This window comes from Melopsittacus undulatus, chromosome 1, assembly GCF_012275295.1.
Source record: "Melopsittacus undulatus isolate bMelUnd1 chromosome 1, bMelUnd1.mat.Z, whole genome shotgun sequence".
Taxonomy (NCBI): Eukaryota; Metazoa; Chordata; class Aves; order Psittaciformes; family Psittaculidae; genus Melopsittacus; species Melopsittacus undulatus.
In genome coordinates, this window is record NC_047527.1 from 97,258,079 (window position 1) to 97,724,135 (window position 466,057).

General features: G+C 50.7%; 23 protein-coding genes and 1 pseudogene across 48 annotated transcripts; 15 read left to right on the forward strand and 9 right to left on the reverse strand.

Moving 5' to 3' along the window:
• The first annotated feature begins 5,891 nt into the window (after positions 1-5,891).
• Positions 5,892-15,833, forward strand: LOC115947526 (zinc finger protein 585A-like). The gene is made up of 10 exons (XM_034060382.1): positions 5,892-5,948; positions 6,146-6,272; positions 6,594-6,698; positions 6,958-7,957; positions 10,336-10,409; positions 11,530-11,628; positions 11,943-12,059; positions 12,200-12,304; positions 12,696-12,788; positions 13,903-15,833. The coding sequence occupies exons 1-10, from the start codon at positions 5,940-5,942 to the stop codon at positions 15,291-15,293; spliced, it is 3,120 nt and encodes a 1,039-aa protein (XP_033916273.1). The 5' UTR covers positions 5,892-5,939; the 3' UTR covers positions 15,294-15,833.
• A 1,451-nt stretch (positions 15,834-17,284) lies between these two features.
• REPIN1 (zinc finger protein 324A) lies at positions 17,285-19,402 on the forward strand. Its single transcript, XM_034060391.1, has 4 exons — positions 17,285-17,311; positions 17,609-17,735; positions 18,335-18,442; positions 18,544-19,402. Exons 1-4 carry the CDS (start codon positions 17,285-17,287, stop codon positions 19,140-19,142), a joined length of 861 nt encoding a protein of 286 aa, XP_033916282.1. The 3' UTR covers positions 19,143-19,402.
• A 1,284-nt stretch (positions 19,403-20,686) lies between these two features.
• LOC101872664 (SCO-spondin) lies at positions 20,687-50,309 on the reverse strand. Its single transcript, XM_034060397.1, is given in 79 exon segments — positions 20,687-20,773; positions 20,876-21,026; positions 21,098-21,228; positions 21,325-21,385; positions 21,891-21,986; positions 22,084-22,397; positions 22,400-22,540; positions 23,110-23,156; positions 23,225-23,361; positions 24,027-24,154; positions 24,230-24,403; positions 25,147-25,349; positions 25,438-25,576; positions 26,140-26,256; positions 26,328-26,489; positions 26,573-26,619; positions 26,720-26,872; positions 27,655-27,895; positions 27,972-28,103; positions 28,188-28,355; positions 28,837-29,034; positions 29,413-29,628; positions 30,125-30,348; positions 30,702-30,835; positions 31,322-31,485; positions 32,115-32,261; positions 32,422-32,468; positions 32,536-32,788; positions 33,358-33,701; positions 33,788-33,913; positions 34,010-34,136; positions 34,219-34,341; positions 34,430-34,609; positions 34,988-35,134; positions 35,995-36,052; positions 36,122-36,197; positions 36,278-36,524; positions 36,613-36,754; positions 36,858-36,982; positions 37,055-37,273; positions 37,375-37,488; positions 37,561-37,615; positions 37,693-37,852; positions 37,922-38,072; positions 38,150-38,329; positions 38,436-38,576; positions 38,961-39,113; positions 39,692-39,908; positions 39,991-40,057; positions 40,137-40,293; positions 40,411-40,647; positions 40,771-40,938; positions 41,012-41,242; positions 41,911-42,308; positions 42,393-42,486; positions 43,025-43,174; positions 43,345-43,454; positions 43,540-43,667; positions 43,754-43,956; positions 44,033-44,167; positions 44,248-44,504; positions 44,574-44,668; positions 44,743-44,923; positions 45,569-45,827; positions 46,519-46,684; positions 46,771-46,992; positions 47,083-47,255; positions 47,347-47,473; positions 47,580-47,718; positions 47,882-48,122; positions 48,208-48,370; positions 48,444-48,566; positions 48,666-48,751; positions 48,867-49,025; positions 49,190-49,292; positions 49,360-49,571; positions 49,646-49,822; positions 49,912-49,994; positions 50,086-50,309. Coding segments are annotated over 79 exon segments (12,501 nt in total). The 3' UTR covers positions 20,687-20,750.
• Positions 50,310-51,399: 1,090 nt separating this feature from the next.
• Positions 51,400-54,610, forward strand: ZNF467 (zinc finger protein 467). Its single transcript, XM_034070667.1, has 4 exons — positions 51,400-51,419; positions 52,009-52,088; positions 52,204-52,302; positions 52,458-54,610. The coding sequence occupies exons 2-4, from the start codon at positions 52,016-52,018 to the stop codon at positions 53,951-53,953; spliced, it is 1,668 nt and encodes a 555-aa protein (XP_033926558.1). The 5' UTR covers positions 51,400-51,419; positions 52,009-52,015; the 3' UTR covers positions 53,954-54,610.
• A 146-nt stretch (positions 54,611-54,756) lies between these two features.
• On the forward strand, positions 54,757-56,906 carry LRRC61 (leucine rich repeat containing 61). The gene is made up of 2 exons (XM_034071071.1): positions 54,757-54,780; positions 55,541-56,906. The coding sequence occupies exon 2, from the start codon at positions 55,568-55,570 to the stop codon at positions 56,384-56,386; it is 819 nt and encodes a 272-aa protein (XP_033926962.1). The 5' UTR covers positions 54,757-54,780; positions 55,541-55,567; the 3' UTR covers positions 56,387-56,906.
• Positions 56,907-57,074: 168 nt separating this feature from the next.
• Positions 57,075-59,366, reverse strand: RARRES2 (retinoic acid receptor responder 2). Its single transcript, XM_005143980.3, has 5 exons — positions 59,084-59,366; positions 58,574-58,678; positions 57,599-57,703; positions 57,399-57,528; positions 57,075-57,202 (listed from the first exon to the last, which is right to left on the reverse strand). The coding sequence occupies exons 1-4, from the start codon at positions 59,246-59,248 to the stop codon at positions 57,415-57,417; spliced, it is 489 nt and encodes a 162-aa protein (XP_005144037.1). The 5' UTR covers positions 59,249-59,366; the 3' UTR covers positions 57,075-57,202; positions 57,399-57,414.
• A 525-nt stretch (positions 59,367-59,891) lies between these two features.
• On the reverse strand, positions 59,892-67,146 carry LOC115945639 (uncharacterized). 2 transcript variants are annotated; one of them, XM_031044559.2, is made up of 3 exons: positions 67,033-67,146; positions 66,413-66,620; positions 59,892-61,925 (listed from the first exon to the last, which is right to left on the reverse strand). In XM_031044559.2, exon 3 carries the CDS (start codon positions 61,510-61,512, stop codon positions 60,313-60,315), a length of 1,200 nt encoding a protein of 399 aa, XP_030900419.2. In that variant the 5' UTR covers positions 61,513-61,925; positions 66,413-66,620; positions 67,033-67,146; the 3' UTR covers positions 59,892-60,312. The 2 variants fall into 2 exon arrangements, with proteins under 2 accessions (XP_030900419.2, XP_030900420.2); XM_031044560.2 differs by lacking the exons at positions 66,413-66,620; positions 67,033-67,146 and adding an exon at positions 64,665-64,745.
• A 1,454-nt stretch (positions 67,147-68,600) lies between these two features.
• Positions 68,601-80,275, forward strand: LOC101872337 (zinc finger protein 845-like). The gene is made up of 6 exons (XM_034060404.1): positions 68,601-68,940; positions 70,240-70,348; positions 70,915-71,028; positions 71,849-74,585; positions 78,340-79,464; positions 80,071-80,275. Exons 1-6 carry the CDS (start codon positions 68,917-68,919, stop codon positions 80,075-80,077), a joined length of 4,116 nt encoding a protein of 1,371 aa, XP_033916295.1. The 5' UTR covers positions 68,601-68,916; the 3' UTR covers positions 80,078-80,275.
• Positions 80,276-89,886: 9,611 nt separating this feature from the next.
• Positions 89,887-93,676, forward strand: LOC115945638 (uncharacterized). Of its 4 annotated transcripts, XM_031044554.2 has the most exons (5): positions 89,887-90,153; positions 90,504-90,630; positions 91,617-91,730; positions 91,873-91,968; positions 92,168-93,676. In XM_031044554.2, the coding sequence occupies exons 1-5, from the start codon at positions 90,034-90,036 to the stop codon at positions 93,412-93,414; spliced, it is 1,704 nt and encodes a 567-aa protein (XP_030900414.2). In that variant the 5' UTR covers positions 89,887-90,033; the 3' UTR covers positions 93,415-93,676. The 4 variants fall into 4 exon arrangements, with proteins under 4 accessions (XP_030900414.2, XP_030900415.2, XP_033925861.1 ...); XM_031044555.2 differs by lacking the exon at positions 90,504-90,630; XM_034069970.1 differs by lacking the exon at positions 89,887-90,153 and having other exon boundaries at positions 90,160-90,630.
• Positions 93,677-105,436: 11,760 nt separating this feature from the next.
• Positions 105,437-113,869, forward strand: LOC101872003 (zinc finger protein 777-like). 8 transcript variants are annotated; one of them, XM_034069583.1, is made up of 8 exons: positions 105,437-105,514; positions 105,964-106,242; positions 106,494-106,620; positions 107,495-107,683; positions 108,123-108,209; positions 109,101-109,355; positions 110,083-110,199; positions 111,080-113,869. In XM_034069583.1, exons 1-8 carry the CDS (start codon positions 105,491-105,493, stop codon positions 112,162-112,164), a joined length of 2,163 nt encoding a protein of 720 aa, XP_033925474.1. In that variant the 5' UTR covers positions 105,437-105,490; the 3' UTR covers positions 112,165-113,869. The 8 variants fall into 8 exon arrangements, with proteins under 8 accessions (XP_033925474.1, XP_033925374.1, XP_033925520.1 ...); XM_034069483.1 differs by having other exon boundaries at positions 105,457-105,514; positions 105,961-106,242; XM_034069629.1 differs by having other exon boundaries at positions 105,457-105,514; positions 105,961-106,242; positions 111,092-113,869.
• LOC115945643 (zinc finger protein 777-like) lies at positions 111,081-119,916 on the reverse strand. Its single transcript, XM_034070572.1, has 5 exons — positions 119,875-119,916; positions 119,237-119,605; positions 118,313-118,442; positions 117,486-117,605; positions 111,081-116,522 (listed from the first exon to the last, which is right to left on the reverse strand). Exons 1-5 carry the CDS (start codon positions 119,896-119,898, stop codon positions 115,462-115,464), a joined length of 1,704 nt encoding a protein of 567 aa, XP_033926463.1. The 5' UTR covers positions 119,899-119,916; the 3' UTR covers positions 111,081-115,461.
• A 492-nt stretch (positions 119,917-120,408) lies between these two features.
• LOC101871832 (zinc finger protein 16-like) lies at positions 120,409-124,062 on the reverse strand. Its single transcript, XM_031044558.2, has 5 exons — positions 123,914-124,062; positions 123,131-123,247; positions 122,363-122,473; positions 122,138-122,242; positions 120,409-121,605 (listed from the first exon to the last, which is right to left on the reverse strand). Exons 1-5 carry the CDS (start codon positions 123,945-123,947, stop codon positions 120,743-120,745), a joined length of 1,230 nt encoding a protein of 409 aa, XP_030900418.2. The 5' UTR covers positions 123,948-124,062; the 3' UTR covers positions 120,409-120,742.
• A 1,313-nt stretch (positions 124,063-125,375) lies between these two features.
• LOC115945640 (protein ZNF767-like) lies at positions 125,376-133,958 on the forward strand. 2 transcript variants are annotated; one of them, XM_031044561.2, is made up of 2 exons: positions 125,376-125,815; positions 131,403-133,958. In XM_031044561.2, the coding sequence occupies exons 1-2, from the start codon at positions 125,589-125,591 to the stop codon at positions 131,413-131,415; spliced, it is 240 nt and encodes a 79-aa protein (XP_030900421.2). In that variant the 5' UTR covers positions 125,376-125,588; the 3' UTR covers positions 131,416-133,958. The 2 variants fall into 2 exon arrangements, with proteins under 2 accessions (XP_030900421.2, XP_030900422.2); XM_031044562.2 differs by lacking the exon at positions 131,403-133,958 and adding an exon at positions 126,933-127,365.
• LOC117435852 (zinc finger protein 674-like) lies at positions 131,787-132,293 on the forward strand. Its single transcript, XM_034060413.1, has one exon. The coding sequence runs from the start codon at positions 131,787-131,789 to the stop codon at positions 132,291-132,293; it is 507 nt and encodes a 168-aa protein (XP_033916304.1).
• Positions 133,959-138,678: 4,720 nt separating the features above from the next.
• Positions 138,679-146,230, forward strand: LOC101871665 (zinc finger protein 282-like). Of its 3 annotated transcripts, XM_034070479.1 has the most exons (6): positions 138,679-139,051; positions 139,202-139,309; positions 140,143-140,238; positions 141,158-141,271; positions 141,438-141,548; positions 144,063-146,230. In XM_034070479.1, exons 1-6 carry the CDS (start codon positions 138,862-138,864, stop codon positions 145,106-145,108), a joined length of 1,665 nt encoding a protein of 554 aa, XP_033926370.1. In that variant the 5' UTR covers positions 138,679-138,861; the 3' UTR covers positions 145,109-146,230. The 3 variants fall into 3 exon arrangements, with proteins under 3 accessions (XP_033926370.1, XP_033926256.1, XP_033926318.1); XM_034070365.1 differs by having other exon boundaries at positions 138,679-139,309; XM_034070427.1 differs by having other exon boundaries at positions 138,679-139,309; positions 141,161-141,271.
• Positions 146,231-151,821: 5,591 nt separating this feature from the next.
• On the reverse strand, positions 151,822-153,324 carry LOC101871496 (cell division control protein 45 homolog; annotated as a pseudogene).
• Positions 153,325-164,097: 10,773 nt separating this feature from the next.
• LOC101871326 (zinc finger protein 282) lies at positions 164,098-168,808 on the forward strand. 2 transcript variants are annotated; one of them, XM_034070216.1, is made up of 7 exons: positions 164,098-164,335; positions 165,307-165,708; positions 165,799-165,925; positions 166,219-166,332; positions 166,890-167,000; positions 167,136-167,255; positions 167,353-168,808. In XM_034070216.1, exons 1-7 carry the CDS (start codon positions 164,108-164,110, stop codon positions 168,081-168,083), a joined length of 1,833 nt encoding a protein of 610 aa, XP_033926107.1. In that variant the 5' UTR covers positions 164,098-164,107; the 3' UTR covers positions 168,084-168,808. The 2 variants fall into 2 exon arrangements, with proteins under 2 accessions (XP_033926107.1, XP_033926176.1); XM_034070285.1 differs by having other exon boundaries at positions 164,098-164,221; positions 167,353-168,806.
• A 1,516-nt stretch (positions 168,809-170,324) lies between these two features.
• Positions 170,325-176,130, reverse strand: LOC115945642 (uncharacterized). The gene is made up of 4 exons (XM_034070751.1): positions 176,100-176,130; positions 173,818-174,216; positions 172,385-172,588; positions 170,325-171,841 (listed from the first exon to the last, which is right to left on the reverse strand). The coding sequence occupies exons 2-4, from the start codon at positions 174,203-174,205 to the stop codon at positions 170,814-170,816; spliced, it is 1,620 nt and encodes a 539-aa protein (XP_033926642.1). The 5' UTR covers positions 174,206-174,216; positions 176,100-176,130; the 3' UTR covers positions 170,325-170,813.
• Positions 176,131-177,671: 1,541 nt separating this feature from the next.
• On the reverse strand, positions 177,672-180,735 carry LOC115945637 (tigger transposable element-derived protein 3-like). The gene is made up of 4 exons (XM_034069893.1): positions 180,620-180,735; positions 180,337-180,457; positions 179,933-180,061; positions 177,672-179,818 (listed from the first exon to the last, which is right to left on the reverse strand). The coding sequence occupies exons 2-4, from the start codon at positions 180,368-180,370 to the stop codon at positions 177,981-177,983; spliced, it is 2,001 nt and encodes a 666-aa protein (XP_033925784.1). The 5' UTR covers positions 180,371-180,457; positions 180,620-180,735; the 3' UTR covers positions 177,672-177,980.
• Positions 180,736-180,970: 235 nt separating this feature from the next.
• Positions 180,971-202,069, forward strand: LOC101870816 (uncharacterized). The gene is made up of 13 exons (XM_034060427.1): positions 180,971-181,117; positions 181,313-181,711; positions 182,983-183,109; positions 184,770-184,883; positions 185,132-185,263; positions 187,287-188,187; positions 192,367-192,589; positions 193,470-194,000; positions 194,789-195,181; positions 196,418-196,544; positions 197,337-197,450; positions 198,322-198,576; positions 200,546-202,069. Exons 1-13 carry the CDS (start codon positions 181,094-181,096, stop codon positions 201,640-201,642), a joined length of 4,437 nt encoding a protein of 1,478 aa, XP_033916318.1. The 5' UTR covers positions 180,971-181,093; the 3' UTR covers positions 201,643-202,069.
• A 2,912-nt stretch (positions 202,070-204,981) lies between these two features.
• Positions 204,982-210,135, forward strand: LOC101870645 (E3 ubiquitin-protein ligase TRIM7-like). Of its 2 annotated transcripts, XM_034068284.1 has the most exons (7): positions 205,001-205,405; positions 206,661-206,747; positions 207,097-207,327; positions 207,642-207,664; positions 207,982-208,097; positions 208,390-208,422; positions 209,450-210,135. In XM_034068284.1, the coding sequence occupies exons 1-7, from the start codon at positions 205,001-205,003 to the stop codon at positions 209,959-209,961; spliced, it is 1,407 nt and encodes a 468-aa protein (XP_033924175.1). In that variant the 3' UTR covers positions 209,962-210,135. The 2 variants fall into 2 exon arrangements, with proteins under 2 accessions (XP_033924180.1, XP_033924175.1); XM_034068289.1 differs by lacking the exon at positions 208,390-208,422 and having other exon boundaries at positions 204,982-205,405.
• A 1,712-nt stretch (positions 210,136-211,847) lies between these two features.
• CDC25A (cell division cycle 25A) lies at positions 211,848-227,076 on the forward strand. Its single transcript, XM_005143979.3, has 16 exons — positions 211,848-212,134; positions 214,658-214,743; positions 216,740-216,794; positions 217,513-217,548; positions 217,702-217,738; positions 218,125-218,226; positions 219,040-219,153; positions 220,009-220,143; positions 220,783-220,857; positions 221,516-221,668; positions 221,995-222,087; positions 222,321-222,383; positions 222,510-222,608; positions 222,882-223,012; positions 223,350-223,461; positions 224,781-227,076. Exons 1-16 carry the CDS (start codon positions 211,983-211,985, stop codon positions 224,919-224,921), a joined length of 1,584 nt encoding a protein of 527 aa, XP_005144036.2. The 5' UTR covers positions 211,848-211,982; the 3' UTR covers positions 224,922-227,076.
• A 23,416-nt stretch (positions 227,077-250,492) lies between these two features.
• Positions 250,493-420,737, forward strand: MAP4 (microtubule associated protein 4). 6 transcript variants are annotated; one of them, XM_034062834.1, is made up of 25 exons: positions 250,493-250,641; positions 283,140-283,193; positions 305,757-306,013; positions 314,959-315,021; positions 350,003-350,134; positions 354,511-354,621; positions 355,025-355,153; positions 355,664-355,738; positions 357,282-357,413; positions 358,987-359,595; positions 361,865-362,008; positions 363,150-363,320; positions 364,456-368,691; positions 394,684-394,784; positions 395,694-395,906; positions 397,342-397,519; positions 401,154-401,213; positions 401,373-401,692; positions 403,964-404,092; positions 405,849-405,941; positions 411,202-411,283; positions 412,822-412,934; positions 415,212-415,389; positions 415,580-415,600; positions 415,693-420,737. In XM_034062834.1, exons 3-24 carry the CDS (start codon positions 305,776-305,778, stop codon positions 415,585-415,587), a joined length of 7,515 nt encoding a protein of 2,504 aa, XP_033918725.1. In that variant the 5' UTR covers positions 250,493-250,641; positions 283,140-283,193; positions 305,757-305,775; the 3' UTR covers positions 415,588-415,600; positions 415,693-420,737. The 6 variants fall into 6 exon arrangements, with proteins under 6 accessions (XP_033918725.1, XP_033918734.1, XP_033918730.1 ...); XM_034062843.1 differs by having other exon boundaries at positions 401,376-401,692; XM_034062839.1 differs by lacking the exon at positions 415,580-415,600.
• Positions 420,738-421,419: 682 nt separating this feature from the next.
• Positions 421,420-457,307, reverse strand: DHX30 (DExH-box helicase 30). Of its 5 annotated transcripts, none has more exons than XM_034069261.1 (20): positions 457,263-457,307; positions 452,897-452,947; positions 441,696-441,826; positions 439,280-439,390; positions 436,755-437,110; positions 435,851-435,977; positions 434,989-435,138; positions 434,090-434,242; positions 431,742-432,563; positions 430,490-430,568; positions 428,994-429,098; positions 427,891-428,066; positions 426,764-426,970; positions 426,300-426,381; positions 425,612-425,805; positions 425,370-425,529; positions 424,912-425,069; positions 424,346-424,449; positions 424,090-424,229; positions 423,141-423,376 (listed from the first exon to the last, which is right to left on the reverse strand). In XM_034069261.1, the coding sequence occupies exons 2-20, from the start codon at positions 452,925-452,927 to the stop codon at positions 423,141-423,143; spliced, it is 3,522 nt and encodes a 1,173-aa protein (XP_033925152.1). In that variant the 5' UTR covers positions 452,928-452,947; positions 457,263-457,307. The 5 variants fall into 5 exon arrangements, with proteins under 5 accessions (XP_033924990.1, XP_033925152.1, XP_033925206.1 ...); XM_034069315.1 differs by having other exon boundaries at positions 457,206-457,292; XM_034069099.1 differs by lacking the exons at positions 452,897-452,947; positions 457,263-457,307 and adding an exon at positions 448,840-449,038 and having other exon boundaries at positions 421,420-423,376.
• Between the last annotated feature and the right edge of the window lie 8,750 nt (positions 457,308-466,057).

Sequence of the window (466,057 nt, forward strand, 5' to 3'; positions counted from 1 at the left end):
ACAGCTCTGCAAAAGCTCACAATACTATTGGAGGCACCTGAGTACATCTCTGGGTTCCACAAGGTGAGGATCACCAGCTGGTATTCACTCTGCATTGTCGTGACTCCTGACATCTACTTTGGGTTTTCACAGAATCACCGAATCCCAAGGGTTGTAAGGAACCTCGAAAGATCATCTAGTCCAACCCCCCTGCAGGAGCAGGGAAACCTAGAGTACATCACACAGGAACTTGTCCAGGCAGGTCTTGACCTCCTCTTTGATGCCTGCAGGTTGTCTCCCAGGCACACCCCAGCAACTTCTCACCTATGAGATAGGGCAGGGAGAAGTCATGCATCCCCACAGTGTGAAGTGTGGACATGCTCTGGGGCTCCAGCAATATCAGATTGCCAGAGGAGCAACCTGCTTGCTGTGACTGCACTGCCACCTCTTCTCTGGTGGGATATCTCCCAGCAGAGAGAGCACTCCTGGGTAACCCTGGAGCCCTGCTCTTGTCAACATGAGGCCTCTCACTGCTGAGCCAGAGGTTGGTGCTGGCAGTGTGCGGTGCCTGTGCTTGCAGTGAACAGGTCCCTGTTCCACATTGCACCTCCTGGAGGATGCAGAGGGGATGATTTATCAGACGTGGGATTCCAAAATAAACCCCTGCAAGGCTTCCATGGCCTCGAGCCACCCTCCCATGTTCCCAGACAGCTCCCACCTGGATGGGATGGGGGGAAAACGTGCACTGAAGGTTTCTAGTTGCAGAGGGGCTGCTGGATTGCGAAAAGCAAACACAAGCACTGGAAGTGTCTGTAAAGCTTCAAGCCTGTTTACACAACTCCGCTGTGTTTCTTTCACCACTGTATTTCTTTGCAGAAGACCTGCTTCTTGTTTCTGAGACAAAACAGCTTGTTGTCATCCCCCTCCAAAGCTGAAGCAGCCACCTGGAACCCTGTGCCCCAGAGCAGCAGAAATGTGCCCCACTTGTCCCACCTTCCAAACATCTCTTCTCCCAAACCCCCCATTCAGCCCGAGAGACGCCTGCATGGCATGGAGCAGGGCTGATGGTCCCTCACCGTCATCACCTCACCGTGAACATCAGGTGCTGCTGAAGCACGGAGGCGTGAAGCTGAGCTTTGCAGCCCTCCTTTTGTGCCCATCCCTCCACTCGCGGTGCTGTGGCTGCAGTTCTCAGCTCTCCCCCTCAGGGGAGGGTTTGAATTGCTCCAGCTGGTGCCTTCACACCAGATGCAGGGCTTTTTTTCCGCCTCTTCCCTAACTGCAGACAAAAAACTTGTAATCAAAAGAATAACAAAGCACACAATGGCCCCATCAGCTCCCGCAGCCAGCGCTTCCGCCAGCTGCTCCTTTCTTTTAGGAGAAAATCTTCCATTACTCAACCCTTTCACGAGTTCATGTTTCTTTCTGGGGCCTGGATCCGGTGTTTCACCACGGGAGTGTTTCCTTTAGAGGAGCAGAGGGAAGGGCAGTGGCTAAACCAGAGCCAAGCAGCACCCTTGCTGCTGGGGAAATTGAGATACATGGATTTAAAAAGCCCAGCCTTCTTGTCCCCGTGAACACAGCTTTCTCTGGCCTGGGCATCCACAGCTCTTCCACTTGCATCCACAGCTCCTCTGTTTCACAGCACAGGATCATATCCCCGCTGAAGATCAGTCCTCCTCAAGCCTCGGGCTCACTGCTGCCCCTTCTCTCCCCTTGGGGTGCCAAAGGACTTGCAGAACCTCCTGGTTGCATCTCTGCAGCTTCTGGAAAGAAGCTCCACACTCCAAGCTGCCTCCAGCCCCGCTGTTGGCTTTCCCAGGGTGTTTGCACCTCTGTCTCGCACACTGAATGTATGCTTGCTCTCAGTCCTGTTGTTTGACACTAACGGAGTCCTTTGTGTCAGCTGTGGTGACTGGCTTGCTTCACCAATGGAGTGTAGCTGGTTGACTGAGAGCAGAAGGCACTGTGCTGTTCCCAGGGGACGTGGCCAGGCTTCAGGTTCAACCGAGCCTTCTTTCCCTTGGCTTTGTCCACGCAGTTTTGCTAAAGCAGCGCTTAGAGCTGGAGAAGCTCCATCAAGGATTTCATAGGGAAATTTCTTTGTATGCAAATGAGATGGAGGTTGAACCTTCATCAGCCACTGGCTGCTATGGCACCCTGTGTCACCCAGGGGTTTTCATTGAATCCCAGAATGGTTTGGGTTGGAAGGGACCTTAAAGCTCATCCAGTTCCAAGCCCTGCCACAGGCAGGGACACCTTCCACCAGACCAGGTTGCTCCAAGCCCCATCCAGCCTGGCCTTGAACACTGCCAGGGATGGGGCAGCCACAGCTTCTCTGGGCACCCTGTGCCAGGGCCTCACCACCCTCACAGGGAAGAACTTCTTCCTCAGATCCCATCTCAATCTCCCCTCTGTCAGTTTAAAGCCATTCTCCCTTGTCCTGTCCCTACCTGCCCTTGTCAAAAGCCCCTCTCCAGCTTTCCTGTTGGCCCCTTTAGGCACTGGAAGCTGCTCTAAGGTGTTCCTGGAGCCTTCTCTTCACCAGGCTGAACAAGCTCAGGTCTCTCAGCCTCTCCATAGCAGAGGTGCTCCAGTCCTTGGAGCATCTTCATGGCCAGCCAACACTGCAGCCCCATCACTGTGGCAGGGACAATGCTCAAGGACTGGCTGCAGCAGGAAGATAAATCCTCTGGCTCCCAGTCCCTCCTCTCAAGACAGAGAGAATCACGTCCCTTGAAGGGATGTCGTGAACCTCAGCCTACTTCACGTGGGCACCAGTGAGGGAGAAGAGGAGGAAGTGTCACATCCAGCAACAGAAATAGATCAACTGAATGGAAAATGGCTCAGCTGTTTGAAAATGCTTTGTTGGGTATTTCTGGCCAAGGATCACACTTCCCTGCCTCCCTCTGTGAGATCCCAACTGACCTTTCTGCAATTAGTATTCCCCAGAAGATGAGACTTCATTAGAAGAGTAGTGACAAGGAGATGCAGGGCACATCTTGGTGGGATGCCGCGGAGCATGAAATAGCATGGACACACCACCTCCTCCTGCTTGGGGTCACAGCTCCTCCATCAGGAGAGTTCCCTGCTAGGAAGCCCCAGTGGATATTGTTCCCAGGATGAGCAGTGCTGCACAGAGAAATAGTGCTGGTGCTCCCAGCATGCCTGGACCAGCTGCTTCAGTAATTGGATTTCCTTGGGAAAGCTGGAAGTGGCTGCAGGAAGGCAGCTCCCCCCTGGTTTGGGGCCTGGACACAGGGCTATCCCCCAGAGAATAGGGTGCTGCCAGGGAACACTTATGGAAAAAGCGACGGTGCTACCTACCTCAATGCCACTGTCTGGCTTTGATCCCTCTGGTAACACTGGACCTTTCCTACCCTGTCCCACTGACCTCTCAGAGATGGGGGTCTCCTCCCAGTCAGCACCAGCCCAGTGATGGTCTGATTTTTTGGTGTATGCCCCTTTCCAAACATCACCCCAACCCCTTGAAGAGCCCATGGGTCCTTCTGGGTGACCAGCACAGCTCAGAATGGCTCTGCAGACACTGTGGCTGTACTATGTGGTAGCGGCCTCCAGAAATTCCCTTCAGTGTAGTTGTGATCATCAATTCAAGCACTAAGCCAGTGCAGACCTAGGAATCTGTCTTTAAGGGCATTAGGAAGAGGATGATGAATACTCATCAGTGCCTTAACGTCCCCCCCAACCCTCTCCAGCTCTGGGCTGATGCCAGAAAAATAATTGGTAATCGTCTCCCCGCCTCAGGAATTCATTCTGAAGGCAAAGGAAGAAGAATGCCAGTTCTGGCCTTTTCATGGCATTCAGAGCTGTGAAGCACAAACGAGCGCTGACGTCCTCAAGATCTCCCCTTCACGGCCCCGCTCTCCCTGGCCCTCCAAAACGGGGCCGGCGCTCGGCCTGGATGCCGGCACCGACCCACGTGTGCGCCCGGCACGTTGCGGGACGGCGGCGGCACAACTAGGGCATCCCAAAAAAGCCACCCGGGGCCGCGGCAGCGGGTGTCGCACCCGGAGGCGGCCCAGAAACCGGAGGGAGGGGAAGTGTCTGTGTGTGTGACAACCGGCACAAACCCCCAGCGGCCGCCCCGAGCAATGCCCTGGAAACGTTCCTCCTGTGCTGCGGCAGTGCCGAGCGGTCGGGCGTCCCCGGGAGCGTTCGGGGGTCACCGGCACACCGGCATCGTTAGGGTTGGAAGGGGCCTCTGGAGACCATCCAGTTCAAGGCAGGGCCACCCGGAACAGGTTATACAGGAATGTGTCCAAGCTGGTTTGGAATGTCTCCAAACTTCACAACCCCACTGGGCAGCCTGCTCCAGTGCTCTGCCACCCTCAGCATAAAGAAGTTCTTCCTCATGTTGATGTGAAACTTCTTGTGTTTCAGTTTATGGCCATTGCTCCTCATCCTGCCACTGGGCACCACTGACAAGAGTCTGGCACCATCCTCCTGGCATCCACCTTTGAGATATTTATATGTATTAATAAGATCCCCTCTTAAGACTGCTCTAGACTAAAAAGGCCCAGCTCCTGCAATCTCTCGTCATAAAAGAGATGCTCCAAATGCCCAGTCATCCTTGTGGCCTCCGCTGGACCCTCCCCAGTAGCTCCTTGTCTTTCATGTACTGAGGAGCCCTGGACTGGACACAGTACTCCAGATGTGGCCTCACCAGGGTTGAGAGATGGGGGGGGGGGGGGGGGGGCACCTGCAAAGACTCCTTCTTGCTATCATACACGTGTGAATGTACTCAACATGTCTCTTGGTGCTTCTGGATGCTGGGTCTTGGATTCCTCGTGCCCTGACACATGGAGGCAGCCAGGCTGTGTCCACGCTGCTCTCCCCATGGCACAGCCTGGTATCTGCAGAGCCATTTGCAGAGCACTAGTCACTCAGAAGGACCTGCAGGCTCTTCCAGGGGACACAGTGATGTCCCAAAAGGACTTTTCCTCTGATTCCCTCCTAATACTCTGAAAAATCAGACTGTCACCAGGCTCATGCCAGCTGGGAGAAGTCCATCCCTAGGAGGTCAGTGGGATGGGGTGGGAAAGATCCAATATTGCCCTAGTGAGGCACGGGCAGACACTTCTCCCAGGACACACTGTTGGATGCTAACTCCCTCTCAGAAAGTGCCAGTGGATGCTTATTCCCTTCTGGAACATGTCGGTGGTTGCTCATTCCCAGCACAACCTGCCAGGTGCAGATCCTGGCTGTCATTGCAGCAGCTGAGCTGGAATTTCCCCCAGGAGCACTGGAGGGATGTCCCTCCCCGGGGCTGGCACATTTAGCACGGGGCAGAGGAGCAGAGGCCAAACCTCACTCTGCTCAGGTAAGTTTCCACCTGCAACTCCCCTTGGTTTCGGGGTATGCCCCTCTCAGAGCCCTGGTGCATGAAGCCCCCCAGCACCTCTCTTCAGGGGATCCCTGCACCTGGAGCTACAGCAAAACACCCACAGGGATGGAGCCAGCAGCACAACACCCCATGGGACCCGGTGTGGTTCGGTGGTGGGACCAAAGGGTTGGACCCCTATGGGGGAAGCTTCTCGAGCTCGAGGGCTGTCCCGTGTCCTCAGCCAGAGCTTGGCAGGCTGCGGGCGGCGGGGAGAGCAGAAAATGCATATGAGAGTATAGGGAAGGCAAGGGGAGCTGGTGGCCCCCGCTCCAGGTGGTGGCAAAGGGGGGAGAGAACTGCTGCTGGGAGCCCACGGGCCCTGCTTGGTCCCCACTGTCCCCCCCCCAATGTCACCGACCGCACCCGGGGCCGGGGCTGGTGCTCCCGGGGGCTCCGCATGCCCGGTACCGATGCTCCAGCACAGCCCCCGACCGCTGCCGACGCTCCGCCCCTTCCCTCCGCCCATCACGGTCCCTGTCCCGCCCTCGCCGTCCGTTTCCGGGCCCGCTCCGGCAGCCATCGCGGCGCTGGGGCCGGCCCTCTGCCCCGGGCAGAGATGCAGCGGGTAAGGCCGGGCCGGGTATCCCGGGGCGGGGGAATGCCCCGGCCCCATTCCCGCACCCGTTTGCGGTCCTGGCGGCTGTTCCTGCCCGCGGCTCCCGTTATCCCCGGGGCCGGGAGGGAGGAGCGGGCTGGGGGGGAGGCGGTGTGTGCGCGGGTTCCGGTGCGGCTGCGGGACCCCCGGGGCCGTCTTGTCCTCAGGGTGCGGTGGCCTTCGAGGACGTGGCCGTGCACTTCTCCCCCGAGGAGTGGAGGCTACTGATGCGGTGGCAGCGGCAGCTCTACTGGGAGGTGATGCTGGAGAATCGGGACCTGATTGCCAGCCTGGGTAAGGATGAGCCCTGCACGGACCTCATGGGGCCCCGGGGCTGAGCTGGGGTTCTGGAGGCTTGACTGATGTCCACAGCCAGGTCACAGCCTGACCTGCTGAGCCTGTCCCCAGTGGGTGAGGAATAACGGCTCCAGGTTCCTTGGCACTGCTGTTCCCTATCCGGGTGCATCCCAGTTTGTTGCCACAGCCAGCATTGGCACTGGCAGCCCTCCCTGGACCTGCTGCTTCCGCAGCGGGCAGCCCCTGTGACACAGCCTCTGTGACAGTGACACTACTGGGGTGGCTCAGGGGACACTGAGGGTCCTCTCTTCTGCACAGTCTCCGAGTCCAAGTTTGTCTGCAAAATGGAGGCTGAGGAGAAATCGTATGTGGGGGACCTCTGCGACAGAGGGGACAGGGGAGCTTCTGACACCTCTGGAACCTGTGAGTGAGCACTGGGACACTGGTGTGGCCAGGGGCACTGGGCTGGGAAATGGGTGCTGATGTAGCAAGTTGGGGTGAGGTGGCCACTGAGACCAGCCCCTGCCTGGTGTCCTCCCTGGTCAGGGCATCCCGCCTCGGCCCCCTGGCCCAGTTGCCCCATGGGCATTGCAGGGATGAGGGGAGGCTGTAGCAGGCAGGGGGACAGCACCGTGGGCGCCGTGCTGGGGTGTCCCCTGATGTGACTCCCTGTTCCCAACAGCTGCCTGGGATATGGCTGCTGCTAAGGAACTGTCTGAGGAGGACAACAAGGGATGCTGGGTCCCATTCACGGTGCAAGCCAGCACGGCCAAGGTGTGGTACCCACAGCTCCGCTCCAGCTTGTGTGACACACAGACCTGGGATGGAGCCTCCCCCCAGGGGCTGCCGGGGAGCGAGCAGGTGCCGGTGTCCAGGACGCTTCTCATCTGCGGCATCTGTGGGCAGAGCTTCGAGGATGAGGCCCAGCTGCGAGTACACCAGGGTGAGCACCTGCACCCGGCACCCTCCTACCAGTGCAGGGCCTGCGGCAAAGTGTTCCACCACCACCGCAACCTCCTGACGCACAAGAAGCACCGGGGCCGGCAGCAGCACATCTGCACCGAGTGCGGCAGCACCTTCTGCTTGAAAGGCGACCTGCTGCGGCACCGGGCGAGCCACGGCAGCGAGAGCAGCCACTGCTGCCTGCTGTGCGGGGACAGCTTCCGCCACAAGTGTGAGCTGCAGGCTCACCTCAAGGAGCACGCTGCCGGCAGCGCCTGCCACAAGTGCCCCGACTGCAAGGAGTGCTTTGAGGACGAGGCCAGCCTGAGCCGGCACCGGGTGGCACACGGTGAGGAGCAGCCGTTCTGCTGCCGGCGCTGCGGGCGCAAGTTCAGCTGGCAGGAGAGCCTCATCATCCACCAGCGCAGCCACGCACAGGAGCGCTCCCACAAGTGCCCCGTGTGCGGCCGCTGCTTCAGCCGCAGTGGGTACCTGCTGGCGCACCAGCGCGTGCACACGGGCGAGCAGCCCTTCTCCTGCCCGCAGTGCGACAGGTCCTTCCGCAACAAGGCCAACCTCATCACCCACAAGAGGCTGCACCGCCGCTGCCACACCTTCACCTGCCCCCAGTGCCACCTAAGCTTCAGGTCCAAGAGCGTGCTCCTGCGGCACCAGTGTGAGCATGCGGAGCACAATGCCAGGAGCCTTGGTGCAGGGGGTGAGCAGGCTGGCTGCCAGCAGTAGCTGTGGCTGCTGTGGAGCTCAGGAGGAGTTTTATCCTGATGTGGAGAGGCCAGAGGAGCCCCTTCCTGCCCCCAGGGCCTGACTTCATTGAGACAAAGTGCCTTCCTCCCAGTGCCCATCCAGGATTTGTGATCCCTGTGCTCCACACCCTTTGGACATTGGGAAATCCCTCCAGAACACCTCATTTTCTCTTCAGGCCTTGGAATATCCCTCCAGCGCGCTTCCCAGTTCTCCCGGTCCCACCCGTGCCCTGCCCCTGTGTGTGGGGTTTCTCCTTGTCTATATTTAAAGTAGAAGCGAGCAATGTGAGTGTGGGGTCTGGTCTCTTGTAGCAGCACAAAAGGGCCTCATCCTGCATCGTGGCACCAGCTCATGTCCAGAGCCCTTCACTTTTGCTCTTGGTCTCTACCTTGGGGTGGAGCTGGGGACTTGGAGGGCCAAATAGCACCAGACCCTTTGCCAGAACCTGCCATGCTTCCAAGGCTCTCAAGGGTGAGGATATCTCCTGTGTTCAGAAGGCGGCCGTGATCCAAGTACTGGGATCACCTGCCAGGCAGGGAGGTGGTGAGCACCTAGCATAGGGTGTCATGGGTCCCCTGGTAGCACCCAGCCCCTTTGCTGGTCATGCCCAGGCTTTTGGGGTGCAGACCCAATCTGAGGGAGGAGGGTGATGCCTTGTGCTTTGCCCCTGGGCTGGAAGGAGATTGCAGTGGTTGTCGCTGGAGGCTCTGGCTCTGTGTGCGTCTCACCTCACTCCTCCCCGGCTCAGCTGGTGGCCATCACTGCCTGAAAGATGGCTACCCTGTGCTGCCACTGCTCCGTAGACTCATCACAGAACCATAGAATGGATTGGGTTAGAAGGAACCTTAAAGCTCACCCAGTTCCAACCCCCTGCCACTAGACCAGGTTGCTCCAAGCCCCATCCAACCTGGCCTTGAACACTGCCAGGGATGGGGCAGCCACAGCTTCTCTGGGCAACCTGTGCCAGGGCCTCACCACCCTCACAGGGAAGAACTTCTTCCTCAGATCCCATCTCAGTCTCCCCTCTGTCAGGTTAAAGCCATTGACCCTTGTCCTGTCCCTACCTGCCCTTGGCAAAAGCCCATGTCAAGTCAACAGCGGCAGTGGGCTATCTCTAATGTCCCTGGGTCGATTTACCCCAGCACTGTGGCAATTAAGAGTATCCCTCAAGTAAAAGCTGCCTTTTCAGAAAGCAGGTTTCTCAAACTGACTCATTGTGCTGCACCATCATCCCACTGCTTGTCTGGGTGGGCACCCCAGGGCTTGTGAGCCCCAGTGTGGGGAGCATGGCTGGATCTGTGATACTGGGGTGCCGGTGACATCGGGAACAGGCTGCTGGGCCAGCAGCTCTTCCCTTGGGCACTGCTGCCACTGGCTCCCCAGTCTCAGGCATGCGTAGGTGTGTTTCAAGTCCTGGAGCACCGTGGTGTCCGCAATTCCTCACAGGTTAGTGAATCCCTTTGGCAGGAATGAAAATGGAGGGACAGCTGAGAGGGAACAGCACCTCCTGAGTGGCCACGGGTTGGGGCTGCAGACAGTAGAGGTGCAGGAGTGGGGTTGGTCTCCTTTTCCTCATCTTCCTCCCTTGGTGCCAGGCCTTGCCCAGGGATTGCTCAGGGAACCCAAATGCATTCATTCTCAAGGGCTGATGGATGCACTGAAGTTGGACTGGATGGTCTGTGGACATCCCCTAGGGCTGGAATTTTCCCTTCACTTTCCCTTTCCCCCTTTTCCATTTCACCTTTCCCCTTTTTTCTTTTTCATTTCCCCTTCTTTTTTCTCCTTTATCTTTTCCCTTTCTCCTTTCCCTTTTCCCTTTTCCCCTTTCCCTTCCCTGTCCCACTTGGGATAACATCACCCTGCCTCACTCCCATCCCCTCCCCACTGCTGCACACGTCTGGGGCAGATGGCTGAGGCTGTGCAGGTGGAGCAGGGTGGGGAATAAATATTTCCGTATGGGATTGGTGCTGCCAGTCCTGGTTCCAGCGATGTGTCTCAGTGCCAGGGGCTGGGGTGGCCGAATCAAGCATTGCCATCATGCAGGGAATCTGAATCCACCTGGGGGGTCTGCCCTTCCACTTCCCTATGTTTCCATGTCCCCACATCCCCGTGCTCTCATCCCACTGCAATCCATCCCTGTGCCTCCTCCATGACCCGACCTACTCAACATTCCCGTTCTGTCGCCAAGCCCAGTGCCGCGGTGCCGGTGACAGCTCCGGCGGCACTGAGACCCCTCGTCCGCGACCGGCATCGGTCTCCGCCTCCCGCTTCTGCCCAGACCCCGGAGCACCCTCCCGTGAGACCGGCCGGGGGGGGGGGGCGGGCCCCGGTCCCGGACTACGGCTCCCGGCAGCCCGCGGGGCCGCGGCCCTTTGTCTGCCGCCCCGCGCGCCGCTGCCGCCCCGGTGCGCTCCGCGGCCATCGCCGGTGAGAGCGGGGGGCGGGGACGGGACGGGAGCCGTGGTGCGGGTAGGGGACACCGGGGCAGGAGGGGAGGCACTGTCGGGGTGAGCGGGACCGCGGGGGCATTGGGGAGACACCGGGGAGCTGCACACCGGGACAAGCGGGGCGCGCTCCGGGACAGGCAGGGCGACACCGGGAGTGGGGGCAGTGGGACGGGAGGGTGGCACCGGGAAGGCGGTATGGAGGCAAGCGGCATGGCACCGGCACAGGAGCGAGGTAACGAGGACACGCTGGGTCAAAGATTGTGGACACTGGGACAGGTGGGGGCGCACCGGGACGGAGCGCGCCGTGGGGGGAGCAGAGCAGGAACATCCCGGGAGCGGGGTGGTTCCGTGCCGGGGGGAACATGCCCCAGACCCTGTCCCATTCCCGGTGAGTGCAATGCGGGAGGGCGTGCGAAGGGGGGCACGGAGGCTGCAGGGATGTGGGGGTGCCCCCCAGCTCTGCATCCCATCAGTGGTGTGATGGGTGCAGAGTGACAGATCCATGGTCTCAGGGTGTGGGTAAAGTGCCCTCTCTGTGGCTCCCACTGGTGCCAACCACAGTCACCTGAAATCCCTGCCTGGGGCTGGTCCTGCTCCCAGGTAACCAGAGGTGAGGAACCCAGGAGCAAAGCGCTCCTGTTCGGAAAGGACCAAACCCCATCAACGCCTGAGCACCCTGGTCCTGCTGCCCCAGTGCTTGCAGGGGTCCCTCAGAAGCACCCATTGCCCCGAGCAGGGTCTCGTTAGAGCAGGTAGTCAGGCTGGCAGATGAGGAGGAGAAGGAGCAGGACAGAGCCAGTGGGTTGCTCCGGTGACCCCCAGGCTGGAGAGGGATGGAGTGTAGGGACCCTGTGTACCCAACCCATGCTGGTGCCAAGCCCCACACTGCTGTCAGGGAGTCCCTGTGCTGCAGTTCGCCTGCTCTGATCCTGTACTCTCACCTTCATAGCTGCAGGGCTGTGAGGAGCAGCCAGGGTGGCTGGTCAAGTGATGGTGCCCTGACCTGGCACCCATGTTGGGACAGGGACCCTAGGGTTGGCATCCCTTGCATGCCCAGGGATGAGGGGGCACTGGCAGAGACTCTCCCATCTCTCCAGCAGGTTCTGGTAGGACCCCAGCAATGGAGCAAGAGGAGCAGCTGTTCGGGGGGAACCCACTGGACATGAGGCTTCAGGCAATGCCCAATCCCTGCGGCACAGGTGAGGTGATGTCCTGCAGGTCCTGGCTGCCCCAGCACCCCAGGGACATTGCAGCTTCCCCTGCCATGGCACCCCAAGGGCTGAGGTGCCACTTGCACAGAGCCTAGCACAATGCTGGTGCTGCCATACCCAGTACTGGCTGCTGCTGTAATTATGGTCAGGGGAAGGTCCTTGCAGGGCAGCTGGTGGGGATGGAAGGGGTTCCAGGGCTTGTCCCTCTGCTACCCTCCATAGTCCCTCTGTGCCTGGAGGGAGCATGGAGCCCGTGGTGGCACTCCTCACAGTGCTGGTGTGATGCAGTTTGTCTTCCTCAGGAAAGGGCTGGGACGGTGCAAAGGGTGAGGTCGTGGTGAAAATGGAACCAGAGGATGAATCCTACATCGGGTGTCCCCAGGGCCTGGAGGCCACTGGCCCTGGTGTCTCTGGCACTGGTGAGCAGAGCAGGCAGCTGGGTGAGGGCCAGGAGCTCGGCAGGAGCCATGGCTCCCAGGATTGAGCCCCTGTCCTGGACTGAGGCCCCTGCCCTGTGCCAGCTGCTCTGGGCAGCACCTTCCCTCCCTCCCTTCCACAGGCATCAAGGCTGAAGTAATTGGGAAAAGTGAGGATGAAGATGTGACATATGGAATTTACAGCTCCGGCTCCCCGGGGCAGGATGTGACCCCTCCTGACATGGCCTGTGAGTGGGGTAGGGTATACAGGGGGACACAGCCAGGGGGAATGGGGTGGGTGAGCTGGGCAGTGGGCAGCAGCTGGGCATGTAACAGGGAGAGCCACCCCTCTTGATCCCCTCCAAGAACTACTTAGGACATGGTGACACTGTCCTGTGCCACACTGGGGATGATGGTGACACTGTTCCACACCACCCAGAGGACAGTGATGCTCCGTCCTGTGGCATCCTGGGGCTTGGTGACACTGTCCATGCCACCATGGGGGCATAAGCCTCAGCAGGTCCCATGCAAGCCCGGCCCTGCCATTGCTCCTGGCAGCACTGCTGGCTGGGATGTGAAGCCCATCTGTGTCACCTCTGGCCCTGTTGGCACCCACCCAGCACCGTTCTCTGCTCTCAGGCGATGCCAAGCCCGAGGTCATCATGAAGGTGGAGCTGGAGGAGCTGCACATCGGGTGTCCTGCAGGAGCTCCTGGTCACTGCAGTGGCACAGGTGAGCACTGGGGTAGCTCCATGGGTCTGGCAGGATGGGGGGTGTTGGGGTAAGTGCCTGGCTCGCTGTGCATGGAGCAGGGAAGGGCTCCTCACTGGGGCAGGTCACCCTGATGGAAATAGCCAGGTCCTGCTGATACAGATCTTAAAGCATCATCCGGTGGTGGGTTTGGCTGAAAGGTCCTTGCAGCTCCCGAGGGAGCACCAGAGGCTTCTGAATATGACTAGAGACAGGGATGGTGCCCTTGGCAGCAGTGAGATGCTGCATGGAGACCCCATTCTCATCCCACACTCTGGGTGATGGGAGGAGAAGAAAACACTCTTCTGAGGGGCTGCAGACCCCTACGGGTCCTTTGCATTTGCTACCAAAGGGGCTGAGCAAAGACAAGGGTGGTGGGTGCTGCTGGTGACAGGCACTGGCTGCAGCTGCAGATTGGGTTTCCCCTTTAGGTCTTCAGCTTCATTCGGCACTTTGGCTTTGGTGCCTCCTTGCCACAAACCCAACTTGCACGTGGTTTGTGGTGTCGGGGCTCCCCCTTGCCGTGAGTGGCTGTGGACATGGGGAGGTGATGGCCAGATGGAGGAAGCCCTGTGAGTCCCACCAGCACCTTCTGGGTCCCACTACAGCCTCATGGGCTGCCCAGTGACCTTGGGGCAGTGTTGCCATGGGTTTTCTGTGATCAGGGTCCTGAGGCTGGGGCTGCCTTCACCACAGCTCCCACTACGCCCACAGCCTCCATGTCCCTCTTCCAGCCATGTCCCATACCCAGCAGAAAGCTGCAGGGAGAGCCCCTGGTGCTACCACCAGCCATCCTGCTGAGCTGCTTGGTGTGCGGGCACTGATGGAGCATGGTGCTGCTCTTCCACAGGTCCAGGCAGACAGTGCGTGCATTGCACCAGAGGTGCGAGCACCTCCCTGGGGTCAGCAGCAGTGATGCCACCCCTGCTCACAGTGCCAAGATGGGGACAAGATGCTGGTGCCCTGATGACATGGGCAGAGGATCGGAGGGTCATGGTGGCCCCGGTGCCATGGCTGCATCATGCTCTGGTGGTGTCCAAGAACGTGGGTGTGGGTCCTCACAGGAGGTAACCACATGGTCCCCATCTCTTGGCAGGCACAGGTGGCAAGCAGTGTCCCAAGGAGGAGCTGGAGGAGACGAAACCAGGGTCATCAAAGCTGGAGCAGAGCCTGGGGGCTGCTGGGGATGGTTCCCTGGGGCCACGGCCCCATGTCAGCCAGTGGACGGTGCACCAGAAACAGGGCACCGTGCCCGAGCTCCGGCACAGCCCAGCAGTGCCTGGCGGACCACAGGTTACCCCCAAGCCACGAGGGCTCTGCCTGGTGATGGACGTGGCTCCGATGGTGCCAGTGAGTGCTGCTGGGCAGGTCCCGCCCTCCGCCTGTGGGACAGGCAGCACCACGGCCCCCAGCTCCGAGCCGGCGCGGCAACCCTGCAGCCATGCATCCGAGCGTCCCTTCGCCTGCAGCGAGTGCGGGAAGAGCTTCCAGCACCGGGGGAACCTCGTCACCCACCTGCGAGTGCACACTGGGGAGAAGCCCTTTGCCTGCACTGTCTGTGGCAAGAGCTTCAGCCAGAAGGGTGACCTGATGCGCCACCAACGCATCCACACTGGTGAGAAGCCATTCTCCTGCACCGTTTGCGGCAAGAGCTTCTGCTCCAAGCAGACCTTCATCCTGCACCAGCGCATCCACACGGGTGAGAAGCCCTTCTCCTGCACTGAGTGCGGCAAGAGCTTCAACCGCAAAGCCAACTTCCTCACACACCAGAAGATCCACCGTGGCGAGCGCCCCTTCATCTGTGCCGAGTGCGGCAAGGGCTTCTGTGCCAAGAAGACCTTCATTCTCCACCAGAAGATCCACGTAGGCGACCGGCCCTTTGGCTGCTCCGAGTGTGGGAAGAGCTTCAGCCGCAACGGTGACCTGACACGGCACCAGCGCATCCACACGGGTGAGCGGCCCTTCGCCTGCGCCGACTGCGGCAAGTGCTTCAGCCACAACGGTGAGCTCATCAAGCACCAGCGCATCCACACTGGCGAGAAGCCCTTCACCTGCACTGAGTGCGGCAAGAGCTTCAACCGCAAGGGCACCCTCATCACCCACCAGCGCATCCACACGGGCGAACGCCCCTTTGCCTGTGCCGACTGTGGCAAAACCTTCAACCTGAAGACAACGCTGATGAAGCACAAGCGCATCCACACGGGCGAGCGCCCATTCACCTGCCTCGAGTGTGGGAAGAGCTTCAAGTACAAGGGCAACCTGCGGACGCACCACCTCACCCATGCCGTGGAGCGGGTCTACCCCTGCACCGAGTGCGGCCGCATCTTCGCCCGCAAGAAGGAGCTGACGGTGCATCAGCGTGGGCACACCGAGGAAAGGATCCTCTCCCGGTGCCGCAAGGGAGAGCCCTTCAGCCCCTTCTTCCCTGCGCACCCGCTCCTTGTGCCCTGTGCCCAGCGCCCTGTGCCGCTCTCCAAGTACAAGTAGGGGTTGGTGGCTATAGGGACAGCCCAGCATCCTGCCCAGAGGTTACCACCAATGGAGTGGTGAGAGGAGGAGTGAGACCACCACCAGAGCCTTGGGCCTGCTGTGGGGCCAGGGTGTGGTGGGATCAGTGGTTTTCCCAACTGCCAGATGCCAGGGAGGAGGCGCTGGCTGGGGATGCTGCTGGCTTTTGGTAGTGCCCTGCTCTGGTTGGGAGCTGGTGCTCCAGCCTCACCGGGTCCCCATGTCATGGCACAGTTTGTGTTATGGCACAAACTGGCATCCTCCACACAAAAGCTGCTGCTCAGAAACATTCCAAAAGCAGATTGTGATAGGAAAAGTGAGGCCAGGGGTCCCAGTGCCAGGTTTTCTGTCCCTGACACTGTAAAATGGGGCAGCACCCGCTGCTGTAGCTGCTCACAGGATGGTGAGGGGTTAACCCGTTCCTGGCTGTTTGAGGGCAAGGAAGGGCCCAGGAGGTGGCTGCTGGACACACGTATTTATAGCTCCTTCTTTTTTATTTTCCCCCGACACAGAAACTAATAAAAAGTGCAAACCAACATTTTGCATTATGGGTGACAAGAGGCTCGCCATGACCCACCTGCATGTGCTTGCAGGCCAGAAACCAACTGTGTCCTGGGCTGCATCACCAGTAATGTGACCAGCAGGGCGAGGGAGGGGAATCTTCCCTTCTGTTCTGGTGAGACCTCACCTGCAGTCCTGCATCCAAATCTGCGGCCACAACATAAGAACGTGGAGCTGTTGGAGCAAGTCCAGAGGAGGCCACGGAGATATTCTGAGAGCTGGAGACAGGCTGAGAGAGCTGGGCTTGTTCAGCCTGGAGAAGAGAAGGCTCCAGGGACACCTTAGAGCAGCTCCAGTGCCTAAAGGGGCCAACAAGAAAGCTGGAGAGGGGCTTTTGACAAGGGCAGGTGGGGACAGGACAAGGGGGAATGGCTTTAAACTGACAGAGGGGAGATTGAGATGAGATCTGAGGAAGAAGTTCTTCCCTGTGAGGGTGGTGAGGCCCTGGCACAGGGTGCCCAGAGCTGTGGCTGCCCCATCCCTGGCAGTGTTCAAGGCCAGGTTGGATGGGGCTTGGAGCAACCTGGTCTAGTGGAAGGTGTCCCTGCATCCACGGGGGGGGGGCGGGGGGGAGGGATGGTGAGGGAGGGGACCCACTTATCTGCAGCTGGAGGAGGGGGAGAACCTGCTTCCCTGGGGAAGTGGTCACTGGGGTGGGCACCTGCATCCCTGGCTGCCAACTTGGGAAGGTCACCGCGGATGGTGCCACCCACATCCCATTGGATGGAGGCAGGAAGAGCACTCGTATCCCCCCCGCACCCCCGGACTACACCTCCCGAGCAGCTCTGCCGCAGCTCAGGGCTGACGCACCGGCAGATCCAGGCTCCGCCTTCTGCCCTGCCCACGGCCCCGCCGGTGCAGCCCAGCGGTAGGTACGGGAGGGGCGGGGAGCGGCCTGGCGCCACGGAGATGGGCGCTGACACCCCCCACACACCCCCCGCGGGGCTCCTCCGTGAGGGGATCCCCCTCGCACCTCCCGGGACCCCCTGAACCTCCCGGCCCCACTCGGCACTCCCTGCTCCGAGTCCTACCCGCCCGGATCAGCACCCCCCGGGACCCCCCGTCATCCTCCTGCAGCTCTCCCCGGGCACCGGAGCCTGGTTCGGGTGCTTGGGGATTCCTCCAATCCCATTTCCCTTGTTTCCATTGCCATTTCCCACCCCTACACACCACGGGTGATGCTCACTGGGTTGGTCCCTTTGCTGGTATTCCAGGGCTCCGGTGCAGGGCTCGGTGCTGTCAGCACTAAGTACCCTTTGGCCTCCCTGTTATTCCCTACATCGCTGTGCTTGGCAAGGATCAGCATCTTGGAGCAGCTACACATGGGACTGGCATCACTGGTAGGATCCGGAGCATCCCATCACCGTCTGCCTGGATAAACATCACCCATGAATCCATCTGCTTGTGACATGCCAGGGCCAGGCTGCTCCAGCAAGGTGGGGCTCAGGTGCTGGTGATGAGCCAGCTCCAGGGCTGAGATTCGTATGGTTGGTGCCATTGGTGTGGTTGTCACAAAATGCTGGTGGCGCATGAAGCCATGGCACAGACAAGAGTGTGCCAGCTGCTGGCCTCAAGCCTCATGTTTTAGTGCTGTGCCCTGCCCCTCTCTGGTGTGGGATGCCCTGAGCTCTGCCGGTGCTGCTCAGGATGCAGGAGCCCTCAGTGCTTTCCAGCAGGATCTCGGCAGAGGTGTCTGTCCCAGCCACCTTGACCCAGTGTGGTTCCCGTTGCAGATGCTGGTGACATTCGAGGACGTGACCGTGCACTTCTCCCCTGAGGAATGGGCTGTGCTGGCTGGGTGGCAGCGGCAGCTCTACCGCGAGGTGATGCTGGAGAACTACCAGGCAGTTTCCTCGCTGGGTGAGGAGTCTCCTGGTGCTGCTGGGCCGGGCTGAGCTGGAATTCATCCCATTGGGTGTGCGCCCTTCTGGGTGAAGGAGGCCTTTGGAGGGAAATCCAGCCATGGCTATTGTGGCTTGAGTGATGGCAGAGCTGTCGTGGGCATAGGGAGGGTTTGTCCTGGTGGTGCCTCCTGCAGAGAGTGGTGCTGGTGGGATGAGATAGAGATGGGAATGAAGATGGGATGGGAATCGGATGCAAATGGGGGTGGGATAGGATGGAGATGAAAATGGAACGGAATAGGGATGGAATGGGATGCCATGAAGATGGGGATGGGATGGAATGGGATAGAGATTGGAATGGGATGGAATGGGAGAGATGGAGATAGGACAGAATGGGGTTGGGGGTAGAATGGAATGGGGTTGGAATGGGATGGGGTTAGGGATGGGACAGAATGGGGATGGGATAGGGATAAGGGTGTGATGGGGATGGGACAGGATGGGGATGGAATGGAATGGCTGCAGGAGGGCAGCCACAGCTGCAGCCAGGAGAGGGTGAGGAAACAGAGCCAGGAGGAGCCAGGGGCACCATGGGAGCGTATGCTCTCTCTGCCGGCACAGGCTATCTCACTGTCAAGCCAGAGATCATTGCCAAGCTGGAGCGACAGCTGAAGCCATGTGCAGCATCCCTGTCCCTGCCACGGCACCGGCGCCGAGCTCCTACACCAGGTACCAGGGGCAGCACCCCCTGCCCTCAGACCCAGCAGCTCTGGTCACCAGGATGGGCTGGGATTACCCATCCCAGTGCTGACCCCACGTCTCCTCCCCAGCTGCTGGAGTCACCCACATGCAGCCGGGGGTTCCTGGAGTGCTGCCGGCGCCCAGCACCTGGCTCCCAGCAGTGCCCGAGCACCGCAGGAGGCGTCAGCGGGGTCTGTCCAGGCTGAAGCCGCTCCCCACATGCCCCGAGTGCAGCCAGAGCTTCCGGACCCGGGCGGCGCTGGATGTCCATGTACAGAGCCACTCGGGTGAGTGGCCCTTTGCCTGTACCCAGTGCACCCAGAGCTTCCCCTGTTCCGGCGACCTTGAGCAGCGCCAGAAGAGCCACGTCACCCAGATGGACCCTGGTGCTGGCCCCCAGAGCCCCAGCGCCTGCGCTGAGTGTGGGAAGAGTTTCAGCAAGAGCCGGGATCTCAGGCAGCACCAGCACATGCACCGTGGCCACTGCTTCAGCCAGAAACGCCGCCTGGTCACCCACCAGCGCATCCACAGTGGGAAGTGGCCCTTCTCTGCCGCAAGAGCTTCCACAGCAGGAACACCAGCACCATCCACCACCACGGCCATGCCATCAAGAGGGTCCCACAGCGTGGTGGATGCAGCAAGGACTGCAGCCAGGGGCAGCACCAGTGGGTGCACTGGTGCTGGCTGATGGGACGTGGGGGTCCATCTCTGAAGCCTTCCATGTGGTGGCTGACAGAAGCTATTCTGGGATGTGGGGACCAGATGCTGGATGCTGGCTCACCAGAGCACCCACAGCATCCCTGGCCTGTGATCCTGCACCCCCCAGAACTGCTGCCAAGCAGCCCATGTCAGCTTCACCAGAGCACCATGTGTGAACAGAGAGCAAATGGCAGCTCTTCCATCAGAGACTGCCCTGAAGCATCCACACTGGATCCTCCTGGGAACCCTGGACAGCCACAGTTGGTGGGGGGGGGGGTCATGGGGCCCAACCACCTGCTGTGGTGGGGGGATGCAGTAAGCAGTTGCAATGCAGTTGGAGGGTGTGTGGGGCTGGGGGGAAGCGGCTGCTTTACTTTCCCACCCTGATAGTAAAAAGCTGCTGGGTGGTGACGATGCAGTGAGCACTGCGGCAGCACATACGCCTGGCTCAGGGGGCTGGCATCCCCTCGCTTGTCCCTAGATTCCTGTCTCTGGTGGGGCATGGTGAGAGGTTGGGATCTGCCTGCGGGCTTCTGAGGGATTGTCTTGGCGAGAGGTGCTGCCCATGTTGGGGTGCAGACCTCACCAGAACCAGCTGCATCCAACCCCATCACATCCCACCTCATCCCAATCCCATCCCATCCCCCCCTTCTGGCCCTGCCTGAGGGAGCTCCCCAAGCCCCTCGCTCCTGCTGTGGCAGCACGTGGCTGTGCCATGGTTGGCCAAAGTGATTCTGGTTCCCAGGGTGAGCAGCCCCCGTTTCCCTTCGGGCCCCCCCATCCCGCACTGCTCTAATGAACAGACCACAGTTGAGCGATCGGCGGCTTTAATTGAACCGCAGCCTCGTGCCCTGTTGGTGCTCCTGGAGAGCCCTCAGCCCCATGGGACAGGCCTGCTGAGGCTTTGGCTGGCAGCAGGACAATGGGGAAATGACAGCCCCTGCACACAGGCACTGGGAACAGGCCCCCCCCATCACCCCAAACCTTTACCCCTCCCTCCCAGTTCCCCCCAAGACCCTTCTGTCCCCCCCGGTCCCCTGTAGCCCTTCCTGGCCCCCTCCCTAAGCCTTCCCATGTCCCCACCCAGTCCCTCCTGACCCACCTTGAGCCCTTCATAGTCCTTCCCAGTGTCCCCCTCTGTTCCCCCAACCCCTCCTGGTCTCCCCCTGCTCCCCCCAGTCCCATCCCGGTCCCTTCCCAGCCCCCCCTGGATCCTTATGGTCTCCCTGAACCCTCCCTGGTCCTCCCCAAGCCCTTCCCAGTCACCCCAGTCCCTTGCCGTGCCTCCCTATTACCCCCTGTTACTCCCTATTACCCCCTCCCTATTTCCCTCCCATGTCCCTCTCCATCCCTCTCTACTGCCCCCTGAACCTTTCCCATCCTGCCCTGTTTCTCCGGTCCCTCCCATTCCCACCCCTGATCCTCCCCAATTCCTTCTCCGTCCCCTCAAGCCCCCCACGTCCCCCCAGTGCTCCCACGGACACATCCCAGACCCCTAAAGTACCCTCAGTCCCCTCCCAGTCCCTTCCCAGTCCCTGCTGCTGGGTGTGGGGTTTATTGCAGAGAGGGGCAGGGTCTGGAGCACTCTGGAGGGGTCTCAGCGTCGGGAGAAATCCCCACCTGTGGGAGAGGGGTCGGGGGGCTTTGGGTGCTGCAGCCACAGCCGGGTGGGGGTGCAGGGCGTTGGGTGCTGCCCCGCCCCGGGGGTTCAGGGGTGCTCACCCTGGCAGGGGCTGCACTGGCAGCTGCGGATGACGGGCAGCACCACGGGCTGGCTCTGCCCGCCGGGGCAGGGCAGCCGCAGGACGCGCACGGGGCCGGCGGGGTCCAGGCGGTAGCTGCAGCACTCGCACACGCTCTGCAGGTACGGCTCCTGCCGGGGCGCACTGCGGCTCGCACCGGCTCCAACCGCGGACCCCGACACCCCCCCCCGGCCCCGCTGACCTCGGCGGTGACGGTGGTGCGGGACGGGCAGTGCCCGGCGCAGAAGGAGACCTCGACATCGCGCAGGGTGCAGGGGCCCTTGGAGATGGTGCGCAGCTCCGTGAGGCGCCGGCACGTGGCGGGCGGCTCCTCTGCGGGACATGGCACAGTGTGGGGGACACCGCGATGCGTCGGTGCCATGGGGTGCCGGTGGGTGATGGACCCACCGTAGGATGTGGGGACCTTACCCGGCCACTCCTCCCGGCACACGGGGCAGCAGCCCCCTGGCTCCCGAACCTTCACTGTGCCCTGATGGGATGGCAGGGTCAGATCCCACCATGGGGAACCCCCAAACCATGTGTGACCTGCGCCCATGGGACCTCCTTCCCGTATGGGACCCCCAAGCAAGGGACCCCCTCCCCATGTGTGTCCCCTTCTTGTAAGACTCCCCACCCTTGTCTCCTCCCCACCAGGGTCTTCTCCCCATACATGTCCCCTCCCCAGACTTGCATCCTCCCCATGAATGTTACTGCCCTACAAGTGCCCTTTTCCCTACACACATCCCCTCATCATGTACACCCTATCCCCACGTGCCCCTTCCCTATGTGTGACCCCTGCCAAAGTGTTCTGCTCCAAATGTATCCCCTCCCCACACATGCCTCCTGCCCGTGCATGCCCCTGCACTATTCGTGTCTCCCCCACATGCACCTGCTCCACACATGCTTTTCTCCCCACATGTCCCATCCCAACACATGTCCCCTCTTCTCATGTATCTCCCTCTCAACGTGTCCCTCCCATATCTGACCCCCCACACCTCAGGGCAGGCCAGTGGGGCACAGCCAGCAGCACAGGTCACTCTCCCATCCTGGCAGCTGCACGTCTCACACCCATCCTGCCACAAGCTGCCGGCCTGAGGGGGACAACAGAGGGCTCAGTCTGGCCATGGGGGGTCACAGGGGACACCCAGACATGCAGGACCCCCACCCACAGCCCCCGTCACTGCTGACCTGGTGCAGCTGCCCACGGTGCTGGCACTCACAGAGAGCGGCCAGGACGCAGTGTCCGGTGCTGTTGCGGTAGTGCCCAGGCTGGCAGGCACAGCCGGGGGCCAGGGGGATGCTGCAGTTGTGCTGGGGCTCCGCAATGTCCCTGCAGCTCCGATCACAGCCGTCCAGCACATCAGGGCCCTGCCAGCGCTCACCGGCAGGACAGGCTGCATGTGGCACAGGGACATGGCACTGGTGCCATGTGGTGCAGGATGGTGCCTCAGCGTGCCCAGGGCAGGGAGCAGAGCTGGGGGCACTCATGGCAGGGGGGAGGCTGCAGGGGCTGTGGCACATGGTAGACCCCTGGCACTCTGCTCCTGCATGCTGGCACTGCCAGAGCAGGTGATGCTGGGAATGCTGCTCACCCGTCCCACTGAGCAGGGGGACCAGGGTGACCATGGGGACCACAGGCAGTCCACTGCGAGGAGATGTGGGGCTGTAGGGGGCATGGCACAGGGAATATGGCACAGGGAGTATGGCATGGGCACCACAGTGCAGGGAATATAGTGCAGGGAGCATGGCACAGGGACAATGGCATGGAGAGTGCATCACAGGAATGGGGACCACAGTGTGGAAACCATGGCATGGGCATGGGACCCATGGCACAGGGACCACCACACAGGGATCATGGCATGGTCACCACAGCACAGGGGCCACAGCATGGAGACTATGGCACAGGCATGGGGACCACAGCACAGGGATCATGGTGTGGGGACTGTGGCAAGGTGACATGGCACAGGGACCATGGCATGGGAACCAGAACAAGGAGTGCATTGTGGGGACCATGGCACAGGCATTGGGACCATGGTGCAGGAACTACAACACAAGAACGATAACACAGGAACTACAACACAAGAACCATGGCACAGGCACCATGTTGCAGGAACCATGGTATGAGCACGGAGACCATGGTGCAGGGACCAGACACGAGGACCATGTCATGCGGACCATGGTATGGGCATAGGGCTGGGGTTTCGGGGCTCTCACCATTACATTCCTCCTGGGAGCAGTTGAAGGTGCCGTGGACGCAGACACTGCAGACAGAGGTGATGGGTCAGCACCCACCCGCCAGCCCCCAGTGATGCCTGTCCCCAGCACTCACCATCGGGTGCAGCCGTGCTGCAGGCTGGTGCCCGGAGGCAGCTCCAGTGCCAGGGAGAGGTTGTGCGCTATGGCCAGGGCAGGGGGCAGGTGGCAGCGGCACAGCGCGGGGGGGACACAAGCCCCGTCCTGCAGCACCTAAAAACACCACCAGGGACAGGACGCGGGGACCCCCTTGGCCAGACCCTGAACCCCAGGACCCCCACCTAAGAGGCAGTGGTGGGGAAATGGGGTCCCCACATGATGGGTATTCCCTAGTGTAGGGGTAGTGCCTGGGGTGGAGAAGGTTCCCTGGGGTTAAGTGAGGTCCCTAGGATGGAGATGGGTCCCTAGGGTAGCAGGGCTCCTCAGCATGGTGTGGGGTCCCTATGGTGACAGTGGGCTCCCTGAGGTAACACTGGGGTCCATGGGGTGACATCGGGGTACCCAGGGTTGGGGGGTATCTCTGGGGTGAAACTGGGGTACTTGGGTGGTGGTGGGTTCCTGGGGTGCAATGGGGGCCTCAGGGTGTTGTGGGAACCCTACAGTGACATCCCTGGGGTGACATTGGGGCCCTCAGGGTGGCAGGGTTCCCCAGTGGTGGAGAAGAGTCCCTGGGTGGCAACTGGGTCCCTGGAATGCAGTGGGGTCCTTGGGGTGCAGTGGTGTCCCTAGGGTGATGGGGGTGGGTCCGTGGGCGGTGGGGAGTCCCCATGGTGCAGTGGTGTCCCTAGGGTGGCAGTGCGGTCCCCGGGTGCTGGTGGTTCCCGGGATACTGAGTGGTCCCAGGGTGCAGCAGGGCCCCGGGGTGCCGCTGCCGGTACCTGTCCGTGCGGGCAGGCGCAGCCGCGCTCGCAGCCCTGTGTCAGGCAGCGCGCCCCGGGGCCGAGGTGCGCGCAGTGCCGGGGGCAGGCGTTGGCGCAGGGAGCGAGGCGCTGCCCTTCGGGGCACTCTGCGGGGCGAGCGGCGGCTGCGGCGCAAGGACCAAGGCGCAGGCCCCGCTCCCCCCCCCGGTGCCAGCCCTTACCGGGGGAGCAGTTGTGGGCGCTGCAGACGCGGTGCAGCAGCAGCAGCGGCGGCGGCAGGAGGGGACACGGCTCCCCCGGCCCCGGCAGCAGCTCCCGGCGGCGCTCGGAGGTGCCCCCGCCGCAGGTGGTGCTGCAGCGGCTCCACGGGGACCAGGGGCTCAGCCGGCAGCCGCCTGCGGGAGCGGGGTCAGCGATGGGCCTCGATGGCCACCATCCCACTGGCATCCTTCCATTATCCGTCCATCGTCCCACTGTCCTACCACACCAGCTGTCCCACCATCATCCCTCCATTGTCCCACCAACCTGCTGTCCCGTGGTGTCAATCATCCTGCCATCATCCCACTGTCCCACTACCATTCCACCATCATCCCACCATCCTTTGCAATCCCACTATCTCACGCTTCTCCTGCTGCCCTACTGTCCTGCCATTGACCCGCCATCATCCCATCATCCCACCACTGTCCCACCACCATTGTCTCACCATCCTACCATCATCCCATCATCACCACACCATTGTCCCACAATCCCTGGCTGACCATCCCAACATCATCTCACTGCTCCACCTTTGTTCTGCCACCATCCAACCATTATCCCACCATCATCCTGCCACCATCCCACCTTCCCACCGCCATCTCAACATCCCATCATTGTCCCACCATCATGACTACCCCACCATCATCTTGCCATCATGCTACCATCCCACTGTCCCTTGCCAGCCACCATCCCACTGCCATCCCACCATCAATACATCATCCCTTGCTGTCTCACTGTTCCCCCATCATCCCACCATTGCCCCATCAGCCTGCTGTAATCCTGCTGTTCCAATGTTTTGCCGTTCCACCATCCCACCATTGTCCCATTGTCTCACCATTGCTACAGCATCACCCCACCATTATCCCACCACACTGGCACTCACCAGGGCAGGGCTGTAGGTTGCACACAGCCATCTCCTCAGTGTCAGTGGCACTGCAGGGCTCCCCCCCAGCACTCTCCTGGCACTCACGGTGCCGAGAGGTGTTTCCACCACCGCAGCTGTGGGAGCAGGGGCTCCACGGGGACCAGGGCCCATAGATGGGACACACCAGTGCTGGGCAGGTGAAGGTCCCATTCCTGCAGGTGCTGTGCCAGAAGTGACACCAGCATCAGTCTTGGACCACAGGCTGTGCCACATGGCACAGGGCACCCATCGCACCGCAGTGGCACCCACCAGTTGTGGCAGCCGTGCTCGGCTGCCTGCCCTGGCCACAGCTCCTGGGTGCCATTGGCAGTGGACAGCCCGCAGCGGCACTGGGCCACCGGCACACACAGCCTGTCCTGCAGCAGCTGTCCTGGGGGACACCGGCACCCTAGGGGCACAGAGGGGCAGGGCTGTACCCTTGGATGCTGTGGGTGCTCCCAAGGACCTGGTGGGCCAGAGGAACTTCACCATGGGGACGTACATGGGTGCACTGGGGGGCAGCCAGGGTTGACGTGGGGGAGACTGTGCTAGGGTCAGGGGGGCATGTTACTGGGTGGGGTTTGCTATGGGGCTGGGGCCATGCTATGGGGTGGGAAACATGCTATGGAGCACAGGTGTGTACTATAGGGTAGAGGTTGTGCTATGGGGCAGTGGCTGTGCTGTGAGGCAGGAGGCCATTCTATGAGGAGTGAGGTCTACTATGGGGCAGGGAAGCATGTTATGGAGCAGGGGATGTGCTAGAGGGCTTGGGATGTGTTATTGGTTAGGGGCCATACTATGGAGCAGGATGCTGTGCTATGAGGTGGGGAGCTGTGTTACGGAGCACAGAGGTGTGCTGTGGGGTAGGCGGTGTGCTCTGGTGTAGGAGACCATGCTATAGGGCAGGGGACTGTGCTATGGGATGGGACACCACTCTATGGGTCAGGGTCTGTAGCAGCTCAGTGCACATACCCGGTTCACAGGGTCCCTGCAGACACTCGACGTGGGGCCAGAGGTCAGCGCAGGCACGGGGGCACCGGTTGGCGCAGGATACAGTGAAGACCCGGCCCCGCTCATCACACCCCTCGTCTGGGCACATTGGTGAGTGTTAGGTTGTGGCACTGGCACCGGCACCAGCACCCACCGCATGCAGGCATTACCTGAGCAGGCAGCAGTGTTGCAGCTCTGGGTCTGGGCACGGGCACCGTGGCACTGCTGGTCACCCACCCGGTGCTGGGGCCGGCGCTGGCGCAGGCGGTAGCCACCGCTGCAGGGGTCCTGGCAGGGTCCCCAGGGCCCCCACGACCCCCAGAGGCAGAGGTCTGCACAACACGGAGGTCACTGGCACCTCGGGGACCCTCTGGCCCTCACTGGGTCCAGTGTGCAGGGCAGGGGGGGCACTCACCGTCACAGGGGGTGTCCTGGCACTGAATGCCCTCGGGGGTGCAGGTGCTATGGAGACACGAGTGGGTGGCTGGGTGGGGACCGCGGTGGCCCCCATCCGGGTCCCCATCTCCCTGTCCCCCCCCCCCACCCCTGTCCCTTCACTGACCATTGCCGGCAGGGTCCCTGCATCCAGCTCTCGCCCAGGCTCCCGTTGCCAGCCTCCCGTGGGCACAGGGCCGGACAGGGCCCCTCAGCACAGTCCCGGCTCTGCTCCTGCGGGCCCTCGCATGGCACAGCACCTGCCACTGCGATGGGGGTTCTGGGGAGACACCGGCGTCACCCACTGGATGGAGGGGCACAGCAGCACCTGTCCCGGGTGTCCACTGGGTGCTCTGTGTCCCCCCACAGGTGCCATATGTCCCCTGTGTGCCGTGTCCCTCAGTGCTGTATCTCCTGGGTACACGTGTGCCACATGTCCCACCTGGGTGCAGTGTCCCCCAGGTGCCATTTCCCCCCCTGCAAGTGCCACATGTGCCCTCCAGGTACTGTGTCCCCCTTCAGTACCACGAATGTCCCCCATGTGTCATGTCCCTCTCCCCCAGGTACCATGTGATCCCAAATGTCCCTCCCAGGTGCCATGTCCTCCACCAAGTGTCCTCTGGGTGCCATTGTCCCTCCCAAGTGCTGTGTGTCCCCCCTCAGTACCATATGTGCCCCCCATGTGCCGTGTCCCCCCCGTTGTGCCAAAGTCCCCTAGGTACTGTGTGTATCACTGGGGTGCTGCCATCCCTTTCCCAAGTGCCACATGTTTTCCAGGTGCCATGTGTCCCACCTGGGTGCCATTTCCATATTCCAGGGTGCCATACGTACCTCCCTGATGCTGTGTCCCCCTCCCATACAAAACGTGTCCCCATGCACTGTGTCCCCTCCCAGGTGCCATACCTATGGGTTCTGTATCCCGTGGGAGCCGTATCTCCCGTGTCCCTTCCAGGTGCCATTTCCCCCTGCCACAAGTGCCATGCCGTGTCCCCCCCGGTGCTGTGTGTCCCCCAGAGTACCGTATCCCCCGTGTGTGCCATGTGTCCCCGCGGCCGGTGCCACCTGTGCCTGTGCTGCCGCCCGTGCCCGCAGGTGACGGTGCAGGGCTCCCATCGGCCCCAGGGGTTCCAGCGGCACTGTGGCTGGGGGCACCCATGGCGGGTGCAGCGCAGGCGGCCGCTGTCACACTCGCAGCTCTCGCACCCGTCGCGGTGGCGGCTCCCGGGCTCCCACCCGCGCCCGGCCGCGTCCGTGCACTCGCAGCGGGCGAGGGGCACGCAGCCGCCGTCCTGCTCCAGCCGCCCTGCGGACAGGGGCACGCGTGGGACACGGCACCGGCGCAGGGCTGCGGGCCCCGAGCCGAGCGGGGCCGCACTCACCGTCGGGGCAGCGGCAGCCGGGCAGGCAGCGCTCCTCGGGCCCGCAGGACAGCCCCGCACGCAGGTCCCCGCAGTGCCGCGGGCAGCGGTTGGCGCAGGGCACCAGCACCGTGCCCGGGGGACAGCTCTGCCCTGGGGGCGGCACCGACACGACCGGTGACCGCGGGGATCCCGGGGATCCCGGTGCCTCCCGGTGCGCCGGTGCCGTGTCCCTACCGCAGGGCTGGGGGTTGCAGAGCCGCAGCTGGTGCCGCTCCCCAGGGCAGGGCTCACCCCCGTTCTTGGGAGGGGGACGGGTGCAGGAGCGGCTGCGCAGGGACCGGCCCCCCCCGCACGTCCGGTCACACCGTGACCAGGGGCTCCAGGGGGACCAGGCGCCGTCCACTGCATCATGGGGGGGGGGGGGGGGTCAGGTGGGGGGCGATGATCGCGACCCCCAGATCCCCCCGGGTGTCCCCTCATCAGCCCTCTCTGACCCCCCACAACCTCCCCAAAGACCCAAACAAGCCCCCCAATCCCCTCCAACAACCCTACAGCCACCCAAGCTCACCCCAAGCACCACAACAAACCCTCAAAGACCCCCAAACTCCTCCAAGAAACCCCTCAATTGCCTCCTGAGCTCCCCAAGAGGCCTCCCCCAAACCCACCCTGAGCCCCCAGTCCCACTCCAAACCCTTCAACAAACACCCCAATCCCACTGAGACCTCCCCAACTTCCCACCATCCCCCCCGAGCTCCCCAAGCCCACCCCAAGCACCCCAACAAGCACCCCAAGACCTTACAAGACCCCAAGAAGCCCCCCCCAATTCCCTCCCAGCCCCCTCAAGCCCACTCTGAGCCCCCCAACAGTCCCCCCAGCCCCACACCAGTGCAGGGGCGCAGGCCACAGGCGCGACGCTCGGTGCTGCCGCTGTCGATGTCGGGGCACCATCGCCCCCCCGGCCCGGGGGGGGTGTACGCCCGCAGGCGCAGCTGCAGCCCCCCCCCGCAGCTGCGGGAGCAACCGCCCCACTGGCCCCACGATGTCCACTCGCAGTCACAGGCTCCACCAGGGCAGGGGGGGGCTATGGGACCCCAACACCCATGAGCCGAGGGGTCCCCATATATGGCCCCCCAATGCAGCATGGCAGGATGTCCCCCCCATAACCCACACATTCACTGGGGTAGGGCCCCCCATAGCTCCCCGGTGCAGTGGGGCAGGGAGTGTCTTCCCCTACCATAGCCCACCCATACAGTAGGGCAGGTCCCCTCCCCTTAATGCAGTGGGGCAGGGTGTCCATTCACTCCCATAGCCCACCCTTGTAGACACGGCAGGACACCCCCCGATAGCTTCCCTGTGCAGTGGGGCTGGGTGTCCACCCCTCCTTGCCGTAGCCCACCCACACAATGGAGCAGGTTCCCCCCCGTGACCCCCCATGCAGTGGGGCAGGTTCCCCCCGCACCGTCGCAGTGGGGCAGGTTGCAGGCCTGCTGCTGCTGGCTCTCCCCACCGCAGTCCCCAGGGCCACTGCAGGAGCGGTTGCGGCTCTTGGTGGCCGGGGCCTCGGGGCGGGTGCAGCTCTGGGAGCAGGGGCTCCAGGGAGACCAGGGCCCGAAGCCTCCCCCGGCCTCGGCACCCGGGGATGTGGGGCTGGGCCTCGGCGTGGGGGTGAGCATGGCTGGGGGTAGAGAACATGGTGACACCTCCAAACCCCTGTGGGACCCGCAGAGGGGATGGGGATGGGAATGGGAGCCACGGCAGGGCAGAGGCAATGGGGCTGGGAGTCATGTGGATCATGACATGGGGATGGGGATGGGACTCTGCAAGGCAGAGGGGATGCAGCTGAGACCTATGGTCTGGCATGATGGAGCCAACAGCACAGGGAATGGGGATGTGCTGTGACCCACAGCAGGGGGACAGGATGAGGCTGTGACCCATGGCAGAAGGTCTGGGATGGGCCATGGCCAACAGCAGAGGGGCTGAGGCTGGGTTATGACCCATGGGAGAAGGAATGGAGATGGCCTGTGACCCATGGCAGAGGGGACACAAGGGGCTGTGACCCATGGCAGAGGGGACAGGGATGGGCCATAACACACTGCAGAAAGGCTGTGACCCATAGCAGAGGGGATGGTGCTGTGACCCATCAAGGGGGCTGGAATGGGGCTGTGACGCACCGGGGCAGTCAGGGGTCCGGCAGTACATGGTGTCAGTGTGGGCTCCAGTGCAGTCCCGGCCGCCATGGGCCGGTGTGGGGCTGGTGCAGACCCTTTGGCGGGTGCTGAGCCCCAGCCCCCCACATGTGGGTGCACAGGGGCTCCAGGGGCTCCAGGACCCCCAAGCCCCATCCCGCCAGCAGTCCTCCAGCTCCGTGCAGTTCAGGTGGCCGTGATGGCACGTGCTGGGGGGCAGTGACAGGGTTGCTGTGGGGCTGGGGCAGGGGGGCAGCAGGGTGGTGGGGAGGGCAATGGGGTGATGGGTAAGGGGAGCTGGGGGCTGGGTGTGGGTGGAAAGGGGCTGGGTGATGGGAGGGGAAGGACCATGGGGTCGGTGGTGGTGGGGAAGGGCCAAGGGGCAATGGGGAAGGGATGTGGGGTAGTGGTGGTGTTAGAGAGGGGTGGGAAAGGCCGTGGGGTGACAGGGAAGGGCTGTGGGCTATGCGGTGGTGGGGAAGGAGCACGTGTGCAGGGGCGGTGGGGCGGGTGCTGGCTGTGGGTCACGGTGTGGGTCACGGTGTGGGTCGCGGTCACTCACCAGTTGGCGCAGGCCGTGCGCACGGTGCCCCCCGCGGGCAGCTCCTGCCCGGGCAGCAGCTGGGGCTCAGCGGTGCCGCTGGATCCGTCATGCAGCTGCCGCAGGAGCTGGGCCGGCAGCGCACACGGACACTCCTGCACAGAGGCACCGGAGCGCGGATGGAGCCGGGGGCAGCCAGCGCTCCATGGAGCACCCAGTGTGCACAGCACCCATGGCCTCAGGGAGCAGCCGCCACCCCCAGAAACATCCATGGACCCGAGCATCCCTCAACATCCCATGGATCACCCCGTGTCCTGGGCTCCTCCACAACCCCGGGTATGATCCATCCCACCCCATCCCCATCCCCATCCCCATCCCTATTCATTCCCATCCCCATTCCCACCCCATTCCCATTCCATCCCCATTATCCCCACGTCATTTTCATTCCACCCCATTTCCATCCCCATTATGCCCACCCCATCCCATCCCCATTCCCATCTCCACTCCCATCTCCGTTCCCATCCCCATTCATTCCCATCCCCATTCCCACCCCATCCCCATTCCATCCCTTTCCCATTCCCGTTTATCCCCATTCCCATCCCTATCCCCATCCCCATTCCCGTTCCCGTCCCCGCGCTCACCCCCACGCACTCCCCGCGGTGCAAGAAGGTCCCCACGGGGCAGCCGCAGCCCTGGGCGCAGGCCCCGCCCCCGCAGCCCACGCGCCCGGACACGTGCGCGCAGCTGAAGGGGCAGGCCCCGCCCACGCACTCGCGGAACACCCGCCCCCGCGGGCAGCCCGAGTCTGTGGGGCAGGGAACGGGACTGGGCTGTGGGGCGGGGCTATAGAGCGAGAGTGTGGGGCAGGGCTGTGGGCAGGGCTGTGAGACACGGGTATGAAAAAGGCCTGAGGGACTAGACTATGGGACAGAGCTGTGGGGCACGGGCATGGGCCAAGGGCATAGGGCAGGGCTGGGGGTGGAGGTACGGGTGAGGGCCATGGGGCAATGCTGTGGGTCAGGGCAGTGGGTTAGGGGCATGGAATAGGTCTAAGGGATTGGGAGATGGGGCAGAGCTGCAGGGTGTGGGTATGGGCAGGGGTACATGTGAGGGCAGTAGGGCAGGGCTATGGGGCAGGGCCATGGGACAGGCTTAAGGGATAAGGCTATAGAGCAAGGGTGTGGGGCAGGCCTATGGGGCAGGCCTAAGGGATTGTGCTGTGGGGCACGGGTATGGACAAGCATATGGGGCAGGCCTAAGTGACAGGGTAGTGGATCAGGTCCATGGGGCAGGACTGTGGGTCAGGGCAGTAGGTCAGGGCTATGGAGAAGGGTCATGGGGCAGGTCTAAGGAATAGGACTATGAGGCAGAGCTGCGAGGCACGGGTATGTGTCAGGGCTATAGGTCCGGGCTATGGGTCAGGCCGGCACTCACCGCGGCACACGTGGGTGTTGCACATCTGGCTCTGCAGGCCCAGCCCTGCACACTCGGGCCGGTGGCACTGCCGCCGGCGCAGCCGCTCGCCACCGCCGCAGGAGACGCTGCAGGGGCCCCACGGCGACCACGCGCCCCACGGTGCCTCTGCGGGACACGGGATGGGGCCACTGGCTCGGACGGTGACCCCCCAACACCCACAGCCCTTGGGGGGCTCAGCCCCACGGCCCCCACACAACAGGCAGTAGACGGCACCACGCGGCACACGGTTCACAGGTCCCACCATCACCCCGTGAGCCGGCGGTACCTGTGCATGGCTCCGTGCCGCACACCATGGCCCCGGCCGTGCAGGTGCTGCGGGAGACAGGGGTCAGCGCCGGCGGCATCAGCTCCATGCGGCCCCCCCCGTCCGGCCCCGCACCAGTTGTTGCAGGTGTCCCCGGCCGCAGTGTCCCCCGGCAGGTACAGGCGGCCGCGGTGGTAGCAGGGGCAGCTCGCGGGGCGCACACAGCTCCGGTTGTGCAGCAGGAGCCCCGCGGGGCAGGCGCAGCCGTCTCGGCAGCGCGCGGCGCACTCCACACCCGCCGCCAGGTCCAGGCAGAGGCGCGGGCAGGGCCCCCCCGTGGCGCGGCACTGGGCAGCAGTGCGGTACCGAGCGGGCAGGGGGCACCGCGCTGCGGGCACCGGAGACAGCGTCGGGAGGGGGCCCGACCCCAGGGACCCCACGGCCCTGGAGCTCTCTCCCTGTTCCCCCCATCCCTGGTGCCTCCCAAACCTGGAACCCCATTGCCAGTGCCCCCCGGTCTTAGCACCTCTCATTTCTGGTGCCTCCCAGCTCCCCAGACCAGCGCTGGCAAGTGGGTGGATGCCGCAGGGATGGAGGGCCTGGAGCTGGTGGGACCCCAATCCCGGGGTATACCCCAATCCTGCCGCAGCCAGGCAGCCTCACACACCCAGACCCACAGCGCCCTATCCTTAACACCCCAAAACACACAGCGCCCAGACCACAGCACCCCTGATCCCACAGATCCCCAATGCCAACAGCACCTCAATGCTCAAGCCACCCTGAAACCCATGAGACCTCCAAACCCACAGCACCCCAAAGGCCCCATCACCCAGCCCACGGCACCCCAAACCAAACAGCTCCCCTAATCCCACAGCACCCAGCCCGCATCACCCTCACCCCACAGCACCCCAAGCCCCCCAGCAGCGGGTCAGGTGCGGTCAGGTTGGGGTCACGCACCGTGGCAGGGCTGGGTGTTACAGTCCCGTGTCTGGAGGTGGGGGCCGGTGCAGGGCTCCCCCTGTGCCGGCTCGGGGCAGGTCCGGTGCCGCTTCTGCTCACCGGCGCCGCAGGACACGGAGCACTCGGACCAGGGCGCCCAGGGGCTCCAGGCGCTGCCGAGCTCTGCCGGGACGGACAAACGGACGTGTGGGGTTTGCGGGGTGCCCGCGGCAGGTGGGGGGGGGGGTCAATGTGCTCCGTGTCACCCACCGGTGCCGCAGGGTTCGTGGCACTCGCGCAGCTCCCGCGCCGCCCCGGTGCAGGGCGCTCCTCCGGCAGCCACCGCGGGGTTGGTGGGTGACCTGCGGGAAAGCGCCACGTGGCCGCCCCATCCGTGGGGTGCAGCCGCCCCATGGCCATGGGGCAGAGCCCCAACCCAACCACACACCTGAACCTCTCCTGCGTCCCCGCGCCGCAGCTGCCACTGCAGGGGGTCCACGGTGACCACGTGGACCAGCCACAGTCCACGGGGCAGGACGCGTCCTCGCATGTCACAGTCCCGTTGTGGCACGTGCTGCGGACCGGCACCGGGATGAGCCATGGGGGCAACCCAGGGGCACCCCCAAACCTCCCCAAGCCCCTTGGGGTGCAACACGGGGCCCGCACTCACCACCGCCGGCAGTCCTGCAGGAACACCTCGCCGGGCTGGCGCTGCTCACCGGGCACATGGCACCGGCACTCACCGGCATCGACACAGGCTCCGTCCTGCAGGAACAGCTCCGGCGGGCACCAGCAGCCTGTCCCGTGGCACCCTCAGCACCGGAACTCGGCACCCAGACCCCCCCCCACAAACACCCAGATCCCGCACCCATCACTCACCGGCCTGGCAGCGCCGCTCGCAGGTGCCGTTGGCACCGAGGTCACCGCAGCTCCGGGTGCAGGGGGGGTCCCGTTCCCCCTCGCAGTCCTCGGTCCGCACAAGCACCATGCGGGGGCCGCAGGCTGGGGCCGGGGGCACAGGGGGTGCTCAGGGATGCAAGGGGCACCCGGTGTCCCCCTCCCCTTCCTGTGTCCCCGTCCCTCGCCGTACCTGGGGGGTCTCCGCAGGGCTGGAGGCTGCAGGGCTGGGTCTGAAGGTGCCCCCCCGGGCACGGAGCCCCCCCGTTCTTTGGAGGGGGGTCGCTGCAGCTCCGTTCCCGGCTCCGCACGCCCCCCCCACATGTGGCATCACAGGGGGACCAGGACCCCCAGGCTGCCCACCCGCCAGGCACTGCAGGAGGAGCAGAGTGTGAGGAACGCCGGACATCCCTATAGCCTCCCCCTGTCCCACGCCTCAGCCACTGCTCCCCCCATGCGAGGGTCTGGCCCCCTGAGCCCTGGGACCATCTGGAACAAATGGGGGTGTCAGGGGTCCTTGGGATGCGGGGTGGTACCCAGAGGTCCCTGGGGGATCTCGGGGGCACCCTCGGGGTACCTGGGGTGTCCCAAGGTGGAGGGGGGGTACATGGGGGTCTCTAGAGTGGCAGAGTGTACCCAGGGATGGGGGTACCAGGGAGAACTCTGGGGGTCCTCAGGGTGGGAAAAGGTCCTTGGGGTAACCCTGGGGTTCCCTGTGGGTGATGGGGATCCCTGGAGGTGCCAAGGATACCTGGGCAGGCACGCAGGAAGCAGATGCGGGTGTCGGGGGGGGTCCGTGCACAGCCACCCCCGGGCAGAGCCTGCCGGAGGGCGACCCCCAGCCCACAGGAGCGGCTGCAGGGACCCCAGTTCCCCCAAGGGGCTGGAGCACAGGTGCCTGGGGGGGAGGCAGGGATGGGAGCGGTCCCCAGGCCCCTCAACATTGGATTCCTGCAGATATGGTGCCCCCAGACCTGGACCCTTATCCCAGTGCTCCCCATGCATGGTGTCCCCCAGCACCAGCACACCCAAACCCACAGAAGACTAAAATCCATGGCACCCCAAAAATTGCAGCACCCTTAAATCCACAGCACCCCAAACCCCATGGTAGCTCTGAGCCCACAGCACTCCAAACCCCTTAGTACACAGTCCACCACACCCCAAAACCACAGCACCCTAAATCCCACAGCACCCCTAAACCCTTGGCACCCCAAAACCTAGGGCACCCACTCTACAGCACCCCCAACCCTTTGGCACCCAGCCCCATGGTGTGATCTAGGTGCTGTCTTCCTTGTCCCAGGGACCACCACATCCTATCCTGCTCTGGGGGAGCCCCCCACATCTGGGGGGGCCGTGCCTGACCCTACCCCATGCCCTGGGGTCCCCTAACCTTGGGGGGTCGGGCTGGAGACTCCTGTCTGTGCTGGGGGGGATCCGGTGGAGGGTGGCCCTGTGGAGGGGCTGGTGCCTATCCCCAGGGTGCTGGGGGTTGTTGGGGTGTCAGGGGCCTCCGGTGCTGGCTCCGTGATCCCGGGCTCCATGGGGCTGCTGGCTTTGGTTGTAGGGGGGCCCACGGCCATCATGTGAGGTTGGGGAAGGGGTTCAGCCCCTGGATGCCCTGGGGTATGTAGGACACAGCTCAGGGGTCAGAACTGACCTCGACACCCCAGCTGCATGCAAGGATGAGGGAACCCCAGCCCAGACCCCCCTCAGCCCCACATCTGACTCCCAGGCCCCCCTCTTTCCCACAGGAGGTACCTGGTGGAGTGGGCTCAGCACCTTTGGGTGGCAGCTGGGTTCCCATCCCAGGGGACACCTGCGTGGGGACAGAGGGGTGTCATCTGCTGCCCCCATCCCCTGTGCCCCCCATTCCCCCTGGGCTCACCGTGGCTGGGGGCACTGGCAGTGGCTGCATGGTTGTGCTCAGCACCAGGATGCCGGCTGCCACAGGGGCCACAGGGCTGGGGATGTACAGCCAAGATTAGTGGTCACCCACTGTGACCCCCAGCTTCCATGGGAACCCCCAGTCCTGCTATGGTACCTGGTGGTGCTGGGGGACCCACAGCCAGCCTCATCAGTGCCATCAGGGCAGTCGGTGACACCATCACAGAGGAGATCCCGGGGACCCCCAAGGACACATTCGCCATTCCTACACTGGAACTCTTCCATGGCACAGGGGCGCTGGCTCCGTGTCACTGGCATCGTCAGTGTCACTGGCATCATAGGTATCACTGGCAGCATCACCGGTGTCACTGGCACTGTCACAGCCCCATGCCAGGCTGGGGGCACTTGGGGAGAGGGCAGAGGTGGGCAGTTCAAGGGCACCTACGGGTGGGGTGGGGGGTTCCCACCACTGCCCCCCATTGCCCTCGGTACCTGGGGGGCAGCCCAGTAGCTCAGTGCGCAGCACGATGCGGTTGTGGAAGTCCTGGGGCAGGATGCGGACATGCTGCGCCTGCACCATGCGGCCTAGCAGCCGCGCCACTGGTGTGCTGGCATCCTGGTTGCCCTGGAAGAGCTGGTGGGGGGACACAGACAAACACAGAGGGGTGTACATACATGTACACACACATGTGCACCATCACACATGCACTCATGACTGCATGTGCAACCGGCAGCACCTGGGCATTGGTGGTGCCGTTGGTCAGGTAGCGGTAGAGGTGCCAGCGAGTGCCATCGGCGCTGAACTGCAGCAGGAAGGCAGTGACGAAGGCGTCAGAGGAGCCGGCTCCCTGCACCACCACCCCTGCGGGGACAGCGCAGCACATGGTGGCACCGGTGGCACCATCAGCGCCGCGGCGGGCAGCCCGGCACCCACCGGTGATGTTGGTGGGCTGCAGCAGGTCCAGCTGCAGGAAGGGGGGATCGTCGGGCAGTGCCGTGTAGGCATCATCCGGGGGGGCCCAGCCCTGCAGCGGTTCCCTGGGGTCACCACCGTGCAGCCGGGCAGCGTGTGCCAGGCTCTCCGCCTGCTCCGATGAGGCACTGAAACTGCTGTCCGGCAGAGCCGCGGTGCCCAGCGGGAGGTAACAGGGATCTGGCAGCATGTGGGAGTAGGTCAGGGACTGGGGACACAATCCCTGTCCCGGCTGCCTGTACCCTGCCCGCACTGGCAAGCCTCACGGTGGTGGTGCTCACCGCCAAGGGGAGGCAGCGGGAAGGTGAGCAGGGAGGAGCTGGGGGGCTCTGTCGGCGCGTACGAGGGGGCCTCCGCTGTCGGCAGCACCGGGGGGGTGGTCGTCACGTTGTCACCTGCAGCAGAGACAGTGTCAGGCGGCCCCTCTAGGATGGGACCCCCATCATGCATTCGCTGCCCCAACTCACCCGCAGGGGCACAGTAGCAGCAGGAGTCCCCGTGGCCATCAACCAGCATCCGGCCCTACGGAGGTCACCGTCACCATCAGCGCCAACAGTGCCAGGACCGGCACCGGTGTCGCGGTCCCCCCACGCCCTCACCTGCGGGCAGCCGGCGGCGCGGTGCGGGCAGTAGGGCGAGCACCGCACGGCCAGGCTGGGCAGGCACTGGCACACGTGGCACGGCTCCTCACGCCACCGCTCCCCCGGTGCGCGCCGACGGCCCCGGGACTGGCACTGCCGGCACGGCGCCGTCTGGCACCTGCGGGAGAGGGGAGGTCACCGGGAGCCCGCCGCTCGTCCATCACCACCCGGTGCGCCCCCGCCGCACCTGCGCGCCTTGCGGTAGATGCCGCGGCAGTGCCGGCCGCCGCCGCGCTGGCTGGGGTTGGTGGGGCTGCGGAACGACCACTGCACGCTCTGCGTGCCGCAGGGCCCGGGGCACTCGCCCCACGCCGACCACGCCGACCAGCCGCAGTGCACTGTGGACGGCACCGGCTCAGCGCGGGGCACCGGCACCTCCTCCCCACGCCGCGGTGCCGCCGCTGCCGGGACTCACCGGCGCAGTCGGGGTTCTGCCGGCAGCGCCGCAGCTGCCCGCCCAGGCAGACGCAGAGCCGGCAATCCACCTTCACCGGCTGCCCCGAGCCGTGCCGCAGCCCCGCGGCGTGGCACGGGCACTCCCGCGGCAGCACGCACCGGCCCTCGTCCAGCACCAGCCCCGCCGCGCACCAGCACCCTGCCGTGGGGCGGTGCGCAGTGGGTGCTCCGCGGTCACTGACCCCTGGCCCTCCCCACCGCCGTGTGTGGGCACCCCGGGGCGCCGCGGCCCCCGCGCCCCTCACCTGGGCTGCAGGACCGGTCCTGCCGGCACGCGGCACCGGTGGAGACGTCGGCGCAGGATGCGGGGCAGGGAGCACAGGGCCATGGCCGCAGCCCCTCCGGGCAGGAGGAGGTGTTGGGGCAGCCACCCGGGGTGCAGGGGGCTGGGTGGGGCGGGTTTGGTACTCACCCGTGGGGATCCACCTGCCCCATGGAGCACACAGGGACCCACCAACAGAGCCCAACTATCCATCCCGTGGAACCCACCAACCCACAGCGCTCACTCAATCCATGGAGCCCACCCATCCCACCAAGACCCTCTTACCCCACAGAGCCCACCTACGCCTTGGAGCCCACTAATCCAGGGAGCCGACCTCATGGAGCCCACCCATCCCTTTGGGACCCACCTGCCCCACAGAGCCCACTACCCTGTAGAGCCCACGCACCCACAGAACCCACCCATCCCCTGGAGCCCACTTGCCCCACAGAGCCCACCCACTCCATGAACACCCCCATCCCTATGGACCCCCCACCCCATGGGCACCCACCCGTTTCAAGAGCACCGGGGGTCTCTCCAGGCAGGTCACTGCAGGGGCGGCCGCCGTTCCGGGGGGGTTGGCATTGCCGCTGCCGCTGCCGCAGCCCCCCACAGCCCCCAGGGCACGAGGACCAGGGACCCCACTCGGCCCAGGCACCGTCAACTGTGGTGGGAGGGAGGCAGGAGGGTGGGACGCCCCCATGGGACCCCTCATGGGATCCCCCATGGGGATTCTGCACCCACAGCCAGGACACTGGGGGATTTGGGGGAGTTTTGGAGGGTTCTGAAGAGATACTGGGGTCCTAAGGGTGTAATGTGGTGTACCAAAGGGGATTGGAATCATCTGGGAGGTATTGGGATGCTGCAGGGGAGTATTAGGGGATCCTTGGGGAGTATTGGGAGCCCCCCAAATCCCCCCAGGTAGCATCAGCCATGGGAACTCCCAATTCCCCAGCACCCAGACTATGGGAACTCTGCTGGGAATCCTGAAACCCCCATGGGAACCACCAAATTCCCCAGGAACCCCTAAATCCCCTGGGCAGTTCTGGCCATGATGATCCCCATGGGAACCCCCATACACTGCTGAGCAACCTCAGCCATGAAAACCCCTGAACCCCCCTTGGCATCCCGACCACAAGGACCCCCAAACCCCCCAGGCACCTCAGAGTCCCCTGGACTGCTGCCACCACAGTCCCCCCCCCCCCAGCGCCAGCCCCCCACTGTCGACAGCCGCAGGCTCACCGGGGCAGGCGATGCTGAAGCACTGCCGCTGCTCCACAGCCTGCCCGCGGCACCGGTGCAGCACTCCAGGATGGTGCTGGCGGCAGCCCCGTGTGCGGTGCTGCAGGCCGGGGCCACAGGAATGGGTGCAGGTGCCCCACGGCCCCCATGGCCCCCACTCACCGCAATCCCGCTCGTCCTCCCCACCGGCACCGCAGTCCGGAATGCCATCGCACACCTGTAACACCAGGGCAGCGCTGAGCCAGGGAGGGGGTAATGGTGGCACCAGAGCAGGGTTGGGGGTCTCTGTAGCCAGATACCTGCTGGAAGGCAACACACTCGCCCCCACTGCAGGCGTATTCAGCACAGGGGCCCCCTGTCTTGTTGCTCCCACTGACAAGGCTGCGGCTCCCTGCGGAGGTGACAGTCTGTAGTGGGGTGGTCGTGGTGGGGTGTCCATCCCCACCCTCGACCCACAGCCCACAGCCCCCTGCCCTCACCACAGAGCAGCTCGTCCTCGCCCTGGGGACAGTCGGTGTCCCCATCGCAGACCCTAGACATGTTGAGGCACAGGCCACCATCGCAGGCAAAGTTCCCTGGGCACAGCGGGATGGTGGTGGAGCCTGTGCCGGGGCACCATCAACTGAGACCCCACCATGGACAACACCACCATGGGGTGTCCCCGTACACCGGGTGTCACTGGGGATGGGACACCAGTGGTCCCAGCTGCATTGGCTCACCGCAGCGGTCCTCGCTCTCGTCAGAGCGGTCATGGCACTGTGGGATGCCATCACAGAGGTGTCCATAGGGGACACAGTCGGTGCCATGGGTGCAGGGGAAGTGTCCGGGCTCACAGCCACCAGCACAGCCCAGCTCATCGCTGCCATCGCCGCAGTCGGCCTCGCCATCACAGAGCCAGCCCCGCGGTGCGCACTCTCCACTGCCACACGTGAAGGCCGAGGGGCCGCATGCCGGTGCTGTGGGCAGTGGGTCACCATGGGGTGCCCATCCCTATGGTCCCCACCATGCGCCATCCCGGTGCAGGAGCCATGGGGTGCCATGTGGGGGTTTGGCTGCCCCACAGCACCATTGCCCCTCACCTGCAGAGGTGTTGGTGGTGGGCACTGCAGCGGGCAGTGCCGCTGCACACCCCGCTGGGCTCTCGTCCCAGCCATCGTGACAGTCACTGACACCATCACAAACCGCAGCCTCACTGATGCAGGAGCCATCAGGGCATGGGAGCTCCCCGGCGGCGCAGGTCACCCGGTCTAGGGGGAAAAAAACGCTTCCATGGGGCGATGCCGCCATGGTCGGGGGTCCCGGTGCGGGACTGAGCCTCACCTGGGCAGAACTCCTCATCGGTGCCGTTGGCACAGTCCCAGTGGCCATCACAGACAGTGGTTGGGGGCAGGCACTGTGCATCGGGACACTGGAGGTGCCCAGGGGGGCAGACGCAGCCACGCTCGTCACTGAAGTCGCCGCAGTCGTCGCGGCCATCGCAGCGGTGTGGGTACAGCACACAGCGGCCCAACGCGCAGCGGAACTCACCCACACCGCAGCTCGGGCTGCAGCCTGCGGTGGTGGCAGCTGTCAGGGACCCTGCACCATGGGGCTCAGACCCCCAGGGGCTGCGGGCTCAGGACCCATCACAGTGCAAAATAGTCAGGAGTGAGGGCTCAGGGACCCCTTTGCCATGAGACTCAACTCCCAGGACAAGGTGTTCAGACCCCCTCACTATGGGGCACAGATCCCCAGGCATGGTGAGCCCAGGATGCTTCACTGTGGGGCTCAGACCCTCAGGGTCATGGGGGTCAGGACTCCTCACTATGGCGTTCAGACCCCTTTGCTCATGGGGCACAGACCACCAGGGATGAGAAGCTCAGACTCTCTCCCCATGGGGTCAGAGCCCCAGGGACACACAGTTCAGGACCCCTCACCATGGTGCACAGTCACTCAGGGATGGGGGGCTCATTCCTCCTCACCATGAGGCTCAGATCCCCTGCCCATCGGGCACAGAACCTCAGGGTCAGAGGGCTCAGGACCCCTCACTATGGCATTCAGACCCCTTTGCCACAGGGCAGAGACCCTCAAGGAACTGGGGCTCAGGACACCGTGCTGTGGGGCACAGCCCATTGTCAGCTCATTCCTGCCTGCCACTGCTCTGTTCCCCAGGACCCCCACAACACTGCCCAACCTGGGACCCCCAGGCACAGCCGTGGGGCAGCCATGGGGCCACTCGCCTGCTTCATCTGAGTCATCGGCGAAGCCGCAGTCCAGCTCCCCATCGCAGACACGCTCGGGGGGGATGCAGCGGCCACTGGCGCAGGAGAACTCAGGGGGCACACAGGAGGCTGTGGGGCAGCCGCTCTCGTCGGAGCCGTCGCTGCAGTCACGGACGCCATCGCAGCGGGCACCCCAGGCCAGGCACTGCCCTCCGGCGCAGCGGTGCTGGTGTGGGGCGCAGCGCGGGGCGCACACCTCGTCCGAGCCGTCGCCGCAGTCCTCCTCGTTGTCACACACCCAGGCACCCGGCACGCAGCGCCCGTCGGCGCGGCACGAGAACTCCCACGCGGCGCACGGCACGGGTGGGCACGGCTCCGGTGAGGATGGGCAGTGCCACTCACCTGCCGCGCATGTGCTGCGGGGATGGCGGCGGATCAGCCCCACGGTGCTCCCCCAGGTCCCCATGGCTGTGCCGGGCCAGTGCCAGGCACGGACTCACCAGTTCTTGCAGCCCTGTTGCACTGTGGCACCGGCCGGGAAGGAGAAGCCATCCCAGAAGCACGGGCACTCGTCAGGCTTGATGCAGCCTCCGTCTGCCAGTGGGGAGGGTGAAAGGAGGCATTAGGCTGCCCCAGCCCCGGCACATGGCCCAGCCAGGCTGAGCTGACAGCACCACATCTGGTGCACAAGGCTGGGTTAGACCCTCCAACATGGAACTGAGCCATGGGCCGGGAAGAGGTCAAAGCACCAAGCACCATGGCCAGGAGGAGGGAATTGGGTGCAATGACAGCATGGCTGGCCCCACATCAGCCCCATGCCAACCCCACACCATCCCATACAACCCCATGTTGGTCCAACCTATCTACACACTAGCACCATGCCATACCCATGACCCCCCTACCAGCCCACACCAGATCCACATCAGCCCCACAACACCCCATGCAGCCTCACACCAGCTCCCTGCCACCCTACACTGTCAATGACACCCCATGCCAGCCCCACACCAGCTCATGCTGGCTGCACATCACACCATGCAGCTCCATATCATCCCCACACCAGCTCCATATCACCCCATGTTGCCCAAGACACCCCACACCACCCCACACCAGCCCCACTAGTGCCCAGCCTCACCGTGCAGGACCCTTCCTTGGGGGCAGAAGCACCCCTCCAGGCAGGACAGGTCCCGACAGTGCTCTGGGGGCTCGCGGCCAAGGTTGTGGCAGGTTGGAGGGCAGGGGGGTCCGCAGGGGCTGTACTCCAGCCCCCCATCACACTGCAGGGCTGCAGACAGGGGTCAGGTCTGGACAAGGCCGGGACCCCCTGCCCCACGGCACTCACACACTTTCCTCCCCACAGCCCCATGGGAGCCTCCTGACCCCCTCCCCGTCCCCATCACTTGTCTGGCTCAGTCATGGGACCCCTGCAGCCTTGTCCAGTGGCTGGTGACTCACGGCACAGCTCCTGGCTCCTCCATCGCACGTGGATGCCATGCTGGCCACACTCCTTGGCATATGTGGCAATGGCCGTGCACAGGCACTCACAGTCCCCACCAGAGTCACAGCTGGCATCACAGAGGGTTTGGTGGGATGGGGACAGTGGGACCCTCAATCCCCCTCCCCCAGCACTTACTGGCTTACCCCACCTACCCGCAGGCATCAAAGATGCACCAGTCGTAGAAGCGCTGGCACGGCACTGCATCGTGGCACGGCTCAAAGAGCCGCTGCCGGAGGATGCTGCAGCGCCTGCGGGCCCACACTGCCCGGTGCGGGTTCTCCTGTGGGGAGCCAGTGCCACCATCAGGCTCCATCCCTCACCCAGCCCCCCGCCACCACCCCCCTGGCTGCCCATTCCAATGCGTACGGTGCAGGGGTGCCGTGCACCAGCGCCGTCCACCTCGGGGCAGAGCAGGCTGAGGCGCCAGGAGTTGCCGAAGAGCTCAGCGCTGGGCTCCAGCACCCCTTGCCGGCTGGACAGATCGTTCTCGGCGTCACCGTCGAAGTTGCCGCAGAGCCCGGCCACACGGCTCCGGTGCCGCGGCTCCAGCCGGATGTACACCCGTGTGCCTGGCACGGTACGGCACTCAGCACCGGCAGCCAGCTGCAGCACAGTGCTGAGCACCCCCTCCCCTGCCGGTCTCACCTCCATCCCAGAGCACTGCCAGCCCCATGCGGGTGAGGAGGAGGAGGAAGAGGCCGGCGCGCTCCAGAGTCAGCCCAGTGCCGGTGTAGGCTTTGGGAGGTCGCACCGGGACCCCGTTCACTGTCACATCCCTCCCTGCCGGGGCAGTGCAGGCTGTCAGAGACAGTGACCCCCCCAGCACGTCCCTGTCCCTGCGCCATCATCCTCATCCTCACCCCGCAGCATGTGCACCACGGTGTTGCCCATCACCACCACCACTGATTTGGTGCAGGTGACGCCTCCAGTGCCACAGGGCACGTTCTCGGCGGTGACAGCAAAGAGCCCGTCAACCTCGCGCACCAGCAGGTACTCGCAGTCGCCAGGGAAGGAGAAGGCTCGGCCATCGAAGGTGATGTAGTGGGGGTCTCCCGTGGCCACGCAGGTGCCAGCGCACTCCTCCTGGCCACAGTGCCAGCGCTGCTGCCGGCACACGCTGCAGGGGACAGTGCTCAGCCCTGGCACAGTGTGCCCGGTGTCCCCAATGGGGCTGGGGGGGTCTCACCATGTGTTACAGTCCCAGACGATGGTGTCGTTGGGCCGGTACAACCGCCCACTGTGCTGGCATGGGCACTCTGCCGGAGACACACAGCGTCCGTCCTGCCGGCACACAGCCCCCATGAGCTGGATGTGGATCCTCTCCGGCACATCCCCATGGAGAGAGGGGCACCCACCAGGAAGACAGTGCCAGGGGGGCAGACGCAGCCGTCGGCGATGCCAGCGCAGGTGCCGTTGGGCTCGGCACTGTCACAGTGGCGCAGGCAGGAGCCTGGCACATGGATCAGCCCCCCAGGGCACAGGGTTGCCATGGGGCAGGCAGCTGCGGTGCAGTGCCATGATCCACCAGCACAGACACTGCAGGGACAGGGTACGGTGAGGGCAGCATCCAGCACCCACCAGTCTAGAGAGCCCCCTCCCAGCCAGATCCATACCATGGTCTCCATATTGCCCAGCCCCATTCTATCTCATCCCATTCCATTGCATCTTATCCCATCCTATCCCATCCTGTTTCCTTTAATGCTATTGTGTCCTGATGAGTCTTGCCTTGTGCATCCTGTTCCACTTTATCTATCCCACCACATCCTGTCCCATTCTATCCCACCTGTCTCATCCAGCTCCATCATGTCCTGCTCTGTCCCCACCCCATCCTGTCCTGTCCCTATCCCTTCTCCATCCTGTTCCCATTCCTACCCCATCCCATCATATCCTGATCCCATCCCCATTCCCATCCTCATCCACATCCAATGCCCATCCCATCCCGTCCCCATTCCATCCCCACCAGCCATGCTGGGGGCCAGGGACGGGCTCTTCCTTGGTGTTCCAGTTGTGCTGCAGCAGGGACGGGCGATGAAAGCCGCCTATCCCGCGGTGCCATCCCAAACGGGCCATAGGGGGATTTCATCACACACCTCCTGCCGCTGCCTCATCCCTCAGCACCGGATCAGCATCCCCCATACCACCCACCCCAGCCATGCCCCGGGCTCCAGCTGTGCCACACACCAGGTGCTGCAGCTCCGGCGGATGCGGCTGCCAGACGGGAGGAACGCAGTGCCGTGCTGGCAGGGACAGGCTCCAGGTGGGACACACATCCCGCCCTCAGCCAGCACCAGCCCGGCTGGGCACTGGCAGCTGGGGACACAGAGTCCATCCAGGCCGCGGCAGGAGCTGGTCCCATTGCTGTCACCACGCAGGTCGGCACAGGTCTGGCCACAGGGGTGGCCACAGTCCAGGTACCGCTGCCCTCCGCCGCATGGCACATCTAGGGGAGGGACATGGGGATGTCACTGACAGGGACGTCTCTGCCCTGCCATGCTCCATGCAACCTTGGCACCAGCTCCCACTGTCCTGTGGCATGTGGTGGCTGCATCCACATCCTATTCCCATCCCACTCCATCCCACTGTCATCTTCATCCTGTCCCATCCCATCCCCAACACATCCCTATCACATCCCATCCATACCCTAATCACATACCACCCACATCCCATCCCTTTCTCAGCCCATCCCATCCTATTCCTAACACATCCTTATCACATCCCATCCATAACCTATCCACATACCACCCACATCCCATCCTTTTTGCAGCCCATCCCATCCCTTTCTCATCTCATTCCACCCCATTCTCATCCCATTCCACCCCACCCTCATCCCATAACCATCTTCATTCTCATCCACACCTTTCTCATCCCATTCCATGCCATTCCCAGCCCCATCCCATGCCCACAGTGTCCTACCCCATCCTTACCTTCACCACCCCATCTCCATCCCATCCACATCCCATCCCATTTCCATTCCACCCCGTCACCACCTCCTCCTTATCCCCATCCCCATCCCATTCACATCCCCATCCCCATCCCATTCACATCCCCATCCCCATCCTATTCTCATCCCACCCCACCACTATCCCACCCCCATCTCCCCTCTGTCCTATCCCATTCCCGCCCATCCCCACCACAGAAGCTCTGGTTCCTCCACACCAGCTCCACTCCTTCCCGGCCACACTCCCGGGCATAGGCACCCAGCACCGGGCACAGGCAGCGCTGCCCATCCTGGCAGGTGCAGGCATCCCACAGGCAGAGCTGCAGGAACGGCTCTGGGTCCATGACCTGGTGACACGGCTGCCAGTGGCAGTGCATGGTCAAGCCATGGCGGTGGCACTGGGCACCGGGCACTGGAGCTTGGCTGGGATGGGGATCTGTGGTACCTGGAAGGTCGGGCCCTGCAGGATGGCACAGGCAGCCTCGGCGAGCGCCTGCTGCCCGCTGAAGTCACCGCAGGGCTGCAGTGGGATGGGTCCGAGCGCAGGGCACTCGCTGGACACCCGGTATTTGTTGGCGAAGGCAGCGACACTGATCTCCACATCACCTGCTGGGGTGGTGAACTCGTCCCCCTGGTTCCAGTTGTAGGTGCCGCAGAGACCCCGCACCTACAGCACCAGCACTGGCTCAGGATGGGATCCCACAGCTAGATCCCAGCCCAGCTCTGCCATCAGGCACCACCAGGAGCTGAGGCTGACCTTGTGGGCGAAGGAGGGCTGGAGGGTGATGTAGGCAGCAGGAGCATCCACTCCCCACAGGACATGGGCCCCAAAGGTCTGGAGCAGCAGGAATGCCGAGGACACGCGGCGGATGCTCAGCTCGGCACCGGCAAAGGGCAGCATCACCTCCTGCCCATCCACCATCACCTCGCCTGTGCCGGCGGAGCACAGCCACCTCAGGGCACAGCCATGGGCTGGCAGCCCCCACCCCACCACAGCACCAGGAGGGTCCCCGCAAGTCACCTGTGCCATGGAGACGGGCAGAGATCCGGCGGGCACTGATGGTGAGGGTCCGGCGGCAGCCGAGGGGCTGGCGGCCATCGCAAGCCTCGTGCTCAGCCATGATCAGCAGCTGTGCCTCCACGAAGTCCTGGGGCACAGAGACCCTGCTGAGGAGATCCCTGGGGCAGATCCCACCCCAGGGCAGGTCCCTACAGCCCCAGCACCACTACAGCCCCCGCGGCAGCTGCCCTCACCTGCACCAGGGTGTAGGCACAGGTGCCCAGGAAGGAGAAGTGCCGGCGGTCAAAGGTGATGTAGTGGTGGCTGCCCAGCACCGCGCACTCCCCGGGGCACCGGTCCTGGCTGCAGAGCCAGCGCCCGCCCTCGCATATGCTGGGGGCACAGGAGGGGACACTGGGATCACTGGGAGGGGACAGGACACACCACGACCACACTGGGCATGGGTACTTTCCCCGCCCCCCCAAACCAGAATCGTGCCCATCCACGGGGTTCATTCCAGTCTGGTGATTCTGGAGCCTGCCATGGCATTGCTCACCACCGATTGCAGCGCTGGCGGATGCTCTGTCCCGGGGCATAGCGCTGGCGGTGGTGGTGGCAGGGGCAGAGGCTTGGGGGCACGCACAGCATCCCGTCCCGGTAGAGCCCCGGCATGCACTCGCAGCCACCGGCGCAGTCCTGGTGGCATGGCCCATCCTCGGCACTGCCAACAGCCGCACAGCTGGCAGGGCATGAGGAGACACAGTCCGAGAATCTCTGTCCCTCACCGCAGTGTCGCTCTGCCAGGACATGCACCACACTCAGCACTGGCACCAGGCCTGGGGGATCAGACCTTGGTGCCAGAGCACATTCCCAGGTCCCTACCGCAGAAGCCAGGCCGGCGCCAGTCAATGCTGGTTTGGTGCCGGGCACATTCCCGTGCATAGGCAGCGAAGGTGTCGCAGATGCTGGAGCTCAGCAACTGCCCGGCATCGCCTTCCCGGCACAGCAGCTCCAGGCACGCAGTGTGGAAGCCACCAGGGTCAACCTGGTGTGGGGATAGCAGGTGAGGGTGGCAGGATCAGCACGCTCAGTGCCCCAGCACCAGCGCTGCCCCTCACCTTGTCATGGCATGCATGGAAGGGCTCGGCCAGGAGCTTCTCACACTCGGCCTCGGCTGCCTGCCGTGCTGCATTGCCCGCTGCACAGCTGGGGCTGAGCTCCACTGCATCCCTGCACCGGGGCTGAGCCCGGGGAGACCCTCAGAGCCGGGGTGGGCCCACAGGGACCCCCAGGCAGACACGGGGTCCTGGCACACCCCAGACCTGGCTCTGCCCTGGTACCTCTGGGCTGTTGTCTGGGATCTTCCAGGAATTGCCAAAGCTGGCGGCAAATGTGGCCACATTCCCTCCAGGCTGCTGGAAGTCATCTGGGGACACAGGGAGGCTGCGGTAGGCAGGAGTCACAGCACATGGGCCCAGCACACGGCCCTGGCACTGCCTCTCCTCCTGCATGGGCATTGCCACCCATGAGGTGACACTCACCAGCAGGGTCATCGTTGTAGGGGCCACAGAGCCCCCGTGTGCCGCCCCACAGCTCAGTGTCAACCATCACCGTGACTGCCCGGCTCCTGTCCGAGGTCACCCGCACACCCAGCGCACTCGCCACAGCCACCCAGTCACCCAGCCACGTCACGCTGATCCCTGAGGCACCACAGGGATTTGGGATTAGGGATGGGGACAAGGCAGTGGCTGAATCCCCCGAGCGGCAGCTTTGCCACCACCATCACCTGTGCCATCGGGGGTCTTGGCCCCACCAAGACCCCAGCCCAGTGCCACCAGTGGTTGGCCACCCACCCTCCCCTCACCGTTGTGCAGGTACGGTTGTCCCTCCGGCACCACCACACCATCCACAGAGATGTTCTGTCCCTGGGCCACCACCGTGCCCACCCCGAAGGTCATGTGCAGTGCCTGTGGGGGCATGGTATAAGCCAGGGCCGGGACTGGCAGCCACCACACCCCACCCCACCGCCAGTACCCGGGGATTGCCGGCAGTGATGGTGATGGCCCATGTGCCATCAGCAGCAGCAGCCAGGGCGTAGGTGCACTCGCCAGAGAAGTGGAAGTGTGTCCCGTCAAAGGTGCGGTAGCGGGACCCTGCCCAGGTCATGCAGCCAGCCCAGAGGCCCTGGTGGTGGGCGGCCGCTCCATGCAGAGACACAGCAGGCGATGGCTGTGGGGACACCTCTCCTGGAGCGGGGAGGCGAGGGCACTCTGCAAACACCCCATGGGACCCACCAGCCCCCCGGGACCCCCAGACCCACCAGCAAGGGGCAGGCGGGTGCAGGAGAGGCACGGTGCGCTGGAACCGGAGCCGTTCCTCCAGCTGTGCCCCCAGGGGTGCCGGCAGCACTCGGACAGGCTCATAGCAGAGAGGTTGCGGCTGCCGGCAGTGTCCTGGCACTGCCATGTGCCATAGCAGTGCCCCAGCAAGCCTTCGCCTGCAGCACAGGGAAGCACCTTGTCTCTACAGGTGATCACTGGGGACAATGGTACGGTGGTGCCACTGCACCTCAATACCCATCCCTACCTTCAGTGCAGTGGGGCCCGCTCCAGCCCTGGCAGCAGGCAAGCACCGTGCGGTTCCACACCACTGGCCGCGTCTCTGGGGGCCTGTGGCATCAGGCATGGGATGCACAGCACAGGGATGGGTGCCCTGGTGCCCCCCCTGTGCCACGCACTGCACATCCACACCAGCACTCACCGGTATATGTAGCAGAGGGGGGTGCCAGAGTCAGGCTGGGGCTCACCGTGGTCCCCACCATAGACCCGGCGCATTCGGTCCTGGTCAATCCGCCATCCCGCCAGGCTGTAGTGGTAGAGGCTGGTGCAGGGCACTGCGTCCTCGCGCCGTGGGGTCACCTCCTCCTCTGCTGTATCCTGCACAGTCCGCTTGCACCATTGCCTGTGTGGCACCACGGCACCCATTGTACCCCCAAACCGAGCTGGGCACGGTGTCCCCACACCACACCTCATCCTGGTTGCTGGTATGGGGCTGTGGCACTGAGGACTCACCCAGTGGCTGCTTCCACTGCAGCCATGCACAGCAGCAGGGAGGCCAGGACCTCACCGGACACCCAGGATCGGCGCACCATGGTCATGCCACCACGGCTACCATGGCAGAGGGAGATCTGTGTCACAAGTGGAGGACCCCCATGGGTCTCACCAGCAGCTCCCGAAGATAGGGACTTCCCAAAACGGCTCCTCTTACCTGGGGGCTCCCCGCTCTGTCCTGGCTGGCTCTGGCACTTCCACTCCCCCAGCCGCAGCACTGCTGCCCCCTTTTATGGTGTGGGGCTGCCCAGCTGTGGGGCTGGCGATTGGGCCCAGCTGCCAGGTGGGGTAGGAGGTAAGGTCATGGGAATCCCCATCGCCCCGTCTCCAGGGTGAAGCCCCAGGATTGTGCTGGGACAGTGGACCTGGAGCTCCCCTGTGCAGCTCAGCCCAGTGGGGCCACATCCTGGATCCGGCACATCTGAGATTAAGCATTAGGATCATAGATGTGCTGGGGTACCCATAGTCCCTAGAGGGACTCAGCTCTCGGTTCCTGCTTGCCAATTGGCTGTCCCACAGGGCTTTGATCCCAGCCACTGCCAGCCCCACAACCGGATCTCCATTGTCTTCCCGTGTCCCCACATCACAGCCAGCCCCATGGTTGTGTCCCCCGTGTGACCCCGCTGCCACCAGCCCCATGAGTGAGTCCCCGATGTCTCTCCCCGTGTTCCCACACAACCTCCAGCCCCATGCCAGGGTCCCCTCACATCCCCCCGTGTCCCCCCACCCACACCCCCAACCCCTGCCCCTTCGGTGGCGCGGGGACACGACCCGGTTCTCGGCCCAGGACGGCCCGGCTGGGGGACACTGTGTGGGATAACGGGGGGGTCTGGGGGGGGTACAGGACACGGAGGGTGCAGCGCGGAGGGGGCGGGAGCGGTTCTCCCGGTGCCCGGGATGGGGGGGCGGACCCGGCAGGGGCGGGGGGACCGGCGGCCACCGCGGGCGAGGCGGGGCCCCGCGACGGCGGCGGCGGCGGGGCAGGTAGGAGCGGTGGGGGAAGCGGCCCCCGCCCCGAGGCTGCGGTGACGGGCGCGTTTTGGGAGAGCGAGCACCGGGACCGGGACTGGGGTCGGGACCGGCACCGGGACCGGCGGTGGGGGCACGCGCGACCTCCGGAGCTGGCTTGGGAGAGGGGGACAAGAAGGGAGCAATGGGTGGGGGGCTCAGGAAGGGCGGTGGGAGGAGGGGCGGGGGGCAGGAAGGGAGCGGGGGAACCGGAGGGGGGGCGGGACAGGATGGAGGGGGGGTAAGCGCCGGGCGAGGGGTGTGGTGGGACAGAGGGGGGAAAAGAAGGGTTTGGGGGGGCGTAGGGGGCATAGAGGGGGCTTGGGCACAGGGGGACATAGGGGGAATGGGATGGGGGGGCTGGGGTGGGGACATACCACTGGTGGGTGACACCCTGGGATGTGTCCCTGGCTGCCACCCCTCTGCGGGAGGGTCAGGGCTGGGGGGACCCCTCGCCCCCCCGTCTATCACTGACACCCGCTGAGACCCCGTGGGTGGGAGGGAGGCACCCGCTGCCGTTTGGAGGGAAGCTCGGGGGGAGGCTCAGCCCAAGCCATCCCACAAGGTCTCCCATGGCTAAGCCAGAGCCGGAGCTGGTGCTGGAGCAGGCGGAGGAGATGGAGGTGCCAGCTTGTGCCAGTTCAGGTGGGTCCTGCCTGTTCCCTGCCCGTTGCCTCACCCCAGGGGTCTCCAGGGTCCCCAAGGGGCCATCACAGAGCCAGTGGGGGACCCTGTGGCTTTGCACCCATTGCCTCCACAGCACAGCTGGTGGTCCCCAAGGCCGAGGAGATGGCTGAGGGTGACAGCGCAGAGCTGGGGGCTGCCAGGGAGCTGGGGGGCCTGGAGCTCAGCTGTTCAGGTGAGGGCACAGGCTGGTGGCACCAGCACATGGCAAACCCGCTGGGTGGCCTGGCACAATCCCAGCACTGCTGGGCACACGGTGGCAGAACGGGGATGCTGGAGCCACCCATCCTTAGCACTGTGTCCCACCACATGGCTGTGTGTGCCCTGCAGAGGACTGGCTGGTGAGGAAGGTGAAGGTGAAAGAGGAGGATGAAGAGTGGACGGATGGCCCCAGCACAGAGACCCTGCTGGGGGGGCAGCCCGCAGATGGTGCCTTCCCCCACACCGCGGGCACGCCAGACTGCGCTGGTGGCTGCGCCTGCAAACCAGAGCCGTTGCTCCCGGAGGAGCTGGGCTACGGCACACTGCCCACCTTTACCCTGCCACCATGGCCGCTCCTGGGCCAGAGCCCTGCCAGTGCTGACAGCTGTGAACGCTGCTGCCAGGCACGGCTCTGCCCAGGGCTGCCAGCGGGTGATGGCTATGGCAACGATGGCAAGCCCCAGCCCCACGGGTGCTGCAGGACACCAGCCCCAGAGCGGCCCTTTGCCTGTGCGCAGTGCGGGAAGGGCTTCGGGAAGAAGGCTCACCTGACGCGGCACCTGCGGGTGCACACTGGCGAGCGGCCCTATCCCTGTGGGCAGTGCGGCCGCCGCTTCCGGCAGAAGATCCACCTGCGCTCGCACCAGAAGACGCACACGGGCGAGCGGCCCTTCCCCTGCCCTGAATGCGGCCGCAGCTTCCGCAAGAAGACCCACCTGGTGCGGCACCACCGCACGCACACGGGCGAGCGGCCCTTCCCCTGCGCCCGCTGCGGCCGCCGCTTCGCGCACAAGCAGCACCTCCTGCGGCACCAGCGCCTGCACGACAAGCCGGTGGAGACAGCGGACAGCGAGGGGGTCCCGGCCGAGCAGAAGCCCTTCCCCTGCCCCGAGTGCGGGAAGAGCTTCAGCTGGAAGAAGAACCTGGCATCGCACCGCCGGCTGCACCGCGAGGGACGGCCCTTCTCCTGCGCCGAGTGTGGCCGTGGCTTCGGCGACAAGCGGCACCTGACAGCACACCTGCGGGGGCACATGGGGCTGAAGCCCTTTGCCTGCCCACACTGCGAGAAGACCTTCAGCCACAAGCCCAATCTGGCCACGCACCAGCTGGCACACGCTGGCGAGCGGCCCTTCACCTGCCCACAGTGCGCCCGTGCCTTCGCCCTGCGCCATCACCTCCTGCGGCACCTGCGGGTGCACACGGGCGAGCGGCCCTTTGCCTGCCCTCAGTGCGGCCGCCACTTCGGCTCCCAGACCAACCTCATGGCACACGCCAAGGCACACGCCGGGGCCCGGCCCTTCGCCTGCGAGCTGTGTGGCCGCAGGTTCGGGCGCAAGTCACACTTGTCACGGCACCAGGCGGTGCACACCGGCACCCGGCCCCATGCCTGTGCGCAGTGCAGCAAGCGCTTCAGCTCCAAGACCAACCTGGTGCGGCACCAGGCGGTGCACACCGGGCACCGGCCCTACATCTGTACCCACTGCGGCAAGAGCTTCAGCCGCAAGACGCACCTCCTGCGCCATGAGCGCACGCACGCCACTGCCGGCACCACCGCTGCCAACAGTGTGCCACAGCAGAGCTGGACAGCACCCGCTGTGCCAGCATCCACCACCATCTGTCCATGAGGACTGGGGGACCAGTGCTGAGATGGGGATGGTGGGGTGCGATCAGCAGGATGTGCTGGGGACTATGTGCTGGGACACGGTGAGATGTGCCGGGGTCCCTGGAAGCTGTGCCAGGATGTGCCAGATGGGCAGAAGGCCAAGTGCCAGGACATGCCAGGGACTCTGGGGGCTGAGCACTGGGCATGCTGAGATATGACAGGATGTGCCATGGTTCCCAAAGGCTGAGCACCATGATGTGCCAGGAGCAGAGTATTTGGACATGCTGGGGTCCCTGGGCACCAGGATATGCTGGGACATGCCAGGACATGCGGAGTCCGTGGGGACTGAGCACTGGGGTGTGCAGGGGTCAAGAACTGAGGTGTGTTGGGGAATTCTGAAGGCCAAGCACTGGAATATGCTGGGACATTCCAGGGATCCTGGCGGTTCCCAGCAATGCATCCTCAGTACCGTCCCTAGGCTGGCGACCCCCCCCCCAGCTCCTGCCCGCAGCCCCCAGCCAGGCCCCATCCTCCGGTGCCGGTTGGCTCCGGTGCCGTTCCCTATTGGAACCGGCAGCTCAGCGCATGGCTCCAGGGGCACCGTGGCTCTGAAGCGGCGGGTGGGGGGAACCATCCAGACCCGCAATAAACCGGATCTGCTCCAGCGTCCCACGGTCGGTATCGGGGGGGGCGCTGGGCCCAGCGGGAGCTGCGGGTGGGTCCCGTCCGTGTGCTCGGGGCCCCGGTTCGGGGGGCGGAACGGACACGGTTACGGGGGGAGGCGGTGAAGCCGCTCGTCTCCATGGCAACGGGGGCGGGGCCGCGGGGGCTGCCGGGAGCCGCTGTGCGGTGAGCTGGGGGTGGGGAACTGGAGCACCGGGGGGATGGGGCCGGAGGGGAGCGGGGGACACCCGGGGGGGGGGTTGGGGTCTGGGGGCCCCCACGCGTGTCCTGCATCCCCCGAGGCCCCCCATGGATCTGTCCCACGCGTGTACACGGCCCCCTCGCCCCCCCGGGCTCTGGAGCCCACGAGTGTCCCTGCACCTCCGGAATACCCACCCCACGGTGGGCCCCACACTTGTCCCTGCACCCCCAGGATGCCCCAAGTGTGTCCCAGCACCCCACGGTTTGCCCAGTGCATGCCACCAGGGCACCTTGTGATTTGCCTCATGTCCCAGGGCACCCTGTGGTGCCCCCCAGTACGTGGCCTCATGCGCTAAAGGAACCCCATACATCCCTCTGCCCTTGCACCCCAGTATACTCCATCATGTACTGCACATGTCCCCATGCCCCTCAGGGCATCCCACATGTTCTCATATTCTTGCACCCTTGGGATACTCTATTGTGTGTCCCACACATCCCCATACCCTCCAGGGCGCCACATGGGACTCCTTCTCCCTGCACCCGTGGGATACCCCACAGCATGCCCCACTTGTACCCATGCACCCCACAGGTGCCCCACACGTCTATGCACCCCAGAGCAACCCAATGAGTGCCAGCCCCCAGCCCCATTTCTACCCCCAGGCTCCAGCCCCACAACTGGAGGTCTCGGGGTGTGCAGGGCTGCCTCTGCTATAACCCATCCCCTCCTTTTTCCCCCTCCACCAAGCTGACAGATCCAGGGTCCCCGGCTGGGATGGAGGGTCACAGTGAGGCAGCTGCCAAGGAGGAGGAGGAGGAGGAGGAGGAAGGGGTACGGATCACCCCGCAGCTGCTGAAGGCCACCACTGGTGAGTTTGCCCTGGAGTCCATCCTGCTGCTGCGGCTGCGGGGCCGCGGCATCGCGCACTTGGGCTGCCTGGGCGACTGCACCAACCTGGAGTGGCTGGACCTGTCCGGCAACGCCATCACCCAGCTGGGGCCGCTGGCCGCACTCCGCTCCCTCACCGTCCTCAACCTGTCCCGCAACCGTGTGTCCAGCCTGGAGCCGCTGGCCTCCTGCCGCAGCCTGCAGAGCCTCAACCTGGCCGGCAACCTGGTGAGCAGCCTGCGGGCACTGCGGTGCCTGGCGGGGCTGCGGCGCCTCGAGAGCCTGCGCCTGCGTGACCCCCTTGCCCGCCTCGACAACCCGCTCTGCGCCGGGGCTGCCTACCGCGACGCGCTGGCTGACATGCTGCCCGGCCTCAAGGCCATCGACGGTGAGCGGGTGGCCGGCCGCGGCAGCGAGCTCTACCAGCTCTGCCGGGATCTCGACAGCTCGCTGGGACGCAGTGCCGGTGATGGTGCCGGTGCTGGTGGCGGTGCTGACCCGCCCCGTGCAGCTCAGCCCTGGGTAGAGGCTGGTTTCTGGGAGGCGCAGCCGCCGCGGCGCAGCTCCATCATGGAGGAGGCATACAGGCAGTTCGGGGAGGTGCTGCAGGAGTGCCGGGAGCTGGGCCGCCGCGCCGACGACACCATCGCCCAGGCAGAGCGGGCGCTCAGCACCCGCCATGACCCCAACTCCTTTGTCTTCTGAGCAATGCCAGGCCCGGTACCATCGACAGAGGAGAGGCACGGGATGGGCAGCTGGGGCAGCACCAGAGGCAGCCGTGGGGCTGCTTGGCTTTACTCCATCACTGGGGCTCCGGGCTGGGGGCTGACCAGGGCTCCCTGTGCCTGGTGGAGCAGTGAGGGGAGCAGCGATGTCCTTGGAGACCTGGGGCCAGCCTTGAGCTATCCAGCCTGGAGGAGAGCCTGCGGGGCTGGGAGGTGACACACAGGGACCAGGAGATGGTCTGGGAATGTTATTAGGACATTGTGGGGACCAGGGAATGTCATAGGGACATTGTGGGGCCATCTTGGGGACCAGAGGATGTCACGGGGACATTGTGGGGACTGGGGGATGTTGTGGTGTCCATGGCACATTGTGGGGACGTCATGGGGACCAGAGGATGTGGTGGGACTGGGGGACATCACAGGGCCATGGGGATGTCACATAAACATCACAAGGCCTGAGGGCCATCATGGGGCCATGCAGTAAAGCCGTGCTGTCCTCACGTGTCCTCCCAGGTCCCTCTATGCTGTGTCATCCTGGGCACCGAGCAGGCAGGGGGAGCTTGCTCCTCATCCCTCCTCCCACTGGGGACAGCAGATGGGGGGTGATGCACCTGGAGGCCCCCCAGCTGAGCCCCCCCAGTCCCCTGATGGGAATAACAGCAGCAACACCAGGAGCCAGAGCCGGGTTTACTGCTGAGTTGTGGTGGGCAAAGGGTGTCCTGCGGTCACGCAGTGCTGGGGGGCAGCAAGCAGGGGGACCCCAGGGTGGCGTCCATGTCCTCAGGGTAGCGGCAGCCTGGAGGAGGACATGGAGGGGGGGCTGGTTGTGAGCGGAACCCCTCAGCCCCCGTCACCCACCTAATGTCCCCAGGGCCAGCTCGCCCTGGAGCTGCAGCCCTGGGAGATGCCCCCCTGGTTGGGGGTCCCAGTCTGGCTCCGATCTTGGCAGGGGAGCCCCCTCATCCCATTGGGGTGCTGCAGGTGGCACCTACCGTGAGGGGCCGGGGCCTAGGCCGGCAGCCCCTTGGAGAAGGCGTACATCCCGGGCAGGTAGAGCGCATCCCCACCCCTGCCGGCCTCCTCCACTGCCCGGCACTCAGCCTCGTCCCGGTGCTTGATCTCCTGTGGGGCAGAGAACAGTGCTGGCACCCACCGCGGCACTGCCTGGTGCTGGTGCTGGGGGTCAGCTCACCTTCACTGCCAGGTGATGGCTGGGGCCACAGTTGTGGTACTTGTCCAGCACCTTGGAGACATCGCTGCTGTCAAACTTGTAGCAAGCCAGGCAGGTCGGCTTCCTCTGTGGGGAGAGCATGGCATGTGCATGTCTTAGGAACATAGCATCTTAGAACGGTTTGGGTTGGAAAGGACGTGAAGATCATCCAGTTCCACCAGAGCAGGTTGCTCAATGCTTCGTCCAACCTGGCCTTGAACACTGCCAGGGATGGAGCATTCACAGCTTCCCTGGGCAACCCATTCCAGTACCTCACCACCCTAACAGTAAAAAATTTCATTATATTCAGTCTAAACCTCCCCTGTTTCAGTTTTAACCCATTACCCCTTGTCCTGTCACTACAGTCCCTAATGAATAGTCCCTCCCCAGCATCCCTGTAGGCCCCCTTCAGATACTGGAAGGCTGCTATGAGGTCTCCACGCAGCCTTCTCTTCTCCAGGCTGAACAGCCCCAACTTTCTCAGCCTGTCTTCATATGGGAGGTGCTCCAGTCCCCTGATCATCCTCGTGGCCCTCCTCTGGACTTGTTCCAACAGTTCCATGTCCTTTTTATGTTGAGGGCACCAGAACTGCACACAATACTCCAAGTGAGGTCTCACAAGAGCAGAGTAGAGGGGCAGGATCACCTCCTTTGACCTTCTGGTCACGCTCCTTTTGATGCAGCCCAGGATACAATTGGCTTTCTGGGCTGTGAGTGCACACTGAAGCCGGCTCGTGTTCAGTTTCTCATCAACCAACACCCCCAGCTCCTTCTCCTCAGGGCTGCTCTCAATCCAGTCTCCCCCAGCCTGTAGCTGTGCCTGGGATCCACCCAGCCTGGGTGCCACTCGCCATGCCATGGCTGGAGCCGCTGTCCCCCCCAGCCCTCCCTGGGAGGCAGGGGCAGATGGAGGTACTGTGTCCCCAAGGGATGTGCCCGCTGCCAGCTTCAACTCACCCGGTTCTCCAGGACCCTGCAGTTCTGCCGGCGCGGTGCCCGCTTGCTGCAGGCCGTCTGCACCAGGTTGACTCGCAGCTGGACAAAGGTTCCTGAGGAGTCTTCCTGCAGGGATATGGGACAGCAGGTCAGCCACAGCAGGGGGATGGGGTGGCCGACATAGGGCTGTCAGTGCCATACCCTCAATGCCATGCCAACCCTGTGCCAGGGGCTGCTTCACACGTCCGGGGGACCCCAGCCCCAAGGGGACATCCAGCTTGCTGGGACCCCATGAAGTGGCCCAAACTCAGGGTCTCAGAACCCATAGCCCTTCTTGTTTAACAATCAAGGCTCAATGTCGGTGCTCCTGGTGTTGCCAGGTGCCAATAGTTAATAAATAGCTGAGCTCTGACCCCCACGACCATCCGTGCCCATGGGGCTGCTCCCTGGCCCTGCTCCAGGACACTCTGTCACCCTGACCCCCTCCCCACCACCCCGGTGACACGGGGCCTCTGCAGCCCCAGCGCTCACCCGCTCGACGGCCCCTTCCACCGCCTGCTCCTTGAAGAGGAAATGCACGTTGCTGCGCCCGTGGAAATAGTCCAGCGCCTCCTTCACCACCCGCCGCTGCAGCGGGGACTGGCTGGCGGCAGCCAGAGCCACCAGGCCCAGGCAGAGGGCTAACGGGAGCCTCATCCCTGCGGCAGGGGGCTTCCTGACCCCAGGCACCCGCAGCGACCGACCCACTGCCGGTGTTGGTCTTTCATTAACCGATTTCCTGGGATCTGCCCTCTTTTCCGCCCCAGGGCCGGCCCCGCTTGCGCAGCGTGTGTGCCCCCCCCCCCTCCCCAAACCCACCCTCGGCACGGCCCCTCTGGCACGGCCACGGTAGGAGGGGTTGGCCACGGCTACTGCGGCACACCGGGGGTACACCAGGTCACTTCATGGCCTGTGGGAAGCGCTGCCAAGGAGCCTGAGCAGGGAAACAGATCTCCAGTCCAGGGCAGGAAAGCTGCTCAGATCTGGCAGCCGAGTGTGGCTGTGCCAGGAAGGGACTCCCTAAAGGCTCTCCCCCACCGTGGGACAGGGTGATTGGAGGTGTTGGAATGGAGCCTCAGGGTGCTGACCGTGGGTCACCCCCTTCTCCATGGGGGACCTCCAGGCCCACATAATGGGCTTGGAGGCAGAGGGGGAGCTCAGCACATCAGCCTCAAGGGGTGTGAGGGGGGTCAGGCTGGCTGAGACCAACGCCCTGCTTCCAGCTGGGGCACCCCAGTGGGGATGAGGTCTCCATCCTGGAGTGTCAGAACCTTAAACACTTTCCTTGTGAACACTCAGGTCAGCCACAGCAGTGAAGCAATGATTTATTGAATGTTTTTGAGAAAACGGGTGTCCTAGTGAGTAAACACACCCGATGAATACAAAGTTCTTCCCTTTATTCCCTATCCCCGACCGCAAAGTCCCTCCCTTGTTTCCCACTGGTTGGGTACTCCAAGGTGCACAGCCTACCCAACATCCCATGTGAAGTCCCACCCCTGTCTGTATCTCCCACTCCCCTTATTTGCTAACCCCATTACGTTATGGCTTCTGCACATTGCTGAACTTGTCATGAGCTGTAACCACTAACCCAGATCCTGACAGAGCTTCTTGCCTTGCCATTGTGTTCCAACAGTTACGTTAATAGCCGACTGCAAAACCAGTATCTTCATACTTTTCACAATTCCCCCTTTTTGTTTGAATATTTGCTTTTTGCATAAATTCTAAGATGCTGTTCCCTTTTCAAATGCCAAGGTAAATGGAATGGCCAACTGGACAATCGCACACGTGCCTCTCCAATTTGGAGGAAGCGTAGGTCTCAAGACTCTTCCTCCACAATACCACCACAGGTCTGCTCTGGGGATACTCAGAGCTGAGTAATTACCTGTTTCCTCCTCAGCCACGTTTAGTAATTCCGTGCACATCTCCAGTTGTCCAAGATCTTTGGTAGCACTTGCACCCTTCCGTGAGAGACAAGCTGTATGGTTACCAGCTGCCGAGGAGAAGGTGGGGGGTACCCTGATGTCCTTCTTCCGCAGTGCAGGGAACAGCAGGGAAAGGGACTTACAGGCTTCGTTTCCCCACGCAGTCCTTTCCTGGTACAACGCAATCATACACCTCATTCCTTGTGCATCTTTACTCCATCCTAAAGGAAAAGGGACTACCTGTGCTGTAGGTCGCCCCGAAGCGCATGCATCGCAATTGCTTCTATTTAAACTTTTCACTCTGTATTTGACCAGTTCTACCCTGGTATTTGTATCTCCATATCCTGCTTCTGTTTCAGACGTCCGCTTCAAATCTTTCCCCTTTTCTACCTTAGGATTATTTGGTGGAGACCCTTCTACCAATGGAGGAATGGTAGTGTCTGTAGTTTGGGTACGTTCATTTCTCTTTGGTTCCCAAACTACAATTCGAAGTCTAGCAAGTGGATCTTTTCCTGGCACATCTGCCCCTAGGCCGTAAGTTTGGCTTACCTCCCCATCAGCATTTGTAATGGTAAGTATTATGGGATTGCATTCTAAATCCTTACAGTCAGGGTTTATGTGACCTTTAAACATTGCAATTTTACTTTTCAGAGACTTTCCCCGAGCGTTGGGTGAGACCCAGCCATTAAAGGCAGTGGTAAACCAAACATCACTCCACCCAGGACAAGGCGGCCCCCAGTATGGCTGGAGATAATACTCCGGGCATAAGTATTTATCGTGACTGCTTAACTTCCTTTGCTCTTTTAGATCTCCACACTTGAGCACTTGACAGGCGTCAAATTGGATAGTTTGTGGATTCTGTGCCTTAGTAATATTTATCTGCAATGTGACTGGGTATCCCAGCAATCCTCTCATTTGCTCAACATAGGCTTCCTGTTCCAAACTTTTTCCTTGAACTCCTAATAGATAAAAGTTCATTAGCACTATGATCTTCCACATTTTTTCCTCTTTTGCTAATCAGTCTCCTCCCTTTCACTTTTACCCCCAAAACCTATGTTTTCAGCACAGCAAATACAAGCCAATCTTATAAAGGTTCTTACAAATGTTTGGAAGCAGGAGTATAGGCCTATTGTTTCTTTATCTTAACATAGAGGGGGTTCTCAGTTGATGGCACACACCACTGCCAGTCTTCAGATGGGAGTTCCACTGGTCCTTTTATCCTTGTATAGTGTGTCCAACCTTTTCCGGCAGTCCTCACAGCAGTTTCAGTGGTCAACACTACGGGAAAAGGGCCATCCCATACAGGCTGTAATTTAAAGTCCTTCCATGACTTGATCAGTATCCGGTCCCCTGGTTGAATGGTATGAACTGCGAATTCCAAGGGTGGCGTTTAAGCATGGAGTCCTTTGTTTCTGAGAAAAGACAAGAAGAATACAGCTCTAGTATATAATTCTTTAGGAAGATATCTTTAGTTTCAAACTGCAGGATCTCACCTACTTTACCCACATATGGTAGACCAAATAACATTTTATATGGCTCCAAAGGTGTATTTGGAGTCTGTATAGATAGTTCCTTCGCTTTCTTCTAATATTTGTAAAGCCTGGTTCAGGGCATTTAATTCATGTGTTCATGTTGCCCTGCTTCCCTTACACTGTGATCATTCCCATCAGCAGCTGCATAACCATTGTGCCTTTTCCTCTGTATGACATGGGAGGAGCCACCAATGACTAGGTGGAGGCCAGCATTTAACAGTGTATCTCTTAGATCAGGATGTACCTTTGCTTGGTACTCTACATGTCAAGGCAATTGTGTTCAAGATTCTGACCATCTGCTTCCCCTTTCCACAAAAAGGTGGCTGGATTGAAACACAAACCACCAGTTAAGACCAGATCATCTTTTTCCATTAATACAACTTCGTATTTCAGAATCCTCGAATCAGTAAGCCATCTCCCTGCTTCTCAGTTAAGATTTTTAATTGATGTGGAGTGGTCACCACAAATGTTCCTCCAAAGGTTAGCTTTCTACTTTTCTCTACTAAAAGGGCAATAGATGCAACAGCTTGTACACACTCTGCCATCCTCGGGAGATTGGATCAAATAATTCAGAAAGGTAAGCCACAAGCTGTCATTTGCCTCTCCAGTTCCAAGCCCATGGCTCCCTGTGGCAAATAAACGAAAAGGATTGTCTAGGGACAGTAAAGCTAACACGGGAGCAGTTATCAAACTTTGTTTTAGCTTTTGCACTAGTTCTTCTTCTAACACATCAGGAGGTTCTTCTAATAATTTTAAGTACAACCCCTGTGTCTTTTGTGCATATGACTCAAGCCACAGGTGACAGGAGCCTGTCAGCACTAGGAACTTTCTCAGGTCCTTTTTAGCCCTTGGGAGAGGTAATTCAACTATTTCTTTTATTCTCTCTAGGTTTATATTTCACTTTCCTCCGCTGATCAAGTGCTGCAGGTATTTGTCACAGTTTAAGCCCAGCCAGTAACTCAGAACCACGCAGCCACTCGCTCACTCCTCTCCTTCTTTCACCCCTCCCTGACACCTGGCAGGATGGGGAAGAGAACTGAAAGAATGTGAATCCTATGGGTTGAGATATGAACAATCCAGAAACTAAGGTATAACACAAACCACTACTGTTGCCACCAGTAATAATAATGATAAGGGAAATAACAAGGGGAGAGAATATAAAAGGGGAGAAGGAAAAGAAACCAATAAACAGCAGTGATGCACAATGCAACTGCTCACCTCCCACTGACCAATACCCAGCCTGACCTGAGCAGTGACTGTCCCTTCTGGGTAACTCTCCCCAGTTTATATACTGGGCATGACGTGCTGTGGTATAGAATACCCCTTTGGTCAGTTTGGGTCAGGTGTCCTGTCTCTGCTCCCTCCCGGCTTCTTGTGTCCCTCCTCACTGGCAGAGCGTGAGAGACTGAAAAGTCCTTGACCAGAGTGAGCATTACTCAGCAACAACTAAAACATCAGTGTGTTATCAGCATTGCTCTCAGACTAAAGCTAGAACACAGCACTGCACCAGCTGCTAAGAAGAATAATAACTGTTGCAGCTGAAACCAGGACAGTATTTGATCTCTTTCTACATACTGCAATTTGTTCTTCGATACTCTTAGGTCTTGTTCTCCCAGAAAGTTTAATAATGTGTTTGTTCTGCTACTGCCTCTTTCTTTTTTCCCTGAAATGAACGAATCATCCCCATATTGCAACAGGGTGACGAGTGGGGGTGGTCTGAATTTTTCTAATACTCGTTGTAACACCTGCACAAATAAACTTGGTGACTCTCTAAATCCCCGCGGCAACACCATCCATCTCTACTGCTGTTTATGCCCCATATAGGGGTCCTCCCATTCCAGTGCAAACATGCCTTGGCTTTCTGAATCCAACGGACATGCCAAAAAGGCATCCTTCAGATCCACCACACTGAACCGTTCATGTTCATGTGATATTTTGCTCATTAAGGTATAAGGAGTGGGGACCACTGGATGCCAGACTTGGACTATTTGGTTCAGTTTTCCCAAATCCTGGACCAAACAATGTGACCTGTCGGATTTTCTTACAGGTAAAAAGGGGACACACAGTGTTCCAACAGCCCATCTTTGAAGCCTTTTGCATCCTTCCAGTGGGACAGGATATTACTTTTGGTTTATTATGTCACCTTCGCTTTTCAGCTTGATTTTTAAAGGGGGTATGTCCAGTCTTCCCCTATTTCTTTCTTTCACCCTAACCACTGGATCTATTTCCTTTCCATCTTTTTCTGTTAACAGGACCATAAACTTAGTCTTAATTGTACAATCTAATCTATTCCTAATGCATTCCATGCCTCAGGAACATATAAAAAATCCCTTTAGTTGTTTCATTTCCTAATTTTAACATGGTGTTTTCAAACATGGGGATTGAGAATCCTTCTCCTTTCACTCCTGTGACTATCAGGTTTTGATCAGACAGTTTCAATCCTTGGAGTATAAAATTTAATGAGGTTTGAGCAGCTCCCATATCAACTAAGAAACCCCACTTCCTCATCCCGAGGAAAGTGCCACTTTCAAATTTACCAAGGGTTATTGGTGGGACTTCAAGTTAAGAAACCCCTGACACCCCCACTCAGTTATCTTCAAAGGTCATCGACAGGGTTACCTGCTCCTCCTTCTCCAGACTGGGACATTCACATTTTCCACACAGGAAGCAACATGCTGATGCCTAGACAACCTGTGGTGACTGCCAAGGTCTTCCCTGTCCCCTGCTGAGAGGAGGAAGCATTACAACCCTCATACCTCTTCCCCTTGTCTGTGTTCCTTGACCCCTCTGAACCACTGGTTCTAATTAGTTTTTCCACTATTGGATTCACTGCAGACATCATCATTTTCACTTTTTGCTTTTGTTTCACCTCCTCTCGCTTTACAAAAACTTTTTGGGCTTCCCTTAGTAACCCCTCTAAGGATTTCACTTCACCTATTTTCCTAATGTTTGCCAAGCCTTAATTATGAAATGGACTTTCAGTAGACCCTGGGCTACAGCATCTTCAGGATTCATTCCTGAATACTTCCTCATTTGATCCCTCAATCACTGCAAGAACACTGAGGGGTTTCATCTTTTGCTTGTTCAGTTTCAAAAGCCTTTGCAAAATTCTGAGATTTTGAGGCCAACCCTTTTTATTCTTTTATTCTTTGTATTATTAAGTCTCCTAAGTCTCTCATATTAGCCTGGTGAGCTGGGTTATTATTATCCCAGTTTGGCTGCACATTGGGAAACTTGTGTTCTGCTGGTATAACTCCTTCACCAGGCAGGTGCCTTCTTTCCCACTCTGTGGGCTACCCTTCTAATCATTCCCCTTTCCTCTCCCGTAAATAAGATACTCATTATAGATACCATTTCTTCCCAAGAATAAAAGTTGGGTCCCCAAACCTGATCTAATTGCTCTGCTAACCCTATAGGGTCTTTGATTAAAGGTTTTTTAGCTAACTTGAGGGCTGATGAGTGGGGCACTCACACACCCTACCTGTCCTGCCCTCAGCGGAACCTCCTGCGGGAGACAGAAGCTCCTGGCAATCCCCCCTTTCTTAGGCAGTTCTTTTCCCATGGGCATAGGAAAGTCTATGAGATATTCCTTACATTGGTCCAGTTCTTTACTTAGGTTAGAATATTCAACCTGAGGCAGGGCACTGGCTGTAGCCCCCTGATGAGTTAAGTGATCATCCTCATGGGAGAGAGGCTGGAATAAAGCCAGTTTCATCAGGGTTTTCTGGAGGAGGACTAAGGATAACTGGGGAAAAGAGCAAACATTTAAATGGATCACAGCCTTTGGACTTCCCAGGATCTTCTTCTTGTTTTTCACTGATTCTTTTCAAAGGAAGTAACTGAGTTGCAGGGTTTCCTATTCAGCATGCAGCATAATAATTCCTGCAAAAAGAATTTCTTACTATTTATGTACAGATTTAAAGTTTGACGTACCCAAGCTTCATCCACTCCATATTTTGGCCAGAAAACATGCAGTGGTTCAATACTCTCGTTTGTCCAAAAAAACCCCAGCAATACTGCATCACCTTTTTCTTACCCTTCCCTCTTGCAGAGGACTTATCTTTCCAAGATTTTAACATCCTCCCTAAGGGACTATCTGGAGGAATGTTATTCCCAGGATAATTCTTCTCATCCCCTCTTTTCCTTAGGCCTATTACTCTTATTCTCCATTCTATTTCCCCAAACCTCCTTTCAACAACTCCTTATGCTCTTGTCCTTCTCCGGCTGTATCCCTTGCGGAATAACAGCAACACGGATCCAGACTCCACACGCTCTTCATACTTATTTGTACATCTCAAACACACTCACTCAAGTCTCTCAGAGTGCCCAAACCACCAAGGTAACACTCTAACACCCCATTTTCTTACCTTGGTCTGTGCACGGAGTTGTCTGGTCTCTGATAGAAGGAAAAACTTCTTCCTTCTCCCTTTTTCCCCCTCTAGTTCACTGGGTCCACCTTATACAGACGGTCTCAGGTCAGTGGATGCGGAACCAGCATCGACGCCGCACGAGGCTGCTGACATCAACAGGATGCACCTCCCCGTTCAGTGGCAGCAGAGGTGCCCTCGACGCCGCCTTCACCTCGGACAAACCCCATCTGTTAGAACTCAAACCACTTTTGGAACACTGAGGTCAGACACACTGCTTGCTGCGAAGCAGGGATGTACCAACCCTGTTAGCAAAACCGGGTGTCCTGGTGAGTAAACACACCCAACGGCTACAAACTTCTTCCCTTTATTCCACCAAGTCCCTCCCTTGTTTCCCACTGGTTGGGCACTCTGCGGCTCAAGCCTATCCGGGGCACCTGCACATTGCACGTGAAGTCCCGCCCCTGCCCGCATCCCCCACTGCTGCAGCGGGAGATGCCCGTGCCCGTGTGTGCTACCCCCTTGTGCTGTGGTGTCTGCCGGCTGCTGGGCCTGTTATGGGGTGTAACCGATAACCCAGCTCCTGACAGAGCTTCCCGCCTTAACCGCCATCTTGTTACCGTGCTCCGACAGTTAACGCTAGTTTAATGGCCGACTGCAAAATCAGTATCATGGCACTTTATACAGGAGCAGGGCTGGGTGCTGGCGGTGGCCGGGACCCCGCACCGACCCGGGCCGGGCCTCCCGCTCTGTAAAGCCCCGGGGGTGCAGCCGGTGCCGGTACCGGAGGGGGAGGTGGGGGGGAGAGGGGGGAGCGCTTAGCGGTGGTGCCGGCAGAGGGCGCTGCGGCAGCGCTGGGGAACCGACCCGGAAGTGCTCTCGCGCCGCGGCGGGCCCCGCCCCTTTTCCCCTCTTTTTCCTCCTCCTTTTCCTCCCTCCTTCCCCCCGCTCCGCCGCCAGCGCGGTGACGTCACCGCCGCGACGACGTCATCGTGTCGCGGGACATCGCCCGCCCGTGAGTTTCCCCGGGGAGGCGGCTCCGGGACCTGGCGGGGGGGGGGGGGGGAGGTGTCGCCATGGCAACGCGCGGGCTGGCACGGAGGGGTCCCGGGAGGCGGTGTTGAGTACCGGAGGTGGGGGCGCGGGGCAGCAGGGCCGTTAGATCCCGGTGCACCGCAGAGTGCTGTCCCGGGAAGTGCTGGCACCCCCGGGGAGCCGCCGCCTGTGCCGTGTCCGTACCCGCCTGTGCCACGGAGGAGAGGCGGGAAAGCACCGCTGCTTCCGGGGGTGTGAAAGGCAGCACTGGGATGGGAGCACCGGTGGGGTGGGGGCCGGGGCCGCGGGTGTCGCACTGGGTCTGGCACCGTGGCCAGCTTCTGGCACCGCCGAAGACCTGTCACATCAGGTGTCAGCACCACCCCTTCTCCAGGTGTCATGGGATGGGGCATTGACACCTCTCTGTTTTGAGTCCAAGTCCTCCACCCATGCTCCTGGGAGCCGGTTCTCCCCTCTGGAGCAGTGGCTGCGGCAGTGGGATGGTACCATGGGAAGCATGGGCTCAGGGTCCTTCCTGCCCTGTGAGAGCCTCAGGAATCCCCCACCCCACAGAGCATTCCCAATGCCCCTTGGCTGTGCTGGTGATGGCTGTGGGGAGTGATGCACCTCCATTGCACTCACCATGGCACCATGGTGGCACCTAATGATGGGGCTGACGATGCCTGGAACCATGTCGCCATAACGTATGCCTGCACCAGACAGTCCCGGTGCCACCAGGGAGGGAGGAAGGGTTGGGATCCTGCCAGCTCCCACACGGCCCAGCCCCTCTCACCAGCCAGATTCCAACCCGTGTTCCATGAGCAAGGCGGTTGGCAGTACTGCAGGAGTGATGTGGGATACAGGGGTTCTCCCCGAGCCCCATCCTCGAGGCACCGTGCCAGGGTGCTTGGGTGGGCTGGGCACCTCTAGAGAAGAGGCTGAGGCTTGAAGCCGGGGCTGGAGGCGTTTGTGGGGGCTCTCTGCAGGTGGGTGTTCGGGAGCCGGACCCTGGCTCCCTGTGGCACAGGCTGAGGCCCCACCGGGCACTTCCCGGTCCCCCAGCGCGCGGTGCCGGGGCCTCTTGGCACGGACTACAAATCCCAGTAGCGCCGCGCGTGCAGCGGCGGGGAAGCTTCGCCGTAAACAGAACGAATCCGGGCCAGAGCCGGGGTCGGCGCCTTCCTCTCCCCTAAAATAACTCGGGGGAGGAGGAGGAGGAGAAGGAGGAGGAGGGATACAGACACAGCGGGGCCTCTCCCTGCACGGCCGAGCTTCCCCTCTCGGCGCTTCCCCGCTCACCGGCTCCTCTCTCTCGCTCTGCCAGGGCCCCGGAGCAGCCATTTGGAGGAAGTCGGGGACGAGCGGAGCCCGCGACCGTGGCGGAAGGCGGAGGGGAAGCCCGGCCGCCGCCCGGCGCCCTCCCCGGCGCTCATGTCCTCTCCCCTCGCCGGGCGGCCCCGAGGGGAGCCATGTCTGCAGGGGGAGCGCCCCAGGTACGTGGGGAAGGGGGGTAACGGGATCCTCGCCATCCCGGTGGAACGGCTGCTGCAGCGCGGCCCCTTGGAGCCGTGGCAGAGTCAGGGTGGCCAGAGAGACCCCGGCTTCTCTTCCATTGGGGGGGGGTTGTTGGGGGTTTTCCCGGCGGTGGGAGCTCTCCCGGTGCTTTTCTCCCCGAGTTCCCGAACAAACCCCCCACAAGAGTTTTATTTTCTTCTAAATTGGCGCTTCTGAAAGTCACGGCAGGCGTCAGAGCGCGGCGGGTGCCGCGTCTCCTGCCATCTGCTCCCCTCGCTCCTGCCAAGCTGCGGAGGAGTTCCGAGGGAGAGGGGAGGAATCCTGGGGGGGATATGGTGAAGATGGGTGGATTGGGTTTAGAGCTTCCCAGGAAGAGCCAATCTGGATCTGTGCAGGGATTCCCTCCCCAGGCACAGACCCCGGCTGGGCTGGCTGATCCCATGAAGGGATCCCGTTGGATGGGGTGGGGTGGGGTTTGCGGATCCAGAGTGCCAGGAGAACACTTCAGGGGTGATCCTGCTGAGTCAGGATTCTCCCCCTCCTCCATTAGCTCTCAAGTTCAGGTTCAAGGGGTGCAAGGGCTTTTGTTGAAAGTGGTGTGATGTGCCTGTCACCTCACTGTGGGGCTGGTGGTGGCTTGTGGGCACTGATCAAGAAGCCCAATCTGAAAGGGAATTCTTGAAGTGGGAAAAGACTTTTAAGACTGGGTTCAACCATTAAACCGGCACTGCCAAGGCCATGTCCCCAAGTGCCACATCTACACATCTTAAATCCCTGCAGGGGTGGTGACTCCACCGCTGCCCTGGGCAGCCTGGGCCAGTGCTTGACAACACTTTTGGTGAAGAAATTTTTCCCAATATCCAATCTAAACGTCCCCTGGTGCAGCTTGAGACTGTTTCCTCTTGTCCTAGTGCTTGGGAGAAGAGCCCAACCCCTACCCCACTACAACCTCCTTTCACTCAGTTGTAGAGAGCGATAAGGTCTCCTCTGAGCCTTCTCTTCTAAACAGCCCCAGTGCCCTCAATGCTCCTCACAAGACTTGTGCTCCAGACCCTTCGCCAGCTTTGTTGCCCTTTTCTGGACTGGCTCGAGCACCTCAATGCCTCTCTTGTCCTGAGGGCCCCAGAACTGAATGCAGGATTTGAGTTGTGGCCTGACCAGTGTCGACCACAGGGCGATGGTCCCTGCCCTCATCCCACCAGCCAAAAACCCCAAAGAAGCAGCCCCAAAGCCACAATGGGGACCTGCTGAAACCCTTCTCCTATCTCCATCACCAGCCTCCCCACTCTCTGAACCTGCTGCCATACCCCCGGCTGAGCGAGGTGCCAAGAGCCGGACACGAGCTGGATGCTGTCAGCACTGAGATCCCGTCTGATCCTTGCACAGGTGACACAGGGTTGTGGGTGCCCTTGGGTGTTCTCCAGTCTATCCTATGGGAACCCCACTTCCAACTGACTGCTCCTCTTGACCGGGGGGGGGGGAGGGGGGGGGATTTAGGAGGGATGTATGTAAACGTGCGCAGATGTGGCACCCCTGGGAAGAATCCACACCCTGAGGCAGCTCCTTCACCCGCTCTGCCCCCACCCCGAGCTGTGCTGCTCAAGATGGAGCCTCTTCTTGGGAGGCCCAGCCTGGAATTAAGTGCATTTTTGCGGTAGCCTTTGAAATCCGATCGGAAAAGCGTTACGCCGGATCTGCAGTTACCCGGTGAGTGCTGTCTTCCAAGGAATGGCGCTCCTTCCCGCCTTCTGCCTTGCCAGGAGGAGGGAGCCAGGTGCTGGTATTTCCTTTTATCTTTTAATTACACTCCAGGCAGCAGAAGCTCAAAATAGATGAAAGCGATGCCCCCCGGCCTCGTTAATTTTAGCTTCTTCATGACCATGTCTGTGCCCAGTGCGCACGTTCCGCAGTTGTGCCGGTTCCCGGTGACCGGCTCTTATCCCTCCAAACAGGCTACAGGTTCTTCAAGCCCGGGGGGTTGTTCGGCATCAAGCAGTCGGAGGAGCCGTACGCCGAAGGGCAGCAGATGCAGGAGGACAGCAAGATCCTCGTGAGCCCCTGCGCGAGTGAGTGCACCCTGCGACCCGGTGCTGGCTGTGGCACCACAGGGAAACAGCCCTGGGTGGGTGGGGGAATGTCCTCTTCAGGGCTAGTTTGCAACATCTTTGGGCCATTCTGGCCAGTTTGCAGCCCTTCGGGGCCAGTATGCAGCCATTTTTTACCAATTTGGGGCCATTTTGGCGGCCAGTATCTGGCTCTTTGGGGCTGGTGTGCAGTCATTTTAGGACAGCTTTCAGCCATTTAGGGCAGTTTGCAACCATTTTGGGGCAGTCTCTGGCCATTTGAAGGCAGTTTGTCAGCATCTTGGGGCAGTTTGTGGCCATTTGGGGCCAGTTTGCTGGCATTTTGGGGCAGTTTGCAGCCCTGTGGGGCCAGTATGCAGCCAGTTTGCAGCCATTTTCGGCCAGTTTGCAGCCATTTTGGGCCAGTTTGCAGCCATTTTTTACCAGTTTGTGGCCACTTGGGGCCAGTATGTAGCCATTTTTGACCAGTTTGCAAATAGCTTGGGCCAGGACGTGGCCATTCCAGGCCATTTATGGCCTTTTGAGGCCAGTTTGCAGCTCTCTGAGGCCACTTACCATCAAGTCCTTGCTGTGCTACTGCTGCCAGCACCGCTATAGGCAAGGTAGGGGTGGAGCAGGCTCTGGGAATGGCTGTGATCCTTCAGAGTGGTACAACTCACAGTGGTTCAGGTTGTGCTCAGGTTCAGTGCTGTGAGGAGCCAGGATCCACACTTGATGATCCTTGTGGGTCCCAGCGCGAGATGTTCTGTGATCCCACAAAAGCCTGAAATTAACATCCCAAATCTCTTTGCAACCCATCCAGTTGAGCCTGGCCGAGTGAACAAAGTCGAGCAGCCTGAGGAGAAGCCTGGGGTAGCTGCCGGGGCCCTGGAGCTGTACCCAGCCACCACCAGCAGCTCCAGCCGCTGGTTCCACGCTGGGCAGCGCGCTCCAGAGCGTGCCGGCACAGAGCGAGATGGCACCGCCAGCCTCAGCCCGCTCTCCACCCGGGTGGCCTGCTGGGTGCCGCAGCTCGGTGCCGGCCCCTTCCGCTGTGCCCAGTGCGGGAAAGGGTTCCGCCAGAAGCAAAGCCTCATCACGCACGAGAGGATACACACCGGGGAGAAGCCTTACCGGTGCGGGGACTGCGGGAAGAGCTTCAGCCAGCGCCCCAACCTCCTGACCCACCGCCGTGTGCACACTGGGGAGCGCCCCTTCCCCTGCACGCAGTGCGGCAAGAGCTTCAGCCAGAAGGCCAACCTCCTGGCACACCAGCGCATCCACGCCGCTGGGGACAAGGCACTAGCTGGGGGCGAGCAGGAGGATGGTGGTTCCGGCAAGCCGAAGCTGCGATCCCAAGGGAGGAGTTACCAGGAGGACACCCCCTTCGTCTGCCCCGAGTGTGGGAAGAGCTTTCGACAGAAGCCCAACCTCATCACCCACCGACGCATCCACACTGGCGAGAGGCCCTTCACCTGCTTCCTCTGCGGCAGGAGCTTCAACCAGAAGACCAACCTGGTGACCCACTACCGCGTCCACACCGGAGAGCGCCCCTTTGCCTGCACCCAGTGCGGCAAGCGCTTCACCCAGAAAACCAACCTGGTGACGCACCAGAGCACGCACACGGACCTCCGCCCCTTCCCCTGCGGGCAGTGCCAGAAGTGCTTCAAGGACAAGGTCTCCCTCAAAGCCCACCAGAAGACACACGCCCCACGCCAGCGGCGCTGCCCAGGCCGCAGTCCCGCTGCTGGGCTGCCCTATGGGGCTGCACCCACCCTGCTGCAGCCTGGGGGGCCCGAGCAAGAGCCCCCCTTTAGCTCTGTGCCGCCACTGCCCATTCAGAAAATCCCTGAGGGCCAGGAGCTGTACTCCTGCACAGAGAAGAGCTTTCCCCCAAAGGAGCCGCTCCTGCCACCGCAGCATGCTGCCCTAGGTGAGCAGACCTTCCCCTGTGTCCAGTGCGGGGAGGGCTTCTGCCAGAAGGTGGCTCTCCTCAGGCCACAACACGGTCCCACCACTGAGGCTCCTGGTGCTGGCACAGCAGCCTTCACCCATGGCCCACACCTCCTGGGGCCGCTGGGCGTGCAGCCAGTTCTTGGTGAGGCGAACGCCGCGGCCCCCACGGCCCCTGGGACAGAGAAGCCCTTCATCTGTAACCAGTGTGGCAACAGCTTCGGCCTCTGGCTGTCCCTCGTGGCCCACCAGAAGAGCCACACCGGGCAGAAGTGCTACCCGTGCCCTGAGCATGAGAAGAGCTCTGGCGATGAGCTCTCCCCCAAAGCACTCCAGGACAAGCAGGTAGAGGGGAGGGCCTGGCTGTGCCCTGAGTGCGGCAGAAGCTTCCCCCAGTATGATCGGTTGGTGAAGCACCGGCAGAACCACCGTGGCAGAGGGCCCTACCGCTGCGATGTCTGCGGTAAGAGGTTCAGCCTCAAGACCAACCTGGTGACCCACCAGCGCATCCACACCGGTGAGCGCCCTTTCACCTGCGGCGTCTGCGGCCGCCGCTTCAACCAGAAAGGCAACTTGGTGACCCACTACCGTACCCACACCGGGGAGCGCCCCTTCGCCTGCACCCAGTGCGGCAAGCGCTTCGCCCAGAAGCCCAACCTCATCGCCCACCAGAAGACCCACACGGGCAGGCAGCCCTTCACCTGCCTCGAGTGTCCCAAGCGCTTCAAAAGCAAGCTGTCCCTGCGGGTGCACCAGCGGGTGCACGTGGCCGAGCGGCCCCAGGGCGAGCCAGGTCAGCCCCCTGCACCGCAGAGCCACGCCAGCAGCCCCTACCCCTGCTCACTGTGTGGGGAGAGCTTTGAGGAGCACGGGGAGCTGCAGCTGCACCGGCAGGGCCACGCCGGGGAACGGCCCCACGCTTGTGCTGAGTGCGGGAAGCGCTTCCGCCAGAAGGTGAACTTGGCTGTTCACCAGAGGACCCACACCGGGGAGAGACCGTTCCGCTGCACCGAGTGTGGCAAGGGCTTCAGCCAGAAGGCTCACCTGCTCCGGCACCGCAGGACGCATGCTGGTGCCATCCCACCTTCCTGCTGCGAAGGCACTTGCCCGGCACACCAAGACGAGCCAGATGGCAGTGGCACTCCCCTGGGAAAAGGCTCGGAGACCCCCAGCCTGCTGCTGCCCCCCTGCTCCCGTGGAACCGCTCATGGATCGCTGCCTCGGGATGAGCTCCGGCCGGGAGCGCAGCCCCCCAACAGACCCGAGAGCCCCTCGGGCGCAGCCGACATCCTCCTGCAGCTGATGCAGGAAGAGCAGCAGCACCTCGTGCCTGCCTCCCACCCCTCGCAGGAGGGACCTCCAGGGCCCTGTAAGTGCACCGAGAGCGGGGAAGGCTTGAGCCCAAAGCCGCCGAGCCTGCTGCCTCAGTGCTGCTGCGCCGACTGCCTCAGCCAGCGGCAGCTGCTCCTCAAGCCGCAGCCCGAGTGCCGAGCGGAGCTCTGGTGCAAGTACGGTGGCTGTGCCAGGAGCTTTGAGGAGAAACGAGTCCTGAGAGTGCCTGAGAGAGCGCATGGCGAAGAGAAGCCCTCGCCGTGCCCCAGCTGCTTGTAACACTGGTGCGGGCTGCCTAGACCCGCCTCTGGCGAGAGCCTGCACCACCTTGCTCCTGCACTAAGACACCGAAGCTGAAGAGGCGGCAGCTCGCACTCGCCAAATGAGGACAGTGCCAAGGGAGAGCCCCTGACTGGGACTTGTGGTGTCTGCCAGGACACAGGTGATGGCGGCTCGGGAGGCTCCACAGCCCCAGTGCAGGACTCGGAAGCAGGACTTGGATGTGCCACAGGAGCTTCTGTCTTTTGAACGTACCAAATCTTTAGAGGGGACGGAGCTGAGGAGCAGAGACCGACCCTGGATCTGCGGCACCAGCTCCTGCTGTGGCTGCACAGACCATTCTGAATGGGAGGAGCTCAGGATCTGGGATCCATCGGCTTAAAAATACACTTATGCCAGGCAGTGGCACATCTGCCTGCTTCTGCCTCCAGCTCAGCTGGGTGATGCATGGACCCAGAGACGCTGTGGGGCAGGTAGGGCCCTCCGTGGGTCAAGAGCTTCTCCTAGAACCCCTTGTCCTTCTCTTCTAGAGTGGATGTCACTCCACATGGATGCATTTGGGATGGAGAGCTGCGAGCCACTGGCCTGGCCAGAGCAGGACTAGGACTGAACCGGGACTTCCTGTTGATAGGCAGCACAGTCCAGCCTGGGGTTACCCCAGGGGTGGCAGGAGGAGCCAGGAAAATGGGAAACAGCTGGGAAAATGGCTTGGAAGCATCTCAGCTCACTTCTGCTTCCAAAAGGGACCTGGAGAAGCTTCTCCTCTGAGGTCGGAGGGGCACGGGGGAAGATGGGGGGTGGGAAAGGGAGGGTGGTGGGTGCTTATGCTTCTCTGCTTGCTCTGTGGGTAATCATTCTGCCTCGCGCCTCTTTCTGGTACTCACTTCACTCCTGAACAGGTAACACGGACACGCCAGTGGAGCTGCAGCAGCTGTGGTCTTGCTGGAGCTGTTGTAGTGGCACTGGTGGCAGTGTCTGCCTCTTTCCCTGCTAGCAGCTGGGGGGCTGCAGGAGGTACAGGTTTCCTCACCGGGGCTCATTGGGCATCTCCGCTTCCCCCTCAGTGTGGCAGAGCCATGGAGCTGCATGGCTGGGGCAGAAATAGGAACCGAATGCTCAAAAGGTGTCCTTATCCAAAAGGGGAAAAGAACTTTGCCTGCTGCCGGAGGGAAACTGGTGTCTCCCTGTGCGTGGCTCCAGCTGCTGGGCAAAGACCTTCCTTGGAAACACGGGGGGTGGTGTTACCAGTGCCCAGCTCGGTGCAGCGCCGCGCACGTCTTTGGGGTGCATCCAAAGGGATGCAGCGTGCAGCTTTGCCACCCACCAGGGCCAAGGGAACACCAGACACAGGTCACGACCAGAGCCTCGCCACCCCCTTCCCTCTCGCTCCGCTCCAGCTGTGTTTCAGGTCCTTGCAATTCTATTTTTTTGAGGTTATTTAAAATAAAAGCTTTCTCACAGCAGGCTCCTGCCTCCTCTGTCCTGGGAAGCACTGGGGTTGCTCTGCCCTGAGCTGGAGTGCAGCCTGCACTCCATCATCGGCTGGCCCCAGTTCTTCGACCCCACGGCTGATTGCTCCTCTCATCTTGCAGCAGTTTAGTTTATGGCTGCTGGCTGAGCTACTTGCCAAAGCATTCTGGACATCAGCATCCCGATCCTAACAGCAACCAGATCCTAACAGGGAAAATGTATGGGGCTGCTGGCAAATCGGGTGCTTTGTGGCTTGGTTTGGGGTCTGGGGACCCTTATCAGTAACATCCTGGCTGCTCCAGGGTCCTTCCTTTGCCAGAATCACCTCGTGGCCGAGGCCCAGGAGCAGCACTGGAGCTGGTATTCCCTCCTGCTGCTGTGGGCTCCAGGTGAAGTCCACTGGGGCCACCAGGGCTTTGGGGCTCAGCAGGGGCAGGAGGGCTCTGGTTTAGCATCACTTTGGGCTTCATTAGCGGTAGTGCTCACTGATGACCCGGCCAGGGAGGGAGGTATCCTTTGTTAGAGACTCACCAACCCTGGCATGTGCTCCCCATGCTCTGGGAGGGCCATGGCATGGAGGTGACCTTCCACCATCCCCCTGCCACTGCTCAGGGAACAACATCTCCTCTCCTGTCTCCAGCGACACCACCTCCACTGGATCAGGGATGACACCAGCTCAGTGGCTCCACAGCCACCTCTCAGCTGGCTCCAGTGCTCATGGCCTCAGCCCCCTAGGGAACAGTTCTCGCCTTCTGGGCAGCCCCACTAGCTCCTGGCACTGGCAGGCACAAACAGCTGGTGTTTTGGCACCACCAGGCCCCAGCGCAGCAGGTCCAAACAACAGCGATAACAATCTCTGCCGATGGGTGTCCCGGCTGAGTGCGCTGCTGAGCCCTGGCACGCTGCAGCTTGCAGAGAGCTGCTGCACCAGGCCCAACACCTCCACCGTGCCCCATGGCTGCCAAACCACTGCTTGACAGCCCAGTCTGGAGCTGCCTGTAGTGCCATGAGCTCCACTCTGTGCCATAGCACCCGCTGCTGTCACCACCAGTGACAGTGTGACAGTGGCATGGCTGGCTTTGTGTCACATCTGCTCTGCACCACCAGATCACCCCCAGTGTTCCCAGGGTCACTGGTGCTCTCACTCCATGGTGCTCTCATTCATTGCTGGGGATGTGTTGGGCTCCCTGGTTCCACTGGCACAGCCTGTCCTGGTCTGGGAGAAGCCACTGCTGCCCTGCAGACCGCAGTGCCTCGGCACTGCCAGCACATCCTGGTGCTGAATCCAGCCGCAATGGCCACGCCATGTGCCACATGAAGGTCCCTGCTGGTGGTGGCACCCAGGACCCAGCCAGCACAAGGGGCTTCCCTCAGTGCACACAGCCCCGAAACAGCTCAGAGCCGTGTGCTTGGCACCCCGTGTGCCACCGGCCCGGCTGGAGACACCTGGGTCCCACCCCGGGGTGGGCTGGAGGAGGTGACAGGGGCAGGACCTGGGGGCTTCTTGCCGCTGTCCTGGGGCACAGCCACCCCCATTGCTGATGGCTGCGCTGAGGACCCTCCGGCTCGGGCCCGGCCCTCCCAGTCCCACCAGACTTGCTCGGGCTGCAGGGCTGGTTCCTCTGGTTTTGGGGTGATCTGGGACAATTCCAGGGCTCGGGGGTGTGTGTGGGGGGAAGAACACATACACGTTGCTATGGGGCAGGAGCAATGCGTGGTGTGGGGGTGTCCCCTCGCAGAGTCGGGGTCGTGCCGGTCCCCGCAGGGGGGGTGCGATGCTGCCGGTCCTAGCTCCACCGCTCCCCCGCCGCCCCCGGGCGGAGCCGCCGCAAGGCCGGGGTGACGGGCGCGGGCGGGCGCCGGTGCGTCAGCCGGGCGGGAGGGGCCGGGCGGGGCCGGCGGGACGCGGTACGGCAGCGGCTCCGGCAGGTCAGCGCCAGGGGGACACGCTGCGGGCGGGGGGGGGGCCGGGGGAGACCGGGGAGCCCCGGGGAGGGGAGGGAGGAGCGGGCCCGGGGACAGCCTCTGCGTCTCGGACGGGCCCGGCCCCGCTGCGGCCCCGGTCCGGCCCCACCGGCGCAGGAACCACCGCGGACACACGCGGGACCCGCCAGGTCAGGATGCGCCGGGGGAGACCAGGGCCGGGGCTGGGATCGGGACCGGGACCGACCGCCGGGGCGGGCCCACCGCAGGTAAGGGCAGCTCAGGCGGGTTCGGCTGCGCTCGGCTCTGCTCGGGCGGGTTCGGCTCTGCTCGGCCCGGCTCGCGCGGGTTCGGTTGACTTCGGCCCGGCCCGGCCCGGCCCGGCAGGCGCACTGCGGCGGCTCCTGGTCGGTTCACGGCCCCGGTCTCCCCGCTGCCGGGTTTGAAGCGCCCGCCCCCTCCAGCCGGGCCCGGCCCATCCAGGCAAAGCCCTCCGGCTCCCGGAGAGCTGCCTCAGCCTGCCGCAGGGCCCGGCCCACGCCGCGGTCCCGCTCCAGCCGGGGCCGGGTCCTGTCACCTTCCTCCGTGGGGCTCCTCACACCGGGCTGCCACAGCCCCGCACTGGGGCACCAGGGCCAGCGGCCGGAGCTGCAGCCCTCCCTGTCTGCGCTCCCCAGGGCAGCGGGTGCCCATGACGGATCTGGCGTCGCCGGCGGGTGAGAAGCCCTTCGCCTTCCCGGGGGGCGAGGAGGGCCTGGGCGACGAGAAGGCCCTGGTGATCCACAGCCAGGCGGAGGAGGAGGTGGAGAAGGAGTTCAAGTGCATCCTCTGCGGGGAATGCTTCGGCCAGCAGCCCAGCCTCGCCCGGCACCAGAAGCACCACGCCGGGGAGCGCGCCTTCATCTGCGCCGAGTGCGGCAAAGCCTTCAGCCTCAAGCACAACCTCATCATCCACCAGCGCATCCACACCGGGGAGCGTCCCTACCAGTGCGACGTGTGCCAGAAGAGCTTCAGCCTCAAGCAGAACCTGCTCACCCACCAGCGCATCCACAGCGGCGAGAAGCCCTTCTCCTGCCAGCGCTGCGGGAAGCGCTTCCGCGAGCAGCGCTTCCTCCTCAACCACCAGCGCACCCACGCCGAGGACCAGCCTGGCACCGCTGCCGCCGAGGTCCAGCCTGGCGGCAGCCGCTCACCACAGCTGCATGAAGCAGCCACTGGTGGCCCCTTCGCCTGTGCCCGCTGTGGGAAGGGCTTCAGCTGCAGGAGCAGCCTGGCCACGCACCAGCGCAGCCACGGCACAGAGCGGCCCTTCTCCTGCCCCGACTGCGGCAAGGCCTTCAGCCAAAAGGGCTCCCTGAGGATCCACCGGCGCACCCACACTGCTGGGACACCCTTCTCCTGCACCCAGTGCGGCCAGAGCTTCGCCCAGGAGGTTGACCTCACTGCGCACCAGTGTGCCCATAGGGCTGAGGCTGCCCTCACGTGAGCCCCCTCCCTCCCGGCGTGTCCCCCTGCAGCCAGTTCCCCTCCTGAGGCCTGTGGGAGCACCAGCGCTCCACTCACACTCCCTTCTGCAGCAGGGGATTCTGTCCCAGTGGGAATTGGGGGTCACTGGATGCTCCCTAGGGTTTGGGGGCATGTGATGGTCCTGTCAGCATAGGAGCTGCTGGTATGCCTGCTTGGGGCTGCACATGCAGCCCTGCCTGGTGTGACAGGGTGCCAGCAGCTGCAGGCTGGCCGTGGAACCACCTGGCCATGCTCCTTGCCTGCTTCCCACCCCTTGTCCTTCTGCTGAGGTTCCCCTGCTGACAGGCACAAGGCCGGTGCTATCAGCACCCGGAGCCTCAGCCCTCCTGTCCTTGAGCAGTCCACGTGGTTCACGAGGAGCCCTTCCTCAGTTCCCCATTGCCACAGCTGAACTCCCCCCAGCCATGGAGGAGGAGGAGGAGGGAGGTTTCCATATGGCATCCCCAGCATCCCCCTGCCCTGCCCTGCCTGGTGTGGCTGGTGGTGACCCCGCTCGCCCCCCGCAGCACCGGCGTGCCCAGTGCTGGCGCGGGGTAACCTCTGCTGTGCTTGCTCGCCCAGGGAATGACGGCGGCGAGTGCCAGCGCGGAGCCGGATCTCAGCAGCCGCCGGCCGCATCCCCGTGCCATGCTACGCCAGGAAGGAGCTGCAGCACGGCGCTGCCGTGGGTGTGAGGAGGAGGAGGAAGAGGAGGCTCGTCCCGGCTGCGCCGAGAGCCCCCAGCGTGGCAGAAAGCACGCGAAATAAAAATGAAATCAAACACAAAGCCCGAGGGTGGAGGCTGCTTCCCCACTGGCAGCAGCGCAGCACGGAGGAGGGGCTGCGCCGAGGCAGGGCCCCCGGCCCCAGCAGCGCTGAGGCCCCGGTGTGGTGCTGGTGGTGAGGAGCTGAAGGATGACCTGGAAGCACCCGGGAGCACCAGGTGTGGGGCTGGGCCAGTGGGAGAACCGCGGGCATGTGGATGGTGGGAAGGCTCCGCTCTGGAGATGTGCCGACACCAAACAGCATGGGAGTTTGGTTGGGAGCCTGGCTGGGAGATGGGAAAACTGCACTTTGCTGCTGTGCTGGGCACAGGCGGCTGCAGGTGGGGATTGGTGCATGGCGCAGCTCCAGCTCCCGGTGACAGCAGTGTCCCAGTCCTGCCAGCGATGCCATCCCCAGCGGGATGCTCTGTGTGGGTAACAACCAGCCAGAGCAGAACTGCCTCTTCCAAACCCAAGGATGTTTCCCCCAGATGTGTCACCCTCCACAGGGACATCTCGGCGCCGGCCGGGCTCAGCTGCGGTGGCTGTGGGTTGCCGGCCGGCGCCGCGCTGCCCACGAGCTTCCCCTCATCTGCAGCACCTCCACCACGAAGCGAAGCCCCGTGCAGTGCCTGCACAGCCCCCCCCCCCCCCGCACTGCCCCGTCCCCCTCCTGATCCCTGTGCTGCTCCTGCCAGTACTTTGATGTGTATCATGACATGAATTAAAGCCTGGAACCCCCGTCTCCATCTCACTGGGAGCCCAGTGGGTCCCCATGCCCTGGTCAGTCTGTCCCTGGGGTGGGCATGAGGAGGAAACCCCTTGATGTGGGCACCAGTGTGCCCAGGTCTGCACCACTGTGCATGGCACTGGTTCCATGGAGCTCTGTCCTTTGTGGCACAGCTCTGGGGGAGTTCTCTCTCTTGGGTGAGAGTTTGTGCTGCGTGCGGCTGCAGCGGGGTTTGCTCCCCTGTGTCCCCAATGTCCCAATGTCCCAGGTCATGATGTCTCTGACACCCATGATATCCCAGTGTACTGTGTCCCAGTGGCTTCAGGTTCCTAATGCCCTGATATTCCCAACACACAGTGTCCCCATGTCCCCATTGCCCCAGCGCTGCTGCTCCCTGTGCTGACACTGAGTGTTGTGGCTGTGCTCCGGGAAGTTGGTAGCCAGCACTGGGGCTGTTTGGTACCAGAGTCAAGCAGGGATGGGGCCAGCATGTCTTGGCACCTTGGAGCAGCTGGACACAGCCTCATCCCAGCAACCGGTGGAGGGCGGGGGGACATGGAGAAGTGGTATATGAGCTGTGGATGGGAATGGGGGGACATCCCCAGTGGCAGAACTCAAACACCTGAGACCAGGGGAGGTTTCGGGAAAAACACCAGTGTCACAGGACAAACATCTCCCCTGGCAGCGGGGTGGTGTGGGTAAGGTTTCCTTCCCCCCGCTTCGATTCCAGTAACAGGGCGAAGCTCAGCCTCTTCCCCATTCCGGTGCGGTTCGGTGCTTTTGATGCAGCTGGCTGAGGCAGCCCCATCCTGACAGGCTCCTGCTACTGGCAGTTGGAAGTCCCCGGAGGTAGGGAAAGCCCAGAACATGTCAGAGCCAGCAAATGGAGCTGGGTATCCAGGTGCACCAGTGCTGCTGGAGGGGAAACGGGTCCCCTGGGGAGACATCAGACTGGCAGAGCTGTGCTGAACTAACACAGCCCCAGGGGGCTGCAGGGCTCCCACAGCAGCACCACTCATCCCAGGGGTGTTTCAGACCCCCTTCCCATGGGGAACTTGGGCCCGGCATACCCATGGGAGCACTATCACGGGCTGCTGGTTCCAGCTGTCCTGCTTTGTGCAGGCCAAAATGGCTCCCGAAGTAAAGGTGGGGGCCTGGGAGCAGCACCTCACCCCTGCAGGCTCCAGGGCATGGTGCTGAGCATCCCTCAGGGCAGCATCCCAGAGGAGCCCCTCCACTGGGATAAGGCTCAGAGGACAGTGCAGCTGTGGTGGATTCAGCCCGGGAGCTGATGCAGCTGGAAGGCATGCTAGGGCACATGAAAACCAACAAGGTGCTTGGTAACAGCCAGCATGGCTTCACTAAGGGGAAATCCTGCCTGACCAATCTGGTGGCCTTCTATGATGGGGCTATGGAGCTGATGGACAGGGGTAGAGCAGTTGACGTCATCTACCTGGACTTGTGCAAAGCGTTCGACACTGTCCCACATGACATCCTTGTCTCTAAATTGGAGAGACATCAGTTTGATGGATGGACGACTTGGTGGATAAAGAACTGGCTGGATGGTCGCACTCAAAGAGTTGTGGTCAATGGTTCAATGTCCGGCTGGAGATCAGTAACAAGTGGTGTCCCTCAGGGATCAGTGTTGGGACCGGTCTTGTTTAATGTCTTTGTTGCTGACATGGACAGTGGGATTGAGTGTGCCCTCAGCAAGTTTGCCGATGACACCAAGCTGTGTGGTTCGGTTGATACGCTGGAGGAAAGGAATGCCATCCAGAGGGACCTTGACACACTTGTGAGGTGGGCTGATGCCAGCCTCATGAAGTTTAACCATGACAAGTGCAAGGTCCTACACCTGGGTCAGAGCAATCCCAGGCACAGCTACAGGCTGAGCAGAGAAGAGATTCAGAGCAGCCCTGTGGAGAAGGACTTGGGGGTGTTGGTCGATGAGAAAATGAACATGAGCCGGCTTCAGTGTGCACTCACAGCCCAGAAAGCCAACCGTATTCTGGGCTGCATCAAAAAGAGTGTGACCAGCAGGTCAAAGGAGGTGATCCTGCCCCTCTACTCTGCTCTCAGGAGACCTCACTTGGAGTATTGTGTGCAGTTCTGGTGTCCTCAATATAAAAAGGACATGGAACTGTTGGAACAAGCTCAGAGGAGGCCACGAGGATGATCAGGGGACTGGAGCACCTCCCATATGAAGACAGGCTGAGAAAGTTGGGTCTGTTCATCCTGGAGAAGAGAAGGCTGCGTGGAGACCTCATAGCAGCCTTCCAGTATCTGAAGGGGGCCTGCAGGGATGCTGGGGAGGGACTGTTCATTAGGGACTGTAGTGACAAGCCAAGGGGTAATGGGTTCAAACTTAAACAGGGGAGGTTTAGATTGGATATAAGGAAGAAATTCTTTACTGTTAGGGTGGTGAGGTACTGGAATGGGTTGCCCAGGGAGGTTGTGAATGCTCCATTGGCAGTGTTCAAGACCAGGTTGGATGAATCCTTGGGTGATATGGTTTAGTGTGAGGTGTCCCTGCCCATGGCAAGAGGTGTGGAACTAGATTATCTTAAAGTCCTTTCCAACCCTAACTATTCTATGATTCTATGATTCTATGGTTGTGGCTGTGGCTGCAGCATGGCACATGCACCAACAGCAGCATGCACAGGTAATGGGAGTGATCCAGGGCTCCAGGACATAGAAACATAAAGTGGTTTGGGTTGGAATGGGTCTTAAAGCTCATCTAGTTCCAAACCCCTGCCACAGGCAGGGATACCTTTCACTAGACCAGGTTGCTCCAAGCCCCATCCAACCTGGCCTTGAACACTGCCAGGGATGGGGCAGCCACAGCTTCTCTGGGCAACCTGTGCCAGGGCCTCACCACCCTCACAGGGAAGAACTTCTTCCTCAGATCTCATCTCAGTCTCCCCTCTGTCAGTTTAAAGCCATTCCCCCTTGTCCTGTCCCCACCTGCCCTTGTCAAAAGCCCCTCTCCAGCTTTCTTGTAGTCTCTTTAGACACTGGAAGCTGCTTTAAGGTATCCCTGGAGCCTTCTCTTCTCCAGGCTGAACAAGCCCAGCTCTCTCAGCCTGTCTCCATAGCAGAGGTACTTCAGTCCTCAGAACATCTTTGTGGCCTCCTCTGGACTCGCTCCAACAGCTCCACATCCCTCATGTGTTGGAGCCCCAGAGTTGGATGCAGAGCTGCAGGGGGGAGTCTCAGCAGAGTGGAGCAGAGGTGGAGAATCCCCTCCCTCGCTCTGCTGGTCACGCTGCTGGTGATGCAGCCCAGGCACGGTTGGTTTCTGGGCTGGAAGCGCACACTGCTGGGTCATGGTGAGCTTCTCATGGACCGACAGCCCCAAGTCCTTCTCCTCAGGGCTGCTCTTCTCAGTCCAGTCTCCCCCTTCCTGTGTTTGTGCTCGGGATTGCCCTGACCCACGCACAGGATCTTGCACTTGCCGTGTTGAACTTCATGATGTTGGCACTGTCCCACCTCTGCAGCCTGTCCAGGTCCCTCTGGATCCCATCGCTTCCCTCCAGTTTGTTGGCTGCACCACACAGCTCAGTGTCATCAGCAAACTTGCTGAGGGTGCTCGGTCCCACTGTCCATGTCACTGACAAAGCTGTTGAATGGTGCTGGTCCCATGGCACGTGGTCTGTGGCAACTGCCAGCTCCCTGCCTGCTTGTCCAGGGAGGCACCTGAGCTGGGAAGAGTTTCCTGGGGGACACTCCAGGGACATGGTGCAGGCAGCACTGTGGCACCAACATGAATCATGTATGTCTGCTTGTGTCCATTGCAGCCATGGATGTCTGGCACACCCCTGGGGATGGTGGGGGCTGGGGATGATCCTCCTCCTGGTTGGGAAGAGTGGAGCATAGAATCATAGTATCATAGAATAGTTAGGGTTGGAATGGATAAGCACCACTGAGACCAACCTCATCAGGGAACATGTGTTCAAGTCTAAGCTTGCAGTCAAGCAAGAAGATGGTGGTGAAGATATCACAGTCATTGACATGGGCAGTATTCCTGACCTGCACCTACCCATCCCTGGCAGTGTTCAAGGCCAGGCTGGATGGGGTTTGGAGCAACCTGGTCTAGTGGAAGGTGTCCCTGCCCATGGAGGGGGTTGGAACTGGATGGGCTTTAAGGTCCCTTCCAACCCAACCAGTCTGGGATCCTGTGGGGATTAATTTCACATGTTACTGGTCTGCTGATCCCCTCTTGGCCTGGCACTGGGCACCATTTAGTCTCCATCAGGTGAGGAGAGGATCTCCTGCAGCCTCCTCTTCTCCATCCTGAATAGCCCCAGCTCTCCCAGCCTCCCCCATGTAGGAATGAGGCCCGAGGCCATGAGATATGTGATGAAGAGATTAATGGCAACAACCTGACAGGGGTGACCAGGTGAAGGTTGGATGGCCCTTCATGCTGCCTTAGCAGGGTGGAAGATGCTAAGGATATTTCATGGCTCTATTCCACCCTTGTGCAAGCCCTTGAGCAGCCTTATTTACTCTCTTATCCCTCATCTACAGATAACAAATACACCAAAGGGAGAAAATGGCTGCCCCCCACACCACCTATGAGGGCAGCAAAGGTAAACTGAGTCTTACCTCCATGTCTCTCAAAGTATAAATTGGGCATTTGAGCTCTCCCATGGCAGAGGATGACAATGACCCTGCTCTGCAGGCAGCTCCATGGGTTGCTCCTCTCTCTTCCCCAAAGCACTGATGCCTCTTGGGTAGGATTTGCATGTCCGACTGTGTCAGATGACACCGGGGTGGAGCAGAGCTTCATGGAACACCAGCTGGTTTGTTTTTCCATAGGAGCTCAATTACTCATTGCCCAGCTCTGGATTTTAGTGCTAATGCAGGAAGTGAATTTATCAACTGCCATCCCCAACCCGTGTTTCTGTCCCTTCAATAGATCCCATTCTTCCTGAATCCATAACCATGGAGGTTCCTGTTAAACATGACTGGACGTAGAGTGTTGGACTGGTTAGAACCAAGAACGAAGCTGCGCTGCCCCCAGCCCCTGTCACCTCTGAGGACGGGCTGGAACACAAGGGGGGGTATCTGCTAACAAATTTCTACGCTCTTAAAGCAACACCCCATTTGTCAGACACTTTGATTTCCTGACTGGATTTGCTGGACACACTCCAGTGTGTCCATGTCCACTGGGCACATGGAGCACTCTACTCCAGGGCCACGTGCTGCTCTCCAGCCCAGGGGGTCCTCATGTACTTACCATGTATTTCCAAGAGACACTGTAAATTAAACCACTCCAAACCCACCACACCTGACCTGGTACGATCCCACTGCAGTGCCAAGTGCAGCCCAGGCACCCTGATTTACCACTGCTGCCAGCACTCCTGGAGAAGCCACCCAATGCTTATCCCGTGTGATGAGACAAGAGGGAGGGTTTGGAAGGAAGGGAGATGGCAAAAGCCAGGCCATGGGTGGCTGTGGGAGCTGTGCTCTTCCTTAGGCCAGAGCAGCACCTGCCCTGGGCATGGTGTTGGGATCAGTCAACCCTGCCCTAACCTACCCTAAACTGCCCTACCCTACCCTACTCTACTCTACCATAACCTGCCCTACCCTAACATACCCTGCCCTATCCTTCCCTAACCTACTGTACCCTATGTTACCCTACCCTACCCTGTCCTCCCCTCCCCTTTTATCCTCTACCCTATTGTACCCTACCCTGCCCTATCCTACTATACCCTACCCTACCCTTCTCTACTCTACCCTATCCTGCCCTATCCTAATCTACCCTACTCTACCCTAGCCTACGCTAGCCTACTATACCCTACTCTACCCTGCCCTACACTACTCTACGCTGCCTTATCCTACTCTATCCTAGCTTACTCTATCTTACCTATCATACCCTCCCCTACTCTACCCTACCCTAACCTACTCTACCCTACCCTATCCTACTCTACCATGCCCTACACTACTCTAGATTACCTTATTCTGCCCTATCCTCCTGTGCCCTACCCTACTCTACCCTACCCTACCCTGCCCTGCCTTACCCTACTCTATCCTACAATGCCATACCATACCCTACTCTAGGCTACCCTACCCAACTCTATGCTACCCTACTGTACTCTACCCTACCCTACCCTACCCTGCCCTACCCTACTCTACCCTACCCTACCACACCCTACTCTAAACTACCCTAAGCAACTCTACCCTACCATACTCTACACTACCCTACCCTACCCTCCCTTAACCTACACTACCCTACCCTAACCTGCCCTACTCTACTCTAAACTACCCTCCCCTGACCTACCCTACCCTACTCTACACTACCCTAACCTGCCCCACCCTACCCTACCCTACCCTGCTCTACCATAACCTGCCCTACCCTAACATACCCTGCCCTACCCTACCCTAACCTACTGTACTCTACCTTACCCTACCCTGTCCCCCCATCCCGTTCCCTACCCTACCCTACTCTACCGTACCCTGCCCTACCCTATCCTCCCCTACACTACTGTACCATACCACACCCTGCCCTACCAAATCCTACCCTACTGTGCCCTACCTTACCCTACCCTACCCTATCCTGCTCTATTCTAATCCACCCTACCCTAGCCCACACTAGCCTACTATACCCTCCTCTACCCTGCCCTACCTTACTCTAACCTATGCTGCCTTATTCTACTCTTCCCTACCCTGCCCTACCCTACCCTACTCTATCCTACCCTACTGTACTCTACCCTACCCTGCTGTGCCCTGCCTTACCCTACTCTATCCTACCCTAACCTGCCATACTCTACCCTACTCTAACCTACTGTACTCTACCCTACCCTATCCTACTCTACCCTGCCATACTCTACCCTACCCTACTCTATCCTACCCTACCCTGCCCTAACATACTCTAATCTACCCTATCCTACCATACCCTACTCTACCCTACTGTACTCTACCCTACACTATCCTACCCTACCCTACTCTACCATAACCTACTCTATCCTACTGTACTCTACACTACTCTACCCTACCCTGTCCTATCCTAATCTACCCTACCCTACTCTAACCTAGCCTACTATACCCTACTTTACTCTCCCCTACCATACCCTACCCTACGCTGCCTTATCCTACTCTACCCTACCCTGCCGTGCTGTACCCTATTATATCCTACGCTGCCTTATCCTACTCTACCCTACCCTACCCTAGCCTACACTAGCCTACTATAACCTACTTTACCCTGCCCTACACAACTCTACCCTACCCTGCTGTGCCCTATCCTATTCTACCCTACCCTTCCCTAATCTACCCTACCCTAGCCTACTCTACCCTGCACTATCCTACTCTACACTACACTACGCTACTCTACCCTACCCTGCCCTACCCTACTCTACTCTATCCTACCCTACCATGCCCTACCCTACCCTACCCTGCCCTACCCTACCATGCCGTTCCCTACCCTACTCTACTCTACCCTATCCTAATTGCCCCTACCCTACTCTACCCTGCTGTACTCTCCCATATCCTGCCCTACCCTAACCTGCCGTACCCTAACCTACTCTATCCTACCCTACCCTACTCTACCCTATCCTACCCAACCCTACCCTACTCTACCCTACCCTATCCTACTCTATGCCCTAATCTACTCTATGCTATTCCATTTCATTCTGTTGTATTCTTTTTCTACTTTATTCTACTTCTATTGTTTCTATTCCACTATATTTTTTCTATTTGGTATTTATTCTATTCAATATATATTCTATTCAATATCTGTTCTATTCAATACCTATTCCATCCCAACCTATCCTATCCTATATTCTGTTCCATTCCAGTTCAGTCTAATCTAGCCTAGTCTATGCTACTCTGTTCTATTCCACTCTGTTCCTTTCCATTCTGTTCTACTCCACTCTATTCCCATTGCCATTTCCTCTCTGAAAAATAAGGAAAGAATAAAGAGCAGTTTAAATAATCAAAACATACTTTAAAGACTCAGGTGAAAAGTTTGGAGGAAAATAAATACTTCACTGGAGTTAAAATTAAGCAGGGAACTGCCCTTTCCTTCTTTCAACCGAGATACTCATAGGGCACAGACGAACATGAGAAGACAACATTCTGTAAGGAGCTGGCATGTGATGGCGGTACAAGCAAACATGAAAACAAAGAGCTGTTAAACTGCTGCTATGGAAATGCAGCTGGAATGTCCATCTCTGTTGACTTTCAGTTCTTATTTGGAGAGAAATCTTGTCCAAGATGGTATTCCTGATCCATGAAAATCACAACAAGCCCGTGTAACCATCTTTTCCTTTTTCCTGTGGAATCGCAGAAGCAGGATTTAAAACACCTCACCAAGGAACCTGTGCTCTTTGTTCTGGGGTTTTGGCTCCTTCTGCAGGGTGTGGGTTTCCGTCTCTAGACAGACGGCTGAGGTCAAACCAGCGCGATCGCGTGTTGGAGAGGATGTGTGTGTGGAGGGAGTTCTCTGCCCTGCACATCCCCTGAGCTGAATCCACAGCCATGAACCAGCCCTCAGTTAGGGGCTGGTGCTGCCCCACAACAGCAGAAACTGCCCCATAACCATAGAAACGGTCAGGTGTGGGAAAATCAATCACAGAATGGTTTGGGTCAGAAGGGACCTTAAAGCCCATCCAGTTCCACCCCCTGCCATGGGCAGGGACACCTTCCACCAGACCAGGTTGCTCCAAGCCCCATCCAACCTGGCTTTGAACACTGCCAGGGATGGGGCAGCCACAGCTTCTCTGGGCAGCCTGTGCCAGGGCCTCACCCCCTTCACCACAAAAGCTCCGCCCCATGCCCCAGCACAACCAACCACTGCTGCTGCGCACAGCACACTCAATGGCGGAGGTTTCCCCGCCCCGCCCCACTGCCGGACCAATGGCGACGCCCCTTCCTATCACCTGACCAAGATGGAGGGATGAGCAGTTCTCAAAATGGCGGCGACGGCCCTGACATCCGGTCACGCTCATTCTCCTCCGCACAGCGATGGCGGCGGGTCACGTGCTAGCAGGCTACTTCCGGGTGTAGGCGTGGCCGGAAACACATGGGGCCGTAACTGCGGGAGGAGCTGTCATGCGGCCTACTTCCGGCTCGCAGCGTGCGGGCGTCGGTGACTCTCCCTGTGGGGCCCAGCGGGGAGCGGGGCCCCCCCTGCAGGCTCTTCATACCCCTGCCATGGCGGGGTGGACACAGGTAGGAGCCAGGCCTGGGGCGCGGGGGGAGCCCACACTCCCCTGCCCCTCCTGCCCGCAGCCACTGCAGTGGCGCTTCCCACCATGGGGGTTCTCCATGGGAATGAGCTATGGGGCACCCTGAACACACCCCTGGGGCTCTGGGCAGTGCCTTGTGGTTGGTCCCCAATGACCCATAGCCCTGCATGGCACACAGCACCACTGGGTGTGTGCGCTCTATTGGCATTCCCAACAGTGAGAGGTTTCCTAATAGCACCTGGAAGAGAAAACCCATCCAACCCTCCTCCCCCCACCCTGTGGGAATGGCCCCCAGCATGTGAGGGAGGAGGGTGCCAAGAGTGTGTGTGGCAGGAACCACTGACCTTCGAGGACATCGCTGTCTACATGAGCCGCACGGAGTGGGACGCCATCACCGCAGGGCAGAGGGAGCTCTACTGCAGTGTCATGATGGACAACTACGGGCTCCTGACATCCCTGGGTAACTCCACTTGGAACATCTGGGGCTGGGGGGGTCCTGCATGCTAGACCCCATCAGGACCATGCTGCTTCCAGCAACCTGAAGCACTGATGGACACGTATGGAACTATGTCTGGGATAACTATGATGAGCACTGTAGTGCTGGAGGCGTTAGTGCTGGAAAACGTGGATGTAGACCTATTGGAGTGAGTCCAGAGGAGGCCACAAAGATGCTCTGAGGGCTGAAGTACCTCTGCTATGGAGACAGGCTGAGAGAGCTGGGCTTGTTCAGCCTGGAGAAGGCTCCAGGGACACCTTAGAGCAGCTTCCAGTGCCTAAAGGGGCCAACAAGAAAGCTGGAGAGGGGCTTTTGACAAGGACAGGTAGGGACAGGACAAGGGGGAATGGATTTAAACTGACAGAGGGGAGACTGAGATGAGATCTGAGGAAGGAGCTCTTTCCTGTGAGGGTGGTGAGGCCCTGGCACAGGGTGCCCAGAGAAGCTGTGGCTGCCCCATCCCTGGCAGTGTTCAAGGCCAGGTTGGAAGGGTCTTGGAGCAACCTGGTCTAGTGGAAGGTGTTCCAGGGGCTTGGAACTGGACAAGCTTTAAGGTCCTTTCCACTTGAAACCAACCTGGGAGTCTGTGAAATGTGCCAGGTTTGGGGCCCTTTGAGCTACCAGCCCTGGGGTTGAGTGGTTCTTACCCAGTGACTCTGTACCTGGTGCTCAGGCTGCAGCAGGGCAGGCGTAGCACTCACCAGGCATGGTACAGGGGAGCCAACCCCTCATTGTACAGCAAGGTCCTTTTGGATAACATGCCTGCTGTCACTCACTGGCAGCAGCTCTGACACTTCACTTGATGTTTTTCACCCTTTTTATGGTGTTTCTGCTTGGGCTCTTCCTGTCACAGTGAAGCACAGTGTCATAGGGAATACCTTTATTTTCTCATGGTAACATTTTATTCTGACAGTCTGTGTTACAACAACACACTCTGTTACACCCCCTAGGTTACACAGGCCCCAAACCTGACATTTTATACCGGATGGAGCGTGGGGAAGAGCCATGGGTCTGCTCGCCACAGAGCCCACCGAGGTGGAAGGGCCCTGACTGCCTCTCTCCAGGTGAGCAGGAACAACAGGTCCTGTAGGACCACTCCAGGGTGCCGGCAGTGGACAGGGCTTCCTCCTTTGTCCAACAGCTGCCACCTGGAGGGACACTTTCCCTGCCAGGAAAGTGACATCCATCCGTCTGCATTCCCTGCAGGATGTGCTGAGGCCATGAGGTTGCTGAAGGCGCCTCCATGGGGCTGGTGGCCTGGGGCTGATGCGCCAGAGGAGAGGGCACAGTCCCCCTGCCAAGGTGAGTCCTGGTCCCTCCTCTTCCTTGCCACTGGGCTGTAGAGCAGGGAGCTGTCAGCAGGATCTTGCTGTGCCTAGTCAGTGCCACTGGTGCTTCTCCAGCCCCATGGCCAGACTGGCCATGCAGATTCTGGGGAAGCAGAGCCCTGGTGGCCCTAAACTGGGGAGGATGGGGGTTTCTTACTTTCCCATCCCCTCAGCATGGCCCATTTCTCCAGAGCCCCAGCCAGACAGAAGGCAGACTCCCACCAGCACATGCTCAGATGGAGGACAGAGCCTGCAGTGTAATCTCCAGCCTGGAACACTCCTGAACAAGCTAAGATGTCTCATGGATCACAGCAATGTGGAGGTGGCCAACAGAGAAGTGGCACCAGCGCGAAGTGAAAACTATGCACAGACTGTTGTCTGGCCCAAGCAGGAGGAAACAGCAGAGAATAAACACGGGGTGACAGCAAACCTAGCACAAGGCAGAGAACTCACACTTAATTCCTGGATGGAACAGCAGAACCACGAGTCATATCCTCAGGAACACCTTTACGTTGACCCAAAGGAGGAATATCAGAGGAGCACCTCCGAAAGCTTCTGCCCCTCGGGAGAAGCTCCATTCCTCCTGGGACCCAGGGAACTGTGTGCCAAGGATGTGAAGGAGGCTATTTGGAAGGACCACTGCTACTGTAGGGTGAGCATGATACAGATCTGGCACCGTGGCTCCTGGCCCTGTCCTCCCACAGACCACAGCTACTGCCAGCTGCAGGTGCCAGGCATAACTGTGCTCAAGGACCATGCATACTGCCTCCCGCAGAGGAGTTGTTTCAGGGCCAGGGTTGGTAACATGGCTCGTCTGGGTGGCAAAGCTTGGGTCGTGCTGCGCAGGCTGGCCGCACAGAGAGCCCAGATCAGGCGGATCATCAGAAAAGCCAAGCAGATTATGTGGCGCTGCAATTCCCAAATCAGCAGGAGGCTGCGGGTTCCTCGGCGTGCCTCCAGCACTGGCAGTACTGTGCCTGCTGTTGCTGACGGAAAGGTGGAGTCAGTCCCCCTGGTGGCAAGGTGTGAATCACTTGGTTCTCCTGCAGAGTGTGAGGACATGCTGCCCCTCTCTGAGAGCAGAATCAGCTCCCAAGAAGCTCTTTGCACCCCTGTGGCATCTCCTGCACCCCTGCCTGTGCCCCCACCCTCAGAGGCAGCTGCGGTGGTGAGTAGCGAAGTGCTGCACCCTGAGGTGTCTGCACATAGCACAGAGGAGCCCATCTGCAGCTCTGATGTTAACCAGAGCACCAAAGAACAGGACCCTGCTCACTCAAAGCGGATACTGATCCAAGCTACCTACAAAACATGGACGCTGACGGTGGACAACACACATGGATCCGTGTGCTACAAAATGCAGCTCAACAGCTATAGCTGGCATGTGCCTACCTGGCCTTCAGTTATCCGCATAGACAGCTGACAGCACCTTCTTCCCTGCAGCCAAACTGCTCCACAAGTGGTGTGGGAAAGGAAATACGATGAGACACATGCAGAGGAGGGATCCCTGGGAGAAGAATTGTGCAGTGCTTGTGGCAGAAACGGGTTGTCCAAAGGAAAAGGCCCAGGGAAGGATGAATGGGACAGAGAGAATGGAGACAGCACGGGTGGGCCAGCTGCAGGGGCAGGAGGTCTTCTGACAGCTTCAATCTTCCCTGTCTTCCCATTAAAGTATTTGGAGTTATTGTCCACTGGTCTGTCTGTCTGTGTGCAGGAGGAATTCCCTGTTGTGTTCACGGTGCTGAGCTTGGCTGCTCTGCTCTGCCCAGCTCTCTGAGCTTCCCATGTTTAACTGAAGTGAATGGAGTGCTGGCACTGCCAAGCCACAGCCACTTTCACCTTAACAAGCTCCACTGACTGTGATCCCAAACCTGTCATCACAGAATAGTTCAGACTGGAGAAGATGGGCACTGCAAAGTCCACCACTGACCAGTGTCCCTCAGTGCCACCTCCACCTGTCTTTTCAGTCCCTGCAGGATGGTGCCTCCACCATGTCCCTCGGCAGCCTGTTCCAGCCCCTTTGGTGAAGAAATCTTTCCTAAGCGTCCCCTGGTGCAGCCTGAGGCCATTTCCTCTTGTCCTATCACTTGTTACCTGGGAGAAGAGACCAACCCCCATCTCCCTATAACCTCCGGTCACACAGCTGTAGGGAGCAATAGTGCCCCAAGTCCCCTTTTCATCGGGCCAAAGCACCCATCTCCTGCAGCTGCTCCTCACGTTGCCGGGACGCGGTGGCTCTGCTGCCCTACCCGTCAGGAGCAAGCACCTGCCCGCGGCACCACACGGGAGCGAGTTCCCCCTCACCGTATTGCTGTGCCCCCACCAGCCCGCCCTGCTCACCGGAGCCGGTCCGAGGCAGCCCAATGGCAGCGCGCCGCGTGGGTCACATGCGACGCTGAGCCAATCACAGCGGTCCTCTCGGGTAGGCCCAGGCCTGGGGCCCATGGCCGGGAGCGGCGGACGACAGCCACAAGATGGTGCTGCCTGTGGGAGCAGCCAATGGCGGAGCCGGTGGGTGTCACGTGGGAGGCGGGGCGGCGCCGGGACTTCTGGGACATCGTAAGAACGTCCGGGTCAGGAGGTTGTTACGTAGTGCAAGGAGGCGGAAAGACTAATTTCTTGCCGGAAGTGCGTCAGCGGATGTTTACATGTGCGGGCACGCCCCTGTCCCGCGGTTGCCGTGGTAACGAGGGACGCGGCTGTCGGAAGCCCCGGGCGCCTCTCGGGGCCGGGTTCGAGTCGCCCCGTGCCCCCCCCCCCCCCCCGCAGCACCGGGGCCGAGCAGAGACCGGGCAGTGCGGGCAGCAGTGCCCGCTGGGAGCAGCCAGTGCCCGCCTTACCCGTGCCCCTCCACCGGAGCCCCAGGCGCGGTCAGCCCCACACACGGCTCCGCCACTGCCCCGCCTCCAGCCTGTCCCGGCCCGCTGCGGCTCCCGCACAGCCCCCTTGGGTGCGGGTCAGGCGACATCGGGAGTGCACCGGGGCGCTGCTGGTACAGGGGGAGTGTCGGGCCCCCTGCCCCGGGGGGTTCATGCAGGGACACTGCGGGTTTGGGGTGCGTGGAGCTGCCGCCAGAGCTGAAAACGTGGCTGGGGCTCGATGGGGCCTGGCGGGGGCCCGGCGGCCCCCTCCCCGGCACCCGTGACTCAGGGCTGGGAGGGTCTTCTCCTGCACCCGAGTTAGGAATGTAAGGAGTGAATAGGTTTCTGTACAGGGGAGCCACCCACGGTGAAACAGGAATAAACGGGCAGAAGCACCAGTGTAAATCCTGAGGTTCTCTGCACATGCAACAGACAGGCACGCACTGAGGTATCAACCTGAGCTGTTCACACTTCACCGACCTGGTCTGTGGTCTTCATTCCCTTGTGATTCCCTTTCCTTTCCCATGCTGTTTCCCCTCATGTGCAATGGAACCGCTTTCAGTCAACACCATCACTTGTAACTCAAATTTCCAGCTGCAGCAGCCTTGCAGAGTGCTGAGGCCAACTGAAAACACACTAGGTTAAAAACTAACACTGACCCTTCATTTCTTGTGTACATTGTGTGGTTTCGAGCCCTCATGGCGCCTATTGCTCCTGCTTTTGGACTTTTTAGCATGAAGTCTATGGGGTATCTTATGTTTTTAGCCAGGTGTTGCATGAAGAGCGTAGAAATTTGTTAGCAGATACCCCCCCTTGTGTTCCAGCCAGTCCTTGGACATGAGAGGGGCTGGGGGAAGCTCTGCTTTCTCCCTGGTTATAACCAATCCAACACTCTTATGTCCAGTCACATTCCACTTCCATGGTTATGGATTCAGGAAGAACGGGGTCTATTGAAGGGACAGAAACACGGGTTGGGGATGGCAGTTGATAAATTCACTTCCTGCATTAGCACTAAAATCCAGAGCTGGGCAATGAGTAATTGAGCTCCTATGGAAAAACAAACCAGCTGGTGTTCCATGAAGCTCTGCTCCACCCGGGTGTCATCCGACACAGTCGGACATGCAAATCCTACCCAAGAGGCATCAGTGCTTTGGGGAGGACAGAGGAGCAACCCATGGAGCTGCCTGCAGAGCAGGGTCATGGTCAGAGTGGGGGGAGATGTTTTCTCCATCCTAATTTTCATGGTAGTGGATCTGCCCCACCTTTGCCCTGCAGTGACAGCACTGCCCACGTCTTCTCATCCCCAGCGGGTTCCTTCCCTTCCCCTCCCCTCCTCACTCCCATTGACCGCAGTGGGCAGCCAGGGGCCAGCCCAGGAGCTGCACTGACATCAGGGGCCAAGGTCCAGCCTGGAGACTGCGGCAGCAGCGGGACAGCCAGAGCCAGGCCCCCGCAGCACCATGAGGCTGGGGCTGCTCTGCGGCCTCACTGCCACCGCAGCCCTCATGGCAGTGGTTGGAGCAGACCATGGAGAAACCAAGGTCACACAGCGGAGAGAGGTTGGTTGTGTACGAAGGGGGAGGTTAAAGCCAGGGAATAATGGGACCAGGATGGGGGAGACTGTGGGGAGAGGAACCCTGTGCACAGCACCCCAGAGGACACCAGCTGCTCCAGCAGCAGTGCCCTGTGCCAAAGCCCCATATGGGGCAGCCCAAATTGCAGGCGAGCAGATTTTCCAGACTCCCTGTGGGGCTCCAGGTGCCGGTGAGGCAGAGGGTGGGTTTGGCACGCTGGAGGGTTGACACCACAGGGCTCCTCATGCAGCGCCAGGGCTTGCGCAACCAGCAAACGTTTGGTATGGGGCGGTAGCACTGGGGGAACGGGGCCTTCACTGCACCAAGGGAGAGCAGGGAAAGGGTTTGGGATAGGGCTGGGAGTGGGAGCACATCACCTCCAAACACCCAAAACGTGGTCAGGGGATGGGTGTCTGATGGGAAGGACCAGGAGAAGCTGGGGAGGGCCTGGGCACTGCGGTCCTTCCCCATCCCAGGCCCAGCCACCATTCCTGCTTCTGCTCCCTGCCTGCACCTCCCTGCCTGTGCTCCTACCACCCAGCACAGGCTTAGGGTGTTTATGGAGAGGCCAAAGTGACCCTAAGCAGCATCAGGCTCCAGCACAGCTGGTAACAGCCCTTCCCTCGCAGGGGACGAGCGGCGTTGGCCGGCGCCGGCCCCACAGACCCTGCTCCGGGTGCTTCTCCGTCCTGAGCGAGGTGAGCCGGGCCGTGGTTGTGCCACACCACACCATGGGACCGGGGGACGTGGCTGTGACTTGTTGGTGTCACCCCAATGGTGCCTGTCACTCCCATAGGAGTCGCGGTCGACGTCGTGGCGCGCCAGCGAGGGTGATGAGGGTCAGCCGCGCAGGCGGGTGCGTATGGAGCTGCTGGAGGAGGATGGTGAAAGGTCCAGCAGTGCCACAGGCAGCCCCCAGCCATGTTCCCCCACCCCACGTCAGTCTGTCCCCAGAGCTGGTGTGACACTGTGCTCGCTCCCACAGGAGAGGGACAGGAGGGAGGACAAGGAACTGGCACAGCCTGAGATACCCCAGCACCATCCGGGACAGGTAACATCAGAGCCACATCAGGACCGCCGCCAGGACCCATCTGTGAGCCTGCTGATGGGGACACGGGGGTCACGGGTACCCCTGGCAGCCCCCACTGTGTCTTACAGAAGGTGCTGAGCGCCCAGACGGTCTGGCAAGGAGCAAAGCTGGTGCCTTGGCACAGCCGCATGCCGGGAGAGAACCGGGGGCCTGGCCAACCCCAGGCCATGCCCTGAGGCAGTTGGGGGGCCCACCTCCACCATCCACAGGGTATAAATGAGCCTGTGCCTGGAGAAGCCCAGCCCCACTGACCACCCTGTGCACCCCCAAAGTGCTTCGGGGTCAGCCCCTGGGCCCTGCATTGCCAAGACACTGAATAAAGCCAGCGAGCCAGAGCATGGGGGTGCATCTGTCCGTATGTCCTGTCTGTGTGCGTCTGGGACATGACCTTAGCTTGGCTGAACCCACATGGGCAAGGCAGCAGCCATGTCCTCCAGCTAGGGCAGAGACCCTGGGCAGCAGGCTGGGCTCCAGCAGCCGGGATTGAGGGTCCCAGGCAGGACAACAAAGGATTGCAGCTCCTGACTCCTTCTCTGCTCTGGTGAGATCCCCCTGCAGCCCTGCATCCAGATCTGGGGCAAAAACACATGAAGGATATGGAGCTGTTGGAGCAAGTCCAGAGGAGGCCACAAAGATGCTCTGAGGACTGGAGCACCTCTGCTCTGGAGACAGGCTGAGAGAGCTGGGCTTGTTCAGCCTGGAGAAGGCTCTGGGGAAACCTTAGAGCAGCTCTGGTGCCTAAAGGGGCCAACAAGAAAGCTGGAGAGGGGCTTTTGACAAGGGCAGGTGGGGACAGGACAAGGGGGAATGGCTTTAAACTGACAGAAGGAGATTGAGATGGGATCTGAGGAAGAAGTTCTTCTCTGTGAGGGTGGTGAGGCCCTGGCACAGGTTGCCCAGAGAAGCTGTGTCTGCCCCATCCCTGGCAGTGTTCAAGGCCAGATGGGGCTTGGAGCAACCTGGTCTGGTGGAAGGTGTCCCTGCCTGTGGCAGGGGGTTGGGACTGGATGGGCTTTAAGGTTCCTTCCCACCAAAATGGCTCCATGATTCTGTGATTAATGACAACCACAGGAGTGTTGGCTCTGACCAGTCCATGCCCAGGAGCTCTTGCTGGAGCCATGGGGTGTAGCACAGTGGTGACAGTGACAGGAACACACACACATGCCACCGTCAGCCCCAGGGGACACACACAAAGGTCACCACGTCACTGAGCAGTGAGGGCTCAGCACTGATGTGCCAGGCAGTGATGTGGGCCCCAAGGTGGGCTCAGTGTTGGCACAGGGGCAGCAGCAGCTCTGCAGCTCTTGCAGCCCCTCTCCTGCCTTCACCCCTCGGTGCTGACGGGCACCCAACCAAGAAGCTGCCTGGCACAGGAGGTGGGACATGCTGGGGCCCATCCACTCCAATGAGCGCCATGTGCCTGGGGGAGCACAGCATGGGCAGAGACACTGGAACTGGGGGGGCCGAGCTGCAGGACCCCCATGGTCGCAGGCAGCAGCGTTCCCTGCCTGTCCCCTGCACCCCGGGGGATGAGGCGTGAGGCACTTCCAAGTCCTCCCCGGCACCCTCCGCTGCCGCTGGATGCAGGAGCTGCAGAGGAGACATCGGCTCATTGTGCAATCACTGTTTAATTCAGGGAGCGGGGGGCACCACAGACACCCACGGGGTGGCAGGATGGGGGGGCCAAGCCCCACAGCAGTGAGTACCAGCTGCAGGAGGAGCCTGCCTGGAACCTAAGTGGCCAGGAGTGGGGCTACCCCTGTGGTGTGGCCCAGATAGCCCCTCCTGACTCAGGGCCGGGTCTGCCATGAGCAGCCCTTGGGCTGCAGAACACAGGGGCTCAGCACCGCTGCAGTGGGGGAAGGATCTGGCACTCCCCAGGACTCACTCACAGCCCCAGAGGGTCTTGGCCATGGCCGGCAGGCACCCTCCAGGCAAACCGGGTGGCAGCAGGGCAGGCCCAGCATGGTGCGGACAGGCAATGGGAGCAATGGTGAGGTGGGCACCGGCCCAGCTGCAGGGCTGGGGGCACCCACGGGCTGCCTGCATTAGCACCTTCGTGTCGGTGAAGGGGAGCAGGCCGTGGAGCTGCGGCTGTGCCAGGGCTGGCAGCAGCTCGGTCTGCAGGGAGCTGATGGCGCTGGCGTCCCCCGCACCATGGGGGAGCCGGGAGCGGGTCTCCAGCACCCAGCACCGGCAGAGGTGCAGGTGCTGTGGGTGAGAGCAGGCAGCTCCCACGCCCAGCCCCGCTCCAGCCGCACCGGGCGACTCCGCACACGGCACAGCTCCCGGCACAGCCACTCCAGCTCCTCTGCCGCTATGGGCACATGGACAGGGCCAACCGCAGCCTGGGTGTGCTGAGCCTTGCCGGGGGGCTGCTGTGGGGCAGGGGGGCTCCCTCTGGGGTCACTCCTCTTGGGTGAGCTCACTCTGGTGCAGCTGGGACACGTGCTGGAGCCCACTGGGGACATGGCACCCACTGTGAGCAGGAGGTGGGAGCTCAGCCCGTGCCCCGGTGTCCTCTCCCATGCCACCCCCAGCCCGGCCCCAGCCCCCCGGTACCTTCTGTCGAGGGTCTCTTGGTCACTGTCCCCATGGTGGGGGGACGGGCAGGTGGCCGTGTGCTGCCGGCATGGTGGGGGTTCCTGCACATGGCGGTGCTGCATGCACCCAATGCTTGGGTCTCAGTGGGGCTCTGGGGGGGCACCACCGGTGCTGTCACCCCTGGGAAGTGGCACAGCCAACCTGTCAGCCTCCCAAACCTGCCATCCCATTGGGCTGCCTGTTCCCAGTGCTGGTGCAGGGCCCCACATGTGTCCCAGCCCCAGGGGATAAGGGGCCACCAGTCCAAGGCAATGCTAAGACCTGGCCATTGCCCTGCTCCTCACCATGGGGCATGCAGGAGAGGGGACCTGGAGCCATGGGGTCATCCCGGCACAACACCACAGCCCCGAACCGCCATCACCATGTACCCAGCACGGCCATTCTATCCCCACAGAGGTTCCAGCCCCTTCTCCCACCAGGGGCCCTGGCCCCTCACACCAACAAGTGCCACTGAGACCATGCCACTGCCCCCCTGCCACTGACCTGCTGCAGTGGGGCTGTGCCCCCCGGTGCCTTTCCCCACAGCCCCCCCAGTGCCGCTGGTAGCTGCTGGCCAGGCTTGGATGGGGTCAGGGATGCTGATGCCCCGCAGGCACTCCTGAAGCCATCGCAGGGGGCTCTGTCCCACACTCCCAGCTGGTGAGCCCCCTGCAGGGTCACCCCAAGGTGTGAGGGGTGGAGGGGCCCTCAGCATCCCCCTCCCAGCACAAGGGGATCCCCAGGGAACACACACCAAGGGGTGCTCCTTGGGGACCTGACCTCCTGGGGTGCTCTCCCAAAGCTCAGACCCCCACATGGGTGTCCCCATCCCTGGGGGACCCCCCCAGAGATCGGCCCTCCAGAGCCCAGACTCACAGGGAAGCCCCTGCTCCCCAGGGGCAGCATTCGCCATCCAGGACACTGGGACTCAGCACTCCCCTCCCCATCCTTACATGCCCCACAGGGACTGAATCCTGCCCCAGCGTCCCACTGTGGGACCCCAGCCTGAGCACTGCCTCCTCCAGGGCTGCCCAGCACCCACTGGGACTCCTTGAGACCCTCTAGGACCTACCTGAGACCTCCCAGGACACCCTGAGATACTCCAAGATCCCCTCCAGACCCCTTTGAGGGGATCCCCCCTTGACCCCTAGGGCTCCCCCAAGTCCTCAGCCGCCATCAGCATGGGGCTGCGGCAGAGCCCCCGTTCCAGCCCATGCTGCAGGGCTGATGTGGAGCCGGGTGCCACCACCAGTGGGGACACTGAGCGGATGGGCGTCCGCCCATCAGGATCTGCCTCCCCAGCACTGGTGCTGGTGGAGGAGATGCCGAACACGGTGACGGGGCACCTGGCACCATCCCCAACCTGTGGGCAGCAGTGGGCAGCAACTGCTGGTGCCACGGCTTGCAAGGGGCCTGTGGGACACGCTCAGGGCAAGAGAGGATGGGACCTGGCTCACCATGGCCAAGCCTTCCCTGCAGCCCAAGGCATCCATGACTCCCGGGAACAGAGCACATCCCTGGCACTCACCCATGAGGGACACCCGGTGGTACCCAAGCCCCAAGCATGGTGTCCAGGCAGCTCCATCCCACTGCCACCGCGGATGCTGGAAACCAGCATTGAGCCCTGGCACACCATGCTGTGCCATGCTGTGCCATGCTGTGCCGTGCTGTGCCATGCCAGGCCATGCTGCAAGATGCCGTGCCATGCTATGCCACATCATACCATGCTGTGCACACTGTACCATGCCATGCTGTGCTGTGGCATGCGCTCAGTGCCATGCCATGCCGGATGGTACAACACCATGCCCTGCCAAAGCATGGGCACAATGCCATGCCATGCCACACCTCTGAGTGCGCACCTCCCACACAGAGGCTGGTGACCACTGGGCTCTTCCTGATGCCTCTCAGTGGGGCCATAGAGGCTGTTTGCTGGGGGAACAGAGGGGCCAGACCCCCTCCCTGCCAGCTCCTCCAGGCACCTCTCCAGGCTGCGGAGTGGGCAGCTCTCAGATGGCGTCTCCATTGTAACTGTGAAAGCAAATTCCAGCTCCTGGCATCCCCAGCAGCGGGAGGACACCCCTGGACACACCGCAATGGGGCTTGTGGGATGCCCAGATCCTCAGTACCAGCCGCCTGCAGCCCCTCATCCCTGTGCTGGGGTTCTTGTTTCCACCATAGAGCCCATCTGTGGTGACTGGGTCTGGTGAGGGGCTTCCCCTCGGCAGAACCCTTCTCTGCAGCAATGCCAGTGCCAACGTCAGGAGAAAGCCCTGCTCAGGGCTGGATGCTCCTGAGAATCCATCGCCAGGACCTTCTGCCCAGCGCACAGCACTTGGCTCCCTGGAACCCCAGTGATGAAGCCAGAGCTGGCAGGATCTGTGGGGTGGCTTCATCTCCGGTACCCTCACACCTTCGCCCTCACACCCTGCCAGGCACCAAAGCAGAGCCCCTGTGTCCCCGGTGCCCACTGGAGCAGGACCAGGCTGTCACCCACCTGCAGAGCGCCAGTGCTCACCATTGACGCCTATCCGCTCAGTGTCCCCACTGGTGGTGGCACCCGGCTCCACATCAGCCCTGGGGCCACCGAAGAGAAACTCAGGTATCTCCTTCACCAGCTGCACCAGGGCAGTGAGGGCCGGGCTGCTGGGGGGCCCTGGGGACAGGGCAGGTGGGGGTCAGGCAAGGCAGCCCCCACACCGAGCTCCACTTGGCCAGATGAGTGGGACCCGCATGCTGTCCCTGCTCTGGCTGGGAGCAGCGCTGGGCACGGCCCTACCGAGGGATGCCAGCAGCTGGGATGTCCCCTCCGTCACCTCCCGGTGCAGCTCCCGCTGCCATTCCTCCAGCAGCTCCCACTCCTCTGCTGAGAACCACACTGCCACATCCTCGAATGTCACCGGTGCCTGCAGGGATACGCCTGGGGAGCCCCAGCCCTCTTCCTGCCGAGGGGGCAGAGCAGGGAATAAACCACAGAGACACACCGAGCAGCAGCAGGACCCCAGATGGGCCTGGGTGTGCAGGGATGGTGAGTGCGAGCAGGCACACTGCACTCCAGGGCTGGCACATGGCTGGGAAAGGGCTGGTGCACCCATCCTGCATAGGCACGGAGGTAAGGGCTTCCCAGCATGCTCCCGGCACGCTCCCAGCACACTTCCCAGCATGCTGACTGACAGGTCCCTGCGCACTTCCCGCTCGTCAGGGAGCTCATGGGATAACCTGCCCTGACACCTTGGTATTTGCAGCAGGAATCACTTCGTCCAACCTTTCCCTCCCTGCGCCGGCTGGGCAGGAGCCCAACACATGCGATGGCTGTTGCCAGCTCCTTGTCGCTGTACCTGTCCTGCTGGAACCAGATGTGTGAGGATTTGCCAAGACAAGGATCCCCTGGAGCTCCATGGATGTGGCGGGAGCAGCCCTGGCACCAGCCAGCCCCTGAATCCCACCCGTCACCCCCAAGCCTGCAGATGGGCCCCATTTGCCCACAGTAGCAGCCAGACCAACAACACCCCCTGACTCTTGGCCCCCTTCTGCTGTGCCTGCAACCACCCTGGTGGGACTGTGACCTCCGGGATGGGACAGGACAGGACAGGACAGGCAGCACCCCAGAACCATGCTGCTGGCTGGATCCTTTCCCAAAACTGTTCCAGTGGTGTTCCCACATCCCACTGCTCCCCATCCCAGTGCTCCTCCCCATCCAGCTCCTCCCAATCCTGCTGCTCCCCACTCTGTTGCTCCCTGCATAGTGCTGCTAACCATCCCACTGCTCCCCATTCCTGTGCTCTCCACCATCCTGCTGCTCCTCATCCTGTTACTACCCCAATCCCACTGCTCCCACGTCCTTCTGCTCCCCATCGAGCTCCTCCCCATCCCACTGTTCCTCATCATGTTGCTCCCCTTATCGTGCTGCTCCCCATCCAGCTCCTCCCCATCCCACTGTTCCCCATCCCTCTGCTCTTCACTATCCTGTTGCTCCCCATCCCACTGCTCCCTATCGCACTGCTTCCTATCCTGCTGCTCCCCACTATCCTGTTGCTCTTCATCATCCTGCTGCTCCCCATCCTGCTGCTCCCCACTATCATGCTGCTCCCCATCCTGCTGCTCCCCATCCCACTGCTCCCCATGCTGGAGCTCTCTTCATCCTCTTGCTCCCCATCCTGGTGCTTCCCTTATACCGGTGTTCCCCTTATACCAATGCTCTCTCCATCCCAGTGATCTCCCAATCCTCATCTCCCAATTTCCCAGTTATCTCCCAGTCTCCCAGTGCTCCTCTCCCTAGTGCTCCCTCTGTAGGATCCTCCGCCAATCTCAGTGTTGCCCCATCCTGTTGTTCTCCCCATGTCAGTGCCCTCCCCTTCCCGGTGCTCTCCTCTCCCCGGTGCTCTCCCCATCCCTGTTCTCCCCATCCCGATGCTCCCCTCACGGTGCTCTCCCGGTCCTACCTGCTGAGGCGCGGCCATGGCTCGGGGGACCGCTCCGGTGCCCGCTCCCGGACGGCAACCGGCGGCGGAGCAGCCCCGCTTCCCACTCCCCGCTCCCAGCTCCCGGCTTTCCTCTCCCGGCTCCACCCCCGGCCCGGCTCGGAGCGGGACCGCGGTGCAGCAGCCCCGGGCAGTTGCCCCCGCTCCCTCCCCCGGTGGGGCAGCGCCGGTGCTGGTGCCGGGGCTCACCCCGTCCCCGGAGCGGGGGGTGCGGTGGCACCGAGTGACCGGCGCGGCACGGGGCGTCCGGCGGGAGGTGTGGGGCTGGGCTCGGTGACACTGGGACAGCCAATGGGGTCCGGGGCTCGGTGGCACCGGCGGGTGCGGGGCAGACTGTGGCGTGTGGGATGGGTGGCACCGGGGGACAGGGAGAGTCTATAGCGTCCGGGAGCCGGTGACACCAGGGGTGCCGGGGGAGCCTGTGCAGTGCAGGGTGTCGGCAGGTCCATGTCCGGCAGGACCACCAGGGTGCACCGGCGGTCCATGGCACGGGGACAGTCAATGAGTTGCGGGGTTTGGTGGCACCGAGAGTTTCGGGGTTTAGGAATACCGGGGGATTGGCACAGTCTGTGGGGTCGATGGTGCTGGGGTCCCGGCACATCCTATAGGGTGCGTGAGGTCTGTTGCGACGGGTCCCGGTGGCAGGGGGAGTGCCGGGGAGCCCGTGGAGCGCAGGGGGCCGATGGCACCGGGGCACAGGGACAGTGAGTGGGGTCCGTGCCTCGGTGGCACTGGGGTCAGCCCCCACGTCCCGCCGGGCCCCGGAGTCACAGCCCGCCCCCTCCGTCCAGCAGCCTCCTTATCCTCCCGGCCGCGAGGGGGCGCTCTCACCCCGCGGGGCCCCGCCCCTTCAGGCGGTGCTTCCTGGCTGCCCGCTGCTGCCGCAGGGCGCGCGGGTCCGGTCCGGAGCGCCATGTCCCGCCGGGGCTCGGCTCAGGTGAGGGCCGCGGCGCGCCGGGTGCAGCGGGACGGGTCTGACCGGGCCCAGAGCCAGGCTGGACCCGCGGCCACACAGCCTGGGGTCAGGGGGCCGGTCCCAGGGGAGGTGGGGCTGGAAGGGTGGTCCTCAGGGGTGCTGCTCCTGGGGTGAGGGAGGGGTCCCAGGGGAGGCAGCTCAGGGGCAGGTGGAGCTGAGGAACCCCCAGGGGTGCCAGTAGTGGGGGATTTGGGGCTGGGGGGTCCTGTTGGGGGGTGTCCCTCAGGGGTACTGCCCCTGGGAGTGGGGGCGCAGTCAAGGAATGGCAGGTCCCCCAGGGGATGTGGGGTCTTGGGAGTCCCTTGATGGGGGGCACCACGAGTGGGTCTCCAGGCCCTGGCTGCCTTTTGGCCAGGGCAGGGCCTCCCCCTTCAGTTCCCATTTCTCCCCTGGACTTGGGTGTCCAGCAGCAGAAGGTGGTGCAGGCCATGGGGCCACGGACTGCGGCAGGGCAGGTGGAGGCCCAGCAGCTGCAGGAGCTGTGGAGCCGGACAGAGAGGGCAGAACGGAGGCTGCTGGCCTGTGAGAACCTGGTCGGGGAGCTGCACAGCAACCTGGCAGCCCTGGGCAGCCTCCTGCAGGACTATGGGCAGCTCCAGCAGCGGCTCGACAACGTGGAGAACCTCCTCAAGAACAGGAACTTCTGGATCCTGCGGCTGCCCCCCAGCTCCCGGGGTGAGATCCCCAAGGTAACAGTGTCCAGCCTGGCCCCTGGGAGCACCCACTGAGGTTGTGCAGGGGGTCGGGCAACACTGGAGTGATCGAGGCTGAGCCCCTGCGAGTCCTGAGCTCAGGGTGCAGCAGCCCTGATGTGGCTGGGTACGCTGAGCTCCAGCAGCCAAAGCCAAGCCAACCACACGCAGGCTGTGTGTGTGGTTGTGTGTTTCCAGTTATTTAATGACACTGGAAGTCACCGAGTGTGTGATCCTTGCAATTCCAGGTGCCACTGACGTTCGATGACATTTCGGTGTACTTCAATGAGCAGGAGTGGGAGCAACTGGACTGTTGGCAGAAGGACCTGTACAGGGCTGTGATGAGGGGCAACTACGAGACACTGATCTCCCTGGGTAAGGTACATGGGGTGGGCTGGATGTTGCCTGCCACAGCCTGTAGGCAGCCGAGCTTCTCCTGAGCAGTCAAAACTACCTGTTTCCACTCCCTCCTGCTTGTCAAGAATGGACAGGGTCCAGAGTCTTGAGTGACATGGTCTTGTGTGAGGCATTCCTGCACATGGCAGGGGGTTTGGAACTGGATGATCTTAACATCCTTTCAAACCCAAACCATTCTATCAGGAACCGTCTGTCGGAAATAATAATAGCAATACTAATACAAACAATATCTATTGAAAAAAAAATCTATGTGAGATGATGTTTCCAATGGAAACCCAATGCAAATAGGTTTCCAGGGTCAAGGAAGCATCATGAGCTTCCTGCACAGTGCAGGAATTATTTGGGTGAAATCTGATACTTGCACCTTGAACTAGTTCTTGTGTTCAGTGTGTTCAGCCCCGCTGTGAAGTGGCAGGGAAGTTTCCATCTGCCTTCGTGAAGAACCAACCTGATGGTGCTCAGTCTTTCTAAGCACACTCAGCATGTTAGTGGATGACTTGGGCTGAGAGTTTTCTGTCCTGACACCAGAAGGGTATCTCAAGAGTTGCTCTTGAAGTCACTGTTAGGGTTGGAATGGGAGGAAATGTTCAAGACAAAGCTTTTCCCACTCCTTGAGATTTTAGTTCACGTTCTGTTACTTAAGAGCTTCTCTGTAGCTGAGCCCCAGCTGTGCTCACAGGTGGGTCCTGCCACAGGGCAAGAACACAGTACTTCCTTTCTGCATTATCTGGGGTTAGGGAGAGAAGGATTGCCTGGAAATGGTTGGGAGCTTGATGGAATAGAGGTGCAGGCAATTCCCAACAAAACACACTGTCCTCTGCTCCCTGAGCAGACTATGCTGTGTCCAAGCCTGACATCCTGTGCCGGATTGAGAGGGGTGAAGAGCTCTGTACCAGAGATGGACAGGAGTCCCCACAGACATGTATTAGAGAGGATCAGGAGCCCCCCCAGGCACCAGAGGATGATGACCAGGTGGAAGAGGCTTTGGAAGAAGATGAAGTTCCCATGGAAGCTAACAGAGGTGAGTGAGGTGGTGCCAGGAAGACATGGAGCTTCCTGTCTCAGCTTGATCAGGAATATTTATGCTCAGTTAGATGAATCCCATGAGAAAACCAGACAAAGCCTGTTGGGAGGGGCTGGGATGGAGCTTGGAGCAGAGGGACCTGGGTCTTATGATCCCTTCCAGTCCTGTTTCTATGCAGTTCAGAAATCCTCCTTCACCTGATTGCACAAAGGAACCTTGGGCTTCCAAAAATGCTCTTGCTTGCCTCGGTGAGGGAGGAGATACAGTTGGAAGGGAGGAACTGGGGAACCTGCAGTGTCCTGGGTTCAGCAGTAGCAGTCATTTTTCTCCTTCTTAGTAGCTGGTGCAGTGCTGTGGTTTTGACTTTCGGCCTGGGAACAGTGCTGATAACACCAATGGTTTTAATTGTTGCTCAGTAATGTTTACTCTGACCAAGGACCCTGTGAGTCTCACGCTCTGCCAGAGAGGAGGGGAAGCCGGGAGGAAGCAGAGACAGGACACCTGACCCAAACTGACCAAAGAGGTATTCCATACCACAGCACGGCATGCACAGTATACAAACTGGGGCAGTTACCCATAAGGGCTAGATCACTGCTTGGTCAGGCTGGGTATCAGTCGGCAGGTGGTGAGCGGTTGTATTCTCTTCCCTTGTTATTTCCCTTATTATTATTGGTGGTAGCAGCAGAGGTTTGTGTTATACCTTAGTTACTGCACTGCTCTTATCTCAACCCGTGGGAGTTACATTCTTTCCATTCTCCTCCCCATCCTTTCAGGAATGGGGGGAGGAAGAATGTTGGCAGGGGGACGGGGGAGTGAGCGGGCAGCTGTGTGGTTCTGAATTACAAGCTGAGCTTAAACCACGACAGAGAAGGAGGCTGGAGCAGCCCTGCTAGTGCTGTCGGGGAGCAGAAGTGAGGAGAGCCATGGCATGGGAGAGCCAGAAAATCAATTGTTCACTGTGAAGGCTGGAAAGGGATGGACATACCCTGGCAGAGCCAGGAGAAGAGGAGACATATGGGTAGAGCTGTGATGGAGAGCTTGTTCCTGCAAGACTCATGAGTTGAGGGTGAAATAAGCCCCAGGAGAGGCCAGATGAGTGCTGATGAGGGGCAAAGGGCAGGCTCCATCCTTTGGGGAGCACTACCACAAATGATACGAGCCCCAGGTGTGTCTTTGGGGGTTGGTTTGTCAAGTGCTCCCAGGAAGAGAGAAAAAAGATGTTTCCTAGAGAGAGGCTGCTGCTCTCCTTGGGGATTTTCATGTTCTCTTACTGAAGATCTCAGTAACTCAGTTCAGTCACCTGCACTTCCTGCCAGCTCCAGGGGTAGGGAGAGAAGCATCGCTTCTGGAGTTTGACAGGATAAAAGTGCAGCCAGTTCCTAATAAAACACACTGTCCTCTGCCTTCTGAGCAGAGAATACCATGTCCAAGCCTGACGTCCCCTCCCAGATCGAGAGGAATGAAGAGGTCTGTGCCAAAGATGTCCCAAAGCTCCCACGTAGACGTGCCAAGGTGGGTGATGAGCCCCGACAGACACGCAGTAGAGCCAGGCAGCAGGCTTCTCAGGCAGGCGTTACGGATGGTCAGAAGCCCCAACAGACGCCAGAAGAGATGAACCAGGTGAAAAAGGCTTTGGGAAAAGATAAAGACCCCGTGGAAGGTAACAGAGGTGAGTTTGGTGGGTACCAGTGGGATGTGTTTCCCTAGGCTGTCCTGTCCCAGCTTTCAGGAGGGCTCCCAGCAGCTCTGTTGGAGAGGGCACAGCAGGTCACTGTGCTTAAAAGGAGCATCAGCAGGGAAAACAAGAAGCCTTGGAGTGTGTTGTCAAGGTGCTGCCATGGAAAGCAGAAAGGGTTCAAGGCATTGAACCCAAGGGAATGTGGGAATGTTGCCCGTGGAATTGATGAGGAAGGGTTTAGGAGGGATGAGGCTGCCCTCCAGAGGTGACGGCACATAGCACCTTGGTTTCCCTCTTCCCAGCCCTCTCTCTGCTTCTGGTCCTTGTGTGTGACTTCACTCCTGTTCCTTCTAACACCTCACGTGCTTTCCATAGAATCACAGAATTGTTTGGATTGGAAAAGTCCTTTAAGATCATTGAGTGCAGCCGTTAACCCAGCACTGCCGAGTCTACCGCAAACCCATGTCCCTAAAGCACCATGTTTACAAGTCTTGTAAATACCACCAGGGATGGTGACGCCCCCACATCCCTGGGCAGCCTGTTCCAATGCTTGACAACCCTTTGATGAAGAAAATGTTCCTAATATCCAACCTAAACTTCCCCTGCTAAAACATGTCATGGCTTCTTGAGCTGCAGCATTCTCTGTCTCTTCTCCATGCTCCCACCAAAGCAGAAAGATAGCTTTCCACAGGTCTTTACAATTGCTCTTTTCTGCCAGCAGAACTCCCCATCGTGGTGGTGAATGTCATGTCCCTGAGTGCACAGAAGAAACAGCTGCGGAGGGAGAATCGGCCAGAACCAGAGATGGGAGAGAATGCGGCTGAGCCCAGCACCAGTGAGTAACTCTAGGCTGGGGAGACACAGGGTACTGCGGGAAGGAAGCAGCTCCCAGCTCACTAATGTGCTGGAAATGGGGAGGGAGAAGGAAGCTTCAAGCCTCCCTTTGATCACTGAGCAAGGCAGGGGACTGGTGTTGGCCATTTCAGCCCCATCATCTGTGTGGAAGGAGCTATGGGCCAGTTGCAGTTCCTTCTATCAGAAACTGAGGGAGAGCTGGCAGTGGTAGCACACTTCCTTCCTCCAGCTCTGTTGTGCTGTCATAGAGCTAGCCTTGAGCTTCCTGTGGCATGGCCCAGTTCTCCATGCTGGCAGCCGGGGGTGCAGGAAGCAGGGTGGCCGTGTGCAGACACCCTCTGTTCTGGTGCTGAAGCTTTGCCAAGCTAATACACAGAGCACTTCCCTCGTCAGGGGCTCGGAACCTGTTTCTGCCACTGGTTCTGGGAATGGCTTATGCCAGCTCAATGGCTGGGCTGCAGGGGAGGTGGGTAGTTTGCCACAGCCCTCACAAAGAGGGGCTGGTTTGGCCACAACGTTTGGGTTTGGTGTCAGACTCAAGCTCGACAGAAGTGAAGAGCTCATAGTACTGCAGGCTGTCAGTTCTTCAGTGACCTTTCCTGCTACATCTTGTGGCTGTCACTGGTGTCATGGTTTTGGAGGCAGATGCCTCTGTGCTGGCATGGCAGCAGACCACAGCCTGGTTCTTCCTGGGACCCTGAGACCACACTGAGTGGCTCAGGACATTGTGGTGGCACCACTTCTGTCTTCCCAAACTCTGCTTCCACAGTTGGAGGTAGCTCCTGGATATGTAAAAACCTGCTCAGTGCTTTGGAACTTAACCTGGGTTTGTCTGGGAAGTGTGAGTCACCAATGCACAGGTTCTGTTTCAGAGGAAGGTTTATTAACAGAAAAGCAACCGGCACGTGACAAAGCTCCTAAAAAAGTCAAGGTGAAGGAAGAGGAGCCTGCAGTGTTACAAGGGGTTTCTGCAGCCTCTTCCAGCACAGCTTTCCCCAACGGCCCCAGAAGCGAGCAGGGCAAGGCCAGGAGCAAGAAGAAGCCGAGCCGGTGCGCAAGCAGTAGCCTGCTGATGGGTAACTGCCGGCGCGGCTACGTGCGCGAGTGGTCGCACCCCTGCACCGAGTGTGGGAAGCGCTTCCGCCTGAAGATCAACCTCATCATTCACCAGCGGAGCCATGCCAGAGAGGGGCCCTATGAATGCACCATGTGCGAGATCAGCTTCACGGACAAACGCCACCTCGACCTGCACCAGAGCATCCACATAAAAGACAGGGCCTTTGGTGCCAAAGTCTGGGGTAATGTCCATCCCGAGCTGAGGATCCGGCCCAGAGGGAAGTTCTGCGGGGCTCTCTTCAGAGATGCGCGCAGCCTGGCCAGTGGGACCTATGCAGGGGGAGGGCCCTGGCTGGCCCAGCCCAAGGAGGAGGTGGACAGCCCGAGCCTGTCCAGCACATGTTTGACCCGGCAGCAGAGCCTTAAGTCTCAGAAGAAGCCTATATTGAAATGCAACCTTTGCAAAAGGATCTTCTCTTGCACCTATAACCTCCATCGGCACCTGCAGACCCACACGCAGGACAGGCCGTACTGCTGCTCCATCTGCAAGAAATGCTTCACCCGCAAAACCCACCTCTTGCGCCACGAGAAGATACACGAGCGCCAGAAGGCTACGGTTGCAGTCCAGCAGAGTGTGCCAGTGTCCCAGCAGCCCCAGTCGCAAGAAGCCCCAGAGGTGCCCATGAACAGGAGTGTTCCTTGCTCACCACCTGAGGCATCCGGGTGGAACACGAGCCCTCCAGCCGAAACTGTACCAGCAAATGCGCTCCCACTTGGCCTGGCAGACCTCAGGCTGGATGTGAGCTCCCATAGCTGGGCTGGGCAAGACGTCCAGCCTGTGGTTAGGCTGGGGAACAGGGCAGTGGTTTCGAAGCTGATGGAGAAATGATAATGGGCAGAGCCAAACTGCTCGTGACCTCAGAGGGGAACTGCATGAGCACTGATATTGCACATGGTGAGACACTGGGATTGTGAAACATCTGTCCATTGGATTTTAGGAGCTTTCCTGAATTGTAGAAGGAACAAGCTTGGAGGCACCCTAAGCAGCAAATTACAGAAGCCTCCAGTGATCCAAACCGCTTTGCCATTCCTCAGACTCTTGTGTCTACTGGCTTATTCCCCAAGTTTTCCCAAGCAGACCTTTCTGGGGAATCATCAGTTACATCTACTGCAGCCAGAGAGGAATTGCAAACAGCAGCTGATTACCCATTACTTGATGGCCCCTCGTGTGTGGAAGCACAATGACATGGTGAAGAGGACAGAGGGAAGGGAATCACGCCAGTGAGCCAGGCAAGATTCCCAAAGAATGCGTCACTGATGAAGTTCATTGACCAGGATGCTGGATGAAGAGAGTGTGGCATCTCTGAGACCCCACTGTATACTGGCCATAGTTAGCTGATACCCTACCCTGGTGACAAAATCTGCATTGGAAGATCCATAGAACAAATCAAACCATAACATTTTCCAGCTGTGAGGGTGCTGCAGGTGATTTCAGGGTCCCAGCAATACCTTCTGGCAACAGGGCCAGCCTGCAGGAACCTGTCAGTGTCCTCTCAGGAGCAGCCTGCACAGGTGCACTTCACAGGTAAGGTGACACCTGCAGCACTACAGCACTCCACGCAAGGAACCCCCTCTTCATGACAGCTGCCACACATCAGTACTGGCTGCCACCTGGTCCCACTGCAGAAAGAAGGAAGCCCTTGCTCTCCAAACTGCATATTGTCTCCTTTAGTCACGTGCAAAATCCCACTGTAACTAATCCCATGGAGGACTAGTTCTGCTACCTCAAATGGCTTCTGGAGCGAGGCCTGCCCTGAGGCAGGTGGGTAATAGAAGCCTGGTAAGCGATGGAAGCCAGGCCCAGCAGCCACAGAATCATGGAATCATAGAATGGTTTGGGCTGGAAAGGACCTTAAGATCATCTAGTTCCAATCCCTTGCCATGGGCAGGGACACCTCACACTAGACCATGTACAGAGTAAGGTAGCACCATGCAGCCCAGAGGAGCTGCTGAGACTCATGAGTTTAGTTTTTCTGTTCAGGATTTTCATTCTTCGTTGCTTGATGTAATTATTTGACACCCCCAAGTCTGAGTACTCCTCCATGAAAGTCGCATGGAGAAGCAGTCTGCTTTTATCCTATTTCTCATTCCTGGTGACTCCTGGGGGAGGCGTGGCAGTGTCATTGCTGCTCCTTGGGGACACACAAGACTTCCCACTGCTCCTCTGGGATGGTTTGCAGTGCCTGGATGCAGCGTTTGCCATGAGGGGGTGATGGTGCCACACACATTCCTGCAGCAGAGCACTGCAGGATACCAGGGCCATTGATGCTTCATGGTGATGTGGTAGTGACAGCACTGGTTACCCCTGCCTGGGTAGAGCTCCCATGTAGGTTCCAATGACACGTGTGATGGTTTTGCTGGTGGGTGATGTCTCCGAGGCCAGCACAAGTGGTGTGGAGGGGCCGGCCTCTCCCTCTGGCCAACTGCTCTGGCCAGGGCTTTTCCTTTGAAGCTGTTGTGAATGGGACCAGCATTTCCTATGAAATCCCAGACCCTTTTCTCAGGCTATGGAATCAATAAAATATTTGTCTGTATGTCTGCCTGCTGTGCATGGCAACCCTGTGCCTGTCTGGTGCAGGAGTAACCTGGCTCTGCCTGGGCAGTGAGGTAAAGGGCAGCTCCAGCCTGGGAGTCATCACTATCAGCTCCATCACCTCCTTCTGTGTATGGTGACTGGTCAAGATCCCGGGCAATGTCCCAATGGTGAATGTGTGGGGAAGGCACAGGGCTGTCATCTGCCACTGCAGCTGCACAGTGGGGCTGGGAGATCCCAGAAAGCAGGGCTGTGCCTAGGGCAGCAGGATCATAAAGGGTCACAGCCTCTGCTCCCTTCTTGTACTAAGAAGCCCATGAGCCACTAATGCAGGGGATGCTGGCCCTTTGCCACTGTCCCAGTCCTTGCTGGACACTCCCTAGTTCACCCCAGTCCCTTGTGCTGGACCCAGCACCCTGGTGTGTGCCCCAGGGCCCAGCAGAAGGGTAAGATCCTGCCCCTGGCAGCCTAGGTCCCCCCCAAGCTCCAGGGCTCTGCTTTTAATTGACATGGCCACCAAAGCCATAGGGACACCCTCAAGTGGATGCAGCTGCCATGCTGTGTGAGGGCCAAAGCAAGGGGACATAAGAACTACCTCAGGACTCTGGCCAGGAACGTTGAGCCTTTGGGATGTGGGAAGCTGAGCACCCAAAGGGACTGGGAAAGGACAGGCAATGGTGTGGCCCTGACTGCCACAGGCAGGGCTGCAGGCAGGAGGGTTGGTATCCCTCAGCATTCCCAGGAATTGCCATGGGGCCCATATCCCCAGAATAGGCTGTGATTAGCAACTCCACATTCCCATCAGGCAGCTCTGTATTACCATGGGGCAGCTTCAGATTCCTCCCCTCCTGGCCAAGAAGGAAGCAGCTGCCCAGGGCCTGACATGGAGTCCAGGGCCCGGTTGTACTTGGGCTCCTGGTTTGTATGAAGTGTGAGGAATCATCCTCAGGGTGCCTCACACTAGGGTGACAGCCGGGCTCTTCCCTCCACCAGAGTGAGCGATCGGAAGTTGCAGGGTGGCAGAGCAGGAGCCACACACCTGACTGCAGCTATGGTCAAGGTGTGTGTTGTAACTCATGGGCAATGTACGCACAAGTCCTGTCTCCCTACCCCAGCAGCCCAGAGTGCACCAGGAGACCACCACATCAGCCCAGTCTTTTATCCATGTCTCTTCCCCAGCTGCTGACCAGCCTCTACCCCGCAGCCCTGCCACACTGGTGGTGTTCAATAACCCTGAGTTCAACCACCCTGCAGTGCCCAACATGGCTCCTCCTCAGCCAGATCCCTCATCACGGGGCAGCGGCACAACCCGGCTCAGCTCTGGATCCCAGAACCTCCTCCACTGCTCCAGGCCAGTCTCTTCACCCCCTGCATGTTTTGCTGCCTGCAGAGCACTCCAGCCTTCCTCCTCCTCCTGGAGCCCCATGCAGTGCAGAGCCCCATGGCGGTACCACCAGCCCCACGGTGTCACGGACAGCCCCACAGCGGTGTGACACCAGCCACCTCGTGTGTTCCATTGTCAGAGGCTGCCGCACCTCTGCAGAGCAGCCCAGAGAAACAAAACGCTGCCCCTTCCCTTGTGTACCCCTCACGCTACCGATTGTCCTGGGTCAATGCGGCGCAGGGGTTTGTGTCCAGCTCCCGGTCCTGGCTTGGCAAGCTGACAGCAGGAGAGCTGGCCACAGCATGGATCTTCTGGTGGTGGTTCAGAGACTGCCGGTGCCGGAAACTCTTGGTGCAGCCGCTGCACTGGAAGGGCCGCTGCTGCGTGTGCCGGCGCTGGTGCTCCTCCAGTGAGACTTTCTGGGGGAAGCTCTCGGCACACTCAATGCAGCGGTAGAGCCGCTCCCCGGCAGCGCTGGCCCGTGGGGCCCGGCCTGCCCAGCCACCCCGCAGCTGCACCCCATGGATGCGCTGGTGCTTCTGGAGGTGGTGCTTCTGGATGAAGCCCTTGCCACAGGCAGGGCAGCGGTAAGGGCGCTCCCCGGTGTGGATGCGGTAGTGCTTGTTGAGGTTGGACTTCTCGTTGAAGCTCTTCCCGCAGGCTGGGCACTGGAAGGGGCGTTCGCCCGTGTGCAGGCGCTGGTGCCGCAGCAGCGCAGCGTGATGGGCCAGGCTCTTCCCGCAGGCTGTGCAGATGAAGGAGCCGTTGCTCTTCCTCGCCTTGCTCTGCTGCCGCGCCAGGAGGTTGCGCTTCAGGCGGGTGCTCTTCCAGCCCAGCGGGAGCGCGCAGGGCTCTTCTCCCCCGGCGCAAGGACGATGCTCCTCCGAGCTGAGCTGCGATGAGGCCACCTCCGCGCTAGTTTCTGCTCCCAGTGGCATGCCCTGGGGCAGGGCAAATGGCTGGTCATTCCCCACACCAAGCACATGCTCTGTTGGGAAGGGCAAGCCTGGGGCAGGGTGAGCTTCCACGGGCACAACCACGGGCTTAAATTCAAGCTGGGTGGTGGTTTCATGTGTGCAGAAGTCTCCTAAGCCCGATCCTTCTGTCTTCTGCCCATCTATGGCAGCATGGTGGTCCCAGGGCACAGGCTGCTCCTGGCTCAGGGGAACCTCCCCTTCCAGCCTCAGCGAGGGTGCCTGTGGCAGAGCCAGGACTTGTGGTCCTTCCTCCTGAGGCTGCTGCTCTTCTGTCTTGATCACAATGTTCTCACCTGCCAAGAGACAGCAATTTATTCCTGGCAAGGAAAGCTCTCCCATGCTCACAGTTGCAGGAGCAGGAGCTGCGCCTCCCTGCAAGCACATCACCAAGATGAACCAGCAAGTGTGGCATGAGAAGTGGAATGGGAAGGCTTTACCAAGAGCAAAGTCGGAGAAGGACATATGAGGTGGTGGAGAGGGTGCTGGCACCTCTTAGGGGTTATCAGGGTATCCCATTGAACTTCAGGGAGGTTTCGTGGACTGACAAAGCAATAAATAAACAAACCAAAACACAGGAAATGGGAAGGCAAAGTGGAGGCTGCAGAGTACTCTGTCCTGGAAGTTTTGTTGGGAATGGCAGAGTTTAGGTGGGTGAATCTGGGGAAAAGGAGCAAAGCAAAACCTTCCAGAGCAGTCTACCTGCAAGCAAACAGCCACAGAGACACGCTCGCACCAAGCCTTGCCCAGGCCTCCCTATTTTCATGGAATCATAGCATCATAGAATGGTTTTGTTTGGGAAGGACCTTAAAGCTCACCCAGTTCCAACCCCTGCCATAGGCAGGGACACCTTCCACTAGACCAGGTTGCTCCAAGCCCCATCCAACCTGGACTTGAACACTGCCAGGGATGGGGCATCACTTTCACGGATGCGGCATCATTTTCCATTCGTTTTGGCAAGGGGGCTCTTCTGGCCTTAAACATTTGGTCTTAAAAGTGTTAAGGAAGCCCCACTCGCATAGCTTAAATTCCCGGCACCTTCTGACCCCATGCAAAACTGGAAACACTCCCTGCAGGGACATGCTGGGCTTGGCTGGCCCCATCTCTAGTGGGAGCAGCAGGCAGGCCCCATGCCCCTCACTCTGTGGGCAGGCAGTGGCAGTGTGCGGACAGCACTGGACCAACGCACCCAGTGCCGACCCTGCCTGGCCCCACTGTGTCCCTGGTGCTTTCTCTCAGCCTTCGTGGCTGTGACTCACTGCAGCCAAGGTGCCCCAGCATCGATCCCTCGTCCGGCAGCCCCTGTGTCCTTGCACCCGGATCCTCCCTATCCTCGGCTGGCAGCAGTAGAGTGGGTTTGGAGCTGGCATCCGCAGGCCCTGGAAGAAGGAGTTGGTGGTATGAACAGCTGATGGTGGTGACCAGCACCAGTTCCCCTGACTAAAGGGCTGTTCTCACACAGTGGGAGCTCTGGGGTGCCTGGAGGGGTCCTGGATTCCCAGAGCAGCTGCTCTGACTTCCCAGTGCCACGCAAGCAAGCAGGTTGGTTTCAGCCCAACCAGGCAAGTGATTTCAGTTACCTCAAGAAGAGGTGACTGTCGGGAGCCCAGCCTTTAAAATTTCAGTCAAAAGTAATGAGTGTTAAAATCTAGGACTGGCTGCAGCAAAACCCTACAGGATGGCAGATGTATGGCCCATGTCCTGGCAAAAAAAAACAGTGCATGAATGCAGGCTGCACGACACAGCATGGGTACATCACCCAAAATCCCCACCACACACTACCCTGAGCACATGAGGAGGGCTCTCCTCTACTCCCACAGGTAAGCTGGGGCTGACAGAGGACCATCTCCTGGTGTCTGAACAGCCCCAGACAGCACTGCTGGTGTTCTTTGGATGTGCAGGGTGAGCACGAGGCATGGCTGTCACCCACAACCAAGGGGCACCTGGAAAGTGTAAAGGCGTCACCCCTCACTACCTGTTCTCCTCTGAACACCTGGAGAACACAGCCGCCTACACACAGTCATAAACTGGAGCCAGCCCAGGGGATGAGAACATGTCTGACACATGAGTAGAGACCAATCCTCACCAAGGAAGACTCCAGCCTCATCGTAATTCCCCTTCATCGCCATCCTGGAGATCTCCTTCTGCTGGCTGTCCATGCTCCCCCATTCCTGCTCTGGCAAACCTGCCACCTCATCCTCGCATGCCGCTGGCATCTGAAATCACATATGGCACCACCTTGGTGCTTCCCACCTTGGGCACTCGCCAATCTCCACGACTCCCCCAGGAAAGCGGACTGTGGGTAAAGCAGTGCCAGCCCCACAGCTCGGATGGAAAGGAGCTGGGTGAGCAGCAACCCCCTCACGCAGGCACTGTCCCACCAGCAAGGTGACCAAGGAGGAGCCAACAGGCTGAAAATGTGTGGGGAGGTTGCGTCCTGCTTCCCGTCTTCACTGAGGACAGGGAATAGCAAGAATTCTCTGGCTGCTGCCTTGGTGTGCTGGAGCACCAGTGGGACTGTGAACAAGCTGCTCTGAGCAGGTCCCCACGAGAGCCAGTGTCACATCTCACTGGCCACATGGTCACCTGGGGTACATCTCTATTGCCTTAAGCATGTCCCTGTTACCTGGGTCTCATTCCTGTTTGTCACCTTGGGCACATCCTTGTTATTTGATGCTTAACTCTGTTACCTTGGGCATGTCTCCATTAGCTGGAGCTTGTACCCGTTCGTCACTGTGGGTATGTCCCCATAGGCTGGGCCTTGTCCCTACTACCTTGGGCTCATCCCCAGTATCCTGGGCTCATGGTGGGCTCCTCCCTGTTCCCCAGACTCACTGCCACTGTTACCTTAGGCTCACCCCTGTCACTATGGTCTCGTCCCCATCACTGTGGGCATGTCCCTATCACCTTGGGCTCATCCAGTTGCCTGGGGTTCATCCCCAGTTACCTTGGTCTCATCCCCATCACCTGGAGCCCGTCCTTGTCACCATGGGCTCATCCCTGTCATTACCTTCGGCTCGTCCCCGGCAAGGACCATAGCGGGCCCGGGCCCACCCCGGTGCTGGAGCTGGCGCTCGACGTGGTCGAGGCGGCGGGAGCTCTCCTGCAGCAGGGTGGCCAGGGCGGCCCAGCGGCGCTCCAGCCGGCTGCCGAAGTCCAGCACGGCCTTCTCCAGCCCGGTCACCTTCTGCTCGGCTGTCTCTGCTCTGCCCTCCAGGCTCAGCAGCCTCAGCGCCTGCGACTCCACCTTCCTCTCCACCGCCTGCACCGCCGCCACCACTGTCCACAGCGACACCTCGGGCACCGCCGACGGCTTCGTCCCCTCGGGGCCGGCGCTCGGGAGCTGCTGCCAGGCCTCGGGCCCCCACCCGGGCTCCTGCTGCGGGGCGGGAGGGGCGGTGAGGGGGTGCCCAGGGCTGGGTAGGGACGGGGCGGGCGGCGCCGCGGTACCGGTGGGACCGGCCCCTCCCGCCCCTCACAGCGGCTCCGGGCCCGCTGGGGGCCGCCGGTAGGTACCGCGGGCTGACACCCCGGCGGGCCGGCAGCGGGACATGGCCGGTGCCTTCCGGCCGGTGCCCGCGGTGCCGGGGAGGGAAGGGGGGTGGGGGGAAGGTGTAAGGAGCCGCCGCCGCCATCCCCCCCGCGTACCTGAGCCGGGGCCCAGCGGGACATGGCCGCGCGCTGCAGCCGACGCCGCGCCACAGCGCCCCCTAGCGGCCCGCTCGCAGCACCGCCCCTCGCCCTGCCCACACTGGGACGGGCCCCCCATCCCCATCCCATCCCTATCCCCATCCCCATCCCATCCCTATCCCCATCCCCATCCCCATCCCCATCCCCATCCCCATCCCCATCCCATCCCTATCCCCATCCCCATCCCCATCCCCATCCCCATCCCCAAACCCATCCCCATCCCATCCCTATCCCCATTCCCATTCCCATCCCATCCCCATTCCATCCAGTCCCACACCCATCCCGTCCCATCCCATCTCTATTTCACCTCCTTTCTGTCCCCATCCCATCCCAGTCCGTTCTCCATCTCCATACAGGGGCGGCAGCTCCTGCCCATTAATCCAGGCCACAACCCCTCCTTGCCCCCACTGCCTCACCCCATCACACCCCACCAGCATTCCTAATGCTCCCTCCACCCCACAGCTGAATGAAACCACATTCAGCCAGAGGGAGTATCCTGGTTTCTACAGCATCTATTGGCACTCTCCAGAAAAGGCACATATCCACAGCCATGGCAGCTCCTGCTCCCAGCTGTCCCACCAGGGCTCAGGCAAGAGGCGCAACCCATGTACCACACATGACGACACACGCACTGCAACGCTGGGGGTCCTCAATCCCCATGGAGGAACCAGGTGATGGCACCCATGCTCCACCCTTCACCCAATATGCTTGCATCCACAGTCAGTTAGGGGAAGAGGAGAAAGTCCAACCACATCTTCTTATTCCCAGGAGACCCCCCAGCTTCCCACCCCTTTTTCTACTCCGCTTCCCACTCCCACCTCCACACCTAAATGGGTGCTGCCGGCACAGAGAGCAGCTCCGTGCAGGGGTAGGGCCTGTTCTGCCGCTCGTGCACCCGCTGGTGCATGGCCAGGTGCTGATAGCGCTTGAAAGCCTTCTGGCAGACACCGCACTGGTAGGGTCGCTCACCTATGTGGGGCTGGTGGCAGCGGACAAAGTCTGAAGCCCAGGTGAAGCTCTGGTTGCAGCAGGGGCAGAGGATGAGGTGTTCCTGGCTGTGCTGCCACTGGTGCACCATCAGGAAGCTCTGGCTGGAGAAGTTCTCCATGCACTCCTTGCACGTATACATCATGTTCCCAGGTGGCAGCGGGAATTCGCTGCTTCTTGGCTTCCTCCTGGTAGTGCTGCAGCCCCGGTGCTGGGACACAGAGCATTCCACCTCTGAGGGCTGGCACAGCCCCAGGACCTCCCGGACCCGCATGTGACGCCGGATTTTCCTCTTGGACATGAAGCTGCGGCCGCAGTGGCGGCAGATGTAGGGCACCAAGTTGCTGTGGCTGCACTGGTGGATGATGAGGTTGATCTCAAGCAGGAAATTTTTCCTGCACACGGAGCAGGAGTAGGTCTTCTCCCGCATGGAATTCCGCTGGCCCACACAGGAGCCCTCCGCAGGCTCTCCCACAGTGGTGGCTGTGCAGCTGGGATCTGCCTGGGCCACTACTCCACAGTCATCCAGCATTGCCCCCTTCCCTGGGTCTGCAGGAAGCTCTGCCTCCAAGTTTTGGCCACTGCACTCCACATCCTTCACGTCCTCCTCCTTCAGACCTACCGAGGGTGTTTCAGGAACTGCCAGCTCCTCCACAGCAGCATCCTCCTGTGGTACCTCCGTTGGGATCCCCATCTCAGCATCTGCCAGAAAATATTCAGAGCCCAGACATCACCCTTATGTAGATTTGAGGCCAAAGCATCAAAAGCAAAGGGCTTTCCTGCCACCCCACCCTCCACAGGCAGCACAAATGTCAGCCCTGCTCCCCTCTTCCAGCTCAGTGTCTTCCCACCCAGACTCCATAAAGATCAAGCACAGCTACAGTTCATCCCCCAGACACCCCCGGGACAGTGTGAGATGACACATGTCACCGAGGTAGGATGGGGGGAGTCCAACAAAACCACCAGGCTTGTCCTTTGAGGCAAATCCACTGCGTTGGCTGGTTGACACCAAGCCATGCCTTGGCCCGTTTGATTTCAGGGCTGGCAGCACAAGTGCTGCCTGAGCCCTTTCACAGTCCCTCTGAATCATGTAAAACCCTGCCCCAAAAGCCCCAGGCCAAGAGCGAGCCCTGTGGGAAGCTCCTCCTGCTCTCAGAGTGTGCCAGAGCTCCTCAAGGAAGGATGAAGGACTCTGCCCCCGTACCTGCTGCAGGGGGAGGTGACAGAGACTCACTCGGATTCCCTACTTCCAGGCAGCACATGGTGAGAGGGCAGGAAGGGGATAGCGTCGGCTGGCCGAGGGCTGCTGGGACAGCAGCGGCTTCATGAGGGATGTGCACTGCAAAGGCAAGAGGAGTGGACGTGCACTGTGAAGGCACTGGGAGAGACAGAGCCAGGCAAGGGTGCAGGGCACCTGGTGCCAGCGGGGGTTGCAGCTACTCATGTGCGCTGTACTTGCCTGAGACCACGGGAGTACTGCTTTCTTCTGGGTTCCCATAGGTGCCCTCACAAGACTCTGTTTTTATCTCCAGCACAGCACTGTCACTTGTGCAGCTCAGGCTGTCTGGCTCTGAGGGGGATAAGGGCACTCAACATCAGAAGCAGCCAGCAGGGAGCACAAACAGCGGTCCCCCCTCCGAGTCCCACAAAGCACAAGGTTCTCTGCAGCCCACAGCTGGGTCAGAAGGGATCCAGACCCAAGGTAAAAAGGACATGCAGATGCTGGAGCAAGCCCAAAGGATGGCACAAAGATGCCTGGAGGGCTGGCGCAACTCCCCTATGGAGACAGGCAGAGAGAGCTGGGCTTGTTCAGCCTGGAAGAGAAGGCTCTGGGAAGAGGGAGACCGTAGAGCAGCTTCCAGTGCCTAAAGGGGCCAACAAGAAAGCTGGAGAGGGGCTTTTGTAAGGGCAGGTGGGGACAGGACAAGGGGGAAAGGCTTTAAACTGACAGAGGGGAGACTGAGATGAGATCTGAGGAAGAAGTTCTTCCCTGTGAGGGTGGTGAGGCCCTGGCACAGGTTGCCCAGAGAAGCTGTGGCTGCCTCATCCCTGGCAGTGTTCAAGGCCAGGTTGGATGGGGCTTGAAGCAACCTGGTCTGGTGGAAGGTGTCCCTGGCTGTGGCAGGGGGGTGCAACTTGATGACGTCCCCAGGGCTGAAAGACACAACCACAATCACCCTGGTAAGCAGCCAGGAGCTTGGCATAGAGAAAACCTGGTGTCACACACCTGTGGCTTGCTCCAGGGACATTTCAATTCCCTCCAGGCCTCCCGTTGCTGCCGGCACGTGGAGCTCCTCTTCCCTTTCGATCTGAAGTAAGAACTTTGGCTTGGATATGGTACAGTCTGCTCAAGAGCAAGACAGACATCAGAGCAGCACCCACAGTCAACACAAAGTCACCCCCAGCCCAGAAAAGCTTCATCTCCAACTGGGACAGTATCACTGCCAGCACACAGGGACTTACAGATGCAGAGAGCACTTCTAAGGGAGAATATAAAAAACTAAGTGAGCCAAGCGGGGTGTCACAGAATCATAGTATCAGTTAGGGTGGAAAAGATCCCTAAGATCAAGTCTAACAGGACTTTTTGGAAAGCTCATTTCCAGCTGTGAGGGCCATGCATTGAGAAATCCAACCAGAAGCACCCCAAAGGCTGTCTCAGATTTGCTCCCCTGCCTGGCTCTGCCCCTGCAGCAAAGGAGCCTTACCAGCCCCACTGCCTACTCCAGAATGGACAGACACATCTACCACACTGATGGGAAACCACATGAGGATCTAGACAAGACGTGGAGAGGAAATTTCCATGATGGCAATGGAGGGACATCAATGTACCTGTTCTCCACAAGAAGACACAGAGCACTTACTATCCCCCTGCTGAGGGCTGCCAGAGGGGGCAGGGAACTGAGAGGATCGTTTGAGGGCTGGAGATCCCAGTGAAACACAAAGAATAATCCCAAGAGAGAGCCCTGAAGGCAGTGGCTATGGCTGCCAAGCCAGCACAAATGGAGCCTACACAGGGACACCAGCATCTCGTAGTTGTCCTCCATCACAGTCCTGTACAGCTCCCTCTGCTCTTCATCCAGGCTTGCCCACTCTGCCCCGCTGAAGTGCACCACGATGTCCTCGAACGTCACTGGAACCTGGGAGCACAGGGCTGGGCTGTGGAAGGGAGGAAGGTCCCTCCCTCCCCCCCCCCCCCCGGCCAGCTCCCAACCCCTCAGAACTGACCCCAGCCCTTTAACAGCCCCCAGAGTAGCTCCCCACAAGCCTCCCGGACTCACACAAGGCCCAACCCAAACAGCTGCCAGCCTCCCAGCAGCCCCACTGGATTCACCCAGCTTCCTAAAAGCCACCTCAGCAGCCTCACAACCAGCTCCCAGCCCCACAACGGCCCCATAATCAACCTCCAGGCTCATTCTCAGCCCAGTCATGCTCACAACAGCCCCTAAGAGGCCACACAGGCTCACCCCTGTGACCCCATCACCTCACAACAGCACACCAAGCGACTACACAGGCTCACCCCCAGCTCTCACGAGCTCCCACCAGCCTCTTAAGTGGACAGACTCTCCCCTAGCCCACATCACCCAGTAGCACCCCAAGTGGCCTCACAGCTCATTACCAGCCCCACAAACCCCCGCTCAGCCCCACAATGACCCCATGAGTGACCCCCTACGCCACCTCCAGCCCCCAAGAGTCCCCTGCATGCCTCCATGGCTATGGGGATTGCCAGCCCCCAGACCACCCTTAAGCCCCCACCGGCTCCACAAGCGCTTCCCACCCCCCAGACCGGTTCCCCCCGCGCCCCGGGCCGGTCCGTACGATGGGCAGCAGCAGCGCCCAGGGGGCCTCATCGCGCAGCACCGCCTCGGTCCGCGGCAGCCGCTGCTCCAGCGCCTCGAGCACAGCGCTCACGTCCGCCATGACCCCACCGCGGCGCCGGGGACGATCAGCACGGGGTCTCCAGCGGCGCTGACCCCGACCCCGGCCCGCCCGCCCTCCCACCTCCAGGCAGAGCACCGCCCCGTGCCCGCCGCGCCGCTCCTCCTGCCGACCCGGCGCCACCGCCCGCTGCCTCCCTCAGTGCCCTGCCGGACGGGACGGGACGGGACTGGGCTGGACTACACTGGACTGGACGGGAGGGGGTGCCCCGGTGTCACCTCGTTCCCCGGGGCCGCCGCCGCTGTGTGGGAACGGCGAAGCAGGGTTTCAGCCCAGCTGTGCACCTCCCCGCTTCAAATCAGCCTCCTCTCTGTGACTGACACCTGCCAATCCCCCAGCCGTGAGGCCAGGCTCCGCCCACCGGGGAGGCGCTGTGGCGAGCGGCGGCCGCACGGCGCCCCCTGGCGGTACGGTAGAGCGGCGGCAGGTGGGGCGGCTCAAGGAGGTGGGTCCGGCTGCGGAGCGGTGGCAGTGGCGGCAGCGGCGGGACGGGCTCCAGGCTCCGGGCCCCGGGCTCCAGGCTCCAGGCTCCAGGCTCCGAGCTCCGAGCTCTGTGCGGAGGGTGTGGTGCCGGCGAGCCGCGGCTCCTTGCAGACAGGTGGGACAGTCAGGGGTGGTGCCCGCAGTGCCGCTCCTAGCGCGGCTCCTCCTGCTCCCCCAGCAGCGCGCAGCCCCGCAGGACTCCTGGGAGCCGCGCCGCAGCCCCTGACCTGCTGGTTCCGCCGCTCGTCTGCTGGCGGAGGGCGCGAATGGAGTCGCGGTTCCTGAACTTGGAGAGCCGGGTGGCTGACACCGAGAAGAACCACTTGGAACGCGAGAAAACGGTGGTGGATTTTGGGAACCAGCTGGAGAGCAGGTCTCCAGCGGTAGGCACTCTGCTCCAGGAGTATGGGCAGTTCCAGCAGCGCCTGGAGAGCATGGAGAACCTCCTGAAGAGTGGGAACTTACGGATCTTGCAGCTGCTCCCGGGGTCAAGGTATGAGTGAAGGGTGCATGGGGGAACATGTGGGGCTTCACTGAGTTCCATCGCACTTTAACTCTGCCTGCCACTATCTCCCCCATGGCCTGAAGCATCAAGCAGGCAGTATTTGCTCATAGATTTATGTTTAATTTCTGCAGTATTATATCACCAAAGAGCTTGTTGTCATGTTTTTAACATAAATAGTAGGCTCTTCCTCCTCACTGAGGTCTGTAAAGTGCCTATGGGATGGGCTCGGGCTCTGCAGAGGGGGAGATGTGGATAGTGTGGCATTCGGAGTTTGAATGTTGTGGGATCTGCAGATTTAATCATAAAATCACAGAAAAGTTGGAAAATACCTTCCAACTGTTACCCCAGGACCGCCAGGACCACCACTAAACCATGTCACTAAGGGCCTCATCTAGGTGATTTTGAACACTTCCTGGGACAGTGATTCCACACCTTGGGAAGCCTGCTGTGAAATTTGCAAGTCAAATGCCTTGAAATTAATTCTTAAAGTGATCGTTGTTCTCTGTGAGGTGCCCCAGGGAAGGGATTTTTTTCCCCCTTTCTTGATGCCTGTTGGTGGCATAGGATTCAGGTAGAGAATTCCTCTGGAGGATTTCTGCAGGCCTGGTGGTGAGTGCATTCCCCTTGTGATTGTAAGTCCGTCAGTGGTGTTCCAAAGCAAGACCATGTGCTTTTCTGCTCAAGCGTGGGCAAACCTGCAGGAGCAGCAGAGGGAGCTGTACATAAATGAGCTGAGGGGGAATAATGAGCCTCAGATCTGTCTAGGTAAGTGTCTCTGTTTTGGTCAGTTCCTGGTGATTCCAGTTGGTTCTGTTCTGGGGACTTCTTCCCCACCTGGGAAGTGGACCTGTAGGCACATGGAAAAATCGGTGAGTGCCTGTTGTGGTGGGCAGCATATGTCCAGTCCCACCATCTCTGAGTGTGGGCATTGGCTGTGGTCACCTCAGTGTCCCAGCTCATTCCAGAAGCCTCTGACTCCAGGTGAACAGTGCAGAGGGTTCTCATGCTGCCATGTGGTACGTTGTGGCCAATGGATCCAGTTCTGAGAGCGCAGCTGAGTGTGTCCCTCCCTGAGGACGCTGTTAATCTCTCTGTTCCTCAACAGACTGTGCAATCTCCAACCATGATCTTCTGTCCCAGCTCCAGAGAGGGGAAGCATCCTGCAATGGGGATGAGGTGGCTTCAAAAGAGGTTTCAGCAGAGCCAAATGCAGGCAAGAGATTAATTACAGTTTTTGTCTCAGGTGTAATGTTTCCATGGTGGAATCACTAGAGGATATTGCAAGGTAATAGTCCCAATTTGCTGCAGAGAGAACTTCTTAGATCTCAGGAGGAACAGGTTCAGGGGTAGTAAGAGTGTTAGGAAAACCCAGAATCATAGAATGGTTTGGGTTGGAAGAGACCTCAAAGATCATCTAGTGCCAACCCCCTGCCATGTGCAGAGAGTTTGGGTAGCGGCTTTGATCTTTCTTGTTAGCAGAGGCTCTGTTGTTTAAACTTGATGTAAACAGCCAGGATGTCAGTGCAGGAGCTCAGGAAGGCCTGGAGGGAAGAGCAGTGCTGGCTGAGCCTGGACCTGGTGAATGTTGCTCTGTAAGGGCAAGCTTGGATTCTGGGGTAGGGAGGACACTCCTCTGAAATGGGGAGTGAGGGGGAACCACTTCTCTGCCACATTGCTCTGGGGTAAAAGCTTCCAGAAATAGGGATGGGGGATGCTGGTGCGAGGTTTTACATGAAAGTAGGGTAGCCAGGAGCAAAGCCCTGGAGCACAGCGAGGGAAGAGCCAAGCAGTGCTGCAACAGCCACTGAAGAAGTTTCCTCTTTACTGCGGCAGACTGTGGTATTCCAGAGCTGAGCTCTGCAGCTGTTGTGGAGCAGGAAGAAGAGATGTGTATGGAGGAGCAGGGAACCATGGAGGATGTGGAGTTTACCAAGCTCTGTGGGTGAATTCCAGGCAATCCCACAGTGCGTTATGTAGCTGGAGATGCTGGGAGTCCCTGGCTTTCCTGCTGTGGGACAGCATATGCCAAGACACGGGGACTGAGGAGGGGCTGGTGGAGCAGTGGGGAAAGGAGCAAGAGCCACACTGAGGTTAGGAATTGTCATGGGTTCAGCTGTAGCAGTCATTTTTCTCCTTCTTGTAGCTGGTGCAGTGCTGTGTTTTGACTTCTGGGCTGGGAACAGTTGCTGATAGCGAGCATGTTTTGAGGGTGTTTTTGTTCAAGGCTTTTTCTGAGCACGTGCTCTGCCGGGGAGGAGGGGAGGCCAGAAGGAAGGAGAGACAGGACACCTGACCCAGGCTAACCAATGTGGTATTCCATACCATAGCACGTGATGCCCAGGATGCAACTGGGAGAGAGAGGAGGAGGGATGGAGCTCTGGAGGAAAATGGAGGAGGGAGCAGGCGGTGCTGGGCCGGGCAGGGTGGAGTGAGTTATGGGTCGGTGGCTGGTGGGGTGTTGTATTCTTTTCGCTTGTTATTGGCTTTATCATTATTATTTGTAGTAGTAATGGCAGTGGTGATTTCTGTTGTGCCTTAGCAATTAAACTGTTCTTATCTCAATCCATGGGGGCTACATTCTTTGGATTCTCCTTCCTAACTCTCCAGGAGTTGGGGGACTTGGTTTAAACCACGACAGGAATGTAGGCAGAAATGGTACGGACAGTTTTACTGGCAGGAAGATTAAAGTGCTGGGAGACAAGGTGCTGGATGTGAGGAGATGGGCATCCCTGAAACAAATCATAGAATCAGCTGGGTTGGAAAAGACCTTCAAGATCAAGTCCAACCATTACCTCAGGACTTCCAAGTCCAGCACTAAACCATGTCACTGAGGGCCTCACCTACATGGTTTCTGAACACTTCCAGGGATGATGATTCCACCACTTACCTGGGAAGGCTATTCCAATACCTGATCACCCTTTTGGTGAAGAAATGTTTCCTAATATCCAGTCTAAACCTCCCCTAGGAGTAGCTTGAGGCCATTACCTCTTATGCTATCACTTGTTATTTGGGAGAAGAGATCAGCCACCTCCTCTCTACAACTTCCTCAGTTGTAGAGAGTGACAAGGTCCCCCCTGAGCCTCCTCCAGTCAGAATACAGGGAGACACTAGGAATGAAGCTGAGAACAATTCTCAAGATATTCTCAAAGACAGCATTATGCCAAAGTACGCGGGGAGCTGAGCTAAGTTCTGCTCATTCTCTCTTGAAAGGAATGCAGTAGTCAGGGCTGCTGTCCAGAGCAGAGAAGCTAGGCAGAAAGCTTCCGAATGAGGAGAGATGGAATACAGCGGGATTCCTTAGCCCAGGGAAAGCATGGCAGGGAATGGGATACAATGGGGGTCAGTGCCTGGGTGAGCGGTGCGCTGCATGAGCCAAAGGAACAAACCTGTGTGCTTCCTAACTGTCAGAGATCCAGGGAGCAGGCGCTTGCAGAGCAAACTGCTGTTACCATATGTGTGCAAGCTGTAGGACATGCTGCCACAGGGCACAGCAAAGGCTGGAAGCAAAGCCAGCTTGGAAGGGGCCTGGGCAAATGCCTGGATGGAACATCACCTCCAGCTCCCCTTCGGCTGCAGGAAGGCTGACTTCAGCGTTTGGTAAGGCTGTGACTGGTGCAGAGCTCAGCTCTTCCCTACAGTCCCCCAGCTTCTCAGCACCCTTCTGTCCTGTGGGTCCTGTCTCCTGTCCTCTGGAGCATATCTGTAGCTCTTCTGGAATTTCTTCTGTTTGGTGGCTGTATCCTCAGAGGAGGGAGCTGTGCTCCAGAGTGATGCTTCAATGGCTACACAGAGGGAAATCACTGGCAAGCTGGGATGTCTCCACTATTCCAAATAATAACTTGATATTTACTCGACTAATAGACCAACCCAGCTCACCAGTCATTTCCTCACCCTCAGTCCTGGTCTCTGTTTATTCTCCTTGTGCCGCATTAGAAGTGTCAGTGGGACTTGCTTGGTTTTTGATGGTATTTGCCCTGCTGTGACTAACTCGTAGATGCTTTTTCTCATCACCCATGTGCCATGCTGTCACCCCTCTGCTGTCAGGTGCTGTGCAGCACAAGTGGACTGGAGAGTGATGTTCTCCAGACAGGAGGCTGAGCCCTGCTTAGATTTTAACCTCACATTGTCAACAGCATTTGAAATGGCTGTGTGTTGGCAGTTTCTGTCCCTGCCTTTGACTGGTTTTCCACCAATGGGTTATATTCACATCTAGGTCAACTCAGATGAAATGTTCATGTAAGAATGAGAGTCAGGCGAAAGTCTGAGACATGTTTAGCATGAATAGAAAACCCCAGGCACCTAGTTTGGCGAAGAAAAGCAATGAACTCTTGGAGAAAACGTATTTGTACTGCCTCAGTGAGGTCTGCAGAGGAGGCTTCCTCTCATCCTGAGTAGTAGCAGGCACGTGTCAATTCAAAACTAGTGTTTGTGTGTCCGCTTTCAAGAAGAGGGATGTGCAGGCAAGTCACCATGTTCTGCGTGTGGAGGTGTAATGTGTGGGCTTTGTTCATCAAAAGGTTTAAAGGGAAATATTGCTTGCTACACTCTTAAGACACACTCTGTAACTGTCACTGTATGGAACCATATTTCTTTTTTTTTTTTTGTAATTATTGTACTTTGTGAGTTATAAAGGGGAAGTCAGCTGTATTGTTGCACGGGACTGGGGGGGAGAGGAAGCCCCGAGCCCGGTGCTGAGGTTGGAGCCAGCGAGATCGAGCTGGTGTTCAGAGCGCACCCCTGCTGGTGGAGGGAGGGGGAGTTAGGTAGTTTGGTTACCTGCACCGTATAAAGAATAGAGGTTCCGGTGATGGGGAGGCTGGTAAAGGACACTTCTCGAAGCTTCTGGGAGCTTCTCAAAACTTCTCGACAATGAGACCCCAGCAACAGAGGGAAGCAATGGAAAAGCGCCACGTCAACATCTGGGCAAAAGGAGGCAGCGGGATTGGCTGAAGCCTTGAACCGACAAGGATAAAGGACAGCCCCCCAAAGACCCCGTGTGCGTGTCTTGGGTGGAGCGCAGACTGCCTGGGGCACCCAGCGCTGGTTTTTGTCTGCTATCGCTTGCTCAATTTTAGAAATTTATAAATTCGCGTTCTAGAACGAGATTGGCTCACTCATTGATGACAGAGGGAAGGTGGATCTTGGAAGAGTGGTGCTCTGAAGAGTGAGAGGGAGCAGAGTGAAGAGTGGGGAGGGAGACAGATGGGCTGATGATGGAAGCAAAGGCTGTCCCAGATCCATGAGTTCTTGGCGCGGAGGAGTGGAAGGCATTTGGAGGTGATTTTGGAAGCGGCTGAACTTTGTTGTCCTGGAAGGCAGCACTTTTGCCCCCTTCCTCATGGCTGAGGCTTCTCATGCAGCTCAGCCAGCTGAAAGGGAAGTGTTCCTTGTGCTCTTCACTTGTATTTTCTATCAGTCTTTCAGTTGGCTGCTGTTGTGTGAGCACAGCTGCATTTACGCTTCCTGTGTGAGATGGGCCTGTTTGCTTCCCAGATGGTGGGAGAAGGAGTGTGGGAGATTTTGAAAGCCTCTTGTGTCTCATACCAGTGAATGTCTCTTTTATTGTTCTTGTCAGTTCCAGCAGATGAGGCAATGACGTTCGAAGTAGAGCAGCCGGGCTTGGAAGAATGCTCCCAAAGCTCCAAGCCTCCCATGACTGTAACTGGGGAGGCAGAGGAGCTGCTTTCCCAGAGTCCCAGCAAGGTGCTGCCCTTTGATAGTCAGTACAGCTCTTCTGTAGAGCAGGGAAACCAGAGCATGAGCAGTGTGGTGCCATCCACTGCAGAGGGAGAGGGTCTCAGTGAAATCAATGCTGTCAACTTCCATGGGCAAAACTGTCCCAGAAAGAGACCTCCCTCATGTACAGCCTGTGGAAAGGGCTTCTGTCTGAAGAAGATGCTGACACCTCACCAGGAGAGCCACAGCACAGAGGATAGCAGTGATCACACTGGAGGCGAGGATGGCTTCCTGTCAGCTGTGCCACCAGACCCATGTTGAAGACAGGACCCATGTGGCCACAGAGAGGTTCAAGCAGAACCAGAATGCCAAAGCCCGCGCCAGTGTCCCAGCCATGGACAAGGTGTCCAGCAGTCCCAGGTGCCTGAAAAGCAATGATGCCAATGCTATCTGCAAGCCAAATCTGAGTGCCCACCCAAAAGGAAGGCCCTACAAGTGCAGTCAGTGTGAGGCATGGTTCTCCCAGAAGAAAACCCTCGGCAGCCACAAGCATATGCTCTCACACTGGAGAAGAAAGATCCTTAGGTGCTTGTACTGTGCGAAGAGGTTCACCCGCTCCTCCAGTGTGGTCTGGCGTCAGAGGATCCACATGGGCGAGAATCCATACACATGCAACAAGTGCCCAAAATGCTTCACCCAGAAGGAACACCTCCTCCAGTGTGAGAGGATCCACCTGCACAAGAGGGACTCAGTGCCTGGCATGTGGAAGAAACAGCTACGCTTATTCTAGGCTGTGCAGGCTCACACAGCCTTGCAGCCCTTGGAGGGGAGGAGAGGATCTCTGCTGCTCAGTGTTAAAGGCTGTCTGATAATTTATCCCAAAGATCCAAAGCAAAGTAGAATTAGGATCTGCTGTGGCACCAGTGCCCTGTCCTTCATAGGGGTGGTGGTATGCCACAGTACCTCATAATCTGCCCAAAACTCAAGAATAAAAGTGTTTTGGGCCTCTCTGAGTTTGAATCAGTTGTTTGAGCTCGTTCCAGCAAAGTTGAGTGTTTTGAAGTTCTTCACCTGGACTTGTCCTGGCTGCTCCCCTTGACAAAGTTCTGCTGTTCTCAGTTCTAAGGGTGAGTTTGAGTTCTACATTTGCAAAAGACTCCTGGTGACTGCACACATGCACGGGGTGAGACCTCACCAATGGCTTGTATGGGCACTACCTTTACCAAGGAGGGGCAACCAGTCTGTTCCCAGCTCTACCTGTGCCTTGGCACAGGCTGAATGATATTTTTGCTGCTGCTTCTGCTTAGGAAGCTGGCTGGAAAACACAGGTTCAGCTCTGTCTTTAGAGCTTGAAAACAGTTAGTTTTCCATAAATTATGATAACGAGGCCACTTGTGCTTGGAGTTGTGATGTGCACTAGGGTGCGAGGTGCTGGGTTTGCACTGCAGTAGCTGTGGGGACTTTGCTCCAAGTTAGGAAAAAACTCCCAGTATCTGATGTGTTTAGCAAATTACCCAAATACATAGTGCAGCTTCAGGGGTGGTGTGGCTGCTTGACTTGTTCTAAACCTGCTGTTCATTTTCTTGACATTAATTGGGCTTTAGAAACCTTTCTGTTGCTTCTGGTCCCAAAGTGTCTGCAAAGCGGGAGGGTACTGGTGGCTGGCTCATCGCCTCAGGCAGAGGTGTTCTTCCAGCTCCAATTGGCTGCTGTGGCAGGTGTTCTAGTCTGGAAACTACTTTGGCCAAGAGAAGTGAGGTCTTTTTCCAGATTCATTGCTGCTTGCCCTGCCAGCAGAGTGTGAGACAAGAACTCCTGTGCCCACTTTGGCTCAGCAGCTCAGAGCTCTGGACTGTTCAAGCTGATTTGATTCTTGCCCAGAGCAGATCAGGGTGAGCCTGTGTGAACCTCTCTGAGCTTGTACTGCGGGAGCTGGCACAGAGCTGTGCCTGCCAGGGTGTCTTCAGCCACTGCAGGTGTTTGCCTGGTGACCAGCTGTCTGCACCTTTTCTCATCCCTGGTGCTACTGAGGTCTTTGATTTCTCAGCTCCTGACATGTCTGAGTAGGTCTTTCTGTGGTGAGCCCCTCTCTGTGCACATATCCATATATTTTACTCCAAATGAGAAATCTGTGAGGACAGAGGGGTTTGTATTTGCCACTTCCCAGTGTTTGGGGACTGCTTGCTACCATGAAGCAATGAACATGAACTGTTTTTTCTCTGCCATTTGATGTGCTGAAGGGAGAATTTCTTGGCAGTTGGCAGTACAGGGCATCTGATACCCAGAGAAGCAGTTTGAGTTTTGTCCAATAAGCATGTGAGCTAATAGCTTCTCCAGTGGTTTCCTGCTGTCTCCAGTGAAACTGCTTCTTCATGTTTTACTCTTTTGTTACCTAGAATGTGAGCCATCAAGGCAGGGAACTTGTTTTTATTGGTTTGTAAAATGCCAGTTAAATTTGTAGCCATTGATTTTTAATAACAATAAACTTGAGCAGATTCAATCTGTGAAGTTCAAAATGCTGCTTTTTGATTTGTGGGGTTTGTTTGTTTGTTTGTTTGGGTTCTTCATCATTTTACCTGACCTGGTAAATGGCAGTTATAGTATCATACCTTACTGATGGAGAGACAACAGTCTCCCTCAAACCAGAAAAAAGGAAGGAGGGGGGGTTATTGTGTTTTCTCTTTCTAATATTGCAATTAATAACCTGAGCAGGAGAATTCTTTTCCACATGTATAGGTGAGATCCAGACAGGGCCTGAATAGTAAGGGTAGATAAAAATAGGACTTAAATAAGCTCACTGTACCATTCTCACCCTGCAGGCAGATCACATTGATCCTGCTGCTAGCAAAAGGTTTCCAGCAACTTCAGCGTTGCAGTTTGTTATCAGTTGAAAAGCAAGATGGGTTCTGGGATAAAGACACAAAGATGCTGCCGCATAAAGCAGCAGAGGGGTGCTTGTCACCAATTCCCTCGTGGCCAGAACATCCTGAGTCTTGGTTAGGATCACTTTGGCAGCACACAAACAGCTACAGGTGCCTTTTCTGGGCTGTTTCTGTGGCTTACAAAAGGGCAATAACAAGAAGCATCCAAGTCATGCCATGGTGCTATCTCCCCTATTGCACTATTGCTGTGTATGTTCTAGTGCTGACCCATCACTTCATTATTATTAGATACTTAAGCTTTAAATGTTAGTTAAAGAAAAGGAAAGAGCTGCTGATATCTGATGTTTTCGTGTTCACATGTGAGAGATGTCATAGGTGCAACTATAAGACTATAAACTATGGCTTTTGGATGGCCATGTGAGCTGGAGGGGACCCTGAGCTCCCACAGCTCTGAGAGGATCCCTTGATGACAGTCTCCTAGTTTTGACCGAGACGTTTCACAGATTAGCTACTGCCTGAGCATCAGAAGCACCTCATGTGCATTGTGTTTCATCACCTTCTTGATTTACTTTGGATAATACAGATGAAGCAGCATTTTTCAAGGTGGGTCATAGTTTCCCTGTTCCAGCCCAGCTCCTGTGTATTTCAGAGGCAAATATGTGTATTTATAACAAACTTCAGAGCTATTTTGAAATTCATGCTGCTTAAATTGCAAAAAAAAAATCCAACCGTGAATCCAAGAAGAAATGTCAAGTGCCATAGAGATGTGCTGCTTTTCCAAGAACAAGAGGAAAAGGCTAAATCTTCCCTTGTGTGCAGGTAGAGTAACACTTATGGGAAAGAGCAGAAGCTAGAGGGGAAGGACAGAGATGACATGGTGATGGGGAGGGAGGGAGTTCTTTGGGAGCATGTGGTCTCCTATGCCCACCCCAAGATGCATTGTGGAGTGTCCATGTGTTCCATTAACAAGCGCTGAGCTTTTATCCGCTGCAAAGCCAGATATCTAGGTTGAGACGTTTTTCACAAAAAGAAGGAATACTCACGCAGAGAAAAACAAGAGGGAGGGAAATAAGCTGACCTAGGACAGACACATCTTAGCAGATTCTCAGGTTCTGGCAAATGCAAATTGTTTTGTTTAAGAGAAGTTCAAGCTTTTGTTCATTCATTTTGCAAGTACTTGCTGTTGTTAGAGCAACTCCTAACGGGGCTACGGAACTGATAGACAGGGGTAGAGCAGCTGATGTCATCTACCTGGACTTGTGCAAAGCATTCAACACTGTCCCACATGACATCCTTGTCTCTAAATTGGAGACACATCAGTTTGATGGATGGATGACTTGGTGGATAAAGAACTGGCTGGATGGTCGCACGCAATAAGTTGTGGTCAACAGTTCAATGTCTGGCTGGAGACCAGTAATGAGTGGTGTTCCTCAGGGATCAGTGTTGGGACCGGTCTTGTTCAACATCTTTGTCAGTGACATGGACAGTGGGATTGAGTGCACCCTCAGCAAGTTTGCCCGTGACACCAAGCTGTGTGGTTCGGTTGATCCGCTGGAGGGAAGGAATGCCATCCAGAGGGACCTTGACACGCTTGTGAGGTGGGCTGATGCCAACTTTATGAAGTTTAACCATGACAAGTGCAAGGTCCTACATCTGGGTTGGAGCAATCCCAGGCACAGCTACAGGTTGGGCAAAAAGAAAATTCAGTTCAGCCCTGCAGAGAAAGACTTGGGGGTGTTTGTTGATGAGAAACTGAACATGAGCCGGCTTCAGTGTGCACTCACAGCCCAGAAAGCCAACCGTATCCTGGGCTGCATCAAAAGGCTTGTGACCAGCAGGTACAAGGAGGTGATCCTGCCCCTCTACTCTGCTCTCGTGAGACCTCACCTGGAGTATTGTGTGCAGTTCTGGTGTCCTCAACGTAAAAAGGACATGGAACTGTTAGAACAAGTCCAGAGAAGGGCCACGAGGATGATCAGGGGACTGGAGCACCTCCCATATGAAGACAGGCTGAGAAAGTTGGGGCTGTTCATCCTGGAGAAGAGAAGGCTGCGTGGAGACCTCATAGCAGCCTTCCAGTATCTGAAGGGGGCCTATACGGATGCTGGGGAGGGATTCTTCATTAGAGACAGCAGTGACAGGACAAGGGGTAATGGGTTAAAAGTTGAACAGGGGAGATTTAGATTTTATATGAAGAAGTTCTTTACTGTTAGGGTGCTGAGGCACTGGAATGAGTTCCCCAGGGAAGCTGTGAATGCTCCATCCCTGGCAGTGTTCAAGGCCAGGTTGGATGAAGCCTTGGGTGATACAGTTTAGTGTGAGGTGTCCCTGCCCATGGCAGGGGGGTTGGACCTAGATGATCTTAAGGTCCTTTCCAACCCTAACTATTCTGTGATTCTAACTCTGGGGGGTTTTATTTATAACTTCAGATTTTTGATTATAAAAGCCTCTCTGTGCTTTTTTGCCATGTACAAGTAGAAAATCTGTGTGTCCCGTGGAACACAGATGTATTTTGGAGAGGTACATGGCGTCTCATGCATCCAGCTCCTTACAGATGATTAAGCACAAGGCAACATGAATACACCAAAGTACCAAGAGGTACAGCCACCCTCAGGCAGCTGGGCCTTCACCGCAGGTCTGTCCCTCACCAAAGGCAGCAGAACCATTCCACCATCCATATTACCAGCCCTGTTCCCCGGTTTCCCTTTGTGAGATGGGCCTGGAACTGATCCCTCACAGCTATGAGAGAACACGGCACCATCCACAGCTCTGAGGGCACACCAGTTCTTCATGGCTCTGAGGGGAGCCTGAACCCCCATGACTCTGAGGGATCCCCTAGGATGCAGGGCTCTGAGGGGATCCTGTACCCTCATGACTCTGAATGGGACTCTGAGCCCTCACAGCTCTGAGGGAACCCTGCACATTCATGGCTCTTAGAGGATCTTGAATCATTACAGCTCTGACCCCTTGTCGTGATTTAAACCCAAATCCACACAGCTCATTCACTCACTCCCCCCCTTGCTCCCCCAACTCCTGGAGAGCTGAGGAGGAGAATCCAAAGAATGTAGCCCCCACGGATGGAGATAAGAACGGTTTAATAACTAAGGCATAACATAAATCACTACTGCCACTACTACTACAAATAATAATGATAAAGGAAATAACAAGTGAAGGGAATACAACACCTCACCAGCCACCAATCCATAACTCACCCCACCCTGCCCAACCGAGCACCGACCGTTACCTCCTCCATCCCCGAGAGCTCCAGCCCTTCCGGGTTTCCCCCAGTTACCTCCTGGGTATGACGTGCTATGGTATGTAATACCTCTTTGGCTAGCCTGGGTCAGGTGTCCTGTCTCTCCTTCCTCCCGGCCTCCCCTCCTTCCCTGGCAGAGCATGAGCTCAGCAAAGGCCTTGGACAAACCAAACATTTGAGCAGTAACTCAAAACATACTTGCTATCAGCAACCGTTCTCAGCCCGAAAGTCAGAACACAGCACTGCACCAGCTACCAAGAAGGAGAAAAATGACTGCTAGTGCTCAAACCAGGACACCCCTCTGGTCCTTCATGGCTCTGAGGGGACCCTGTTCCCTCATGACTCGGAGGGGAGCCTCAAGCTGCCACAGCTCTGAGGGGAGCCTGCGTGCTCATGGCTCTGACCTCTCATGGCTTTGAGGGGACCCTGAGCACCCCTGCTCTGAGGGCATGCTGCACTGAGAGGATGCTGCTCCCTCATGGCTCCAAAGGGGCTCTTCCATCGCAGCTCTGAGGGGACCCTGATCCCTCATGGCCCTGAGGATCCTGCGCTCTCATGGTCCTGACAGAAACTTATCCCTCATAGCTCTGAGAAGATCCTGAACCCTCATGTCTCTGAGAGGACTCTGATCCCCCACAGTTCTGAGGGGATCCTCAATCCTTCATGGCTCACAGAGGATCCCTGATCCCTCTTGGCTCTGAAGGGATCCCAATCCCTTTCAGCTCATTGAGGATCCCTGATCCCTCACAGGTCATGGAGAAACCTGGGTCCATCTCCGTTCTGTCGGGATCCCTATCCCTCCTGAGTCATGGAGAATCCCGGATCCCTCTCGGCTCCGAAGTGATCCCCGATCCCCCCCGGCTCCCGGAGGATCCCGGATCCCTCCCGCCTCGGCGGTGCCCCGCGCAGCACCGAGACCTCCCGCCGGGGGGCGCCGCAGTGCTCGTGGCGGGTCGGCGGCAGGGGGCGCTGCTGTGCCGCTCGCGGGAGCTGCAACGGCCGGTGTCGGCTGTGCCGGCGGGGCGGCCATGGCCGGTCCGGAGACTGAGCGAGCGGAGGCGCAGGCGGTGGCGGCCCGGCTGCTCCGCCTGGAGGCCCGCCTGGCGCGGGCGGAACGGCAGCTGAGGGCCGCGCTGGCTCTGCGCGGCCGCCTCCAGGCGCTGGAGCGGCGGCTGGAGACCGGCGGTGGTTGTAGCGGTAGCTGCGGCGGGGCCCCTCGGATGTCAGCGAGGCGCGGGGCGGCCGGCGGCGGCCGGCGGGCAGCCCGGCCCCGGGCAGGGCAGGGCCCGGTGAGCCTGGAGGACGTGTGGCTGCAGTTCAGCGAGCGGGAGTGGCGGGCGCTGCGTGGCTGGCAGCAGGCCCTGCACCGGGCCGTTATGCGGAGCAACTACCACATGCTGCTCTCCCTCGGTAAGGGCCTGACCTCGACCTCCACCTCGAGCCGGGTGTGTGTGGTGAGGGTCGGAGAGGGAGGTGGGCAGGAAGAGGGTCGCTGCCCTGTCCCCGCTGGCCCTGTGCAAGCGGAACCTGTGGCTGCTCGTCAGTTCACCCCTCCTGCAGAGCCGGATGCTCCCAGACGTGATACCCAGGCCCGGTCAGAAGATGGGATCCAGCCGTGTGTTCAGAGCTGCGTGGGTGGGAATGGGAGAGATGATCCTGTGGAGACTGGTAAGTGGCTTTGGGGTGAGTGGGCTGTTGGGACATGGGGTGCCAAAACCCCCCCAGATGGGCCGGTTCTGGGACATCAGCCTCTCCAAGGCACTCGCTGTGTTGAGTGTCCTGTTACAAACATAGCTGTTGGGCACCTCATCCCTACCAGCCTTACCAGGAGGCTACATTAAAACACTTATTTCCCCTCTCCTGGTTGCTGCACTCCTATGTCTGCATTGCCAGAGCAGGGTGAAGGTCAGTTCTTGACCACTGGATGTCAAGAGCCCTTTCCATTCTGTGTGCACAGACGTGCCAGATGTGACTGCTTTTACACATGCATGAAGTGTTCTTCCAGTTCATTGTATTATGGAGGTGACATGTAGAGCAGCAGCCCATCTGCTTTTCCTGATTTCATAGCATTTTTTGGGTACATGACATTTGTAATTCTCACTAGAGCTTTTTTGATGGGCTGGAAGCAGTGCGTGTTTTACTGAGAGTGACTGCAAAGGGATTGACGCGACTAGCAGAGCCGAAAGAGAAGTAAACCTCAAAAACAAGAATTCAGGTGGCACTGCCCTTTCCCAGGATGGCATAGGATGGGTTTTCAGCTGCTGATGGGCAACACCACAAAATAGACATTTCACCTGTGTGAAGTTTCTGTGGGTTTCTGAAGCTCAGAATGTCTGCTGAGGGTTTTGTGGCAAATACTTGAGGTCTGTTTGAGAGACCCTTGTCAGCAAGAACTGATGTGAGGGTTTTGTCTAGATTGTGAGCTAGGACAGAGCTGCTGGGGTGAGAATTGGAATTAATTTTGTGTATGGAATTAAAATAACATTGTTTCCCATTAACAGAAGACACCATAATCCATATTAAGAAAGAGGAAGAGTTGGCCTCTGCAGATCAGCAGGAAAGGGAGGCTGGAAAGGCTCCTGAAGAGCCCTCCCCGGGTGAGTAACTGCATACCTCAGAGGGAAAATGAAATACAAGGATTAAATTCCAAGGTTGGGTTTTTTTTCCACCTCTTCTCATGTATTCTGGATGTTTTATGGAAGGCTCATAGGTTTTGAACAGACTTGCCACCGGTCCTGACAGGTAAGGGCTGGTATTCTGTCTTGCCCTTCTCACAGCCACTTTGGAGTTTGCAAAGCACATGTCTGGTTCCCATCCAAGCAGTGCAGTGAGGAATAGGAAATGTTTTGTTCTCCCTTAATTTCTTCACTTTTATTACCTCACATTGACAGCTCTGTTTAAATATATCATCACATTTGGTTACTTTTGAGGGTCGATAGGTTAACTTGGAAGAGACAAACCTCAGTGCCAGGATGAGGTGTGGGGTTGGTGCCATCCATTGCACGGGTGTCTGCGGGGGGTCAGAGCAGCTGTGGCAGCTCTGCAGCTCCCTAGCCCCTGCAGCTTTCTCTCGCAGGGCTATGGTGCCTCTCCTCCTGCACATCCAGAGGCCTCAGGTTGCCTTTTCCCTCCTCTCCTGTGCTTTTCCTGCGTACAGGAGTGAGTGAATGGGCTCCTGGGGGTGCTGGTGCAGTACAGGGAGCCTGAACAGCCCAGGGACCTGTTTCTTGCCTTCTCACTTGGTGGTACCTCTTTGTATTACACATAAACTATTCTGCTTTGGAGCTTGGCTGTCCTTACTCTTTACAAAGGGCAGCAGCTCTACCTGCTGGCTCCATCATCATTGTACATGGCATCCAGTATGTGACAAGCTGGGATTTTTAGACCTTTAAGAAATGGGGATTCTGGGAGCTTGGCTTGTGGGAAAATGAAAATCAAGAGCAGAGCAGGTTCCACCCTTGTGAGATCCTGACCTTACGCAGGTACTATGTCCTTGTCTTCAATTTTCTCCTTTAGCAGAGCAAGCGTTTTACGAGCCTGAGTCTTCAAATCAGCCCAAGAAAGGCAAAGAGGTGCATGCCAGGGAGCTGCCAGGTGTGGAGGGTGAGGACCTCGCAGGAAATCCTGATGGTGAGGATTCCCTGGCAAAAACTCCCACTGAGGGAATTGCCCCTCCTGCCAAGTCTTCCCTGAGGCTTTGTCAGAACTTTCCTTGTCTTTGTGCGTTCCCAAATACTTTCTGCTTTGCATCTTTGTGCTGTGATTCTCAACTGTGTACATTCTCCCCCATGAGCAGGATTTCAGACTTATGCAACTGATATTTTATCATGGATTAAGCAAGAAGAGGAGCCACGCTGCCCTGAACAACAAGACTTGGAGAAAGAGGTCTCTGCAGATTCAAGCACAGGTTAGTAGTGGATTTCAGCTGAGATTTCTGGGACAGTAAATCTAATTTAGATTATTTTTTATACACTATTTGATGTCATGAACTAGTAATTTAAGATATGAAAGAACTAGAGCAAACCTCAGTCTGCTAGTTAGTATTTGTTCTCAAAAACTGGAGATTCAGTCAGCTGAAGAGGCTCTGGTGAGACCCCTCCCTGCAGTCCTGCATGCAGCTCTGGGATCCCCAGCATGCAAAGGAGCTGTTGGTGAGAGTCCAGGGGAGGACACAAAGATGATTCCAAGGGCTGGAACACGTCCCCTGTGGAGACAGGCAGAGAATTGGGCTTGTTCAGTGAGGAGAAGGCTCCGAGAGACCTTACAGCAGCTTCCAGTGCCTAAAGGGGCCAACAAGAAAGCTGGAGAGGGGCTTTCGACAAGGGCAGGTAGGGACAGGACAAGGGGGAATGGATTTAACCTGACAGAGGGGAGATTTAGATGAGATCTGAGGAAGAAGTTCTTCCCTGTGAGGGTGGTGAGGCCCTGGCACAGGTTGCCCAGAGAAGCTGTGTCTGCCCCATCCCTGGCAGTGTTCAAGGCCAGTTTGGATGGGGCTTGGAGCAACCTGGTCTGGTGGAAGGTGTCCCTGCCTGTGGCCACGGGTTGGGACTGGATGATCCTTAAGGTCCTTTCCAACCCAAACTATTCAAGGGTTCCCTCTGGCTTAGAAGCTTCTAAAGGTAGTACCAATGAACAAGGAGCCCTGAGTTTGCATTCCCAAGCAGGAGAGCTGGCCTGCAGCTAAAGATAAGGTGACTTTAATGCAAAAGAATTTTGGGATGTGCTGTTTGGCTATGTGCATGCTGACATTCGTTCATTTGGAGTTGCTGTGCAGAGCACACTTGGCGTATGGATTATGCCTGCTTCCTTCACCTAAGTTAGTTAAACATTCATAGCATGTGGTGAAGTCACTATAGAGTAAATCAAGGGATAAACTCTTGGTATGCTGGTAACTGCTTTGAAACTGACAGTGTGCATGATTTTGCCCCACCAGAAAAGGTCATGCAGGATATCACCCTGGTGTAAGGCTGGATCTGCTCCAGCTCACCCCTTCCCACTGGATGCCTGTTACAACTGCTTCAAGAGCTCACAGGGTGGGCTTCCCAGCCCACTCTGCTTGTGCCAGACCTTCCAGCCTGTGCGTACACATGACCTGGAGTTACTGGGGTGGGAGGACGTGCTTAGGCAACTGCCATAGAGCAACCAGTACCTTCTGCATTCATGCTTTAGCTCAGCCTGTGGTAACATGTTTGTGTGCTGCTGTTCCCATACACCACTGGAGAAATAAGGGCTGGAGATGTTTTTGCAGTGCAGGTAACTTTGGATTCAACTGAGTGATGCTGCTGAGAGGCTCATGGTCCTTCATGATACCCAGTGGAGTCTTTCTGTAGTAACTGGCAGATGTTGGAAGAGTCACAGGTCTTAGGGGACAGGAAAATTATGGAGCATTAGAAAGCTGGACTGAAGAGTGTTGTTGGAAATAAGCTGGAAAATGAAACATTGGACACAATCACGGACAGGGGAAATTTGTAGGTCAGCAGGACAGTTTTGTCCAGTGGCAGAGGGAGAGCTGTGCCAGGTGCCTCTTTGGATTGGATTGTCAGGAGTCATAAATGTTTTCTGAGAAAAGCAGGAGAGACATCTAGGTGAGAGGCAGCTCTCTGTCAGGGTATGCCTCTGCACCAGTCCAGAGCTGTGTGCCTGTCTGGGGATCACTTGTAATGTGCAAGACCTTCCTCCACTCAGCCACTCGAGCTTTCTCCAAGGAGAAAGACCCAGCCAGAGAACATCTCCTTGTAGAAGCCCAGCCGGGGATCCCAGAAAGGGATCCAGCCCCAGGGACATGCCAAGCTGGCAGTGGTGCCTTGGCTGGGGCCCTTCCTGCTCTAGATGCTTGCTGGAGTGCCTGGAGAGCAGCAGAGAGCACCAGCGGGTGGCCATGTCCACTCTGTCAAGGAACTTAGGCCTCACATTTCAGGTATCTCTGTGAGAGGGGGAAGATAAGATATTGCATTAGTGATTTGTTGTGTAGATTTAAAAGCAAAAAATAATTGGAAAAAAAAATCTTCTGTTTTCCTGAAGATTTTCTCTCAGTGGAGCACTGGTACTTGCTCCCCCATCGGTACTGAAACCTCCCACGTAATTTACTTTGTCCCTTAGTGTGGCTGTAGGCTTGGATGGACTCTGAAGAGGCTTACTTAATTAAAATGATAGAATCCTAGAATGGTTTGGGTTGGAAAGGACCTTATGATCATCCAATTCCAACCCCCTGCCATGGGCAAGGATGCCTTTCACTAGACGAGGTTGCTCAAGGCTCTGTCCAATCTGGCATTAAACACTGTCAGGGATGGAGCATTTACCACTTCTCTGGGCAACCTGTTCCCATGCCTCACCACCCTCACAGTAAAGAGCTTCTTCCTTATATCTAACCTGAACTTCTCCTGTTTTAGCTAAACACTCTGAAATGTATCTGTTTCAGTGCATGATGAAAACACGAAGAGGGACCCTCCAGCAGACTGCTTTGAAAGCACAGCACGTGACTCAGAGGTGCCAGGAAGACCTGGAGAGCAGTTTTCCAAGGATCCTAGCCCTGGAGTGACATGGAACAGTCAGTGGAATTCAGAAATGATGGAAACAAACGCTGCTGGGAGCAGTCTTGGGGATGACACTCAGCACACCCGAGGATTTGGTGAACACTTGGATTTCTTCAGCACTCAGGAAAACAGCGTCGGAAAGAGACCGTGCACGTACAACAAACGGGAGAGAAATTCCACCCAGCAGGAACATCTCCAGGCTCCCCAGGGAGCACAAGAAGGGAATGTGTCTCCACACCTCATGTGTGAGAGGACTGTCAATGAAAGGGCATTCTGTGTGCTGCACTCACAGCCATGTGCTGCAGCTGAAAAAAGAGCCGGGCAGGGGCCTCCTTCTGCCTCGTATGAGGGGCTACCCATGGGGCCACAGCTTGCTGCCCATCCCGACTGTGGACAGAACCCTGCAGGTGAACCTGGGCTTCATGAGCACCATGGCCTGGGTGGAGAGGAGCAGCCACCAGCAGAAAGCGAGGAGAACTTCCCTGCTGAAAACCCTTTGGCCAGCCCCTGCTGGGATCACCCCCAGGACAAGGCGGAGGCCTGCAGCAGGTGCCAGCAGCACTTGGCACCACGGGGCAGCCCCGCAGGACAGCAGCAGAGCCAAGGCAGGGGCAAGTCCTACATTTGCAGTGACTGTGGGAAAGGCTTCGTGTGCCATTCATGGCTTGTTAGGCACCAGATGACTCACACGGGAGAGAGGCCATACAAGTGCTCCGAGTGTGACAAAAGCTACCGACGAAAGGATTACCTTCTAAACCACCTGCGCCGGCACTCAGGAGAGGGGCTCTTCCAGTGCTCCCTCTGCAGGAAGAGATTTGTGCTCAGGAGGAGTTTCATGAAGCATCAGGAAACTCACTTGCAAGAAACACACCTGGCCTTGGCCAGTTGGCCCTGCACAGAGATCAGGGGGGCTGTAATGCACTCCATATAGAAAATCCTACCCAGCTGGGGGGTTTGCATCACCCTCAGCTGTCACCTTTGCTGGGCAGGGCCATAGCAAGATCCCCATGCTCTGTGCTGGGCCATGGCAGGAGGAGGCAGCTGTGGAACAGCCATCTTGAGCCTGCTTCCAGGCAAAGCAAGAAGGCTGGGGAGTTATTTTCCACAGATGGTGTTGAAATGGTGTGTGGAGCCAGTTCACTGCCCTTCATCAGTGCCTGTTGCTGCTGGACACATGATGGAGCTGTCCTGGAATTCTGCAGTGCTTAGAGTTACTGTTAGCTGTGAGTCCACACTGGAGAGAAAGCTCATTGACACAGGGAACATTCTGTAACACTTTGGGCTGGAGAAAGTCTACAGTGTTACCCCTAGGCTGCAGAGAGTCTGAAGAGTCTGGGGACTGGGCTGGAAATGAAGTTGCTAACACTAATTTTCCAGGTGGAGCAGTGTCAGGAAAGACCTACTTTTCTGACACATGAGAAAGGAAGCGCTGGCCCTATGGGTCTTTGGAAGAAGCCTCTTCAAGAGTGGCGACTGGGATAGAGGGATGCAGAGCACAAAAAGTAGCTTGTTCCCACAGTTAAATCATGGGGCTCATGGGGCTCTGTGCTGCTGAACCCAGACTGTGAATTCCTGAAGGCTGAGATCCTCGCCTGGAATAGGGGTTTGATTTTGCATAGCCTTAAAGATGTGCAGCAGTTACTTTCCCTCCTTGTTGCAGGTCTTGTGTGTGTTCAGTTTGCCAAATCCTGTGAAAGCAGACCCTTAGATGCTTGTTAAACATTCTCCTACAGAAAAATGTATTTTTGCTTGTCTTTGGTTCCTCTTATCAGGCCTGTGAGGTTCTGAAGTGCCATGGCACTGCAAGGACATGATTTATTCTTTTCCATGATCCAAGCCTGGATGTACCCAATGTCACCATGTTGATGGTGTCACAAGCAAAATGCAGAAGCAGCAGCACTGGCTGGATTGGGAAGAGCCTGTTTTGGTTCAGGGCTCCATCGTCACCAGACACACTTTGTTAAAGTCTTTTTTACGTGCATGTTTCTGTTTCAGTTCTGTGAGGATGGGTTTACGTCTGCTGAAATGTCACGGTTTTTTAAATTAAAGTTGTTAGGAGAAATTTCGCTGTTTGTTCCACAAGGGAAGGAGGGAGGATGGGCAAGCTTGAAGCCAGAGGAGCAGCTCCGGGGCTGCCGTCTCACGTCGCAGCTTTGCTGTAGTGACCGACCCGGGACGAGGGGGAGCAGTCTGTCCCCCCTTCCATTGCTGAGTGAGGCCTCCCGCGCCGGGCCGGGAACAGGCAGAGCTAGGCCCGTTCACCGGGACACCGCATCCCCCTCTGGCTCTGAGCGCCGCAGGTCCGCGTCGCTATGACAACAAGTAAAAGCGGGCTCGCCATCCCCGCCCTGTGAGGGTGCGCTTGCCATCCTCCAATCGGCGTCCGGTTTCTTCGTTCGCTGGCCAATGGGAATGAACGTGTCTGCCCGACCTTCCTCGTGGAGGCCGCGCCGCACGTGCGCGCTGTGATTGGTTGTCGTGACGCCTGTTCGCCAATGGGAGGGCGGAGGCGAGGAGTGACAGGCCAATGGCGAGGAAATGTGGGCTGCGTCGGCCCAGCCCAGGGCTGGCTGCGCGTGGAGGCAGGCGCCGCGCCCGATTGGCTGCGGCTCGGGCGAGGGGCGTGGCGTGGTGCCGCGGAGCGGACTGCGGCGGTGCCGCGGGAAGTGCTGCGAGCAGGGGGGGACAGGGCTGTGAGGGAGCTCCCGTCGGCACCAGTGCAGTGTGGCAGCCAGGCGGGAATGGCCGCCTGGGGGTCGCGAGCCCCTGCGAGGCCTGTGCCTGCTGCGGGGGCCGGGTGGCCTGCACGGCCCGGGGCTTGCAGCTTGTGGGAAGGCACCGACACTGCCGGGCACACAGGGGATGGCACGGACACTGCCGGGCACACAGAGGATGGCAGACACTGCCAGGCACACAGGGGATGGCACAGACACTGCCGGGCACACAGCGGAAGGCACAGACACTGCCGGGCACACAGGGGAAGGCACATACACTGCCGGGCACACAGGGGATGGCACGGACACTGCCGGGCACACAGGGGATGGCAGACACTGCCGGGCACACAGGGGATGGCACGGACACTGCCGGGCACACAGGGGATGGCACGGACACTGCCGGGCACACAGCGGAAGGCACAGACACTGCCGGGCACACAGGGGAAGGCACATACACTGCCGGGCACACAGGGGATGGCACGGACACTGCCGGGCACACAGGGGATGGCACGGACACTGCCGGGCACACAGGGGATGGCAGACACTGCCGGGCACACAGGGGGTGGCACGGACACTGCCGGGCACACAGCGGAAGGCAGCAGCGGCTGCTAGAGAAGCGAGGGTGCCGTGTTTTCCTCTAGGGTCAGTTTAACAGAGCTCAGATGTCGGCCCTGTGGGAGTAATGATCTCCTCCTGACCCGCTGGGCACTGCCGCACAGGAATGGGTGGTGAGTGGGTTCCACAGCAGGGCTTCAATTTGGCCCAATGCCCTGGCACAGGGGTGCATGATTTCCTTCTGCATCTGATAGCAGAATGTGTTGTGGAGCATCCCATCCGTGTTCCCAGAAACACTCCCCCATGTGCTCTGCCAGAGCCCTGTTGTCTCCCTGGTTCTTTTTGCAGGTACATGCTCTGATGGTTTCTATTCTCTCCCTTTTCTACCAGTGCCCCTGTGCAGTTTTCTCTTCTTTTCAATGTGCCTCTCCAAGGATCTCCTCTGCGACTGACATCCTCAAGATTGACTCCTGCAGCCCATGCAATGGGAAAATCCTCTTTCAGACCCCACCTAAAATCCAAGCCTTAATTTTTTTTTTATGTTACTGGGCTATTGCCCTTTTGTTGTTGTATTCTAAATAACCACAACGAGCTTTGTTGTGGCACATGGGAGTATTCCTCATGGATATGCAGATTAAGGAAGCATATCCATATGTGTCTTCATAGCAGAAGTTGCTTTAAATGTAAATCTGCACCATAATAGTCTGTTAAGCTGATTTTGAAGAATTTTGCCTTTCAGATTCTACATGTGGCTTTGAAGGAGGGAAGCAGCGTGTGAAAGGAGACCTGGCTCCTGCTCTCCATGTGCCACAGGCTCCACGTCTCTGGCAATGAAGTTCAGAGCCGTGTTTCACATCTCAATGACCTCAACTCTTTGTGTCTTTTAAACCCACATGGTTTTTTTTGAGAAGTTTTATCCTGTTTAATACCGAAGTTCATTAGAAACTCTTTAAACTCTCTTCCTGGCTTGTTATTTAGGGATTTGTTCCTGTTTTCCATTTTACGATGGTTTATTGCTAGGTGCTGAGCTGTCAGAATGCCACCACGTACAAGAACAGCATCGTTAACTGCCTATGGTTTTCCTCTACAAAATAAGCCTCTCCTGAAGCAATGGATTCACAACATGGGCTGGGACATGGAAATGCCACCCAAGCACCAGCGGTTATGTCTGAAGCACTTTGAGGACAGTTCTTTTGAAACTGAGCCCTTAAAAATGAGAAAAAACTGATGGCTGCTGAAAGAAGCCATTCCCAAAAAAATTCCTTTTGGGGAAGATGGGAACTGGCTCATCAGCGTGCTGTGGAGTTTCCGTGCTGGGATAAGTAATCAATCTCAGAAGCAAATCCAGAATCCCAAGCCTTTACAGGTAATTAAGATGTTTGCTGTTGTCTTTATTTCCCTTAAATTAAAAGAAGATTCTTATGTGGAACCCTTTAGGGGAGCAGCAGTATGGGATATGGGTTGGGGTTAGGGTTAGGGTTAGAATGCAGAATGCAGAGGTGGCACTGGGAATTAAAAGGCATCTTGGTGCTCTTTGCACTCAAATTCCAATGCTATGCCTAAATCATAGAACCACAGAATGGCTTGGGTTGGAAAGGACCTTAAGATCATCAAGTTCCAACCCCCCTGCCATGGGCTGCGACGAATCTAACAAAAACATGCCACACAAGGCTCTGTCCAACCTGGCCTTGAATTCTGCCAGGGATGGGGCATTTACCACTTCTTTGGGCAACCCATTCCAGTGCCTCACCACCCTCACAGTAAAGAACTTCCTGCTTATATCTAACCTGAACTTCCCCTGTTTCAGTTTTAACCCATTACCCCTTGTACCGTCACTACAGTCCCTGATGAAGAGCCCCTCCCCAGCATCCTGGGGAGCAAATCTGCTGTTGGCTGGAAATGCGGTCCCGCTTCACACTGTGGAACGAACTCACTCCCCACAGACCTGTATTTGTACATGACACTCCTCATGCTTGGGAAAGCTTCCCCTGGAGTCACTGAGGTGACCTGTCGGTGCCCACAGTGTGGGTGTCTGGGGCTGAGCCGAGGGCTGAACTTCTGCTCAGCCTTCTCCCCTATGTATTTAACTGGGGCTGTGATCCCATCTAGCGACAAATTGCTGGAACTTAATTATTTCCCTTGGCAGCAGATGTGTACAACTGAGTTTATACATGATGTGAGCTGCAAAATGTCTCAGCCGGCGAGATGGGCGTTAGATTGGAAGGCAAATTAAAACGGACTCAAAGGCAAGCACGCACAAACACAGTACTTGGATATAAAGTGCAGCTTCAACATATGTATACCCCATGTAAAACCCCACAGAAAGTCCCACAGTATTAATCTCTTGGTATTCATAGAGCTTAATTTGTCACTTGTGTTAACATTTATTATTAGGGAAGAACCCTGACAGCCTGTGGCACTGCCTTAGGGCTTGTTTAAAATACCCCCTGGAGTGTTTTCTGGTTTTCAGTGAAAGGAAGAGCTACATTCCCTGATGGCACTGAGTGTCAGTGGCAACCACAGGTATTTATTGGTTTAAGACTAATTTTTGACCCAGTCATTACAGAAAGCCATTGCTTCACTTGAGTCACATTATTCTAATGTCATTTTACTCATTCTAAGCCATGTGCAGAAGTAACAATAGGAGATTCGTATATGAAAGCCTTAATTATATAAAGCCCTTAATTAGTCTGCTGGTAGTACGCAGTGTGGTACATAACAGTACAACAGAAACAGTTGGCTGGGGACTGCTTCCTTACTGCTGTTTGAAGAAAAGGGCTTTTGAGGATGGTGGCCGTAGCTACTGATTGCTTTGGTTTGGGTCCCTGGGACGTTTGATGGTGCTGCAGCACATGAGGGGAAGATTGGCAGAAAGAGCTTTACCAGAAAGTGATAAAGGAGAATTACAAGTCTTTAACCGCACGGAGTTAAACAACAAAGGTTAGCTTTCCATTTCTTGCTGAAGGCCAACAGCTCCATGCTGTTCCTGACTTGGCTCTTGTCTAACAGTCACTCCTCAAATCCCTTGATTTCTTGTGAATTAAACTTTAGATACTTCTGAACCTTTGTTGGAGATTATAAGCTCCACAGTCTTTAAAGACTGAAGGACAGTCACTTTCCTGACTGCTCCAAGGTCACCGCCTCACTGCATCCTGTGGGTGTATCATAGAATCCCAGACTGGTTTGAGTTGGAAGGGACCTCAAAGCCCATCCAGTTCCAACCCCCTGCCACAGACAGGGACACCTTTCACTAGACCAGGTTGCTCCAAGCCCCGTCCAACCTGGCCTTGAACACTGCCAGGGATGGGGCAGCCACAGCTTCTCTGGGCAACCTGTGCCAGGGCCTCACCACCCTCACAGGGAAGAACTTCTTCCTCAGATCCCATCTCAATCTCTCCTCTGTCAGTTTAAATCCATTCCCCCTTGTTCTGTCCCTACCTGCCCTTGTCAAAAGCCCCTCTCCAGCTTTCTTGTTGGCCCTTTCAGGCACTGAAAGCAAAGCTGCTCTAAGGTCTCCCTGGAGCCTTCTCCTCTCTAGGCTGAACAAGCCCAGCTCTCTCAGCCTGTCTCCATAGCAGAGGTGCTCCAGTCCTCAGAGCATCTTTGTGGCCTCCTCTGGACTCGCTCCAACAGCTCCACATCCTTCTTATGTTGGGGTCCCCAGAGCTGGATGCAGGGCTGCAAATGAGTTTATGTTTCTATTAAGATGAAAATGAAAATGAAGAAGTCTTACCAGTCAGTTTTAAGTGCCCAGCTATACATTTGTTTGAAGTGATAATTTTTTCTTTAAATTTGAAGGTGTGAGCCCCCACTGGGGCCTCAACATTCAGATAATTCCTTGGATAAATAGAAGAACCTGCTGTAATTAAGGGCTAAAAGTGCTTTTACGTGTCTTCTGGACCAGAGGAACAGAAGTGCTGTGAACCCCAGGAGCCTGTGTTATCACATACTCCAGTTTGTGCTTTGTGATGCTCTTCAGTAGGGTTTAAGAATTGCTGATAGAGCTATCCCTATTCTTTTGCCATATCTGCACTTCCAAATTTAAAATTACATGGAATAAAGAGACAATTTATCCCCTTTTTTCCCAATTCTTTACATACCTTCTGGGTTTTTTACAGTAGAAATGCTAGAGGCTGCAGACAGCTGCCTCTGTTTTTTCTACAGCTCTGCTCTGCTGAAAGAATATGTGCTGTGCATTGCAGGAGGAGGAATTAGCTGGCGGAAAGTAAGTTCACATATCAGAAAGGCAGCTAGAATGAATCAGAACACAGAGCACCAGCTGAATTAGGTTTTGAGGCTGGAATCAATCTGAGTCCTTCCACCTTTGAACTTCCACCTTCCAACCTGTTGGATTTCTGGACTATCTAAAGAAAATCTAAAGAAAACCATTCACAAGAGGAGTTAGAGATGTGGGCACATCTATGGGGGTATGATGTTTTGTAGAGCAAACAAAAGATTTGAGTAAGTATTTACTAAGCAGGGATAGAGACACTGGTTTGGAAAAAAGTTTCACATCTGGTGTGTCCTCCATGAGAGAACAATAGAGAAAAGCCCCTGAGAAATGACAAGGTTGGTGCAAATACAGCTGGCTACGATCTGCTGAATGGCACGTGACTGCTTTTTGGCTAAGTCCAGTCCTTGGTGCAGTTTGTCCAGGTTACCCCTGGAGAGACTGTCCAAAGCTTTAATTACATTAGTTGTTTCAGGCCCTTCTTTTTCTGCATTCTCCATAAGAGAAACTGTTGCATAAACTATGTCACTTGCTGAAAACTTGTTCTTAAAGACAAAGTGAATGCTAAAAGTCTGAACTCTTAAATCTTTTATTCCAAATTTGTTTGCAGATTCTTCAATCATTTCCCAAAGACTTTCTTTCAAAGACATGTCCATGGAATTAAATTTCTGTTTCACTTGCTTCAAAGGCAAACCCATGTCAGCCAAAAACTCTTGGAGCCTCTTCTGCCCTTGTATGGATCAGACCTTAAGGCTAGCAGAAGTGTATGAAGTGTTGCAGAGACTTTCATATAGAGACCAGTGCTGGTATAATGCCAGGCACAAATCATACTCAAATGCTATTCGCATGCAGTCAATTGACAGACAATATTCCTCATCTTCCTTGCGGTGGTTATGGCGAGACACATGACGCTGCAGGATCCCAATATCAGCCACATACTTCATTTGAGTGATTTTATCTTGGACCCATTGATCTGTTAGCCCAACAATAGCCCACCACAACATGTCATTCAAGTCTTTAGACATCCATGCCAGGTCAAACATCATCATTGCAGATGAGATCCCACGGTATTCATATTGCTCATAGTAAAAAAGAATTTCTCGCCTGCGTGCCTCCCATTCCCACCTCTTCCTCCTCTTCATTGTTCTCTCTATTACATCCTCTTCAAAGGTCTATGTTTCTCTGGAGGATCTGACCCATCACCTTCATTCTCAGAGTCCTCTTCTTCATCCTCTTCATCTCTGAAGATGTCATCATAAGCAGGAACATCAAGATCATTGTCTTATTTAACTAACAACTTAATCTGTGTGTCATGATAAACATTCACTACATTGATAGGTCTGTGGCTGTCACATACAAAAAAGACAATGTCTTCTTCAGGCTGCAAGATCTCCAGAAGGTCAACATTGGCACCACAATTAATAAAAACAAAATATTTGAACTGATCTTTATGTTTGAGAAAGGCAGTTTCAAGTTCTTGCCATCCAGATGCTGGGATGAGTGTATATATGGCACATGATCGCACTGAAACAAAGCTTGGAGTATTTTACAAGCACATAATGCATCAACATCTGAAGCAACAAGAAGGAGGACATGCTGGTTGATGATCACATCGTAGAACTCCCGGTGGCAGTCAGAGACGAACATGGCAGCAGCACAAGAGTGGCGGGGAGACAGCGGAGGAACGGCGGCAGCCGCGGACCGCCCCGACTCCATTCTATGGTATAATAGGCATCACAGAAACATGGTGGGATGGCTCCTACAGCTGGAGTGTTGGAATGGAAGAAAAGACAGGCCCGGTAGGAGGGGAGGGGGAGTTGCCCTATATGTCAGTGATAGGCTGGAGAGTATGGAGCTCTGTCTGGGGACAGGTGATCAGTTAACAGAAAGTTTATGGGTCAGGGTTAAGGGGAAATCAGTGATGGGACACATTACTGTGGGGATATGTTACAGACCGCCTGATCAAGAGGAACCTGTGGATGAAGAACTCTACAGACAAATAGGAAAAGCGTCACACTCGCAGGCCCTTGTTCTCATGGGGGACTTCAACCACCCTGATACCTGTTGGGAAGATGGTACGGCCCGGCACAAGCAATCCAGGAGGTTTCTCTATTGTGTGGAAGACAACTTCCTTCTGCAAGCAATAAAGGAGCCGACGAGGAGAGGTGCCCTGCTTGACCTCGTGCTCACCAACAGGGTGAGCTCGTTGGAAATGTGACTCTCCAGAGAAGTCTTGGATGCAGTGATCATGAGATGGTTGAATTCGAGGTCCTCAAGACAGTGAGAAGAGTATGCAGTAAGCTCACTGCCCTGGACTTCAAGAGAGCAGACTTTGGACTCTTCAGGAACCTGCTTAGCAAGGTTCCATGGGATATAGCCCTAGAGGGCAAGGGGGCCCAAGACTCTTGGTTAACATTCAAGGATCACCTGCTACAAGCTCAGGAGTGTTGCATCCCGACTAGAAGGAAGTGCAGCAGGAGGGCCAGGAGACCTTCTTGGATGGATAAGGAGCTGCTAAGGAAACTTAGAGGGGGAAAAAGAGGCTTATAAAAAGTGGAAGCAAGGACAGGTGGCCTGGGAAGAATACAGGGATGTTGTCCAAGAGGGTAGGAACTAGGTGAGGAAAGTTAAGGCCCAGTTAGAATTAAACTTGGCTAGGGATGTGAAAGATAACAGGAAGGGATTCTATAGGTACGTAGTGAACAAAAGACAGACTAGGGACAGAGAACTGGCTGTGTGATGTACTCTAGGTTACCCTGCTCTTGCAGGGGGGTTGGACTAGATGATATTTCAAGATCCCTTCCAACCCTTGGGATTCTGGATTCTGTGATTCTGTGGCTGCCCTGGATTTGCAGAAGGCTGAGGTTCTGAATGACTTCTTTGTCTCGGTCTTCACTGGCAAAGGCTCTGACCACACCACCCAAGTCTTGGAAGGCAGACACAGGGAGTGTGAGAATGAAGACCTTGGGCCCACTGTAGGAGGGGATCTGGTTCAAGACCATCTTAAGAACCTGAATGTGCACAAGTCCATGGGACCTGATGAAATCCATCTGCGGGTCCTGAAGGAGCTGGCGAATGAAGTTGCAAAGCCACTGGCCATCATATTTGAAAAATCATGGCAGACAGGTGAAGTTCCTGATGAATGGAAAAAGGGAAATATAACCCCTATTTTCAAGAAGGGGAAAATGGATGACCCAGGGAATTACGGACCAGTCAGTCTCACCTCTGTGCCTGGCAAAATCTGGGAGCAGATTCTCCTAGAAGGCATGCTAGGGCACATGAAAAACAACAAGGTGCTTGTTGACAGCCAGCATGGCTTTACTAGGGGGAAATCCTGCCTGACCAATTTGGTGGCCTTCTATGATGGGGCTATGGAGCTGATGGACAGGTGTAGAGAAGGTAACATCATCTACCTGGATTCGTGCAAAGCGTTCGACACTGTCCCACATGACATCCTTGTCTCTAAATTGGAGAGACATCAGTTTGATAGGTGGAACACTCGGTGGATAAAGAACTGTCTGGATGGTCGCACTCAAAGAGTTGTGGTCAACGGTTCAATGTCCGGCTGGAGACCAGTAACCAGTGGTGTCCCTCAGGGATCGGTGTTGGGACCGGTCTTGTTTAATGTCTTTGTCAGTGACATGGACAGTTGGATTGAGTGCACCCTCAGCAAGTTTGCTGACGACACCAAGCTGTGTGGTTCGGTTGATACACTGGTAAGGAATGCCATCCAGAGGGACCTTGACACACTTGTGAGGTGGGCTGATGCCAACCTCATGAAGTTTAACCATGCCATGTACAAGGTTCTATACCTGGTTTGGAGCAATCCTAGGCACAGCTACAGGCTGTGCAAAAAGGAAATTCAGAGCAGCCCTGCGGAGAAGGACCTGGGGGTGTTAGTCAATGAGAAAATGAACATGAGCCAGCTTCAGTGTACGCTCGCAGCCCAGAAAGCCAACCATATCCTGGGCTGCATCAAAAGGAGCGTGACCAGCAGGTCGAAGGAGGTGATCCTGCCCCTCTACTCTGCTCTCATGAGACCTCACTTGGAGTATTGTGTGCAGTTCTGGTGTCCTCAACATAAAAAGGACATGGAACTGTTGGAACAAGTCCAGAGGAGGCCACGAGGATGATCAGGGGACTGGAGCACCTCCCATATGAAGACAGGCTGAGAAAGTTGGGTCTGTTCAGCCTGGAGAAGAGAAGGATGCATGGAGACCTCATAGCAGCCTTCCAGTATCTGAAGGGGGCCTACAGGGATGCTGAGGAGGGACTATTCATTAGGGACTGTAGTGACAGGACAAGGGGTAATGGCTTGAAACTTAAACAGACAAAGATCAGGTTAGATATAAATAAGAAGTTCTTTACTGTGAGGGTGGTGAGGCACTGGAATGGGTTGCCCAGGGAGGTAGTGAATGCTCCATCCCTGGCAGTGTTCAAGGCCAGGTTGGATGAAGCCTTGGGTGATATGGTTTAGTGTGAAGTGTCCCTGCCCATGGCAGGGGGGTTGGAACTGGATGATCTTAAGGTCCTTTCCAACCATAACTATTCTATGATTCTGTATTTCTAAAATGAAAGACAAATGCTTCTCACTTGCTTCCCAGCCACCCTCTTAGATGCCAGAGCAGCTGCACATGCCCTTTTGTTGGACCTTTCCCCAGTGTAAGAGATGTGCTGTTAGACAGTGGGATATGCAGGTGTGTGCTGGAAAACAGCATCATGGAGTCTTTTGGTACAGTTCTAGGAACAACCAGGAAAATGTTATACTTCAAGAAAGGAAAAGGTGGTATTTTTGATGTAAATGAATAAAAAAGGCTCATGTTACAAAGCAAGGGCAAAAGTACAGGGCACAGAGACTTGAAGGGAACAGGCTGACAACAAGCTGTCTTTAGGGCTGCTTGTTGCACAATGTACCCTTTGACTACATCTATACAATGAAGTAGGTTAGGAAATATCTTCCTAATGATAGGGGAAAAAAAACAGAGGAGAATAATCACCATTATATGGGATTTGGAACTGGATGAGCTTTAAGGTCCCTTCCAACCCAAACCATTCTACGATTCTATGATTCTAGTCATGGAGTCTATTCTATGTTTTCCATGTTCTATTCCTTGTACAGACTGTCCTCCTTCCAAAAGCAGCATCCAGGCACACAAGGTGCTGCACATCAAGGATCAATGAGATCTGGAGAAAAGGGACATTCCTACAAGTTTTAGTGCAGGTGTGGGTGAGAGCCATTAGAAATTAAACAGAAAGCACATTGAGATTGTACAGGCTGGTAGGATTAGAGGAAGGGGGATCGTGGCTCATGCCTGCTTTTTTATCCCAAACTTGTTTTCTTTGTAGGGACATAGCCATGGTGAAACAGGAATTGTTCTTTGGAGATTAATGTTATTTCACATCTGGTAAAGGGAACATTTGGAATCTTGTTCCAGGCTTTGCTGTGATCAGATCCAAGTTGCAGAGTCATGCAGAGTGTGTGAAGTACAGAACTGTGTGTGTCATTCCCAGGAGGATCCCAAGACCTGAGCTGCCCAATTTCATTCAAGGGGGTAACATCTGAATGTCATCAGAATTCAGCACCAGTCAGGCAAACCCAACAGGAAACTGAAGAGGTGACACCTCTCTTGAGGAAGGAGATCCCAGTGAATTCAAGTAGATCCTTCGTTTTGGCAAACCCATGCAGAAGAACGCCTGTATCTGTGCATGGAATGTCATAGGACTTGTAAATTGAAAATTGGGCTTCAAAGACATAAGCAAATTCACACCAAAAGGGCTCAAGAGTCCTTGTACATGTGCACAAACTGCAGAAAAAGCTTTGGTTGCCACATAGGCCTGATGAGACACCAGAGAACTCACACAGCACAGAGGACATAAAAGTGTATGGAATGTGAAAAAAGTTTTGTGGGAAAACCCAGACTCATTAACACTTGCAAACTCATCACTTACACATGTACTCAGTGTGCCAAATCTTGCTGGGATTGGTTATTCCATCCAGTTATAAAAAAAACCTCCTTCCGTTCCAAGATTATAGAATCACAGAATGGTTTGGGTTGGAAGGGACCTTAAAGCTCATCCAGTTCCAACCCCCTGCCACAGGCAGGGACACCTTCCACTAGACCAGGTTGCTCCAAGCCCCATCCAACCTGGCCTTGAACACTGCCAGGGATGGGGCAGCCACAGCTTCTCTGGGCAACCTGTGCCAGGACCTCACCACCCTCAAAGGAAAGAACTTCTTCCTCAGATTCCATCTCAATCTCCCCTCTGTCAGTTTAAAGCCATTCCCCCTTGTCCTGTCCTTCTTGCCAAAAACCCTTCCCCAGCTTTCTTGTTGACCCCTTTAGGCACTGGAAACTGCTCTAAGTTGTTCCCAGATCAATCTCTTTTCCCCATCATAATAAGCCCAGCTTTCTCAGCCTGTTGAGATGGTGTTTTATAGTTGTCTAGTGATTATAGGGGAAGCTTTAGGATAAAACAGTTTTACTAAACTGCATCAGGTTCAAGCATGAAAGGTGTCAGGTTGGTGCCAGCCTGGCATTCATTGATTAGGAGCTGCTTTTAAATAGCAGCTAGATGATTCATATCTGAAAGGAGGATGTAGAGCAGTCTGGACTGTACCAAAAGCATTACTAAATATATCTGGTGCACCAAAGAGCACATGCTAGAGAATGCCCATATTAATGCAAAGAAACACTGGAAGTACTTCAGGTACGAGAAGACAGAGGAAAATGTCATGGTCAGAATGGGATTGCAGAGCTGTGAGCAGGAAGTGGAGCCTCTGAGAACTGAGGTTAAGATGAGTGGTCATGGTTGATGTAAAAATAGCAACCAAAGGAAAAAAGCTCGGCAGTTGGAGTTGCAGGAGAGGAGAAGTTAAGTGCTGTCACATGGAAATAGTGACCAGAATCAATTGCTTCAAACATCTATTTACTAGGGGGAGAGGTGCCAGTTTAATTACTGAGGCTCTGGAACAGACCATGGGTGTATTCTTAACATGTGTGCAAAGTGTAGGCAATGTTATGTTGTAAACCAAAGAAAGTGGTGGCTTCAGCTCCAGGGGGAAGATTGGCAGATGGCATTTGTTTCAAGACTATGTGTTGTCTGCCTCCATGCTGCTGATATCCCACATTTTCACTTATTCCAGTTGAGGCCAAAGAGTGAAAAAGTGGCTTAGCAGCCGCTTTGAGTCCAGGAGCAAAGTCAATGTCATCAGCTTCCCTTGAGGAGCAGTAGAGCAAAAACCAGCTGGTTCTGTGATGGGGTTCAATACGTTCTGAAGGGGATTGAGGGAATACACTTGGCCCCAAGGGATCCCAGACTACTCAATTGCAGGAGAAATGTTCAGAAAACTCTTTATTGTTGGCCTCTCAATTATTTCTTTCTCTTAACTGCCCTTTGGACAGTTTTTTCTTTTATTCTTCATAGAATCACAGAATGGTTTAGGTTGGAAGGAACCTAAAAGATCATGCTGTTCTAACACCTTGCCATGGGCAGGGACACCTTCCACTTACAGCCCTGTCCAACCTGGCCTTGAGCACTGCCAGGGATGGGGCAGCCACAGCTTCTCTGGGCACCCTGTGCCAGGGCCTCACCACCCTCACAGGGAAGAACTTCCTAAGACCTCACTGAAAAGAAATTATCACCTTGCTTAGAGGTTTAAGTGGAAACTGAGATTCAATGGAGGTGGAAAGCCACAAAGGCAGTGTGCTAGCCAATGTGATGGCAGAGTGTAAAGTTTTACTTGCACAAAATACTGAGCAAATATTAAACCACAAAATGAAGCAAAAAATGTCAAAAAAGATTCAGTGGTAAAGTGAGGTGTCTCCCCTGTGGGAAGCATTGAGACGTTGGCCCCTTGTGTTAGCCATGGACATGGCAACGGGTAACAGCTACAGGAGTTGTGCTTGTGTAAAGCATGTTTAATGCTCATTTAACTGGTAAATATTCAGTTGTGCTGGGGAAACCTGGAGTCGACCATCCTAACATGACTTGGGTACTAAGAAAGGAGCAGCAGAAGAACTAGGAAGAGAGGCATTGTCTATGATTTGGAAACAGGAGTGCCAGTTTTCTCTCACCTTAAGCAGAAGGGCTCTGGTGTGACGGCCAGGGATGGTGATTCCACCACTTCCCTGAGAAGCCTGTTCCATACAGATACCCAGGTTAAAAAATTATAAGTCCTTTTGGGTTTGTTTCTCATATAGAGCCCTCCTTCCCACTCCACTGCTGCCAGTGGGAATTTTGGCCTTCATGAGCCTTTGTATAGCTCAGAATGATTAGTCAAATAGTTTACGTGCAAGAGTAATTGTTCGCTTCACAAGATGCTGCTATGAACTTCAAAACTCATTCTTTCTGAAGCTGTATTTAAACACTGTGTTTTCCAGTCCTCATGGAAAAATAGCACTAAAGCAAAGCAGAATGTTTTGAAGAAGACCCCAGTAGCAAGTGGGTAGTCCTTCAGTGCGGTGCCTGCTGAGGTCCTTGGGAAGTTGAGGTTGGAAGGGCTGCAGAAACTTGCCCTTCCTTACCCGAGTCTTTTCCCAGGAGCACTTCTGGAAATCATGAGATTCTCTGAATTCCTCATTGGGAAACTATCTGAATTCTCTTATAGCAGGAAGAGTTTTTCGTAGTCTTTGTTATTTAGTAAGATGCCTAAGGTGAGGCTCAGTGCCTGCCTTGAGAAATAGCATTCATGCATAGGGAAGTACAAGAAACTGTGTAGAATCTTCCATTTGTGCAGAGGGGAAAAAATGCCAGATCTTTGGCAAGAGAGGATTTCTTTAAAGAGAGTTTCCAACACCATTTGTTTTTATAAAGCTTTAGGTGGTGTTTAATGTGTAAATTAACAATACAATACACAGTAACAATGTGTAAAGCTCACCCTGTTGTGTAGCACCTCACCAGGAGTAGCAGTGACAGGAACACACCTGAGAATAGAAGACACAAACAAGGTCAGGAAGTCACACGTGAGGCTTTTCTGCCCTTCCTGGTTTAACTAGGATGGATTGCTGTCTGAAGCATCCTCTCCCGTTCCCTTCTCCAGTTTGCAGACTGAGAGGTCTGGCATTTTGTGATTAATGCTGATAAAAGTTTCTCTGAGCTTCTCCCTCTCTCCACCGGATGCAGAGGAAGGGTCTCATCCTCTGTGTTCACTTGGTGCCACCTGGGCTGTGGGTCCTGCCCTCATGCAAATAAACACAAAACTACAGAAACAGAGGCCTGGTACGAGCACTTTTTGGGAAGGGATCATCTTCCCTTCTTTGTGTGGATTTTTAGTCAAAGCAACCAAAACAAGAGCCCTTTCCCAGAAAGTTCCATCTGCTGTTGGGGAAGTTTGGCTTCATCATGTTTATTGTGCGTAATTTCCACTCTACCCCATTACATCCCATCCTGAGCAGATCCAAGCCCTGCCCACATATTCCATACCCCAGGCGCTTCCCATTGCCTAGTTTGGAGCAGAACTGGAACCTGGTGTGTAGCAGGTGCCTGGGAGACACCGAGCAAATCTAGTGAGCAGTGGGTTCCAAGTGAAGGGAGGGCAGGGATTCCTAATGTGGCGGTTCCTTATGCTGGAGCCACCCATGCAGAAAGATGCTGCAGGTGCAGGGACTTTACACTGGTTCAGAATTGACTGGATAAATTCCCAGAAGGAAAAAAGAAAAAATGATAGGAAATATTCATTAGGGAAAAAATCATTCCTGTGAGGGTGGTGAGGCCCTGGCACAGGGTGCCCAGAGAAGCTGTGGCTGCCCCATCCCTGGCAGTGTTCAAGGCCAGGTTGGATGGGGCTTGAACCAACCTGGTCTAATGGAAGGAAAATTGGAATGAGATGAGTTTTAAGGTCCCTTCCAACCCAAACCATTCTAGGATTCCCTCTGGCTTGATGGCATCTAAAGCTGGTACTAATGAACATGGAGCCCTGACTTTACATTCCCAAGCAGGAGAGCTGTCCCTGGGATGCACCTGCTCCCCACAAGCAAGAATCTCATACCCAGAGCCAGAGGGAACGTGGGAGAGCAGCTGGTCACCATCCCTCCACAGTAGGCACAGCCATGACTGCTGTCAGGAGCTGGCTCCTTCCCATCCAGATCTATTGGTTGCCAGGTGTGGTGTGAAACAAGAAGGCACAAAATGTAATCAGTTCTAAAGTAATGATAAGTTTGGCTTTGTAATGAAAAGTAACCGTTTTGTCTGAAGGCAGTTGCAGGTCCTCAGAACCTCAGTACAAAAGGTGTGCCAAAAACAGAATGGAAAACGACCAGGGGGTGGGTAGCACCTGGGACTAGCTGATGGCCAGGATGGGAGCAGTTAAAAGTATTGATAAGTAAAAGAACAGGATTATTGCTATGTCTGTAATGTTAATTAAGCTGGGAATGACCATCATATTTTTGTATGAATGCGGGAAACTTTCTGGAAATGATGTCATATTCCCAGTGACTATATAAGGATGGCCTCTAGAGCAATACGGGGACACACGTTAGGAGGAGCTATCCGCCGTGTCTCCCGGCGCCGTAATAAAGAATACCTGCTTGTCAACTTGAAACTCTGTTGGCGAGTTTGTTCATGGAGCTTTCTCCGAATCAGGTGTGAAAAAAACCAGTAAACTGCCTTTATTTGCTGGTTTCCCAAAGAACAAGGCTTCCATGACTGTGCTGTGCCTGTCTGCTGGTCCCGTCACCAAACACTGTCCCCTGCAGCCCTGCTGGGCCACGGGTGCTGTGTGCCGAAGTCCCAGCAAGATGGTGCAGCCAAATCCTGGCACCTCTGAGACAAGGGTGGAGAGGGCAGTGCAGGACAGCAGCACCTCCATGTCCTCTTTGGTGTTCTGTTTTACCAAAGACCATCGTTTCCCACTCCCTACCTTTAATTGCACCAAGAGACTGAGCTCCCTGAACGCTGCTTTTAGCCATTCCCTTTGGGGTCCCCATCCCACCTCTCCCAGTGCTGGGAGGTCCCCAGGCCCTGTGGGGCACCATCAGCTTGTACCCTCGGGCCCAGGAGACACACTTGCCACCCCCAGTGCTTCTCCTGCTCCAGGCTCTGGTGGGTGCCAGCAGCTGTGCTGGGCCATGGGAAAGAGGGACCGGGGTTTGAGGGGCCTTCAGGTGCCCGAGCTGGGGGATGCAGCACTGGAAGAGATGCAGGAGCCCTGCCGTCTTCAAGTGAAATGGCTGCTCTGGCTCCCGTGATGCCTGCTCAGCCCATTAACCCTTCTCAGCCCACCACCCTCTCTGCTCAGAGGCTGGGACAAGCCTCTCTGTGTCCTGTGGAGGGGAGCCCCCTCTGTGCCAACCCCTATGCCCCTGAAGCATGAACTTTCCCCAGGAGGTTTCCATGAAGGCAGGACTTCAACGTTTTTCCCTGATCTGACACCGACACCAGCCCCTGGAACTTAGACTGAAATGTCCCAAGGTTGGGCCGAGCTGGGGTGGGGGGGGGGGGCAAAACCAGAACATCCCCGCACGTGGGTCTCACATTGATCTCTGGCTGGGGCAGGGGTCCTGCTGGCGGTGGCTCTGTGTTCCTCTGCCCACACCAGGCCCTCACCCTGCAGCCCTCCGTGTGTCACCAGGTGTTTGCTGGAGGGAGAAGGGGGGTCCCAGCAGCAGAGTGTCCCCGGGGGTTGGAGGGACACCCCCTTGCCCAATTTGCCACCTGTGGGCTGTCACCCTGGGGTGCTGGCAGGGATGCAGTGCCCAGCTGCAACCAGAGCATGGTAACCTGGGGACTTTGGGCTCAGGGCACCCATCAGGCCACCACGATGGTGCTGATACCAGAGCTGCAACTGGTGCTGGTGTCAGGGCAGAGGTTTGGTGATAATACCTGGGCTTGGTGCTGATGTTGGTGCCAGCAGCAGCACCAACATTCAGCACCAATGCCAGTACCAGGGCTTGGTGCCAATGCTGATAACAGCACTGACACTGGTGATGATGCTGATACTGGTGCTGGGGCTTGGTATCAGTGGTGGTTCTCATGCCGACGCTGTTGCCAACACCGATGCCTGTGCCAACACTGGTGCCAATGGCTTCCCCATGCTATTGCTGGTACTGATGCTAGTGGTAGTGCCAGTGGTGGGGCGGTGACTGTGGTGGTGCCAATGCGGTGCCCGTGCTAATGCCAATACTGATGCCCATGCTACTGCTGATACCAACGCTGATGCTGCCACAGGTGCCAATGCTGAATCCGTGCTAGGGTCAATACTGATGCTGGTGCTGGCGGCAGTGACGGCGCCGATGCGTGCCCGTGCTAGGGCCAGTGCTGCTGCCGGTGCCAGCGCTGACTTCGGTGCCTGCGGCAGTGCCGGTGCCGGGGTGCCGGTAGTGCCGCTGGCAGTAGCGGTGTCGGGGCGGCCGGGTGTCTGTGCCGGTAGGCGGCAGTGCTTCGCGCTCGGCGCCGCTCCCCCGCCCGCTGCCGCGAAGCCCGGCGGAGGCGGATGCAATTCCCCGGCTGCCCCTGGCTCCTCGGCGGGGCGGCGGGGCCCGGCCCGCAGCGCGCAGGCACCGACAGCGGCTCCAGTCCCGGCCCCGCTACCGGCCCCGGCGCGGAGGTGGGCGGCAGCGCGGCCCCGCTCCGCTCCGCGCTCTCCCCGCCGCGGCCCGGGCCCAGCTGCCGGGGCCCGGCCCAGCACCGCGGGGCCATGGCCGAGTGGGCGCCCGCCCAGGTAAGCGCGGCCCGGACAGGACCGAGGAATCGGCACCGGTACCGGAGGCGGAGCCGCTCCACCCGCGCCGATCCCCGCCACCGCCACGGGCCTGACCGGCCGGGACCTCCCCGCACTCCCGGCCCGCAGAGCCCCGACCACCCCGTGCGCCCTCCAGCCCCGGGCCGCTGGCGGAGACCTGTCCCGGCATGCTCCGGTGCTCCCGTGATGTCCCCGGGACCGGCCCCACGGTGTGGCTGGGCGCCTCCGACCTGGGATGTCCCCTTGCCCGTGGGATGCCCCGGTGACCCCGGGATGCTTCGCGCAGGCTCCAGTCCCAGGGTGCCCTCAGCACCCCTGACCCGGGATGCCTCCGTGTGCTCCCGGGATGTCCCCGGGCATCCGCGTCAGGCTGCCCAGTGCCCCTGGCCCCATCCCGAGGGGATCCCGCCTGATGGGGATCAGCAACGGGTGGGGGGGTGGGGGTTGCTGGGGTGGGGGCCTCTGCCCTCATAGCATAGTGATGGTGCTGGCCAGTGCCCCACGGGGACAGTGACTGGTGCTAACCCCGTGGTCACTTTGCAATCCCTCCCTCACCTACCGGTCGAGCAGAGCCCAGCCTTGTCTGCCTCTCACCATCCCCTCAGCACTGCTCTATCTGTCCTGACGCTTTCTGGTGCGTAGATTGGATCCCAGCAGCTCCTTCCTTGCCTGGGCAGCACCAACCAACCGCGCCAGGGGTCACATCCTGCTCAGCCAAATCGCTGGTTGGGCATACACAGAGGTGCCTGCAGGACAGGTCCCTAGGGTGCCCAGGGCTGGGGGAACTAGGTGGGACCCCTACTGCAGCCAAGGAGGTCAAGGTGGGGTTAGTGCTGCCGGCTTTGGGCAGTGGGTGGCCCAGATCAGCCCAAAATCAGGCACAACCCGCTGGGGGGTGACCGTGTGCCCCCTCCCACCTGCCCACCATGGGCTCCCTCCCCACATCCCAGGTGCAGGAATGGAATGTGGAGGGCTCCCACCTGATGCCACTGCAGCCGCCGCTGCTGCCGGAGCGGGCGCACGTGCGAGAGGCACAGCTCCACTCTGCCGAGGCCTCCCTCTGGACCGTGGTGGCCACGGTGCAGGCCATGGAGAGGAAGATCGACCTCCTCGCCACCCGCCTGCTCAGCCTGGAGGGTCGGTCCGGCACGGCCGAGAAGAAGCTCCTGGACTGTGAGAAGACAGCCATGGAGTTCGGGAACCAGCTGGAGAGCAAGTGGGCTGTGCTGGGCACCCTCATCCAGGAGTACGGGCTGCTCCAGCGGCGCCTGGAGAACGTGGAGAACCTCCTCAAGAACAGGAACTTCTGGGTGCTGCGGCTGCCCCCTGGCCCACAGGGTGAAGTCCCCAAGGTAATGGCTCTTGGGGGGGCTGTGGGACGGGTACCCTCAGAGCCCCTGGGAAGTGGATGCTGCTGAGCTGCCGGGGGCTTATCCCTGCAGGTGCCGGTGACGTTTGTTGACATTGCTGTCTACTTCTCCGCGGAGGAGTGGAAGAATTTGGAGGAGTGGCAGAAAGAGCTGTACAATAACCTGGTGAAGGAGAACTATGAGTCTTTGATCTCCCTGGGTAAACATCCCTTCTCACCCCTTTCCCAGCTGCATCAACACAAAGGGTCCTAGATGCGGGTGCATAGGGATGGGATGATGTGCTGTGCTATGCCGGGGCCGCCACGTGGGGCAGCCTGTGCTGCCAGTCCCGAGGGTGCTGCAGTGGGTTCTCTTCCCCCAAAATCAATGCTACCCAGGTCTCTGGCATGGAGGTCCTGCTGAATTTAGGCAGGTTCTCTGCCCGTTGGCATGGGGAGGGTGGGTTGGGTGCAGCCCCTCAGCTGGTGTCATCTGTGCTCTCTCCCTGTGCAGATGGTGCCCTCTCCAGAAACGAGGCACAGCCCCGCAGCGAGCGCCCAGAGGGACCTTGCGTCCCTGAGCAGAGGGATCTGGAGCAGAGGGAGCTGCCAACGGATGCCTGTGCGGGTGAGACAATGGTCCCTGGCCTTGCTGCCTCCCAGCTTGTTTTCCTCTTCCCACTGCTTGCATCCTTCCCCTTTTCCTGGTGGTCCCAGCCCTCCAGGTCCAGTTTCCAAGCTGTGGCCAGACTCTGTTCCCTGCTGTGTTACCAGGGGCCACCATGACTTACTCTGGAAAATCCCCTGTGACTGATGTGCCAAGGACCTTGGGCATCCATCACTGGGAGATCCATGTGTTCCCCACCACTACCACATCACATCAGAGCCCATGGGCTGCATCACAGACACATGTCCCTGTTGGCTGTGTTGTAGTCACCCATCCCCAAGGGCTGTCCCATAGTCACCTATCCCCATTTGCTGTGCCACTGTCACCCATCCCTATGGGCTGTCCTGAGGTCACCCATCCCCACAGATCCCCCAGGGGTACTTGGTGCCAAAGAACTGCTGTGGGATAGGGATATCCGATGTGGCCACAGCCCAAGGTCCCACATCCATGGTGTATTGGCCATGGGTCACACTGGGTGGCTGCATCTTGGCACTGGCCAAGTTTCTCCTTGTGAACAGAGTCACTGATCTCCACCTCCGACGTCCTGTCCCGGATCAAACAGGAGGTGTCCTTCGTTGGGGAGCAGCATTTCACGGAGGAGCGGGCGATGCCGGCAGACCCCTGTGCAGGTGAGGCCAGGGCTGTGTTGCACACCCACTGGCTGCCCAGTGCCAGCAGCAACCACTGCTTTTTAGAGCTGCTGCCTCTCCCAGCCTGCCCTGTGCAGGATGTGTCTGAGTCCCTGTCCCTGTACTTCCATGCAGGTGCAGACGCCCTGATCACTGCCCACGACTTCTTGTCATGGATCAAGCAGGAGGAAGAGCCCTGCGTCCGTGAGCCCTGGGAGCTGCCTGAGAGGGAGATGCTGACAGGCCCTGGTCCTGGTGAGTGATGCTGAGTCCAGCCCTGTGGGGCTGGGATAGGGCTAGGAACTTCCCTGGTGTCTCCAGCATCCGCTGACTAAGGTCTTCCCCCCTGCAGCTGGCGATGGGCTGCTGGTGAAGATGGAGGAGCGGTGCCCTCATGCCGAGCCCCCCGATGAGGTGGGTTTGCCGGGCAGCTCTGGGGAGCTGCTCTTCCCCAGCACAGGCTTTGGGAACCCTGAGGGACAGGCAGCGGTGACACCAGCTCCAGCGGTGGCCCTGCCAGCACAGCACAGACTGGGCAAAGCTCCGGGCTCAGAGCCGGGACCGGGAGCCGAGGCAGCGGGTCCCACTGCGACACCGGGACCGGCCGAGGAGCGGCCACACGGCTGCACTGAGTGCGGGAAGAGCTTCAGCGGGAAGAAGAGCCTGCGGATCCACCAGCGGACCCATGCGCCCGAGCCCCCCTTCCCCTGCGCCGAGTGCGGCAAGACCTTCAACTGCCACTCGGGGCTGGTGCGGCACCAGATGATCCACCGCGGCGAGCGGCCCTACAAGTGCACCGAGTGCGGCAAGTGCTACAGCCGCAAGGAGCACCTGCAGAACCACCAGCGCCTGCACACGGGCGAGCGGCCCTTTGCCTGCGCCGCCTGCGGCAAAACCTTCATCCGCAAGCAGAACCTGCTCAAGCACCACCGCATCCACACCGGAGAACGGCCCTACCAGTGCCCGTCCTGCGGACGCAGCTTCCGCTACAAGGAATCCCTCAAGGATCACCAGCGGGTCCATGGGGCCGAGGGGGGGGCCCCCCCGCTGCCGCCCTCTGGCATCATGCCCCCTGGGGACTAGGGGCTGCTCTGCCACAGACTGATACCCCCCGGGATGGGGGCAGGCACCGGCCACGCAGCTTCCTACCAAATAGAGGTGCCCAGCCGGAGCGGGGGCACATGGGGATCCCCGGGGCCAGCCCCTGCTATGGACGGACGCTCTTTGGCCCCCACTGCTCCCCGCACCGGACAATCCTGCTGCACAGGATGGGGAGCAGCTCCCCCGCCTTGCCCCCTCGCTGCCAGCCCCCGCCTGCTGCTCTGCTCCCCTGGCCCCCGCTGCTTATTTTTACTGCCCCCCGCCCCGTGCCATCCTGCTCTGTACAGTGCTTGGGGTGTAGTTTTGTATGGACAATGTGCTACAGAATAAAGTCATGCTGGGCTGCAGCGCCTTGGCCCCTGGCCCCTCAGGGTTCCCCATGGCCCTCAGGCCTTGCAGCCATGCTCCTGCCACATCCCCGTGGTCCGGCATCCTGGGGAGGCAGTGGCAGTGCCTGCAAGCTTGGTGATGGGGAATAGGGGGAAATCACGGCTCAGCATGGGGCATAGGGCAGTGGGAATGGCAGCACCACAGAGCCAAAGGGCATGGCAGCTGCCTGATGTCTCCAGCCACCATGGCCTGGTGCTGGCAATGTGAGAAGTGCCTGCACCCATGGGTGAACCTGCAGGGAGAGGGAAGGACAGGCAACCGTGCTGCAGGGTGCCTCTGTGTGTGTCTGCACATACCAGCCATGACTTTTAAGGTCTGCTGGATGCAGCCATGCGCTCTGGGGTGGTGAGTCCTGGTCTCCCCAGTGGCTGCAGCCCCAAACCCTCAGCCCCCCTTGCCAGACCCTTCCCAGCATGTCCAGTTCCCAACATTTCTCATTTTTCCTGCCTTTCTGTGAAATCTATGGGCCTGTGGCCCAGAACCCAGCATCTCCTCCCTGTGCCTCCACACCCTGCTGCAAATCATTTCATCAGCTAGTGAAACAACCAGGTAGCAATGTCCTGCTCATTCATGCCAGCTGCAGCACAGGCACCACTCCTGCCTTCACTTTACGCAGCTGAATCCCAGCCCTGGGCTCCTGCCTACCATCACCAAACTGCTCCCAGGTCCCTCCTGTCCATGATTTGGGTCACCCTGGGAGGTCACAGCCAAAGCCTGGTCACCCAGCAAGTGCTATGGCTTTGCTCAGTACCCGCAGTGCCACCCTCCCTCGGTGGCTGCACTGCCTGCTCTGTCTTACTTGGGTGGCAAAGTAGCTGCCACCAAGCAGGAATGTGGCGGTGGGTCCCCACATAGGGTAGATGGGGGGGAGCATTAGCCCAGGGTGGCCTTTTGGCCAGAGAAAGAGGGAGAGTGTGAGGGGCTGGAGCTCCTGGGGGACTCTATACACTCCTAGGGGACATTGCTTGCTCCCTGGGGACAGCTGCCAAAGGGGCCATGCATGATGCCAGGGACACTGCAAACTCCCTGGAGACAATGCACACTCCCTGCAACCTTGCACATACCCTGGGGACTCTGCGCACTGCTTCACACCCTGCACATTGCTGGGGACCTTGCATGCTGCCCCTGAGCCATACATGCTGTCACCCCAGCCCAGACCCAAGCAGGCAGCTGAGGTTGCCAGGTCCAAGCCCAGGCAGCACAGGTCCTGTTCTCCTCAGCCTTCATCCGGGGTGCTGGCTTCCCCTGAAGGTGCCATCGAGCCCAGAGTTTTGCCCCACTGTATGTCCCAGTACTGGCTGTGCTCGGGAGGGCGATGGAGCTAACTATTCCATATCACTGCACCACAACTGTGGCCAGCTCCCCAGCCAGGGCAGCCGAGTGCCGGCAGCACCAGGGACTGGAGCAGGGAGAAACCTCAGGCAGGCAGTGAATTAGCAGCATGACACAGCAGCCCAGCAGCACTGGCACAAGGGAGCAGCGACCGGGGTAATGGAGGAGGCTCCGGAAGCTACACAGGGAGCCGGGATGGATCCACATTGGGTGCTGTGGGGAGGGCACATAGGGGTGCCCCCATGGGCAGCAGCAGCTGCTCCCACAGGGTTCAGGGTGGGCTGGAGGACAGGGGCAGCATGTGGCCCCTCACCCCTGTGAGGCACTGCCTTCACAAAGGCAGGATTAACTCAGGTGTCCATCACTGCAGCTCAGCACCCAGCACAGCTCCTGGTCCTGCTCACCAGCCCCTCCTCACCACAGCACCCCAGCCCTGAGCTCACACACAGAGACAGCTTTTCTGTTTTTCTGGGGCTTTTTTTTTAACAGAAGTTTATGGTTATATGCAAATTAGGTCATTAAATGATTTGCATAAAATGTTCGCACATCAGCGACTAAGTGTTCCTAACTCCCCACCCCCCGAAGGTAGTAATCCTACTCGACTAGCGCTGTCACACGCGTGGCCCCACTGACCCCCGTGTGTCTCCCTGCTTGCTCACACATGCCCCGTGCTCAGCGGCCCTGCTCTGGGCTGCTCACGCAGGCAGAGCCACGGTCACAGGCACAGGCTGGGCACACACACACCCCTTTACCAGACACGGGTGTATCCACACTTCCCTCCCCGGGTGTCGGCCGCCCGTGCCCCCTTGTACCTTCCCCACGCTCACAGGGGGGACCCAGGCGCCCTGCACACCTCCTGTGAGCCAGGCAGGTCCCTCGCACACCACTCCCCACGCACATGCCCCACTGTCCGTGGCTGGGCACCTGCTGCGCAGCCGGAGCCCTGCAGGCACAACCATGTCCTTGGCGGAACGGTGTTCCCGCCCGTCCCTAGCTGTTGGTGAGGAAGAGACGTCTGTGTCTGGAGGCAGAGCCGCGTGGCCGGCCCCGACGCCGGCCCCGGCCCCGGTTCCCAAAAGGGCTTCTGCTGGGCACGGTTGTCTCTCCCCAGCTGGTGCTCCCGGCCTGCGGCTCAGGGAAGCTGGGCTCGGCTTTGGGCTGCTCGAGGAGTGGGCTGGGGTCTGGATGGGGCTCGGGCGGCGGCACCTGGCTCTGCCGGGCGCTGGCCCTCTCCTGGCGCAGGTAGCGCAGCTCGTCGCGGATGTCCGTGAGGACGCCCAGCAGGCGGAACTGGAGCTCGCGGTCACGGGCCCTCTCCTCACGCTGGGTTGCCCGCTCCTCCTGCCACATGGCCAGCTCCTGGTGGTACAGGTGGTCCCACTGCTCCTCCAGGTCCAGCAGGTGATGGATGTTAGTCCTCCAGCTCTCCCGGCGGTCCTCCCGCAGGCGGGAGCAGCCCAGGCCGCGGGGTGGGCCAGGGGCAGCAGGAGCATCCCCTGGGGGGGAGGCAGAGGAGGGCAGTGACTCCTCGGTCAGGGCACCATGCAGCGGGGAGCGGGCCGGGGGCTCCTCCTCTGCTGCTGCCTTCTCCCAGGTAGGCCCCATCAGTACCCTGGGCAAAGCGCCCATCTCTGGTCCCGGGCCCCCCGCCTGCTCCTCAGGGTGTGAGGAGTCGAGCCCACGGCCCAGAGAGGGCAGGTCGGACACCCCATCGTGGCCCCAGTCCGAGGGAGCATCTACGGGGTTGAGAGGGTCCTCAGGCAGGGAGGTGACGGAGCCCTGGGAGCTGCACCTGCGGATCAGCATGGCCTGGCGGGACAGTTTCATGTCTTCCTCTGCAGGCATGGGGGCCTCAGGCCCCGACTGCATCCCCACGGCCCCGCCGTGGCCTCTCTCCACCTCCCGGCCTTCCCGTTCCTCCTCCTCTGACATGGAGGCGTAGGAGACAAGGGACTCGTTTCGCAGGGACGGGGAAATGGCTGACACGTCTGGAGTCCGCAGCTCTGGTCCCGACTCGGCTGCAAGAGAAGAGAAGCCTTATGGTGAGCCTCAGCTGCTGCCCCGGCCCCCTACCCCTCCCTGACACATGGACACCCTCCTCACAGACATCCCTGATGGACACAGCAGGCCAATGTGCTCCATCTGCACAGCCCTCATCCACCAGCTTTGCTCACCACTGCCTTGAGTTCCCCAGGTCCCTGTGTGACACAGGGATGGCCACTGCCTTTGCCTTCATTGGGATTTGCCACCTTCTGCCACTGAAAAACCACTGGCAGTCACAAAACCGTGCTTCAGGTTCCCCGTTATGCATCTGCAACCCTTCAGGACTCACAGACCAACCACACAGGCGGGGCAGGCACAGGGAAACATCTCCAATCAGTGTCCCCCACTACGACACCCCCAGTGCCATGCTGAGGGCTGCATCCAGCCCCACGAGCAGCACTCTGCTGCACCAGGACACAGCTCTCAGTGCAAACCACCACCACAACCTTTTACCTCCCAAACAGACAGACCCAGAGCCCTCCCTCCACTGCAGCAGCCCATCTCCACTGCAGCCTTACCCGAACTACTCTGTCCCTCCCCTCGGCTGTACTCGCAGATGACGGAGGGGTCAGGGCTCTGCACCGCCAGCCGAGGCACAGCAGAGCCCTCCACGTCTGGCAGGGATGAGGGCTGCCCGTTGGTGTCGATGTAGATGCTGGGATGGCTGATGCCAGGCTGCAGGTGCATGAAGGACTGCTTGGTCGCGCCAGGGAAGAACAGATCTACGAGACAGAGAGAAGCCAGCCTCAGCCATTGCGCCGACGGCACTGCCAGTTCACGTGCCCCCACAGAAAGGCGGATGGGGCTCCCCAGGAGAATGGTCCCACAGGAATCTGCACAGGAATGATGTTGCATGGGGGACAGGGTCACACCAAAGCACAGATGCTCCTCCTGTGAGGCCGGCCTGCCCTATCGCTCACTTTCACCTCTCTCAAGACTGTCCTAAACTCAACCAGCTCTGAGGGTGTTGGCACCCCCTAACGTCCTGCAGGACTTCTGCCTCCAGCCCAGAACCCTTCTGCTCTGCAGCAAAACAGGCATCTGGTTCAGACACAGTCTTGAGCCTGAACCGAGTGGAACAAGACCCATGCTGCCCAGTCTGCCTCCAGTGAAATCTGTTGGACCAAGATGAAATCAAAGAGCAGAGGAAGAAGCAGGGTGGTGAGACACTGGAATAAGCTGCTTCAAGAAGCTGTGGCTGCCCCACCTCTGCAGTGCTCAAGGCCAGATTGGACAGGGCTTGGAGCAACCTGGTCTAGTGAAAGGTGTGCCTGCCAATGACAGGGGGCTGGAACTGGATGAGCTTTACGGTCCCTTCCAACACAAACCACTCTGATTCTATGATTCTATGGCAGCTAATCCTGGTGTCCTCTGGGGACACAAAGAAGTCAGACATGACATCTGGGTGCAAGATGCTGTGGGAGGATGGTGGGACTCTGCACTGAAGCAGATGCTCCCACTTCCTCTGATCTCAGCTACCGATGGGGGACACTGACCCTGACAGGAACAGGGGAAATAAAATGCCATCCCATCTTTTACCAGCTGCCTTTAGGTGGTGTCCAGCAAGGCCAGGCACTGCATCCAAGAAAGAAAAAAAGACAACAAAAAAGACCCACTCCCACAAAGTCTGAGGTGTTCCCGTTGATCCCAGGTTATTTCCACAGTGGATTTTGAATTCCAGTGCACACAGTTTTTAGCCTTGGTAGTTTGCCACTCAGACATGACAGGACCACAGCCCTGCAGATGCTGTGATCACAACACAAACCACATAGGAGAGTAAAACCCGAAAGACTCCTTCCACAGAAGGAGCACAGAACGCAAACGCCCAGCAGACCCCAGAGCTGAAGAGGACTGTGCCCTGGCGACATTACCAGACCAGATGTCACTCACAGGGATGCAGCACAGGACTCTCCTACTCCAACTCTCCTCTCCCCAGAGAACCACAACTGACCTGGGTCCAAGATGATTTCGGGCTCTGAGTCGTGGCTGGCCTGCAAGAAGGTGGAAGCCACCATCTTCTCCAGGGGCGTGAGGCGCGGCTTGTGGAGTGGCCCACCAGCACGGTTCATGGGCAGGTGCTTCTTGGAGGTGATCTTCTTCTTGACGTCCAGCCGCAGGTCGCGCCACTTGTGCTTGAGGTCGTCAATGGAGCGCTCGGTGTAGCCCAGGAAGTTGACGCGGCTTTGGATTTGGGTCCAGAGCTGCTTCCGCCGCACCGGGTGAGCCCGCAGGGCTTCAGACCCATACAGGGCGCTGAAATGCCGGACCACATTCCAGACCAGCGTCTCAGTCTCGTCATTGGAGAAGTTGGCCTTCCTCTTCCGGCCAGACGCTGGCATCGCCTGCGAGGCTGCGGCAGAGGTGGAAGGGGCACAATTGAACCTCGGTCCCCACTCCTCTCTGTCAGCTCCTGGGGGGAACATGGGGCTGCGAGAGCCCGAGGGAGCCGCGGAGGAGGGAGCCGAAGCAAGAGCCCCCGAGGCATCCATGGCAGGGGAGGCTTGGGCCGGGGAGGATCTAAAGAGCCGCTTCGACACACCACGCGGCAGAGGGGCACCTCATCCCCTTGCCCCGGCTCGAGAGCACCTGGGAGGGGAGAAAAGGAAAGGGCAGCGGTGGGTGGTGGCAGTGTGGGGTGATGGCGAGGGCCCCCAGCCCTCTCCAACCAGAGGCACCCAGGGGCCCCCAGCCAGCTACCACAGGAGCCGCAGAGAGGGTCATAGTCATGGCACAGGCCATGGCAAGCACCTCAGCCACAGCATGTGCTTTGGGGCCATGGCAGGTGGCTCAGGGCCACAGAGAGGGTGCTGAGGAGCACCTTGTGACCAGGTTTAGGGTGATGGGGAGTGCCTGGAGGCCACAGTGAGGGGCATGTGGCCATGCTGACAGCAATGGGGAGCACCTCTGGTTGCATGCTGAGTGTCTCCAGGACAGGGTGAACACCCCAGGGCCACAGCAGGAGACACAGCAACAACTTCAGGGCCATGGCTATCACCTCTGGGCTGCAGTGAGCCTTGGTCGTGGTCAGCACCTCAGGTCTACAGCAAGCACCTCAGCACTATAGCAAGGGCTATAGCTATGGTGGAAGCACTATGGCTGCAGCATGTGACCTCAGGCCAATGGTGAAAGCTTTGGCTATGATGAGCACTTTGGGTTTCCAGCTACAGCTCTGGGACCATGGCACAGACGTTGGCAATAGGATAAGTCTAGGGGGCATGGCAAAAGCAAAAGTCTTAGCCATGGTGATTATCTCAAGGGCATGATGAATACTTTAGCCATAATGCAGGCCTTGGCAAGTGATTCGGAGAAAACTCCAGGAACAAACCGTGTTCCCCTTGTTTCACAAGGGTCTTGGCCATGGTGAGAATCTCAAGACTCCACTGAAAACCTCAGGTCCCTGGTGAGGACCCTGGAGTCATGGTGAAGTTGCTGGCTGTGGTGAGCACCTCAAGGCCATGGCAAAGACATTACAGAAAGCTTTGGTCACGGTGAACACCTCAAGCTTCCATTGAGGCTCTTTGTGCCATGGAAAAAACCCATGACTACAGCAAGTGTTTCAATGCTATGGTGAAACCCTGGGCCATGGCAAACAACTCAAGCACTCACAAGGACTTTGGGACCACAGCAAAAGCCCAAGGCCACATCAAGTGTTCCAAAGCTATGGCAAAGACCTTGGCCATTGTGAACACCTCAAGCTCCAAGAGCTTCAAGACGCTGGCAAAGGCCGTGGTGACCACAGTGCATGTACTGGGCTCACAGCAAAGCCCCCAGCAGTGGTGATCACCTGGACACCATGTCACAAGGCTCCTGACCATGGCTCACCGCAGGCCTGGCCTCACTGCTCCCCTCATCCCCCAGCACCATGGCAAACTCCTCAATCACCCTCAGCATCTCCAGGCCCCATGGACAGCCCTCCATCAGCCACCTCAGGGCCCTGGCTGAATACCTCAGAACCGCAATCACCCTCCCCTCAGAGCAGCGGCCTCTCCCCACTCGGACGCGGGATGCCTGGGGTGTGGGGGGGCTACCGGTACCGACTGCACCCCCGGGGCAGGGCTGGGCCCTTCGGCGGGTGGCTTTTGTTCGTTCTTCCGCCGGGCACCGGGGACAAAGGGGCCGGGGCCTGCCCTCAGGGGAGGAGGTGGGGGGAGCCGGGGGGCAGGCACCGGCCCTGGCCACAGGCCTTCCACCCCCCTCCCTCAGCACCCCGCGGGGCAGGACGGCTGCGCCTACCTGTGCCGGGACGGGCGTGCGAAGGGGGGGAAGGGGGGGAGCGGGGAGGGGAGCCGGCGGCGGCGGGGCCGGGCTCGGCGGGGGGCTCAGCTCCGGCGGTGGCGGCGGGTAATGGCTCCCGCCTCGGCGGAACTCGCCTTCATTTCCTCCGCCTCCGAGCGGCGCGGCGCGGCGCGGCGCGGGCCCTGCGCGCCACCGCCCTTGGGCGCCGCCTGGCGGCACCGCGGCGCGGCGCGGAGAGCCGGCTAGTTACGCGGGGGTGGGGGGGGAAGGCGGGAGCAGCACACACGGACACCCGTGCATCCACACGCATCCCCGCGGGTGCTGCATCCCGGTGGGGATCCCCCCGTCCCCACACACCTCCCCCTGGGTGCTGCGGGACCCCTCCCCCGTGATGGTGCATCCCCGTGGCGTTCCCCCCTTGCACCCCATCCCTGCACCCTGCAACCCGCCTAGTGTGCTGCGTGCCCTTCCCCCCCCGCCGTGATTGTGCACCCCCGTGGCATGTCCAGGTGTGTCCAACAGGCACCTCCTGCCCTGCCAGGGCGCACTGCGGCCCTGCACACAGCTCCCCCTCGGTGTGTTGCCTCGCGATTGTGCATCCTTGTAGGTACTTCCCTGTGCATACCTGCACATCCCTTGCATCCCGATGCTCTCACCCGTGGGACACCCTCCCCCTTCGTACCCCCGTGATTCTGCATTCCCATGGGCACTCATGCAACCTGTGCCTGCACCCCCCAGCTGCTGTTTGCACCGCCGTGACCATGCATCCCCCTAGGCACATCCCTACATGCCCCCATTCTCTGCACCCATGTATCCCTTGCAGGATCTCTTGCACATGAGTTGCATGTGTTGTGCATTCCCACAGGCAACGTCACACAAAGCCAGTGCCTGAACCCTCCCATGCGCTCCTTGAATCTTCATCGTTGTACATCCCTGTGGGCACTTCCCAGTGCATCCCATCCCCTGCACCCAAGGGGGGCTGCTGTATTCCCATGCATCCCAGTGGGCATCACTCAGTGCACCCTGCCCTGTGCACCCGAGGAGCACCCATTGCACTGTCCCTGTCCCGCTCACTCTGGAAGGCACCCAGATGGACACATTCAAATACCCCCTGCATCCTCTGTCCTGTGTACCCTGATGCTGCTCAGTACCCAGTCACTGCATCCCAATGGGCCTCCCACCACAGATACCCCGATGGGCACCTCTTGTGTGTCCTGCCCAGGTGTGTCCCAACAGGCACCTCCTGCCCAAACCCTCTCACGTGCCCCTCACCCACCCCCCCTGGGGTCCTGGCCAAGGTGAGGCAGGTGAAGGGGAGGTTTAGGGTGGCCCCCAGGGATAGTGGGGTCTCTGTCCTGGTTAAAATATTACAATCACCACCTGTGCTGTGCTTTACTGAGTTCTGCCTTTTTAATGCCTGTTGCAAACCTCTGGGCACCAAGTGGTGACAGCAGCTGGTGCCACCCATCACCCCAAAACCCCCATGGGAAGTGGGAAGGAGCCCCCAGCATGGCTGATACCCCAGCACCACCCAATTTCCCCCCCCCCCCCAGTAAACACAATCACCCCACTCAGGGCAAATCCTCCCCAGGGGCAGCTCCATGACAGCTCCTGTTGCTGCAGAAACCATCCTCTGGGAGAAGGTTTTGGCAGCAGGTTCATGCCCCCAGTGCTGCCACAGCCAGTCCCTGAGCATGGCAGTTTCACAGCCTCCATGCACCCCACCGGGCACCCCCTTTGTCCCTGAGCCACATGGACCCACAGCAAACCCCACAGCACAACTCAGCTGGCAGTGATGCAGGAGATGGTGGCCAGGCCAAGCTGGTGATGGTCCCAATGAACACCAGTTCCCATCACAGACATGAGCAGGTCTGGTGCTCACAGTCTGGGAGGGTTGTCCCCGGTGAGGCCTTGCCCGATACCAGCTGACAGCATGTGCACAGCATCCTCCAGCTCGTAGAAGGCCTGGAAGAGGTCTGGTGAGGTGGCCTGGCACTCCAGGTACCGCCGCAGAGTGGCCAGGCTCCGCCACACCTCCCGCTCCGAGGGGCAGGGCTGCACCGCTGCCAGCTCTCCACCATCTTCACCATCTGCTGTCCCCTCATCCCCATCCGCCAGCTCTCCATCACGCTCCAGCTCCTTGTCTGTCAGCGTGCGGTGCTCCAGCTGCTCCTGGCTGAGCAAGCCCCGTGCTGGGGTCTCGGTACTGGCATCAGGGAAGAAGCCGGCAGCACGGAAGCAGCTGGCAATGAGCCCGGGGTGCACGTCACCCCACGCCTGCGCCAGCATGTGCAGAACATCCAGGAGGGTCGGCTGCCCCACGCCACGCTCTGCCGGAAGCCACCTCAGCAGGCGGCGCCGGTAGTGGCCCTTGAGGTCACTGGTGATGCCGCGGTCCAGGGGCTGGACCAGGCTGTTGGCTGGTGGGACAAACACCATCCTGACATTAGAAAGCTGGAGGTAGGGGTGAGCCTCGTGCTTGCTGAGGAGCAGAAGGATGCTCTTCCCCTGCCGCCGCATCCCCTCATTGAACTCCCGCAGCCACTCAGCGAAGAGGGGAGCGGTCACACTGGCCAGGCTGCTGGCACGGTAGCTCCAGGGCATCTGCCCCAGGTTGACACCCCGCAGGCAGCGGGGCTGGGGGCTCTCCCCCACTGCCCTCAGTGGGACCTTCTCCGAGCCGCTGGCATTGGTGCAGAGCAGGAGTGTCAGCCGGTCACCAGTGCTCTCACCAGGGGAGCTGGCTGGGTTGAGGACGGCCGTCTCCCCGCAGGCGTAGATCTCAGAAGGCGTGTAGCTGCAGAGGAGGCCAGGAAGCACTGCGCTGGCCCAATGCTCAGCTGTGGGCTGCTCCGAGTCTCCTTTCTCCACCAGTGGCTTTTTGAAGGTGAGGATGTGACGCGTCCCAAAGCGAGCCAGCCTACCACTGCTGGGCTCTGGGTCGGGCTGGCCCAGTGTCTCAGCAAGATGCTTGGCCTTGAACTGGAGGAGCGGGCGACTGACAGGCAGGTCAGTGGCGCAGGCTCCCTTCACCCAGCGCAGCAGAGCAGTCTCCAAGGCTACGTCCTTCCCTTCCCGCTTGCGTTTCCGCTCAGGGTCGCCATTACGGTGCCATTCGCTCAGGATCCGCTCCTTGTTCTTGATGATGCGGCAGATCTGGGGCTGTGACACCCCAAAGCGCTTGGCCAGCTCATTCTGTGACACCTTGGGGCCCTCCAACATCTCCAGCACCCGTACCTTCTCTGTCAGTGACAGCTCCTTCCGCTCCTTCCGTGGTGCTGCTGTTGTCCCTTCTGCTGTTCCTGAGGAGCGGCTGGCACAGGGAGCTGGGTGGCAGGGGCCGCCAGTGGCCCCCAGCCCCACCACCTCAGCGAACCCTCTTCCACAACGGCCACAGGCATAGGCGCGTTCTCCACTGTGCACCAGCCGGTGCCGCACCAGGTCTGGCTTTTGCCCAAAGCCTCGGCCGCACTCAGCACACTCGAGCAGCGGCTCCCCTGGCCGGCACCGGCGGCTCTCAAAGGCAGGGGGTGAGGGGATGAACCCCCCGTTACTGACACTGGGATTTAGCTCTGGCTCAGAGACGCCGCAATAGCTGCAGCCCCGTTCCTGCAGCAGGACAGGGAAGTTGCTGGAGGCAGTGCGGTGGGATGGGGGGGAGCCAGGCGGCGGGGACACACCTTCCTCGCTCTTCACCTCCTTCCCCAGCCAGTCTCCTGCAGAGACAGAATCCTGTTTGGGGGTGATCCCCTCACTGGGTATCCCGCGGGACGAAGCCCTCCTGCTCAGCAGGATCTGGCCCTACCACCCGAGCCCTTTGTCCCACTCACCCTGGGAGGGGCCAGTGGGTGCCATGTGTGGCCCAGGGCTCTGGTGCTCTCTGTAGTGCCCTGCTGCTGCCGCTGCCTCCTCCCCTCGCTCCAGCTCAGCCAGGATGTCGGGTTTGGTGACGGTGTAACCTGTTATGGAAACAAGAGGAGGGCCTAACGGTGCTGCTACCGGTGATGCCGCTGCACGGCGGCTGGTCACAGCTGGCCCCTGCTGGTGTCCCCGCGCCCCAGAAATCCCGCGGTAACAGACGCGGTCCAGCGGTGACCCCGGAGCCGCCCCACGGCCGCCCTGTGCCCCCACCCACCAGGACGGTGCTGCCGCCACCGTGCCGCGGGACCCGCTCCCGGCCAGGCGATGACCTGCAGCGCCAGGGCTGGTGGCGGGCAAGACCCGCGAGCCTCACCCAAGGCGACGGGGCGCTCGGGGTCCTCCTTCATGGCACCGGCACCGTCCCGGTCGGTCCTTGGGGAGGCACGCAGCTGCTCCCGGTGCTGCTCCCGGTGCTGCTCCTGGCAAGGCCTCACCTGCGAGCGGGACAACAGCGATTGAACGATTCGCTGCACCGGGATGACGGCGCAGGGACGGCGGGCACGGGGAGTTGGCGTTGCCCGCTGGGCCGACCAGGAAGAGGATGGGAGCGCGGCCAGCGAGCCCCGTGGGCCGCGGTACCACCGCCGGTGCCGTACCTGGGCCAGGCCGCTTCCCGCCCGGTGAGTCCCGGTGCAGCCCCGACCACGCCACTCCCGCCCCGCGCGGTCCCGCTGCCACCGGCGGGAGCGCGCTCCCCGGCACACCCGAAGCCCCGCCCCCCCGCTCCGCTCTACTCTGCCATTGGCCCGCCGCCCGCGGGCGCCTCGCGGGTTGGCCGCACCGCAGCCCAATCAGTCAGCGCGGGGTCAGGGATGCGGTGCTGGGCGTTCCGGTGCGCGGTCCCCCCGTCTCTGGTGTTGCGCGGTCCGCCCGCCGCTAGGTGTCACTGCGGCGCCACCTGCCGCCGGTACCGCCGCCACTCCCAGTGTTCACTGCGCTCTCGGCATGGCCGCTGGGTCCCGTCGCTGTTGAGTAGGCGCCGGGCCCGCGCAGCCGCCCGCTCCGCCCCGTCCCGCTCCGCCCCGTTCCGCCGCTGCCGCCCGCCGCCCTTCGCCGCCCTCTGCAGGGCCATGGCAGACTGGGCCCCCGCTCAGGTAAGCGCTGCTGCCGATCCCCCACCCTCTCCGCCAGCCGCCGCCCCTCGTCCCCCGTCTGCGGCCGCACCCGAGGGCTGTCGGCGCCGGTGTGGGCCCAGGGCAGCTCCGTTCGCCCCGCAATCGCCCAGAGGTCAGCCACGGTGCCGCTTCGCTGTGGCGGGGGAGCCCACGGCAGTGTCTGTGTTCCTGCAGGACCTGGAGTGGGATATGGAGTCCCAGGAGCTGGCCCTGGAGCAGCCACTGTCCGTTCCGGAGCAGGGCCCTGCCGCCGAGACCGAGCTGCCGGCCGCTGAGATCTCCGTAACGCTGGTCGCTGAGATCCAGGCCGTGGACAGGAAGGTGGATGCTCAGGCAGCCCAGCTGATGAACCTGGAGGGGAGGATGAGGATGGCAGAAACCAAGCTGATTGGTTGCGAGAAGACGGCAGTGGAGTTTGGGAATCAGCTGGAGAGCAAGTGGACAGCCCTGGGCACCCTCATCCAGGAGTATGGGCAGCTGCAGAAGAGACTAGAGAATATGGAGAACCTGCTGAAGAACAGGAACTTCTGGATCCTGCGGCTGCCCCCAGGGGTGAAGGGGGAGGTCCCCAAGGTAACGGTCCTTTGCTCCATCTTTGGAACGAGGTTGTTTGGCACGTAGTCCGTGCTCACAGCCCTGTTTCACAGGGACTGCAGTGCTGAGTAGGACTCAGCTGCCCTGTAGTAATGTCCTGTGTTAATGCTCAGCCAGAAGCAACAGCACAGGTCCCTATGTGTTAATTATGCACCACTTGTTTTGTACGTGTGAGCCTTGCCAAAACACAGTCTGCTCTGTATAGGATCACAAACTCCTTAGCATGGCTGGAGCTGTGTCTGAGTTGTGCAGAACTGTGTGGTTCAGTCCTGTGTACCTGTCAGGTTTGTAACATCACCAGTGCCTGTTCAGAGGCAGTTAACAACAGAACTGTGTCAAAAACGAAGTGGGGAAAGAGCCTGTGTCAGGCCCTGTGCCTACAACAGGGCCCGCAGGAGGAGGCTGAGCAATGGGGCAAGGTGCAGGCAGGCGATGAGGGAAAACCCCATTGTGTCCCTTGTGGGCAGGGGTGAAGCTGCCTGAGCTTGGCATGGAGATTGAGCAAGGTGTTTGGGAAGGAGCAGATGTTGCTGCATGGGGCTGTCCTGCACCATGCTTGAGGAATTTGAATGAAGAAACATCCCTGGGTGTTTTCTTCATGTCCTGGGTTCAGCTGTAACAGTTAATTTTCTTCCTAGTAGCTGGTGCAGTGCAGTGTTTCGGCTTTAGTCTGAGAACAATGCTGATAGCACACTGATGTTTTAGTTGTTGCTCAGTAGCACTTATCCTGATCAAAGACTTTTCAGTCTCTCACGCTCTGCCAATGAGGAAGGGCACAATATGGCAGGAGGAAGCAGAGACAGGACACCTGACCCAAACTAGCCAAAGGGGTATTCCATACCACAGCAGGTCATGTCCAGTACAGAAACTGGGGGCAATTAGCCAGAAGTCGCTGCTTGGGTCGGGCTGGTTATCGGTCGGTGGGTGCTGAGCAATTGAGTTGTGCGTCACTGCTGTTTAGTTTGGAGGTGTTTTTTTGTTGTTGTTCTTTTTCTTTTAGTTTTATATTCTCCCTCCTTGTTATTTCCCTTTTTATTAGTAGTAGTTTTATATTATACTTTAGTTCTCAAACTGTTCTTATTGCAATCTGTAGGGTTTACATTCTCTTGATTCTCCTCCCCATCTCCCCTGGAGTGGGGAAGTGGGGTGGTGAGTGAACAGCTGCTTGGTGCCGCGGTACCAGATGGGTCTAAACCATGACACTTCAACAAGAGACACAACATCCAAACACACAATGCATCTCATTACAGGTCCCCGTGTCATTCAACGATGCTTCCTTTAACTTTTCTGAGGAGGAGTGGAAGAGCTTGAATGAGTGGCAGAAGGAGCTTTACAGGCATATCATGAAAGGCAACTACGAGGCTGTCATCTCAATGGGTAAAGATGGGCTGGGGTTTGCCCTGAGCCTTCTGCTGCACCAGGTTTTCCCAGGGCCTGGTGGATGGAAGCACCGCTGTGCCTGGCAGGGCTGGGGAGGGTGGGCAGTGTACTGCTCTGGGAACACGTTGTGCCGGCTTTCACCAGCAGCCCTGGCAGGTAGTTCAGTCCTCACCAGTTCAGTTTAACGGTGGACAGACGTCACGAGCATCGCTGTGGTGACTTCGTCTCCCTGACGGTCTCTGTGGCCAGTAGGAGCCGAGCGAGCTGCTGGGTCGTGAGAAGGAGGGGAAGCGAGAGGACCCTCCAGCCACGGAAAGGTGGGGGAGAGGGGAGTTTCTTTGTCACGCAAAGGTCCACAGATCCACTGCGCTGGGTGTGTCAGCCCGCTCGCGGCTTAGGGCAGCAGAGGGGTGCCCTGCCTCTGAGGTTCCTTCCAGCCCTTTCCCTGGTGATAGTCTTTCAGCTTCTGTATGGGAGGAGAGTGAGGTTTGTCTGTTGCCTGCTTTGGTGCTCTCTCTGACCCCTGCCTCATCCCAGGGAACGCTTCTTGCTCAGGCTGTTGTGGTTTCTGCTGTGGTAGGGCTGCGTGTTCACAGCGAAATGAACTCAGTGCTCTGCTAACTCCTTCCAGTCCTGGCTGCGGGAATTCCCTCTGGGGGATATGGTGCCTTCATGAGCACCTATGTGTGTTCTCAAAAGTGACCTCCCCTTGGCTGGATGTCTGTGTGCAGTGCGTGGCAGCGCAGACACAGTCCCTGGTAGGCCGGCATCTCTTCCCTGTTCTGAGGCCTCTAGTGTGCAGGCTCACCCACCACCCTGCTGTTCAACACTGGCCCAGCCAGGCCTTTCATTGGTTTTTTCCCCCTTTCTTATTCTTTTTTTTTTGGACAGAGGTCTTCCGTGAGCAATGGAAAAAGGTGAAGGGTAAATACTGCCCCCATTATGTTAAAATCCACCCCCATGTCCACTCTAGAGGTGCAGGAATGTAACAGTCCTGCTGAGGAGGATCTGTGGATCTGAGCCTGGAGCTTACAGAAATGTATCTGTGCTTCGTCTGAAGGTTTCCTTTGAGAATGAGGTTCAGGGGTTTGGCCCTCGCATAAGGCAAACGGATCCACCAGAGCAGCGGTGGAAATTAATGCCCAGAGACTCACGCTAGTTTGGGAATGAATTTTTCGGCTCTCCACCCTAGGAGAGATTGTGATTGTCCCCTTTCCCCCACCAAAATCCGCAAGCAGCCTGTGACTCGGACGAGTAGGATGGAGGGAACCGCATGGGGAGGGCACTTTCCCTGCTGCTGCTGGCTGACAGCTCTGGTGCTGTCCCCGAGCTGAAGTCCCCATTGTAATGGATCCGCGGACCTTAGCAGAGAGGAGAAGAAAGGAAGCCTGGAGGTAAGCACAGATGCATTTTCTTATTCTCCTCCTCGCGCTGCAGGCTGGGAGGTGCTCCTCACCTGAGCAGAGTGTGCTCCTGCAGTCCGCTCATGTTCCCAGGGCCCAGACAAGGTGAGCGGTGCAGACGTGTGAGAGCATCATGAGCCTCTCTTTCCATTACCCGTCACCCCCAGCAGCGAAGGAAGGTTGGTGGGCAAAGGTTTGAGAGTCTCACTCCCGTGAGGGTGAAAGAAATGTTTTGATCCTCTTTTCATGTGCAGATGCGGCCATTTCCAAGCCAGACCTTCTGTCACGGATTGAGCAAGGAGAGGATCCCAACGCGGAGGATCCGGATGACTCTGAGGGAGGAGAAACCCCTACAGACCCCAGCACTGGTGAGCCATAAGATTCCTAGGACACACTAGGGAGGTGGAAAGCAGGTGTGTGGAAGAAGCAGAAGTGGAAGAGCACCTGCCTGCGCTCTTCCACTTGCATCTGCTGTTGAATTTGGCCAGCTCTGCCCTTGGGTGCACCGGTGGCTTAGTTTTCTTCACCAGCTCCTACCTGATGTGGCCATCTCATGAAATCCTCTGTAAAGCAGCTGGGAGGCCTCAGCATAAACTCCTGTTGTTCTTGTGCACAGAATTTTCCTTTCCTGGTCCTGATGATTGCTCATGGAGTAAATACGAAGAGGCTCTGGCTGAAAGCCACGATGGCTCTGAAGAAGAAGAAGAAGAAGAAGAAGAAGAAGAAGGCATGGAAGTCCCTTGTACATGTGAGTTAGAACTGCAGAGCTACACTGAGCACTGCACAAAGAGGGAGACAGAAGCGGGCTCAGGCTCTTGGCACATGCTGGGGATTGCCTGGGGCGAGATCCTGCCTTCACCGCAGTCTCTGCCAGGCTCGCCTCAAGGGTCACTGTGGGAGCTGGACAGCAGCTGAGGCAGATGGATAGCACACGTGCAGAAGCTGCGGTACATGAGCAGCAGTCTCTAGAAGCAGCTGTGGTCTGGCTAGGGCATGCAGACCACCTGTACAGTGTCTCATCACTTGGTGAGAGTGTGTATTTGGTCAGCCTTGAAGTGGAGATAAGTGTAGCACAGGCAAGCTTTTGATGGTGTTAGCTCTGAAGCACAGGGATGTGTGAGCTGCTTTGGGAAGCATGCCGTGCAAGGATGTGCTTTTGGCTTCCCAGCCTTGTTCTCAGAAGCAGCTCAGTGGTTCTGGCTGGTGCTTTTCCAGAGCATCAGCCTGAGGCAGAGAAGGCAGCCTGTTTTCAAGCCCACGTTTCGATGTCACAAGTGACAAGCAGAGGAAGAGCCTGCAACAGGGAGTGCCGAGGTCTTCCCTGGGCATGCAAGTGCTCAGTACAGCTTTGCCTTCTCGCACCCTGCAGAAACTTGTAGGTTTCCAGCTCTCCTCCCGACAGCCCCAGAATCTCTGGGTTCTTTTCATCCTTTTGCCAGGGTGCTTAGCGGCTATCCTTAGGTCCTTAGCGGAGATCCTTCGGCCCCAGGCATTATGCAAGTTCCGAAGAAAAAGAGGTTTTATTCCGCTTCCCTTATTTTATTTTTTTTGCCTTTACCCTAAACTGAAGGTTCTTAAAGACCTGCTCTGCTTCACCTCCTGCTGGAATCCACTTCTGCTTCCCTTTGTCTAGTTACATGTAGAGATCTCATCATTGTGCTGTCTCAGCTTTTCCAAGAAGTCTTTATCAGTGATCTGGACAAGGGGATCAAATGCCCCCTCAGTCTGTTTGCAGGTGACAGCAAGTTGGTTGGTAGTGTTGATCTGCTGGAGGGTAGGAAGCATCTGGACAGGCCAGATCAATGGGCTGTGGGCAATGGTATGAGGTTCAACAAGGCAAAGTGCCAGGTCCTGTACTTTGTCACAACAACCCCATGCAATGCTCCAGGCTTGGGGAAGAGTGGCTGGAAAGCTGCTCAGTGGAAATGGACCTGGGGTGTTGGTCGACAGTTGAACATGAGCAGCTTGTGCCCAGGCAGCCACGAAGGCCAATGGCATCCTGGCCTGTATCAGCAATAGTGTAGCCAGCAGGGGCAGGGCAATGATCATCCCCCTGTGCTGGGCACTGGGGAGGCTGTGCCTCAAATCCTGTGTTCAGTTCTGGGCCCCTCTCTACAAGAGAGATGTTGAGGTACAGGAGTGTGTCCAGAGAAGGGCAATAAAGATGGCCAGGAGCACAAGTTCTGTGAGACGTGGCTGAGGAGAGGTGGTTTAGCCTGGAGAAAATTAAGATCAGGGGACATGATCTCACTCTCTACAGCTACCTGAAAGGCGGTTTTAGTGAGGTGGGGGTCAGACTCCCAAGTAACAAGTGATAGGACAAGAAGAAATGGCCTCATGTTGTGCCAGGGGAGGTTCAGGTTGGATATTAGGGAAAATTGTTAAATGGAAGTATCAAGCACTGGAACAGGCTGCCTCAGGGCAGTGGTGGAGTCACCATTCCTTGAAGGATTAAAAAGACACGTAGATTTGGTGCTGAGGGACATTGTTTAGTGGTGGATTTGTCAGTGCCAGGTTAACAGTTGCACTTGATGATCTTAAGGGTCTTTTCCAACCAAAACAATTCTGTGATTCTAAGTCAGAATGCTTTGGCTTTGTTCATACTCCCATACTGCTGAGGTGGCTCCCAGGTGGGACTTGTAATGCTGTAGTACCAGGTGTTGTCCTGAGTGTGTGAAGCAGAGACCACTTTTGACCTAAGAGAACTGGGGTCTAAATAATGGGACAGTTCCTATCTCAAAGAAATGACATGACTATCTCTGCTCTGGCAGATGAACAGCAGTGTGATGAGGAAGGTTCCGAAATCCTTGAGCTTCCTAGCTCCTTGGCAGGAAAGTGGGAAGAGGTTTTCTCAAGCCCAGAGGAGGAGATAAAGCCAAGCAGCAAGAGCCGGAGTGGATCAACCTCGCAGCAGAGAACAGGCAACGGGCTGAGGCGCTCCTCTCGCCGTGGGAGAGACTTGGCCAAGAAGGATGCTCCCGAGGATGTGGCTGCAGTAGAGGGGCCATACATTTGCTGTGAGTGTGGGGAGAGCTTCCTGGACAAGCAGCTGTTTGCCACCCATCAGAAAGCACACGCCAGCGAGGAAGCCTGCACTTCCCTGGAGCACGGAGAAGGCTTGAGGCAGAAATCCAAAACAAAAGGCCAGGGGTCTTCCCGCTCCAAACAGTCCAAACGCTCCGATGGGGAGAAGAGCTCTGGTTTCAAGTATGGCTTTGTCAGGCACCAGGTGAACAACATGGTGGAGAGACCCTACACCTGCTCCCAGTGCAAGGAGAGCTTCAGCCTGGAAGTGAGCCTGATCTTGCACCAGAAGCTCCATACAGGGAAGGGTGATGGGCCACTGACATGCACCTACTGCGGGAAGGACTTCCGCGACCTCTCCAAAGCCATCCGCCACCAGCGCATCCACACGGGGGAGAGGCCGTACCAGTGCACTGAGTGCGGGAAGAGCTTCATCCGGCGGGACCACCTGCTCAAGCACTGGCGGGTGCACACTGGGGAGACCCCCTACCAGTGCCCCGTCTGTGGGAAGCACTTCCGCTACAAAGAGTCTCTGAATTGCCACCAGAAAATCCACTCCCGCAACCCCCGGCCCTTGGAGGATTCCCAGATCAGGCTGGAGTCTGGCACTCAGACCAGCCTCTTGTGTGTGAAAAAAGAAACTAAGCAGTAGCACTGGCACAGGGTGGCCAGGGTGGAAGGGCTCATGGTTATTGTGAATGGCCTCGCAGGTGGACGTGCAGCATGATGGGAGGCGAACTTGTGTCGCAGCTAATCCATGTGGTCATGCTACAGAGCCCACTTTGTTGAAGCATCAAAGGAATTCCTCTTATAAAAACAAACTCTTGACCAGATGGCCCAGGCACTTCTGCGACCCTGCGAGGTGATGGGGGACTTCCACAGGCCTTGTACTAGTTGTCTTCTACGTTGGTTTGCATTTTGCCTGTGGAGAATAATCCCGAGCGGTTCTCTGGGGTCTGTATCTAGCAGGTGTTCCCCCACCTATCTTTGTGCATATTCAGGAGTGACAAGCTTTTGCTTTCTTTTTTCCACTCTTTTCACTGCAAGGCTGGAAGCATGAGGGAGGGAGGGAGGGAAGGAAAAAGGAGGGAAGGTGTCATTGCCAGGCAACTGGCTGCCTGCTCCTGTTGTATTGCTGTGCCTGGAACGACAGCCCTCTGCTGCAAGGCTGGGCTGGGATGAAGGGAAGAGAGGCAAAGTAGGGACATGGTGAAGGACACAACACAGGATTTGTTGAAGGCAGAAAAGTGGAAGGGAGAGAGAGGCAAAGAGCAAGGTGAGAATGAGTAGGTGCTGGAGGAAAGGACAGGCAGGAGAAGGGCCTGTGAACATCAGAGCAGGAGGAGTTGGGAAGGGCAGCGTGTGGAAGTGCAGTCAAGTGACTCACCCAAGGAGGACACATCTCTGTTCTTTCGAAGGATGTTACTGGCATCAGGCAGGCTGTTGATTCCCTGTGGCCCGAGGGAACGGAGCCACTGGTCTGTCACACGGATTCCTGTCAATGAAGGTGATTTTAGTCTTATTTTTTACTGAGTTTGGTCTCACATTCAGGTAAGTCAGATGAGTGAAAGCAACTTCTCCTAACCCCTGTAAAGAGCTGTTTGGTTTTTAGTTAATGCTAGACGTAGAATATTATTATTATTATATGATATTATATTATTATTGTTATTAATTATTATTATTATAATACTACAAGGAAATGTGGCACTATATTTCACAGTCTATCTAAAACATTTAAGTGTATGGGATAACAGTTTTTTCAGATGTCTGTGTAAATATTGATTGACTTCTCGGAGCTAATTGGTGTTGTTCTGAGGTGGCTCTAAGTGGTGTCTCTTCCGCTGTGTATTGTCAATTGCTGGTTCGTGGTTGTGTTTTGTAATAACTTTTGTAAAGTCTGTCAATACAGTGTTTCCATTCTGAAGCTAGTGTTGGGTGAGTGCTGGCAGCCCTGGTCCCCTCACTGCCTGTGTTTCGTCCTTGCTCACCACGCTGCAGCACCCATGCCCAGCCCCTGGCTGTTATCTGTCAGCTTTTTCCAGGTAACTTGCAGAACTGATAAACCACACAAGCCAAGCCGGAGAGCCAGAGCCGGCAGGTGAGGCTGCTTGGGGCAGCTCTGGAGCTGCTGCAGTCAGTGTCTGGCATTTCGGATTTGTGTTTTTGAGCTTTTTCTCTGCTGCGGCTATGGCTGGAAGCAGACTTTGGTTTTATGTGAGAAGCTGGCCTGTGCCACACACAGACAGGGCTGCAGCACTGGCTGAGGAGTCGCCGGATGCAGCTGGGCTCTGCTGATGGGTAGAGCCGGGACAGTCCCACGCCGGCAGAAGCGCCACTGTACATGGTTGCAGCCCTGCCCTGCACCTCAGAGCTGGGATGTGATGGACTGACTCTCTAGCACTGAGGCAAGAACAGCCCAGGAGTGCACTGCTGAGCACCTAGCTGCCAACACTGCGGGTTCATCTCTCACCAGATATGGCAGCCTGGCCCTGCCGTGCCGTGTGGTGTCCCAGCGGAACTGGTGGGACCGTGGCTTGTGGGGAGGGCAGCCGCTGAGCCGGATCATGCTGGGTTTGCATTGCTGCTTCCTTGCTCGCACATACCCAAGCTCTTTGTATGGGGGCTGCCAATAAACTGTTCCTGCCAGGCCTGGCCCCACGGGGCTGCACGCCGTTTTGTCTCACTGCGCCGGGGCCTGGTGCATCCTGGGGGAACATGGTGCGGAGCTGCATGGCCTTGGGGTTGTGGGGCTGGCCAGTGCCCCATGGTGTTCCAGGAGGGTCCAGTTCTTCCCCTACAGCATATCCTCTAGTGCTGCACTGCATCTTCATCCCCTCAACCCATTGAGTGTGTGCCAGGGGTGTCCCCTCTCACTTTAAGTGTCTGTGGAGGGGAGACTGGCACAGCTTCAGACCCCCCAGCCCTGGTGTCAGCATCCTGGGCTGCTCCTGGCTGCCATCACACACACTTTGGATGTCCCTGTGGGATGCTAGGGGGGACATATTGCCCTTCCAGGAGCTCCCCCCAGCCCAGTGTCCCCCAGGTTCTTCCCTTACAGAGGCCAGCACAGGGGGCTGGTCCCTCTCCTAGCCCCAGCCTCCCTGTGGGTGCAGCCACCAGAGCCCCCCCCCCCCCCCCCCCCCGAGCTTAGACAAGGGCCCAAGGGGTTGTTCTGGCTTGGGGCCAAACATGGAGTGTGGGCAGGGTGGCTCATTGGGCCTGTCCATGGGTCGGAGCCAGCGCAAGGACATGGCACTCACATCCCACAGGTTGCCAGCAGCTGACACCGGACAGTGCCAGGGATTCTTCACCTGCCCCAACCATGCCCAGTGCCTGTGGAGCCCCAGGGTGGGTGAGCCTGGCCAAATCCCTGGTTCACTCTTGAGCAACCAGGCAGGATGGGGCTGCCCCATGTAGGGTGGGTGCAGGGATTCTGGATGTGGTGGGGAGAGGGAGGAGGGGGAGAGAAAAGGCTCATAAGCAGATCTGGCAGCCCAGGCACAGGGCAGTGGCAGTGATGAGACTGAACACGTATGAGCACACAGAGACACCGTAAACGCACCCGTGTACCTTTATGGTGTATCCACATGCTGTTGGCGTGTGCCTGTGAATATACATACATGCATACATGGCTGGCAGCTTGGACCATGGGCACACTGCACTCACATGAACACAGCAACAGTGGCTGCTTCCTGAACCCTCTGTCTGGTCACAGTAAAGAGCTGTTCTTGGTTTCCATCACTCCCAGCGGGAGGGGCTGTGGCTCCCTGGAACAGCCTGCAGGGGATCAGACAGGGGTGCCCCAATCCGGGTCCCTGCCTTGTCCTCCCCTGGCTGGGTAGAGTGGGTGTTGTACCCCAAAGCCGAAGCTTCTGGTCCCAGCACTGCATTAGTGATGGGATGCAACCTCATCCCTTTGCTCCCTTTTCCTGCAAACCAAAGGGTTCCCTTCCCTTGCCTGGGATTTTTGTCACTGACTTCAGTCATTGTCACCCTGTGCCAGGGATCCCTGAGGTCAGGAGAGGGAGTGAGGCCATGCGCCACAGCAGGGGCTGCATACCAGGTACTGCTGGGGCAGTGTGCAGGCACATGGATACACTGGGGCAGGAGGGGATGGGACTGGGTGGGACAGGGCAGGATGGGGATGGGACAAGGGTGGGGATGGGATGTGATGAGGGTGGAAATGAGATGGGATAGGATGTGATAGGATGGGGATAGGACAGGATGAGGATGGGATGTGACAGGATGAGATGGGGATGGGATGCAACATGATGGGGACGGGATAGGGACAGGATGGGGGTGGAATGGGAATGGGACATGATAGAACTGGATGAGACAGATGGGATAGTATGGGACAGGATGTTGTGGGATAAGGTGAAACAGGATGGGACATGGCAAGACTAAACAGGACACAACAGAGTCGAAAGAAATGGGACAGAGATGGGGATGCAATGGGACATGATGGAACTGGATGAGACATGGAACAGATGGGCCAGGATGCAGTGGGATGGATAAGGTGAAACAGCATGTGATATAGCAAGACTGGACAGGACACAGCAGGGTGGAAAGAAATGCGATTGGACAGGACAGGATGGGGTTGGGATGGGACAGGCTACGGATGGGGATGGAAACGGTACAGGAGCAGAAAGATCGAGCAGGACCGGATGACACAAACAGGACAGGACGGGGCAGAAGGGGACAAGCGGGAGGTGACGGGGTCCCGGGGGGTCCCTGCCGGAGCTGGCACTGCAGGGAGGCGGCGGGGGGGGGTGTTTAAACGGTTGCCGGTTTCCATGGCGACACCGCCCTCCGGCCGCCATTTCACAGGCCCGCGGGGCGCGAGGCCGCAGGGCGGGGGGGCGGGGCCGTGCTGGGGAGAAGGGGCCGCCAGGGGGCGCCCGCACCAGCCCCGGCCATGGCGGCGCCCGACGGTGCGGGCCGGGCCCGCCCCCCCTCCCTGCATGCGCGGTGTCCTCCCCCGGTGCCCGTGGCATCCGCAGTGACCCCCCCGCAGTGGCCGCAGTCCTTCCCCAGTTCCCCAAGAGGATCAGTAGGGCCCTCGGATCCCCTGGCGGCCCCGGCACACCGATCTGCCCCCCGTTCACCACGGTCTCTCCTATGCCCTTCTCACCCCCCACCCCGCAATCAGATCAGTCCCCTGGGACCCCCAGGAGCCCCGGCTTACCCCCAGTCCTCCATGTTCCCCTCGGGCCTTCCCAGTTACTCCTCACACACGCCAGCCCTCAATCCTCCCCAGCTCGCACACCAGCCACCCTCAGATCAACCCCACTTCTCCCCCTTAGCCCAGTTATTCCAGGAACATCCCCTGTGCCTCCAGTCCTGTCAGACCAGTTATTCGTGGGGCTCCCGTTAACCCCAGTGCTTCCAGTTGCTGACAGTCCCTCCTCAATTCTCCACAGTCCCTTCCCAGTCACCCAAGGCCCTCCCCAGTCCTCTCCCCTACCTTCTCCAAGTCTCCCGAAACCTCCAGTCACATCAATTCCCCTCCGGTCCCCCCCAGTTCATTCCCGTCATTCCCTAGTTCTCCGAGCACCTCCAGTCACCCAGTCTGTCCCTGGTTCCCCCCAGTCTTGCCCCAGTTGCCCCCAGTCCTTCCCCAGTTCTCCAAGCACCTCCACTTAACCCCAGTCCCTCTTCAGTCACACCCGATCTCACCGCAGTTGCTCCCCAGTCGCTTCCCATACTTCCCCACTTCTCCCAGCCCCTCCAGTCACCCCAGTCCCTCCCCAGTTCTCCCCAGTCTCGTCTCCATCCCCCGCCCCCCGCGTAGCCTTCCCTGCGTCACCCCCGTTTCTCCCAGTCCCCCCCATTCCTCTCGCAGCCGCTCCCCGGGCGGAGAACCCACAGACCCGATCCCGGGCCAAACCCCACATCCCCCTGGCCCCTTCCCCGCGCCGCGGACTCGATAGCTGGGCCGAGCCGGCCGGGCCAGCGCAGGCGGGGGGGGCCCCGACGGTGCGCGGGTGCCCGCGCGCGGTGATGCCGTCGATGCGACAGGGGGCGCTGCGGTGGCGGCGGGCGCCCCGCTCCGCCCTGCCAGGCGCGGCCCCCGGCGCGGCCCGCGCGCGACGGCGGCGGCCTGCCCGCCCCCTGCCGGCTCGGCGGGGCAGCGGCGGGGCCGGAGCGCCCAGCGCGGAGCGGCGGAGCCGGGACGCGGAGCCGCTGCTCGGTCTCACGTCGCCGCCCCTTCGCCCCCCCCCCGACCTTCGCCCCCGCCTTCCCCGGTCGGGTCGGGCCGGGCCGCGCCCCGCCCCCGCCGCGCCGCCCCGCCGCGCCCCCGCCCCGCCACCGCCCCACCGCGCCGCGCCGCCCCGGGCCCAGCCCGATGCCCGGCGGCGGGCGGAGGTGAAGGAGCGAGCGGGTACTGGAACCTCCCGGCCGCGGCCCCCGGGGCCCCGGGCAGGGAACAAAGGGCCATGGCCGAGGGGGCTCCCGCTCAGGTAAGGGCGCCCGCTGCTCCCCGCCGTCTGCCCAGAGCGGGTCGCGGCCCGGCCCGGCGCCCGCGGGCCGCACGTCGGGGAGGGCCGCGCCGTCGGGGCCGCGGCGGGAGGCGGCGGGGCGGGCGGCAGGGCGCACGGGCGGCGGGGGCTGTTAGCGTGCGGCACCGCGGCCGCCCCCCCGGGGGGACGGGGCGGGCAGGGCCGGCGGCGGCTGCGGCAGCAGCGCGGGCAGCCCCGGGGGGGCGGTGCAACCGGACCGGGCCGGGCCGGGCCTCCGCGGCCGGAGGCGCCCGAGCTGCCGTCGGGGGCCGGGCCTGCGCGTTCCGCTGCCCTCCCCAGCCTCGGCTGCCGGGCCCTGCGGGTCGGGAGCAGCCTCCCTGTGACAGACCCGCCGCCCCCAGCTGATAGGCCGACTCTTCCTGCCCCCCCCGCCGTGTCACCGCTCTGTCCCCATGGTGATGGGGTGCCCTTGCCCCGACAGCGCCCGACAGCACCCCCGGGGTGTCTCTTCGCCGTGCCCATGGCAACGGGGCTCAGCTGTCCCCTGTCATCCCCTTCCCCCAGTGTCACCAGCCGGCCCTGCGGTGTCGGGGCACTGCCTCCTTCTCCCCCCGTGGCTGGTGCTGCCCATCCTGTGGGACCGACGTAAGCAGCTTATCAGGGTCAGTGCCCTGCGGAGACACGGGCACTTCCCCACCGCCCTAGGCTCTGTAATGCTCCCCCTCGGGGGTCCCTGTCACCCTGAGGATGCTCCCCCCACCGTGACACCTGCACACCTCTTCCTGCAGGCGCCGGAGCCGGTGCAGCAGCCGTGCTATTCCTCACCCTTCCGGCCGGTGGCTGGGCACGAACGCACCTCGGAGCAGGAGACGCAGACAGCTGAGGTGTCCTTGATGGTGGTGGCAGCGGTGCAGGCAGTGGAGAGGAAGGTGGACTCCCATTCCACCCGCCTGCTCGACCTGGAGGGTCGGACGGGGATGGCAGAGAAGAAACTGATTGACTGTGAGAAGACGGCAGCAGAACTGGGGAACCAACTGGAAAGCAAGTGTGCAGCACTGGGGACCCTCATCCAGGAGTACGGACTGCTCCAGCGGCGCCTGGAGAACATGGAGAACCTCCTCAAGAACAGGAATTTCTGGATCCTGAGGCTGCCCCCAGGCAGAAAGGGGGAAGTCCCCAAGGTAACGGTGTTCTGGGGTGCAGGGTCTGCACCCAAAATGCTTCCAAAACCCTCATGGAGGGCAGGAGATGAGGAAGAGGCAGTGGGTTAGCAGGGACAGCCCTGGCACATGTGAGTCACTTGCAGCGGAGCTGCTGCTCTCGGCTTCTTGGCATCTCTCCCATGGGACCTGCCTGTGGTGGGAGATGGACCTAAAGGCAAGATCCCCTGTACTGAAGCTGGAGGTTTCAGTTCTACACCACACTGCACAGCCCAGCAGCAATTCACTTTCCCTCCCCCCCCTTTCTTTTTTTACCAATGTTTGAGAGAAACCCTGCAGCTTTGGTGGCTCTTTTACCACCTTGGCGCTGCATTGGGGGCCTCCTGGGTCAGGAATGGAGCAAACAGGAGCTGCTGCTGCAGGGAAGGGGGGACCTCTGGGATTCAGGGGAAGGCAAGTGAGCTTTCTGCTCTCGCAGCTGGGCTTAGCTGAGCTTCAGAAGGAGCACACCATCAGTATTCAGTTCCCTGCATTTCACAATCATCTCAGTAAAAGCAGCTTTGTAGATGGGACCATGTCGAACATGGCAAAGGGACATCAGTGGAGAGAGTGGAGGAGCTACAGAAAAGGGGGGTTCAGTCCCAAACACTCCGTTAGTGCAGTCATGGAGTTAAAGCTGAGTGCTGCATCTCCTTTTGAAGAGCTCCATTCAGACATGGTGCAGCTTGCACATCCCAAATTTATCCTTAGAAATTATTTCTTGGCACACAGACTTGAAAGCTGCAGTCTGCTCCTAGCCCATGTGCACACACTAACTCATGATAGCTGGAGCCCTTCAGGCCGAGGTAGAGCTTTCCCTCGAGTTCTGGGGCTTTACATCAGCTCATCAATAGAGATGAGGTCCAGCTTTAGCACCCAGTTTTTATCTCCTTGACCGTCCCTCCATGTGGGCACAAGCCCTATCACCTCTGCAGGTCGTCCCTGCTGGTACGGGGACCAAGAGGAAGATGTTGGTGTTGGAAATCATGACCTGGTTCATGACTGGGTCCGGCCATTTGACTGAGACCTTTGATCTCATAGAAATATCTCTCCAGGAGCTGTTTTAAATATAAGAACCAACTCATTGATGGCCATGAGGTAGCTGAATCCTGGCCATGTCCAAACAGGAACGAGCTGCTGCTGCCACAGGCTGGAGATAAGGTGTGGGGCTCCTGGGGAGCGAGGTGGCTGCTTGAACCCGTGCTGCTGTGATTGCAGGTGCCGGTGACGTTTGACGACGTGTCTGTCTATTTCAACAACAAGGAATGGGAGAAGCTGGAGGAGTGGCAGAAGGAGCTGTACAAGAACGTGATGAAAGGGAATTACGAGTCGCTGATCTCCCTGGGTAAATATGGGTTCTCCAGGGTTTCTGGTTGCCTGCAGGCTTGAGCACCTTCCAAGTCTTCCTTGGAGATCCCGTTGGATCCCCTTGAGACCCAAATATCCTGTTAAAAGGAGACCTAAAATCACAGAAGGAGGTTTCTGGTCTGGGTAAGGGCATCCCTCCAGCAGTGTTCACTCCTGGCTCGGGGTACAGTGTTGTCCCAGCTTGGTGGAGGGGGAGCCCACAAAACAAGGTGGGCTGGAGACCTTCCAATGGTCCTTCCAGCCAGCATTACTTGGTGAAAGCTCAGCACCTTCCCCATGGCTGTTGTGAGAGATTCCCTTTGTCTTTTGGGTCTGCAGTGGGTACCAGCCCATGCACCCCATCAGAGAAAACTTTTCCAGAAAGAAAAATTGTCTGAGGTGGTCTTAGGTGTGCTCTGTTGAGGTGTTTCCTGCTGAAGCTGCAGGAGAAATCCTGGCTCTGCTGCAGCCAGAATGGAAATGCTTTTGGCTTCAGGAGAGCCAGGAATTTACCTGAGAAGTTCTAAAAGCCCACCAGGAAAACACACAGGTTGGGTTTCTTCTTGAAGGGAGTTCTTCTGTGTGTGGCTCCTCAGCTTCTGCCTCTGTGACTCCCTTCTGCCCTCCTGGGGAGCCTGGCCTGCCCACAGCACCAGGCTCTCCTGTCTGCAGACCCTCTGTGGATGTATCTGAGTGTCTTCCTCTGTCCCCCCCAGGAATGAGGAAAGGTGGAAGCCAATATTAGGATTTCCCTGTGCAGTAATCCCTCTCTTCATCCCTTTCTCAACAGACTATGCAATTTCCAAACCCGGTGTCTTGTCTCAGATTGAGAAAGGAGAGGAATCGCGGGTCAGGAATGAGCCAGACTTGGAGGAGAGTGAGATCATTACTGATGCCACTGCAGGTGAGGCAACAGCTTAGCACAAAGGGAGACATAAGTGCAGAGGAGGTGCTCACCCTGAGGCTAAAGCAAGTGTTGCTGAGAGCTGTGCCTGCTTAGGAGGAGCCCTGCTTAGGAGTGGGAAAGATTTGGCTAATGGGTGGTTGGATGTCCAGGTACATCTCAACATATAAGCCAGGGCAGGCAGAGCCCAGACAGTTGGACACGAAGAGCCATCAGCAAGGGAAGCATCTGTGTCCAGACCAGATCCTTGGGAAGCCACTGAAAAATGCCTCTATGCCCTCTCTGACTGTGTGGGTGGTGCTTGGGTTTATCCTGGGAGCAACCCCCAGGCAGGGAAGCCTGCTCCATCCTGTGCACGGACACTGGGGTGCTGAGGGGTTTCTCTGAGGGCAGGGCTGGGCTGAGAGCAGGGAACCAGGGACCCAGAGTCCTGCAGTGACTCCTGCTCTGAGATAAGGGGGCATGATAAGGAGGTAAGAAGAGAAGGTGTCAGCTCCCCTTGCCCCAGGCTGTGAATATGGAGTCGCTCCGATCCCCTGCTGTGATCTTGATCACAGGGATCTTTAAGTTAGATCAAGGCAAACAGGAAAAGAAAAAACAGGGAGCTGCTAGCCAGCACAGCAGCCAGGGATGTAGGGTGGTGGAGGGGTGCTGAGCTGCAAGTGTTGAGACCTCAGACCAGGCAGATCCAGTTCCCTCTGCCGGCAGAAGATCCCAGGTGAGAGGAAGGAGCATGGCAGGGGTGGTTGAAGGGGGAGCAGCTGAACCCCTTTGCGGGATCAGCAGCCAGAGCTGCTGGGGATTGTTGCAAGTGGTTTCTTTGTCCTGACTCCCTGGAATGATGGTGGGTGGGAATCTCTCTTTGCTGCAGCTGGCATAAGGGTTGTGATCAAAACGGAGGAGCTCCTTCCTGAAGACAGTCCTGAAAACCCTGAGCTGCATGGGATGTCGGGGCAGTCGGAGGGGAGCTTCCAGAGTCCGGATGAGGAGGCAGCCTGTGAGAGTCCCTACGGCTCTGTCTCACCTCCAAGGGACCTCCCAGGAACCAGCCTGGGTGACTCGTCTGAATACGTATCTGACTTCAACGAGATCCAGAGAGTCATCGTTCACCATGGGAGCTGCGCAGGTGAGATGCTCGGCCCATGGCTCTGCATGGCATGGCAGGGGGACAGGAGGGGCTGTAGTGTGTTAGGGGACGGTGAGGAATGGGTGAGATGGAGGAAGGGATAAATCCCCCCAGAATCAGGAACAGAAAGAAAGTTTCTGGCTGTAGCAACCTCAAGAGCAGCTGTGGTCATAACTCAGGCTAGGAGGAGGAGGCAGGACACACATGGAAGCACACATCAGAGCATTGTCTCTAAGGGCACCCGACCCACTCCAGAGCAGAGCAAGCACCTCTGAAGTTGGAAAAAGCCCTTGTTACGCACGGAGACCAAGGGAAGACATGTGTCAGGCAGCATTTTGTGAGCCCCAGTGAGATCCTATTGCCAAAATCCTACTGTTGCAGAGGGCAGGACGTTGGTTGAGGACTCCTGCCCTGGTGTTAGTTGTGCAGAGGAATGGTGTAAGCCACTCAGATGCTTACACACCAGAAAGTGTTGCAGAAACGTATGAGGTCCAGCATGTTGACCAGTGTGGTGGTTGCTTAGGAGAGGTGTGGAAGACAGAGAGGAGAGTGGCCAGCAGGCTGTGGTGTGGGAGCTGCCGGAAGAGGATGGGAAGACTGAGGTTATTTACTGGGGATATGAGATGATAGCAGCAGGTGCTTCCTGTGTAGTGGTCTGGTATGGGCCAGATCCTACAGACATGCTCTGTGGGTGGAGATGGGAAGGCAGAGAGATGGGCTGTTGGGAACGGTGGGTTCCCTGCCTTCTGATGGCTTTGCAATGGTGTAACACAAACCAAGTAAGATAAAGTTGGGCTCTTGAGGTTCTCCTCCAGTCTGTCTCGTGGATCCTGTGGTCTCCTCATGGTTTTCTAAAGGAAACCAGCCAAGCCACCAGTGCAGCTGAAGCTGATCCTCATCCAAAAGCCAGCACCTCTGCCAATGCTTGGGGCCCCCACTGGTGGGGTTGAGCGGGAGCTGCAGCAATGCTCTGACCGTGGTGCAGGTGCCAGCTCGAGCAGTGACAGCCACTGGATCCACAAAGGGAAGGCTCCTTGCTGCGAGGAGGAGGAGAGAAGGATCTGGGAATGCGGGTTTTCCCCACAGACCCCTCTGTTGAAGGGGAGAGCTTTGATACACTCTGCTCCCATCAGCTGCCTCTTCTTGGGAAAGCATGGCTGCTCTTCCTAGAAAAGTACATAGGCCTGGCTCAAAGTCCAGCGCTGGGTGACGTGTGAGGGATCCACCATGGGCCTTTCCTCGGGACATGCTGGCTGTGTGTCCTGCTGTGTATGTCCCCACAGCCAGTCTCACCAAACAGAAACAACCGGGTCACCTCTGGCATTGGTGACACAAGGGGGGAGCCGGAACTGTAGCCATCCACTGCACTGCTGGTTGTCTTGGGGAAGGAGGGGGTCTCTCCCAGTGCCCTGTCCCGGTGAAGCTGAATGAGGTTGACAGTCCCAGGCCACGTTCATTGATTCAGGAGTGGAGCTGGAGGCCAGCAGCCCTGTGTGGTGGTTCTGTGGAGCAGTGCAGTGCAGGTGTGGTGGTGTAGCCCAGCAAAATGGTAGCAGATGGAGCTGCTCCAAAACCACTTGGCCACCTGATTCCTTGCAAACCGTTGGTGCTTTTACCCCCTCTGTCTTGTAGCATCATGAAATTGCAAAACCTTTTGGCAGACAGGGCTCACTGCACCCTCTGAAGGAGCCTGTCTGGGAGGCGTTTTTTCTGTCTTCCCCATGGCGGGGTGTGCAGACTTGCCTTGCTACTGCAGGAGGACATGGCCTGTCCCAAAGCTGGAGCCTTTTCATGTCCGGGTGGTTGGGCAAAGTGGACAGGCAGGTGCAAACAGCTGCAGATGTTTGAAAAAGATGTTTGATGGGCCACACAGAAGCCCATGCAGATGTTTCTGTAGTAGCCCCCAGGTGCATAAAAGGCCGCCCATCCCACCCAATAACCCTAACACTGTTCCGGTTTTCTCCCTCAGAGGACGGGATCGTGATCAAGACAGAGGAAGAAGAGGAGGAGGAGGAGGACCCCGACACTCTGGAGCCGTGTGACATGTTCTCAGGCAGGAGCGAGCCGCCGGTGTTCCCCAGCCATGAGGCCGGGCTGGGCTGTGAGGCACAGTGCAGCTCCAAAACACAGCCCAGGAGCCTGGTGGCCGCCCGTGTGAGGAAACCGCCAGCGTGCGAGAGGGACTCTGGAGACATGAAGCCAGCCGTCGGCCAGCAGCGGAACCGGACAAGGGAGAGACCCTACATCTGCCCCGAGTGCGGGAAGAGCTTCATGCTCAAGATCAACTTCATGATCCACCAGCGCAACCACCTCAAGGAAGGGCCCTATGAGTGCCACGAGTGCGACCTCAGCTTCCGCAACAAACAGCAGTTCCTGCTGCACCAGCGCAGCCACACGCGCCGGGGTGTGGAGGTCCCCCGGCGCCCTGAGCACGGTCTCAAGCCCCAGCCACGGCCCCCACCTCCGGGGAAGCCCTACAAGTGCTCTGAGTGTGAGAGCAGCTTCAGCCACAAGTCAAGCCTCAGCAAACACCAGATCACACACGTGGGGGAGCGGCCCTTCACCTGCGGCGAGTGCCGACGGAGCTTCCGCTTGCAGATCAGCCTCATCATGCACCAGAGGATCCATGCCGGCAAGAATGAGATGGCCTTCCTCTGTCCCCAGTGCGGGAAGAATTTCACCCGGCCCTCCCACCTCCTGCGGCACCAGCGGACTCACACCGGTGAGCGGCCCTACCAGTGCAGCCAGTGTGAGAAGACCTTCAGTGAGAAGTCCAAGCTCACCAACCATTACCGCATCCACACCCGGGAGCGCCCGCATGCCTGCGCCGTCTGCGGGAAGGGCTTCATCCGCAAGCACCACCTCCTGGAGCACCAACGCATCCACACGGGCGAGCGGCCCTACCACTGCACCGAGTGCGGCAAGAACTTCACCCAGAAGCATCACCTCCTGGAGCACCAGCGGGCGCACACCGGCGAGCGGCCCTACCCCTGCACTGAGTGCACCAAGTGCTTCCGCTACAAGCAGTCTCTCAAATACCACCTGAGGACGCACATGGGAGAGTGAGGGGCTACTGACGGCTTCCTCTCCCTCCCTCTCTTCCCTCCCTGCCTACTTCCCTCCCTCCAGCCTTCCCCTTCCTTCTCCACTCATCTCTCCCTCCTTCTCTCCATCTCCCTTCCCCCAGCTCAGGGCATGGACATCAAGGAAGCTTTGTGTGGTAGCACCGCTGCTCTGGTGGAGACAGCTAGGCTGATTGGAAATAAATTAATTAATTAAAGCAAGTGATGTGCGGCAAAGTGAAGAGGTTAAATGTATGTATACAGTTAACAGAAGCAGCTGGTTTAGGGGGAATCCTCACCATCAGAGAAAACATAAAGGCAAGCAAACCACCAACAAAAAGAAACCTGTACAGGGTGTTTTGCCGGAGTAGGACTCTTTAACTGCTTTTTAAATCTACTGTTTGGTTTTCTAATAAATGTGGAGGAACTGAGGGATGTTTTTGATAAGCAAACTTAGGGTGGCCAAGAGGATTTTTGTTTTCCGATTTTTTTTTGTTTTTTTTCAATGCTCTGTAGGCTAATTCTGGCACAGTCACTTTTTGTCCAGGAGATCTGCAGAGACGCTGCCTCGTCCCAGCTTTCCAGGCTGGACGTGACAGCCGCTCAGCAGCGTGTGGAGACAAGGAGCTCCCAGCCAGGGGAAGGTGAGTAATAAATAGATCCAGATGATGAGGAAGTTCTCCGTGTGTCTAGATTGGAAGCACTGATTGGTGCCTGCCCGGCTCTTGAGGCTGTGATGCACTCCGGAGTTATACAGTAGAATAAAATACTAGTTGCAGTAAAAGAACCTTTTTCTGGTAGGACCCCATCAAGCCAGGCTCCTCCACACACTCATTTCTAGCACTTAATCCTTCCACAGCAGCAGATGTCTCTCTGATGAGCGGTGATCCAGGTGCCCGGTCCTCCTGCTGCCATGGGAGTTGCACCAAAGGCATCTCCATACTGGAGCTGTGGGTCTTGCCACAGGGTGCTGTGGGGTCACGATGTACCTGGGCATGAGACCTTGACATGTTTAACCTCTCTTCTGCTCTCTTTGACATACGCTGTGGCAAGCAGGCTGCCCTTGCCCATCCCAGTGGCATCGTCCATACACTCTTTAGTGGTAGGAGCAGTGGGACTCTTGCCCCAGGCAGAGGAGTGAGTCCCATGCTGGCTTCAAAAAAAGCTGTGGCCAGCTTGGGGCTGCCTGTGGGAGACCTCCCAGCTCCCAGGCACTTGCTGCCACGGTTCCCTGCCATGCAGCTGTGGCTGTAGTCACAGTGGCAGGGACATGGGTCAGCCTCCTGGCTGTTGGTTTGAGTGCCTGTCTCCAGCAGCTCAGCTCTCTGTGGCCCTGGTTTATCCTCATCACAGCTCCTGTAGCTGGGTGAGATGCACCACAAGGGCAGGGCTATGGCTGAGGCAGTGACACCAGCTCCCTGGTGCACACTGGGCTCTTGGCCAATGGGTGCTGTGGAGAGGGCGGTGTCGGATCTCATGTTGGACAGTGGCATCAATAAACAGAGTGATGATGGGATAAGTTGTCAGGACCTGTTAATGCCTTTGTAGAATCAAAGTCCTCACTCCAGGGCTTTCCGTGTGTATGAACCCCTCCTAAATGTGTAATTTACAGCCTCTTCCATGCCGGGAAGGAGACGTGGGGAGGGGGCTGCTCAACAGCTTCATTGCCCAGCTGCCGTCCGCACATCAGGGACATGTGGTCAAGGGGCTCTCAAGGGCCCTCTTCTCTTCCCTAAGCACCTGTTTCAGATGTTTTGGGGTGAGGGAAGAGCCATAGGGAGTGCTGGTGGTGGCTGTAGGGGGCAGGGACAGAATCTGGAGCATGAATGCCCCCCACCCCAGGGCAGCAGCTCAGTGTGGTGGGATTTCACGCCTGCAGCACACAGCGAGGCAGCCAGTGCAGGGACGTGGCTCATGGGCCAGATTACACTCAGCTCCCTCATGTCACAGCTGCTGTGCTGCCACAATCCCTTCAACTGTATTAAACCCCCAACCCTGGCGGGCGGGAAGTGGCTCCTGCAAGCATGAGGCCTCCTTGTGAAGGACCCTGCTCGGCACCTCCGATCCTCCAATCAGCGCTTATAGTTGACTACATTTATTGACACAGCTAGAGCAGCCGTGCTGGCCGGCAGCACAGTGCTGAACATGCCGGCTTGCAGCCCTGTGTGCCCAGGAGGGCTCCAACTGCTCCCAGGAGCTGCAGTGAGTGGTTTTTAAATGATTTATGCACATGCATATACACAGACACACATGTATGCACATGCCCACATATGCACAGACACAGACACAAAGGCATGCACACACGCACTCACACGCATGCTGGTGAGGGACTATTCATTAGGAACTGTAGTGACAGGACAAGGGGTAATGGGTTGAAACTTAAACAGGGGAGGTTTAGATTGGATATAAGGAAGAAATTCTTTACTGTTAGGGTGGTGAGGTACTGGAATGGGTTGCCCAGGGAGGTTGTGAATGCTCCATCCCTGGCAGTGTTCAAGACCAGGTTGGATGAAGCCTTGGGTGATATGGTTTAGTGTGAAGTGTCCCTGCCCATGGCAGGGGGGTTGGAAGTAGATGATCTTAAGGTCCTTTCCAACCCTAACTATTCTACAGTTCTATATACATACACATGCATGCAGAGCTATACACATAGAATCAGCTAGGTTGGAAAAGACCTTTAAGATCATTGGATCCAAATGTTATCCCAGGACTGCCAAGACCACCACTAAATCATGTCACTGAGGGCCTCACTTACACGGTTTGTGAACTCTTCCAGGGATGGTGATTCCACCAGTTCCCTGGGCATCCTGTTCCAATGCCTGATTACCCTCTCTGTGAACAAATTTTTCCAGTATCCAACCTGAACCTCCCTTGGAGCAGCTTGAGGCCGCTTCCTCTTGTCCTATTGTTTGTTACTTGGGACAAGAGACTGACTCCCATCCCACTACAACCTCCTTTCACGCAGCTGTGGAGTGGTAAGGTCTCTCCTGAGTGTTCTCCTCTTCTGAACAACCTCAGGTCCCTCAGACGCTCTGCACAAGACTTGTGCTCCAGACCCTTCACCAGCTTCGCTGCCTCTCTCTGGACCCGCTCCAGCACCTCAAAGTCTTTCTTGTGGTGAGGGGCCCAACACGTACACACATACATCTGTATGCACCCAGACACGCATGCACTGACACAGGTGCATGCAGACACACACGTATGTACACACACGTCCAGGCACCGATGCGCACGCATGTGAACACACACACCTCCCCGCCGCTCCCGGGCTCCTCCCGGGGCCCCGTTAGCTTTCGGCACCGCCCGTGCCCCGCCCGGTCCCTTCCCTCCCCCTCCGGCGCGTCCTTCCCGGAGGCCGCAGCATGGCGCGGGCCATACTGGCGCTGAGCAAGAACCTGGTGGAGGAGGCCACCTGCCCGCTGTGCCTGGAGCTCTTCCGGGAGCCCGTTATCACCGACTGCGGACACAGCTTTTGCGGGCCCTGTCTAGCCGCGGCCATGGGGGTCCCGCCGCGCCCCATCGACTGCCCGCAGTGCCGCGCCGCCGTGGCACCGGCCTCGCTGCGGCCCAACCGCTCGCTGCGCTCCATGGCGCAGCTGACGGAGGCTCTGGACAAGGCGCGGCGGGCGCAGTGCCCGGAGCACGGCGAACTGCTCGGCCTCTTCTGCCAGACCTGCCGCTGCCTGCTCTGCCCGCTGTGCCGAGACGAGCCCCAGCACCGCGACCACCCCGCCCGCCTCGCCGAGGAGGCCGCCCGGCAGCTCCGGGTACGGGAGGCTGGTGGGGAGGGAGGCTGCGTTCTCTCGGGGAGCCGGCTGGGCCCCTTCCCTGGCACGGCTTGGTGTCCTTTCAGGTACAGGCTGGGGTCCTTCCAGGCACAGGCTGGGGTACCCACCAGCCACGGGCTAGGACACACTAGGCACGGATCTGGGTACTCCCCATGCGCGGGCTGGGGTCCTCTCTGAGCACAGGTCAGGGCCCCGCTGGGGCATGGGCTGGGGTCCCTTCCAGGAACGGAGCAGGGTTCCCTCTGAGCACGAGCTGGGATCCCCTTTAGGCATAGGTCTGGGGTCCCCCATGCTTGGGCTGGGGTCACTCAAAGCACAGGTTAGAGTCAACCCAGGGCACAGGCTGGGGTCTCGTCTGGGCATGGTCTGGGATCCACTCTCAGGCATCAGTCTGGAATCTCCTCCCAAGCACATGTTGAGATTCCTTCTAAGCATAGATCTGGGTCCCTTTTGCACATGGGCTGGGTTCCTCTCCAGGCACAGGTTAGGAGCTGCAGCTTTGGGTCCTCATCCAGCAGTTGGCTGGGGTCCTCATTTCGGTATGGGTTTGGGGCCCCTGTCTGATGGCAGGCTGGCGTCCTTGTACCTCCACTACCCTTCTTGGGCTGCTGGGCCTCCCACTGCCCATTGCCTCCTGCAGACCACCCAGGGGTGCAGGTCTCACTGCTCCCTGCTCTGTCGCCCCACAAGGTCCCGAGTGCCCCATATGTTCCCCAGCCAGGGCCAGGGTTGGGGCTAAAGGGGACAGGGGCTCTGCCCCCAGCACGTCAGCTGCGGTGCCCCAGGCCAGCACCCTATTCTGCTGCAGACCATGGCTTGGAGGAGCACAAGGGGATATATTTAACACTGTTAATTTTATGGAGCATGCCTCACACACAGGGCTGCTGTCACTGCAGACCTCTTGCCACAAATCCCACTTACAACACCAAAAGGTGGTTTTTCTAATTAAAGAAAAAAAACTCAACAAACCAAAAGCGAAACCAAAAACCCCAACAAAACCACAAACTTCAGGCTTTCCACATGAAGCTATTCCAGGAACGTTTCTGGAGCAGCTGTGCATGGGGATCTCCCTAGCCTGGCGTAACACATGCTGGGAGAGAGGTGGGTGCTGGCTCTGAGTGCAGCTGAGCTTGGAGCCCCACAGGGGCTGTTTGGCAACATCATCTCACTACTGCGTATGTAACCCCCAAATATCCCTATTTTCCTTTTTTTTTTTTTGGTGTTTTTAACCCAGGAGACACTCCAGAACAACCTGGTTCTTCTACAGAAAGAGAAAGAAGAATTTAGGCCCATGGGACAAAACAAAAGTGATAGCCTACTGGTAGGTGTTTCTCTCCATGTGCATACTGTGCCCCTTCCTGTCTTCATAGCCACATCCTGTCCTCACAGTTGCCATAAATATTTATCTCCTTTTCCATAACCACACCACTTTCTCTCTCCCTCTGTCCATCCCATATATTATTTGTCCCTCCTGCTCTCTCAGATTCTGCTGTCCTTTTGGGGCCATCTGCATCCATCCTTCCCTCCCTTTTTCCCCTCTACCAGCTTTTTCTCTCCAAAACTTCTTTTTCCTGTGATCCTGCCCCATTCTCTGCAGCCCCCTTCCCATGCCGTGGTGTGACAGCCGGAGGACAGGATGGCTCAGGGGCCTCTGCATGGGTTCCTTGCAGGGGAAGGTGGCCTCAGAGCAGCAGAGCCTGCGAGATGCTTTCACGCAGCTGCAGGAGTTCCTGCAGGAGCAGGAGGATGTCCTGCTAGCCCAGCTTGACCAGGTGCATGAGGAGCTCAACCAGGAGCGCTGCAGATACATCTCCAATATTTCAGAGAGGGAAATGCTGCGGGACACGCTGATTGCGGAGATAGAGAGGAAATGTGACCAGCCAATGGCAGAGTTCCTTACGGTGAGGCTGCATTACCTACCTGGGCACTGCAATCATCCCTGGTGAGGCTGGGGGCACACTGCATCCCGGTGCCCATGCAGCCCGGGAGCGAAGCTGGGCTGTAACACTGCAGTGTGTGGTGTGAGGCTGGGCCTGCAGCGTGAGCTGAGGATTTGGGCAAGTGACTCACCAGAGAGTGCCCAGGAGATTGGTGTGATCTCCCCAACCCCATCTCCCTGTTTCATGCAGCAGGGGAGCTGCTGTAACTCACTGCTGCAGGGACCATGGTCCTTCCTGGCAGTGCCAGAGCTGACCTAGTATTTCCTCTCTTCCAGGATGTTGGCAAAATCATGGACAGGTATGAAATGGGCTCCACATCACTCTCTTCCCACATGACTCTTTTGGGCAGAGGTTTGGGAACACTGCAGCCAGCTGAGCAGCAGCAGCCAGGAGGGAGATAACTTTGCCCTGCTGGGTATTTGGGATTTAACAGGATGTTATATGGAACCAGAGAGACCGTGGCACCCCTGTTGAAGACAGGGTTCCCATGCCAATAGCTGGGGGACAGCTCCCTGGAGTTCAGGGCTGTATGGTTTTTCCCCTGTTTTCTCTCCTAGCCCACATGCTGGCTGACTGCTGGGGTCAGAGCTCCTCTCCATGTTTTTTCCCCCTCAGGTGTGAGGCAGCAAAGACCCCGATCCCTGAGCCGGTTTCCCCGGGGCTGGAGAGGACCCTTCAGAGACTCTTTGAGAGTACCCAGATGCTCACAGCTGTGATGGCCGAATTCAAAGGTAAAGCAAAGCAGCAACGAGCAATGCCTTGCTGTGTAGCTGGTGTCCAGGCCCCAGGCGGGTGTGTTGCTGTCTCTGCTGTGCTTCCCTGGGCCCAGCTGCAGACATTGATCCTCACCACCATGCTTTGGGAGCAGAACACGTCTGCTCCAGACGGGACCCTCCTAGATGGGCTTTGCTGGAGCCTGGGGCTGTGGGAGCTGAGGAGCAAGCTCCACATCTCTGGCTTGCTGTCCTAATGGGGAGCAGAACTGCTGCAAGAGTCTCATGCATCTTCCTTTCCCTCCTCTAGTGACCCTGCTGAGTAAGATTGACAGAGAAAGGGGTGAGTTTCTGGAGCTGATAAGCATAAATGAGGGAGAAAAGCTTTTCAGAATTAGTTTCTTTGTGTTCTTGGTGCAGAGCTGGACTCTAACCACAACATTTAACTCCAGGATCTATCTAAAACCAGGTCCCTTCATTTTGACTATAAAAATCCAGATCTGTCCCTGCGCCAAGCAGCACCCAGACACCAGCCGAGAGCCAGGATAGTATGAGTCCCTCAGCTTCCCTGTTGCCGGAGACTTTATTGTTATTCTGTGATATGTAAGACTGAGTAGTTAAGCAGAGGAGCCCTGTGCATTTTGAGCTGGCTTTTAGGCACAGATTGGAAACGTTTTTGCAGGTGCTTTGGGTCCACATGGTCCTGGCAGCATTGCAGAGCTTGGTCTGTGCCTTCTCAGGTGTTGGGATGAGAGACCTGATGCAAGCACAATGCAGCCTGCTTCAAAATCTGGGGCTACAGAGGAGTGGGTTTGGCATTGTGCGGTGACACCTCTGTGGCCTTGTGGGATGGCCGCGGGATGGCAGCAGAACATCCCACATGAACGGGCATTTCCAGCTCTGCGGTGAGACTGCCTGGTGACTTGGTGGAGCAGGGTTAGAAGTTGTTGAGTCGCTGGAGCAGGGACTGCCATGGCACCACTGCTGCCTTGCAGGCAGTGCTTCCTTACACCCGTGGAGGTGTATCACTACCCCACACTCAGCCTTACTGTAGCCCCACAAACTCAGGGCCAGCAGTATCCTGGAAGCAGGTTTATCAAGGTCCATCATCTCTGTGCCCTGCACGTGGGGACACTGCCTGGCTCAGTCCCGCTTCAGAAAGCATTGCTTCATTGGGTCCCACCGGGGAGGGCATCGAGGGTCCTGTGTCCCATGCCACTCAAGGGGGCTGCGGGTGCTGTATGTGTGTACTTATTTGGCATGAGTGCCCAATGTGCTCCCAGGACCCCAGCCCCAGGGCAGAGGAGGGAGAGGTGCTGGTTCACTCCTCAGCAGGCAATGGACTGACAGTCCTCTCTGTCGTGCATTAGTGAAGGTATGGCTGGACCCAGAGACAGCGAGCCCGTACCTGTACCTCTCAAAGGACTGCAAGACTGTGCGGATGGCAAGTGGAGAGCAAGAACTCCATGACAACCCTGAGAGATTCACAGGCAGCTCCAGTGTCCTGGGCTCCGAGGGCTTCACAGCTGGGAGGCATTACTGGGAGCTAGAGGTAGGGCATGGGGACAGCTGGGCAGTTGGTGTGGCCCTGGAATCTGTTCGGAGGAAGGACTCGCTCAGCATGGCCCTGGGGAAGATCTGGGCCCTGCGGCTGGACTGGAATCACCAGTACACGGCACTCCACATGCCCCCCACCCCACTGGAACTGAACCAAGAGCTCCGGAAAATCAGGGTCCACCTGGACTACGAAGGGGGCCAAGTGACCTTTTATAATGCAGAGAACATGATGCAGATCTTGCAGTTCAAAGCCACCTTCACTGAGAAGGTCTTCCCATACTTCTGGCTCTGGTCACAAGAAACCTACATACAGTTGTGTGCCTGATGGGCTCACATGCCTCCTGGTCCCTTGCCTGGACTCTTGCCTAGCTGAGCAGGCATGAACTGTGGAAATGATGCACCATCGTTGTGCAAACTCCCTGCAGTTGGATCTCCTCTGTGTGTTGCTGCACCTCCCCCTGCCAAGTACTTTGGAACATTAAAGCCATGTTGTCCTGCCTGGGGGTGTCTGCATGCCGGTATCCTGGTCGGATCTGGAAGTGACAGTAGTCCACCTGTCCCTGTGATCCCTGAGGACACAGAGAGATAAGCAGGAGGGAGGCAGGGAAGATGTTCTGATTGCCCACGGTGGTCTTTGGCAGCGCTGCATGGCTTGCTTTGTTTGATATGGTGTGCTGTGTTGTAGGCAGCATGGGGGTGCAATCACTTTGCAGGCAGAACAGGTTGGAGCCATGGAGGTGCTAATGGTGGTGGTAATTGCTGATGGAAAACTAAAAACCTGCTTGAAAGGAAAATGTTGAGGAAGGGGACATGGTTGAGTGGAGCTCTGGAGAGAGAGCACAGCCCAAGCCTCTCCAGGCTAGAAGGACAGGGCAGTGGGGGTGTGATGGGGATCTGTGGGAGCCTGAGTGGTCAGAGGGGAAGCGCATACCAGAAACCAGGAGCATTGTGTGGATGTGGGGGATGGCAGGGCCTAGGCAGAGGGACATGGGTTGTGTCCTGGAGGTGTGGGATCCTCTGACAGTAAGTTATTTTTCTCCTTCCTATTAGCTGATGCAGTGCTGTGTTTTGGCTTCAGTCTGAGAACAGTGCTGATTGTACACCAGTGTTTTAGTTGTTGATCAGTAGCACTCAGCTTGACCAAGGACTTTTCAGTCTCTCACGCTCTGCCAGTGAGGAGGGGCACAAGAAGTCAGGAGGAAGCAGAGACAGGACACCTGACCCAAGCTAGCTGAAAGGATATTCCATACCACAGCATGTCATGGCCAGTATAGGAACTGGGGGGAGTTATCTGAAAAGGACCCATCACTGGTCAGATTGGGCTGGGTATTGGTTGGTGGGTGGTGAGCAATTGTGTTGTGCATCACTGCTGTTGATTGGTTTTTTTTTCCCCTTTCAGTTTTATGTTTTCTTCCCTTGTTATTTCCAGTATTATGACAATATTATTAATGTTATACTTCAGCTATTGGACTATTCTTATCTCAACCCTGGTTAGGGTTGGAAAGGACCTTAAGATCATCTAGTTCCAACCCATTACTTCAGTGTGTTTCTACACTTGTGAGACTGTGTTTTTGGAGCTGGCACTGCTCCCCCTGCACCCACAGTGTCCACAGCCTGGGGCCTGAGGGACGACCCATGCAAACACTCCCTTCCCCACAGCCCAGCCATTGCTGCCTCCATCCTGCTCAGTGACTGTGGGCAGGGGACAGAGAAGGGATTGGGCAATGCAGGCAGTAAGCCCTCTGAAGAGTTGGGCTTGTTTCCATTTCTAAGGCAAATAGCAGTGCCTGGGTAAATGCTAGAGTGTCTTGCAGGTAGTGGATGAGAGCAACGTCCGCCGCGGTCAGAGTGTGACCGTTTTCCCTCATCGTTCCAGCGTTACCCCCTTGCCCTCAGGTCCGGGGCGGTTGGATACACGGTTAAACGGAGACGGTCAAAGACGTGGCGGCAAAGCCGGGGTTTGGTGAGGCGGGGACTACATTTCCCACAATGCACTGCCGAGGAGGGGAGCGGCGCTGCATGCTGGGAAATGTAGTCCTCACTTTGGCAGCCGTGCTGCCCAGGGGCACCCTATTGGCTGGCTTCTCTATTGGTCCGGAGTTACATCAATCAACAGGTGGAGGCGGGGAGTAGGCCCCAAGCCGCTGTTCTTACTGGCCAGAACGAGAGCGGTGGGCGGGGGGATGTGAGCGAATTTATCCGCCCACTTCGAACGTCGCTTAGGGGCCGGTTTTGATTGGTCGAGGGGCGGTTTGGCGCCAGCTTCGGAGCGAGCGACGGGTAGCGGCTGCAGTCAAAGCAGTGCTGGCCGCGCTGACAGGAGCACGGTTCTGCTCATCCGGCTCCATGGATCCCGCACCGCGCCGTTCCTATCGCCGCCGCCTCCTGCTTCTCTCCCCGGCCTCCTCTGCTTCACCCGCCGTGGTCAAGGCTCTCTTTCCTGACGACCTCTCGCCGGTCTCCAACCTCCGTCTCACCATGGAGCAGCTGGGACGCGGGTCAGTAAAGCTCGGGCCCCTTCTGCTGTTCCTGGGATCCCCCTCTATCCCTTCTGTTTTTTCCTAACTGAGGGGCTCTACCGCGCTCCCCCTCAACAAACCTCCAAGCGGGCCCTCGAGGGCTTCTTCCTCCCCCGTCTTCCCTCCCTGACCCCAAGCTGCAAGGAGCTGTTTCTTCCTTTCTTTACACCCCCACCCCCGCCATACTAGGCCTCAAGGGTTTCTTCTCCTCTATCCCACGCCAAAAGCAAGGCCTAGGAGAGCTCTTTCTCCTCACCCCATTTCAAAGCAAAGACTCGAGCCGTTGTTCTTCGTTCGTTCCACAAGCGACACCCCCCCCCCAACTGCCTCCAGCGCACTAAGACCTTGTGGACTTTTTCTTCTACCCACCCCCAAATTTAAGGCCCCGAGAAATATTTCTCTCCCGTTTTCCGCCCCAAGCAAGGCGTTGACCCTCACCCCTTAAAAAAGTGAGGCCTCGTGGATCTCTTCTTCCTCCCTAATGGAGGCCTTAAGGATCTCTAATCTTAATCTCCTTCTCCTTTCAGACGTGAGGTCTCGAGGACCTCATCCCTTATTCTCTCATTCCAAGCACCCCCCATCCTTAACACTGAAATCTGGAGGAACTCACGTCCCAAAAGAGGCTGCAAGGAGCTGTTTCTTCCTTTCTTTACACCCCCACACCCCCCCCCCCCCCACACACACAATTAGGCCTCGAGGAATTCTTCCTATGTATCCCCCATGCCATCCTTGCAAACCCAGGCTTTTCATGACTCCCTTCACCCTCACCTTTTCTGATGCCTTCACCCCTGCTGAGCTCCACTCTCCCTCCTGCCCCTGCTCCCACCGAATAACCCCCCTCAGGCAGCACGGAGACTGCCACCCCCCTAGTCATTCCCACGGGAGCTCCTGCCCACATGTGGTTGTGGTCCCGGTGCTGTGGGCCATCTTCTCCCTGGGTGTCCCACCACGTGCCACCATCTTCCCCTGGTTCTGATCTGGGTGTCTGCCACACTTCTGAGCCCCATGTTGGGTGCTTTCCCTTCTCCCACGAATTACTTCTGGTACCTTTGTGTCTGTCCTTCCTGCCTTCTGTACCACATTAGCTGCAGTATCTCAGCTCTGTTCTTGGTCCACTTTGCCTGGCTCCTATGCACCCCGTCCTCTCTTTGCCATTTCACATATAGGAAGTGCTTCACTCTCTTAGCTCTGCAGCTCCTCTCTCCCCAGAACTCCAGACATGCAGTTGCTCAATCCCATTTTGCTGTTACTAGTTGTAACTCGTTTAATGTCATTATTCCTGCAGTAACCTCTGTAGTTTGCCTCTTGTATAGTTTCTGGTTTGCCCTGGCCTACTCTGGTCTTGTTTGTTCTCCTAGTATTTGTCCTTTATTTTCTGATTTTCTATCATTCTTGTTTCTGTAATCACCTGCTTTCTTTATGATCCTTCCCTCCTTCAGATTCCTGAAATTCCTGCAAACAATTTGCCCAAGTCCCCTGCATTTCATTCTTGTGTCCTCTGAGTTTGTGGCCCTGGCTTATGCCCTGGTGCATTTTTTTCATTAACCCATGTGATGGAGGAGCCACACTCAAGTAGCTTTCCCTTCTTTAAGGTAATCTTGGATAAGGCTACATGTGATACATACATCTCTGTATTGAAGCTGCTGTGACCCCTGCCCACGTATGAAATGAGTGTATGCTTGATGTGGCTCAGTCAGGCAGGAGATGCCTCAAGCCTCTTCACCTACAGAATTATTTAGACTGGTCTGATGGCTACGTGAGCAGAGAAGAACTTGCATAGTTGATAAAACAAAATTTGGGAGCTAACTACTTGTAAAAATGAGTTTGAGTTAGAAGCTTGTTAATTTTTCCGTGTAGACATTAATTGAGTGACTGCCAAAGAGAGGGCTGTAGTCCTGACAAGGATAATGGGACTCTGGAGACTGGTGTGGGAGGTGCAAATATGATTCCAGGCACCAGTAACCTATGACATAAACTGGTTTTAGTCCTAAAGTTTTATTGCAAAGTCTGTCACTTTGTTATATTAGGATGTTCATTGTGAAGGCACCAGTTCAGGACAGGCTCTAAAATGTTCAAAACACCCCTCATAGCACCTGATGGAGAAAAGCTTGGCGTGAGGTGACCAGAAAGGTAACCAGGATAGTCATTTACTGTCTTAAATGACACTCTCCTGTCTCTCCTTTGGAAGCCTAACTTCTGCTATTATCCACAGTGCATATGCAGGTTTAAAACCCCAAAACCTGAAGTGTTAGTCCCTGTCGGGGTTAGATCAGTGTATTTGTAAGCCTGGTGATCTGGTGGTGACATTGTCCTTGTACTTGAGAGCACACAGAGCACAGGAGACTGCAGTCTGTAGGACTGCTAAGCTGGAATCCTTCCATCTGGCCAATAATAATGGTTTTGAGGTATGATTACCTGTGCCATAAGTTTACAGGCAGGCACTCCTATATGTATCTATTGCTGCAATAAGCATTTAAAACAAATACATATTTTCTTTTACAGCCAACATGAAAACGCTGAGCAAGATCTGGGAAACAAGAATACTAGTAGTTTACAAAGAACTGTGTCAACAGAATCAACAGACTCAGGTATGGATTTCTCAATAAATAAATAACAAGTAAGAAAGGAGAAGTGTCCTATCTTTACATACCTTCCACTACAAGCAGCTTCCAGGGTGTAGATAGTGAATTTTTGCTGCCTGCAATCCCTGCAGCTACTTCTCATGCTTAAAAGCAGGGAGGCAGGCCATTACTCAGCAAGCTTCTGCAATTCATGCAGTTTGGGTTGTGGATGGGTTTTTGTTTTTTTGTTGTTTTTTTTTTTTGCTTAAGTTGTCTTGGAGTGTGTTAGTAATAGAGCTATATGGAGGAAAAACTGGTTTAGCCCCCTCACTGGGGGATTCTGGCACAAGGGCTTTTCCCTTTTTTTCTTAGGATGGCTGTTGAGACACGGTTGCTGACTTGTCAGGCTTTGTACTTGCAGCATGATGTTTATCACTACCAGTTTCTGATTGCTTTGATGTTCTGCTCCCTACGTGGTAGTAGGTAAACAACTTGTCATGAGTGTTTCAGCCTTCCTTGCAGCAGAGGCAGCTGAAGATGAAGCCTGCTGAAGATAGCCCAAGATAGGCTTCACTGGGGAATTGGAATCCCACCATTCTCTAGTCTGTGGTGTCTTGAGATATTGGCTTGGGGGTGTTTAGAGTTGCATGTTGGGGCTGTGGTCTAAAAAATGGGGAGATAGTGTTTCACCCTTCATTGTTATGATCCATCACGTATCTGTTTTCGTCTGTGAATGGGACTGACTTGAGTTTCTGGAGGGCGATAACTGAAATAGTCATCACTGTGTGTTTTCTCTCTTTAAATCCAAACTGTGCTAACCTGCCCTGCATACTCGAATTGAGGCCATTGAGCAGGGTTTGTCTTGTGGTTTGGGTTTTTTTGGTGGCAGTTAGCATGAACTGATTGTTTGTGTGAAACCTGAAATACTGATACTTGCCTAGAAGTATTTATCCTTTTTTTCAGATGAGATACTTTATCAGTGAAAATGAAATAAGCCATTACCCTGTAACTCGTAGAGTCAGGGAAGCTTCTGATACTTCACTTGTTCAGCCCAGTGATGGTAATCAGTGTCTCCAGCTGAATTTATGCACCAGTCTGACTGTGCATAGTATTTTCAGCCTTCAAAGGAGCTTTATGAACCGCTAAAACACAAGTATAGCTCACAAACCACAGAGCAGGATAAAGTAACCGAGGTTGCTAAATCTTCACGTTCTTGGCTTTTTTTGTTTCTGTCTCCAAAGCACGTCTTAAGTGCTTACAAAACACTTGTGATTAAAATTTCTGCTGTGCTGAGACCACTTCCTGACAATGCTAGTCAAGTTAATTCTTTGTAGTTGTTTGTTTAGAACACAGTCACTGAAATAGCAACAAGTCTTGTCATGATGGTCTAGAGAGTACCCAGTACACTGCTGGCCTTTCACTAGGTCTTGTGAATATAATACAAAAACTCCTTGGGGACTCTCTGTTTAAGTAAGCTTCACACTTGACTGTACTTAGATGCTATGTAGCTGGAATGTTTCACTTGGTTTGTGCTTACAAAGTGCTTGCTATTTGTTTCCAGTACACTAGCAGGCATTAAGAAGGGCATTTTGACTACTTTTTTTTGAAATGAGCCCAAAATTTCATCTTATGAAGAGGTATAACTAAAAACATGGCTTAAAAAAACCCAAAGGACTAAGTTGTTGAAGGTGTGTGTGTGAGGGAGAATAAGCCAGGAGTGTTCCATGTTATGTATTAGCACTCTGGTCTATATGATGTTCTAGGCAGGGCTTATGAGTGCTTTTTTTAATTACTCCTATTTTACCCAAATCACTAACCCTTGATTATGGTAAAAGCCAGTGCTGTGGAGTATCTGTAACTGTTACTTACTTCTACCCTGAGGTGAGGCTGCAGGTGGGACTTTCTGCATTAGTTTCCAGTCTAAGCTCATGGTCTGTCTGAGGAAATCTGTAGCAGTGTCCAATATTTTGTGTTTCCTAGCTAATACTCAATAGAAAACATTCTGTTATCTCTCCTCTTTCAGGTTGTGCTTTGGATTCACCTGTTCCTGCATCCTCAAATGATAATATGGAGGAAACGTATGTAACCATATGCTAAGTCTGACTTGTGGCATTTCATGTTGCATTGTTAGCAAATGTAGCCTAATAGGAGGCTTGATGCAGCTTTTCTTTGCTGGCACATGTGCAGTGGGCTCTTGTCTCTGAAAAACTGCAGTGCTCTGCAGCTTGAGCTGCTAGGGTTTCTGTCTTGTCTGCATCCCAGAGTACATAACAAGTCTTGGGTCTGGGTTAATTTATTGTACCAACCAGACTGTTTAAGCATGACATGGGCACCTTACCAGGAGGCTGAGGCTGCACCAAATTGCATGTAAGTTGTAGTTTTCACTCAACACTTAAACTATAATTTATGCATCCATATGTTCGTACTGATACCAAGCAGTTTCTTTGAGCTTTGCATTTGCTGCTCTCAATTAATTTTTTGCCTTAACCTTCTGTCGCCAGGGATGGGGCAGATGCTTGTGGTCACTCATGTATTGAGCTTTTCTTCCTTCAGCCTAGCATCTTGTCTAAATGCTGCTGAAAAGAACTTAAGGAAAAGAGGGGGAGAAAGGAGTCTAGCTTATGGTCTGAAAACTAGGATGGGATCAGCTGGCTATAAATAGCTTTTGAGAAAGACAGTGTCATCAAGCAGTATCTTGGCTTCTGCTTAGCATAACACTTCTTAAGTGAAAATAAAAGTTGATTTTTAGTGTACTGTGCTTTGGTGCTAACTGTGGGGCATCTCGCTTGCTTTTAGGTTTGAGAAAGCAATTCTTGAATCCAGCCGACTGAAGTAAGTGTATTTCTACTTCCGATTCCTTTGTCAGTGACTGTGGTAGCTTGTGGAGTTTTACGGGGGGGTAGGAGAAGAAGAGAGTTCTACTCATGTTAGTGTCTTTTAAAACAACATGTTGAAATAAATCTTTTTTATTATTTTTCATTGTAGCATTCGGATGCCTTTCAGAAGAATCCATTCGCTGCCGGTAGGTGAAATTGGTGCTGGTATTCTATAAATCTAAAAGGATTTAGCATATTAAGTGCTTTTAGTTGGATACATTCTGTAACTTGTTAATTTTCTGGCTGCAAGAACAGCTACTGTGGCAGTTAATGAAAACTGTCAAAATTGCAGCTTGTAAACTCAATATCTCATTTAAGTTAGCATGAAATATCAGTGATGTGGCTCTGTCACTACTGCAGCTGACTCTTTTTGGTACCTGAACCAAGATATCAGCATAGACTCCTGCACATAGTTCGCAGATGGAGTTGTAGTCTTTACAGTCTTTATTAACTGCTCTTTTGTTTTAAATGCAGTTGTGCAAAGACATATATTGCACAATACTGAACTGGCACTTCTGTATGAATATTGCAGCAAAGCCTCCTGGGATCCAGTCCTGCTCTGAAGAGAAACCATTCCGATTCTCTGGATGGTGATGCTTTTCAGCTGGTGGAACAAGATGAAAACAAGGAGAATGTAAGTGTTACTTTCCATTGCTGCGATGATAGGCATAAGAGGTGGTACCAAGAGAGCTGGATTAGCACACCCCTTCAACAGTGGATGTGGTAGAAAAGGCTTCTTTTCCCCTTTTCAAGCTGTAGTTCAGACATGACAAAGTTTTGCATAGCTTATCTCACGGGACCTTGCAGTGAAGTGCAACAGCACTGATCATAGCGACTGCAAGCTGATTATATATTCACAAAAAATCTGGAAGACTTTGGTTGCCCAGCTCTACTTTTGTGCTGCTGAGCCTGCCTTCTTTTAGACTGTGGCAAGGGAAAATGTATTCATGCCTCTCACTTTAGATAGCTATGAGGGGTGCCTCTAGAAAGCTGTTTCAATAGATCACCCCATCTCTTTCCACTACTGGCATGGAAAGCCTTATTTCTCACAACACCAATGTCCTTTTGGCTACTTGGTCTGGAAGGCTTTGCTGCTGGAAATCCCATTGGTAGGATTCTGACAGGTCTCAACAGAAGAGCAGGTGTCAGCAGAATTTAAAAATGATTCCTTTTGCAGAGAAGTTGGCTGACAAAAGAAATAGAAAAGCCTTAACCCTATGGGTGATATCAATAGGATAAAAGCTTAATTATGTTAAATGAATTACTATTCTAGCATCTTTAACTTGAAAACATTTGCCTTCAGACTACTCATGTTGGCAGTAGGGAACTTAAAACCACAACATCAGGTAGCTTTAAAAAGAAAACCCTTAAAAAGATAAAATGACCCTAAAGGTTTACACACTTTTTGATTTTGGTAAAATGATAACTTTGTTCATTTTTCACTCAGGAACCATTTGAGTTTAAGAAGCCAACCAAACCAGCTTCTCGTTCTGTGCATGTGTATTCCCATGCTGGAAATGGTGTTCCTGGACCAAGGCAGAATTCATCTCCAGCTCAGATGGTAAGTACAACAGTGTTCTTGACAACTAATTCTCACCTAATCTTCTGTATACCTAGAGATATGCAGAAAGGGAAGAAAAATTGGGAAGAAGAAAAATTGCATCATGTTCTAAGGCAGCACTGTTAGTCACCACTAATGTGTCAAATAGAAAAACTTGTCTTGCAGATAAGAGGACTTCTCACGTTTGCCTTGTAAGAGGATCAGGAGTTTGAAACATGGATTGTTCTGTAGTCTGAAAGATTAGTCAGTACAGAGCTGGGTTTATGTGGCAGCAAGTTGAGGGAGTGGATGTTGATGTGGAATAGAATAATTTCGTTTATAATTGTTTTCCCTATCAATAAAGTAAACAACTAAATTGAGGCAGACGCATTTCCAACAACTGTGTAGATGTGACTGGATCTTATGTCCAGATATGACATCCAGGAAGCAACTGAAAAGCCATGATGTTTCCTTGCACAGAAACAATGCTGGGGGACTAAGCCTTTCCTCTGCTCCTTGAATCAGGTCCTTCGTCCTGCTTAGTACTCTTGATCTTGTGTTTATCAGCTGGAGAGTTTATATTACCTCCTGTTCCCACTGACACCAACCATTTCTCTCCATTGCACCTTCCCTGGATGGTGTCTTTCTCAGATGAGGGTTATTGCTTAATGAGTCTAATGAAGCACTTTGCTATTGTAGGGATCAAATAGAAGTATTGGAACTCAGTTTGGGGTTTGCCAAGTCAGTGTACTCAAGATGGGGGAAAACACTCAGTGTTTTCTGTAATGTAGGTAAGAGGCAAGGCACTGTCTCTGTGGTTACAGCTCTCTGCAGTAAAGGGAAGGAGTGTTGTTAAAACTATCTTTCTTCTCCCAGTTTCCCATGGGTGAAACACCCAAGGGTAAACAGGAACACTACAGCCCAGTTTTCCTGCAGAAGTCTTCTCTGACTTCCTCTGAAAGTGAAGATGATGATGGATTCCTGGAGTTGTTAGACGACCAAGATTTGAAGGTATGTACAAAGGAAATATGGGCATTTTGAAACTTGTTCTGTAGTAGTCAGCTACAACACGTGTCTGTGGTGCACATATGCTCTAGCAGAAGTCAATGTGGAAAGTCGGACTGCAAAAAACTAGGTACTAGGGAATCAAAAAGGTTATCACCTCTTTCAATTCAGTTTCAGTCTCTATCTTATACGTGCTCTTTCCTAGTGCAGACAGTGAGATTTACTTGGGGTTTGAACAGCAGCTAATTTAAGAATTCCTCCTGTTCGTATTGGCTGATGGGAATTGCACTACTATAGGGAATTAGTGGAACAGTCAGCATTTTTCTTTGGAAACTTGCTAAAAGAGCTAGAGGTAAGATTGCTTCTGAGCTATTTAAGCAGAAGACTTTCTAATTGAATTTTAAATGCTTAAAGCTTTGGAGGAACATCATTGTTAATCAGTCAATGAATTGGTGTAACTTACATTCTCCAACACATCTCTACCTGGTTCCATTATTTCATAGTATTGGACTAGTGATTGAGTTAAATTCCTAAAACATCACTAACATGAGTTCAACTGAAACACTGGCCCAAGCTGTGCATAAAGTGTATTTAGTCTCTGCCCATGGTGGAATAGATGAGAATGAACTTACTTTTTTTCCTCAGAATGATGAGGAGATGCCATCTGATGTGGCAAGCCTCTGGACTGCACCACTAGTCATGAGGAGAACAGACAATTGGGTGAGTGTTCTGTGGGAGCATAACAGAACAGAGACAGGGACTTTGTTCTTGCAGCTGTTTTCACTGCTGGGAAAAGTGATCACATTGGCTCTGGCCCTGTGTCCCTAATAAAACCAACACAATAAGATAAGGCATAAGCTCCCTTCAGTGTTCTGTTATCTCTGAAGATTATTTAACTGAAAGACTTTGTCAGTGTGGAACAATGCTCATTGTGTGCATATATATATGCATTAACTTTCTTTTTCCAAAGCCACTTCATAAATGCAAGATGATCTTGACTTCCCTTATCAGATACTTATTGACTCATCTTGAATGCATCCTGCAGACTTTCCTGGAATCCCTGTAGCCAGATATTTTGACAAGAGACTGTGAAGGGAGGCTAAATTCCAGCAAAAATTTCCTTAATCTGCTGATAAATTGTCTGTTAATTGGTATAAACACTGCCACCACCTGATGTTGCTTCTGGTGTTCCAGGCTCACCCAGCCTCCAGGGCAAGAAATGTAGGTTCTGAATTTAGATGACCCTGTTAATATCCCCACTGTTGCTGTGCTGTGGCAATGTCTTCAATAAGGCAAAATTTGTAATGGTCTGAGAGTCTGAGGCTTGCTTAGTTTCCAAGCTCAGTTTTTGCTAGACAACTCTTCTCCTTCCTCGTAGGCCAAACGATGCCGGCTGTTTGGCTCTTCATCTCTGCCTAGTGGTGTGGGAAGAACCACCCAGAAAAGGATGGAGAGATCCCAGGAAGAGAATACTCCAGGCAAAAGCAAGAGAAGGAAAAGCCTGACTGGAACAGCTTCTGAGGACTCAACGGTTAGTGGCTTGGCATCCAGTTTTGTAACAGAATTGATTAGGAGAGGATCTAACTTGTCTAGCTGGTGAAGGTTAATGAGAGAGCTTTTTTAGGTGAATTGCTGACCTAGCAAAACTGCATTCTCTCTCCATAGTGAGGAGATTTTGGGGAGCTGCTGCAGCAATTGCATGCTCCTGAGTCTGAGTTTCACCTTAGTCCAAAGGGGATGCTGGGGAGTCGTAGTTCAACGCTTCAGAGTAAACTCTGAGTTTTATGTTATGTTGTGGGAAAAAAGATCTCTCTGCTGTCAGTGCTCAGCATTGATCTCTAACCCATTTTCCTCTAGAATCTGGAAATGGTGAAGACACAATGCTCCACAGCAGAGATCGAAAACATTTTGGATGGTGACCAGACAGACCTTATTGGTGACTTCTCAAAGGTAAGGATTTAATGGTTAAGTGTTAATTCGAGTATTTTAATGGCCTCTCTTACTGGAGATATCTCAAAGCAGCCCAAATAAAGCAAGTCCCTTCAACGGTGCATATTCCAGTTATCGGGAAAGTATGTTGGCTAGAAGGGCTCTTGTCTGCAATGTTACAAAATACACAGTTGCTGGACACTGCTATGGCCTGCCTTTGGAATTTTCTCATTTGAATGCTGTCTGTCTTACAGAGTTATTTATTCCACACTGTCGATGGCAAACATCAAGACTTGAAATATATCGACTCTGAAATGGTAAGTGCTCCAGGGACAGGAAGAAAAAAATCTTTACTGGGGGGAGCAAGACAAGAATGCCTTGAAACACCTGAACTCTGGGGGGGTTGTGCAGTTCTATTATTTTCTTTTTTTTTTTTTCCCCAGATTGTGTCTGTGCTGACTGGGAAGTTTGCAAACTTCATCAAGGAATGTGTGATAATTGATTGCAGATACCCATATGAGTATGAAGGAGGACACATCAAGGTATGTTGGCCCTGTAAGAGCAATGTAGAGTTGTTTGAAATTGCAAACTGGGGTCACTTGGCACCATGGGGGCTGCTCTTCATTCAGGAGCATCCAAGGCCATGTGGGTGTGTTACAGACCATCTGTAATGTTCTGCTTGGGTTTGATGCTGTCTTCCCAATGCTAGAGAGGGCTGCCAGACCTCCTCTGGGAAACTAAGATAAACTGCTTGCAAGGAAGTGGGATGGGCTCATTACAATCCTCCACTCACTCCATGTGCTTGTGCATTACAGGGTGCTGTAAACCTACATATGGAAGAGGATGTGGAAAACTATTTGCTTAAGAAGCCAATTAAGTCATCGGATAACAAACGAGTGATAATAGTGTTTCACTGCGAGTTTTCTTCAGAGCGGGGTCCTCGAATGTGAGTTATCTCACACTCCTCTCTATGGGAACTTATTGCTGTGCTAGCAGGGAACAAAACTTCTGGGTGGCACCAGTTACTATGCTGGTGGGCCATTTAATAAGCAGCTTATTGTGAGTAGCTGTTGGTTGTCAGCTCTGGTTGGGAGGTAGTGCAGTCCATGGTGGGAAGGGGTATATTGGAATTGTGCTGGCACAAGAGGTGGAAACAGAAAACAGGTGAGCTGCAACAGTGGCTTACTTCTGTAACCCCAGGCATGGGAAGTTTTGGGTGAGAGCTGTTTTCATGTGGTGTTTGTGGAGTGTAAGGTTTAATGCAGGGTCTTTTCCTGCTGCAGGTGCCGGTTTGTGAGAGAGCGGGACAGGCTGGGAAATGAATACCCCAACCTCCACTACCCAGAACTGTACATCCTGAAAGGGGGTTACAGGGACTTCTTCTTAAGATGCCGTGTAAGTAATGTTCACTTAAATGCATCTCACACTCAGAGAAGAAACAGTGGGTAAATAATACTGATGTATTCATGCTCAATAAGGCTTCTTTTGGAGTAAAACATTTTTTTGCCAGGGGTGCTTTTCCTCCTCTGTTTCAATGTGGTCTCCCATACTGAGAATAATTAGAATTTGGTAGTGAGGCACTTGAAGCCTGTTCCATGCTCCAAAACTTTCTTGCTGCTATAGCTGAAAGGTTTTCCCACTTGTTTCATGACAAGACATAGTATAAAACTGGTTTCTACCCTAGCATAACAGCCAGGAGTTCAAAATGTCACTTGGAGAAGGAATTTCAGACTATTCAGCCTTCAAGGACTGAAAGAGAAGGCAGCCTTGACAGTAATAGCTGATAACAATCCTGAAGTCTCACACTGAAATAGCAAAGTGAAAAATTTGAGCTTTGTGTTTTCAACATCTAATTCAGAAAAGGAAACTAAAAGATGCCCAGCAGCTCTTACAGCAACACTGTGGGGATGGCACTTTTCGTATCCCTTGCCTTCTGCTGCCTTGGCATTTCAGCGGCTGTACTTGTCCTTCTCCAGCTAGTCCTTCCTGTGCTTCTGAGTGTAACAAAGTTGTGTCCTGACAGTTGCTTTAGTTCCTTTTGGACCCCTGCACTGCAGAGCAGTTCTTAGATTACCTTCATGTTCTGTGACCTGGTGTGTTTTCAGGGAGATGCAGGGTGTTCTTTCTCAGTGGCATGTTGGCTTTTCCAGCCTTTGGGATGCTTCTGTTCATGTTAGGGAGTGCTCCTCCTGGTTTTTGGTGCTCCCTGTGACCTGATGGTTCCCCCATGGCAGTGGGTGCACCTGGGTTTGGTTTTGGGGCCTGTAGGTGCCCCCTTCTGAGGTGGAAGGACCAAGGGCCTCAAGGTGGCAGCATGAAACAGCCGATGGCAGCTCCTGTGTGCACCAGGGGCTGGTTGGTTTCTGGTACAAGTGTTCTTCAAATCTTTGCTATTCCAAGGTGAATACTAGATAGCCTTAGTTTATGTACTGATGTCTATGAGAATATCTGGATGAGAGCTCTGTACACAGGGCTGGAAGTCCTTCATTTAATAGGTATTATCCCCCAAGAAGTAGCTGTAGTCTGAATATCACTTGACTTTGCTCATGAGTGTGTGGTATAAAGCTCCTGCAGAGAGCTGAGGGTGGTGGTCTCTTTCTGTTTATTCTGGTGGTAGCTGTTTGAACAGTTGTTGGCAGGCTCTGTCAGGGGGTCTCAACAAGACCATTGCTCCTGTGAGACAACCACAGTGAAAACAGCTTCTCTTTCCCCAGAGTTTCTGTGAGCCCCAGAGCTATCGCCCCATGCACCATGAGGACTTTAAAGAAGACTTGAAAAGGTTCCGCACCAAAAGCCGAACCTGGGCTGGCGAGAAGAGCAAAAGGGAACTCTACAGTCGCCTGAAGAAGCTCTAAAGGCTGAACTGAACTCAGAGCAAAGACTGCCTGTCCAGGGGGAAAGCTGCAGTAGGAGGGAGAAAAGTCTGTTCCTGGCTTGCAGTGATCAGGCACTGGCTCTCTCCTCATCTGTCACCTCACTGGGAACACCCTGGAACTTGGGGCTGCAGGCTTGAACCCAGCAACCTGGATGCTGTCTGGGAGCTGATTCTGCTGACTATTCTGATTATGCTCCATTTTGGAAATGGCTTCTTGTGTTCTGCAGCATCCACAAAGCTCAACATCCTGCCCAGGGAGCGGTGGGGAGGCTGCTAAGTGCCATGCACGTGGGGTACGTGCTATAAGCAGGGAAGATATTTTAGTGCCTGTTTTTTTTTTTTGTTTTAATGCTTTATTTTTATTTAAATACAGTCAAATGAAGCTAATGCTGCTGCAGTTGAATCCTATGAATTGTACTTACACTGCATTTCTGCTAAAGGGTGGCCTGCTGGTGGGGGGGTGTTAATTATTTTTCTCAGCTGCAGCTTTGATTCCGTGGTTTTCTAGTGTAATGCATTGTGGTGAAGAAAAAATGGGAAATGGTTCATTACAGGTAGAGGTTCCCAGGTCACTGAACTCCTGTGTTCTGCTCTGGAAGCCTCATAAAGACAGTCTAAAGGAAAATTACTTATTGTACTTAAATATGTTCACCTCCCTTTCTTAGATTGCTTTATTTCATAGCGATTTGAATTTGGCTGCTCCTTTAGTTCTAGTGCTGGTGTTTCAAAGTAGGAAGAAATTCTAGGAGCTGAGGTGTCTTCAGTGATCCCAGGAGGGCCAGGTCCCAAAGCTGTTCCCAGGATTCCCTGCAGCAGCGATTTACTGTGATTGCTCTCACCGAGGCTGCATATTATTATCATGAACTGTGTCTGGAAAAGAACTCAGCTGTGAGGAGCCATGCTTATGATCCTGCTCTGGGAGGCTGCTCTGAAACCACTCTGCTTTGACTTCAGCTGCTTCTCCAGTAGCAGAAGCACCTTCTGCTGGGAAAGGCAGGAAATAGAATTGATTCCTGAAGGAAGAGTGTGTCGTACCCTGTAACTGAGCCCTACAAACTGAAGCAGAACACATGCTTCTATGGCACAACAGTGCCTGAACAGCTTTGCTGCTGCTTTTGGTGTTGAAGGAGTGGTTTCAGGGTAAGGCCAGCTGCTTGCTGCAGCAATGCTGTGGTGATTACTGTAGCTTGTCTTCCTCACACATGAACTTCTCGGTAGAAGTGTTGCTCCTGAGGCCTGGCACATAGCCTAGGAGCAGCCCCACATCCTGGAAGCTCATGGCTCTTTAGCAGAAATCCATGCTTTGCACAGCTTGGCTTGCTTCCTGTGTGTTAGTCCTGCATGTTGTTGTACCTGTGTCAAAAAATAGTGAAATGGAGGTAACTTATGTGGAATTTTAACTTGATTTTTTAAAACTCCTTTTTCAAACCCTGCTGTTAACCTTGAGGCCTGCACGCATGAACCATGAGCTTTCTCATTTTAAAAAAAATAAACTGGATTTTGCTCCCTTCCCTCAAAACTGAAGACCTGGAAGGGGGAGGAGGTGCAATGCAGAATTATAAGGGTGATGGCCACCTCTCACCTGGAAAGTCTGAACTGGAGCAAGCTGGGCCTGTGTGGTAGGGGGAGGCTGGCTGCTAATGCACCCAAGCTGCACCAAGCATCAGTGGTAAATAATCAGTTTAGCAAACATGTCTGTGTGCGACTTTGTGCATGAGTAGTTGCTCCACGTGAAAGTTTAATGCACCAGTTGTTTGAGAAAAGCAGAGGGAGACTTGATTTTCTTCTCTGAGATCACTCAGGTGGATAAAAACATTTTGGCAATCTCTGGCTTTACGGTTGCGCTTCCTGTGAATGCCCCTGACTCAATTTGTCATCCCAAAGGCACTGATATTTAGGAAATTGAAGGTGGACAGGAAGCCCCCAGTGCTACTGTGGGCCAAGAGCCCCAGCTTGTGCTTTGAGGGCTCAGCCATGCCTGTTAACCTGTGGAGATGGACACAAGACCCCTCTTTCTACACCCGGCTAATTCTGTGTGTGCTGTTTTATTAGGAGTTGGGGTGGTGGGAAAGGAAAAGGCTGCAAGGTGCTTCCAAAAAGGATCTGTACCATATTGCCCTGCAATTGTAATACACTTCAGGGGTCTAAGAGAATAAAGTACTTAAAATCCAGATGGTTTGTCTATCTCTGCTAGTCTCACAGCAGAAGGTGTACTGGTGAGCTGCTCAGCTTCACCATGGCTTGAAAAGAAACCCTCTGTTGGTGATGGCCCTTTTTGGGATATGTGTGCACCTGTAGCTGGGTGAGAAGGGCTCACAGCCTCGTGCAGGGGCCCAGGATCCTGGCAGAGCTGGATAGAGCTGGATGGAGCTGGAAAGACCCAGTTCACCCCCAGTCCAGTCTTTAATCACCCAACTGACTTGGGCATAGTAGGGCTGCAGCCATTTGCATTTCAGAGTAGTCTGTTTCCAGCATCCCACCTATGCTGTGGGGAGCTGCAGCTCATTTTTGGATGAGGATCCTTCTCTGTGCTGGATGCTTTCCCAGTGGAGCACCTGAGAGTGCTGTTTTATCAAGGATGTTAATGGCTTCTGCAGAAGGCATGGGAATGAAGAGCAGGTGGCCAACAATGGGGTCAGCATTAAAAGCCTCACTTAAAATAAGCAATGCGGCTTCAAATCCACTGGAGGCTAAAGCGGAGAACTGGGTTGGTTTTACTTTCCTTGCCTCCATCTGTCATCCTTAAAACTGATGTTGAAAGCAGCTGAAGGTTGCATCAGCTTTTACCATGGGCTCCTGCATGCTGCAATGCTTCATGATTTCTTTTATATTGTTTTACCTTTTGTGGCCTAAAAGGATGCTTGTGATACAGAATAGTATCAGAATTGCAGAGTGGTTTGGGTTGGAAGGGACCTTAAAGCTCATCCAGCTCCAACCCCCAATGGAGGGTTGTGTGATGGCAGTCCCCAGCCTTTTGGAGCCTCTTCCTGCATCCTGTGCTCCTGCCAGCTAAGGCAGGATTCCTGGCAGGCAGCTGCCTTCCCTTCTCCACATGCAGCAGCCTGGCTGCTGTGAAACCCAGCCACTGTCTGTAGTTATTTGTTAAGTGAAGCTGCCCCCACCTGAGGCTCTGCCAGGCCAGGAGGAATTAGCCTGGGGCAGGAGCAGAGTGTGTTAACTCTGCCTGGCACCCAGCATGGTGAAAGGGCAAAGTAGGGTACCCTGTGAGGGCTCAAGTGCTACCGGCTTGGATTGAGGGGTTCAAATGATCGGCTACAACTGTACAAAGCGTTTGGACACTGTCTTGCGTGACCTGCCTGTCTTTAAACTGGAGAGACACGAATTTGATGGATGGACCACTCAGTGGGTAAGGAATTGGCTGGATGGTCGCACTCAGAATTGCAGTCAAGTCTGATGAAAATCTTGGCTTTACCTTGACACAGGCAATCCTTTTTGAATAAGATTCATAGAATCAACTAGGTTGCAAAAAACCATTAAGATCAAGCCCAACCATTACTCCAGTTCTACATGTGGCTTTTCTGGGCAGAAGCTGCTTTGTTAAGAAAACCATTGGCTTATCTTGCCGTTGGTTTTCAGTGACAAGCGTGACTAAGCTGTCCTCTGGTGAGCTGGTCCATGGGTGGCAGTGCCGCATAATTCCTGCAGATATTAGTACCAGGATCTGGCCAGACTATCATTTGAGATTCCTTTGAACTGGAGCTGGCCAGTGGCTGCTCCCATGGGGATGTTCCTGCTGCTGTGGCACAACCCAGTGCCCTGTAAGCCCTTTCCCGCACGAGTTGACTCTGCTGTGTCACATCTCACCTGCCTTCCCTCTCCCATAGGGATGTCCTGCCATTTCCTCATCCCTTACCAGAAGCTCTGTGGTCCCTGCTCTGCTTTGGGCACAGTTACATCCCATCACCAAGGCTGGAACCGGGAAGGGTCAGGGAATGGTCCTGGCTCCTGACTCTGCACCAGTTCATCTATTTCAGTGTGGCTCTGCCCCTGGGAGTGGGGCCCATTGCCCTCCCTTTGCTGGGAGCAAGGAATGGAGGTTGCCAGCCTGGGTGGAAGGTCCTCGTTAGAGGTCACTAAATCCAGGCAAAGCTGGAAACGAAGCTAATCTCCTGCTGTCGAGCCAAGCTTCAGGAGTGCTGGAGAAAACTGGTGCTGGTGCCAGCCCTGGGCCTGTCAGCGGCTGCAGCATCGCTGCACAGGGAAGGCAGGCTGGAGGCTGGGCTGGCTCAGCACGGCAGCCCCAGGGGCTGGGGCACCAGGCACCGCCACCATGATGCACCCACACTGGGGCTCTCACTGACTGCACCCCTGCCTCTCCCTGCTGGGACTGGGCACAGGCACAGCTCTGTGGTGTCAGTGTCGGATGTCACTGGGTCCTCCCATGTCCCCTGCAGGCCCATGCTGGAGCTGAGGGACCCAGTCCGCTGCTGCCTACTAAGGCTGCTCAGGGCTGGTGAATTGGCTGCCACCCTGTGCAGCGGCACTCAGCAGGCAGTGGCATGCTGGGGTCCTGCATGGGGGGTACAGAGCGTCTGTTCAGTGTTAAGGATAACAGGGTTTCCCCAGAAGTGCCCTGTACTTTTCCCTGCTGGCACCAGGGCTGCTGCTGCCCTCGGTGCAGCTCTTGCTGGTTCACTCTCAGGCGGCAGTCCCAGCTCTGCCCCATGTCTTGTTTTAGGTGCACAAAGCTGAGAACAGAAGGTACCAGGGAGACCTTAGAGCAGCTTCCAGTGCCTGAAGGGCTGATGAGAAAGTTGGAGAGGGGATATTGACAAGGGCAGGTAGGGGCAGGACAAGGGGAATGGCTTTAAACTAGGGAGGAAGGGCAGGTGTGCATGGGGAGGCAGCCCCAAGACACCTCCATATCCCATCCAGGCTTCGCTCCTTGGCTTCACCTCCTGTAACAGGGCCATGCTCACAAGCGTTTCAAGATGGCGCAGAGCGTTGGGCACCTTTGGAGAAGGGATGTCACTGAGGCACCCACAGCTCAGACACTTGGGCCAGGGCAGGTCTGCCTTTGGGAACTCAATGTGCCTTTGGGGAGCAAAGTGGCTGCAGACAGGATGTGCTGGCCCCTGGGTGGGCAGTTTCTGCTTTCCACCTGCAGAAGACATGTCCCGTTTGTTTCTGTTAGATGAACTCTCCAGCAACATTTGATGGGGCTTAAGGCTCAAGCAAGGAGCCATAAAAAGGGAGAATAACATCAAAAGAGGAAAGTGGAAGGAGGCCAAGAGGAACACATCCAAGTGCCCTTTCCTTCTTTCTTTTTTGCTCTGTGAGGGAAATCCCGGAGACCACGGACTGTGTCTCCTCCCTGCACCAGGTGAGACACAGCTCTGACCCTGAACAGCTCCTCTATGAGACAGGAGGGTCCCCGATGGCAGACTGGGGGTTTGGGGGTGGGTCAGCCAGAGGAGAGGGGCCCAGGGCAGGAGCTCCCATCTGGAGCCAGGGTGAAACTGTGCTGCAGCTTTCACTCCCCTTCGGTGGATGGCTGCATAGGGTGCATCTCTGGGGATGGGACAGGAAGGTTGGCTCCAGTGGGATGGATGTGTGTGGTGGCGGCAGAGAAGCCCTGTGGTTGGATCCAGGGTGTCTCCACAGACGGAATTAAGCAGGGTGGGGAAGGAGACAGAGGCTATTCTGCAGTGACAGGATTAGCATGTGCAAACAACACCACAGGCTATTGAACAAACCTCATAACCAGGTTTCCTGCACTGGGCAGTGGCCTCCCCACGTGCTGTGGCTCAGCAAACCCTGCACAATCAAACTCTGGTCCTGGTGGTGGGTTGCAAAGTGTGGCTGGAGCCTAGGGGATGCTGGCAGCTGCCCTGAAGGCCAACCCACGTGCCATCAGGCCTCCATGCCATCCAGCATGGATCATCTGCTGCAGCCTGGTGCTGCATGGAGGCACCCCAAGGAGCTGAAGCCCCTCTGTGGGCACCGGCTCCTCGTGCAGCAGACGGCCATGCCGTGTCCCTGGGAGAGGGCAGTGCTGCAGTGGGATTGTGGGGTTCTGGGGTGTGCCCTGGGAACAGCCCCCGGGCTGTGCACTAATGAGGGATGATCCAGCAGTGCCGCAGCAATCCTGGCTCTGCGTGACACTGAGCAACACTGTAATTAGAAGGTGCCAGGGCTGCTGTGGCTCATCCCTGCTTCACCTCTGCTTCCTCCTTCTGCCATCCTCCTGCCCAGGGCAGAAGTCGCATCAGCAGGAGCTGGGCCCATGCAGGTCTTTGACTCCAGCCACCACCCACTGCAGCCCTTCTCACGCAGGTTGAAGAGCAGAGCCATGCTTTGGGAGGCAACACTAGGATGGATTCAAACCTATCCCATCACTGGGTTAACCAGTTTGGTGTGCAGCAAGGTCCATGCAGGATCCCTGTGCTCATGGGAGCTCTCCAGGCATCACCTCAGTCCCAGGAGATGTGGGATCTGTCTCTGCAGAGCAACCTCAAGTGCATTTGGGGCTTTCCTGGGTGCAGTCGGTGCTTTGCATGAGGAGGGGGTGAGTTTGGTCCTGGCTGTTATCCTGTCACTGCAGAAGGAGGAGCGGTGCCCCAAACTCCACACTGGAAACAACTGGTCACATCTCTGCTGGTCCCATGGATCTGTGTTCCCCTCCCTGTGCCTCTCACCTCCATCAGTCATGGTTGGAATTGGGTAAGAAGTTGGGCCGTTGTTGTGCAAGTCAGATCCACAAATGCAGCACTGCTCAGCCTTGTTTCCCTGGGAAACCTGGCCAAAACCAAGGCAGGACTTGCAAGGAAGGACCACGTACCACCTCCATTCCAATGGGAGCTGCAATGCAGGGAGCCCTTCAGCAGCACACACACCACCGACCACTGCCCACCATGGTGCTTGCTCAGAAGCTTCTGCACCAACCGGAAGATGCTGCCCATGGGCAGGGTGTGCCCTGCAAAACCGTGAGCAGTGGGAGCTGGCACACCACCGAGAAGCTCTTCCTCAAAAAGGTGATCCTGGCTCTGTCCTTCATCATGGTTGGGCTGGAAACAGCTGTGCTGAAGCAGCCCATGGCTTGAAACCCACCACACAAGATGCCAGGGTGCTCTCAGACAAGTGGGAATGGGAAGCAGTGCAGCCTCTTCAGCTTGTGCAAGCCTGGCTACCTGACCGGGTGCATTAGCTAGGGCCCTTTCTCCCCAGGGGTGAAACCCATTCCTAAAGCACAGCCCCACACTGGTTAAACCCCGAAGATGCTCAGAGGAGGTGAGAGACCAAGGCCCTGTGCTGAGTCTCTGTGTTACTAACATTAGTGTTGTGCAGGTCCTGGAATGCAGAGCTCCCTGTTCTCTCCATGGATGATGGGTTAAGGATCTCCCCTCCTCCCCACTCTCACCAGCTCTAGCACATTCAGAAATCCCTGTTTCCCAGCACCAGGCTCACTCCCAGCCCACTGCAGACCTCCCCAGCTTTCTGGTTAGCTTTCAGACCACCTCTCAAGGCCATGCTGGACAGTGGTCAGGCCAAGATACTCCCAGTGAAAAGCTGCCCACACTTTCCGAAGGAGGACTCTCATTGTGCCACCCCTGTGTCTCCAGTTACACAAACATCCACAGCCAGCAGAGGAGCAGTGGCCCACAGGGACTTACCCTGTGTTGCAGGATCATTTTAGGGATCTCAGAGACAGCAAGGAGCTCACGTCTAGCTGGCATCTCCCCTTGTTCTCCCCTGGCTACACCACCTCAGGGTTAAGAGCCATGACAACCTCACACAGGGGCTGGGGTGGCATTTGTCCCCCTCTTTGAGTCTCACCAGGCTTAGCCACAGCCAGCTGGGGTATGGCTGCAGAGAGGGAATGCAGCTTCACCTCCTTCCCTTGGAGGCTCTTTCCTCACCTCCAGCTTCTCTAGTCAGAAACCAGCAGCACCTGCTCCTCCCTCAGCTCAGGAAGATTACCAGGGCAGAGCCATCATTTACAGCACCACCTGCTTAAAAGATTGCCCAAAGTCTCTCTCTGATTAGCAGCAACATTGCTTGAGATCACAGCGTTGTTGTCCTACGGGCTGTACATGCACACAGACACACACCACAGCTGTGCACAGATGTCTTTTGGATCCTTCCGAGGGGGTTTAATGTGCTGCTATTCCCAGCTGCTCACAGCTGACCCTTTAGCTGGCTGATGCACCGGTGGGACCATCGGAATTGTTCACAATCTGGGTTTTGTCAGGAGCCACAATAGCAGCAAACCTCTGCACCAGCGGCTGTGTGTGAGGGGTCCTGTGGCTCTCTCCACTCACCAGTGCCCTGTTCCTTGCCTGGTCTGACCTCACTCTGCATGTTCCTAGGGGATTTCACCCCAAACTCACATCAGGCAGGATGTGATCTGCCACGTCAGCCCACACTTTGGGCTGTGTCAAGCCCCACTGTGGGGTTTGAGGCAGAGAAGGGATCGCTCTCAGTGCCAGCTCCTCCAGGCATCAGAAACTGCAACAACAGCTTGGAAAGCGGCCAGCAGGAACAGGGCACTATCTCAAACTGCGGCAGCTGTTTGCAAAACGAACGTGTGTCCGTGGCCTAGGAGACCGGCTCTTGCCCGGAGAGCCAACAGTTGAAATAAAGACATTCAGGCCGAGGAGACAAAGGCACCATTGTTACTGCCACAGCATGGACAGGGCTCAAAGAGGCGGGTGGCTGTCATGCACGGAGGCTGCGGCAGAGTCCTGGAGGGTGCTTGCACTGCTGTTGGTTGAGCACGGCTAAACAGCAGCTGGAGTTTGTGGAAAACAATTCCCCAATGCTCCTCACAACACCAGGAAGCTCCCTGATCCTGAGCATGGAGACTGGCTGGCAGTGCCTGTGCTGGCAGTGGGTACCAGTGCACGGAGAGCAGCCCTGCAGCTGCTGGGAGAGGCAGGTTCCAGTGGGATTGTGGCCGAGGGACAAGCATGGGGTTTGGCTCAGGGGTGCTGGGATTGGAAGAGAAACAACCAGCCATGCCTCATAGGAAAATGCTCCGGGATTTTCCGCGTGGGCTTTCCTGGATGCCTCAGACCTGCTGACACCAGGCTGTGCTGATGCTCAGGCCCTGTGAGATGAGGAGTTACCACATGTAACCTGAAGGCCATATCTGCTATGCTGCCTGTCTTCATTGCTGGCTGCCTGCTGAGCTGCTGTGCAAGCTCAAAGCCTCCATGTTGTGGCTGGGATCCTGGCTGGGAACTGTGGGATGCTCAGTTCTGCCCTTTGCTTAATCTATCAGCCTTTGTGAAGGAAGGTGGGCTGCACAGAGCCCCCAGAAGCATGCAGACCCTCACCCTGCAGAGTGCTCCGGTGCCCAGGCTACAATGGGCTGAGACCACACATGAGCTCCAGAGTAGCTCTGGCTGCCCTGGGTATCCCATGTCTGGATGCACATTGGTGCTCAGGTGCGTCATTGAGCCCCAGTGCGTTACTCACCCTCTAACACACACTCCACTTTATTGAGATAATGTTGCTTCTGCCTGATGGAGCATCTTTCCATGAGCCCTGCCCCACTGCAGTGGGCTGGTGCAGCAGATCCGAGTGGAGCAGCACAGACCCAGAGATCTGCTAAGCATGGCTGAATACCACTGGGGATTTGCAGCAAGCTGGACATTTCATACCCATGAAGCAGGAGCTGGACTTGGAGCCAGACGCTCTTGTGCTGCCTCTTTTCTTCCCCAGATGGATGCACGAGTCCTTTTTGTCAGAAGCATGTTTGTGGGAAGTCAAGAGCAGCGAGTCTGGACTGGAGCCTGGGCTCTGACCCAGGGCTGCTCGGCTGCAGAGGGAACATTCACAGACACAGGCAGCTGGCGGGTGGCAGGAAACGCTGGCTGCTACATGCATTCACACCCGCCCGTGTGTTAGCTGGGATGCAGTAAGAATGTCTGAGAAAAACAAAACAGCTTAACAGTAGCTTCCTCTCCCATCTCTGCAGCTAAGCATTCACACTCTGCTTTTGGCTAAAGCTGGGCAGGAGATCCTGAGCCTTGCTGAATACTTTGGTGGCAAAATTAGGGTTCAGAATCTTTTTCTTCCTCCTGCGAAAGATGAGTTGATCCCTGCACAGTGAGCTGGGCTTTTCCTCCTCCCGCACCACAGGACAGCTAGAATAGACTTTTCTTTCTCTAGAATGATGTTGCTATTGACAAAAGTATGCAGATACCAACCCACTCATAAATAACTAAGTTATTTCCAAACAGAGCTGGTCTTTGCCATAGTTCCCTGCAGTTGCCCGTGCAATCAGGCTGCCTCTGTGCTATGGTGACCATTGCTCTGTGCTCCAGCAGACCAGGCCTATCAAGAACTGCCTCTGCAGCAGATCTCTGGGCAGCCAGCTCATCCAGGGCTGGATTTCAGTTGAGTCATGGTATCAGGTTGCTTAAAGCATCCATTACAAGACATTTTAATCAGCCTAGGAGGAGAAACTGTTCCAGCTGAAAAGAACAAATTACCTCAGACCTTCATGGCTCATCTGCGTACATGGGGACTTTCAGAACATAGCATTTCAAGGAGTCCAGGAGACACTGAGATTTACCATATTCTCTCCCCACCATAACCAATGCCCCAGGGCACTTCTCTGTTTCACCAGACTTCCACTGAGATGAATTTCGATATGCAACTAACAGCAGCCAAGATTTGTACAAATGGTACTACTAAAATATTTGTACAAATGGCAGTAATCATAGAATCACAGAATCTCAGACTGGTTTGGGGTGGAAAGGACCTTAAAGACCACCTAGTCCCACCCCCCTTCCCACAGGCAGGAACACCTTCCACTAGACCAGGTTGCTCCAAGCCCCATCCATCCTGGCCTTGAACACTGCCAGGGATGGGGCAGCCACAGCTTCTCTGGGCAACCTGTGCCAGGGCCTCAGCACCCTCACAGGGAAGAACTTCTGCCTAAGATCTCATCTCAGTCTCCCCTCTGCCAAGTTAAAGCCGTTCCCATTGTCCTCATGATCTTTAGTGTTTTTTACATGCCTGGCTGGACAAACTGGACAAGAGGTGCTTTTCAGCAAACCCTGAGTCTTGTTTCCCACAGATGTGGGATGTTCAAGGTGAAGAAAATAGCTGCAGGCATGAAAGCCCTGGCATTTTTAGAAATGTGGTGTTTGGCAGCATCTCAAATCCTTTCCCTCTGACACCCTTGTCATTCCTCTACCTACCCTTTTCCCATTGCTCAGTGGTGAGCAGCAACCTGCCACAGGCTGGTCTTTGTAGATGACAGAGCAACATCATCTACTCATTTTCGAGAACACCTTATGAGGAAGTAATAGTAGCAATCCTGTACTGCACATCATTATGCATACACATATGCATAAAATAGCTATTTTATGCTGTCTCTTTGTTTAGCAACTTTAAACACTTTAAAATTAATGGCCCATAAATATTAGAACCAGACATAATCACTGCAAGACTCCGCTGAAAGAGCTCTGCTCTGGAGCGAGCCTCTGCACAACATCAGGATGTCATTTCTGATATTTTATGCAGCTCCCCCCCTCAGCTGTCCTGGCAGGATAGAAGATTTATAGTCATTTTTTTTAACAAACATTAGCGGTTAAAAATATGCTGATTGTTTTCAGCTAAGCGTGTTTTCAGTAATAAATAAACGGCAGCGAAACAGCGAAGTGCTCCACTTGTGCACTTCTTGGTTTTGTGCAGTGGGTCGCTGACACCCCAGCCTTCCCTTAACAATAGACTTCCTTTTTTCTGAATTGTTCTTGCAGTTTTGGCCTGATTTTCCTCTCTGAACAAGGGGCTGTCTGTTGTCAACTGCAGAAGAGAGATTATCTCTCCATTCTTCATGCCTGAGTATTCTGGCTGGGAAGCCCCAAGGGATTACCACAGGATCACTTGGTAATAAATAGGTATATTTGTAATATTTGGTTACAAATCTCATCATAATACTCTTTAATAACTGGGCATGTTTACCATACAAACACAGACTTTCTCTTTCATCACAATCCCTCTAAGATTTCTTCCTGCCTATCTCTTAACCTGACCCTATGAGGAACCCTAGAAACAACACTTACATCGATGTTCTTTCATCATACTGCCAAATGAAGTTGTCTGTTCTCTCCTCCCAGACTAAAGCCTGATGCTGTGGCTGCACACGCGGAGTTTGGAACAACCTTGTCAGCAAAGCCATCAGCAAAGGTAAGAATGACTTTTTTCACTTGCAAGTTTCCTCACTGGGCAGGCACCATCACTGAAAGGGAATGACAGGATTTGGAAGCTGTGGGGACTCAGGTGGCCCTGATTCCTCTGATCTCCACAGCTCCAGCCCCTTTTCCCCCACAGCCACTGGTAAACATACAGCACAGGGACCTGGGCTGTGTTTACTGCCTAAATATGGCCCGACAGGCTTAACCAGAAAACTAGTGGAGTTTAATTCCATTTCTGAATAAGTCAGGAAAGTTTCTTTAGTTACCAGCTGGCCAATTTTAGGTATTTCTTTACTTTCCCAATGCTTATATCTCTTGTTTCATGACCAAGGTTTAAAACTGGTGAGAAAGAGCAATGCCTAGGTGCTTCTGTCACAGATAACAACAAAAAAGTGCATTTTTGGAGGCAGTGATTCTTTTCCTTAATTAATATAGGGCAGCAATAATTACGCTCACAGCCTTTTCCCCAGTAAAGAAGGGAAATCAGGTGCACTACAGCCCTTCTGTCCACTTTCCCTTTGAGGCTATGGCCCTGATCCCATCCCACAGTACCTGAAGAGCCAGTCTAGCAGCAATTCAAATAGGCCCTTTTCTGTTCTTCATATGTGCCATATCATAGAATCATCACAGAATCCTGGAATGATTTGGGCTGGAAAGGACCTTAAAGCTCATCCAGTTCCACCCCCCTGCCACAGGCAGGGACACCTTCCACCAGACCAGGTTGCTCCAAGCCCTGTCTAACCTGGCCTTGAACACTGCCAGGGATGGGGCAGCCACAGCTTCTCTGGGCAACCTGTGCCAGGGCCTCACCACCCTCATAGTAAGGAACTTTGTAATACCTAACCTAAATCTACCTTGTTTCAGTTTAAAGCCATTCCCCCTTGTCCTATTCATACCTGCCCTTATTGAAAGAGCAGGTTGGGATAGGACAGAAACTGTCTCTACCAGCTTTCTTGTGGGCCCCTTTAGGCACTCGAATCTGCTCCAAGGTCTCTGGGGACCCTTCTGTTCTCCAGGCTGGAAAAAGCCCAGCTCTCTCAGCCTTTTTCTATAGCAGAGGTGCCCCGGTGCTTGGAGCATCTCCGTGGCTTCCTCTGGACTCCCACCCCACTTCACTACCATACGTGCATTTTCATTTCCTCTCCTGTCTCTGTGTGGCTGATCTGGAGGAGTCAGAGCTGTCCCTAAGGGCTTCCACCTCACTGTGGCTGCTGTAGCTTGTGACTCTGCTGGAGGCAGTGGCACAAGTCCAGTATCACAACAGGGATCAGTCAGCTGCTTGGGAGCCCCAGGGATCCCCTCATGCACATAGGGACACACGCACATAGTTCAGACAGAGCAGACCACACACATGTGGAAAGGGATGCAGTTTTCCTCTGAGGGCTTCAGGACATGTGGAGCAGTGAGCACATCAGGCGCATGAGAGGTTGGGAGCAGCAGCGGTGTGAGGCTGCAGGGCTCTGCTTTTCCAGCTCCAGCAGGGACCCACCAAGTGCAGACTCAGCATACAGTTTGCTTTCCCCATTCCCACTTTAGCAAGAGACATGACTGTGTTTTAAAACCTTTGAACTACTTCCCCAGCCTCTGTTACAAACCTACATTCATTCATTAGTGCTCAGGCTGCTCTTATTCTACCCCCTTTCTAATAACATTGCATTCCCATTGCATGGGATGACTGTGGGAAGATTTTGAAACCAGATATAGGCTTGGCAAAACATTCATTATGGCTGTGGCTCATCTTCTCAACCAAGAAATTGCATATTCCCCCAGTGCTCCAAATCTGCTTCCATTTGCTGAAGCAGCAATTTGACATTTAAGTCGTTTGGCTCTTCTTAGTGGTTTCACATGTTACTTCTTATGTTTCTTGAGGAATCTGTTGCAGACTAACATCTAATCATGCTCTTGTAGGGTGACAGCTCAAGTTTAACAAAAATATTGCTAATATTCAGATCTGGAATAATTTAATTCAAAAGCAGATGCTTTCCTAAAGTAATGGATTTATTTAAGTAGTAATTTTAGGGAAATGTTTGGGCTGGTTACAACCAGCACTACTCTGTCAGCATGCAGAGCTCTCTGCAGTGTGTTCCTGACAGTTGTGACAAACTGATTATCTCCTGTTTTCTTCCAAGTAGAGGAGACAATGGGCATTGGAGCCTGTTCTCAGACAGAGAATTAATCCATTGACTTTAAAACTGCCTTGGGGCTGACACTGATAGAAGTTGTCCGTAAGCAATATATGGGAGGGATGTCCACATGGGACACAACTACGAAGGCTTCCAAGTGCTCTGTTAGCAGGATCTGAACATCGTCCTTGTTTCATCCAGTTTCAGTTGGGGTTTATATAAACCACAAGCACAGGCTGCAATTCACTAGCTAAAAGCTTTAGACAGCAATTTAGCAATGATATGGTCCTCTAAGAACTGCACAAAGCAATGGCTCATCTCACCAGGAGAAAAACTGTAAGAGTTTATTTCATGGACAAAGGGCATTCCTCTGGAAAGGAACAGCCTGAATGTCACCCCTCAGGGATGTGCTAACAATGCCTTAAATACCTGATGACATTTGTCTAGATATTATCTGACCCTACAGCTTTCAAACTCCTTCTTGCCTCTAAATTTTCTCAGGTTACCTAAAATTTCCGGTTTAATCAATCCCACATATCTGCTGCTTGCAGATCTACTTGAGTAACTCCAGCACTTGGGCTATTTGAGAACTAGAGGGTTTTACATTGTGTTAACAGCAGCATGTATTTCATTATGATGTATAATGACCTTTGGGGATTGTTTTTAATTTAGGAAAGAATTCTTGAGTCATTTCAGACTTCCAAACCAATATCTTCTTCTCTTTCATATGACATCTTTATGTTTCTAAAGGTTTGCTTGCCAGTGTCTGTCGCCAATGTATTCAACCATACTCTTAAACGAGTTAATTGTGACACAGCTTTCTAATCTTCTAAGTCTTCATGACTCTCTTGTAATGTTTTTCACTCCTTCTCTAGTACTCATTTTCCCAAGCTTGCTCTATCTGTACAATTCTCTGTTTATTGACTGGTGCTGGCACTGAAGACATCTATTTATAGAGGTCTTTATCACTTATTTATCACTTATTTTGTGGCATTTCGTGTCCATCATGTTCCCAGCTGCTGCAAACCTTCAAATCAAATAACTGGGGAGTAGTTTAGATGACGGGGCTTTGATCCTTTCAGAGTTTGTCCTCCTCCCTTTAAAAGCCAGTCTTTAACACAGATACCATTTCACAGTTAAGTGCTGCTAATAGTGATTCACTCATCAAAAACTTGAAAATAGTGGAGTTGGGCTATTTGGCTGCCTGGATCCTGGTCTGATGTATGCTTCCAATTACATTTGATTCACAGAGGTGTGCCTGAATTTTCCTTAATTTCTGCCTGTCTGCTGCCATACCATATTCTGTGATAATTCCTCTCCACTGTAAAAATTAAACCCTGAAATAATACTTAAAATCAGTCCCCAACAGCCCTCCTTTGCTGAGCCCTAAATAGCTGCTTGCTCTCCCCAATGCATGTTTTACCCAGTGACTCTCATGAAATACTGCTGGGGGGGGGAGCTGTCCCTTGGCCTCCTTGCTGAGTTCAACGCCTGCAATTGTTGGGACTTTCTACAGTCTTCTGCCTTTTCTCTCCCCTCCTTCCTTTTCTGAATTTCATAGTCTGCCAAGATTTTTTTCTTTGGATTATCATTATTTTCCATGCTTTGTATGAACGAGTTGTATTTCTATTCCAAGCAACTGAGTGCATTCCCTCCCTCCTCCAACCCCTTCCTTAAAGGCTCTATTTTTCCCAAGATGAATCAGAATTTAAAGAGGGATTCTCACCCGTAGTAATGAGAGCTGCTGTCATTTCCCTCGGCTTTCATCTCTTTTTAAAGTGACAGCAGAAAGATAAGTAGAAAAAACATTGCAGTTTGTGGCCTTTGAGCATAAGCTTTGGGTATTGTATGCATTCATTTCTTCTCCTGGCAATGACGAAATTTTGCAGGCAGGTCTCCAGGTCTGCTATGGAGCCCCAAGGGAAGAAATAGTCTTCTAGAAACTGTGTTTACTTTGACTCTTCCAGTAAGCTCTGGTTTAACAACATGGTGATTAAATTTTTATATGACAGATTGAGTTTCATCCTTCAGCATTTTCAGGCAACTTTTAATTCTAATGTCATCTGCCCTCTGTTTTATATATAATTCAAGTAGCCGTTTGCTGCAGCCATGTCATGCAGGACAGTGATGCACTTTCGCTTTTCTCCTTTGGGCCAGCTTCTAGCAGTTACGCCCTTATCCCTCTTTTTCCTACTACAGCTTTGGATGAGGTAACTCCTTGGAGATCACCTCTCTAACCCCAGCCTCAGGGGTTAGCTGATTTTCTCTGGTTCATATATTCAACTCTGTTTTGGCAGCAAGGGTTTGGGAGAAGATTCAGAAAACCTTTCCAATTGCACACCCAAAAAACTCATCTCAGTGAGAAAACACATTGAATGTTTTGGAAATTCCATTGTCCACAGCCTGTTGTTCTGTGTCTCCTAAGCTGGGTACGTTCATTATCTGGTAAAGGCAAATGACTGTGCTGCCTGCACAGGATTCAGCCCATCATGCCTGGCTGGTGCTGAGCAGCTTGCAGGGACCATCTGACCTTCTCTGACTTTTGAAAGACTTCTTGTGATGCTCTCAGGTGGGACAGAGTGAGTTGGGTGTTATATATATAGAAGAGGGGAGATTGAGATGAGATCTGAGGAAGAAGTTCTTCCCTGTGAGGGTGGTGAGGCCCTGGTACAGGGAGCCTAGAGAAGCTGTGGCTGCCCCATCCCTGACAGTTTTCAAGGCTAGGCTGCAGGAGGCTTTGAGCTTGAGTGGAAGGGGTGTTGGATGAGCTTTAAGGTCCTTTCCAACCTAAACCACTTTCAGATTCTATGATTCTATGATCTCTCTGCTTTCTGCTGTACCGTATCTGAATACCTTGTGTTTGGCACAGGGACTATATTGCTGCCTGCATTAGTTCAAGCTGCAGGGGAAAGAAGCTGTCGTGGTTTAAGCCCAGCCAGTAACTCAGAACTGTGCAGCTGCACACCCACTCCCCTCCTGCTTCCCCCCCTCCCCCAGAGGGATGGGGTAGAGAACCAAAAGAGTGTAACCCCCACAGGCTGAGATAAGAACAGTCCAGTAACTAAGGTATAACACAAACCACTACTGCTACCACCAACAATAATAATTATAAGGGAAATAACAAGGGAAGAGAATCTAAAACTAAACGGAGAAAGTAAAAACAAACCAACCCAATAAACAGCAGTGATGCACAATGCAATTGCTCACCACCCACTGACCAATACCCAGCCCAATCCTAGCAGCCATCGTCCCTTCAGGGTAACTCCCACCAGTTTATGTACTGGGCATGATGTGCTGTGGTATAAAGAAAAAAGCCTACAGCACCCAGGATTCCCAGTCAGTCTTTCATCCAAGTACTAACCAAGCCGTCTGCTTAGCTTCCAAGATCAGACAAGACTGGGCATTCTCAGGGTGGTGTGGCCACAGGCAAAGCTGAACCCAAAGACAGAAGCCTTTTGATCAAGAATGGCTGAGCTCTGTCCTTGCTGCTAATGTGACACTGCCTTTAATCCGCACAGAGGGCTTGCTTCTAGCCTGAAAAGATGTTTTTCATGCAATTTTCATGTGTGGCTCATTTTTAAAGCTAAAGCATAAACATGAAAGCTACACACCCTTTGTTTGCATGTTTGAACTGATGAGTGTGCAAAATAGGACTAGCAGCGGCTGCACAGCTGTGGATGAGCATCACACATACAGTCTTCCCATCCCACGTGTCCTTCGCAGGGTTCATGCAAATGGACTAGCTGCCCAAACTGAAAACAAACAGCAGAAATACCTTGGGAATTCTTCAGACAGCCAAAGTGCTCTCAGCCATTTTGATGAACCAAGGGGAATTTCACAGGAGTCAGGTTTCTGGGCATTACAGCACATAGCACTGCCCTGCTTCTGCCTGGTCTATAATCAAAAGGAATAAGATGTTAGAGATTTAACAGAAATAACATGAAGAATAATGAAAGTACACATATAATGAAAATAATGAAAGTACACATATGAGTGATGTAGGAGATGTCTTTAAAGGGTATAGTCTTTCTGAAGACAATACCCATAATACTGTCTCATCCCAACACAGCAAGGAAATCGGAGAATTCAGGAGAGTCACCACAAATAGAGAGAGCAGACATGGAAGAGATAAGAGCACATAATGAGACACTGAGAAACAAGCCACCTCGGGAAAAAAGGTAAGTCAGAAATGGTGTGACAGGACCAGAGAAAACACTGAATGGGCAAGAGGAGGTATAGCAGGAACTTTCAATTTCTTTTTTTCTGTTGTAACACAAAAGCAAAGGAATTAGAAAGCCACACATTCCAAACCACAAATGTGCATATGTACCACTACCCCGTGTAACTTGTTGCCACAAGAAAGTGTTGCCATTGGCTTATTGAGGCTCAGAAAGGGAGTGGACCATTGGGTCCCAGGAATGCCTAGAACAGTCCTCATGAGTAGCATGGAAAGTGTATTAAACCTCCTGTCCCAGAGCTTTACTCAGTCCAGCTGTCAGAGTCCAGGATGAGAGATTCAACATGAGATCGCCTCCATTCTGGCCTGGCGATTTGATCATGCCTGTTACAGCATACCTGGCACCAGCTATCATCAGATGCAATGTGTGACACTAAAAACACATGAGGCTTGTTTGCCTTTCATAATTCTCTCATTTTGTTATAGCAAAGACCCCCTGTCTCATAACAGAGGCATGGCAATCCTCCAGATACTTGAGTCCTTCTCATCACCCTCAGATCTGTTCCTTCCAGCCTCTAGATGAAAACTTTCTCCTCTGCTGATCTCTGCACCTCATTTTGTACCTGATCATCCGAGCAAGGAAAAGAATAGTAAGCTTAAAACTAGGTCCTGATCCCTGAGATGCTCTCCTTTTGGTACAGGACATGACTTGCACAAAACTTCTTGCAGACCTTCAGGGCCTAATGGAGCTGGGCTGTTTGCAGATTGCTTTTCCCCAGAACAGTCGTCTTCTGTCTCATCACACAGCTTTTGTCAGTCCCGGTTACATGCTCCATCTAGTTCAGGCTGGAAGCTCCTCCGGGCCCAAAGACCTCTCACCCGTTCTTGTCCCTCAAGTGTCCTGTGCACCAGAAGCAGGACAGAAATAGCAAATCATCATCAAAGTGATCAGGAGTAATTTGTGAGCTGCATGTTTGGCACAGCAAGGGAGGAAATGTCTGGGGCTTCACCAGGGATAGCTGCACAGAGTGGAGAACATGATCAAAATCTCCTCTCTCCCCCACTTGGTAGTTTGACGAGCATAATTTGATTGAAAGGCAAATCCTTTATAATCTCCAGATATAAACCAACAGAATGTCAGAATTGCTTAGGACAGAGCATATCATATAGGGCATGTACTGTATGTCTTTTCCCTTTAAACAAACACAGGCCCTCCAGCTGTTAACCTATTTATAAAAGGTAACTCGAGGCTACACACAAATTCCTGAGGACATTTCATTCTCTCATTACAGTGCAGACCCAATTTTTCTGCCACAGAATAATTGGGCCTGGTTTATGAAGGCCCAGTCTAGAGAAGAGATCAGCTTTGCCAACCTGATGCTAAAAGCACTCTCCAGTGCAGAGGAGCAGAGTTAAGCCATCTAGAAGGCCAGGCTGCCCTGTGCTTCCCAGGACAAGTATCTGCTTAGACAAAGAACAGTGCAAATATCAGCTACTCTATCATGACCAGCCTCTGCAGGTTCTTCTCTTTCCACTTGCAAAAACCCATGCTCTGGTTCATTTGCTGTGTGTAGGAAGTTTTCTAAACCTTGGGTTAGCCACAGCAGGATCTATGATGCAGGAGAGCAGCTAGAGATGTGTAGACTTCAGTATCGGAAGGGGGCCTACGAGGATGCTGGAGAAGGACTATTGATTAGGGACTGTAGTGAGAGGACAAGGGGTAACGGGTTGAAACTTAAACAGCAGAGGTTTAGATTGGATATAAGGAAGAAATTCTTTACTGTGAGGGTGGTGAGGTACTGGAATGGGTTGCAAGGGAGGTAGTGAATGCTCCATCCCTGGCAGTGTTCAAGACCAGGTTGGATGAAGCCTTGGGTGATATGGTTTAGTGTGAAGTGTCCCTGCCCATGGCAGGGGGGTTGGAACTAGATGATCTTGAGGTCCTTTCCAATCCTAACTATTCTATGATTCTATGACTGTAGTGATAGGACAAGGGGTAATGGGTTCAAATTTAACTGGGGAGATTTAGGTTGGATGTAAGGAAGAAATTTTTTACTGTGAGGGTGGTGAGGCCCTGGCACATGTTGCCCAGAGAAGCTGTGGCTGCCCCATCCCTGGCAGTGTTCAAGGCCAGGTTGGATGGGGCTTGGAGCAACCTGGTCTAATGGAAGGTGTTCCTTCCTGTGGTAGGGGTTTGGAACAGGATGAGCTTTAAGGCCCCTTCCAATCCAAACCATTCTGGGATTCTAGATTCTGCCAGTGCTCCTGGCACTGCAGAGCCCTTCACACTGGTACTCCCACTGCCTCAGTGCAACGTCTCAGCCATGCTCCTCCTCTGTGGCCCTGCAAAGCAGGTTACAGCTGACGGACAGATCCCAGAACAGGAGATCACGGGGTGTGCCAGCTGCAAGGCAAATCCCATGACCAGTCAGAGAGACTTGACAGGTCTCTGGGATGGCAGGATCCCTGGCCAAAATTCCATAACTTCCATTGTGCTGGAGTCAGCTTTGATGAGCATAACAGCCCTGGCTGGCTGGCGCATATCTGCCAGTGGCCCACAATGCTTTTGTTGTTGCTGGCAGTGTCCTGCCCCACTCTGGCTAGTTAGCTTCTACTTGGATGCCTGACTCATGATAGGGAAGTGGATGTGAAATGAAGACTGCAGCATGAGAGTGAATATTGCAGGCTAGTTTTGTAAGAGTATTCAAATCCTCAAAGATGCTTACAGGCATTAACTTTCAAAAGTATGCAGAAAACTACATTTCCTGAAAATGAGAGTCTGCTTGGTGCTGCTCTAAGTGTTGAGGCAATTCTCTGCTCCACTCAAACACTTCATAGATCTGGTTCCTATCCTCTCCTCTGCCCTCCTTTCCCCTTTTCTTTCTTATAGAGGGTTCAGGTTCATTACTTACTAACTGCCACAGAGCGGTCATTTTTGGAAATGACCCCTCCCATGGGCTCTGCTGCATGTCTGACATGCGAGATGAGAGGAATGACAGCAAAACCCTCAGCAACAACCACCACATCAGGCAGCATGCCTGTGGAGGCAAGACAAACCACAGCAGTTCTGCCTCGCAAGCACCTCTCGTGTTGAACATTCACCTTTGGCTATCACATCGTATGCCTTGAGGAGAGAGTGACAAACTTGAAAAATGGGCAAGATGCATCATTCACTACTGTTCTCTCCAAGACCTCTGCTGTCAGTGACCTGGAATCGGCAGATCCAAGGCCTGCCACATTACCAAGTGTCCTTAATTTGCACTGGCTCCCATCAAAGTGGTGATAAATGAGCATTTACCACAAATGAGCCTTCTCTTTCCAGCTCCCTCAGTGCTCACAGGTGACTCACTTGAAATAAATTAGGCCTAACTGCTGGCCTGCTTTACCTGCCCTGCTGGGCTAATGGGCCTGGCTAGGAGTGACTTGTTAGGGAGATGAGAAGGTCCCTTTCCCTTTCCCCCATCTACTTTCACTGTCTGGCTTGATGAAAGGGAAAAGACATTGTCTACATGCTTTCTTCCCTCCACCTCACCCACAAAACCCCAAGAATAACCCCCCATTGCTATTACAAGGACTGACACACCTGTAGTGTCTCAGATTTTTTCTATTATCAGACCAAATGTTTCATGCTGCCCTCCCTTTCAGGCGAAATGTAGCTGTGAGAGGACTTGGGGAGTCGGGAAAGGCAGCTGGAAAAGCAAGTGGAGAAGTAGGTTATATTCCTTTGAGGGATAAACAAAGATAAATGAGATGCTTAGAATTTTTGCATAGGGGAAGTAAGCAGGCAACAAATGGAGTCTGACCTAAAGTTGCTCTGACCTAAAGTTGCAAAGAGTAGACTTCAGATTTTAAACTAAACCAAGAATTTTCACATTAAACGGTGCCACGCAAAAGCTAAACTTATTTTGGGTAAGAGTAATAAAGTAGTCAGCATTTTTTTCTGGGCAAGCTAGGCTTGTAAGCACACTAACAACTAGGAAAAGTTGTTCACTTAGGAACGAGTGCAGCTGGGAACTCATCCTGCCTTTACACTGATGATTTCTGAAGAGTTATGGGAATTCACCTGTGTGCAGCTCCCATATACTGTGTTTCCTTCCTTCCTTCTAGTCAGGAACAAGTTATTCTGTTCTTCAGATGTAAGTCAAACTGCAAAACACTCTCTTCCATCCTGTTCTTTCTAATGGCAATGATAATTCAACCAGTTTCAGCTGAAACAAGACAGGACCTAAAATATCAGGAAGGCCAGTTCTTGGTGTACTGCAAAGCAACACATCATGGAGTAAAAAAACATAACCACTTAGGATGTGCAAGGAGCATAGCACATATTACAAAGAAGAAGCTGTAGATGGGGATAAGAGAACCAGAAGAATGGGTTCTCAGCTGGCATTGTGTGTGGAAGAACAGCAATGGGAGCCAGCTACCTGGACTGTGATCCTACATGCTGTAGGAACAGATTTACTTTATTTTCAGTGGAAGTAAAACCCACAGCTTTTGGGCTGATAGTAGCCCACCTTTCAGGGTTGTGACATGCAGGTTTTGTTAAGTAGGAAGCCTCCTGTGCAATGAAATGGTGGATGTTTGGATTATGGTGGACAGTTGCCTGCTGCAACATATAGTTTGTAATAGGCACACCTCTTGCATTAAAGGGCTGCTTCCTGCTCTGGTTTATGGTAGGTGTGCCTGGCTGGGATGAGGGTGAGTTATCAAAGTTGTCATTTGACAGAGTGAAGTCTGGAGGACACTTCTGTCTCCTTAAAACACCAACAGTTTGCTCCTGTGTGACCACTGTGCATTAAAGGCTAGACTTAAGACTCCCATGTTTTCCTTTTGGGCATTTTGGTGAACAACCAAAAGTTCATTTTGAAGCCAAAAGCAGGTCAGCCTGGTGGTCAGATCTACTCCCTAACATGGTGCTGATATAACCCACTCCTTTTTGAACTACTGTATCTGCTTCACAGACACAGGAATTACTGTCCTGCAATATAACCAGGGCCTACCCTGTTTTGGAGAGCACTTAGCAGAAAGGCTCCAAAGAAGAAGAAAGTTGGATTTACTAAGGACAGAGAAGGATCTCTAAGCCTATGATCCTCCCTGAAGCCCAGGGTAGGCTGAGACAACCCTGAAATTCAAACCGTCGCCTGATCCTCCCAAAGAAAGCCATTAGGATGCTATTTTATCTTAGAGCTTAAAAATAGCACATGGTCAAACAGTTGTTATATATATGCCTTTCATGAGGACACGGGATTTCCCCGCTGCTTTCCCCTTACAAGCTCTGGCCCTGGAAACGTACCTATACTCTCAAGTTTGGGAGAATGGAGGCAGGCAGAAGCTGCAACCTTAAATCCACATGGATGGGGTGTGCCCCCTTCCACAGCCTGATACAAAGGGTGTTTCCTCCCTAAAGTGACCAGACATAAGAGACACACCTATTTTTGTTTTCATTTAGTCACCACACTTGGATTTTCTTATCTAGCTGGCCAACCTGCCACATATTTTCACCAGCTTTGGTAGCTCTGTAGCTCCCTCTGCTCAGATGAGTGACAGATACACCCCTTGGGCACTTGGAGGACCTTGCTCTTCAGCAGACAGGGGATGATCTTCCTCTCGTAATGGATTAATTTACACGAAAAGTTGTAATGGTTTAAACCATGAAGAACAAGGCTGAATATTCCTCATGAGTGGTTGTTGTCACTGGACCAATACTGGATGGTCTCACCTACCTCATTTCTTAAAGAGGTTCAGCCATGTGCACTACATGGCTTTACTCGGGGCAAATTGTGCCTGACAAATTTGGTGGCCTTCTGTGACAGGTGAATAACAGAAGAATGATGGACATTATCTATACAGGTTTGTGCAAAGTCCTTGACACTGACCCACATGACATCCTTGTCTCTAAACTGGAGGAACATGGGTTTGACAGATGGACCACTCAGGGGTCAGGGAATTGGCTGGATGAACCCACTTGGAAAGCTGTGGTTAATGGCTTTCCTCAGGGGTCAGTATTCGGACTGGCACTGTTCAACAGCTTTGTCAGTGACATGGACAGTGGGATTGAGCACCCTCGTCAAGTTTGCTGATGACACTGAGCTGTGTGGTGTAGTTGACATGTGGGAGGGAAGGGTGAGCTTTAAGGTCCCTTCCAACCCAAACCATTCTATGATATATGATGTGTGTGCAGGTGTATATATATATATATTGACACATGCAAACAAGAATTCTTACTGGTGCTCTTTTATTTGAATATTGCTCCTGCCTTGATCTTTGACAGAGACCTAGGTCCCATCCAACCTAAATGATTTTTGATTCTATGATTCTATAAGAAGGCACATGAGCCCAGGACATGCTCTCCCCTACCAAACACAGTCCTTTCCCACCCCACCTCATTGTCCCCAACTCATGACGTCTCCTTCATCCCATCTGCCCTCATCCATGCTCCAACTTCTGTCTCTGTGACAACCATCTTGGTCCCCAGAGGTGAGATGACAAACTTTTGCTGCCAGGAACAGAAATGTGCTGCTTGCTGTTCATCTCTGCGTGTCAGTGTTGTACAAATGCTAGTGCTGGGGTTGTTCCCCACTGCCTGGGGAAGGGACCTGCTCTTACAACCCCCACAGAGACTGCACCGACTCCAAAGCACTGCTGCAAAGACACCCTCCCAGCGCCCAGCCAAGCTCAGGCCCCATCAGTGCCTGACTGCCCCATGTCCCCTAAACCCCCTACCTCCCTCAGCACAAACTCCTCCCCCCACCTCTTTCCCACGGCCACGTCCCCTCTCTGTTCCCCCTCAGGCTCTTCCCCTCATCCCCATCCCCCCCAGCCATGACCTTTCCCCTCACTCCCCTCCCCACACCCCCTAACCTCCTCAGCCCACTCCTACCACACCGCTCCCGGCCCCCGCCACCCCACCCAGCGCCATGGCCCCTCCGCACCGCACCGCACCCTACCCCACTGCCCTGTCACTGCAGCACCGCCTCACCCCCGCCTGCCGCCCGCCAGGCCCTGCACCGCCCGCGCTCAGAGGGATTGGCAGACGGCGGGCGCGGCGCGACGCTATTGGCGGAGCGGCCGAGAGCCCGCCCACAGCGCTAGCAGGGTAGTGCGTTCGGCGTGAGGCCAGCGGCCGCTCTGTTCCTTCGTTCTCCTCCTCCCCTGGGCCCGCAGGGGAGAGTGACACTCACCAGGCGGCTCCGTCCCGGCGGCAGCCCCCCGCGTACCCCTGCGTGTCTGGTAAGGGCCGCCGGGGGGCTGCGGCTGCTGGGCTCCAGCTGCGGGGGGTTACGGGGAGAGGGAACAACCCCGCTCCGAGCGGGGCGCCCTCTGAGGGGATGGAGGTGCCGTCCGGCCCGGGGGCTCCGGCCTCGCCCTTGTGGGGGTCGCGGGCGGCCTGCGGGGCAGGGAGGGGCTCGGGGAGGCCGAATGGGCAGCTAGTCGGGGGAGGCGGCTGCACTCTGTAGCCCTTCGTGAGGGGCGCTGGGGGAGCCGGGCCACGGGGAGCCGGGTTGAGCGATTAGCAGCCGGAGGCGCGGGAGCGGGCTCGGCAGGGCCGCGGCGCGGTGGGTGACAGGGGAGCAGCGGGGTGGGCTGGAAGAGAGTCCCAGAGCATCCGGAGAGCATCTGCCTGGCGAAGTTTGCGCATGGGTCATCCCGGAGGAAGCGGGAGCTGCCGGGGAGTGTCTTTGTTGCAGTGCGGGAAGAGGCTGAGGTGATCATGGGAGGGCTGCTGCTCGCACAGCTTTGCTTTGGACTGAGCGACCTCCTGTAGAGCTGAGTCGGCCCCCACCCCCGGCATCCGAAAGTCAGAAATGAGGTTTTTTGGTCGAGGGCAACGCTTTGAACACGCACATCTCGTTGGGACCTCTGGAAACTTATAACGTGGTTTTCCCCTGTTTCCCCGCTATTCTCCTGGTTGGCCGCTTTCCTTCCCTGCTTTATAAGGATGGCTGTGGTGTTGCATCAGGGGTATTTGTGCCGTAACTCGGAAGCACAGAAGGGATATAAGTCTTTGCGGAGCTACTGCTCACCCGCCGCTTGGTGCGATGGGTGTGGCCAGCGCAGTAGATGCGGCGGCCGCGAGGCCTGCGCGGCCGCGTTGCCCGTCACCGGCAGAGTCAAACAGGGAGCTATTTATATAGAGCGGGCCCGGTTTCAAGATGAGCAAACTTCTTTTAGAGAGAGCAGTTATAAGTATTAAACGTGTACTGAGCACCAGTGTCAGACTGCTGCTAATAAGCTTAAACTCAAGACAAATGAAGTTTTTGGTTATGAAGGTACTCTTCTACTGAAAGCTCTTTCTAAGGGTATCTTGCCGTAGGTGGTAGGCTTCGTTGCAAGCTCTTCCCCTCTTAGAGGGGTAAGTGCATGATCTGTGAGCATACTGAACCTGCATTTAGATGCAGGGGTTTGTTGTTTTTTTTAATTCTGTGGGGTTTTTAGGTGATTCTTGATAACTCTTACTTGTTTCTTCCTCTTATTTTTTCCTTCTAATTCCAGCAGAGATATAACAAACTTTTTTTTTTTAAACCCCAATAGAAACCAAACCCAAAACAAAGCTGGCACCCTGTTTTCAATGAACCATGATCTTCCCACCTTACAATTTCAGCAGAGCATCTGGAAGGCTTCTTGACTAATCTAATAGTCAACCAACAATAGTTGGTGTGCTCTCAGTGTTCCAGCCAGTGGAATAGCAAACTTTTCTCTGTACCTCCTGTACCTTCTTTACACAGGGCTCTATACACAACTTGGCTGTAGCTTCATTTTGTGAACTTACAGGACTGTGCTGGAGTTTTACAACTGTGAAGCTTTTTTCCTCTTTGCTAAGGCTTCATTATCCCACCTATTAATGGATGTTTTACTGGTATTATATATATGAGGTGCTGTTGCAGCTTGATGAACTTTCTCTTTACCTGAGGAAGACAAATAAATTGGAACTCAAAAATAGTCACTGTAGCAATACAATTGTGATAAAAATGATAATGGCTGGACAGACCTCTGTGGAAAAGTTGCTGTAAGTTTGTTGTGTTGGTTAATTTTTCCATATGAGAAGTGGTGAAATTTCTGATTTTCCTCTTGGGTACATTTTGGAGGATTCGTGGACTCTTATTTTTGATTTTTATCTCTTTTGCCTTTTTCTCATCAGGAGAGATGAGCTCTTTCTGAGTTTTAAAAAGAGCTCAACTGATTTGCTATTGCAACAGCAGCAATATCCTGTGTCTTTTGTTTTCCTTGGTAATAATTACACATTGCTGACAAATAATAAGCTTGAAGCCAGAATAGTTGATCTGTTTTTGAATGTGATTGTTGACTAAAACTGAAGGATGTGGATATTATTAAATCTGTATTATATGTCTCTGCAGAAATGGCATCAGGGAAATACCAGATAATACAAAGAAGTGTTAGTGGTGTGAAGACCACAGCCCTGCAGTTCAGCTAGAGCAGAGTGTTGCCATGGGTACAGTTTGTGGGTCACCCCTCATTCCCCCTGAGTCCTCAGATGATACTAGCAGAGGATTATGTTACTCTTGTCCTTAAAGAGCAAATGGGAAGCCTGTTAGTAGTATACTTATTCCAGTGGATACTTGTTGAAGCTTTTAATATCTGACTTTATCAGATTGTTTCTTAAAAGGTAATGACTCTGTCAGTCAGTTTATGTGTTGCTGGCCAGTGATCCTCAGGACATTTACAAGGAGTGTCGAACACCACGACTCTGCTCTGGGAACTGCCCAACCTCAGTCTTGCAGGATATCTGGAGATCTGTTTTAACAAGTTGCCTAATTTGTCTGTGGGAAACTTTGAAGGTTATGAGTAGTGTGGTGGTGTGGGTAAATGCTTTGCTTTAGTTGTTGCCCGCTGCTTAGTATGAGTTGGATGTGGGCAGTGTAGAGAGTAGAGCGAAGAGACTGGGAGGTGAATAATCACACAACAGGCTCCCATAAACTGCTGAAACCATCTTGGACTTTTTCTGGTGTCTCTGTGTGCCGTGCCTTACAGTACCGGTAAGTGCCATTTAAAGATGACAGTACTAATTCTGATGTACTTGGGTTTAGAGTTCAGAGGTTTATTCATATTTGGCTTTAGTGTTCAGTGCCTCATTTGTTTCCTTTTCAGAGACACTAAGCATTTAAGTCTAGGTTTTAAATACCAAGTTATTGCTTAAACTGTTCTTTTTATCATGTTCTTTCTATCATCTATCTTTTCATCGTGTTCGTCTACTCCAACAATATAAGCACAAGACAAACAGAAACATGATGGGTTTTTGAGGGGTCAATAGGTAAGGCTGTGTGGACCGTAGTCCATGACTTGCATGTCTTAAGCTGTTTGCAGTCTTAAGCTTGTTTTGTGGAGTCCGATGAATACTTAGTTTAAACAAATGAATTACGTATTCTTCCTGGTGTTTGTAAAAGGGCTGACACAGCCTTAATTTTAGCGAATGGAGCTATAATTATATTTGAGGTCCCAACCTCTGTAGTATTTTAGTGGTTATCCCTCTTCCCTGGAAATAAATGAATCTGAGCCATTAAATTAGATTTGAATTTGTGCAGAGTTCAGGTCTACTTTAGACCCATCACTGCTAGTACTGTTTTTTCTCTTGCATGCTATTCTTAAACATACCTTCTGTTTACTAAACCATTGATACCTTCAGCTAATAACTTCTACTAAAAGTATGTTTGTCTCTATGCACATAGTGCTGATGTGCAGACTTCCAAATTCTGATGTATGTCAAACTTATGACTAAGGGAAACCACTGGTCAGACTGGGTATAAGTCTGTCAAGATGAATTTGAGCTACTTGCAATTCAAATGAAAGTGATAGTTACTTAAAAGCCAAATAACGTATAAGTATACCTTGGTTTGGTCCAGAAGAATGACAATTTATTTGGCTAGTCCAGACATAGATTGGAAGATAAAATTCCAGTCTCCTTCTCTGAGAACGAAGCGTTCAAGGCATGTTACTCATCATGTTGTTGCTAGTCTGATTATAGATGGCAAAATTATATTTTGTAAATGTGCTTCTGGAGTTTCAAAGGCAAACCTGAAGAAGCTAATATTGCTCTGAAAGGCAGATAGTTATTTCTTGTAGCTTCTTGTTTACACTTCCTGTCCCAGCTAAAATAGATCAATCTTTTGCTTAGTCAGATGTCTGTGTATATGGCTTCCTTGTGTCTTAACAGAGCAATTGAAGTGATTTTTCTTTGTGCCATTTTTTTCTTGAAGGCAAATTAAATTCTACTCGGCCATAGATCAGAGAAATGCAGGGGTCTGTGGTTAAAGCAGATGGCAGAACAGCTCAAGTCTTCAGCCTCAGCCATCATCACTGCCAGCATCTGCTGCAGAGTTCACCTCTCAGAAGAAAGAGTAGATGTACTTTGGATCCAGTTCTTGAGGAGGTGGCACAAAAGCTGGTGTGTTGAACAAAGTACAACCTATGTGAATAATGTATACAGGGAGGCTTGTGCAGTGGCAAAACCATGTTTCCCTTGTGGCGAATTTTGCCAGCCTCCTACAACTCGGAAGCCAATTTCATGACTTTGTATTTTGCACATGTAAAAGAATTTCTTGTGGGAAGAAAAGGTCACTGAAAGCAGTTGCTGTAGATGTTATGCACATTTGAGCTTGGTGACAATAAAACTGAAAGAGTTGGCTGGCTGGCTCATACAAGTGCCCTTTCTTAGTCTTGGGGAGACTTCTTAATAAAGCCTGATGTTAGAAATTATTAAATGCTCCATCTCTGGCAGTGTTCAAGGCCAGATTGGATGGGGCTTTGAGCAATCTGGTCTGGTGTAAGGTGTCCCTGTCCATGGCAGGGGGTTGAAACTGGATGAGCTTTAAGGTCCCTTCCAACCCAAACCATTCTATAATTTAATAAAAGATTAAAGTTATTTAAAATTACTGGGAATTCTAACCCCAGAGGATTATGGACACACTTTAGCCTGGTATTTAAGCTCTGGCACTCTTTAAAAAATGTATCAGGATAGTGCTGGATAGGGCTGGAAGGGGAAGTCTGTTCCTGAGCAAGATTAGTCTGGACTCTTCTGAATAAGTTGTTAAATTATGTGTGCTGTCATACAAAGCCATATTTTGTAAATGTTGGTGTGCAGGATAGCAGAATGTTTGCAGTTGTTGCTCTAGAAAATAGGGGAGATGCTGTGTTAATGGGAAGTGTAAGTCTACTATGTAGATGAAAAATGGATCTCTGTGTAAATGATAGTCTACTCAAACTCCATAGTACGTTGTGTTCTTCCTTTGAAGCACTTGCTGGAAGGGGGGAGGATGCTGGGTTATTTATCTTGTTGCTGTGCACTTCTCCTCCTCTAGAAATAATGAGGGAAGAGTCTGATTTTTGTATTTATTTTTATTTTTAAATCTTATGCCCTGCCCACCTGACATTCCTGCTATTAGAAAAGTCTATTTCTTGGTTCTCTTTTAATCCTTGCTTGGCCTCTTATCAGTTTTCCTCTGAGAGAGCAGCAACCGGTGAATTAATAGTTCCCCCAAGGATTAGCAAGATACTAATTTTGAGACAAAGCTAGCAATGTCCCTGTGATTTGGACAAAACAAGAGCGGGGAAGAAGGTGGGAAATCATTGTAGTTGAATTATTCAGGCAGGTTTGTGTAATGCAATAGGCCCTGTATTAGCTTTCCTTTGCAAAGGTTGGATTTCCACTCTTTGGGAAAGGTAACTTTTTGTAAAGAGACTTTAGCACAGACAAACACAGATCTGGAGTCTCTGTACCCTGCCCAAAATGATTGTGTTGGCATGGTGGACAATTTGGTACGTGGGTGGAAAATAAGGTTAAGTGTTAGGTATATCCTTGCTTGTTGGATGACGTGACACACATGGTGTAGCTGGAGATTAAAATGGGATGAGTTCACTCCTGCTGCATTCTGGCTATCAAGCTACTCATGTGTAGCTGCAGGAAGCTTCCAGGAGAAGTATGCAGTTAATCACATCCATTAGCATGATTAAAATCCTGATTAGCCTGTGTCACTCACTCCCATTTTCCACCTACACTTCACCCCTTTTATCTGGAGTATTTGCAACTATGAGCATAAGACGGACTGAGAACAATGCAGACTCAAACCCGAGGGATAGTCACTGGGTTTCTAAATTGATCAAATAATTCTGCCCTTTATTGCTATAGTGAGCAGGTTTTTCAATAAGCTGTACAGCTGCTGTGTGAACATAAAAACCTTAAAAATCAGCCCTTCACAGCCAGAGGATCCTCAGCAAGATTGTCAGGAATCCAGCTGAACATGAAGGAGGCTTGTCTTGCTAGTCTGTCAAGTGCTTATAGCTTGCTAATGTTTCCTATCTAGTATGTGCTCATGTTTTAATGCCTCCATCCCCATTTGATGATGATCTCTTCATGTTGGTTGGCAGATTGGTACTGTCCTTGCATCAAATGTCTGGGGCTAAAATGGGGAGGTGAAGAAGTCAGCTGTGGATAGAATTCCATGGGAAGATGACCAGGTTTAGGCTGGAATTAAGGCTAAGGGATCTGCTTGCAGATAGGCTGCTTGGATTTTGATGAGGAGAAAAGCAAAAAAATAAAAGGAGATAATTTTGTAACTTCTTTTGTGCAAAAACTCTCCCTTTTTAAAACTTGTTGGGGAGTTACTGTACGTATTAAACCTAGATTTTTTTGAAAAAGTGAGCTTCTCTCTGAGTATTAGGTCATACACTTCCAACAGATTCCCGCCTGGGAGTGAGTCATTGTTCCTTTTGTAAAATTGCATTAGAGCTACATCATCCTGAAAAGCTGTTTTTCAGCTGAATTTAGGGTGTTGACACTTGCATTAAACAAAGTAAAACTATGGGAGCATTTTTCAGATGAATTTCAAAGTATCTTTACATACTCTTGAGTTATGACTCCTGAAATGCTAGAATATGAGATCAATTGTCAGTGAAGACCCTCTGCTCCTGGGAGTGCTGCTTTCCGAGTGTGCCTGGTTTCATCCCTCTGCCAAAGTTTTGAACCCTCAGCTCACAAACTGAGGATTGCGGTAAATACGATGTTTGTGAAATGCTTAAAATTCTTTGAAAGGAGCAGAAAAACATGCACGTGTTTTTACTTGGTCTTATCCTTCTCCCCCTGCTACCCCCCCAAATTGTCACTTGTTTCTTGCAACTCTGGTATGTCTGATCTAGCTCTTTGCTGTAGATACTCTGGCAATTTGTCCTTCCAGGAGTGTGATTCTGGGAGTTTATTTCCATATTGTGGCTTGCCTTTTTTTTTCCCTCTAAAACAAAACTGGCTTGTGCTTCCAGCCTTCTTCCATGTTATGCGTTTTCTTGTTACACCAGTGTAACTCTGTACTGTAAAATGGGTCAGTAGTGGGATTTCTAGAACTGTTTTTACAAGCTGCATCAGTCCTAGTAAAAGGGATGTAGAAACAACTAGTTGGAGAAAGGGATGCCCAGCATACATCAGACTGGCTTTCTGTTGGGAAAAATGTGGGAAAACACTGTCAGGGCACAACAGAGTAAGAGCAGTGCGAAGCATTAAGGCTTGGAGGTGGAAAATCCAGCCCATACTTACTGTTGATTGGAAAGGTTTAAACTGACTGGCATGCCAGGACATTAATGGGAATATGGAAATTGTGCTTTACAGACAGTTTCCCTTTGATCCCCTGTGGAAAGTACCATGCATTTTATAAGTGACTAGCTATTAGTATTTTAAATTTGACTGGTTTCAGGCACAGTAAGAGGAGGAAGTGTGCTGTGTGGCAAAAGGTCACTGGTCGTGGGTTAGACTAAAGGTGCCTTTGGTTGAGAAGTCTTTCTCATGTCTGCTTAGGAAGTTCTCGTGTGCTCTGTTCCTATGTGGGTAAGTATGGCTTGAGCTACACTTGAGTAGTCCTGTGAAATTATTAATGATGTTAGGTTTGAAATACTGCTGGAAATATTGAGGAAAGCCCTATTACAAACAGCAGCTTACAGAAAGCATTTTAAAGTGTAATCGTTAGCACTGTTCATAGCGGTTTAAAGGGCTTAATTCCTTCCTGTAGCCTGATCACTGTCCACACTAAGGTTTCTTTCTGTTGGACTGAAATGATGCTCACACCAAACACAGGAATGCTGAACTTTTCTTTTTGTTGTTGCTGACTATTTTCCTGTTACCCCTCTCATGGTCTCTTCTTGCTTTTTGTGTTTAACCTTGAGTATTCAATTCTCTGTCTTCTGACTCTCTAAAGGGTGTTTCTCAATTGCAGTTTATTAAAAGTAATGCTCTTTTTAAAGATGCTCCTGTGCTTACCTGCATTGGTCTTAAAGAATCTCAGAACAGTTTTTCTGCTGTCCATAGTTACCTAATTAGTCATAGTTCAAGTAACTGAAACTTTACAACTCTAGAAAAGTAAAGACAAAAATCCACAAGCCAGCTCCAGCAGAGGCTTCGAATTAGGCTCTGCAGACATGGGAGGCAAAGAATGAGACAAAGATCTGAGTCACTGGCTCTTCCTTCCTTTTGACTTTTTGGTGGGAGCAAATAATTTCTCTTTTTGGTCATGAATCAAAGCAGTTAGTAAAAGGGTTCTAGATGTTAATAGCTAGATGATTTAGACTCCTTAAATAGCAGGAACTGTGGATTTTAAAGTGATCTAGTTATACAGTAGTAAATTTATGTTATGGCCTGTAGTATTCCTTTGATTATAACATCATATATGCTAATGTTTTCTTCTCTCCCTGAAAAGTCAGAGGGAAACCGCTGGAAAGAAATGTGGATGTGAAAGGAAGCCTTTAAAATGATCTTGAGATTCTGGAGGAAATGTTTGGTCATGGCAGCAAGTGATGCCTGTGCTTTCAGTGGCTGCATTCTGGCTGAGGCTTACAGAATACAGCTCCTAGCGTGTAAATTGGTGCCACCAGCACCAGCACAGTTGAACAGAATGATGGGACATTGTCATTGTGATGTCTCTAAAACTAGCAATCACTGTTGGGGTTTAAATCTTGCACAGACTGCTTTTGGGATGACATGCTGTAGCAACGCTTGTCACCGAGTATATTTATCGGGTGCTACTATTGTGACACCAGGATGGCAGCAGCTCTGTAGGATGCTGGGGGTGGCTCAAGCCGTGTTTGATGTAACAAATTTGCATTTATAGAGGAAGCTCAAATGTGTGTGATCTGTGATGTTGTTTTTTTTTCAGGATCTCTTTATGCTTAAAGCATATATATTTCTTTCTTAGACTGTGTTTTAACTTACTTAAGCATTTACAACATGAGAATTAAAGGATGGATCCATCTTGTGTTCTGAGGAGTGGATTTTTTTTTGTCTTAGGTAAAATGTACCTTTTTTTGTACTTTTTTTTTTTAAACTTTTTTATTTGGGATTTGGGCAGAGCACGTAGGGCAATAGGATCAAGTGTCACATTGGGGATTACATATTTATCCTGGAATGACCCTCTTAGTAGCTTGCATTGGTGCCACTGGTGAATGACTGACTGGATTTGTAGGGATGTATAGATGCATTAGTACTGGCTTGATGTAACTCTCGCGTATTTACTCTTGGTCCAAACCACCTTCAGCTTGGGGGTTCACTTTTAAGGAAGAGATCCTATAATTTGCCTCAAACTAGCATTTTTAGACTTTTATTTCCCTTAAAAGTAATGATGGTTTTACTAGGAATGATAATTCTACATGTGAGTGTAGAAGAGTGTTGTGTGGCATTGGCTGGTTGCCAGAAACCAAAATTATCCAATAGCTGTGTACTTCTTTGAGACCTATTCATGTTAATGGTGTTAAAAAAAAAAAAGATCAGCTATTCTTTTGTTGAATTCATAGCAGTTGTCCTGTTCTTAAAACTACAGCAACTCTGTAACTCATGGCTTTGTATATTATTTTGATGTGTTGTGTCCCTTTGCTGGCAGCTTTTATGAGAGTTCCCTTTCCTAGAATAAGTAAATATGATTTTTAAAGAGTTTGGAAATAAAAAGAAACTCCCTGCAATTTCAAGCTTCATTTTCTCCAGCTAAGATTTTTAACTTGCCAAATTACTGGTAATTGTTGGGGTTGCTGGCAGACTTACCCTGTGGCTACATCCTTCTGCATCTGTCTCTAAAGGCAACTCTTGCTGGTTCCTTTGCATCCAGTGCTGGATCATAGAATCACAGAATGGTTTGGGTTAGAAGGGATCTTAAAGCTCATCCAGTTCCAACCCCCTGTCATGGGCAGGGACACCTTCCACTAGACCAGGTTGCTCCAAGCCCTGTCCAGCCTGGCCTTGAACACTGCCAGGGAAGAGGCAGCCACAACTTCTCTGGGCAACCTGTGCCAGGGCCTCACCACCCAAGTAGTGAAGAACTTCTTCTGATATCTCATCTAAATCTGTAACTTCAGTAAGATTTTCCCATTTTAATCTAGTGTGCAGTTAATGTGTGCTCCTCTCTGCTGGCTGACTCTCCTAAAATCGTGTTCAGGTAATTGTGAATTAGTAAATGATCATGATTCACTAAACAAGCCGAATTTGTCAGTTCACAGCAGATAGACCTGTTGTACCTTAAATCTCCTTATACGTTTGACAAACATCTTCAGTTCTAAAGTGTTGCTTTTTTATTTTTTTTATTTTTATTAATTACCGTGGGCTGTGTTTGTGCTACAGGTTCTACTCTGAGACCCTACTACTGCTGTGCTCCTCTCGATTTCTCTATTATCTGCATCTGTACTGGCAAAACTTGCATCTGACCTATGCTGCTGTTTTCCTCCCGTATTTGTGTTTCTTGCCTACCAGATCCTGTGTAGACCATCTGAATGTATTGAAGGTAGGGTGGTTTTTTTTTTTTTTGGTGCTCCAAAGACCTTTAAGAAAGGCTGTTTGAGGGTTGACTGGAGATGTAATTTAATAGAGTGCTCCTAAAAATCCTAATGCTGGCTGGCATCAGCTGATGCTGTGTCTTATTTAAACATACTGGAGATGTGTTTTTCCCTAGGGGGACTGACTTCCTGTGATAAAATGAGATTCTCTTTTAAAGTAGAGGTCCATGGTTACATAATGAGAGTAGGAAATGGTTCAGAAGTGACATTGGGAGAATAGAAAAGTTATTTTGGTAGCTGACTGTTAGGAGAATAGGAAGTATGCTCAGGAGCATACTAGTAACTTGAATTCTCTTTGGAAAGTGATAGGAATACATTTAAAGAATTAAGTTGGGGACTGACCTCTGCAGAGCAGCAGAACAGAGGTTATGTTAAGGACAGAGTTGTACAGTGCACATGTAGGATTCCTCTTAAAAGATTCAACTCTTTCCAAACTACTTCTGACCTCCTCAATAAGCTGCTGTGTTGTTCTTAAGCACAATATGTCTTGAAGATTGAACCTGTAAGAGCTGTGCTGGGTTTTGCTTTTTTTGATTTGAATATGTAAGTATAGATTTGTTTTTAACTTGTGTGTGGTTTTGTGGTCCTCCAGTGCCAGACCAGGGAACTCTTTTCCCCTGCCTGCAGCTTCTGTTCCCCATACCACTGTGGCAATCTTGCAAAGAATTACGTAGTAGCTGGTAGTCAAACCTGGCTTTTAATGCTACTGGGAGGGCAGTATTGACACTTCTAAAGCAGATTGCCTTTACTCAGCGGGCATTGTTAAGAGGCAGCGATACGAACTCACCAGGAAGCCAGCTGGATTCTGGCAGGGGGTTGCTAAACTTGCTGAGTCTTCAGTCTGCTCTTGGAGGAATTCAAATTCAGGGCTGCGCACAAAATACACTCCATGCTGAGTGGCCATGCTTGCATGTCTGATGTACGTTTGGATTTAAAACTAAATATTATTTGTGTTTTTTTTTTTTTTGATTTAAACTGGAATATTGGTTGTTTCTTTTGTATAAGGCTCTTCAAAAACAGTTTAAGATATTAACTCTAGATACTTGCATTTTGTTGTGTAATGGAATAATTTTCTATCTCCTTGCTCATTGTGGTTTTGATTTTTTTTTCTTTTTTTTCCCCCTCTCATGCTAGTCTCATGTTTTGTACCAGTTTGTGTCTGTCTTTTCCTCTGTGGAGGAACACAGAACACAGGGGGGAAGGCGGAAAAGGGACTAACATTAACTTAGTCCTTAGTTCTGTTTGCTTCTCTTCTGCTTCCTCAGTAACCTGTGCTAAATTGTTGAGCTTTGAGATAGTGCTGATCCTTTTAAAGTGTCATCTTCAGTAAAATAAACAGGAATCTGCCTCTCTTGGCTCACAGCTTCATTGGCATTCTATCTATGAAAAATCAATGTTGTACTCTAGGTAACACATTTGTAAATGTGTAGCTCTTGTGGGTACATTCTGAGGTCAGCATATCTAGATTTTTGGCAGACCTCAAGTATCCTGGTAGGCTCCAGGACGTGGGGTACTCTGGAATGGATGTATACTTCTGGCACCAGTTAGTTTTTGTCCTGCAGAGAAGGGTAAAAGGAGTTACAATTTCTGTAGGTGTAGTAAGTTCATGTGTGGAATCCACTTTGGAAATCACAGTTTTTAAAGCCTGAACTTGTAGATTCTGCCATTCTTGATTTATCAGATAAGATCATCCCTCTGTTTGTCTTATAACCTCCTTTTCTTTGTGAGCTTTCTATTAAAGAAATTGCATGTGGGAGTGGGAGGACAGGTTGTCTGAGAGATGGTGCTGGTGGAGCTGTTGGCCTATCTTAATGAAAACAATGCTCTCTGTCCTGTGCTGATAGGACCTAAATGCGTGTTGATCATCATTATTGCTAGTTGTATAATGCTAAGCCCAGATTCCCATGTTTGCCTGGGATCCCACAGACAAGGCAAGATCCTGTGGAACAAGACACGGTGTGGTAGTGGCTGCAGGTTTGTTTCTGAAAGGACCCTCAATTGCTTTTTGTCTGCAATATGCCTGTAGAATCATTGGATATGCCCAAGACTGATCAAAATTTTTCTTTCTTCGAGTCTGGGGTATGTTTATTTTCTCTAGTATGTAATTTATCTGTAGCCTTATTTTTCAGCAGCCAAATATGCTGACTGTGCTTGTTATGTTTCCCAAATGAAATTCTCTGGCAAGCCTCACTTCTAATGTAATTTTGAGGTGCTGATGTAATCGAATGGTTGAATGTGAGCTGAACAGGAAATTATATAGTGCAAAACCTGCTCTTAAAATCTGTGTGGAATGAAAATGCATTTGTTCTTTTTATATATTTATTTGCAGTAAATATTTGTGGTATTCAGTTATTTCACTTTTGCTCATTTTGTTTTAATTGAAGAGAAGTCAATTTATTGAATGCCTGAGGAGAGGGGAGGGAATCAAGACCAATGGTTACATATTCTTAACATCTCATCAGAATTTCAGTGGGAGTTTTTCAGTTCTGTTAAAATAATTAAACATTGTGCTGAACTGATTTTTCAAATGCGAGGGGGTAACACAATGAGTACATGAAAATAGCTGATCTAAGTTGGAATGCACTAGAGCACCTAATTGTAGAACTGTAAAGGGACACATTTTTCTGAACAGTCGTAGCATTATGTAATAGAAACCTCACAATTTATAAATGGAGAAATAAAGTATAAACACAGAGTTGTAAACTGTCCTCTGAAAAAGAAAGTGAGCTAGAGGTATTCTCTGCTGGTGAATATTATCTGTCGAAAACCAGATAACCTTAAGCGATATTGTTCTCCATATGGAATTTTTAATGCATATCTTTAAAGAGCAGTAACTCTGTAAGTGACTTGGAGCACCTACATTTTGCCCTCAGATTATTTTAATTTTCAAAGTGAAGATTGTTGGATCTAATTATTTATGGTTTGGGTTAAGGTGAAAGATATTACTGCTTTATTAAGAGAAGTCAAAACTGCAGAGGTAAGCTGTATATCATTGAATCACAGCATAGTTTGGGTTGAAAGGGAACTTAAAGCTCATTTCTTTCCAACCCGCTGCCATGGGAAGGGACACCTTCTACTAGACCCGGTTGCTCCAAGCCCCATCCAACGTGGCCTTGAACACTGCCAGGGATGGGGCAGCCACAGCTTCTCTGGACACCCTGTGCCAGCACCTCAGCACCACTTCCTCTGAGGAAGAACTTCCTCAGATCCGTCCCATCTAAATCTCCCCTCTGTCAATTTAAAGCCATTATTCCCTGTGTCCTGTTCCTACCTGCCCTTGTAAAAAGCCCCCCTCCACCAGCTACACTTCCCATTTACTGATATTGGACTTTTTTAAGTAATAGTCTTTCAGCAGTCCTGTTAATGCTTTAAACTCAAGCTTGAAATTGGTTTTGTTGTGATTGGGGGTAGGGGAAAATGCTAGATCAGAGGAATAAATCTGATTGTATTGGGTAGGAAATAGAAACAAATAATGTCACATGAACACTAGAGGAGTGGATTGAAGTAAGTCACTATTAATTAGTTTGGTATATTTTTGTAACTCAGCAAGACAGAATTATTCACTCTGCCTTCGCAGCATATGAAACCAACACCAAATGTAAGAACTACAATGGGTTGGGCACAAGGTTTACCTCTGTGGATTTGTGCAGCAGCATGTTTTTCATTTTATCCTATATTCCTCTTCTCACCTTCCATGCTCAGATGAGGCTTAAGTGTGGGTTGTTTCCTTTTAACGACATGGGCTGGACCCCTTGGTGCTGAGCAGTAGCCTTTGTGCTGTAGCCTGTGTATGTCTGAAGCATGTGTGATCCTATGGGGTGCTTAGGTGTTTCAGAGCCTCTTCAGCTGTGCTACCAGAGCTGACCTACTGCAACAAAAAATTCCTGTCCTTCATAGAAGGTAAATAATCTGTAAACAGGGAAGTGCTGGTGGTGTTGAGGAAATAACCTGGCTCAAAAGTCTCAGTATCTCTAAATAAAAAAAGGTAATTTTTCGTCACCACTGTTACCTTTGTCTTCACTGTTGTAGCTTCCAGGTCACACTAATTGCTTCCATGTCCCTGCTTATCTCTTTTGAGAGTTTCTCTTTCGATCTTTCTCAGTACAGGGGACACAAGTTCTAGATGAAATGCTTTGTATTACTCTTTGCAGAAGCTTAATATAGAAAGGGTGTTGTATACTGAGGAGACAATTTTCATCCACTGAATGTGGATGTAAGTTATATTTTATGAAACTGACTCAAATCTTAAGTTTCTTTAGTCTGAGGTTTGCCTGTGAATCATACTTTCTTTGCTGGTTTTTACTTATGTTAGTGTACTAACTCATTTAAAGAAAGAAAAGTGTGTTGATACTCACTGACTGATCTGATTAAAGGCAGTCTCTTGCTTTCACCTTTGCTTCATGTAAACTCTAGGTTAATTAATTGACTCATTCATTCTGTGTAGCTAAAGCTGAAAGGCCGCAGAGGAGGAAAATGAATTGCAGGCAGCAGATGCTTGGATAAAAGAAGAAACAAACCATCCACAGGGTGAAACTTTCTGTGTTCCCTCCTCAAGAATGAGGTGAGAATAGACAGCTTGTGCCTCACTAGGGATCTGCAGAATCGATTGTTTCGTAGAACATAAGCAAAAGTCCTTTTGATTTCTAAAAGCATGACTTCTAGTTTTTGTTCTTAATTTCTGTGTTCTAGCCATTAGTAAATGCCACTGTATTTTTATTTGTTTCAGCTGTGTGCTTTACAATGGCAAATCTTAATTCTGCATCCAGTTTTCTTTTGTTTCTTGTGGCCAAGATGAGGATTCTTGCTTGACTGGAATAAAATAATGGGATAGATCTGGAAGGAGGTTCAAAAAATGGCATGCTCAGTAACAGCAGAGAGAACAGGATGCTCTGGTGTCAGGATCTGGGTGTTCTGGCTTGTATCCTTAGGATTATTTCTGTTATTATCTTGTATGAAATGCAGGAACAGTTCCTGAAACAGAAGTCAAAACCTAGAATGCTTGGTTAGGAGAGGGATAGACAGACATGGTCTTACTGGTCTCTGGGGTTTTTAATTCCCACATTTGGGCTTACCTTACATGTAGGAGTTGTGCCCTGTGCATGAAATACCTGTGACAAATGTTTGGTTGGTAGTGTGCATTCCAAGAGAGGGGTAGTTGTGTTTGAATGCCTTGAGGCTGAGGGGGAGGTAGAACCAGGCTCTCTAGCTCCCGAGGTGTGGAGCGTGGAGTGGAGCGTACTTCACTTAAAACGGGTACGCACCAGATGCTTTGGATCAGTTTCTTTGAAGGCCTGTGTGAAGATGCTGAATTTCTGGATTTAGAATACATTGGGTATTAGGCTGAATCAGTTGCTGGTGCCCTTGCACAGGTACAAATCGAAACTTCAAATGCTGAATGAAGCTTTCAGTGGAGGAGATGTCCCTGCCCATGGCAGGGGGGTTGGAACTAGGTGGTCTTAAGGTCCTTTCCAACCCTAACTATTCTATGATTCTATGACTTGGCTGTCTGGAGCCTATTGGGCACTGAAGCAGACTACATAATCTTTGTTGAACTGACATGTTGAAAGTAAGTGTCTCAAGTCTGCTGAGCTGAACTTCATGGGGCCAAGAACGGTATTTGGATTTTATGGGAGGGGAATGGTACAATGGCTACTATTTTTAGTCTCCCCTGCTTATTCTCCAGCAAGGGTGCTTTGTGCAGTAGCAACCTTCTCCTTACATACTGGTGTATTCCTTTTTTTTTTTTTTTTTTTCAACCTGAGACAAGGTGTGGGTGGTTCAGAATATTGCATTAATTGCTTTAGGAATAAATGCAAAGATGTAAAGCCTGACTGAAGTGATGTTCCAAAATAGAAAAGTATTTCTTCTTTCAAAGATTAAGATTAAAAAACCCTAAAAGGTCCCTCCTGAACCCCTCTGATACTTGTCAGAAGTCATCCCCTTAGGATTCTAATAATTTGGGTAAAAAAAAAAGTCTTGCAAGCATTCTAAATCTAAAGAGGTAGAAATGAAGGAGGAAGAAAAAAGAGGTAGTGAATATTTTCTGAGTAATAAAGTGAACCCTTCTATAAACCAACTTTACAAATGAATCTTAACATGAAGCTAACTTTCTGAAATACAACAGCATGTAACAAAAAGCTTTTTGATAAAGTTTGCTGTTGGGAATGATCTCATCCTGGTGACCGACTGGTCACTGTGCAATGCTCTAACTATTTGCTGAAACAAAAGTATGCTGCATCACCTGACCACCGAGTAATCTGGTCACGCTGGGGGGAGCTGAGGGTGTGCTTGACTGCAGCCGTGGTGCACAGCAGGTAGGAGATGCTGTCTATGGAGCTTTGCACTTCAGTTTACAAACAAGAGCTAATCTTCAAGGTGTGTTAAGCATGAACTGCTTCTTGGGAATCTGCTGTAGTTATTTTTCTGGCAATCCCATTTATTTGGTATGTAGTAATGATAGGACAAGAGGGAATGGATTTAAACTGACAGAGGGGAGACTGAGATGGGATCTGAGGGAGAAGTTCTTCCCTGTGAGGGTGGTGAGGCCCTGGCACAGGTTGCCCAGAGAAGCTGTGGCTGCCCCATCCCTGGCAGTGTTCAAGACCAGGTTGGATGGGGCTTGGAGCAACCTGGTCTAGTGGGAGGTGTCCCTGCCTGTGGCAGGGGGTTGGAACTAGATAAGTTTCAAGTTTTCTTCCAACCCAAACCATTCTGTGACTTTAAGATCTATAGGAAAGATTTAAATTAAAAATGCTGGAACAGCAATCCCCAGCTTAATAGCTTTGTTGTTATTTTTTAAAGCTTAGTGCAGTGAGTCAATATGCCTTCTGTGTTAAATTCACCCAGCTGTATTTTGCAGTGCATTAATGTCTGCCCTGAGTAAGAAAAGAAGGCATCTCTTCACTGGGTTAGGGCCTTTATCTGATGTTCTCTTTAGATGAACTTTGTCGCAGACTTACCCAGCAAAGACACTGAGTGATTCCTGTAGCCACTCTGCAGCTCAGAGCAAACCCTGGTGCATTCACTACTAAGTATTGGCTGTCAGTGTATTTGTGCTGCCATGGACGAAGTTCTCTGGCCTTTGGCAATGAAACTGTTGAGAAGAGGACCTTGTCTCTTCTCCCCACATCATGTTGCTCTGTGCATGAACAGAGTTTGGGTATGAGATCACTGACTTTCAGTTAAAGTTCTGGAAACAATGGGATTTTGTTTAATAGTGCAATCTGCCAGAAGTGGTTCATAGTGAAATCTCATGTGTTTTCTACCCATTTCCAATTTAAAAATTGTAAAACTATTGCTTTAAAATAAGCAGTTGATTGGAAAAATTTCCTACAGTAAGAACAAACCCCAGCTATTCAGCTTCTGTGATTCTTGTGGGAGCTGACAGTTGTATCTGTCTTACTTGCTGAGTTAGAATTCAGTGATGTGCCAAAGACAAGTGAGTTTGAGGCATTCTAAGTCAGCTTTAAACCTTAGAAGTTGTAACACTTGTTGTTTTTGTTCTTTCAGTTTCTCACACTGATAATGGTGATTTGTTGTCCTTGGATGCATTGAGACTTACATGCTGGTTCCAATTTAAAATGCAGTATCTGTGTGTAGGGGGAGTCAGAATGTTTGGAGTCTGCTGGAACTCAAATGCAGATATCCTATTTTCCTCAATTAATGAAATGCTGAGAACTGTAGAAATAGAATTGCATGTGAGACAGTGTGTTATATTTGTCTTCCTTTGTTTGAAATTTGTTGTAAAAACTATGGAAAATTTAGTTAGTAATTTTAGTCATAACAGTGTTTAAATCTGAATGCAGGATTGAGAGGAGAGAATTTATAGGAGTGACTGCATTTCCGCTAGATGTTGTTGATTTAGGAATCCTCAGATCTTTGGTGGCAGAGGACCAGAGCTCTTCATACAATTCCATGTTTTGTGAGTAGCTGTCAGGTGTTTTGTACAGGTCAATTTAACCATATTCCCACCTCCTGGTTACACTTCATTAGTGGTGAACATGGTATTTGGGAGTAGAGCCTATATGTGCAAAGTTGCAGTTCACACACCTGCAGACAGTGAAACACATTTGTTGGATCTTGCCAGTGAGCTTAAAATTAATCAGAAAACGTAATTAACTCCAAAATGCAAACAAGCCCAATTCATAAGTAACTCCTACAGAAGCCAGGCTTGTGTGTTTAAGCAGGAGCTGGTAAGTAGAGTGACAGCTCATGGGCAGACTGGTTGGTACGCTCCTAGTAGTGGCCCATAGCAGAGCTCCCTAATTTGTGGTTCAGCCAGGAAACAAGTGAACCTGTGGATGATCATATCAACAGATTTTTTTTTTTTTTTCATCCCCCTACCCCCAGTGAGTCTGAGCTCATAAGTTTTAAGTTCAGACTGAAAACAGGATGGGATATTTACTTCAGCCCAGAAAGCCAACCGTATCATGGGCTGCATCACAGCGGCACGACAGTAAGTTGAGGCAGGGGATTCTTCCTCTCTGCTCTGCTTTGGTGAGACCCCCTCTGCAGTCCTGTGGCCAGCTCTGGGGCCCCTACATGATAAGAATGTGGAGCTGTTGGAGTGAGTCCAGAGGAGGGCTGGAGCACCTCTGCTATGGAGACAGGCTGAGAGAGCTGGGCTTGTTCAGCCTGGAGAAAACTCTCAGAAGACCTTAGAGCAGCTCTGGTGCCTAAAGGGGCCACAAGAAAGCTGGAGAGGGGCTTTTGACAAGGACAGGCAGGGACAGAACAAGGGGGAATGGCTTTAAACTGACAGAGGAGAGATTGAGATGGGATCTGAGGAAGAAGTTCTTCCCTATGAGGGTGGTGAGGCCCTGGTGCAGGTTACCCAGAGAAGCTGTGGCTGCCCCATCCCTGGCAGTGTTCAATGCCAGGTTGGAGAGGGTTTGGAGCAGCCTGGCCTAGTGGAAGGATGATTGGAATGAAATGAGCTTTAAGGTCCCTTCCAACCCAAGCTGATATTGCTGTGTGTTCAGAGCACATACTGCTTCCCTTGATAAGCACAGAATCTGACTAACGAGCAAACAGTTCCACCAAGCTCCCTTTGTGTAGGGTATCACTGTTGTGATAGCACAAACTAATACTGCTCCTCTGCCTTCACCAAAATAAAATAGGAGAAGGAATCTAAAATGCTGAGTTTCTCACCCCCCGCTGCAGTTCTCCATGTCACTATTTACTGTGATTGAATGGGAATTTGCAAAAATGCAGCAGAATAAAAGATCATGACACTTTCATGCTCCACACTTCTGGCTGGGTTTGGTATGACCATAACTACTGATAGATTATTATTATTTTTTTTTTAATAAATAAAAGTTCTTTTTTAACAATGCATTGTAGTGCCTTAGTGCGGGGCAGAGTGGGTGCTGGATTACTGGTCTTGCACCATGGTGGTCTGCTCTGCAGCCATCTTCTGCAGGGTGTTATTTTTGAGCCTGTCTGTGTCAAATACACTGTTAGGTGTATCGTGTTTCAGATCTTGAAACAATTTGTTCATCTGTTCTGGTTTAACACAGCTGTCTGCACCTTGTTTTAACCTGTCATCATCTGTTGTTGGGTCCTAACACTCCATCCTGTTTTTTCACGCTGAGTTGAACTGATCTGGTTTTGGAGGTGGTTGCATAATGGGGAATGAGTGTTGGTTTTTGTTACAGTTTTTTTTTTTTGTGTGTCTTTAGAAACCTTAATTACTCTTCTGAAATTTTAAATAAACATCTGAAGGATTTATCAGGTAATTACCAGGCCAATCACATTTGTCTTGAGTTTCCTAGAGAGTACCACTGTGCTTTAGAAACCATAAAAGTCACAGTTTTGATAGAGATTATGTGGACACGCTCCAGCTCAAACCAAATGTTTAATCTATTTACAAACTGGCATTGAGTCTTATTCTGGCTGCTTGTTTCTTCAACCCATCTGTAAAAATGGAAAACCAACTAACCAAAAAAGTTCGATCTGGAAAAGGTGTGTTTCCCTGTCTGAGTCCCAAGGACTGCTCTTGCAGCCCAGTATTTCCTTTGTGGCAGGACTTCCTTTTTTTTTTTTTTTTTTTTTCCCCACATCACCTCAAAATATTAAGAGTTACGGAAAACCCCCAAAGCTTGGGTAAGATGGGCTGCTTGATACTTTGGATATGTGATCCACAAGCTGAAAGGGAAATAACTAAATGTTACTGATCTTAACCCTATCTGGCTACACTGTTCTGCCTTTATCTCCCCTTCTTCCCTTTCATCAGGAATGGGTATCACTTTCACACACCTGACAGAACAAATCCACTGTTAGTTGTTCTGATTTTAACTGGAAGTCTTACACGATGGTGCTGTTTGATAAATAATAGGGGAAGGTTTGTTTTCTTCCCCTATACCCTCTTAATGCCTCAGTGCTTGCTTCCGTGAATGGTGGAGAGGTTGCTCATGTTCTGAATGCTCTTGCTGTTACTATAACACTTTGCATTGTGTCTGTAATGATTTTGAGTATCACTGACTTTTCTGATGGAGGATGCCCTCCGGTCTAGAGGTAAATAAAATCATAGAATAGTTAGGGTTGGAAAGGACCTTAAGATCATCTACGTCCAATGCTCCTGACTAGGCAGGGATACTTCGCACAAAACCATGTCTCCCAAGGCTCTGTCCAACCCAGCCTTGAACACTGCCAGGGATGGAGCATTCACAACTTCCCTGGGCAACCCGTTCCAGTGCCTCAGCACCTTTACAGTAAAGAAGTTCTTCATATCTAATCTAAACTTTCCCAGTTTAAATTTGAACCCATTACCCTGGTCCTCTGACTACCATCTCTAATGGAAAGTCCCTCCCCAGTATCCCTATAGACCCCCTTCAGATACTGGAAGGCTCCCATGAGGTCTCCATGCAGCCTTCTCTTCTCCAGGCTGAACAGCCCCAATTTTCTCAGCCTGTCTTCATATGGGAGGTGCTCAAGTCCCCTGGTCATCCTCGTGGCCCTCCTCTGGACTTGTTCTAACAGTTCCATGTCCTTTTTATGTTGAGGACACCAGAACTTCACACAATACTCCAAGTGGGGGATCCCGTCCTTTGACCTGCTGGTCATGCATCCTTTTGATGCAGGCCAGGGTACAATTGGCTTTTTGGGCTGTAAGCGCACACTGAAGCCGGCTCATGTTCAGTTTCTCATTGACCAACACCCCCAAGTCCTTCTCCACAGGGCTGCTCTGAATCTCTTCTCTGCCCAACCTGTAGTTGTGCCTGGGTTTGCAAGGTGTAGGACCTTGCACGTGTCATGGTTAAACTTCATGAGGCTGGCATCAACCCACCTCACAAGTGTGTCAAGGTCCCTCTGGATGGCATTCCTTCCCTCCAGTGTATCAACAGAACCACACAGCTTGGTGTCATCAGCAGACTTGCTGAGAGTGCACTCAACCCCACTGTCCATGTCAGCGACAAAGATGTTGAACAAGACCGGTCCCAATGCCAGTCCTTGAGGGACACCACTCGTTACTGGTTTCCAGCTGGACATTGAGCCATTGACCACAACTCTTCGTGTGTGGCCATCCAGCCAGTTCTTTATCCACCGAGTGGTCCACATATCAAACTGATGTCTCTCCAAATATTTTTATACTAGCTGAAATACATTGTATCTGTGCTATTGAATAGTTGTAATTCCTGGAAAGGCTTTTGGGTTTGAAGAAGAGAGGGAAAATACCACAACTCAGCAACAAAAACCTCTGCAAGGGTTGTTTTACTGCTCTCCTCAAAGGTGAGTGATGTATGTTTTCACATGCTATAGAACTACAGTGAGGATCTGTAATTCTTCATTGTGCAATTCAGACTTTCAAATAGCAAGATTGGAGATATTCAGCTGGCAAATGTAGTAGGTCACTTAAGCCCTGAACAGCTTTAACCTTGTACTCAGAAAGGTCATCTGTCTCTGCAGTTGTGCTGTCACAGAATGAGCGTTGCTTCCTCTCAGCTGGTTCTCTCCACTGCAGGAATTGGGTGAAGATTGTCCTACAGATGTGCAAGGCAGCAACTAGTTTAGTAGTAGTGGATTCCAGAAAAGCAACTAGGAAAGCTCACTGATGCCTCATGCTTCAGTAGCAATGACTGTGTGTCTGCGCACTGGGTTTAAGTGCTTATTTTGCCTTCCTCCTTCTGATCCATGTTAATGTGTTGGTTCTTGAGAATGCAGAGGGAAATCCGTTGATGAAGCAGGGACTCTAAACCTGCTAGCTTTGTGCAGTGGAACATAAAGATAACTGGTCTTATTTATTTTAATGTGTTCCTTGTTATTTTAGTTACATTGCTGTCTAGCATGAATAAAAAAATTGCATTCCCTCTGTCTAATCAGAGCTGGTGATGTGTCTTTGCATATTCTTGCATGCTCTTCCCTGTGAGGGTGGTGAGGCCCAGGCACAGGTTGCCCAGAGAAGCTGTGGCTGCCCCGTCCCTGGCAGTGTTCAAGGCCAGGTTGGATGGGGCTTGGAGCAACCTGATCTAGTGGAAGGTGTCCCTGCCTGTGGCAGGGGGGTGAAACTGGATGAGCTTTAAGGTTCTTTCCAACCCAAACCAGTCTGGGATTCTGTCATTGGCTAAATAGCAGTCCTGAAATTGATATGGAAAATGTAAAAGTGAAATAAGGTTGTGTCATGTTTATAATCTGTTGCATTTTGGCATGGGCTAAACTTAAGTATTGGAGACAAGGGGAATTATAATTTCTTTCTACCCTTTTGAATTATAGGTACTCTTGCTCATAGATGAAATGTTTTGCTTTTTTCATCTCTTTTAAGAAATAGCATGCCTCTGACTTGCCCTTGGAATGCTTTTGTTCACCTGTGACTAATAAGGAGTGTTAGGTATTTCTAATTGCGTCTTATCTGGCTGTTCTGACACCAGTCCTGTTGTTCATACCCTTTAGAGCCATTCTGCTCAACCCTGTCTCCGGTTTCGGTAAGAAACACAAGACACTGGAAACGAATCTGTGAAGCTCATGTGTACAAAGGGAATAGATACCAGGTGAAGGAAGATAGAATTTCCTGTAAAGCAGCATCTGTGTTCAGGAGTGAATTCCACAAAAAGCAAACAGGAAAGCATGCTGATTTCTAGCACTTAAGTAGCAAAATTATGTACTCATCTGTTTTGTTTATTCCTCTGGTTCCCCTGCTTCACTCCTTCTGCTCCCTTCTGCCATTTTGTGGCATTCAGTCATTCACATTCATAGCAAGTCAAGGACAGAATTCTTCCCTCTGCTCTGGTGAGACTCCCCGCCCCCCCCCCCCCCCCCCCCCCCCCCCCCCGCAGTCCTGCATCCAGCTCTGGAGCCCCAATGTAAGAAGGATGTGGAGCTGTTGGAGTGAGTCCAGAGGAGGCCAAGCAGATGCTCTGAGGGCTGCAGCACTTTCCCTCTGGAGACAGGCTGAGAGCTGAACTTCTGTAGTCTGGAGAAGAGAAGGCTCTGGAAGACCTCAGAGTAGCTGCCAGTGCCTGAAGGGGCCAACAAGAAAGCTGGAGAGGGGCTTTTGACAAGGGCACGTGGGGACAGGACAAGGGGGAATGGCTTTAAACTGACAGAGGGGAGATTTACATTAGGTATTAGGAAGAAGTTCTTCCCTGTGAGTGTGGTGAGGCCCTGGCACAGGTTGCCCAGAGAAGCTGTGTCTGCCCCATCTCTGGCAATGTTCAAGGCCAAGCTGGACGGGGCTTGGAGCAACCTGGTCTGGTGGAAGGTGGCAGGGGGCTGGAACTGGGTGAGCTTTGAGGTCCCTTCTAGTCCAAACCACTCTAGGATTCTATAATTTTAAATTTCCAAACTGAAAACCCAAATATTAAATAAGTAGGAAATCTCTGTTTTAAGGGTACTTCTAGATTGGGGCAGTTCCATGATCTCAGGTGAAGCAGCATAGGTCAGCAGTACTGCCACACTTGAGTCCTCAAGTTCCTGTGAAACAATCAATTCACAAGCACTGAGTAAACCTCAATTTAAAGAGTACCTGCTGTTCTCTGTGTGAATCCTTTTAATAGAAAAATTATAGTGGTTTAATAGGTGGTTTTTAAGATGTGCCAGATGCTTAAGTGCTCAGTGAAGTCAATTACCAGTATCCCTGAAAAATTACCCGCGGCTGTGCTGCGCTCTCTGTGTCCTCATTGCTTCTGTCCATACGTACTAGCAGGATAATCCTCTCTGTACTGCACTTGCTCCTGGAGTGGTGATACACGAGGAAGATGAGGACCTCTGTAGGAAATTTGCTTGTTGAGATAGTAATGGGCAAGTCTGGCACTTAAATTATGGAAGTTGGCAGGTGTTGACCTGGAAACATATGTGTCACAAACTTTCATACTTTCTTACAATAGTAAAATGTTGGGAGACAGTTCAGAGTTCTCCAGTAGTGTTTTGCTTTAAGGATGTTGCCATGGGAATGTGTCATCACTGAGGAAGCCTTCAAGGTCCCAGAAATGTGGGAAATCCAAACTCTCCCTTGTTTGCCCATGCTAGCACATCATCTGACACTGCAGATGACATTCTTTACTCTGGTCTGATTTAGTAAAGGTGCTGTTGGCACCTGTAACTTCCTTCTTGGTTTTCCTTTTCCGAAGTCAAGGAAAGAAAACATTTCGTAGTCCAGTTGACTACGTTCATCCATTCAGGGATGCACTGATAGCTGGGTATATTTGACAGACATTTACATTGTACTTTTAAGTGTGCATAGCATCACTGACCACTCCGTTGACTCTCTGACCTGCATAGTGAGAGTCTGTTATCTGTGGAAGTGGAAGGGAAACAAATGGTTGTGTTTTTGAACCGCATCACGACTTGATAGATTCAGTGTGGGAAACAGTGGAGTTCTCTACTGCTACTCTTTTAGAGTCTAGTGAGGGTGAAATCAGTAAAGAGAAGGACATGTTGAACAACTTGGGTACTGATAAACCCATTTCAGCCTTGTTTGCTGGGCATGGGACCTCAGTGTTTTTTATAACTTGCAGGCTGAAGTCTTCTGTTTCTTCCTTACCCGTGTTCACCTACGTCTGTAAATAGTAGCTAGCTGCCTCCATGGGGCAAAAATGAAGCATTAGCTATGGCTTGAATAGGATGGAGCTCAGAGGTTCCTTTGCAAAGTGACAGCAAGAGTTTCCACAGCTGAGAAATACTGTTAATGGAGCAACATCTACTGCTGTATAAAGAATGAGGGAATCATCTATCACTGGTGAAGAGAACACTGCCAGCTGTTTGTTGAACAACTTCTTAAAAGATAAGAATTTCATCAGTGTCAGTGAAAAAAGAGCTGGGTTGGAAACAGCCCTGTCTTTTAGCTGGAGTTGTCATGAATGTATGGCTTATGCTGTGTAGGGATAGAGGAAAACCAGAGGAGAACATGTGGAGAGTTGCTGGTTGTCTTTGCTAACCTCCTAATGATAACCTGTCAAAACCAGATGTGCCAGATACTCAGTTTGCATAAGAAGAACAATCTAGAGCAGAGAGACTTTCTAAAAGACTTATTAAAGACTAGCAAGAATAGTGCTTTTTTTTTTTTTAAAAAAAGGCTTTGCAAACAACCCTGTTTCTTATAGTCATGGGCTGGGGAGGCTTTCTTGGTGGTATGCTCATTTTGCAGTGGTAGATAAGGGTGAGCTGGACTACTGGAGTTTCTAGGAAACTGGGGTGACATGAATATCAAAACAACTTACTGAGTAAAACCTCATAGTCTGGTGTCTCCAGCTCTACTTGTGCTAGTGAATTACGTGATGCTTAGTGACGTCTGGTACTGCTGGAATACAGCGTCTGGGCTTTTTGTTTGCAGAATATTTCCTGTTGCAGTCTTTGGCCTAGGGCAGAAGTACTCTCCTGGAGACTGGTGAATGCTATTCAAGAGCTGGCATGGACCAGGACTGTGCTCAAGCCATTTGTGTGTAGCCACCTTGGTTTAAAAAGTCAGACTTAAGTGGGAATGCAGCCCTTTCCTGGGCATGTTTAAGTCAACTGTGCCATTGAGCTTCCTAGCAGGGAGGTAGCGTTTGTGTTCCTGACTGCAGGAAATATAATCAGTTTAGCAGCCTTTCATTAGAGGACAAGTGAAATTTGAATAATGAAAGCTTCTTTTGTCTTTGTCTTCATCAAGTGATCATTAGTGTTCAGCCCCAGCTAAGGCAAAATGGCCACTGGAGGAACTTCAGTTGCACAGAGTTGAACTGAAATAGGACCATGCACCAGTTGTAGCTCAGGACTTGACTCAGGTTCTTACTGCTCCTTTTTCTCATGTGCATGCAGCTGAATCTGTACATTATCAATCTCAGTAACATCTCAAATCATTAAGCATGTATATCTCTGGTCTGTGCTTCCCAAAAATATGGCAGATTGTTGAATAACACTGTCCAAGTGTAGGTGTGGGCATGTGCTTTGACAAATAAAGCATATGACAGAAGTCACTGTGGATCTGTATTGAGTAGGTATAACAGTAGGAAGAATTCCTGAATTCTTAATAACTTTATTTTTAGATGTAGTTTGGCTGAAGATTTACTGTTCAATGAAATGTCCCAAAAATAAATATTGCAGAAGAGGATTAAACTTGAATGTGCAAGATAGTTTTTTCTCTTATGCATCAGTGTTTGTTGAGGGAACTGGTCAGAAACCACCATTCTCCTTAAATTTGCATGCTCTGAATGCAAAAGAGAAGTGCTTTCACCAAGCCCACTCATCCACACAGGAAACTAGAGGTGCTGTTGGGACTGCAACGGTGAGAGGTAATTTTAGTAATTCAGTCTTGTTAGCAGAAGAGCTCTTCAACTGTGAAAAGAGATACTTTGGTCTTGCTTAAATCACTTTTATTGAGCTTGTACTGAAAAGGAATGTGCTTTGTTGTTTCTTACCAAGGGCTTTCTCTGCATTGTTTTTTGGTGGTGCTTTTCTTTTTGTGGATGTTTGAGTGTTAAGGTTGTTTTTTTCCATTTAGACACATTTGAAAGATCTATAAAATGATTCGGAGATCACTTCTGTCAAAATACTTAATCTCAGCCTTCTCTAGGTGTTTTCAGCCTCTTGTCGTGTGTATTCTGTTTTGTAGTGAAGTTGAATGCTCTCTTCCACCCTCCCTGGTTGTGCGCTGACTAACCAGACTGTTGGCCGCTGGAGCTCATCTCTTAATGAGCATTTCCTGCTCTGTCCAGCCTTTCAGGATTGTTGTGGAAGGTCCTTGGTTGGTCCTTGACACTGGTGATTTGGCAATCTCTGAGTCACTCTCCCAACTTTCTAGAATCATTGCATGTTGTTTCTTTAGTCAAATCACTCTTGACATATGAAAATCTGTGGTGCTGTAAAAACAGCTACACTCAGGCAGCTGCTTATTTACTGTCTGATTGTATGAACCTCATGAGTTTTTAACTTTGTCAACTTGAATCGCTACAGAAGACTATTTTTTAAAGCCTGTCCCCTTTAATAAGTATTAAATGTAGGTATTACTGTAGAGTATCTGGTTGCTTTAAAATTTAAGACCTTTGTTCTTCCATGTGTTACCTGCAGTTGGGAAGTATGGTCTGCTAGTACAAGTAGGAGTTGCATGACTACCATTAAAGTCTAACTTGCTGTTCATGAATGTTTCCGTAGAAGTTTATCCACTCTTATCGCTCAGTGGAACTGCTTCTTGTGTTTGGAAGACTTTTTAATTTATTAGTTTAACCTCAGTACTTTCAACCTGTCTTAGGAGAAGTGCTACTTAAAAGCCTCAACCTAAGTCCAAAAGTAGACTCTTTCAAATGCAGTCAGCTTTAGCTGATATGCCACATACAAGTGTGTGAACAGGAATGTGATGCTGAACAAAAATTCATTGACAACTTGGCAATGGGACCCATGAAGGAAGAAAGTCCATCCTATATTCTTGGATAAATTGGTGAGTTCAGGTATGGCCAAGGTGACAATATAGGGGCTTACATCTATAAAGGCAGTTTTACTTGTGTTGGTTGCTGCTAGCGTTATTCCTCTAGGAGAGAACTGGGATGAAAATCTGAGATGCCTTCATATCTGGGTTTCACAGCCACCACGTATATAGCCCAGGGTTTGTAAGAGTGCATTTGAACCTGTGGTATTCGACAACGTGATGCTGCTTTGCATGAGGAATGCTGTAGCTGCAATCTGTGCCACCCTTCTTAGCTTTTCATATCAAGTGATCTTCATGTACCATGCATATTTAAGATGAGGAGCTATTTAAAGGAAGCTGTTTAGAGATTGGGAAGCAAAGTGTGAAGGGTGAGAGACAACAGGAAGCTTTTAGCTTTCTCTTGCAGGATATGGGAAACAGTCTAAATCTGGGGACAAGAAAACAGAAATGTCACTAGTTTAGAGAAACTGAGGGAGCCTATAAGGGCATCTGGTATGAGGAATGTCACATTCTTTGCTGTAAACTTCATTGCACTGAAGTCCATTTGATTGAGCTGGGTAAGGGGGATAATATAGAATATAACTGGAGGTTTGCTCTGCCACCATTGTCTTTGGCAGCAACATAAACCAGATTGGTACAAGCACTGTTTATACAGCAAGTACTAAATTACTGGAACTAGAGACTGTCTAATTGGAATGATTTTGTGAGGGGGGTATAAAGGATCACTTCCTTGCTTCTGTTGTGCATCCTTTTTGGGTGCTTTCCCAAGGTAATTTGAATGCCTTTCTCATTGACCAAGGAGAGGTGGTACTTCATTGTCAAAAGAGCTCCTGCTGGAAACAGTGAGACAAGTAGTTGATGCTTGAAGTAGTAAGAAACTTCAAAATTATAAAAAGCAGAAATAAATTGTTAACGCTTGCCCTGAAATATGTATATGCTTGTGGGACTCATCAGAATAACTGTTTTATTATAGATGGGGGGGTGCATTTGGGGAATTCTCTGGTGAGAAAAAAATAGAAGGTAAGAGACTGGGTTGTAAGCAGAAAGTAGTTTAGTGTATTCATTGGATACAGGTAATTCAGGGGAGGAAATCTTTGTAGGAAACTGGATGGAGTTAGTGGAGCCATTGAAATGCTTATTGCTAAAAGTACAAGGAGCTTGGGAACCAGAAGAGCTGAGGAACAAGAACTACTGGTGCAGGATGTGGAACTAGATATTATAGGGGTAGCAAACATGATGGGACAGTATGCATACCAGGCACTACCTGTTTTCTGATAGCTCAGGCAAGATAAAAATGCCAAGCGGGTGTGGTGAAGGGATGTAAATGAAATCAGACTGCTGCTTCTCTATGCTGCTTTTCAGCGTCACTCGCATACAGATTGTGTTGGGGGGAAATGAAGTTGTGAACTTGGAATTGGGATTGCAATGTATAAACAGACTCTCTTAACGTTAAGATGGTTCTCAGGAATATTTCTCCAAACTGGAGAAGAACTATGGCTAATAATGGAACACATGAATCGGTATTTGCTGGCCAGGTGATAGGTGACACCTTTTCCAGCTACCCACCACTGCTTCTATAAGAGGTCAGAGTCTTCCTCAATTTATTATGTGAGAGAACAAGCTGAGCTCTATCCCAGTCTCCTGTACTACCTAGCATATAAAAAACCTTTGCAGCCACACCTGCAGTCTTAGTGAATCTGTCAGTTTGGAGTAAGTAAGATCATTTAGCATTTCTGCTTGTCAGTCAAGAACACCCCATACTTAAATTAAAAAGCAGTCTTTACAACTGGGGTAGTTAAGACCACCTTGGTAGTATTGGAATTCTTTCTTTCAAGGTTTATTTAAAAAGCAACTAGAGATGCAGGTTTATCGAAGGAAGAAGTGTTTCTGCCCAGACCAAGAAACTGCAGTAGATTTTACTTCACTGCTATCAGAACCATGGTTGATACAGTGCTACCCATGTTGAGAAGGAGTAGCACTGCCCAGCATTAAAAAAGGAGCTAATGCTTTTTATTTTCTTGAATGCTTTGCCACAAATAAGTGGGTGGATCACAACAACATATGTGGGATGAACTTAAATGGAGCAGACTGTTGGGCTGTGCATTTAGGGCTTGATGCCTCTGGATGTGATCTGGGTGTTCACAAGTTGGAAGTAGGTGGGGAGAGGGACCCTGATGCCCCAGTTTATCACAGGATGGCTAAACTGCACCTAATGATGTGGTGAAAGAAAGCGTGGGTTTATGATGTGTAATAGCAGTTTCTTTCTGCTATTATAGAAAGGGGAAAGGGGAACATTAGTGTTACCACACAAGCAGGAGCTCATCCTTAATGCTTGTGTATCTGAATCATACACAAGATATTTCTCCATTCCTTAATTAACTTAGTAATGATGGAATCCTAGACTGGTTTGGGTTGGAAGGGACCTGAAAGCTCATCCTGTTCCAACTCCTGGCCACTGACAGGGATACCTTCCACTAAGACCAGGTCGCTCCAAGCCCCATCCAACCTGGCCTTGAACACTGCCAGGGATGGGGCAGCCACAGCTTCTCTGGGCAACCTGTGCCAGGAGCTCACCACCCTCAGGGAAGAACTTCTTCCTCAGATCCACTCTGAATATCCCCTCTGTCAGTTTAAAGCCATCCTCATAAAACAGGAGAGCAGTAACTCTCCACCACTTCTGAAAGGAACAGGACTCTTTCACAAGGTTTCACTCATGAGTGATTTACCACTTCTTAAAGCTGAAATAATTCTATTTTCATTGGGCTGCTTTCTCATTTAAGTGAAAGGTCTGGCATTTTACTTCTCTGTAACATGAAATGTGCATCTGTAGGGAGAGGAACAAGCATTAGTGTTTCTATATGATTCAGCATTAATGAGCAGGTATGGAGGTGATATTTTGTTGTGAGACTGGCTTGATTACTTGCTGGGATGAAGAACAAGTTCATCCATGGACGTTTTTCCATGGAGGTTGAAATACTTAACTGACTGTGTGGCTTAGTGTATATTCTTTTCTGTGGAAAGCTGCATGGAGAGTAGAAGGAGTATTATTTTGACAGATTCCTGTTTTTGTTTATGTGCTTGTTTCACAATAAGAAACATTATGAACAAAGTGTAAAATATTGTGTAGGAAAGTTTGGGGCACCACACCCAGTAGATGAGGAGATAGTTCTCTGGTACAGCTGGTGTGTATACCTTCACTGAAATCATGGCAAATGTGCAGAAAATAGTCTGATGTTGGCAACTGACGTACAGCTCCTGAATTCTTTATTTTTCCAATATCTGGATCTGCTTAAAATATTAATCCAAATATCATTAATCCATAGGAGAATACAGCATATGCTTTTCTAGTTGGGTATCGTGTCTAGCAATACCTGTAGGTTTTGCCTTGTGAATATCTTAAAAACTTTACAGAAGAGTCCAGTCTAACATCTGGAAGTATGGGAAATTATGTGGAGCTGGTACAACCTCAAGTTAAAAAACCCTTCATCTTGGCTTTCTTGCTTGTCTCAGGTTAAAACATGACAGTTCTGCTGTGTCAAAGCCTTCAGAGTGTCATGCACAGTGGCTCTACACAGTAATAACTGATGATCGGGCCACAGTTGTTCCTGGTGCCTCTTTAGCTTTGTTCATCTCCAGGCAGATAAAAATCAGCATGTTGAGTCCAACCTGGCTGTTGCAGGTGGTCCAGCTGTGACTGGAGTGCTTTAAAGATATTGTATGAGCACCTGAACTACTGCTTAGTGGAGGGATGTGCTAATCATCCTGGATTACTTCAGCTTTAATGGTGTGTTTGTAGAAACCTATTAAGATACATAATGAGAGAAAAGTTGCTTACAATTTTCATGGTATATCCTCAATAGCTTGAGTAGGTGTTGATGTGAAATAGCTAGATAGTATTCCTGGTGAGGAGGGAACATTAAAGCTGCTTAGGTGACTGCAGTGGGACTGCAGCAAAACTTCTCAAGTTTTAGTTAATTTTGAGTAACACAAATCATGTCTTAGCCATCCCCTATTAGTTTACATCCAAGTACTCCACAATCATATGGCTTCCTTTTAATTGTGCATGCATTGTATTTTACAGATAAGCAGTGTCTGAGGAGCGAAGGACCTGAGAAAGGGAGCACCTGCTCTTGAGGTATGAACTGTTTTTCTAATGACACAACATTAAATCTTTAAGTAAAGCAAAGGTTTGATGCATCTGTCTTTACACACTACAACTACTTCTGTTCTGGAAAATACAGGTCCCATCTAGAGTTCTGAAATATCAGAATCTCTGACAGAAGTTTGGTAGCAAGTCTTGGCAGAGCAGGCATGCCTGGCTGTGACAACGAGTGTTACATGGATGCTGAGAGAGTCTCCGTGTCTTTAAATGGCATTATACAGCGAGTTCTGTGACTTCTGCAGAACAAACTTGCCTGAAATGCACCTACCTTTCCATTCTTTTATGTTAAAATCTTATGTTAAAAACTCTATTTTCTATTCTTTTTCATCATTCCTTTTTGGGTGTTAAAGTTCCTAACATTCCCCTGCTCTGTTCAAGTGAGCAGGGCTGGTGTGTGACTCAATGGATGCCCTTTCTGGCCAGCTGGACCTTCTTTTCTCGCTTTTTTTGTGTCTAAGGGCAGATACCTTCTTTAACTTGGGCATTCAGATCTTTTTATCTGTGTAAGAGGACTACAGAAGATTAAAATGGGCACACTAGGCTAAGAAAAAAACAAGTCTGAGTTGATTTGTTAAGAATTTGGAGCAGCAGGTCATCCAAGTTTCTTGTCCTAGCTATCGTTTGTGGAAGGCACCCTTAAGCTACACTTTCACTGGAGTCTCATCAAGTCTGCAGTCAGAGGATATTTGAGGTGCAGGTGCTCACATAAGATGTTTTAATGAAGAAATTAAATTTCTTCATGGTGTTTGTATGGATTGAAGGATCCAGGTGTCTTCTACATTACAGTTTGATCATTTTGGCAGTGATTGATTGTTCTCAAGTGCTGCCTATTTCTTCAAGTCCTAGAAGCAGTATCAGCCTGTTTACTAATTAATATTTTGTGCTGCCTTAACCTTAAGGTAGTCTAGAATAAAACCAATGAAACACAAAGCACGGACTTGTGCAAAATGTCTGAGCTGTTAATGTAAGGCTGCCAGTACCATCCAGTGATACCTGGCTGTAAAGAATGCAGAAGAGTCAAGTGGATGCGGTTGAATGACAGTTTTTTTTAACATCACCACCTGCATCCACTGTGATTTACAAAAAAATCTTAAACTGACAGTAGCCTCATGTGTCTCTTAAAACTTTGTTCTGGGTGTGTGCTAAAGTTGTTTCTAAAATGTCTTTTTCTTAGTCTCTTTCACTGGCTGGAGCAGAGATAGCACTGATAAGTGCAAAGGCCTGGCTTTTCAGTCAGGCTGATGCTCTGTGTGTCCATTCAGGGTGTGACTGGAACCAGGGGCAGCTGCACCACTGGTTGGTTGTACTGCATCCTGTGGCTGCCTGCCAATACATCCTAAGTCCTTCTCTAAAAGCTGTTTGAACAAAAGCCAGATAAGATGGCTTATCTCCCTCTGGGCTGGATGGAGGGAGGGGAGGTGCCCAGAATGCCTTGGGTGCTTTTCGCAGTGGCCTGGATGGAGCTAAAGAGGTCATGGGAGGTGGATGTGGACTCAATGCAGGCAGTGTGTGCTATGTGCAGCAGAACAGAGAAGATGCCACAGAAGTGTAGGAGCACTACATTGCCCTTCCTGCATGGTCCAGTCTTGAACTTTTTTCCCTTTTCCTTTCTACTTCACTTAGCTTTGACCAGTGTGATCTAATGTCTGCCTGACTCCTTTGATGTCTGGAATTGATCTCAGGCTTCAATTTACTTGTCATGTTTCTAACTCCCAAGTTGTCTGAGTTTGGTATTCTATAATTTTCCTGCTTTCTTTTCCCCATTGTACAAAAATGAGAGTTACAGTGTTAGCCACCTCCCAGAGTCCCAGGGTTACATACAGTTTGTACTTCTCAACATTCGTTGTTCCATGGTTTTAGGACATGGAAGCAAACAGGTGTTTCCCACAGACTGTATTCAGCAGCTAAAAATGCTTCCTGAAGTAATTTATCCAGGAACATTTAATCCACAGTCATTGACTGCTTAGATGAATGAAGAAACTTCCTCCCCAACATCCTTTGGAGCAGCCTGGGAGAGCAGGCAGGAAGGAGGAAGTGTTTGTGTGAATCTGGGGCTAGCTAGTTGGTTCTTGTTGGGTGACCTGGTTGAAGAGTATCTTGGGTTCTTTACAAAACCTGTTCATCTTGGCTTGTCAGTCTGAAATAAGTGGGTTCTTCCTGCGTATGTTATGAGCTCTTTCAATCAAGCACAGTTGCATATTTGGTCATACCTGCTTTCTTAAACAACAAATACTGACTGTGACTTGTGGCACCGAGAACTTCATTTGGTTATTGTATTGGGTACATGGGTATAGGTGAGGAGAAGGTACTTCTAAAAACACTACCTGCTGGATTAATTTATATTTTTTGTATAACTGCTCTGACTGGGAAGAAGCATGCACAAACCCACATCTTTAGGATCCTTTTATTGATCAAAAGTGAACTAGGTTGGGGCTGCTGCTGATATAATTGTGGTAGCAGCAAGCAGCTAGTACTTGCTGGGTGACTCCCTGCTCCCCTCCTGCAGCAGTGTTCTGCCTCCAGAAAATTCTGCTCAGACAAGGAGAGCAGATAAGAGGAGCTTTCTCTGCCTCTGTGCTTTAGCTAACCAAGAGTGATTGCTTGTCCTTGAGAGGATTTTGCAGTTTGCTGGAGGAGGGGCTGGTGCATTATCACCCACCCTTCTAAAAGGGAGCTGAGAAAGTATGGGCTGACCTTCGATGGTGAGAATGCCAAGAACAGGGCTGAGATGTAGCCCTTGAAGTAAGAGAACACCCGTGGGGAAGAAGGCAATGCTACCATGTCACTTTACTACTTATGGTTTTACATCCTTAAAGTGATGTGGGCAGATCCTCTAATTAAATTTAAAAATGTGGGTTTTTTTTTTTTGGTGTTACACTACACAATGATTTACTTGGTCCCTTATCCTTCTCCCCTTGGAAGGGAAACTGCATGTGTCAGAAGGCACAATACTGTGATACTGGATGTTGTGGCTGTACCTGCAGTAAGGAAATGAATCATTTTCTAAAGAAACTCATAGACTGTATCTGATAACATTGCGGGGAGACCTGAGATTTTTTTTTATTGCTCTTTCTTTCGTGAAAGCTCAGCTTTTGTTTTCTAACCAATGCCTTGTTTTTCAGCCATCTTTGAATGTATTTGTTATCAAGAGCACGGAAATATAAATACAATAGTGGTTGCACTGCAGTAGCTACTCCCTTCCTCCTCTGCTGGCTTCCTGCATACATTTTGGAAGGTGGAAGCTATTCCTCTGCATTAATTCATTTCAGAAATGAGCATTCTTCCCCCTGTTGCCACCCCATCAGGTTTTAAAGAGTATGAGCAAAGAGAAGCAATTGCTCTCACATATCTTCCTTGAGACTGAGAAGAAACATGAGGCCTCTTGCTGAAGCTGCTCTTGGCATTTTCCTGTGCTTCAACCTGATATAAGAGTTGTCTAACAGGGCATCTTGTTTTTCCCCACCTAACCAGAGAAGCCATACAGGCACCATTCTAGCTGAACTATGTCTATATTCATCTGCTGGCAACATTTGAGCATGTTTCTTAGAGGAGAAACTGAAAAATAGGAGCAGTGCCTTCACTGACTTGAGTGTGTTTCACGCAGACTTAAGTTTGAAGTTATTTTTGAGAGTTGTTTCCTAAATGTGATTCTGCTTGCTCTAGCTGGGTCACCAGTAGCTAGTGCTGGTTGCTTTCTTAGGCAGGCAGGAATTTTGTCACTGAAACCAGCTCAAGGTAATGGGAAGATGGAAGGGATAGAGTTTGTTCTTTTGAGTAGCTAAGGAAGAATTGGGTTCAGCTGTATGAAGGGTGTAAGTAGTTAAATGGACCTCAGACTAGGGCTGTCATGTGGTTTTCTACAAAGTCTCATGAACTTTGGCAGTAACAACATTCTGGGGATACTTGGTTATCTCCAGTTACCCAGGTCTACCTTGCCTAACCTGACACTTTTAATGCTATTAATCTGTCTATACTGTACTAATGCTGCTCCCTTTTCAGAACTGAGGAGTTCCGTGATGCTCTTATGGCACTTGGCCAACTGCATGACTAAAGTTGGCTAAATAAAAATCCCTGGTATCCTCTCTAAGAATAAACATCACGTGAGAGCAGCAGTGTTTCCCTGCTTTGAGAGAATTAAAATGGCGTGCTGGTAAGAAATGACAGCAGCAGCTTAAGGGCTGAGCTGGCATCCTTCTCTGGCTAAAAAGGATAAGCTACAAGTCTAGAGGAAGCAGAAGGGTCTGGCATGTAACCTTTAACTTTCCTTGCTGTTGAGTTTGTCAGTCTGGGATGACATAGTGCTTTCAGAATGTACTGTTCTTATAATTCAAGAATCTGATAAATACCCTTATGAAGGAGATGTGAACATACTTGCTTACCTTCTGGTCTTAGCAGTGTTCCCTATTGGGCCTTGGCCTAGAGCTTAAATACCTTTTAACGTGCAATTGAACAAATTTCTGAGCACTTCACTGTATTTTTTTCCTTTTATGCCTCTTGGTAGCATGGGAGGTACTGTGAGTTTTGTAGGCGCCTGGTAACGTTGCCTCTGGTGGGCCTGCATGTGGCTTGTGCTTTGGCACAGCAGGAATGGATGCTGAGATAATAGTATCTTGCAAGTAATCCCCTTGCTGAAGGAGAAGGTCTCTGCTCTGCTGGCCTGTAGTACATTAGCATTGGTAATGGAGCACAGGAATGTGCCTTGTATTCAGTGGTCCCTCAGAAAAGTGTGTTGTGCCCTCTGGAAGGCTTGTGGTGACTCACTGGGCCTTTCTCCTCTTTGCATATGATTCTGAAGCTAAATTATCCTTGTACCTTTGTTTTGAAGCTGTTATATTACCAAATAGGAATGCCTCTTTCTCTTGGATCACAGGCAGGCAATATTTACTTCCTGGCTTCTAGCAAATCCTTTCATGAGCTATTGTAGCCAAAGGCCTCAGTTCTGCTTGAAGAGGTGCCCAGGTGTGTTCAGCATTTTTAAAGTTGTATGCTTCTACCTTGATTTTAAAGGACTTCTGATTATTTTTTTAAATTTTTTTTTCTTACTTGTGTGTAGGCACAAATTCCCCTACTTACAAGTATACCAACAATGACGTGCTGTGGTACGGAATACCCCTTTGGCTAGTTTGGGTCAGGTGTCCTGTCTCTGCTTCTTCCTGGCTTCTTGTGCCCCTCCTCACTGGCAGAACATGAGAGACTGAAAAGTCCTTGACTTTAGAGTAAGTGCTACTTGGCAACAGCAAACATCCCTGTGTTATCAGTGTTGTTCTCAGGCTAAAGCCAAAACACAGCACTGTACCAGCTACTAGGAAGGAGAAAAATAACTGTTACAGTTGAAACTAGGAGAGCTGCTTGTGCCTGGTAAATGGGCCAATTCACTCCAAACTAGTTTGCCTGCATGTAGCTCTGGCAGATGCTCTGAAACCTTGGTTGTGCACTAACAGAGCATTTGCTTCTCCTTTTTTAAATATCTGCTTCTATAATGCTTTGAGGTTTCCGAAATGGCAAACCCCCACTTCTCGACTAGTTCAAGTGTGTCTGTTCTATGTCCAGGTTCCTTTTGAGGCATGTTTGTCAGCTCTTGAAATCCTGAGGGGAGGGCATGATTCTCCAAGGCAACTCTGACTCCATAAACCAATTTACTTGCTTATAGCTAAGATCTTGCAAAATTTGCATGTAGCTAAAACTCATTTCTTAGTATGGAAGTGTGGTTTGTTTCTTTCTTTGAAAGTTTTTTGACCTTCCGCTAGTGGAAAGCTTTAAAGTATTGTTTGCTCTTTGCAAATCTACTTGGAAAAGCATTGACAGGTTTGTTGTTCCTCTCATCTGGTGCTGAAACATCAAGGTGGTGATGAGTTGTCATTGACGAAAATAGTTTGCTAGTCAGCTTTCTCATTTTGAAGCTAGGAGTTCTGTGTCCTGATCAACAGGTTCTCATGCTATATAATGATGTTGTCAGGAGAGGTGCTTGTTTTAATTAAAAGTAAAGTAGCTACTCTAATATAGTCACTAACACAACTAGAATTATTTATCTAGGTAAAGGAGTAAAGTTTGTATGTAAACTGAGTTCCTGTAAGCAGTGATGTGCATACCTGGCTGCAGCCAGGGGAGCAGCATGATTGTATCTGCAGTAGCTGCTCTCTGCAACCTGTGATGTTTTATGCTCCTTGCTCAAATTTTATCTTGCTTTTTGGTTACCGCTGGCTAGCATGCTGGTCTTGGGGTGCTTCTCTAGGGAGTCTGTTTGCTTGCAGCTGATGACTGAAGTTTCCAGGCTTTCTTGTGGGCATCAGATCATATATCTGAGTAGGAGAAGCCACAAAGCTGCCCTTTAGGAGGTCTACTTGCAAAAGTCTTCCCAGTGCCATTTATGACTTTATTTTTCCTTCCTGATAATCCTTGTGAAATGAGGGGGCAGAGTTGCTGAAGGAGATCTTGCCCCTTTCTGCCAACCCGTTTCCACATGCTTGAATTGTTCCTGCTGCTATACAGAAAAATTAACCTGGAATTTTTTGGGCTAGCTACAACAAACTTCTTGTTGTATGCATGAGACACAATATGGACATGTTAAATACTGTTTAATGGCTGCTTATTTTACTCTTCAATGACAGCTTCTTTTGACTGTCTTAATTTCAGAATATGTCCTTTGTGGTCTTTCCTTCATATCCTTTCAGAAGTCTATAAGGGAAAATGTTGTGATATTATGAAGGCATTGGCAGCCTGCACAGCGGTATTACAACCATAATTCAACTGGATTTAGACCTCTGGAAAAACTTTCCTCACAGCATGACTTGAGCTCTTCCTCATCTCCTGGTTTGTAGTCCCAGTGTTCATACTGTACAATAATAATAACAGAAGAAATCATCTTGGGAAGTAAAGCCAAAATTCTCACATAGGTTCAGGATCCATTATGCTGGGAGCCACGTACACAAGGCAAATGTGAAGTAGGATGGATTTAGAGGAGCTGACAGGAGGACTGTGTGAACAACTAAGTGAATGAGGTGAACTTCTGTAGTGAAACTTCTCCCTTTTTAAGTGCATTTGTTAGTTGTCTTTTCCAGGCCATAGCAGTGAGATGGTCTTGTGGGGAGAATGAGGAGGTAAAAAATTAGTAATGAAAATGAGTTATTGGCAGATACTAGGAATGTACCACCCTGCCCTTCTTCCCAAGAGAAGGGACTCTTCAGCAAAAGCCAGAAAGCCATTATTTTCTGGGTTTTGCTCCTGGGGAGGTGGAAGCTGCTTTTCTTTCTGATGCATGTGCTATTAAAGGAAAGCAGCTGACAGGAACAGCTGCTTGCCTTGCCTGTTTGGTTTGTGGCTTAGCAGTCAATATGCAACGCAGAAAGAAAGTGCTTTGCTAACAGCAGAGTTTTTATACCCTGCCCCCACTCTTGAGTGTCTTTCCCTCTGTCCTCTGCCAAATGAAAACAGGAGACTCTTCCCCTCATGATTAATGAAACTCTCCTTATTTGGTGCTGCCTCTCCTGGTGAGCAGCACAGAAAATCTTGTCTTCTGTGAGGCAGCCTGAAAAACAGCAGATGAGGATGGCTCTGGGGAGCTGCCTTTTTGAGTTGTTGAGGAGTAAGAAATTTTAGAGTTAAAACTTACAAGTCTGTGCAGAAGGTGGGCAGACTCCTTTATTTTCCATAGATAGACATTTCTGATTTTTGGAGATGACATAGCAGGTTTTTTTAGGTCTCCTTATTTCAATGCTTATAGGCCTTTGCAGAGCAGGGGACTTGAAAGTCCCTCACAGTTTTTATCTATGAACTCATCTTCCATGCGGCTTTTTTGAAGGCCAGCCAAGTCCATTAATCCCCACCTTCTAGAGTCCCTAATCCCTGCTGGGGCTTATAGGAAAGTTATTCTTGTACTTGCAGCAAAGCTGCTCTGGCAGAGCATCTATGCTGCTGTAACTTAAGGCAAGTTTATTACTTTTTATCAGCTTGGAAATGGTACAACTCATAATGGAGCAGTCTAACTTGGATGGTCTTACCCCATCTTGTTGAGTGGTTAATAATAGTAAAATTGCCCAAAGGGAGGGAATAATCTGGGAGGTTGGTGTTCTCTTATCTCATCTTGCTGTGCTTAAGTATAATTAACAATAGCAAAATGCTCTTTGCAGGCATGAATACATGCCACGTATTTTTTTGGGAATGGGTGCAAGTGAAGTGAAATCAGGGCTGGAAGTGCTCTGCTGGGGCGATTCTTCGCAGTTGTATCCCTCTTCCTTTTCTTAGCCTGACACTCCTAAAGCCTCTTGGCTCTGGTTTTTGTCCAGCTGTGGCTAGGCTGATGTAAGGCCCTCTTCCTATGGGAGCCTTCCCCCTTCCCACAGCCCTGACTTGCTCAGAGACTTTTCTTTGGTTCCACGTGTTCAAAATCTATGTAGATCAGGCTCTCAGTGACATGGTTTAGTGGTGGTAGTCCTGGGGTAATGGGTGGACTTGATGATCTTAAATGTCTTTTCCAACTCGGTTGATTCTGTCTAAGGAAGCTTCTTCAAACACTAAGGGCTGGTTCAGGTAAGCTTCCTTCCATTTGTTGCCCTTCTAGGCTTCATTTGTGATTTGGGCAGAAGGGAAATCGGAACAATTTTACCTCAGTTCATGTTTGTTCACTCTTGACAGTTTTGGTAGTGCTGGTCAGCTCTCTTTGTGTTAAATCTGTTTGTGGAAGTGGTTTCTTAGGCAGCGTAGAGGCTCTTACTGTCAAATGTGCTGCCTTTCCAATGGTACATACCATGGGGAAATTACAAAATTCATTTCAGGCTCTCTGACAAACACAGAGCAATTTCAGGGATGTGGTATTGTTACTCTCTTGGGTGTCTCGAGTTTTCCATCTCTGGGTTCTGTGACCAGAATTTGGCTCTTTTTAAGGCCAGATAGCAAAAGAAGTTGCAGTCTTAGCTTTTCTGTTAAGTATACGCCTATAAAATAGGTATATACTTCATGTTTGGCATTTCCATGCATCTCCTGGAGCCATTGCGTGTCGTTACTTATATGCTTAGAGAAGACATGTTCTGTAAAAAAATATCTCCTCAATCTGAGCAGAGAAGAACTTGAAATAAGGTCAGAAGAGAATGTAACCAATGGAAAACCTGCAACTGAGACTCTGAAATCTGAGGTAGCAACCATAGTCTCACTGCCCAGTACAACTGCCCATGCATACTGAACTTCATACTGAGGTCTTTGGAACAGGTGAGGGCTAATCTGTGCCATGTAAATGCTGTGTTCCAGAGAAGTAATGCTTCTGAATGTGATAATTCTCGATTAAGGTAAGTTCAGCCTTCTCAGATTCATTGACAACTCTCAACACTTTCAGAGCAGCAGCTGGGCCTATTTTATGGCCTTTCATGTTTTCCTGAAAGCAGTGCTTTAGGAACAAGTTCTCTAAAGGGAAATATATGAATGCATGAACTTCAGTGCTTCATCTTCAAATGGAGCTCTTCTTCCTTCTGTTCCATGAGGCAGAAGTTCACTTGCTGCATTCCAGCCTGTGGCCACATGTTGCTGTGTGGGATGGGAAGTGTGGTGCTTTGGACAGGGTGCTCACAACCAGGATTAGCAACTCACCAAGGGGCTGCTGTTCTTTCAGCCTCATGAGTTGGTTGTAACAACTCATGGCAGTATGCTAACAAAAGCCCAAATATTCATATGAGTAATGATAACATGCATAGATAATGCTTGTTTTTACCTTAAGCTGCATTTTCATATACTTTTCCATGCAGGAAGAAGGTGGGCCATAGTGAGAAACTGATCTTTCTTGTGTGTATACATGAAATTCTTGCTTTTGGAGTTGACCTCCCAGATGCATTCTCGTTGTCTTCATAATTTTGCAAGTCAAGCACTTCCTACTGTACTGACTTTGGCCTCGCACTGTAGACAAACTCAAGCAACTGCAGACAAGTAATAGCTTGTGGGTCTTTTGAAGCAGAAGGAGGAAGACCTTTGTCTATTAGTAAGCAGGATCGGTGGCTGCCTTTCTGTTGCAGGACTCGTTAGGACTCCTTGAGGTAGCATCATAGCACTCAAAGTAATTTTAGCTCTTGAATTAGCAGCAGGAGAGTTACCTGAAAATTTGAATGAACAAGATTTGCCATTGCGTATCAGAGATGCAAATTATGGAATCATTCCTCTTTTTTTTACATAGCAATGGAAATGAGACAAGGCTATCAAAAGCCATTGCATGAATGAATTTCTGTCTCTGCAGCAGGACTGTACTACTGTGTGTTCTCCACAGTGCTTTATCCTCTTAGCTAGGACACAAACGCATCCTTTCTAAAGCTGTATGGGTGCTCAGGGAGGTTGGTGGCTGGTTTTGGTTTGGTTTTAAGGCTTGCCTTCAAGATGCAAAATGGAAGTGCTTTAGGACATTTTTGTTCTGTTCATAGGTTTTTGATCATTGGTTTAAAAAATATGAACAGTAACCTTCAGAACATGTCAGAATCACAGAATGGTTGAAGGTGGCAGGGACACTGGAGATAATCTAGTCTAACCTTCACATCTTGAAGCAGAGTCACGTGAAGCATGTTGCCCAAAACTTGGTACTGTTGGGTTTTGAACATCTTCAAGAATGGAGAATCTTCCACCTCTCTGAGTAGCCCTATTGCTCTTGAGCTCTTAGTCCAAAGTATCTGTACCAGTAGTGTTGGTTATATGGAAGATGATTGATTTCTTTGACTTTATTGTCATAACATAATCATAACGTGTAGTCTTGAAGTACTAGTATTTCTTTATTTCCTTTCCTTCTCTAATAACAGTTCTGGCTACAGTAATTGGCTTGTGTGGAAGGCTTCTGTAATAACAGGGAGTAGCTCAGTTGGTCCTCTCCAGGACACTTTGCTCAGGCAGAATCCACTGTCTTTCTGTGGAAGAGATGAACATTAATTTGTACATGGCAGGAGAATTTCTAGCCTTGCAGGTGATCTCTTGCCAGGAGCCTGGCTGCATGGGTGGCTTGTCTCTTTGTTTGCGGAAGCAAATGCTTAGTGAGATGCATTAAAAACCAGGCTAGGAGGCTAAAAATAGCACTTCATAGAACAACAGAGCTAAGTTGAACGTTGGAATGACCCAACTTCCTTGTGGACCGAGATCACTATAAAAGTGAGTTCTTTTGGCTGGTGCAGAGCTTGTGCTTTAAATGAACATTGAATTCTTCTTTGAAGAGTCTATTGTAGATGGAGATGGAAAAGTTGAGTGATGCACTGATCTATGTGTTAGCATAATGCTAAAGTTTCTTGACAAGGCTTCTGCCCTGGAGAGGGTGGAGCAGCCATGTCAGCTTGTGTTTGTTACAGCTTTAAGTGTATAATCCTGTCACAGGGTCTTTCAGTGTTTAGTAACTGTTAGACTAGTCTCCCTCCAATGAAGGAAGAGAACTCCAAGGAATTTTTTATTTGCATTTGGGCAGTTTTAATTACCTCATGGCATGTGGATTGCATAACTCAAATGGACTTTGCAGATCTGCCTGGTGTTGGGGAGGTAACGGCCCTTAGGGCATGCAAAGCTGATGTCTGATCATTGTGTCTGTCAGGCTGGGCACAGTCCTCATCAGAAAGACAAGTCAAAGTGTTTTTCCCCTAGTTACAATTTGTCTAGCTATACTTCGACAATTCAATTCGGGTAGACTTGAGTTGTCCTTGTTGCTGTTAACATCTCCTGGATGGCTTTCTTCTGGTCCCTGCAGTTTCTTTTGAAGCCCCTTTTACTTGGAAGTAAAATGCTTTCTTTTTGTTAAATCAAGTACAGATAACCTTAATGTAATTGAATGTCTGCATCTAAAAAGAGCAGCTATAAATTGAAATGTAGCTTTAGTAAACCTGAAAAATGTTGGACTGTCAGCTTGGAGGCTGACTTTAATTATGGCTCTTATACTGACAGTGTGTAGGAGAACCACATGTGGGGAGAGGAGGTTATTTTACAGCATTCCTCTGGCTAGTTCAGGATTTCTTCCTAGTTATCTCTATGGGCTATCATTTCATGAAGCGAAAGCTCTCCAAACTGTGACTATCTGGAGGGCAGGAAGAAAATAGAAGTTGTTTCAAATCTCCAGAAAACTGAATCTTTTTAACACTGCTGAAGAGGCACAAGTATTGGGAGACTCTCTGCTGCCTTACTTTGCTAATTCACATGCCATCTGAATTGCATATGGTGAAAACGTACCTCATTGCCTTTATTGTATGCAGCCTAGTTGTAGAAGTCTGGTATATTTGCAGTAACAATTAACAGCACAAATAATACTTTAACAGTGGAGAAATGGCTTGTGTCTTAAGTAATGAAACCCTTCAAGTTGGTTACTCTTTGGAAATACTAAATACACCCCGGAACTATGTAGGATCTAATAAAGCATTGTGAAATTGAAATAACTGCACTTCTTTAAGCCATTGACTATGAAATTCTGAAGTTGAGATTTATAAGAAGTTGAAGATATGGTGTTAACAAAGAAATGGCCTCTGTCAGCTAGAGCTCATTTTGTTCAAATGACTTTCCCTGTCGTAGTCTATTGCCCTTGCTGTGGCGATTTCCGTTCTGCCCTGACAGTTGCTCTTTGTTTATCCAAAATATTAACATGCCCATGGAAGTGAGTGACTAATGGCATTAAGGAAGTGCAGTTGGCATGAAGTCCCTGTTCACCACCTGCGGTGCTCGCAGCCCCCTGCCTGCAGCAGCCTAAGCATCTTCTGCAGAGTCACTTCAGTTCCATCCAAGTTTCCTAATTCTTTAGTACAGCTGAGATCATAACTGCTTCCCAGCTTGTCCTTGTGGCCACAGCCTGGCAAAGTTCGTAACCCCACCAGAAGATAACTGTGCTAGCTTCCCTCGTGTTTGTGCATTGGTCAGCGTGAAGCTCTCGCATCTTAGAGCTTTATCACTAAAAGGGAAGTTTACTAACTAGTGCACCACAGTCAAGCTTCTGCTCAGTCCTCTTGTGACTCTGGTGTTCATTTTACTCCCCTTCCACTTCTTTAAACTTGTTTTCTATTTTGCCTTAGGCTTTTTTTCCATATCCAAAGTATATGTATACATGTGTTCCACCCAAGGCTTTACCTGACTCCAGTGTGTTTGCTCATGGTTGTGCTTGCTCACAGGTTTAATTTAGTTTTCCTTTCCCAAGTGAAAGACCAGCAGTGCTTAGAGGACTCAAATCAATTTTCTCCTTGGATCTGTATTGCTTCCTTATGTGCCTAATGTGCACTTTTGGTTACCCACAAGTGAACAGTCTATAGGCAGCTTGAGAATCTCCAGCAGTGTTTCAATGTGTGTGTGCATAGTGTCACTTGAAGCTCGTTTAACATATTTTGTTGTGTAGACTTTTTGCTGTAGGAAAAAAAGCTCAAGTGAGACTAACAGTCTGAATTAAAGTTGAGGGAAGGGTTACCTGATAAGTGGAAGTAGTGAGATGTCAGACACGAAGGGGAAATGACTCTGAGCGAATTGTGTTATGAGGAAGCAGTAATGGCTGAAGCTCTGCCTCTGCTTTGAAATTCTGTTGACAAGATGAATCTCAACTTCATTAAACCTGTCTAAAGTCAGAAGTTAAACCATCACATTTATTATTTTGTGTGTGGCTGTAAACTGATTGTGGAAGTGAGCTGAGATTTGCATCAAGCCTTTGGAGCTATTTTTATGGTTGTTAGTATGTGGTTCAGTGGCAGTGACTTCTGTATAAAAGCTCAGACTTCTGTGAACATGTGTCCCAAAGTCCTCTGTGTTACCCTTGCAGCCATCACTGGTTCCTGTTTTATCTGCAAGATGACAAGCATGGACTGCAGCTTGGTAGTCTTGAGTGGAAATGCTTATGTTGTCTGTGTGTTTTTCCATGGAGACAATAATAGGGACTTTCTCCTCTTTACTTTAGCTGTGCCCTTCTTGACTCATTACTATAGGAGCTAGGAGGTTCTGGGACATAGCGAATGTATGCTGTATTCTTAAAATTAGCCAGGAGGCTGTTGGAGAACTTGTGCTGAGAAGGGAAACAACTCTGCAGGTACTCTACCTGTTGTAGCAATCCAGGCTTAAAACCATCAAATGCCTTAAATCTGCTTTCTCTGTGCTTGCCACCTCCTTTGTCTTCATAAAGGAGAAGGCAATTAGTTAGGCTGCACAAATAATAGTTGGAAACTCTCTAGCTGTATTTATGTATTATCTGAAGGAGAATGTGGTTTTGGATGACATGACTCTTAGTGAAAACTTGATGTTGCTGAAAGTCCAAACATGCATTTGAAATTAGTAATAAGATATTTTTATGTGGGGCGTTACGTAAGCAGCCCCGTTAGCATGGCACGGAGGTTGGCAGCACATGCGGTGTGGAAGGCGGGAGCTGGAAACTGCTCTCTGCTCTTTGCTTCAGCTCATAGGAGTTATGAGAGAGCCGCTGACAGTGCTCCAGTTTAAACAACTGCTCAAAGTTCAAAATTGGTGTTTGATTTTAGCTACAGAACTATCTGTAGTCTTATTCTTAACTAGTGATCCCAAGCACAGATGCAGGCTGGAGGAGACTGGATGGAGAGCGTCCAACTCTGGGGCCCCCAACTTAAGAAGGATGTGGAGCTGTTGGAGTGAGTCCAGAGGAGGCCACAGAGATGCTCTGAGGCTGAGAGAGCTGGGCTTGTTCAGCCTGGAGAAGAGAAGGCTCTGGGGGTAACTTAGAGCAGTTTCCAATGCCTAAAGGGGCTAACAAGAAATCTGGAGGGGGGTTTTTGACAATGGCAGGTCAAAGGATAGCACAAGGGGGAATGGCTTTAAACTGACAGAGGGGAGATTGAGATGAGATCTGAGGAAAAAGTTCTTCCCTGTATGAGGGTGGTGAGGTCCTGGCACAGGTTGCCCAGAGAAGCTGTGGCTGCCCCATCCCTGGCAGTGTTCAAGGCCAGGTTGGATGGGGAGCAACCTGTCTAGTGGAAGGTGTCCCTGCCTGTGGCAGGGGGTTGGAACTGGATGAGCTTTAAGGTCCCTTCCAACCCAAACCATTCTATGAAAAATAAAGCAGGCATCTTACTGTATCTAACTCTGAAATAATAAATTAATGCCACTGGTCCAGACTGTGCCAAAAACCCCCATAAAACAGTAAATTGGGTTATAGATTTGGTGAGTTCAGCCATGGAATGTAAGAAACATCAGCAACTTGCTTCATTAATGTGTGTGCTTCTCTTGGAAGATGGATGCAGACGTATTTTTCATGGAAGACTCCCTTCAGGATACTATGAAGGAAGATGACTTAGCATATATCTGCTCCTTGCTATCCAGTTTTCTTATGCTTCAATAGCCACTGTGAAGTGCTCATGGGAGCCTCCTCTAAGAAAAGCAGGCTGACTTACAGCAGGAGAAATGGGAGTTACAATTGAGCTGTCCTTGCTTCTTCCAGTTGGGGATTTTGTTCTTTAAGTAGTTAGGAGCTAATTTTAAAGGAGCAAGTGGATCTGGTGTAATAATATACATGCTTTTCGTAAATCTGTGTATCAGAGTTTTCACATAAGTCTGTGTATTAGTCTCCTTTCAACAAGCAGAAGTGAGTAAACATTGCTTCGTTTTTTATTCCTTTTAGATATGCTACTCTTGTGAATAGATGTCTCTTCCCTCTTTGACCTGAAGTCTGCTCGAACTGTAGTTAGGTAGAGGAGAATATATAGTTAATATTGGTAGGGATACAGCTACCACCTATCAAAATCAGTGTGAAGAGGAAGATGGAGACTGAGTATAGCTTACTCTGTACAGGGCAGAGGTTGTATCTGTTATAGGAGATGAACAGGGCTTAGGAGTTGGCTGAAGTGCCATGTCACTGTGGGGCTGGCAGGCAGTGAACACTCTGCCCTGTATAACTGGCAGAGGGTGGTACTTGTCATGTTCATGCTTCTCTGGGAAAAATAATCTATTCCCTTTGCCAGAACGAGGGAGGTCAGTCAACATCTGGTGCCAAGTATGATTCTGTTTAAACATTTTAGAAGTTTTCAAGTATTTATCTTTCTGCAGCAGCATCCTCTGCCCCTACTTGCCCACTCTTCCCTTTCTCCGTCTTCAGACAAAATGCACAAAATCTGGGTCAGACTGATCATAACTTGAGATTCACAGGCTGTGCGTGCCCAGAGGCATGTACACAGCAGCGCCATTAAGGAAGCTACAAAATGGAAATACAAAGTTCAGGAAATAGATTCCACTCTTCCCTAGATGGGGAGTTAGAGGCAGTGGCTTATGCAAATGTTTGTATTGCCTCTGCTTTCAGAGGGTGGCTGAGTAAGTAAGGTGATGGTTCTTGAAAGTTCTTACATTGGATCACTTAAAGTAAAATTCCTGCAAGGAAGTGCCAGTCTAACTCCCTTAGGATCTCTAGGATCTCCAAACTGGCTCACAGAGTACAAGTTCTGTGTACATGACCAAAAAACTTCACCCTTGTGGATGTAGTCAAACATCAGATGAGATAGTGGGAACACCCAGCAAGGATCTTGTTTTTGAAAAGGAGAGACTAATTGAATGGGGTAAATAGTAGGAGCTCTTTGGAGCAAGACACCAAGATGGGGGTGTGTGTGTTTGTGAGATGTGTGACATTAAAACAACTCTTTGGTATCGTTTCAGATCAGCTAACAAAATTGATTTTATTTATCAAAATGAACAGGTTGCTGGGTGCACAAAGATTCTAAGCATAAAAAAGAACAGATGGGGCAAATACTGTACGTAACAGATCAGCTGTTGCTGGAACATGCAGAGGGCTAAACAATTCTTTAAAAAATAGAAGTGTGAATTAAGGGCATATGATTTATTTGCAGTGGAATAATTTGAAGATTTCCTGGAATAGATTGAGGAATATCTAGCTACAGGAAAACTCTTTTTTTCCGTGTCTGTAGTACAGCTGTCACTGCAGGACTGGTAATGCCATAGTCTCTTCCATTCCACGCCTTTCCTCTGAGCAAAGTACTTACTTGGCATTCTTCAGGGAGGACTTGACTGTCATTTGAGGCTCATTCAGAGATCGAAATCTTGAGCTGGGCAGGTTGGTGTTGCCCCATTGTTGCTGCTGGTCCTTCTGCTATTCAACAAACAGGAGGACCTTAGCAGCTGCTTCACAGCTGAGGAATTATTAATGCATTTTTAAACTGCTGCCTTCTGAAACCTCTGTTCCTCACTTTTGCCCTTTCTTCTTGCCTAGGGAAGCTGTGGCTGCCCCATCCCGGGCAGTGTTCAAAGCCAGGTTAGACAGGGCTTGGAGCAACCTGGTCTAGTGGAAGATGTCCCTGCCCATGGAAGGGGGATTGGAATAAGATGATCATTAAGGTCCTTTTTAAACCAAACCATTCTAGGGTTCTGTGATCATAAAAATTAATGTCAGAGTTCATACTTGTAATGTGTTAATATCTGATATGCATGGCTGCATAACACACTGTATTAAGGTCCATCTTGATGAGCATTCTGGAATGCTTCCTGTGCGAAGCTAACTTTGTTCCATATGAATAGAAATAGTACAAGAAGCATCTGACTTGCTAAGCTGGTCAGCACATGAGTATGCTTCAGTATTTGCCTTCTACCCCCAGGCAGAATCTGTGCAGTATACTTACTTTTGTCATTGTTAACTCTGTAAGCTCTAGTTCAGACTGGGTGTTTGAGATCTAGTGTGGTTTGGCTGCTGTAGCACCGGAAATGGGAAGTGGTGAAGTTGCTTTTAGTCCAGTTCTCAGACACATGCTTCCACGTTCCCGAGATACCGTGCCTGTGTTTGCTACAAAAATGTAAGATTACTTTTATTAGTGAAGCGGATTTGTTTATTTTTAATACATAGTTTCTACATTCCCTGTTAAATACAGACAAGGAAATATACTGCCAATAAGTCTGTGTAACCTTAATATTATTTTTCCCCAGAAACTAAATTGCTTTAAGGTCCTAGTTCAGACGCAGGTCTGAAATAGAGGCATTGTCAATGCTATTTTATGCCAGCTATTTCCTAAACTGCTACCACATTAATATTAATATGGACTTTTAATATGGACTGAATTAATTTGGACTGAAAAAAGCATGATGTGAAGCCATCAGTTGCTTGTGGTAGAACATTCATATGTTGAGAAATGGTCTGGGTGGAATGAACCTTGATTTGGGTTTCAGAATTCTAGACTGCTTCCCTAACCTCACTCATGTGGCCGCTCCAGAGACATTTGCTCCATTAACTGAGGTGCAGTTGGTTAGCTCTAGAGGAAAGGTGACTGAATATCTCAGTGGAACAAGGACTATGTAGTTTCTGGGCTATGTAAATATTGCTTACAAGCTTGCTCCACATATAAATCGGTGATGATGGCTGTACAGGTCTCTGGTTTTGGCTACTGATAGGCTGGCTATTGATAGTTTGGCTATTGATAGGTTTGGGTCATGCAGGGGAAAGGATGCTGGATGTTAAAGGACCTCTATAAAGATGCTGGGTAATTGTTTCCATTAGAGTGGGAGGACAGCAATAACTTGCTGTTTGGACATACCCTAAATTAAGCTGTCAAGAGGAAATGCTCCTAAAAGGCCACTCATGTTCCAGAAACTAAAATAGCAATGTTTAATCTGAAGTGAACGTGTGAAAATTGTGAGCTGATAGTTCAGCTTACGGACTGTAATCTACTGCTCATGAGCTTTTGGATCAAGGCTAAAAAGGGAGGTTTTCCTAAATGTTTTTTCAACAAAGCTTTGGGTTCTTGCTGGGTAACGTTGATGTGTTGGTATTGGTGTGGAACCAAAGCTGGTGCTATGAACATGAGGACTTGTGACATCTGCAGACTTGGGTTCTGCCCAGCCTGGCATGCCTGCTGTAAGGAATGGGAGTCTGTTTTTTCTGTTGGCGTCTGCTGTGTTCCCTCCAGCCTTTGCTTGCTTGTTTCCTGAGTTATTCGATGTTCTGCAGCTATTTTTGGACCATAGTCTTGATTCTTGTATTTGCTAGTAGCATTGTGAAGCAGCTTGTCAAGAATTCTAAATGTTTTTTCTTTATGTTAAATAAAAAGGATGAAATATTTGTAGCTCTCTCTTGTTTTGTTTTTGTGTTTTTTTTTTTTTTTTTTTTTTTCCTGAACACTGTCATTTAGGGCTGGAGCACCCCTTCTCTGGAGACAGGCTGAGAGAACTGGGCTTGTTCAGCCTGGAGAAGAGAAAGCTGGGTACACCTTAGAGCAGTTTCCAGTGCCTAAAGGGGCTGGAGGAGAGGCCTTTTACAAGGGCAGACAGGGATAGGACAAGGGGGAATGGCTTTAAACTGACAGAGGGGAGATTGAGATGGGATCTGAGGAAGAAGTTCTTCCCTGTGAGGGTGGTGAGGCCCTGGCACAGGTTGCCCAGAGAAGCTGTGGCTGCCCCATCCCTGGCAGTGTTCAAGGCCAGGTTGGACAGGGCTTGGAGCAACCTGGTCTAGTGGAAGGTGTCCCTGCCTGTGGCAGGGGGTTGGAACTGGATGAGCTTTCAGGTCCCTTCCAACCCAAACCAGTCTGGGATTTGACTTCCAAGTTGAAAACAAAGGAGGACAGGGTTGAAAGGATAACTATTTAAGAGCTCAATTTATTCTTTTGAGGAGACTGGCCACTGCAAGGGTAAAACTTCTAGATGTGTCTTGCTTGGCTGAAACTCAGAAAAGGGTAACGTGGTCAGTTCTACATGCTGGCATATCTTCAGAGTAGCCCAGAACTCTATCTGAAAGAAACTTTTAAAATAAAACTCACTTAAGTATAAAGATGGCTTTTTGTAATAATCATAATTCATTCAACTGTTACTCTTCACAGAGGGTTGAGAGCTCCAAACCTTTCACCTCCAGATTTCCATTAAGTGATAAATCTTCAGGGCCTTTATCAGAACGAACAAAATCTGCAGTTTCTGCTTGAAGTCTGATCTGGCTTGAAGTCTGACCTTTTATTGTTGAAGAGAAAAAAGAACAGCTTTAACTGAATTTGTTTCCATAATATACTTGCATGCAATTACATAAACAACAATATCAGTGTGATACCATTGTGTATAAAGAATGCGAAATATTGTTGGATGCAGGCTCAAGCCTGTAGGTATGTGTCGGTGGTCGTATACTGCTGACAAAGAATTTCCTGCATTTCAAGGAGTAGGAGCCTTTATTCTTTCAGAACAAGAGGATCTGTGTTCTGCCATCACCCTGTAAGTCAGTGACCCTGGGCTGCTGCACAGTGGCCACTTGGGTCAGCCCTTCATTAACCAACGTACAAATACCCGTTGTGTTTTCTTGGGAGTGTGTTGGTGCCTCTTTACATGTGCAGTTCAGTATCTTCAGCTCTGTTTTTCCTGATGTGGCTTGGTGGTTCTTGTCAAATATAGTGAGAGTTGGTTGTAAAATTATGATCACTTTACCTGGGCTCCTTCATATCTGTTTCTTTGGATGAATTTGTTGTTAGAACTCTAAACTTCACTTCCCTGTGAGGGTCGTGAGGCCCTAGCACAGTTTGCCCAGAGAAGCTGTGTCTGCCCCATCCCTGGCAGTGTTCAAGGCCAGGTTGGACAGGGCTTGGAGCAGCCTTGTCTAGTGGAAGGTGTGCGTGCTTGTGATAGGGGGTTGGAACTGGATGAGCAGTAAGGTCCCTTTCAACCCAAGCCACTCCGATTCCATAATTTATGGCTTTTTTTTTTTTACAGTTTGTACCAGACAACTTCTGCAAATAGCTAAAATGTATGACTAGAGCGTTTGATGCCTTTGCTGTTCTGATAGCATTATACAAAATATTGTGACTAAAACTATTGGGACTAAAGAGATGAAATTGCAGCATAAGCTAGGACCGTGTCATAATATAACCCAGCAAGAGGTTGACACAGGCTGTTAAATTTAAATGTAAATTATTGCTGCTTGTTAGAAAGGTGCTGTTCACTTTTTTAAATAAACTGTTGCCCAGATCCTGGCTCCTGGGACCAGGCAATGTTGTCCAGTTTTCCTACCAGCAAAATTCTGTGTTGGAGATCTTTTATGTTGCTGTTTCTATAAATCGATGTGATATGTAATGGTGAAAATGCAGAACAGGTTGCCCAGAGAAGCTGTGTCTTCTCCCCACAGGGACACACAGGACCACATCCCTGGCCATGTTCAGGGCCAGGTTAGACGGGGCTTTGAGAAACCCAGTCTAGTGGAAGGTGTCCTTGCCCATGGCAGGGGTGTTGGAACTGGATGAACTTAAGGTCCATTCTAGCCCAAACTATTCTATGATTCTATTAAATGTTTAGGAGGTCTGACTGGTGGCTAGTAGATACCCTCTAGGAACACTTGTCCTGCCGTTGATCTGTTCCTGAAACAAGGATCAAATGGGGCATAATCACTTCCTTGTCAGATAAATATTCTCATGTTCCCTTTCCTTAGGTAGTTACCTGTGGACTCAGGCTGAGATTCGAGATTGGATAAAAGGAGGAAGTTCTTTATTGTGAGGGTGGTGAGGCACTGGAACGGGTTGCCCAAGGAAGTTGTGAATGCTCAATCCCTGGCTGTGTTCAAGGCCAGGCTGGACAGATCCTTGGCTTGACGTGATCTAGTGTGCAGTGTCCCTGCCCATGGCAGGGGGGTTGGAACTTGATGATCTTAAGGTCCTTTCCAACCCTAACTATTCTGTGATTCTGTGATTATGTGTACAGAATGCTGGCTAACACTGCTCTGAAGGAAAGCTTCGGAAATGACCCTTTTGTCACTTGGAAGTGGTGGATTTTGTTCCTGTAGACAGCTTGCCATAAATTCACATCTGTGTGTGTTGGCAGCTGTTCCTAATAATAACTTCAAAGGGATGAAATGTGAAAAAAAACAATAATTCAGGTGTATATTTGTTATGTTCTGCTAGTCTGAAAGCTTTTGCTGCCAAACACATGAATCCTTTCAGGTACGTTTTCTGTTTAGTGTCATGAAGTTGAATTGAATGCAGAGATATAAATCAGGGAGGAAAAAATAAATGTTGATTCTTTCTACTTCATTTCAGTTTCATAACTTTACATGTAATGTTTGCATGTGTAGTTTTAGTGTGTTTTTTCGTGTAAGCATTATTAAAACTCTACCTTCCAGCACAAATCCTAGGGCTAGAGAGGGTTTGTTGGTATTAGTGAGGTTTGCTGAGGACATAAACATGCAACAGGACCGTCACCGAAGTATACGTTGGAGATTATGTAAAATCCTAATCTCCATAGGGAGAGAACCCAAGAACTAAATTCCCTTGCGTCATATATCTTTCTGCTGCTGGGAATATGTAATCAACCCAGAGATCTGGGGCAAGGCAAAAATCAATGGATGGTTCTGTTTATGCTGGCTTGTCCCCCACTACTTTTTTTTTCCTTAAGGTTCTGATAAAATGTCACATGAAGTGGAATGTTCATGCAGTACAACCTGATTTAGATGATGTACCTGTTTATTTCTCTACTGTGGGGAAGGGGGGGGGGGCGTAAACATCTGGGAATTACTGAGCACTAAAGCAAGTATTTCCGATTGTGTTAGGGCACAGGAGGCACACGGTTGTCAACATCAAACTGAGGAAACTTAAATGTTCTAATAAGAGATTTTTTGTTTCTTTTTCTTCTCCCCCTCCCATCATGTTTCAGGTCGCAAAGGTGCTAAAGCATGGCTGACTTGGATCACAACCTAAGTCTCGCAGATGCTCTGACAGAGCCGCCTCCTGAAATTGAGGAAGAGGTGAAAAGGGACTTCATTGCCACACTGGAAGCAGAGAAATTTGATGACGTGGTTGGAGAAACAGTAGATAAAACTGACTATGTTCCTCTGCTGGACGATGATGATGCAAAACCTGGGAGCCAGGAACCAAAGAGCAAACCCCATGCAGATGGTATTCAGGTGGAAAGTAAGTGTCTAAAGCACAGCATTAGAAAGCTGCATCATTTAAGCATCAGAGAACACTTGTAATCTTGCTGAGCCTGCTAAAACAGGGCTTCTATAGGTTGCTGGGTTTAGGCTGAACAATTAATTTTAAAAGCAAAGATTGAGATTAAATCCTGTTTCTTGCTGTTCTTCTCTACCTTCAGTTCAGTTCTTCAGCCTGTAAAATAAACTATTATTGTTAGTCTGCAGGAGATGTTATTATTTCTTTAATGCTTCATGGGCTGTCTTGGACTTCTCAGGGAAAACACTATCTGAAGTGTGACTGCTGTGTGTGTATATATGTACAGCACTTTGCATCTCAAAATGCTAGAACTGTGCAAGATGCCACCACTCTGAGTGATGGCAAATCCAAGGTGTAATGATAGGTGACTAGCTGTTGCTGACAAGGTTTTCAGATTAGCATTTTAAGTGTTTAAGGCTGCGTTGGATGGGGCCTTGAGCAACCTGGTCTAGTGGAAGGTGTCCCTGCGCATGGCAGGGGATTGGAACTGGATTTTCTTTAGGTCCCTTCTATCCCAGACTATTCTGGTATTGTTTCAGAAGTAATTTTTGCCTTAATCTTGCTGCTCAGCACTGTTGATGAAAGTAGAATGTGCAGAACTGTAATGATCACCCATGAGAATAAACAGAAGCTCCAGGACTACAGAATGGGGAGTGATACTACAGTTCTGGTCTATTTAAGGCACTTATTTGCATTGTTTAGAAGTGTATCATGTGCCTTGTAATAAAGAAAATGCAGGTTTGAATTTTTCACGGTAATGTAGTTCATTACATGGTGACAAATGAGTAGGAAGAATGGAGGTGGGCAAAGAGATCATAGAACTTTGAGCTGGGTCAATTCTGCTGTGTATTATTGTACTCAGCTATGGTACCTCTCATGGTAGGGATTTTATATTTCAGCATTGCAGAAGTGGCAGTTAACAGAGAAACATGAAGACTTGTTAACACTTTGCATATAGTTTAAGGAAGGCTTAAAATAATGCTTTGTTATCAAAGTTTTGGATTTTGAGCTATCTCAGTGCCAGAATTTCTTGACATTAAAATGATTATATAACATTGTTTTAAAATACAAGTTCTTTAAGTTCTGTCCTTCCAGATGTGTATCCCTTGAATGTTACTGTCATAACTCACTATTTCAAATAACTTCAGCTTCTTGAAGCAGGTATACTGAGGCTTATTGGTTTTGCTTGGTAATTAAAACTTGCTGAACTGCCCTGTGAGAAACTAGTGCTTTCTGTGGGCAGAGATATAGGGGTGCTAATGCAGGTTCCCTTTTGGGCCAGGTTTCTTATCTGCAGTCCTTGTCTCCAAACTTCCCTTTCACAGTGCCTTCCCTGGCCGTACAACTGGTTGGTTGGCTGCTTGAGCAAAACTAGTTCCCCTCCTACATGGTTAGTGGGAGAGGGGAATGCAATTTCTCGTTCTTGGTTTGGAGATTTGTTTTTCCCTTTTTTGGGATAGCTGGAGAACAGCCGTGAACATTATCTAAACCCTTGGCAAGATGAAAACAAGACCCTAACTGAAGAAATTGGACAGCTTGCTGGCCTTGAGTGGATAAGATAATGATTTTCAGCTTTCCCACCTTGTACCAGGAGGGCAAGGACTGTCAAGCTCTGCAGTGTCAATTTACTACAGGCCAGTTCTAGGATTTGGTCCTGTTTATGTCTTGATTTACATATGTTTTTCCCTGAAGTGATAAGGATACCTATTTCTTCCATGAGATTTAGTTGATGTTTAAAATTGTTTAAAAAGAAAAAAAAAGGAGTAAAGCTTAATGTACTTGCTTTTATTGAAGCTACAGAACAAATGAGCCTGGGAGAGCATATTAAAAGGCCTTAATTGGGGGTTTTAAGTGTTGCTCTAGTGTAGTGAAGTTTTTGGGGAAAGATGACTGTTATGTGAAAGGCAGCAGGAGTTCTATGTCCCTGGCTCCAAATAGGACTGCAGATAGCTTTGTTTTCCTGAGGGAGAAAGTAGCTTTCATGGATCAGGCTTTTCAGCCTCCGCTTGTTAATTTATTTATGTTAAAAGGAACGGATGTGTTCAGACAGCACTGTCTCTGCTGCTGAGATTGCCTTTCCCCAGTCAGAAGAGGTTTAATCATACATCCTGTCAGGCTCTGGCTATTCCATCTCTACTCTAGGTTTTTCTTTCACTTTTTTAATAAATCCAGGAGCCAAGTTTAACAATCAGGCTCTCATTGTGGACCTGGGGGAGTGCAGAGAGATGGAGAAAGGGAGGGAGATGGAGTGAGCAGTTGTATGGTCACCTACAAATTTGTCCTAGAAGGCGGCTGTAGTAACAGTTAACTTTTAAAATGTCATTGGAACAGCAAGGCTTAAGGAGAAAGGGTTTTACTTCTAGCACCTGGCTGGACATCACAATTTGGCAAATTCTGGGGTAATCCTCTTACAACATTGTGGGCTTTATGTAACACTGGAGAATCGCTTTGGGTGCGTGCTACACTGTTTGGAGCTAGCTTTCTGTATGGGTTCCAAGGCTCTAAGCCGTTCAGAGGATACTGCGGAGCCTCCAGTGGAACTGATGAAGGCTGTTGTGGCAGTTTTGTTAGGGTGCTCGTGTGGAGTAATGGATGTGCACCCTAAAATGCAAAGAAAGAGATCTGAAAAGAAAATACTGTGCTTTAACATCTGTCAGCATTGCTCCTGTGGAATGTTTTAGATCAAGAGAAGACCAGTATTGTTTCTGAAACGTTTGACTGTGGTGGGGTTGAGGAACTGTGTGCAAAGCCAAGTCTGAGGCGTAACTGCTTGTGGCCTTGTACACAGTAAGTGCATGTTCTGCATTCTTGCACTCACTGCTCACAAACTTGGCGATGTGTCTTAGCTTCACATACAGTTTTTCCATAGGGAAGCCAATCCTGAGCATGATGGGTGAAGTTAGTTTAATTTGCTCTGGGCAGTGGCTTTAGGGTTTATTTCAAGCACACATCACCACAAGATGGCTCTGCTTGTGCTGGGAGATGCTGCTGGACAGGCACTGCTCCAGAGCCAGACATCCTCCCCTGGGACGGAAACGAAACAGTTGTGCAGCCTGGAACCAGGCAAACTGAAATGTTTCCCCGTCCTTTAACCTCCCTTTCTGCACTAGGAGTAAGTGCCTTTCTTGCAGAAGGCAGCAACACCCTTTGCTTTAGCAAAAGAAGGTTTAGACACTTCATCGCATGTGAAACCAAAGATGGAGAATGTTCCATATACCCCAAAGTTTCAGAGGTATTAAAACAAGTCAGCAATGATGTCAAGATACTTGTATTTTTATCTCTCATGATGCATTAAACACCTTCTCCCTCTCAAAGGCTGTGTCCATCCATGTTCCTGCCCCAAAGTTGTTAAAGCTCCTCCTGGTATAAATCCCTGTATTTATTTTTGTACAAAACCAAGTATTGAGTGTGATCTGAGTGTGCTCTCAGATCTGTCAGGTGCTTGTGAAACAAACATAGTTCAGGAGGCCCAGGTGATCCTGAAGGCGCACTCTGAAGCTGTGTGTGGTTTGTATACTCCAGCCCAGATTCCAGCTGGTTTCCCAGCACATCATGGCCCAGCTGCAGAAACTGCAGGTTCCTTTCAGCACAGGGACTTGTACCAGTCATCTGTCAGGAGTATATCTCAGTGTGAGGATGGTTTTGGTGCTTTTGCTGCCTGGATTGTGGATTGAGTTGCTTAACTACATGATATTCCTCTTTTCTTAAGGAGGCAGGAGTGCCTTAAGTATTGTCTCAATAAGCCAAAATTTTCTTTTTTTTTTCCCCCACGTTTTATGAATGCAAGTGGAAGCATTAATCTATTTGTTAACAGTTCACAAAGCAAAAGTAACTTTTTTTTCCCAGCTCAGTTGCTTTACACTCATTTAGCATAATTCAGGTAATATTTGTGCTTAGTAAGGGAACTTCACTTGGAGTTCTCTGACATCATGGATTCCACCCTTCCCTGTCCTTGGATGCCAGACCTGCTGGTGCAGCTGTGCTGCTCTTCATCCTGTCTGACAGTACACTGGTGCTTCTGAAAGTTTTGGCATCCCAAAACACAAAACAAAGGAAGCCTTGGCTTCTATTTAAATTCAAATTCTATTTTAATTTTCATGGTTAGGGAGAGAAGTTTGAGAACTCAGAAACAAGTATTTGTCGTTTTGGAATGCCGAAGGGCAAACAAACTGCTTAAGCCTTTTTTTGGTAACTCTGAGATGATGAAATTGACTGCTGCGCAGAAGCCATTTTGAGACAGAATACTCAAATTCATGAACTGAAATAGCTTAAGCTGTTCAAGAGTTATCATCTAGTTTTGACTGCATGACACTCTGTCAGTGGTTTTGTTCCCCGTTACAGCTGTTTTTGTCTAAGCTCTCTCAAAGTTGTGTTTCACTAAGCCTGTGCCCACAAATGTGTGATAAGGTGATGAAGCATGTGAAACAACTCTCATCCATAACCTGTCCATCTCTGCTGGCCTGCCGAGAGCCCACTTTGGTTTTTGCCCTCTGGTATCCCAAGCCTAGTATGGAGCAGGCTGCAGATCTGTCAGTGAAATGTGCTCAGCTGTGGTTATACTTCCACGTGCGCTACGCCAAGTCACTGCTGGAGATTAAGGTTTTTTTTATATTGGCACTGTCCATTTGCTTGAGATTATCGGTTTAGTGAATGCTGACTTAAATTTGTTTATATAAAAACAATCCTTTGATCCACTAGCCAGATGCAAATACTATCTTGTGATTCTGATGAGGATTATGTAGTTACAACATCTTGACATGTTTTTGTTTTCATACAATTTAGAAGATGAGGGGAGGAGTGCTGGCCCTGGGAAGATCGCTGGGTGCTTTCACATTTGCACTCTAGCTAACTAAAATAAATCTGATTTGCTCCAAAGGAGCTAACCTTCAGAGACATAAAAATGAAAACTACTGGTTCTGAGTGGAGTTGTTTGGTTTGACCTGATTTTCTGGAAGACAAACTTATCCCTGCAGAGCTTTTTGAGTAAGGTAAAAGCTGTTGCCTGTATCAGACCTGCCAGGTTCCTCTGCTGTTCTGGTGGCAGGAGCTTTGTCAACCGCTTCCCCTGATGTGGCTCTGATGACACTGAAAGGGCCTGCTGCAGCTAGCAGAGTTCATGCAGGGAAGAGCAGCCACTGTGGTTACTAGTCAGTGTGCTGAGAGGGAGAGGAACCTTGCAACAGCTTTAACCTGTTATTTTGCCCTAATTCCTGTGCTGTTGAAGCAAATGGAGGATTTTCAATATATATGTCTTAACATTCTATTTCATTTTTTTCAAATGAGAGAATATATGGGACAGAAGAAGGTGAAATTTCGCTGAAGGAATGATTTGTGCTTGTATTCTGGAAGCTGCATAGATGTGAGAGCCCTGTCAGCTCTGTGGAATGTTAAGCTAGAAACACAGCTGGCTTTTAGCTGCCCTTGTGTTCAGCTACCATAGTGTTTGGTAGGCTTGACTGATGTTTTGGTAGGGTTTTTCTGTTTTGTTTCATTTTAAGTTTGCAGAGTCCTTGGTAGGGGAGGGTGGGGTGTCCTGGCTTTTTTCTTTGATAGAACCCAGTTGACTTGGATCACTTGCTGCCTGGGAGAGCAGCCTCAGAATGAAACTTCTACGGATGAAGTGTTTATTTTCTGAATAGCTGAAATGCACTGGATTGCCAGAAGTACCACAGAGTGGCCTGTGTGCAGTGCTGAGCTGACCTGAAGTGTGCACAAACTCCTTGTTCCAAGTGCTACCAGGCCAGTCTTACAGATGAGTGTATTTTTGCAACTGAAGCAAGTGCTTAAAGTATGCAGACAGACTTGCAGACCAAATGTGTTATTTGTTGTGTTTGGCCATATTTGTGATCAAGTTAAGTCTGGTTTTTAATGTATGGCTATTCAGTAGTGGCATCAGGACCAGACCATGAGACTGCCCTAAGGTCTCTTGTAAGCTTTCTCTGGCATAGCCTGGAGAAGAGAAGGGCTCCAAGGAGACCTTAGAGCAGCTTTTAGTGCCTAAAGGGGCTGCCAGGAGATACGGAGAGGGGCTTCAGACAAGGGTATGTAAAATTCTGAGCAAAGTGGTCTAGTGGAAGGTGTCCCTGTCTGTGGAAGGGACGTCGGAACTGGATGGTCTTTAAGGTCCTTTCCAACCCAAACCAGTTTGAGAGATGTTTCAACACCTCTGTTGTCTATGCAAGGTGAAATGATCAGGTTCCAATGAAACTGAAAGTGATATGTGATTGTTTTGTTCAGTTTAAACCACCTTGCACTCAAGTTTTCAATTACGGTTTAAATAATGAAGGAATGGGAGTAATATTGTGGGTCGTGGTAATGGGGGTGTGGGGGTTGCTGTTTATTTTCCCCATCTGCAAGAGACTTTTCGACACATTTTGCCTAAGTGAAGACTAGGGAAGACTTGTGAAGCCTCTGCTAAAGTGCCGTTGTCAGTAACTTCCATTAAACCCACATCATGACACCCATTTGAGCAGGACTTAAGAGAAGTTATTGCTCTTACAGTTGGACTAAGCTTCTCTGCTGTTAACTGGAGGGTTCAGCAGGATCTGCATAGCTCTTTAATGTGATTTCTTCGAGATCTCATTATAAGACCTAGTTACTTCATGGGATGCCCAGTGTACCTTTTGGTAACTGTGAAGCTGTGTTGTATAAACCATCCCATGACTGCAATTTCTCCTTGCCTGATGGGTATATTCAGTAACTGGCAGTAGTTCTCCCAGTTACTACTTAAGACAGTTCTACTGTTAGAGTAAATACCAGACCTTGTAAAGACTGACAGCAGGAGGAGCTGGTGTGTTTAACTGCTAAGAAACAGGTCCAGGGATTCCTGTAGTATTTTCAGCTACTTGAAGAAGATGTAGGTGTATGTTTTTCTATAAGCTGTCTGGCAAGTTCATGTTGAATTTTTGTAGAACACCAGGATGAGCCTCTGAAAGTAGCTGCAAAGACTTTCCTTTTGCTTTACTGAGGGTTGGATTAACCCTGAAGTGCTGTGTCTTGAGTTATGTTGCTTTTGCTCAGGGAAGGGACTCCCTAGGTAACTGAATGTGTCTCTCTGGGATTGATTTTACTTTACTTAGAGGATTTTTTTTCAAGCCATTGCCCTGAGTGTTTCTTCACAGTAAGTAGAACTGATGGCCTGAGGAGCTGGCCTCTTAGAGATTGTGCTGCTTGTTATACTTAACTAATACTACTACCTAGTTTTGTTCTTGCAGTGATTTGTCTTCAGTATTTCACAATAATGGGTAAATGCTTAGAAATTAAGTGGAGTTCATGGAAGAAGATACTAGAGTATGTATTTTAATACTTGTACAAGGGTAATGATTTCAGTTAAGGTAATGGTCTTGTAATATTCACCTGTTATGGTGGTCATCACCTGCAGAAATACTGTGCTGCTGACAGCCTGCACCTGTGTGAGTACCAGCACAACCCACCTACTTTTGTAATGCCCATAGTCTCATCTCAAAAGTAGTAATTTGAAATATATGAAGTTCCTCAAGCAGTTTGCCTAAGCGATTGTATTGACCCTCAGCAGCCCAATGTAGAGATTATGGGGTGAATACAGGATTCCACTAGTGTATTTTGATAGGAAGAACTGTGTGAGTACTAGAACAAGTGTGCTTAAAAAAAAAGAGAAAAAGAAAAAAAGTATCATATTAATTAAATTCCTTAATTATTCCCAAAGATGGTTTCTAAGCAGTATTTTCAAAAACAATACACACTTGGAGATAGCTCCCTGTTAGGAGGGTGGCTTTCCAAAGGCAGCCCACTGAGAAGACTGCAGAGCCAAGTTTAGGGCTCCATTCTTTGGTTCTCAGTTGCCTCAGCTGTCACTTGGTCTTGTATTGCTGCCATCTTTTCTAAGCTCAGTGTGAAAATGCTGGTGCCTGTTAAAATTTTGCCTGGCAAAGTCAGAACAAGATAGAGTAAGTCTCTTAGCGGTAAGTATCTTATATGCTATTTTTTGGAATCGGTGGTCTTCCACCCTGAACTACGCTTGTCTCAATCTTCCCCTGATATCTGCTGTCAGTGCTGACAGTGTGCTGTCAAAGCTGAAATTGAGGTCTTCTGATCTTTTTTTCTAATAGTATTAGGATACCTTTTTCTGCAGGAAGCTTATCATGGCTGAAGTAGACCAATATTAAAAAATCCTGGGGAATTAGTTTGTGCTGTTGGCTCTTGTTCTGTCACTGGATTCCACTGACAAGAGTGTGCCTCAGGCTTCTTTACAGCCCCCCTCCTTCAGGTGCTAGTATGCATCCCCCCAAGTCATGTTCTAGGGTGAGCTGCCCTGGATCTCTCAGCCTTTCTTCATATGAGAGATGCTCCAGTTCCTTAGTCATCTTTGGGACCCTTCACCGGCTTCTTTCCAGTAGCTCATCTTTCACATACTGAGAAGTCCAGTGCTGTACCCAGGACTCCAGATGTGTCTCAACCTTGCTGAAGAGAGGGAAAGAATCACCCATTCAGCCTTCTGGCAGTTCTGTGCCCGGAATTCAGTTGATTTTTGCTGCAAGGACGTGTTGCTGGTTCATGTTCAACTTGGCCACCAGGTCCCAGGGCTCTTCCTGCAGGACCTCAAGGGCTTTTCCTGCGGGGTCTGATTTCCAGTGAGTTGCCCCCAGTGCGTACTGGTGCCTGGGCTTCTTCCTCCCTTGATGCAGAACTTTGTATTTTCCCTTGCTAAACTTCATGAGATTCCTTTGGGTTTTAAATTGTGCTGACTTGGTGCCATGTGGGTGCCTTCAAACGTAGAAAAGAACTTTTGGGCAAAAAATTCTCACCCTTATTTGGTTTTGATAACATTACAGTAATTTTATAATGTTACAGTCCTTACAATGTTGTTTGTAAAATTTGGATTAAGATTAACTTCATCCAGTGCTAATGTTTCCTTTGTTTTCTTGCAGATACTTCAGCTTCTGGGCCAACAGTTGTAGAAAATGGTGACCATGGAATAGATCACCGCACAGGTATGTGCTTAAGGCTTGAAGGAAACACATTGATTTCTTTCTTTGTTAAATGCAGGTATGACCAAATGTATCTTCTGAGTCTTCTTCACAGGGAGTCGATTTTATTTTTAATGCTCTTCAGTTAATTTTAAACAAAATAGAACTTCATTCTCTTTTGGGTTTGATTTTTTTGATTTGCATAAAGCCTTGTTCTGAAGATACTGTATGCTTCATCCATGGTCAGTGTTGGGAAGGCAACTTCTACAGTAGTGGTTCCTAAATGGCTTATAGCTGAACTCTACCCTGACCTGTGAGTGCAACTTGTTCTCCGTGAGACCAACAGTGATCTCTCTTCTGAGTACACCATCTTTTGATGCAGTTTTTTTTTATTTACTGATTAGCTGCTCCTGAAATTACACTGCTCTGTTTATTCAGCAGCTTCTTCCACTCCAAACTACCCCACTGTCAGTATCTCCTAATACTTGCTTTAGCAATGTTCAAATATGAAGCTGGGGTCATCTGAACTATTTTTTTTTAATGCAGCATTAGGTAGACCACTATTTCAGACTTGTGAGGCACCTGGAAAATGATCTTTCTAGTCAGCCTGACATGCTGAGGTTAGTCATGTTCTAGCAGTTACAGTTAAGGATAAAAAAAGCATCCCTTTTTGTAAGACTTCTTACTGTGGATTGAGTTCCCTACCAAATTCTACCTGAACATAATCAGGATGAGCAGTACCAGCTCTGCAGCCTGTGCAGGATCCAGCTGGTTGTTTTGTTTTATTTTGAGGAGGGTTTGGGCTTTGACAGACTATTCTTTATCACGTCTATTTTCTCAAGGGTGAAATATTCAGAAGTCAGTTGTCATCCTGTCATTGGTAAGAGCTGTTTATTTGGTCTCCCTTTTCATGATTTTCAGCTCGGCTTTAGCAGCACAGATCATTGCTAGGATAGTTTGGATGTGTCCAGTGTTGGCATCTTTGCTAGTTCATTGGTGTGGCCCCAAGATGGGGCTGAGTTAAAATGCTTCTTTGCTGTAATTCTGTTTAGAGTTGAGCAAGCTTCATCTTCTTATTGCAGGTGAGAATATAAAAGTTGATCTTTGTACTTAATTTGCCATTGTAAATCTGGTTAGAAGGAAGCTGTTCATCTTTTAGAATTCAGTTTCAAACTGGAATTAACACTTTTGAATCTTACTAAGGATACTTCTCTCTTTTTTAAATATATGTATATATCTAAATGGAGACAAATAAAATCAGATTTATGATACTCCAGGTATAACTAATTAAATGCATTGGAATATTTTTATTGAACGTCTCAATTGTGTTTAAAAAGTATCTTGTTTATTTAATACTAGCTTTCTGAAGGATTAACTCTTCACACACTGAATGCAAACAAATTTGATCAAAGATACTTTCATGTGTTGGGAGCTTTTTAATTTATTAATGTGTTCTATCTTTGTGGCATAGAGTTGGATTTTATTTTTTTTCTTGTTAAAGGCTGTCTAAAAGTGACATCAAAGTGGTAGGAACAGCATGTCAAAGGATGAAGAGTTGTGGGCATCAAGTTAATTAGGTCTAACAGAATAACAGAAGATTTACACAACACAGCTACTTCACAGGCTCTTTCTCCCTACCCTTTCTCTGTGGAATACTTGAAATAGCTATGCTTATGTGTTGGGGAGTGAGGGAGAAACACTTACTTTGAATCATACAATGGGGACATTTTTCAGAGTTGATGCTCTGCAGAAATACAGGCGAGTTCTTCCACACCAGGTGATGGACTTCAGCAGTGCCTGGTTCCATTTTAAATAGGTGATGCTGCCTAAAGCTGTTAGTCCCTGGCCCTAAGCCACCTTCAAGTTCTGGCTGGTTTACTTGTTTTCAACTGGATCTCTTCCCTAATCTGTCTCTCAAGCTGAAATTATTCTTAAGGATATGCAGTGTGGGCTTAGTGCAGAGGTGGGAAACGGAGTAGCTGAGAGACAAGTAAGGAAGGAGATGCTCAAGGTAACCAGCTTTTTGCTACAAAAAGCAGTGTTAAGAGCTGTAGAGTGAGCTTTTAAAAGCAGAGCAGTGTTTGAGTTGAATTCTGAAACAGACTTCAAGGAAAATATTGGGGAAAGAGGCAGTTAAGCTATTTGAGAATCTAGATGTCTGCTGTCTCTCCATCTAGATCACAGGAAGCATTGCTACACATTTATTTATTATCACCTATCAAATAAAGCAGAGTGATGACTTGTTACTTGTGTATTACCTGCAACATTATCTACATGCAGGGGTTAGAATTAGTCAGGACTGAAGTTTTAGTGCTGGTTTGGCAGCCTGTGCTGCCTCCTGACTGGATGCCCCACTCCACAATACTATTAATGTACTAGATGGCATAAATCCAAAGCTAATGTAACTTGGGGGCAAACCACTAGATTAACTGTTCAATTTTCTTTATTGTAACAGGGATGCATTTAACCCATTGATGCAGGGATGCGTATAGCTCAGAAAAACATAACCAGTTAACTTTGTATTGGCTGTTTATTTGAGGGTCCAAACCTGTGTCCATGAGGTAGAGAGGAACCCTCTGTACCCATTTGCTTTCCCTGGAAAGGAGAGACCAGCTGTGGTTCCGAAAGGTTCAGTTCTTGGCAGTGCTGAGCCTTACGTGATGGTCGCTTATTTGGCTTGTGGGTTTTTGTTTTTTTATTTTTGACAATTAGAGAGCTGCAGACCTGGAGCTCTGGCTTGGGTGCTCAGCACATAGACTGAACCTCTATTAATTCTGTTCTTCCTTATAAGGATGAATAGAAGAGCGGCTGGTGCAGTGTTCGGAGGGAAGCTGTGCATGTCTGGTGCAACTCAAGCGAAATGAATCAGTGTGTGGAAATTGTTATAGCTTATAATAACATATAAATTATAAGTTTAGAAGTTAATATAACTTAATTATAAGTTGTAAATAATATTAGATATATAAATATAGTTATAAATTATATTAAAGATTATAAGTCATCCAACATAAGAAGGATATGGACCTGCTGGAGCAAGTCCAGAGGAGGCTGTGAAGATGCTCCAAGGGCTGGAACACCTCTACTCTGGAGACAGGCTGAGAGAGCTGGGCTTGTTCAGCCTGGAGAAGGCTCTGGGGACACCTTGGAGCAGCTTCCAGTGCCTAAAGGGGTTGAGAAGAAAGCTGGAGAGGGGCTTTTGACAAGGGCAGATAGGGACAGGACAAGGGGGAACAGCTTTAAGCCTTGTGAGGGTGGTGAGGCCCTGGCCCAGGTTGCCCAGAGGAGCTGTGGCTGCCCCATCCCTGGCAGTGTTCAGGGTCAGGTTGGACGGGGCTTGGAGCAACCTGATCTAGTGGAAGGTGTCCCTGCCCATGGCAGGGGGTTGGAAGAGGATGATCTTCAAGGTCCCTTCCAACCCAAACCACTCTGTATGTTCACTGATGGCTGCAGGTATTGAGTTAGGGAGCTAACTGCTAACTTTCCCTATGCAAAAGTTAAAAGGTGCTTAGTAAAACTGTTAACAGCAGGTTTAAACAAACAAAAATTCTAATTTTTGAACTGTGCAATGTTTGGAACTCCTTATTGCAGGATATTTGCCTAGAGTTTAAAGAATTACATATATATATATATATATATATATAAACAAAAAACCAAACCGAAACAAATTTCTGCAAAGAAATCCATCAAGGATAAGCATATGGTTTAATCTGGATATCTCTTTTTCCAAGATCCTGGTCATTATCTTGCTGGAAGGTGAGAAGTAACCTGGGGAAGTATTGCTGTCAGTGTTCATACTTTCCCTAGCTGGACTTTCTCCCCAGCCAGCCTGCTTGTTCTGTCATCCGAGATCAGGTCACAGAAATACTGAGTCACTGTTTTCAGAGCAAATTGTGCTTTTAAGCAGCATCCTGAGCTGCTGCTCTCTAACTGTTTTACACTAATCTTGATTTATCACAGCTGATTTTTGCATGTGGCACAATGTCAAGCCATAGCATGACTAGTGATATATTTTCAGAGACTTCTAAAGCAAAATTCCACATGTCTCTTATCTGGCTTTTGGCAAATCTCCTGACTGCACTAAATGAAATATTGCTTGTTGTGCAGTGTGCTACCTGAATGTTCATGTTTACTAATGACTTGCGCTTTCTTGCCCCTTTTCCCCATCCCTTTTCCCTCTCCTACTTCTTTTCCTCTCTTCTATTTTCTCCTCCTAGAAGCCTAGACTGTCTCCTAACACTGGGGCTGCCACTGATACAAGACCAGTGTACTTTTCTACCCGCCATTACACTTCTAAAATCTTCAGCATTTTACAGAGCTCTTGCTTTACATCCTTGGACTTTACGTGTAGAAGAAACCAAAGGGTAGCTGTGCTGTTGGCCGATCAGCCCTGCTTCTCCTCCCTCTCTGCTCTGCAGTGCTTGTTGAAACCTTCCTTTGTTTGTGTAAGCACAAATGTGCATGATGGTTTTGGACTGCACTATTTCAGCACTCCCACTGGTTTTAAATCACCATTACAGCTCCATTTTAAGTTCAACCACTTTAAAATTTAATTTATATACTTTTTCATGGATGCTTAGTAACAGAAGGTTTGATATTAAAGTTGTGCTTTCATAGCGGATGGGTCCACCATGACTGCAGCTCCTCTTCCTTCTCCCCGTATACTCACCGCAGCCTTGTAGAATAATGCTGTTACCTGCCTTTATCCTTGCTGCTTTGAAACCTTCTCTTAGGATATTTTTATCATTAATAATGTTGTCTTCCTTGAAACATGGGTTTTCACATCATACCACTTACTATACAGACTTGAGAAATAGATTAGGAAAAGCTCATGTTTACTGAGACACAACCAGGTTGTTTCTGGCTTGTGTGGGGTCAGTTGTGGGGTTCAGTGCTTGCCATCAACTGGGGGCATAAAGGAAAATGATTAACCCTAATTTCCTGCCTCAGGAAGTTGTTTTGCTGCCATATTGCTTTCTGAAGCCTTGGAAGTAAGAAAGAAAATTGCCTTTTTTTTTTAACTTCATACCTCCAGCTTTGGTTTGGTAATGACAACTTTGGATGGAATTTTACTTAGCATGAAAAATAGTCTGTCCTTTCTGCATCTGAGAGAAAGAAAAGATCTAGGACTAAATTGTAAAATCTGTGCTGAAATATTTATGACTGTTTCCAGCACCACCAAAAGGAATGGGCCAGTTTGAACCTGAAACAAACTGCAAGAGATCAGCAAATCCATTGCAATTTGTGCTGTCTCTATAAAAGGTGCAAAGGTTTCCGAACACAAAAGTATTAGTTACTGCCATTCAACACAGAAAACTAAATTATTTACTTCTTTGGAATTTTGAGAGACTACTTAGTATTTTACATGAGACTAAAGTTTTTTTGTAGATGAGTGAACATTTTGTTCAAGTTTGTGTTATGTAGCTAAAGGGACCTTGCCTACAACACCCAATAAAAGTACAGGATTTATTTGAACCCAACTCTAGTTTAAAGTAGGACATTGTGCTCCAAGTTGCCTAAGGATAGCATTCTAACACCTTCACTTGCCTAAAAAATGGTATTTCCTTGTTGCAAAGAAAGTGGCTTGCACCTGAACATTCTTCGTACCCTGCCCGTACTTGTGACTACATTCTGATGCTGTCTACTAATGACTTACTGGGAGAGTATCACACCTTGAATGAATGCTACTATTCAATGAAAGGTTTTCTTTGAAGAGCTCCCTCAAACAGTGACCCTTGGAGTCTCGATTATTTATTTATTATTTTAATCTGAGGCCTCACCTGCTCCCCACCCAGGGTGGCAGTGTGAGGAGTTGCTGCAATGAACTGTATGTAATCTGACTGTTTAGTGATGTGCATCGGAACTTGAGGCTTTTGTTCTCTGATTTGGTAACAATTTATTACTTTACCCACCATTCCAAGCCTCGTTAGGAGCTGACATCCTCACTGTGCCAGTTTCTGAACAAGCAACACTGTTGATTTCTCCTCTGAGGTAGATAACTGTCATTTCTAAGAAGCCTCTTTGCCCACGCACTCAGGTGCCAAAGCTGGGCTCTTCCCTTGCCAGTTCAATATGCAGAGCCACCACACTTAAAGCCAGAAGCCTTTGCAACCAAATCCTGGCTGAGATGCAAAAATAAGCATTTCCCTGTGGACTAGAGCTATGATGGTAGTTGGGACACAGGATACATGGGCAAGCATGGCTGTCACAGGAAATAATGCCACATGGTAGCACGTAGCCAACAGCCTGTACGTTTGACAAGTCTGCAAAGCCTCATGAGTGCCCTTTCAGTGGGTGGGAGGCCCATCTCATGCTGGTCTGCAGGCTGTTGGACCATTTCTCCAGCTGAACTTCACACGTCAGGTCATCTGCTCAGTCACACTGAAAGGTGAGGGGTGAGCAGTGGTGTGTGATGCAAGGAGAGGTGTTTGGTCCTTGTTGTCATGAAGTGCTTTCCTCTTGGGGTGTTTTTTGGTGTTTGTTGCCATATAAGGAGATTGTTGTGTTCTTGCTTTTATTTTGAAAGACCTTTTTTAGCTATTTTTTTTGTAATGTGGTTGATTTTGGAGCAAGGCAGCATCATGGCTAGTTTGGAGGTGTTTAACTTGGTTCTTCAAGCCATTCTCTGTCACCTTTTGCCTTAAGTGGGCTTAAAGATTTGTGCCCTAGAAACAGAGAATAAATAATGAATTACAGAGAGAATTTATCTGATTGAATAATAGAAGGTTTCAGATTAACTGAATATCAGACATTCTCCCTCTCCCACAGTTGCTTTATTTTACTGAAATGCAATAATGCACATATTGGCTGGAGGGGAGTTTCTAGCACTTGTAGTGGTTGGTTGAGCTGTGGAGTGATCTGTCTTGTGCAGGAGCCCCCAGCTCAGTGGAATTGGGTGGGATGAGGGTGAGCTAAGCAGGACAGCAGAGCCCTGAGCAGCCCAAAGCAGAGACTGTGAGTACAGGCAGGGGCACCTCCAGGGCTTGGGCATCCCCAGGGCTTAGGCACTCTTGCAGCTGCTAACACAAATAATTCATTCCATTACACTACCACTTTCTTTTCTCCCACCATATTTTTATACTGTTTATTTTAAATGTCATTAGGTTTACAAATGTGAATGTGACCTGTAGGTGGAGGAAGAGCTGGTTCTTTCTGTGTGTTTGGGGGTGGGCGTAAAGGGGTGTAGGAGGGTAAATGCGATGTGGTGCATCTTTTGTCACTCCCAGAAAATGCACGTGTATCTTGCTGAAAACTCAATGTGGTAAATGAATATGCAGGGATGTGTGTTTCATTTTTTGGGTTTTATTTTCAGAACGCCAGGTAGCTACCAAATGTGCTTCTCTGTTTAAATTTCATGTTATTCATACTTCCTTCCAGTCTTTGGAGATAATACTATATCTTTGCAGAATATACTCTTAACTTTCTTGTGCTTACAAGCTTGTCTGTTATCACTTCTGATTTTTCTTAATGATTCCAATGCTTTGTATGATGTGAAGTTGTATATTGGTGTTGAATAAATCACCCTAATAAACATCTCAAACTAACCTCTCAATAGTTGTACTGTGGTGAGAGTTGTCTTGGGTTCTGCTGCTTGTTTGTAGTTAACATCTGCAGCTAGCTGCATGTGCCTGATTAACTGTGCTGATGTTATTGCTGAAAGAGGTAAATGGCTTAAACTGGAAGATTTTGCAGCTGGCCACGTTGGAAAAGAAACCTGTCGAAGAATTGCTATGGTTAATATATTAAAATAGAAATTATTTCTGTGAGCCACATGATTTTGTTGTTGTTGGGGGTGTGTGTGTGGTTACGCAGCAATAGAAAGGAGAACTTCTTCCTGCAATGCTCAAGGAGTAAAATTGAGCTGGGATGGATGAGATGGATGCTTGTTTCCATGCTGGACTTTACCAGGTACCAAATATCTGCATGTATGAAGTAGATAGAAAATAATGCCTAGGATTGGTGGCAGTGCACCACTTCTGGCTTAAAATGCTTGAATTTTTTTTTTGGAAGGATTCATGGAGAAATTGCATGTCTGGGGGGGATGGTAATACATGCTTGACAGTATTTCTGAGGATATGATGTATACAATGGGAGGATTTAACTGCCATTTCAGCTGAAGTTCAGTCTTTGGTGTTTGTTATCTGACCCACTTGTGCTGTTGAGTAAGTTGCTAGTGCACGAAGTTAAAGAACAAACCAACCAAAAAAATCCACCCAACAAACCCCACAAAATCCCTGGAAAAGTCATTCTTTATATTTAACACTTTCTAAATAGGATACTTAATGGTGTACTTTCTAATTAAAGCTGGTTTTCCTCTTTTACCTGCCTGCATTTTCCCGTTTGGCACAGTTGTTTATTTATAAAGGCATTTATACTTTCTGGACTGAAGAGAGAGCTCTTTAAGCTTTACAGAATGGGTCTGCATCCAGACATATTCGCTAAAGGAGAATTCAGGTTTTCTGTGCTTCGTTCTAAAAAAAGCAGCAAACTGAATAATTGAGAAGATAGTTTAGTTCTGCAGATGGGCATGACTAAGGTTTTCTGTGCATCCGATCTTTTGGGGGCAATTAAGCCCTTAATGGCTTCAAGCTGAAGGAGGGGAAGTTTAGATGAGATCTGAGGAAGAAGTTCTTCCCTGTGAGGGTGATGAGGCCCTGGCACAGGTTGCCCAGAGAAGCTGTGGCTGCCCCATCCCTGGCAGTGTTCAAGGCCAGGCTGGACGGGGCTTGGAGCAGTCTGGTCTAGTGGAAGATGTCCGTGCCTGTGGCAGGGGGTTGGAACTGAATGAGCTTTAAGGTCCCTTCCAACCCAAACTTTTCTGTGATTTTTATGATTGTTTTAGGCCTGAGATACAGGATGGGTTAGGAGAAGGTGGGCATCTAGCTGCAGGGATCTGAGACATGGGGAGCAGAAGTTGGGGGTCATATCTCTGTGCTCCCTGACTTCTGGTGAGGATCCTGGGCAGGAGTCAGAAGTGCCGCTAGGGGATGTGCGGTGTCCTCCTCATTCCTGGGAGTGAATGTGCAGGATGAAGGCTCCTGATGTGCTGTGTGCCCATTAGTGTAGCTCTGAAGGAGCCAGTGGTCTTTCAAAGAAGAACCTTTGTGGCTTTCTTACAGCTAGCAGAAGAGCTGCATAGAGGTTAGCCTAATCTCACCTCATGAGCTACCCCCAAACAGTTCAGAAAGCTTAAGGAAACTTGCCAGATGTTGAAAAACTCACAGTTGCTGGGAATGTGAGAGACATCAGGGTAGAACGTAACTTTGCTTAGAAAACTGGATGGCTCTAAAGCGCCATTTCTATGCCCTTGATTAGATCGAGGTCTAATTCTCACATGGCTGAAATGTTTGGTGGAGCGTCATGCAGGGGAGAGAAGTCACTGAGCACTTGTATCACAGTGAAGATGACTCACGAGATCACAGGGGCACAGATCTGTCACTTCAATGTGTATTTTATTAATACAACTTTTCTGTATTGTTTGTGTTGTAGTTCAGTGTGCCTGATGGATATTTGAGTTCTTACAAACTGAAAAGGTGCATTAAGAGCTGCTTAACAATGGTTCTTTAAGTGTACATAAGGTCTCGCAGCAGCTTGGCATTAAAATACATGTCTGTGCTAAAAGTACTTCATTTAAGAGCTTTCAGGCTTTAACTTATTCTTTTATACCTCAGTGAGTTGAATAGTTCCGTTTGGGGTGGAAGTGATGTAGATGTTTACTGATCCCTGTGGAGGAGGGTATCCTGAAAGACGGTAATTTGTGCTACAACTTTCTCACTCCTTTCTGTTAAGACTTTGGATGTTTTGGTGAATATTCAGTTCAGAATGCTGGTTTCATGTGAGCCTTGAGATGACCCTGTGAGTCTCTGATATCCTGAGAATAACTTATTTGAAGAACTGTGACTTTGGAAGATTAAATAGGGGAAATTTATTTCTCTGTGTGGAGGAGGAGCAAGCTGCTACTAACAAACTTTTTTCACAGATGAAATTCTAGTGCAAAGAAGCGTAAGGGTTGTAACATGCCTCTAAGGCTTTCGGTGTTTTTCCCTAGCATTAGACACAGTTAAGATTGGGCTGGACATGGTACTAGGCCATCTAGTCTGCCTCATACTTTGCCTAGAAAGATTAGACTAGATGATTGTTGACATGCCTTCTAACCTGGCATTGTATGGTTCTATGATTCATAACACTGCGATGCAGGGTAGTCCTCAGTGAGCAAGTTCCATGCCAGACAGATAACGGTTTTTGCTGTAAATATTTTTTTTTATTTCCTTCATCATTGAAGTGTTCTAAATAATCTGTTTTCTGGAGTAAGTTCTGTGTAGCTTCTGCCAGAAATGTGCCTTTTATTAAAACCCAAACCAACAACTACACCCTCAAAGAAAAATAGAGCAACAAAAAAAAAAACAAACAAAAACCCCCCAAAAAGCCCCATCCCAAACCCAACAAAACAACAACCCAAACACTTCCTTATTTCTTTTTTAAATTCAGTGAACTGCAAGCAAGCAAACTTTGAGGAATTTACTTCCAGTATAGAATCATAGAATCAGGCTGCAAAAGACCTTTAAGATCCTCAGCACCACATAGGTAGCTATACACTGATCAGCTCATCTTTTTTTAAAGGGAGTCTGAATGTTGTTGACTGTAAGTCAGTCTTTTCATGGTACCTTTATTGGGCACTGATAGGCAGATTACTTTGATTCCAGGGTAATTTCTGAACCCCATGGTCCAGAAATACATCATTATATGCACCCCTGTGTGTACCTATTTGTAACAAAAATCAGGCTGCTTCCAAGGAATTTCATCAGCCTCTTTTGAAGATTCTGGATGTGCAGCTTGCTCATCAATCTTATGTCTGGTATATTAATGTTTTCTTTGATCATCCAAGCCGAAGAGACTCTCCCCTGTATTGCGCTAAATGCACACATACAAACTGATGAAAGCTTTTGGAATGACAGCTTTTGTATTCCACTTCCTTATGAAATCATAGGAAGGAGAACCAGTGCAGGTCATCTCCTGCAGAAGCCGCTGCATTTTCAGAGTCCTACTTAATCTAGGAGTATTGAGTCCCATCTGGGGAGGGATGCAAGCACCACACCTTTTGTCCTGGAGGATTTTGTACAAAGGAGCAAAAAAAAATCAGGTGAGAAGAACCTTTCGTGGTAGCAATTACTTTCTGCTCTTTAGGCTTAGGAAAAGCGCAGTCCCTGATTAAGGAACCAAATGGCTGCTGGCATCTGTGGAGGGCTCCTTGCCTTGTGGAGACAAATTCTAAAGATGTGTTTGGGTTTATGTGAAATACACCACGTGTTTTTGTGAACCTTACTGATGTCTGTGCCTTTGCTTCATGCAGTGATCTAGTGATCCAGATTCACACGTCTTTTGTCCATTTTCACAACATACATCTATTTATCCTATGCCTGCTTTGGGCAGATACAGATTTTTGGCCTCTAACTTGCTTGTCTACGTCTTAAATAAAAATAACTTTTCAAAGTGAAATGATTTAAAATTAATGAGTCTGAATAGACTTTAAAATTTCAGTTCCTACCACAAAATAAATGTGCATAGTATCTTGATTCTTGTAAGTGTGGCTGCTGGATGGTTGCAAACCCAAGTACTTCCTACTTGTAGGAGGGCATGCTTCTCTGAAACTCCCTCAATCTAATGCACATGTAATTCATAGCCTTGGCACTATGACAGAAGTTGTGGGTTTGGTGAATGTAATGAACTCTATTGGGAAAAGAAATGAAATTCTATAATAGTAAGTTATTCTTGCTAGAGATTTTGTATCTTGACATCCTTGGAGGGGCAGGAGGGCCCAATCTGAGTTGGCTTCTGATGGTACATGCTCGTTAATAGATGAAGGAATGGGAGTGTTGACAAGCTGAGAGGGCTGAAGCATCTCTGCTATGGAGACAGGCAGAGAGAGCTGGGCTTGTTCAGCCTGGAGAAGAGAAGGCTTCTGGGAGACCTCCGAGCAGTTTCCAGTGCCTAAAGGAGCCAACAAGAAAGCTGGAGAGGGGCTTTTCACAGGGGCAGGTAGGGACAGGACAAGGGGGAAAGGCTTTAAACAGACAGGGGGGAGATTGAGATGGGATCTGAGGAAGAAGTTCTTCCCTGTGAGGGTGGTGAGGCCCTGGTACAGGTTGCCCAGAGAAGCTGTGGCTGCCCCATCCCTGGCAGTGTTCAAGGCCAGGTTGGACGGGGCTTGGAGCAACCTGGTCTGGTGGAAGGTGTCCCTGCCTGTGGCAGGGGGTTGGAACTGAATGAGCTTTAAGGTCCCTTTCAACCCAAGCCATTCTAGGGTTCTATGAAAACAAAAAAGTCTCCAAAAACCCTAAGCAGAAACCTCCAAACAAGCACCCCCCCAAAAAAAAACAAACCCCAACCCCCTCAAACAAGCAAATACACAACAAAAAAAGGGCAAACCCATGTAACTACGCACCATATAACATTTATATGGTTGCATGGTGTAACTGTAAAATCAGGCATGCACACAATTTGCAGTACTTCCCTGCTTGGGGATGTTTTTTAGTGTAGGTGCTGTGTCTAGTAGCAAGTTCTGAGTTGGCTCCTGGTGGTACATAGTTGCTAGTACACAAGGAATGGGAGTGTTGACAAGCTAACCCTTAGACTGGCTGTCTCAAAATTCTGATTGGATCCTGAAGTTGAGTCTACTCTGACAGAAATCAGTCCACTTTTTTAGATCTATTAATTGACGTGCTCAAGAAGCTTTTCTTCCCTGGCCTACTCCCTTGTTTGCTGCTTGTAGCAAATCAGCTTAAGTAGTTGTGTAACGAGCTCTGTTATTTGGAGGAAAATGGAGCATGGCAGTATCTCCTTTATTAAGTGCTCCCCTTTCCTAGGGACAAAGAGGGACCTGCACCTGGGCAATTCCCCGTGAGGCTCAAGACACTGAGTATGTCACTGAAAACATCACTGTTTCTGGGCTGTGGTGGTGCTGTGGTGTGGGGAAAACAAGTTTTGAGCTAAGTAAAGGAAGAGAAGGGGGTGAGACCCTGGCACAGGGTGCCCAGAGAAGCTGTGGCTGCCCCATCCCTGGCAGTGTTGAGGGTCAGGCTGGATGGGGCTTGGAGCAACCTGGTCTAGTGGAAGGTGTCCCTGCCTGTGCCAGGGGTTGGAACCAGATGAGTTTTAAGGTCCCTTCCAACCCAGACCAGCTTGTTATTCTAAGAATTAGTAAGGGTGTAGGTTTTTCAGAAAATTAGCAGGCTTTTGTACCAAGTATTGTTCTGGGTTCCTAAAAGAGCTCCAGTTGTGGCTACAAGGAAAAGGAGAGCCTTATTTATTTTTTTTTAATAAAAAACCCCACCAAAACAAACAAAAAAAAGCAACAAACCCCCAACAAAAAAAGCCACAAAAAAACAAAGAACAAACCAACCAACCAAAGACCACCCCCCTGTCCCCGTCCTCCCCCCCCCCCCAGGCTGTTGCCATGGCTGTTTCTCCCTCAAATGGTATTTTCCTAGCAACCTGCTACTTGGGCTTTTTACTTTTTGCTTCTAAACTTTGTTTCAAAGGTGGAATGTGTCCTGACTTGACTTGTTGAATAGAAAATAAAACCAGCTTATAATGAAGTAGTACATATGTTGAGAAGTGTATTAACAGCTTTATGGTGAGGCTTAGTGAGATCTCAAAAATGGTAATACAAAACATTTAGGTTTTGCAGTGTGTTTAAGAGTTGTTCTAGTCAACACCTGACAGCTTGATGAATTAATGCAGTATTTACTAAGCTTAAATTTCCCAAGCAAGGAGCTGTTACTTAAAATATTCAAGCTATGAGCTTTTGAGCTTATATCTGGAATTTAGCCTCTTATTAATGCATGTAAACCAAGTGATTTGGGGGAATGTGCTTGAAGAAGTGTGCAGACTCATTTCTAATAGATATGCTATGGCCCTTTTTCTTTCCAGCCATCCTTCAAGTTCATTAGCTTTTACATAAAATCAGCTTGGTTGCTGTTTCTCAGAACTCCCTTTCTATATGCCCAGAATATTTTTGTGCATATAATCTTGCAAGGAAAATAAAACAAATAGTACTGTAAAAGACACATCAAAATTAAGTTTAGTCTAAACATTTTATTCTAATTTTTCTGTTAGATTGGGTTAACTATTTAGCTTAATAATAAGTGTTTATATTTCATGCTAGATCCATTAGCTAAATATTTGCCTTTGAGTTAGTAATGTGCCCAAGCCCCAGGGATAAGCTACTGAGCTAACAGCAAAAAGCAAATAGGAGTGCACTTCTGCAGTGATGTAGTCATAGAATCAGAATGGCCAGGGTTGAAAGGAACCTTTAAGCTCATTCAGTTCCAACTCTGTGCCAGGGACAGGGACACCTTCTGCTAGACCAGGTTGCTGCAAGCCCCATCCAACCTGGCCTTGAACACTGCCAGGGATGGGGCAGCCACAGCTTCTCTGGGCAACCTGTGCCAGGGCCTCACCACCCTCACAGGGAAGAACTTCTTCCTCAGATCCCATCTCAGTCTCCCTCTGTCAGTTTAAAGCCATTCCCCCTTGTCCTGTCCCTACCTGCCCTTGTCAAAAGCCCCTCTCCAGCTTTCTTGTTGGCCCCTTTAGGCACTGGAAACTGCTCTGAGGTCTCCCAGAAGCCTTCTCTTCTCCAGACTGAACAAGCCCAGCTCTCTCAGCCTGTCTCCATAGCAGAGGTGCTCTGGTCCTTGGAGCATTTTTGTGGTCACCTCTGGACTTGCTCCAACAGCTCCATGTCCTACTTATGTCATTGCCCATATGGAGGCATGAACAGCAAGGTGGCTGGCAGCTGCTGGCTCTGATACCCATCGGGAGCTCCAGCTAAACCTCTGTACAGCAGAGTCTGCCAGAAGGTTTGTTGTTTAAAAGATTCCACACTGCTCTAGCATTCTCCCTCCTTTTCCCAGTACACAGGCTCTTTTCCTTTTTTTCACCTCATCTTCCTGTTCTGAACATGTGGGTTCTGTTCATAAAAACTGATTTAATAGGGGTTTATCCTGCTTGCATATAAATTCAGAAAGAACTGTGTGCTAGGATGTCAGAATGGCTTTGAGAGGGGTATGCGACCTCTCATAGATATGAACCTGGTGGTTAGGAAACTTCCCTAATCCTGGCTCTAGTTGTAGCTCACTCAGAGGCCTTAGCTCTTTAATCTTATTTCATTTCAGTCCCATCACTGAAAATAGGGTAAGGCTGATTATGTTGTGCATTTTATCATTTATAGCTATGCTGCATCTGTTGTTATCACAGTGTTCTCATTTCAGTGGTGTTGACTTGTAGCAAGGGTAATCTTGGATTAATCTGATCTTTTTCTGGAAAAATCTTGTAGTTAAGAAACATATCTAGATATGGCAAGGCTGAGCAAGAGGAGAGATTTGATTGCTTGAGTGTAAATCTACACCTCAGAGCAAGTATGTCTTTTAAATGGTGAAGCAAGTGGAAATTCAGCTTAGATGTTTAACAAGCTGGCTGCTAGTGTTTCCTCATTAAACCCCGCAAAACTGTTTTCTACAGAAATATTCTTGAGCAAATTCAGCTCACTTAGTCTTGCATGAGTAATTCACGGAAAAATAAAGAAATAACCATGCTCATCAGTAATCCCCCTTTTTGCTGCTGTTTTGCTGCAATTTGTGCAGCTAATTGCCAGCTCCGGCTCATAAAATACCAAATACACCTTCAGTAGAGTTTGTGTTTTCTAAATTCTAAAATACTTAGGCTTTTGTCCAGTATAGCATAAACGTTACCTGAATTATTGCCGAATGATTTGCTCTGCAACTTTCTGGCATTAAAAAACTCTGCAACAAGACAAGAGATATGCTCAGGATCCTGCTGTCCTTTACTGCCCTGGGTGCTTTACCTGGTCCTCTCTGAAGGGATTTCTTCTCCTGGAGGTAATGCTGCAAATGAGGCTTACCCTGTTCTTGGAAATCATGCCAAATGCAATGTTTGACCAGGTTTTTTTAAGTACGTGCTTCTTCTTTTTCCATTTACATTGATGAATACTGTGTGACATCTCCCTTCCTTCAGCCAATGTGATAAAACCTCATCTTGATGTATCAGAGTTGGTCCCTCTACACTTGAAGCTGCTCTGTCCTGCTCTAATGGATGGAGGTAGGATCATGGTTTCTCTAATGGGGAGATGATGTGGTCTCTGAAGAGGAGGCTGTTCCCATAATCTGGCAGCTCATTTTAGCAGCACTGAATGGCAAAATAAGCTGCTTCCTGGAGATGACTGGGTAGAAATTGATATTTCTTAGCAGGCATCTGGCTGTTTGCATTTAATCAATGCCTCTTAAACTATGCAAGATTAACAGCTCCCTTAGGAGGGATCATACAGCTTCAGGGCTATAGATATTTCTGTAGACAATTGGTGCTGTAGGCAGCTATGAAATTAGAAATGACTTAGTGAGGCACTGAAGTGACATGAGACTCTAGGAAGTGAACAAAACATGATTCATCCCAGAAAAGAAATTATCTGGAAGGGATGCTTGATTTTATTTTTTCATATAACTTATGCGTTTTAACCTTCTTCCTCTTGACTAAAGCACACTATATTTGACCTACCCATTCTGAAAAAAGCATTTTCTGTAGTTGTCTGTGACAAGTTAGATTTTCCATGCCCTCGGGTTAGTCTGGCTTCCTGAAAAACCAGAGTGTCTGGCTAAACATGCTGTCTTTCCCTGCTCTTTCTGAACTGCTGGGGATTTAGCAGTTGTGTTTAAGAGAGTTGGTAGCTTCCTCAGAGATCACCGTAGGGCATTTTGTTCTTCTTGGAGTCCTCTTTCCTGTGCAGATTAAAGCTTATAAATTTAATTGGCTCTTTACCAGAATCTAGAGGAAAATGCACTGGCAGTTCATGATGATGCCACATGGTGATTTAGTGAGAATGTTCGGATGAGAACTCAAGTTTCATGAGCCAACCATTAAAATTGTTCCTTCCCACCCAGAAACTGGCAGGCAGAGTGTCAGGACCTGAGAGATGTGCTAGCGTTTGCCAGCAGAAAGCTGTTGTGTATCTCCTCATCAGTCTGTAATGGCTGTATGAACTGTTCTGTGTTAATGGGATTTGGCAGAGGAGAAGGGTTAGAGGTGTCTGTGTTCTTGATATGATGCCATGTATTCTGCCTTAATTGGTACACAACTTTTTGTGCTTTAAGATCTCTCTTCTTTGTGCCAGTTTAAGATGTGCTGGTGAAATTCTTCACCAGGGTAGAAAGTCCAAGAGTATTTCTGACAGCAGAGAACAAGCATCTAATCTCTAGCTAATACATGCTGACATTAAATTCTTAAATATTAAAGTGTGGCTACAAAATAGGATTCTTGTAATGTCAGTGTCACATTGTCACCTTTCCCAGTTCAGCTGCACCGCTTCCATAGCACCATCCGTGACTCTAGCTGCAGTTATGGCTTACAGCATAGAAACAAACCACATACAAACCCAGGTAATCTTAAATTACATTTTTAGGTAAATATTCTTGAAGGGTGAGAGTGCCAGACATGGGAGACTAGAATTGCTTGTTAAAAAGATTGACTGGAACATTGTTGATGGGATTAAACTTTCTTAGATGAAGGTGAGAGAGTCTTTGAAGGCCAGCCCTATGTGACAGACACAGGTACTGGTTACCGGCTGTAGGACTGCTTCTAGAGACCACCTGGGCACTCTTCCCTATTCAGGTTAGTTCCTTCAAGTGAGCCCTAGTCAGTATGTTGGAATTGGTCACATGTTGAGACTTTTCTGTTCTGAATATGTAGGTATTCTACAAACCATGGGTTTTGTTTAAATGTAAAGCTATATAAGACTGGGGGGGTGTTCAGACCCATTGAGTAGACAAGTTTGAAGTGTAATGGTGAAAGACTTATTTCCGCTTACTGGTTGAACCCACAGAAAAATACAGTCCCTCCAGATGCGCATTTTAGAGAGTGTCACATGGATGCAGATAACACACAGGCAAGGATCTAACTTACTTTTATAGAATTCTACAGTGGTTTGGATTGGAAGGGGCCTAAAAGTGGTCAAGTTTGAGGAAGCACTTCCACCTCCTAACAGTTGCCCCAGTAAACTTATTTTTAAGAATCTGTTCCCTCACCTTCTGAGCTAAATCACTTGAACTATTAGGCTTTTTTCATGATATTGAAGGAAGGTTTTATATTGTTGTCCATCTGCCAGTCTTAAGTTGTCATTCTTTATTCTTTATGTTGGGATGCTGATTAATGCTGTGTGTTGTGTTTTGCTGAAGAAATGTTGCTGTGGTCTCATGGTGACAGCTAGCATGGCTTTACTAGGGGAAAACCCTGCCTGACAAATTTGGTGGCCTTCTATGACGGGGCTACAAAAGTGATGGACAGGGGTGGAGCAGTTGACGTCATCTACCTGGACTTGTGCAAAGCATTCGACACTGTCCCACATGACATCCTTGTCTCTAAATTGGAGAGACATAAATTTGATAGGTGGACCACTCGGTGGATAAAGAACTGGCTGGATGGTCGCACTCAAAGAGTTGTGGTCAACGGTTCAATGTCCGGCTGGAGACCAGTAACGAGTGATGTCCCTCAGGGATCAGTGTTGGGACCGGTCTTGTTTAATATTTTTGTCGCTGACATGGACAATGGAATTGAGTGTGCCCTCAGCAAGTTTGCCGATGACACCAAGCTGTGTGGCTCTGTTGATACGCTAGAGGGAAGAAATGCCATTCAGAGGGACCTTGACTCACTTCTGAGGTGGGCTGATGCCAACCTCATGAAGTTTAACCATGACAAGTGCAAGGTCCTACACCTGGGTCAGAGCAATCCCAGGCACAGCTACAGGTTGGGCAAAAAGGAAATTCATGGTAGTCCTGCGGAGAAGGACCTGGGGGTGTTAGTCAATGAGAAAATGAACATGAGCCAGCAGTGTGCACTCACAGCCCAGAAAGCCAGCCGTATCCTGGCTGCATCAAGAGGAGCGTGACCAGCAGGTCGAAGGAGGTGATCCTGCTCCTCTACTCTGCTCTTGTGAGACCTCACTTGGAGTACTGTGTGCAGTTCTGGTGTCCTCAACATAGAAAGGACATGGAACTGTTAGAACAAGTCCAGAGGAGGCCACGAGGATGATCAGGGGACTGGAGCACCTCCCATATAAAGACAGGCTGAGAAAGTTGGGGCTGTTCAGCCTGGAGAAGAGAAGGCTGCGTGGAGACCTCATAGCAGCCTTCCAGTATCTGAAGAGGCCTACAGGGATGCTGGGGAGGGACTGTTCATTAGGGACTGTAGTGACAGGACAAGGGGTAATGGGTTGAAACTTAAACAGCAGGGGTTTAGACTGGATCTAAGGAAGAAATTCTTTACTGTGAGGGTGGTGAGGCACTGGAATGGGTTGCAAGGGAGGTAGTGAATGTTCCATCCCTGGCAGTGTTCAAGACCAGGTTGGACGAAGCCTTCGGTGATATGGTTTAGTGTGAGATGTCCCTGCCCATGGCAGGGGGGTTGGAACTAGATGATCTTAAGGTCCTTTCCAACCCTAACTATTCTGTGATTCCGTGATTCTCTAACAGACATCCCTTGCCTGTTGGACTCCTGCCTTCTCTCCTCTTCACCACACACGTCAGTTTGCCTGTGTTTGATTAGTAAGCTCAGCCTGTGTTTCTCTTTGAACTCCATGTTTATGGCATAAATCCCCTTAGTTTGTTGTTTTGAACTCTTGCATGACTTTGAATTCCATAATATAGAATCCTAGAATGGTTTGGGTTGGAAGGGACCTTAAAGACCATGCAGTTCCAACCCTCTGCCATGGGCAGGGACACCTTCCACTAGACCAGGTTGCTCCAAACCCCATCCAACCTGGCCTTGAACACTGCCAGGGGTGGGGCAGCCACAGCTTCTCTGGACAACCTGAGTAGTAAGTTATAATAATAACAGTAATGTCAAAGTTTGTGTCATGCTGACCATTCTGATATTCAAGATCACTGAACATTTCATGGATGGTATGCTAACACTGTTTGCTGACTTTCTCTTTTAACTTCCTTTCAATAGAACCTTTCTAATTTCTATAATTAAAAATGAAGATGTGAAGCCTGAGTTATCCTGAGTTCTTGATCTTCCAATTCTGATAACTAGTTGCGTTCCTCCCAGGGAGATAATTCCCCCTTTTGACATTGCATGGTCACTTGTCACTTAGCCAATCCTTTATTTACCTTTATGCCATTTCCTTATGTCTCTGTTTTCCCTAACATTTCCCCTGGCTACAGATAAAAATACTTTGCCTTCAGCTAAGTCGAGTCTTCCATGCTTTGTCTAGAAATTCTGTTTTGTTACATCTCTTACGTTAACACTGTCCTGGTTTGCAGTGATGCGAACGGCTTATCTTTCAAAGTGTCACTCACATAGAAACAGTTTTGCAAGGTTTTAGGAACTCATCAGTGTCTCAGTCTTACAACCAAAATGACTGATGCTGCTTAAAAAAACCCACAAAAACAAAACAACCAATAGAGAAAAATCTATCTTTGTATGTATATGATATGAAGCTTCAGATAATTTAATGTGACACTGTATCCTGCTAATGCCATAGTAGAAAAATCCATAGTAGAGTTACCTGGTTTAGTAGCTGAGAGTTGAGGAAGATAAGATTTTCATGGCCAGATGTTCAGTTAAAAATAAACATATTTATAAGCTGATTGACAGTTTCAACTACCAGTTGTAGGGTTTGTGTTGCTTATAGACTACCTGGTCATAGGGGTCATATCAGTTTTTTTACTACTTGTTCTTTATGCTGTTCGTTAAAGCACATTACACCTAAGCTAGCCTCAAAAACAGTTCTGCTTGTTGAAGGAGTAACTGTAGGACTATTTAAACTGCTGTTTGCTCTTCAGGATATGGTCAGTTGAAGGTAAGCAGAGCTCTGTGGATGCCATTATTGCTGAGATGCTTTTGCATCTCAGTAGTATCTACAGTCCTGATAAGGTTACTTCATAAAATACTGCAGTACTAAATTTCACAGAACACTTAACCAGGGCAAGATATCTCAAAATATATCTTTGTACTTGGTGGTTAATTCAAATTTTACGTTTATAGCCATACCCCTGAAAACATTTGAGGTTTTATTTTTCCTTGTTGGTACTCTTGGGGAGTAACCTACCACCTAACTAGGTACAACATTTTTTCAGCCTTCAGATGTGCTTTTGGTAGGTGCTCCAAGCATGTGGGTTGTTGATGTGCAGCAGACACTGACTGCACCTCTGCATCCCTCTTGCACACGCGGGCTCCTCTAGATGCACTCACCCAGCTGTGTTTGAAGGTCAGACTTTCTGTGTGCTGTTGTATTTTTCCTATAATGAAAGCAAAGCAGAAGACTCGTCTGCCCTGGATGCAGAAATGCCCCGCAGTGCATTTGCTGCAGTTCTTACTGTGGCTGGAGCTTCGCAGGCCATTGAAAGTCTTCTGATAACCTTGGAAATGTCCAGTCTACTTATTGTCAAATTGTAGGAGTGTCAGCCGGTCTGCTTTAGCTCTGGGCTTGAGATCCAACTCTGTCAAATACATCTAGGTGAGACAGTTCAGCATTAGACCAGAGATCTGAGTAATAGTTTATTTTCCTTCACATCTTGGGTCTGGGGGGGGTAGATGGGAGCTCCTGTGCAAATACCAGCAAGACCAACCTTTCAGGTGAGCTGCTTCCCTCAGGTGGCCATGTTCAATCTCGAATAACCTGTCGACGTGAAGAAAGGTGCTTTATCAGTTCTACTGAGAGAAAATAGTATTGGTGAGATTTATATAGCACTGCAAACCACCCAGAACTCCTCAGTAGTGAGGAATTAAAAAATTCCTAGAAAACTGTCTGGCTCTTTGCAACGCTGTAAATTAGAATGATTTCAAAAGAGCAGAGACAATGTCATTTTTCTCATTCTTTCAGCAGAACCTTCCTGAATAAATAGCCATAGGATTGTAGATATTTCTAGTATTATGTAAATGACTTCATGCTTTGATGTCCCTTGTGTCATTAGTCTGACACTAGCTGGAATTAATGGCCATAAAACTATATTACAGATGTGGCAGATAGACTTCTCTTGTCTGCTTCTGATTCCTCATGTGAGCTTGCCGCTTTTGCTGTGGGATTTTAAAAGCGGAAAGTAGGTCACTGCAACGTGTGTGAACATAGGCTGAGAAACGGGCTATAATCTCAGCATTAAACAAACATGACTGTAATGCTGAAGGGAAATTTTCTATTTTTAAGCGCTTATTTCCATTATCACTATCTCATTCTGCAGAACAAACATATGGGGACTTATGTGTAGATGCACCCACAGATGGGGTTTGGGAAGCAGTAGAAAAGATAAATATATACGTGTGTGTGTGTGTGTACATATATATGCATATATATGTATTTATATGTTTAAAGGGTGACAATATATATTGTCACTTCTGAATGGTTTCTCTGCATCTCATGGAAAGCAAGCAGGGAAAGTGCCAAAATATGTAGGTCAAAAGAATTGAAGCATTTTGAATCAAAGCACCAATCAGACACTAACAGATCTGAGGATGGGGTTTCTAATACAGTGTGGTTGAACATGGAGCAGTATTACATTAATTTTTTTCAGAGTTCCCAGACTCGATGCATATTTATAATACACTCTTAGTCCCCTGAGTGGCTTCCTCGCTAACAGCTCTGGGCGTCTGTTTTTGGGGATAAGTGTTGGCTTATGATCTAGAAATATCTGAAAGAAATAGTTTGGATTTTTATAACTAGGAGAAGGCATAATGAGGGAGGTGGTGCTGTCTCTGTTGCATGTTCTAACTTATGAGAGTTGAGTGGAGATAAAGATAGATAAGGTGAAAAGCAAGTAAATATGATAAATTGACTAGTTTTCGGCAAGTAAAGGTATGAGCAGCAGGGAGAAAAGGGTAGTGAATTTTAATTCCTTGTTGCAGTCTGGGATCTTAGTTAAATCTGTTGGGAAGATGAAGTACTAAAAAAACTAATGAAGGCAAACGGTTCATATGGATAGGAATGATGGTCAGACTGTTATTAACTGAGCTCTGTCAGGAGTTTTTCAAAGAGTCTGGGGAAAAGAAGGAAACTAATAAAAATGACAGCTAGGACTTGTAGCTTGAGAGATTTAAAAATACACAGATTATGGTACATAGTGCTTTACATTGGTGAAGTACATGAGTCAAAAAAAGGGGCTTTCTACTTTACTAGATATAAAGAAAACTATTAAATAGAGATGGGGGACAAAATGAGAAAAAGCTGCAGTATTCAGACCCTTGTCTCCTTTCATTCAGTTTTTTACTATCAGAGAGCTGGAGCACTTCTGCTATGGAGACAGGCTGAGAGAGCTGGGCTTGTTCAGCCTGGAGAGGAGAAGGCTTCTGGGAGACCTTAGAGCAGCTTCCAGTGCCTAAAGGGGCCCACAAGAAATCTGGAGAGGGGCTTTTGATGAGGGCAGGTAGGGACAGGACAAGGGGGGATGAATTTAAACCAACATAGGGGAGATTTAGATGAGATCTGAGGAAGAAGTTCTTCCCTGTGAGGGTGGTGAGGCCCTGGCACAGGTTGCCCAGAGAAGCTGTGGCTGCCTCATCCCTGGCAGTGTTCAAGGCCAGGTTGGATGGGGCTTGGAGCAATCTGGTCTAGTGGAAGATGTCCGTGCCTGTGGCAGGGGGTTGGAACTGGATGAGCTTTAAGGTCATTTCCAACCCAGACCATTCTGTCATGATGATGAAGTGATGAAGCAGTCTAGAAGCAGCTAGAGAATAGCAGGGTAGTAAAGAGGATGCACTGCACTCTGGAAACAGCCTTTCAAGCCACATTTGTTTGATGAGGTAGCAGATGAGGTGTAGGTAACATGGAGTGCAGAGAGTAAGAATGGTTCCTTAAAATAATTTGCTTGCTCAGAATTCTGAGACAGCCACTTTTGTGCCCTTAGCTGGAGAAATAGGTCTTCAGAAATACTAGTGGATCACTTTCACATTGTTGGCTGGAAGCTTCATATGTGTTAGTGTTCTTGTAGGTGTTTCTGTTTGTAAATACTTACTTTTGAAAGAATACACTTGCTGATTGTGATCATTTAATAGTAAGTGCTTTATTTATTTTTGTTTTCCTCTCTGGCCCTGATTACATTTGAAAAAATAACTCAGCACTTGTAGGTTGTCAGGGGAGAACTTAAGGGCTGGAACAGATCGCAACTGAAATTGCAGCTCAGTGCAGGAAAGCAGTGGCCCTGTCCTTGCAGGAGTGTTCTGTGTGAGGAAGTAGAGGCAGTTATTCTGCTCCAATTGCTTTTGGTGGCTACGTGGCTGGGTAGCTCTGCCCAGTGTCTGTCAAGCAGGCAAATGGAAGACAGTCTGGGGACATGGGGAATGTGTGGTGTTTAATCGACCCATGAAAAGACTTCTCAAATATAAAACACTTTTCATGAAGAGAAATTGGTTAGTCCATCTGGTATACATATGGGATAAGAATAAATCTTATGCTACGCTTTCTTATGGTCTGAAAGAAGCACTTGGTGTCTACCTGAAGAGAAATTTGGGGGCTTATTTTTCATGCTAGTTTGAGAAAATGTGATCTGGTCGCAGTGCAGAAGGATAAAGCTTAGAGGAGGCTGGAGTTCCTCAAAACAAGTTACTAAATCATCATCAGATGGTATGTAGGGAATGTTTTCTTGAAGAATTTCACTGCCTTTTTATACCTCAGGTATTTAAAATTTTTAAATCCACTCCCTGGCTCTCGGATGTCCTTAGGGACAAGGGACATGGTGCTTTGAAAGTCTTAGTCCTACCTGCAGAGTGACAGAAGCTTGCATACTAGCTGCTCTTCTGTGTTTATGGTGTCCTGAACCCTCTGTGGCTTTTTGCCTCAATCCAGGCTGTAGATTGGTGTCCCCTATAATGTGTCCCAGGAACTGGCCCATCATCTCAGCTGGGCTGCAGGTTATTTATTCTTGGGCCTCTTGCTCCACCGTGGAGTCACCGTACACCCAAGCTGTACCTTGCAGCGCATGCCTTGAGTTTAGGACTTGCATGTTATCAGCTGTTCATGCACGGCATCTGTAATCCTGCTCTTCTTCAGAACTTCTGGGTTGTGTGTCTGGAATCTGGTATGTCTTTGGTGATGTCTTCTTGTTTTTCTCCCCACATCTCCAGAGGTGTAGAGGAGACCTGTGTCCCTGTCCAAGAGACTACTTCAGTTATCCTGGAGGCAGACTCCCACATCTGTCCTCCTTTAAAACCAAAGACCTCACTCCCCTCAAGGTGGCAATTTGTGCCTCCATATATCCATGTTTAAGAGGCTTGAGCGTTAAGGACAGTACTGACATTTGCTAAATTAATCCTTATGCTGGTTCCTTGTTGCTGCTTTAGCTCTTCAGTTTCAGGAGTATGATGCACTTATTTTGACCCTGGGTTAGTCTGAAGCACGGTCAGTCTTCTTGACATGTGCAACCATCACATCTAAGATGTTGCTCCAGCCTCTCCCTCTGCTGTAAAAAGTTATAATGTGCATTTGAACTGGGGCATACCCTGAAACAGTACATAGCTGTTTAAATTTGGTAACAGCCCTTTCAGGGGAAATAGCTTTTTCCTGTTCAGAATGAGGGATGACAGTGCTCTGGGTCACAGCTCAAAACTGCAGTGTCACTGGCTTGTGGTGACAGTATGAGGGACACACTCTTCCTGTTCAGGGCTGTAATCTGCCACAAAACCTCTCCAGGGCTTCCTTCCTTGCACAGGATTGCAGCACAGTGCTGTGCTGGCGGCTTCCAGATTGCTCTAGAAACCAGGAGGCTTTTGTGGGACATCAGAGCAACACAACTTGGTGTGAGATTTTCTGGAAAGGCAGGTAATACTTATTTAAACAAAATGTGTTTTACTTGCGATCACTCTCTCATCACCTTCCCTTTCATCCTTCCAGTGCCTAAAGGTGCCCACAAGAAATTTGGAGTGGGGCTTCTGACAAGGGCCTGTAGTGACAGGACAAGGGGGAATGGCTTTGAACTGACAGAGGGGAGACTTAGATGAGATCTCAGGAAGAAGTTTTTCCCTGTGAGAGTGGTGAGGCCCTGGCACAGGTTGCCCAGAGAAGCTGTGGCTGCCCCATCCCTGGCAGTGTTCAAGGCCAGGTTGGATGGGGCTTGGAGCAACCTGGTCTGGTGGAAGGTGTCCCTGCCTGAGGCAGGAACTGGATGGGCTTTAAGGTCCCTTCCAACTCAAACCATTTCATGATTTCTGTGATCACTTGCAGACCTGTGTATTCAGGAGCATGAGATTTCTGTGCTCTGGAGCTCTGGCTGGGCTGGCAGCATGAAGAGTGAGACTGCACCCCTGCTCCTCATGTATCCTGGGCTCTCCTCCAGTCCCAGCAGACTGGGTTTTGGACAGGCCTTGTATGCCCACCATAAGGAGCTGGCAGTTGCCACGCTGTGAGTCTTTTGCCTCAGAATTTGGCTGTTCCAACTTTGATTTTAGGAAAGGCTGCCTGGTCAAGATGTTTGGCTACCTTCTTGTACATTCTTTGAGAGGCTGGATCCGTGGCCATTCCTCATGGAATGAGGGTGTGATTTAGTTGAGTCAATCTTGGTGTTATTCCTTTAGGATTTCTATACATGGAGGTATTATTTTATGTTGTTTGCATCTTGTGTTGGGCCTGTTAAATAGGTTTGTGGGATTTTTTTGCATGGCTTTGGATTGAAATATTCTCTATCAAGGATAGGCCTTCAGCTTCAGCAGAAAGCCTTCAGCTTTAGGAAGGAACCCCACGTGAAACAATCAGACTGTCTTTGTTGTATTTCTTGTCTCTCAAAAATCACAGTTAGGAGAACACAAACAAAAAGCCTAGGAATAGCAAAAAGTAAAAGTATTCAACCATGCTTCAAGTGCTTGTTTTTAGAATGCCTGGAAACACAGGCAGCATTCCTCATCTTCCTGCAGAAAATTAATTAATTCCCTGAACAGTTGCCCATAAAACATTACTCTGAGCAGGTAAAAGAAGCTCTCCTGGGTAGAGCTATTTTGTTAATATGTGCCTATGGCAACGCTGTGGAGGTAAGTCTTTAGAGAGTCTTTTGTTTAAAAATAGGATGCCAAGTGCCTTTGTTATTAAAAAAATGTCAAGATGGATAAATCTGAAGTTATCTGGTGGAATATGTCCTGCACAGCAGTCTGGAGCATTGTCAGCTATCTGTGAGACTTCTCTAATAACCTCTGAGATGTGCTAACATCAGGAGCGAGATTACTCACTTCCGAGCATCTGACATTCCCAGTGGGAAGCTGGAGCATGAGGACAAATGTTGCTTGTAGAGCAATTAGAGCTGAGGGTGGGAGGTGTGCTTCCCATGCATCTCTTTGGTTCTTCTTCCGATTTGTGATGAAGGAATCATTGCTGAAGAAGTGTCTCTTTAGGACGAATAAATAAGGAAAAAAATCCATACAATAAACAATTTCTTTGTGCAGATTTATTGGGTTTTTTTTAAGGCAAAATGTGAACTTGTGTTGAACTTTAAAGTTACTGACTTTGCATCCTTTAAATTGGGAGATACTGGTTCTGACAGTTGTACACGCAGAGCTTTTTTAGCATTCCAGATTATATAACAGCATGGAATTTTAGAAGGAAAGCAATAAAGTGCTTCTTGAATTGTCAGCACCATCCGAAATGCCCTGTGGTTTCTTGAGGACCTGTAACAAATTCCTGATTTTCTTCTTTCCATCCAGCTCAGTGGTGGATTTGAAATTGCTTCGTATGGCAGCAAATTACAGTATTTTGAGTAACCTCAGCCAGATTTGATTTCAGCACTAGTTCCTGGTAGCTAAGCTTTTTCTCCAAAAGCATTATCTGAAGTGCCTGCAAAGGCTGAAGAGCCCGGAAGAGACCTCCAATGCCTTGAGAGTCGCAACACCTTTTCTCAAAGCAGGGAAATCAGAGGCAGCATCTCAGGCTCCGTCCAGTTGTGTTTTGAGTTATCTCCAAGGATGGAGACTGTACAACCTCTCTGGGTAATCTGTCCAGTGTTCAAGTTCCCTCCGATTTTTACTATGTAAAAAAAGAAAGTTTAAATGGTGGAGTGGTGTGTATTTCAGTTTGACAAGAGGAAAGTCACTGGGCAGAATGCAACCAGTTTGACAGCTCTAGTCTGGATAAATTCTCTGCCAAGGCTGCCACTTTGTGCTTTGTATGCTTACTAAATGCAAAAACTTATTTTAATCTAGAGCTCTTCTTCTGGATAAAAGTGTATGAACTTCGGTGGGTTGGTCACATCCTTTTCCATGTAGTCATGTATGCCCCTTAGATTTTGGATATTAGTAAAGCATGTCTGAAAAACTTACTTACAGTGATTTTAAGATCTTTCACTCTGAACTGAACTAGACAATATTCTATGAAATAATGAAGTTGGTAGTAAAATATTGAGGAGATAGTCCTGCAAGGTACTTTTAGTTGACACTGAAGTCATCATGCATGCAGTGAGTGCTGAGCATCTTTGGAGAGGTTCTGTGTAATATTAAAGGTAAGATTGTTGTATCCCTTTCCCCAAGTAGTGCATCAAAGTCCTAAGCCAGGAAAAGATAAGAATCCAGAATGTCTTGGCTGCTGGTTGGGTTTTTCACCTGATACTACACACATCATCCCATCTTGTCTAACAGTGCTGGATTAGGATACTGAAGGTAGTACCTCTGTGTGTATTCAGATTAAAAAATTGTAGAGTCACAGAATGGTTTGGGTTGGAAGGGACCTTAAATCTCATCCAGTTCTAGGGCCTCACACAAGCACCAAGTGGTACCAAACCAGCTCAGAATCTCACACAGAATGTTACTGAACCCCAGCCTGCTAACGGTGTTTCTTAACGTTCTCTTTAAAGGTGGTACTGGACCATACCCTGCAGAGGTGGTGTCTCCTTTGAGATTGCAGAGAATTTATTGTAGAACATGGCTGGTAACACTGTCAATCCAAGGTGGTGATTTCAGCAAGAGAAACTTGGCAGCCACTTCAGATACTGAACGAGTGCAGCAATCTGGGCAAATTAGCTTGAAGATCAGCCTCAGGAATGAAGCTCTTAAGCTTCTCTTTTTCTGTTTGCTTGGCTTGGTGCTGGCAGGGATATCTCATGGCTGCAGACTCATTAGTTTTGAAGATACTTAACCTCTAGCTAGAGATCTGGTCGGTGACCTATCAAGATTAGCATCTCCTGCAGCGAAAGGCTTTATTGTGGTAATCCTCTGCTAAGAGTGCTCCTGGCTGGACATTCACTGAATGATGTCCTGCATATTAGTGGGTCCAGATTTCTTTTCTTTTTCTTCTGGAGGTCTGAGCACAGTAGGCAGCCCACGTGGGGAGCATCTGTGTTGAAGGTGGCAAGAAGTGCTGGTTTGGATGGATTAGCTTATGTGACTCTGCTGATCTTTGCAGAGCCGATGATAAACCAAACAAATCAATGCTGTCAGCAGCCCTACTAAATGTTTTGCACTCTTTCTCTGGAACTTTCTGTGGGATCAGTTCAGAGAAGGTGCTACTTGCATGGGATCTGTATTTTTACTTTCAGAAGCAAGTTTGCTGTGTAAGTATGTTGTTAACTCTATTTTTTTTTCGCTTTAAGCAAGATTTTGGAAGCTATAGTCCTTATATAGCTATAATCAAGTTTGTTAGTTATTATCAAGTCATAAACAAACTTTAAATTATTATCAGGCTTTAGTATATGCTAAAATTACTTTACAGGTTTGTAGGATCTGTCAGATTTACATTTTGTGTTGCATAATCTGGTGCATATATATTAATAAGCACTTTCCAGACTGATAATCCTAACAGTTTGGGTGCTCATTTTTGTTTGTTTTTATGTCTTTTATTTGTAGATCACATGCAGACAGTATATTTTAGAAGTCTGCAGAACTGGGTTTGGAACAGAAAAATCTTTTTTTCTGCAGTCCTTGGGACCCTGCGTCCGAGATTGTATCTTGTGTTCCACCAGGCTTTCTTGGATGAGGAGGAACTGAATATTGGGATGGGGTGGGGATGACAATCTGTAAGCATCCACCTTATATCTGTATGGCAGATAATGTTGAAAAACACTCTGACCAGGAATAACAAGGGAGTTAGTGCTAACATGTTTGTTGATACCGCAGTCTTTGTTCTTTGCTTGCATTGTCACTGACACTTGGATAGGGAAGCTCAGCCTCAGCATGTAGCAGGCAGGGGGTGAGCAGCTGCCCTGGGCTCAGAAGCCTCGTGCCTGCTCCTGACCTAGCCGCTGGCCTCTTGGCTGCCTCCAGCACCCAACTGGAGTCCTCCTGACATCCCTTTTTCTGCTAGAAAGCAGTGGTGGTTTGGGCTTGTTTTTTTAATTAGCATCTGTTATGAAAATACTGTATGAAAAACATGCAAGTCTTTAGTTTCTATTTCTAGTGATTTGACAGAGGCAATTTGCAACTGCTTTTGAATAGACTTTCATCTGGCTTTGGAGGCTTTTGCTAGAAGTAAGGGTTTGTAAATACTAAAACCCATCAGGAGTTTGATTTCATCAGCTTGTCCAGGCAACCTGTGCCAGAGCCTCACCACCCTCACAGGGAAGAACTTATTCCTCAGATCTCATCTAAATCTCCCCTCTGTCAGTTTAAAGCTATTCCCCCTTGTCCTACCCCTACCTTTGTCAAAAGCCCCTCTCCAGCTTTCTTGTTGCCCCCTTTAGGCACTGGAAGCTGCTCTAAGGTCTCCCCAGACCCTTCTCTTCTCCAGGCTGAACAGTACTTTTTGTTACCTAAATAATAATGCCTCTTGACACGTGTAGTGACACTTTAAAGTACTTTGCAAATCTAAATGATCATTCTCTGTCTTATTAAAGTATTTCCTGTTTTAAATCATCAGCCTTAAAGCTACCCTCGGACTCCAGGATCAGCTGGCATTGCATAGGTTGGCTTTTCTTCTGAATGCAAGAGAGTTATTGCCTTCATACATCACCTTTCCTGCTTGCTTCCTGCACACCCTTGTACCTCCTCCTTTGAAGAGATAGCAGAGCTGTTGTAAAGCTTGGCCTGGGAAGCTTCTGTATCCTCTGCTGAAGTCAGCCTATCAAATGTAGGCATTTAGCGAAGTAATGACTAAAAGCCACTGGCAGAAAAGCGGCATCTGCTTGCCAAATCAGCACCGCTTTAGGATGCTTGTAGCATCTTCAGGACTGTAGCACGAGAGGTAGGAATAACTCCTGTGATGGTCAAAAATGGGATTTGTTCAGAGGCAGTTCTTCAATGCTTTCTCTGTGGTGTTTACACAGAAGCAAAGTAGTAGAACATATTATTTTACTAGAATAATACTCGAGGGTGAGAAAATGGGAAATCAGATTGCATATAAGGGTAAAAAATAAATGTGTTTATTTCTATTTGGTTGCATCAGAATCCGGATACAAACTCATGAACCTCTGTTAGAGCATAGCATCACTTCCTGTAGTGCCTGTCTTGGCATGGTGTCTCAGCAGTCAACCTGCGTCTGGTAGGCAGCGTTATCTGTATTTTGTATTTCAGTAGAAAAAAAAACATGTTTCCGGTGTTACTCATTCTTTTCAGTGTGTTCCTTGTGGGGCACCTAAGCTCAAACGCTGGTGCCACGAGCAGTGTTGCGAATAGTCCGTCTTGTTTCCCTTTGAAGATTCAGTTCCTCTTTGCTCATTGCATCCACAGCATGGCATGTCTGCTACATTTCTCAGCCCTCTTGAAAGTGGGACAAACCTGGGACATCTCTTTTCAGCTCAGATTAAGAGCTGGAAACACCTCCACTTGCATGGGGCTGGGGATGGAACAGCAGGATGAGCTGCTGGGTGCCTGTTGTCAGCTCGGGGAAGGCAGTGGTTCCATGCTTAGTTGAGAGGCCAGCGTGGGCAAGGAGAGCCTGTGTCCTGCCACCTGCCAAAGGAACTAAACTGATGTTAGCTGAAAACTGGTGATACCATTTCTGCCTCCCTCTGAATTTAGGTAGAGAAACACTGACCAAGGGTCCTTTATAGAACCCTAGAATCCCAGGTTGGAAGGGACCTCAAGGGTCATCTGGTCCAGCCTTTCTAGGCAAAGCATGACCTACACTAGATGGCTCAGCACTGTATCCAGCCAATCTAAGTGTCCAATGCTGGGGAGTCCACCACTTTCACAGGGAGATTATGCCAGTGGCTGGTTCTTATTGTGAAAACCTTTGCTCTTGGGTCCAACCAGAATCTCCCTGGAAGTAACTTGTGCCCATCATCCCACATCTTTTCCATGGCACTCTTTGTAAAAAGGGAGTCTCTGTCATCTTTGTAGCCACCCTTTAAATACTGACCCAGTATTTAAAGGGTGTCCCCTGTCTCTCTTGCTGTACTGCAGTTCATGTAATGCCTCCACAGGAGTTAAAGCTCATTAATTCTTCTGCCTTTCCTGGGGATTATCTGTGAATTCCCTGCTAAAGTGTACTGCTGGTGATGACTCAAAATAGGAGTATTCAGACTGTCACATGCCCCTGACTGTCAAGTTTTGGACCCCAGGGACACTGTATGGCATTGAGCTCCAGGCATTAATTATGACAAATAGTATTTAAGTAATAATTGGAGGGTTTCATGTGTTACTAACTTCATTGAATCCCTTTCTGTTCTTGTAAGAACAAAATCTCAGATCAGGTTGCTGTAATCTCCAATTGATTTGTTCTAGTATTGTTTCATTATTTTGTGGTGTAAAACAAAAAAGCCACTGCCCCAGAAAATCCATCTCTCTTCTTTCTCAGTCACTTCATTATTAGAATTCTTACAGTCTCTCTGAATCTCTGTTCCACCTTGCTGTGAATTCTCTGTTTGCGACTAGCTGGTACGTCAGCCTCCTGGAAGAGGCAGTGCTTGTTGCCTTTAAATACCAGGATTCTGTTACTTCTGTGCATTGATGTGCAAAATCTAGCACTGATTTTGCATTTATTAACTGCAGTATTGCACTGAACTGAGGGTCTTCTTCAGGAATATCTTCTGAGGCACACCATCAGTTTCCTTTTCTGAGCTCCAGTCTTGTGAGTAGTATTGTTAGCCTGAGTGAAGGTAAAAATATTGAAAACATAGAGATGTATTGACAAGAGAGTGTAGCGTATTGTGTTAGGGGGTGACAGAAGCAGATAGTGTAATTTTTTATTATTATTTTTTTTTCTGTGTTTCTTTCCAGAAGGAACTGGAAATCAGTTTAAAAGTACAGTGTTGTCAGTTGGAGACCTGAATTTGTCAACTGTTCTGTCTCCTTAAAATGAAAATTAATGTCAAAAGTCATTAGTCTAGGTATTTGTTTTGAGCCTTTCTTCTGTGCTTGTCGTATTTAAAAACTTCAGGACTTAGGTTGCCCCAAGAAGCTGAGGCTGCCCCATCCCTGCAGTGTTGAAGGCCAGGCTGATGTGGCTTTCAGCAACCTCATCTACCTGAAGGCATCCCTGCCCATGGCGGGGGTTTGGAACAGGATAGTCCTTAAGGTCCCTTCTGACCCAAACCATTCCATGACTCTTTTTCTATGTTTTTGCTTCTTTTGTACAACTGCAGGGTCTGGAAATGTCTTTGAAAGCTGAAAGGACCAAACTTTTTACAGTAACAGCTGAGACTATGAGTGAACTACATTAGGGTGGACACTATTGACTCAGCTGAAGTTCAGGAATTCCTTGACTGTTAATTTGAGGTGTAAATCACAAGCACTAGCTTGGTTGTAGCTTAGCTTTCATATTCTGTATGAACTGATACAGCTCTTATTTACAAGAACTGGATTTATTCCTTTGTGTTTTTTCCCATCCTGGCCATTGTCATTAGCTGCTACTTTTGTTTCAACAAGTGGTTGTTTCAACAAGAGAAAAAAAAAAAGCTGAAGTCTTCAAAATAGAATTGTAGAATGGTTTGTATTGGAAGGAACCTTAAAGCCCATCAAGTTCCAACTAAAAAAAAATCAAAACCAGCCCCAAAAGCTGAGGAAGAGGAGACCCCATGGTGTGTCTTAGTGTTGCTCATGTAGAGTGTCTCTGCTCACAACTGAGCTTTCTTTGCTTTGATTGTCAAAACATCTTCAAACTGCTTGTAAGGACTTTGGGAAATGGAAAATGTGCATGATCTGCATATTTTGGATGGTTTTTGTGACAAACCTTATTTAAATACTTCTAGATAGACTAATTTCTTCTTTATTTCCATGCATTTTTCTGTGGGACATTTGTAAGCTGTGCATGGTGCCTACCAAGGCTGTGGTAATAAAATACTTGACTCGAATCATCAGCATCTCAAATTGCTGAAGGCTGTTGTTCTCAGTGCAGTTTTTTTTTAAAATGGGAGAGCAAAAAAAGATGAGTTTTCCTTGGTCAGATATAAACCATCAGGCTTTGATGCTTTGATGTGTTTAGAGAACCGTCTTTAGTGTAAACTGGGGGAAGTTTAGGCTCAAGTGTGAAATACAAATACATAAAAATAAAGGTCTCTGAGGTATTTAGAGAAAAATGACTCACTTAAATGGTTTGTCTTCCTAGTAAAATAGAGAGGGCACCATCCTGTGTGTGCTGTGTGTCTGTGTGGTGGTACTAATACTTTTGTAACTATGATCAGATTGGGCAGGGAGGAGTTAATGTGTGGGGAGGAGACGAGGGGGCTTTAGTTTCCGTCCTTTCCACAGTGACCCAATGACCAAGTTGCCATCAGTGGTTTTGTACTGACAGACCTGAAAATTTTGCTCAGCCTCGCAAGTTCAGTCACTTGGTGTTGTTCTAGCTCTGTCATTAATTAAAAATCTCCCTAAAGATGAATGTGAGGAACTAGCATGAATAGTCCCACATCTGGGGACAGGCCAACACTCTGACATGTGAGTCCATTCTTGATCTTAAGTGTGTATCAAGATGAAGAAATTCCCATTATTTTCTTTCTTATATTTGAAGAGTTGGATCAAAGCAGTAAAAATGAATATTCATGGTCTCCAGTTTGGTTAACATGTTCATGTTGTCTTTTGGCCTCTGAATGTCATATTATGCAATAACCCATTTTAAATGTTTTAGTTTAATTTTTCACTGTGTCATTTTCTTCTCTGATTTCAGTATTCCCAGGAGAGAACATGGATGAAAAGCTGTCTTACAAAGAATTTCTTGATCGCAATGAGTCCTGGACAATGGATGACAGAGACCTGTGCTTTGAATCACAGCCAGTATTCAAACCCATGGAGATGGCTGGTATGACTTAGTCTTAACTCTGTAGCATCAGTTACTTTGAGTTGTGTGACATAATAGAGTCCTAGTCTCCATCCCTAAGGGTGGATTTGTTCTCTTGCCTTGTACCATCGCCTGTGTTCTTTAAGATGCGTTGCTCAGTTTTCCTAACATACTTAACATCTTAACACCAGGGTGAACTTTGCACATCAAGCCCCTAACTTGCCCTACAGTGTAGTCTAGCTGGTTAAAAATGGAGTTGCTAGTCCAGCGTGTTGGAGCACATAGTGTGGGCGAGCAGGTTTCCCCTGTCTTGGCTCACACAGCAATAGCTGTTTTTGGTTGACTCCCACAGTTTAACCACTCTGGAGTACTGTGGCTTTCAGTGTAAACCTCACCGGAATTGTTGACAGCCAAAAGCCTGTCTTCCCTGGCTCTAAGCAATGCTGGTTGCATTTGTCACGTACCTGTGTCTGCAATGCAGGTCGATCTGTTCCAGAGGCAGCCCATGTAGCTGCTGACTCTCTTGAAAATTAAATGAACCTTGTGTAACTTGCCCCTGCAAAAAGATACCCTTTCACCCAGCAACTTTCACACAGTCTTCCTTCAGTTTTGAATAAAATTATGGAAAATTCCTTGCTAGCTCTTGAAGGGTACGAGAAAAGCATGTGCTGCCCACATACTAACAAGCAACAATCCTGTGAAAGCTACTGGCTGAAACTGGATGAAACTTTCTCGATACATATTTTTGAGCAATGTAGAACTGCTTACTAAATTATTTTCTTGCTATCTGAATCTCATATTTGCTAAAAAATTCAGTGGGGAAATTATATACTGTTACAAGGGTAAGAAATGATTCATGGAACGACTGGAACAAAAGAGCCACTAGTTTCTAGAAGACAGTTATTGGCCTTTTCTCTCCCATTGCTGTGTTAGATGGAAGAATGGGAATTTGATGGCTCAATAGCTAGATGACAAACTCTTGATTAGGAGTAATTTATATACCTGGCCCATCACCCAATATTCTTTTGGCCTGAATAATGTGAATCTGTGGGTTATCTATTACATGAAAACACATTTCCTTAGTTTTCATGGCTTTGAAGTACCTTGCGCACCAAGCAGTATACCAGGTATACTTCAGTGTGAAAGGATTCCTCCATTCTGCTCTTCGTGGTACTGTATGAACAAGAGATTCTACTTAAAGGATGTCTGATGAAATATCAAGAAGCTCTTACCTGTGAGGATGGTGAGGCCCTGGCACAGGTTGCCCAGAGAAGCTGTGGCTGCCCCATCCCTGGCAGTGTTCAAGGCCAGGTTGGACGGGGCTTGGAGCAACCTGGTCCCATGGAAGGTGTCCCTGCCCATGGCAAGGGGGTTGGCACTGGATGATATTAAGGTCCTTTCCAACCCAAAACATTCTATGATTCTGTGATTTCCCTCCTAAGGAGAGAATTCTTTGGTCAACGGTTTAACTGGTCTCCTGACCAGCATTGCTGTAATTTCTCATTCCTTGGCGAGAAACCTGGGAAATGCCAGCACTGTTGCTTCTGTGAGCACCTGCAAGTGCATTTGAGTCTGCTGTCGACTTTGCTCTTCTACATTGCAAATGATGTGTTGGGATCTGTCAGTGAGATTTAACACTATGAAGTAACAGCTATGAGCAAAACTGTACATATGTATTTTACACACTACCTATAGTAAATCTTGTTTTAAAAGTGTTACTGTAATGTACAATTAATAAAACTGACATTACCTACTTGCAAGCTTTGACAGTGCTGCCAAGGCCTTTAATCACAAGTGGATCATGACTTATTGTAACTACACCTAAATATCTAAACATGAAGAGTTCCTATTTAAACGAGCTACAGTAACACACATTTGTTAGTCCATAGTCATTGGCCAATAGGAGCTGTGTCTCTGACAGGGAAGGACATGAGTGTCTATGGAAGTGAGCTGAAAAGAAAGTTTCATAAATGTTCTGTTGATCTTACCTCCAGCTGTCAAGAAACAAGATTCTCAGATTCTTCACATTTGTCTGGCTTCATAATACTCTAAACAAGCTGCAAATTTTGGGCAAGCAGAGCATTATTTTCAGGGCTTGTTTAATGCAAGTGCAGAGAATTGCCTGATCTTGCCATAGCCCATCAAGGCAGTTCATTCTTACCCACCCATCTTTCAACTTTCATCTGCAGTGTGTTTGCTGGGAACATTACCTTGTCATCAGTATTTAAAGGGTGGCTACAAAGAAGACAGAGACTCCCTGTTTACAAGGAGTCCCTTGGAAAAGATGAAGGGTGATGGGCATAAGTTACTCCCAGGGAGATTCTGGTTGTACCCAAGAGGCAAATGTTTCACAGTGAGAAGACGTGGCCACTGGAATAATCTCCACATGGAAGTGGTGACTCCCCAATGTTGGACAATGTTAAGATTCAGCTGAACACGGTGCTGGGCCATCTAGTTTAGGTCATGCTTTGTCTGGAAGAATTGGACCAGGTGATCCTTAATCTCCTTCCCAACCTGGGATTCTAGGATTCTGTAATCAGCAGAGCAGTATCACAAGTCACAAAAATGCTAAAACTCAAATGGAGCATGGGCCCACAGTAAGTCTGTGGAGGATCTTTAGAGATTGAAAACAAAAGTTTGGCCATAACTCCTTCTCTCTCTGGAGCAGAGACAGGGTTTAAGCTGGGTTGCCCATTTTTGCCCCATCATCTAACTCCTGGACAAAGAGATCATCAGCATCTCTTTTGTTTTTTAAATTGGTTTCAGTCGTGATGCTTTTTGTGGGTTTGGTGAGGTTTTGTGTGTGTGTGTGTTTTGGGGTTTTTTTTTGTTTGTTTTGGGGGGGTTGTTTTTTTGTTTGTTTTTTTGTGTTGGGTTTTGTGGTCTTTTGTTTTCAGTATGAAAAAAGGCAGTTATTTAGTCTTGGTAGTACTGTTTTCAACAGTTTGAAATGAAAATTTTCTGGAGTTTACTCTGAAGCAGGACTTTGTCTTGGCATCTCAAACAGTCTGATAGATTTATAAAACAATTCATGCAGCTCCCTGATGGTGACATCTTGGAGCACCGTGGGCATGTGAAGAGTTGAAGTTCGGCTGTCAACCCCTCAGATAGCATGCCTGACATAAAAATGAAAAGCAGCCTTTAACTGAATCCCTTTTAATTGTGCTTAACTGGAAGAAATCTCTGCAGTGTCTGAGAACCGGTGTGCGATAGCCATTTCAGGAACAGAGAGTTCTTCACCCCCTGTGTAAAGCAATCTGTGAGGGAGTTATGGGAAGCATTGCCCATTTGCAAGAGGCCACTTGAGTCGAAACCTCTCATTGCTCGGCTGGGCCTGTCTGAAGTGCAGTGTACATCTGGCACAAGTCAGTGAGATGTGTTAAGAAGCAGTGATCATAAAACACATCTAGGGGGTTATAAACTGCAACTACACAATAATTTGTTTTGAGAGAGGAATGCCACGTTTCTTTCCCCTTGCAGTATTACGGTATGGTGACTAACTCACGGAAGGGTCGTGTCTCCTCTTTGTTTTATTCTGACAATGAAGCTGTCTGTCTACTCCCTGCCTCGTGGCATTTCAGTTTAGTAATCCATCTCATAAAACCCACCATGGTGATTCTGTCGTGTCTGGTTTGAATGCCCATACTGATTGCTTGAGGGAAAAGGAGATGTGCGCACACAGAAAGTAAAACTTGCGGAGCAGGGATTTTCTTTTGCTGAACCCTCAGCTGCTGGAATACCATCTTTTGCAGGGGACATTGATATATCTACTTAAAACACAGACCAAGAGGAGAACAAAGCTAACACACATTAGACTAACCAAAGTTGACACCAGCTGACTTTGCAAACGTAGACTGAAGATTGTGATAGCCAGTGTGTCTGGTCTGGAACTAAGGGCGAAAGCTGCTCATCTCCTTGGGACAGTGGGAAATGGGTTCTTTTCCTCTCTGCCTTGTAACTTGGTTAAAATACTGGCTCATCAGTCAGTTTATGCTGGTGTACTGTTCTTGGGGAGCTTACGCAAGTGTTTCTGGGTCTGCTGCCTACTTAACTGGTCTGGAGCTCGGCCATTTTTCGTGACTCGGGTTATGTGTCCCTCAGGTCCAAAACAGATGTGTCCTTCTTGAGAGGAGGAGACAGGTTCTCCATGCAACAGTCGTAATCTAAACTTTGAGTGCAGTTTTTCTGGAGCAGTCTGAGCAACCAAGTTTTACTGTTGGGCAGAAATTCTAATTATGAAGGTGGTTGCCCCTGGCAAATAGTCTTGAAAGCAGCTTTCCCTTGGAAGCTCAGTGGTGGTGTCAGAATCATCTTCATCTTGTTTCTTAAACAATCTTACTCTGCACCATGCCTTCCCCCTGTGCAGTGACCCTGGCCTCATACTTCTCTCCTCACAGATTCCTTCAGCATGCACAGAGGGGACAATCTGCCTGACTTATCATTTCCTACTGACATGAAGAATGTGCCGCTGTTCACTGACCATGTTGACACTTCCAGAGGCATCCATGGTGAGTTCCTCCTCTGCATTTTCATTGTTGGAGTGTACTGATACCTTTTGTCTTCACAGCTAGAAATTAAATACACTGGATATTTTTCTAAGTGGCCCTCATTTTTTTGACTATTGGGGTTCAAGTGATTATTAACAAGAATTCATAGGAGCAGAAGCAGAAAGCAAAAATGCAGTAATTTGTCTGCGCTTACTGTCTTATGCCTTGTTTCAAAGTTATATATACAGACATAATTTACAACATGGTTTCTAAAGGTGACCTGAGAGAGTTTACAGACTTTATCTGAACTGCTTGTGAGCAGAACAGAATAGTTTATTTTCTAAGTGCTGTACAGGCTTTAAATTTTGGAGGGGAGTCATTAGGGCTGGTGTGATGATTAACAGCTGTCCTTTTATTTCATTAGCACCACATGAATCTATGATGGTACCTGGACAACCTTTCTTGGGGGCCCTGTATTCGCCTGCAGAGGCTCTAGACCAGTCATCCTTCATTGACTTGGATTCAACAGCAGAATTTCTGCAAGACAAAGCAGGTAAGAAACAGATGTTTTGCTCTTACTGTGTGTCTAGCTAGCTGGGTTTGAAGGGCATGCAGCTGGAAAATCTTAGTTTACTAGCCTGGAAGGATCTTGGTGGGGGAGTTGATACATGAAATGAGTCAAGATTAGACTCTCTCATATTGGTAATGATGGTTCTTGGTTGTTTGGGACTGTTCTGAGTGCTGGGAGATCACAGACTGGTTGAGGTTGAAACAAGACCTCTGAAGGTCATCTTGTCTGACCTCACTTCAGGCAGGTCCACTTAGAGCCAGTTGTCCAGAAGAACTGAGGAAAGAACCTGCTCTGTTGGGTCCTGGGCCAGTGGTCGTTCGAACTCTTCTCTGATGCATGCATTCACCAGTCACAGAAGAACATGATGTTCTGTTACCATTCTTAAAGGGAGCTGGAAAGTTACTCGAGAATGAACTCACAAAACAGCAAAGTCAGTACCTTCAACTGAAAAAATAAAGCAGTGGCAGGACTAAATGTGTTTGTTTTCCACAGTGCCTGAAGAACACTGGATGGGAGTTCAGCATGATGTGAAGGCACCAGATGCCTCTTTCTTTGTTGAGCCACCAGGTAAAAATAAAAAATGACTTGATCTACAGGAACTGTCTATAGAGAGTTTCTGAACAGCAGAAGCAGAACTTCTCTCCTTGTCTGCCTTTTCAAGAAACACCAGGTTCTAGTGGAGTGAAAGGGGACCTTGTTTCTGGATCTCAAACCAATACAGAACAGAAGTGCATGTTTTGGAGAGACGTTACTTAAAATCATTTTCTGGTTTAGTGCTGTGAGGGATAGGAGAACTCTTCATTTTATAGGTTGTTTACTTCAAATTTAGAATAACAAATTTAATATATGCAGTTGCAAGCCCAGTTGTGGGTAGATACTAGTGGTGTGCTCTTTCACGAGGCATATCGTGTAGCAAGGCTTTAACCTGCTGAAAGCCTGCCCTTTTAATTGGTTTTGGGGAATTAAGTTAGCAGATGCAGAAGTGTGAAAAGCAATACATTCAGCAGAAAGCTCTGTGGATTCCAGACTGTGTCTCCATTGTGCGTGTCTCCGTTACTTTAATTTCCAGTTGGGATACATGTTCAAGCATCATTTGACAATAAAATAATAAATAGGATGAATAAAATTTACTCTTGAAAAGAAACTTTGAAAATGGAACTTCAATTCTGTCAAGGATTCTAATTTTTGTACACACTGAGAGTCAAATCTGCTGACCTGAGTGATATGTCAGAGCACTTGTGTTCACTTTTCCAAGGGTCAGTGCAGCTGAGGACACCAACAAACACAATTTTGGCTCATGCATAATCAACAGACTTTTGAACTAAATCCTAATTGAAAACCTGTCTATTAAGTCCAATTACATTGAGAGTAGATTCAGATGAGCTACTAGGAAAAAGTTACTCCCTGTGAATATAACCTGAGGCACTGGCACAGGTTGCCCAGAGAAGCTGTGGCTGCCCCATCCCTGGCAGTGTTCAAGGCCAGGTTGGATGGGGCTTTAAGCAACCTGGTCTAGTGGAAGGTGTCCCTGCCTGTGGGAGCAGGGTTAGAATTGAATGGTCCTTAAGGTCCCTTCCAACCCAAACCATTCCATGATTCTATGCTTCTGGTTATAGTTAAATCCTTGAAGTTCCACTGGGTCATAATTCCACTGCAGTTGCATGTATATTATGATATTTGATCCATAATGGGATCTTTATTGCTGAATTTGGTGAACAAGTGAAGAATAGAGTAGTTTGACATTGCTTCTAGGAGGAAATTGTTTCTGGAACTGGTGGCCCTACCTTGGGCTTAGGGTAGAACTGGGATGCTTTGCAACTGAATGTTCCTGAGCCTTGTTATGGCAGTTTCTTCTCTCAGGATGTAAGTGTTTTCCTAAGTATTGCACAACATAATTATCTGAAAATTGAGAATAAAAACTGATACTGTTTTCGTCCAATCCAACTGGGATGCTGAGGTGGGGGAACTTAATCATTAGAGCTGCTGCTACAAGCAGCACAGACCTGGCAGCACCCTGAGAGGATGATTCATGTCCTGGCAACCCCAGAAGAGAAAGCTGCTTGCTGAGATCTTTCTGAGTGCTTAATTAAACTTCATTTTCTATGCCCAGTGCCCACTGCTGTGACAGAAGCAATGAACCAGAATTTGCCGGAAGGCCCTGCTCCTGGTTTCCTTCCTACTGCGGTAACAACATCCCCAGGAGAGGCCAATGCTACTGACAGACTGAACGTTGCGGCATCAGGTAACACTGCTCCAGTCTAAAGATTGGTGCTGGGTTTAGGGCCTTCGTGAGCAAACTGTAGTGGTCAGAGACATTTGGACCACAGTTGGGATTGTCCCACCTGAAGGAAACACAGCAAGGTATTCACAAATCCCATTGGGACTGAATGTTTAATTTTAGTCACCAATAATACCTGAAGTGTGTTGGTGAGAAATAGCAAATCTACTCAGCTTTTCAGCTCGTGTCTTCTGCATCAGTAACTAATTTAATGATTCTTACTCAAAATTTCAGCTCTAGAGAAATGTTAAGGTGTGTCAAAAATGTGGTTATACCATGAGTCTGATGCTGTATATAAATACCTTAAAAATGTTTTAAGGAGAGTCTTTAAAGCAGACAGTTTTTAAGTTATTTAAGTACAGCATCAGACTAGTTGTACTTTTGCATCAGTCTTTGTCCAGTTTCTTTATGCTTTATTCCAGTCCTTCCCATGATTCACCAGGGAACATCCATCCTGCTTTTAATATCTATCTCTTTACTGTCTTTTGCTTCTGTAAAATCACAATCTTTAAATTTTATTTTGGAAAGGATCATGATATCACTTTAAAAAACAACCAACCAACCACAAATGTGGGCTAGTGCATAAGGGATCTTTCTGGTTTTATCTAAATGGGTCCTGAAGTGCTACTTTAAAAAGCATTTTTCCCATTTTTCTTATTTCTTTCCTTTTTCAGTTTAAGCATCTAATTTAAGGTTTAATATCTTTTCCATTGTTTGGGAAGGATATTTTTAGATGTGACTGAATCAATTAGTAGAAATATCTAAAGGTTTTGGGTTTTTTTTAAACATCTACTCAGCATAATATCCAAGCTGTTCAGGTCACCAGGCTGCATTATACAGAGTATGGCTTGAGCTTGGGGCTATTGAAACGAATAGATGCAGAAGAGAAATTTAGTGCTTCTGATAATTTACGAAAACTTGCCTCTAGACAGCTAAAATGTTCAAGTAAAATAGTCTGAAAAAACTCCTTTAAGGGGATTTTATGAAAATGCTGACTTCAGTGCAGAGGCTTGCATTGTGAGCTGACAAATGTTATTCTGAAACTCGTAGTTCAGTGGTCAGTAGATAGTATGTGAAAAATTAACAAGGCCATATTCTGTTGGAACATGCTGCTCCCAGTTTATCTGGCAGTGCCAGTCTCTCACAGCTACGTATCACCAGGTAGTTTTTAAATGAAAATAATGCTTGTGTTGGTTGATATATGTTAGGAGCAGACAGATGTCTAACAGTGTAGTCAGGGATACAAAACAAAGCATGTGAGGCTGTAGTAGGAAAAACACTTGGGTGCACTGAGAAGTGTCATAAAGACCACTACAACTTGAGTGCACTGATGTAAGGGGGGGGAGTAAGTGATGCTGAAAGACAACAGACAGTGAGCAAAATCCCCATCTTCTCTAGTCATAAACCCCCACTGTTAGGTATTTACATCCAATAGTTTTGCATTGCTTTCTGATCTGTTTCTGCAGCAGATGCAGGGTGTGTTCCTCCCTCAGATGTCATGTTTGTTTTGCTGAAAAGGCTGGGTCTGTTGTTGCAGGAGACACCAAGCCTCTTCAAGCTCTGGATGCTGGATTTGCACCCACAGTGGAAGCCAACCCTTTTCAGGCTATGGATATTGGGTTTGCTCCTGCACCAGAAGTCGAGCCTCCTAATGCTGTCAATGCATCTGCTCCAGTGGCAGACACCAGCTTCACCCCAGCAGATGCTATGTCCCATTACACTATGGATTTGGAGTTTGCCCCAGCAGAAGATGCAGGGTTTGCCCCAGCAGCAGATATGGAATCTCACAATGCTATGGATTTGGCATTTGCCCCAGCAGCAGATGTGGAATCTCACCATGCTGTGGATATGGCATTTGCCCCAGCAACAGATACTAAATCTCATCATGCTATGGATTCAGAATTTTCCCCAGGAGCACATGCAGAGTTTGCCCCTGAAGCAGAAATCAGCTATGTTCATGCTGTGGATTCTGGGTTTGCTCCTGTAGCAGACACCAAGCCTCTTACTGCCATGGATTCTGGGTTTGCTTCTGTAGAAGCTAAGTCTGCCACTGCAACTGACACCAAGACCGCTGCTTCTGAAGAGCTGATGACTTCTGAGTCTTCTCTTGAGCAAGACAAGTCACCCTTCAGCAAGCCTCCTGCAGGTAAGTTTCATTTGGCCTTGAAGTAGCATGGCAAGTGGTGTGAGAGGGCACTGTAACTTGGTGTAGCAATAGCAGCAACACTCCCAGTAGCACGTAGTGATGGCTACACAGATTCACAATTGTCATAAGACTGTCAAATAAAACTTGTATTTTTTTAACAGTTAAGATTATCATAAAATCCTAGGATAGTTTGGGTTAGAAGGAACCTTAAAAGATCGCTAATTCCAACCCCCTGCATCAGGCAGAGACACCTTCCACGGTACCAGGTTGCTCAAAGCCTCATCCAACCTGGCCTTGAACACTGCCAGGGATGGGGCAGCCACAGCTTCTCTGGGCAACCTGTGCCAGTGATACTATGATACGACTTGCACAAAACATTGTAAGCAGAGCTCAGTTTGGCTGTCAGGATACAGAATAAGTACTTACCGAGGATTTTTCCCCTCATAAAATATAAAATTAGTTTTGATGACTACATTTTTTAAATTTATTTATTTTTTAATTTTTTTTTACTTGGCACTTTTAGCAATGTTGTCTGTTTTTCAAGACAGCCATAGTGACATTTTAGTTCATCCCTGTCAGTACTTGTTTTTGTATCACTCTCATCCTCGGCTGTACTAAAATCTCCACAGATCCTGCAGTGTTTTCCAACAAAGGTTCTTATCTCAACACCAGTTTCTGAATAGACTGATAGGCTTTTTGGGTAATTTTGTGACATTTACTTGGAATGACTATAGGCATTGAAATGGCAAGGCAGGCATTTTCATTTTTTCCATGTCATGGACAATAGATACGCTGTGCTACTTAGATTTCTCAAAGTCCACCATCGTTTCAGAGAGAAAATGACTGTCAACATGCAGCAAATAGTACCGGGCAGAGGCAGTATGTGTGGACTGGTTGCAGGTTGTGTTGGCATGAGATATTTTCTTTCTTACTTTTTAATATTCTTTGGTTTAATGATAGGAATAACTGTCAAAAGTGGGATGTTTTAACAAAAAAACCCTCACTAGAATGTAGTAAATGAGAGGCATAGGTGGGTGAATGAAAGAGTAAACACTAGACAGTACACGGATATGCTTTAGCTGAGCACTTAGGCTTTCAGGAGAGGAGATCTAGTAGAAAGCGATCTTGAACAGCACATTTCCACTGTTTTCATAGAATCACAGAATAGTTAGGGTTGGAAAGGACCTTAAGATCATCTAGTTCCAACCCCCCTACCATGGGCAGGGACACCTCACACTAAACCATATCACCCAAGGCTTCGTCCAACCTGGTCTTGAACACTGCCAGGGATGGAGCGTTCACTACCTCCCTGGGCAACCCATTCCAGTGCCTCACCACCCTAACAGTAAAGAATTTCTTCCTTATATCCAATCTAAACCTCCCCTGTTTAAGTTTCAACCCGTTACCCCTTGTCCTGTCACTACAGTCCCTAATGAAGAGTCCCTCCCCAACATCCCTGTAGGCCCCCTTAAGATACTGGAAGGCTGCTATGAGGTCTCCACGCAGCCTTCTCTTCTCCAGGCTGAACAGCCCCAACTTTCTCAGCCTGTCTTCATATGGGAGGTGCTCCAGTCCCCTGATCATCCTCGTGGCCCTCCTCTGGACTTGTTCCAACAGTTCCATGTCCTTTTTATGTTGAGGACACCAGAACTGCACACAATACTCCAAGTGAGGTCTCACGAGAGCAGAGCAGAGGGGCAGGATCACCTCCTTCCTGACATTCCTTCCCTCCAGTGTATCAACAGAACCAGACAGCTTGGTGTCATGGGCAAACTTGCTGAGGGCACACTCAATCCCACTGTCCATGTCAGCGAGAAAGATGTTAAACAAGACCGATCCCTGATGGGACACCACTGGTTACTGGTCTGCATCTGCACATTGAGTCATTGACCACAACTCTTTGCATGTGGCCCTCCAGCCAGTTCTTCATCCACCGAGTGGTCCACCTATCAGACTTATGTCTCTCCAATTTAGAGACAAGGATGTCATGTAGGACAGTGTCAAATGCTTTGCACAAGTCCAGGTAGATGACATCAACTGCTCCACCCCTGTCCGTCAGTTCCATAGCCCCATCATAGAAGGCCACCAAATTGGTTAGGCAGGATTTCCCCTTGATGAAGCCATGCTGGCTTTCACCAAGTTTTGAAAGTGAGGAAAACCTTTCATTTCTTGGAAGATAAGAATTAGGTGAGGAAGTGATTTTTATCTTGCTTAATCCGATCTAAATTAAAAATAAGATGACTTTTTATTCTTAAACATTTGTTTCCAGAAGCAACTGCAAATGTGGAACAAGAATTGAAAGACCCAGAAGGCTGTGTTGATCTTTTAGAGCAAGCTAAAGTTGGCAAACCACCTCCCAGCAACCAGGAAGAGCATCTTCTGGAGCAGACAAACCATCTTTCAGAACCAGCAGGTGAGAAATGCAAACCGCAGCATGAAACACTATGAACTAGTTCTGCCCCACTGCCTCTCATGTGAAGACAGGCTGAGAGAGCTGGGGCTCTTTCAGCCTGGAGAAGAGAAGGCTCCAGGGAGCAGCTTCCAGTGCCTAAAGGGGATGACAAGAAAGCTGGAAGAGGGGCTTTTGACAAGGGCAGGTAGGAACAGGACAAGGGGGAATGGATTTAAACTGACAGGGGAGATTTAGATGAGATCTGAGGAGGAAGTTCTTCCCTGTGAGGGTGGTGAGGCCCTGGCACAGGTTGCCCAGAGAAGTTGTGGCAGTGTTTAAGGCCAGGTTGGATGGGGCTTGGAGCAACCTGGTCTGGTGGAAGGTGTCCCTGTCTATGGCAGGGGTTGGAACAGGGTGGTCCTTAAGGTCCCTTCCAACCCAAACCATTCTAGGATTCTGATTCTTTCTCATGGACACTGTTCTCCTGTCCTTGTCAAGTAAAAAGCAACAAAGCTTTAATTTCAGAAAGGTTATTAGTGCGTGCTGACATGGGCAATTAGCATTTGAAATTGCCATCATATAGCTTGTCCCTTTCTTCCTCATCTGTAGTTGTGCCAATGTCTGTCATAGTTTTTATTTCTGTTTAAAATTTAAATAAAAATAATTACATCAATATAATTATGTTTTACAAATTAAAATTGTTCTAATTACATGTATCTAGTAATTTGGTAGTGTCTGCATGATTATATGCTAAGGTATATAGGAATGCTAGATGATTAGCATTAGAATGGGACTCCAGAGTGGTAACAGAGGATATTCTGGAATCCAGCTCCAGTGGGAAGCTGGTATAGTCTGAATTTGGTTGATTACAAGAAGGGGGGGGTGAGAAGCCTTACCAACCAACCCTCACCCTGTGCTTAAGCTGCAAGATGGTCTTTGCTTCATGTTTTACCTCCACCTTGGCATGTCTGCAAAATATGAAATTGCTGCTTGAAATGGCATTGTGAGGAGATAATATGTAGTAGACTATGATATCTTATAAATTTAATTCTTACTAAAAATAGATTAAAACCTATATTCTTTCCTAGGGCTTGCTTTTAAATTGCAGGTTGCTGGTATTCCTAAGAACTGAAGCATTCTTTTCTTATTTTTTATATTTCAGTTCCAGTAGAAGCAAAAGAAGCTGTTGCACTAGAAAATAAAGACCTCCTTCCAGAAAAATCTCTTACTGCTGTGGATGTTACTGTTACAGAGAAACAAAAGGAGGAGGCAGAACACAACCATGTCCAACATGCAGAATCTCAGCAAGAAAAAACCCTGCAGGAGCCCACAGGTAGAATATAAATAATAATTCAGTTTTAGAATGGAAATACTCTCTGTGAACTGTTCACCTTTTCACCTTTTCCTGCTGACTGCGTTGCCACCTGAGCAAGCAGAAATCTTTTTTTGCACAAAGCAGCTGTGTGGTTCTCTGCATTCACTGGGGATTCTGCCTGCACTTTGCCTCTAATCCCTGCCCTCTTACATACTCTTTTCCCCTCCACGTTCACCAGACTAATATCCCAAATATGTCTGCTGCTGGTACTTTATCGCTGGGACTGGCTTATTTCTTTTCTGCTGTAGAATTTAAAAGCTCACCATCATTTTGCCATTACCACTAGCTTTTTATGTTGGTATTAAAAAGGACCATTAATTCTTATTACAATATTCCCAGTGAAGACCTCCTTCTAAATTGAGTTTTGTAATTATCAAAGGAAATGTAATTTTTTTTTTCCTGGCCCATTAATGCAGCCTTTCCTAGCTGTTACTGCTTACACTTGTGACTGGAGGCTGATTTGTGGGCCAGGGCTAGCTGACAAATAACTGATGCTCTCTTTAAAATCAGTGGCCTGTAGCTAAGGAAACCTAGTGTTGCCTATAATGGTGTACAGCAAATGACTTCTGTTGCAGAGGTTCTGCCCTCCACTGCTTCCACCCTGGGTACTTTGGGAGGCATGGTACTTTCGCTTGCCCTTCCCCATTATGCCCGTTCTCTCTTCCCTAGTCTCATCTTTCCACTAAACTTCTATTTTCATATTGTGGAAGGATGCCAGCTAGAGATATAAAAAGTATATGTTATCTTGTCTTGCTAAGACAAAATGGGTCCTTAATGCATCTTTAAAAAGCAATAGCATGTCCTTACAAGAACTGCTGCTTTTTGGTGGTGTAAGAGCATGTATTGGGAATTATGTATTTTTAAATTGCATTGACGTATTTATCGGTAGCAGTCTAAATAGGTTTTGCGTGTAAATGTCTATCCCAGCACTACTGAGGTGGCTTTAGAATTAGTGTGGTATCAGTGCTGGAAAATTCTGTATATATGACTGTATGGAGTGTTTTAGCTGGCTAAAATCACATATTTAGTGTATTTATTTTTTTTATAAAGCAAATAGTCTCTTTGATGTTTGAGCAGGCTTCCTGTATTCCAGGTCTACCTACTGCACAAATAAGGCAAGCTAACAAATCGAGTGAACGCAGGTTTGGCAGAGCAAAACCTGCGCCAGTGCCTATTACAGATGTACCAGAGGAACGTCTAATAGGTCTCCCACAACAGAAGAGCACTGACCCAAAAGTAGACCCCTATTCTGTAGTGGAAATTGGATGTGTGGCTGGAACATCCCCTCGCACTAGGGTTTCATATAAAAAGGCAACTGAGCATCCAGCCAGTGTGCTCTCAGAGTCTGTGGAAAGCTGCAGAGATCTACCAAGGGAGAGCTGGGATTTGGAAGGCTCTCTGGCCATTGTGAAGAAAAAGAAAAAGAAACCAAAACAAAAGAGAAACCAGCTGCCAAGAACAATGGAGTTCTGGGATGAAAATGGAACAGTGTCAAAAGCTTCTAGAAATTCTCCATTTGCTGTTGAATTGCAAAAGCCAGATGTCTGTCCTGTAATGCCTGCTGAAGCTCGCATGGAGCAGTCAGTTGCCTCAGGAAACAGAGTTTCAGATATGGCAAAGGATCTTAAAAAAATAACTGGAAGTCATATCCTGGATGAGCAAAATGCCTTTTCGGTGCCAGCACCAGGAGAGCAGGCCCCAAAACCCAATGTGCCTTTAGAATCGGTGTTGGATGCAAAAAATAGAGAGGTCATGAAAACAGAAGAAATGAGAGATGACAGTTTGATGTTGCAATCTAAAGGCAAAACAAAAGAGTTTCCCTTGGAGCAGCTAGGGAAGACTAAGGTGGGGGAATCTGTTACAGCAAAGGGGCCAGCCAAGGCCATAGAAAGAGATTTTCTTGATAAAAATGCGATAAGAGATAAGGAGGCTAAATCCACATCCCCCAGGAGTGAGGCATTCACTGACCCTGTCCATTGTGAGGTTCAGACCTCCAGCAGGTCACTGGAAGCAGCAGCAAAGAAAAGAGGTACTTGTGAAAAAAGCAAAGGGGTTGAAAATGAACCCTTCAAACAGCCAGCCCTTCCAGAGGCTGTGGGCCTGTCGGACAGGCTTCCTAATGAGACAAAGGCAACTGATGAAACTAAAACAGTGTCCCCCAGTAAGTGCATGGCTGTTGACTTTCCTACTTCAGAGGGAGATTTGAAGCTCCCAACAGATACTACAGAAATTCCTGTTGCACCATTAGTAGTGCCAAACCCCAAGGAAGTTACAGCTTTGCAAAACAGAAAGGCCGATAGTTTTTCAGAGCAGCCATTTCTTCTGTCAGCGAAGTCTAATGCAACCAAACATCCCACCTCCACTGAAGCAGTGGACAGAACGATGGGAGCAGGTTCCCCTGATAAAAACAAAGGGAAAGGATTTATTGCATTGGAGCAGCAGGCTGGAAGAGATCCCGATATTGCACATGGGATGGACAGACCTAGAAAAAAGCGTGGTGAAGGGAAAGTAAAAAAAATCAAGAGCTTTTCTGAGCAGGTGATGTTTTCAGAGGATGTAAGCAGACTAAATGATGGAGTGAGGATAGATGAGACTAGAAAAGATACAATTTACCCTGATAAAGGTAGAGGTTTTGCTGCTAGAGGACATCCGTCAGTAACCATTGCACATGCTTATCCTGTAGACAAGCCCAAAAAAAGAGGTAGTGATGGAAGAAGCAAAAAGGGTGAAAGAAGTTTCTTCCAGCAGCCTTTTCTTGAGAGTAAGATGGACCTGAGTAGCTTTCCTGACATTACTGGTAAGCCTGAGGAGATTAGTGTTAGTGATAAAGGCAAAGAGAGGGTCTGGGTTACTGGCGAGTGTTTTCAGGAGAATATATCAGATATAAGTAAAATGCAAAGGCCAATTGAACTGGGAACAGAGGAGCCTAAAGAAAATGTTGGAAATAAAGAAATAGCCAATTTGGGTGCTTTAGACCAACCATTCCTGCTGGAGAGTAGGAGAGTGGAAGCAGAGCATCTTGTTATGGCTGACATGATCAGCAAAACAGAAGAGATAGATTTGATTAACAAAGGCAAGGAGGCTGGAATAACTTCTGAATCAATGGTGAGGAATTCTGATGCACTGCTGGTGGCAGACAAACCTAGAAAGAGGAGCAGTGAGGGGAAAAGAAAAAAACATGAAAAAAGTCCTCTGAGGCAGGCAGTTCTCTGGGATGCTGGGGTGGAAACAAGCAATTTTCCAAGCAAACAGAAGGTGGCTGGAAGCACAAAAGAAATTACCTTTGGCAAAGATAAGGTGTCTGGTTTTGAAAGAGAACTTGAGCTGGAGAATCTGTCAGGTATAACCAGAGAGGTGCTGGCAAAGCCTGAAATACCAGGTGGTGATAGAAAAAGTTTCTCAAATCAGCCAATTCTTTCAGGTCATAAAACAGAGACATCAGAGCCAGAAATTGTCAACACTAAAGAAACTTGGCCTGTGAACAAAGGTAAGGAAGTAGATACAGCTGAGCCTCAGCCAGAGTGCAGGTCAGATGCAGCTGCGGCACACAGTCTGACCAGGGGACCAATGATGGACAAGCCTAAGAAAAAAAGTAGAGATGTGAAAGGCAAAAAAGAAGAAAATAGTCTTGAGTGCTCTGTACTGAGTCCAGGTAACATCCCTGTGGTAGGTGAAGAGTTGGGAAACATTAAACAAACTCAACCTTTTGATAAAGGCAAAGAGACTAATTCCAGTACCTTAGCCAGTCTGCTAGGTGACTTGACTGGTACTACTGAAGTACAAGCTCCTGCTGTACCTCTGGAGCCAGAAAAGTCACACACAAGTAGTAAAGAGAAATGCAAAAAGACAGAGGCTAACGTTCATCAGCCATTCCTTCTGGAGCATAAAGCAGGTGCGGAGATGTTTCCTCCTCGTGATGTGGAGATAACCAACAAATTTGAAGCAGGAAGTCCCTCTCCTTGCAGCAGTAGTGGGGGACTGCCTGTCCTAGAGCACCCAACAGTGGCAGATCGCACTGTGACTACAGTTACAGATAGATCTAAAAAGAGGGGTCATGATGGAAGTAGTAAAAAGGCTAAAAATGCCTCTGAACAGCCTGTTCTTCTAGAGACAAAACCAATCAGGAGTGAAGTACAGCCTCCCGTGGGATCTGAGATGGCATATGGAATGGAAGCCATGGATTTTGTAGATGAAAATAGAAATATTAAAAACTTCCCTGTTGGCCCTCAGATGTTTTGGAATAATAAAGGCAATGATTTGGAATCCTTTGCTCAGACAGCGGGGACTGCCTCTGATAACACTGACAGTGTTTCTTCTAGCTTCCCAAAGCAGACTGATGAGGGTGCAAGAAGTAAGGGGCTTCCTCCTCTGGAAGCAACAGCAGAGAAAAGCAGCAAAGAGCCTGGACCTGGTGCTGAGGAGGAGATACAGAAATCTTGTGAGCAGCCAATCAATCTAGGACACAAAGAGCCTGGAAAAGAGGTTTCAAAGAAAGATGGTGAAACCAAGGAGGTTGCTTCCCATGATGGCAGTGAGGCAGGTAAACCCCTTTCTTTGGATCAGTCAGTTAAACAGGACATTAAGTCAAAGAAGGATGAAGTTCCTCTTTCTCCTGTGACAAAGGTGGATGATACAGAAATAACAACCACTGATAAAAAACACAGCACTGACAACATTTCCTCAGACCTTCCTCAGAAGGTGGCAGATTCAGAAAGTAGACCAGCTCCTGTGAGTGCCAAAGGGACAGAGAAACTAGAGGTAACTGTCTCTTCTAGAGGGAAGGATCCAGAACTTGTGGTACTGGAGAGCAGAGCAGAAGCAGCCGTGTCGCAGGTTGTGGCAGAAGCGCCAGTGGAGAGTAAACCTGAAGAGCCTAAGTTGGATGGAGGCAAGAAGAGTGAGCAGAGCTCACCAAAGTACTTGAGCAGTTTGGACAGTAAAGTGATGGAAGCAGAAGCTGCTGGTTTAAATCTGGCAGCTGCCCAAACAACCAAACTAAGTCCTGACGATAATGATAAAGGTCATTCTCAGCTTGCAGAAGTGGATGCTTCTCAGGATGGGGAAGCTCACCTAAAGGATGCCCTGGCATTGAAGTCTGAAGTAGATACACCTCAAGACGCAACTAAAGAAAAGGAAGGAGAGTGTGAACAAAAAGTTGTGAAGGAGGCAAAGAAAGAGAGAGTTAAAGCAGCAGAACAGATAAAAAGCTACATGAGACCCACAAAGGCAAGAGGGGTGCCAGCTCTGCCAGCCAGGTCTGCTGTGCCAGACAGAGAGAAACAAAAGCAGCTGAAACCCACTGGTATGGGCCGGCAGAAGCAAGAAAAAGGTGTGTGTTTGCCGTTTGAGCTAGCAGCAGTAATCCAGACGGCTTGCCTGCAAGACCTTGCTGTTTGTCAGTGCATTGGCATGAATACATAACCGTTAATCCTATGTGGCACAAGCAAGTGTGGCATGACTGGGGTTTTGGCTGATCTTAAAAGGCTGTTGGTTCTGCTTGCCTGTCTCACAGTGCTAATTCCCAAAATTCAAAGGATTGACAGTTTAATCTAAATACCAGAACTCTTGATTATTTTTTTAATTATTCATTCAGATTTAATTTTACATATATATTGTCAAATATTTAAGTAAACTTGCACTTTTTAATGTTATGTTACATTAGCTTCTTGTCATCTGAGAGTGAAGGTGACCATCTGTGGTGCAGCAGTGAATCACTTGTGATCACTGAACAGCACTGTATGTCACTGGCAAGCAGGGAACCGAGTATCTTGGTGGTAGGAAATGTTCTCTATCGCTGTCGTGTTGCAGGGTTTGGTTTTAATCCTACCTCAGGCTAACTACAACCATCTACTTTTCCTCTTGCCATTGGTTAAGGACTGTATCTTAACCTACCTTGAACTACTACATCTACAAATGTGCTTCCTTCTAGAATAATAATCTCTACTAAAGTGAAGTTGTAATAGAACAATAGCTGGACTAATACAAATTTTAAGACTTTATCTCTCTGTTGAGATTATGAATGGGCTGGTGTTTTGGACCATTTACCTTGGCTGTTTTCCAGGGAATGAGATTCCTGTACTAATAGGAAATGAGATGGAATTAGTTTCATCGAATTTAATGAAGCTTATAGGAATTTTGAGATGGGAAACTCTAGTATGGATAGAGATGAAATCAGAAATATTCTTGTACTTCTCATTCTAAACCTTCCTCAGAAAGAACTGGCATCTTCTCTGTGAATTCCAGTCCGCTGAGATGGCCTGGGGAAGTTTATCCGTGCCCTTAGGTGCTCTCAGTTTTTTGCCTTGTCATCAGGCATGCAAGTTTGTTGCTGTTCTATTTCCGTGGAGTTCCTTGCTGCCAGTTTGCATGATGCAGCCACTAACTTAACAAACGTAGAGCTCAAGTGCGCCTTAACATGCTGGTCAGGTTTTTGAGAGGTTTTGTAATTTTAATGAGTGTTGTGTAACCTGAAGTAGTTCTATTTTAGTGGAAGTGGTGTTCTCTGCATGAACTTGTGCCTGCAGAAGTGATGCTCTTTGGTGCATGATGGTACAAAATAAAGGGGAAGCTAAAGGCAGTATCTTTAAAAAAAAAAAAACCCAAACATTTCTTTAAAGCCCTTTCCATTGTCTGCCAGAAGTCTCCATTTTTCTTCGCTAACTGCTGTATTCAAGGGAGCAGAATTTTAGTAGCAGATCCATGCAAAAAAGGAAAGGTTCCTCCTTGAATGTTTTGCACAGGTAACTTATGTATGGAGTTGAAGGATTCCTGGTACAGAGTAGTACTTCAGCATCTGAGTAAGTTGGTTCATACTTTGCATCTGTAACTTTGCACAGGACTTAAATGATAGTCTGTTGATTTAATCTTTTCAGCACTCATAGGCCCAACAAATGTTGGATCTATGTTGAAGCTTTGAATGACTGAGCTTGTTCTGGAAATGTTGGTTGACATGTTCCTATGGCAGTTTAAATCCAAATGCTGCTGAGGAGTGCTAGCCACAGAGCTGGCCCCTGGCATTGCCTTCGGCAGCTTCATGGTGACTGCACAACATCTGGGCTGAATGACAAAGCGTAAGTTTCAGTGGAGAAGGGCAACAGATTTGCTCTGCCATCCAGATATGTTACCAAGGCTTGTCTCTCTATCCACTGCCCAACTCGTAACGAAGCAGCTGTTCAGTGAGTTGCAAAACTGAATCCCTAAGTTGGCACAACTGGTGTGGAAGTGCCTTAGGCTGGATCTGAGGATGAAACAGTGAATTCGTGCATCAGCTGAACACAAGTCAAAACCAGAAGTTGATGAAGGGAAAGGTGTTGAGATTCCACACCATGAATGTGCTTGTTTACTGCACAGAGAAAGAGCTGCAGGGATCCAGGATCCATTATTGTAATTCAGATTTTCACTAAGCTGATGGAGCCACGGACTGTACAGGCCTTTGCATGCCTGTTCATCCTTCTGTTAAGGTAACATTTGACTGCTCAAAGGTTTTATGTTTTTACTTGTCACCAGAACTTGGCCACCACTGCATCTGTATTGGTCAGGTAGGACCGTGAAGCTCATACTTTGCAACACTTACTATCCGCCCATATATGTGTTATTTACCTTTCCACTGGTAATCTACTGTCAGAATAATGCATGTAGATACTTTGAAGGATCTTCTGCTAAAGTTTAGGAAATAAAATCTCCTTAGCCAGGCTCCCATGTCTCACACTGTGTGTTCTAGAATAAGAGGATGGCTTTCCTAAATACATCGGCTCCTGTGTGTACTGCTAAAATAGGTACGAGCTTTGTGATACAGCCCCCTTGGGAGTCATGGCAACTATGATGATGCAAATTTGTCTTCGCTGACAGAAGTTGTATGTATCTCTTGGAAATTAGGCCTGCAAACTTCTGTATTTTTTTCTAATTTTGACTTTGCAGCTTAAAGTAAAGAAATGCTGGATGTAAGGGCTGTTCATGAAATTTGAATTTAATCCTTTATCCATCTTTCGGATTTATTTCAGTTTCTCATTTTTGTTGTTGCCATTGTAAGAACTGCCCCAGATTCTTCTGGAAAATTATTTTATGCCTTTTAATGTCAAGAGGCAGCTGAGATGCTAGCCAAACTACATCGGAAATTATCAGCTTTTAAAATGCTGCTGAGCCTTTATGCTGCCTCTTGTGTGGAATTAAAACTAAAATTGGGAGTTCTGTCTAAAAAGAAGGGGTCCTGAAAGTTGTGCTTCCAAGCAGGTGCCCTTGGCTGATGTGGGGATGGGGATCTGATGATTAGAAATGGTTAACAGAGGAAATGGTTTTCTGTCATCCATGTTAAGCCATTTGATTTGGATTTATTGCTAGCATATCTCTTCCTATTACTCCTCAAGTTGTATTTCATAGAATCTTAGAATTGTCTGTATTGGAAGGGATCTTAAAGCTCATCCAGTTCCAACCCCCTTCCACAGGCAGGGACACCTCCCACTAGACCAGGTTGCTCCAAGCCCCATCCAACCTGGCCTTGAACACTGCCAGGGATGGGGCAGCCACAGCTTCTCTGGGCTCAGGGCCTCACCACCCTCACAGGGAAGAACTTCTTCCTCAGATCCCATCTAAATCTCCCCTCTGTCAGTTTAAAGCCATTCCCCCTTGTCCTGTCCCTGCCTGTCCTTGTAAAAGCCCTTGTAAAAAAGTAACAACAGTTTCAACAATGAGACTTTCAAAAGATTATTTTCTTTCTCCAATCTGTTATTAATGATTATTATGTTAAGAAAAGTTTCAGTTTTTGGGGTTCTGTAACTTCTGGTTCTGATCTTTATTGCTGTTCAGGAAGGGGCCATCTTCGCATATGTCTGTTATAGTGATGTTCTGGTACTTAATGGTGCTGTAGCTTCGGTGCTGGCAGAGTGAAGGTCTTATTGCATGACCACGCTGTGGTCCATACAGTTTTGCTTCTGAATCATTTTCCCAAGCATGGAATGGAGGGGCCTGCTAAAGTGATTGTCTGATACTTAGTTTCCCCTCTTTTGTCAAGAGCTTCCAATACAATCTCTATTGTTGCCTGGTGTGGGCATCCCTCCAGCACCCACCCTTTCAGCTGCCCCGATGACAAGCTGTCATTGCAGCCTGTTGGCACAGCACCACTGCCTGTAATACAGTACATATTTCTCAATATGACAGCCCTAAATCCCTTGTGTGTAAATAAGATACATCAAAAAGCAAGAAAGACCATCCTTGCTGAATTACAGTATTTGCTTTTCTTCTGCAGCCACAATGAAGCCCTTTCTCTAAATATTTTCTTTTCCTGACTGGTTTCCATTATACTGGTGTCATCGTCATGTGAAGTTGGTTTAGCATTTCCCTAGTAACCTTTCATTCATACAATGTCTGTCATTCTCCTGGGGGACCCCAAACTGTAATTGGCTTTCTCTGCTAGGAGCTGATCATCCACTTGAACACAATGGGGTAGGATATGGATGTGTCACTAACAGCATCCATCTTACCTGAAATTAGAGCACAAAGGCAGTTGTGCTCATAATACCAGTGCTGCTTTAGTAGTGCTTGTGAAGTGTTCATAATAATATCATATTGCAGCCTGTTCATTAGTTAAGACCTGTTAATTATCCCAGTTAGGTGTGTGAGAGAAGTGAAAACCAAACAATGTTGCCAGCCAGTTCTCATGTCAGAATTAAACATATTTATGAAGCAGCCATGGAACTTTGCTGTTATCTGCTTTCCCCCTATTTCTTTAGCACTTGTGTGTATTTGCTGCTTTAACAGAAGGTTTTGTTGAGGTATCAGTTCTACTGATCATTTAAGAGTGGGATGAGCTTAGAGGATGCTTTTGCAGATACTGGGTGTTTAGAGACCCATTTGTTTTCTGTTGCACCAGGGTATAGCCCTGAATGTGTTCTCTTCAGGGTTGCTCAAAACAGCTGTAACTTCCTGCATATGCGCTTTTTCATTTGTTGGGTTGGTTTTTCACTGGGTGTTACGCTGATACTGACTGTCATGGGTTCAGCAGTAGCAGTCATTTTTCTCTTTCTTGGTAGCTGGTGCAGTGCTGTGTTTTGACTTTCAGGCTGAGAACGGTTGCTGATAGCAAGTATGTTTTGAGTTACTGCTCGTGTTTGGTTTGTTCAAGGCCTTTTCTGAGCTCATGCTCTGCCAGGGAGGAGGGGAGGCCGGGAGGAAGGAGAGACAGGACACCTGACCCAGGCTAGCCAAAGAGGTATTCCATACCATAGCACGTCAGGCCTAGGATGTAACCGGAAGAAACCTGGAAGGGCTGGAGCTCTCGGGGATGGAGGAGGTAACGGTCAGTGCTCGGTCGGGCAGGGTGGGGTGAGTTACGGGTCGGTGGCTGGTGAGGTGTTGTATTCTCTTCACTTGTTATTGGCTTTATCATTATTATTTGTGGTAGTAGTGTCAGTAGTGATTTGTGTTATGCCTTAGTTATTAAACTGTGCTTATCTTAATCCATGGGGGCTACATTCTTTGGATTCTCCTTCCTAACTCTCCGGGAGTCGGGGGAGCAAGAGGGGGAGCGAGTGAACGAACTGTGCAGATTTGGTTTTAAACCACGACACTGACTTTGTCTCAAGGTGCACTGTCAAATGCAGCAACTCTCACCTGAAGCTGACACCCACACTTTTTGGCCAGGACTTCCCAAGTTTTTTCTTCCTTTGTTTTACATTCCTTCCTATCACTGACACTCCTATTTTTAAGAAAAGCTAGGAGAAAAATAAATATACTTCTGTTTGTAAATTCTGCCAGGTTCGGAATGGTGAACGTGTTTCCTTAGTGCTGTTTAACTTTCAAGGCTCATCTTTACTGGCTGATATTGCTAGTTCAGTGCTTCTGTATCATTCAGTTGACCTCGCTTTTTCTATTTTCAGTTTCCACTATCTAATACACCTGTGATAACCAAATACTAGTAATATTCTGAGTTGGAAACACTCTTGAGTGAGTTCTAATTCTGGTTTTGACTGATTTTCCCTTCTCTGGCAGTGTTCAAGGCCAGGCTGGATGGGGCCTTGAGCAACCTGGTCTAGTGGAAGGTGTCCCTCCCCGTGGCAGGGGGTTGGAACTGGATGAGCTTCAAGATCCCTTCTAACCCAAACCAGTCTATAGTTCTGTGATTCTATGATCAGTAGGATTTTTAAATTATATAGGATTTGATCTGCAAATGTCCTGTCCTATAAAACATGAGATTGTTTATGTATTGTACAGCTCCACGCCTTTCAAATGTTAAGCTTGTAGTGCAAAGTTACAATGACCAGAACACTAAATATTCCAGTTCACCTTTTTATCCTTTCACCTGGCTTCTTCCAGGCTGCAAGTAGAAAAGCAGCATACAAGTTCAGTGATAGGGTCATACTTCAGGCTTCATGTATTGCTGTTTGTTTTACATGCAGTGAGTGTTTGACCAAATAGCACAACATGCATATGTGTGTGTGTGAGCATACAGGCAAGTGAGAGTGTAAATTACAGTTTTATGGGTTTGGTTTTTATAGACTGTGTCTTGATTGTTCTGGTCAGTCTGATCACTGATGGGGGTTGGTAATAAGATTCTAATGAGAGATCCCGTTAGTTGGCATTGCTGGCAAGGAGTAGCTCATCATCCTAGAAAGTGATGTTGCCTTAGAAACCAGTGCAAAGGACTGCACAGAAACGATTGTGTTAGATTAAAAAAAAAAAAAAAGAAGCAGAGGCATTAGAAGGGATAAGTAATAGCTTTGGGAGTGAAGCAAAAATAGAATCAGTAGGCTGATTCATCTGCTGAGGCTGGAAGCTTGCAGATTGGGTATTAATTCGTGACGTGTTGATGTAGTGATCTTCGCCTGCTCTGGGTATTGGCACTGTCTCAGCCTGGGCAGCCGTGTGTTACCTGGTAAAGCCCAGTGAAGCGGACAGGGATTCTTCCCCTTGGAAAATGCTTATGTTCAGAGAAACAGTATAAGCATCAAAATATATCTAAGCAGCTCAGATAAATTACTACAGATGTGTTTAATGTTGGTAATGAAATATGTGCTGTATGTGCTCAGCTTCCCTGACAGGCTTATTTGTGCCAACTGTACCTGAAAGAAAAAACAGGATTTAAAGATGGTAAGAGGGATATGAACAGGCAAAATAGAACCTTCCTGCCTGTGAAACAGGCTGCTATCTCACCACTGTAAGGTTCTGAGAACCTCGAGGTAGTGGGTGAATCTTTGCATCCAGAAGCTTGACCAGGGTCTGACTTGCAAGAGCTTGCAGCTCTTTCACTGTCATTGTCTGATCCATTCTCAAAAAAAGAAAAAAGGATGCTGGAGAGCCAAAAGGATTGTGAAACCCCAGGTTTGATATTTGAAGAGGATGAAATCTTCCTTGAAGTTGAACCAAGGGTAAAAGCAGTGGATGTGCTTCCTTTCAGGGGCCCAGCTCCTCTATAGCATTTGCCCTTCCTTATTTGAGCCGTCTTTCAAAATCTGTCCAACTCTTTGTTTTCTGAGCATCCTCCCACCCTTTTCAGCTTATCTTCATTGAGTAGTTTCTCTTAGAGTTCTTTAGAAAATGCAAGGTTTCTAAGAATCTGAAGGAAAAACTGGGACCAAAGCTCCAGTGTGAGGACTGCTGGTCATGTTTTGAGTGGTGATTTCTGGTCTTGCTGAAAGTGTAGTACAACCACTGTGGCATAGCTTCAGAAGCAGAATATTAGTAAATTTAAATTTAAAAAATGTGTTTTATAGAAAGTAGAGGCGAGGGCACTGAAACTGAGAATGAGTGTCTTTAAATGACATGTTGTGGGCAGGATGAAGCTGTCGAAAAGCTCTTGGAACATGAACTCTGCATTACCTCCATTAATGTCCTGAGAGATTTAATATTAGATGACTTTAGAGATTTTTCATAGCTAAACATTCTCTTGCTTCTGAGTATCCCAGGTATTAAATATGGTTCATTTCCTACATTAAAAAAGATTATTAAATAAAGGAGCAGTGGTGATTGTTACTGACTGTATATTGACATAATGAGTCAGACTTTTCTTCCCAGTGATGCAAATCTCCTCTGTGATACTGGGCTCTGAAGTACCAGCCCTAAATCAATGAGTGTTCTCTCTTATGTTATAAATGGTAGCTGTTAAAAAAAAAATCAAATAAAACCTTACTAGGTGGTTTCAAGTAGCTTTACAAACTTGCCCTGGCTCCTGGGGAAGTGCATTAAGTGATCTGTAATGGATTTACAGCAAAAATCTTGCTTTGGAATTGACCGAGCAATAAAAGAATAGCAGTAATTACATAGAATTAGATGTCTTCAAGATCTGCCATTTTGAGGAGAAGACTAAATACTTCTAGAGTGAGCAAGTGATTGCAAACATTAGTCCTACATCATTGCATGAGAAAATGAAAGCCTTGATCTAAGGTCCCATTTTTCACTAGCAAGACACCTATGAATATTTTAAAGTACAGAAAAATTGTTGAGGCCTTTTGAGAAGTGAAGCTTGTGGGTGGAACTATTCTGGTTAATTAGAGGGTGTCATGAAAGATTCATGAAACTTACAGTTCCTTAGTCATTGTTTTTAAATATAGCAGTGTCTTAAATCCAGAGCTTAAATACAAGTAGATAAATGTGTGGATTGTAACATTTCTCAGCAGCAGGTTAAATTCAGGGGGCGTAGTGTAGCTTGCAGTCTCTGGGTGTAAAAATACATTTATGCTCTGTTAAACTATAGCAGGGTGTCCTTTCACTGCATCAGCCTTAAGGACAAAATTTTTTCCTGGGCTGGGGTATGCTGATGTCCGTAATGGTTGATGGCTGTTAAAGTATTGTAACCCTGGTTCAGAGAAGAAAATTTGGCTTAGACAAGGATTAATCTATACCAGGCACTTAAGGAAAAAAAAGATGACTCTGTGGTTTGCTGCTTGTGCAGTGGTAGTAATGCAGAGACTGGTGGCTGAGTGGCTAAAGCAGTCTTCAGCCCTCTCTGGTACTTTAACCAAGGAAACAGTGTCCAGCTCAAGATCACAGTTAGAAAAGCCTTGTCAAAGCTGTTGGATCTGGAGGTTTCGCTGGATGGCTGATAGTGCACTGTATATATGTTGAGACTTGTTTTGAATAAATCAGTGCAAGATGTGAAATGCTAGGTGTAAATGAAGTGCAACAGAAAGAAATGCAGCTCAAAAATACAGTAAGATATATTCACATTAGGAAAATATAATTAAAAATAAAGTCTACAATATTTAGGACTACAGACCCCCTCCTGACCCATCCATTCCATTCCATTTCATCCTTTTCGGCTTTGTCCAATGGCTTATATAAGCAATACAGTTTCTGAGTTGTGAAATCCTCATTACAGCAGTGCTTGTGATCACTGTTGACTCCAAAAGAATATATTAAAATTCACTGAAAACAAAGCCCTTGTGCTGAAAGAGGTCATTCTGCTCTGTGCTGTTTGAGGCTGGGTTTGTTTTGGGGGTTTGTGCTTTGTTTTCACTTAAGGGGAGGAAAATTGCTGACCTCAGATCCTAAGTCTTCTTCGGAGGGAGGTTAATCAGCAGGCATTAGTAGTTATAAATGCACTGATCATAATACAGTTTGACAGAAAAAGGAGATGCCAATATTTCCCAAAATATGTAACAACCTAAGAGATGCTGCTCACAAAAATGTCATTTCCGTGAGATGAGCCAGAGGTGGGGATTTCTGTTACAGGAGTGTATTTATTCCTCTTCATTTTTTACAAAAGGATAAAACCTGACATTTCCATTTGAAGTAGTGGCTGAATCCAGTAAATGAAGGCGTGCAGCAGGCAGGGGGTGGGGAGGAAGGAGGTTTGTCATGAATACTGGGGGCATGGTGTGTCGTCACCGGCGCCAGCAGCCTGCAAGCTCAGCTCACTCCGAGCTGGTGTTACAGCCGCGGGAGGAAGCGAAGCACTCGGAAATGTCTCTCTCCAACAAGCAGCCCGCATCACTCTCTGAATACAGCCAGCTGTGTAAAGGCAAGAACACGGAAAGCTTCTCGGAAGCCTTCCACTGCATGGAGTCCCCGAAAGACTTCGGCAAAACTGAATTCGAATGGCAGAGGACTGAGGGGAAGCTGAATGAGATTGGCTTGAATGTGAACTCGGGACCCATTAAGGATGGGCTTGTTAAGAACGCCGGTTTCACCGATGAGGACAAGCTCTGCTTCTTTGAAGGAAAACTAGACAAAGAGCTAAAAATAGCTCAGAAAGACAAAAGAGAAATTGAGGTGCAAGGCAAAAAATATCAGGCAGCTGCAGGTCACCTTGAGAGCTGGTCTTTGATTTCGGAAACGTTTCCTTCTGCTGAAGGGAACTTTGCAAACCCTAAAACTACAGATTTTCATGTGGGACAGGCGGGAGCTGAAAAACCTGGTGCTGGGCTGGGTAAAAATGAAGCCATCACCGATCAGGAGAAAGCTGTCAGTAAGGCTGGAATGGAGAGCAAATGCCAGCCAGACCCAAACCTGCCCAGTGTGTCGGTGTCGGAGAGTGATCCCAGCAAATACATGAAGGAGCAGGAAATCAGTGTCTGGAATCCAAATTTCCATCCTATCCTGCCTAACGATTCGGGATCTAAAGAAGCAACCGTGAAGAAAGATGGAGCCCCCAGCTATTGTGTAATTGGGGTGGTTAATGACAACTATGTGCAGAGTGGATTTTCTTCTTCCTCAACAGTATCTAAGCCAGAACCTCCAACTACCACTGTAGAGCTTGCACAAGATGAGTCCAAAAGTAGTTACTTTAATAATACCACTGAAATGGAGGAAGAGATGGAAGACAAGCTGAGCTGTGCAGACGATGGCAATTTTCTGAACAGGGCTGCCCACCAAAGGAAGGCAATGAGGCGTGCAATGTCAGAGTCCTCTCACTTGTCCGTGCCCCTAACCCTTAACCTGGCCGATAAATACCCTGAGCCAGTGCTTAGAGAAGACGTCGCTACTGGTCTGCTCTCTCCTAATAGCAGCCTGACCCAGAGCTCGAGCCCCACAGCCAGAAAGCCGGGTGCTCCAATGAAAAGGTCAATGACCGTGTCAGAAGAGCAAACATCTGTCTGCAGCTTGGATGCCGAGCAGAGCCGTGCAGGGCTGCCCAGCCTGGTAGTGAAGGAGCATCAGGCCCTCCCGGCAGAGGAGCCGGCTGCCAAGAAGAGAGAGGAGTGGAACAGCAGCAGCAACTCAGTCAAGAAAGAGCTGGGCAGCCCGAGCTTGTATCACAGCAAGCTGGAGCAAATCCCTGAAATCAGCAGCCAGGACAAAGAGAGGGAGGAGGAGGTGACCGTGAAGAAGGAGAAGAGAAATGCTGCTGATGGAGCTGCTGGGCTTGAGTCTCCGAAAAGCAAATGCAATGAGATGGAATCCAGCAAAACTGCTATACTGGAAAGAAAAGAAATTGAGGTCAGCAATGTGCAGAGCTCTCCATCTCCCAAGCAAGGAGATTTACCACGTGATGGTATGTTGCTAATTTTTACCTCCCTGGAGAGTGAGCAGACAGTAGCTAGGAAGCACCTAAATGACTTTATAGGCTGCAGGCAGAGGGTGGGTGGCTCGGCACACCTGAAAAGACCAACATCGTTCATGTTCTGATAGTTAGAACAAAGGGTGTATTTTGGGATGAATGAAAATGGAGGGGAAATGTAAAAAAAATAACTGCCTGGCTGGTTCTGTTGCAGCACCAGCTATTAATTGCTTGCTGGGATCCTAAACCTAACACATTTTAAAATCTGTAGCATCCACAGCAGTCCACATAGGTCCTTCTTGCCACTCCCTCTTGCAAGCAAAGGTACCCTTCTGATTTGCAGGCTGTATTGGTAGATCAAGGGCGTTAACACGAGTTAAAACCTTTCAGTCTGCATCAAAAAGATCTGTGAATTGGGTTTTTCCATTAAGCTTTCAGCACCTTTTAGAATTTGTGTTTGAGGGAGCTAGCAAGAGTAAATGGGTAGAGCAATTCATGTAGTTAAGCTGTTCCTAATTGTTCCAGTGCTGAAATTCAAAGTGAAATTTCCCCATTACTTTTGGTGCCCTCTCTCCCAAAACCTCAGTTACAGCAGAGCCTTTCCCATTGCTAAGTGTCAATAGCAGCTTGTTTTATTTTGTAGTGTTTTGTTGTTTCGGTAGTGTTGTGATGTATGAGGTCAGGCTTCCCGGATTTAAAATCTGTGGGAAGAGTTGTTAATCTTTGTTCTCCAGCCTGGAACAACATCTCTGTCCCTCTTGCCAGCTCCAGTTAGCAATAAATCTGTCTCTTTTCTCCCAGATTTTGAGTGCGAGGATGGTCTGTGTGCTTTGTTTGTAGCCTGCTTTAATGAAAGCTTTGAATGGGAAGAGGAAAGAAAATGTGTCAGGGAATAAAGACAAAAGACTTGTGTGGGAATTTTTGCATCTGATGAATTGTTTTCTATCCAGCTGCTTTGCTGAACCTTTAGTGAACTAATATAAAACTTGAAATTGTAACACCCCAGTGTGAAAGGGGAGAGTGACAGGCAGGTGTGTAGAGGGATGCACCCTTCAGGTAGAGCTCCAAAAGAGGCTGTATTTGGGCTGAGAAGCTGAGCTCAGCAATGAGCAGGGAAAGGCAGTCTGTAACCAAGGTGGTGTGCTGCGATAACACTGGTTTTGCAGTGTGTTAGTGACACCCAATGGTCAGTCCATCGGCTCTTACCCCAGCTCATGCAGGGCTCTTGTCACCCATCCTTCCAGCTGTCAGTGATCACTTGCAACAGAACCATGTTCTGTGTTTAATTAGAGTCTTACTTTTCTAATAATTCCTCTAAAATGCTTCTATTTCCAAGACTCGTGGTCAGAGATCCGTGGAACAAGGTTTTGGCAATGCAAACCTCCCCTCTCCTAAGTGCTGATATGTCTTGCCTTCTTCCCTTTCTATGGTCTTGGTGTTACCTTGTTCCTCATGGTCTGCTTGGCATACAGACTTTAAAGAACTGTGCCAGTTTTGAGATGAGGTAGTGTCAGTTTTGGTGGCAGACATTGGGCCTTTAGAGCCTGAACAGAGATGTCAAGTCCTTTTGGGCAGGCAGGAGCCATCAGCTGTCCTGTTGATAGTCGCTGAAGAGGTGCAGTGAGCTCCTGGCTGCAAGTGCAGTGGAGGGAATGCCTGGAGATGTGTCTGCTTAAGTGCAAATAGGACCCATGCAGGTCTATGATTACCTGTGCTCAATTTTGTACTCAAACATGACATCAGTAAAAGTGATGTTGGCAAATGTGGAAGAGGAAAAGAAAAGGTACTGTATTTGGCTGTAAGACCAGGTTGGATGGGGTTTTGAGCAACCTGATCTAGTGGAAGGTGTCCTTGACCATGGCAGGTGGATTGAAATTGGATGATCTTTAAGGTGCCTTCCAACCCAAACCACTGTAGGATTCTATTATTCTATGATTTGTGGACACCTTTTGTGTCAGAATTTCTGTGGTGGTGGGGTTTGCAGACATGTGCTCTGCAACTGACATTTATTTGTAACAAGATAAACTAAGAAAGAGGTTAATATTTGGACAACTAGAAAATCAGGTTTGGCTAGGCCAGCAAATTTGGTCAAGCTCGAGATGTAATCATTTTAAAACACAGATACCTAGGGTCTTTAAATCAGAAAAAAAAACCCAAACATTTAAAACATAATCTAAAGTGGATTGACATGTTTTCCCCAAAGGGGCTGAGCATCAGGGATGTAAAGGTCACTGAAAGATACGAATGCTTGGAGTCATCTGGCTGGGTTGGTTTTTGCAGATGGCTAATTCATATTGCCAAGTGCTTTTTTATCAGCATCTAAGTCTAAAATTTTGCTCTCTCACAATCTTTATTTTAAAAGCTGGTTTATCATCCTTAGAACCGTACGAACATAGAATCAAGTAGGTTAGAAAAGACATTTAAGGTCAGGTCCATAGGTCTGGGTATGAATTGATATGGTAATAACTGGGACAAGAATATAGTTGTAACTCCTTTTTACTCTCTTCAAAATTGCCATCTGATTGGGTCAGGTTGGTTCTGTGATACTGTGTTGGTAAGAAATAAGCTCTGGTTTTATTCTCTCTTGGAAGAAATAGCAGTAGACTTAAATGTGCTCTTTGCTTGATATATATGTAGGTTAGAAAGAATTTTTGGAATGGAAAACAGACAAAAATTCCTCAGGTGTAGGATGCTTTCAAACTCTGTGACGAGCTTTTGCTTCCTCTCCCCTGTTAATAAGCAGAAGAGGCGGTTCTGCTAAAAGTAACTCAAGCACACAAGCAGCTTTGGCTGTAAGTATGGAACTGATTCTAAATCTGTCCTTTGCATTTTAGTCACAGTATAAATTACCCGTGCATATCCTTATCAACTTCCCCTGCTTCAGTCGTGGCATTTTCTGTGCAGGTCTCCAATCACAGGGCGATGTGTCCAAAAGGGGGCTTTTCCTCCTCTTTGTTAATTCCTCTATTTTTCTGCCTATTCTGTCTGCTCATTCAGAACTTAACAGTTAAGTTTGGGGGAGCAACTTTTGTCACTTGAACCTTTTTTTAAATCCTAAAAATTCATGAAAGGATTGTCCAACCTGATTCTAATTATTTGAATGACATCTCTCTCAATTTCTGCCAAAAGTAGGTTTTCTTGGTCCTGTCCACCCAGGGTTGTGGGCATTTTTTCTGAACACCTGCTACTCTGGGAGATGTTTTTATGTTAAGGTGCCCTATTTCTTCCTTGCAGGTAATTGGGTGTAACTATGATGGCACGTTTAGTTTAATTTTATTCTGAAAACTGTCCAAAAGGCACACCTGTTCAAATCTCTCACATCCGACAGATACTGTAAGTGAGGAGGTCCTGGCTGAAGATTAATCCTGATCAGAGCAGAGCTGCAGAACTCATTCTGGTCCCTTATTCCATCAGGAGTTGCTGCAGATCCTCGCCAAAACAAGCGATCACGCTGTTTCTTGCGCTGAAAATAGATTTGATTCATGTTCCCGTTGTGCATAAGCGGTGTGATTTATTGCACGTACCTAATATGTCCCCTCCAGTGGTATCCCTTAGATAAACGATGTCATTCACAACTGCCTTCACCTTCTGCCTTTTCTCATTTGCATGAATTTCATCCAACTTGAAACATTTTCTGCTCTGAAACATGAGGAAGTCCAGGCTCCACTGGACAGTGCTCAGCTGGGACCATCACCTCCCTGACCCTCGGCACTTCAGTGTATGCATCATGAAAATTGTCTTGGTTTTCTGACTCTTATTTAAGTCCATGAGCAAGATGTGCAATCTGCTGTAACTTCTGAATCTCCTGCAGGGTTTCTTTCAGCAGAACACTTTGTGGTTTAGGTAAATATAGAATCCAAGAGTTCTAACATGAGTATGTTAGATTGTGAGCCCTTCACAAAATCTTCGCTTGCGAAGCCGAGCCATCAGTCAATCAATCAATCGCCTCAGGTTTACACAGATTGAAGTTAATTATGGGATTAGGAAATACCAGCCCAGCTACCTCATAATAAACTGATACTACTTGTTCAGGTAATGTTAGTGGTGTGGGTGGTACCCTGCTAACAAGGTTCCTCGCCAAATGAAATCCGGCTTCTAATGCGTGTTTAAAATTGATGTTAAAAGTGGTGTAATCGTTGCATAAATAGGTGGGTTCCCTGTTCTCTAACACCCACTGTGCTTTTGCAAAAACTGACTGTTCAAGGGACATGGCCTTCAAAACAGTGGTTCACGGCAAACACCAGAGCTTACCTCTCCCCCTTTCTCTGGGGAGGGAGATGAGAAGAGCAAGGAGACGTGTAGGAACAGAAGATAGGTGGAGAGCAGTGCGTGCTGATCTTGTGCAGGGATGTTGTTTATGGCCGTGTGCTTCTCATCCCTGGAAACTCATGTTGCAAGCTTGAGGTGTCGAGGGTGGAAGGACTTAACGGGAATTTCTACTGGTGGATCTTCAAGGTATGCTAGATAGTCTGAATGTGTATAAAATGTCATGCTTTATGTCCAAGGCCATTGATATATCAGCTGATACAAGGATTAGGACTGCTCAGACCAGCTTCTGTGGGGCTAATTGTTGATATCAGATGATAGGAAAGAATTTGACATTGGATTAGTTGGATCATTGGTAATATCTTTATGCTTTAGTGTTCAGAGACAGGATTGTGATTGTAATTATTTTGCATTTTGAACAGTATGGCATAGCAGTTTTATGCCTTCAGATATAGAAAATACGCTGAATGTCACCTGGCTCAAGCAGTACTCAGGCTTATGCAGCCACCTGAAAATGCTCTGAGGCTTCATCAGTGTTCAGACCAGCCTTAGGAACAGACTTAAATAGGACTTCAGGCAGTGTTTCTTCCCTGCCCCCCCCACCGCAATAGCCATTCTAAGATGGCTTCAGTTAATGCTGTGGGTTTGCTCGTGGCTTTGGTTTGACTGGGAGGTGTGCTTGTGTGTCTTTCTTTGTCAGAGGCCTTGATGGAAAATAGAGCTTTTTGTTGTTTTTATGAATGAGCTTCTGCTTTTGTCAATGAAAAGGGGAAAGCTCATGAGTTTGCTAGCTCTTTTTATATCCAGCATCAAATTTTTAGCACAGTATTATAGCCAAGTGGAGTATGTTAATTAAATAGCTGTTTGATTTCAGTTCATGCCATGTTAGGTAAACATGGCAAGTAGTTTGGGTCATTCTAGAATAATAAGTTCTGATTTAGGATTTCCTTCCTGGATGACAAATAGAATCTGAACAAATCAGCCTAGGTTTACAAGATAGGGGCAAAGAGGACATATGTTTTATTTTCTAGTTCTTGATAAGTCAAAATGTACACACTGACTGAGTTGCATTTGGTGCTAAAAAGAAACCCTTGGCTATTCCGTATTTGTGTCAGGCAGGAGACATTTCATTTAGCCCTTTCTGGAGAGGGGAAAGCAGGTAAGGGCTGTGTTTCTGCTTAAACTGTGATTTATTGTATTTGTGAATACTTTTAAAAGAGCATTAAACAAAAAGGCATTCTCTGGTGATTTTTGTGATGAAGTAGTTCCTTCTGGGTGATGATGGATGAACGAGATTGAGCTTACGCTTCTGCAGCATTTCTGGCGAAAGAAGCATTTAACACTGTCTGGTTTTGTTTCTAAGGTTGTTTGTGTTTATAGAGGGAGAGTAAAGATGGTCATTGCCTCATTGCTTAATCTGTTTCTCTTAATGGATTTTCAGTTGATGATTGCAATCCCCATGAGAATTATGGAGCTGTTCCATTGAATAATGTTTTAGTTCAGCTTAGCCTGATAAATATCCCTTGCTAGGGATATGGAAGATGAGTGCCTGGCCTCATTCACAAGCACATTTGAATGCAGCTGCCAGTCTCCTTCCATTTTGAATCATGTAAATGAGCCTGGATCAGTGACTAGGGTCAACGCAGGTGAAATACAGACCCCATGCAGTGAGAACTAATACCTTGCTAATCAGGACAGGGAGGAGATGAGAGGACTGAAGTGATACAAGAAGGATGTGGAACTGTTGGAGCATGTCCAGAAGAGGCTACAAATATGCTCCAAGGGCTGGAGCACCTCTGCTATCGTGGCAGGCTGAGAGAGCTGGGCTTGTTCAGCCTGGAGAAGAGAAGGCTCCGGGGAGGCCTTAGGGAGCAGCTTCCAGTGCCTAAAGGGGCCAGTAAGAAAGCTGGAGAGAAGCTTTTGACAAAGGCTTGTAGAGAGAGGACAAGGGGGAATGGCTCTAAACTGACAGAGGGGAGATTGAGATGGGATCTGAGGAAGAAGTTCTTCCCTGTGAGGGTGGTGAGGCCCTGGCACAGATTGCCCAGAGAAGCTGTGGCTGCCCCATCCCTGGCAGTGTTCAAGGCCAGGTTGGATGGGGCTTGGAGCAACCTGATCTAGTGGAAGGTGTCCCTGCCTATGGCAGGGGGATGGAACTGGATGAGCTTTAAGATCCCTTCCAAACCAAATTATTCTATGATACAGTCTCAGTATCCAGTGAAATATTAATTTAGCTAGTCAATAAAGGGGAGAAAGGAAAACAAGATGTAACATTATTAAAAAGCTTCCTGATGTGCAGTATGTAGTTACTGCTGTCCTTTATCCTCACTTTAGCTTTCGCTTACTACCACACCAGAAAACAAGAGATGCTTGCTTTTGGCCTTTTGAGATGAGCCTAAGATACGTTATAGTAGAGTCTTCACCTGCTCCTTTTGACATGGAGAATGAATTTTTGGAAATGCTTATTCTTGCATAAGGTGCTGCATGATACTTGAGAAGCACATATTCATAAGCTTTTATTCTGAGTTCACTGATTTATAAAACAACACAATACTGTGGATTAAGCTTAAAAAGGTACTCACAGGTATGTTTCTGTAAGTGCCTTTTCCTAATTTTACTACTTCAGGGAAGGAATAGCGAACAGTAAAGCTTTTCAGATTTAGTGCCTGTTTTTTCACACACAGTAACAGCTTTCATGAGAGCTGTTCCAACAAAATGGATAGTGAAGGGATCTGAAAGACTGAAGGTCTGTGTTTGCTCTCCTCCCGGGTTCCAGCTCAGCGACACCTTGCACGAGCTGTAACCCTGATGGGTTTGTTTCTCTCAGACGAGGAGCAATAATGCCAGTGTTGTAAGGATGTTATAGGATGTGAATGTCATAAGGATGCTTTTGTGTGGCTTTACTTCAGCAAATGGAATACTTGGAGGTCAGAAAGGGAGAACAAACTGGGATAAAATATATCCGTTTATACATCTGTACTTGCCTTCTGAATACAGTGGGTAAATCTGCATGTTGTCCTCTGCCTCAAAAAGGTTGTAATTGAATTAAAAGAATGATAAATAAAGGCATCATTATTAGAGAAGTTCATCTGGGGAATGGCCAGATGAACCAAGACTCTTTAGCTTTGAAGAGAGAGGACTCGGAGAGGGAGATGGATGTGATTACTGTCTACAAAGTCGTCAATGACATGAAAGTTGTGCAAGAGAAGACTATTCAGTTTTTCCGGTATTGGAATATGGGTCATCAAATTAAAATAGCAGCAGCAGATGAGAGCAGACGATGCTGGGTGACCTGTGAGCAATTTACAGTGAAGCTGTAAAACATGTTGTGCCAGGAATTTGTGAATTGTGATTCCTCCTCCATTCCTTCCTCCCCCCCCCCAGGAGACTAATCAAATGTGGTAGGAGAAGCCCCAGTATATGGAATTTTCATCCTCGGAGGTGCTTAGAGTACGGTTGAAAAAACCCCAAACAATCTGATATAATTTAAGTTGGGGATTGGGTTAAATGACCTCCAGACAGCCCTTCAACCTACATTGTTCTGCTGTTCTAATGTTAAATGATTACATTTTATGAAATAATTTAATTTTTAATCATTTAATCATTTAAATAATTTTTAATAATTTTAATTAAATGATTTATTAATTTATTCATTAAATTAATAAATTTTAAATCATTTAACATCTAATGTTAAATGATTACATTTCACAAGCTGTCAGATGGTCCCTAGGTTGCAAGTCACAGGATGGTGAGATAATGATTTTGAGAGGAGAGTGGGGTGGGTTTTTTTCTCCTTATGTTTAAGAAATCTATATGTAGTTACTCGTAATCGGGACTTGGCTTCAAGAAGCCATATGATTAATGGTGTACAATGTGGGCATCCTTCACTGTGTAGCTGTAATACAGTCACATAGACTGGAGCAGAGCTCTGGAGGGCTCTGGTTTAACCCCCAACTCAAACCCATCTGTAAGTAAATCAGGTTCCTCTTGGGTCATGTGTGTTCCTTCCTGTCTGAATGTCTCCGTGGATGGAAATCCCTAAATCTCTTTGGGACTCTTCCCATGTTTAACCTGTCTCACGCTGAGGAAGTTTTTCCTAGTATTTGGAAATTACACTGGCCATGACTTTAGGCAGCCTGATCTGCTGGGACATGCTTTGAGTAGCAGGTTGGGTTGGTGACCTCCAAGGTCCCCTCAAGCCCTTCATTGCTCTGTGATCCCATGTCACTTGACCACTTTGGTATATCCATGCAGGCAGGTTGCTGGATTCTCACGATAACCCTGCACAATAGGTATAATTGCATTTTGAGTAATGTGTTCACTGGTAAAAGCATGAAACATTATCTTAATTTTCAATATTTACAGGGTTTGCTGTCTTGTTTTTTACGTCTGTTAGAGGTGGTTCAGCCCTTGGAACGTTTTTGTAGCCTCTTCTGAACTCGCTCCAACAGCTCCCTTCTTATGTTGAGGGGCCCCAGAGCTGGATGCAGGACTACAGGGGAGCCTCACCAGAGCTTTTGTTGTTTCCTATTGCCCAGCTGTTCTGTTTCAAACAGACTTCAGCAGCTTTTTCTCACTTTCAAGGAAGAGCCCCACTTACCATCAGCAAAACTCCGTCAAAACACTGAGTTTTGTTTGTCTCGTTCCTTGGTCTTTTTCAAAAGATACCTGCAGTTTTCAGACAGCAGAGCTTAAAATCAACCAAACTCTCTGACCTCATTTTTATTCATTTCGAAGGAGATTCTGGACATCCTTGTGATATGAAAGGGAAATGCTCCCTTACCTTCTAATGAACAAAACTCTCCCTAGAGGAAGGATGACCAGAGGAAAAGCTTTGACATCAAAGCTTTTGGTTTAGTGGATGAAAGTTTTCTGTGGATGCGATGGAATGGGTTGGGTCTGAAGGAGTAGTTGTAAGTTGGGCTTGAAGGTTCCTTAGAAAGTTGTTCTGTTGGGCTGTGTTGGTGCTGTGTGGGAAGCTTTGGAGAGAGACTCACTCTTCAAATATGGAAGTTGGTTTTTTTAAAAGAAATAATAGTTATTTAAACATTAATTTTGATCCTTCATATGGTTGATAAGGTAGTTATTCTACAGTTTGTTCTTTTGGGGCAAGAGGTATTCTTAAAACTATTGCACCATTTACTTTGGTTGCTTTATATCACATTATGTTTCTTTTAATGGTAACTTGCCTGTTGCTAGTAACCACTGAGAGAGTGGCAGCATGTAAGAGGTTAAGGCTAAAATATGTGAAGAGCCTCCTCAGACACCAGGGTTCTTGTGTAAATAACTTGTTATGAGTGGCTGCTAATACCTACAAATCAGAATGAATTGCCTTTCAGGAGAACATGCCTATACCATGGCTGCGGGGATGGCCCCACATGCTTTATTTGCATCATGGTGTTTAAACTTGGCTGTTGGGGGCAAAATTACGAATTTCCTCATTAGTGTTTTTCTTTTTTGTCTCACTCTGCTTGTGCAAGGCAAATGTAAGTTACATTTTCCGTAACTTTTAAGATGCATAGGAAGAATGTTGTTCCCTTTATCACAAGAAGCTGAAGCTTATTTCTTTTTGAGTGTCACCTTTGGCACACATAATCTCATTTTTACTGTTTATCTTGAAAAATCACCACTGCTTATTATTAGGACTCTTGTTCCTTTGGACATCAGTTTTATCTGAGCACCATGTGGGCTTGTTTGCTAGGTCCTTCCTCCAGCAATGGCAAATACCTAGTTTCTGCTGACAAATTTACTTTAAAAATACGCTTTTTTTGACGACTTGGTTCTTGTGTGCCTTTACCAAACGTAGTTTCAGTGCTGGGGCTTCTGTGAGTGGTCTTGCCTTTCTGTTACTACAGCTTGGCAACTGCCATTGAGGAGGGCTTGGTTGGCCAACCTAGCACCACAGGGGTGAGTGCACAGGCACAGCTATGTGGAATCAGTAGAGGGCCAAGTAACTAAATGTTAAGTAACAAAGACTGGTTTCCACCACCTACAGTTTTTGTAGGTCTTGGTTTGTTCAGCTCCACCTGCACAGGAACCTGGAGGAGGTGGCTTGAAGGCAGCTAATGCTGGGTATGGTATTGATGCAGCCTGGGAAGTACTGGGAGATGGCTACTGAGTGTGGGCAGGGTGGGGAATCACCTCAGGCTTCAGCCAGCAAGGAGGCTTAAGCTGTGGAGTGGGGTTTTTCAGTGAATTTCACTGGATTGGAGCAGATCTTTATATAAGAAGGCACTTGTCTGACAGCAAACCTGCACCCAGCAGTGTCAGACTCCTCTGACAGATGAGAACTTGGTCAAGGAAAACACTGCCATTATCTCTGCTATACAGGATAGTTGTCATTAGTGTTTTTCTCAGAACTAGCCTGTTTTGTCTAAAATTGTCTAGAGACAGATAGGTTTTATAAATGTGAAGTAACAGAAGCTCACTGTCTGTGAGAAGTGCTGGGCTGCCCAAGGGAGTCCTTCCTCACTCACAGCACATCTGGAATCCTGACCATCATCTGCTGGCTGGAGTGGATTTGAAAGATGCTTGGTATTGCTGTTAAAGGAGACATAACCACTAACTATCAAGTTTCTCTTTCATAAATGATGTCTGTAAAACCTCAGACAAAATTCTGGAGTTTGTGGTTTATGGATTTAGTTATTACTGGGGAGTCATTTGTTTGGTGTGCTTAAGATATGAGTAACTTCTTCCAGTCCTCTTAGAAGTCATGAAGCAGTAATGCCTCACAACACTGTGAGCTGACATGTACAAAACAAGTTTGATTTCCACTATTAAGAACATACTTGATGGGTAATGAATGGTAAGCTGCGGATGAGGATGGGTGTACCAGGCAACACAGTGCAGCAGGGAGAAAGAACCTGATCCACAGGTCTTTGAGTTTATCCATGGAAAATGCCAGATTGGAATGTCCTTCCTCTCTCCTTCAAGCCCTTTTCCCCTGGGAGTCATTCAATTCCAAGTGCTGACTCAGCTGAGCTGAATTTTCTCCATCAGCGAACACCATGAGGAGCAGGAGCAGGGCAGCTGGAGGAGGAGTTCTGTTCCAGGCAGAGCAGCAACCCCTGCTAGAGCTCCCAACAAAACATCTTTGAAATCTCTTTCAGAGGTTTGTCAGCACGCTTGGAGAAACAAACAAACAAACAAACTGAAAAGTCTCTTAAATAAATCTTGCAGACTAATGAACAAATTTGATGAAGATTTGGCAGCTGTTCCTAATATTCTCTGTAACTCGGAAGTCTTCCCAGGCAGGTCTCTGCTCTGTATAGGAGACAGTGCCCTCATAATTAAACAATGAATGAAAGCAAATGTACTGATGAGCACATTGGGTTGTTATTCACGTTGAGGAAGCACAAAACAAAATTATTCCTCTGCAATCCCTTTGGGTTGTGCTCAGGGTTGTGTACCCTGGGTGCATCAGAGGCCATGAGAGGTGAAACCTGAATTATGGTCCTGTGGCCCCTGGAGTAGGAAAGCTCCCACCCAGGTCCCCTGGGTTGATCACTATTATTATTTACAGATACAGATTGCTTAACCTGTATGCGTGCTCTCCTGCAGTGTAGCTCCATCAGCTTGCTCGTGCTACATTTCTGGTTTTCATTTAAAAAAAACTAAAATTGTTTTGTAGAACCTTTATGTACTCTGATAGTTTTGGGTGTTGAAGTTATTCACTTTGAGTTTCTTCTATAGTAGGCAGTACTTAATTAAGTAACATGAATCATAGAGCCCTGGAATGGCTTGGGTTGGAAGGGATCTTAAAACTCATGCAGCTCCAACCTCATGCCACAGGCAGGGACACCTTCCACTAGACCAGGTTGCTCCAAGCCCCATCCAACCTGGCCTTGAACACTGCCAGGGATGGGGCAGCCACAGCTTCTCTGGGCAACCTGTGCCAAGGCCTCACCACCCTCACAGGGAAGAACTTCTTCCTCAGATCTAATCGCAATCTCTCCCCTCTGTCAGTTTAAAGCCATTCCCCCTTGTCCTGTCCCTACAGGCCTTTGCCAAAAGCCCTCTCCAGCTTTCTTATGAACCCCTTTAGGCACTGGAAACTGCTCTAAGGTCTCCCTGAAACCTTCTCCAGGCTGAACAAGCCCAGCTCTCTCTGCCTGCCTCCATAGCAGTGGGATTGCTCTGACCCACATGCAGGACCTTGCATGGGGCCTTGTTGAACTTCATGAGTTTCACACTGTCCTGCCTCTCCAGCCTGTCCAGGTCCCTCTGGATGGTATTCCTTCCCTCCAGCATGTCGGCCACACCACACAGCTTGGTGGTGAAATGACATTAAATTCTTGTTGTCTTTAGTTCATAAGCATGGAAGCTGCTGGAGTTTAAGTCCTGAAATTTTGGAAGCTGAGTTTTTTTGGGGGGCCACCTCAGGCTTACTGAGCAGACAGATTCACGTTGCTGCATGGGTACTGTGTGATACCGGCATCAAGTGAAAGGTTTAATGTTGCTGCTGAATTAGCTGAAAAAACAACAGGCAGGACAAGAAGGGTAACTTCCAATGGATGGAAAGTCACCTTGATGTCTGAGAGATTGCAGACTGGCAAGATTCAAAATAAAGCCAGTTTGCGGGAGCAGAGAACAGTGAACAGAGAACAGAGACAGTTCTTCAGAGGCAGGAACCATCAGCAACAATTGCTCTTTCTGGTATTGCTGTAGATAAATCATGCAATTTAAATGAGGGGGAATAAAAAGGTTTATTGAAATGCAGTGGAGAAAACTGGTACAGAGGACCAAATATAGATTAGCTACAGAAAAATGGGCTTTCCAGGTGAATGTGACTGATTCTTCAGAATTTGACACTAAAACCAGTGTCTGGACAGTCTTTTTTTGTATGCACAGGATACTATGTTGCCAGACAATATGACTTGGAAGCTAAATCACTAGGAAGAGGTTATTGCAATGGGAAAAAAGGATTCTAAACTTGTCCTGGAGTCAGAAAAAGAAATAACAAGAAGAAAACCATCCTGCTGTTGAGCATCGCTGGGGCAGGCAGAGGGCATGGTTTTATTTTATTCTGCTTGTTTCGACTGGGCATTTGTACCAGAATTGAACTGTCCTCTGAGATGCTCCCTTCAAGGCTGATGAGCAAGAAAATGTGCATTATGAATAGTAATGTTCAAAAGACGTGGAGAACAACCTTTTTACTGTTGGAATTTTTACACTATTGTCTCGTGGGCCCTTACTGTGCGCTGCAGCATTATAATCTGTTGTGTTGTTATAAAAAGAAACATCCAACACAGATAAGGCTTTATTTTAATCCCAAGATGACAAGAGATAGATTTGTGATGGGTTATTTGCACCATATCTGTCATAAAATTCAGATGCCACTGGAAATGCTGCAGGAGGCAGCTCATAGCAGTGCCAGCTGTACAGCAACACCACTGAGAATTAGTGTTTTAAAAGCTATTTATAGGGAAATTGTCTCTTGCCTGTCTCATGGCACAAAGCAGTGTGGCAGTTCTACTGCAAGATTTATAAGATTTAGGGAGAAAACTTGGTGAAGCTGCTACTGAATTAATGTTTTGTTACATGGTTGTTTTGGAAGGCAGTAGTTATCTTTCTGCTTGTGTCTGGACGATGTTTTTGTAAAAGGAGCTGAGGAAGTCTTTGTGGCTATTGTGTTAGGAGAATCGCATCTCGATGGCCTCCTCTGGACTCGCTCCAACAGCTACATGTACTTATGTTGGGATTGCAGGGGAGGCTTCATAAGAGCAGAGTAGAAGGGGAGAGTCCCCTCCCTCAACCTGCTGGTCACGCCACTGGTGATGCAACCCAGGACACGGTTGGTTTCTGGGCTGCAAGCACACACTGCTGGGTTATGGGGAACTTCTTATGGACCAGCACCCTGAAGTCCTTCTCCTCAGGCCTGCTCTCAATTCAGTGTGTGTGTTCTCTGTCCCCGCTCAGCATGACAGCCTCTGGTGTCACTGACAAAAATGAACAATCACTGTGAAAACCTGACAAACCTTGTGCCTGAATGTAAGCTTTGCTCTCTGAAACACCGCATACAGCAGCATAACACAGTGGTTTCCACACTAACAAGGGTCAGTATGATCCACACTTGTGGTCCTTTCCTGTGTGACCTTTCCTGTTAGCAGTCAGACTCCCTCTGGCTGCTGGGTAATTCACTCTGCTCATGGAGAGCTGCAATGCAGGGACAGAAGAAAGGACAAGAAGAAAAAGCCATAGCAGTAGGGAGAGCTTGAAAACAGTGCCCTAAATCAGAATAAGACATAGTGTAAAACCTGGAGGAGTTCAGAACTTCACCATTAGTTTTCCAACAATTTATTTTAATAACTTGAAAGCTGGGAAAGTTTGCTATTCTAATAAAACCAGAAGTTTCCTTCATCTGCTGTCGTTTCTTACTGGAATATGCGAAATTGGATGCTAATGGTATGTGGATGAACCTAACCTGTTACAGGGAAAATCTTTCTTCCTGTAGGTATTCTGGTTTGGGGAAAATTTTCCAGAAACAGCCAACCTGTACCTGTCTCAGGTCTGTCTCCTCCTGCTACTGTCTTGAATAACAGCAAACTAAAAAAAATATCACGGTAAAAAAAAGAAAAAGGCTCAAACTTACAAAGTCTTCTTTCCTTTATTTTTCCCCATCCCCAGCAAAACTAGAAGAGGCTAAACCAGTTGAAGCTGTGACAGGGAACGATATCACAGCACCTCCCAACAAAGAGCTTCCTCCCAGCCCTGAGAAGAAGACAAAGGTAGGTCTTGTTTCACATTCAACATCTTAATTTCCATGGCTTTTATTTTTGCTGGCTTTTCTGCTTCTTAAGCTGCGGCAACATGAGTTCTGTTTTCTGAGCTGCCATTTGCTAACTGTTTTCCTGGAACAAAGACATCCAGTTATGAAGTTGCAAACAACTCAGCCTGTAGCAAATGTGACTGAGAGGGGATTTAGTAAATGTGTGGTAAGCTTTGTTTAAATTAATGCTTTGGTTGGTATCGGTGGTGTAGAAGTAGTAAACACGTATGTCAACACTTCTGCTACACTGGTCTTCTCCTAGTTGTTTACAACACATTTATTTGCATTACAATTAGCATGCAGAGATGCTGCTCAGGATCTGATGTTCTCTTATTTTAGGGCTGTTTATGAAACATGAGTAATACCTGCTTGCAGCATTCAGCAAAATGAATCCCAGATTCTTAGAGCGCTGTTAGGGGGAAAGGGTTCGGGTCCCCTCAAAGGCAGCGGGTGTTTGACCACTAGAGTTGATCAGATGAGGATTTAGAGCTTGCAATCCCTGTGTGCATGTAATTGGAAAGCAGTGTCCTGTGTATTGCACGTAGGACTAGATGCCAGAACAACCGATTACTAATCCCAGCTTTACCAGTGATTCCTTCTGTTGCTTTAGATGTTGCTGAAATAAATCCTGTTCGCTTTGAATTGAATGGCAAAGCCTCCCCAGGCCCTGAAGGCAGCCTCTTATGCTGCTTCATTTGGTCTTTGTTACGCTCAGAAAACAGAAAGCTAAACTTTTTTTTGTTGTTGTTTCATTTAAAATTTCTTTTTTATGTTCTTGCAGCTCAATGTTTTGGTTTACAATGCACTTTTTTTGTTGTATTTTTTGTTTGTCTTTATACTGGATTTTGCTTTTTGATAAAACATAAAGCCTGCCATATCCACGTCATCTACAAAGCCTGCAGCAACGAAAGCCAGGCCCCTGTCCGCTACCAGCCCCAAGCGGCCACTCTCTGCCTCGCCTGGCCTAAACAAAAAACCCACGAGCCCTGCTGCAGGTCCTACTTCAGCCACTACTACTAAACGCCCAGCCACCAGCACTACACGTCCCTCAACCCTAGCTCCAAAAGAGACTAAACCAAAGGTAAGAAACTACTTGCTTTTGTGTGGGAGCTCCGAGAACTTATTTTCATGTTAAATTACCAGTTGTCTTACCAAAGAGTCAAAACATAATTGGAGTGCTGATCATTGGAGGATAGATCAGGGATGTGATTCATGGCATTATGAAAGCCTCACTGTTATTAGTATCAGCTTCCATTAACCCACTTATGGCATCAGGTCCCAAGCATTTAATTGAGCTTTAAGGTCCCTTCCAACCCAGTCTACTCTGTGATTTTGTGATTTTTACCCATTACTGAAAGAGGAGGGTTTTTTAAATACAGATACACTACAAAGATAGGATAACTCTTAAATCCAGACAAGAGCATGAGAAAACTGAATGGAGAGCTTTGGTATTATTATTGAGGGGGAAAAAACAGTTTGAACATTTCAGTATTTCCCCCTTATTGTCTCTTTATGATGTCTAGTCATTATAAGAGCTGTACAAAGATAACTGCTAATACACTTACGTGCTTAGGAAATACTGGAGATTTGTAATTCTCCAATAACAGCAGATTTTTGGACGGTTCTGCAGTGTTGCATCTTAAAGCTAATGTAGCTTACTCTTTAACATGTAATATTAAGAACAGGAAATGTCCCTTGAATATTCCCCACTTAAACGTGCAATATTGTAAAGAAAAATAATTCCATTTGCAAGGGAATGTTAAAATGTTTCAGAAGCTTTCAGTTGACGTTTACATGCTCTAGCATTTCTGCTAGACTTTAAAGCTTTTGAGTGTCTTCTAAAACTAAATAAATGAAAATAACAAAAAGAGTATGAAAGCACAGGCATAAATCTGCACTTTTTCTGTGAACCAGTGTCTTTGATTTTAAGTTTTTGCAGGATTTTGAATCCCTTTTTGATGAAGTCAAAATCTCATCTCATTTGGTTTTGTACATTAACTCAGTATTTTAATACTTCAAAGATCAGTCAGTTTACAAACCGGTGACTTTCCAGGGACAGACTTTCGAAAGAGTTTTCCAGCTGAGGAATGAACCACAGACACTTAATTTGTACGTTCACAGTGTTTTAGTGAATGCCTCCTTTGCTTAGGAAGCATTTCCACTCACGAAGGAAAGAAATCTCTCTCAAAAGTATTGCTAAGAGGACTGATCTTTTCCATTTTTTTTCTGAAAACAGAGCCTTGTTCACATCTGTAAACAGTCTCCAGACATTAATTCTGAAATTATGGGAATTCTGACACTCAGCAGGGTTTGTGCTCTGTGACCTGCACTGAATATAGTCACTTCTGCATGCTTCAATTATATTTTTTTATCTGCATTGTACTGTTCCAGCAGCATCTAGCTTATGCATTGAAGAATTTAAACAATTTCAATTTATTTCAGTCTTTTTTGTTAGCAAACACTTTGAAGAGACTGTCAGTGAAATACTGCCTTCAATGTAGCCTGTTTGTTTTCAGGTTGCAGATGCGAAGACCACAGATAAGCCGACCTCACTTTCAAAGCCTCCGACAACTGCCACTTCTAAAACTACTGTTAGGAGCAGCCCTGTTACTCCTAAGACAACAGCAGCATCACCAGTTGCTGCAACTGCTGCTGCGAAAAATAATGCTACTTCTCCACCGAAGAGGCCAACATGTAAGTATTGTCTTGCTTTTTCTTTGAGGGATCTTTCTTCTAACCAGCTGCAGGTTTCTGTTTGAGTAGCACTGTTAGTTCACTCTATGGTGTCTTTCTCACATATTCCAGGGTGCTAACTCCTTTTTCCTGTGTTTAGGACATCCCATGGCCTCATCAGTCTATTAAATTTAGTCTTCTGGTAAACAAGCTTGTGATCTTCAGGTTCAAAAGGAGGAAAAAGAAAAAAAAAACCCAACCTTGAGATGTAGCCTGGCCTGCCTGTCAGGAGTTGACCTGAAACTCAGTGATAGCTGAAACTTCAATCCTTTTAATACAACACAAGACAAGATCCTGTACCAAGGCACAGAAAGCATAGGTCAGATATTTTTTTCCTCTTCAGAGCCTCCTTTTCCAAAACCAAATCTGAGTGACCTTCAAGGGCAACTTAGACCAGCTCTGTGTGATTCAGGGTTAATGCAATTATTGAGTGGGATTGATTAAAGAAAAAGGATGCTATTACCTGTAAATTTTGCCATAGCAACAGTTAGAATAAGCACTAAAACCAATTTAAAACTTGGGGAAAGGAAATCTCCAGAAGAAAACTTGAAGTACTCAAGCTAGTGCATCTGAGGAACAAATAAGGTTATACAGAAGTGGAGGTTTTTTACTAGTACACAAAGAATTTGGAGCTGAAATCACAGTCAGCTTTATCAGAAAACTGTATCCCACCCCAAAAGAGAGAACTTCCCATGAGTTGAACACAGTCAATGTGAAACATCAGCAGCATAGTAGCATCTTGAAAATGAAGTTTTCACTGGAGCTTGAGAGATTTAACATCAGATTAAGATATAGTTAAATAATCTCAAGTCTTTTCCAATGACTAGTCCTCATTGGCAGAATTTGCCAGCAAACGTGTAAAACTAGTAATATGTATTGCTGTTTTGTTCTATGAGTCCCAAAGCAGGAATTTCGTAATCCATCTTTCCCAAAAGAATAGTAATGTTTTAACTGTGTTGGAATGTATCAGGCTAGATGTACATTGCATACATTGTGCTTTAGGGGAAGATATAATTAATCAAGTGTGGAGGAAGTGTTGCACCTTCCAAAAGCCATGGATCTTCACTCATCCTGTGGACATCCTCATAAAATACATTGTGTGGTCTTTTAGGCAAACTGTAGCACAGAATGCTTAATATGTTTTAATGAGTTAGGTTAATTTTCCTTCCAAAATTGAGGCGCAAACAAAGAAGCATTTTCTAATGACATTCGAAAAGAGATGGAGTCAATGATGCAGAGAGGCAGGAAGGATATTCCAAGTGGCAAGATGTACAGATGAAGAGGCTTCTGCACCAGCAAGGGTGGTGGAACGTTTCCAGAGTACAGTGAGAACTGGGTAGGCGAGGGAGAGATGAGGTCAGCTGGAGAAACTCTGTCAGGAGCTAAAGCTGCTTTGTCTGAATCTGGAAACACAAAGGAGTCATGAATGGTAAAAGAAGGGAGCCTTATTTTAGAGGAGGAGAAAGCAGTGGTGTGACAGAGGGTGAACAGTGTTGGGGTGCCTAAAGGGGAATCGCAATGAGCCAAACACGGTTCAGTTTAGGTGGAGCGTACGCAGCTTCAGCTAGATGCATAGATGGAGGTGGTGGAGACCTGGATCTCTTCAGCACACAGTTCAGTTTCTTGTGACACTGCATTAAGCCAGATTTTATGTTTCTGGCTAAAGATGGGATCTCAGAAGGCCATCTGCTCTTGCTTTTCATGTGTCAAAAGATACTCGCTTTGTCATGGTATGCTCAAATGTTTAGTCATTCTCACTATTTAAAAAAACATGTATAGTGATTTGTTTTGAAAGAATATGGTTTCACTTTTTCAGGTAGGGTTGTTCATTACTAATAGTAAAAATGTCAGTCACTCTCTAATGAATGAGTGTCATGGACTATGCAAGGCTTGATTATTTTTTTATTATTATTGTTTAATTACAAGTATTTCTTTTTAATTTCCTCCTTGTGAAAATTACTTTTATGTTTGTACAGGACCAACTCTGTCTTTCAGATCAGAAGATCAAAGTCTTTAACCATTTTCCCAGTAGCTTTATCATTTTCCAGGTTTTCAACCTCACATGCTAATAACACATAAAAATGTTCCAGTATTTGGCTCCCCACTGACACAAGTAACAATGACATCTCTATATTAAAGTAACATATTAGTCCTCTTGCCTTTACATAAAACAAAATCTGTTCTGGCCATACAGTTTTCCCAATTAAAACTGTGGTCTCAAGGAATGAGATTAGGTTGGTTTGACAGGACCTTTTTTGAAGTGTTTGGTATTAATTATATATCTATCCTCCAGGCCTTATTAAATTATCCAAATGTGTTTCATCTCATTAGGTAGTATCTTATCTGTGGTGTTTAATTGAATGCTTTTAGCAAAGTCAGAATGAAGTGATCCACACTAACTTGGCCTGTAGTGAGCTGCCTCTTTCGTTTGCTCTATTCTGTATTGGTATTCCATAAATTCCCTGGCAGCTACTTGGATTTATCTAAAAATCTAAGACTGTTAATGAAAATTAAATATTAGAAGACAGAGGGTTTCATAATTTGTAACTCAGATTTTTCCATTTATTGTTTGCTTTTAACGTTGCGTTTCCTTGGCTATTGAAATAAAACGGATTTTAGCCAGGGTTGTTCATTACTAATAGTAAAAAGCTACAACTTTAATTATCAAAGAACTCCTAAAAATAAGGTTCTAGTTATGTTTTTCAGTGTGTGTTTTTTGTCTTGATCAGTTCTGTGTATAGTTTTCTTCTGCTCTGAGAAATACAGATGTGTTCCTGGTTTACACTGTCCTCTACCTATGTGAAATGTAATCAGGTCATGATCATTGCAGTTTGCCCAAAGGCATAGTTCAGTTTAGTGATTGATTTTTGGTCTTATACAATTATAATAGGGACCAAAATATGTGCAGTAACTTCTGTGCAAGAAAAATTGGCATGGGTTAAAACTGATCTAGCAATGAGACCAAGGTTATAGAAGGACAACTGGGATTCTGCTTTTGCTATTTGATAAAGAAAGGAGCTGTATTTTGAGGGTTGGTTTGTTGTTTGTTTGGGTTTTTAAAGAAATTGAAGTGCAGTGAGATTAAAATAGTCTTACTGCTGTCTTATTCAGCAAGTTATTCTAAAAAAATATTTTAAAGAAATTATTTTATTATTAAAAAAATCCTCTTTTATTGTTTGGCTGGGCAGGATGTTGGGCCATCTAGTCTTGGGTCATGTTTTGCCAAGAAAGGTTGGACTAGATCATCCTTGAGGTCCCTTCCAAACTGGGATCCTAGGATTCTGTGAAGTGCAAGCCATACCCCTGGTGTGTGGCATCCCTGAGTGATTATTCTTCAGATAAATAAATCTTTTTACTGGAAAGCGTGAGTGGGATTTGCTGTTACAAGGAGAACCTCAGCCAGGTGTTTGAAGAAAGCAGTTTATTCTTTCTTCCAAGCATTATGTTTGAAATGGGGCCTGTGAGAGGACCATTAGTCTGTAAGGAGCTGCAGAGAGACCCTAACCTCAGGCAAAGCTCTGTGACTCCAGGCGCCTCATCTGTGCAAGATGGCTTCAGCTCTGAAATACTGACAAGTGTGTTTTGTGTTGGGCAGCCATCAAGACTGATGCAAAGCCTGCAGATGCCAAGAAGACCCCTGCAAAGTCACCATCAGGTAACCGTTCAGTTTCCATCTAAATCAGATCCTCCTGTTCGGGGCTGTGTTAGTTAAGCAGGCCACTGTACATCTTTAGGACTCTGAGGAAGTTTGTATAAATGGCCTCTGACCTATCTTTTTCCCCTTTCCCTCCAACTATGGCTGTGATCATTGCAGCAGACTTGAGCCGCCCTAAGAGTGCTACTGGAAATGCAGTAAAAAGCAGCACCACCACTTCTACCACCTCCTCCAGTGCACCTACTTTACCTGGAGTAGCCACCAGTCGTCCCAAACCCAAGCCTGCTGCAACCAAACCCACCACAACCTCTACCACAACACCAGATGCTAAAAAACCAATTGCCAAGGTTCCAGCTAAACCCAGCAACGTTTCCAAGCCACCTCGCCCCACCAGCAGTGCTTCTGCTCCAGATCTGAAAAATGTACGTTCCAAAATTGGATCAACAGATAACATTAAGCATCAGCCTGGTGGAGGAAAGGTGAGTTTCTTCAAACTTGGTAACAACACGTGCGTTGGAACAGTAGCTCTTAAGCATTAGGGGTGCTCTTTGCTAATTTTGGTGGCTGTATCCTCACTGCTCTTCTCATTTATGCTCTGCAGAGCTCCTCTCTGGGTTCTTGGTTTATGCACAAGGCATTAACAAAGCAGTGATAGTAGCGTACAGAAGGAATCCGCTTTAATTAAGAGCCTTCATGGTGTTTACTGGCATGTGTACAGGAATTCAAAATTCTGTGGTTCTGTTTTTCTGTTGTACTTCCTGACATAGGAACTAGTTGGTATTGACAGCTCATAATCTTGTCTATATTCCAAAACCTTGCCTGAACAGAGGATTTGAATGTTCTGCATGGTACACAAGGTGGATTAATGCACTACAATGCAGGAAACCTGGATTCAGGAGCAAGTTCCACAGCACATTTTCCAGGTCTAGGAGCAGGGGAGCTGTTCAACTTGTCAGGCCTAAAGCTGAAATGAAATGGGTCTCTCTATGTGGCTTTTTGGATAACCTCTGGTGGCTGCAGGGAAAGAAGAGGGTGGTGTTGAATGATCTATAGGGAGAAGCATGTGCATTGTACTTGAGGCTCTCAATCAGTAAGGGTCTTACATTACACTTTCACTGTGCATATCTACCATGTAAATGGTAAAGGTTTAGGGATATACCAGTATCTCTCTTCTGAGGGTTTAAATTATTTTGTGGATATGCATAATCATAAAACCTTGATTGGATATTGTATAACAAATACACTCATTTTTGCCTGACCAAATATGTTAGCAGCTTGCCCGTAGTCAGAGGGCTTTAATTTCCACAGACTGGAACAGATTTGCCCACTTATCTCTGCTGCAGGTCTGTGATAATGAATAACTTCAGTCTGATGCCAAGAGAGCATGGCTCATGCTGGGAGCCTTAATCTCCTCTCAGGCACATTAAAGTCAAGGGCATCCTTGGGCTGTGATGGTATATGTCACAGACAGCATCAATATAGCATGGATTTATTCTTTGGAGTTAAAGCGTATCATAGTACAGTCCTCAGAGCCTAGGCATTTAGAGGACAGAAACTTCCATTCTTCAAAATGGAGTTTCTATAAATGACAAAAAAGTCTGCTGAAAAGCAGGTGGGAGACCCTTTCCTGTACTGTATAGTGTAGCGTGAAAGCAAACAGAAGTTAAGAAAGCCTACTGCCATCTGCTCAAAAAGAACAGAGAAGATTTTCTGTTATTTTAAACTGTGCTAGTGGCTCTGAGGATTGCACAGCTTCCTAGCTTACAGGGTTATTGTGGCAGTTCAAGGGAATTTATTTTTACATTTAATTGTACTACACTTTATTTTCTAAGTGTTTTAATGGAATTGCTAAATCCTAACAATTGTACTTTTAAGAAAATGGTACTTTTTTGTAGTCTGCTGAGATGTTTTTAGAAGCTGAAAATGTCATAGAAGTGCTAGGGTTTTTCTGTTTCCTGTTCTTTTGCTGGTAGGCTAGTGAAATACAAAATTTATACTCATGTCCCCCTTCCCCCCCCCAAAAAAAAATGCAGGTTCTGCTGCATTTACATGGATCTAGATGAGTAGAAGAATGGATATTCTCAGGTAGTTGTTGAATTTTTCTAAACCCTGGATGTTTTCATTCAGTTTTCTGCTTAGCTGGATTAGTAGGTCCACTGGCATTTGATTAGTTAAAAACTATATCAGAAATTGATCTCAATGCCTGAGTCAAATCAGTGTGGGGGTGTGAAAACAGAAAAGGAAGCACAGTGTATCTGTATCCAGCTGAGCTCTCAGACCTCGAAGGCAAAAAACATCATCCAGTGGTGTGTTTGCCTCTCAGATCTGTACAACCTCCCTATGAAGGAGTTGTCCTGCGCTGCTGTTGGGTTACTAAAGGATTTGTTGTAATATTTTGGCAGAATATAATGGACTGGGGTCACTTGAAGACTTGCCAGTGTTACCACTGGGGAAATGAGATGCCAAGGAAGGGCATCTACAAGCTTTTTGAGAAAAGAGAGCTTAATTATTGCTTTGTGACCCCGTGGTGCCTGTTTCAACCTGTGTCTGAGTGATGTTGCCTCCCTTCCACCCCCTCAGTTTTATTGTTCTTGGGCACAGGATTATACTTTGCCTGAGAATTACAGCATGTAAGAAGTTCTCCTGGGTCATCTGCTCCACTGAGTTTATCTGGGTAGCTTGTGTTCCTGTACTCTCCTGCCCACAGTTTTGCTTTTGCTCGTTGAAATCATCCATTTGTCTCCATCTAGGGGAAAATAGAGAAAAGGCCAGAATCAGCCGCTGCTGCACGAAAGTCTGAACCCAATGTGGTCTCTAAAATGGCTACTACTAAAACAACCGTATCAAAAGAGGGTGCCCCAAAACAGCTCAATGGGAAAGTGAGTTTATTTCAGACTTTTCTCTGTGGGAGATGAAGGACAACATTCCATTTGGAGTCACTTTCCCTTCTCTTCAACTCTGCTTTCTTCTGTCAGTGTCACTGTTCCTTGCACAGACACTCTTCCAGTTTTTTCTTGTATACTCTACAATGTTCTCAGTTAAACACATTCAGAGATCACTGTCAGAGGTATCTTTTCCATGCCTGCTGTGTGTAAATGTTTCCAGAGCAGCGTCCTCTGTTCTCACTTTTAGGCAGATAGGCTTAACTTTCATAGATTCACAGAATCCCAGACTGGTTTGGGTTGGAAAGGACCTTAAAGCTCATCCAGTTCCAACCTCCTGCCACAGGCAGGGACACCTTCCACTAGACCAGGTTGCTCCAAGCCCCATCCAACCTGGCCTTGAACACTGCCAGGGATGGGGCAGCCACAGCTTCTCTGGGCAACCTGTGCCAGGGCCTCACCACCCTCACAGGGAAGAATTTTGAGTTGGAGGTTTCCTTTAAGACCAGTTCTTCATACACAGCACCAGTCTGTAACTAGGAAGAGCGAGCTTTAGTTCAACACTGCCTGTTCTAAGATTGCAGACTAACAAGGGCTTAGTATTTTTCCTGCAATATTCCCAACCCAGTTATATCAAGACTCCTTAACTCCATGCGTTAGGTGGCCACCATCTGATGGGTTACTCGGAAGCTGGTGTGACATGGTATTTCAGCATGAGAGAATGAGGAATGAGGAGGGAGTGCTTGCAGTGCTCGTTTAATTCAGATATTATCAGGCAGAGCCTGTTGATGAATGGATGGGACTTGTACCTCTAGAGAAGTCAGGAAACCACTATCTACTTCCACTGCAGGAGTACGTTTTCAGAGCTGCTGTTGCACTGAATCCAGTCTTTCTGAACTGGCTAAGGAGCTTTTTGAAACCTACAGAAGTGAGAATGTTCTGGTGATTCCTTTTGTGCTTCAAATTTCTCACCTCTTTTTAGAAGTAGGATACAGCTTCTGCCATGTTCTGTGCTGTGTTAAATAATGCCCAGACTAAACACGTGTTGTAACTAACCTTTGTAAACGTGGGCTTCTTACTCTAACTCAGTTACTACCTTGGTGAGTAAAAGCACACTTAGCATACTCCTTTTGTACTTTGAAACAGTCAGAATAATTTTGATTTAAAGGTGAAGCAATTAACATAAGACTCATCTGATAAAATTTAAGTGGAGGTTTGACAACCTTCAGCAGAAGAATAGTTTCTCATCTACCGCCCAAAGGGTTTGAAAGACATTACCCAAGACTGGAGCAAATCCAGGGAAGTGAAGGTAAAGTGCAGGCTCAGAGCAGTTCGTAGTGTTGTTGGAGGTGGAGCCATGGAGGAAGGAGGCAGCTGAGCTGGCTCTCCCTCCTCTGAGAAAGGTCTCACCAGAATGCTCCTGGGAAGTTTCGTGGGGGACAGAGACAACCCTAGTCCTTCTGGCAGGCAGGCTTCTACCTGGAGATGCTAACCCATAGGGCATACGGAGCAACAATCTTCACAGTAGCGCTTAAGCTCTTGCACTAACACTGTCTGTGCAGCCTCTTGTTTCGTTCACTTGTTTTTCCTCACTCTCCTTCTCAGTTGCTTTCACACCTAATACTAAAGTTGGATTGAGTTTAACACAACTCTTTGTTTATCCACCATGTTAGAGCATCCACTCCAGCCTGCCATATGACAACTCTAACCAGTCCTCTTCCCTTGTGTTGTTTTCCATTCTGTAACGTTCCAGGTCCAGATAGTCTCCAAAAAAGCGAACTACAGCCATGTTCAGTCCAAGTGTGGTTCCAAGGACAATATTAAGCATGTCCCTGGAGGTGGGAATGTAAGTATGGGCTCTGGGCAAGTTGTCTTTCTACTAACTCCTTCTCTTGTACTATGTGTTTTTATGTCAGTCTTAAGAACGCTCTTGTTTCAGTCAGAAAGGTGTAGCAGAGTTTGAGGGCTTCTGGACATAGTGTAGGCTTTAGAAATCTTTATTATTTTTTCCCGATGGGATGCTAGGGTGAATGTGTGTGTTTTGTTTCTTAGTACTACACATACACCTGACCTATTTCTCACATTTTATGTGTTATTCATCACTAAATGTAGGACGTGCACACCACTGACCCCAGGAGTTAGCTTGCTGTGGGTTCCCTCTGCAGTCAGTGGAGGCACCTCATCAGTCCTGTGACCTGTTTCAGATGTCTGGTCTTTCAGATGAAATCCACTGTGGCCTAGCAGTGCCTGTTACTCTTCACTGGCTAATAGGGCCTGAGTCAGATTGATTTCACGTCGTGTTTTACAAGAAGGGCCACTTTGGGGAAAAAAGGAGGAGAAGACTCAGGGATTTTATCTTTGAGCTGCAGTTAACTTCTAAATCTAAAAGCTATTGTATCTCTGGCAGCAGGGCTGTGCTTATTAAAATAGAAGGCAAATGGTGTAATGTCTCTGTACTTGGTTAAAGGTATTATATTTTGAAAGTGTCTAGCAAAACCAATCCAGTTAAATACATAGATACTATAGCTTTTGAAAATATGGCATAGTTTGGCAGGCTTGTTTTCTTGTGAGCAAATCTGTACTGCCTTACTGAATCTATGCTAGGCTGTTTGTACTGGGGGTAGTCTGCAGAAGTACAAAGATTGGATGGTTTCAAAAAGACAATGAAGTACTTAAGCCCAAGGAAGCTTCTTCCATTGATGTTTAAATATGCTGAGTTCCTGTGGAGTTGAGGTTCAGCTATCCCACCTCATAGAATCGTGAAAATACAGGTTGAAAGGACCTCAAAAGATCATCTGATCCAATCTTTCTAGGCAAAGCATGACCAAGACTAAATGGCCCAACACCCTGTCCAGCCAAATCTTAACAGTGTCCAACACTGAGGAATCCACCCCTTCCCTGGGCAGATTATTCCAGCTGATTGTTCTCATTGTGAAACGTTTTCCTCTAGTGTCTGATAGGAATCTCCCTGTGAGTAATTTGTGCTCATCACTCCTCTTTTCCATGTAACTCCTTGTAAAAGGGGAGTGAGTCTCTGTTATCTTTGTAGCTAACCTTTAAATACTGGGACATGTTGATAAGGTCTCCCCTTACCTGCATTTTCTGTAGGTTGAACAAGCCCAGTTCTCTCAGCATTTGCTCACATAGTTTTCTAGTCATTGGATCATTGTGGCTCCTCTCTGGACCCTCTCCAGTCCATCCGCATCTTTGTTGTAGAGCAGGGACCAAAACTCAGTATTACAGGTGTGGCTTTCTCTGTGCCCAGTGACTGAGAGCCAGCATCAATGAAACTGCCTGCAAATACTCAGTTTCTGGGGCCAGACACTGTTGTGAATTAGTCAGTGTGTTCTGTTTGATGTCTGGTTCAACAGATACAAAAGCTACGTAGAACCTGCCTGTGCTGCAAACTGCCACTTGCCCTATGAAATATCTGTGTATTTGTCTAGCTGGCTCAACCTTTACTCTACATGACCAAATCTTCCATAAATCTTTGCAAGAGGCAACCAAATCTGGGTTCTTGCCAAACTTGTTCCCTGCAGGCTGGTTTCCAAGGTGGTAAAAGACAGATGTTGAACATGAACTGTTCATCCCCTGCAGGATCTGAACATGAAGTGTTCATTTAACTAATCTTAACTTCCCATTGAGAGTTGCTAAGCATGTATCCCTGATACCCTCTTTCCCTTCCAGTTTGTGGATTCTTACAGTGGTGGGATTTGCCATTCTTATTTGGTGTTTCCATGACTTACCCAACACTTACAGGAATGCATACATGTGTATAGACCTTCCCATAGAAATGCTCATGCAGGAGAATTCTCTGTGCCATAGAAAGATAGACTGATGTTGAGACCATCACATCAATCAGGTTCCCTCATAATATTTTTCTAGCTATGTATCTTTCTCTTCCTACTGCAGATTTCATCTGGGTTTGTCACCCAGGTTTGGAACACAGACTGTTTGTACGTAATATGTGGTTTGTGGCAGAAGTCTTTTTGGCTCTACTGGTAAAGAACAGCTGTTGTAACCTCACTGCTCATGCACTCAGAAGAGCTGTCTTTTACAAGCTGCTTTAATTTTGACACTCTTACCTTTTATAGCCTTTTAGTGGACAACAACTCATGCATATTTTTCCTTTTTTTTTTTTTTAGTCCCACAAAGATGTGATTTCAATGTGGGGATGTTTTTCTTGATTGATGAGCTGCACATGTGAACTGTTCTTCCTTCCAATGAATCACCAAACCATCCTTTCCTCTTTACTGTCCTGCCTTGGGGACATTCCCAACTTCAGGGGACAAGTGTGCCTGCTTTCATTTTCTCTTCTTCCACACCCTCCTTTTACCACTGTAGTTTTTCTCTTTGCTCAACTACTTAAGCTTTTTGCTTTGGGAATAAAGTGCTTACTATTTCATAGTTCCAAATGCCCCCAAAACAGCTTCAGACAGTTCTCAGCCTTCCAATGCCCCCAAGCCCAGAAAGGCAGCACCAGTGTGAGTAGACAAGACCCAATGACCAGTCTGGCTTCCTATAAAAGCACTTTCTTGATCTTTGTATCTACTTGCTCCCTTTTGGGGCACCATAATTTTAGTGTCTTCTTTCAAGATGTTTTCTTGTTCAGATAATTACAGTGATCACTTCCGATGGAATGCTTCCCAGTGTTTAATTCCTGAAACACACTGCTGATGGGGATGTCTGGAAAATCTGTTGTTCTAGTCTGTGGCTTCAGTTAAAGATTTTAGGAATCCTATGGTCAAGAGCTGTGGTTAGTAGCAAGTTATGATTCAGCTTCAGGGTTGTTCTGATAGAAGTGATGGACATCCTACTGCAGTGAAGTGGTTTCCTAGGTGGTACCCTCTGTTTGGGTACCCATTTTGCCTAATATCCACAGAGGTAATTCCTTCTTCCCTTCAAGATAACCAAAAGGACTTGTTCAAAAGCAGTAAATACTGTTCCTGCTCACATTACATTTACCAGAAATATCTTGACATATTGTTATGTTTCCTGGGTAAAAGCTTTTTGTTTTAGTATTTCCCCTCTCTCTTTTTAAAGAAAGCAACAGTGAAGAGGTAGATTTTACAAAGCACAGGTAACATATACGTTGTTGAACATATAAAAAGGTGATTTGGAACATACATCTGTTTCTCTGTCCTTTGGCTTAACCTGCTTAGATGGGTTCAGCAATGGTCAGAGACAGAAAATCTAGAGAAAGATGAGGAACACGCTTCCCATTTGAGCCTCTGTATCAGACTTTCAGACCTAAAGTTTTTTTTCTGTCACCAGAATCTGAGTATTTGGCTCTGCAAATGCAAGCGCAAGCTTTTAAACCTGAAATAACTAATGTTAGCAGTCTTACAAGAAATACACTTGCATTTAGGTATAATTGTTTGGATCTCCAGGTGAAATCCTGAGGAGTCATGAGTGGGTATGGCTACCCCAGCTGATAGCAAACATTGTTACATTAAAATGCATTCTGTGAAATAAATTTAGTTTTATTCCAGTTCCAAGTAAACAAATACTGATTATAAAAGCTGTAGTAACTTTACTAGCAGCCCCAAGAAAATCAGATTTTGTAGCTGTGATCTCACCTTTTGGAGTGTCTAGTGTCCCTGAGTCAGGGTACACGAACATGGAACAGCAGGAGGCTGAACTGTGCTGTTCTACTGATTCTGAGCAAACAAGACATCAGGGGTTTGACTCATCCCTCTTCATAAGTACTCAGAGGATTCATGCTTCCTGTGAAAGATGTATTGCAAATTATCATGATAATTCTCAATGAGCTTTTTAGAGTAGCGGGTAAGTGAATGAATTCTTGTCACATTCAGAAAGAAAGGTTTCCATTTTCTCTGCAAGATGATCTATAGCAGAACTTTGTGTGCACAGAGGTGCCAGCTGGTGGTTGCCTACACCACTGAGAGAGGTGAACCTCTTAACATTACTACCAAACCCCTCCAGTTCTTTCCCATGGAGTTACAATGTCAGCTAGGTAGACCTGATGACTGGAAGTTCCTTCAGGTGTAATTATCCTATGTGTGTATGAAATGAAAGCTCTCCAGGTAGTCGGGCAAGAAGTGCACTGTGGAATAGAGGAGTTTTTCATCCACCTGAAGCTGCAGGAGGAATTTTAAAGATGTCAGAAATGTGTATCTGTACAACACATGTGGTCCAGGTGTCAGAGATGAATACTTGGGGGGCGGGCAGAAAAGACATCAAACCTGTGACATATTGACTCCAGCTTTGTCCTGCTGCAGAGAAGACACCTCTCCCCAAACTCAAACTTGATGTCCACAGACTCCACACTAGAATATTTGGCTCATTGACTTGGCAGAAGGTCATTTACTGAGTCATGTCTCACGATTTCATGAGACTCATGATTTCTGCATCACCGTACATTGTTTGGAAGGCTTTGCATGCCAGTATCGAGTCACTGGTAGAATGAGGTTAAAGGTAATAATACTGGAGAATAGCTTTCTCCACTCCTGGTGTTCTGTCTTTGAGAAAGAGCTTCTTCAAGTGGCTTGTTCCATTGGGGCATGATGCTCCTTCCTGGGTCCTGTTCTTGGCAGAGAGGAAAGACTGCTGCGAGGAGGCTGCGAACAGCCTGACATGGGTCATCTGCATGTTAAAGATGTAAAAGTTGTAACTGGGTGGCATGTCTCTGGCCCTACAGGAAGAGCATGGCTGAGTGAACTGGAAGATGACATCTGTCCTGGTGACTGGACCCTGGCAATGGTCTGTGTCTTCAGGAGCAGAGCCAGTGCTGGGAAGAAACAGTCTGGGGGACATGGCAATGGGATCGGCTTTTTCGGCCCAAGTGCTTTTATAGTCCATGAATGTGCCATGAATGCAAGGCTCCCATTTCTGGTTACTGTCCATCTGTGAGTTTTATCTAGTCTTAATTTCTGTTAGCTCACATTAAGCACTTCTGGCTGGTGCAGGCCTTTAAGTAATGCCAAAGCTGACTGTAGTGGTTGGCACACAGGGGCTGAGAAGTCAATAATGCAGTAGAAAAGGATGCAGGTTCACTAGGCATGGCCTGGTGTTTGAGATGGCCCTTTGGCTTCCAGATTCCTGGGAAATGCTTCTCTGTGTTGAGTTGTTTGTTTTCTCTATAGGTGCAGATCCAGAACAAGAAAGTTGACCTTTCCAAAGTGTCCTCGAAGTGTGGCTCTAAAGCAAATATCAAGCATAAGCCAGGTAAAAAAGTTTACCATTTCTTCACTATTTGTCTCTAGATACTACATGTCACTTAAATATAGTCCTGGACTGACTGAAATAGTTGAAGGGGGTTGTTGCTCTCAGGGAATATTTCTAGAAGGCTAGCTGCTTTAGTAATTCTTAGTGGTTTCATCAGTGGAGAATGCCTGAAACCTTCATCTGTTTACAGGGGGCTTTGGGGCTCTCTGAACATAGGTGTGCTGTGGAAGGATAAAGTAACTCCTCTCCAGTTCTTCAAAGCAGATACTAGGGTCTTTTTAGCATTCAGTTCAGTAGCAGCTCCTGTCTTACATAAAAAATTCTGGGCTCTTTCATGATGTATTATGGGATGAATGTGCAGGAATTATTTCTTCCCTGCTGGGAACACAGCAATTACTCTGTGTGAATTCCTTTTGATCTTGGGTTTCCTAACCCCACAATGACCAGCCCACCACTCAGCTGGAGCACAGGCAAGTCTCAAGTTCAAGGTACTGTGCCTGTAGGCAGATTGTCAGAACTGTACCTTTGTAGCATCCTAAAGTATGGTCAGTTCACTGATTTTTGATCATTTGTCTCTATCTGAGGACAGATATCTGCACAGGAGAACTCCTGGCAGTCAAATGTCCATACATGAGGGACAAAGTGCACTGACCAGTGCTGGAAACAAATGCTATGAACTTGTGCTTGTCTGCTCTTAGGAGTTTCCTGCACACCTTCTGCCAGCCTGTTAGGTTGAAAGCAGTTCAGCATACACGTTGAGCACCATGGTTCACTGCCTCCAAACATGCTAAGGCTTTGAGAACGTGGTGCCACAAACGTCACCTCTGTTTATTCAAGACTTTGTAATAACAAGCTCTGCACAACAATAACTGCTCTTGTTCAGGGCTGATTAAAGCAGACTAATCCACCCATCTGTTGTCAGATGTTTTAACTGATTTTGTTAGACCGAATCAGTTGGCTTCTATCATTGGCCATGCCAAGCTTCCAAAGTGCTGAGGATTGAATATTTGATGATGTTACTGGGAAGCAGATTTGTGCTTAGCAATACTTAGTGGTTTTTGAGAAACCTGCTGCCTTACGGACTGCTCGTACAGTCTGACTTGTTCATGGGAACTGCAGTATTCTAAATCTAGAAAAATCTTGCTGGAAATCTGCAGGTGTTTTCCTGACCTTCATGTTCTGCTGAAGCTAAAGTGTCCATCCACAAAATCACAGACTGGTTTGGCCTGGAAGGGACCTTGGCAAGGGACACAGATAGGAGTGGGCAGCGGGTATTAGCTGTTGGAATCCCACCAGTATGGAATTTGGTGGAAGTGGCGTTTCACACCCCTGCTGGGGCAGTCAGATCTAGTGAGACAGTTGACCTGAGGCTATCTCCCAGCCTGTCCATCTAGATGTGTGGTCTTCCTTACCTGAGGGCAACTTCAGGGCTCTCCAAAGTACCACAGCTGGTTCTGTGGTGGGCGCTGGGAAGGGGATGGATCTCAGGTGGGACTTTTCTGGAGGCATTAATAAACTCACTCCTACACAATCTTTAGGGGGAGGAGATGTCAAAATTGAGAACCAGAAGCTGAACTTCAAGGAGAAGGCCCAAGCCAAAGTGGGTTCTTTGGACAATGTGGGACACTTGCCAGCAGGAGGAACTGTGAAGGTGGGTGCAGCAAGCTCTGACATGTCAGGGTAGGGTTTAAATTTGGTGGTGGTTCTTGTCCTGCAGCTTTTCTACCCCCAGCGTTTTATAACCATCCACTTATTTCTGTGGCCTCTGTTGTGAACCTGAGGAGTAAGTATGAGCTGAAAAGGAGAGAGCCATGAACCACCTCAGTGGCTTACCTGAGTGGGCTTCCTGAGCGGTGTTATTCAGCTTCTGCTGCCCATCTGCATCCTTCTCCTAAGAATCTGAAAGCCGGGATCACTCTGTAAGCTGTAAACCCATCAGAGAAGCTGCTTGTGATCCTTTCCCTGTTTTTTTACCCCCAGTAAAGCTGGGGAGACAGCACCTTGCAGCTCTTGGGGGCAGTTTTTAGCCTGAAGACCTTTTGTGTAAGGATAAGAAAGGATTGTTGTGCTTTCAATGCTGTGATTCAGTGCTTCTCCCTATGAGAATATCAACTGCCCCCAGCCTTGGCTGCACGAATTGCAGGTCTCGTTACAGCAACGCAACATCTGTGCTTAGGGGAGGGAAATTACCCTGCTTGGCTGACCGACTGATGGATGTGTGGGCTTGACCTATCACGCCACATGATGATCAGAGCAGTGCTGGGGATTCTCTTTTAGGTAGTCACTAACGCTGGGTGGTTTATAAGAAGCACTGCTGCTTCTGAATTGGCTGACAGCTCTGGAAGTGGGGAAAACAATCTGGTGAACAGCACTAAATGTTAAAATTTTACTTAGTCTTTGCTCCCAGCAGGATAGGCAGAGGGAGGAGAAGGATATCCTCCTAAGCACCGAGTTCACTCCGTTGCCCCAGCGTAGTTTTGTTTGGGCACATTTGTGTTGTGGAAGGGTTCAGAGTTCAGCCATCTTGAGCTATTGTGTTAAATGCTGTGTGAATTTGAAAGAAATAATCCCTGTATTAAAGAGCAGATCATGCAGCGGAATTCACAAGTCTATTTAGAATGCTTTTAATCATCTCCATTAAAACAAGGCAAGAGGTGACTGCCAGAACATTTGCTGAGGGCGCATCAGGACTCTCCTATCTCCAGTCCTTTATATAAACTTCAACCTGGCAAATGGGGCTCAGTGAAAAGCTGAAAGGGACTAGAGAAGCTGCTGCTTTGTTGACAGAGATAGGGAGCTTTCTGTCACAATGCCTGTTCCAGTTCACTGGAGTGTCCAGTCCACACAGAATCAGAGGGAACCTCAGAAGCAAGGTGGGATGGTTTTGCTGCTTGTTGAGTAAAGAAGGTGCAGAATCAGTCCATGGCATTACTGTCTGGTATGCAGGGAGACGGCCTGATTTAGTCTAAGGAGAGTGGAGCAGCATTATTCCCTCTGAATAAGGCTTTATGGGACAAGAGTGTGGGGTCAGAGCAGAGCTCCTTTGGGCTGGAGGGTGCCACTCCCTACTGTATTTCTCTGTACTGATCATGGCAATGAGGGAATGCCCTGTCTGGGTGGGTTGCTCCTTCCTGGAATGGGGCTTCTCCAACATAATATAGTCTCTCCTTGCCATGCCCTGCAGTGTTGGTGGTGTCTTTCCAAGCAAGTCTGCATTACTCTCAGCAGACTCCCACCAGCATAGTAGTCTCTTCTGTAATGGCAGTAGGACTTAGCTCTTCTCCAAGGCTAGAAGTTGGTGACTCCAGGTGGGATGACCAGCTCTGGGAGAACAGAGCAGGACAGGATCTTCCCTAAAGACTCTGCTCCCAGTTCATAGTCCAGCATCGAGTGAAGATGATGTCCTTTGTGCAAACAGTTTGGTCTTCCAGTTTTGGAATCCACTATGTATTCTTTGGGTCCCTCAGTGTGTCCCCAAATAATGGAGGCTGCTCCACTGCAGTGTGCCCAAACTACCTGCTTGCTTTTGATCCTGTAGCATTCTGCTTTAGTCCTGTCAGCGTGCCTTGGTCTGCATTTGCCGTGGTTGTGCTCTGTCACCAGGGCATTACAGGTGTGTGTTTGGGGAGAGGGTGCCTTGCTCTGGCCCCTGTGGTCAGGGACACGGTGGCCATGCTTGGATGAGCTGGCAAGGAGCAAAATGCCGTGAGGAGCAGCAAAGCTGGTCAGGATGGTGGCTTCCCGGGGAGCGGAGGGGCTGCTTCCCGCTTCCAAACACCACCCCACCCCCCCTCCATCCCTGCGTGTGCCTTGGCAACTGGGGAGGGTGGAGGGGGCTCCGGGAACCCGCACATCACCCCCCTTCCCACACCCCCATCTTCTATTGACTCGTCCCTGTCGTCCTCCCCACCCCGTTGTCTCATTGTAGGCTGAGGGGAGCGCGGAGCCAGAGCAGCTCCCGCCAGCCCCTCAGAACGGAGAGGTGACAGCGGCCCAGGCAGGCAGTGAGATGCGGGAGAATGGCGTAGGGCCGGCAGTGCCCACTGCCCTCAGTGGTGGTGACCAAAGGGAAATTCAGAGCTTCGAGACTCAGATACAAGAAACAAGTAAGTGCCTGCGCCTTCTCTCTACACACGCTGCCGGGTGGGATGGGGAGAGCACTGCAGCAGGGCAGAGCAGCCGCCCCCCGGGCACTGGTCACACCGCTGTAAAGCTGAACCTTGAACTGTTTGTATCGATGTCTGTAGGGTTGATTTGCCTTTTTTTTAATTCAGAAAATTGCCTTTTATTTTCCAGGCATCTAATGATGACATTATGGTATCGTCTTCCATTCCCCTCCTGTCCCCCTCTTTCCTCCTCTTTCCTTCTCCTTGCCCTTCCCCTTCTCACCTGCCCTTGTGTCACTGCAGATTGAATCTCACAAGCTGACGTTCCGTGAGAAGGCCAAGGCTCGAACAGACCACGGAGCGGAAATCGTCGTCTCCAAACCCCCCAACCTTTCCAGCAGCACTTCCCCCTGGCGTAGCACATCCGTCAGCGAGAGCCTGGGCTCAGTCGCCTCCTTGTCACCGCTGCAACAGCCAGCTCCCCTTGCAGCGCTTTCTCAGCAAGGCTTGTGACCCCTCCCAGCCCCGTCCCCTGCCCTCTCCCCAGAGTAATGCAGCTTGGCTCTCTTAACCCTGCCCCTGGCTTTAGGTGAGAAGGGGACAGCGTTTAGCAGGGCTAGCATCCCTTTCAGCCACAGTGACTCTTCCAAGCATCCTGGAGGCTTGCCCCTGCCCAAGCGTGTCAGGCTCCAGTTGTCCTTTCTTGGCTGGAAGGGGCTTCCTCCCCTCTCCATGCCTCATCCCTTTTGCTTTTAGGGAGATGCTGGAGCGAGTGTTAGTGTTGTGTGGCAGGAATGGGCAACTAGTTGACCTCCAGGCTGTGTCTTAGTGGCTGGGTAGGAGCGTGCCTGTGCTGCTGGTGGCTGAAGCCAGGCCAGAGTTAACAGGGATAAGCTGTGACCTTTCTTTCTGTCTTCATTTTTAAACAAGACAAGAACCCACCTTTCCCTCCCTGCCGCTTCAGTTTCTGCTGATCCTGTTTGATGATGATGATATATATGATACACACACGTTTAGGCTGTTTTAACTGTTGACTTTAACCTTTTATTCTTTGTGATGATGTGTTGATGATTTATTGTGCTACAGACTCCTGCTAAGTTTCCTTTTCTCTTTCCTTCTTTTCCTAACCGTAGGAGAGTAGAGACATTAACCGCTGCTGCAGTGCTGGCATCTTATTGACATATCCAGCAATTGTAACAATTTTGTTGTTGGTTGTTTTGGGTTTGGTTTTTTGTTTTTTGGGTTTTTTTTCTTTTAATATTTTAAAACGATGGAGCAAACTCATGGGATTAAGCCATGTCTGAAGTGAAAGGCTCGAGAATGTGTTAACAGAGAACTTGCTGTAACAGATCAGATGCAGCCTGTGTTGACTGCAACGAGACATGTTGGCTTGATGCTGGTAAAACCTCTTGTAGGCCCAGGACGTGTTAGCAGGGTGAAGACGGTTTATTTATTCACGTTCTCAGCCACAGCCCTGGGATTGAGCTTTTTCTGGCTAGGGCCTAAGGCCAGAGGAGAGGCAGGAGGCTGCTGTCGCGGTGGAGTTGCAGGTTGACGCGGGCCTGGAGTTCCGAGGCCAAAGCAGGTCTGTGGTGTGCGCATGTGGTGTGTCAGCAGAGGCCGATGGGTGGGTGACCGTGTTGTCCGGCTGTCCGGGGCGAGGCCGAGGTGGGGGAGAAGGGAAAGGTCCCCTTTCCCCTGGGATGATGCACCCCAGGGTGTGCAGGGGGCTGGGAGGGAGCAGAGCCCTGGCTGGGGCAGGGGCGGCAGGTTTTAGTGCCAGGGAGTTGCAGCTCTGACTAGGACTAAGGAGATTGACCTACTCGCGGGGGTGTGAGCTCCTCGTTTCACGTTGCAAATGACACTAAAATAATGTAAATAGATTAAACCCAAGAAGAACAAAACAGAAAAGAAAAAGTGTTCTTGGGTGGACACATTAATTTAAAGCAAAAAAAAAAAAAAGAAAAGCAGCAACCAGAAAAAAAGGCGGAATAACAAAACACTGGGATCAAAGTGAACTGAACCAGGCGTGTGCTAAGGGGGGGCTGTCCAAGGAGGAGACAGAGGGAAGCCGGCAGCTTCTCGTGCTTGGGGGAATCTTTCTGTGGGAAGCCGACAACGACACGATAACCCAGAATCTGTATTTACACACAAAGATTCTTATTGCACTTGTATTTTTTATATTAAAGTTTGCATGATTTCTAATAAAATGGCATTAAAATGTACTAGTTTGCATCAAAGTCGTCTGCTAGTTTCGTAAGTGCTTTTTTCCTCTGAATACAAATTTAAATAAGCAATGCAGATTTGCACCTCAAAGGGGCGGTTATATATACCCTGGAAAACTCCCAGTGCTTCCCTTCCTCCTCCTCTTCCTCCCCACTGCACTCCTCCCCTCCATCCCACATCCCTTTAATCCCAACCCAGGGAAAGCTGCCGAGCTGCTCTCTCCCTGCCCCTGTGTTGTGGTGTGTTGTGGTGTGTGGCCTCTGTTGCAGGCCCAGCTCTTCAGTGGGAAGGGCTGGAGCTGGGGCAGGGGCTGAGGCTGGAAACCTCATTCCTCAAGAGAGCAGAGCTGTGTCAGGATGCTTTGAAACCCTCCAGCCAGTCCCATGGGGGTGCTGCTGCCTCCGACCACCCATTCACCTGCATGCTGCCCTCCGGTATATATCACTGCCCTTTGCTGATGCTTCCTTCTTTCTCTTACTGCTAAATGCTAAACACCAGCTTGATCTTGTCAATGTTGGGTTTGGTTTTGTATTGGTTTTATCCAACACTTGAATTGAGGGGAAGTTTCGAGGAGAGGGACTGAGGCGAAGCCCGATCCCCTCCCTCAGCAGGGGCTGTGCTTCCCCAAGCAATAATGCCGATCCACTCGGGGCTAGGGCAGGCGCTGGCTAGAGGGTCTGGTGCCCCTCGAGAGGCTCTGGTGCTGGCAAAGGTGTGCCTGGAGCCACGCTTCCCTGCTTGCAGGCAGCAAACACAGGCTGGCAGCAGGTGACGCTGACCCCAGGCTCACCGGCTGGGCAGAGGAGGTGGCAGATTGGTGCTGGTGGCAGTGGCCAGGGACCACTGGAGTGGTTTGAGGCAGGGACGGTGCGGTCCAGGCAGTGGTGGTTCGAGGAGGTCGAAGCTGAGATGTCGCGTTCCTCTTGCGGTGATGCCCTGGGGTGAGATGCCCGGGTGCAGAGAGGCAGCCAGGTCCTGGTCAGAGCTCAGGGGCGGCAGGAGGAAGGGAAGTGGCAATGTTAGATGTTATCTTCTGAGGTTGAAAAAGCAAAAAAGGCAAACCCCGAGCCCACCTTCTCCCCCCACATTGCTATTATCTGCTGTCTTGGCTGCTCCTCAGTCCCGGACTATGCTTTCAGACCCATCTCTGAACATGCACACCCCTTCCCAGACTCTGACACAGTTCAGCCGAGCACCAAGCGGCTGCCCTGTACTTCTGTGCCACTTTCTCTAACACTTGTTGTGCCTGTGTGTAGCTGACAAACAAATCCAGATCCACTCCTTGGCTGTGGTTTTTCTAGGACAGTGTCTTCAGGTTTCATACTGTTTTACTGGGGGGTTATTTCATTTTAAGGAAACGGCGCGGGAAGAGATCCATGTGTGGGGAAAACAGCTTTAGTTGCCTAATGTGGAGAGGTGGGAGTGAGCTGGTTTGTGCTGAGACCTTAACTGAGGATTGCAGGGAAGCTGCTGGCTGGGCAGAGCTGGAGAAGGAGCTGAATTTGATGTTGGCTTAATCTAGGGAAAGAGGGAGCAAATTCTCCTGGATGTAAAGAGCTGTGGTGTGAATTAGATCAACTTGAATGTACACATTGCTGTCCTGAGCTGCTTCCTGTCGCTCCTGCTTTCCCTGCAGCTGCGTTTGGTCTGATGCTGCTCTGGGGGGGGACAGGAGGAGGAGAGAGGCAGGGGCTGGCATGGCCAAGCAGGCCGGGGGCTTTGGTGAGCTTGGGTCAGAGCCCTGCTGGTTGGGGCACTGCGGGCAGCGCTTGAGCCCTTTGCTAAGCTCAGGGTCAGGGTGAGCGTTGGCTTGGTAGGGGCTGAGCTGCTGGAGTGAAGAGAACGCAGCAGGAAGGGCTGGGGGTGAGCATCCCTCTGGCTTGGGCAGGCAGGCTGCATCACCGTGGCCATCCTGGTTGCTGGTGCCCAGTGTCTCCAGTTACTCTGGGGCTTTTTACACTGTTAAAGTACATTCAAGTAACTGAGTTTGTGTGCTTGAGGCCACAGGAGCAGGAGTGCCCTTGGGCTGGCACCCTGACCACAAACTGAATGTAGTTTTCTATGCTGACCCCTGCCATTGTCCCCTGTGGGGCTCTAGGACCCTAAAACAGATGTTTGTGTTCAGGCCGTTCTAGTTCTCTTGGAGTGTGGCAGGAGCTTGATGTTGGTGACAGCCTTGGGGTGACCAGGGCTCCTGTGTCCTCCCCACATGTGGATGGGGGCAATGGCAGAGCCCACCCTAAGCTCTTCAGTGCTGGCCCTGCAAAAGGCCGAGTGGCAGCCTCCAGGCTTGGGGGAAATGGCACCAAAAGCCCTCCTGGCCCAGGGCAGGCTGCGAGGGGGTGGAAAGCTGCGATGTGAGGCAGCAGCAGTAGCAGCAGGGGTACTCTGGGCTCTCCTTCCTCCTCCCCACCTGAAATCCAGCTCCAGTAAGCATCTGCCTTCCAGCTCTCCCTCACATGGGTCTCGCTGGCCACCAGCCGCTGTCCAGAGATCAGGCACGAGACTCTGGTCTTGCACCCACTGTGCTCGTCCCACCCCAGCATTCAGCACTGCCTGCAGCTTTGATTACCCCATAACATAGGTACAGCGAGTAATGGTGTAGTGGGGGGAATGACCGTGGGGAGGGGTGGCTGGACTGAGAGGACAGTAGGGCTGGAGACAAGGGTTTGGGACTGATCCTGGCTCTTGGCTCCCTCTGGGGTCTTGGGAACCTCTCTGCCTCAGTTTCCCCATCCGCAAGGTGGGGATGATACTCCGTTTACCTCACCGGGCTGTTGTGAGCAGTGCGTAACATGTGCTCTAAGTGTGATGTGTTCTTACTGTTTTGTGTCAGGATTATTCTGCAGCAGCCCCATCTCCTCGGGGCAGTGAGTGCACCCTTGTGCTGAGGGGAGGTCAGTGCATGGTGTGAGGCCTGAGACAACAGCTCTGGGAGCTGGGGAGGGGGCCGGGGCAGAGCCCCTCCTGCCATGGGGTTCATTCAGACTGGTTTGCTTCTGCCTTTCTATTTCACCCTCCTGCGAGGGGCAGTACGGCCGTCGTCTCCTTAGCAACATTTCCTGAATTGATGTTGTGATTCTTACTATTGTAAAGGGTTGAAATAAAGCTTCTAGATGTTCCCTCTCAGCCTGGCCTTGAGTTTGTGTGCGGGTTGGGAAGGCCGGGCAGGGGCTGGTGGCACAGTCAGGGGCTGCCTGATGGCAGAGGAAGCCATAGAGCAAGGGATGAAGGAAGGGGGTCGGTGCTGGTGCTTTCAGCCACTGGGAGATTCCCCAGCTCAGCTTTGCTCCTGCAGCCAGGGCTCGGAGGTGCACCCAGTTCTCATTGGCACGACCTGGGGGTTTTCTTCCTTCCCCCCCTCCCACTTGGTTCCTCTTTGAGCAGGGGCCAAGCCCAGCTCCAGAGCAAGCACAAGGGCATGGGCACAGCTGAGGAAAGGAGAAGGTCCTGGGGCTGCTCTCCTCTTACAGCCAGGGCCTCCATGCCCTCTTTCAGATCAGTTTTCGAGCCAGGCTAAGGGCTTGTGCACAGGACGGATGCAAATAGCATTGTCTTGAAGCGGGTTTTGACCCAAGGCCCCTTGCTGCCCAGGAGGCTGCATTGTCCTTGCACTCAGCACCTCTCCAGCTCTGTGCTGCAGCCCTGCCAGCCATAGCTGCTGTGGATCCCGGGACAGCAAGAGCACCAGGACAGGCTCAGGAGCAGCCTAAGACCCTCCTGGGATCCTCTAGCTGAGGCTCCTGAGGGCATTCCCTGGCAGCACCATGACACAGGAAGAAAGAAGAGGACAGAGGCAGTTACTACTCTATCCCTTTTTATTGTCTTTAATCTATGTTGTAAAAAGATCCAGTATCACATAACAGCCACTGAAGTATCCCAATATCACACTAGTTCTGAACCATTTAGACAATAGCTTGGTCTTTTTTTTTTTTTTGTGGGTTTTCTTTTTTTGTGTCTTTTTTTTGTCTTTTTTTTTTTAACCTGCTGGAAGGGAAACCCATAGCGCCCATTACACAGGCCAAAAGAAACAAACACTGGTCAAATAATAGTGACAACCTCAAGCAAGTGAAATGAAGATGAGAAGTTCTGCATGAACTCAGGCTGCAGGACCCCTGCTGCTCTTCACCCCAGAGCCACGGGGTCCTGCACCAGCCCCACCACTCCAAGGGCTGAGGCCACAGCTCCACTGAAATCCATGACAAGTAAATTAAATCCTAATAGAGAACAACTGGGAGAACCCAATGTAGATCCCCAAAGGGAGGCAGCTGTCAGGCTGGAGGCCCTTCACCACCCTTCCCATGCGTAGAAACAGCTTCACACCCGCACTCTGCTGAGGGATTCCTGCCCCTTCCCTTTCCCAGCAGAGCGCTGCCCTTGGTGGCCTTTATTTCCAATACAAAGAGTGTAAGAAATGGTGAATAAAAACAAATGACCTCAGGCCTTTGTGCTCAGCTGCCGGGGAGAGCCACAGCCATCCCCTGTCCCGCTTCCTCCCTTGCTACACCACAGCACCGGCCCCACGAGTGTGAAGTACATGTTCCTCTGCCACATGCATTACAAACGAGCACAAAGCCTCACAACAGCCCTGTGAGGTAGGTCACCGTCTTCAGCTGACAGGGAATCCAAGGCAAGCTAGGATTAAACTCCACTTTTCTCACTGAATGCTGTGCCTGTCACAATCCTCCTTCCACAGAAGTATGGTCCCTGTTCATAGAAAACAAAAGGATTTTGTGCCTTTGCTCCTGGCTTCCTGCAGGAGAGAGCGCTCACAGGCATCTACCATGGCGTCCTGTGTCGCACAAGTTACAGGGATCCGGCCTCCTGGACATAGGGAGAACAAGAAATTAAAATAAAGGACATAAAAACAATGCAAGAGGACAGAAGGTACAGGCAGGTCAGGAATGACAGGTCACATCTCACACTCGTAACGCCACGACTGCTGTGGGGTGGCAGGGCCCTGCTGCAAGGCTCCCAGGTACCACACGGAATGTCACATCCATCCGGTGCCATCAGGGCTTCCTCTCCTCCGACGTCCCCTGGGGACAGTGAAAACGATGGCGATCTCCACGCTGCACCGTAGCTGCTGGGTCCACACTCTGCCTGGCTCTGGTGCCAGTCCCAGGCACAGCTGCCAGCCAAGACACTGTCTCCTGTGGCAGGAGCAGCCATGGCACTGGAGCCACTGCGGCCCAGCCCCGTGGGGATGGGGCAGAGGACGGCCGCAGCTGCTGTGTCCTTGCTTCCCAGGTCAGGGACTGACGCAGTGCAGAGCAGAGGAGGTGGGTGTCCACGAAGCTTGCGTCAGGGTCCGCTGGCACTCCCAGTCCATTCCAGGCGGTACGGCGCTGGCTCTTCCTATGCGTTGACCATGCACAGAGCCGACAGCAGGAGATTCAGACAACATTAATCTTCTAGGATGGAGAGAGATGACTTCACAAGGGATAAATAGAACTTTATTTAAATAAACATTTGTGAACATCTTTATACAAATTACAAGTCCCCACACAATCCTCCAGCTCTGCCTAAGCGCCAAAGCTGCCAGGAGGGCCTTTGAGCAGATCCACCAGGATGTCGAGCAGCTGGCTGTGCTGGTGGTGCAGGTCCCCAGGGATGGCTGCCATCTCATAGCACAGACACGTCTCCACCATCTTGGAGAGCGACACACGGAAATCCCGCAGGAGGCGGATGGTGTAGGAGTCTCCCTCCAGCACCAGGAGATCACTGTCTGTCAGGGAGACTGTTGCTCGCCAGCCATCATCTTAGTGGGAAGAAGAGAGCAGGTCAGAAGCATGAATGGCGTGGACATGTTCAGCTTGTGCTGGATGCTCGGCCCTCTCCACCACCAGGACCAGAGCAGTGCAGGTCCTCCCCCTTTCACTTTATCCCAGAATCCGGGGACTCAACTGGGCCAACCAGGTCACACAAAAGCCAAGCAGCACACTACGCCCTCAGACTGGGATCCTCCCATTGCTTCAGGAGGTAACTGACTGCACAGCCCATGTGAGCCTGAGGGCCACAGATCCACTGCAGCACTGCCAAAACACCACAGGCTAAAGCTAAACATGCATGGGGAGAAGAGCTTACTCCTCCCCACACACCAGCTGTAGCTGCAGGCCAGCTCCACCCCTCATTCCCCATGGATGAGCCTTCAGGCACAAGCCTGCTTGTTCAGCCTGCCTACAGTTTGGTTTCATTGTCACCCTGGGGAGCTACAGCTGAGAACAGCTTGCAAATTGTCACCTTTGTGGCCCCACTACACAATAGCTAGTACAAAGCAAGAGACTTAGAAAGCAGGGGAAGATGGTTGGCCAAGGGAAGTAGCTGAGGGGTGGCCACCTTGCATCCCCTCAGGCTGTAGTACAGCTGTAGGAGTGGGGTGCCTGGGGGCTCAAGCACAGCATGAGGACCCTGCAGTGGTGCAAGAGGACGTGCAGGTGGATGCATCAGCCCCGTGGCTGCTCCAGCACTCACCTCGGACATGGATATCTGTGTCAGTCATGAGCAGCACGGCCAGTGGGTGGACCTGGGAGGAGTCCCGCACAAACACCCCACCGTTGGACTTCACTGCCATGAAGTACGTTAGCCAGCGGCTGTACAGCTTGGATGCCTCCCTGCACAGGGGAACAGCTTTGTCAGGTGTGGGACTTGGGTTCTGGCACAGGTGTTGGGTGGTGTGGTGTGGGGTGGAGAGGCTCTCCATGGTCACAGGCACACCCCAATCACCCACCTGTTGATTGTTGACTTGTGGAGCAGAACGGTGCCAGCCTTTGTCCGATACGCGTAACTGTTGGGTTTGAATTTCCCCTGACGAGTCACTTTACCTTGTCTCACCTGAAATGAGAAGAGCATCTCCATTACCTGCAGAACCAGCAGGCACTGCGCATCAGCAGCCGGACTGGCTTCCCACACTCCTGTGTCTCCAGCATGTGTGTATGGGCAAGTATGTTCCTCTACTTCCAGAAGCTCTGCTGTGCTAGCAGAATATACATAGGGGGTGACCAGACCTGGCAATGACCAAATGCCAGGCAAGGGGCAGCAAACAGGAGGAAAATGCCACCTCAACAGCTCCCAGGACAAGCTGCAGGATGCCAAGCCCAGGCCTGTGCAAACTATAGGGTGGCCACTCTTCCTGAGGAGTAGTCCAGGGACAGCACTGGAGCAGCAGCACAAGCACATGCAGGCAGTGTGCCTAGGATGCGTTTCCAAGAGACTGCAAGAATCTTTGGCATCCTCATACTTCCCCATGCTGCCTGCAGTGACCAGGAGAGTGACGGCAGAGTGGGGAGGTAGTACCTGGATGAGGTTGGGGTAGAGCCCAGCCATGAGGACTCCCTTGACAAGTTCTTCCTCTTCACTGTACTGGTTACATACAGAGGATGGCATGGTACAATCAGATGGGGATGACACCAGGAAGGCTTCATAGAGGTTCTCAGAGAACTGCTTGACAAGGCCTACAGAGAGGAGACAGCCCCAAGAATGAGACTCGCCCTATCTTTCACCCCATTGAATGAAATAACCCCAGCAGGGCAACACCAGGTCTGGCCTCGGAAGCTCAGCCTCAGACAGGAGACATGTCTTGCCCATGGCCTCTCTGGCACACAGGGCACATCTGCACTCTCAAGTGCCAAAGTCAGAACCTGGGCCCATTCCAGCACCTCCCGCCCTGTCTCCCCCATTTCTGCATCATGTTCTTCACCAATGCTTCAGCCTTCACAGGGGACAGAAGGGAGATGCAGGCCTCTGAGACTCACCATTGATGAAGCGAAGGCTGGGGCCATACAGGTAATAGTCCTGGAGGTAGTTATCCCTGGCACGACTGTCTCTACGCCTCAGCACCTCCTCCCAGCCTGCCACGGCCCTGACAAACGCGAGGTGATCGCTCCCACTCTCCCGGCTCAGAACAGCCTTGGCCTGGGAGACAGAAAGGTGCGTCAGCCGAGCAGCAGCCCCTTCCCTGCTCACTTCCCACCTTCCTTTAGGAGGAGCTCCTCACCTTGTCCACCTCTGCACGGTTTTGCAGGCTGCTGCTGAAGGGGTCCCGAGTGAGGCAGGAAACGATGACGAGCAGGGGGTGGAGGCAACGGTAGATGGATGCCAAGACAATGGCCTTTGCCAGCCGAGGATCTGTGGAGATCTGGGCAAGGCGCTTGCCCAAGGTGGTGAGGGCTTCCCGCTGGTCCAGCACTCCTGCAATAGAGCCACCCATGACAGCTTATCCCTCAGCTCCAAGTGGGGACAAAGTGGTGGTCAGTGGCCTGGGGGAGCCAGGAGAACCCATCTAGTGGGCTTGGAAGATCTGGCATAACCTCCAGAAGAGGGATATGGCATAAGTGACAGCAACAAGCACCCAGAACCTCCCAGGTCTAACTGACCCGAGGCCAGATGACAACAAAAGCCAAGCTACGAACTCTGGATCACAACATTCCTTCCTTCCTTCCCTGTCATTCCCCTCTTTTCTATTTTTAAACCTTGGGAAGTTCTCACCACTTCTTGAGCAGAGCAGCGTGGGAAATAAGACAGCAACACAATGTGTGTGGTTTGGGAAGTTCCTATCAGCTGCCATCCCTATCTAGGGACAGTCCTGCCCAGTCTGTCCCACAGGATCCTGTGCCAGCTTCCACTTCCCATACTTAGCAAACATGTTTTCGTCACACCCACCCCAGGACACAGCCTTAGCTCACCGATCTCCTGCAGCAAGATCACTGCTTCATCCACAGCTTTGATGTCAGGGCTGTCCAGAGCTTTGGAGAGAAATTCAACTGCCTGTAACACAGCAGGGGGAAGGGAAAAGAAAAAGAAAGGGCATGTTTCCCACACAGGAGCATGGGAGAGCCCTCAGGAGCCCACTGGCCTGCCCCAGGGCCCCAGACTGCAATGGTTCCCTCTTTGTTTGCCTACAGGGATATGAGTTCAGCCCACATTTGTTGCAGTCTTTTAGACATACTCTGTAATCTAAGTAATCTATACATTTCCTGATTGTAAGTTCCCTAGACACCACTGAGAGCATTTAGGAAAGCAAGAACTAAAGTCATCAGCATCGTGAGGTTTTCCTACTCATGTCTGTGGTCAAATCATGCCTCGAACTAGCACCAGGCAGACTGCTGGTTCACTCGTCTGCAGTCCTGCAGGCAGGTACTGTGCTTACTGTTTTCTCTGGCATGTGGATCTTGGCCTGAACCACCAGGTTCTCCAGTGGGGTGCGCAGGATCTCTGGAACCTGGTAAGTTGGCATCTTGTCCAGGCGGCTGCGTGGGAAGAGGTGATAGGCAAATCCTGACTGACAGCGACCAGCACGCCCTCGCCTCTGCACCACATTTGACTTGGACACCCACACTGTCTCCAGGCAGGACACCTAGGGGAAGAGGGATTAGGCATGAATGCTCTCATAGCTCTCTGTCTTCTTTAAATGCAGCTTTCCATCCAGCCTGCAGGCCTCTAGCAGACTCTCTAGCAGGCAGCAGTGTGAAGGCCTGAACTGCGCAGTGCATGGATGAGACCCTGATGCCATCTGCTGGACACCTGCCTTGTCTCCACATCACACCACAGAACTCACCAGGGGCTCCTCACACCACGACATACCCTGCAAAGCATGGTCCCTGCACACCAGTCCTGCTGCCTGCAGCACAGGCACTGCAGGGGCTGCAATGAACTGGGTTAAAAGTGGGCAAAAATAAAAGGATTAAGTTTAAACTAGAAGTGGTGTTGAAGGTGTGAACTGCCGCCCAGCTATGTCATAAGATGTTCTAGCATGGGGAGGGGAAGGGCAGCAGTGTAGGGCCAGAATGCAGGACCCAGCACCACCAGAAACATGGCTTGAGAGCAGCACACTCCCCGCTCTTAACACTGACTAACAAGCTAAGGCATGGGGGGTCAAGACAGCTTCAAACACGAGCAGCACCTAAACAGGTCAGAGCTGCCCTGCTTTGGCTAGAGGTTTATAATGAAATCATAGAATAAGGCAGAAAGCAAATGGAAAAGCTACAGTGTAACAGAGAGATTGGACAGGTGCAGGATTTGCCTTTGATTTCTTTGAAGACAACAGACTTTTGCCTGCACAGCAGAAGTCAGTGCGGAGCCTGGCAGGGAGCTTAGTACAGGCAAAATGTTCTCTGAACGATGAGTCAAACACTCTGTCCCCAAACAGGGACACACCACCAGTGCTTCAGGTTCCTAATGGGAAGTGGCTCTATCATCCCATTAATGGCATCTCAGATGTTCTCTGAAAACAGCCACTAGCTCCAGTACATTCCAGAAGCAAGAAAGCAGTAGTACCTTGGTCTTTAGATCATAGCGTTCCTCCTTGTGTGTGCCACTGTCCACCACATGGACAATGTCATTGATGGTGATGGAGGTCTCAGCGATGTTGGTAGCCAGGACAATCTTCCTGACACCAGGTGGAGGCCTCTGGAAGATGTTTTGCTGGTCCATCATGGGGATGTTGGAGTGCACTAGGAAATAAAACTAGTCAGTCTTGCTCTGCTGTGCTGCTCTGCAGTACAAGGCCAAGGTACAAGGGCTAAGAATCTCTGCTGCTTGCACCATTACCTCCCGCTTCCAGAAATATGGAACAAAAATGGGGACACCACTTGTAAATATTCATTGTCAGCAGTTTCCTGCCAGCCAGACCCCAGCAAAAGTCTGACACACATCGTCTGGCAAAGCTCCATTTCAGCTGCTTCAAACTGTGGCTCAACATCAGCAGGGGCCCCAATCACCTCCCATTCAAGAGACACCAACAGCACCACCAGCACATCCCTGGGCCCCAAGAATAAGTCCCACTCCCTCCCACACACCCATTCTGCAGCTACCCCTTTTCAAAAGGCCTAGGAGCAAGGGAGTGGGGTTGTCCTATAGCCATTTGGTCTCACTTGGTCAAGAATGGTTAACAGCAAGGGCCTGTAACTATTCTACTTGAAGAGGGAAGACAAAACCCAAAGAAAACAACCCCTAAATTCTTATAGCCTTGCAGAGTAATCCTGCCTTTTAGTTTAAAATTTTCCTCCCAAGATAACAAATTCACTGACCTAAGCTGACCTACAGAGTACATCTCCATCCCACAGAACAGGTCTTGACGATCTCTGTAGGCTCAGCATGCAGCTACAGCAAGACAGAATTTGGCAGTTTCCTCCTTGCCTAATTCTGAATTGCTGGAGGCAAACAGGAATGTGGTTTCTTTGATCACATACAGGTTTGGATGGCCTCTGCTAGGAGCAGTTACTTGTGCTTGACATGCACAATTACACAACAGGTACATACATCAGAGCACACAAGCTCGCTCTGCAACAGAGTTCAACATCTGAAGGGGCTCGTCAAGTCAACTGGCCTATAAATTCTCCTGAATGCTGGGGAGGAAAGGTCTGGCCCTGCCATCTCACCTGGCAAGACAAGGTACCGGCTGTTCTGAGACCCAAGCATCTCAAGCAGGCGCTGCTGCACTCCTTTGATTTCCTGCCAGCCAGGGAGGAAGCAAAGGATCCCACCTGAAACAGAGCAAGAGTTAAGGAAAAGCAACCTAGAAATCCAAGTGCTCTTCCCAGCTGCAGACACAGAAACAGCTTCTGCTGCATGAAAGAGACACCCAATATTTGCCCAAGTTCACAGCAACCTTTAGCCAAAGAAACCCAAAGAAAAGAAGGGCCCTGGGTATGTAATACCCCCTACCAGCTGATCTCTAAGGAAACCTGCATTATCCTTAGCATGAACAAATGACAGCATCCTGACCTGTATCAGTATGGCCGGCAGGACTAGAGAAGTAACAATCCCCTTGTACTCAGCACTGATGAGGCCACACCTTGAATACTGTGCTCAGTTCTGTAACCCTCCTGACAACAGAGACACTGAGGTGCTGGAGCAGATCCAGAGAAGAGCAATGAAGCCCGTGAAGGGTCTGGAGCACAAGGCTTACAAGGAATGGCTGAGGAAACTGGGGCTCTTTAGTCTGGAGAAGGCTCAAGAGGGACCTCACTGCTCTCTACAACTACCCGAGGTTGTAGTGAGGTGAGGGTTGGTCTCTTCTCCCAAGTAACAACTGCCAGGACAAAAGGTAACGGCCTCAAGCTGCCCTGGGGGAGGTTTAGACCGGATATTGGGAAAAATTTCTTGACCAAAAGGGTAATCAGGCATTGGAACGAGCTGCCCAGGGCAGTGCTGGAATCACTGCCTCTGGAAACGCTCAAAAAACATGCAGATGAAGCCCTCAGTGACATGGTTTAGTGGGGGACTTCGCAGCCCTGGGGTAACAGTTGGACTTTATAACCTTAAAAGATATTTTCCAACCTAATTGATTATGTGATGACAGATCCAGACATTATACAAAATGAGACCCAGGGAAACATTTGTCTAGACTTCATACTTGCTATGTGGTATCTACTTCTGTAAGCTCATTAGGACAAGGTTTTATAGGCAGAAAAAAAAATCAAGCCAAAGGCAGTTTGAGAGGCATTACCTACTACCTTTGAAATACTTCAAACTCTTAGAAGTCATCTGAGAGTTCTGCCTTCTTCACAAAAGCCTCCCAGGCAAAGACGTTTAACAGGGATGGGTCTCCAATACAGAAAAATAACTAAATTGCACAGCACAAGGTTGCAAATGCTGGAGCACAGACAAGTCTTGCCCTTCTTCCCCCATCCTTCCAGAACAGCTGAATCCTGAAGCACTAACACTGGGGCACTGAAGATTCAGATGATGTCTTAGCCAGATTCAGAACCAGCTCATGCCACACTGCTTGAGACTACTCAGTTAAACAGGAATTGGAGGTGGCCTTGCAGAAGTCAGCTCAGCATCATGTTCTCTCTGTGAAGAGTCTGGGCTCTGCAAGGTTCACTCTCTGCTGCTGCAAAAGGAAAGGGCACACAGGCAAGACAGAACTTACCCGGCTCTCCATGGGCATCAATCTGGAGTACGAGGTCAGTGATGAGATCAAGATCAAGGACACATTCATCATCTGATTGCTGGATAGAACAGGATGACACATGCAGATAAATAAGCAGCAATCTAGCAGAGAGCAGAAAGGCACACAGCTTCCCAGAGCATCTTCTGAAGAGAACAAATGCCTGTACTTGGACAGTTTGCCCAAGAGTAGGAGCCAGGAACCTCAGGAGCCTGGTTTTGGCTCCATCTGGAACCTGCTCTGGTCACAACTGCTGCCAGTTTCCTCTGCTGCACAGTGAGAATATACAGTCCCTTTTCCTTCTCCAGACTTGGAAGCTAACCAGGATTTGCGTACCTCTACTGAACAATATCTAATAAGTAACAAAAATCACATGAAATTCTGGGGGACAGAACTGTGCCATATGCACCTGGGCCGTCAAAGCCACCAGGCACAGAGCAGCAGTTTTAAAATCCCTCAGTAATTTGGAACACACCTATTAGGCCAGCTTAAAGAGCATGGGTAAAAAAATCCCATCCACAACAGAAAGATTGCCCTGAAGACAATGGGACACCCTGGGCAAGTCTGCTGATGAGACAAAACTGGGAGAAGTGGCTGATCTACCAGATGGCTGCTCAGCCACAGGGAGCGACTGCTACAGGCTGCAGAAATGGGCTGACAGCTTCTAGTCCAGCAGGCTGGACCAGGTAATGTCTAGAGGGCACTGACAACCTCAATGATTCTGTAACTCCAGAACCCACAACTGAAGTGAGATTACCCACAGCAAAGAGTATGTGTCTGGAGGGCATTTTCCAGAGGAATAGTTAAGGCTAGCTGCAGTCAGGGAATTCAATCACACAGGTCGGTGAGCACTTAGGTAACAGACTGCTGGGAAGTCTTGGACCAGGCTTGCACAGAGTATGCAAGCATTCAAATCTGCATCTATGTATATACATAGGGAAGTACAATGAGCTGTTAGCTTACTCAAATATAAACAATCTTCTCATTAAAGAGAAGGGACAAAAGCAACTCAGGCCCAAATCTGAAGTCATCTTTATCCATAATTAGATCAAAATACTCTGGGATTCTACTAAGCTGACTTTACCTCATGAGGGTTGACATGGAATTAAAGCTCAACAAACACTGTCCAACAACTGCAGGGAAGAGGGAGCAGTTCCAGGCCCAAACCCTCCCCTGATGACATGCCAGAAGTCAGTGCCTCATCCAAGGGAAACAGCTTAACCCACTCACCCACCTTGATCTCATAGTGCCGGTGTCGGTGCCGGCCCAGCTTGGCCAAGATCTCCTCCAGATAGTATTCCTTCACTGGGTACATGAAACCTGGCACCTTGACCACAGGGCAATCCCCAAAATAATGTGAGAAACGCTGATTGTCTCCTGTGGCACTCATTAAGACCAGGCGCAGGTCAGGGTTAAGCTTCTGGATGCCCTTGAGCAATATGAGCAGGAAATCAGTGTTGACATCTCGCTCGTGGACCTCATCGACCACAACGTGGCTGACACCCTCCAGGCTGGGGTTCCCCTGCAGCTTCCGCAGCAGGATGCCCACGGTGCAGAAGAGGAGGGCTCCTCCCCTGGCAGGTGGCTTGCTCTCCAGTCGCACCTGGTAGCCCACATTCTTCCTCATGTTGGGACCCAACTCTTGTGCCACACGCTGGGCAACTGATATGGCGCTGATCCTCCTTGGCTGGGTGATCACTACGTTGCAGCGGGCACCACGTCCCTCCAGGATGTAGTGTTCCAGCAGGAGCTGAGGGATCCTGGTGGTTTTCCCACAGCCTGTATCTCCTGCTATTACCACAACAGGGTTCTGCTCAATGGCCGACAGGATGGTGTCCTTGTGAGGATCTACGGGCAGTGGGTGGCTCTCCTGCCACGAGGATCCTCTCCTTTTCCAGAGGGCCAGGAGATTCTGGCTAAGGCGTACTTCTTCTGCTTCCAACATAGGTATATATGTCTTCCCTGTGATTGCATCACTTATGGCACCAGATTCCTTGCTCAGATTCATCATGTCATCCGCAATCCGAGGCCTGGATTCCCTGATGTCCACTGGATACTGGAAGAGACAGAGAAAGTTGTCAGGGACAAAAAGATTAGTATTGGTCCCGAGAAGGACCAGAAGGAAGAAGCGCCTAGAACAGACTTGGCCTGACTGGCTTTGCAGTCACCATGAAGTTTTGCCAAAGTTTTATCAGATTTTAGGTAACTCAACCACTTACATTCTGAACTGAGGTTATTTAAAATGAGAGTTATCTTGAGCAGCTCTCTGCATTTTCCTCATTGCATCCCCTATTTTAAGAGGGGTATTAATGCTGACAGGCACAAAACAGTAACTTAAGCTTTCCAAGGCAGTGGCTACACTGCACACAAGTGACTCAATGGCCCCTCAAAGACAACTTTTGGAAACTATCAAGTTACACCACCACCCTTCCCCCCCTCAGGAAGCCCAGACATGTAGCTTGCACAAAACATAAGCATTCAGCTAAGCCAGAAATATTATATCTTGGCAGAAGAAAAAACATAAGTCCCACATCCCACAGGAAGAACTAAAAGGACCAACAATAGGTCACAAATTGTCAGGAACACAAATCAAAGCATTGGCCCAGATGTCTGCAGGATTAAAAGTTCAGCTACAAATCAGTACTTCTGGATTCAGCCTTGTTCAGAGACACAGAGCCCTCCCTTTCACGCTCACATTCATGAAAGCATGGTAGGCAGACCAAGTTCCTTCAAGATGCTGCTGGTTTTCCAACACTTTTCACTCTTAGTTCAGTCACAGCAGGTCATTCAGAAGCAGCTGCTGTCTTCGTCAGTCTTGGCTTTTAGTGAATGTCCTATAAAGGATATTCACTACTGCTTGTTTGCTTTACAGCATCTCTAAAGATACTGAAAGATAACCCGAGATCTTTACTGTTCAGGCCCAAGCACACCACATCAGTGACTTGCCAACTTCCAAGTGCAAACATTATTTTCCACAACTTCAATAAGCTCCACATGTTTGCACTGAGCTATAATTAACCTCATCTTACCTTAGTGCTAACTCCTGTTTTCACAGTGAATGCTACCTAGGAACCCTTTCTTGGCACTGTTTCAGCTCCTATGGGTGTCTGTGCACCACTGATCCACCAGAAAGAGGGATCTTCTGGAAGGAAGCTCCACCAGCTGCCTGGGGACCTGCACCCACCACTAACGTACAACAGTGTGAGAGACACTGCCAAGGGGAATGTGCTAGTACCAATACCCAGTCCATGTAAAGCTACAGGGCACAACAGCAAAAGAGTTTAATGGAACCAATGCCTGCACAAGGCAGCATTCATAAGCTTACAAAGGAGACCAAAAGTGCACCCTATAACAACCCAAAAGCCAAATAATGCACACAAACATCCCAGATGCATAGAGAAGGCCCACTGCCCAGAATGGGCCTCCCTTCCCCAAAGGTCAGCAAAGACTGGTCAGGTTTTGTGGCAATCTATGGAGCCATGAATTCCCTCAACATTCTAAAATGAAGCTTTCAACCACATGCAATTCTTGAAGTTAAACAGGATCAGCCAAAGGTGATTCTGACAGCTGATCAGGCCTTACGTGATTCAGATAGTTCTCAATCTTGCGCAGGGTTGCCTCGGGGACTTTGATGTGGCAGGGTTTCCGCTGGTTCTCACCAAGCTCCCGCAGTGAAGTCATATTGTACATAGCATGGCTGAGGGGGTTGTTGTTCTTGTCCACCAAGCCAAGGCTCTGCAAAGGAGGAGGCAAACAATGCTGTCAGGTACAAGACTGCTGCATATAAAAGTACTAGTATATAGAGCATGTGGGTCCTACATGTTTGATTAAGCTCACTCCTTACCCTATATCCCAAATCCAACACTGCCTGCTTTAGCCATAGCAAGAAAAACAAAACATGATCTCACCTCAACTCACCAGTGAAAAAGACACACTGGAGCCAAGTGGTACCTGCTCCCAACACAATGCTCAAACAAAGGTCTTAAACAGACCCACCACAGAAACAGCAGTCACAACTGCATCTGACAAAACCCTCTTGCAAGGGCTGGTAGCTCTCTTGCTATGGTACTGATACGTTGTGCCAATTCAACAGTAAGTCCTACACTATTCTTGGATGTCCCCTCTGCTGACTCTAGGGTCTGCAGCAAAATATTTGGATTAATTCACCTACAAGAATGAGAAGTCTGACCCAGTAAACAGCAGCAAGGTAGCAAAGAGTACAAGCTAACACTTCCAGGTGATCCCTACACATCATTATTTGTTGAGGGTTCAAAACAAGAGTAACAGCCTTCACAGGTCAGACACTGAATGGGTACAACAGCAGCACGTCCTAAATCCCAAGATTTGGAAATCCATGTTTATTAAACAAAAGTCAAGGATTAGAAAGTTTCAGGCATCACTCTGCTCAAAAATGGAAGTCAGGTGCAAGGAGCCTCTACTCAGACCAGTTGATACAGGATGTAGGAGCTATATGCACTTACCTTCAGCTTCTGACAGGCCAGTGCTGCTGCTTTGTTTTCTGCCTCCACCTTGCGACGGCCCTTGGCAGCAAAAGTCATGGGACAGGGCCAGCGGAGCGTGAGCTTGCAGATCTTGGTCTTGGTGCCTACTGTACGGAACTGCATGTATTCCTAAGAGACACAAGGGACGGGGGGAGGTGTTAACAGCCTACATAACTAGGCAGGCATTTCCAAATGCACCCCAATACTTTTGGGCAGAGCTTTATTTGTTGGGGTTTTTTGTTTGTTTGCTTTGATTTTTTTTTTAAAACAGTTCAGTAGAACAGGTTTACTGCACCCAGCTGAACCCCCCTAGCTCACAAGGCACTGGCTACACCAAAGTGAGAGTGGGCAGCTGTGTGGAGAACATCACTGAAAGCCTACGGGGTGGAGCACAGCTACTGTTTGCTAAGCACATAAGGTCTGGAAAAGAGGTGGGTGACACATACCAAGGAGGAGGATCACTGGATACTGGCAAGAACCGAGTTGTGGAAAGATTCCACCAGCACAGAAATTATACATTGCTCCAAGTAACCGAACTTGTGTTTGTTGCAGATATATGGGGAAATGCAAACCTACTGCCTTCAAAACTATTCCCCTTAATTCAGACAGCTGCTCCTCTATTGCCCTGGCCTCAAGTAACAACAGTCCTCATGTTTTTATTAAAATATTCCTTCAATTCTCACCACAAAGTCTTTTCCTTGCTCTTCAGGCTGACTTTTCTAAACCTATTTTTAATTTCCGTTCTCTCCCTAGTTCCCAACTGCCCCCCAACAGCATCCAAAGTGACTCCAGTTGGGAGTCTTCAAGCTTCATCCCTGGCACAAATCAAACAGCACCTTACCTTGACTGTGGAGGAAGAGGTTGCAATCTGAATCACTTGGGCCAGGAGATTTTTGGGAAGTGGGAATTGGGTCAGGGCACGGATGGCAGTGTTGTCATCTGTCATTTCAATGGAACTCCCTCCTCGGCTAGATGGAAGATGGAAACAGTTGATATACAAATATCTGCTCCAGGCTCAGACCTACCTCACTTTATGTCTCCTACTGAGGTCCTGAAACTATGTAGTTAAAGGCACAGATAATTCTTGAGCATCTGAAAAGTCAACCTGTATCTTGCTACTGAAATCTGTCAGTCATGTAACAATCACCCAGTCCAACAATGCCACCTACCAAAAAGCAATGAAACCTTTAGACTAACACTGTAAATCTGACAACACCAACAGCTTGTAACTGATTTAATAAATAATTCTGAATACAAAGAGCATCCCTAAAACCAACCTCTACCATCAAGTCCTTAGAGATTTTACTCCTGTTGACTATTAAAAATCCAAGATTTGTGCTCATAAATATGAAGTCAAGCAAGCAACTACGGTGATGAAAAGGAGCAGGTTCAATATTGCCCTCAAAACCAAGGTGGTCAAAAAAGGTGCACAATTTCTGGGAATAGAAACCATTTTAGACCCAAAAGTGTCAGGCAGGCAGGTAACAAGCAGGCAGCAATCTATCCAGAGGGAAAGACCCCAGAGAAGAAGCCTGTGCCTCCCCTCATGAGGACAGTCAGGCATGAAAACAGGCTGCCTACCCACTGCTCATATAGCAATGGTGCAGTCACCAGTGTTCAGCCCCTCTACAGGGCTCAACAGCAACATGGGAAGCTGCAGCTCAACTATGTTGAACTGCAGAGGTGCACAAGCTACTGATGTCCCATTTACTGCCTTGGCTTAGCAGCTATCAGGGCAGACATACCTTGCATCTCTGCCTGGCATTCGAGCATCCGGATGTGCCATAGGCAGATAATCAGAAACATCAATTGCTTCTTCTTCCAGCTCTCCTTCCTCCAGTTCCCCTTCCTCTAGCTCCCCTTCCTCCAGCTCCTCTCTTCTCATTGCTTTAGGCATCCTGCCCTGTTCCATGGGCTGGATGGCATCATCTGGCTCCATCCGTCGCCAGCAGGTTGACAAGTCAGCAAGAGATGGTCCTGACTTGGAGCGCCACTTTCCCTCTGAGCACCACCTCTCATCTGGACAGCCAAGCTGGTCAGCAAGGAGACGGTACTTTGCAGCATCAAAGAGCTCATTTCTGGGCCCCAGTAAACCCCAGCCCTGCAACAGAGAAATGCATTCATTGGTGGCTGCAGTAAAGAGATAGAAGTGTTCAGGGTCAGTTTGGACGGGGCTTGGAGAAGCTGATCTAGTGAAAGATGTCCCTGCCTGTGGCAGGGTGGATGCAACTGGATGGTCTTTAAGGTCCATTCCTACCCAAAGTACTGTGTGATTCTATAAACTACAGGAAATCAAAACACATCTGGTAAAGGAGAGAAATCCAGGAGCAACTTCTTCATATCCCACAGAAAAAGAGAGAAAGAAAAAGGACTTTCAGAAACTTAAAGCTTTTCTCCTACCATTATTTCTTAAGAAAGGGAATCTGTTCACTAACTTCACTTACCAGGGCACAACTGCTTAACATCTCATGGCTTGTTAGAAAGGGTGGGCCAAGATTTATCAATATTTTACTACTGATTTATGGCTGACTAGGTTTAAACCATGACACAACTATATTTAGCATCCTGAAGTTTTGAAACCTACCTTGGAGGATTAAATGCATCTCTCTTTGGAAAGCCTATTCTAAACAAGCATAACCTTGAATAACACAAGATGAGAATTCAGGGAATGGTTCATCTCCTTTCTTTTCACAGGAACAGTTATTTGTATAAGCAGTAGTACAACCTCCTTACCCTAGTGGCTTTTGAAACAGAATAGTTCCTAATCACTGCTGGCCTACCACCTGCATTTAGGACTGAACCTTACATAAAGCTCCAAGCATACCTAAAGTGCAACACATGCCATGTTTTACTAGACCACTGCAATAAATTAGAAGATACATCTTTAGGCCTCTCAGTGGCCATGTATCACACAAGACTGCATTATTTCATGCTACAGGAGTGCCTCAGACAGCAAGAAATCACTTTGCCAGCTGCCGTACTCAAAGCCACTACATTCAGACACTCTGCACCAGTTAGACACTACCACTCTTCTTGAACTGATGACTATTTATTTAAAGCATTTGTATCTTCCCATCATGAGTATCTTCTGCTGGGTTACACGTTTAGCTGGCAAAGCACCAGAGTTAAAGCTTTGTATGCTGGATCTGTGGTTTCAAGAGTGCTGAAGTTTTAAAGTTTTAAACTGAAGTACAGTTTAGCCATTTTCAAAATCTGGGGAAAAACATAGTGTAAACATAGGTAAGAATTTTTTTCCCTTGAAAACCTGCAGACTCTCAAAGAAATTAGGGAACAATGCTTTTGTTGTGCACTGACTAGTGAAGCTGAAACAACAATATATTTCCAGTGAATGAGCATCAACCATGCTTCAGGTTGGAATGAAGTCAGTCAGTGAAACAGGTTTTGCTAATCACAGAATTAAAGAAACCAGCCTAGAAACAGGGGCCAGCTGAAGAAAGTTTCATGCTGCAATTCTTAACTTCTGAAGGCTAGTTATGTCTTAATGTAGCTTTCTTGATTTACAAGCAAATCAAAAAGCTCTCTTACTGTTAGAGCATCTGCAGCCTCTTTTCTAAGCTCCTTAGTGGGAAAGGATCACTGCTCTTACTACATACATGAATGGGAAACTCCAAACCAACTCGCCTGAGGTTAGAGACAACAGTCAGTGGCAGAGCTGAAGACAAAACTACATCTTATTCTCAGCCATGTAACACTATCTTCAACATGACATTTATAACTCTACTGCAATTGCTTGATACTGGCAGTGCACAAATATCGACTGTTTCCAGACATAAAATATCAGCAGATTAGCATAACTTTAAAAGAGTAATCATAAAACAGAACATGTGATCACCACACTGTGGTTTACATAAAGAGGAAACAAGAGCCTCCAAGTACTGCGCTTGCAAACACACACTGGTAGCCTGACACAAGTGTAAGTTAGTGAATGGTAACAACAAATATACCTGAGGGAAGCTCTACTAGCCACAGATGCTGAGACTAAGATAAAAGCTGATTATGGTCTAGGGCATAACAAACAAAGGTCAGAACTCAATTTAGTGAGTTCACACCTGGCTGAAGCAAGTGGGCTTTTAAGCTCAAATGGATTCAGAGAGCTCAAGACTTCACCCTCTACCCCTGATTAAGAGAGAGGCCTTAAGAAAGGGAACAGGTAAAAAGAGAGAAAAGTCAGAAATCACATTGCCAAAATGGATGAGGCCTGCACACTCAGAGGCCTGTTTGCTCAAGATAAAGAGGAGCATAAGCTCACCTTGAAGAGCTGACATGCTGCAGCTGCTGCCTGCCTCTCAGCATCAATCTTCTTGGTCCCATAGCCTTCCACTTCCACATTCTTAGGCCACTTTATATGCAGAGTGACTTTCTGAAAAGCAAATATAAGCAGCAAAGTGAGGCAGTAGAGAATAATCCCTCTCCTCCAGCAGGAGCATACCTACTTCAAACATCTCTGAACTCTGGGCAAAGAAGAGAACTACAAATGAAAAATCTCAAACAAACCACTTGTTTGGTCACTTTCATGGGAAGCTCCGTTCCAGTCTTGTAGAAAGAAGAGCCTGAAAAAGGCACAGGAGTTGCTCTCAGTCACACAGAAGCTGCAGGGCTGGGCCAGACCCAGAAGCCAGGCTGACTGCCAGCACAGTGCCACATACTCTGGGCTGGAGTTTCACAGGCTGCAATGTGGCAGCTCAGAGGAATCAAATGCCAACAGCTTGTTACAAGAACAATTCAGATTCAGTTAGCTGTTCTTATGTACAGTGCAGCATACCAGACCATGACTGAGAAGCACCATTCACCCTCCAACACATTTCCAATTGTACTGGCAAGCAAATCTTCCTAACTGCTTCCTTATTCTAATTTTAACCAGCAGCACATTGTACCACAGTTACACAGGCTACCATACTCATCGGGCACATGGGAACCCAGCCTTCAGTACATGCTGCCCAACACAAGCTATTAAGAGAACTAACAGTACCACCAGAGCTCCTCTTACACCATTGCAGTCTGATGAGAGCAGCTGAAAAACCTGCAGAGGCAAAGAATGCCGAGAGCTGAACCCTGTCCTTTAAAAAAACCCCAAAACACTCCAGATCAAGAACTCATTCTACTCCTGGCCCTGCAGATGCTGTAGCTGAGTTTCTGCAAGGCTCAAAGGAGGGAAATGCCTAAGGAATTCTCTCCTGTTTCTACAGCAAAGATGAAAGGTGGCATTTCAGTCTGCTGGGAAAACCCCACCTATAAGGCTAGCAAAAAGGCTCCTGACTTTTCAACAGTCTACAGTTGGCTGGCTGACTGCCAGCCATCTGAATCTCATCTCCCTGTAGGAAATTGCTGCGTACTTTGCCTAAGGGCTAGGCATGAAAAGGCACAGATCTGATGAGAAAAAAAATTATCTCATGAAGGCCAAGTTACTTGGTGCTCATGAAAAAAAAAACTTGTTCTCTTCCAACTGAGACTTCTCCAGGTTGTCTCACCCATCCTTCCATTCCCAGACACTTCCTGGGTTGCTGGGTTTTGGTTATGTTTGGGTTTGTTGTTTTTTTTTTTGTGATTCAATCCTCATTTTTTACAAGAGCTCCTTCTTTAGTTGTTGTTTTTGTTCTTAATCTGAAGTTATCCTCAACATTAATCTATTAAACACTAACAAGAACGTGAACTGATTACGCAACCTAAAATGATGAAGCATTGGTTATGGTATTCCAAAGTTTAAGTTAGGAAACTGCATTACTGCTCAAGGAAGAAGCAAGAAAAAACAACTCACAAATAAAAAAGGAACTCTAAAGTAATTATTACTTATGTATTGCATAAAATGCAGGGATGCTTAAAAAGGATGTGGTAATAAAAACTGTCTGGGAAATTTCAGACAGAATGCCATTGGAAAATGTTAATCCATTAGAACTGAATCTTTTCCTGGAATGTATGTTACAGTTAAACTTCAGCTGGAAAGTGCTCTCAGCAATAGAAGGAGAGCTGGTATGATAAAAGAAGGCAAGGCCTTGAACAGAGAGCACCCATCGGTTAAGAACTTCTGCTCTGTTTATAGCAGAAGTTTATAGCAGTTTTGGATCTGGGCCTCTCGCATCCCAGTGAGAGCTCAAACCACTTGGCAAACGGTTTGCTTGGAACTCCTCTGCTTCACTTCACAAAAAAAGAAAAAGGATTCTGCATTTCATTTTGCCCTTAAGTAGGATTAGAAGCCTCCCTTCACTGCAAACAAATTCTTCTTTGCTGATTGCAACTTAACATTGGAGGCTTAAGCATTTGTTTTATTAGTGTCTACAGTAAAATCCAGGCCTACTAAGGGCTAAAGTATAGCATTTAAATTTTTATTTTCTAAAGCAGTTGGATACACATCTGAGTGCAGAATACATGCCTCTGCTGAGAAAAGCTGGTTCCAGCAAGCTATTTAAAAGGAAAAAAATTCCGTATTTCCATACACAAAAGGAGGACAGCACTTCCGTTTATATACCTGTTAAAGTATGTGAAAATAAAGAGAAACAAGAAGACATGAGAACATTTCTTATTTGAAAGATCACATAACTGGAATTAAAACACTTCTGTAATTTTCTCTACTACAGAATTACTTCTTGGACTAGCAGCTTTCTTCGCTCACTTCCCACTCCATGTGCCACACACCTACCCACCACCCATCCCAGCCCAACAGGATTTACCTTTTTTCTTGGCCCATTGGTGTGGATGTACACCAGCTTGTCCCTCGCATGAGAAATGCCCAAGGCTCGTCCAATCACGCTGTTGAGCAAGTTTTTAGGCTGTGGAAATTCTTTTAATAAGTCTCTGGAATCTAAAAGAAAAAAACAACAGAGGAACTAAATGTCTCAGAATTCTTGTGCAGTCCTGTTCAAAGACGTGTTCTGACACCTGCCTCACTGCAGCTCTGCGAGCATTCATGTCTCTGAGGTTACAGATAGAAAACTAAGCAGAGGTATTAAGTGGTTCACCTACATCTCCAGGCATCAGCAAAACAGCACACAGGAGTGCAAAGTCTCCTGAGCTTCAAATGGAAGATGACAGACACTGCAAATCCAAAATGGGCAGTAACACCATATGTGCCATTCTTCTCCCTAAACGCACAGTCTGTTTCTCCCCATTGTCTTTTAAAAGTATTGATATCCTGTACTTAGAACTGCAGCACTGACAGACTCACTCCATGATTCAGTGGTACTAACAATCACCTAACAGTCTGGAAAGACTTTTTTCTGCAAGAAAGAACATAGTATCAACAGAAAAAAAGACTATATATTGAATCTGAATACAAATATCCTAGCACAGAATTGAAAGCCCAGATTAAAACAAGGAGTTGGTTTTGTCTCCTCACGGAGGCAAAAGCAGCTCTGTGTCTGTTCTTTGGTACTGAAAACAAACTGTGCAGTAACTATTTTGATCAGACTTGGTAACTGCATCCCCCTCCTGAACTACATGTATCACCTCGGGGTTAAATCAAGGGTCGTAATAACACACAAGTTCTACTAATGGCTGGATCTAGAGTGTAACATGAAGTAACGCTTGGAGGCTTCTACCTGAATTGATTGAGATGGCTTGGTTAGCTGGGAATGCAATTTTGCACTCACTGCTCAGAGAACCCCCTAAAACAAGTTTGCCAATGGTCTTTGGAGATAAACCAGCCCAAGGAGGAAGCCAAGGAGCAGTGTCAGAGGCAGCAGGTATTGATGGCAGGTAGGACTGGCCAGCGCAGGTCCCCTGACCTGACGGATGAGACTATGGCACTTGCAAGAAGGAGATATTAGTGGATTAGTTCAAATCACTCATTTGAAAACAACAGTAACAATAATAACCAGACTGCCCCCAGACAGAGCAATGTCTCACCCACCTCATGTTCCAGCCTCCTCCCTGGTGCCAGCACCAGCAGCTTTAGCTGGTGAGGAAGCTGCTCTAACACAGCCCTCACATGCATTCTTGTTGCACTCAGCACTATAGGGAAGAGCCTTTATTTGAGCAGCCCAAAGCAAGATCAGATTAAGTTTAATGTGATAACAATTCCAGAGGTAATTACGCTACAGAAACAGGCAGATCCAACAGCTCACTGCGGCTGTGAGGGGTAGATACTACTTCTCCCAGGCTCTGGCACTACCACTGCTTCAGCTCTGGCACAAACCCAGTCATACTGGGAGATCATTTGCAGCCCTGATCTGACAGAAAGCTAAACCAGAAAAAATAATTACTCAGGTCTTTACTGGGCTCACAAGTAAATCAGCCAACTACACAGTCCTGCAGGTACCCAAAAGCAGTTCAAGAGAACAGGGAAGAGGAATGTGATCTCCATTCCAGCAGCAAGCACGGCCAAGCCCCTCTCATCCTATGTTCAAGCACGTAAAATACACGCTCCCCAGGCAGTTAGAACTTCATTGATCTTGCAGGCCACCAATGGGTTTGAGCACTACTTTTTACAAGCTTCTAATTCTCTAGGGGTATTCAGGGGAAGCTACATCGTAAGTCAACAACACACTATCACTGGTATCACCATAATCTGGAATTTCAGATTAAGCAACAAACTCCAAGGAATAATGACCCAAGAGTCACACTCATGAGAGCATCACCAAGATCTGCCATCCTGTTTTGCCTAAAACTCTGACTGTGGAGTTTCTGTAATGAAGATACACAATAACCAGCTCTGGAGAAGAAAGCAAGCACTTAAAGAGAGGCTCAGTAACACAGGCATATGGAACAGCCACCAATAGGCTGCTTAGTGAAGGCAAACTGCAGTTATGAGTATATATTATGAGGGCTCACCCAAAAGCTGACCGAATGAGAAATCACAGGTGTTTCAGGGAAAGCAGAAGAGTTATGCTGTACCACTGCAGGCCCAAACCTTGTCTGACTGTGCTATGTAATGAAAAGCGAAAAAAAAAAAGGCACGTTGCTGATCATATCATCCTCTCAAGGAAAAAAAACCACACACAAAAAAAACCCAAAACCAACCCAACCCAGCATGCTGATCCAAAGCTCAGGAAAAAAGTAATCACTGGTGACACCCAGTTTTGAAGCTTCTTCCTCCAAATTACCTGAATCTCAGAGAAACCAGTTTCAGAAGCCAAATGGGTCAGATACTGGAATTTGGGTTCCTTAACATATACAGGGAGATGCTGAAATACAACCTCCGTGGCATGCGATAACATTGTCGGGAGCTGGGTATCATTTGAAGACAGGTCGCATTGTAATTTGACAATTGGCTAATTCTCACTCCCAGCTGGAACCGCCTCAAGTTGGCATTACTTTTCAAACCAGTACATAGAGGACAAGCTGGTATTTGGGGGCAGCATCAAAATGAACAGATTAAACCTGCTGCCTGCTCAATCCCCTTCAACTGTATTGATATTGAAAAGACTGTGTGACACACAATGGGCTTTCTGCCACTCTCCTCTGCGTGATGCTCAGCCACTGTATCTCCCATTATAAAGAATAATACAAACAACCCACCGGCTGCTGTTTCTCACACATACGTAGGCAAAATCCTTGGACAATTATAGGGGAATAGGCAGGAAGCAGTCTGATTTCTGAATGCTATTTGTCCATGAATTACCTTCTATGTATTGGCCAGGAGAGCATGAAAATGGTCTCAACCTAACAAAGAACTACAAGCCAATTTTCTGTAATTACACAGCAAATGTAGTATTCCTACCTCCTCACACAGCAAGTACCACTATATTCAGACTTTGACCTGCTCAGGAGAACTGGAAAAGTGACTAAGGCTTTGACAGTCTGCAGTTCTATTCCTTTCCACACTGCTGGGATGCATGGAGGGAGGAGTAACACAATTCCCAAATGCACTATTAAACTCACTTCATAAATGAGAAATTAAAAATAAAAAAAGCAGCACACAAAGCCCTCTGACCAGCCTGTATTACTCGGCCTCTAGCTGCTTCCTCTTTCAAAAACAATAACCTGAGATATTCTATGATAAGTAACAGGCAGAGGTATAAGCACATTGTTTTTAAACACCCTTCAAAAAACAAAATGCAATTACCTAACAACAGAGCCCATTTCTCACATTCTGAGATGACTCCTCAGTGAAGACTAAATATTTAATCCATTCTAGAGCAAGGAATAGGATCTCTAAGAAACAAAGCCTAGTTCTGGCTTGCAGAGCAGACTCTGAATTACCAGCAGAGACACAATGTCTTCACAGCTGACAATGCCATATTCAGCAGTACCATCTGACGTATCAACAGCAACTCAAGGCTTGATGGATTACTCTCAGCCCATTCTTATCCCCAATTTGAGAGCTGAAAGGATTTTATCTTGCATAAAGCCATGCCTCACTCATAGTTTTTAAAGAAACAATCTGAAATTGCAGAACTGGATTTGCAGAATGTTTCCCTCCCTGACAGACTGGATTTCTTGGCATCTTCCTCCAAAGAGTGCCTTAGTTCTCTCACTGCTGAGAATGGATATTTGGGTAGAAATCATTTTAGTGGTAGTCACAGCCCTGCAGAGTCAAGGAGGAGAACCTAATACTCCCAAAACAAAACAGAGTTTACTTTCATACCCAATTCCTATCAAGCCAGAAACACATATGATGGCCAAACCACAGCTCCAACATCATGAAGGAATATTAAAAGCCTGTCTCAGACAGCAGACAACTCAGAATGGGGTTATCAAAGAAGACAATTAACTCACTGAAGTTCCTCAGAGCTTAACTTTGGCTTAACTTGGTTGTGAAAGTCCGGGATAATTCCAAGCACCACTGACAGAAACTCCCAACTGTAGATATTAACCCCAACAGAGCTGACAAAAAGTAAAGATCCCACAAACAGTAAAGACACTTGTTCGGTGCAACAACAGCACATAGTATGGCCTAGAGTCTTGCTCAGTGAAACCAGAGGTGCACTAGATGGATTTAAACAGTTTCTGTTTTCCCTCAAATTCTCTTCCCTGGAAAAGCAACAAACAAGCAGCAAGGACAAACTATTAAACACAACAGTCATCAAGATATAAGCCCCCGCAGTAATAAATTCAAGTCAGTGAAGAATGCTCCTAACAAATCAAAAATTCACAGGGAATAAGAAAGCCCTGTGGCCCCATAATATCCACTTCATAAGGAATTAGCCTAGACATGTCTTAGAAGGGAGAGAGAAGGCTCCACCTGGCAGTTTCGCTTGGAGTACACCAAAATACTATTGCTTTTGAGGGGGCTGGGGCTCTTTTAAACCATCATCTAGGATCCTGACCAAGGCTCTTTTCAAGCTACATAGCACTAAAATCTGCATGCAGTTCTTGCCTAAACAAGAACAAACTTCTAACTTGGTAAAATTGACAAGGCTTCTTCAAAAGCAAGTGAGCTCATCAGAGAACAAGAATGACCACTGGCCAATCTCCATCCATGGTTAGACCAATGGCCAACCTCCATTCACTGAGGACTCAGTTGGACATAGCCCTGATCAACTCTCTCCAAGACAGGAATCAGACCACACAGCACCCAGAGTTCCAGTCCACCCTCAATGCTTCTGCAACTGAGACAGCAAACTGAATTAATCTTTCCTAGAGCAAAACAGAGGTCAAGATCACACAAGCCTCAGTAACAAGGAAGAAGCGCCACAGACCTGGCTGAGCCAGCAGAGGAGCTCTCCGCATCAGGGAGTCTGCTCCAAAACCCTACCATTAAGGACAACATAGTAAAGCCTTAGACATTAATCCAAACATAACCCCAGCATTTTTAAACTGGCCTCAGTTCTGAGTCGATTTTTCTGTTTGCCTCCAAGGCTAATAACAAAAGCAGTCAACTGAGGAGAGCTAACAAGACATCAACTTATGAGCTGAAGGCTTAAAGCTTGCCCTCAGAAATAGATTTTTAAATAACTTTAATAGTCTGTATGTGTTCAAGTAGCAGCTATATGCAGGGCAGATTATGTCAGGACTTTTCATTTGCTCATCTGAAACGAATCTTCTAATATCACCAACCTCTCACCAGAAGAGCCTCCCATGGTCAAACCACCACACAGACTGGAATAATGAGAGAACCAAAGCCCAAAGATAAAAGCACCTAAGTACTCACTGAAAAAACATGTTAGAAAAAGCATTGAGCAATGAAGTACAAAAGCAGGAAGGAAAAAAAAATCAGTTTACTGCTTTTCTCAGGGAACACCTGAACCAGCTCATTACACAATAATTTGGGGTGGTTTAGCTTTTACTTCGTAAGTCAGTTAATTTGCTCTGTTGAACAGCTTGAATGCAAGAATTAAAGAATATCTGTCTCCAAACTAAGATAAAACTCAGCAGAGCTGCTGAAAGGAAAATGGAACTGAGACACAAAGAGTTCAGAAACTACAGATAGAAAATAATACTTTCACAGAAAAAAACATGCTGGATGGTGGGAAGTAGAGAACACAGAAAGATGGACCAAAGGTTTTATGTAAGAAACCAAGTTTCCAAAATGTACGATTACAGTCTAAGAAATAAAACTCAAACCAAAACAGTGACTTTAAAAAGGAAAATGTAGTCGTTCAAGTGACAGCCTGGATGCAGTAACCTCCAGCACAAAACTATATGTCTGTCTAAACTAGAAGCACTCTTCACCCTTCGTAATCTTGATTTTTTACAACTGTCAAACGACAGCAAAACATACTTTCAAATACTCTTAAAAAAATGTAACAATTCCTTCTGAACTGCAGGAAAATGTTTACCCTTCAAACACCTGAAGCCCATATCCTCTCACACCCAGCTCTGCTGTAGGCTGAATAACTGACATTCGAAAGAGAAAATAAATCTTCCAAGCTTTACACAGAGACATCATTGGTGGCCGGGTTTATGGACGCTGCGAATACCAGGACTGGTGCTCGCAAGAGCTGTGCGTATCTCGATCAGCGTTTTATTCCACTTAGGCACCAAACCTACCTGGTGGAAGGCCAGACCGAAGCCCTTTGTACATGCAACGCAGATAAAGCAACGCTCCGAGCCACCCGCAGCGTGCTCCAGCTCTGACCTAACGGAACTTGCTGCACAGAGATGGCAGAGCAGTTTTCCTAGCGGATGCTCGATGGGCGTGCTCAAACCCTCAGGATTTCTAGCCAAAGAACCATTTCTGATTTTTCCCTCGCGTCAAGCCACAGCGGGCGATCAGAAGAAGCGAGGACTTTAGGCCAGGGCTGACTCGGCCCGGCTTCAAACCGGCGACCTTGAGCCGAAGGGCTCCGCACCCCTTTTCTTTTCTCTGGAGAAACCCAACTCTCCTACCAACAAAGAGCGCCGCGGACCCGCGCAGCTGCCACAAAGACCTCGGCCCTCGCTGCCCGACGAAGCTCTCCGCGCTGCCCCCGCCGGGCTGCCCCAGCCGGCCGCCTCCTCCGCGGCCCCCCGCCCGCGGCCGGCCGGTTACCTGCGGCAGCAGCAGCGCAGCCGTGCGTGCAAACACCGCCACAGCTCGCCGGCTCCTCTCCCTTGCCGCGCATCCCGGCGAGGAGCCCCTTCCCCGGGGCAGGGTCGCTCAAGGCCGCGCCGCTCTCCCGCGATGGCCGCCCGCCCGCGACGCGGCCCCGGTTGCCCCTCCCAGGCAGCAGCGAAGGGGGTGTGGTGAGCCGGCGGCCCGATGCGGCCCGGCCCAGCCGCCCGGAGCGGGAGGCCGGCGGGCTGCGCGGCCCGGCTGCAGGCGCGGGAGCGGGGGAGGGACGTACGGCGCGTTCACGCTCCCTCCTCCCAGCACCGGGCAGCGGGGCTCGCTCCTCCCTTCCGCTGCGTGCGGGGCCGGCGCGGCTTGGCTTCCCCGAGCGCCGGGCCGCGCACACCGGGGGCGCCGCCTGTTCCTCCCTCTCTCCCCCCAGCCCCGCCTCGCCCCCGGCTCACCCTTCACCATGGCGGCGTCCACCTCCTCCTCGGCGCCCGCCTCTTCCTCCTGCTTCACCTCTCCGGAACTCTCGGGCGCCGGCAGCCGCGTGGAGAGCCCGCGCGCCCTCGGCACAGCCCGGTAGCAGTGGCAGAGGCGCAGCGGCCCCGCCGAGCCGCAGGCCGCCGCCGCCTGCAGCAGCAACCCCAGCGCTGCCATCTTGAGGGTGTCCGGCGTAGGCCTCAGGCAGGGCGCCCCGGCGGGGAGGTGCAGCCGCGCCGCAGCGACCCCCAGCGGCGGGGAGGACCTCGCGCCGGCGAGCTTTCCTGCGCCCCGTGAATTGTACGCGGAGGGTGATAAGCCCTCGGGTGGAGGGCCCTCGGGCAGCGTATTCTCACGCCACCCGGGAGCTGCCTCCACACAGCCGAGGAACGGAAAAGGACGAGAAAAAGATCCCTCTTTCGTGTTCCTGCGGAACACACAGAGGCCAAGAGCAGCAGGAGTTACGGGTGATAGTGCTGCACTGCGTGCTGAGGCTTGAAACCAGCAAAAAGACGTTTTCTTCCACTCCTAAAAACTCAACTGCACTTGCACTATCGAGCTCCACTAGCCCTGCCTCGAGCTGTCCGTCTTCCTGACACGTGCTCATCAGGTAGAAACAACACAGCAAGTCAAAACGTGTGCTCAGAAATTAAGGATTCATCAAATGCCATGCAAGTCACTTGAAAGGGTTTTGTGGATGTTTTGTAGGGGTCACAAACCCTCCCCTTCCCCCTCCACCCCGCCAAAAATAGGATGTCTTCACACTTGCTCAAAGAAACATTACCACAAGACAAGTTGTTTGCAACCTGTGATAATGCCGCAAACACAATCCACTTGGCCAGTCCTCCGAACACGGATTTTATTTTGGAATCATTACTAACCTTCCCTAATTTGTGTGATTTTTGCTATGCGCACATGTGATTTTTGCTATGCTTTCAACAGTGTTTGGTTGCCCTCAGCTCCACTTCTGCACGTGTTTATTGCAATCCTTGCTCGTTTACAGGTCAAGTGATCTTTCTGATCGTTTTTATACAAGTGGATGCAAGACAGGGAAATTCAGGAATTGTTCTGGAACTTGCAAGTTGTTTCAGATTAAGACGTCTTTTCACATCTTAAACTCTACATGCACCCCACCCCACCTGCACCATAATGCACACATGGGCAGACAAGGTAATTCATGTTCAAGTGTATGTTGCTAAAGATTGCTGCAACCCATTGTTTAATAATGTGTGAGATTAACTCTAAAAAGTCAATCAGGCAGCAGGCAGCACCATCCCTTCTCACATTTCTCCCTACTTCAAGTCAACTGCCCTGCTACTTGGTTCTATCCAAGATATTTTGTACCCCAGGCATAAAATTCTCCAGGCTGTAGTGCTGGATGAAATTCAGACACTACAGGATATTTTATTACTGTTAACTTTTACAGTCTGAATTACTTTTCTAAGCAATTTAGGTATAAAGTTTATTATCTCCTGCTGCAACATACACCTGGGACTACCAGCTGCACGTGTCTTTAAACCAAGGTATCAGCTTTATGTCAAATACCTTGTTACTTGGTGAATATTCTGTGTGTAAAGCAAAAATGAATGGATGTTTAAGTGCTGTGATAAAAAAGGGGATTTTTGTGTTGTTTGGGGGGGTATTTGATTGTTTTTCAATCAGAAAGAAAAATCTTCAAGAAGCCACAAAGGGATTAAATAACAATTTACCACTTGAGTTTTACAAACCCTGTATTCCACAAGTAGAGGTTCAAGAAGTGGCAACTTATCAGATAAAACCCTATATAAAAAGCAACTTTGAAGGAGCACATATGAACACTCAAAATAAAACAACCTTACAACACCAAATCCACATTTTTCCAACATACTTTAGAACCCCTGTGAATTAGGTAGGGATTATCTGTGTAATTATTTTTAGCTAAATTTAACCAAAAGCAAACAAAACCCCAGATCTTGAAGCAGCACCAGAAGACACATCTTTTTTAAAAGACATGAAAGTTATTCTGGCACTACAGTTATAAAAATTACAAATTTTAAGAGCACTGGTCCACTAAAAAGGGAATAAATCTTGTTAGACAAGTCACCCAATTTTAAGAAATGAATTATACACAAATCTTATGATAGCACACAGCACCAACTCTTACTTTCAGAAATAAACTTCAGTTGTTTTGGAATCAAAAGCTTCAAGGACTAGAAGGATTGCTAGAAATAGTATTAGTGAACATTAATACATCATTCTGGGTAGATATATCTACCATGAAACAACTTAACTTGTCAGAGCTGCTGGTTTATTTAGTGTTTTCCCAAGATCTAGATGAGGCAAGAAGCTATCCAGCAGTCAAGAAGAAAGATAATCAGAGCTACTAAGCTGGTTCAAGTTGTGAACATCAGAGAAGAAACACAAAAGGTAGCAAGAGCCCTAAGGAGATGAAAACCATGGCTGGAGACCACGATGATTAAAAGCAAAACAAAAGGAAACAGGTAAGAGAAGTATGTGTCTGGGGAAAATCTCAGAAGCACAGTCAGTGGGAAGGAGAGGATGCTGAAAGGCATCCAGTGTGCTGGGACACAGAAAGCAAGTCGTGAGCAGGGCTAGTGGTTTGTCACTGTTAAAGATATAAAAATTATCTTACAGGCACAGAAAAAATAGTTGACTCAAGTTTATTAAAAAATTCCAGAACTTGCAGACTCCACATAATCCAAATATCTTTATTTTGCATAGATGAGCATTAAACAGCATATAAATAATCACTTCAAGCCACCTTCCCCATCTTTGCCAGCTCAGGCTCACTTGATGAGCTGGGGTTAATTCATCTTCTCTAGCCAAGCCTCTACAGAGGTAGCAGCACTACACAGAAGCTTGTTAACAAGCCACAGTATGTTCCAGACTTCCTTTTCCCTCAGAGTACAAGTGTTAGAGCACTGAGAGTCCCAGCCCCAGCCTGGCCATGACAAACCACTAGCCCGCACAGAGAGTTCTCCTTTTCTCTCCTTCAGACTTCAACCCAGGTCACTCTATTTGACAAGATGAGAGGGGTTTTATTCATTCGCCAACTAAAATTACTCTGTACATAATTAACACCCTGGACATATATGGCTTTCTGGGATTCTGTCTTTTAAATACAGAACCCACAATATGGGTGACTCACTGCCATGGCAGCATTACAAGGGTGGCTGATACACTGTTGTGTTCCCAAAGGCTAACACAGAAGCATTACTTCCCTGCAATGGGAATCGGTGATCTACCACCAGTTCAGCCTTAGGTGGGATATTTTATTTCATTCTATGTTCCTTATTTTAAGGCCAAGTAACAGAGTCTGGAAAAGAATTATAAAAGAAACAAAACCAGGCAATGACTGGAGGGGTTTCCTAAGGCGACATAGGATGGAAAGAAAGAGGTTGGCAAAGCAATGACATGGGAAAAAAGGGCATAACAGTTCACAGATATTTGAAGTATGCAAACATCAAAGAGAAAGCACTTACTGAACTGGTACAAAGAGATGCAGGTGTCTTTAGGAGGGTAAAATTGAAAGGGGAAGAAAAAAGCCTTTACTTTAAACTAAATAGCAAACAAGTCTACATTGTCAGCCACTAGGTAACACAACAGTTCTCCTCTCCTCCCAGATTCTGTTCTTTCCTGAAATACTGTGGTACTCACTGTAACAGAGCTCATCTGCAACACTTAACTCCAGTGCTACACTAACCAAGGCAAAATTGTGGTTACCTCAGTGACAACCACCGCCCTGGTTTTAGACTGTCAGTCTCCTCTCAGAAATAAAGCAGCTCAGACGTAACAATCAACATCCTAGGCATCACGGCTATGCCTAGTTCAGTCAAGTACCATCACCTTAACTTCCCTGTTTGTCTCGAATGCCTTGAGTTGGAAGTCTGACAAAGACTTTTGTAGGACAAACCTCTCATTTATCCAGTGTAATTCTTACAAATGAATTTTTTTCATCAATCTGCTATAGTATTAAAGCTCCAGACAAAGAAAAAATAAACAAGAGTTGAATTGAAAATTGTCTCTGGTCCTTACCTTTCAGGGAATTCAGCGAAAACATCTCCATCACAGTGAAAATGATGATTCCTAGAGAAGCAAGAGGTAGCAAGAAGAAATACGGAATTAGAATTTGTATTTTCTTTCAGATGTTTCAAGTGCATAGGGCCTCTGAAAGTACCTGTCTTCAGCACAAAGCTGATTGCCCTCAACAGGTTTCACCTTAGTGTTTATATCCCATTTATATACCCAACAAGGTACATGCTTTGCTATCCTGGTCAAAGTGGCTGCTCTGTGCCCAAAGTGAGGAAGCATCGTCTCAACTACTACTCTGTTGGTTTTGGAAGTGCTTTGTCTCTATAGCGGTACTGATTTGGAGAAAAGTTTTTGAAATCTTCCTAAATCAAAATGACAAAAGTAGGTAGTCCACTGCCATTATAGCAGCCTTCCAATACCTAAAGGGCTGACAAGAAAGCTGGAGAGGGGCTTTTGACAAGGGCAGGTGGGAATAGGACAAGGTGAAATGGCTTTAACCTAACAGGGGGGAGATTGAGATGAGATGTGAGGAAGAAGTTCTTCCCTGCGAGGGTGGTGAGGCCCTGGCACAGGTTGCCCAGAGAAGCTGTGGCTGCCCCATCCCTGGCAGTGTTCAAGGCCAGGTTGAATGGGGCTTGGAGCAACCTGGTCTAGTGGAAGGTGTCCCTGCCCATGGCAGGGGCTTGGAACTGGATGACCTTTAAGGTCCCTTCCAGCCCAAACCAGTCTGGGATTCTGTGATTATTGCCCGTTTTTAAATAAAAACAGAAGGAGAAATGTATTTTTAATAATTTTCTTTGCTGAAATTATGTTAAACTTCCTATTTTAATTTCTTTTTTAGATAGCTTTCACTCAAAAAAAATCAATTCTGATTTGGGGTCTTTCATCTGTCATGCCAAATATTAAATGCATTTTAGGCATTCTTGGAAGAGAGTAAGAAGGATTTTCTAAGCAACTTGGATCACACAGGTGAGAGTCCTCATTTACACAAAGTTAACACTAACTACCCATAATGGTTATTCCCGTGCACACAATATCCTGCAATTATTATGCTTTCAAATAATTCACTTTCACTTTCAGTGAAATCAAGGGCAAGATTACTGTTTAGTTCAACAACAGCAAACAAGGCCTAAAACAGTAGCACTCTCAGAAGAGAACTCTGGACATGACACCTTGTTCAGCAAGTCACCTCCCCACAGGCACATGAAAACAAACCTGCTGTGGCTGACAAGTTTACACTTTATATTTTCCAATGACGGAATAAACAAATTCAGTTATTTGGCTTGTTTAAAAATTATAAACCATACATGCTGTAGTAATTATCAAGACTGGCAGAGACAAACGTCCTTCATAGGACTAACTCACTGCATGGAACAAAGTTAGAATACTCTTTTGTGGTAGTCAAGCAAGATTCTTAAGGCTGAAGCATTCAACCATGGAGCAAAGCCATGAGAGGAATGCAAATTGAAAGCACAGAGAGCAGATCACATAGCAGTGTGGTGCTCCCTTCATGTAGGGATCTTCACAGTCTAGGTACAAACCATCTTAAAGCCACAGTAAATCCTTAAGCATTCTGAAGTTATGACAAGGGGGAATGGCTTTAAGCTGACAGAAGGGAGACTTAGATGTTAGGAAGATCTTACAAAGATTTTTCCTGTGAGGGTGGTGAGGCCCTGGCACAGGTTGCCCAGAGAAGCTGTGGCTGCCCCATCCCTGGCAGTGTTCAAGGCCAGGCTGGATGGGGCTTGAAGCAACCTGGTCTAGTGGAAGGTGTCCTTGCCCATGTCAGGGGGTTGGAAATGGATCAGCTTTAAGCTCCCTTTCAACCCAAACCACTCTGGGATTGTACGAAATTTGCAACAGATTCTTAAATCTAAGTCATGGAAGTATCAGCCACATCTTCCTCCCAGATTTTTAAGAATGACAAAAAATGGGGAAGCTGCTTGCAGCCAGACTCAGTGTATTGCGGAGAATGCAGGGAAGTTTACAACAGCTTCTAGGGGCAATGTACCATTCAGGCAGATAAACTGCACACTTACTTACAGAATGTGAGTCAGTGGCAAAGCACAAAGAACATCTCACCTGCGCTGGGATGGAGAGAAGGGCACTTCCGAAAATAACTGCAACGTGAAGTTGAAGAAAACGGTCTTTTCAGCTCAAGACCGAGTAAAAAAATTGAAAACCCTCCACAGATGAGTGTACAAGATTAACAACCAAGACCCTCAATGACCAGCAAGACGCCAACAAAACTGTTATTCATAATTGTGCCTGTAGATGCTCTGTAGAGACAGGACCCTCACCATGCAACCAGTAACAGTTGTGAGCTAAAAGAGTCAGGTGGGGGGGGAACAGGGACAGCCCAGGGAAGAGAACAGAGGCACAAACACATGAAACGATTCATGGTAGGCCCATGGAATCCCACTGGTGAGGGATCTCTTATAGATCACAGAGAGGAATTAGAGTACTTCAAGCTGCAGCAGCCAGTAAGAACATGTTCAAAGCACAGAGAGAAGAGTTTGAACAGACATGTTTCAGTTTAAGACGCAGGTCATTAAGAGATCAGCCCCTGCTGTAGCATCAACAGATTACTCAGGTCCGGATCCCATGGATCTGAACACAGAGGATCCCAAACTAGGAACCAGTTTTTAGCACAGCCAGCAGCCTGGTGGAAGTCCCAGGGTTTTTGTTGCTCAAGATCCTGATACCAAAAAATAAAAGGTGTCCAACTATGGCAGCTGCTTCACCATTCATAGAAATGAAGGGGATGCATGAACATCATTGTACAGGGGACACATTGGAAGACTGAAAGCCTATTTTGTCAGGCTCTGATGACAGGAGGGAGATGTGGGACGTCATGGGATATGTGATTTATGAAGAAGTGGACCACGATGATTCTTACAGATAAGGCAACAGTTCATCTGCAAAAATAATCAACCACGCAAGATGATGCCATCAAACTCCAGAGCCCCTCCTGCCTTGCAACTGGCACCATACTAGAATCCCAGATGGCAAAAGAGACACAAAAAGTTTGTTAGCATAAGATTTAATGCTCATACTGCAAAGGCAAAGAGTTGAACCAGTGATTACAGCACTGGAAACTATTAGATAAAATCTCAGAGGCCTGGGAACTAGGTCTTTGCTGGATTTCCTTGATCCGTTTGAAAACAGCTAGAAGTGTGTATGAAGAGAAACAACACCCCCAAGAAAAATATATCAAGATGCAGTATCACAGAGTTTCTGGTCATTGCCTACTGTGATTATTCCAGCAATGTACAAAAAAAAGTATAGCCCCAAGTACCTCTGTCATGAGAACAAAGGAGAAACTGTGCTTCACCCCAAGGATCACCTATCTTAGGGGTCATACAAGGAGAAAGCTTGACTTTCAGTTCTTTGGGCTGAAGAAGCAATGCAAGAAACCTCTTGTTACCAATCCAGATTCTGTAAGACTTTCATTACTGACGAGTTCGAAGAAGGAATAATTAAGTGCTAGAGGTAGGACTGGGCATTTAGATGCTCTTAGGCACACACTGCTCCCAAGACCAAGTGCTGTGGACTAAACAGGTGACCCAGAGTGATGTTTTAAATGACCACGGGGGGGGGGGGAAATGGGGCCAGTAGTAACAACAAAGCATGTTACAGGAAGGTAAGGGGAGAGAAAAGGGCTGTGAGCCATGCCGAAGAACAGCTCTGTAGCTGGAATGAAGACTCCTCCATGGCACTCACGAAGAAAGCGGGGGAAAGTGCAGGAGCCCAGCTCCCCAGGCCATTTCCCGAAGAGGGGCTCCGCTACCCCTCGAGCCAGAGCTGTCCCCGCCGGCCGCTCGCCCAAGCCCCGAGAGGAGAGGCGCCCGAGAGCTCGGCCGGTCGGATGCGCTCCGCGGCTCCCGGCGGCGGCACCAGGCAACAGCCTGCACCCCCGCCTCTCACACGTCCGGTGCCCCACCGGCGGAGCATCCCCGGCCGCCCCGCCCGGTCCCGCGCCGCCCAGCCGCGCAGGCCCAGGCCCTGTCGGGCTCCTTCCCACTGGCCGGGGCTCCCCTCAGGCCGAGACTCCCACCCCCCTGGGAGGGCACCGGGCCCGAGGCTCGGATGCCGCCCCCCACCGCGCCCCGGGGCTCCGCGCCGCTCGGCCCCGCTGCTGTCCCCCGGCCCATCGCCTTAGCCCTGCCGGTCCCCCCGCCGCCGCCTCCCGCCCGGGCTCCGACTCGGAGCCATCCTCCCCCTTCTTCCCCTTCCTCCCACCGCCCTTCCTCAGGCCGCGGTCCCTCCCGGGCCTCGACCGCGCGTTCCGAGCCGCGATTCCGCCACGCACCGAGCGACCCGAGTCCCCCCGGGCGGAGGAGCGCCGGTTCCGCTCCCCGATACCGACCTCCTCACAACCAACTCTCTGGCGCCGGTCGGCCGCCACTCGGACTACAACTCCCAAGAGCCCCCGCGATCCGCTTCCGGCGCACCGGAGTGTGAAATCGGATGTGAACCCCCCCACCCGGTGAGAAGCACCAGTGCGAGGCGGAGCCTGTTCTGTCCCCAGGGCAACGACTGTCGCCAATGGGCTGCGCGGCCTGCTGGGTCTCTGCGGCTGCTGTAACCCGCGGTCCCGCCCGGCCCCCTCGGCGGCTCACCGGCCGCTGCCTCTGCGCTCTCGCCGGCCTCACCGCCACTGGCCGTGGCCGTTCGTGGCGCTCCTCTGCCTCAGGGTGGCGCTGGCGGTCCGCGGCCGGGAGGAGACAGACTGCCGGTGCCGGCCCCCACTTCCCGGAGCTGGAGGCCTTCGGGGAGAGGAGGGTGTCCGTGGGGCAGCAGGATCGGGCCCCTCGCGTGAGTCTGGCCCTCCCCGACGGGAGACCTGGCGGGAGCAGCGCTGGGGCACTGTCAGAGGTGGAGTGACCTCCACAGCAGGAGCTGCTTGCACCAGTGGGCCATCGAGCTTAATGGTGCCCGATTAAGGGGAAGCCACGTGCGTCATTAATACATCGGCATATTAAGCAGACACCAGCCTTGACCATATAAATATGGAACTGACTCACTGTATGGATCTATAGGTAGAAACTTACTCCTGATTCTTAAATACTCACTGGTTAGTTAGATCTGCTGAATTCCCCCGGTGCAGGAGCTCGTTGTTCTAGAGCAGGCTTACCATGGGCTGAAACTGGACTGGGCTCAGTTCTTCCTTCAAAGTAGAAGAAGGCTCTTCACTGCTGCTCGTTGGAGTAAACCTAGTGTAAGCAAAGAGAAGCAGCCTTTGTGCCCTGTGTTATTAAACCCCAGGTTGTAATAATCACCTAATTAAACACTCTAGAAGGTGCCCAAAGATATAAGTGGCAACCCATAAAACAGCATGGAAGTCTTACAGGATTTCCTAAGCTCTTCTCTGCCATCAGAAGCTGGAACGGGACGAGTGTGCAAGGCCTGATTCCTCCACTTGGGTTCCCTACAGTCATGAGTAAAAAGTATCTTTGCTTTTTGCAAAGTGCTGAAGTTGCATGAGTGCAGTTGTGAGCATTGTTAATGGTCAGCAGTGTGGGAGCTTTATTTATGAGTGAAAAATAGCTGTGGTCTGGGTGTGCTGATTTGCCATCATAGTATGGATTCACCAGCAATGTGAACATAGACAGCAAGGCAAATGGGGGAAAAAATAGGCTTAAAATGTTAATGTCTTAAGTTCTGTGTGATAACTGAATGCTAAACTCAATGTGGTTTTGATGCAAGTTTTAGCAACTACCACCCAACAGCTGATTTGCACACAAAGTTCTTTGCTTGTGTTTTCTGTCCCTTTCTAGTCACTGTGAGTTTTTTAATCATCCATGAATTTATAAAATAAACCTTTCCAAGTCCTAATCCCAGTAAAAGCTCTGATTTGGTGAGATTAAAATGGTTTTTGAAAACATTCTTGCTACTTAAAAGCTTTTTTTCATAGAATCCCAGAATGGTTAAAGGAATGGACCTTAAATGTCATCCAGTTCCACCTCCCTGCCACAGGCAGGGACACCTTCCACTAGACCAGGTTGCTCAAAACCCTGTCCTACCTGGCCTTGAACACTGCCAGGGATAGGGCAGCAAGAGTTTCTTGTTTCCCAGGGAAGTGCTGAGACACCTGGGATGATTTAAGCTTACTGAATTTTGCTGTTTCTCACTGTGGGCTGCAGGCCACAGCTGTACAAAGGACATGAGCCAAAACATGATGGAAAAGAAGTCAACTCAGAGCAAGAGTTTGTCAAACTGGAATTTCCCCCTAATTTGTCCGCTTGCAGAAGAAAAAGTCAAGGTAAGGCAGAATGCATATGGGACAGGAAAAAGTGGCAAAGAATCAAGGAAATTCATGTCTCTAGCTGATGCTTTGGGGTCTCCAGCTGCTGCACCCTTAGTCAGAAGATGGACTTTGAAGTCAAATTATTTCTGTGGACTATGAAGGCTGAAATGTTAGTGAGTGACCTTCCTCCCTCTGCAGTGTATACAGATAAGAACAGGGATAATAAAAGAAAGTGTTAAGGGGGGTAACTTCTGCCATTATTACCAACTTAGCTTAAAAAGCCTTCAGAATGATTCCAAAGGCATCTTTCTGTTAAGTAACGGGCAAAACAATTCATCTCTGGGGGTTTAGAATGGAAAATTGCTTTAATACAATGACTTTGTAGAGAATATGTCAAGCCATCTAAAGCAAGATCATTTAATTCTTTACTTGCTTCCTAGTGGTGATAATATCTTTAGTGGTATTATTTTGTGCTCTCTTTTCCAAGTAACCCAAGAGATGCCACAAAGGCTGAGTTTAGATCTAATTGTAACTGTATTTAGCGGGCGTTTTAGTATTTACAGTTGTTTACAGGATTTACAGATTTTACAGTTATTTTAATGGTATTTTTACAAGTTTTAAGTCTATTTTTAACCTCCTTGTAACTGTAAAATTAAGATAAAAACCATGAGCAGCATTTTGAATTTTCTTTTTTTGTTCCCAAGCTTTATCTATTAATCTATTTCTGTTTTGAAAATAGAAACCAACCTAAACCCCACAACTTAAAGTACCCCATCCAGCAAAACTAACAGGAAACAGTCTCCTGTGTGTTGCCCTCTAGTAACCAAATTGCTGTACAACCAGTACAGCTCTTCACTGCATTCCTGCCCCATCCACCACTCGGCATAGTTCATCTGGACACCTAAAAATCCACGTATTTTGCCCACCTGTATCGCCTAAAGTGTCACTCCTGCATTAACCTCTCTTCTGCCCATATGCCTTCACCATCAGCTGTACGACTGACAGCAAGGAGTGCAAAAACCAGGAAACCTGCTAGATAATCGTGTTTGAACAGCTTGAGCCTATACCAGTGAATGGGGGAAAGGGCTGATTTTACACTTCATTTCCACAGGAGAACTCAGTATCTCTGCATTTAAAAAAAAGTATTTGAAATATGTAGGAACTTTAAAAGTTCTCAGAAGAGGTGCCAAAGGGGTCAGCACCACCTAGGGGACAGTGCTGCTTTAGCAAAAAGACATCCCTGTGCTTAAATGACGGTAGAGACATGTCTGGTTGGTAGATCTCTTTCCTAAATGAAGTTCCTAACAAGTCATGGAAATTCTGTATGAAAACCGACACATGCAAGTACGCACACACAAAATATTTTGTTTTTTTGAGGCTGAAAACTGTTTCATTTTTCAACTAGTACAAGCAATGAAGCCTTATAATGCTGACAGAATATCCTTTTTTTGTTTGATTTTCATTTACTGTCTTTTATTACAACCCATTTATTATATTCATTCAATTAATTGAGTGGCTGATATTCTTCTTAGACCTTTTAAGATCTAACACCTTTATCACCCCACTATGTTAAACTTCCTTGCAGGCTTGCTCAGACTGTTCTGCCTATGGTCATACTTGTAGTCCTAAAGACAAAGAGCCTAATATTATGTTAATGTCACTTTTTTAGAAGCTCATTGTAAGAAGTGCTCAAGCTGATTGCTGCTCTTTCTGACCCAGTACCTGGAAGATACGGAAAAACAGTGTAGCACTGAGAAAAAGTATTCCCATTTTATTCCAAGCTTTCTTAGGATGGTCTTTAAGGTCCCTTCCAATCCAAACCATTCCAGGATTCTATGACTTACAGAAACCATATTGTTGAGAAAGTGTGCGTAACTACAAAAAAAAATGGCAGAGAAGCAAGAAAATTGATCTAGTTAAACAGCCTACCTCAGGAGCTCCTTTGACTCAGACAATTCTTTAATAACTCGGGAAAAGTTAGATTCTATTGAAACCACTAAACAAAGATCAACAGCAATGTATAGGAAAAATTTAACTTCTGAGATGAAATTTGATGAGCCAATCACTGACATTGTTAAAAAGAACAACAATGAAATGTAAAGTTTAAAGACACAAGAAACAGGAAACCGGATTAAAAGAACAAAAATAGAAGAATCACAAACCCAAGAAAGGAACATCTGTCTGGCCTCATACACTAGTTGTAATCAACAGAACTACCAAGAAAGATCGTTTCCTGATCCTCTCTGTTGTGAAGGATGATGTTAAAATTTTCTGCTATACCTTTTAAAGCTGCTGGTAATCTTGATAACATATTAAATGTCACAAAAAGAGATATTGGAGCAAACTGATAAATTGCTTCTTAAAATAAGTCAAAGAATTGTGAAAGAATACTGTGCAGTCAAACTGCTAAAAATTATAAAAAATGCCTCTAAAGGTAGTTGTCAGACTGGATTGTCAGCAGATAATACATCATATTTTAATTTTTTATATGAAACTCCATGTTTTCATTTCTAATATCTCCTTATGGCTCTCGTGATGAGAGATGACAGGATGGAGGTAATTCTGGGATAGTAAAACAAGTTACATGTGCCAAGTTCTGTGCTGGTCAAGAAAATGTGTGCATTTCCCCCTAGCCCCCACTATGAAATAGTTATAAAACTATTCTGTATGAAATGTGTGACTGTATGAAGTAATTTTATAATCTCTTCCCAATTAAACACTAATATTAGAAAAATCTTAATTCCTTGGAAGAGAACTGGCTCATTAAGGATTTTGGGGGGGAAAAAACACCCCTCTTTACCTTCCTAAATGCTCTTTTTCTTCTTTTTCCATGTTTTGCCTTGTCTCAGGCACATTTTTGTGGTCTTAATTGTTATAAAGGATACAATTTTTTTCAGGATTACATTGGCCTGAAAATACAACCAGCAACAACACTATCTGTCTGACTGAAGCTGTACCATAAACCTTTGGTAAAAGATTTTGTGTGGCCAAATGAAACAGTTGTCAACATTAAATTCTGAAGTGTTGCTTTTAGCTTGCCACTTTGGCAGAAATATTAAATCTGATAATAACATTTTTAGAAACTATGTTCTCAATCTGCTACATATCACACTAACAGAATCCCCTAATATACCATTGTAAGGTACAATAGCTATTTTCAGTAAAACTTTAAATAACTTCTTAAATTTCAAAAAGCTTCTTTAGACATCCCACCTTCTGAGCATGTGCAGAAGCATTGTTCCTTCAGCCTTCATGTTTCTGCTGGTGGTCTGTGTGCTTTGGGATCTCCCAGCAACTTCTCTGTGTGGTTTTCAGGTGTTACTGCCTATACAATACTCTTCTCCTGGTACTGTCATGCTAACCCTGCTTAGCTAAGTATCCTACCTCACAGTGTTACTCTACAGAAAACTACAAAAAGATGACACAGGAAGATGTTGGCTAAAAGAGACTAGAGTAAACCACAATGTGTCTGAGGTGTTGACTTTGGTTGTGGCTGCTTGTCACACAGCCTCTGCCAAAAGAGGGTTTCCCTGACTCAATTGCCAGAAGCCCACTGCGATCAGGGATTACAGTTATAGCTTTTTATTATTATTATTGACTTTTTTTCCTAATTTTGCCCACTATTCTGAATGACCAAAACTGAGAATTCTGTTTAGGAGATGCTTGCAAACTACCTGCTTTGGAGAGCTGGTTCCTCCCACTGCTGCAGGCACGGGCGCCTTCTTCCTTCATGCCCAGACAAGATAGAAAGCCCTCAGGAAGCTGGCTGAATGTTGACTTCTCATTACTTAGCATGAATTAATCACCGAGACGCTTTTATAATTGGATTACCAGATGAAATGGGTCGAGGATGGAGTGAGGGCTCTGCCCAGGAAGCAAGCCATTGGACTGGACAGATACGTTGTTTCACCCTGCCCGGTTGTACAACTGGGCCAAGAGATCACTTCTGTCAGCCTGATGCTTTCAGCGTTTGAGAAATGCAACCGGTGCAGCAGCAACCATGCCACTCCAGGAGCAGAAGACTACTACATCCCTCTGCCTCCCTCAGCGAAGGGATATGGCCACCTCCGAGGCCTTATATAGACGCGGCAGGGAAGGAGGCGGGAGGGCTGACAGTTATGATTGGCTCCCCAGCACGTGCCGGCACCGTTTAACATTTCTGGTTGGTTGGCGCAGCGTGGGCATGTTCCAGCAGCCAATAGGCTGCCGGCGGCAGGAGGAGGGGATTTAGGAGGCTCATGTTCGGCTGCGCACTGCCCTGCGGCTGAGGCGGGGGGTGCCGGTGTGCCCTAGAAACTGCTGTACCCGTCCTGAGTCTGCCTCCCCGCACTGCAGCGGCGGAAGCAGCTATGGGGCCCGCCAGGTCGCGCTGTGGAGTCGGCTGAGGGAGCTGCAGGACGTCCGGCAACAGCAGTGCCGGCGGTTCCGGCGTGGAGAGCGGGGCGGGCGGCGGAGGGGAGCGGACCCACAGTGAATAGAGGCTACCGTGGTGTTTCCATGGGGAGGCGCCTCTTGGGTGTTTTCTGTGGTGTTTGTGGGGATGATGGAGGAGTCCGGCCATTCAAATGTGCGCTTTAGAATTATGCAAGCCTAAAGCATCGCTTTCCTAAGTGCCTATCAATACCGGCCTTTTTTTTGTGGTAAAACAGGGAGAAAACCTTTTCCTGCGGTTCCCCCCTTCGTTCCTTAGACCCGAAAGTGACCCCCATGTCTCCGAGAGGGAACGGCTCCGTAGCACCCTTCCCTGGCGGAAGGGATAGGGGGAGGCGGGAGGAGCCGAGGTAGCGGTAGCTGCGAATCAACCGTGGCTGCAGCCTCGTATCTCCGGTTTTCTCCCAGAAGAGAGCGGGGCGGTGGGGAGGCGGATAGAGAGCGGTAGGGTTGGTCCGAAGGCAGCAGGGACGGGAAATTTCGTCTTGTGTTCATCTTCTTGTTTTCCTCGCGAACTTTTACTTTTCTTTAATCCCCTCCCCCCTTAAAAACTTGTGCACCAAATATTCTTTACCATAGGTGCTTTAGTGGTGCCTCCTCTTTAGTGTTGGTTTTGCATGCATTAAGTCAGAAATAAAAAATACTTAGAGCAGCTTCCAGTGCCTAAAGGGGCCAACAAGAAAGCTGGAGAGGGGCTATTGACAAGGGAAGGTAGGGACAGGACAAGGACTAATGGCTTTAAACTGACAGAGGGAAGACTGAGATGGGATCTGAGGAAGAAGTTCTTCCTGTGAGGGTGGTGAGGCCCTGGCACAGGTTGCCCAGAGAAGCTGTGGCTGCCCCATCCCTGGCAGTGTTCAAGGCCAGGTTGGATGGGGCTTGGAGCAACCTGGTCTAGTGGAAGGTGTCCCTGCCTGTGTTTGAAGTCCCTTCTAACCCAAGCAGTTTTAGGCTTCTCTGAAATATTTATCAGATGTTCACAGTTTATCTTGTAATGCACACTGCTGTTGTATCCAGTTTGGTTTAAAGATATGAGGGAGGTTAGGTTTGAAGGAAAAAACGATTTTATCTGTTAGACTATTCAATGCAGCTGGGACGGAGAGGATAAAGTTTGGTCCCAGTTTGAAAAATAAAGGCAGAATAGGACTGGTTTGTGGTAATGTTAATAGAAAGAAGCTAACCAAATTGGTAGTAGCTGTCGTAGAATGGAATCCTTACATGAATTCCTCTCCAAAGGGCTATTACTTCATTATGTTTTCCATGGTTGCTCTACAAATGCTTTCCAGAACTATATGCCCATAAAATGGAGAAACTTGCTACCTTAATTTTGAAGTAGATAAATAAGCAACTTTATATATATTTGTCTTGGTGTTATTTTGTTTCTTCTCATGTAACACCCTAGAAATGTGCTGCCTGTTAATGCACTGGAAAATTGATTCTCCTGTTAAATAGCAGCTCTGTACTATGTCACTTAATTCATATGTTGGTTGAATTGAACTGAATTTCCATGTGACTTCTTTTAATACCTCTGTGGTTGCTACTTTTTCTCTACGGAAAGAAAGAAAAATGTGTTTGACAGCTACCCAAACTGTCATGGTTTTGGTGCTAAAGTATAGCAATTATTATCCAGGCTGTGGGAAGCTGTGATATTTCAAAGATACTAATGTGCTTGTTTGTGACAACTGCATAATGATAATAGTAAATGTGTTATGAATTTAGCTAATTAATCATATGAATGCTCCCACAGGTTGTTCTGAATTTCTTTCAGAATGCTTGGTATCTGATATAATTTGTTTCATGACTCTTCCCAAGAGAATTTGGTACTTATAATTTGCCGTTGTTATTCATAAACCTTTTGTGTTTCAAATTTTCTTATTTTTCTGTACAACTAGAATCTGAAAGGAACTGACAGGAAATTTGGGGTTTAAAACTCTAATTATGTCATATTGTATTTGTTTGGGTGTTCTGGGGACTTGCCTGGATTTGAGAGGTTCAGTAAGGTGCATATAAAGATTTAATTTGTGTACTGAGCTTGTTGAACTGCTCAATCCTTTGTTGCCCACAAAGATGTTGAACAACACTGGTCCCAACACTGACACCTGAGGGACACCACTCACTGGTCTGCACTGGGACATCAAGCCGTTGACCACAACTCTTTTGAGTGCAACTCTCCAGCCAATTCCTTATCCACCGAGTGGTTCACCCATCAGATCCATGTCCCTGCAGTTTAGAGATGAGGATGTTGTTCCTGAAGGACAGATGGGATTTCTATCAGTAGAGGCTTTAAGAACTTGTTAGCAAAGTAGCTGTGAGGAGTGTGACAAATACAGGGTAGTTGTGCTCTGTGGTCAGCAGCACAAGCTAGGAATCTGTTTCTTCAAGTAGTTCTTATGTTGAAGCTATTCTTTTGGTGGTGGTGTTTTTCACCTCCTTAATCTGCAGAGGAGAGAAGTTGTTTCTTTGCTTATCTAGGAAGATCTGGG

What these genes read in the sequence shown, in the direction of transcription:
- LOC115945640 (XM_031044562.2), top strand. Translation starts at nt 125,589, where the DNA reads ATGGAGTCGCGGTTCCTGAACTTGGAGAGCCGGGTGGCTGACACCGAG. An exon ending in CAGCTGCTCCCGGGGTCAAG is followed by an intron (nt 125,816 to 126,932) that starts GTATGAGTGAAG and finishes GTTCCTCAACAG; the next exon opens with ACTGTGCAATCTCCAACCAT.
- LOC117435852 (XM_034060413.1), top strand. Translation starts at nt 131,787, where the DNA reads ATGGCTTCCTGTCAGCTGTGCCACCAGACCCATGTTGAAGACAGGACC.
- LOC101870816 (XM_034060427.1), top strand. Translation starts at nt 181,094, where the DNA reads ATGGCAGACTGGGCCCCCGCTCAG. An exon ending in TGAAGGGGGAGGTCCCCAAG is followed by an intron (nt 181,712 to 182,982) that starts GTAACGGTCCTT and finishes ATCTCATTACAG; the next exon opens with GTCCCCGTGTCATTCAACGA. An exon ending in TCACCATGGGAGCTGCGCAG is followed by an intron (nt 198,577 to 200,545) that starts GTGAGATGCTCG and finishes TTTCTCCCTCAG; the next exon opens with AGGACGGGATCGTGATCAAG.
- LOC115945643 (XM_034070572.1), bottom strand. Translation starts at nt 119,898, where the DNA reads ATGTCCCGCTGGGCCCCGGCTCAG. An exon ending in TGAGGCTGGAGTCTTCCTTG is followed by an intron (nt 117,606 to 118,312) that starts GTGAGGATTGGT and finishes TCCTTCTTCCAG; the next exon opens with GGCCTGCGGATGCCAGCTCC. An exon ending in GCTGGGGCACCTTGGCTGCA is followed by an intron (nt 116,523 to 117,485) that starts GTGAGTCACAGC and finishes GTCTCTTGGCAG; the next exon opens with GTGAGAACATTGTGATCAAG.
- LOC115945638 (XM_034069970.1), top strand. Translation starts at nt 90,237, where the DNA reads ATGGGGGTTCTCCATGGGAATGAGCTATGGGGCACCCTGAACACACCC. An exon ending in CCCTGACTGCCTCTCTCCAG is followed by an intron (nt 91,731 to 91,872) that starts GTGAGCAGGAAC and finishes CATTCCCTGCAG; the next exon opens with GATGTGCTGAGGCCATGAGG. An exon ending in GGCACAGTCCCCCTGCCAAG is followed by an intron (nt 91,969 to 92,167) that starts GTGAGTCCTGGT and finishes CCATCCCCTCAG; the next exon opens with CATGGCCCATTTCTCCAGAG.
- MAP4 (XM_034062834.1), top strand. Translation starts at nt 305,776, where the DNA reads ATGGCTGACTTGGATCACAACCTAAGTCTCGCAGATGCTCTGACAGAG. An exon ending in CACTTCCAGAGGCATCCATG is followed by an intron (nt 354,622 to 355,024) that starts GTGAGTTCCTCC and finishes TTATTTCATTAG; the next exon opens with CACCACATGAATCTATGATG. An exon ending in ATTTCTGCAAGACAAAGCAG is followed by an intron (nt 355,154 to 355,663) that starts GTAAGAAACAGA and finishes TGTTTTCCACAG; the next exon opens with TGCCTGAAGAACACTGGATG.
- LOC101871326 (XM_034070216.1), top strand. Translation starts at nt 164,108, where the DNA reads ATGCAATTCCCCGGCTGCCCCTGGCTCCTCGGCGGGGCGGCGGGGCCC. An exon ending in GCCGGCAGACCCCTGTGCAG is followed by an intron (nt 167,001 to 167,135) that starts GTGAGGCCAGGG and finishes ACTTCCATGCAG; the next exon opens with GTGCAGACGCCCTGATCACT. An exon ending in GCTGACAGGCCCTGGTCCTG is followed by an intron (nt 167,256 to 167,352) that starts GTGAGTGATGCT and finishes TCCCCCCTGCAG; the next exon opens with CTGGCGATGGGCTGCTGGTG.
- RARRES2 (XM_005143980.3), bottom strand. Translation starts at nt 59,248, where the DNA reads ATGAGGCTCCCGTTAGCCCTCTGCCTGGGCCTGGTGGCTCTGGCTGCC. An exon ending in TGGAAGGGGCCGTCGAGCGG is followed by an intron (nt 58,679 to 59,083) that starts GTGAGCGCTGGG and finishes ATATCCCTGCAG; the next exon opens with GAAGACTCCTCAGGAACCTT. An exon ending in GCAGGGTCCTGGAGAACCGG is followed by an intron (nt 57,704 to 58,573) that starts GTGAGTTGAAGC and finishes CTCTCCCCACAG; the next exon opens with AGGAAGCCGACCTGCCTGGC.
- LOC101871832 (XM_031044558.2), bottom strand. Translation starts at nt 123,947, where the DNA reads ATGGAGGACAACTACGAGATGCTGGTGTCCCTGT. An exon ending in CGAGATGCTGGTGTCCCTGT is followed by an intron (nt 123,248 to 123,913) that starts GTAGGCTCCATT and finishes GCTCTTGAGCAG; the next exon opens with ACTGTACCATATCCAAGCCA. An exon ending in GTCCCTGGAGCAAGCCACAG is followed by an intron (nt 122,474 to 123,130) that starts GTGTGTGACACC and finishes TATCCCCCTCAG; the next exon opens with AGCCAGACAGCCTGAGCTGC.
- LOC101870645 (XM_034068284.1), top strand. Translation starts at nt 205,001, where the DNA reads ATGGCGCGGGCCATACTGGCGCTGAGCAAGAACCTGGTGGAGGAGGCC. An exon ending in ACAAAAGTGATAGCCTACTG is followed by an intron (nt 206,748 to 207,096) that starts GTAGGTGTTTCT and finishes GGTTCCTTGCAG; the next exon opens with GGGAAGGTGGCCTCAGAGCA. An exon ending in TGTGATGGCCGAATTCAAAG is followed by an intron (nt 208,098 to 208,389) that starts GTAAAGCAAAGC and finishes TCCCTCCTCTAG; the next exon opens with TGACCCTGCTGAGTAAGATT.
- LOC115945639 (XM_031044559.2), bottom strand. Translation starts at nt 61,512, where the DNA reads ATGTGGAAGATCATAGTGCTAATGAACTTTTATCTATTAGGAGTTCAA.
- LRRC61 (XM_034071071.1), top strand. Translation starts at nt 55,568, where the DNA reads ATGGAGGGTCACAGTGAGGCAGCTGCCAAGGAGGAGGAGGAGGAGGAG.
- LOC115947526 (XM_034060382.1), top strand. An exon ending in GCGCTCCGCGGCCATCGCCG is followed by an intron (nt 10,410 to 11,529) that starts GTGAGAGCGGGG and finishes TCTCTCCAGCAG; the next exon opens with GTTCTGGTAGGACCCCAGCA. An exon ending in CCCTGGTGTCTCTGGCACTG is followed by an intron (nt 12,060 to 12,199) that starts GTGAGCAGAGCA and finishes TCCCTTCCACAG; the next exon opens with GCATCAAGGCTGAAGTAATT.
- LOC101872003 (XM_034069483.1), top strand. Translation starts at nt 105,491, where the DNA reads ATGTCCCGCCGGGGCTCGGCTCAG. An exon ending in CCCGCCGGGGCTCGGCTCAG is followed by an intron (nt 105,515 to 105,960) that starts GTGAGGGCCGCG and finishes TTGGGTGTCCAG; the next exon opens with CAGCAGAAGGTGGTGCAGGC. An exon ending in CCCGGGGTGAGATCCCCAAG is followed by an intron (nt 106,243 to 106,493) that starts GTAACAGTGTCC and finishes TTGCAATTCCAG; the next exon opens with GTGCCACTGACGTTCGATGA.
- LOC115945642 (XM_034070751.1), bottom strand. Translation starts at nt 174,205, where the DNA reads ATGCCAGCGTCTGGCCGGAAGAGGAAGGCCAACTTCTCCAATGACGAG. An exon ending in CGAAATCATCTTGGACCCAG is followed by an intron (nt 172,589 to 173,817) that starts GTCAGTTGTGGT and finishes TCTGTCTCGTAG; the next exon opens with ATCTGTTCTTCCCTGGCGCG. An exon ending in GGAGGGACAGAGTAGTTCGG is followed by an intron (nt 171,842 to 172,384) that starts GTAAGGCTGCAG and finishes CTTCTCTTGCAG; the next exon opens with CCGAGTCGGGACCAGAGCTG.
- REPIN1 (XM_034060391.1), top strand. Translation starts at nt 17,285, where the DNA reads ATGCCAGGGCCAGGCTGCTCCAGCAAG. An exon ending in GGCCAGGCTGCTCCAGCAAG is followed by an intron (nt 17,312 to 17,608) that starts GTGGGGCTCAGG and finishes TTCCCGTTGCAG; the next exon opens with ATGCTGGTGACATTCGAGGA. An exon ending in CCAGGCAGTTTCCTCGCTGG is followed by an intron (nt 17,736 to 18,334) that starts GTGAGGAGTCTC and finishes CTGCCGGCACAG; the next exon opens with GCTATCTCACTGTCAAGCCA.
- ZNF467 (XM_034070667.1), top strand. Translation starts at nt 52,016, where the DNA reads ATGGCTAAGCCAGAGCCGGAGCTGGTGCTGGAGCAGGCGGAGGAGATG. An exon ending in GCCAGCTTGTGCCAGTTCAG is followed by an intron (nt 52,089 to 52,203) that starts GTGGGTCCTGCC and finishes TTGCCTCCACAG; the next exon opens with CACAGCTGGTGGTCCCCAAG. An exon ending in CCTGGAGCTCAGCTGTTCAG is followed by an intron (nt 52,303 to 52,457) that starts GTGAGGGCACAG and finishes TGTGCCCTGCAG; the next exon opens with AGGACTGGCTGGTGAGGAAG.
- LOC115945637 (XM_034069893.1), bottom strand. Translation starts at nt 180,370, where the DNA reads ATGAAGGAGGACCCCGAGCGCCCCGTCGCCTTGG. An exon ending in CGAGCGCCCCGTCGCCTTGG is followed by an intron (nt 180,062 to 180,336) that starts GTGAGGCTCGCG and finishes TTTCCATAACAG; the next exon opens with GTTACACCGTCACCAAACCC. An exon ending in ACCCACTGGCCCCTCCCAGG is followed by an intron (nt 179,819 to 179,932) that starts GTGAGTGGGACA and finishes CTGTCTCTGCAG; the next exon opens with GAGACTGGCTGGGGAAGGAG.
- LOC101871665 (XM_034070365.1), top strand. Translation starts at nt 138,862, where the DNA reads ATGTCAGCGAGGCGCGGGGCGGCCGGCGGCGGCCGGCGGGCAGCCCGG. An exon ending in CCTCGCAGGAAATCCTGATG is followed by an intron (nt 141,272 to 141,437) that starts GTGAGGATTCCC and finishes CCCCATGAGCAG; the next exon opens with GATTTCAGACTTATGCAACT. An exon ending in CTCTGCAGATTCAAGCACAG is followed by an intron (nt 141,549 to 144,062) that starts GTTAGTAGTGGA and finishes TATCTGTTTCAG; the next exon opens with TGCATGATGAAAACACGAAG.
- DHX30 (XM_034069099.1), bottom strand. Translation starts at nt 449,038, where the DNA reads ATGGCAGCGCTGGGGTTGCTGCTGCAGGCGGCGGCGGCCTGCGGCTCG. An exon ending in CCTCTTCCTCCACAGTCAAG is followed by an intron (nt 435,139 to 435,850) that starts GTAAGGTGCTGT and finishes TGTGTCTCTTAG; the next exon opens with GAATACATGCAGTTCCGTAC. An exon ending in TGATGCCCATGGAGAGCCGG is followed by an intron (nt 429,099 to 430,489) that starts GTAAGTTCTGTC and finishes GCTCTGTTTCAG; the next exon opens with GTGGGATCCTTTGCTTCCTC.
- CDC25A (XM_005143979.3), top strand. Translation starts at nt 211,983, where the DNA reads ATGGATCCCGCACCGCGCCGTTCCTATCGCCGCCGCCTCCTGCTTCTC. An exon ending in AATATATCGACTCTGAAATG is followed by an intron (nt 222,384 to 222,509) that starts GTAAGTGCTCCA and finishes TTTTTTCCCCAG; the next exon opens with ATTGTGTCTGTGCTGACTGG. An exon ending in ACTTCTTCTTAAGATGCCGT is followed by an intron (nt 223,462 to 224,780) that starts GTAAGTAATGTT and finishes CTCTTTCCCCAG; the next exon opens with AGTTTCTGTGAGCCCCAGAG.
- LOC101872337 (XM_034060404.1), top strand. Translation starts at nt 68,917, where the DNA reads ATGTCTGCAGGGGGAGCGCCCCAG. An exon ending in CTGCAGGGGGAGCGCCCCAG is followed by an intron (nt 68,941 to 70,239) that starts GTACGTGGGGAA and finishes CTCCATCACCAG; the next exon opens with CCTCCCCACTCTCTGAACCT. An exon ending in CCCGTCTGATCCTTGCACAG is followed by an intron (nt 70,349 to 70,914) that starts GTGACACAGGGT and finishes CCCTCCAAACAG; the next exon opens with GCTACAGGTTCTTCAAGCCC.